The following is a 576,716-nucleotide window of genomic DNA, read 5'->3' as shown; positions in this document are numbered from 1 at the left end:
ATGATGTCATCGGATTGCCGGGGGGGGGGGCGGGGGTGGAAAGGGAAGGTCTTCCCCTTCCATCCCCACCTTGGGTGGGAGGGGGGTGCACGGGAGGTGACCTCGTCCAAGGCACAGGGGAACTGTAGCCCTGGACGAGGTCACCTCGTCCAGGGCACAGAAGCGGTTAAAGTAATTTTTTGGAAGGGAACGCCTACCTTGCATATCATTAACGCAAGGCAGTTTCCCGAGTATAAATATGCCCCTAGATACCAAGAGGAATCCAGGATAGGGTGGCTGTGGTAGCATTTCTATCAGGAGACTGGGGTAACAGTGGGTGGTAGGAAGTTTCTGATTTCTTTTTGGTTGTGGAAGAATATGGCACAGAAATGCAAGAAAATGTGTGATTTTAGTCACAGTTTGAAGCTTACAGGGCATTGTGGCTAAGAACTTTGTTGGGATCCACAAGAAGCGCACCACCCGGTGTCTCTATTCCAAACTTATCTAGAGCTGGTACATTTCCCTTAGAGAAGAAGTGAGCACGCTACTAAGACTCTTCCTTCTGTGATGTTCGAAACACTCAAATTGAGAAAAGAGTTTTGTTAAAAAGACCCCTCACCCACCAACCTAGCTGATGGCATGCTTTATCATTGGGGTCCCACCCGAGACATGTAGCATGTCACAGGTGTGCTTCGATGCCTGATTACAGTAGAGCAGCTTTTTTCCATTTTTTATTTTATCACACATACTGGTTGGATTTGGCACAAGGGTGAGTGATGGTTCAATAGATCAATAGATCAAAACAAGAGATTTCACAAAAACGAAATGCACTTTTAACGACTGAAAGGCCAAAAAACTGAACCAATGACTCACAGCTCGTGAGCTGTAAAGCCACAACAAGGCACCAACCGCTTTACAGTCCATTCATAGACCTTTCATACGTGACATGCAAAAGACAATTCACACCACCAGCCATGGGGCCAGCACATTACAACACTCACATTAACAGACAGTACCATTCAAGGGCCCATCACTTTCATACACCCACATGCCTGACACAGCAAACACACCAGCTGACGGAGTCTGTGGACTGGCGTTTGGCTAGCAGTGTGTTGTAGTGACCAACAGCAACCCACTACTTATAGAGACAGGCAAGCACTAGCTCACTCACACTGCCTGCCAAGCGCCACTCCACATACACCACCAGCCAAGCACCACTCCATGCACACCACCAGCCAAGTGCAACTTCACTCCATGCGCACCGCCACCAAGAGGCACTCCCTGCACACAGTCAGCCAAGCATCACTCCACGCACACCGCCAGCCAAGTGCCACTCTACACACACCGCCAGGCAGGCACCACTCCATGCACACCACCTGGCAACGCTAAAGCACTATCAACAAAATGCAGAATCTGAAGAAGAAGCAACTGACTCATAGTTTCAGGAAATATAGCCATTGCCATCAAGGGACTATTAGACCAATATAAAGACAGTGACAGCTTCCTTGTCAGCCCCATCAAAAAAGTTTAACCCAGGAACTTCTTCAACTCTTCCAGATATGTGGGAATCCACTGGGTAGTTCTAGAGTGTGGCCTAAGTCTGACACTGTTGTCCCTCAAATACTATTCAGCATACAAATTAGCCTGCTCAACAATCTCTTCCAAAGATAGATTGTCCATAAACAACTGAAAGATAGAGATAAGCAAAGGTACTGATGTCCATGTGGCTTCTGCCCCTGTTGGAGGCAGATGGGCCTTAAAAAATAGTCCAACCTACTCCCAAAGGGGGCAGGAATGGTCATAAATATTATGCCCCCTTTGATGAGCGACCCTTGCCGAAGGGGCTGACACCACACAAAAAAAATATCATTGATCTACTTGGAGACTAAATTTCAGACACGCCTTTCATGGAACTCCTTTCTTATATTTTTACTTTCATATCCTCGCATATCTGAAGGTATTTGATTTTTCGTCTGTCTGGTCTTCTCACACTTCTCAACATTTGATGGCTCCTTGGTCTGTACAATTGCTCTCACATTTGCTGGTGTTCCTTATATGCATGGGCTGCTTGCGGTATTGGTCACTTGCATTTTTCATATTAGTGCGCTCTCATTTCACAGTATTAGGTCTTGTGCTGCTTTTATATTTCACCTTCTTTTGTCCTTACACTTTGCACTTTTTCCTTTGTGCTTTGATGATTACGCACGGTGAGCATCCCGTGAGCTCTGTTATAATTTACTAGTAGAAACACATTTACACGCATATCATCTGTTCATGTCAGATATATAGTCACACCGGGGTAAATGTTTTGGTCTTGAATTTCAATAGATAGTGTGTGGAGATATTGAACAAGTGAATGTCCCATTTTACCAATATGTACATATTGTCTATCTATCCCACAGCCTTGACAAAGTCTAGGAGACAAAACACGTGTTGGCTGTTTGGATTGTTTGTGTTATATGTGGTCTTTGACCGGAATATTGACCACACCTTTTCATCTGCCAATAAATGTCCAGTTTCTCCTGTTCTTTGGACTTCGACTTTGCTTGAATGACCACTTGGATCAACCACACAGAGTTTGCTTTGGTGTGCCCTGGCCTTTTGTTCACATAGTTTATGTAACCACTGACCGGTTTCCAGTCAGCGGTTTTTGACACCTGTGGTGGCAGGTGCACGGCCAGCTTGGCTCCCACCATATTTCGAATATTGGTTGTGCTTAAAGACTGCTGTTTTTGGACTAAATACAACTAGATACATGACAGAGATGCCAACCGTGAAACATATGAAAATATAAAACAGACAGCTTACGCTCATGGTATTTCCCAGAATTTGTTTTTGGTATGGTAACTTCTGTAACAGCCGGGCACACACAGCCCAGGCTTTGAAGGGCATTCGGGGCAGTAAATCCAGCTCTCCCTCCGGATTAATCTCCGGGCACATACTCTACATTTCTTTGTGGGCAAGTCTTTTTTGGGAGTGGGAGGAATGTGATCTGGAAAGTGCCGATCTTTCAATCTAGCCACATCCTCCACCACTTCTACTCTAGGAACTCTTGCCGGTTCCACCACAATAAGGCTTTCTATCACCGACTCCTGAAATTTAACAAATGTCATCCTTGACTCAGGTGAACAATCCTTGTATACAATAAAGGCATTAAAAGTTGCCAAATGAAATAAATGTAGGGCCAACTTTTTATACCACACATAAGACTTACGAAGAGCAGTGTAAGGTTCGAACCTCTGTTCTACTCTATCAACACCACCCATGTGCCTATTGTAGTCCAAAATGCACGCAGGTTTGCGCACTTCCGCAACCTGACCCCAAACAGCCACAGGGGAAGTACTCTCATCATGGATGGTCGATAGCATGTGCACATCCCTCCTGTCTGAAAATTTCAGAGCTAGCAGTTCATTATTCCGCAAGGCACTGCACTGTCCCCTCTCAATTTTTTTACAGACAAGCTCCCTTGGATAGCCTTTCCGGTTAGAACGGATTGTGCCACAAGCAACAGTGTCCACCCTAAACAACTCCTTGAACAACTGCACTCCAGTGTAGAAATTATCTACGTACAAATGGTGACCTTTGTTAAACAGCTATCTAGCAAGTTCCCACACAATTCTTTCGCTAACTCCAAAAGTGGCCGGACAACCAGGAGGGTCAATACTGGAATCCCTACCAGTGTAGACCCGGAAATTATACACATATCCTGTACTGCTTTCAGACAGCAGATATAATTTAATCCCATACCGTGCCCTCTTACTAGGAATGTACTGCTTAAAAACTAAACGCCCCTTGAAAAGGAACAAAGACTCGTCCACACTTATCTCTTTGCCTGGAACATAGACCTCTGAAAACCGATCCACAAAATGATCAAGGACAGGCCTAATCTTAAAAAGACGGTCACAATCAGGATGATCTCGTGGCAAGGCTAAAGCATTGTCTACAAAATGCAGCATACGAAGAAGAAGCAAATACCGATTACGTGTCATAGTTGCAGGAAATATAGCAGTTGCATCAAGGGACTAGTAGACCAATAAGAAGCCAGTGACGGCTTCCTGATCAACCCTATCAAAAAAGACAAACCTAAAAACCTTTTCATCTCTTCCAGATATGTGGGAACCCACTGAGTAGCTCTGGACTGAGGCTTAAGTCTGGCAGCGTTGTCCCGCAAATATTGCTCTGCATACACATTTGTCTGCTCCACAATCTCTTCCAAAAATACATCGTCCATAAACAAGTGAAAGAAATGGACAGGCAAAAAGTTTTCCGTATTAACTCTACACCCTGGGAGACCAGTAAATGCAGGTAACTGTGGCTGCTCCATGTTTGGGGCAATCCAGGTGTCAGGTCTTCTAATGGAAAACCCTTCAGCCCCAGGCTGCTGCACTCTTGGCACATCAATATCCTCCTCTAACACAGGCCCTTCATCTGCACTGAGAGTAGCTTCCTCATCAGAAGAATACTCTTGGACAGAAAACTCACTTCCAGCATCTCCTGCTTCCTCCTCTGCCTCAGATGCAGAGTCAGTGTCGTAATCATGGTCTGAAGATGACTCAAAGAGCATGCGAACAACCTGCTGAGCGCTCACTTTGCGGCTAGCCATGATCCTAACAACAAATGGATTGCCAACAACAACTAGCACTAAAATAAGTAATAAACAAAGTGTAGCTTTATCACAAAGAGTTATGTACTACAAAAAACTATACCACTCACTTGCCTGAAAAAGCTACTCACCAAGCAACTACTCTGCACAGACACAGCAATCACCAATGATATCCCACAAAAAAAAAAAAAAAAATTAGACATATGACAACACAAACATCACTGTGCTCAAATCTAAGGACAATGTCAAACACACAATACTGCATTTAGTACACCACCTAAAAACATGTCATTCATGCATGTCAACAATACTCCTTTGGAGTAAATTGCTTTCACTTACCTAAAACATGCAACTATGCAAACCGCAGGACAACTACTGCCAAAACCGCAATGATCCACAGCAAAGGAAGCAAAAGCGTTGAACTAGAAGAAAAAGAAGAAATAAATTGTTATAATCACAAATACAAATACTTTGCCAGTTGACAAACACCCCACCACCAAGAACTTAGAAGTTGTCCCTGGTACCTAAGTGGATCCTGCCCCCCTCGGGGGTAGATGGCCTTCCCAAAGGGTGCACCCCCAGCACAACACAAAACAAAAAACAAAAAAATCCCTGCCGTATTGGTGGTTTCTGCCCTCCTTGGGGGCAGATGGGCCTACAAAAATAGGGGCAGAGATGGCCAATACGAACTTTCCCCACTTTAGGGGGGCGACCGTTGCCCAAGGGGTGCCACAAAACACACACCACACACACACATACTACACAATCCCTGGCGCCTAGTGTGCTTCCACCCCCCGGGGGCCAGATCGTCCAAAAGATGGCTGGTCTGCCATCGGGGGGGGGGGCAGAAACAGAAGAAAAAAAAATAGCCCCCAAGGGGAGCGACCCTTGCCCAAGGGGTTGCCCCCAAAATACCAATAAAAACAAAATCCCTGGTGTCTAGTGGATTTCGCCCCCCCCCACCCCCGTTGGGGGCAGATAAGCCCAAAAATTGGCATTCTGCCCCCGGGGGGGGGGCAAAATACTAAAAAAATAGCCCCCCAGTGGGGTGACCCTTGCCCAAGGGGTCGCCCCCAAAAGAAACTTTACAATAAAAATAAATCCCTGGTGTCTAGTGGATTTCGCCGCCCCCCCGTGGGCAGATCCGCCGAAAAAAAGGCGATCTGCCCCCAAGGGGGGGGGGGGCGAAATACTAAAAAACAATTGCCCCCGGGAGGGGCGACCCTTGCCCAATGGGTCGCCCCCAAAATAAAACCCAAAATAAAATCCCTGGTGTCTAGTGGTTTTCGTCCCCCCCCCCCCCGGGGGCAGATCCGCCGAAAAATTACTAAAAAAAAAGGCCCCCCAGGGGGCGACCCTTGCCCAAGGGGTCACCCCCAAAAGAAACATGGCCAAGAAAATCCCTGGTGTCTAGTGGAGATTCCTGCTCCACGAGCAGGAATCTTGTGAAAACAGGCACAGGGGGAAAGGAAAAACCCTTTCCTTTCCCCCCGTGTCTGTTTTCACCACCCCCCCACCCCCCAAAAACAGAAAGGACTCACCTTCTGGGTCCTTTCCCGATGACGCGCTGGAAGCAAATGGCTTCCAGCGAGCCCGGCAACACTAGATGATGTCATCGGATTGCCGGGGGGGGGGGGCGGGGGTGGAAAGGGAAGGTCTTCCCCTTCCATCCCCACCTTGGGTGGGAGGGGGGTGCACGGGAGGTGACCTCGTCCAAGGCACAGGGGAACTGTAGCCCTGGACGAGGTCACCTCGTCCAGGGCACAGAAGCGGTTAAAGTAATTTTTTGGAAGGGAACGCCTACCTTGCATATCATTAACGCAAGGCAGTTTCCCGAGTATAAATATGCCCCTAGATACCAAGAGGAATCCAGGATAGGGTGGCTGTGGTAGCATTTCTATCAGGAGACTGGGGTAACAGTGGGTGGTAGGAAGTTTCTGATTTCTTTTTGGTTGTGGAAGAATATGGCACAGAAATGCAAGAAAATGTGTGATTTTAGTCACAGTTTGAAGCTTACAGGGCATTGTGGCTAAGAACTTTGTTGGGATCCACAAGAAGCGCACCACCCGGTGTCTCTATTCCAAACTTATCTAGAGCTGGTACATTTCCCTTAGAGAAGAAGTGAGCACGCTACTAAGACTCTTCCTTCTGTGATGTTCGAAACACTCAAATTGAGAAAAGAGTTTTGTTAAAAAGACCCCTCACCCACCAACCTAGCTGATGGCATGCTTTATCATTGGGGTCCCACCCGAGACATGTAGCATGTCACAGGTGTGCTTCGATGCCTGATTACAGTAGAGCAGCTTTTTTCCATTTTTTATTTTATCACACATACTGGTTGGATTTGGCACAAGGGTGAGTGATGGTTCAATAGATCAATAGATCAAAACAAGAGATTTCACAAAAACGAAATGCACTTTTAACGACTGAAAGGCCAAAAAACTGAACCAATGACTCACAGCTCGTGAGCTGTAAAGCCACAACAAGGCACCAACCGCTTTACAGTCCATTCATAGACCTTTCATACGTGACATGCAAAAGACAATTCACACCACCAGCCATGGGGCCAGCACATTACAACACTCACATTAACAGACAGTACCATTCAAGGGCCCATCACTTTCATACACCCACATGCCTGACACAGCAAACACACCAGCTGACGGAGTCTGTGGACTGGCGTTTGGCTAGCAGTGTGTTGTAGTGACCAACAGCAACCCACTACTTATAGAGACAGGCAAGCACTAGCTCACTCACACTGCCTGCCAAGCGCCACTCCACATACACCACCAGCCAAGCACCACTCCATGCACACCACCAGCCAAGTGCAACTTCACTCCATGCGCACCGCCACCAAGAGGCACTCCCCGCACACAGTCAGCCAAGCATCACTCCACGCACACCGCCAGCCAAGTGCCACTCTACACACACCGCCAGGCAGGCACCACTCCATGCACACCACCTGGCAACGCTAAAGCACTATCAACAAAATGCAGAATCTGAAGAAGAAGCAACTGACTCATAGTTTCAGGAAATATAGCCATTGCCATCAAGGGACTATTAGACCAATATAAAGACAGTGACAGCTTCCTTGTCAGCCCCATCAAAAAAGTTTAACCCAGGAACTTCTTCAACTCTTCCAGATATGTGGGAATCCACTGGGTAGTTCTAGAGTGTGGCCTAAGTCTGACACTGTTGTCCCTCAAATACTATTCAGCATACAAATTAGCCTGCTCAACAATCTCTTCCAAAGATAGATTGTCCATAAACAACTGAAAGATAGAGATAAGCAAAGGTACTGATGTCCATGTGGCTTCTGTCCCTGTTGGAGGCAGATGGGCCTTAAAAAATAGTCCAACCTACTCCCAAAGGGGGCAGGAATGGTCATAAATATTATGCCCCCTTTGATGAGCGACCCTTGCCGAAGGGGCTGACACCACACAAAAAAAATATCATTGATCTACTTGGAGACTAAATTTCAGACACGCCTTTCATGGAACTCCTTTCTTATATTTTTACTTTCATATCCTCGCATATCTGAAGGTATTTGATTTTTCGTCTGTCTGGTCTTCTCACACTTCTCAACATTTGATGGCTCCTTGGTCTGTACAATTGCTCTCACATTTGCTGGTGTTCCTTATATGCATGGGCTGCTCGCGGTATTGGTCACTTGCATTTTTCATATTAGTGCGCTCTCATTTCACAGTATTAGGTCTTGTGCTGCTTTTATATTTCACCTTCTCTTGTCCTTACACTTTGCACTTTTTCCTTTGTGCTTTGATGATTACGCACGGTGCGCATCCCGTGAGCTCTGTTATAATTTACTAGTAGAAACACATTTACACGCATATCATCTGTTCATGTCAGATATATAGTCACACCGGGGTAAACGTTTTGGTCTTGAATTTCAATAGATAGTGTGTGGAGATATTGAACAAGTGAATGTCCCATTTTACCAATATGTACATATTGTCTATCTATCCCACAGCCTTGACAAAGTCTAGGAGACAAAACACGTGTTGGCTGTTGGCTGTTTGGATTGTTTGTGTTATATGTGGTCTTTGACCGGAATATTGACCACACCTTTTCATCTGCCAATAAATGTCCAGTTTCTCCTGTTCTTTGGACTTCGACTTTGCTTGAATGACCACTTGGATCAACCACACAGAGTTTGCTTTGGTGTGCCCTGGCCTTTTGTTCACATAGTTTATGTAACCACTGACCGGTTTCCAGTCAGCGGTTTTTGACACCTGTGGTGGCAGGTGCACGGCCAGCTTGGCTCCCACCATATTTCGAATATTGGTTGTGCTTAAAGACAGCTGTTTTTGGACATTGCTTTAAAACCTGTGTTGATGTGCGAGCGCTGTGGCATCTTCCACCTTTTCCTTTTGTATTTCAAGTACCCACATTTGTTGGTCGGGAAATGGAACCATTATCAATTATATATTTTGTTCAAGTGTTTTGGTTAATCACGTTTACTAATCAATCAATCAATCAATCAAAGAGATTTATAGAGCGCGCTACTCACCCGTTAGGGTCTCAAGGCTCTGGGGTGGGGGGGGTGTAGGGTAGATCACTGTTCGAAAAGCCAGGTTTTAAGGTTTTTTCTGAAGAGTAGGAGGTCCTGGGTTTTGCGGAGGTGGGTGGGGAGGGAGTTCCAGGCTTTGGGGGGCCAGATAGGAGAAGGATCTGCCCCCCATGGTGGTGTGTTTGATGCGGGGGACTGAGGCGTGGGAGAGGTCGGCGGAGCAGAGGTGGCATGTGGGAGTATGGAAGGTCACTCTCTCGTTGAGGTAGGTTGTGTTGGAGGGATTTGTGCGCATGGATGAGGATCTTAAAGGTGATCCTTTTGTCTATGGGGAGCCAGTGGAGGGATTTGAGGTGTGAGGAGATGTGTTCATGTCGGGGCAGGTCGAGGATGAATCGTGCTGCTGAGTTCTGGATTCGTTGTAGTTTGCGTTTGAGTTTTTGTGTGGTGCCGGCGTAGAGGGCGTTGGTAACTGTCTTTCTGGTCTCTGTGGGGATCCATTTGAATGTTTTCTTCAGTGTGCGGAGTGTGTTGAAGCATGAGGAGGTGAGTGCGTTGATTTATTGGGTCATAGAGAGGAAGGGGTCCATGATGATGCCGAGGTTGCGAGTGTGGTTAGCGGGAGTGGGTGCGGGCTTAGTGTGGTGGGCCACCAAGAGGGGTCCCAAGTGTTTTTGTGAGGACCAAAAATGATAATTTCGGTTTTGTTGGAGTTGAGTTTCAGGTGGTTGGCTGTCATCCAGGCAGTGTGTGTCAAGGAGTGCAGTGTGTAGGTTGGTTATGGCGGTGGAGGGGTTGCGGGTGAGGGAAAAGATGAGTTGAGTGTCATCAGCGTATGAGAGGATGGTGGTGCCGTGGGGTTTGAGGATGTTCGCTAGTGGGGCCATGTAGATGTTAAAGAGGGGGGGGCTAAGGGAGGAGCCTTGTGGGACTCCGCATGTGATTTTGGTGTCAGAGGATTGGAAGTGTGGGAGGCGGACTTTTTGGGTTCTGTCGGTAAGGAAGGAGGTGAGCCAGTCCAGGGCTAGGTGGCGGATCCCGGCGTCATGGAGTCGTGTAAGGAGTGTGTGGTGGCAGACGGTGTCAAAGGCTGCGGAGAGGTCGAGGAGTATGAGTGCTACGGTCTCGCCCATGTCGACTCTGGATCTGATTTCGTCGGTACAAGCGATGAGAGTGGTTTCCGTGCTGTGGTTTTTGCAGAACCCAGATTGGGAGGGGTCAAGTGTGTGATTTGTTTCGAGGAAGTGGAATAGGCGGGAGTTGACTAGTTTTTCCGTGACCTTGGCTGGGAAAGGGAGGAGGGAGATGGGGCGGTAGTTGGAGAGGTCATCTGGGTTGGCTTTGTTTTTTTTTAGGAGGGCGGTAACTTCCGCGTGTTTCCCTAGGTCAGGGAAGGTGGCGCTTGCGAATGAGCTGTTGATTATGGCTCGGATTTTAGGGGCTATGGTGGGACTGGCCTTATTGTATATTCGTTGGGGGCATGGATCGGAGGGGGAGCCAGAGTGAATGGAGTTCATTGTCTTTTCAGTTTCTTCGTCGGTGGTGGGGGCCCAGGTCGTGAGTAGGTTGTGGGGTGTGTGTGTTGGGTTTGAGTTGGGTGGGTGGGGGTTGTGTGTGGAGGGTGTGTGTGGTAGGAAGCTGTTGTGTACTAAGGGGGGACCGTGGAAAGTGGGTTTAGTCACCCTAACCCAAATGAATTAGTACTTAGTTTATCTTCTGCCATCCATTCAACCACTTCTAAAGGTGTAACTGACTTCACCTCTAAGGATAATGGTCTTACAGTAAATATCACTACTTTGTTGACAATCACAGTAATGGGCAATTTTAGCCTGATTCTTTACCAACTGTTTATAACTGATTACCTTTTAGCCAGCATTATTGGGGCACTTGAAATGTTAAACTCATCTATTAAGATCCTCTTCACTGACCCTGCCAAAAGTTTAACTTTGTTCTACCTGGTTGGTTCCATAAGTATTATTGAGCTGCCAATGGTTGCGTGAGACGTTCTCTTAATCATAGACATGGAGATAAAGCTACTATCACCATTGCGAGGCATATTTACAAACACTCTATTAAAAAAAGAAAGCTGGTAATAAAAGAGGAGGCATTGGAAAACCTAATTGAAACCTGGAAGAACAACATTCCTAAAGGCTTCTGGGATTGTGTTAGCAATGGGCAGGGTGCAATTGTTAGCATAGAAAGGTGGACTGCTCACTTCAAACATATATACACCTTTGTGGGAATTGCTGGTGGTGCTTCAACTGAGGTCTCTCCCTCATTCCTTCTTGATATTAGTTTTACGCTTGATGAGGTGATCACAGCCATATCAATCAGTCATCAGAAAAGGCACCTGGATCAGACAGGGTCTCCAGAGATCTTTATAAGGAAAACATTGCCTAATAGGCACCGATTAGCACCAGCATTTTAAATGCTGTGGCAATATGTAGGATCCCTGCTTCCTGATGGGCAGACATTAATATCCCTAAATTTAGACAGGATCCTTGCTGCTGCCGTGCTACTGTTTAATATCATTTCTGGACTCTGTAGTAAAATTAGTCACATCATCTTAAGTAGGATAAAGGCCTGCGTACAGCAGACTTGCAATATCAGTATGGCCCATTATGGATTTAGAGAAGAACTACAGAAACAGGACCAGTGTCTAAAAAGTAGCTTATTAATTAGCAAATATACAATTGCCAAAAGGATGCTCTCTTTCTTGCATTGAAGGACCTCAGGAGTGCATTTGATCACGTGGACTACTTTGCCCTTAGTTGAATTTTTATGTGCACTATACTATGGGGTTTTAGCAACGGTTAGGTACAGTACAGAAGGGGAATTTAAAGACATTTTTAGATTGCCTAGAGGTGTATCTCAATGGTGTGTTCTGGCACCAATTTCTTTTTTTTAAATATATAAATGGCCTGAAATTATTTCATTCAATAACGGGTAAAGGTAAACTGAATGACAGTTCTAGTGTTGCTCTTAGTAGATAATGTGGTTTTATTAGCCCGGCCACGTAGTGATTTATGGGGCCTCATCAAGAACTGTGTGCTCTTTCTAGATAATTTGGACCTCAGAATTAATAGATCTAAAACCCACTATATGCTGTGTGCAACGGAAACTGCAAACGTTCCCATTTCCATAAAGAGCAAAAATATTTCACCTGTTTCTGAATTTCCCTATCTTGGGGTTGACCTTTGATTCTCGCAGTTGTTTTTCATACTATATTGCCAACCCCTGCTTTTGTTTTAATCAGTCTTTAGGTCCCTTATTTGATGTGTCTCAAAAAGTATTTGGCAAACCTTTACTACCCCTTTTGAAACCTGAAATGTTTACTGGCTTTGATTTACAGGGCTGGAATATGGAGTTTTCATGACAAGCTACAGCAGAAGGAAAAACATTTCTGCAGGTGCGTCCTGGGAGGAGGACCCAGTAGCACACATTAGTTTCTTCGTAAGGAGCCTGACTTGCCCTATGTCATAGATCAGGTGAAGCTTGCTCTGTTGTTCCTCTGGATATCTGTGTGGAGTAATAGAAAAGCGGCATTTAGCCATGAATGTGAAGCTGCCTGTCTTGCCTGCTACTCTGGGCTTAAATTATGTCAAGAAAACTGCTGAAGCCTTGTGCAGACCGGATCTATTTACCTCATCAAAGTCTATTAGAGGAGGAAATGATGCTAGAGCAATGGCGTTCTACATGAGGCTTGCATCTGCCAAAGGAGAAAAAAGAAAGTTGAGCAAAGCAACTGTAAGGTATCTGGTCATTACAGTATGGGTATCGAACAATACCTAGCAGTGGTGAACAATGTGTGGGAAAGAGGTCTTCTGACACAGTTTCAGTTAGGCACCATCAGAAGTTACCTATATTTTCTTCTTGGCCAATCTGATTCTGAGTCTATTTTGCTCTGCCCATGTGACAAATCACCCCCAAAACATTGGTTATTTAATTTATTTTTCTTTCTTTTTTCATTCTTTTAAATATAAATATTTATTTCCAGCTCTTAAATGTCATCGTTTTTTCAATACAAGCCAGCATTTTATTATCTGTGTATGTTATGTGAAACATTTGTATTTTATGGGGTGTATGAAAAAAGTTGTTCGTTGGCGGAAGTCCATTGACTTTTAGTCTCTATCCTTGTGTTAATCTATTTACAAGCGGGTCAGAGAGTTTTCGAAATTATTTTTTTTTACTTATCTGTGCTTGTTACACGAACCTCATGGCAAACTGTGTATTAATATGTGGAGTAGTGTTAATAATTATCACATTGATTCTTTTGTATTAGATGACACTTTAAACATAGATTTTATGTTTTTATGATATAATTTATGTTTTTATGCATATTTGTTTTTCTTTTATGATTATATGTGTATAATCGAATAAAGATTGAGAAATGAGAAAGAAGCGTTTAGTTCTAGGATTAAAGGGAGTAGTCTTGCTACACAGATCGTATATATAAGAAGTTTTCTGACTTTCTGTTGAACTTAGATTTTTGAGTTCTGAGCGGATGTACCTGCTCGAAGGATCATCTTCCAACCTCTGGTGGAAGATTTTATCAATGTGATTCATGTAGTTTCAGCTATAGGAATTCAAAAAGTATTTTAAACAGCTTAATTCAGACAATGTGGTAAAGAAATCAAACATTTGCTTTACATTATATGTTTATGCACCTTACTCTTGTTTAAAAGAAGGTGCTGGCTGGGAAGCAAATGTAACACCAACATGCAGTAATCCTGGAAGTATACTGTGGTTGTATGTCTACATGCAGTTTGCTAATTTTAATTAGGAAAAAATGTAAAGTTTATTCAGGCTGTTTAAATAAATCTGCCGATTAACACTAGTTAGAATGATTTTATGACGTGTGACTACATTTGTTTTGTTTTTTTATTAGGCCAGACATACCAAAAGTGTCACTTTATCATAATTTTTATAAATATTGTTGAATACATTGTACTTTAATGCTTTTAAATAATTGATAAACTACTCTTTATTAATTAACTATTACCCTTACTAACACATTAATCCTCATAAATATGGTATCCACAGTGTAGATAATGATGCAAACAGCTTCGACCTGCATACCTCATATTTCATGTATTTACACCTTTAGAACTCCTTTTAATAGCCACATTCCTCATCATACACACCTGCAATCACAGATTAATTGCTCAATTGAACCAGGTTTTTCCTGTGGATACCCTTCATGCAATAAATCATCTTAATTCCATATCTGGTTCTCCCTTCTTGCTGCATGCCGTTAATTGAAAAATACAATGATTAATAATTTATTTACTAATTCAAACTTCTGCATGTTCTTGAGGTGTCATGCGAAGTCACTTCTACTACAAACGTAATGTAGCCTTTCTTCCTTTTTAAAATCATAATGAATTTAGGAGCTAAGGGACTGTTGTACAAAACATTGGTCATAAAGAATTGGTTGCAAAGTGTGACTAGTATTTTAGTGACTAATATGGAATTTCGTGAACCAACCTATGTACTAACAGGTCGGTTTGCAACATTCCCATTTAGATTGTGCCGCAAACTGAACTACCTAATGAAGGCTGATTTGTTAGGTCACAAATTGAGACTTACTCCATTTGGATGCCAACACAGGGATGGTGGCCTGCTGAGTTCAACAGAACACCATGTCTGTGATTGCATTTAAACAAACTTAACTTGTGTTTTGTAAATGTAGTTAATTTTCCTTAAATAAAACAGGGTTGTGTTTAAAAAAAATGCTAACTTTTTTCAAAAGTTTGTTTGAGAGTTGGCAGTGATTTCTGAAATATTGTTTACTCCCCAACAAACTTTTTTTTCCAATACACAATGCATGCATTACCACCCAGAACTCGAGAGTCAGTACATTTTCAGTGTTTTGCAACCAGTATACTATTGTGATATATTCATTTTTTTCAAAATGAGTTACAAATTGGAAGGGACGTTGAGGATACACTCCTTCCAAATTGCTTTTTGCTATCATCGCAAACCTATTTTAGGGGTATTTAAAAGTGTACAGGCTCCTAAAATGCATAGTAAAAAAATCTATTTTCTGGTTGCAAATTACCTACTCTGAATCACAGCACTTGGGATTACAAAATAGGTTTGCACATCAGGCCCTACGTTTTATGATTAACTTCAGGTCCACTGGTCTTCACAGTTTTTTGTAACAACATCTTTGTATTTTAAGTGAACTAGAAACTTTCTGGATCACTAATATTTGACCTCATTAGATGATTGACAATAAAAAACAAGAAAGTATCAATTCTAACTTCACAAATATATTCTTGAATGTTATTTGAATTTGGGTGTTTGATGTCACTGGTTTATGTTTGCACATTACCTATATAGCCTACATTGCAGTTTAAAAAATATAATCATGCACATTGCAATATATAAAATCTGTGTTCATGTATCTCTTTGTTTCATTTAGTAATTGCTCTCTCATCTGCTTCATCTGTATCTCCCAGCGTGCAATCCTTGTATTCCTCTCCCACACCTCTGTGTTTCCTGCCCTGCATCCATTTCATGTTATATTTATTTACATGTCTTTAATTTATTTTTAAGAGAGCCTGGGCTCCCTCTGTTTTTTCTTTTTACACTTTTGTAAGAAAATTGGATTATTATTTGGGGGGCAATAATATTCCACCTAAAAAAATAATCACAACCGTTGTGAGGGTGAAGCCTCAAACTCACTAAATTAACCCAAGCTCAACTCCCTAGTAGCTGTGGTACAGAGCAGACAGGCTTAACTTTGGGTACTGTGTAAAGTATTTATACAGTACAATACCAGTCATAAAGTCAAAATGTAAAGCAATGAAAGTCCCAAATCAAATTAGAAAAATTGAATACAATTTAATAAAGTAAATGACACCAAAATGAAGGGATAGTGCTAAGATGTATTAAATGTTAATGATAGTGAATGGTCCCAATAAACCAAGGCCTAGGCACAATTTGATGCTGACAGAGCATGGGTTGAATAGACCAAACAGTTTTGTCCTGGTCAAAGATTTTACCTTCTGACTTTAGTCCTTTAAGTCCTAATCTACTCCAAGAGTACACTTCTCCCAGGACATCTGGAGAGCTAATAAGAGACTCACAGAGTGTGAGGTAGAGACCAACAGCAGGGTCCAGTCCAGATCTGACTGTTGCTACTCAGCTGGGCAGTTGCAGAACAGGCCTTTTGTAGATTGTTGTATCACTGTAGCTTGAACAGGAGGTCAGCCATTTGACTCCTGGAGTCAACCTCTTTGTCCGAAGTACAAGAGAAAGCAGACCTGGTGCCTCATGGCTCTTCTCGGGTCATGAACAGCAGGTATTGACCTCTTCTTCCACAGGTCCAGGAGTGTTCTGAAGTGGGTGCCTGGAAATGCCACATTTATGCCTGTCACACGTTAGTGAGTGGGAATGACTCCTGGGCATGCCCTAACCAATGGGGTAAAAGTTCCCTGAGCCAACCCTTCTCACTTTGGGAATTTTCAAGATGGCAAATGGTTTCAGCCACACTCAATTTGGTCTCTGAGGGCTGAGGGTGTGTGTGGGGAGTGTACTACAGTAATCCTAGTGTCCTCTCTCTCATCTAATACTAAATGCCTGTTTGAGGCAGCTACTGAACCCACAATAAATCGAGAGACAGGAGTCTGGTAGACTAAAGGTAGTTTTTTCCAGCAACCAGGCAGTGAATATACAAGAAATGTTTTAGCGTCCAGTTTTCATTCCTTTCAAGTGTGTCCCCTTTTGTTATATGGAAAACCCAAAGACAGAAATCTCAAAGGACAATGTGAGGTTCACCAACAAACATACAGTGGATATGCAAGAATTGTCTTGCCATCCTATTCTCTGCCTTACAAGTGGTGTATTTAAAACCAGCTGGCCTGTCAAGCAGGTCTTGGCACTCAAGCAAAATTAATACTATATTGTCAAAAATTAGACTCATAGCCCCCACCCAAATACAGGTAATTCCAATACTTTTGATTTTCCATTCTATCAAGGCCAATCACCATTATGGAATGGCAAATTAAAAATGGTTGCCGTATGCATGCATGTCTCACAATTCAAGCATGCACATGTATCACTATGCATGAATGCACATGCAACACAACTCATATACCATGACACACCTGCACTCATTTGGGACCATCTTGGAGTAGGTTTTCTTTAACAGTGAACACATTGCAAAATTGCAAGCCATGCATCCAAATGTAGTATGACGCATGAAACTGTGTGTGGGTATATGGCTGCCAGAAAAAAAAACACTGGCAAAGACAATAGCTCTACTATACATAGATGAGGATTATTGCCTTAGCCAATGTTTGTTTGCACTTTCTATAAACATCCCACCAATGTTACCTGATCTTAGAATATCACTTTACAATTGAGTGATATAGATACATGTATATTTGTGTAATTCTCATAATTTGCAATAGTGTCTGATCTGATCTAGAAAGAGGGAATTCAAGCGTGCCTTAAAAATATTCAGAATGTAAGCTGTTTGTGCACATAAAGTAGTATGTAATCCCCACACTCCTATGGAATAACACCTCCCTTCATTTCATGTATAACTTTTCAAAAGCCTTCATTAGAGAATTACAAGACAGGTCATGACCCACATAGATTGGACATTTAAAAAAATGTCCCTTATGAAATCCTGATAATCTGTGATATTTCCCTTCATTCAGTTCCGTATTTCCTAATAGGGGATTAATAAATCCAAATTTAATAAATCTGAACTTGTACCTTATAACATCCTGTTAGCTGCAGTTTATTTATGGTGCAAAATGACTATTTTCTTTAAATGAGGATCAAGATTGAGATAAATCATATGTACAACTGTAGATAATATTATTGAAATTCTGGTTAAAATCACAGCTATTCAGAAAATGTAGGTATTTTGATATTGAAGTTGATGGCAAAGGTTCAGGGGTATCTCTCATGCAGGGAGCAAGAAAAAAGCAGGGGGGTCCCACAACACATTTCCCCATTCATTTTTCCAAAGGAAATAAGGATACAGCTACAGCCCAAACCACTAAATGACTTTACACCAAATTTGGTAGAAGGATAGATCTTGGTTCAGAAACAGTGATGTTCTGTGATGTGGTGTAAATTCGTTCAATTTATGCTCAGAAACGTTGTATATTTCACTGTATGGAGGCTCCGGAGACCAGAGAGATCTCAATCTGAGATCTGATTGGCTGCCACCACATCAACTATGATGTGGTGCCAGCCTTCTTAAGAGGAGTGCAAAGAGAAGGGGAAAACAAAGAATAAAGCTACCTTGACCCACTAGGCCTGGTGGTGGGGTGTCAGAGGGACCCCACCTGGGGCCAAAAATATATTTTTTAACATTTTGCCACATATTCTCCAAGGATCTGTGAATCCATCACAAATAAAAAACAATTTGGTCTCCTGTGCTTCTTTTTAATACCACCCGGGGTGGCCCAGGGTCTTGGGTGAAGGTAGGGTTTTTTTGGGGGGAGGAGCTGTATGACATTCCTCCCCAAGCCTCTGGGAATCCCATCCCCTGGGGGTCTGGTAAAAAATTAATGGAGGGATGCACGGACCCTTTTCAGGAGCCTAATTAGGCCCTGGGGGAGCCCCGTTCCCCAGGTTTGAAACTTAGAATGAAAATGGAGAGGGTCCGAGTGTCCCCATGCCCCTGAGCCTTGAAAAGGAATTGGGGATCCCATCCCCAGGGTCCAAGCAATTACTGTCTCCCCAGAAGCGCTCCTCTGGGACGCAGTTGTTTCCCTGGCCATACTGATGCAGAAACATATGTTTTCTCCAGCCGGGTGGGAGCATTATCAAATCTCTCACAAATTGGGCACAAACATGCCTCTCCTGCCTGCAGATTTGCGGGCAAGGAAGGCAATTCTGCTCCCTCCCAGCTACAGATTTAAACATTCTCCTACCGCTGGGAACCGGAGGGAGCATGTATAAAAAAGCTGGTTCCTCCAGGTGGGAGCAATGCCTGGTCTCGCAGTATGTGGAGGGTCAGCTGGAACCACAGGAGTCCTGGCATACAGATTGATGATGGTGGCCCTGGGGTGTAGGAAGGCTATGCATGGGGGGGTTGAGTTTTCCCTTCCAATTTTTATTGTCTGGAGCCTGATTAGACTCAGGGATTGGTGCTCAAAAGCCCCAATTCCCTTTTTAATTCAATCTGGCCCAAAGGGATGGGCTTGACGGGTGCCCCGCTTGGGCATTTGGGCACCCACCCATAACTTTTAAAGGCCCTGGGAAACTGGGTCCCTGGGGCCACCAAATGCTCAGGGCCACACAAAACCTCTCTGCTTTTTAATGGAATTTGGCCCCCGGAAATGGGGTCCTTGATGGCCTATTAAGGCAATGGGAGGGGACCATGCAGTCCCCTTCCCCTTTTTTTTGGAATTTGGTTCCCAGGGCCAAATATTTAAGAGTTAACCCTGGGGATGAGTTTCCAAGACCTGAAGGCCAACCCTATGCTAGGCACACAAAAGGTTGTGCGCAGCATGGGATTGGCAGCCTGCAGGGATGTTGGCTTACATCCGGAGGGTTAGCCAAAGGGCCTGGCCTCACCCTTGGGACAAGCTACATTTCACACAGCTTTTGACCATGTGCAGCATGGGGTTGGCTACCTGCTGGCAGGGGTTGATAATGCACGCCAGTCCCTGCTGCCAACCTCACATCGTAGGGTTGGCTGCCTGTGTGGAGCTGGAAGCAAACCCTGCAGGCAAACATCATCAATACACGGCTGAGGGCCATGCATGGCAGGAGGGGGTTGGCTTTATGTATGGTAACAAAATATTACTTTACGTTAGAAAAATGGAAGAAACAAAGGTTGACGTAATGCTGTAGTTAGGTGAGAACTTTAATGACAATGTAACATTTTAAACATAGAAAAATACTGAAATTGACCAGTTATAGTTATCTCTACTTACTATAACTTTCCCTTTAAGGTAACTATAACTCACGCCCTTCCATGCACTACTAGTTACCCCACATATTACAACACTCACAACATCTTCTATGACAATATTGATAATATCACTTCAACATTTGCAATGAAATTATTGATGATAAAACTGCAGTGATGGTGACACCAGTTTTAAATAACACATATTTTTAAAAGTTTTGTAATCACCTTACGATTAAGGCATGCTAGCGTTTGTGTGATTTATCTTGTTTTTTAAAATGTTTTTTATGTCAGCTTTCACAGGTCTGACGACAGAAGTATAAGGCAAGTTTGGGGACCCGGTTCACGATCCTGGATAGGAAATGCTCTTATATTTAGTCCTTTGTGGAAAGATTACCTCAAGAAGAGAGAAAAACATCAACTAGGAAGTAATTTTGGGTGGTCTGTCCAGTCAGAGGGATAAAGTGGACTGGATTGATTCAGTGCAGAAGGATTTGTCCATCGGTACAGCACACTAACGTCTTTGGAAGTGGCAGGTGTCACCAGCTTCTGGCTACTGAAGGCATCAGAAGGGTGCAATGACTGCTAAAAAGCTGAGATTGAGTTGTCTGCTCCTGGTGAGGTCTTGCTTGGAAACTAGATCTAACATTCTTTGCAACAGGGATGTTGTAATACCATGCTTAAAGTGTAAAAATACATTTTTTACCTTTTGGGAAAAGGAGAAAAATCCATCAGAGCTACCTGATATCAATTTATTTAGTAGCGGGGATACGTGCAAAGTCACGCAGTTTGGAGGTCCACATCCTTCAAGCCTCAAGGGGTCAGTTTTACCTTATTCTCCTGGAGAGGCAGTTCAGGAACTGCATTCCTCCCAGATAGCCTTTTGCCATATATAGGATCATGGCTTGAGAAAAGTGCCTTCCCTGCCCCATGGTATCTCATTGCCCCCAGTTTGCAACTCTGAGGGCTCAGCCCTAGAATGGGTAGACATGTCAGTGGTAGCTAGAAAAGAAGATCCTTCACAAAGATCAGTCTTGGGGTTCCGGATGGATGATTTCACACTTCTGGACCTGTACAGAGATTTATAAAAAAAGATATGGGCCACAACAGGAGGTTGATGTCCTTCATTCTTCTCCCCAGCCATTGTCTACAGGTCTGCAGCTTTTCAGTAGTACTCCTTCAAATCATCCCTCTTAGTATTCACATCTTTAAGCAACTCCCGATTTGGGTTTAGTTGATAATCTCCCAAGTAATCCCCCGGATCAAAATATGCAGCTCTATGCCTCAGTTTAGAGAGACTACTCTGTTCAATTTAACATTTATTGGAACAATTTGTTGATGGGTCAGATTATATTTTTGAGACAGTAATAGATGTCTTGAAAGTATTGATCACCAATAAAGGAGGTAACTGCAATCCAATCCTACCATCAGAAGGAGCTTTATCACAGTCTTGTGTGGTGGGGAATAAGGTTGTCAAGTCTGGGATTGACTTTTGATCTCAGGCTGGGAAGCCAACGTTTAAGGAGCCGCATACGAACTTAGCCCCGGTTGAGATCCCAGTATATCCTATTAGATTTGTATTGAATGACTTTTCATCAGAGAGGAGACTTAGCTGTGAGCCTCAAAGTGTGAACAGAAAGTATTTCTAATCTTTAAGGCTCACACTAACGTGGATACTGTGATCGGAGAGTCCTGTTCACTAATGCAAAAGCTTGTGAATAAACTGATAATTTGTAGGGGGTGAAAAGACAGAATCATAGAATCACCAAAAAAGGTCAGAGAAAAGTGTGATTTACGGAGGACTCCCCCTCTCTCCAAGACCTTTAAACATTGGAAGAACCCCTTTAAAACCACCATCCTGCCAACCTAGAAACCGTTGTATTAGATGTCCCTCTAATTTCCTCATGTGGGATAGGGGAAGCTGGGCTAACAACAGACCATAATATGTTATCATCATACTCAAGCACATTGCCCTTGAACCCCCTGGCTCAATCGTTTGTGGATCCAACATGGCATAAACTTCAGCAAGAGTGACTGCCCTCTGAGGGAAAGAAGCAGAGACCGAACAATGCGGATACTTTCACCTTAGATTTTATCCTCCTTTTTTATACTGATTTAACATTGAATAGATCTTTTTTTTTAAATGTTGTTTCTGAATAGACTCGCTTAGGTTAATTGAAAGCAATGATATTCATTTGATATCTTTGAAGGACTTTGGCCGTGGTTCCAAAACATGCATGTCTTTTTATTCAAAACTTAAAGATAACAATTTTTTTAATAATTGAGAGTGGTTGCATTGCTAAGGTATTTATGTTGTTCCAAAACTGGTGGAGATAGGGAGCCAGTCTGTTGGTTGGGATGTGCAGTCAGTTCTGGAAGGGGCTGGTGGGTTGGGTTCCCTCCCTCCAACCACTTCCCTCCCTCCAACCGTCAGATTTGCCAGCACAATATACACATAAATCATCATGGGCAGCGGCAATCTCACTGGTTGTCAGGCGTTTTTCTTTGTTACACAAGATAAAGGTGATAGAGACATTATTTACTGAACATAATATTCTAGTTGTGTCCCTTAACCTGAAAGTGTTTCCCACTGATACTTGGGGTTTTGATGGGTCCAAATAAAAATTTGAGAATATAACTGAAAGGACACATTGGTCCCATGGAAAGATTGAGGGTTGAAAAGTAAATTAGAAACACCTTGGGAAATCTTGAAAGCTGGGCTGGAAATGTGTTTGAGAAGTTTTCTAAGTTTATGCAGCAGCTGTTTGAGGGCCCCCATCAGATGATCAAGGTAAGATTATGGCAAAAACATGCTCTCTTCTTTTATTAAATAGAGAGATTACTGCCCTCCTTCGTAAACAATGTAGGGAATATTCTTCGGAAATAAATATTCAGCTGTCCCTATTAAAAAGAAGGAGGAGGGGTCTGAGGGACATCTAAAAAGAGATGCGAGTGACAGATTTTGGATCAACAAAAGGGAAGCAACAGTAAAAGGCCAGTCTAGGCATTTTTTAGTTGTTAGTGTCTTAAGGCTGCGGCTCGAGCACCAGATCGCTCCCCATGGTCATCACTGAAGCAAGCTGGTCCACTTTTATTGCAGGAGTATATGCTATGAATGGGATAGTAGAGGAGCGATCTTTAGTTGGTGGCGATTCTTCTTCATATACTTCCCTCTCTGCGAAAGAGATTGAGGTGGTTATTAGAGGTATGTGTAGCTCAGAAGCAATGGTGCTAGATTAAATCCCTATTTTAGCTTTAAAGCATGACGCCCTTAATTGGAGTGAAATTTTCAGTGTTGTTATGAAATTAGGAAAATTCCTCCATCTTGGAAGGGCAGTATCATTGCTTCGTTGTGTAAGAAGGGAGATTGTAGTTGTCCTTGGAACTATCGCCAGATCGCCCTACTAAATGCAGTTTGCAAAGTATTTGCTGAATGTTTGTTGTCTCAGATTAGTGAATGGGCAGCAGAAAATATAATTATCCCTCTGGAGCAATCTGGGTTCAGGAAGAAGCACGGAGCAATTGATAACATCTCGGCCCTTCAGGTAATTAATGAAGAATATGTCTCTATGAAAGGGGCAGGTGCCTTATGCAGCCTTTATAGATTTCTCCATGGCATTTGATAAAGTAGCTTCGTATACCCTATGTAGAAAGCTTGCAAGATTAGGTATGCCAAGTATTTTGTTAGATGTGGTCATCTCCATTCACTCCAACACCTGATATAAGGTTCTATTAGGTGGTGATAGAGATTTATCTCATGAAATCCCAACCTTGAATGGGTTGAAACGAGGATGTATGTTAGCTCCTTTGATCTTTTCCCTGTATAGCTCAGATTTGCCCAGATGTTTGACTCAGAGTGAGGGTTTTGCCCCTATGTTGGGGGGAGGCAGATAATCTGCTTACTTTATGCAGACTATATAATCATTTTGGACCTTACCCCGAAAAGACTAAAATAACCACCTGCTGGCTTTACAGCAGTTTACAGACTCCCATTTTTTAAATATAAATTACTCCAAAAGTAAGATTTTGTTCTTCCACAGTAAGAAGCAACTTAAATATGATTAATTCTCCTGCTGCCTGGGAACACAGAAGCTAAAAATGGTGATATGGTGCCCTTTTGTAGGAAAAATAGTGTGTCAGAACCTCAGTAAAAGGGGGCACATATAGCATAATTCAAGTAAGGCGTAATTTCAAGCTAATGGTCTGGATGCCCTTTATAGGGCTACTGGCCGGAGACACTTTAAATACATTTTTGTATTCTGGGCAAAGATTTCACCTTTTTTTGCTCTATGGTTTGGAGCAAGTTGGAGTATCTAAATGGGGGGTTTTAGATAAGACAAAGGGTACGGTCCTCAGAAAATTATCTTCTGTCAGTTCAGCTTCCTCAGCAGTAGTATTAAGGTTGGAGATGGGTTCAAGAAGCACATTTGTGAATGGTCTGGGTGGGGTGGGAAGTTGGATGTTCAGTTTTGAGAAGAGTGACAGCAATTCTTTAAGGTCTCTGCTAAATTAAGACATTTTGGCAGGCAATAGGGCAAAGTATGCTATTGGCAGGAATTTTATTTATGCCCTAGATTTGTTACATTTAGACTCCCATCTTGTTTTTACACTTTCTCCATCGCAGTTAAAAAACAATCTTAGGCAAGTACTTAGGGGCATATTTATACTCTGTTTGCGCCGGAATTGTGCCGTTTTTTTTTACGCAATTCCGACGCAAAACGAACTCCATATTTATACTTTGGCGTTAAATGCGTCTAGCGCCAAAGTCCATGGAGTTTGCGTCATTTTTTAGCGTGGACACCTACTTTGCGTTAATGATATGCAAGGTAGGCGTTCCCATCTAAAAAAGTGACTCCGAGGCATGTGCGCTGTATTTACACTCCCGGGAAAAATTCACGCCCGGGAGTGGGCGGGTCAAAAAAAATGACGTCCAGCAGCTTTTGCGCCGTTTTTTAGCGCCTGGACAAGGCAGGCGTTAAGGGACCTGTGGGCTCGGAAGGAGCCCAGAGGTGCCCTCCCATGCCCCCAGGGACACCCCCTGCCACCCTTGCCCACCCCAGGAGGACACCCAAGGATGGAGGGACCCATCCCAGGGAACTTAAGGTAAGTTCAGGTAAGTATTTTTTTATATTTTTTTTTGTGGCATAGGGGGGCGTGATTTGTGCCCCCCTACATGCCACTATGCCCAATGACCATGCCCAGGGGACAGAAGTCCCCTGGGCATGGCCATTGGGCAAGGGGGCATGACTCCTGTCTTTGCTAAGACAGGAGTCATTTCAATGGGGGTTGGGATTCGAAAAAAATGGCGCAAATCGGGTTGAGGTGAAAAATTTGCCTCAGCCTGACTTGCCCCATTTTTGGCGCCCAAGCTCCATATTCCCCTACGCCGGCGCTGCCTGGTGTACGTCATTTTTTTTCACGCACACCAGGCAGCGCCGGCGGCTAACGCCGGCTAACGTCATTGAATAAATACGGCACCCACATGGCGCTTCAGATTGGCGTTAGCCGGCGCTAATTTATTTGACGCAAAACTGACTTAGCGCTGTTTTGCGTCAAAAAGTATAAATATGGCCCTTGGTCCTTAAGCTTTTGCTTGGATAAAAAGGCCTGTTCACACAGATGGGGATTTCAACCTGCATTAGATTTTGTGTTACTGACGAAAATGCAATCCTCCCTTATTTGGAACCTGCCATGTGGGATTTGATAACTTTAGCACTTGTTACGACAGGGACTGTTACCGCTCAATGTGTTATGGGCAAGATGGTATGGGTCCTCAGCGATCTGTGATTTTTGTCAGAACAGTATCCAAGATCTGAACCATGTTCTTTTTATTTGCCTGGCTTTGTTGTCATATTATTGAAGATGGTTACATCCAATCTGCCTTACTTTTTAGGTGTTTTTATAAAATTGCATTAATTATATTATCTAAATCAATTTGTTAGAATTGGGGTTGGTATACCTTTAGCTGATCTTGTTGATCATACATTTTATGGTTCTTTTCTCTTGTAATTTATATTGTTTTTTTATGTGGATCTCCATGTGAGTTATGTATCATAAATAAAATAAATTGAAATAGAATCAGTGGAATTGTTGGATCTGGCCCCTTTCTGCAGGGTCCACTGACATGTGCTAAACTGCAGGTGCTCTGTACTTAAACATGGTAACCTTGGCTTTTCCACAATTGGCACATTTACTTTATTTATAAGTCCCTGGTAAAGTGCATTGTCTGTGCCCAAGGCCTGTGAATTAAATGCTACTAGTGGGCATCCAGCACTGATTGTGCCACCCACTACAGTAGCCTTTTAAACATGCCTTTGGCCTACCACTGCAAAGCCTGTGTTTGCAGTTTTAAGCTGAAATTTTGACCTGGCAATTGCACCCAAGTGCCAGGTCCAGACGTTTGTTTTTAATACATGTAAGTTACTCCTAAGGTAGTCTATAGTTAACCCCAAGGGAAGGGTTCAAGTATTAAAAAAGTTGGACATGAACTTTTAAGTTTAACATGTCCTAGTAATGAAAAGCTAATAGGTTAATTTTTCACTACTGCAAGGCCTTTCTTTCCATAGGTTAACATTAGGGTTACCTTGCAGCAGCCTTTAAGTGTAACTTCCAATTGGGAAAAGATAGAAATTTGGAGTTTTGTGTCTCTGGACTCACAATTTAAAATCACGATTTATGGTGAAGTCTGATTTTAAATTGTAAGTCTAAAAATACCACTTTTAGAAAGTTGGCGTTTTCTTACTTTAACCATTCTGACTGAGCCTTTGCCTGTCTCTGAATACACATCTGGGATGGGTAACAGATAGGCTTTGTACAGTCCCTCTAGAGAGTCATACACAATGGGAGCTTTGGTGTGATTTAAAGGGCCTCAATAAGTCATTACCTGGCTTGATGGGGGGGGTTAGCTTAGCACTGCCTCATACACACCTGAATAGGGCTGTCCCTCTCCCAACACAAAGGGCTGCATAATCCCCTGTAGAGTGGGCAGGTCCAGGGAAGGAAGGGCAGGGACCTTGCGATCTTTAAAGCCTCATTTTAAATTTCCCCCACATCAAGGGCACATTTGGGTATAAATACTGCACCTCAGACACCACCACTTCAGAACTCTACTGAAACCACAGACATTCAGCCAGGAAAAAGTACTGCAGGGCTCCCAGGACAGACTCTCAGAGCATTGCTGTGTTGGCCTACTGCTTGTTGTGAGCTGTGCTGTAGGAGGAACTGCCTCTTTGCTACTTGCTTTGCTGTGTTGACCAGCTGTCTGCTGCTTCTTGCCTGGAGCGAGAAGGATTAGACCAGTTGTCTACATCCTTGAACCCAAGATTCCACAAGGGCTTGTTGGCTTGTCCTCTGTTCTCCACAGTCTGAGGGACACCAAAGACTGCCTTTAACTCTTCTGGTGCTGCTTCACTCTGCCATTTGTAAGTCCTGCCCTTGCCTGGGGTGTACCCTCGAGTCCTGGGCCTCAGAAGTAGTATCTGCAGCAGATTTCTGCAAAAAACAGTGCATCACGTCATCAGTGTTGATGGTGTGCTCCATCAAAGGTACTGTTTCAGTAGACCCTGTTGGGTTCTGCAGCTGGCCTACCATCCAACACGGTCAGCCTGAACTTTCGATTTGCACCTGTCCCTCCCAACCTCAACCAACCTTTTGACCGCTAGTTACTTCTGAGCACTGTTTTTACATTTAATCTTTAAAAATTCATATATATACTTCTACCTTCAACCTTATGTTGTTTTGGTCTTGTTTTACTCAGATAAATATTCTCTATTGTCCTAAACTGGTGTGGAGTCATTTTGTGGTGTATTTTACTTTGTTACTGTAAAATAAGTGTTGCACAAATACTTTACATGCTGCCTCTTAAGTTAAGCCTGACTTCTCTGTGGCAAGCTACCAGAGGGCGAACACAGGTTAATTTAGGGTTTGTATCTGACTTACCTTGACTAGGGTTGTGGTCCCTATTTGGACAGGCTGCCTACCTCTGCCAACTGGAGACCCAATTTTAACAGTATCTGTAGGAAAGTACCATCTTGCCTGGCATGTTACCCCCATTTTTACTTTTGTGTATGTTTGTTTTTGCATGGGTCACTGGGATCCTGCTAGCCAGGACCCCATTGCTCATAAAGTGTGCCCTGTATGTGTTCCCTGTGTGGTGCCTAACTGTATGACTGAGGATCTGCTAACCCGACCCTCAGTGTTTATGCTCTCTCTGCTTTTAAAAATTGTCACTGCAGGCTAGTGACTAATTTTACCAATTCTGATTGGCACACTTATAATTCCCTAGTATATGGTACCTAAGTACCCAGGGTATTGGGGTTCCAGGAGATCACTATGGGCTGCAGCATTTCTTTTGCCACTTATAGAGAGCTCAGACAATTCTTACACAGGACTGCCACTGCAGCCTGAGTGAATTAACCTCCACGTTATTTCACAGCCATTTTATACTGCACTTAAGTGACTTATAAGTCACCTATATGTCTAACCCTCACTTAGTGAAAGTTAGGTGCAAAGTTACTTAGTGTGAGGGCACCCTGCCACTAGCCAAGGTGCCCCCACATTGTTCAGGGCAAATTCCCCAGACTTTGTGAGTGCGGGGACACCATTACACGTGTCAGTACCTATGTGTAGCTTCACAATGGTAACTCCGAACATGGCCATGTAACACGTCTAGGATCATGGAATTGTCACCTGAAAACCATTCTGGTATTGGGGAGACAGTTCCATGCATCCCCGGGGCTCCAGCATGCACCCCGGGTACTGCCAAACTAGCTCGCTGGGGTTTTCTCTACATCTACCGCTGCTGCCAACCCTCAGACAGGTTTCTGCCCTCCTGGGGTCTGGGCAACCCAGTCCCAGGAAGGCAGATCAAAGGATTTCCTCTGAGACAGGGTGTTACACCCTCTCCCTTTGGAAATAGGTGTTAAGGGCTGGGGAAGAGTAGCCTCCCCCAGCCTCTGGAAATGCTTTGAAGGGCACAGATGGTGCCCTCCTTGCATAAGTCAGTCTACACCGGTTCAGGGAGCCCCCAGCCCCTGCTCTGGCACAAAACTGGACAAAGGAAAGGGAAGTGACCACTCCCCTGTCCATCACCACCTCACGGGTGGTGCCCAGAGCTCCTCCAGTGTGTTCCAGACCTCTGCCATCTTGAATGCAGAGGTCTGAGGGCACAATGGAGACCTCTGAGTGGCCAGCGCCAGCAGGTGACGTCAGAGACCCCTTACCTGGTTAGGTAGCCAATCCTCCTCTGAGGGCCATTTAGGGTCTTTCCTGTGGTTTTCTCTTCAGATAACGAATGCAAGAGCTCACCAGAGTTCCTCTGCACTTCTCTCTTTGACTTCTGCCAAGGATCGATCGCTGACTGCTCCAGGACTCCTGCAAAACCGCAACACAGTAGCAAGAAGACTACCAGCAACATTGTAGCACCTCAACCTGCTGGCTTTCTTGACCGTTTCCCGGTGGTGCATGCTCTGAGGGCTGTCTGCCTTCACCCTGCACTGGAAGCCAAGAAGAAATCTCCCGTGGGTCGACGGAATCTTCCCCATGCTAACGCAGGCACCAAACTTCTGCATCACCAGTCCTCTGGGTCCCCTTTCATCTTGACAAGCGTGGTCCCTGGAACACAGGAGCTAGATCCAAGTGTCCCCGACAGTCCAGTAGCCCTTCTGTCCAAATTTGGTGGAGGAAAGTCCTTGCCTCCCCACTCCAGATAATAATCTTCTATACTCAGTGAACTGCAGCTGCTAGGGCTTCTGTGCACTTTTGCAAGACTTCCTTTGTGCACAGCACAGCCCAGGTCCCCAGCACTCCGTCCTGCATTGCTGAACTCAGTGAGTTGGACTCTGACTTCATGGGACCCTCTTTTGTTGTGCTGAGACAACCGCTGTGCTCAGATCTTCTGAATGCCTGTTCAGGTGCCTGTGCAGGTGCTGTCTGCTTCTGTGTGGGCTCTCTCTGTTGCTGACTGCCCCCTCTGTCTCCTCCTCCAAGGGGCGACCTCCTGGTTTGTCCTGGGTCCTGGCAGCACCCAAAATTCTCAACTGTGACTCTTGAGGCTAGCAGGGCTTGTTTGAGGTCTTTCTGCATGGAAACAACTCTGCATCCTCCAGCACGCCGTGGGACATCTTATGACCAAAGGAGAAGTTCCTGGCACCTTCCATTGTTGCAGAATCTCCAGCTTCTTCCACCCAGAGGCCGCCCTTTTGCACTTTCATCCGGGGTTTAGTGGGCTCCTGCCCCCCCCGGACACTTGCGTGACTCTTGAACTTGGTCCTCTTCCTTTGCGGGTCCTCAGGTCCAGGAATCCGTCTTCAGTGCTTTGCAGTCAGTTGTTGTCCTTGCAGAATCCCCTATCTCAACTTTACTGTCTTTCTGGGGTAGTAGGGTAACTTTACTCCTACTTTTCAGGGTCTTGGGGTGGGGTATCTTGGACACCCTTAGTGTTTTCTTACACTCCAAGCGACCCTCTACACTCTACACTAGGCCTGGGGTCCATTCATGGTTCGCATTCCACTTTTGGAGTATGTGGTTTGTGTTGCCCCTAGGCCTATTGTCTCCTATTGCATTCTATTGTGTTCTACAGTGTTTGCACTACTTTACTATGTGATTTACTTACCTGATTTTGGTTTGTGTGTATATTTTGTGTATTTTACTTACCTCCTAAGGGAGTATATCCTCTGAGATACTTTTGGCATATTGTCACTAAAATAAAGTACCTTTATTTTTAGTAACTCTGAGTATTGTGTTTTCTTATGAGTGCTATATGATATAAGTGGTATAGTAGGAGCTTTGCATGTCTCCTAGTTCAGCCTAAGCTGTTCTGCTATAGTTACCTCTATCAGTCTAAGCTGCTAGAACACTACTAATCTACTAATAAGGGATAACTGGACCTGGCACAAGGTGTAAGTACCATCAGGTACCCACTATAAGCCAGGCCAGCCTCCTACAGTATCTTTTTGCAAATGGCAAGGTTTAACTTTGTTCAGCTAATCCCCTATTCGGAGAAGAGCTTTGGGATGAGATTTAGTGAATGTGAACCATGAACCAATGCTCAGTCTAAATAAGAAGGGGAAATTACACTTGATGCTTTAGGGTTATATAAGTAGATCAGTCCTGTTAGTCACCAAGAAACACAAGAACTGATGGGAAGCATGAACTAAGGCAGTGCAGTGGATATGTTAAGACCTGGCTATTCAGTCATTTGTCATTATCCACTGATTTTTCTCAGAAAATGCAAAGTGTTTTTTGCTGTTATTCACAGATGTTGAAGGTATCTATACCCTAATTTGCTGTCTGTTGATTTGAGGGTGACTTGGCACCAGAAATCTACCATTTTCTATGGAACGAGGCCTGCTCCTCAATAAGCAGAATCTTGTGTATAGGATGTAATAATCACAGGTGGCATTGTAGAAACTGTTTGGGAAAATAAATATGTGTGATCAACAGAGTTATAGAATTACCACTGTCATGCACACTAACTAATTTCTGGCATTACTTTAGCTTACATGTCGTTTTTCTTGTTCGTACAAACCTTTCACAATATTAACAGATTTTGTAACAGTAGGGTCAGTTATAAACCTTTCAATTTTATGACTGTATGCAGAAACATCCTATATTTATTCCAGGTATATTCAGTAGCCTAGATTCATTATATGTATGATCTGTGTGCTGGGCCCATGGCTTATGCTACATTTTCTGGTAAATATGTTAAGTGATTTTTAAAGAGTGGATCACGTTCTGGGTTTCAGTAAATAAAAATTATCATTTTATTATTTTTTTGAAAAAAGTGTTCTGAAAATCTGGAGAACTAGTCAGCGGGTTACAACGTCAACGGCACAGCTATAATTCATGCTAGTGCACATCCTTATCAGATCTGCACCCATGAGTCCATTAGGTAATTTGTGCCATGTTTGAGCCCATCATGCAGTGGGGAGAGAAAATAAACATGCATCCATTGCAGAAAAAAACTCCTCTAAAACATACTGAAACTATCAAAGAGAGTGCATGGTGAAGGCTCAAGGAAGAGCTCCATGTTTTACAGGAGGCAGGCTTTGTCTACCTTTGGAGGGGAGCTCGGACTCTCTCTTTCACTGCTGGTCATTGTTGGGCTAACTGTTGGAGGAACCATTACAACCACAGAGTAACCTCATACAGCATACTTAGAGGGTACCAAATTGATGTCAGTCCGAGAGATCACAAGGTTAGTGTCCCACCGTCCCCAGGCCTGAGGGCCTGAGAATGTATGTGCATACATTTTTAATACATTGAAGGAATACAAGTGAAACATTGCCTCATTTATAGGGAGCTAAGAGCCAATGAAAGTGAGGTAACAAGCCTCCAACATTGCACAAGTGTTAAAAGTTATCCTCCTCAATGTTTAGCACTATTTGGGCAGAGAAAGGAATATGTAGCCCTGACTGGCTCCATTTAAAGAGAGTATGGAATAAGTAAGGGCTACTGGGCTACAGCAGAGATATGTGGGGGGATGGGTTAATTTACCTCTAATGTCCTGGGTTCCTTCCAGCTATAACTCTGAAAGCTGAGCGAAATATAACCCCTCCACTGCTTGACTCTCCACAGTAATGATGTTAAGCAGTTACAGGCTTCTCATGGAGGTTCGTGTGGGGATAAAACAGACTCAATAAACACCCAACAGCAGAATAACGTGACTTTTCATCCTTGGTCTTCTCTTTGATAAAGTAAAGTATTTTACTAAGTGGTGAAACTCAATAGTATACAAAATACCAAATACCCAAGGTGTAAGGATAATATTTCTAGAGAAGGCTATCTTCTCCTTACTCTGTCGCCATCCATCCCTCTACTGTATACTAGGGCACACTGGGTTGGGTCATAGTGCAGATGCAACACCTTTGCCCCAGTTTTCCAGTTTTGGAGCAATAATAGCACTTAAGGCCATATTTATACTTTTTGACGCAAAACTGCGCCAGCGCAGTTTTGCGTAAAAAATAATACTGCCAGTTAACGCCATTTTGGTGCGCCGTACGGGCATCAAATTTATACTTTGACGCACAGCGGCGCAAACCACAGGTGTGAGTCATTTTTTTACGCACACCGCAGCATCAAGTCGTAAAGCAATACGACATTAACGCAGCAGAAATGACTGTGGGTCGATTTACGACACAGCAAACCGGATATGCAGCGTTTTTTGACGCAATAGCGTCAAAATTCCCCGCGAACACAGCCATTTCAGCAGAGGAGAGCCAAAATGGATCCCAGATGCCTCTCGAGACCCCAGGAAGATAACAACAGACCAGGAACCAGCCAGGTGGACCCACACAAGAACCAGGACACTTTTAAGAAGAAAAGAAAGTGTTGCTTCAGTGTAGAGGAACAGGAAATTCTGGTTAAAGAGGTGATGGAACACCAGCACCAACTGTTTGTCACCAATTAGTAGAAGAGAGGCAAAGTTGCCAGTCAGGAGGAGAGAGGCAATATGGCAACACATTGTTGACAAGATTAACAGTGTGGCAGAAGTACGCAGAACAGTCATTGAGTGCAAGAAACGCTAGCATGACTGCAGGCGCAGGACAAAGGAAAAGATGGGCAGCAACAGGAAGGCAGCATTGCAGACTGGAGGTGGGAGTCCAGCACACCAGGAGGCCCTGGACCACATGGAGGAGATGGTCGCAGCCGTCATCCCTGAGGAGATCGTCACAGGGATTCAAGGACAGGACAGCGCAGACTACCAGGAGACAACGCACATGCAGGGTAAGTCGCATGGGGAATTAAAATGCACTAATGTCAACTATAAGCGGGGGGATACCTACCACAAAATGCATGTAAGTCATCATATACACGGAGTGGCATGGGTAAAGGGGTACGGCATGGGGGCATGGCCTGCACAGACAGAAGCTGGGGTACACCATTACACTACACCAACAACAGTCCCATGGGGGCATGCTGCCATGCCAACAATGGAGCAAAGGTAAAGCCACGCCAGGAGGGAAGGGCACAACGTCAAACTGACATCCTGGCACACGTCAGCCACTATACCCCCTACATTAACTAGGGTCCAATTAACAACCTCGAGCCATACCGACAACTGGAATGTAACATTGACAACAGTTGTCACTACCACCTCCGCTGTGTGTGCAGCTCAAGTAGCCAATGGCAGTAACTTCCCCATGGATCATACACAGCAAAATTAGAGGGTTTAGGATGACAACTCCAATAATCCCCTGAAACAAGACAAAGGCCCCAGTCCTATCAAATGTCAATGCCCATAGTTGTCCCAAACATCAGGCAATGTCATCAACAGTAGGAGCTACACAGCACTAAGGACACACCCATGCTGCATATGTCAGGGTCCATCCTGTGCCTGGGTCACAATGTAACATCCCAAATGTCATACTGCTCAGACAACAGCATTGAGGGGAGGACACATGTAACTGGTCACTGAAATACACCAGCACAGTCAGAGGAGGAAATAGGACACTGCTACGACTATCAGGGCAATCCAATGTACCACACATTCCCAACATCAACTGTATAGATTACCAATGCCAACATCCATATTGTGCCATAACAATGCTATGCATAGGATACTCTACATGTCAACTACATATAAGTGGATGTGAAAGATCAGAGACTGGGGCAGGTCCAGATTGCTAAGTGTGCTGCCAGTGCCATCACAGCACCCACAGCCAGTGAAAGGCCTCACCATGAGAATGGATGGAGACGGAGGGTTGAGTAGGACAAGAAGGTGGCACTATTTGGCCAGAACAAACACCTAGAGGAGATGATGCCGACAAGTCAAAAAAATTACCACAATACATGTGACATGCAGGTGGGCCATAGGCCTGGGAGAATGCCCATCTGAAAGACTGGAGCAATAAACATGAAACAAGATCACAATGTTAATTCATCACAAGGCAGGCATGTCACATCACTAATGCCACAACACAGACCCACTAATTGTACCCCATTTCATTGCAGAGGACGATGGATCTCCTGCAGATATGTCTGTCCCAGAATACCCTGATGACATGGATGACGAGCTGACAAACATTCCCCAGCAGACCATCAAAGATGTCCTTGGAACCCTCCAGACCCCACCTTCAGTAACAAGGAGGAGCACAGAACAAGCAGCCATCACAGAGGACCCACTCACCACCCCAATTGTAAGACCTGCCAGCTCCAATACAGCTGAGGACTCAGACGACACAGGCACCAGCTTTGAGAGAACTATAGTTGGGGTACAACGAGAGCTGGCCAATGAGGTGCGGGTGGGGATGCAAACCATGGCAGCAAGCCTAGAGCGGGTACGTTCGTGCATGATGTCAACTGAGGAACAGGCAGCAGCTATGCTAGGGCGAACAACTATCTTGCAGGAAGTTGAAAAAAGGTTGAAGGAAATCAGCACAGCTGTAATGCAGTCGACCCAACACCTACAACAGCAATCCTGTCAACGCATACACGAATGCAACATTGAACCCCTCAGGGCCGACCTGGCTGCCTACCATTGTGATGTGGCTGCTATTCTTAAGAATCAGCAGATCCTCCTTGCTGCAGTACTGCCCTTAAGACATTCACAGGTCACAATGTACATATAGCACTACAGCACTTTTCAATAAATATCACTTACACAACAAATCTGTCTCTGTGTAATGTGACACATCAACTGTGCAGTAGATAACTGAAATGTGCCTCCTGTCAAATAACGTAGCTTGTCAATACAACTGTTCTGAAATTATGTAGTCAGATAAATCTGCACATTGGCCAAGATTGCATCATACTCTGCCCTTCCTGAGGGTAATGTCTGAGGAAGTGAGAAACCATACACCATCATGCTGTGTTGGACAGAATAATGCTTCCTCAAGGGATATCTAAGTCATCAAAGAGTGGCTGCAAAATGTTGTCACCATGCAATACTAACACATATAACAGTGCACACAAATCTAAGCAAACACTACAAAAACTGCATGAATGAAGGTGTCTGAGTTTATATCCAAATAGGTATTCATGCTGAACAATGTCACAAATGATCTATGTGAGTCATGAAGACGATACTACAAAAGTGCTTATGACAACTCATCTTATAAGGGTGTCCTTGAACATCACACTGCCGTCAGATTTAAAACTGTTCCCCCAATACCAAGTCTGGAAGCACTGTTTGTAACTTAGAAAACATACTTAACGACAAAAACACGTTGGGATCCATATTAACTCTGATTGGTGTTTGCAACGAATGGTGGAATCTTTGCAAGGTAGCTCTGGGGTAGCTGCCAATCTTACAGCTCAGTTGAGATTTGTTCGTAGCATAGGACACAAATATAATAGTACAAAATTCATGCACAGTAATGCTAAGGCCATGATCAAGAAGCATTTAACACATACTGTAAAGGGTCCATATATATTTATTAAATGGTAATCACAGAAGAGGAAACTGAGGGAAAAGTCTTACCTACCCTAATCTACCCTGACTACTCATTACCTACAACTGTCCCTAACTAACCTAACCTAAACTTACTTATCACATGTAACGAAACGTTCTAAACATCAAACCCCCCACCCCCTTATGAGACGGGACATATGGAGGACAACAGATACTAACCTAAACACATATATATATTTTTTGTATTTTTTTATATTGTTTTAATTATTTTTTTATTATTTTTTCAAAACAGACAGGAACCCCAACATAGCCCACCTACCCACACACTTAATAAGTAAAAATAGAAACAATCAGGACCCCCGCCCCCACCCACTAACACTAACTAAACTAACAGCCTATACTAACATAACACTAAGCCCCCTAAGCCCACTAAGTATGAGAACAAGGAAAGAGGAGGGAGGGGAGGGAATCATGTCCATCATCATCAAAGTATAGTGGTTGGCCCTCCGGAGGGTCCGCTTTATGGACCGCACACGCCTGTTCATATGGCAAACATCCCAGCTCAGATTACTGATTTTCCTCAACACACGGTCCATCTCACGTTCCATTGCCTGGAAAGCTGCATGGTCAACTGTTGGAGCTGGGGCAGTTTGGGTACTGGCAGAGGAGGTTTGTGGGCGTGTAGAGCCAAGGCCTGTGGGCTGCCCTAAAGGTGTTGCACTGCTGGGGCCTGAAACAACAGCAGACGTTGGGACAACAGTCCCAGCTGTGCGTGGTGCCACCTGGGTCGAACTGGTGGTTGTGCTGGTGGTGGGCAAAGTAGGGCCACCCTGTGGGAAAGCCCTCCATGCTCCGGAGGCCTGTTCATTGCGGTATCTACGGGCCATCCTCCTGAACCTCGACTCTACTAGCAGGATATGTTGATATCTCATGGCCCGCCTCTGGAACTCACGGACCTGGATGGGTGTCATGTTTGCAGCTGTGAAGACAAAGGCAAATAATTTACATTAGGAACTGCATTGTCTGAAATGGCACAAGAAGTAAATCAGACAATACATCTACTGTACTTGTAACAGCTCATATCACCATACAGATCATTGAATGTCCCTGAGGAAGTACATGGCAGGCCAGCCTACAAAAGTCACATCACACATAGCACATCCAAAACCTACAAGATGGGTAACAACTGCCATTGACTTGCCATCTGAGTTCTGCCAGTTATCAGCTAACAATCATGCTGCACATCCTCCGCCAATGCCTGGGCTACAGATGTCAGTGTACAGAATGAAAAACTAAAGCCACATGGTCTGCAAGTTGTAACTGGACTTGCTAGTATAGTACTCATGTGCCATACCTGAGTGTGTATACTAGGTTCCGACCAAACAGTCACTTATTCACATGTATGAGTAGCATACTGGTAGCATCAGTCCTAGGTACCCTATTCACAAACCCATGCCTGTGTTTGAGGGGGGAATGGAGAAACAACGAACAATTCCAAACAACGTGGACACCCAGAAGTGTATAGAAAACTCCACACATGTTTGGCTGTACACACACAACACAGGTAAGGTCTATCAACAATTAAGAAGTCTGCAAACCCTTGACCAATCATAGGGCCACACATGTCACGAAATGCAGAGCTTGGTACACATCATATACTTCCAGTAAGGCATGACTTACACCAGACACAGAGTTGCAAGAACACCCATGATCATGATTAGCATGCACACCCAGGCCATTGCACTCAAGTTCCACATACCTGTAGCACTACATGTGGAAGTACATGCTGCTAGGAAGTTCTACCTACAGTTTAATAAGTACCTTGGTGAATAGGGAAGCAGAGGTCTGTTGGAAAGCGATTTGCAGTACCAATCTGGGAGAATGTGGGTCTGACAGGCTGACTAAATCTGAGATGAGTTCCAGTGCGACTCTTGTTGATACAAGTGTTATCCTCATGACTCACCACAGTACTCATTGTGGGGCCTACAGGACTGACCTACATTCCCTAGATAATACAATAGGATAAGCATTGGCCAACTCAAAAATTTTTAGAAACTGAAATCCCACTCATGGAACAAGACAAATGACTGGCCAGCGCATCACACCTTGCTATGTGTTCAACACACAGGAGTCCATCACACATCACCAGCAAACACAACACAAAACAGACATATCAACACTTACTGGAGTGGTCGGGGTCCTCAAACGTAGCCACCTCTCCCACAGTGTAGGGTGCCGGTCCACCTGTAAGGCATGGAAGGAAGAAATGTGCTCAGAATCTGTGCACTGACCAACAATTTCAACATATACAATGTGTAAGCTGAATAAAGTAATGAAAGCCATTCAGACATGATGATACTGCATCTGATATATCACGGCCAACATGTACATTGCATGGGTCTCCTGTGACAGTTACACATATCTGCACACATGCAGTGGCCCTAACTATCATGTGGTGGCAAACATGCTCCGGCATTAGTGATTAGAAATAATAATGGTGTGTAATCGTCTCATCATGTGCATCCAAGAGAGACAATCCAAAGCCTGGTTACTTGAGGACTGCATTACCAGTCAAACAGCCTATGTGGCCATGACACATTTATTACACATAGGTACAATGTACAGAGGGGCAGGGACTTTTGTAAGCCCTCATGTTGTTACAGTTTCTTCATTTGATGTGGCCCAGCAATGGTGATTTGCACCAAACATGGAGATGTGAACCCATGTGCATACCTTTGGACTGCCATCCCTAATTGGAATGTGGCACAACGAACTCCAAATACCATTCTAAGATGTTAGCTGAGGGCACCTTACACCTTTTCCCGATGTTTTCAAATCCATATCTGACATGTATCCAAAAAGACGAAGGACCACAATAATCCCTAACACTCATAGAACTTCCGTGAACGCTTTCCTTCCACACTCACCAGACTCACATGAGACATATGTTTGGGCCACTTTGCTATCATCAATTGACGTGAAGCCAGCACTCATTTTCTGCATCATGTAGTGTTTCTAAAGTCAGTCTAGCTATAGCGTCAACAAAGTTAGCCAATATTTTAGTACATCTATACTTCTCTGGCAAATGTGACCTATATAGACATGATTGGCTCCTATTTTGTTTGATTGTCTGACACAAAGGCAGCACCAATTTACTTAACGGAAAAGTATCCTTTAAGTTTGCAGAGCACGTGCTTCCTGACAGCTAGCAATTGTGATCCTTCACATAGTGCATCAATTACCCTGTATGTTTCCGCAGCATTACACACAGTCAGCAACTTAGCTGGCAGATATAGTACAAATCATCTGATGTCACTACAGAGCATTTAATCGTGCACATTTACATGATTTGTACTCACCAACAGGGCCACCAATCACTATTCCCAGGTGGTCCAGCAGATCTTGCTCCTGGTGATGAGGTCAGCCCACCGGTGCTTCAGCTGGTGGTCACTCCTCTGGCTCCCATACACGCGCTGCAGGTGATGCAGCACCTTTCCCCACCGGATTCTGCACGCCTCAGTGTAATACCCCTGTATCACCCTGCCCCCTCCCTCGATCACGAGTGGTAGGAAATGGCACACAAGCCATATAAATCCCCCCAACTCCTCCTCACCCATCCTGCCAAGACGTGGCCTACCAGACATCTCGGCAATGAAAGGGGAATAGGGGATAAAGAAGTAGAAAGGAGAAAAAGGGGAAAGTAGGGGTACGAAAAAAAAAGAAAAGTAAACTTAACCACTAAAAGAGCCCAACTATCCCCAAACTAGCACTACCCACAACAGACTCCCACAAACAACAAAAACAATAGAATACTGGACAAATGTAAGCAAAACACACTAGGACACCATACAACAACAATATTTATTTCACAAAATAACAATTAAGATAGCACACAGGACACAAAAGCACAAAATCACTGGACAACACTCTTAACACAGCCACTCAGTCTAGAAGATTCACAGACTGCAAATTGAAAGTGAAAGTACACCCACTTTTCACAATCTGTAAACAGGATATTCTATTACATCACTTCCTGCATAAAATGGCTGTCGTTTTTCTCGTTATGCATACAGTTTATGCGTCATATTTTTCGACGCACAGGAGTGAAAATTAGGCCGCATCTAAATAATAGTAAATTGACTGTACAATTATTTGGATGCGGCCTAATCTGTATTGGTGGGGAAAAAATGACGCATAACGCTAGCAACGTCAACATTTCAGTGCATGAACTGGTTTTGGGCATTTTTTCAGTTTTTATGTTGTGTTACATTTGGGACACATCAGAGATAGGCTGATTGCACCGACTATGGTGTTGATGGTGTATGTTCACATGTGAGACATCATACTGCAGCGGACCATGACCCGCTACTTCCTTAACAGGATTTTGACAGTTGGCTGACGCACTAGATGGCCATATGTGTGGCCTACATATATGTTTTGCACAACTTGGGCATGTTTGGCATCAGGAGAGGATAGCAATGTGACGCACATAAGTACAATACCTCAATGCCTATGGCCCAATGTGTGTGCAGTGGCAACTAATGTAGTTGTTGACCGAGTTTGTGTGCATCACAAGATGCATTATTGAACATATGCTTGTATGAATGTGAAGTCAATGTGTCCATACCTTACATGCAAGTTATTGTGGAAATGAGAGGGGACATGTGTTAGTCATACATGTAGCAACATCCTCTGTGTGCACTTCCAAGATTTTGGGTAACGTAGACACCACAAATGACAAAGCATGCACCAGATAGATCGCAGACGCTTGTTCATGTCAATGGTCCACAATTTCACCATCCTATGTGTTAGACTTTTCATCCTTGCTGTGGTCTCCCTTAAATTTTTGCTCTGTTCCCCAGGGAATTGATATGTGCTGGACTCTGATTTTGCTGTTTTTATTACTCTGGGCATTTTACCACTGCTAACCAGTGTTAAAGTGCAAGTGCTCCTGTTTAAAATGTGTATGTAATTGGTTTTCCATGATTGGCATATTTGTTTTACTGTTAAGTCCCTAGTAAAGTGCACTAGAGGTGCCCAGGGCCTGTAAATCAAATGTTACTAGTGGGCCTGCAGCACCGGTTGTGCCACCCACACAAGTAACCCTGTAATCATGTCTCAGACCTGTCACTGCAGTGTCTGTGTGTGTATTTTTACACTGTAAATTCGACTTGGCAAGTGTACCCACTTGCCAGGCCTAAACCTTCCCTTTTCCTACATGTAAGGCACCCCTAAGGTAGGCCCTAGGTAGCCGCAAGGGCAGGGTGCAGTGTATGGTAAGGTAGAACATATAGTAATGTGGTTTATATGTCCTGACAGTGAAATACTGCCAACTTCGTTTTTCACTGTTGCAAGGTCTGTCTCTCTCATAGGATAATATGGGGGCTACCTTTAAAAATGATTAAAGTGTAGATTCCCCTAGAGAATAGATGGACATGTGGAGTTTGGGGTCCCTGAACTCACAATTTAAAAATACATCTTTTAGTAAAGTTGATTTTGAGATTGTGCGTTTGAAAATGCCACTTTTAGAAAGTGAGCATTTTCTTGCTTAAACCATTCTGTGACTCTGCCTTGTTTGTGGATTCCCTGTCTGGGTCAGTTTGACAGTTGGGTTGTTTTTCACCTCACACTAGACAGTGACACAAAGGGAGCTGGGGTGTAACCTGCATTTCCTGATTAGCCATCTCTGATAGGAGGGAGGGGTGGAGTGGTCACTCTCATCTGAAAGGACTGTGCCTGCCTCTGACAATGCAGACTCCAACCCCCTGGGGTGTGTCTAAGGCCTTGCCTGGGCAATGCAGGATTTCACAAGTAGGTGTGAGTCCCCTTTGAAGAAAGGTGACTTCAAAGACTAAACTGGGTATAAGAAGGGCACCCACATCTACAGACTTTAGAAACACTTCTGGAACCAAGAGGAACCTCTGCCTGGAGAAGAGCTGATAGCTGAGGAAGAAGTGCTGCCCTGCTTGTGACTGTGCTTTGTGGGGCTTTCCTGCAGTGCTGCTTCTGCCAGAGTAAGAGGGCAAAGACTGGACTTTGTGTGCCTTCCATCTTGTGAAGAAATCTCCAAGGGCTTGAGTTAGAGCTTGCCTCCTGTTGTTTGAAGTCTCAGGGACAGCAAAGACTTCTCTCTGCCAGCACCTGGAGTCTCTGGAGAGACTCCTGCTCTGACAAGTGGTGCCCTATCCAGTCCCTGGGCCCTTGAAAGGAAAGCTGGTGGAAATCCAAGGAAATCGACTTCGGACGACTCCGGACCGACGCCGCTGCTGAATCCGGTGACACCGCCTGCACCCGATGCCGTAACCTTTGCTGGAAGGCGACGCTCTTCGCAGGCGCGACGCCGCTGCAGCCCCACTGAAGTCCACGACTCCGTGGAAGTCGCCGCACCGCGTCGTGACCGACGCCGATCGAAGTGCACGGATTCAACGTTTCGCACAGACGCCGCGATCCCTGACTTCGCGCATAGGCTTGTTTTCACTGTTCACCAAAGGTACTGTAGTTGGGGGTCTACACGACTCCGTGTCTGGCGCCGCTGGTGTCAGCTTGTTGGGAATGACTCCGTCACGACGCCGTGTTAACATCTCATCAAAGCATTTTTGTTTCTAAGCGCTATTTTTGAGTTTAATCTTTAAAAATTCATAACTTGACTTGTGTATGTTGGATTTTTGTGTTTTGGTCTTGTTTTGTTTCAAAAAATATTTCCTATTTTTCTAAACTGCCGTTGTGTCATTTTGTGGTGTTTTCATTAAGTTGCTGTGTGTGTTGGTACAAATACTTTACACCTAGCACTCTGAAGTTAAGCCTACTTCTCTGCCAAGCTACCAAGGGGGTAAGCAAGGGTTAGCTGAGGGTGATTCTCTTTTACCCTGACTAGAGTGAGGGCCCTTGCTTGAACAGGGGGTAACCTGACTGTCAACCAAAGACCCCATTTCTAACACTATGTCCTCGATTTTTGGTAACTGCTTCCTAGGCACTTGTTGGTGAATCTCGCAGTGAGTCAGGCACATGCATTGACGAAGTGGGTACCATGTAATTGGCCCAGACAGCCAAAGGTGAACCACAAATGTATGATGATGCCACAGTTGAGGTCATATAACTGAGCCACAACTCTCCAGTGGCTGTGGTGGACCAGAAGACGAGGCAGTACGGGTCCACATATTTCCAGTGATCAATTGCACAGAGGTGTCTTGTTCATGTGTGTGGTCCAATGTTGATCCTGTATATTTTTAGGGGTGTATGTTGTCACAGTTACGTCCAGGTCTCATCATGAGTCAGTGGCAGCTATTCAACTGAGTATCCTTTGTTGATCAATGTGAGTAAAGTGAGTAAAGTGGACGAGGACATGAGATCCTACATGGGGATGGTCCCTCCCTGTCACTGAAGATGTGTAATGAGACTGTAAACAGGGCAACCTTCGTGTGCTGAGTGAGATAATGTTTCAGGTGTTATGTTCCGGCAGGTGTCATTACAACATTTGTACACAGGTTGGCCTCTGCAATTCCCATTGCGTCTGGGAACATCATAGCCTCTGTGCTGACTATTTTCGCAGCTATTCACCACACACAGCCCATCAATATGTTCTGAGCAATGTAATTCTGTGTGTGAACTGTCAGGGTCCTAACATGTGTGGACTTTTCATGGACATTATCAGAGGTTGCTGGTTCTGCTGAAGGCCCTGTACCCAATCCCTGCATATGGCCCTGGGACACTGTCACACTTTGTCGTTCATGCATAAATGAGACCCAGACAAGGGAAGGGCCATGATTTTAGTATTCAAAGAGGATTTAACTAATATGGTACAATTAAAAGGCAGATGATGCTATACAATGTATTTGGGTATGCATTGATGAAGCACATGACCAAATACCCTCTGAGGAATGAGAGGTTTGGTAAAGCAAGTGTGGTACATATGTAGCCACAGGGAACCTTTAGGGTGACGCACAGACAGATGCCAGTCAGGCTGACAGGATGCAGGGTCAATCTGGATCCAGCAATTTCACAAGTTACATAATCAGTGGTCTGACTAAGACTGTTTGGAGGATGAACTAGACAGCTGACATGTAAAACTGTGTATGTCCTGTGTTTTTGAAGGTGACACATGAACCCAAGGGCTGTGTTACAAGGCTTAATTATTAGCAATGCTAAATGGTGTATTTGACAACATGGCAACTCCTATCCTGTTCCAGGCATCAGCAGGGGCAGTGCATGTTGAAATGGGTGGTGTGCATGGAGGTGATCACAGGTGTGGGCTGCATCAGTTTCTCACAAGTCCTGTAGGTGAGATTTGCATTCTAATGGCCAACAGACGATAACAGGGCTTAGAAACTACAAGCCAGTGTATTAATTGACCTGACGCCCATGCAGTCAGATGTACTATGACAATGGTATACCATAGGAAAGGGTGTAGCACACTGGATTACTATTGTTAGTCTGTGTGTGTAGAGGAGGGAATATCGTGGTACACATATTACTATTCCAGGGACCTCTTCAGACAGGTGGGTTGTGACCAGGTGCATGGGTGTGGCAGGAGTTAGGAAATGGGCTGACATGTACATGGAATGTCATGTGCGCAATCCTTGTCATATGTGTAGCACTTGTGCTGTCTATGTTTTGATTCTAGGGAACTCTAGTTACAGATAGTCCTTGCAAAGATTGGATGCAGTTGGACTTACTGATGTCAAGGGTTTAGTCATACATTCCTGTTACTGATGCAAAAGCACATCAACTGCCTCATGTATGAGGCTTGTTTTCCCCTTATTGAGTGATGGTGTCTCAGTTGTGTGCTATATGCTGCGATGAACCATGTTTCAAACATGTATGTGTGAAATAGGTATGGTCCTCTGCTAAATGGCCTTCAAAGGTGAAATGTACAGGATGTATGTCATTTACAGTGTGTGTGTATGTGACCGTTGTATGGTACGCATCACAATTGCTCTGGGATTTTCAGTGTCCTAATCGGTATATCAGCAATGCTCCATGAGGCAACACTCTTATTCTGATAGTGAGAGATAAAGGTGTGCAAAAATGATTAGCCAGACCATGATATGGTGATTATTATCAGTGTTTATTTAAATTAGTTCCTAAAGTGGTGATGGTGATTATATTTAAAAGAAATTGTTCACGATATGTTGCCGCCTTCGCAAATCAGCGGCAGTGTTTTGTTGTTCCCCCTCATATTGCAGGCCACCATCCTCCTCTTCCTCCTCTTCAGACATGTGTGGCTCTGGTTCCAGGAGGGGAATGTTCCTTCTTATGCAAATGTTGTGCAGGATGGCACATGTTAGAATGATCTTACAGACCATTTCAGGGGAATATAGGAGGCTACCACCAGTGATGTCGAGGCACCGGAATCTCGACTTGAGGATGCCGAAGGTCCTCTCGATTATGGTGCGTGTCCTCCTATGTGTGACATTGTAGGCATGCTCTGCTGCAGTACTCGTGTTGCCAATTGGTGTCATTATCCATGGCTGGATGCCAAACCGCTGATCAGCTGAAAGAGAAAATAAATGGGATCATGTTGATGTAGCTTGCCCCATTGTTATCACCTTGCATGGCAGTAGTTGTCTTGTGTTGTCTGTGATTCTTTTGTGTTATTGTGTTGCATCCTAGGCTTGTAGGATGTACCATATGCATTGTGTTGTTTACTTGGCTGAACGAGTGTTTGGCTGCTGACCGGTTGTCAGCAGTATGTTTTGGGATTTGCAGTATAGTGTGCCCTCCCTAGCATTGTGACTTGTGATACAGGTGTCCCTGTGTCTTCACTGGGGGTGAGATGATAGTTCCATACACAGGTTAAATTTGACGGTGTTGTTAACACATTGATATCAATGTACCCTGGACATCCCATACCTTTAGACTTATGCAATGGATTAATGTAAACATAATTGAGACGCTTACAATTTGCAAGGTGATATTTAGGCAATACACTCCAAACGTTGTGATCATTGACGTCTTAACATTAGGCTGTAAAGTTATTTCAGATGTGTGACAGGTTCAATGGTGACCTATGAAACATGGCTAGAGATGTCACAACCTCAGTGTGTTCCTGTCAACATGTTGCTGTTGTGGTGTATGTGTTGTGTGTCCTAGAGGGTTCCTGTGCAGTGTGTATATAAGTAGGTTTTTGTACTTTCCAACAAGTAGTCCATTGCCATACCGTCCATCCTGGAAGTGCTGATTGATGGTGCTGTGATGGAAGATGAATGAGTCATGGAAACTCCCAGGATATTTTCCACGATGTTGGTGATCAATCCTTGGTGATCGATAATGGCCTGCACATTGATGAAATGTGTGTGCTTCCTGTTGGGGTAGAGGTGTTCAGTTGCAGCAGGTGGCACAAGGCATACATGTGTGCAGTCAATTGCACCAAGGACCTGTGGGAATCCACTAATGAGGTAGAACCCCTGTTTTGTTTCCTGTTGCTTCTGCAGTGTGTTAGGGAAGCAGATGTGGTGGGTGTGAGTCCAATGATGGCATCCAGTACTTTGGGCAAAAAGGCAGAGAATGATGGCTGTGATATTACGGCAACCAGGGCACCAGTTGTTTGAAAAGAGCCACTTGCCAGCATTTGAAGTCCGGCAAGTAGCTTGGTTTCTGTTGGGATGGTGCGGGGTGTCAGCAAGGTGGGTGTCAACTGTGGCTCTATGTTTCGCAGCAGCTGCTGAATGGCCTGCCAGTTCAACCTGTACCTCTGGATGATGTCATGTTCCCTGAGGCCATGAAGGGTTGTTCTGGGGTGGAATATCCTCTCCTGCCTTCTGCACTGTCTTTGGGGTCCCTGCTGGTGTTGTGGTAGCTGCTGTTGTTGTTGCTGGGCTCTGCGTCTGCGTGCACGCTGGATGAGAAGCACCTCCATGTCTCCATTTTGCTGCTCTGCTGCTCTGCTGTTGCTTCTGTGTGTTCTGATTAAATACAGGTGTGTTTGCACCATTTTAATGCCTGCCCTTCCCCAGGCGTTACATTTTGACGCAAATCGGGCTGTGCGTCATTTTCCAGCTCCGCCTCCCGGCAGTGCGCCATTTTTGCCCAAAAGCATAAATACGACGCACAGCCGTTTAAGTCATTTTTTTTACGGGAACACTTGTGGAGCACTTATTGTGCCACCGATGTATAAAAAGAATTGAGGCGATGGTAGTGCAAACTCTTGGTAAATAAGGTCCCTAATTTGTTCTTGAGTCTGTGGATCATCTTCATGGATGACCCGATGAGCAAGTATGTTAAAGACTAACCAGCCGTAAATAGAGGAAAAAAATGAATAGATTGTGTGCATATTCAAGCTTGTAAGCTAAACTAAATAAAGGGATCTTTGTGTCATAACGAAAATATTTAACTTGTCTTTCATTCTACTTCAAAGGTAATTGGCTTACTCCTGGTATTCAGGAGTAAGCCTTTTGGTATTCATGAGTAATTCATGCAAGTTCATAGCAAAATGTTTTTGAATCTGGGTCTTTGCTGTGAGGCGGTGTTAGCCACTCTTGCAGTGCTCCTGGTTTATCCCTGAATTTGAGGATTAACATAGCAGCAATTATGGCTCAGACCTGAAATTCAGCAGTAAATAAGAAGTACTACAATAGTGAGTCACAGAAAAATATTGGCAAATTGTGGTCTCGGTAATCCTCATATACTTTTTTTTAAAAAGCTCCTTTTTGATTTCAGTGAAGAATAGTATTGGTCCAAGGTATGGGAACCATTTCCTACATCCATATGCCTCTTGAACTTTGTCATATTGTTAAGTTCGATTTACTTCCTTATGACATAAAAGTTGGGAGGATTTTCAATGCACTGAGAATAATTTAGAAGAGTTGGTATTTTAAAACTTAAGAAATCGGGCCAATAGGGTGCTTTAGTTTCTATAGTGGCCTTGTGAAAAGCTATCCTATTTTAAAATTTCCTCTTGAAGTCCATTTTCTTTAGCAGATATGGCATAATGGATTCACGGATGGAACCTCAACTGGACACACATAGTTTTCTAATTTTATGATATATATATATATATATATATATATATATATATATATATATATATACTGAAAAAACAACGGGGATGCTATAGTTAGGCCCACACTTTAAATGTTTGAAACCATAGAAATTCACCAGTTATAGTTAGAGTTTCCTCAATAAACTATAACTCATGCCCTATGGTAACTATAACTTGGGCAGTTTTTTCGGCCAAAATGTTATGATGTGATCAAAGATGTCATGAGTGCCATAAATTGTAGGGTCATTACCAGCAGCTCTATACTTGCTGAAGCATTTCATCTCTTTTCCCTACACGCATGCAGGGGACAGAGATAAAAGCTTTGGTTTTTGACAGGTCCTGCTGTCAAAATCTAAAGTGTTTGCTGTGGCTAGCAGCCAAGCCAGCAAACAACTGTGTCCCGGGGGTGGGCACCCTGGGACATAGCAGGAGCTGACCCTGGGGGTGGCGGTCCCCAGGGCCATCAGTAGCTCTATAAGGGGTGGCCAAACTGCCCTCTCCAACAACATATAGGCACGGGGAGGTAGTGATCGCAGGGGCTAAATGGGTTCAGAAACAGACTCTGTTTTCATTATTTCTGATATAGCCCCGGGGAGGTGGTGATCCCCGGGCCGTGGGGGCTACATGGTACCCCCAGCTCACTATAAAAATATAACCCCAGGGATGTGGCGATCCCCACTCATATTTGATTAGAGCACCAGGAAGGTGGCGGTCCCTGGTGATCCCCAGGGTGCAGTGAGCCGTGCGCCCCCACACATAATTTACTCTTTGCCCCAGGGAGGTGGTGGTCCTAGGGGAATCAGGAGTGGGCCAGGCACCCCACCTCATTATTGTACAAATGCCTCTGGGACTGGGCCCGCTCGGGGCTTAATAAAGATGAAGAGTGGTAGACTGGGTGGCTTTCCTCCTGCAAAATAAAGAAAAAATGCTTTTTAGCTCGAGAGTTAAGTGGTCGGGTGTTTGTCCCCTACCACTTTTCTATATTTCTTGCTTTGTTTTCGAGGACTCGGCTGAAGTAGAGTCCCAAGATGGCTACCATCACTTCAACTGCTTCCTTGTTGAAGTGTTGTCAGCCAATCAGATCTCAGCATGAGATCAGGAGGTGTTGTGAATGCTTCGCTTCTCTAGATATACAATTTTTTTTACCCTTAATTTATTAAAAACAAACAAAGCACCCTATGTGGACCAGGACCTACCTTTCTGACAAATTTGGTGTAATTCCATCCAGTAATTGTAGCGCTATCGCTTTTCAAAATCCCTATGAAAACATTAATTGGGGAAACAGGTTTTGGGACCCCCCACACGTTTTTCTCATCACCCACTTGACGGATCACACCAAAACTTCCCAGACAACAGCTAACCTGACTGGCAAATTCTTTTGGAAAGTTTTGTGAAAATTTGTTACGTGGAGCCAAAGATATGGGCAAGTAAAAAACGCTTTTTAAATAGACACTAGGCCCTAGCTATAACTACCTAGTGGCGACTGTATTGAGATTGAGATTTCATGATTTAAGACCACAAATTAAATGGTAAAATATAATTTGCAAAAAGGATTGAGATAATGTGATTAATCATGTGTGATATATATATATATATATATATAAATATATGGTGAAATGGCCACTTGGCCTTTATCTTTTGAAAGGTGCTATCTCAATATTGATGACTCAATGTCATATTATTATGGTTTCTGAAGTCATTTGTATTATTTTTAGTTTTTTTAGGACCATGAAAAATATTGTTTAATACTATGCACATAATGAACTCAGGAGATCATAAGAGAGCATATATGTATTTTTTCTATGTTTGTTAAAGATGGTGTTTTTATGTTTAGGGTGGATTGGGCACAATGTTTCCAACTAGACCATCACGAACACCCTTTTGGGTTGAAATGTGTACCTGAATAAAAGTTTCATGATACGATGCAGACACGTTGAGTGCAGCCTTTTGTTTGGTGTGCCAACGTTAAAGGATTCCTTTCATTTTATATATATATAGTTGTGGGGCCATCTTAGTAATGTTTATGGGGGTGTTATTTATTTTAGCAACTAGGCCTGTTGCCTATGCCCTTTAGCCTAGTAACGTTTCATTTTATTTAGTTTCATTATTTTAGAGATTATTACATGTGTGATAATGTTTGATTTTCCCTTATCTTGCTGTCCTTTCACCTAGGAATGCATTTACATTTCTTAGCACAACATTCTTTCACTGTGTGCTTTCTTCAAGGCTGCAACGAGATAGGATTGTCAGCACAAGTGGCACACTGCGTCTCTATCATTTTACAGAAACCTATGTATTTTTATGTGGGGACACTTTTCAAAGAACACTAGTTGTTTTACTATCAAAACATTTCTCTGTCATACACATGCTAGAGGGAGATTAAAGCCAGATTACAACACCTGCAAGCTATCTCACTTCATTATAGATGCTCCCTGGCCTACACGGGGACGGTGTCTCTATAGACAACAAGCTTCTCCTCTATACTGTCATACTCAGGTTTGGGGAATGATATCTTCCCCTGGAGTCGTGAAGAGCAGATTAGGGCTTATCCTGCTATGCTCTAACATAGAACATTAGTAGCATAGGCAGGAAGCACATATTTCACATAGTGACAGTATGTTGGAACTTTTCTTGTGTGTCACTTTTCTTGTCACCATTTTGCTTCTAATATGTTTCTTTATTCTGCATTTCATATTATTGCATCTAAGATGCAGCTGATTCAATACATTTTATTGAAATATTCCCTGCTTCTGTTTGTCTTTGTCTGTGTGAGGTGAATGTAACTGAAAGAAAAGAATGAGATATGATCCACCATGATTTAGGGCGATCATTGTCACATGGTGTGGGATCAAACTCAGTTTCCCACCATTCAGGTGATGTTGCTGCCCAAATCCAGCAGCCTCATTGGTACAATGAGATCCAACACGACTTGGCACCACCAACGTTTGGTCAGGCACTGATTTTCAGATCCACCTGAGTATCTCTGTCCCACTTTTAGCTAAAGGCACCTGAGTACTATATACGGAGATGTCCGTGGTATTAAGGATTTCCTTCTCAGCTAGGTAAGTAGTACCTATTCGATGCTGTAGGTTGTTCAAGCTTGAACCTTAAAATTATCAATCCCCATTTGGTGTCCTTATCTCTGAACAGGTACATTAACCATGGCAAACCCACAACGGGTGGTACTTGCAGTGAAGATATGACATCCTCTTACTGCTCATTTATTAGCTGATGGCCTTACAGCACAGGTGCTCCTGTTACATTTGTAGCTGAGACTTATCCAGCCTAAGAAACAGAAATATTTTTTCCTTGGGTTCATTTTCCAGCATTCAATGGGAACAATAATACATTTCATCATTATACACCTGCTAACATACCTGCACAATGCAGAGAATACGCATATTAGAGATACCTCTACCCTTGCAAGACCATCATAACTGGGGCTTGATGGTGCCCTATCACACCAAATACTAAATGTTAGATAATGTCCTCAGCATACCTTTATTGGCCACATACACACCTCATCTTGATGCAGGCCCCTGGGTGATAGCTGAGGTTCACCGCTTATACATTGAGCTTACAGCAATATATAAACTCTTCGTATAGCTTGTAATGCAAACAATAAATATTAACCCAGTACGTGCTGCTCCAGCGCAACTGCACCCAGTCCCTCCATGCATTAACCCTGCAACTACACATTCAATTATGGGTAAGGTACCCGCCAAAGCTCAAAAAATAAATAGGTGATGAGTCAAAATAATACAGTACAGCAATTCCCATTGTGTGGTGAAGATGGAATGAATGAGGAGTGGTCAGATGACAGCTCAGATAGCGAACAGTGCAGGCTTGCAGCGTCCCTAGAGGTAGATTAGAGGGCACCCTATGTAGAAGGAAAGGTAATGGGTCACAAAGTTTCATTCTTGGTTGATACCGGAGCTACACGCTCTACAGTCAGAAGTGCAGAGGTTCTGAAATTACCACTTTCGGGGCGTACCATAAGGGTGATCGGAGTAGCAAACCAGTACCTGACAAATCCGATTACAGATCCAGTGCAAGTTGAGATCGGCAACTTCCAGGGACTGCATAAGTTTGTAGTCTGCGATTCGAGTCCGGTATCCCTACTGGGAAGAGACTTACTGTGCAAGTCAAAATGTTCGATTACCTGTTCCAATTATGGAATTGAAGTACAGACAAACAGTGATGATGAAGGGGATGATGGTCAGTTCTCAGAGTTAGAGACAGGAACTGCAAATGAAGATTACCCTTTAATTATCTTGTTCCTGATGCTCACAATGATCGACTTACCTGCCGAGTTACAGGGAACTGTGACAGAGAAAGTGTGGGATTTGATAGGAAAAGAAGTGGGACTGATAAAAGGTGTGGAACCAGTTAGAGTACAAGTGAAGCCAAATGCAGTGTTTCCCCAGGTGCCACATTATCACATGGCACAGGATTTTCTTATTCAAGTGTCACAAATAATTGCAGATTTTGTGAAACAGGGAGTCCTGAAGGAAGTGTTGAGCAGCCCATGTAATTCACCGATAATGGGTCTGAAAAAGCCTTGTGGGAAGGTTCAAATTGTGCAGGACTTAAGAAAAATAAACAAGATTGTGGTCAAATGTTGCCCCATAGTACCCAATCCAGCAGTGATTATGTTTCAGGTCCCGTGTGATGCTGAATGGTTCACCGTTGTAGACCTGTCACAAGCTTTCTTTTCGATACCTCTTCACGAGGACAGCCAGTTTTTATTCAGTTTCAAATTCCTGGACAAGGTGTCCAGTTGGTGCAGAATTCCTCAAGGGTTTTCTGAGTCACCGTCCATCTTCAATCAGATATTGAAAAAGGACTTAGAATCCTTAGTATTGCCTTTTAACTCGACTCTAGTGCAGTACATTGATGACTTGCTGATTGCATCCAGGACAAGGGATGACTGTAGGTATGACACAATTGCTTTACTGAATCATTTGGGAAAGAATGGACATAAAGTGTCACCCAAGAAGCTGCAGTACTGCCAGAAAGAAGTGAAGTACTTAGGACACTTAATTGAAAGAGGGTCTAGGAGAATATCGAAAGAAAGAATAACCGCCATTTTGCAAATGAACCCCCCAACAACAAAGAGAGATGTCAGGATGTTTTGGGGAATGGTGGGCTACTGCCGCCAGTGGATACCCAATTTTTCTATTATCTCAAAGCCTTTGATAAAACTGACAGGTAAAGAGATTAAAGATGAACCGTATACCATAGCCTTATCCAAGAAAGAGCTTGAGTCATTCATGGAATTGAGAGACTGCATGTGCAGGGCACCAGCTTTGGGTATGCCTGATTACACGAAACCTTTTCTACTGTTTTGTCATGAATGTGATGCTTGTTCTTTGTCTGTCTTGACACCTCTGGTCCAGGGGAAATGCATCATTGTTGTATCTTCGATCACAGCCCTCGAGGCTGTCAAAAAAGCCAAGGCACTACATCCACATTGGATTTAATGGACAAAGTCCCTGACAGCCACTGAATATGTTTTTGCCAATAATTACAAACTCAAGATTTTCTCCAATATGAACTAGAACACCCAGTTCCAGCACATATTTTGCCTATTGAACAACTTATACAAATGTGTACACTGATTATATTTTTTAATTAAATTGTAAAACAGACAAGTTGTTTAGGCTTGGTAAAAATTAAGGAATTGAATGGGTCCAGTATCCCTGTCCCTGCTAAATTCTATGAATGGCAAAAATATATTAATACAACTCAGGATCAGCTTGATGGGTGGGTTCAAAATAGAACATTTAACACCTCACTTTTACGTCCTGGCAGGTGGTTATTGGGGCTAGTGTTCACAAATGGTTGTCATGCAGGTTTTGTAAACTCTACAGGGGATTTTAGAACAAATAGAAAAGACGCTCACTATGTGTCATCAACACATTCAGGTATAGTAGCAACATTTAGGCTTTGGGAAAATTATGCCAGCAATGGTTAAAAGTTTCAACACTAAGGGGGTCATTATGACCACGTGGTAGGGGATAACAGGTTGGTGGTACATACCGCCACATTATGACATTGGCGGGTTGGCTGCTATTGTACCGCGGGCAAATTTTGAGCCTGCCTACCGCCATGGTTTTCGTGGTGTTTGCAACGCCACTAAAACCATGTCGGTAGGCCCTGCCAGGGAATTCCTACCAGGTCACCAGTAGGAGGCTCACCCACCCCCGAACACTCCCCAGATGCCCCCATCCACACTCCCCCCTTCTGATCCCCCATCTCCCCATTCACGTGCACACTCACTTATAGTGGCATACACGCATTCATTCACGTATGCATCCATTCATTCTCGCACACATCCGTATACACATTCACACTGACATGCAGACATGCATTCACATTTCCATTTGTACATGCATTCTCACATTCATGCACACACTTACATGTGCTACCGGCCTTGTGAGGACTATGTGTGGACACCTGCTTTGTGGGGACTAACCTTTCCCAGTATATTTAAAATATGCTAATAACAGAAAAATATTAAGAAAAAAATCATAATACAGGATCCTGCTCCAAATTTGCAAATATAGCTTTATTTAAGTGTGCTCACAGAACCATCCTTATGAGGACCTGAACACATTTTACTAACCTAGTGGGGACTTACTTGATAGTTGCAACAGAACACATTAACAAGGAAAGGGCTATTTTTACAGTGCCAAACCTTATTTACATAATGTTTTTTTCATATGTAGATAGTTGCTCCAACCTAAGGGACACACACACAAGCCAAATATTAATGATGACATATTTTTCACCAGAAATATGTAGCCAAATAAGTCTACTTAGAGACAACTCACCAATGTTTAACCCTTTGATAAGTGCTCACAAATGTTAGGAGGTGAGGACATGGTAAATATGCAGTTTAATTGACTGACAAAGTGATGCAATGTGGGCAGGTGGGGGAGGCAGGATTATATAATGTTTGTTTTTCATCAACGTTACCACTAGACATCATGTTTCCCCACGTGACTATGTAAAACTAGTCACCATAGAGATGGCAATTCGTTATAGTAATAGTCAACAACTGTGAGATATATGTGATAATTGTGATGTTTAGGTTCCCTCAGAGAAAGTATCTGATGATTGTCATATTCAAGTCCCACAGAGATCGTATATGTGGCTATAGTCATGTCTAGCTACAGCTAATGTGTGAGTGTTGTGGTCAAATCTTTACTGAGATAGGAGTGATTATAACCATGTTCAAGTCCCCATAGAGATAGTGTGTGACAATGGGCATATTCCAGTCCCCACAGTGATAGCATGCAATTACAGTGAAATATAGGTCTCCACAGAGATAGTGTGTGATTGAAGTGATTATAGTTATGCTCAAGTCAATGCTAGTGTGTGATAGTCCTGTTCAAGAATCTGTAGAGCTAGTGTGTGAGAGTCATGTTTTTGTCTCACATGAGATAGTGTGCGATGATAGCCATGCTCATATCCCCGCAGTGATAGTGTGTGATAATAGTTATGTTCAAGTCCCCGCAGAGATAGTGTGTGATAATAGTTATGTTAAAGTTTATGCAGAGATACTGTGTGATTATTATCATGTTCAAGCCATTACTGAGATACCACACATTGATAGTCTTATTCAAGTCCCTACAGTTATAGTGTGTGATTATAGTCATGCCAAAGTTCCTTCAGAGATAGTGTGTGATGATAGGAATGTTGAGGTCCCGCAGTAATTGTGTGTAATTATAGTGAAACACAGGTCCCCACAGAAATAGTGTGTCATTATAATTATGTTCAAATCTCTGTGGAGCTAGCTTGTGATATACATGATCAAGTCTCCGTAAAGCTAGTGTGTGAAAGTCATGTTCATGTTTCAGTTGAGATGGCAGCTGATGATAGTCATGTTCAAGTCCCCGCACAAGTAGTGTGACCATATGCATGTTTATATCCTCACAGAGATAGCATGTGATTACAGTCATGTTCACATCTCCACAGTGATAGTATGTGATTATAATGAAGCCAACACCCTGACAAAGATAGTGTTGAATTATAATCATGTTCAAGTCTCTGTAGAGCTAGTGTGTGAGAGTGACTGCTAAACCTCCACTGAGATAGTATGTCCCCCGCATTGATAGTGTGTGAAACACAAGTCTCCGTAGATTTAGTGTGTGATCATGGTCATGTTCAAGAGTAAGTAGAACAAAGATGTGATTCATGTTCAAGTCCCTGCAGCGCTAGTGTGTGAGAGTTGTATTCATGTCTCACTTAACATAGTGTGTGAAAATAGTCATGTTCAAGTCCCTCTGAGAAAGGGTGTAATTAGAGTTATGTTCAAGTCCCCACAAAGATAGTGTGTGATAATAATCATGATCAAGCCACCACTGTGATACCCCACAATGATAGTCATATTCAGGTCCCTGTAGTTACAGTGTGGGATTATGGTCATGTTAAAGTTCCCTCAGAGATAGTGTGTGAGGATACGCATGCTGAAGTCCCCTCAGTGATAGTGTGTGATTATATTAAAACACAGGTCCCCACAGAGATAGTGTGTGATTATAGTTATGTTCATGTCTCTGTAAGTCCCCACATTCATAGTGTGTGATTATAGCCATTATACCCATGTTCTAGTCTCTATAGAGATAGTGTGTGAGTTGTATTCATGTCTCACTTGACACAATGTGAGATGATATTCATGTTCAAGTCCCCACAGAGATAGTGTGTGATGATAATCATGTTAAAGCCATTAGTGTGATACCGCACAATGATAGTCAGTGACAGTGTGGGATTATGATCATGTTAAAGTTCCCTCAGAGATAGTGTGTGACAATAGGGGTGTTGAAGTCCTCGCAGTGATGGTGTGTGATTATGGTGAAACACAGGTCCCCAGTTGTGTTCAAGTCTCTGTAGAGCTACTGTGTGTCATGTTCATGTCTCACTTGAGATAGTGTGTAATATTAGCCATGCTGAAGTCACCACAGTAATAGTGAGTGATTATAGTCATGTCCCCTCAGAGATGGTGTGTAATGATAGTTATGTTTAAGTCCTTGCAGAGATAGTTTGTGATGATAGGAATGTTTACATCCTCCCCCCAGAGATAGCGTGTGATAATAGTCATGTTCACATCCCCACAGTGATAGTGTGTAGTTATAATGAAACACTGTTCCCCACAAAGTAAGTGTCTAATTCTAGTACTGTTCATGTCTCTGTAGAGCTTGTGTGTGAGAGGCATAGCCGAGTCTGTGTCAAGCTAGTGCGGTAAAGACATTGTTCATCTCTGCTGAGATTGTGTGTTATTATAGTCATGTTCAGGTCTCTGCAGAGATAGTATGTAATTATAGTCATATTCAAGTCCCCACAGAGATGGTGTGTGATGATAGTCATGTTCAAGTCCGTACAGAGATAGTGTGCGATGATAATCATGTTCAAGTCATTGCTGATTGATTGATTATCGTAATATTTAAATTCTCGCAGAGATAGTGTGTGACAATAGGTACATTGGAGTCCCCAAAGTGATAATATGTAACTATAGTGGAACACAGGTCCCCACAGAGATAGCGTGTGATTGTATTGATAATAGATTATATTTGTGTTTATTAGTATTAATTTTTTATCTTACTATATTTATTATATTACATAGATATTTTAACTATTTTTTTTGTTTTTAAACAAGAATGTTCTTGCAATGTATTTGTTTTTTAACTTTACTTAAATGTCTTTTTACATATCCAGAGAACACCGGGGGTAAAGGAGAAGTGCACATCATTGTATAGCACTCTTTTTTTGACCGAGTATGGATTCGCTCTTGCATTCACATTCTAAAGAGAGTAAACAAGCAACATCAAGTATAGAGTCTTCTAAAATGAACAATCTAAAATACTGTGTACGACAAACCTTACCTAGAGATACATGTGCATGTGATTACAAATGAGTCACACTGAAGTCTAACTCTTCTGTTGTGTGATGATATATGCCTACAGAACCTACTCCCTCAAACACCTTGAATCATATTGAATGCAGTTTACAACATAGAGAGAAACTTAATCAACTATATGATTCAAAAAGGCTTTAGAGGAATGGGAGATTATAGCTCCCTAGAGGAAACATAACTTTAATTCAATAGAATCAATCATGAAACAGTGCTGTCTTTGTGCTTAGACATAATCATATTCTCGAGATGAAGATCCTTAAAAGTAATTCATATTATGAGGCACTTATATATATAAAATAAGGAGAGCTCTTTTGCCTAGTTATAGGATTAAACTCACTGTGATATATCACCCCCTTAATGAGACTCCCATTTTTAGGACCTATCATTTTACACCTTATTTCACTTTCTACAGGTAAACAACAGGCTATGATACTACATACATGCTGCTCAGTTGTTTTCTTCTTTTCTGCCTGACCGATGCATATACAGCTAGAAAATCTTTGTTCACTCAGATAACTTATTAAATGTGTAATCATCCCTCAATATATATCTCTGAACAAAGCTGGATTTTGTGAAAAAAAACTGATTTTAGATATCAGTCATATATGCTGTTAACACTCAAATCATGTTTAGGGTATAAGGGATTACTTGTAATTTGTATATTCTATCCTTATTGAAATATATTCAGGGCCAGATTCACAAAGAGCATCTGCTTTTGTAGGGGATGCCACACACTTGTGGCTGGTAATCTGCACTCATGGTGGGATCTCCACACTACAGTTTCTGATTGTGGCGATCCCACCACGAGTGCGGAGATCCCGCCATGACTGCGAAGCCTCCATCACGATTGCGGAGGCTGTTTTTGAACTGGGCCTTCAGTTAAGGATGAAGTCATTTTTCTTTAGCTGAATGGGAGAAAAACTGAGACATATTAAGAGGGGACTATAAATTGAATGCAAAACTCAGATTTTCAACCATTAACCACTGAGAAGTTTGATCTGCTCCTTGATCCATAAAACAAGGTCAAATACCTTAGGTTATGGCTAGATTATTTACAATTATGTTTATGCCAAGAACAAGTAGAACAGATGTCAAAATCATTATTTCCTTCTTAGCTGACTTTGAAAAATGATCTTTAATACACTCTTAAGTTAAAGACTATTTTGATTGGATCCATTGAAAATTCCAGGCTGCACTACAGAAATGATTCCTTCCTGGGCATCTCCAAAAATAGTTAAAGATCGAAGAGTCCATGAGAAACAGAAGTAGAAGGCTCAGATCAGCTCTTGCCGGTTGATCTCTTGCTCTGTTGAATTCTGACACCAATGCTGTAATCATGAGCATCTCGCGGTGCAAATTGGGGGCAGGGTGGTGATTGAGGGGTGGAACGGGGTGGGGGAATTAATTAAAAAAAAACAAAAAAACTTACCTTCATTGTTGAGCATGTCAGCGCCGCTGCCATCATCACTGCGCTGCTCCTGTAATGCAAGCTGCAGGCACAGGCTCTCAGCCTACCCTGTAGCCAATCTTGACGCTGCTCAGGGCAGCATTAGGATTGGCTGGGAGTGCCCAACCAGGGCACTCCCAGGCAGACTGGGAGCTTTAGTCTGCTCTCTGCAGCCCAGCTAGAGAGAGCCTACTGTACATGTGTGTTTGGCCGGCCCAAGACCACTCCACTCTGCACATTCTATGCTACTGTACTCTCTGCCACTGTACTCTATGCCACTCTACTCTACACCACTGCACTCTACGCCACTACACTCTACGCCACTGCACTCTATGCCACAGCACTGTGCACCACTGCATTGTATGCACTGATTTATATTCCCTGCACTCTACCCTGCACTACTCCACTCTATGCCACTCCAGTCTACTCTGAAACATTCTATTCTATACCACTGCACTTTATACCACTCTTCTCCACTCTGCACCACTCCTCTTAATGCCTCTATACTCTATGCTACTGCACTCTATGCCACTGTCCTCTAAATCACTGCACTCTATGCTACTGCACTCTAAACCAATACACTCTACACTGTACCAATGCAGTCTATGCCACTCTACCCACTGCACCCTATGACACTCTACTCTGCAACACTGCACTCTACATGACTTCACTTTATGCCACTGAACTCTACTCTGCACCTCTGTACTCTTCACCACTGCATCCTATGCAGCATCACTATACTCTGCACCTATGCCACTGCACACTCCACCACTGAAATCTGTGCCACTATAATCTACACTACTGCACTCTGTGCCACTCTACTCTGCTTCACTTCACTCTACATCACTGCACTCTGCATTACTCCTCTATACCACTGCACTCTACACAACTTCACTCTGCACCACTCTATGCCACAGCACTGTCTGCCACACTACTCTGTGCCACTCTACTGTACACCACTGCATTCTACACCACCACACTCTGTATCTCTATTTTGCACCACTCCAATCTTTGCCACTCTACTCTACTCAAGTGGACTTTACTACGCACCACTCTAATCTGTGCCACTGCATTGTATGATGCTGTACACTGACTTATACGCTTCTGCACTCTATGCCACTGTACCCCAATGCAGTCTACACCAGTCTACTCTAGACCACTCTATGCCTCTGCACTCTATGCTACTGCACCCTACATCACTGCACTCTGTGCCACTGCACTCTACTCTGCACCACTATACTCAATGCCACTCTACTCTATGCCATTGCACTCTATGCCACTCTAAACCAATGCACTCTATGCCACTCTGCTCTCCACCATTGCACTCTATGCCAATGAACTCTATGACACTCGACTGTGCATCACTGCCCTCTTCGCAACTGGACTCTGCATTACTGCACTACACGCCACTGCACTCTACTACACCACTCCACTCTGCCCCATTATATGCTACTGCACTCTCTGCCACTGTACTCAATGCCACTCTACTTTGCACCACTGCATGTGATGCGCTGAATTATATGCTGCAGCACTCTACCCTGCACTACTCCACCCTAGGCCACTCCACTCTACTCTGAAGCAATCTAGTCTATGCCACTGCACTCTACGCCACTCTACTCCACTCTACACCCCTCCACTATGCCACTGTACTCAGCGCTACTACACTCTATGCCACTGTACTCTAAATCACTGCACTCTATGCTACTGCACTCTAAACCAATGCACTCCACACAGCTGTACTCTACATGACTGCACTCTATGCCACTGCTCTCTACTCTGCACCTCTGTACTCTTCCTCACTGCACCCTATGCAACAGCATTCTACTCTGCACCTATGCCACTGCACTCAGTACCAATGCAGTCTATGCCACTCTACCCACTGCACCCTATGACACTCTACTCTGCAACACTGCACTCTACCACTGAAATATGTGCCACTATACTCTACACTACTGCACTCTATGTCACTTTACTCTGCATTACTGCACTCTATGCCACTGCACTTTGCATCACTCCTCTCTATGCCACTGCACTCTAAGCAACTCCACTATACCACTCTATGCCACAGCACTGTCTGCCACACTACTCTATTCCACTTTACACCACTGCATTATACAGCACTGCACTCTGTCTCTCCACTTTGCACTAGTCCACTCTACGCTCTTGCACTCTATTATGCACCACTCTAATCTATGCCACTGCATTCTCTGACTCTAAATTCTACACCACTGAATTCTATGATGCTGCACTCTATGCCACTGTACTCTACCCTGCACCACTCCACTTTATGCCACTTCAGTCTGCTCTGAAACAAATTGCCCTACGACACTGCATTTGTCACTGCACTTTACTCTAAACCACTGCACTCTATGCCACTGAAATATATGCCAGTTCAATACCACTGCACTCTACTCTGCATCACTGTACTCTACTCCAATGCACTAAAAACCACTCCACACCAGCCTACGCCATTGCACTCTCTGACGCTCTTCTATATGAAACTGTACATAATTGCACTTTATGCCACTGCGCTTTATGCCACTCTACTCTGCACCACTTCACTCTGCACTACTCTAATTATTGCCACTGCATCATACGATGCTGTATTGTACACCACTCAATTATACGTAGCTGCACTCTACACCACTGCACTCCCCTGCACTAAAGTCTTAAACAGTCCATGCCAATGCACTCTATACCAGTCTACTTTACACAATTGCACTCTACCCCACTGTACATTATTTTGCACCATTGCACTCTACGCCACTCTACTCAACACCACTCTACTCTATGTTAATGCACTTTATGCCAATACATTCTATGCCACTCTACACCACTGAGCTATACATCACTCCACTCTATGCTACTGCACTCAGCATCACTCCTCTATATTCCAATGTACTGTATGGCACTGTGTTTCTACTCTGCAGCACTCTAAGCCACTGTACTCTGCACTACTCTACATCACTGCTCTCTGTGCCACTCTACTCTTCTCTGCACCATCGCACTCTACACCACTGCCCTCTATGCCACTATACTCTGCACCACTCTACCCTGCACCACTGCTCCTTCCCTTCGTCTCCTTAACATGACTTCTCATGTTCTATTTTTCCCCATCTGAATTCAACTAATTAGCAAAATGAAATTCTGTAGCCTTTGTTTTAATTTGTAGCTACATATAATGCAAGCTCTACCCCAAGGTATTTAATCGTTTAATTTTCAGCACCAATTACATTACAGAAGCTCATGTTACTTTTTTAGGCAGGGGGATATTAGGTTATTTGGCCCGAGACCTCAAATCTGGTTCCCCAGTTCCAAAGTCGGTAGATCTGGCCGAATTAATGCCTTATCCTATTTCATACTTTCCTCGCACCTTATGTTATTCTGACGCCTTGTAATTTTGTAGTGTTTGAAGAAGCTCAGGCATTTAATTTCCAGGAATAGTGTGAAGTTGTACAAGAAAGCTTTTTTTGTAGAAGTTTATTGAACATGAGAATCATGTGTGCATGATCAGCAATCGTTCTATCATAGAAGCCAGGATGTGATGTGAACTTAAAGAGTAGCGGAACACTTAAGAAGGGAGATAAAGCCACTTCCCAAAACTGCTAAATCTTTTTGTCTAGTGCAGAATAGAACCCATGTTTCCAAGAGCAAAACAGTTTGCAATCTGAAGTTTCATTTCGCAATTTATTAGAGCCCTAAACATTTTACCATTTTACATTAGTGTAAAATACAAATGTTGCTAGCTAGCAGGTAGCGACATTACATCATTTAAAATGCAGCAAAAGAGGGTCTTGCCTGAGAAGTATATGTTTTCATGAAACACCTGCCTCTGAAGTACACTATGGAACGGAAAAGTTAGAGGTGTGGTTCAATGTTTCTTTTTAAGCCCCTTGGATCCTCCCTCGTGACTGCAGTCGGGTATGCAGGTTTGGCCCCAGATGATTTGCTGCTGTGCACGCATTGGTTCAGGGTATGAGATGGTCAGAGCGGAAAGCTCTCGGCCCTTTGTTATGCTGAACCAGGCTGAGGGCACATTCACACCTGAACACGGCCACAGTCATGGCAACAAAGGCAGACAAAAACTGCTCCCGCCCTGCATCAACCTGTGTATGGGGGAGGGCTTCCAGAAATGATGGAGCATTTCACTAGAACTACTTTAGGTGATGGTAGGACCACGGACACGGGAACTTTCATTCTCAGGCTTTTCAAACTGGGCATTTGAGCCTTGATATTTTCACTCGGTATCCATTGTGAAAGCCGACTAGCAACTCTAAGACACTTTTAAGAATACAATTAAATTCAGATCACTAAATTATATCCACTTTCATAGTTAATGACAACATGATCATTTTCAAATCTCATTTAGAATAATACTATGCCTACTCATGTATTAGTGAGAGGGTATTTTTGAAACGTGAACTAATCTGTATATGACGTAACAGACGGGGAGAAGGCTGCATATAAAATACATTGATAACTGTATGTATGCATGTATATAGCACAAACCAATCCAGGGGCAACAGGGCAATATAGGAGTAAGAGGAAGAGTGTACGCAGAGATTGTTTACATGATTTGGGCTGGGATCCTGTGTGTAGAGAGGGCAAATGGACTTTCCCAGGCATTAAGGTGAAGAGTAGGCAGGGCCACTGGACTTATGCTACTGTGCGGCCGCAGTGATTTTTGCACAATTATAGGTTTTCTGCATTTGCCACATAATCCATCTTCTGCCCTACAATCTGCAGATAAAAAAAAAAATGTTGTTTCTAGCTCAAACAGTTTAAAAGTTACTAAAAAGGCAGTGAAACAAGATTCCTCGCAGTGAAAGGCCCACTGCAAAGCTGGACCCGTCACCTTTTTGTCAGTTTTTAACTACATTTGGTATCCAAATGGTACTAATGAGGTGCAACCAATACCCAGATAATGTTACCAAATTTAAAAATGCAGAAATTATGAAGTAATACTGTCACAAAATGTGCTCCATCATGCAGCATAATTTGGCTCAATGTGCCACATAATTGACTCACTCCTGACATGTAATGTGGCCTTTACTGCCACATAATTTCAGTGGCCCTAAGTATAGAATATAGTCCACGCGCTGTCCAATTTTTACACCTTTTCAGCGAAGAAGAGGATGATAGCATTGCACTTGTCTGTTGAATGCGGTAAATATCTGCCTGGTAAGGATTTTGGTGAAATGCCTAATTGTCTTGTAGAGCATTATACTTTTGTTTGCAGCCTCTTTGATGGAATTGATGCTGAATGTTTGGATTTTGGTAGAGTGAGTTAATTGGTGGATCAGATTTTTTTCCATTTTTTCTTGTTTGTGAATGGTGAGCTTTGTTGATGTCGAGCTCAGTGGAGTAGCAGGGTGCCTCTGATTTGGTCATATACTTATGTGCTTTGGTTTTCCTGGAATTAAGTGAAGTTTTCAAGAAGGGTAATAATGTTGGGAGCTTGGGGTGAGGGGGGCTTAGGTTTTGATGGACCAAGAGAAATGTTCAAACTGTAGATTGACATGATGCAGCATTAGCCTGCAAATACTTGGTATTGTTGAAGTGGGAGAAGAGGATTTGGAACTAAGGCTTACCATGATCCCCGGTAGAGGACAACCGAGGGAGTGCTTTTAAGTAATGCTTTCATCTGTCCAATTTACAGGAAGCAGGTCAAAAGATGGAGTTGACTGGGAATGGTAGTTCTAATCCTAAAGGAGGGCTGTGTTGTTGTTAGTAGACTTTTGCAAAGTCTGATTGGTGGAAAATGGCTTACATAATGCAGGGTTTCTAGTAGCTGTGGTCTTGAGCCAGGGGTGGACTGGGGTGAAAAATAAACCTGGGCACCAAAACAAAAGTACCCCATATTAGCAAATCAGATAGCTAAAAAGTGACCCACAATTGCAAAACATGGAACTCTTGAACTTGTGGTTATACCTGGCATTCTTGGTGTGGTTTCCCCTAACTTTTCACCATCCAACCTCTGTTTTTCTCACTGATGTTTGACTATATAAACCCCGGTGGAGTGTCTGGAGCCAGGAAAGGAAGGGCAGGGACCTTGTGATCTTCAAAGGCATCCTTTGAAGTCTCTCCCACTTCAAAGATAAATTTTGCTAAAAGTACTGGACCCCAAACTCTACCAAATCAGTTCAATCTGGGGTCTTGAGGAGATAGGCTGCCAGGAGGGGCTTCCACTTTTTCACTTGCTTTGCTGTGTTGGCCTGCTGCTGCCTGATTGCTGTGCTGCCAGGAGTTACTGCCACTTTGGACTTTGACCTGCTGTGCTGGCCTGCTGCTTGCTACCTCTGCAGTGAGGGAGAAATGGACTTGCCTCTACAACCATTGCTCCAACCTGAGAGACTTCAAGGTCTCACTGGCATGCCCTCTGTTCTCAATGAGGTCTCATGGACATTAAAGCCCTTATGTACCAACCCAACACACCCTGTGACCAGGCCAAGCGCTCCTTTTTGCAAGAAGTGTGTCTGATCTTCGCTGGTATGATTGAAGTATTGAACGTGGTGTCTCCTCCAACCTGTGCACCACTCTACTCACAGTGAGTCTACCCTTGCTGTCCCTCACTTGCCTTCGCAGTCCCATGTCCCAAATCCCTGAGCTGGAGTGCCTCTCTTTGGGGTAGAGTGCTTGAGGATTAGCCCTCCCACTGCAGACACGACTCAAAGCCTAGAGTGGCGTGGGTGGCCCTCCCCGGTGCAAAGCAACTGCAACGTGCTGAATGTACACTCGCCAGCCTACCCGGGGACAAATCTGTGCAAGTCTACCCAGACCACAGTTGTACCTCAGCCCCGCCGGTACCTGTGAAACAGGCTGTAGCGCTATTCACTGGTTTATAAAGTAGGCCCCATGAATGAGACCAGTCGACATCCAGGAGCAACTACTCTGACTCTAAGGTACTTTACTGCAGACTCCATGTGGTCTGATTGCAAACCCCTGGACTTAAGTTGTTCCATTCTGAACTTTGCATTTGAACACCTCCTCGAATTCCAAGGCAGACAAGGTGTGGAGCTTCCAACCTACAGCAAGTGAAAGCACTGTTTGAAAAATAGTGAAAAGTGAATTACACTTGATAGACTAATTGGGTTTTTGTATTTTGGTCTTGTTTTAACCAGATAAACATTATCTCTTTTTCTAAACCAGTGGTAAGTCTTCTTTTAGTGTTTTCACTATGTTACTATAATTTAAGGGTTGCACAAATACTTTACACATTGCCTTCTTAAGTTCAACCTGACTGCTCTGTGCCAAGCTACCCAATGGTGAGCACCAGTTAATTTTGGCTGTGTAGCTGACTTACCCTGACTTGGATTGTGGTTCCTACTTGGACAGGGTGCATACCTCTGCAAATTAGAGACCCAGTTTCTATTTTAGAAGATATGGGATACTCTGTGCATTTATGTTTGCTGCAGCCAGTGCTTGTAGTAATACCACAGAAATCAACAGTAAAAAACAACCACCTGGCCATAAAACAGGCCCACATACTGACTTTTCAGACTGGCCCATTGAGCACTGCCTGATTGCCACGCATGTAGGAGAAGGCTGTTCCACAGGAGGGGTCTTCTAACTGACAAGCATCTGTCTCCTCTGGAGTGCAATTAGATTTGGGTGTACAGAAGAGGTTAAAGTTGATGTGTCTGGCTGTGGACTACTTTTACATTATGAGCTATAGATAAGAGGCAGTTGAACTATTTTTTCATTTGATGGCAAGGAAGCATTCTTAAACATGTTGCAGAATTCTGAGGGACAGTTCATTGCATTTTAGATTTGCCCTGAATAAAATTATTGTTTAGATTTTAAGATGGTTATATGATAAATGGTTCTGAAATGTTTGAGGACAGGGCAGGAAAACTGATGGATTCCAGTTGCTGGATCTTCTTTTGTAGCTGTTTCAGCTCTTCTGAGTACAAAATGTTGTGCATAGTTCTTTTATATGTTCTTTGAAAGGGGCATGTGAATCAGCTGTGAGGGATGTTTTGGAGTGTATGGGGTCTGTGATGGATTGAGGGGATTTAGTGATGATGACTGATGAGTGATTTTTCTCGATAATGTATTTGGCTGAACAGGACATGATTTTTTTACCTGCAGCAGATGTACTAGGTGAGGTCTTTGTTGGTGATGTTGCTGGGTACAGGGAGGATTATATTGAAAATTGTTATCAAAGATGGTGTGATGGTCATACCAAATGACAGGGGTGATAGTATGTCCATGGTGAACTATAGTGTCAAACAATGGTCTTTGATTTAAAGGAATGCAGTGATTGCTTTTTCTAGGCTGGTGTTACGGCATTTGTCAACAAACCCTTTTAAGGTTGGGATAGTTTTGTTTGTGGCCTTAGGTTAAATCCCCTATGGACAGGAGGTGACTGGAGGTGAGAAAGAAGTTGATTAGGTGAGAAAAGAAGTCTTCACAAAAGCTTTGTGCAGGACTAGGAGGGTAAGAGCAAGTACATATTTTGATGAAAAGGTTGGGAGGGTCTTCCTAGGGATTCAAAAGAGTTGTTGTCACACATGGTGAACTTGATAATGAGATTACTCCTATGTATAATGAGTGGGGCATGCTCTGTACCTGCAGGTCCATTGGTGAGTTAGTGGGAGTAATTCTATGGATTATTGTGTTGAAATGTCAGAAGGGTCAAGGTAGTTCGCCAGGTTTGAGTGAAGAAGGGATAATCTAAAGCTGGGCTGATAACCGAGTAAGTAAAGTTCCAGGCTGATAATCGAGTAAGTAAAGTTCTAGGACTGTCTGGCAGCCTATCTAGCATTAATAAGGTGGTACTTTAAATTGGATAAGTGTTGTTGTACATTTTATCTTTCTCTGACAATTGTTATTGGAATGGTAAGCGTTTAGAAATCCCAAGATTATTTAGAGAGATTCTAAGGATCTCTGGGATGATTAAATTGTAATTCATCAGATTGCGCAGCTGTTCTGGAGAGTATTTCATAAACAAAGCCACAATATTCAGATATTACAACAAGATTGACTTGAACACAGATTACCAGTAAGAGACAGATGAGAAATTGAAATAATAAGCCATTTACAGATGTAAAGTAGCATAGGATGTGACAACACAGTTGTACTGTATATGGAAATTTCAGATTCAAATTGACAGTTTAAGGACTTACATAGAATGTACCTGACACCTGGAGTGTTGCATAATATCTGTCCCTGCAGAACAGACACTTATCACAGGTGCAGGGACAGACCTGTGGGATTTATGCATACTATATTAAATTGTTGGCTCATTCCTATATGTTGGAAAAGGGTTGTTGAAAAACACAACAGAGGGGTAGACCTAATGTAAGGTGTACTGTTAAGCACTGCATGTTGTGTATCTCTGCAGTGTTCTGATAAGACAAAAGCCAGCATAGGTTTGTAGTTCTATTTATTATTAGATTAGTAAGGGGGAGAATTAATAAACACTGCTGTTATCAACAAATAACATTACCTCTGTATTAGGTGACCTGTTTCATAGTAAAGATGGGCAATAACAGCAACAACTAATTTACTAGTTGTGAATGCTGTCTCTTTACAGTACTTGGGTCTAGCGGCTACAAAATAATCCTAATTTCTGCATATATGCCTAATGTCTCATGTGGCTACCTTGATGTTTTTGTGTATGTAATATTAGCTATTACTGAGAAATAACCCTGTTTTGCTCTTACAAAGACAAAAAACTGGTTAATCATGTGCATGCTGGAAATTCTACCTGCCTTCTGGGAGAAACTAAAATTATTTGATAGTACATGACTAAACCAAGTTAATAAAAACTCTCTTGTAGTGAGTGAATTGTCAACCATTGGTGCACACCCATGTTAGGCCTGACATCCGCAATCCATAATTTTCAATCAATCAATCAATCAACACATTTGTATAGCACAGCACTATCACCCCTAAGGGTACCTGGTTGCTGAGGGTGCCATGTCTCCATCGACGAGCCATGTCTTGACTCTTTCTGGAATCCACCAAGGTGGGAGCTGTCTGGAGGTGGAGGGTCAGAATGTTCTAGGACTTGACTGCGATGTAGGAGAATGAGTGGCCCCGGCCCCCGGTGCGATGGATGCAGTGGGTGTGTGAGAGGTTGAGTATGGTGGAGCACAGCTGTCTTGTGGGGACGTGGAAGCTTAGTCAGTGGTTGAAGTAGGACAGCCCTTGATTGTGTAGAGCTTTGTACACAAGTGTGAGGATCTTGAACTGGCATCTCTTCTGGATCGGGAGCCAGTGGAGGTCTCTGAGGTGAACAATGATTTTAGGAGAGTTTGGTGAGGTTCAGGATGAGTATGGCTACGGTACTCTGTAAATTCTGGAATCTTTTGAATAGCTGGGTGGAAATTCTGGCATAGCAAGCATTGCCATAGTCTAGGCAGGTGGTGGCCAGTGCATGCATAACTGGTTTCTGGTGTTGGCAGGGCTGGATTAGAAAATTCGATGGAGCATTCGATGGAGTATTCAGAGCATGTAGAAGCAGGAGGAGACGACTGAGTTTATTTGTTTATTCATGGACAGTTGGCTGTCGAGGACGATGCAGAGGTTTCGTGTGGGGTCTGATGGAGTGGGTTTTGGTCTGAGTTCTGCTGGCCTCCAGTTATGGTCCCATACAGAGGTGTTCCTTCCAAAAATCAGGACTTTGGTTTGGTCTGTGTTTAGTTCGAGGCAGCTGTCTTTCATCCATGTGGCAGAAGTTGGTTTTGGTGCAGTGGGGGTCCTTGATGAGTGAGAGGGTGTCATTGGCGTAAGAGACTATGTTGAGTACATGGGACCTGACAATGTCTGCAAGGGGGGGTCATGTAGATGTTGAAAAGGGTGGAGCTGAGGGAAGATCTTTGGGGTACGCTCCAGGCAGTGCTTGAAATAGAAAAATAGTGCAGGTACTGGGTACCAGAGTACCTGCTTGTTTCTCATAAGTGCTGGTACTCTCTAATTAAAAGTATTATGTTTTCCCAAGAAGTGCAGGTACTCTCCCTCTCAAAATAAAAAAGTGCTGGTACTCAGTACTGCACAGTACCGACTCATTTAAAGCACTGGCCGCAGGTGATGGTCTTAGGTGTGGAGGTGAAGACAGGAAGGCAGATGCTCTGAATGCGGTCTAAGAGCAAAGTGTGATCCACTTGAGGGCTTTTTGTTGAATACCTAAGTTGTGGAGTCTGCTTAAGAGAATATGGTGGGTGACTGCATTGAATGCTGTGGAGAGGTCCAGGAGGATTAGAGCTGCTGTTTCTCCTTGGTCGAGGAGGATCCTGATGTCATACATGGTGGTGATCATTGTGGTGTCAGTTATATGGTTGGCCCAGAATCCTGATTGTGAGGTGTTGATAAGGTGGTTTTGTTTGAGTAGTTTTGCGAGCTGTTGGTTGATGGCTTTCTCAAGTACTTCAGAAGGGTAGGAAAGCAGGGAATTCAGTCTGTAATTCTTTAGGTTTCTGGGGTCAGTGGAGGGTTTCTTTAGGAGGGTTCTGACCTCTGCAAGCATCCCTCTATGCGGGAAGGTCGCAGAGGAGATGAAGGTGTTGAGGATGCTGGTTAGTTTTATGCTGATATTGTTGATTCCAAGGTTGAAGAGATGGGGCTAGTGGTCGGTGGGTGCCCCTGAGTGGATGGACCACATGATGGTTGTGCTGAACTGCGTGGTGATTGGGACTAGTTTGTTATCATGTGGCTGGTATTTGCTGTTTGAGATAGGTTGTCAAGGGTGGAAGTGGTGGGATGGGGGACAAAGTTGTTGAAGATGGTGGTGATCTTGCTATAGAAGTAGTCTGAGAGGGTGTCACAGAGTTCCTGAGATGGGTGGATGGTGGTCTCAGTGGTCTCAGTGGCTGTTGGATGGAAGAATTCCTTGATGATTTATAAGAGTTATTTCATGTGGTTGGCTGTGGTGTTGATGCAGGTGTTGATTGCTGCTCTCTTGGCTGCCTAGATGTTGCAGTATTAATTGCTGCCTTTTGAGCTGCTCTGTTGGGGGGGTCCTTGGTTCTGCACCGCTGTTTCTTGAGTCACTGGCAGTTGCGTTTGGAGTTTCTGAGCTCTGAAGTGTACTATCAAAACTAGGTGTTGTTGTTTTTTGCTTGTTTCAAAGGGGTCACTCTGTCTGGTGATCCAAGTGGTGAAGTTCTGAACGGCCTGGTTTTGTTCTGCAAAGGGCTTCGGTTGCGAGGTGCCTAGGGACTGTGTCCATAGGGTCTTGGTTACCTTCCCCAGCTTCACCGGAGATTGATGTGGTGCTTGGTGATGGTGTGCTTGGTGTCGGAGATGGCGAAGTGGACAATGTTGTGTTGTGGTCAGTCCAGGTGGGTTCAGTGACATGGGTGAATTTGATTCTATTGCTGGAAGTGAAGATGGCATTAAGTGTGCGACAGGCTCCATTCATAGGTTTGATGGCCAGCTGAGTGAGTCTAATACAGCTAAGGTCCCCCCGGAAGAAGCTGGAGTAGATGTTGTTGGATTCTTCGCGGTTGAAATTGAAAACGCCCAGTACAATGTAGTGAAGGAAGTCGATGACTAGGGGAGTGATGAGGTTGACAATGGCGTCACAGAAGGTTGGATATGTTTCCGGGGGTCTGTACACTGTGGTACCTTGCATTGTGATGTTGCCATTGGTCTGAAGTCAGAAGTTTAAGATTTTCTCTAAATATGATGGTGATGCCCCTGTCGTGTTTGTTGTTGCGGTATCAGTGTATCATCTAGTAGCTGTTGGGGATGGCCATGGCAATGTCAAGGTTGGAGGAGGGGGTTCAGCCATGTTTTGGTGGTGAAGGCAATGTCCAGGTTGTAGGTGGTGATGGGGTCCCATATTTCTGTGGCTGTTTGCATATGGAGCGGGTGTTGCGCAAGATGCACCAGCGAGTTTCTGGGTTGGCCATAGTCCTATGTGTGGGTGCGGTGCAGGCGTGAGTGTGGGCAGGTGGGCCAAGTTGCAGGAGAACGGCAGTGTTGATAACTGAAGTGTCCTATGGTAGATCATAAGGATGCCGTGAAGCAGCTGCTGTTGTGGGGTCCAATGTTCAGGGCCTGAAGCTCCTTTGTAGTGTAGCTGTGAAAAGGTAGAGGACCAGAGGTCCTGTTGCTGGCTGCGGTCCAGGCATGGATGGGGGCAGACAGGCTTGTCTTAGGCATGCCTTTGGCTCGGCCACTTGGTGCCCTCTGTTAAATGTCCTGGGAAGTTGGAGAAGCCGAGGTGGGAGGGTAGGGGCGGCAGAGGTGGGAAAATGGCATCAGTAGATGTGATCAGGAGGAATGTGGGTGGAGATGACATGTAGCAGGAAGGCCGTGGAGCTGTGACCGGCCCAAGGAGGACAGAAACTGCTCCAATGAAGTGTGTTGATTGATTTAATTTTAGAAAACATGTTATCCTGACAAATATGTTCATGCATTGTGATACTTTGCAAAGATATATTCATTTGTCAGCAGCAATCTGATAACTAAAGAACTATTTCCCTAAAGGTTAATGAAATTAATAGACAGCAGTAAAACATCTTGGTGGCTCTTTAGAGCTTGGCAGAATAAGGGCATGGTTATAAATTAGAAGCACTTCTCTGCTGCCAAACAAGTAGTGGGACTACTGGATTTCTATCAGTAGAGCCTCAGCCAACTCTAGTGGGAACCATTGCCCCAGTGGTCTGTCCACTTGAAGACCACAGGTAAAAGTGGCAGTTGTCCTAGGTTATGGTTACTATCACTGATTCTTTCTTTATGGAACTTCCATGTGAAGCATGTCAATCCTAGGCAGGAAATGTTACTGAAGCACATGGAGAAAACATCCTGTGACATTACTTTTTTGCTTTAAGTGTTTTCTTGCTGCAAGGAAAAGAGAATAATGCCACGAGGGCCACATCTACATACAGGCCTGCTTAGTTTTTAAGAGTAATGAAAGTGTAACCATCATATGAGAAGGTGCATTTTCATTTCAGTGATCAATGCTGAAAAGTAGATCATAGCAACCACTAAATGTAAACTGTGCACACTCCTTCTCTCAGCAATCTGATAAGCTCTCCTGTCCAGGATGGGGTAAGATCGCTTCTCCTCACTAATACATAACACCAGAATGCTTTCCACATGGATCTTACTGCAATACACCACCATTCAATCTAAGCCTGTAGCTTGCTAACCTTCTGATGATGCACATCTGTACCTGTCAATGGAGAGAATGGGGTATGAAGCACTACAGAAGTCAATTACAATTATCGAGTTTAGTGGTACTAGGTTTAACCATCCCAGGGTAATGGCCAGGTGAAGCAACTTTCACTAGGAAACAGACTTTTGAACATAAAGCTCACCCAGGCATCCTGCTACCTGTATGATCCCAAATACATTCAAGAGACGAAGACTGGGTGTATTTTGTATGAATATCTGTATAAAAAGTGATATTATTAACCAAGTGTTAAAGATTTGTTTTAAAATGTACTTATTCCTTATCAACACTGAAGGCTCATACATATATCCAAAAGTAAACTACACTTTCTGCAAGGATTTGTTTTGGTTTATTAGCACAAATGGCCTGCAAGTAAAATGGTGTTGCTGAACATAGTTACTGAGGATTGCCCATTTAGTTATTAATTCCTCTAGACTTGCCAACCTTTTGGTGAAAGGAGAAAACCAGTTAAAATATGCAGGTACCCAGAGAGGAAGGAAACATCCTCAACCTAATCAATGGCTGAATAGCCATGTAGGTAACCTGGAGAGTTTTGGTAATTGAAAAGAGGCACACAAAGCTTTGCTTTGAGGCTGCACACCTTGAGCAGCCTTTAGCCATGGAAAGCAAAGAAAAGAAGAAAAGCAAGGTGGGTAAACTGTCTCAATAACACATGCCCAAGCCCCTACTTAACCGAAAGGGCTGTGGTCAGCAGTTTTCTAAGCAGGCTGATGGGGAGAACAAATCTAGGCCAGTCACAAGACTACCGGCCACTAAATGTTTGGTCCTTGGAAATCCCAACCAGACCTCCTTCTAGTGCTATTGAAATATTGAGTTTACTGATTACTTCAGATCTATACTTAGACTTCACGAACAAACTTAGACTTGAAGTCTAAACTTAGACTTCATGTCTAAACTTAGACTTTAGGACTAAACGTAGACTTTAGGTAAGTTTACCTCAGTGAATCACGCCTCTCTTCTAAGGAAATTCAAACAATGTATTCCAGAAATTGACTTTAGAACTGCTTTTTAAGCCCTGTTACTCCTGCATTTGGATTCTGATAATGTCCTACTCCATGGCCTCCCAGACTCTATGCTGCATCATGTCTCTTCTAGGCCCTTAAGTAATATGATCACATCACCCCCAACCTGATGGAACTCCATTGGCTCTCCTGGACCCACACTACCCTCAAAACCAGCTGCATCATTTGCAAAGCTATCACCACCAGCTTCTCCGCTTATCTTACTGACAAACCTATGATCTTCAGTATGTCCTGGCATACCCAAAGGCAGGACACAGTGAAACTGCAAAGTAAAAAATGTAGAAATGAAAAAATAAACAAGACAGCAGGCCTTTTCCATCTATGGACCCAGGTTCTGGAATAACATCCCTGTGCCAATGAGGACCACTTCAACACTGTTCCAATTTAAGACAGAGGAAAAGACTCACCACATCACATTTTATTAATCATCCACAATCCAGATTTCTCTCCTCTCACTCCTTGACTGTATGCTTGTATTTTACATTGTGCAGCACACAGCTGCCTTTTGGCTAGGTTCGCACAGCAGAAGTGTCATATGAATGGGGGGCATATCCACACAGGCAAGCAAGATGGCAGTCTAATGTGGAGCTTTGTGTGGTATATTCCATCCTCAGGGTCAGTGGATGGGCTCATATGGCCTCACCTACACCTGACACAAGAGGTATTGGAAGTGAGCGGGGGTCACCCTGTCTGTACATGCGGCCCAGTCAGAAGCCCTGTATTCAGAGGCCTGGCAGGGGCTGCTAGTGAGTCTGAGACCACCCTCATTGCCCTTCAGCTGAGTTGGGCGGGTTGTGTACCCCTCTCTTAGCCATAGGTCCCTTCTGAGTGGAGTCATCGACGCCGGCAGTGTCATAAGCAGCCCACTTCTATCATTCCACGTTGCTCCCAGATCATGCGACAACGTGGGGTGCTGGACAGACCTGACGCCTGCTCCAGCTATGGGTTGCATTCCTTTTCACCCACACATCAGCAGAGGCAGCTGTTGTCAAAAGCATATCACAGCAACAGGATAATCTTAGCCACGGGGCTCAATTGGAGAATTACTGATCATAGTATTTTATATTGTGTCAGGAGCCAGATACTCCTTTAACACGATTGTTCATGTCTTTCCAAATACCACAATTTTGTTTAAGTGCATGTAATCAAACCAATTCCTACAAAAGAAACCCATCATCTTCACAATGCTAACATATATATGTAAAGGCAGGAATTAAAACATTCTGGTTAATTCAATAGGAGCCATAGGGAAAGATGATTAGGTGTGGTGACCTAATGCAATGGTGTCAGACAACTTGACAGAGCGGCAAATTGCATATCACACACTGTCCCTCGTCACAAATATTTGGTGCACACTCTACATGTTTCAGCCACTTAACGATACTCCTGCTCCATTGAAAAACATATAATTATAAACAAGGAGTGCACCCAAAGCAATAGGAAAAAAAGCTCCAGTGGAATTATCTAAATTTCTTGTATCTACTGCAAAGGTAGGAATATATCTTCTAAGAAGTTCAATAATTTTGTAAGGCCATCCCTTTTCTGTTAACAATATACTTCCCCATGCTGTGGGTATAACATTGCTTCCGTTCATTGTCTGTGGGAACATAGGCCTTAGCACAATGAAGCACTAGCTCACTCATCTAGCCATCATCTGAAAGAACATATTCCATAGTGCATATTAGTATGTGAACAAAGGCAAAGCACTATAAGGACTCAGAATTTCAGGTGCAAACATTAAAAATAAGCTTTGATGCCTCTAAGTTATTTGTCAATAAATGATCAGATCAGTATATATTGTATCCCGGTGCAGTGCAACATCATTCCTTAACTGTAGATAAGGATCGAATGGCAATAGTGAGGTTTTCTGCCACTGTGATAAACTGTCTCCAATTGCTTCAAGCAATGTTTATAAAACTACAGACAATTTTCACACATAAAAAGTCTAAATGTAATACCTTCAGGTAAAATGTACATTATTTTAATAAATAAAAAAGGTTAATTTACATGGAAGAATATCGGGATAAACACATGATTTTAAACTTTGCCCTTGAAATGTCCTTTTTTCTGCTGCTAACGTGTTTCTGCTGAGAAATGTGTGTCCTGTCTACAGGGGCAACGTTGAGAAAATATATAAACACACATGATGAAACCCAGGTCCCCACAAGGCAATTTTTAATAAAGTTGTGAAAATTGACACAGTTGTTCCTGAAGCCATTTTTTATTGTTTCAGAGTCATTGCCTTGTGGGGACCTGGGTTCAGGTCCCCACAGTGCAATCAAGTCCCCACAGCGTGAGTGTTATCGTCACACCCAAGTCCCCACAAGGATAGTAACACAAACACACAACCCCACATACACACACACAACACCCCCACCCACCTCCCCTGTTGGAAGCCCAACTTGCTTGCATCCAGGGAGTCTTCTGGCAGGAAACGAGACGGGGCGCTACTACTGCCAGCAGCCCCTGCCAGCAGAACACCTCCAGGCCGTATCATGTGTCATGACATGGTTGGTGGCGGTCTACTGGCGTGGCAGTGCTGGTGGTAGCAGTGCCACCTTACCACCATCCACCAGTATGGCCACAGCCGGAATTCCACCCTTCTTGTGGCGGAAGTTTGGCATTGGTCATAATTTGGCAAACGGATTGTAGCCGCGGTGATGATCTTTTGGCGGCCGTTGCCGCGGCTGTAGACGGCTTATACTGCCATTGTTATAATGTGGGCCTAAATGTTTTTAAAGAACACCTCACTGTCATGTCTAATAACACAGACTTGCAGTATTTCCTGTTGGGTCCCAGAAGACAACATAAAAAGCGTTTCTCTTATGCAGTTTATAATAGAATTTGGAAATGTTCACAACAAGAAGCCGCTGCCTGGTTACTGCAAATAGATCAGCAAAATTTACAGAAAGCCTTAGCTGTTGTGAATAATGGGACTAACACTTTGTCCAACTGCATATACACTTCAAACAACATTGTTTCACCTGTAATAGACATTGTGCAAAGTGACATGTCATTTTTACATGGACAGAGCCAGCTTAGGTCCACAATGCAGTTAGATTGGACACTACAAACATTGAAATCTGGTCCCATTCCCTGACAAACATGTTAGCACAAGGGGCATCTTTTCGGCATTTAATTTGATAAGAAAACAATAAATAATGGTTAAGAAGGAATCGACTTATGCTAAGTTAAACATCGAAAAGTAAAAAAAGTTGCCTTTTACTGTGACTGAAATACCATCTGCTGAATGGTTAATACATAGGGTTATGAATCAGCCTATTTCAACACTGCACATTCACACCCTGCTTAAAACACATTCCAGTGGGCAGATATGAAAGGCTGGGGGACATTTACTGTCAAAGCCCAGCTCACCTGAGTCCTTGTTCAGTTCTGATGGAGGTTGAAGACAATCCGACCCCACCCTGAAACTGCTTGTTCCAGCACACTAGTTTTTAAAACAGTGCACTAAGAACAGAAGCTCAAGGGAAGGGGGGAAGTGGATAAAATAAAATAAAGAGACAACACCGTTCTTGCGTTTCCACTGTTGAAGTGCTGCACAAATCTGCGGCCCTCTCTGACTTCTGTAGAAACTGGTGCCTAATGAAACATAAACAAAGAACAGATAAGTACATCCTATTCCTAACTGGGTTCCTGACTATCCCTTTATTTATTAGAAATTTTCTTCTAAAAGTACCTCTTGGATCCTGGTCTCTAGTTTCCAGGTTTGGAATGTGTTACTGCTCTGGGATGTGCTTTCTATTACTCTAAAGCTTCTAAAACATTAAACAAATACCGTTATCAGAATTACCAATATCAAACATTCATCTTAATATAACTAAAGCCTAAATTGCCAATAGCAGACTCACTTTTCCCATATTTCCAGAATCTTTTATAAAACAAATACTGTACTTTTATGTCAAAATACAGCATGTAATTTGTCCAAGTCCTTGATTTACTGTTTGCCTTGCTGTTAATGGTTTCCACGGTTCGATTCTTAAAAGTTCCATAAAAAAATGTTTGCTTCACAAAGTTCCGCAAAGTATTCTTGTAACAAAGAGTTTGAATCACAATGTTCGTGGAAGGTATCTTGTTTCAAATTGTCTATACACGAATCCAGAAATTGTTGTCAAAGTTCTTTCAGGTAATCAAAGTTTTGCACTTACTTGTTGCTGGCAAGAGATACTGATCAGTCTAACCTTGTCTTCTTTCTCTTTTGCAGGTTGCTTGTAGGAGAGAGGCTGAGGCAAGGAGGAACCGGAAACCGGAAGAAGGAAGAGCCAGCAGCTGCGCCCATTGAAGCCAATGAAAGTCTGTAGAGAGCAGGAGTGCCAGCGCAGAGGGATCTGTCCTCAGGTAAGCGGGAGGTAGACGAGCACAAGCACTGGGTGAGGCTCGGGGGCTGCCTTTTATAGACAGGGCTGGGTGTGGTCCTCACATGCTGCACATGTTCTTGAAAGGTGTGCAGAGTTTCAGTTATTATGCAAATGAGTTAAATGAACACATGGCCTAGAGAGGAGTGTTTTAAAGAAGCCTTGGTAAAAGCAAGGCCCAATGTGTAAACAAAACAGCACATTAAAGAACATACACAGAAGCCTAGGGGGGGGGAAGGTGAGATAACAAGAAAGGCTTTCAATAGTAAGTTTAAAAGGGAGCTATTACAGAACCCACTAGTGCAGTGAGAGGGGACATGCTCTTTGCTGTGCACAAACCCTAACAGTTGCCCCCCTCAAAGGCCCTCCTACAGGACGGGGTTTTCCTGGATTTTTTAAATAAAACCGTCTAATCAGCTGTGGGGCATGTACATATGATGCTGGTTCCCATGAATTCTCAGATTCATCATATCCTTTCCATTCTACTAAATAAAACAGACGTCCACTAATTCTTTTTGAGTCTTTTATGCTTTTCACTTCATATTCTAGATTTCCCTGAATTGGTATGGGTGGAGGTGGTGGTTCAGGTCGGGTTTTTGGATTGTACGGCTTAAGCAAGGACACATGGAATGTAGTATGTACTGGATATTCTTTTGGTAAATCTAATTTTACTGTTACCGGGTTTACTATGGCAGTTATACTAAAGGGTCCAATGAAACGTGGTTGCAGCTTTCGGGATCCCTCTATGTTTAGGTTCTTTGTGGAGAGCCATACCTTGTCACCGATTTTATACATTGGGGTCTCAGATCTGTGTTTGTCTGCTTGTCTTTTCATGCTTTCCTTGTACTTTAATAAATGTTTCCTGGCTTTGTCTTGTATGTCACCTAACCTTGTTAGTCTATCCGTTACTGTAGGTAACAGAGAATCTTCTAACAAAATGGGTATAGCTCTTGGATGATACCCCTGCAAGAAATAGAATGGTGAGCAAAGTAGAGCTGAATGCTCAGTATTATTATAAACAAACTCCGCTACAGGGAGAGCTTCCAACCATTCACTAGAATAATCAGCCAATAAACAACGTAGCGTTTGAAGTAAGGTTTGGTTCAGTCGTTCAGTCTGTCCATCTGTCTCTGGGTGGAAAGCAGTGGATAATGCCACATCTATTTTCAGTTTTTTACATATTTTTTTCCAAAATTTAGAGTTGAACTGGCTCCCTCGGTCTGACACCACTTTGCTTGGCAAACCATGTAAACGCACAATTTCCCTTATAAAAATATCGGCAAATTCTGCTGCTGTGGGTAATTTCCGTAATGGTACAAAATGTGCCATTTTAGATAAAAAATCTACTATAACCAACACTGTTGTGAAAGATTTTACAGGTGGTAAACCTACAATAAAGTCTACGCTCACAGTGTGCCAAGGTTGCTTGGGTGTTGGCATTGGTATTAACAAACCGTCAGGGGCCTTATGAGAAGATTTATGTCTTGCACAAATTGGACAGGTAGTGACAAATTGCTTAACGTCCTTTCCTATAGTGTCCCACCAAAAGTGTTTTTGCACATTTTCCAGGGTTTTTACCCAACCAGGATGACCTGCCAACGGTGAGGCGTGATGCCAAATTATCACCTGTGTTTGTAATTCAGAGGTGGGCACTAACAGCATGTTGTCGTGATACAATAAACCTCGTTGTATTGTGTTATGGGAATCCTTTAACCAATCCTGAGGTGCTATTTGCATATGTGCATTATATAGATCTGTGATGAAATCCTTCTGTTGTACTGGTGCCAAAAACTTTTGGGGAGGAATAATGGGTTCTCCTATTTTATCTTGTTTCATGTCTGAAGTATGTCCGTATCTAGATAACACATCAGATTGAATTTGTTGTGCACCTGGTCTATAGGTTATTACAAAGTCAAATGTGTTAAAAAAAAATAACCAGCGCATCTGACGTGGTGTTAGTGCTTTAAGTGATCCAAAAAACTGTAGGTTCCTATGGTCAGAAAAGATTGTAACTGGGTAGTTGGCTCCCATTAAATGGTGCCTCCATTCTGAAAAGGCTACTTTGATAGCTAGTAGTTCCCTTTCAGCCACAGTGTAATTTTGTTCAGCTGGTAATAACTTTTTGGAATAGAAGGCTATAGGATGTAACTGGCCATCTACTGCATCTCGTTGAGAGAGAACTCCTCCTAAAGCTACTTGTGAAGCATCCGCTTCAACAAAAAAAGGCAAGTCAGGATCAGGATGTTTCAGAATTGGGGCTGAAGTGAACTTTTGTTTTAGGAGTTGAAAGGCGTGTGCCGCCTCATCAGTCCAAAGAAATTGTTGCCCTTTCCGCAACAAGGTAGTTATTGGGGCCGCAATGTCTGCAAAATGTGCAATAAACCTCCTATAAAAATTGGCGAAACCCAGAAATTTCTGAATATCTTTTACAGAGGATGGTTCTGGCCAATCAGCAATAGCACTGATTTTCTTTACATCCATAGTTATTCCTTGAGGTGACAGGCAGTATCCTAAAAAGTCCACCTTGCTGACATTAAAAGTACACTTTTCTAACTTAGCAAAAAGATAATTTTCTTTTAACTTTGATAATACTGCAAGAACATGTTGGGTATGTTCTTCTGAGTTCTTAGAGTAAATGAGGATGTCGTCTATGTATACTATGACACAAACGTCCAGGAATTCGTGTAGGACCTCATTTATAAAGAACTGAAAGGCCGCAGGGGCATTACATAACCCAAAGGGCATTACTGTGTACTCAAATAAACCAAACTTTGTCTTGAAAGCTGTCTTCCACTCATCCCCCTCTTTTACTCGGACCAGGTGGTAAGCTCCCCGCAGATCTAGTTTAGTGTATACAGTAGAATGTCTTAATTGATCCAACAACACAGGTATTAGAGGAAGAGGATATTTATTCTTTATTGTAGCCTTATTTAGTCCTCTATAATCGATACACGCGCGCAGGGATTTATCCGGCTTCGGGATTAAAAAGAGTGGAGATGACACCGGAGATGTGGAATGACGGATGAACCCAGACTGTAGTAGGTCATCTAGGTAGGTTCTTAAGTATTTGGTTTCTTCGTCAGTCAAAGCATATACTCTGTTATTAGGTAAAGGGGCCCCTGGGATAAGATCTATACGACAGTCATAAGACCTATGTGGGGGCAGCACACTAGCCTTTACTGGATCAAAGACGTCTTTAAAGTCAGAATATTCAGGAGGGAGACTTGGTTCATCTTGTATAACACTAGCACAGTGTAATACTGTGCTCTGTTCTGTACCTGCTTCTTGATAGCAATTGGTTCTACAGAATGAGGAATCCAAAGTAACATTTCTATTCACCCAATCAATTTTTGGGTTATGAGTTGTTAACCAGGGTACCCCGAGAATCAAACCAAAATTAGGAGTATCTATCAGATCAAAGCTAATCACCTCTGTGTGCCCGTTCTGACAGACCATAACAAGTGGACTTGTTTGTTTTGTGATTAATCCAGAGGTCAATTCTGACCCATCCACTGCACATACTGCTTCTGGACAAGGCTTTAGGCACATAGGAAGTCCTAAGTTTTCAGCTAACTTATTATCCACAAAATTTCCTGTCGCGCCTGAGTCCAGTAGGACAGGGAGAGAATGCCTCACTTGGGTAGTAACAATTAAAACGACCTGAATTATGAAATGTCTAGGTATGTGCGGTACCATGAAGGCTGCAGCATTAGAGGTTTGATTAAGATGTTTTCTCGAACAAGTAACCTCTCCCCTTGTCGAGCTTAATCGTTTCCCGATTCAGTTGAGGAGGGGGAGGAAACAGCACCCTTTCGTGGATTTTTAGGCTTTACCGGACATTCTCTGGCAAAGTGACCTGCCCTTCCACAATATAAACATAATTGAAGTTTTCTCCTTCTTTCTTTTTCCTCTGATGTGAGTGAACCTCTGAGTGTCCCTATTTGCATAGGCTCAGGTTCAGGGAGTTTATTATCTGGGTCTTTCTTCTCGTGTCTAATAAAAGTTAACCGTGATTCCAGTTTGTATTTGTCTCCCTTTCTTTCTCCTAGTCTATGTTCTAATTTCACAACTAAATCTACAAAGTCCGAATAGTCTTCTGGCAAATCAACGATATGAGCCAGCGCGTCTTTTAACTCGTCTCTCAAACCTTTATAGAAAAGGGAGACATGCTTTTCTTCTGGCCAGTGTGTCTCGGTGAGTAAATGATTAAAACTAGTGAGATAGGTCAATAAATCCTTGTTACCTTGTTTAAGATTTAAAAGCTCATTATCACTTGCCTGCATGAAAGTGTGTTTTGCAAAAAGGCTGGTCATGGTACGTTTAAATTGATTCCAATTATGGAGGATGGGATCATCTCTCTCCACGAAAGGAATTGACCAATTGGCTGCTGTGCCACCCAAATAAGACAAGACGAATGCCACTTTCGTAGCATCAGTAGGGAACTGTTGTGGCTTACAAACGAAGTGTAATTGACATTGATTGATAAAAACATGGAATTTGTTACTATCTCCATGAAAACGTTCAGGTGCTGCTAAGGGCACAGCATTAGGAACATTAACAGTGACCTCAACTGGGGGAGGCAAAGTTGTATGTTTTGATGGCGCCCCTGTCTCTGAGGAGGTTTTAAACAAAGGCGTAAAAGCTGTGTTCCACTGAGATACCCTAAATTTATACCTGCTTAAATCCTGTTTTAAAGAGGTATTCTCCATCTTTAATCTCTCTATTTCCTCTTGCATATGTTGCAAGATGCCAGACACTGATTCATTATGATCCAAGTCCTCATTTAGGGCCTGCACCATATCCGTGACGTCAATGCCCTCTATTTCTTCCCCGATATTCATCGTCCACCAGAACTGAATTTTTTTTTTATTTTTTTATTTATTTAAGGCTTGTGCTTCTGTCAAAGCCCAGCTCACCTGAGTCCTTTTTCAGTTCTGATGGAGGTTGAAGACAATCCGACCCCACCCTGAAACTGCTTGTTCCAGCACACTAGTTTTTAAAACAGTGCACTAAGAACAGAAGCTCAAGGGAAGGGGGGAAGTGGATAAAATAAAATAAAGAGACAACACCGTTCTTGCGTTTCTACTGTTGAAGTGCTGCACAAATTTGCGGCCCTCTCTGACTTCTGTAGAAACTGGTGCCTAATGAAACATAAACAAAGAACAGATAAGTACATCCTATTCCTAACTGGGTTCCTGACTATCCCTTTATTTATTAGAAATTTTCTTCTAAAAGTACCTCTTGGATCCTGGTCTCTAGTTTCCAGGTTTGGAATGTGTTACTGCTCTGGGATGTGCTTTCTATTACTCTAAAGCTTCTAAAACATTAAACAAATACCGTTATCAGAATTACCAATATCAAACATTCATCTTAATATAACTAAAGCCTAAATTGCCAATAGCAGACTCACTTTTCCCATATTTCCAGAATCTTTTATAAAACAAATACTGTACTTTTATGTCAAAATACAGCATGTAATTTGTGCAAGTCCTTGATTTACTGTTTGCCTTGCTGTTAATGGTTTCCACGGTTCGATTCTTAAAAGTTCCATAAAAAAATGTTTGCTTCACAAAGTTCCGCAAAGTATTCTTGTAACAAAGAGTTTGAATCACAATGTTCGTGGAAGGTATCTTGTTTCAAATTGTCTATACACGAATCCAGAAATTGTTGTCAAAGTTCTTTCAGGTAATAAAAGTTTTGCACTTACTTGTTGCTGGCAAGAGATACTGATCAGTCTAACCTTGTCTTCTTTCTCTTTTGCAGGTTGCTTGTAGGAGAGAGGCTGAGGCAAGGAGGAACCGGAAACCGGAAGAAGGAAGAGCCAGCAGCTGCGCCCATTGAAGCCAATGAAAGTCTGTAGAGAGCAGGAGTGCCAGCGCCGAGGGATCTGTCCTCAGGTAAGCGGGAGGTAGACGAGCACAAGCACTGGGTGAGGCTCGGGGGCTGCCTTTTATAGACAGGGCTGGGTGTGGTCCTCACATGCTGCACATGTTCTTGAAAGGTGTGCAGAGTTTCAGTTATTATGCAAATGAGTTAAATGAACACATGGCCTAGAGAGGAGTGTTTTAAAGAAGCCTTGGTAAAAGCAAAGCCTGGGGGGGGGGGAAGGTGAGATAACAAGAAAGGCTTTCAATAGTAAGTTTAAAAGGGAGCTATTACAGAACCCACTAGTGCAGTGAGAGGGGACATGCTCTTTGCTGTGCACAAACCCTAACATTTACATCCATGAGGTCTGGGAGTTACCCTTTCCACACAAATGTCTCAATGACATGAAAGAGGTCTTTTTTAGTGGCAGTGGAAGTGATACCTCTGTGAGCTATTCGATGCCTTGTAAGCAGCTGTCCTTGAATGGGGCGTGCAATGCTTTGGCAGCAAATTTAGCTTGCTATCTGAAGGGAGTTCCAGTCCCCTTGATTATACCAGTGTTTCAGGTGTTCTATGATGGAAGCTATGTGATTCTTAATAGTGAGAGCTGTGGTAGAATGCAAGCCGGAATTGCTTATCTAGTTTTGATCTTCTAAATTGTCACTTGTTGTGGTAAAATTCTCTTTCTCCCATGCAACAGTCTAAAGTATTGTGAAAATAAAGGCCTTGTATTGCTTCTTCAAATGTGAATTTTGACAACATAAGCAGACTAAAAGCTTTATTGTAAAACATGTGGCACTGACATCTGCACACAAGACCTATGTGTTCCAAGTGGTGAGGTCATCTGCAGAGATATAGGGCCAGATGTAGCAAAGGGTTTTTCCCATTCTGTGTCAATGGGAAAATGTGTTCGTACATATGGCACATAGTCCCTATTCAATACACATGTTCTGAGATAATTTGGTGAACTCATGGGTTGAATTTGTAATGCATCTAGTATTACAGGGATTGTACATTTCTTTAAGGCTGCTGGTTCTGGTTTCGGAAACACTTTCTCCTCTATATTTGGCATAATACCTTCAGCCATACGCTCAATATTTTTGAGTGTTTTTCTGGAGATTTCCATTTACTTTGGCTATAATAGAAGGCATCTTGCTTTTGTTTTTTATTTTTTTCCGCAATGGCTATCCCAACACAACAAGGAGGACTGATGGTGCTTTCACCAGCGCAACTGTGTTGTGAACTCATGATGCAGTATTTCAGAGCACCACTCCTAAAAAAAACGGAGTGTAACTGGTCTCTGTCATTCAGATTTGTTTTGGATTGTGTGCGGCCTGTGTTTCAAATGTGTATTAGAAATGTATCTTTCTGCAAGGCGCTTACTTTCATTGGATGCTTTATTGTTGATGTTCTTGCTGAGGGCTCATTACCAGACATGCGCTTTGAGGGTGCATTTGCTACGGGAAGCCATCTATGAGCTACCCTTCATGGATCATGTGGCACATCTTGCACAACACTTAGGCCCTTATTACAACCGTGGCGGTCAGTGTTAAAGTGGCAGTAATACCGCTAACAGGCCGGCGGTTAAAAAAATGGAATCACGACCATGGCGGAAATAGCCAACACAGATAACCACTTTAACACTCTGACCACCACGGCGGTAGCAACAAATACTGCGGCGGTCACCGCCAACAAACAGGCGGAAGACAATGTACCACTCACACGATTACAAGGCACCAATCTGCCAGCTTTTCCAGGGCGGTACCAACGCCATCAAAAGCACGGCGGAAACAGAACACAGAAGGGAAACCACTCACCTCTCGACAATCAACGAAGAAGCAGGACGCCATGGAGCCCGAGTTACAGGTCCTGCCCATGTTTCTGTTTCTGTATCTATTAATACACGACGAAGTGAAAAGAAGGCGGCAACGACGATGTGGAGTAGTGCACCTAGCACAAAGAAGAGGGGAGGAGGCAAAAGAGAGTGACACACACACGCAAAATGCAACATCCCCACCCCTACCCTTACCCACAACACCATACACACAAACACATGCAACAACATTACATATACACCCCGTAACCCCCTGGAAGAATGTCTGGACAAAAGGAATTGAGTCAAATCTTTCATATATTAGAAATAGGCAGATAAAGTAAACAATTGTAAAAACCAGTATATACAAATATTTACAATATCTACAGAAGGCCGTACACTGTCCTTTGCAGATGTCCATGGCCCAGTTGGCAAAAAAATCATGGGCGAAGCCCACACATGACAACTGCCTCAAAACGGAGAGAACACTGCAGGGGCATCAGGTTGAAAAAAAATAACAGGAACCTAAGGGGGCAGTGGAGGGGGGCACCTCAGCCGATGATGGTACGAGGCCACTGCTCCTCAAGGGGGCTCCATGCCCACTGCTTGGTCCTGGGAGTGCAAAGCCACAGTCTCTCAAGTCTCTCAAGTGGGTGGGTTGCCCACTGTCTGGTCCTGGGCAGTGCAAAGCCACAGTCTCTCAACTCTCTCAAGTGAGTGGGTTGCCACTGCCTGGTCCTGGGAGTGCAAAGCCACAGTCTCTCTAGTGTATGCCTTCTCCACTGGTTCTGGAGGGGGCTTTGTGCCCAGTGATGCAGCACTTGGGGTGTGGCAGTTACTTGGTCTCACGTGGGTGTCTCAGCCACCCAATGTACCTGGAACAGGTAGCATGACACCCCATGGAGGCAGACCCACACTCCATCCTGCGGCGACTTAGGCTGCCAATTGCTGGTTTTGTGTCAGTGCTGGAGGTTGTGTTTCAAGTGGCGTGACCAGTGTCCAGGACGTCACCTGCAGACTCTGACGGATGCTGCTGACGGCTGACAGAGTGGTATTGGATGTGCGCATGGCGGTGCTGATGGTGGTGCAGGCGGCGGTGGTTGTGGCAGGGATGCTGCCAGTGCTGGCCGTGGTGCAAGTGACAGTTGCGGTGGATGGAGACACCATACTGTCTCCAGAAGTCTCGGACGGCTGATCCTTGGGGAGGATGCTGCAGACTGACGTTGTGGCAGTGGCTGTGCAGGTGGTTGTGCAGGTGGCAGTCGGAGCGGTAGTGGTGACTGTGGTGCATGTGGCTGCCATCCCGGATGATTTGGTGGTCACCAGCCCCTCACAAGGTGACATTGTGCCCAGAGGTGATGTGCCCTTTGCCTTGTGGCCCTTCCCCATCTTGACAGTTGTTGCAGAGACTTTGGCACTGTCCACTTGGTGTTCGGGCGAGGCCTTGCTGGGTGGGTGGTGTGACTGTCCCCTGCTGGAAGCCAGCCCCTTTTTGACTTTTGTAGGTGGTGGAATAGGGTGGTCCTTCTTGTCTGTCGGTGGCACACTGGCCGCTCTGATGGATGCCCCCTTAGACTGTCCTGGAGTGGCACTGACCATAGCTGATGCCGATTTGCTGGCTGAGGTGCTGGGCTGGGATCTAGACATCCTGACCCAAGGGGAAGGACGGGGGATGTGTAGGGAAGAGGTCAAAGTGAGCTAGGAAATGTTCTTTAGACACACTGGGACGGGAAGATGGAGGGGGTTTCGGAGTGGAGGAAGAGGTAGTGGTTGTAGGAGGTGTACGTCTGCTGAGTTTGGGTGAAGGTGCATGGGTTGGAGGATGTTGTGAGGTTGATGGCTGTTGAGTGGGTGTGTGCCTGCGTTTGTGTACTTTGGGAGGAGGGCTTACAGACACACAGGGAGAGGACACAGGGGACGTGTGAATGGTAGTGGGGTGGTGACTGCACGTGAGCGGTGTGTAGTGATGGGCATGCTGGTGATGGAGGTAGTGGAGGTAGTGGCTGATGATGCAGTGCATGCAGGTGTGAGTGGAGACGGGACAGGGAGGGAGGTGGATGACATGAAGGAGAGGGACACAGTGGAGGCAGTGGATGTTGGTGTGTCTGCATGGATATGGGGCTTTTCTGAGTGTCTGCGGGATGTGTGGTGCTTATGTTTTCCTGAGCCACTTTTGTGTGTTGATGTGTGTGCATGCTGGTCTGAAGGTGTGCTTGGGATAGCCTGAGGTAGAGGTGATTGGGTCTGAGTAGTGGAAGTTGGAGGAGGGAGGCTGGACACAAGGACAATGGCCGCTATCAGTGCTGAGGCCAGAGCCTGAAATGCTCTCTGTTGGTTCCGCCACACCAGAATTAATGCCCTCCAGGTATGCATTTGTATGCATTTGTTTGCTGCAAATTCCTCTCGACACCCTGGATGCCATTCAGAATGGTTGACTGCCCAACAATGAGGGATCTAAGGATGTCAATAGCCTCCTCATTGAGGGCAGCAGGGCTGACTGAGGCAGGGCCTGAGGTGTCTGGGACAAAGGAGATGCCCACCCTCCTGGGTGAGCGGGCACGGGAAACACTCTGAGGGCTGCTGGGTGGGTGGTACTTGTAGAGGGGGTGGCGGCTGTACCTGTTGTTGCGGTGGGCACAGAGGTGCCCGCCACAGCAAGGGAGCTCCCATCAGAGGAGGAGTCACTGTCTCTGGTGTCCTCTCTTGTCCCCATTGTGGAGCTGCCATTGCCCTCTGTCCTACTGGTGCCTTCACACTCCGTAGATTCATCCTCCAGGGCCATGTGGGATGCAGCTCCCTACGTCGCCGGTGGCTCTGCTCCACAGGCAGATGATGCTAATGCACACAAGGACAGGGTGACAAAACAAGAAGGGGGAGGAGAGACAAAGGAGACACATGGTCAATGCCAGCAACACCACTACTGTTGGCGGACACAACACACAGGGAGCAGCCCTATGCACTAGGCCATGCACTATCAGTTAGTAGGAAAATCACCTGCCCATGGGGTACTGGTCCTAACACCATTTGCTGCACACCTGGAACCCACAGGAGTAGTTGTAGATGCTCACTAACAATACTGGGGTTGGAGTGCCTCAGAGCCTGCCTTACAAGGGACTCCATACACAGCACCACAAGTACTCGCGGTAGGCACCACACTACGATAGTACGAGTCCGTACACGTATATACTGACATATCGATTTAGAATTATCTTGGACATGATTTTCAGAAATAGAGTATGATTTGTTTGGATATTCTAAATATAGCCCTGATGAAGTCATTGGGATAAACCCAGACGAAACACTTGTTGGCTGGCAGTGAACTTGAAAATCAAATCAACATTGACAACAAAGTTCAATTCAAGGCTGGCGGTGAACTTGAAAATCAAATCAACATTGACAACAAAGTTCAATTCCGTTTGGACAGAAGGACTTTGGACTTTTTAATTTGGATCATTCCACAAATCTTGGAGCATCAACTCTAAGTATTTGACTGCATTGGATATGAACATTGTTACTTCAACGAATGACGTTGATATATAAAATATATATGTATTTTATTTTTGTTAGCAACATACAATATATGTATATGAGGAATCTCTATTCAGGAGTACTTTATTTTCATCTCTATAATATCGTAACACAGCTATAGAAAAACTAATGGAGTGCCTCTTGTAGTTGTTTGCCTTACAAGGGACCTATCCTACCTAGTTCTCCCTGGCCTGGGGAACCCAGAGCCCACATCCCCCACCCAGACACTTCGTAAAGCACGCAGAGTCAGCTGAATGACACTGTACTCACTCCCTTGTGGCTTCTGTGATGCCCTCAAGTGCCCATCTAACTCCGGATATGCCACCGCCAGGTCCTGGAACATCAGGATGGTCATGGTGCGACGGGCACCCCTTCCATGTTGGGAGGCTAGCCCCAGCTGGGCCTCTGCCATCTTCTTGCTCCAGCGGCGCAGGTCCTCCCATCTCTTTCGGCAGTGGGTGCTCTGCCTATGAGAGACCCCCCCAGGGTCCGCACTTCCTTGGCGATTGCACGCCAAATACCCATCTTCTGGTGGGTACTGACCTAGAGGAAAGGTACAGGATGAAAGGAAATTACTCACCCGCCCGGGCCATCATACTCCTTGCCCACCAGTTCCCACCCATGCCCTGACGCACATACACTCACCATCCTCACATGCAGGCCTCAGCCTCCCACCACATGTATATTCCATCCACACTACTCCAAACAGGCATTGCCTATGCATCATGCTCACAGTGTACTCACCTGCTCGTTTGGAGGACCGTAGAGTAGCGTGTACTGGGGAGGACCCCATCCACCAGTTTGTCAACTCTTCTGTGGTGAAGGCAGGGGCCCTTTCCCTAGACTCATGAGCCATTGTTGCTTTCAGACACAGGTCACTGCAGCACTTGCAGTGTAGGTCCTCTCCTGTTGAAGGTCAGGTATCAAGTGATTGAAGCGATAGAAAATGGCGGTCACGTCTGCGGCGGTGTGTACTGTCACCACGAGCGTACATCATCATTGACTCCTGGAACCCATAGGGCCCAATGATAACCAATGCTAAATTGCGCGGCAGTCTTCGACTGCCTACCGCAATGCTACACAACACCAGCTTAGTTACCTCATTTCCCCTTGTCCATCCGTACAGGTCAGGCAGCCGCCATTTCAGGGGGGCACATGGCATGGCACCAAACTGCGTCACAGCACTATTTGACAGATATACGGAAAAACAACAACACTCACAGATTTATTCACACTACTGAAAACACACTTGTGCAAACTATGTGGTACATGACCCTCTGCCCACCATTCTCCTCCATAGGGCACATCCACTTGGGCAGATGCTGAGATGGCGTCATCCTCTCCTCATCCTGGACCTGTCAACAATGGAAGACAGACACATCATTATCTTCTACAGACTTGATCGTTCCACAGTCCAAGAACTGTGTGCACAATTGGAGACAGACCTGATGTCAGCTATCCGCCCTCCCACAGGAATACCCCCTCTACTGCGGGTCCTGTCAGTGCTCCATTACCTGGCAAGTGGCTCCTTTCAAACTACAGTGGCCATGGCATCAGGGATGTCTCAGCCATTGTTTTCTAACGTGTTGACCAGAGTGTTGTCAGCCCTGCTGAAACACATGCGCAGCTACATCGTCTTCCCCCAGATGGAAGATTTGCCTACAGTGAAGGCTGACTTTTATGCCCTGGGACATATGCCCAACATCATAGGTGCCATTGATGGTACACATGTGGCATTTGTCCCACCCCGCAGAAATGAACAAGTGTATAGAAATCGAAAAAGCTACCATTCTATAAATGTGAGGATGGTGTGTTTTTCAGACCAGTACATCTCTCATGTGAATGCCAAGTATCCTGGCTCTGTGCATGACACTTAGATTTTGAGGAATAGCAGTATCCCTTATGTGATGGGTCAACCAACTCCAGAGGCACTTGGTGTGGCTAATAGGTGAGCCCATGGCCCCCACACAGTATGAATAGGTGTCTGGGTATGGGGTTGTCCCTAAGGGTTAGTGTGTGTCTAACAGATATCCCTCAACATTTGCAGGTGACTCTGTTTACCCCAACCTCTCATGGCTACTGACCCCAGTGAGGAATGTCAGGACAAGGGCAGAGGAACGCTACAATGAGGCACATGGGCAAACTAGGCAGGTTATTGAGAGGACGTTCGGCTTCCTGAAGGCCAGATTCCGGTGCCTCCATCTAACAGGTGGCTCCCTATACTACTCACCCAAGATGGTGTGCCAGATAATCGTCGCATGCTGCATGTTGCACAACCTGGCATTGTGACGCCAGGTGCCTTTTTTGCAGGAGGATTGGCCGATGATGGCCTTGTGGCAGCTGTGGAGCCTGTGGACAGTGAGGAAGAGGAGGCAGAGGAAGAAGATATTTACAACTGAACTAACATCATCATGCAGTACTTCCAGTGACACACCGGTAAGAGACTGGCACTGCTCCTTTCATACCTGACTACTGTAGGACATTGTAAAAGTCAGCCACTTAACCTCTGTCCATGGACACTGACAGTTTACTTTGGCTTTCCATTTCACAGATCTGGGTACCTCATTCTGCCTTCTGCTATATTTACTGCTGCCCAATGTTAGAAATGGGGTTTTTGGTTGGCAGTCAGGTTACCCTCTGTCCAAGCAAGAACCCTCACTCTAGTCAGGGTAAGTAACACACAATCCAAAATTAGCCTGTGCCCACCCTCTGGTAGCTTGGCACGAGCAGTCAGGCTTAACTTAGAAGGCAATGTGTAAAGTATTTGTGCAATAAATCATACAATACCACCATATAACACCACACAAATACACCACACAGTGTTTAGAAAAATATATAATATTTATCAGGATAATTGTTAAAGTTGCAATGTGAATTTGTAAAGATATCACTGAAAAGTGATATAAAGGGGGTCATTCTGACTTTGGCGGGTGGCGGAGGCTGCCCGCCAAAGTCCCGCCGGCAGAATACCGCTGCGCGGTGAAAAGACCGCCGCGGTAATTCTGAGATTCCCGGTGGGCTGGCGGGCGACCGCCAGAAGGCCGCCCGCCAGCCCAGCGGGAAACCCCCTTCCATGAGGATGCTGGCTCAGAATGGAGCTGGCGGAGTGGAAGGGGTGCGACGGGTGCAGTTGCACCCGTCGCGATTTTCAGTGTCTGCGTGGCAGACACTGAAAATCTTGGTGGGGCCCTGTTAGGGGGCCCCTGCAGTGCCCATGCCATTGGCATGGGCACTGCAGGGGCCCCCAGGAGCCCCACGACACCCGTTACCACCAGCCAGGTTCTGGCGGTCAAAACCGCCAGAACAAGGCTGGCGGTAAGGGGGTCGGAATCCCCATGGCGGCGCTGCTTGCAGCGCCGCCATGGAGGATTCCCTTGGGCAGCGGGAAACCAGCGGGAAACCAGCGGGAAACCGCTGGTTTCCCGTATCTGACCGCGGCTGTACCGCCGCGGTCAGAATGCCATGGGAGCACCGCCAGCCTGTTGGCGGTGCTCCCGCGGTCGTTGGCCCTGGCGGTCCATGACCGCCAGGGTCAGAATGACCCCCAAAGTGTCTTAAGTCTTTAAAAAGCAAACAAAGTCTCTTTCAAGCAAAAAGTACCTGGTTCGGAGTGGAAAATCTCCACAGAGGGCCGCAGAAGAAGAGATACGTGGACAAATGGTGTGTGCGTCGATTTCTCCCCAGCACACACGGACTTGCGTTGTTACTTTTCACGCGGGGACGTCGTGCGTCGTTTTCCGGCATTCGGACAGTCTCTTTCTGTGGATCGCGGGGATTACCAGATGTCCCGTGTCTGTGCGTGGATTCTCCTGCATGTTTTCGGGCTGCACGTCGTTCTGCGGGGCTGTGTGTCAAAGTTTCGCTCTCACGGCAGGCGTCGCGTCGATTTCTCCTCTGGAGGTCGGGCGGCGTTGTCCTTGCGAGGCTGTGCGTCGAAGTTCTGGTCGTCCCAAAGGCGTTGCGTCGATCAGCATCGGTGTGCAGCGTTTTTCTCGCCGCGGAACAAGCTGTGCGTCAATAATTTCACGGCACGAAGCGTCCAAGTGAAAAAGAGAAGTCTTTTTAGTCCTGAGACTTCAGGGAACAGGAGGCAAGCTCTATCCAAGCCCTTGGAGAGCACTTTCACAGCCAGACAAGAGTGCAGCAAGGCAGCAGGCCAACAGCAAGGCAGCAGTCCTTTGTAGAAAGCAGACAGGTGAGTCCTTTGAGCAGCCAGGCAGTTCTTCTTGGCAGGATGTAGTTTCTGGGTAAGGTTTCTTCTCCAGCAAGTGTCTGACGAGGTAGGGCAGAGGCCCTGTTTTATACCCAAATGTGCCTTTGAAGTGGGGGAGACTTCAAAGAGTGGCTAAGAAGTGCACCAGGTTCCCTTTCAGTTCAATCCTGTCTACCAGGGTCCCAGTAGGGGGTGTGGCAGCCTTTTGTGTGAGAGCGGGCCCTCCACCCTTCCAGCCCAGGAAGACCCATTCAAAATGCAGATGTATGCAAGTGAGGCTGAGTACCCTGTGTTTGGGGTGTGTCTGAGTGAATGCACAAGGAGCTGTCAACAAAGCCCAGCCAGACGTGGATTGTAAGGCACAGAAAGATTTAAGTGCAAAGAAATGCTCACTTTCTAAACGTGGCATTTCTAGAATAGTAGTATTAAATCCGACTTCACCAGTCAGCAGGATTTTGTATTACCATTCTGGCCATACTAAACATGACCTTCCTGCTCCTTTCAGATCAGCAGCTGCCACTTCTACAATGTATGAGGGCAGCCCCAATGTTAGCCTATGAAGGGAGCAGGCCTCACAGTAGTGTAAAAATGAATTTAGGAGTCTTACACTACCAGGACATATAACTACACAGGTACATGTCCTGCCTTTTACCCACACAGCACCCTGCTCTAGGGGTTACCTAGGGCACACATTAGGGGTGGCTTATATGTAGAAAAAGGGGAGTTCTAGGCTTGGCAATTACTTTTAAATGCCAAGTCGAAGTGGCAGTGAAACTGCACACACAGGCCTTGCAATGGCAGGCCTGAGACAAGGTTAAGGGGGATACTTAAGTGGGTGGCACAACCAGTGCTGCAGGCCGACTAGCAGCATTTAATCTACAGGCCCTAGGCACATATAGTGCACATTACTAGGGACATATAAGTAAATTAAATAGTCCAATCAGGTATGATCCAAAGTTACCATGTTTAAAAAGGGAGAGAGCATATGCACTTTAGCACTGGTTAGCAGTGGTAAAGTGCGCAGAGTCCAAAAGCCAGCAAAACAGGGTCCAAAAAGTGGAGGGAGGCAGGCAAAAAGTTAGGGGTGACCACCCTAAGGCTGCCAGGCCTAACATGTGTCCCCCCAGCTGAAAGTGGGGAGAGCTACCCGACTGCCTGGGAGCTCTCATCGCTAAGGCGGAAGTATCTGGAGAGACCATCAGCATTGGTGTGGTCAGCCCCTGGGCGATGCTCCACCGTAAAGTCCATCCCCTGTGGGGAAATGGACCATCTCAAGAGCTTTGGATTCTCACCCCTCATCTGCATGAGCCATCTGAGGGGCCTGTGGTCTGTCTGAACCCGGAAGTGAGTCCCAAACAGGTAGGGTCTTAGCTTCTTCAGTGCCCAGACCACAGCAAATGCTTCTCTCTCAATAGCACTCCACCTTTGTTCCCATGGTAATAGTCTTCTGCTAATAAAGACTACTGGTTGGTCTGAGCCCTCCTCATTCAGCTGTGCTAGAACAGCCCCTATGCCATGCTCTGAAGTGTCTGTCTGCACAATAAATTCCTGGGAGTAGTCAGGGGCCTTGAGCACGGGGGCTGTTCACATGGCTTCCTTCAGAGAATCAAAGGCTTTCTGACAGGCCTCCGTCCAATTCACCAACCTAGGTTGTTTCTTGGAAGTGAGTTCTGTAAAGGCGGACGCAATGGTACCATAGCCCTTGACGAACCTGCGGTAGTATCCAGTGAGGCCCAAAAAGGCTCTCACCTTAGTCTGTGTTCTAGGTGGTTGCCAGGCCTTGATAGTTTCAATCTTGGCCTGGAGTGGCTGCACCCTGCCACAACCTACTAGGTGCCCCAAGTACACCACGGAAACCTGCCCAATCTGGCACTTACTAGCCTTGATAGTCAGGCATGCCTGTTGCAGAGCCTGAAGCACCTCCCTGAGGTGGAGCAGGTGTTCCTCCCAACTGGAACTGTAGACAGCTATGTCGTCCAGGTAAGCTGCACAGAGGGCATCTTTACCAGCTAGGACCCCGTTAACCAACCGTTGGAAGGTAGAGGGGGCATTTTTCAGCCCAAATGGCATCACCCGGAATTGGTAATGGCCATCAGGGGTGGAAAAAGCGGATCTTTCTTTAGCCCCCTCAGTCAGGCCAATCTGCCAGTCCCCGGAAGTAAGATCGAACGTACTCAGGAACTTGGCAGCGCCTAGCCTGTCAACGAGCTCATCAGCTCGGGGGATGGGGTGAGCATCAGTCCAGGTGACTGAATTGCGACCCCTGTAGTCCACACAGAACCAGAGTTCTGGCTTTGCACCTGGGGCAGTAGCCTTGGGAACCAATACCACAGGGCTGGCCCAGGGACTACTGGATTTCTCAATAACCCCCAAAGTCAACATCTTGGAGACCTCCTCCTTGATGCTGGCCTTCACCTTATCTGACAACCTGTAAATTTTGTTCTTTACAGGGGGACTGTCACCTGTGTCAATGTCATGCACACAGAGGTGGGTTAGTCCAGGAGTAGGGGAAAACAGGGGGGAGAACTGCTCTAACAGCTCATAGCAGTCCCCTCTCTGGGTTGGAGTCAGGGAGTCAGAGAGAATGACACCCACTACTGACCCTTCTTTGACAGTGAGGAGGTCAGGGAGAGGTTCACTCTCCTCTTCCATGCCCTCATCTGTGACTAGGAGCATACTGACCTCAGATCTCTCAAAGTGAGGTTTGAGCCGGTTGTGATGGAGGACCCTTAGGGGGTGCCTAGGGGTTTTGAGGTCCACTAGGTAAGTGGCCTCCCCTTTATGCTCCTTGATCTCAAAGTGGCCAGTCCAGCGGTCCTGGAGAGCCCTGGGCTCTACTGGCTCCATCACCCAAACTTTGTCTCCAGGTGAGAACTCAACTAGAGTGGCCTTCTGGTCATACCACTCCTTCATCACCTCTTGACTGGCCTCGAGGTTACTCTGGGCCTGCTTCCAGAAGCGTTGAGTTTGTTTGCGGAGGGTCAGCATGTAGCTGACCACATCCTGGGGAGGGGCCTGTGGAGCTTTCTCCCAGCCCTCCTTAACAATGCTTGGGGGTCCCCTGACAGGGTGACCATAGAGAAGCTCAAAGGGGCTGAACCCCACCCCTTTCTGGGGCACCTCTCTATAAGCAAACAACAAGCAGGGTAAGAGGACGTCCCACTTACGCCTCATGGCCTCAGTCAGGCCACCAATCATGCCTTTCAGGGTCTGGTTGAATCTCTCAACAAGCCCATTGGTTTGAGGATGATAAGGGGTGGTAAACCAGTAGGTCACCCCACACTCATCCCACAGGGTCTTCATGTATGCAGACATGAAGTTTGTGCCCCTGTCAGACACGACCTCCTTAGGAAATCCCACACAGGTAAATATTTCCAACAGGGCTCTGGTCACCACCTGTGCAGTCACTGTTCTCAGAGGGCTTGCCTCTGGATAGCGGATGGCATGGTCCACCAAAACCAGGATAAACCTGTTGCCCAAGGCAGTTTTGGGGTCCAAGGGACCAACAATGTCGCTGCCCACCCTTTCAAAGGGGGTGCCAACGACTGGGAGTGGGAGCAGGGGAGCTTTACGCCGTTTCCCTGCCTTCCCACTAGCCTGGCAGGTGGGGCAAGCTCTGCAGAAGTTATCTGAGGCTTTCCTCATTCTGGGCCAATGAAAGTGGGTGTCAAGCCTTTCAAAGGTCTTGTCTTGGCCCAGGTGTCCTGCCAGGGGAATGTCGTGAGCCAGGCCTAGTAGGAATTTCCGGTAACACTGGGGGACCACCAGCACACGGTGTGCCCCAGGACCTGGAATCCTACGCTCACTGTAAAGGAGATCATTCTCCCAGTAAAAACGGAGAGCACCAGAGGTCACCTGCTGCATGGTCTGTGGTCTGCTTCCTCAGACCCTCAAGGGTGGGGCATTCTTTCTGCGCCTTGCAAAATGCTTCCCTGGTTGGCCCCCCTTCTACTTGCCAGTCAGCAAGTTCAGGTAGGTTACCCAGGGCAGCTATGTCCTCCCTGGTTGGTTCAGGGGGCTCCTCCTCCTCAGGGGCCTCATCTACCACCGTGGGAACATTGGAGGCGGGTTTCCTGCGCCCCTGGCCCTCCCTTTTGGCAGCTATCTGGGACATCTTTCCAGGCTCCAGACGCCCTTGACTCCCTTCCCGGGCAGCCATGGAGCGTGTGGTCATGCAGACCCACTCAGGTAACCCCAACATCTCCAGGTGAGATCTGAGCTCTACTTCTTTCCAAGCGGTATGCTCAAGATCATTGCCTAACAGACAATCTACAGGCATGGCACAACTCACAGCTACTTTCAGAGTACCAGAGACCCCCCCCCACTCAAAGGGAACCAGAGCCACCGGTAGGTGACTCTCCCGATTGTCAGCGATTATGCCACTATGACCTGGTGGAATGTATTAGGGACTATCTACTCTGTTGACACCAGCTGACTCTGGATAGTAGTCATACTGGCTCCTGTGTCACTCAGAGCCTCCACCTTCTGCCCATTAATGGTGACCCACTGCCTGTACTTGGAAGTATTTTGGGGCATGCGGGCCTTGGGCACCATTTCTCTTTCTCCCAGGGACACTAGGGAAATCTCTACCTGCTCAACAAAGCTATCTGGGTCCATCTCCCCCCCCCAAGCGCTACACTAGTCAACCCAGGTGTCTTTCCGGTAGTGGACGGTGCCCTCTTGGAGCACTGGGGGTCGCCTTTATAGTGACCATACTGGTAACACTCCATGCATTTGGGGTTGGATTTCCCTGACCTATCATATGTCCCTAGCTTTTTCCCAAATCTGGAAAAGGAATGGTTGCCACCCCATCCCTGGGAATTCTTTTGGGGGCCTTTGAGAGTTCTTTATCTGTAAGTTTATCTCCCCCCTCTTTCTTCTGTTGGGAACCCTGACCACCTTTGTGGGTGTCCCCCCCAGGTACCTTTTTGGACACTCTGGTGCTAACCCAGAGGTCTGCCTCCTCAGCAAGCTTCCTGGGATCAGTCAGCTTACTATCTACCAAGTGCTGGCGCAACTCTGTATAGGTAACATTGAGTATATGCTCTCTCAGAATCAAGTCATATAGCCCTTTATAACTATCTACTTTGTTGCCCTGCACCCATCCATTCAGTGCATTACTGGAAAAGTCAAAGAAATCTACCCATGTTTGTGTGGCTTGTTTGGTGCTGCCCCTGAACCTCTGACGGTATCCCTCAGGGATCAGCCCAAACTTGGCAAGTAAAGTGGCTTTCTGAAGTGGGTATGTGTTTTGATCAGGTTGATCCAATGTGAGAAGTGTGTCCCTCCCCAATCGCGGCACATAACCCCACATAGCTACCCCCCATTGCCCTTCAGGAACCTCATGAGCCCTTAGCGCAAGTTCATAAGCAGTTAACCATTTACCTATGTCATCTCCCACCACAAAACTGGGCACCACATTTTTGGGTATACGAACCTTCTTTTCTCCAGCAGGTCCTGTCTGTATGCTGCCACCATTATTGCTGGATTCAGACTGTCTCGCCTTGATCTGCAGCTCCTTGAGACTCAGTTCCTGAGCCAACAAAAGTTTATTTTCAGCCAAAGCTCTTTCAGCTTCCACCTGTTTGGCTGCTCTTTCAGGTTCAGCTTGTTTGGCTGCCCTTTCAGCTTCAGCTTGTTTGGCTTCTCTTTCAGATTCAATCTGTTTGGCTGCTCTTTCAGCCTCCGCTTGCTTGGCTTCTCTCTCTGCCCTTCTTTCCTCCTGTTGAGCCTCAATTTTCAGTTTTGCCATTTGCAATTGGAACTCCCTTTCCTCTCTCCTTTCCTCTGCGGTCAGGCTTTGCACAGAGACACTGCTCCCTAGTCTGGAAGGGGGCACAATTGCAGTGGTAACATCATCCACAGATAGCAACAAATCCTCTGAGGGGCCATTTTCTGGCTCCTCTTCCTCATCATCCTCTTCTAAATGGGCTTCTGCCCAGGCCCTCAGCGCCACTTGAAAGTCCTCCTTTTTGGAGGCCCCTTGGGTGGGTACCCTCATTGCCCTGCAGAACCCTCTTAGCTGTTTGACCTTATATGTATCCAACAGGATTAGGTCAAAGTCTCCTATTTGAGACCCAGTCAGAGACATGTTGAGTGAGGATTTAGTTTTTGAAAATTGTCAGGAAAAAAAACGAATTTGCAAAAAGAGATAAAGATCCAGTTGACCTTCAACTGTGGGTAGGTAGTGAAATACTTAGCTACTGTATGTCACTGCACAAATGTTTTTTTTTGGTTGGCAGTCAGGTTACCCTCTGTCCAAGCAAGAACCCTCAATCTAGTCAGGGTAAGTCACACACAATCCAAAATTAGCCTGTGCCCACCCTCTTGTAGCTTTGCACGAGCAGTCAGGCTTAACTTTGAAGGCAATGTGTAAAGTATTTGTGCAATAAATCTTACAATACCACCATATAGCACCACAAAAATACACCACACAGTGTTTAGAAAAATATAGAATATTTATCAGGATAATTGTAGGTCAAAACGAATAAAGCTGCAATGTGAATTTGTAAAGATATCACTGAAAAGTGATATAAAGGGGCATATTTATACTCTGTTTGCGCCGAATTAGCGTCGTTTTTTTTTACGCAAATTTGGCGCAAAATTAACGCCATATTTATACTTTGGCATTAGACGCGTCTAGCGCCAAAGTAGGAGTAAAGAGCGTAATTTTTTTGCGTGAACGCCTTCCTTGCGTTAATGAGATGCAAGGTAGGCGTTCCCGTCCAAAAAAATGACTGTGACGCAAATGCGTCGTATTTATACTCCCGGGCAAAAATCACATCCGGGAGTGGGCGGGTCAAAAAACCCGCATTTGCGCCGCTTTTTAACTCCTGGGTCAGGGCAGGCGTTAAGGGACCTGTGGGATCAAAATGAGCCCACAGCTGCCCTCCCATGCCCCCAGGGACCCCCCCTGCCACCCTTGCCCACCCCAGGAGGACACCCAAGTATGGATGACCCACCCCAGGGACATTCAGGTAAGTTCAGGTAAGTATAAATATATATATTTTTTTTTTTTGTGGCATAGGGGGGCCTGATTTGTGCCCCCCTACATGCCACAATGCCCAATGACCATGCCCAGGGGACAGAAGTCCCCTGGGCATGGCCATTGGGCAAGGGGGCATGACTCCTGTCTTTACTAAGACAGGAGTCATGTAAATGGCGTCTGGGCGTCGTTAAAAATGGCGCAAATCGGGTGGAGGCGATTTTTTAGCGTCAACCTGACTTGCACCATTTTTAAGACGCCCTAACGCCATTTTTCCCTACGCCGGTGCTGCCTGGTGTACGTGTTTTTTTTCCACGCACACCAGGCAGCGCCGGTCTGCTTGCGCTGGCTAACGCCATTCAATAAATACGGCGCCCGCATGGCGCTTCAGAATGGCGTTAGCCGGCGCAAACATTTTTGACGATAAACTGCGTTAGCGCAGTTTAGCGTCAAAAAGTATAAATACGGGCCAAAGTGTCTTAAGTCTTTAAAAAACAAACAAAGGGGGTCATTCTGACCCTGGCGGTCATGGACCGCCAGGGCCTACGACCGCGGGAGCACCGCCAACAGGCTGGTGGTGCTCCCATGGGCATTCTGACCGCGGCGGTACCGCCGCGGTCAGAAACGGGCCGGTTTCCCGCTGCCCAAGGGAATCCTCCATGGCGGCGCTGCAGGCAGCGCCGCCATGGGGATTCCGACCCCCTTACCGCCAGCCTGGCTCTGGCGGTTTTGACCGCCAGAACCTGGCTGGCGGGAACGGGTGTCGTGGGGCCCCCTAACAGGGCCCCACCAAGATTTTCAGTGTCTGCCAAGCAGACACTGAAAATCGCGACGGGTGCAACTGCACCCGTCGCACCCCTTCCACTCCGCCGGCTCCATTCGGAGCCGGCATCCTCATGGAAGGGGGTTTCCCGCTGGGTTGGCGGGCGGCCTTCTGGCGGTCGCCCGCCAGCCCAGCGGGAAACTCAGAATGACCGTCGCGGTCTTTCGACCGCGGTACGGTCTTTCGACCGCGGTACGGTCTTCTGGCGGTTCCCGCCAGGCGGGCGGCTTCTGCCGCCCGCGGAGGTCGGAATGACCCCCAAAGTCTCTTTCAAGCACAAAGTACCTGGTTTGGAGTGGAAAATCTCTGCAGAGGGCCGCAGAAGAAGAGATATGTGGAAAAATGGTGTGTGCGTCGATTTCTCCCCAGCACACACGGACTTGCGTTGTTATTTTTCACGCAGGGAAGTCGTGCGTCGTTTTCTGGAGCACGGACAGTCTCTTTCTGTGGATCGCAGGGATTACCAGATGTCCCGTGTCTGTGCGTAGATTCTCCTGCATGTTTTCGGGCTGCACGTCGTTCTGCGGTGCTGTGTGTCGAAGTTTCGCTCTCACGGCAGGCGTCGCGTCGATTTCTCCTCTGGAGGTCGGGCGGCGTTGTCCTTGCGAGGCCGTGCGTCGAAGTTCCGGTCGTCCCGAAGGCGTTGCGTCGATCAGCGTCGGTGTGCAGCGTTTTTCTCGCCGCGGAACAAGCTGTGCGTCAAAAATTTCGCCGCACGAAGCGTCCAAGTGAAAAAGAGAAGTCTTTTTAGTCCTGAGACTTCAGGGAACAGGAGGCAAGCTCTATCCAAGCCCTTGGAGAGCACTTTCACAGCCAGACAAGAGAGCAGCAAGGCAGCAGGCCAACAGCAAGGCAGCAGTCCTTTGTAGAAAGCAGACAGGTGAGTCCTTTGAGCAGCCAGGCAGTTCTTCTTGGCAGGATGTAGTTTCTGGGTGAGGTTTCTTCTCCAGCAAGTGTCTGATGAGGTAGGGCAGAGGCCCTGTTTTATACCCAAATGTGCCTTTGAAGTGGGGGAGACTTCAAAGAGTGGCTAAGAAGTGCACCAGGTCCCCTTTCAGTTCAATCCTGTCTGCCAGGGTCCCAGTAGGGGGTGTGGCAGCCTTTTGTGTGAGAGCAGGCCCTCCACCCTCCCAGCCCAGGAAGACCCATTCAAAATGCAGAGGTATGCAAGTGAGGCTGAGTACCCTGTGTTTGGGGTGTGTCTGAGTGAATGCACAAGGAGCTGTCAACCAAGCCCAGCCAGATGTGGATTGTAAGGCACAGAAAGATGTAAGTGCAAAGAAATGCTCACTTTCTAAAAGTGGCATTTCTAGAATAGTAATATTAAATCCAACTTCACCAGTCAGCAGGATTTTGTATTACCATTCTGGCCATACTAAATATGACCTTTCTGCTTCTTTCAGATCAGCAGCTGCCACTTCAACAATGTATGAGGGCACCCCCAGTGTTAGCCTATGAAGGGAGCAGGCCTCACAGTAGTGTAAAAAACGAATATAGGAGTCTTACACTACCAGGACATATAACTACACAGGTACATGTCCTGCCTTTTACCCACACAGCACCCTGCTCTAGGGGTTACCTAGGGCACACATTAGGGGTGGCTTATATGTAGAAAAAGGGGAGTTCTAGGCTTGGCAAGTACTTTTAAATGCCAAGTCGAAGTGGTAGTGAAACTGCGCACACAGGCCTTGCAATGGCAGGCCTGAGACAAGATTAAGTGGGCTACTTAAGTGGGTGGCACAACCAGTGCTGAAGGCCCATTAGTAGCATTTAATCTACAGGCCTAGGCACATATAGTGCACATTACTAGGGACTTATAAGTAAATTAAATAGTCCAATCAGGTATGATCCAAAGTTACCATGTTTGAAAAGGGAGAGAGCATATGCACTTTAGCACTGGTTAGCAGTGGTAAAGTGCGCAGAGCCTAAAAGTCAGCAAAACAGGGTCCAAAAAGTGGAGGGAGGCAGGCAAAAAGTTAGGGGTGACCACCCTAAGGAATGTCAGGTCTAACACCCAACAACTGTCATACAATGGTATGAGCTAATGAACATTTACATTGATATTGGTCCATGATGTTGTAATTATACATTTGTGAAAGAACAGGCTGACTCCAGATTGGTTTGTGATTCAAGGGTGTTTATTTATGTACTAATGTGTATAGGGGTATGTGGAAGGGGCTGGGGTGATGGTGGAGGAAGGCCCATAGTAGAGTCCAGTCTCTTGGTATCACAGGTGCATTGTCCAATGGGGCATAGGAAGGGGAGCAATGTCAGTTCAAGGAGGGACAGGGTGACACAATGGGACAGGAGGGTGACATTCAGGAGAGTCGCATTTCCTGGTGAGGGTCTTGGTAATGTTCTCTGTCTTCTGCCTGGATCGCAGGGACAGTTTGCGGTGTGGTTCTTCTTCTGCAGGGGGTGGGGTGCTGGTGCTAATAATGAAATACACTGTTCCTAAGAGACACGAAAAACAAACAACTAAACAGGGAGAGTGTTAGGAGATCCTACTCAATAGGGAGTCCTATTTAATAGGAGCAAGAGTCCTCACACACCCAAATGGGTGTCATGCTTCATCATCGGACCAGCTCCTCGTCAGACCGGCACTGCAATGTCTGACGGGCACCACCCTTTCGGGGGGCTCTTTGCCGGAGATCTTTTTTGATGATGCCACAATATCCCGCAAATGAGTCGGGAGGAAAGAAAAGAAGAAAAAGGAGAGCGAGAAAAACTAGGGGTAAAATTGGCTCAAAAACTCTCTGTAAGGTTTATCTTTATTGGTGCAGGGAGCAGGCCAAGATTAAAACAATTACCGGGAGAGTTAGGTCAATGTGATGTTTGACCATTCTCACATACAATGGGTGGTCAGGGACTACAAGACCCCCCTCAAAAATCGGAGGGGACCCTCCCGACTCATTTGCGGGATATTGTGGCATCATCAAAAAAGATCTCTGGCAAAGAGCCCCCCGAAAGGGTGGTGCCCGTCAGACATTGCAGTGCCGGTCTGACGAGGAGCTGGTCCGATGATGAAGCATGACACCCATTTGGGTGTGTGAGGACTCTTGCTCCTATTAAATAGGACTCCCTATTGAGTAGGATCTCCTAACACTCTCCCTGTTTAGTTGTTTGTTTTTCGTGTCTCTTAGGAACAGTGTATTTCATTATTAGCAACAGTTACTGGAGGGTATGCACTGGACCTCTAATTCCTCCTAATCCCTATTGATTTTTTGATGTGGGGTGCTGGTGGCCTGTTGGTCCTGTGGCGGGGCCTCCTGTCCACTAGCGCTGGCGGACGTGGAGGGCTGATCATTGGTTGGGCTAGTGTCAGGGGCCCAGTGGTATGCCACTGTCTCCCTCATGGTGTTGGCCATGTCTGCCAGCACCCCTGCAATGGTGACCAGGGTGGTGTTAGTGGACGTCAAGTCCTCCCTGATCCCCATGTAGTGTCCCTCCTGCAGCCGCTAGGTCTCCTGAAACTTGGCCAGTACCGTGCCCATGGTCTCCTGGGAATGGTGGTATGCTCCCATGATGTTGGAGAGTGCCTCGTGGAGAGGGGGTTCCCTTGGCCTGTCCTCCCCCTGTCACACAGGAGTCCTCTCAGCTTCCCAGGTGTCCTGTGCCTCCGTCCCCTGAACCGTGTGCCCACTGCTGCTGACCCCAGGTCCCTGATTGTCTTGGGTTAGTGGGTTTTGCCTGGGGTCCCTGTAGTGGTGGACACACTGCTGATGGGGACAGTGGCATGGACCCACTGGGTGGGTGCTGTGGTGGTGTTTCATGAGGGGGGGAGGTTCTGTGGTGGCTTGGGACTGTGGCAGGGGAACTGACTATCCAGAGGTCCCTGATGGGCCGGGCCGATCATCTTGATCCAGGCGTGCCGAGCTGCTGTCATCACTGTGGTTCTCTTCTGTGGGGGAACTAGATATGGCCGGCACCTCCTGTCTGGTGACGTTGGGTAGGAGTCCTGTTGGGGTGTAAATGCATTGTTGTTATATCTATGTGTGCCATCTTGTGCAATGGGTGTGTTTTCCTATATTACTGTGCTTGCACTAGTGCCTAGGCCCTTGTGTGAGTGGTGATTGTGTGCCCTGGGTGAGTCTCTCTCTTGGACATGCTTTGGTGATGGGTGTCCATGCAGGTCTGTGATGGGTGTCCATGCATTGTTGTTGCATGAAGGGCTTGGTATTGGGATGGGTGGGTTGTGATGGTGGGGTATATGTGAGGTGTTGGAGTGATGGGGTAAGGGTAGGGGTAGGAGTTAGTGATGGCATGCAGGTAGGGTGGGGGGATATAATAGTAAAGATATGACTTACCAGAGTCCAGTCCTCCTGCTACTCCTGTGAGGCCCTCAGGATGCATAATTGCCAAGACTTGCTCCTTCCATGTTGTTAGTTGTGGGGGAGGAGGTGGGGGTCCACCGCCAGTCCGATGTATGGCTACCTGGTGTCTGGATACCATGGAACGTACCTTTCCCTGTAATTCGTACCACCTCTTCCTGATGTCATCTCGTGTTCTTAGATGCTGTCCCACTGCATTGACCCTGTCGACAATTCTCCGCCATACCTCCATCTTCCTTGCAATGGAGGTCTGCTGCACCTGTGACCTGAATAGCTGTGGCTCTACCCAGATGATTTCCTCCACCATGACCCTGAGCTCCTCCTCAGAAAACCTGGGGTGTCTTTGATGTTCCATGATGTGGTGTGAGTGATGTGTGAGGTGATGTTAGATGTGATGCGTGGGGTGATGTTTTGGGGTGTGTGTTGTTTTGTGCGTGTATGGTGTATGAGTGATGGTGTTGTGTGCCTCTGGATGCTGGTGTGGTGTTTGCTTTTTGATCTCTCTGCTTTTTCAAAATGTTTTGCTGTAAGGGGTTGTGGGTAATGTGGGTGTGTGTTTTATAGTGTTGTGAGTGTGTGGGTGTTGTGTGTGTATGTGTGTCAGGTGTGTGTATTTTGAATTGTCCAATGTGGTTGTGTTTTGTAAGTGTGTATGTATTTTGAGCTCAGTGGTGTGTACCACCAATGGTTTACCACGGTTTAGTGACCGCCACTTTGGTTCGTGGGTCGTGATAGTGTGGGTCAGTCTGGACATCTGGTCGCACTCGACCGGGGCAACCACAATGGAGCCCCAAAGACCTCCCTGTTGGCTGCAATCTGACCGCCTTATTAAGAGTTACACCGTGAAGTCTGCCAAAAACCAGCCAGAAACCGTCTGGACAGTGGAGGACAGAAAAGAGGCGGTCCCACCACCAGCACCGCCAGTCCGACAAAAATCATCCCATCATATTATGATGCACAAATCACAACAGCAGTTCTTCCATGGCAGAAAACCATTGGTGGTGTGACCCACAGCAGTCACAACTCACTTCTGTCAGAACACCACACCGCACTACATTGGATAGTTTGAATACCCCATACCTGATAAACATCCACACACCTGACACACCTACTCACTGCACTATATAACATACCCCTTCACAACTCACAACCCTTTGCAATCAAAATGCCACACAGATCTAGAGACTAGCAAAAAAGAACTAGCAAAACAAACATTCGGCACCCCTACACATTTCACTCAGCACTCATCCCATACCTGCACAATTTACACAACACACAATTTAGTATCCCACATAATACACAACAACGGTCTCCCACTCACATCAGAGCAGCTGCACCTCACCATTTACCTAACTCTGCACCCTTTCACTTTGAACACAACTATACCATATTCACAACCACCACCATGTCCCTACAAAAAACCCAGGTATCACTGATCAGGAGTTGAGAGGCTTGGTCGATGAAATTGTCAGGCAGAGCCACACCTGTTTAGAGCACAGGTCCAACTAAGACCTATTGCTAAGAAAATGGAGTTGTGGCAAAGGATAGTCAACAGATTGAATTCTGTAGGCAGTTATCGATGCACAAGGGAGGAAATCAGGAAGAAGTGGAATGATCTCAGGGGAAAGGTCTGTTCCATGACATCCAGGTACCAGCTTGAGGTATTCAAGACTGGTGGTGGCCCCCAACATTCACATCTTGGGAGGAGAAGGTCTTGGACATCCTGCATCCTGAGGGCCTGACAGGAATACTTGGGGGAGTGGAGTCTGGTAAATACCAACATCATTCATGTCACACAATTGTCTTGTCCTGTAAGCCCCCTCATCACCTATACCCACTCTGAATCACATTCCACCCACTACAACTCTCTCCTAATCACTGAATACCCCTCCCTGGAATGCTACATGTCCACTAAGCACATTTAACCCCACAGCCCTTGGAAATGGCATGTGAAGCACTGATTAATTATCGCACTACAAGTCCCAGATTGCTCAATCACTATATAGTCAACACCAGTACACTGCACCAAATATTACTTCCCATACATGTCAAACCAATATTCAGTCTAACCGATCTTTATTGTGCTTGTGTGGAACAGTACATGGCAATGACAGCAATGCAATGGCTCACTCACACAAACATCCCAAGCAAAACACAACTATAACTGAGTGCCCATATATAATGTCCACAGATCAAAGCTCTTAAGCTAGAAAAAATACTCACCTGGTTTGGAAATTCAGATGGCTGATTAGCTGCATATCTAGTATGTCGAGATACAGGTCAATGTCCATTGTGAACTCATGAACTGTGCTGCAACAATGACATCAATGTGCATTCTACAGCTCTTATTTGTGCCAGCTATCATGACAGACAGTTCACTAGGTAACAGAAGTGAATGACCATGTCAATTATTTGAAAATATCAGAAGCCATCAGCTGTGCACTCACTATATACATGCTTTACCAGCATAAAACATGGTGTATTGAATTAAAGTTATAGAGTTTCATGTTGCATCCAAGGTACATAGTGCAACAGCTATCAATGTCATTGCTGGGGATCATGTCAAGCCATTGTCTGCACCTCACACAACTGCTACAATACCCCCCATTGTAACCTGGCCTCTGTGTTCAACTCCCTCCACAGGTAACCTTGCCATTGTCACCATGGAGTAGATACCATAGACTGCTAATACCCCTCTGGATGAAGGTCCCAGTGAGGACAATACTCATGGATAACTGGACACTGAGGAAGATCCTGGTCCTAATGGGACACCTGGTCAGTCAACAACTATCAGCCTCACCCTTCCCACATCAATTCCTCCCAGCCCTGTTGTATGTACATCATGGGCAACCATTCACCCCCTAAAATGTATCCCAAGGACTGTGTTATCTATTGTGTGCCCCACAGTACAGGTACCTGAGTCTCACCTTGCCATCCCTGACAACAATGGACCTGCCACCACTTGGAGTGGGCATACTCTGTCAGGGGTACAGGCAGGTGTAGGCACGGTGTGTGGGAGGGATGCTGTGGGCCACGGGATGGGTTCTCAAAGGGACACAACTGACCAGGATACCCTCTCCCAAATCTTGGGAGCCTACCAAAGTTAGGGGAAATCTAAAAGTTGCAGAGGGACAACCACCAGGAAGTTATGCAGCAGTGTCAGGCACAAAATGGTCACTTGGCTTCCATTGCAGGAGTGCTGAGAGACTTGAATACCACACTGAGTAGTTCTTGTATCCAACATCTGGGCCCATTCACTATCAATGATACATTATACCCTTCTACATCTGCGGCTGCTAGTAGAATGGAGGCCCTGCAAGGTGAAGGATTTGCTTCAGACACCCCACCCTCTATAGCTGATGAACCCCCTGCAAACGTGGACATCCACCCAGATATCCAGCAGATGCCAAGACCAACCCCATTGGCAGGAAGTAAACCTCTCCTGAACTGTTCCCCTTGTGTGCCACAGATACACCAAGTTGACTGTTCTGTAACTACTATCCATTTTCCTATAGGACCTGTGTTCCAAAATGGTGTAGCAGCTACCCTGATGATGTCATCCACATGACTAAACCTATCGCAATTTATTTGTGTGCATTTAAAGTTCATAGTCACATGTGTTTAGTTTCTCCACACTAAATCACACTTAAACATAGGTCCTCTGCATGTCTCATTTATCAACCATGTACAACAGTTATGCATGCCAACTGTAGTCTGATCCTGTTCCTGTTCCTCTTTCTTTTACACCCATCGTTATGGACCACATATGTGGACTCTATCAGCAGGAGATTCATTACAACAGACTTGTAACTGGACAGATACAAAATAGGTTGTAAACTACAACTACACACAATCAGTGAAAGATATGCTAACACCACAAAGAGCATGATTGAGAGTAGCATCAAGATGTCTGCTAAGGTGCAGCACAATGCTAAACTACACAATACAGAAGTTAGGGTCATGTCTCTCTACCAGCAAGGCAGGAGGCACACAGATTGGTTCTTTGTATCAGATGGCAAAGCCTTATCACATACCCATACCATAGCTTCCAAATATATGTATCCCATGGTACAGACAGAGATCCGTACGGATCTACCCATACCTGTAACCTTTCACTTTCTTAGCCACATACCTCTAGGCTTGTCACTCACCTATGTCAGTCCACAGTGACATGCACACTGGTCTGCAAAGTGGGAACACACTGACAGCTAGATTCAAGTTAGAATACATAAAACTGTTACCATTGTGCAGGAAGAGTCTATGGTCCTACATTTACACGTGAGCCAGACACAAATTCAGACACAAATGACAGCATTAGACAACCTCATGTATCCTACAAGAGACCTTGACGGGAAAATACTTTTCTACCACAGTGTCCTGCCAGTCTAACAATGTCAGTACCTCTCCTCATAATCAAGACTCATAGTACCTGGTATCAACCATGTCCACTTCCCATGTAAGTCTGCAATTCCTATCTGCTTCTGACACTGTTTGTCATTTGCCAAGGTTGATCAGCCTAACAGGATCTAGGCTAATCTGTGTTTGTATGAGAAGAGGGTTGGGACATAGCGGTATATTCTCCTCAGTTCAGGGAAGTTATGCCCAGAAGTGTAACTTTCCATCTGCTACAACAATACATGACAACGAAGACCACCCTGATCTGTAAATAATACAATTTACAGTTTGCAAGCATAACTCACCCATAGGCAACCCCAGAGATGATGGAGGAAAGGAGGTTTCATGCTGCCCATCTATTTTGGGTTACAAATTTGACCCACAACATTACGTCTACTTCACATGCTTTTCAGTCAGTTGAAGTACTGATTGATCAGATCTGCCCTAGAGACTCCTGCTTCATCTTCTGCTGGCTCTTCATCACTTGGCAACTCTGCATTACCACCCACAGATTCTGCTGGTTCCCCCTCATCTGGTACAAGTGGTATCCGTTGTCTCAGGGCAAGATTGTGGAACATGCAGCAGGCAACTTTATTTGAGATACCTTGTTGGGTGAGTAGAAATCCTCCTGATCTGTCCAAGCACCTACATCTTGCCTTCAGGAGCCCAAACGTCCGCTCAACGACACACCTTGTCTTCCCATGGGCCTTATTATAGCGGACCTCCCCTGGCGTGGTTGGGTACCTCACTGTGTCAACAACCAAGGACGATTTGGTTAGCCAGAATCACCTGTGAACAAATTAGCAGCACAACACACACATATTTGTGGGACATACAATATTGTGATGGCAGGAGACATGCATTGCAGACACACATTTCAATTGTAATTTACCAACCAGCCAGGCCCTCTCTTTGTGGAGTTGTGTCATCAGCAGTGGGACATTTCTTTTCCCCAAGATGAAGCAATCATAGACTGAACCTGGATACTTGGCACTGCCTTGTGAAATGTAGTGGTCTATTAGAAACACACCACCTGAACGTTTATTAAGTGGTAGTTTTTCTTGTTCCTGTACACCTGTTCATTGGCACTGGGGGAACCAAGGCTACCTGGGTGTCATTGATGGCTCTAACCACATGTGGAATGTGTCCCACAGCATAAAACTCTGCCTTATCATAGGCCAGATCTGCACATTGGGAAAACCTGATGTAGCTGTCCAGGTGTTTTAACAATGCACACAATACATCCTTCAAAACCAGACTGCACATGGGCTGAGATACTCCTGCCGTTAGGGCCACTGTATTCTGAAAGGGACCAGTGGCCAGAAAGAGTAGCACTGACGAAGCTTCAAAGACGGAAGGGATGCCATACGGATTGAGAATTTCAGGCATCAGATCTGGATCAAATTAGTCCAAAAGATCTATGGTAGTATGACGATTCAGCCAATAGGTCTGGATACAATGTCTCTCCTCCATGGTGTGCAGGTCTACTAGTGGATGGTACACTGGTTGTTGTCATCCTCTCCTCATGGCAGCAGGAAAACTGTGTGAAGAAATTGCAACATAGTATGTGACATGCAGCATGCAGACACCTTGCAAAGTCAGATACACAACTCACACATATCTGCTGTTGAGGTTGGTTACAAACTCATATATCATATAGGTATGAACGTGATGACACCCTCGTTGGGGCACATTCCCCACTTAACTACACATACAGATTAATCCGTTACTGTCCTCCGGTAACACAGCAATTTGTTCCAAAGATGCACAAATTGACAATTAAACATGAAAGCAGTACATACAGTTGTACTGCACGATATGGGGAATAGTTAATGACACAGATGATAAAACTCTTTCATACATGTAATGTGCTTAAAATGGCAGCCGTCTGACCTACTGTGCTGGACACAAGGAAGTGACCTAAGACCACCGGCAGAAGTCATCATGGCAGTAGGCGGTCACAACTGCGGTGGAAATTGCCATTGGTAGGCATTGCTGCCTTTGGTAGACTTGGGTCAATGGTGATGTGTGCTGGCAGTGACAGACCTGTATGTGGCGGACGTGACCGCCATCTTCTGCAGTATTTCTCACTTGACAACTGATACTGCTGCCAGCAAGACCTCCACTACCTGAGCTGCTGTGTACTGCCTCTGGGACCTATCATGCCACGTCCTGCAGGTGATAGGACCCCAGCCTTCAACCCTGAGGAGCTGGAGAAGCTTGCGGAGGAGGTTCTACTCCTGTATGAAGAGCTATATGATGCACTAGAGGAGCAGGTGAGTCCAATGCAATACCAATGTGTAATAGGTGAGGTGAATTATGGTGTATCTGAAATGTAATGTAGTGACGGTGTTGAAGCATGCAGATGATAATCTGTAAATGAGTGTGTGTTTCAGAGGATGGGAGCATTTGCCTCCTTGCTGTCACTGATGTGTACTGTTCACTACTTTTGGTATGGTGCATGTGGACACAATTTTTCCTTTTATTTGTGTCATCCAGGCAGGTCAACACCTATCAGAAGAAAGGAATATGGTGTGCTATCACCAAGCAAGTGCGGACCCTCAGGGTCCAAAGCTGGTGGGTCACCCACTGTAGGAAGTGGTGGGAGGACCTGAGACGCTGAGCACAGAAGACGACTGCAGAGGCCCAGCTGGGGATGTCCTCCCAATGGGAAAGGGGTGCTCATCTGACCTTGACCCCCCCCAATAGCCCACATTTTGGTGGTGACCTACCCTGAGGAGGATAGGCGTTTGAGGGCAGCACAGCAGCCACAAGGGGGTAAGTATTGACAGAACCTATGTGCTTGCCTGTGATAGTTTAGTGTATGATGTCTAAGTATTACAACTGTGACGATGTGTTCCAAATGGTGAGTTGTATAGCTCTTTGGTCTCTCACCCCACCTATTCCACTGGATCTGCTCTTCGTGCAACATTGGGACTTAGGGATGAGTAACGGTGCCACGTAATCCTGTGTCCTGAAGTAGTTGGATATTTCATGTGAGGCTCCAATCCAAATCAGGCTTTTGGTATGGACAACTTACTATACTCCCTATGAGGTATGAGGAGGTGTCCCCATTGTCATGTCAGAATCATACATTGGGAAATGTGAAGTTTGATAACGCTGGACATCCTATAATGCGGAACTCATGTTGACAATGAGACATTAACATTTCATGGTATTACCTTCACATGTGTACAAATACCTTTTATCCTAATGTAGTTGGTGTAGAGAAGGTAAGTGGCTAGGCTGCTGAGCCCTTAGCCCATATGTATTGTCCATGCTACATTGGCCAATACCAAGTGCAACATATGTTATTTACTGTCTATCTCTTGTGTCAATTGATTCTTTGTGCCTTATTTGATATTGTAGCCTCTTTTTCCCAGACTTACCTTTGTAAATCTGAGGCTGTTTGGACAGTTTTTGTTATGGCTCTGCCCATTTCTGCCTGACTTAATGATGTATGTAGCAGGTGTTCCATTTCACATACACCTGTTGGTGTTGTGGAATATGTTGTCATTAAATTAGATTGACTTTAGGTATATGTGTCATTCATGGGTACATTAGTAATCAGTTATGTAAGTGTTAGTTCTGGACTTAGGTAGTGGGATTCACATCACTGGACAATTGTTAGTGATGTAGGTGTTTAGATGTTGTCATGTAGAGGTTTCGATTCAGCATGTATGGTGAAATGGTATGAGCCTTTCATGCACATTGTTCGGTGTCCATTGTTTTGTTTTTGTAACTATGCTCCCTGCTGTTGTCTGTGGATGTATCCTGTGTTCTAGGTAGGCCCCTACTGCAGTACATAGAATTGTTGTCTATGTGACAATGTATCAGATTACTGGGTGCAGAAACTCCTAATGAATAATTTCCTAGTATTTAGATAGATGTTTCAATGAAATGCTATGTCATTTTGTGATGCACACTGTCATACAATGCCACATGTAGTGTATTCATCTGAGGTTTTTGCCATTGTGTCAGTTGTGTACAGAATGATCAGTTAGGCATGTGATTGGAAAGCAACATGCTGTGTTGTATGTGAAGTGAGATGAGGTTACTTTCATGGAACATGAGTTTTGGTGACTGACTGGCCAGGTGTGGAGTAGGAGTAGGCATGATATTGTGTTATCAGTCAACTGCATTTCCTTAGACTGATTTGATGATGGACAGTGATGATCTGTACAGGGATAGATTTTTGACGTAGCCAATGCATCTTGTGCATGATGCTTTGAATTACATCTGAATTGAAGGGATGATGAAGTAGTGGTCAGGTTGTTGGATTATACTGTGGGTGAGACTGTCATATGGAAACATTTGAAGTATCTTATTGTGACATGATATAGGCTCTGAATGGTTTCTTTGCAAGATATGTTTTGTTACTGTTGTGCATGTTGTATGTGTGTGTGAAGAATGTGATGGCTCTCTCTCTGTCACTCTCTCTCTCTTTCTGTGCATCAGCATTGGCAGGTGAAGGGGACGAGGCACAGCTGAGTAGGGAAGCTGCCAGCCACAGGACCCAGAGTGTTGAAAAGCACTGACACTGAGGGACCCAGTATCCCGGAGGGCGAGGGGAGTGCCACATGGGAGACAGGATCCACTTCTTCTTCATCAGAATCCTCCACAAGTGGATGCTCCCTGATGGTGAGGGACCCATCTGGGACCACCACAGGACCATCTCTGTCCTCCACCCCCCTCACTACCTCTGCCCTCCCTGTAGCTCCCCACCCAGATAGCCGTGCCTGCTCACCCAAGAGGGTGGGTGTCTCATTTTCCGCACGCACCTCTGCCCCTGTCATCCCTGTTACACTCAGTGAGTAGGCTATTGACCTCCTGAGGTCTATCCCTAAGATCGGTCGACCATCATGAATGCCATCCACGGACTGGCAACTCAAGTCCAACAGAGTAAGACATTCCTGGAGGGCATTCACAGTGCACTGGCTGGCCTACAGAGATCTTTTCAGGGTCTGGACTCCACACTGAAGGCAGCCAGTCACTCTTTGCCTTCCATTCCCCTTCTACTTTCCTCTTCCCAATCCCAAACCCCTCTTCCTCGACCCAGCCAAAAACCCAGACAGACAATCTGTGGAGGTTACATGCCAGTCTAGAGTAAAGTATGGGGCACCAAGATGTGCATCAAATGCATGTTGCATGATTTCTATTTGAACTGGCCTATGGTCTTGAACATTTTCATATTTATTCTTATTTATAATAGACTATTGGACCAACCAGTTGTTGGCTTTGACATTACATATGTGTAATGGATTTCTTTTCTTAGGGCATATTTGAAAATGGCTGACACTGTTTGTGTGTGACAATCTGTGAGTAAGTGGTGCTTTTGCTGCGTGTTTTGTCTTGACAGCATGTGTGGTTGTGTGCATTGCATTTTTACCCCAGTGATGGGTGTGTGTTGTGTGATGGCCATGTGTATGTTGGGGACATGTTGCTGTCATCGTATTGTGTGGTATTTGTGATATATGTTTGTTGCAGTGTTGTGTGCCTCTGTGTGCTTTGACTGTGTGTGTGTGGTGAATGGTATGTCAGATACGTTGTGATGTGTGTTTGCTGCATTGTTTGGTTATGTGTTAGTGTGTGTTTGTTCCCTGTTGGTGGTATGTTGTGTTGTATGTGTGATTTGTCTATGGGTAATGTCTATTGTGGGTGCTTGCCAATGCATTGATGGTGTTACGATTGTGGTATTGTAGTGTTGTTTGGTGGTGTGTGTTGTTTGTTATGTGTGACTGTCCCGGTGCTCTGTTTCTGAGAGTAGGTATGTGTTTTTGGCATATGTGTGTTTGTGTGAAGGCTATAGTGTGAGTACAGTGTATGTGCGGGCATGTATGTGGCTGCCTGTGAATGTGCGTGTCAGTGTCAGGTTACGTGTGTGTGTCACCCTCACCACTCGTTCAAGATTGGTATGTTGTGTGTGCGTACGTACTTTGACAATTTACAAGAGTGATAGGTAAGTGTGTTTACTCATGGCTGCTGTCGTCGTCTTCGGCGTTCATTCCGGTGTCTATGGGTGAGCAAGAGCAGCCGGTAGATATATAGTTCTAGTTCCATTGAGGCTCCGGACGAGTACGGCTTCCTGATGGTGAATATCTCCTATTATGTGGATGGTTTCCGACTGGGTTCCCATGATGGTGCGACCACGGCAGAAAACTTTGCGGTGTGCAACCTTGCAATCTGTCTGATGGAAACATGGTCTCTGCTGGCCTGCAAATGTCACCCATATTGGCTGGACTGCACTGGCGGGGCCAGCAATGCTTTGGCTGTGTTCTGTTGGGAAAACCACCATGGTCATAATATAGCGGTCTTCTCCACCAGCCTGTTAGCGGTGGGAACGCCACAGCCAACATGGCAGTCGTGGGACCGCCTAACTCGTAATGTGGCTTTTAGTCTTTTTCTTGAAGATATTCTTTGCTGGGATGAAGTCGCAAGTTGGATCTGACCTCCCTGGAGCCCTCTTCAGATATGCGACCCAGTGGACCTTGGTAAAGAATTCTACCTTCGGACTTAGATGATTTTTCGTAATGGTAATCGTCGTCCGGCACAAACTTGAAAATGAAGCCGACCTCCCTGGAGCCCTCTTCAGATACGCTGTGTAAGAAGCCTCGGTCAACTTTTTACGTTTGGACTTGGAAACTTTTTTGGAGCTTTTTCTCTCTGACATCAGACGGCCCTCCACAGCAAGCTGATTTCAAGTTGACGTCATCGGTTTGCATTTCCACGAGCCCCTGGTGAAATCCTTGAAGTCTGGGACTCCAGAGTTTTTCAGCTGATGAACCTGCAAGTGAGGCTGGGTCATGGTCGAGGTAAGCTATCTTGACTCACGACGTTGGGTCGGTCCATTTCTGGAGCTTTTGTCCAAAAGTTCTCCTATCTTCTAAAACTTCTGGATCTTCTTCCAGAATGTTTTTGTGGGTCCTTTAGCAGTCCACTGCTCACCTCAAGGTTCCGGAAGCTCTGATTTGCGCCTTCAGAGTTAGGATTCCATCTCCCAGAATGCACCAAGTTCAGTTCCGAAAATGGCCACTGACCAATTGTCAGTGAGTCAGTTTCTTCAGGGTGTGATGCTGGGGACTCTGGTCAGCTATTTTCAACCTATAACAAAAAGGGTGTCCCTCCTTGAAGCAGTTGAAGACAGACAAAGTCTTTTTTGTGATGAAGCCCAAGTGTGCAGCTGGTGCAATACTTCAGAGTGCAGTGTCCAGGTTCAGGTCAGGTGTCCAGTAGGGCAGTCATTTTTCTTCTTCTCTTTGTTCCTGGTAGGGATCTGAGGTGGGGGTACAGCTCTGCCAATGTTTTCCTTGCTCATGGGGAGGAAAGCAGAGGGGGCCTTTCAACCAGTCGAGTGCAGGCCACCACCATATGGAGTGACCACTTCCTGGAAAGTGAGGCAAAACTCAATCCCAGGGAGCAACATTCTCCCAAATCCAAGATGGCAAAAATTCAGTCTCAAAGAGTAGATCTGGCTAAGCCCACCCACTGGTGTGGCTAAGTTTCCATTAATACACCCCTTTCCAGCACTCTCTTAATCTAAAAAGGGGCACCTGACTGTCTGGTTTTGTAGGAAATGGGGGAGGTCCACTTGCTGGCCCAAATGTCCTTACCTACTTTAAAGCACAGTTTGGATGCTCTCACGTCATCTTGTTTCATCATCTTCTGCGGCAGTACTCCTCCACCAGGCACTTCCTTTGTGTTCAGCTCAGGCCACTTCACACCTCATCAAGGCAGCCTGGCCATGCTGCCAGAGGCTGGCCAATCAGGGAAGGGTACTACAGGGCTGAAGTTGATAACCTTCAGGAAGAGTTCTAAAACTTTTCTTGCGTTTGTTATATTGAAGTCAACAATGCAAGTTGTAGGACTTATTATAATAAGTTTGATAACCTGAAATATTTTAAAATACATTCTCCCCATTTTAGCCTATGGAGCCCATTCACTACAATTGAGGAAAATAAATGTAGCTATTTTTACCTCACCAGGGCTTACAAAGCATCTTTTTCAAAGTTTCTGTTTTTAGTTACACTGCAAGCAACCCTGCATCTAGGGCACACCACAGGGATGACTTATATGTAAAAATAAGGTAGCTGAAGACTTTGAAAGTACTTTTAATTCCAAAGTCAAATTTGGGGATGACTTTAACTGAAACCATCAGTTTAACTTAACCATCAATGCAGGCATGCTTTTAAAATGACAGTGGGCAGCACAGCAGTGCACCTATGGGTGCACTACCTTTGCTGAGGTCCCTAAGCCTACATGCCTTACCATAGACTGGGGACTTATAGGTAGAATAACACAGCTATTTATAATTATCTTAATTTGCATAATCATTTTAATCAGAGCACAGTCCCTGCACCTGGTTTATCAGTGCTCAGGGCACCATAAGAATCAGAAAAACACCACATAAGTGAAAAATGGGGTGAAAATGTTAGGGGGCTTATGCAAGCAGCCCAGTTTTCACACATGGGCCCACTGCTAAGATTTTAAATTGTCCATTAAATTGTTTTCGAATATGCCTGCTCAAGTTTGTTTTTACTTGTCACAGTTGAAATTTATGTATATATGTTTTAAATATTGCATTTTAGTTGCTTTTAAATTGGGAACTGGGCTGTTTTACCACCTCTGAACCAGAAAGGGGAGGGTGTTGTGCAGCCATCTTAGTAATGTTTGTGAGGACGTTATTGAGCAACTAGACATGATGCCTGTGCCCTTTAGCCTGATAACATTTCATTTTATTATTTTAGAAATGATCACATTTGTGGTGATGTTTTATTTTCCTTTGTCTTGCTGTCCTTTTGCCTAGGTAAGCATTTACATTTCTTAGCACAACATTCTTTCACTCTGTGCTTTCTTCAGGGCTGCAACGAGATAGATTTTCAAGTGGTACACTGCATCTCTAACATCTGACAGAAACATACATATTTTTACATGTGGACACTTTTCTCAGAATGTTAGTTGTTTTATTATAAAAAACATCTCTCTATCCCACACATGTTACATGGAGGTTCCAGCGAAATGACAATGACTACATGCTGTCTGACTTCATTACAGCAGCTCTCTAAGACTACTGTTTCCCTGACCTACATGGAGATGGTGTCTCTATTTACAACAGGCTTCTCCGCTAGTGGCATACTTAGGGCTGGGGCGATGATATCTTCCCCGGGGGTCCTTTTGGGCATATTAGGGCTTATCCTGCTGTGCTGTAACGGAGAACATTAGTAGCATAGGTAAGAATCACATATTTTGCATAATCACAGTATGGTGACTGCTCTTGTGTTTCACTTTTCTTGTCACCATTTTGCTTCTAGTAAGTTTCATCATCCTAGTTATTGCATATCATGTCATTTGATCTAAGACACACTTGATTCAATAAATCATATTGAAATATTACCTGCTTCTGTGAGACAAATGTAATTGAGATAAAAGGATGAGATCTGATCCACCATGATTTTCCTGAGAAGTCTTAATGTAATGTGCCCGGTTGCCACAGATCACCCCTGCTCTAGGGCATAGGTGAGGCACTGCTGACTAGCTGGAGACAGAGTAGGCTGACAGTTGTCAGATGGTGTGGGATTGAACTCCATTCCCCACAATTCATGTGATACTGCCACCCAAATCAAGCAGCCTCATTGGTACAATGTGAGACAATTCGACAATATATATATATATATATATATATATATATATATATATATATATATATATATATATATATATATATATATAAAAAGACACTATGGCTAAGAACCATTTCCTGAAGAAATACCAGCATTTCATTTGTAATAAAGGCTGCAACCCACAATCCTGACACATTTCGGCTTCATGCCTTGCTCACAGGTACGAGGTTTGCATATTAGAACATGCAGGTGCTTTTAATCTCTTGCTGGCACGTGATTCTCATCTCAATCTTGCAGTATCCAGAATGCACCAGAAATTCGTTCTGTGACATAATAGTAATGTACTGCTCAGTAGCATTTTTCATCACAGTAAAACATATATATATATATATATATATATATATATATATATATATATATATATATATACACATATACACATATATAAATATATACAAATATGCATACACACACACACACACATATATATATATATATATATATATACAATAAAGATCCTCTTTCGTAAAAATAGGTATGGTCATAATCAGTACATTATGAGGGAACAAGTTAAGCTCAGTTAACTATAACTGCTGAATTTCACTGGTTTTGTAGGTTTGAAGTGTAACCTAACTATAACGTTCGTGTAACCTTTGTTTTTTTCAGTGAATTTCAGTGGTTTAAAAAAAATAAAAAAATTCCTAACTATACCTTCGCTCTAACCTTTGTTTTTTCAGTGAATATATATATATATATATATATATATATATTTCTTTCTCATGTCTGATTTGGGGTTCACTTTCGTTGCGCTTCTGTACACCTAACCTTTTGCTTTATTACCTACATTTATACAATATAATTTATACTTTGCTTAACATATATAAATTTTAAAGCAACTTTACTATAGTATGTGAGTAGCATCAAAAGATAAAAAACAGCATTGCTAGGAGATTTCATTTGAATCTTCCTGGTGGGCTGCGAGTCCAACTGTGCCTTCCACCATTTCGCGGGCAATATTAATATTTGTTATTTACAGCGCCGTGTACCAACCCTCGCGTCAATGTACCTGTTTTTGTACATCGTGCACAATGCATTCGAATTGTCTATATTTGTCTTGCCATGACCTTTACTTACGTGTCTGTGAAATTCTTTCCAAGAACACTCTTCAAAAAACCTTCATAGCATAGTTAAAGATTGCACTGTAATTGAAAGATATGCTTAGCTCTTATTATACATATTGAGATGAAAGTTGTTGCAGGCAAGCTCACAGGGGCCATGCAACTCTGAAACAATGTTTAATGAGATTTAGATCAATTCAATAGAGTATACGTGTTAAGTGCACAAAGTAAAGTCCATCTTTTCTCTCAATCGAAACTCATTTTAAATGGTTCATTACTGCTGGTGATTTTGTTCAGCTTTTCATTTTTCGCCAGTCTGTGCAGCCTGCCTCCTACGCTTTCCTTTTTATGTGCTATGTGAAAAAGGAAACATGCTTTTGTAACTCGATGTCCTCGATATTATATAATCATTCATTTTCTGATACACTATGCATTTCGGAGGTTATAAAATAGTTATTTGTAAACACAAGTCTGTCTTTTTTTTAAAGAAGTACATTTTTACTCTAGCAATTAAAAAAAATCACAGCTCAATACATTAAAGAACCGCCTGTTGTTAAAGAAAAAAGAAGTCGAATAAAGGAGCCCGATTTACAAAGATTTAGCTGAGACTTAGGTACTGATTTAGATCTTGGCGGTAAAGGTCCCTCTCTTGAATTTCCGTCGGATTTCCTGTTTGCTCATTCAATTTAGATGTTGGCGGTCGCATAGACTAAAGACCGCCGATGAACAGCTATCACTGTCATGAATCTTGACACGGGTCAAGGCGCCATAGGCAAAAAAGGATGACGGAAAGCCACTTTTACCACCCAATCCAATCACGATGTGGCTTCCTGCCAACGTAACTGTGGCATCAAATCCTCCACACCCAAGTTGGCTGATTGGGAGGTATGGAACCATGAAACGTATCTTTTTTTTTAGATTTCACATTTCCTGCCACCATGCCCCGATCATACAAATCCTGCCATACAAATCCTGCAGGGGCTGCTGCTCCTAGGCCAAGATCAAAATCATCCCTGTTGTTGCTGGAACAGAAGGTAAGTCACTGTGATGCCTGTCATCTTCAGAACAGTCATTGTTCATTAGCACTGGACTTGTGCATGTTTAAAAAGTATTTTCCAGAAATAGTACAGTGATGTTCAATGCATATGTGTGTGATGTTGTCGCTAGATACAAATAAAAGACTCACCTTAATATATTAGTAACACTCACCAATCTGGTACTGACTGCCTTAATGGCAGTGGACACCTACACAAAGAGTCATATCAATCCCAAATCGAAATGTGTCCATACAGGTGTGTGCAATAATTTTCCTGAAACTACCATAACCTTTACATAAACAGGACAACTTTTTTGAACAACATAAAGCCAATATATAAAACGTAGCAATTGCAATACGCAATGCTACAAATGAGTGTACACAGAATTTACAACCTATGTCAGCTTTAAACACCAAATGTGTCAGAGATGAATGACGATCACATGTTCCCTTGGTATGTGTAAATTCTGTCAGATGTTTTTTAACTCTAAAGTGTCATTTTCCCTGTGTAATGCATTGGCGTATATTAGTAAAACATCATTTTAAGATAAACACACATGCATTCTCCAGGCAAAGAAAGAGAAATATTTACAATTTTGGTATAAGTGCCTACCAATATAATGAATGCTTGCACCAAAAATAACATGTCCATCACAAATGTCCACACTCATGTAAGCATCATACAAAATATCTCAAAAATGAAACCTGTGCTTGTCGCTGTCAGAAATGAGAGTGCGTGGATGGCACACACATAAGCAGAAATTACACTATCAGTAAATACTTAATAACAATTACCAAAATAATGCCAGGACAAAGGTACTGTAAAGAAAATATTTTTTATAGAAAATTGAGATACTTCTCAAAATATTTATTCATACAATAAATTAGCCAAAATGCCTCATAAATGTGATGAGTCCCAATCCTGGGTTGAATACCCTCTGAGCATGCCTCCTATTTGCACTGTCAAATATATTCTCCTTATTAGGAAGCACCTATTGAGCTGGAACCTCAATGATCTTTCTTGGGACTGGGGTGGCTTTGTGTTTGGGAGTGGTGGGCTTGGTTTAAGAGGGGTGGGTTTGGATTTGGGAGGGGTGACTTTGGATCTGGTAAGATGTTTTTTGATTTGAGAGGGGAGAGTTGGAGTTTGGGAGGGGTGGGTTGGGGTGTGAGAGGGGAGGCTTTACAGGTGGGAGGGGTGGTTTGGGATGTGGGAGGGATCAGGGCAGAGCAAATAAAAGATTGTCCATGAGGAAATGGGTATGGTGGGTGGCAGAGAGCTCAGTCTGGGAGGTAGAGGGAGTGACAGTGAGTGATGTGTGTGTGTTTGTTGATGGTGCAGTTGCCCGTGGGTTTGAAGTATGTGGTGTAAATTTTGGTTTGTGTTTTAGTGTGGGCATTAATGAACAATGTGTATAATGTCTAATGTATGTTTGTGTATAGATTGGTCTGCTGTGGAAGTGCTGTGTGTGGTTGTGGCGCCTGCAGATGTGCAGGTGCATGTGTGTATGGTGGTGGGTGTGGTGTTTGCAGGTGTGATGGTTGTACATGTTTATGTGGTAGTGGTTGTGGTGTGGGTGTTAGTGGAGGCTCTGCATGTGGGTGTGGCAGTGTGGGTGGTATTGGTGGGTGTTCTTGTGATGGTGGGGAAGGGTGTGGTGTCTATTTGTTGGTGTGTCTGTGTTTTTTTATCTGTGTGTATGGGTGGATGTGCTGCATGTGTGTGTTAGAGTGGGTTTGTGCAATGGTGTGATTGTGCTTTGGTTAGGGCTGGGAATAGGGATTTTAGATGGGGGAAGATGTGGCAGTTTGGGCACCATAATGGGATGGGTTGAAGGCTGAGGTCAGTGAGGAGGCCATATCTTGGAATGACCTCTGTAGACCAGACATTGCACTGTGAATGCCATCCAGGTTTGCTACCATGTGTGTCATCTGACCACTAAGCCCCTGGACGGCATTCAGTAGTGCAGTCTGGCCTACAAAGAGAATCCGCAAGAGATCAATAGCCTCTTCACCGAGTGCAGCCTAGGAGACATGGGCATGGGGGAGGTGACTGCAGCAAAGGTGATGCCATCCCTTTTAGGGGAGCAGGTACTGCCAACTAGGGGGAACAAGCGGGAGGGTAGAGATAGCAGTTCTTCCATGGTGGTAACATTGCAGCAGGGTCTACCACCACTTTGGACAGTCTGCTATGGAAGCCACCAACGATGACAGCGTATCGCTTGTGGCCTCTGAGCCAGTCCCCTCACCTTCCATGTCACTGGGTCCCTCGGTGTCGGTAATGTCTGCACTGGAACCACAGTGGCCAACTTCTTCCCGGCCAACTTGGCCAATTTCACTTTTGCCTTGCCTAGATGACGCTGAACACAAAGATACAACAATGTGAGTGTATCTGTGTAAATACAATAGAACATGAATTTTGCTCTCAAAACTTTTGCCAAGTCTACATATTTAACCAGCTTGGATGCTCCCAAACTTGACTTTTCTATCATCAGTGTGTCATGCATGTAAGGAAGAATTTGCTCACAGTCTAGAAATTCCCCATGCTAGCTGTTATATCATGTATACCCTTTTCTCTTATCCACTTGTATTTCTCCCGCTGAACTTTTAAAGCCTGTTTCCTTTGTCTGACCATTTCATAATGGTAACACTTACTTCAAGTAGCTTAAGTATATCTCAATTGTACCACACATCATGTGTAATCTGTACTGAACTAGCTAAGCAACGTATTACACTCTATGTACATACCTATGCTTTGAAGATATTTACTAAAATATGTTTGTGATGGATTGACAAATGGCTTTGATAGCATGGGTAAACACATAGGGCCTCATTACGACTTTAGCGGTCTTTTCAGAAGACTGCTGTGGTGGCAGCTGGCAAAAGAACACCATGTTTGCAGTCATCCGACTGCCGTATTAATAGTCGCTCAGTGAAGTCTGCCAAAAAAACAGCCAAAAATCTGAGACCACCAGGACACTTGAAAGCGGGAAAGAGGCAGTTCCCCAACCAGCACAGCCAGTCCGACAAAAATCCATCCACCAGATTATGAGCCACAAATCACCACAGCAGTTCCTCCATGGTGGAAAACCATTGGTGGTGCGAACCACCGCAGTCAAAACTCACATCAGGTAAAAAACCACACCAGATTGGATTGTTTGAATACCCCACACCTGACACACATCCACACACCCAACACATCTACTCACTGCACTATATAACACACCCCAACACAACCCACATTCCTTTGCAACCAGAACACCACTCACAGCCAGACACTAGCAAAAAAAAAAGAACTAGCTAAGCAAACAATAGGCAGCCCTATGCATTACACTCAGCACACATCCCACACTTGCACAACATACACAACACACAAATAACAAAAGAACACAATACACATCAACCGTCACCGACTCACATCTCGGCACCCACACATCCTCACAAACATTATTCATCCTTTTAATCACTTGCTTGCTGTCTTTACCACCACTACCATGTCCCCACAGAAACACCCACGTTTCGCTGATGAGGAGTTGAGAGTCATGGAGGACAAAATTGTCAGGGTAGAGCCCCAACTGTTTGAACCACAGGTCCAACAAACATTGATAGACAGGAAAATGGAGTTGTGGCAAAGGATAGTCGACAGTGTCAACTCAGTAGGCAGCCATCCATGCAAAAGGAACAACATCGCAAAGAGGTGGAACGACCTGTGGGGGAAGGTGCTTCCATGGCATCACGCCACAAGATTGTCATGCACAAGACTGGAGGTGGGCCCTGCCTTTCTCCCCCACAGTTCACATCTTGGGAGGAGAAGTTCCTGGACATACTGCAACCGGAGGGCCTGACAGGAATACCTGTGGGACTGGAGTCTGATTAGTACCTGCACCAGTCATGTCACACCACTGCATTGTCCTGCATGCCTCCTCACCACCCAAATACTCCATAATTCACTTAATTACCTACAGCACCTCCCACCTATTCACCTATTCCCCTCACCTGCATGCGACCACTCCACCCAGCCCAACTGACCCACACCCCTTGGCAATGGCATGTTAACTATTGCCAAATCAAATGAATATGATTCCCAGCATGCACCAACAATATTTTTTAATACCTTGGATGTGCACAACACATCACATTTCATGCATGTATAACTAAAGTACTAGCTACACCATCTAGATTGACCTAGTGAGGACCAGTACATGGCAATGACAGAAATGCAATGGCACACTCACAATAGATAAAAATCAACATAAAGCTAGAGCTGAGTGACCATTCCTAATGGTTGCAGATCAAAGATCCCAAGCCAGAAATAGACTCTCCTGTGTAGGAAAGTAAGATGGCTGAGGTGACGCACATGCAATACATCTAGATAGAGTATTATAATCTTTGCATGCTCACATACTGTGTACCCAGGACACAATTGTGTATTGTACAGCTATAATTTGTAACATCTCGCAAGCCTCACAAATCACTAGCTAACAGAGGTGAACAGTCATGTCAATGATCAGACAATTACAGAACTCATCTGTAGTGCAATCTCTATCAAACCTGTAAGACATCTCCCAACTTGGAGTATGGAAATCCAGTCAGAGAGTAGTATGTACAACAAAGGTCTGCTGCGCAGCATCTGTCAGTGTCATTGCTGGGAATCATGTGGAGCCACTGCTATGCATCTCTTTAAGAGGTAATCTAATACACATTCCAACCTGAACTCTGTCTCACTCTCTCCACAGGTAACCCACCCATTGCCACCATGGAGAGGATACCAGACACTGCCAGTCCCTCTCAGGCTGAAGGTCCCAGTGAGGGCAACACACCTGGATGTCTGGACAACGACAAACAACTTATCCCATCTGGGCCACCTGGTCAGTCAATGACTCCCTGCCTCATCCTGCCCACATCAACAACCCCCACTCCCAGTACAATCACATCACAAGCAACCATTCGCCCCCCAACCTGTGTCCCAAAGCCAGTTCATTCTATTGTGTGCTCCACAGTAAGGGGACCTGAGTTAAACCTTGACATCCCTGACAATGAAGGCCTTGCTACCACTCGGAGTGGGTACACACCATGTCAGAGGCAAAGGCAGCTTGGGGTAGGGTACGTGAGAGGGATGCTGTGGGCCAGAAGGTAGGGCCTTAAAGGGACTCCACTGACCAGGAAACTATTGCCCAAGTACTGGGTGTATACCACAGTTTCCAGGACAGGATGGGCCAAAGTATCACCCTGATGGCAGAGAATCAAAGGCTGCTGAGGGAATACCACCAGGAAGTCATGTAGAAGTGGCAGTCACATAATGCCACCATTGCTACCATTGCAGGGGTGCTGAGGGACATCAATACCACCCTCATTGATTCCTCAACACACTATCAAGCCAATTTCCCTCATAACCTAAGATCTCCCCATCTACATCTGCGACAGATAATGGAATGGAGGCCCTGCCAGGAGAACCACAAGCCTCAGACACCCTTCCCCTGTAGCTGAGAACCCCCACCCCACAAACGTGGATATTCATTTAAACATCTGGCTGGAGCAGATGCCAAGACCAAACCCACTGCCAGGAACGGAACCTCTCCTGATATGTCACCATTGTGTGTCACTGAGACAACCCTTAGACTGTCCTGAGACATACACTTAATTTTCCCATGGTAAAAGGACACTGGCCTGTGCAACCAACTGTAGCTGCTACTCTGATGAATCCATCTTCCATTACCCAACTCATCACCCCTTTATACATTTTATCACTTTGATTTTTCCCTTATTCATCATGATATGCACAATAAATCACATCTGAGAACAGCTACTGTATATGCGTCTTTATTTATACCTCAACAATTGCCATGCTTGCCAACTGTGGTGAGGTCATGCATCAAACAGTCAGTGTAATGGTCATCAGACAGAGCCTCCCACAGCATGAGACATATTACATAGACAGAGATGTGACAGGACAGGTGACTGAGAGTTTGCAATCCAGGCCAACAACAGAGTATAGTCAGTATTCCACTCTGCAAATAGAGCATGTCAGAGAGTATCATCAGGATGGAAGGCATCATGGCACCCAATGCACAAATAGAGGTAACATAAGGCGTGTCCATGGTAACCCACCTACAAAGCAGGGGCACCAAGTATGGACCTACATATCACCAGGAACAGACTCGTCACATATACATAACATAGCTACATGATCACATGTCCCATTGAACACACATATGACATCACTGAGATACCAGTACATTGACCATACACAAACATAGGGCATATACCTGGAGTAATGTTCTGACTGCTTTCTCACTTTATAATAATCATCACCTTGTATAGCAACTTCAGAATACAAACACAGCTAGGCCCGATGGTCATCACAAACTATGCCACCCACTGTGTAGCCAGAGCCCGTGATCTATTCTTCACACAAGTGCCACATACTTCAACTGACATGAACAATATCATTTCACATCCCCCAACCCCACTTGTATTAGGAAAGGATGAAACAGTCACATTTCCACATGTATGAAAGGAGTACAAACAAACTGTGCCACTGGATTCAAGCTAGCCTGGCTGAAGAAGGATGATACCCTGAAACTGGTCCCAGGATCCTTGTTTCCGGTCCAGGGAGGACCTGGCCTGGCAGCTCAGGCTGGACTGTTCCATTGGGGAACAGGGTCAAGACTGATTTGCATATGGCTGGGTCCTAACTGGGGTAACATGGTGAGCAAAATAATTGATGGATTAAACCCAGATCTGTGACTGGGGGTGAATGTTTGATTGGTTCCACATTCCGTACATCATTTGTGTTTTTTTTGCTTTTGTCTCCATATGTGCGCCGGGTATGCCCAGACGTGGGTCCTGGGCTCACTGTGCCACTGGATTCAAGCTAGCCTGTCTGATGAAGGGTGATACCCTGAAACTGGTCCCAGGATGCTTGTTTCTGGTCCAGGGAGGACTTGGCCTGGCAGTTCGGGCTGGACTGTTCCCATGGGGAATAGGGTAAAGACTGATTTGCACATTGCTGGGTCTAAACTGGGGTGGCATGGTGAGCAAAATAATTGATGGATTAAACCCAGATCTGTGACTGGGGGTGAATGTTTGATTGGTTCTGCATTCAATTCATCATTTGTGTTTTTTTGGAGTACAAACAAGTTCACATACCCCTGTAACTATATTTGATTTACCTGCTATCTGTCATTAACAACTCTCATGTCTGTCATCTACTAACATTGGCTACTGACAATGAATACCTCAAGCCATAAGTTGTAGAGGCCAACAGGAAAATGCAATTTCAGTGACTGGAGGGAAAAGAGGATAGGAGAATGCAAGAAACATAGCTCAATACTGGATAGTCTATTCCAGAAGTGAATGTTAGGACTAGATGTAACAATACATGTTAGAGCTGACACTCGATTACTGTACAGTTCACAATCATCAGTCAGCTTCCCCAACTCACATATTGGCATTGGAACTCATCACACTACCACTGATTAATCTAGTCAGGAGGTGGTATGGCAGCCATCCACATCAAAATGTGCACATGCAACACTTGTAAAGGTCCACTTCACATACCTGGATGTCATTGGTGAGCTCTGTCCTAGAGTCATCTGCTCCTTCTTCCTCTGGCTCTTCATCACTTGCCATATCAGTTTTACAAGCTACTGGTCCTTCTGGCTGCCCCTCATCTGCTATCAATGGTATCTGACATCTCATGGCTAGATTGTGGAGCATGCAGCAGGCAATGATTATTTGACATACCTTGTGAGGCGAGTAGAGGAGGGCACCTCCAGATTGGTCCAGGCACTTGAATCTTGCCTTCAGGAGCCCGAATGTTCGCACAATTATATGCCTTGTCCTCCCATGGGCCTCGTTGTAACGGAGTTCCCCTGGCATGGCTGGGTACCTCATTGATGTCAATGGCCAAAGAAGGTTTGGATAGCCAGAGTCACCTGTGAACACAATAGTAGAACAAAACATAAATAGCTTCAGTGACTACCTATGATGTGATGGCAGATGACAGAACACTGAAACATAAAATACAACGCATACTTACCAAGCAGCAAGGCCCTCTCTGTTTGTAGTCATGCCATCAGATGTGGGACATTGCTGTTACGCATTATGTAGGAATCATGAACTGATCCAGGAAACTTGGCTGTGACTGGTGAAATGTGCTGGTCTGACACGCCACCTGTACGTTGATTAAGTGGCAGTTCTTCTTGTTCCTATACACAGGTTCATTGACACTGGGAGTGCCATAAATGGCTCCTACCACATGAGGAATGTGTACCATCTCATAAAAGTCTGCCTTTACAAAGGCCAAATCTGCTGTTTGAGGGGAACTTGATGTAGCTGTCAAGGTGCTTCAACAATGCACACAATACATCCTTCAACACCAGTCTGAACATGGGCTGAGACATCCCTGATGTTAAGGCCACCGTATACTGGAAGGACCCTGTGGCAAAGAAGTGTAGCACTGACAAGACTTCAATGATGGGAGGTATGCAGTAGGGATTGCGAATAGCGGACATCAAATCTGGTATGGCGATTCAGACGATAGATCTGGATGACATGCCTGTCCTTCATGGTTTCCAGGTCAACTAGTGGACGGTACACTGTTGGTTGTCTCACTCTCCTCATGGCAGGATATCTATGTTGAGAGGAGAAAATGTACAATAAGTTATGCAGTATATACACATCACCAACACATTGTATATTACCTGACACTTAACATCTGTATAGGTGGTGTAGGATTGCTGAAACATAAAGTACAAACCATTGATATGCACCCAATTCAGCCTCATTGCTGCACATTTGCTTACATGTACATTGGAATGTACATATGAAACATATGTCATAGTACATGTGTGGGTGACTTTGCTGTCATGGAGTCATTGCACATATATGTTAGTATCTACCTATACCTAGCCGTGGCCTACGTATCTCAGAGTCACTTTACATATTTCTCAACACATAGACAGCCACAGCACTTAATTATGTAAAGATTGTCACACTATGTTGCACAACCATGATGGCCCTACACACTGAAAATAGGGAGAGTAAGTGACTGATGCAGATTAATTAGCACATCCATTGATTACATGTGCCCAAAATGTCAGGTACCTGACCTACTGTAGTGGACAGTTGGAAGTGACCTAAGTCTGCTGGCGGAAGTCATCATGGTGGTAGGCAGTTGCGAAGCTGTGCAAATTGTCATTGGTGAACATTGCTGCCTTTGGCAGACTGTGGCCAATGGGCATGACCACCGGTGGTGAAGGTCCTGTACGTGGTGGCTGTGACCACCATTTTCTGTAGGACTGCTCACTTGATTCCTGACACTGTTGCCAGCAAGACCTTCACGATCTGAACTGCTGTGTACTGCCTCTGGGAGCCATCATGTCACGTCCTGCAGGTGATAGGGCCCATGCCTTCACCCCCAAAGTGCTTGGGAAGCTCATGGAGGAGGTCCTACCCCTGTATGAACAGCTATGTTGGGCACCAGAGCAGGTGAGTTCAAATGGCCAAGTCATGTGTGATAGGTGCTGTGTGTAACGTTTATTCGGGCATGTGAACTGGTGAGGGTGTTGATGCAAGCAGATGCCATATTGTGAATGTGTGTGAGCCGAGAGGATGGGTATATGTGCTTACTTGCAGTGACAGATGTGTAGCGGCCACTCTCATTGGTATGGTGCATGTATACATGACTTTTGCTTTTAGAATGTGTCATCCAAGCACGTCCATGCCGATCAAACAAAGGGGATCTGGCATGCCATTGCCCTGTGGGTCCACAGCTGACAGAGCACCCATTGTGGCAAGCAGTGGGAGTACCTGAGACGCTGGGACCGGAAGACCGCAAAGGCCCAGCTGGGGATGTCCTCCCAACGAGGGAGGGGTGCCTGTCAGACCCTGCCCCCCAATGGCCTGCATTTTGGTGGTGTCCTACCCTGAGGTGGATGGGTGTTTGAGGGCAGCACAGCAACCACAAAGGGGTAAGTACTGACTGTAACCTTGTATTTGGCTCAGGCTCTATGGCTGTCATACTGTAGCAGCTGTGACAATGTTGTAGGTGCAACACATATGCATATTACTGGGATTACATATTACCCACATTGCCTGATTATAAGATGTAGATCTGGCATTCATGGTTTGCTGTGTACTGCCTCAGGGAGCCATCATGTCACGCCCTGCAGGTGATAGGGCCCCTGCCTTCACCCCCAAAGAGCTTGGGAAGCTCATGAAGGAGGTCCTACCCCTGTATGAACAGCTATGTTGGGCACCAGAGCAGGTGAGTTCAATGGCCAAGTCATGTGTGATAGGTGCTGTGTGTGACGTTTATTCGGGCATGTGAACTGGTGAGGTTGTTGATGCAAGCAGATGCCATATTGTGAATGCGTGTCAGCCGAGAGGATGTATATATGTGCTTACTTGCAGTGACAGATGTGTGGCGGACACTCCTATTGGTATGGTGCATGTATACATGACTTCTGCTTTTAGTATGTGTCATCCAAGCACATCCATGCCCATCAGAAGAAGGGGATCTGGCATGCCATTGCCCTGTGGGTCCACAGCTGACGGAGCACCCATTGTCGCAAGCAGTGGGAGGACCTGAGACGCTGGGACTGGAAGACTGCAGAGGCCCAGCTGGGGATGTCCTCCCAACGAGGGAGGGGTGCCTGTCAGACCCTGACCCCCCTAATGGTGGCCATTTTGGTGGTGTCCTACCCTGAGGTGGATGGGCGTTTGAGGGCAGCACAGCAACCACAAGAGGGTAAGTACTGACTGTAACCTTGTACTTGGCTCAGGCTCTATGACTGTCATACTGTTGCAGCTGTGACAATGTTGTAGGTGCAACACATATGTAGATTACTGGGAATACATATTACCCACATTGCCTGATTATAAGATGTAGATCTGGCATTCATGGTTTGTTCTGTGTACGTTTATTTCACATGTGTCATGACTATGACTTCATTTGGAAATGCTTAAATGACACTGCCACATGTGTGACTCCAACTAGCCATTTATATGGATGTAAGTTTCTGTTTCATCCTACCCATAGAGTATGTCCTGGTCGTTCCTTCAACATATGTGCTCTAGTATCTCTAAGGTGTCTGAGCACTCCCTTCTGTCTTGATCACAGGTAGTTGCAACTGAGTGCCTGATATATTTTGTACAGGGGCTATGTGACATTTGTCCTGGTACAAGTATTGATTCCATGTGAGGCAGGTGTCTCATTCATTCCATAGATATGGCTGGTATGGGACAGTACATATGGGTCTGTAGATGTGTCCACATTGTTCCATCATCTTCATACTATGTGATATGTGAAGGTAGTAAGAGAAGGCTATTCTACTTTGAGTGTCTGATTTTGTCTATACTTCCTTTTCATGCATTGGCATGGCATTGACATATGGGCAAATCACAGTTATCCCAGTGGCTTTGTTCTCAAGGTGGTATGTGGCTAGGCAGGGCTACCCTTTGACCATATGCAATGTCCATGCTATGTGTGCCAATGTCTTACAATAAAAGTTACAAATATGTTATTATCCACCTACATCATGTCTCAATGATTACTTGGAGGCACATTTAATAGAATGGATCAATCATCGCTACTCTTTGTTTAGCTGATGTGGGCAGTTTGGACAGGAATTGGTATTGAATGACTTCTAATTTCAAGAATTAATGGTTTAGCTGTACCACAATTACTAATACAGGTGTTGGCTGTGGGATATGTTGTCAGTGCAATGGCAGTCATGTAGTGCCATGTGCACGTCATGTGTGCATATCTCTTCAGTGGGATATTCGTGTTGTCTTGAATCAGGTACAGGTAATCACATGTCAGTTAAGGTGTGAATGGTGTTGCTTTACCCATGTAGCCATGGGGTGGAACTGTAATTGCATGTCAGGTGGGATGGTAGGTGCCCTATGATGTTAGTCGTGGCTGGCTAATGTTTATGAGTTCTTACACAGCACTCAGTGATTGTCAGTGGATGTCTCATGTGTGGCACGTCTCCCACTGTAGCTGCAATGCATGTATGAAGTGATGTGGTGTATATGTGTTCAGTGTCTGCAGAGGTTCCTCTGGAATTTGGTACATGTGATAACATGGCTGTTCTCCAGACATGTATTCTATACATCAGGTGTCACCTGTATGGTGGTAACTCATGTGGCTACATCAGTGATTGTTTCCATTATGGCATAAATGTTCAGAGCGTTCATCCAGGCATGTGATTAGTATGTCAGGTTCTGTGTGGTCTGTGACTGAGTTTCTTAACTTTCATGGGACATTTATTATGGACATTGACTGGTCAGGTGTAGATTCAGAAGATGCATGTTATGTTGTGATCAGTCAACCGCTCCTTAAGGTTATAGGAGTATGGAGAGTTTTTATCCAGATTAGGACAGATTTTCTGCTTCTGCCAGGGCATGATGTGCCTACTGATATAGCTTTACCAGTGATTTCTAGGAATGATCCAGTCGTGCTACCTCAATTGGAATTTGATGTGGGTGAGAGGGAAGACATAAAGGGGTGGATAGGAGTAACATGTTGTGACATGATGTGGGTAATTTGGGTTACCGGAGGACATAGCCTAGCCATTAGATGTATACCTACAGTTATCCTTGTTCTAATGTGTGTATGTGAAGAATATGATTACCCTCACTCTCCCTCTCTATCTCTTACTACCTCTGTCTCTATTTGTGTGCACCAGCAGTGCAAGGTGAAGGAGATGAGGCACAGGTGAATGAGAATGCTGCTGGCCATGGGACTCAGATTGCTGATACCACTGATAGTGAGGGACCCAGTGGCCCGGAGGGTGAGGGAAGTGCCATGGGGGAGACCGGATCCTCTGCCTCTTCATCTTCAGAATTCTCACCCAGTGGACACTTCCTGATGGTAGTGGACCCTTTTGCTACCATCCCAGCCCCATCTCTGTCCACCCCCCATCCTTAATACCACTGCCTTCCCTGTAGCTCCCCACCCAGTTGTCCGTGCCCACTCACCCAGGAGGGTGGGCATCGCCTCTGCTGCAAGCACCTCTGCCCCTGTCAGCCCTGCTGCCCTCAGTGAGGAGGCTATTTACCTCCTGAGGTCTATCTCTGTGGGTCAGTCGACCATTGTGAATGCCATCAGGGACTGGCAACCCAAGCCCAGAAGAGAAATGCATTCCTGGAGGGCATTCACGGTGCACTGGCTGGCCTACAGAGATCCTTTCAGGCTCTAGCCTCCACAGTGATGGCAGCCAGTCACCCTTTGTCTTCCATTTCCCTTCTACCGTCCTTTTCCCAATCCCATCCAAAGCACACAGACAAGCAGGCATGCATCCACCTCAACATCCAATGGTACCACTGATACACAAGCACCACAAGATCCACCACCGGCATGCACACAGACAACACTCACCTGCAGATATACCAACACTCACTACCTGCACTGACTCCCCCGGGACCCCTACATTCACAGACACTACATCGGACACACCTGCAGACATAACACCAATATTCACCAATATAGCAACAACTCCTATCCTACCCACAGTCACCAAAATAGCAGACCCGCAGACATCCACACCAGTCAACACATCTGCAGACACCAAAGCCACAGATAAGCCTAAATGCAGCACATCCACCATACCTGCAGTCACCACCCCAACAGAAAGTCACCCATCTACCCTGGCATCTCCCAGCACCTCCACCTCCTCCTACCAAAACACGTAAACACCCACACTCACCACCCAACAGACTCCCAGCACACACAAGCATACCATGCACACACATGCACCCAAAAATCCACCAAAACGCCTCCGACAACCACTCCCTCTCCCTCCACTCCCTCTCCCTCCACTCCCAAACTCTTTTGCCATGACTGTCCCTGTGTGTCGAAGAAACTTTTCCTCTCGGAGTTGAACCTTTTCCCTACTGCTGTCCTACCCATGTGACGCCCAGAAGATCTGTGTCCCTTCCCAAATCCAGCCCTTCCACCTCCAAGTACTGCCCTGGCCCCCTTACAGGTAGCCATACCCCTCCCCCCACCAAAAAGTCAACCCCTCCCAAGAGTTCCCAGCCCTCCTCTAAGCCTCAACCCAAGCCTCCCCCTCCCAAGCCCAAATCCAAAGATCCACCTCCCAAATCTAAAGCCAACCTCTCCTCTACCCCCCACTATTCCCTGAAGTACCTGCCTCCCCCCTTGATGCCCCTACCTGTGGAGGTTGTATGGCAGTCAGGAGTCAAGTAGGGGCACTGGAATGTGCCATATATGCCTGCAGCACATATTATTTTTAGACTGGCCCAGGGCCACATCTCATGTACATAGTGGTATTTAAATATTTATTACTGTACAGCTGGGCCAACCAGTTGTTGGTTCCAAGGTTTAATTTTTGTCCTACCTTTAATTTCTTATGGCTGTTTTGGTCATGGCTGCTTTTGTTTATGTGTGATTATGTTTTGTGTATGTGGTGGTTGTGCTACCAGTTGTGTCTGGTCAGCTTGTGTGGGTGTGTGCATTGAAGTTGTACCACTGTGATGGCTGTGTATTGTGTGATGGGCATGTATGAGTTTGGGACATGGATTAATGCTGATATTGTGTGCAGTGATTGTGTTATTTTGAGTGTTGTGTGTCCGTTTTGTGGTTCTACTTTGTGTGTAAGTGTTGCCGGAATATGATGTATGTCTTGTTGTATTAATGTGTGATTGCGTGTGTTGCTTCTCTGGTTTTGTTAGGTTGTGGTGTATGTATGCTTTGTCAAGTGGGGGTGTGTATTGTGGATTAATGACGGTGCTTTCGAGGTGTAGCAGTTGTGGTGTTGTTGTGTCACTTGGTTGTGTTGTTTGTTGTTGTGTTGGACTGTGCCCGTGCTGTGTATCTGGTTGTCGGTGTACGTTTTGGAAGTGTGTGTGTGTGTGTTGGCCATAGTGTGTGTACCATGTATGTATGTATGTGTTTGTGGCTGTGTGTGGGTGTGCGTGTCAGTATGAGGGTACGTGTGTGTTTTGCCATCGCCACCCGTTCAGGATATGTATGTTGTGTGCACATAGATACATTGGCATTGTGCACCAGTGACAGGTAAGTGTGTGGACTCACGGTTGCTGTTGTTATTGCTGGTTCTGGAGTCATTGGGCGAGCTGTAGCAGTGGGAAGACGTTTAGCTCAGGTTCCATGGTGGCTCAAGATGGGTACCTGTTCCTGAAGGTGAGTGTCTCCTTTTATAGAGCTGGTTTTCACCAGGGTTTCCGTGGTGGTGTGACCGCAGCAGAAATCTTGGCAGTGTGCAGCCTCATAACCTGTCCGGTGGGAACTTGCTTTCTGCCGGCCTGAAGGTGGCTGCATTAATCTGTGGCAGCCTGACCACACTGGCGGTGCAGCAGTGGATTTTCTTTATTCTGTTGGGAAGACCACCATGTTCATTATTTGGTGGTCTTCTCCGCCAGCCTGTTGGCAATACAACCGCCACCATCAACATGGTGGTCATGAGACCACCGAACTCGTAATGACCCCCATAGTCATTGACACATTACTAACCCACTTCAGTACAGAGCAAAACATATTAACATTTCCAAAAGAGTCAGGTTGTCAGCCTAATATTGACTTTACAAGATGGGATACTCCAAAATTTGTGATGTAACTTTCCATCTGCAAATGTCCCTTTCTGTGTCACATTTCTCACCATCATTGATTTCTCATCTGGACATAACTAAGGACACTCAAATGTTGTTTGGGGTACGTGTAACTCTGTGAGTCAATATGGACACATTCCTGTCTGTTTTAATCAAAACAGTTTAGCTTAACCTCTTCTGTGCCTTGGACGAGATGATCTCGTCCAAGGCTACAGTTCCCCTGTGCCTTGGACGAGATCATCTCGTCCATGGCACAGGGGAACTTGGGGGCGCGCTAGCGCGCCCCCCGTGCACCCCCCTTCCCCCCCCAAGTCGGGGATGGAAGGGGAAGACCTTCCCCTTCCACCCCCGACCCCCCCCACCCCCCCCTGTGACGTCAGCGCACGCTGATGTGTCACAGGGGCCTCTCGCGATTGAAAAAGAAATGCAAAAGCATTTCTTTTTCAATCACTTGGGAGGCCCGGAGGGGCTTCAAAGGGAAGGAAAAGTATTTCCTTCCCTTTGAAGTCCCTCCGAGGGTTTCAAAAGCCGGATTGCTTGCAATCCGGTTTTTGAAACCCCACTAGACACCAGGGATTTTTTTTTTTTTCGTAGAAATTGACAAAAGGGAGCGACCCCTTGGGCAAGGGTCGCTCCCAGTGGGGGCATTTTTTTGAAAAGGCCTTTTCTGCCCCCCCTGGGGGCAGAAACCTCTAGGCTCCATGGACAATTTTTTTTTTTTGTTTCATTTTTTTTTTATTGAGGTGGGGAGCGACCCCTTAGGCAAGGGTCGTTCCCCTTGGGGGAAAATTATATTTTGGCTATTTCTGCCCCCCTTGTTTTTTGGTGCCAATGTCACGCAGGGGGAGCGACCCCGTAGGCAAGGGTCGCTCCCGGGGGGGGGGTGGGGGTTGGGGGGGCAAATTTATTTTAGGCCATTTCTGCCCCCCCGGGGGACAGATCGGCCTATTATTAGGCCGAACTGCCCCCGGGGGGTTGGGGGCAGAACACTCTAGGCGCCAGGGCAATTTTTTTTTGTGTTTTTTTTTTTTGTTGTTTCTTTTTTTAGAGATGGGGAGCGACCCATCAGGCAAGGGTCGCTCCCCTGGGGGGGCAAATTGTATTTAGACCATTCCTGCCCCCCTGGGGGCAGATTGGCCAATTTTAGGTCAATCTGCCCCCAAGGGGGCAGAAACCACTAGGCACCGGGGATTTGTTTTTTGGCGCCAATGTCACGCAGGGGGAGCGACCCCGTAGGCAAGGGTCGCTCCCGGGGGGGGGTGGGGGTTCGGGGGCAAATTTATTTTAGGCCATTTCTGCCCCCCCGGGGGACAGATCGGCCTATTATTAGGCCGAACTGCCCCCGGGGGGGGGGGGGGGCAGAACACTCTAGGCGCCAGGGCAATTTTTTTTTTGTGTTTTTTTTTTTTTTGTTTCTTTTTTTAGAGATGGGGAGCGACCCATCAGGCAAGGGTCGCTCCCCTGGGGGGGCAAATTGTATTTAGACCATTTCTGCCCCCCTGGGGGCAGATTGGCCAATTTTAGGTCAATCTGCCCACAAGGGGGCAGAAATCACTAGGCACCGGGGATTTGTTTTTTGGCGCCAATGTCACGCAGGGGGAGCGACCCCGTAGGCAAGGGTCGCTCCCGGGGGGGGGTGGGGGTTGGGGGGGCAAATTTATTTTAGGCCTTTCTGCCCCCCAGGGGGACAGATCGGCCTATTATTAGGCCGAACTGCCCCCCGGGGGGGGGGGCAGAACATTCTAGGCGCCAGGGCAATTTTTTTTGTGTGTGTTTTTTTTTTGTTGTTTCTTTTTTTAGAGATGGGGAGCGACCCATCAGGCAAGGGTCGCTCCCCTGGGGGGGCAAATTGTATTTAGACCATTTCTGCCCCCCTGGGGGCAGATTGGCCAACTTTAGGTCAATCTGCCCCCAAGGGGGCAGAAACCACTAGGCACCGGGGATTTGTTTTTTGGCGCCAATGTCACGCAGGGGGAGTGACCCCGTAGGCAAGGGTCGCTCCCGGGGGGGGGATGGGGGTTGGGGGGGCAAATTTATTTTAGGCCATTTCTGCCCCCCCGGGGGGCAGATCGGCCTATTATTAGGCCGATCTGCCCCCGGGGGGGGGGGCAGAAACCTCTACGCGCCAGAGGAATTTTTCTTTTTTTTTTTTTTTTTTTTCTTTGTTTTTTTTTTTTAGAGATGGGGAGCGACCCATCAGGCAAAAGTCGCTCCTCTGGGGGACAAATTGTATTTAGGCCATTTCTGCCCCCCTTGGGGGCAGATTGGCTGAGTTTAGGTCAACCTGCCCCCAAGGGGGCAGAAACCACTAGGCACCAGGGATTTGTTTTTTGGTGCCAATGTCACGCAGGGGGAGCGACCCCGTAGGCAAGGGTCGCTCCCGGCGGGGGAGGGTGGGGGTTGGTGGGGCAAATTTATTTTAGGGCATTTCTGCCCCCCCCCCCCCTGGGGCCGGCTGAGCTACAGGCCAAACACCACAGGTAGGCACCTTGCAAAAAACACCTCTGTTTTCTGCGAAAAAATATGTTGTGTCCACGTTGTGTTTTGGGCCATTTCCTTTTGTGGGCGCTAGGCCTACCCACAGAAGTGATGTACCATTTTTATCGAGAGACTTAGGGGAACGCTGGGTGGAAGGAAATTTGTGGCTCCTCTCAGATTCCAGAACTTTCTGTCACCGAAATGAGAGGAAAAAGTGTTTTTTGGGCCAAATTTTGATGTTTGCAAAGGATTCTGGGTAACATAACCTGGTCAGAGCCCCGCAAGTCACCCCATCTTGGATTCCCCTGGGTTTCTAGTTTTCAACAATGCACTGGTTTGCTAGGTTTCCTCAGGTGTCGGCTGAGCTACAGGCCAAAATCCACAGGTAGGCACTTCTTTTTATAAAAAAATGTGATGTGTCCACGTTGTGTTTTGGGCCCTTTCCTTTTGTGGGTGCTAGTCCTACCCACACAAGTGAGGTATCATTTTTATCGGGAGACTTGGGGGAACGCTGGGTAGAAGGAAATTTGTGGCTCCTCTCAGATTCTAGAACTTTCTGCCACAGAAATGTGAGTAACATGTGTATTGTTAGCCAAATTTTGAGGTTTGCAAAGGATTCTGGGTAACAGAACCTGGTCCGAGCCCCGCAAGTCACCCCTCCTTGGATTCCCCTAGGTCTCTAGTTTTCAGAAATGCACAGGTTTGGTAGGTTTCCCTACGTGCCGGCTGAGGTAGAGGCCAAAATCTACAGGTAGGCACTTCGCAAAAAACACCTCTGTTTTTTTCCAAAATTTAGGATGTGTCCACGTTGCGCTTTGGGGTGTTTCCTGTCGCCGGCGCTAGGCCTACCCACGCAAGTGAGGTATCATTTTTATCGGGAGACTTGGGGGAACGCTGGGAGGAAGGAAATTTGTAGCTCCTCTCAGATTCCAGAACTTTCTGCCACAGAAATGTGAGGGACATGTGTTTTTTTAGCCAAATTTTGAGGTTTGCAAAGGATTCTGGGTAACAGAACCTGGCCCGAGCCCCGCAAGTCACCCCTCCTTGGATTCCCCTAGGTCTCTAGTTTTCAGAAATGCACAGGTTTGGTAGGTTTCCCTAGGTGCCGGCTGAGCTAGAGGCCAAAATCTACAGGTAGGCACTTCGCAAAAAACACCTCTGTTTTTTTCCAAAATTTAGGATGTGTCCACGTTGCGCTTTGGGGTGTTTCCTGTTGCCGGTGCTAGGCCTACCCACGCAAGTGAGGTATCATTTTTATCGGGAGACTTGGGGGAACGCTGGGTAGAAGGAAATTTGTGGCTCCTCTCAGATTCCAGAACTTTATGCCACAGAAATGTGAGTAACATGTGTATTTTTAGCCAAATTTTGAGGTTTGCAAAGGATTCTGGGTAACAGAACCTGGTCCGAGCCCCGCAAGTCACCCCTCCTTGGATTCCCCTAGGTCTCTAGTTTTCAGAAATGCACAGGTTTGGTAGGTTTCCCTAGGTGCCGGCTGAGCTAGAGGCCAAAATCTACAGGTAGGCACTTCGCAAAAAACACCTCTGTTTTTTTCCACAATTTAGGATGTGTCCACGTTGCGCTTTGGGGTGTTTCCTGTCGCCGGCGCTAGGCCTACCCACGCAAGTGAGGTATCATTTTTATCGGGAGACTTGGGGGAACGCTGGGTGGAAGGAAATTTGTAGCTCCTCTCAGATTCCAGAACTTTCTGCCACAGAAATGTGAGGGACATGTGTTTTTTTAGCCAAATTTTGAGGTTTGCAAAGGATTCTGGGTAACAGAACCTGGTCCGAGCCACACAAGTCACCCCTCCTTGGATTCCCCTAGGTCTCTAGTTTTCAGAAATGTACAGGTTTGGTAGGTTTCCCTAGGTGGCGGCTGAGCTAGAGGCCAAAATCTCCAGGTAGTCACTTTGCTAAAAACAGCTCTGTTTTCTGTGATGTGTCCACGTTGTGTTTTGGGGCATATCCTGTCGCGGGCGCTAGGCCTACCCACACAAGTGAGGTATCATTTTTATCGGGAGACGTGGGGGAACGCTGGGTGGAAGGAAATTTGTGGCTCCTCCCAGATTCCAGAACTTTCTGCCACAGAAATGTGAGGAACATGTGTTTTTTTAGCCAAATCTTGAGATTTGCAAAGGATTCTGGGTAACAGAACCTGGTTCGAGCCCCGCAAGTCACCCCTCCTTGGATTCCCCTAGGTCTCTAGTTTTCAGAACTGCACAGGTTTGGTAGGTTTCCCTAGGTGGCGGCTGAGCTAGAGGCCAAAATCTACAGGTAGTCACTTTGCTAAAAACAGCTCTGTTTTCTGTGATATGTCCACGTTGTGTTTTGGGGCATATCCTGTCGCGGGCGCTAGGCCTACCCACACAAGTGAGGTATCATTTTTATCGGGAGACGTGGGGGAACGCTGGGTGGAAGGAAATTTGTGGCTCCTCTCAGATTCCAGAACTTTCTGCCACAGAAATGTGAGGAACATGTGTTTTTTTAGCCAAATTTTGAGGTTTGCAAAGGATTCTGGGTAACAGAACCTGGTCCGAGCCCCGCAAGTCACCCCTCCTTGGATTCCCCTAGGTCTCTAGTTTTCAGAAATGCACAGGTTTGGTAGGTTTCCCTAGGTGGCGGCTGAGCTAGAGGCCAAAATCTACAGGTAGTCACTTTGCTAAAAACAGCTCTGTTTTCTGTGATATGTCCACGTTGTGTTTTGGGGCATATCCTGTCGCGGGCGCTAGGCCTACCCACACAAGTGAGGTATCATTTTTATCGGGAGACGTGGGGGAACGCTGGGTGGAAGGAAATTTGTGGCTCCTCTCAGATTCCAGAACTTTCTGCCACAGAAATGTGAGGAACATGTGTTTTTTTAGCCAAATTTTGAGATTTGCAAAGGATTCTGGGTAACAGAACCTGGTCCGAGCCCCGCAAGTCACCCCTCCTTGGATTCCCCTAGGTCTCTAGTTTTCAGAAATGCACAGGTTTGGTAGGTTTCCCTAGGTGGCGGCTGAGCTAGAGGCCAAAATCTACAGGTAGTCACTTTGCTAAAAACAGCTCTGTTTTCTGTGATGTGTCCACGTTGTGTTTTGGGGCATATCCTGTCGCGGGCGCTAGGCCTACCCACACAAGTGAGGTATCATTTTTATCGGGAGACATGGGGGAACGCTGGGTGGAAGGAAATTTGTGGCTCCTCTCAGATTCCAGAACTTTCTGCCACAGAAATGTGAGGAACATGTGTATTTTTAGCCAAATTTTGAGGTTTGCAAAGGATTCTGGGTAACAGAACCTGGTCCGAGCCCCGCAAGTCACCCCTCCTTGGATTCCCCTAGGTCTCTAGTTTTCAGAAATGCACAGGTTTGGTAGGTTTCCCTAGGTGGCGGCTGAGCTAGAGGCCAAAATCTACAGGTAGTCACTTTGCTAAAAACAGCTCTGTTTTCTGTGATATGTCCACGTTGTGTTTTGGGGCATATCCTGTCGCGGGCGCTAGGCCTACCCACACAAGTGAGGTATCATTTTTATCGGGAGACGTGGGGGAACGCTGGGTGGAAGGAAATTTGTGGCTCCTCTCAGATTCCAGAACTTTCTGCCACAGAAATGTGAGGAACATGTGTTTTTTTTGCCAAATTTTGAGATTTGCAAAGGATTCTGGGTAACAGAACCTGGTCCGAGCCCCGCAAGTCACCCCTCCTTGGATTCCCCTAGGTCTCTAGTTTTCAGAAATGCACAGGTTTGGTAGGTTTCCCTAGGTGGCGGCTGAGCTAGAGGCCAAAATCTACAGGTAGTCACTTTGCTAAAAACAGCTCTGTTTTCTGTGATATGTCCACGTTGTGTTTTGGGGCATATCCTGTCGCGGGCGCTAGGCCTACCCACACAAGTGAGGTATCATTTTTATCGGGAGACATGGGGGAACGCTGGGTGGAAGGAAATTTGTGGCTCCTCTCAGATTCCAGAACTTTCTGCCACAGAAATGTGAGGAACATGTGTTTTTTTAGCCAAATTTTGAGGTTTGCAAAGGATTCTGGGTAACAGAACCTGGTCCGAGCCCCGCAAGTCACCCCTCCTTGGATTCCCCTAGGTCTCTAGTTTTCAGAAATGTACAGGTTTGGTAGGTTTCCCTAGGTGGCGGCTGAGCTAGAGGCCAAAATCTACAGGTAGTCACTTTGCTAAAAACAGCTCTGTTTTCTGTGATATGTCCACGTTGTGTTTTGGGGCATATCCTGTCGCGGGCGCTAGGCCTACCCACACAAGTGAGGTATAATTTTTATCGGGAGACGTGGGGGAACGCTGGCTGGAAGGAAATTTGTGGCTCCTCTCAGATTCCAGAACTTTCTGCCACAGAAATGTGAGGAACATGTGTTTTTTTAGCCAAATTTTGAGATTTGCAAAGGATTCTGGGTAACAGAACCTGGTCCGAGCCCCGCAAGTCACCCCTCCTTGGATTCCCCTAGGTCTCTAGTTTTCAGAAATGCACAGGTTTGGTAGGTTTCCCTAGGTGGCGGCTGAGCTAGAGGCCAAAATCTACAGGTAGTCACTTTGCTAAAAACAGCTCTGTTTTCTGTGATGTGTCCACGTTGTGTTTTGGGGCATATCCTGTCGCGGGCGCTAGGCCTACCCACACAAGTGAGGTATCATTTTTATCGGGAGACGTGGGGGAACGCTGGGTGGAAGGAAATTTGTGGCTCCTCTCAGATTCCAGAACTTTCTGCCACAGAAATGTGAGGAACATGTGTATTTTTAGCCAAATTTTGAGGTTTGCAAAGGATTCTGGGTAACAGAACCTGGTCCGAGCCCCGCAAGTCACCCCTCCTTGGATTCCCCTAGGTCTCTAGTTTTCAGAAATGCACAGGTTTGGTAGGTTTCCCTAGGTGGCGGCTGAGCTAGAGGCCAAAATCTACAGGTAGTCAATTTGCTAAAAACAGCTCTGTTTTCTGTGATATGTCCACGTTGTGTTTTGGGGCATATCCTGTCGCGGGCGCTAGGCCTACCCACACAAGTGAGGTATCATTTTTATCGGGAGACGTGGGGGAACGCTGGGTGGAAGGAAATTTGTGGCTCCTCTCAGATTCCAGAACTTTCTGCCACAGAAATGTGAGGAACATGTGTTTTTTTAGCCAAATTTTGAGATTTGCAAAGGATTCTGGGTAACAGAACCTGGTCCGAGCCCCGCAAGTCACCCCTCCTTGGATTCCCCTAGGTCTCTAGTTTTCAGAAATGCACAGGTTTGGTAGGTTTCCCTAGGTGGCGGCTGAGCTAGAGGCCAAAATCTACAGGTAGTCACTTTGCTAAAAACAGCTCTGTTTTCTGTGATATGTCCACGTTGTGTTTTGGGGCATATCCTGTCGCGGGCGCTAGGCCTACCCACACAAGTGAGGTATCATTTTTATCAGGAGACGTGGGGGAACGCTGGGTGGAAGGAAATTTGTGGCTCCTCTCAGATTCCAGAACTTTCTGCCACAGAAATGTGAGGAACATGTGTATTTTTAGCCAAATTTTGAGGTTTGCAAAGGATTCTGGGTAACAGAACCTGGTCCGAGCCCCGCAAGTCACCCCTCCTTGAATTCCCCTAGGTCTCTAGTTTTCAGAAATGCACAGGTTTGGTAGGTTTCCCTAGGTGGCGGCTGAGCTAGAGGCCAAAATCTACAGGTAGTCAATTTGCTAAAAACAGCTCTGTTTTCTGTGATATGTCCACGTTGTGTTTTGGGGCATATCCTGTCGCGGGCGCTAGGCCTACCCACACAAGTGAGGTATCATTTTTATCGGGAGACGTGGGGGAACGCTGGGTGGAAGGAAATTTGTGGCTCCTCTCAGATTCCAGAACTTTCTGCCACAGAAATGTGAGGAACATGTGTTTTTTTAGCCAAATTTTGAGGTTTGCAAAGGATTCTGGGTAACAGAACCTGGTCCGAGCCACACAAGTCACCCCTCCTTGGATTCCCCTAGGTCTCTAGTTTTCAGAAATGCACAGGTTTGGTAGGTTTCCCTAGGTGGCGGCTGAGCTAGAGGCCAAAATCTACAGGTAGTCACTTTGCTAAAAACAGCTCTGTTTTCTGTGATGTGTCCACGTTGTGTTTTGGGGCATATCCTGTCGCGGGTGCTAGGCCTACCCACACAAGTGAGGTACCATTTTTATCGGGAGACTTGGGGGAACATAGATTAGCAAAACAAGTACTATTGCCCCTTGTCTTTCTCTACATTTTTTCCTTCCAAATATAGGAGTGTGTTTAAAAAAGACATCTATTTGAGAAATTCCCTGTAATTCACGTGCTACTATGGTCACCCCGGAATTCAGAGATGTGCAAATAACCACTGCTCCTCAACACCTTATCTTGTGCCCTTTTTGGAAATGCAAAGGTTTTCTTGATAGCAATTTTTTACTCCTTATATTTCAGCAAATGAATTGCTGTATACCCGGTATAGAATGAAAACGCACTGCAGGGTGCAGCTCATTTATTGGCTCTGGGTTCCTCGGGTTCTTGATGAACCTACAAACCCTATATATCCCCGCAACCAGAGGAGTCCAGCAGACGTAACGGTATATTGATTTCGATAATCTGACATTGCAGGGAAAAGTTACAGAGTAAAACGTAGAGAAAAATTGATGGTTTTTTCACCTCAATTTCAATATTTTTCTTTTTCAGCTGTTATTTTCTGTAGGAAACCCTTGTAGGATCTACACAAATGACCCCTTGCTGAATTCAGAATTTTGTCTACTTTTCAGAAATGTTTAGGTTTCTGGGATCCAGCATTGGTTTCATGACCATTCCTGTCACTGACTGGAAGGAGGCTGAAAGCACAAAAAATTGCACAAATGGGGTATGCCCCAGTAAAATGCCAAAATTGTGTTGAAAAATTGGGTTTTCGGATTCAAGTCTGCCTGTTCCTGAAAGCTGGGAAGCTGCTGAGTTTAGCACCGCAGACCCTTTGTTGATGCCATCTTCAGGGGAAAAACCACAAGCCTTCTTCTGCAGCCCCTTTTTCCAATTTTTTTGAAAAAAACGAAATTTTCACTGTATTTTGGCCAATTTCTTGGCCTCCTTCAGGGGAACCCACAAAGTCTGGGTACCTTTAGAATCCCTAGGATGTTGGAAAAAAAGGACGCAAATTTGGCTTGGTTAGCTTATGTGGACAAAAAGTTATGAGGGCCTAAGCGCGAACTGCCCCAAATAGGCAAAAAAGGGCCTGGCACAGGAGGGGGAAAAGGCCTGGCAGCGAAGGGGTTAATAATTCTTGTTGATTGACACATACTGGTTTACATGCACATTTTGTGAAGGACTAAGGCTTTATGCCAGTCTGCTGCTGTCTACATGAACTGGCTTGAATCTTGCTGTGAAAACATATTTCTAATATGTTTCAGATAAGGAATGATGCCATTGTACACGCTTCTAGTAGTTTTCGACCAGATGCTCATTATCATTTAGCCATTGTACCAACTTACTAATGTAAAGTCTTAAATATCAACTGTATCATAAGTGCTTAGTAAGCCATGTCACCAGTAATAAGGCCTACATTACTGTTAGACCTGACAGCCTTAGGGTGGTCACCCCTAACCTTTTGCCTGCCTCCCTCCACTTTTTGGACACTGTTTTTGTCGGCTTTTAGACTCTGCGCACTTTATCACTGCTAACCAGTGCTAAAGTGCATATGCTCTCTCCCTTTAAACATGGTAACCTTGAATCATACCTGATTGGACTATTTAATTTACTTATAAGTCCCTAGTAATGTGCACTATATGTGCCTAGGGCCTGTAGATTAAATGCTACTCGCACAGCACTGGTTGTGCCACCCACTCAAGTAGCCCCTTTACCTTGTCTCAGGCCTGCCATTGCAAGGCCTGCGTGTGCAGTTTCACTGTCACCTCGACTTGGCATTTAAAAGTACTTGCCAAGCCTAAACCTCCCCTTTTACCACATATAAGTCACCCCTAATGTGTGCCCTAGGTAACCCCTAGAGCAGGGTTCTGTGTGGGTAAAAGGCAGGACAAGTACCTGTGTAGTTTACATGTCCTGGTAGTGTAAAACTCCTAAAATCGTTTTGCACTACTAAAATTGGGGCTGCCCTCATACAATATTGAAGTGGTAGCTGCTGATCTGAAAGGAGTAGGAAGGTCATATTTAGTATGGCCAGAATGGTAATACCAAATCCTGCTGACTGGTGAAGTTGGATTTAATATTACTATTCTAGAAATGCCACTTTTAGAAAGTGAGCATTTCTTTGCACATAATCTTTCTGTGCCTTACAATCCACGTCTGGCTGGGCTTAGTTGACAGCTCCTTGTGCATTCACTCAGACACACCCCAAACACAGGGTACTCAGCCTCACTTGCATACATCTGCATTTTGAATGGGTCTTCCTGGGCTGGGAGGGTGGAGGGTCTGCTCTCACACAAAGGACTGCCACACCCCCTACTGGGACCCTGGCAGACAGGATTGAACTGAAAGGGGACCTGGTGCACTTCTTAGCCACTCTTTGAAGTCTCCCCCACTTCAAAGGCACATTTGGGTATAAAACAGGGCCTCTGCCCTACCTCATCAGACACTTGCTAGAGAAGAAACCTGAACCAGAACCTGCATCCTGCCAAGAAGAACTGCCTGGCTGCCTAAAGGACTCACCTGACTGCTTTCTACAAAGGTCTTCTGCCTTGCTGTTGCCCTGCTGCTTGCTGAACTCTTGTCTGGATGTAAAGTGCTCTCCAAGGGCTTGGATAGAGCTTGCCTCCTGTTCCCTGAAGTCTCAGGACCAAAAAGACTTCTCTTTTTCATTTGGACTCTTCATGCGCCGAACATTTCGACGCACATCTTGCTCCGCGTCGAGGAAATTGCCGCACACCGACGCTGAGCGACGCCACGCCTTTGGGGCGACCGGAACTTCGACGTACAGCCTTGCAAGGACAACGCCGCCCGACTTCTAGAGGGGAAATCAACGCGACGTCTGCTGTGAGAGCAAAACTTTGACACACAGCCCCGCAGAACGACGCACAGCCCGAAAACAAGTAGGAGAATCCACGTACAGACCCGGGGCATCTGGTAATCCCGCGACCCACAGAAAGAGACTGTCCGCGTGCCGGAAAACGACGCACGACTTCCCCGCATGAAAAATAACGACACAAGCCTGTGTGTGCTGGGGAGAAATCGACACACACACCATTTTTCCACGTATCTCTTCCTCTGCAGCCCTTTGCAGAGATTTTCCACTCCAAACCAGGTACTTTATGCTTGAAAGAGACTTTGTTTGCTTTTTAAAGACTTAAGACACTTTGGGGGTCATTCTGACCTCGGCGGTAAAAGGCACTTACCGCCGGTCAGAAGACCGCCATAACACCGCCGCGGCCGCGGTAAACCTCCACGGTCATTCTGACCCGCAACTGGCAAACCGCCAAAAACCTGACATCCACAAAAGTCCGCCACACCAAAGGTCAGCGAAAAAATGGCGATGACCAAACCTCCACCGTCACGCCAACAGAAATACGCCCATACCATTCCGACCCACAAATCCACGCGGCGGTCTTTCTAACGCGGTATTCCATTGGCGGTACACACCACCGCGGTCAAAATACACACACACATAGAAAACTCAGCCACATTGGTCAGTTTGAAATACACACACCTGATACACACACTAACACCACTCCCACACACCCAACACAATATAAAACACACACCCACATCACCCACAAGCCCCTACGACCCGAAATCATTGACGAAGGTTAGAGAGAGAGCACAGAATAGACAATCCCACAACACAGAGGCACACAACACCATCACCCACACAGAATCCACGCACCAAACACCACACACCACCACACGCACCACACTCATCACCACAAATGCCACCCCACACCTCAACCACACCACCCCATGGCACCCCAAAGACACCCCAGGTTCAGTGACGCCGAACTCAGGGTCATGGTGGAGGAAATAGTCCGTGTAGAGCCCCAGCTCTTCGGGGCACAGGTGCAGCACACCACAATTGCCAGGAAGATGGAGCTATGGCAAAGTATAGTGGACAGGGTTAACGCGGTGGGACAGCATCCACGCAATCGGGAGGACATCAGGAAGAGATGGAACGACCTACGGGGGAAGGTGCGTTCCATGGTATCAAGGCACAACATTGCGGTGCAGAAGACTGGCGGCGGACCCCCACCTACTCCCCCAGAATTTACCGCGTGGGAGGAGGAAGTCTTGCACATCCTGCATCCTGAGGGCCTCGCAGGAGTAGGCGGAGGAATGGACTCTGGTAAGGCAAATCTTCACTACTGCTTCCCACCCCACCTGCATGCCAAATCATACCCCCACCCTCACCCCCTCCCCCATCACACCAACCCCTAGCAAAAGGCTCACCATCACAACCCACCCATCCCAACACCAAGCCCTGCATGCGACCACCAAGCATGGACACCCATCACCAAAGCATGCCCACTGCACACACACATCACCCCCACAAGCCACCCTCACAAAAGCCCCCACAAGGAAATGCCTGCACATAGGTACACGGACACCCACCCATCACAGGAAATGCCACACACAGAAGCAATAACCATACCTTTATACCCCTGCAGGACCCGAACGCCACCACACCGCCACGGAGGGTCCAGAGATGTCCATCCCACCCCCAGAAGAGGCCCCCAGCGATGACAGCAGCTCTGTCTCCCTGGAGCCAGACGACCAGCCCATCCCATCGGGGACCTCTGGACAGTCGGTTCCCCACAGACAGCCACAGGCTACACCAGACCCAACCCCCTCTGGGAACACCAGCACAGCTCCCACCCAGCGGGCCCATGCCTCTGTCTCCAGGACACGTAAATCAGCAGTGTGTCCACCACTACAGGGCACCCAGGTTGGCCCACCACCCCAACAACAACAGGGACCTGGGGGCAGTGGTAGTGGGCACACCGTCCAGGGGACAGAGGCCCAGGAACACAGGGGAACTGGGAGGGCTGCTGTGCGACAGGGGGGGGACAGGCCCGGGGAACCGAATCTCCAAGAGGCCCTCTCCTCCATCATGGGAGCATACCACCGCTCCCAGGAGACGATGGCGACGGTACTGGCCCGGTTCCAGGAGATCCAGGAACTGCAGGAGGAATGGTACATGGGGTTCAGGGAGGAACTGAGGAACATCGGTTCCGCAATGGGGACTATCGTCGTGGCCCTTACCCAGATCGTCACCACATTGCGGGACCATGTGGCACCCCAAAGGGCCCCTGTCACTAGCCCAGGCCAGGAACAGCCTACCACCTCCACCGGAGCTAGTGGACAGGAGGCCCCCACACAACGACAGGCCACCAGAACCCCACTTCCTGCAGAAGAAGAACCACCCCGCAAGCGGAACCTGAGATCTCACAAGAAGACAGAGTAGGATTGCAAGACCCCCGCCAGCCTAAGATACCCCCTGATGTCATCCCACTGTCCCACATTGTCACCCTGTCCAACCTTGAACTGCCCCTGCTCCATCCTTCCCCAGGCATATGGACAATGCACCTGTGCGACTGAGAACTGGACTCTGCCATGGACATTACTCCACCCCCACCCATCACCGTTTCCCAATCATGTACCTATATGTAGCACTTAAAATAAATCACTTATTCCACTTAAAAAAACAGGAGTCTGCTTGTATTCTTAACAAATGTATTACACTTAACGGTGCAATAATGTCCAGTTACTTTGTGATGACAACATACCAATTTCAATAAGCTTTAGTCCATGGGCAAACAAAGCTGAAGTCAGGCAGTGGGTCATACAGCTCTGAAAAGGGAAGGGAAAGTCACAAATCAGTTAACAGGAACTGGGGGGAAACACAGACAGTGGAGACGCATGAGGCCTTAAGTAAATGTAAAATGGGGTGGCTGATTCTTACCTGTGTGCTACTGAAAGTATTGTTGTATGACTGTATCCCTGTTGTCCGTGTCGTCCCCGTCGTCTTCCTCCTCTTCACTCTCCACAGGCTCCACAGCTCCTACAACACCACCATCTGGACCATCCTCCTGCAGAAAAGGCACCTGGCGTCGCAATGCAAGATTGTGAAGCATACAGCAGGCCACGATGATCTGGCACACCTTCTTTGGTGAGTACATGAGGGATCCCCCTGTCATATGCAGGCACCTAAACCTAACCTTCAGGACCCCGAAGGTCCTTTCTATGATCCTCCTAGATCGCCCATGGGCCTCATTGTACCGTTCCTCTGCCCTGGTCCGGGGATTCCTCACTGGGGTCAGTAGCCACGACAGGTTGGGGTAACCAGAGTCACCAATTAGCCACACACGGTGTCTCTGTAGCTGTTCCATCACATAAGGGATGCTGCTATTTCGCATGACATACGCGTCATGCACTGACCCAGGGAACTTGGCATTTACATGGGAGATGTACTGGTCAGCCAAACAGACCACCTGGACATTCATCGAATGATAACTTTTTCTGTTTCTGTACACCTGCTCACTTTCTTTGGGGGGAACCAAAGCCACATGGGTCCCATCAATGGCACCAATGATGTTGGGGATATGTCCAAGGGCATAGAAATCACCCTTCACTGTAGCCAATTCGCCCACCTTAGGGAAAATAATGTAGCTCCGCATGTATTTCATCAGGGCAGACAACACTCTGGACAAAACCTTAGAAAACATAGGCTGAGACATCCCAGATGATATGGCCACTGTTGTCTGAAAAGACCCACTTGCCAAAAAATGGAGTACTGACAGAACCTGCACCAGAAGGGGAATCCCTGTGGGTTGGCGGATGGGGGACATCAGGTCTGGCTCCAGCTGGGCACATAGTTCATGTATAGTTGCTCTGTCAAGCCTGTATGTAAGTATGATATGTCGTTCTTCCATTGTCGACAGGTCCACCAGCGGTCGGTACACGGGAGGATTCATCCTTCTCCTCGCAAGTCCCAGCGGACGGCTCCTAGGAAGGACAACATGGAGCACAGAGTCAAGCAACCCACAGGTTCGTTCATACAGCTTGCACAGTACACGAATCGCTATGCATTGAACGGCTTGTATGAGTGGCAATGCAAGGCCTAGGCCTGTGTGACGCAGTAGAAATCATGCCATGTGGGCCCTTGAAATGGCGGCTGCCTGACCTGTGAAGTGTGACAGTGGGATGTGAGGTCACTGCGCTGGTGTGGCACACCGTGGCGGTAGGCGGTCGAAGACTGCGGCGCAAAGCAGCATTGGTTAACATTGAACCCTATGGGTCTCAGGAGCCAATGACGATGTGCGCCAGCGGTCGCGGTACACACCGCCGCGGTACGCACCGCCGCAGACGTGACCGCCATTTTCTATCTGATTAATCACTCGAGACCTGATCATCCACAGGAGAGGACCTATACTGCAAGTGCTGCTGTGACCTCGGTCTGGGAGATACAATGGCTGCTGCGACTGGGGAAAGGGCCCCTGCCTTCACTTCTGAAGAATTGGAGAAACTTGTTGATGGGGTCCTCCCCCAGTATGCGCTACTCTACGGTCCTCCAGACCAACAGGTTAGTACACAGGGTGCACGTTGAATGGGCTATGCCTGTGTTGAGTGGGGTGTATGTAAGATGGTGGGGAGGGGAGCGAATGAGGAGTGCAACGCACGAAATATGAGAGCATGTGCCACATGGCAAGGTTGGGGAGGGGGGGCCACTCACATTGACCAGGCAGAAAACTGAAGCGATTTCCTTTACCACCCTGTACATGTCACATAGGTCAGCCCCCATCAGAAGATCGACATTTGGCGTGCCATCGCCAAGGACGTCCGGGCCCTGGGGGTCCACAACAGATGGGGCACCCACTGCCGAAAGAGGTGGGAGGACATCCGCCGCGGGACCAGAAAGACCGCTGAGTCTCTGCTCACAGCGGAGCGGTGCTTTAGATGAAGGGCCCAGCAAAGCGGTGCTTGAGACGGCGGGGCCCAGCGGAGCGGTGCTTGACAGGAAGGGCCCAGCGAAGCGGTGCTTTAGATGAAGGGCCCAGCGGTGCGGTGCTTGACAGGAAGGGCCCAGCGGTGCGGTTCTTGTCCCGCCGGGGCCCTGTTCAGCGGTTCTTGTCCCGGCGGGGCCCTGTTCAGCGGTGCTCCTCCCGGCGGGCCCTGTTCAGCGGTGCTCCTCCCGGCGGGGCCCCTTCAGCGGTTCTTGTCCCAGCGGGGCCCTGTTCAGCGGTGCTCCGACCGGCGGGGCCCTGTTTAGCGGTGCTCCGACCGGCGGGGCCCGTTCAGCGGTTCTTCTCCCGGCGGGGCCCTGTTCAGCGGTGCTCCTCCCGGCGGGGCCCTGTTCAGCGGTGCTCTTCCCGGCGGTGCCTGTTCAGCGGTTCTTGTCCCGGTGGGGCCCTGTTCAGTGGTGCTCCTCCCGGCGGGGCCCTGTTCAGCGGTGCTCCTCCCGGCTGGGCCCTGTTCAGCGGTGCTTGTCCTGTGTGTCTAGGGAGCCAGACCTGGGCAAGACTTCCCACTCATTCACCATCCGAACTTGCGGTCGCGGCGCCCTCCTGGGATGGAGTCCTGGGCCCGTGGGTGTCGTCCGTCACACCCGGAATGGGGCTGGTGGGGCCCTCCTGGGCAGCTCGCCTGCTGCCAGACTTCTCCACCCTGCTGCCCTTGCCCTCCTTCGCTGGAGCTCTGTGGCCCTTGCCTTCCTTGGATGATGTGGCAGGTGACGGGGCAATGCTACTGTCCTTGGTGGCAGCCGTCTCAGGCTTGTCGCGCCGGGCCTTCTTCTTTTTTGTCCTTTCCCAGGGGGGGGGCTGGCCGTCCCCTTGCTACTGGCCGATGTTCCTGCCCTAGGATCTGGTGGACTCCAATAGCTCTGCACTATGGTCACAGTAGATGCAGGGCTTGTGGTGGCTGAGGTGCTTTTTTTACTCTTACCAGATGGAGGGGGTGGGTCAGGGATTGGAGAATGAGCTCAAGGTTGGAAAGGAAAACGACTTGGGAAGGACAGGGACGGGTAGCTGTAGTGGGTATGGGAGTGGAGGAAGAGGATGTGGTTGTAGGATAGTCAAGTGTGCTGTCTTTGGGACGCTTGCTTGTGACGGAGGCTGTCGTGAGGTGGATGGCTGTTGGGTGGGTGGCTGCCTGTGTTTGTGTGCTTTGGAAGAGGGGGTGACAGACACACTGGGAGCGGACACAGGGGACGTGTAAATGGCAGTGGGGGTGGTGACCGCACGTGTGCGGACTGTAATGGAGGGTGTGCTGGTGATGGAAGTACTGGCTGATGGTGGTGTGCATGCAGGTGTGAGTGGAGACGTCACAGGGAGGGAGGAGGGAGATGAGGAGGTGGGGGACACAGAGGTGGTAGTGACTGTTGGCATGTCTGCATCTGGATGTTGCTTGGGTGAATGCTTGTGGGATCTGTGGTGCTTATGTCTGGATGAGCTGCCCTTGGGTGTAGAGGTGTGTGCAGGCTGGTCTGATGGTGTGGATGGGATAGGCAGAGGAACAGGAGACTGGGACTGGGTGGAGGGAGTAAGAAGAGGGAGGCTGGAGACAGGGACAATGGCTGCCGTCAGTGCTGAGGCCAGAGCGTTGAACGATCGCTGATGGGCAGCATGACCCGAATGAATGCCCTCCAGGTATGCATTGCTCCGATGCACCTCCCTTTCTACACCCTGGATAGCATTCAAAAGGGTAGACTGCCCAACAATGAGTGTACTGAGGAGGTCAATGACCTCCTCACTGAGGGCAGCAGGGGTAACTGGGGCAGGGCCTGAGGTGCCTGGGGCGAAGGAGATGCCCGCCTTCCTGGGCGAGCGGGCACGGAGAGAAGGCTGAGGGGCTGCTGGGAGGGCGGGGCTGGTGTGCTGGGTGGCGGCTGTACCTGTTGTGGCGGTGGGGACGGATGTTGCCGCCACCGCTAGGGAGCTCCCTTCCGATGACGTATCGGTGTCGCTGACGTCTCCACGGGTCCCAGTTGTGGAGCTCCACTCGCCCTCCGTCTCCCTGGTGTACTCGGAGTCTGTTGTATGGCCCTCCGGGGCCATGTGAGATGTAGCTCCCTCGTGCGCCGATGCCACTTCTCCTCCGCCTGATGATGCTAATGCACACATGAACAGGAAGACAAAGAAAATGGGGGAGGGGAGAAATGAAGACAGGTTGAGTGCATGCATTGGCAACACCGTTGGCGGAGAGGACAGACACAGAAGCCCCCTGAACTAGGCCGCGCAATGGGGGTACACTACTCAGTTATTGTGACTAGGCCTACGGGTCTATGGACGACAAATGCACACATCGGTGGGGCCGGACCATGGCTAGCTGTACTTGGCACCCTACAGAGGTGGGGGGCGGGGGCACAGGGCTGTGTCTAATGGAGGGGCCTAGCCTACAGAATGCGCCCTGGCCTGGAGATAGCCACAGCCCTCCTCCCCCACCCAGACACCTTCACTGCACGCAAAGATAGCAGAATGTGCTGATACTCACCCCCTTGTGTCTGCTGTGATGTCCTCACGCGCCCATCCAAATCGGGGTAGGCCACCGCCAGGATCCGGGACCTCAGGGGGGTCAATTGCCGGCTGGCACCCCTCCTACGTTGGGAGGCCATCCCCAGCAGAGACTCGGCGGTCTTTCTGGTCCCGCGGCGGATGTCCTCCCACCTCTTTCGGCAGTGGGTGCCCCGTCTGTTGTGGACCCCCAGGGCCCGGACGTCCTTGGCGATGGCACGCCAAATGTCGATCTTCTGATGGGCGCTGACCTATGTGACATGTACAGGGTGGTAAAGGAAATCGCATCAGTTTTCTGCCTGGTCAATGTGAGTGCCCCCCCCTCCCCAACCTTGCCATGTGGCACATGCTCTCATCTTTCGTGCGTTGCACTCCTCATTCGCTCCCCTCCCCACCATCTTACATACACCCCACTCAACACAGGCATAGCCCATTCAACGTGCACCCTGTGTACTAACCTGTTGGTCTGGAGGACCGTAGAGTAGCGCATACTGGGGGAGGACCCCATCAACAAGTTTCTCCAATTCTACGGCAGTGAAGGCAGGGGCCCTTTCCCCAGTCACAGCAGCCATTGTATCTCCCAGACCGAGGTCACAGCAGCACTTGCAGTATAGGTCCTCTCCTGTGGATGATCAGGTCTCGAGTGATTAATCAGATAGAAAATGGCGGCCACGCCAGCGGCGGTGCGTACCGCAACCGCTGGCGCACATCGTCATTGGCTCCTGAGACCCATAGGGTTCAATGTTAACCAATGCTGCTTTGCGCCGCGGTCTTCGACCGCCTAACGCCACGGTGTGCCACGCCAGCGCAGTGACCTCACATCCCACTGTCACACTTCACAGGTCAGGCAGCCGCCATTTCAAGGGCCCACATGGCATGATTTCTACTGCGTCACACAGGCCTAGGCCTTGCATTGCCACTCATACAAGCCGTTCCATGCATAGCGATTCGTGTACTGTGCAAGCTGTGTGAACGAACCTGTGGGTTGCTTGACTCTGTGCTCCATGTTGTCCTTCCTAGGCACCGTCCGCTGGGACTTGCGAGGAGAAGGATGAATCCTCCCGTGTACCGACCGCTGGTGGACCTGTCGACAATGGAAGAACGACATATCATACTTACATACCGGCTTGACAGAGCAACTATACATGAACTATGTGCCCAGCTGGAGCCAGACCTGATGTCCCCCATCCGCCAACCCACAGGGATTCCCCCTCTGGTGCAGGTTCTGTCAGTACTCCATTTTTTGGCAAGTGGGTCTTTCCAGACAACAGTGGCCATATCATCTGGGATGTCTCAGCCTATGTTTTCTAAGGTTTTGTCCAGAGTGTTGTCTGCCCTGATGAAATACATGCGGAGCTACATTATTTTCCCTGAGGTGGGCGAATTGGCTACAGTGAAGGGTGATTTCTATGCCCTTGGACATATCCCCAACATCATTGGTGCCATTGATGGGACCCATGTGGCTTTGGTTCCCCCCAAAGAAAGTGAGCAGGTGTACCGCAACAGAAAAAGTTATCATTCGATGAATGTCCAGGTGGTCTGTTTGGCTGACCAGTACATCTCCCATGTAAATGCCAAGTTCCCTGGGTCAGTGCATGACGCATATGTCATGCAAAATAGCAGCATCCCTTATGTGATGGAACAGCTACAGAGACACCGTGTGTGGCTAATTGGTGACTCTGGTTACCCCAACCTGTCGTGGCTACTGACCCCAGTGAGGAATCCCCGGACCAGGGCAGAGGAACGGTACAATGAGGCCCATGGGCGATCTAGGAGGATCATAGAAAGGACCTTCGGGGTCCTGAAGGCCAGGTTTAGGTGCCTGCATATGACAGGGGGATCCCTCATCTACTCACCAAAGAAGGTGTGCCAGATCATCGTGGCCTGCTGTATGCTTCACAATCTTGCATTGCGACGCCAGGTGCCTTTTCTGCAGGAGGCTGGTCCAGATGGTGGTGTTGTTGCAGCTGTGGAGCCTGTGGAGAGTGAAGAGGAGGAAGACGACGGGGACGACACGGACAACAGGGATACAGTCATACAACAATACTTTCAGTAGCACACAGGTAAGAAACAGCCACCCCAATATACATTTACTTGAGGCCTCATGCGTATCCACTGTCTGTGTTTCCCCCCAGTTCCTGTTAACTGATTTGTGACTTTCCCTTCCCTTTTCAGAGCTGTATGACCCACTGCCTGACTTCAGCTTTGTTTGCCCATGGACTAAAGCTTATTGAAATTGGTATGTTGTCATCACAAAGTAACTGGACATTATTGAACCGTTATGTGTAATACATTTGTTAAGAATACAAGCAGACTCCTGTTTATTTAAGTGGAATAAGTGATTTATTTTAAGTGCTACATATAGGTAAATGATTGGGAAGCGGGGATGGGTGGGGGTGGAGTAATGTCCATGGCAGAGTCCAGTTCTCAGTCGCACAGGTGCATTGTCCATATGCCTGTGGAAGGATGGAGCAGGGGCAGTTCAAGGTTGGACAGGGTGACAATGTGGGACAGTGGGATGACATCAAGGGGTATCTTAGGCTGGCAGGGGTCTTGCAATCCTACTCTGTCTTCTTGTGAGATCTCAGGTTCCGCTTGCGGGGTGGTTCTTCTTCTGCAGGAGGTGGGGTTCTGGTGGCCTGTCGTTGTGTGGGGGCCTCCTGTCCACTAGCGCCAGCGGAGGTGGTAGGCTGTTCCTGGCCTGGGCTAGTGACAGGGGCCCTTTGGGGTGCCACATGGTCCCGCAATGTGGTGACGATCTGGGTAAGGGCCAGGACGATGGTCCCCATTGCGGAACCGATGTTCCTCAGTTCCTCCCTGAACCCCATGTACCGTTCCTCCTGCAGTTCCTGGATCACCTGGAACCAGGCCAGTACCGTCGCCATCGTCTCCTGGGAGCGGTGGTATGCTCCCATGATGGAGGAGAGGGCCTCTTGGAGAGTCGGTTCCCCGGGCCTGTCCCCCCCTGTCGCACAGCAGCCCTCCCAGTTCCCCTGTGTTCCTGGGCCTCTGTCCCCTGGACGGTGTGCCCACTACCACTGCCCCCAGGTCCCTGTTGTTGTTGGGGTGGTGGGTCAACCTGGGTGCCCTGTAGTGGTGGACACACAGCTGATTTACGTGCCCTGGAGACAGAGGCATGGGCCCGCTGGGTGGGAGCTGTGCTGGTGTTCCCAGAGGGGGTTGGGTCTGGTGTAGCCTGTGGCTGTCTGTGGGGAACCGACTGTCCGGAGGTCCCCGATGGGCCGGGCTGGTCGTCTGGCTCCAGGGAGAGAGAGCTGCTGTCATCGCTGGGGGCCTCTTCTGGGGGTGGGATGGACATCTCTGGACCCTCTGTGGCGGTGTGGTGGCATTCGGGTCCTGCAGGGGTATAAAGGTATGGTTATTGCTTCTGTGTGTGGCATTTCGTGTGATGGGTGGGTGTCCGTGTACCCATGTGCAGGCATTTCCTTGTGGGGGCTTTTGTGAGGGTGGCTTGTGGGGGTGATGTGTGTGTGCAGTGGGCATGCTTTGGTGATGGGTGTCCATGCTTTGGGGTCGCATGCAGGGCTTGGTGTTGGGATGGGTGGGTTGTGATGGTGAGCCTTTTGCTAGGGGTTGGTGTGATGGGGGAGGGGGTGAGGGTGGGGGTATGATTTGGCATGCAGGTGGGGTGGGGGTGGGAAGCAATAGTGAAGATTTGCCTTACCAGAGTGCATTCCTCCGCCTACTCCTGCCAGGCCCTCAGGATGCAGGATGTGCAAGACTTCCTCCTCCCATGCGGTAAATTCTGGGGGAGTAGGTGGGGGTCCGCCGCCAGTCTTCTGCACCGCAATGTTGTGCCTTGATACCATGGAACGCACCTTCCCCCGTAGGTCGTTCCATCTCTTCCTGATGTCCTCCCGATTGCGTGGATGCTGTCCCACCACGTTAACCCTGTCCACTATCCTTTGCCATAGCTCCATCTTCCTGGCAATGGTGGTGTGCTACACCTGTGCCCCGAAGAGCTGGGGCTCTACACGGGCTATTTCCTCCACCATGACCCTGAGTTCGGCGTCACTGAACCTGGGGTGTCTTTGGGGTGCCATGGGGTGGTGTGGTTGAGGTGTGGGGTGGCGTTTGTGGTGATGAGTGTGGTGCGTGTGGTGGTGTGTGGTGTTTGGTGCGTGGATTCTGTGTGGGTGATGGTGTTGTGTGCCTCTGTGTTGTGGGATTCTCTATTCTGTGCTCTGTCTCTATCCTTCGTCAATGATTTCGGGTCGTAGGGGCTTGTGGGTGTGTGTTTTATATTGTGTTGGGTGTGTGGGAGTGGTGTTAGTAGTTGTATCAGGTGTGTGTATTTCGAACTGACCAATGTGACTGAGTTTTCTATGGGTGTGTGTATTTTGACTGCGGCGGTGTGTACCGCCAATGGAATACCGCGTTTGAAAGACCACCGCGTGGATTTGTGGGTCGGAATGGTATGGGCGTATTTCTGTTGGCGTGACGGTGGAGATTTGGTCAGCGCTATTTTTTCGCTGACCTTTGGTGTGGCGGATTTTTGAGGATGTCGGGTTTTTGGCGGTTTGCCAGTTGCGGGTCAGAATGACCGTGGCGGTTTACCGCGGCCACGGCGCTGTTATGGCGGCCTTCTGACTGGCGGTAAGCAACTTTTACAGCCGAGGTCAGAATGACCCCCAAAGTGTGGGTAATGGAGTCAGTAGAGCCTAGAGCTCTCCAGGACTGCTGGACTGGCCCATTTGAAGTAAAGGAACGGAAAGGGGAGGCCACTTACCTAGTGGACCTCCAAACCCCTAGGAACCCCCTAAGGGTGTTACATGTCAACCGACTGAAGCCTCATTTTGAGAGGTCTGAAATCAACATGCTTCTGGTCACAGATGAAGGAATGGAAGAGGAGAGTGAACCTTTCCCCGACCTCCTCTCTGCCCAAGAAGGAGATGGGTCAGTGAGAGGTGTCATTCTCTCTGACTCCCTGACTCTAAACCAGAGAGGAGACTGCTATGAGCTGTTGCAGCAGTTCTCCCCCTGTTCTCCCTTACTCCTGGACTGACACACCTCTGTGTTCATGACATTGACACAGGTGACAGTCTCCCTGTGAAGAACAAAATTTACAGGTTATCGGATAAGGTGAAGGCCAGCATCAAGGAGGAGGTCTCCAAGATGTTAGCTTTAAGGGTTATCGAGAAATCCAGTAGTCCCTGGGCCAGCCCGGTGGTGTTAGTCCCGAAGGCTACTGGCCAAGGTGCGAAGCCAGAACTCCGGTTCTGTGTGGACTACCGGGGTCTCAACTCAGTCACATGGAGTGATGCTCACCCCATCCCACCGAGCTGATGAGCTCGTTGACAGACTGGGCACTGCCAAGTTCCTGAGTATGTTTGATCTTACTTCAGGGTACTGGCAGATCGCCCTGACTGAGGGGGCTAAAGAGAGATCCGTATTTTCCACGCCTGATGGCCATTACCAGTTCCGGGTGATGCCATTTGGGTTGAAAAATGCCCCAGCTACCTTCCAACGGTTGGTTAACGGGGTCCTAGCTGGCAAGGATTCCTTCTGTGCAGCCTACCTGGACGACATAGCTATCTACAGTTCCAGCTGGGAGGAACACCTGCTCCACCTCAAGGAGGTGCTTCAGGCCCTGCAACAGGCAGGCCTGACCATCAAGGCTAGTAAGTGCCAGATTGGGCAGGGTTCCGTGGTGTACTTGGGAAACCTAGTGGGTGGTGGCAAGGTGCAGCCACTCCAGGCCAAGATTGAAACTATCAAGGCCTGGCAACCTCCTAGAACACAGACTGAGGTGAGAGCCTTTTTAGGCCTCACAGGATACTACCGCAGATTTGTCAAGGGCTATGGTACCATTGTGTCACCCCTGACAGAACTCACTTCCAAGAAACAACCTAGGTTGATGAATTGGACAGAGGCTTGTCAGAAATCCTTTGACTCTCTAAAGGAAGCCATGTGCACAGCCCCCGTGCTCAAGGCCCCTGACTACTCCCAGGAATTTATCGTGCAGACTGATGCTTCAGAGCATGGCATAGGGGCGGTCCTAGCACAGCTAAATGAGGAGGGCCTCAACCAACCAGTAGTCTTTATTAGCAGAAGGCTATTACCACGGGAACAGAGGTGGAGTGCTATTGAGAGAGGAGCTTTTGCTGTGGTCTGGGCACTGAAGAAGCTGAGGCCATACCTGCTTGGGATTCACTTCCAGGTTCAGACAGACCACAGGCCACTCAGATGGCTCATGCAGATGAGAGGTGAAAATCCTAAACTCTTGAGGTGGTCCATTTCCCTACAGTGGATGGACTTTATAGTGGAGCATCGCCCAGGGGTTGACCATGCCAATGCTGATGGTCTCTCCAGATACTTCCGCCTTAGCGATGAGAGCTCCCAGGCAGTCGGGTAGCTCTCCCCACTTTCAGCTGGGGGGACACATGTTAGGCCTGGCAGCCTTAGGGTGGTCACCCCTAACTTTTTGCCTGTCTCCCTCCACTTTTTGTACACTGTTTTTGCTGGCTTTTCGACTCTGCACACTTTATCACTGCTAACCAGTGCTAAAGTGCATATGCTCTCTCCCTTTAAACATGGTAACCTTGGATCATACCTGATTGGACTATTTAATTTACTTATAAGTCCCTAGTAATGTGCACTATATGTGCCTAGGGCCTGTACATTAAATGCTACTCGTGGGCCTGCAGCACTGGTTGTGCCACCCACTCAAGTAACCCCTTTACCTTGTCTCAGGCCTGCCATTGCAAGGCCTGCGCGTGCAGTTTCACTGTCACCTTGACTTGGCATTTAAAAGTACTTGCCAAGCCTAAACCTCCCCTTATTCCACATATAAGTCACCCCTATTGTGTGCCCTAGGTAACCCCTAGAGCAGGGTGCTGTGTGGGTAAAAGGCAGGACATGTACCTGTGTAGTTTACATGTCCTGGTAGTGTAAAACTCCTAAATTAATTTTGCACTACTGTGAGGCTTGCTCCCTTCATATGTTAACATTGGGGCTGCCCTCATACAATATTGAAGTGGTAGCTGCTGATCTGAAAGGAGTAGGAAGGTCATATTTAGTATGGCCAGAATGGTAATACCAAATCCTGCTGACTGGTGAAGTTGGATTTAATATTACTATTCTAGAAATGCCACTTTTAGAAAGTGAGCATTTCTTTGCACTCAAATCTTTTGTGCCTTACAATCCACGTCTGGCTTGGCTTAGTTGACAGCTCCTTGTGCATTCACTCAGACACACCCCAAACACAGGGTACTCAGCCTCACTTGCATACATCTGCATTTTGAATGGGTCTTCCTGGGCTGGGAGGGTGGAGGGCCTGCCCTCACACAAAGGACTGCCACACCCCCTACTGGGACCCTGGCAGATAGGATTGAACTGAAAGGGGACCTGGTGCACTTCTTAGCCACTCTTTGAAGTATCCCCCACTTCAAAGGCACATTTGGGTATAAAACAGGGCCTCTGCCCTACCTCATAAGACACTTGCTGGAGAAGAAACCTGAACCAGAACCTGCATCCTGCCAAGAAGAACTGCCTGGCTGCCTAAAGGACTCACCTGGCTGCTTTCTACAAAGAACTTCTGCCTTTCTGTTGCCCTGCTGCCTTGCTGAACTTTTGTCTGGCTGTAAAAGTGCTCTCCAAGGGCTTGGATAGAGCTTGCCTCCTGTTCCCTGAAGTCTCAGGACCAAAAATACTTCTCTTTTTCATTTGGACTCTTCGTGCACCGAATATTTCGACGCACAGCTTGCTCTGCAGCGAGGAAATCGCCGCACACCGACGCTGATCGACGCAATGCCTTCGGGGCGGCCAGAACTTCGATGCACGGCATCGCAAGGTCAACGCCGCCCGACTTCCAGAGGGAAAATCGACGCAACGCCTGCCGTGAGAGCGAAACTTCGACGCACAGCCCCGCTGAACGACGCACAGCCGGAAAACAAGCAGGAGAATCCTCGCACAGACCCCGGGACATCTGGTAATCCAGTGACCCATAGAAAGAGACTGTCCGCACGCCGGAAAACGACGCACGACTTCCCCGCGTGAAAAATAACGATGCAAGTTTGTGTGTGCTGGGGAGAAATCGACGCACACACCATTTTTCCACGTATCTCTTCCTCTGCGGCCCTTTGCAGAGATTTTCCACTCCAAACCAGGTACTTTGTGCTTGAAAGAGGCTTTGTTTGCTTTTTAAAGACTTAAGACACTTTATATAGCTTTTCAGTGATATCTCTACAATTTCACATTGCATCTTTATTCGTTTTGACCTGCAATTATCCAGATAAATATTATATATTTTTTTAAACACTGTGTGGTGTATTTTTGTGGTGTTATATGGTGTTATTGTATGATTTATTGCACAAATACTTTACACATTGCGTTCTAAGTTAAGCCTAACTGCTCGTGCCAAGCTACCAGAGGGTGGGCACAGGATAATTTTGGATTGTGTGTGACTTACCCTGACTAGAGTGAGGGTTCTTGCTTGGAAAGAGGGTAACCTGACTGCCAACCAAAAACCCAATTTCTAACAATTACCTACTCACATTTGGGATGAAGCATCACACTTAACCCAATCGTCAAATGGGGCATGTTTGGCATAACTGTCCCTCATAACATAGAAAAATTGCAGGTATCTTTTTTCCGCATGCAGCCATGTGTCAAAACAGTACTTGGCTTCTGATGAGAAATATAGTGACAAACTTTAGCACAAATCAATACACCAAACACAGCATCAGACACTGTCTGAAAACTTACACTTCCAGAAATCTTCATCTGCGTTGGATGTGTGTCAAACTTCATGTTAATGCCATACATCATTGTTGTAAATAAAAAAGGTTAAACAACAAGAATAGCTACATACAATAAATCACCCCCTTTATGCTGCTATTGGGCCCTCAACTGCCAATCAAGCTCCAGGCAGGGCATTGCTAGCATACAGACCATTAGGGGGTCTGGGTGTCATTGGGAGGACTGGTCCAGCTGGACTTTTGATTTCCTGGTCCAGCGTCAAAGGTCCTCCCACCTCTTCCTGCAATACAGGCTGTGCCCCTTATAGAACCCGAGGGTCCACAACTTGTTTTTGATGGCCTTCCAGATGTCGCACTTGTGATGGACGTTGATCTATATGGATAAGAATAAATTGCAACAAAAGAGGTTTAGTGTGATTTTGTTTGTCTGCCGTGGTGGTGCAAAAATGTTGCATCCCTCACATGCATTCCCATAACAGTCAGCACAGGTTATTTTCAAACATTTAACAGGTCTGAGGCAAATCTAATTTGCAGTGATCTGTTGAGTACCCTCAACATTTTCTAATTCCTTGTTTTACCAATCCAGGCCTCAAACATCATCTGAGCCAGCATTATGACACCTTTCCTGTAGTGAGACACACTCCTGATTAGTCCAAATCATAGTGAGCTACTAAAGGCCAAACAACCTTTACATTATGTGCATGTAGCCCCATGCACAGCTACATTGTATTTATGCCTAATCTTCTAACAGCCAGATACATTTGTTTGCACCATATACAGTGACTAAGGATAGTATAGAAGTATTGCCATATTTCAGTGAGAGCATGGCTTTGGGTAATGCATGAACAAGTGTGTGTATAGTAATGGTACTACTTGTTTGGATGATTGAGAGCATGTGTCATTTAGACTTGCCTCACAGAAATAATACCTTTCCCCGTATGTGGCACCATGGCATGTTTAAAACATACAGATACTCATTTTAAACCATGGTCTATAATTTCACTTCACAGAAGAGCATCAGGCAGCTCCATAGCTTTAAAGATTCATCTTACACTTTACATTTCACTCCCTTCAAGACAAGACCAGTAGAGCCCTCTTCTACTAACCCAATAAGGTATGCCACATCACAGTTGCCAGCTGGATGCTGCAAAACATCACCCTGCAACAGAACATCCCAATTATCGCAGAGGATGGAGACTGTTAAGAGCCACTGGGTGAGGATGTTACAATTCCCAATGAAGATGACAGTGGGGAAGAGTAAGGAATTGACCTACGTCAAGATGTTATTGACCACTTCTTCACCAGCGTGTAAGTGTGCCTTATATACTGTAACATCCAATGTCAGAACAATTTGTGACATACTGAACATATCAGTCTGTGATGGTGATTTAGTAGGAATGGTCAGGTCAGGAATGTAAAAGGTATAGATGTTTGTAGAACAAAGTTTCCCTATATTAACTACTGTGTTTATTGAAATAGGTTGTCTTTGCTTGTGCTAAGTATATGTGTCCTCCTAGCTTATCATTTGGGTCAAATTTCTTATGTGAAATAATTGATTGTCCCTTGTTATTCTGTTTTAGGTTCCTTCATTTGGACATTTCAAAGTTGTGACATTTGAAGTGATATGTTGTTGTTAGAAAGTACAAGAGGAACATGGGTTGATCCTGGGACAGATACCCATTTTGGATGGACAGATCATGTACAGAGACAATTTGCACTTTATTTGAATGGAAATTCATGAGCTTGTATCAGATCTGTCGGATGTTACCACCAAGGCAATATGTGCTTCTTAACTTGCTCTAACCACATATATATGTCTAGCCATAGCATAGGTGTCTCCCTTCACATTAGCTAAATCTTCAATTTGTGTTCAGTGAATGAAGCTGTTGATGTGTCTCCTCATAGTTGAAAGAAATTCTGTAGCACACCACTGAATAATGGTTGTGACTTTGCACCAGATACTGCCACAATATACTGCCATGGACACGTGGCCTTGAATGCTGTTCCTGCCAGGATGTAGACTATTATTGTTATTGATGTAGGATTCCTATTATGATGGCAGTATGGATCCAGCTGAGGTAATGAATCAATAATAGTGTGACTATTTAATTTTGTTTTATTAAATATTCCCTTTCTTTCATGGTGTCAAAGTTGTGGAGTGTCAACTTCTAAATGGCCCGCAATGTTTAGGTTATAAAGGGTTTGTGAAAATCATCTTTGATCTTGTCAAAGAATTGTTACATACAAAAGTATGACACCAATACATAGTGATTTCAATTTTTTTTTTTTTTTAATGGGAAACAATTACCAATTTGGCTTCTTTTATTTGTTTTTGAATGGTATTGGTTGAAAGGTTTGAAAAAATTATGGTGTGAGGAAGACAGAGAAAAGGAATTACCACATGAAATACTACAGCAGTCTTTGAATTTGCTGTATGTGCATTTATTTAGGAAAAATGAGTGCAATATCTTTTAAACCCGAACTCAAAAGAATAAGAATCAAAAACTAAAGTACATCATGTTGGAAGAAAATACATTTGGTGAGCACAATTTTTTTTGGGAGTAAAAAGTAGAAAATGCAACTGCCTTTGAAAAAGGTAAATGTGTCCATAAAATAGTTCAGAGAGTGAATGGTAGATACACACTGGAGGAAATTAGGATAAACATCCATGTCTGTGGCTGAGGAAGGTTTGTTTAGTCCTGATGTTGAAGGGCCACACACAGGGGTACGGTCCAGGAAAAGCCCTGCATATATGATGATAAATGTCAAACATTGCCCCAGTCAAGGAGCACAAATTGGAGTTTTGATTCTGCATCTCAAGAATGTGCTCCTTCTGTACCTGCTTAATGTCCTGGATCACTGTTAGGACCTGGTCCATCATGTCCTGGGTCTATTGTAGTGCACCCAAGACTCAGCCAATGGTGATCTGGGTGATAATGATGCCAGTGGCCTCACTTTGCTGGCCCCCAGATTCCCTTCAATGACCACTACACCCACTGCCGTGTCTCCTTGAGACAGTTTGGCCCATACCACTGGGTCCTTGCACAACTAGAGGTGGTGGTGATTGCTTCATAGTAGCCAGGACTGGGTGACACAACATGGGGGTTGTGTTCCTCTGGATACAGGAAGTGGAGGTATCCATAGGCTGAGTTGTTTTAGCAGCCTCAGTGGGAGGCGTAGTTGTAGGCCAAGTGTGACTCAATGGGACTGTCTGCAGACCTGCCAGATGGACCAGGTAGCTCCTCATCATCTGGACTTGCTGGAATTGTGTCCTCAATTAAGGTTTGTTCATGGCCTGGAACAGAGGAGTCTTTGGTTGCGGATGGTGGTCCACTAGCCATGGGTGTTGGACCTATTATAGTTACAAACAAAATGGCATTTAAGGTCTGTATTGTACCTCAAATGTGTCTTCAGCTACAAATGAACCAGCCTAAAAAGAAACATTTTATCAGTAATGGATTATTTAGGCCTTTGTGTTTTTTTTTACTTTTTACTCATGCATGTTAATTTTCACAGATGCAAACTTCAATATCAATGATGGACAACAGCTGGCTGTTCAGTGCAAGGTTGTCCTCAGATTGGTGGTCAGCAGTGAAATGTTAAAGGATCAGAGTGTCTCTAGAGGGCAAAGATCCTGTTGGATCTCTGACAGTCAGGGCTGGAGATTTTCCATGGTGGTCACCCCAGGCTGTTGATGCTGTAGTCTAAAGTGTAGATCTTGTGTAGCTGGTCTTCGCTGCAATCTCTGCAGCATGAAGAGTCGAGTTCACCGGTGCATCACTTCGGCAGTTATTAGAATTGCATTATAAATCACTTTGCCTCCTCCTACCAATTGATAGCAGCCGCAAAAAGATTTTCTTCTATGCATTTCCTGTAATTAGGACACAATACTGTTTGCCACAAAGAAAAGTGTAATGCTCTGTTTGTATTTGAAAAGCTCAATAAATGGCAAATGATAGACTTTGAAAACAGTATAGCTTTTAAAATTTAATTTATAAGGGTGAATAGTCACATAACTATATAGGAGATTTTTCCAGAAATGTATGGTGGCCACCTGGCACCCTTTTCACTATCCGGGTCTCAATAATCATGTTGAATATTCTGCTTGTCAATTTCTTGTTGCCCGGAAAAGCTTATACATTTTCTAATTATAATTTTAGAATATTATACTTGCTAAATTCTTTGGTTCCAATTCACAAAGATTTTTCTGTGTAGTACTCCCAAATTCCAGAGTAAGCCAGGAGAATGCCGGGAGTACTTACAGCTTAAACATATTCATAACTAAGTTATGTGTACCACAAGAAGACGTCACCCCTACTCATAAGCCAATATGAATATGGGCTGATTCAGTCATGAGTAGATTTGGGGTCAGAATGTAACTTCAGCCTCCTGAAATTCAGACTTCAAATAGGATTCATTCCACTTCTGTCACTAAGGAAAAGCAATTACATTTTGATGGCACCTCCTTGTTGAAGCAACCTAGAAAGATGATCTAGACTCTGTTGTGAGCCACCAATTTGAAGAATGCAAGTGATTGTGGCATATTACAAACTATAATCAATGTATTTTTTTCTGGATATATGTGCCATACTTAGCAAGTGCAAGTTGTAAGTGGGCAGTAAAAAGAAAGCAGGAAAAAAGAGTGTGAGAAATTGGGTTGTTGGCTGAGTGGGGGGAAACCCATTGAAGTAACAGCCACAATCCTTGTCAGGGTGAACCACAAAAGTTACTAAATTAAACTGTGCTTATCCCTCTAGTAACTTCACACAAAAGCAGTCGGGCCTAACTTAGAAGCAATGTGTAAAATATTTATGCAGTACTTTAAAGGTAAGAAAGTAAAAAACACAACACAAGAAAATTCCACAGCAATTTATGGAAAAATAGAATAAAAGTTAATAAATTAGTTGATACCACAACAACAAAATGTAACTGGAGATATGCAATTCTAAAGATTCAAAGTATAGGTATAGCAAACAAAAGCACAAAGAGCAACTTGCAGCTATCTGATCATGCGAGACTGTCAGAAAGTTGCGAGTTTATCCCAACTACCATGGATCATGGGCTGGATAGAGGGAACAGTTTAAATCTGCAGAAAAAGCTACTTCTAAGGTATAGTACAAAGAGTTCCATTCACGGTGGAGGAGGCTCAGAGGAACAGAGAACAGGGAAAGCATCACAGACAGGCGTTGCTGCATCATGAAGAGCAGACCGAGTGTCTCCATAGCACAAAGATCCGGGTGGTCTCTCAGATGGTGGTGCCTGGAGATTTTCATTGGTGGTCACTGTCGGTTATCGATATTGTAGTCTGAAGTGCAGATCTGGTGTTGCCAGTCATCGCTTGCAGTCTCTGTAGTGCGAGGAGTCGGGTTCAGCAAAAGAGAGAAAGACATCTTTAATCAGAGAATGGTGGTGGGTGGAATATTTAATGAATGGCTTGTAGTGGACTGATAGGGGTGTCGGACTTTTTAGTTTATGCAGGGTCATCCCCAATCTTTTTGCCTCCTGCCTCCTATTTTTTCTGACCTGTTGCTGTTGGCTTTTGAACTCTGAGCACTTTACCACTGCTAACCAGTGCTAAAGTGCATATGCTCTCTGTGTAAATTGTATTGTTTATTGGTTTATCCATGATTGGCATATTTGATTTACTAGTAAGTCCCTAGTGAAGTGCACTAGAGGTGCCAGGGCCGGTAAATCAAATGCTACTAGTGGGCCTGCAGCACTGGTTGTGCCACCCACATAAGTAGCTCTGTAATTATGTCTCAGACCTGCCACTGCAGTGTCTATGTATGCAGTTTTAACTGTAGGTTCACCTTGGTAAGTGTACCCACTTGCCAGGCCTAAACCTTCCCTTTTCTTACATGTCAGATACCCCTAGGGTAGGCCCTAGGTAGCCCCAAGGGCACGGTGCAGTGTGTGGTTAAGGTAGGACATATAGTAATGTGTTTACTATGTCCTGACAGTGAAATATTGCTACATTTGTTTTTCACTGCTGCAAGGCCTGTCCCTCTCATAGGTTAACATGGGGGCTACCTTTAAAGCTGATTAAAGTGTAGACACCCTGTGGGAGCGAATGAACATGTGGAGTGTATGGGTCTCTGAGCTCCCAATTTAAAAATACATCTTTTAGTAAAGTTGATTTTAAGATTGTGTGTTTGAAAATGCCACTTTTAGAAAGTGAGAGTTTTGTTGCTTATACCATTTCTGTGACTCTGCCTGTTTGTGGATTCCCTGTCTGGGTCAGTTTGACAGTTGGACTGGTTGCACCTTACACTAGACAGTGACACAAAGGGAGCTGGGGTTTAGCCTGCATTTCCTGATGAACCATCTGTGGTAGGAGGGAATGGAGGAGTGGTCAGTCACACCTGAAAGGGCTGTGCCTGCCCTCACACAATGCAGTCTCCAACCCACTGGTGAGTGTTTGGGGCCTGGCCTGGGCAAGGTAGGATTTCATATTCAAAAGTGACTTTACTTTGAAGTAGGCCTACTTCAAAGGAGAAATTGGGTATAAGAAGGGCACCCAAAACCACAGACTTTAGAACAATTCTGGAAACAAAAGGAACCTCTGCCTGGAGAAGAGCTGAAGAGCTGAGGAAGAAGAGCTTCCCTGCCTGAGAATGTGTTTTCGGGAGCTATCCTGCAGTAGCTGCTACTGCCAGAGTAAGACTGGACTTTTGATGCCTTCAATTTTGAGAAGATCTCTCCAAGGGCTTGATTTAGAGCTTACCTCCTGTTGTTTGAAGTCTCATGGACAGCAAAGACTTCTCTCTTCCAGCACCTGGAGTCTCTGGAGAAGACTCCTACTCTGCCCATCTAGTTCCTGGTACCCTGAAAGGAGAAGCTGGCAGCCTAAGAGGAAGAAATCCACGCACAGAACGCCGTGCGGGGAAAAGATCAACGCAACTCTGATCTGCGGCTGAAAAATCAATGTGTCGTCGGGTTCGCAGCTGAAAATCGATGCTGGGCCTGCAACCCGACTAAAGAATCTACACACGAAGATGGAGAAACAACGCACAGCATCGCTGACGGAGGCTGAGAGATCGCAACCCACGCTGTGTGGTTTTTGCATCATCCTGCAGCTGGATATCTGATGCAAGCACCGCTAGGTGTGTAAAAACAACACAAGGCCTGCCCGGACCCGAGAGTGCTGACTGGATCAACGCATCACTCTCCTGCAGAGAGAAGAAACGATGCGCTCTGACCAGACAAAAGGAGAAACGAAACAAGGTCTCATGAGTGAAATCGACGCATCGCAAACCCTTTTTGACGCACCCAAGGTACATCACGCAAACAGTGTTAGTGTGTGTTTCAAACTACTTAAAGACTCTTTTTGATTTTTAATTGATAACTTGACTTGTGTATGGTGGGGTTTTGTCATTTTGGTCTTGTTTTGTTTAGATAAATATTTTCTATTATTCTAAACTGGTGTTGTGTCATTTTGTAGTGCTTACATCAAGTTACTGTGTGTGTTGGTACAAATACTTTACACCTAGCACTCTCAAGTTAAGCCTACTGCTCTGCCAAGCTACCAAGGGGGGAAGCAGGGGTTAGCTGAGGGTGATTCTCTTTTACCCGGACTAGATTGAGGGTCCTTGCTTGAACAGGGGGTAACCTGACTGTCAACCAAATACCCCATTTCTAACAGGGGGATAAAGAAATTGCATGGGTGGGTGTATTGAATTGATGTTTATAAAATGTTGCCTACAATGGGAGTCAAAGGGCAAAGAAAACTTCTGATGGGTGAGATAGGTAAGCAGCAAATGCAGGAACAGCAGAGATTGTGGTATCTACCGGGTGGAGTGGGAAGCATCATATTTTTTTTATTATAAGGCATACTGACCTTTTTGGTGTTGTAGTGATGATGTAGTAGATGGAATGGGGATGTAGACAATAAGGTTAGGCCCAACAGACATACAGTAAAAACAGCAGAAAGCAGGAGTGAGATCCTAGGTGCAGGGCTTGTTGATTCCTCAATTTTAAGAACCCTGTGATATTGATGAGCAACAATGCAGCAAGTCGAAATGTGGAAGAGGGCATGTGGGTGGGAGCCTCAGCAACTTAAAAAACACAGAATCATCATACCTTAATGGATTGATCCAATACATTTTAATTGCTCAATCTGTATTACAATTGTGTTATAAATAATTTTGCCTCCTCCTACCAATTGATATCTGCCATGAAAACATTTACTTCCATTCACTTCCATTAATTAGGATACAATTCTGTTGAACCACAATAAAGAGTATTTCATTTATAAGGGTTAACAGTCACACAACTGTAACAGATTTTCCAGAAATGAATGGTGGCCACCTAACACACTTTTTAGTGTCCAGGCCTCTGTAATCATGTTGACAGTTCTGCCTGTCAATGTCTTGTAGCCCACACATTTTCTAATTATAATTTTATAATATTATACTTGCTAACTTCTTTGTCCTGATTCACAAAGAGTTTTCTGTGTTGTACTCGTGTTCCAGAGTGAGCCAGGAGTATGGCAGGAGTACCTACCTACAGCTTAAAACATATTTATGAGTAAGTTATGAGTAATACATTAAAAAGTCACCATACTCGTAAGCCAATCTCTGTGAATATAGGCTAATTCAGTAATGCGTAGATTTGGGGTCAGGAACTCACTTCTACCTCATGAAATTCAGCCTTCAAATAAGATGTATTCCACTTCTGTCACCAAGGATAAACAACTTAAAGTTTGTTGGCACCTCCTTGTTGAGACAGCTTACAAGGGTCATCCAGAGTTCTTCACTCCTGTTGTAGAGCCTCCGTTACGAGCCACCAATTCAAAGAATGCCTGTAACTGTGGCATACTGAAAACTAAAATAAATTTCTTTTTTCTTTATATATGTTTCATACTTAGGAAGTGCAAGTTGGCAGTACAAACAAAGCAGGAAAAAGGAGTGTGAGAATTTGGGTTGTTGGTTGAGTGGGGTGGAGCCCACTCAAGCAACAGCCACAACCCTTGTCAAGGTGGACCACAAAAAGTTATTGAATTAACTTGTGATTATACCTCTGGTAGCCTGCCACAAAAGCAGTCAGGCTTAACTTAGAGACAATGTGTAAAATATTGATGCAGTACTAAATGGTAATAAAGTAAAAACACAACACAAGAAAATCCCAGTCCAATTTAAGGAAAAATAGAATACAATGTCATAAACTATTTGACACCACAAACACAAAAATCCAGAACTGGAGATATGCAATTTTAAAGATTTAAGGTAACATATAGCACCAAAAATCACAAAGTGCCACTTGCAGGTATCTGGTTGTGCGAGACTGGGAGAAAGTTAAAAGTTTAGTCCAACTATGATGGAACATGTCCTGGATACAGGGTTCAGTTTAATTCTGCTGAAAATGTTACTTTTAAGGTCCAGAACGAAGAGTTACGTTCACGGTGGAGGAGGCCACAAAGGACAAGTAAAGCATTGCAGATAGTCATCGCTGCAGCACGGCGAGCAGACCTAGCGTCTCTGTATGGCAAAGGTCCTTTTGGCTTTACAGACTGTTGTGGCTGGAAATATTCATAAGTGGTGACCGTTGGCTGTTGATGTTTAGTCTGAAGTGCAGATCTAATGTTGCATGTCATTGCTGTCATTCTCTGCAGCATGAAGATTCAGGTTCACCGGAGCATCACTTTCGCAGTCAGTTTGGGCTACAAGATCTTGGTTGTGAACAAGCCTGTTCACAACTGCGAAGAGCCCAAAACTCAAGGATTTATTTTTTTCTTCAAGGTGGAGCTCATCTGATGACACACCAAGGGTCAGGACCTTATGGACACCTCTTGGGAATCATGAACTAAATCCAGCAGAAGCCAACAGGGCTCAGGCATGTTCAGTTGGAGGTCGAGGCAGCTCCAATGCAGCAAGTCAGCTGGGAACTTTTATGGAGTCCTCTGGAGCTTGTTGTGTCCCTGTAACTCAGAACATGGGGTCAGTCAGCTGGCCCTTAGAGTCACTTCTGCCTGGGATGAAAGTTGCAGTTTCAAGCTTCTTTCATAGCAAGCAGTGAAGGCCTCAAGCAGCAGGAAGGCGTCTTTCTTCTGTAATATCCACAAGTCCACAAGTGTACTGAAGTGTAGGACTGAGGGTCCCCTTTTTATACCTGATGCCCACTTTGAACTGGGAGAAGCTTATGGAGTTCACTTAAATGATGTGTCTCAAGCTTCCTCCCTCCCTATCCTGGAAAAGAAAATGTAATCTTTCTAAAAGTGGTATTTTCAGAAGTGTGGTTTTAAATTGCAATTCCCAAAGCTCCAAACATTACTTTCCTATCTGTTCTCAATCAAACATTATCACTTATTAAGTGTAATAATGTTACCATATGTGAGAGGTAGGCCCTCATAGTAGTGAAAAACAAATGTAGGAGTTTCTGACTACCAGGACATGAAAAGCTTAACAGTGCATATCCAACTTTTAAAATACACTGCACCATGCCCTATGGACTGTTAAAGGTCTACCCTAAGGGTGACTTATATGTATTAATAAGGGAGGTTTAGACCTGGAAAAAGGTTTATTTTGCTAGGCTGAAATGTCAATTTCATACTGCACACACAAGATGCAATGGCAGGCCTGAAATATGTTGTACACGGTTACCTAGGTGGGTGACACAATTTGTGCTGCAGGCCCATAACACTTAACTTACATGCCCTAGGCACATGTAGTACCACTTTACTAAGGATGCATAAGTAAATTAAATATGCCAATTGTCTATTTGCCAATTTTACCATACGTAAAGGAGAGAGCCCAAGCAGGTTAGCACTGATAAACAGTGGTAAAGTGCACAGAGTATTAAAAGCCAACAAAAACGAGTTCAGAAAGCAGGAGGGTTAAGGCAGGAATTACCCTACAGAGAAAGAAATGTCCAACAAGGAGTAACTGGAAAGAATGTTGTATTTGTTTACGTAAATCTGAATTTCTCACGTGTAGCCAAAAACAGAACAAAACATCTTTATACTTGATTAAATTGGTCATGCATTTCACTTGATCTACTGAGGATTAGGTCACTGATTGAGTGGTACTAATTAAATTACATTCATTGTCATTCAATTGTTCCTGAAAGGTGAACATCTGCTATAATGTTTTTGTGGACATCTACAAATGCAGTGATTATTCAAACTATTTTGCAAGTAACTTGGTCGTTAATATGTTGAATGCTTTGAGTTTGCAACACATCTTTGAAAGAATATGTTTACATTTTTCAGTGAATTCACAAACATATCTGTGTACATCTCACAATGTGCGATATTTACATATACCGCTGATATGTTAAATGAATCACACCCACAAATTGCAGCAGTCATGAGACAGAGTTAATTTTTTTTTAAAATTCAGTTTACATTTTCTACAGTTGAAGTGTCACGGTTTCGGGTGGGTGATCTTCTACGTTATGCTCCACCTGGAACACCAACGCCGACGAAGATGATGACAGTGGGTACAGCCGCCTAGCATACAAGGGAGGGTGGGAGGAAAACAAGACTGACACACACGCACCACACACACCCGACACACACACCATACACACAACCAGCTGCACATGAAAATCAATTTGTCCCCGAAAAGCTGCAGAATAATGCAAGGACAACTGAAACTGACAAAAGTGATTGTAATCAGATCAACATCAAAATTAATAATTTGATTTGTCTATGACTCAGATATTTACACATGTACACAAAGGGACACTGGCCAGTCCAATTTTCAAAGGGCACACATGCCCACAGGGCACAGTCTAAGGCCCAACTCAAGTGCTGACCACATCCGGATAGAACACTGCAGGAGCATCAGTTTGCAAATAGGCAGGCACCTCAGTGGGATGGGGGGCACCTCAGTCGGATGTGCAAACAAGCCCACTGGTTCTGAAGGGGGCAACATGCCCATTGCTTTGTCCTGGGGAGTGCAAGGCCACCGTCTCTGGGGTGGGTGTCTTTCCCACTGGTTCTGGAGGGGGCAACATCACCATTGCTTTGTCCTGGGGAGTGCAAGGCTACAGTCTCTCGAGTGGGTGCCTTTCACACTAGTTCTGGAGTGGGCAACATGCCCATTGATTTGTCCTGGGGAGTTCAAGGCCACAGTCTCTGGAGGGGCAACATGCCTATTGCTTTGTCATGGGGAGTGCAAGGTCACAGTCTCTGGAGTGTGTGTCTTTCCCACTGGTTCTGGAGGGGCAACATGTGCATTGCTTGGTCCTGGGGAGTGCAAGGCCATAGTCTACAGAGTGTGTGCCTTTCCCACTGGTTTTGAAGGGGGCAACATGCCCATTGCTTTGTCCTGGGAAGTGCAAGGCCATAGTCTCTGGAGTGGGTGTCTTTCCCACTGGTTCTGGAGGGGGCAACATGCCCAATGTTTTGTCCTGGGGAGTGCAAGGCCACAATCTCTTGAGTGGGTGACTTGCCCACTGGTTCTCGAGAGGGCCTGCCACACAGCAGTCCCTGGAGGGTGGCCTACATGGCGTCCGCTGGCGGTGACGGCTGCACTGTGGTGGTGGTTGGAGGAGGCTCCTGGGCAGTCCCTGCACTCACTGATGGCTGCATGGTGGTGGTTGTTGGAGGAGGCTCTTGAGCAGCCCTTGCACTCACTGATGGCTGCACTTCCACAGCTGGCGGTTGGGGCCCTGTGACAGCTGGTAGTGGTGATGGTGTTTGACTGACAGCTTCCACTGGTGTACAGTGCCTCGTCTCCTGTTCATGGATCAGGGATCCCTTCCTGACAGGGATGGAGGGGCTCTTCCCCTCTCTGCCTGGTGGTGCAGGCTCCTTCCTCTTCTTCACGGCTGGTGCAGGCTCTTTCCCCTTCCCCTTCCTCACAGATTGTGCAGGCCACTTCCTCACAGCTGGTGCAGGCTCCTTCCCCTTCCTCACAGCTGGTGCAGGACTCTTCCCTTTCATCCCTGGTGGTGCTGGCTCCTTCCCCTTCAGTGTTGTAGGTCTGTTATCCTTACCAGCATGAGTAGGTGGTGCTACCACTGTCCCTGTGGACTGTTCGGCTGGGGTGCTGGGCTGTGTCCTTGGAACCCTGCACATACGTGCAGGATGGGGGGAGGAGTGGGGAAGAGGTCAAGTTGGGCAAGGAAAAGCTTTTTAGGGACATTGGGGTGGGAGGACGGATGAATAATGGGAGTGAACGATGAGGGAGTGGTTGTTAGAGATGTATGTCTGGTGGATTTGGGTGCAAGTGCATGGGCTTTATGCTGATGTGAGGTGGATTGCTGTTGGGTGTCTGAGTGCTTGTGTTTGTGTCCTTTAGGAGGAGGGGGAACAGACACGGTGGGAGAGGACACAGGGGATGGGTGCATGGATGTTGTGGAGGTGTCTGCCAGTGTGGTGTGTGTACTTTTTATGTGGTGATGTTGATAGTGGATGTAGATGTAGTGCATGCAGGTGTGAGTGTGGATGTAACTGGGAGGGAGGTGGAGGAGGAGTAGGAGGGGGAGGCAGCAGAGGCTGTGGATGTTGTCATGTCTGCAACGGTATGTTGTTTGTGTGAGTGCTTGTGTGATGAAGTGTGGTGCTTGTGTTTGCCTGTGCCACTCTTGTGTGTTGCCTTGTATGCATGCTCGTCTGTCTGTGTGCTTGGGATGGGTTGGGGTAAAGGAGAATGGGACTGGGAAGTGGAAGTTGGAGGGGGGATGGTAGAAACAGGGACAATGGCTGCCATCAGAGAGGAAGCCAGAGACTGAATCGATCTCTGTTGGGCTGCTAAACCACCATAAATGCCCTCCAGGAATTCATTGCATTGCTGCATCTGTAGGGCATTCACAATGGTTGACTGCCCTACAGAGATGGATCTCAGGAGGTCAATTGCCTCCCCACTCAGGGCAGCAGGGCTCACCAGGGGCAGGGCCTGAGGTGCCTGGGGCGAAGGAGATGCCCACCAGGGGCTACTGGGAGGGCGGTGCTGGTACGGGATGGCAGCTCTACCTGCAGCTGGGCTGGTCACAGAGGTGTCCGCCACCACCAGGGACCTCTCATCGGAGGAGGTATCAGAGTCTGTGTTGTCCCCTCCAGTCTCTGCTGTGGTGCTCCCCTCGCCCTCCATCTCACTTGTTCCCTCAGCATCGGTGGACTCTGCCTCCAGGGTCCTGTGGGATGCAGCTCCCTCTGTTGCTGGTGCCTCTGCTCCTCCACCAGATGATGCTAATGCACACAAGGGCAGGATGACAAAACAAGAAAGGGGGAGAGAGAGATAAAGGATACACTAGGTCGATGACTGCACCAACACCATTGTTGGCGTACACAGCACCCACACACACAGAGAACAGGCCTACACACTATGCCTTGCACTACCAGTGAAATGGCTAGTCACCAAGGCATGAGGAGGAGCACACACCGCCAACTTCAGCACACCTGGGACCCACGCTGCCCTGTCTAGAAGTAAATACTAGCAAGCTAGGTTACTTGTATTTGCATGCAACCATTACCCTGCTGAGGACCTACGCTGCTATGTCTGGCCTGGCCTTAGGGGCAACCACTAACACACAACCACCACCCAGATACCATCCCACCAGGCATAAGTTGTAATGATACCCATTGTACTCCCCACTTGTGCCTGCTGTCATTCCCTCAAGCACCCATCCAGCTCAGGGTAGGCCACCACCAGTATGCGGGCCATCAGGGGGGTCAGGGTCTGACGGGCACCCCTTAATCTTTGGGAGGCCATCCCCATCTGAGCCTCTGCAGTCTTCCGTGCCGAGCGTCTCAGGTCCTCCCACCGTTTCCGACAGTGGGTGCTCAACATAATCCCTTCTTTTGATGGGCGCTGACCTACAGAGGTAATTCATAAAGGAGAACTCCATCAAACAAACAGTCCAGCCAATCACACACATGGCCCACCATACCCGATCCCATCACCACTGTAACACACATAGGCCAGCTCACAACATGTATACCGCCAACAGACATTCCCCCATCCCCCACCCACCCTTATACAATGCCTTCACACACATCTCCATGCATTCATGCCACATGCATCGTGCCCACAGAGTACTCACCTGTTGGTCTGGGGGCTCATACAGCAACCCGTACTGGGGTCAGACCCCATCCAACAGTCGCTCCAACTCCTCCGAAGTGAAGGCTGGGACCCTTTCCCTGGTCACCTGGGCCATGGTAGGTTCCAGACACAGGTCACAGCAGCACATGCAGTGTAGGTCTTCTCCTGTGGAAGGTCAGGAAACAAGTGAGGATTGAGATAGAAAAGGGCCGTCACGTCCGCGGCGGTGTACACCATCACCACCGGCGTACATTCCCATTGGACACTGTACTCCAGAGAGCCCCTTATTATCTAATGAGGAATTGCACGGCGGTGCAAGACAGCCTCCCGTCATGATGCCCAACGTCAGTGGAGTTACCTCACTTCCACCTGTCCCTACATACAGGACAGACAGTCGCAATTTCAGGGAGGGGAACAGGCATATCAACAGTTGCTGCATCACAGATTAGATTGGCACATACTTTGCCATTAACACTGTCCCAAAACATGATTGCACAATGTGGACTGCTGTTGTGGTTTTGTAGGTTGTTCAAATTCTCACTCTTGTGTCCCTTAGATTCCTACCACTGCAGATGAATAGGAGATGGAGACATACCCCCGTGTACAGACCCCTGGTGGACTTAGCTGCGCTGGAGGACAGGCACATAATACTCACCTATAGACTCGACAGGGCCACAATCACAGATCTGTGTGCCCAGTTGGAGCCTGACCTGATCTCAGCTATCAGTCATCCAACTTGGATCCCCCCTCTTGTGCACGTTCTATCAGTGCTCATTTCCTGGCAACAGGTTCTTTCCAAGTGACAGTGGGCTTCGCAGCAGTAATGTCACGGAAAACATCACATATAACGCAGTGAATGCAACAAAATGCATTTACCACAATGCATTTTCTACAAATATGTGTTTAACACACATGGCTTTACCACGCATGCCTTTACCACGAAATTACCTTTACCGCGCATGCCTTTACAACGAATTTCGTTGTAAAGGCATGAATTGTAAAGGTGTATGTGTGGTAAAGGTTTTAAGGGTATGTACAGGTAAGTATTAAGTGGGTTGAATTATATATATATATATATATATATATATATATATATATATATATATAGTGTTTAGGGTGGGTAACAGTTATTGGTGGTAATTGTGTTTTTAAGTTTTAGGGTGGGTATGGGTTTTGGGGTGGTAAGGGCATTTTTAGGTTTTAGGGTGGTTATGGGTTTTGGGGTGGTACGGGCATTTTTTAGTTTTTGGATGGGAATGGGTTTTTGAGTCGTAAGGACATTTGTTGGTTTTAGGGTGGGTATGGGTTTTGGGGTGGTAAGGGCATTTTTAGGTTTTAGGGTGGGCATGGGTTTTGGGGTGGTAAGGTTATTTTTTAGGTTTTAGGGTGTGAATGGGTTTTGGGGTGGAAAGGGCATTTTTAGGTTTTAGGGTGGGTATGGGGTTTTGGGGTGGTAAAGGCATTTTTAGGTTTGAGAATGGGCATGGGTTTTGGGGTGGTGAGGGCATTTTTAGGTTTTAGGATGCGTATGGGTTTTGGGGTGGTAAGGGCATTTTTATGCTTTAGGGTGGGTATGGGTTTTGGTGTGGTAAGGTTATTTTTAGGTTTTAGGGTAGGTATGGGTTTTGGTGTGGTAGGGTTATTTTTAGGTTTTAGGGTGGGTATAGGATTTTGGGATGGTAAGGGCATTTTTAGGTTTTGGGGTGGGTATGGGTTTTGGGGTGGTAAAGGCATTTTTAGGTTTTAGGGTGGGCATGGGTTTTGGGGTGGTAAGGGTATTTTTAGGTTTTAGGGTGGGTATGGGGTTTTGGGGTGGTAAGGGCATTTTTAGGATTTAGGGTGGGTATGGGTTTTGGGGTGGTAAGGGCATTTTTAGGTTTTAGGGTGGGTATGGGTTTTGGGGTGGTAAGGGCTTTTTTAGGTTTTAAGGTGGGCATTGGTTTTGGAATGGTAATGGTATTTTTAGGTTTTAGGGTGGGTCTGGGGTTCGGGTGGCAAGGGGTGTTTAAGTTTTAAGATGGGTATGGGTTTTGCGGTGGTAGAGGAATTTTTAGGTTTTAGGGTGGCTATTGGTTTTGGGGTGGTAAGGGCATTTTTAGGGTGTGTATGGGATTTGGGGTGGTAAGGGGTGTTTAGGTTTGAGGGTGGGTATGGGTTTTGGGGTGGTAAGGTAATTTTTAGGGTTTAGGTTGGTAGGGTTTTTGGGTGTAAAGATGTGTTTGCATATATATATATATATATATATATATATATATATATATATATATTTATACGTATGCATGTATCTATCTATCTATCTATCTATATATTACACATATATATACACACACACACACACATATATATATATATATATATATATATATATATATATATATAAATATATATACACCATGGTATACTTACCTCTAGTTTTTACCATGCATATGCCTTTACCAGCTATGACTTTACTACAAAATGTTTGCGGTAAAGACATTTGTGGTAAAAGCATATGCTTTGTAAAAACATTTTGTGGTAAGTGCATGCATGGTAATGACCATGCATTGTACTTACTGCATTGTAAAGGCATGTGTTGTAAGTGCATGAGTTGTTCCATCATACATCCGAATGTCACAGACAATGTTCTCAATCGTGCTGGCAAAAGTCTTGTCCGCCCTGGTAAAACACATGTGCAGCTGCATTACTTACCCCAAGGTGGAAGATTTGGCCACTGTGAAGGCCGGATTTTATGCAATGGGACATATCCTCAATATTATTGGGGTGATTGACGGTATGCATATTGTGTGTGTGTGTCCCGGCAGAATGAACAAGTGTATAGGAATCGGAAGAGTTTCCACTCCATGAATGTGCAGATGGTGTACCTGGAGGACCAGAACATCTCCCACGTCAATGCTAAATAATCAGGGTCAGTGCAAGATGCCTTTGTCCTGAGGAATAGCAGCATCCCAAATGTGATTTCCCAACTACAGACGCACATGGTGTGGCTTATAGGTGAGCCTTGGTCCCCACCCAGTGCATGTTGGTGTATGCCTCTGTTGTTAGCCAAATAGGATAGTGTGTGGCTAAATGTTGTCCCTCAGTACTTGCAGGTGATCCCTGATACTGTCCCTCCTGCAGCCCCATATTCTCCTGCATGTTGTCAAGGATATGGCCCATCATGTACTGGGAATGGTTGTAGGCTCCCAGGATCTCGGAGAGTGCCTCCTGGAGAGTCAGTTCCCTGCTTCTGTCCTCTCCCTGGCGCACAGCAGTCCTCCCAGTGTCCCTGTTGGTCTGTGCCCCTGTCCCCAAATGGTGTGCCCACTGCCACTGACCCCAGGTCCATGATTGTCTTGTGGGCGAGGTGTGGCCTGGGGTCTCTGTACAGGAGGGCACACTGCTGATTGATGTGTCCTGGGGACAGAGGTGTGGTACTCTGGGTGGGTGCTGTGGTGTTGGTTCTGTGTTGTTCTGTGAGTGGGCTTGGGTGACCGGCTGTCCAGTGGTCCCTGATGGGCCAGGTAGATCCTCCAGATCCAGAAGTTCAGAGTTACTGTCATCACTGGGGGCCTCTTCAGTCGGGGGACTTGATAGTGGTGGCACCTCCTCTCCACTGCCATTGGCTGGGGTACCTGTGGGGATGTAAATGATTTATTATGCTTCAAGTGCATGACATTTGTACTTCCCTAGCTTCCCCCCAATGGTTGGTGTTGCCCTGACAGCTTTTGTTTCTGTATGGTGATGTATTGTGGTTATGTTAGTTTCCCTATGCTGTATATGCTTTACTGTTGGGTGTTCATGCAGGGCTGGGAGGGCTGTCCATGCATTGGTATAGCATGCAGGGCTGGGTATTGAGGTTAGCCATATGTGTAAGTGCAGTGTGTGGGATGGTGAGGATTGATAGGAGTGAGGGTGAGGGGGTGTGATGGCATGCAGGTAAGGGGGGTTGATAAGTGGTAAATGATGACTCACCAGTGTTTAGTCCTCCTGCTACTCCAGCAAGTCCATCAGGATGCAGTATTGGCAGTACCTGCTCCTTCCATGATGCGAGCTGTGGGGGAGGAGGTGGAGGTCCACCGCCAGTCCCCTGTATGGCAAGCTGGTGTCTTGCTGCAATGGAACGTATTTTCCCCCGTAGGTTGTTCCACCTCTTCCTGATGTCTTCCCTTGTTCTTGAGTGCTGTCCCACGACGTTGACCCTGTCTACGATTCTCCGCCATAGCACCATCTTCCTTGCTATAGATATCTGCTGTACCTTTGCTCCAAAGAGCTGTGGCTCTACCCTGACAATTTCCTGCACCATTACCCTTAACTCCACCTCAGTGAAATGGGGGTGCCTTTGTGGTGCCATGGGTGTTGTGTGATATGTGTTGGTGAGGGTGTGTTGCGTAATGTGGTGGGGTATGTGATGTGGAGTGCGAGAAGGGTGTATGGCTGAATGTGGGATGTGTTTCTAGTTGTCTCTGTGCTCTTCTTCTCAGTCTCCTGGCAGTAATTGTTGTTTGTAAAGGGTTGATGGTAATGTCAGTGGGTGTTTTATAGTGCTGTGGGTGAGTGTGTGTGGTGTGTGTATGGTTGTCAGGTGTGTATTTTTCGTATTGGCCAATGCAGTGTTGTTTTGTATGTGGGTGTCCATTCTGAGCGCGGCGGTATGTACCGCCAATGGTTTACCACTGTTGAATTTCCGCCATGGTGATTCGTGGGTCATAATGTGATGGGTGTTGTTTTGTTGGTGTAACAGTATGAGTTTTGGGACGGGCACTTTATCACTGACCTTTAGTCTGGCAGATTTGTGTATGTGGCTGAATTCTGTCAGAATGGTGTGTGTCATATTATGGTGAACGAATATCCGCCACCAAGGCTGTAAGTTGGCAGCCATCAACGTGATGGTAAGCGGGATTTACCGCCAGTGTCATAATGAGGGCCTTAGTGTCCCTTACCAAAACTTCTATCTTGCTAGCTATAAATGAGTCCGATGGGTGGACAGTGCTAGTGGGTAGCCATTTCAAGTCCTTCGATATCATCCAGCGGTTAAACGTTAAACAGGCCCAAAAACTGTTTTGCTACTGCTGCTAAGGATACATTTGGAAAGCTATTTTTTGTAGCACAGAGATTGAAGTGCCTAGATGATAAGTACTGACCTGCATGCCCACCAAAAGGCAGGAAGTACAGATTTCTATTTAGGTAATACTCTCTGATGATGGTGCTTTTCATACTTGGGCATCCCCATTCCATTGTTAAATTGCATTGCATAGTCTGCAGTCAGAGGGCACGCAAGCAACTTTGCTCACAACAATGTTTTCATTTACTCATTTCTTCAGGACAAGTACTGTATATCACAATATATGGAGTGACAGCTCAACGTTTTATTATGGAAAGACTAAAATTATATTGTGTACCAAATACCCACACCTTTACAAGTTTGATATTATAAAGGCACTGATTAGGAGTACCCTGACAGATGGTATGCCATCTACTGCATCAGATAAAATCTGATTTCTAAGAGTTTAGATTGAATGGGGTGTGATAAGCAGCATTTATTTCAACTTAACTATAACAACAGGGAATCACCTGCAGATTTTGGTGCTTTCTCAACAAAAATATGAATTTCCTCATATTTACTGGGACCCTTTTACCTGTTAAATTTGAGTAGGTTTCAGGGGCAGCTGCTGGCAGGAAGGGCTGGTAGGGCAGCACACAGAACAGGAGGGAAATAATAAAAAAAACAAAAAATAAAAAATACCACTTACCTGCCACGCCGCCTCGCCTCCGACTCTCCCCCTGCCTCGGTGCTTCTGAATTGCTCCCCACCACCCAATCCAGATGCTTCTTTCATGCTGTTGCACAGCATGAGAGAAGCGCTGTGACTGGCCTGAGCGGGCTGAAATGCAGCTCAGTGGGGGATTGGGATTCTTCACCCAGCTGTGAAATACAGCCGGGTGGAGGGTTCTAATTGTGCATGTCGGTTTGGCCGGCCTTGGACAGCGGGCCAAACTAACATGCGCAGTTAGAGTGCACCTAACACTCCTCACCCAGCACTGACACAGACTATGCTGGCCCTGCCCCACCCTAACTAAGCAGAAAAATAAAATAATAACAAAGTGCTTTTATTATCATTTTATTTTTCTGCTTTCCTGCTTCCTTTTAGCAGAGCGGCAACGCTCCTCTGTCATAGCGGTGGGGTCGCCCCTAGTAGGTTTGACGAGCCAAATTTTAATTAAGAAGTCCAAGGTGCAAACCTCTTGTAATTGGGATCCCTTGGCAAATGGAGGTTTCCACATTGACCAGAATGTAACAATGCACTCTTAATCGAGGCTACAAAATGAAAACGTGTATATGCAAAGATAATTTAGTTATACTGCTTTAAATAATTCTTAATTATTTGACACATGCCTTTTGTTCTATCTTGCTTTAATAACTCACATTTGTTTTTGATACAGGCATAAAACTGGGTAGGAAGCAAATATTGTAGCTTTCCAGTCTTCAAGAATATCACTTTGTGTAATAAATATATCCTCATTTTAAATGGAACTTAGCTCTTAGGCAGCACGTATTAGAGAATGTCATTTTTTTCTCATATTTAAACTCGAAATATTAGAATACAATTTATTATGAAGAAATCATGTTTCCACAGATTGTGAGCTGCAGCAAGCACCAAGTTTCAGATCTAATTCAGTCCTTTGCAGCAAGGCGAGACGTGCAGCACAGCCTTAGTTTTTTAATAGTTCCTACAAGAGAGACCTGGTTGTAGGTTAACATTGATGCTATTTGAGTGGAGAAACTGTCGGGCTTAGGAAGCAAGCTGTTTTAGAGTTTGTAAGTTTTGAGTAGCTAATGAGTGTGTCTTTTTCTTTGTAGTTCATGCTAACCGGACTTAGAAGGAGAAGTTTGATTCCCTTGTTCAGGCAATGTTTAGGCAAAGTATCTGAAAAGTAGGTACAAAGGAATATAGCCTGAGCTGTTTCCTTCTGTAGGAAGAAAAGTAGCACTTGTAGCACCTTAAAACTGTAACCCTTAGGACCCCATGACTAGGGGTGGACTTGAGAAGGACCTTACATAATTAATCTGGGAGGTGTCAGGGTGTGGTCTTTAATGGTTATTGGGATATTGAGAGGTAAGTTACATGTTGTACGCTGACAAGTAAAGATGTTACCTATGAGTTCCAAGTATGATTTCTTCTTGAGCCTGCTACCAGGCTGGGGAGGAAGCAACAGCACTAACTTTCCATGAACAATTTTTGGAAATTTTAAACAAGAAGTACTGTTCAAAAATCCTGTTTAATGTTACCGAAGCAGAGTATGAGTGGACCACTCATTGCTGTATTAGACACCATGCCTACAAAAAGGTATTTAATGGGTGATAAACGTGTACTGGTTGCCAGAGGGAATGCTGAAGTTCTGGCTTCAGATCTGAATACACAATAAGACATGGAGGCAGGCACTGCCTATTACATTGTATTGAGTTTAACAAGGCATACCGTTAGTTCACTGGTTATAACTTAGTTATAATTGCTGGGACAGGGATGCTCACAAAATATAATGAGGGCTTACTTAACCTTTGCAGTTATTTCCTTGATTCTTGTCGAGGTGTTTAAAATATGTGCTATCATTTGCTGGAGCTAGGCCTATAGGTGACACAACACATTTTAAGATTGATGTATCCAGAAACATGAAGTTCCTGCACCTCACTGGGCCCAAGAGGTGGGATCTTTGAAGCAATGTGGAAAGGGGAAGAACTATAATTTCTCAATAGGTCACCAATATTTTAATTGTCATTCAGTGAGATAGGAGCCAATAATGAGATTGTTGGTATATTTTCAAAACTTTATTCAAATCTCTTTATTAGTTAAGTTGCTTATTAGCATCTCATAATATTTTCAAACAAATTACAGAACAAAGCATGACATTTGTTCCATAAATCTATCTCAGTTCTAAGCTAAATAAAGTGAAACAGAATATCACTAAAACCCATGAAGTGTTCTCAAGATTCGAGATGTGAAACAATAGGCTATAATAGAATTTCCCATGAAGAGAAATTTGGTGAACTCAGTAGAGTAACAAACTAATGAAGAAGACTTCCCAGAATTAATCTGAGAAACATCCGCAAAGAGTCTTAGTCAGAATGTATCTGAGTCAAAGTGCTCCCAAGAAGGTCAGCGTAAAGTATTCTCAAGCAGTCTAAGAAAAAGGCTCTCACTAAAGCTCTCCTCTCTTATTCTTTTCTCAGCCTTCAACCTCACAGCCACCAAGCCTCTCAGCCTAATTTCTATTCTAGAAACACATATTTATACAATTTTAAAATGTAACATTTGGCGAGCGAAGCACAGTTAATTTTTGGGTCCAACCAATGAGAGAATTATGTCTTCATGGGAAGAGGACAGCTTCTGCTGATTTAGCAAGTTTAACAAAGAATGTCTTGAACAAAAGATACATTTAGCTTGCATTCACAACACAGTTGTCAAAAAAGATTTCATGTGTTCTGAGTCTTCTTCTATAAAACAAAACAAGTCAAGGTAAGTACAACACATGGCTTCAGAAGATCACTCCCATTCCCATACTCTTTCATTAACAAGCTCTATTCATAAAAACAAAACTTTATAAGATTAAACTATTATCTTGATACATTATAAACTTTTATGCAGATCAAATAGAAAGTCAAGCTGAATTTCCATCACAGTCCTCATCGATATTGTAGTTCAAGATGGTATGAAAAGATATACATTTATGACGATGTCAAAGTAAAAAAGAAGACAAAAAAGAAAATGTTTTTTAAACTAAATACACATTGTCATGAAAGCTCTGTGCACAAAGTCACATTTTAAACAGCATTATATTGAAGTTTACATGACATCTCATACAGATTAATTATGCCAGTCTTTAATTCGACAAATGCTCTCACATATTCTAATAAGCATAATTTGTTTGCCAAGTAAAATGTGATATATAATCATATAAAAAAATATCAATCATTGTGTATGCTTACTGAATTCAGGGTACAGGGTTGCGAACTATATATACCATCTGTGAATGAGAAATTCCTCAACAAGTTTGTGTGACTCCTAACAGTCCCTTCTACAAGAGCCTAAGGCAGGACAAGGAAAGTGAGAGGCACTTCAAAGTTCTAATTTTCTATAATTTTCTATTGAAACAAATTGTATTTACTATTAGGAATTGGGTTTCTGCTTGACTGAGGTATGAACCCAGGCTAAACAGGAACCAAAAGCTTAGTCAGGGTAAGGCACAAGCAAATCCCAAATTAACCTGTGCTCACCGTCTATTAGCTTGGCACAGAACAGTCAGGCTTAACGTAGAGGCAACGTGTAAAGTATTTGTTCAACACTTCAAAAAGTAAAATAGTGAAAAAACACACACCAAAATATACCACTCCTTATTAGAATAAATAGACATTAATGTAATAAATAAAACAAGGCCAACATGACAAAAATCAAATTAGTAGAACCAGAGATATTGAATTTCAAAGATTTTAAGTATAACAGCTTCAAAAAGCTCAAAGTGCCTACTGCAGAAATCTGGTCATGCCATAAAGGGAAATAATCAAAAATTCAGGCTGACCGCGATGGAGTGTAGGATGGCTACGATGACCCAGTTAGGTCCAATGAACCAACGTATCCTAATCTGAGGTTCCACAGTTTTGCTTGGGTCTTCACTGAAGATCTGTTGTGCAACAGACCCATTGTGTCATATCCAAGATGCAATGAGGCAGCAGTGCGAGGTCCCCATGCATCATCGTCAAAAATCGTGTCAGGCTTGAGTTGTGAAGGCCATTGTTGATGATGCATGGCGCAGCTGTGGTGATGCATCCATTGGAATGAGCGATTTGGCTGTGATACAGAGGTTTGTCGTCAGGGGTGCTGTCACCAAGGGATGTGTGGGGATTGGGTCAGGAAAAGCATTGCGCAGCGGTGGTTCCGAAGGTAATGCATCTGTCCCATGTTGTGGGATGTGGCCACAATGCAAGCCCTGTGATTGGTCTAACCCACTCAGTGAAGGCAACACATAGGTTCTGCTCAGGATTGTGCTGCGCAGCAGAAGATGCATCAGATCTGATGGTTTCACAGAGACAATGCATCGTGTACCCACCGCCAAAGGTCCAGGACTGGGGAGGCATCATTTGGCAGGGTAGACTCGCAGTTTGCAGAGTCCAAATGCAGGAGCAGGGATGTTGGAAGTTTTTTCTGTCCCTGAGACTTCAGATCAAGAGGTCAGACAACTAGCCCTTGGTGTCACTCTTGGTTCAAGTGGGGTAGGTCTAGTCCTTCTCACCCATGGAAGAGGGCAGCAGGCAGCAGGCTAGCACAGCAGAGCAGAAGTTTAGCAAAGTCTCAGTCTAGCACAGTGGCAGTCCTTGTAGCAACACAGCAGTCCTTCCTGGCAGAGTATTCACAGGTCCAGAGGTGTACTGCAGTAGTGGTGTCTGAGGTCTAGTATTTATACCATGTGGTGCCTTTGAAGTGGGTGAGACTTCAAAGACAGGCCTATGAGGGTCTTCCCTTCTTGCACTGGCTCCAGACTCACTACAGGGGAGTATGTAGCCTCTTTTGCGGGGACAGGACACATCATATTCATTTGTGGGTGAGGCTGGGTCCAGCTCCTTTGTTCCATCCTGCCAAGATAGTCAATCAAGTCACACCTTTGCTCACATTGTGTGTGGCTGTCTAGGAGGACTAAGCAAAGCCCAAGTGTCAACTAACTCAGATATGGGATCAGAGGCAGACTGCAGGTACCAAAAGGCTAAGTAGAAAAATGCCAGCTTTCGAAAATGGCATTTCTCAGAAGTGCAGTTTAAAATTGTATTCATTATAAGTTAGGATTTTACATTGTGATTCCAGATGCACCAAACTTGAAGACTTTATTGCTTCCTAATTGGAAATTACACTTACTAAGTGTAATAAGGTAATGCTAATGTTATCCTATTGGAGAGATAGGACTTGAAGTAGTGAAAAACATGTCTTCTCTTGCCACGCTGATAAAGTCTTTCGGAATCATTATCGTCTCACATTCCAATGAGATGCAGTTGGTGTTTTCCTGTGAGGGCAACTCAGACACCACCTAAGAGTCGTTCTTTAACTGCATGAAAGCTGTTCTTGGCTACCTTAAGGAACCCCAACTACAGTGCAACCCAAATAAAAATCAAATCCTAATATTAGGATCCAAACTCAATTCAGGCTGGTCCAGCTCCTGGCCAAGGGATGGACCTACGTAGCCCCACCCATACAATCAGAGAGAAATCTGGGAGCAATTTTTGACAACAACTTATCCTTCAAAACACAGATCCATTCAGTTGTTAGTAACTGTTTATGGATCCTTAGGGCTATCAGAAAATGTTTGCCCCTCCTTCTTAGGGAGGCTTGAACAATGGCAGTTTGAGCCACGATTCTCTCAGGACTGGACTACATGAACACCTTATATTTGGGTCTACCTGCTTATCTAATTTGTCCACTTCAAATAGTTAAACAAAACTGCTGCTCAGCTACACTACAATCTTCAAAAGGGTACCTCTACCTCAACTTTCCTTGTCAAACTGCACTGGCTTCCAATCTGTAAAAAGATCACTTTTAAAGCACTCACATGAGCACACCTTGCTCTGCATAATTCTGGCCCCATCTACCCAAACAAAATCATTGAAAAGTACCAGCCAAGCAGAAATCTATGGTCCTGTAAGGCTCACTTGATATCCACCCCTGTTTTAAAAAAAACTAAATGAAGGGGGGAATCCTTCCTAGCACATAATGCCAACATATGGAACCACCTCCATCAGCTTAGAAGCATAGAAAATTAAATGTGGTTCCATAAAGCCCTATAGATCCACCTCTTCAATCACTAATACCCTCTTCTCCTCCCCATGTTACACAAGTTGCTCTTATAGAGTAGTTGTAGCTTTATTTAAATTATGTCCTTCATTCATTCAACAGGTATGGGCTCAATGTCTTCGAACTGCAGTTAAAGCTTCTCTTTCTATTGCACTCTACCTCTGTGGAAGTAAACCACTAAGGAAGGCTACTGAATGGTCTAGGCCCTCCTCATTCAACTGTGCAAAGATCGCTCAATGCTCTGAAGCATCCATCTGCACTATGAAATGTTTAGCATTCTTGAGAGTATCAAAGGCTTTCCAGCAAGCCTCTGCCCAGATCACCCTTCTGAGATGCTTCTTGAAAGTCAGTTCTCTTAAGGGGGCAACAACAGTGCTGTATCACTTAACAAATCTTCTGTACTTCCTGATGAGGCCCTGGAAGGCTCTCATCTTTGTCAGAATTTTAGCAGGTTGTCAAACTAGGAGAGTCTCAATCTTGCACCTTGACCTCACCTACTAGGTGACCCAGGTACACCACAGAACCCTGCCCTATCTGCCATGTACTGCCCTTGATAGTCAGGTCTAACTGCTGCAAGGCCTGAAGCACCTCCTGGAGGTGATGCAGGTATTCCTTCCAGCTGGAACTGTAGACAGCAATGTTGTCTAAGTAGGTAGCACAAAAGGCCTTCTTCCCAGCTAGGACCCTGTTAACCAGCCTTTGAAAGGTGGCACGGGCATTCATCAAGCCAAAGGGCATCACACAAAATCGGAAGTGGCCCTCTGGGTTTGAGAATGCTAATCTCTCTTTGGCCTCCTCAGTCAGAGTGATCTGCCAGTACCCTGATGTCAAATGAAAGGTAGTGAGGAAATTGGTAGCACCCAGTCTGTCAATGAGCTCCTCAGCTTGGGAGATGGGGTGGGCATCAGTCCTGGTGCCTGAATTGAGTCCCCTCTAGACCAGACATTACCTAGTTCTGAAGTGGTGCCAGTGGCACAGTCCTCAGTACCAACACTAGAGTAACCTGTCTCCTGTTCATTACCGTAGATGCACAGGTGTGAGTCCTGGGGTGAGGAAGAAGAGAGGGGAAAACTGTCCCAGTAACTGGTTGCAGCCACTCTGATGTTCTGGGGTCAGAGAAGAAGAGCTGTTGACATCTTCCAGTGACCCATCATGTTACTGAACAGAGAGGAGATCAGGGGGAGGCTTGCTCCCCTATTCAATGCCTTCATCTGTCACAAAAAACATGCTCACTTCAGACCTATCGAAGTGAGCCTTGAGGCAATTTACATGAAACACCCTTAAGAGGTTCCTGGGGTTCCTGGAGGTATACCAGGTATAGGGAATCCCTCATTCACTGCTTTATTTCATATAGGTCAGTGTAGCAATCCTGGAGAGCTCTGGACTCCACTGGCTCCATGACCTATACTTTACGTCCAGGTTGAAAGTCCACCAGAGTGATCTTCTGATCATACCAGAGCTTTATGGCCTCTGGATGGCCTCAAGGGTGTTTTTTGCCTTCTTCCAGAAGTGGTGCATCTAATCGTGGAGGGTAAGCATGTATCTGTCCTCACCCTGGTGGGAGGTCCTGAGAGCTTACTTCCACCCCTCCCTGACAAGGCTCAAAGGTCCCCTAACTGGATGCCCATGGAGGAGTTCAAATGGGCTAAACCCTGCTACTTTGGATGACACCTCTCTGTAGGCAAAGAGAAGGCATAGCAGAAGAGTATCCCACTTACACCTACTGGGCCCAGGTAGCCCCATATTCATGCTCTTCAAGGTTTTGTTAAATCTCTCCACAAGACCATTGGTTTGGGGGTGATAGGGTGTGGTGAACATTGGGTTACCCCACACTCATCCAACATGGACTGCCTATGGTGACATGAAGTTAATGCCTCTGTCAGGCACTACCTTCTTGGGGAACCCCACACAGGTAAAGATCCTCACCAGAGCTCTGGCCACCACAGGTGCAGTCACCCACCTCAGACGGATAGCCTCTGGGTAGCGGGTGGTATGGTCCACTAAGATGAGGCTAAACCAGTTACCTAAGGTTGTATTGGGGCCCACATGTCCAATAATGTTGATACCTACTCTTTAAAAAAAATTCCAATGACTGGTAATTGAGTCAGGGGAGCTTTTTCATTTTTTCTCTGACATCCCACTGGCCTGGCAGGTGGGATAAGCCCTGCAGAATGAATCTGAGGCTGTCTTCATCCACGGGCAAAGTAAGTGGGCAACAAGTCTGGCAAAGATCTTGTCTTGCCATAGATGTCCTGCCAGGAGTATATCATGACCCAAACCCAATAGGAAGGCCCCGTAACAATGGAGGACCACCAGCTCATGGGCTGCCCCACAGCCAGGATCCTAAGGCTCCCTATATAGGAGGTTGTTCTCCCAGTTGATTAGGTGATCCCCACAGACTTCACATGCTGCCTGAGCCTCAGTTTGTGCCTCTAGCTGTCTAGAGTGGGACACTCGTTCTGTGCCCGGCAGAATACCTCCCATGTGGGCCCTCCATCTAATTGAAAACAAGCAAGTTTAGGCACGTCTCCCATGGCAGCAGTGTCCTTCTCATTTGGCAAAGGGGACTCCTCCTCAGGGACCACATCAACCTCCACTTCAGCAAACCTCACAGGCTGGTTTCTCACACCCCTAAACCCTCTCTTTGTTCGCAGCTGTGTGGGCCATTGTTCCAGGCTCCAGACACCCTTAACTCCCTTCCCGGGCAGCCATCGACAGTGTTTTTGTACAAAGCCACTCAGGTGATTCCAACATCTCCAAGTGTGACCTGAGCTCTACCTTATGTTATATTATGGGTATGTTATGTTATGTTATGATATGTTATGTTATGTTATGTTTTGTTATGTTATGTTATGTTATGTTATGCATACTTCTGGAGAGCACTATCACCCAAGAGGGTACCCTGACACCGTGCGGCTCTGAGTCTAGGCACACCTAGGGGTATATTTACCACTTTCGCGGTGCAGGGCAGCACCACAAGTCACTTTGCTCTGCTGCCCTGCATCACAGGGAAAGGAATGCTCTGCATTTATCCAATATAGCACATTCCTGTTCTTTTCCCTTGCACTGGCACCATTTTGGCAGCCTAGAGAAAATGCAGGCACTCTTGCATGCAGGACTGGGTTGCATGCAGAATTGTTGTTATGCAGGAGGGGCACTTCCTTCACAAAAACAATCCTGAGAGGCTTATTCCTCTTTCTATGTGTGCAGCAGAATGCAGCACACATGGAAAGAGGAAGAAATGAGGAGAAATCAACATATTTCTCCTTGTTACACCTCTCCTCGGGAGGCTTATCATTTTGGTGCATTCCCAAGTTTACAAGGTTTGATAAATCTTGAAATTCATCAAAATCAATGGGAGTTGCATGGGAACAATGCCCATGAAACACCTCCCTTTGTGCAGAGTATTACAATGTAGCAATTTGCACTGCCTTGCATTCATCTATATTTTTGGAGGCATTTAAAGGCACACAAAGTGGCTTAGCGTGGCTTCAAAAATATGGTTTACACCATAGATGTACCACGTTGCATGGTGCAAGCATGGCACAACCCTCTCATAAATATGAACCTTAGGGCCTAGCGGGACTACTTGAAAAGCCAGATTTTCAGCTTCTTGCAAAAATCAAGAAGTGAGGGGGAGGATCATATATGTAGTTGCAGGTCATTCCATGCTTTATGAGCGATGTAGGAGAAGGCTTGACTGCCAAATCTGGTTTTCCATTTGCTTGGGATTTGTGTAAGTAGTGGTCTGGATGAGCGGAGGTGTCTGGAGGGTTTGTGAAAGCAGATGCAATTGTTGAGGTATGATGCTCCAGTGTTATATAATGCCTCGAAAGTCTAGGAGAGGAGTTTGAACTGTGCTTGTTTTTTAAAGCATAGCCAGTAGAGCTTTAGGTGTGGTGTGGTGTGATGTGAGTGTGGCATGGGAGGCTGAGAGTCAGTTTGGCTACAGAGTTCTGAACGGTCTGCAGCCTTCTTGTGAGTTTTTTGTCGATACTGGCATAGAGAGCTTGCCTTTTACCAGGGTGTCTATGACGGTTTTCTGGATGTTTTTTCAGAGCCATTTGAAAATCTTATTTAGCAGTTTCCGGGTATGGAAGCATGAGGTGGTGATGGCATTGACTTGGGCAGTCATGTTGCGTTTGCTGTCAATGATGATCCTGAGGTTCTTGGCAGGAGTAGTGGGGGTGGGTGCCTGTCCTAGCTCTGTTGACCACCAGGTTGAGTCCCACAGTGATGTGGTCTTCCCAAAGATCATGATTTCAGTCTTGTCAATGTTCAGCTTTAAACAGTTGGCCCACATTTGTACTTTTTGATGCAAAGCTGCGCAAACACAGTTTTGGGTAAAAAAGTATAGTGCCGGCTTGCGTCATTCCAGGGCGCCAGCCGAGCACCAAATGATTGCAATGTTGCAAGCCGGAGCAAATGGTGGACTAGCGTTAAAAAAAATGATGTTAGCCGGGTGCGGGTGGCAGTATGGGAGAAGGGGGCTTTGCACTAAAAAATTACATTAGGCTGGTAGGAGGTGAAAAAAATGCTTCTATCCAGCCTAGCATCATTTTCTGACGCAAAACCATCCATACCACATGACTCCTGCCTCAGAAAAGACAGGAGTCATGCCCACCACCCCAATGGCCAGTACAGGGGACCAGTGTCCCCTAGGCAAGGCCATTGCACCCTGTGCCACGCAGGGGGTCCAAAGTTGGCACTGTAATTAAAAAACTATTATTTACCTATACTTACGTTACTTACCTGAGATGGGGTCCCCCATCCTCTGGTGCCCCTCTGGTGTGTGTAAGGGTGTTCCTAGGGTTTGAGGAGGGCACCTGGGTACCCATTCCATGGTGTTCAACCAGGGAAATGGGTCCATAGGTCCCCTAAGTCCTGGTCTGACCCATGCATTAAATAATGGTGCAAAGCAAGCTTCGCACCCTTATTTAGCCCCTCTTTCCTCCTGTGCGTCATTTTAGCACTGGGGATCAATATGGGGCTATGGGCTTAGTACCATTTTTTTAGATGGAAACGCCTACCTTGCATCTCATTGATGCAAGGTAGGTTCATGCATCTAAAAAATTGTGCAAACTCCAATAATTTGATGTTAGACAGGCCTAACGTTTAAATATAAATATGGTGTTAGTTTTGCGCTGAATTTGCATTAAGAAATGATGCAAATTCAGTGCGAATTGAATATAAATATGCCCCTTGGTTTATCCAGTTTTTCGATTTCAGTCAGGTTGGCATTGAAATTGATCCAGGAACTGGGTGCCTTTCCCGTGAGAAAGAGAATGAGTTGTGCAGCATTGGAAGAGAAGTGGACATTGATATCCTGGGAGCCTGTGAACCTGGATAGAGGGATCATGTATGCTTTGAAGAGGGTCAGGCACAGGGGATCCTTAAGGAACTCCGCAGAAGACATCTTAGGTGCACAAGTTGTATGGTGCCAGGCTGATTGACTGGACCCTTTCAGTCAGGAAGGAGTAGATCCATCGGAGTGTGTGGCCTTGGATCCTGATATTGTATTTTGTATATTCAATGGATGAGAACAGGGTGAGAGACTGTGTAAAATGCTATAGAGAGGTCCAGTCGGATGAGGGCTGCCATGTAACCTTTGTCCAAAGTCATGTGAATATCATTTGTGGCAGTGATGAGACAGTTTCCGTGCAGTGACTGGGTATCAAACCAGAATGAGTGGTTTCAAGTATTTTTTTGGGTATTGATGTAGGAGGAAGATCAGTCTGTACTTGGTGAGTGCTGAAGAGTCAACAGAGGATTTCTTAAGCAGTAGGTGGACATTTGCCCATTTCCAACCATCTGAGAAGATCTCAGAAGAGGTGAGGCATACATTTTGGGTATGTGCAAGGGGCTGAGGGGTTGCAGTTCTCTGGTGGGGAGTTCAGGGCCAGATGGGGCCCCTAAGTTGAAGGCTTCATGGTTGCAGCGGTTTCTTCTGGATAAAATTAGGAGGCATTTGCCAAGGTCTGGCAAGTTTTGGGTGCAGGCTAAAGTTGCTGTAAATGGTGGAGATTTTGTTCCTGAAGATTTGAGAGAGGGTGCTGTAGAGGTCCTGTGAGAGGTGATCACGTTGGAGGCAGAGAATGGGGAGGTAAAATCTTTCACAATTGTGAAGATTTATTTGCTTCTGTTTGTGCTGGTGGATTTGAACATGCTACTGTCTGCATTGTTCTGGCTCATTCTCTATTTGTGTTACAGTTGTTTGCACTGGTGTTTCATCAGTCTGACTTCATCTGCGCACCAAGTGGCTTAGGGTCTGAATCTTGTTGTACTGCTATGTTTGAGGAGTGCTAAGGAGTTGGTGCAGGAAGTAATACACTTGTAAATATTAATGGCTTTGGGAAGGATGTTGCTCTGTTCAAGTTGGCGAAACTGGTGTTCCAGCCTTCTTAGTGGTGCTATTCCAGTTTTGGGGGGGCCAGTCTGATGGTGATATGTATGTGCTGGACCGGGTTAAAGATTTGGTCTGTCCATGGGACAGTTGTGGACTCGTTGACTCAGGTGTTGCTGATCGTTGTGAACTGGGTTAGTGGTTGAGCAGGTAAAACCCTACTCAAGCAGCTACCACAATCTTGTCACAGTGAAGCACAAGAAAACCCCACATTAAACTGTGCTCAACCTTCTGCTAGATTGGCACAAAATCAGTCAAGCGTAACATAGAGGCAATGTGTAAGGTATTTATGAAGCATTTTAAACAGTAATAAAGTGAAAACACAACAGAGGAAAAATCTCAAACCGATGTAGACGAATAGAGTAAAATTTCACAAATTATTTGGGACCAAAATGAAAAAACTCCAATCAGCAGAACAAGAGATATGCAATTTTAAAGATTTCACATAAGTAAAGTGACAAAAAACACACTCATGGTCATCTAGTTGTGTAAGACCTGGTGAAAGTGACAAGTTCAGTTCAACAGTGATGGAGTACAGGCTGGATAAAGGCACCAGGTTAGTCTTGCTGAAAGAACTACCTCCAAAGTAAAGAGTGAAGAGTTGCATTTGCAGTAGAAGAAACCATGAGGAGCAGAGAGAGCATTGTGCATGGTCATCAATATAGCTCAAAGATCAAGCCAGGCTTCGCCGTCAGTCGTCTCTGTAGCACAAAGATCCTGTCTGGCATTGTGGATGGTCATTGCTGGTGCTTTGCATTGGGCGTCACAGTAAGTTGTCAGTCCTGTTGCAGGAACTGCAGATCTCGGGCTGCCGGGCTCAGTTGGAGGTTGCTGTTGTTTGAAGAGTTGGATTGACCGAACCTCACATTTGTAGGCAGCTTGATTGGCAAGATCTTGGCGTTAACAGGACTGTTTGTGAACAAACAAAATTAATTTCTTTGGATAGGAGCTCAACTGATGACATATCAAGGCCAAGAATTACAAAGGCTTTCCATCAGGTTTGCATTACTCTTTTAATGCAAACCTGATACAAAACATTTTTGGGTATTTACAAATGAATGCAAATTGGTATTTGTAACAAAACTCAGTGAGAAGTACTGCTTTGCATAACTTAGCATCAAGGGGGTGTTACATTCATGGTACATGGGCATTTCCAAGAAACCACCCATGCTTTTTGACGCAAAACCCTATCTAGTAACATTAGCAGACAGGGTTTTGCACCAAAAAATACCAATGCTAGAAAGCAGGCATTAAAAGGAGAAATGTTTTCATTTCTCCTTTCTATCTCACTTTGCATGTGTGCTGCAGCACACATACAAAGTAGGAAACATTTTAAAAGTTTTTTACTGACACAATACCCTTCCACTACAAAACGTATGCTAGACTCACGCACACACCTGTGCACTATGGCAGAAATGTGTGTGCATGCCGCTTGGCAGCAAAATTCTGCACAAGCATTAGAGAGGCAAGAGGACAGTGCCATATCTCTGTAGATATGGTACTTTCCTGCTCTTTCCTTGTCATGAGACGCACCACAGTACCTTTGGGTGCTGCGCTATGTTGTGTTGACACCTTTGTAAGTCTGGGCCTGAGAATCCAGGTCCTTAGGGGCACCTCTTGGGGGGGTCAGGAACTCACTCGAGCAGAGGTCAGTCAGCAGGTCAACTGGGCAGTTGCAGGGAGCCTCTGGAGCTTCTAATGTCCCTGTAACTCAAAACAAGAGATCAGCCAGCTGACGCTTGGAGTCACTTCAGCTTAAGATGAAGGGTGCAAGTCCAGTCTTCCTTCTCAGCAAGCAGGGCAGCTGGCAGCAGAGCAGTAGCGTAGCAGGGTAGCAGAGTGGCAGTCTTCTTGGCAACAAAGCAGCACAGCAGAACATTTCAATAGTATCGACATATACAGGATTGTACTTAACAGTTTGGTCTGAGTGTCCAATATTTATACCAGGTGCCCACTTTGAAGTGCCTAAAGAATTTTCTTTGAAGTCCCAGAAGTTTCGTGCCCTCCTTGCCCTGTATTCAAACTGGCTGCATGGAAAATACACTAGTGAAAAGTCCTTTGTGTGATGGCAGGGCACAACCTATTCAGGTGCAAATAGGGATGTGTTCAGCTTCACCCTCTATCCTGCCAGTTGATTCCTTATCCAGGCCCACCTAATCCCTGCATTCTGTGGCTGTCTATGAGCAATGCACAATGCTCAACTGCCAGCTGCACCTAATCATGTGACCGAGGATACAGGTTGCAGTCAGCAAATGGTTGAGACAAGAAAATGCCAACTTTCTAAGTGTCATTTCTAGAATTGTGACTTAAAATCAAACTTTACAATCAAAGAAATTCTTTGGACACTGAAATTAAAGTTCCAATCTGCTTCCAATTGAGGGCTATCACAAGTTACATAATAAGTTTGTTCTACAGGACATGCAAAATTGAAAATGCCCAACATATCTAAGTTTTTAAATACAGTGCACTTTGTCCTATGGGTGTTTGGGGCCTACCTCAGGGGTGACTTCCCTGTATTAAAAAGGAAGATTTAGGCCTGGAAAAGGTTTATTTTGACAAGTCGAAATTACAGTTAAACTGTCACACAGGCTGCAATTTTTGAATGGCTTCTTAAGTGGGTTGCACAATCAGTTCTGCAGGCTCTCTAGTACCATTTAATTTACAAGACCTGAGTACATGTAGTACCACTTTACTAGGGACCTAAAAGTAAATTAAATATGCTAAATGGGTGTAAGCTTTTTCTACCATGTTTAAAGCAGAGAACATGAGCGCTTTAGCACTGGTTAGCAGTGGCAAGGTGTGCAGAGGCCTAAAAGCCAACCAAAACAAGTTCAGAAAACAAGAGGGTAATGGGAAAATGTCTGGGGATAGCCCTGTGGAAAGGGCCAAATCAATTACTGTTGCTGGTGAAAATGGTATCCCTGAGGTCTTGTGCAACATGGATTGGTCATTTTACTCATTGGTTGAGGCCCCGGCTTTCAAGGTCTTTAATGAGTGCTCTTAAGTTGTGGTGGGTGTGGTCTTCCAGATGGAAGTTCTGGTCTCCCAGTTCCATACATTCTTAGTATGTCACAATTTGTGACCTAGCTGATTAGTATCCACAAGGTAGATCACATTCCGATCCACTACAATTCAGCTTTTTAAGAAGTGACCTCTTACTCAGTTCCTTAAAAATCTTTGCTGGTCGTAAAAATACCGGCCACACTTTGTAACCAGTTTTCGCGGCCAGATATTAATACATCTGAACCTTAATTTTGAAAATTGGAAAAAAAATATGTGCTGGCATTATATTAGCGTAAACAGGTCACCACAAAGATGCGATCTGATCATGAATGAACAAAAGTTCGAATATAAGCAAGTTAAATGGAACAATGCAAATATGATTTGTTCGTGAATGAGAAGAGACGAATGAGCTAGAATATGAGTTAAAAAGGCAAGATATTACCTGTTCATCAATTAAAAGAGTTTTAAAGTAAATCACCTTTCAAGTCATCATGAGTGCGAAGCTTGGCACGATCTCCAGCAATCAATAGGTTCTGAGCAAATCTATGCAGGATTGACACGAGTTTATGTACAATGCAAAACTATTAATTGATGTGCGTTATTACTATGGACAGCTACACAGCAGCATATTGAGAGATTTTGCAAAACATCAAAATATTATAACATAAATTCCCCCATAGTTAATACATTCATCCATGAAGACTGGGCTCCTCAGTAGTTTGTCTTTTTTACTCTACGCTAATATGACAGGTCTTGTTTAAGTCTACAGAGCTTGTGAAATGATGTACAGTAGCGAGCTGTAGAGGTTCCCAAAGGACAGGGACCTTCATCACTGTCACCAAGTCCGAAATTGATATTGAAGGGTACTTAACTGGACGTGTCAGGAAAGTTGGCAAATACACCTGGCACATGACCTGTTTTTTTCTCTCCTTAGAAGACATTACACATTAGTACCAGATGCCACTTTGTTTCAGAGGCTGTTGTAAAGTTTAGGCCGTGGCTACATGTACATGGAGAAAGGGCTTAGATTTCCATGCATTTCATTAAACAGGTGTGACAATAGAAGAGACGGCAATTCATCAGCTTGTGTGTTTTTTGCAGGTGCCTTGCTTTTGAAAACGAAGCAAGGACTTGTGATTCTTAATGGGGATTTTATTTCATGTAACTACTGAGAGACGGTAGAATTCGTCTAATAGACTTCTTATGCAATATATAATTTTGCCACAATCATTTTGGGAATAATGCAGTAGATTTTAAGAATGAATAGAATGAAGAGGAGTGTAAGAAAACTGGGCTCTTTGCAGGTGTCCCTGACATTTTGCCCCCGTTTTGGACTGCTGGATGCTGGTTGTTGATCCTGACAGGGCACTGAAGCCTGCTACCCAGGACTCAGTGCCATTATTCTTTCCCTAAAACTGTTAAGTGAGAATTGGTAACACAATTGATGAAAACCTAACCCCATTATATGTCCTTAGTATATGATACAAGGAATGCCCAGGGCATAGGTGGTAAATGGGTCACCAGGGCTGCAGCACTGTTTTATGTCAAACTAGAGGACCCAAGCAAACTACTCACAGGAGGCCTGGCATTGCAACTGTTCAAATTTGACTGTGCTGTTACCATGTGTGGCAGATACATACACTGCTTTTAGTATATGCCAGTCACCCCTAGAGAAAGCCTCCTGTGCCCAGGAGGAAGAGTGCAGTATATTAAGAGTCAAGACATGTAAGTGCAAGCCTATATGTCTTTATAGTGACTTTATCATTAAAGTACACTATAAGTGATAGGCAGTCCATAAGATAACATGGGACTTGCACCAAGGCAGGCTCTGTCATTATAGTACCACCTAGACATTTCGGGTTTGGTGTCAAACAACATGCCTTCTGTCTCCTAACAGTAAACTGGTGTCAAGGGAAGATTGGCATGCACCATAGTGGCACCTTAGAGGTTGCCCACCAGGTTACCCCCACTTCACTGTGCTTTTGCTTGCTTTCAACAAGGCCAACACATCCATCGCACCCTAGCTCTGACACACCCTCAGCTGTTCCATAGAGACAGCCACTTTCCCAGAGGACTGGATGTAGGAAAATAGCCCCTTTCTAGCATGGTTACCCCCACTTTTGGCCTGTTCGTCAGTGTGTTTGACTGTGTTTACTGGGAGCCTGCTCATCAGGACCCCAGAAGTTATGCTGTCTCCTTAAATTATGGTTGTAGGATACTGATCATCTAGTATTTTACCCACAATTGGCATGCTGGTGCCCCCTTATAAGTCCCTAGTATATGGTACCTAGGTACACAGGGCATTGGGGTTCCAAGGGATCCCTATGGGCTTCAGCATTTCTTTTACCACCCATAGGGAGCCCATGCAAAGGTTTCTACAGGACTGCCATTGCAGCCTGTGTGAAAATGTGCATGCACCCTTTCACTCTGATTTACACTGCACCAGGTCACATATAAGTCACCCCTACAGCAGGACCCCCAGCCCTGGTGGCAGGGTGCAGAGTACCTGTGCGTGAGGGCACCCATGCATTAGCAGAGGTGCCCCCATGAACTCCAGTACCATTTTCATGGACTTTGTGAGTGCTTGGGCCGACACTACCTATGTCCAGCTACATAATGTAACTCTGAGCATAGGCATGTTTGGTATTAAACATGTTGAAATGATGCCACAAGGCTTTTGCAAGCAATTGTTGTATGATTCCATGTACTCTGGGGAGTCTTTAGAGGACTCCCAGGAATGCCATTACAGCCTTCTGAGGTTTTCCAGGCGGTCCCAGCTGCTGCCACCTCTCAGACAGGTTTGCGCCCTCCTGTAGCTTCAGAAGCTCAAGCCCAGGATGGCAGAAAAAAGGATTTCCTTTGCATCTATCCGGTCCTCCAGGAACTCTACAAACTGCAAAAAAGAAGCAAAGATGATTTCTTCAACATTGTATCTTCATCTTCTGCCAGCAACTGCAACTGTTTCCTGGTCGTGCATCCTCAGAGGACAGTGTGTCTTTAGCCAGCATCAGAAAAATGAAGGACTCTCCCTTCGAGTGAAGGAGTCACTCCCCTGCTTCAGCAGGTCTCTGCAACGACGACCAGCAGCGTGGGTCACCTTTCCTGATGAGCTGCATGGTTCCTGCCTCACGGTTGGTAGACTGAAATGGTCCTGATGGGCCTGACATCCTACTTTCCAATTTTGGTGGAGGTAAGAGCTTGCCTCCCCATGCAAGACAGTATCCCTGTGCACCGTGTGTTTTGCAGTTGCCAAGGATTGAAGCCATCCTTCCATAAAGTTTATAATGCACTGTGCAGTTCCAGCCCCCAGCACTCCTTCCTGCGACACACAGCTTCCTTAGTGGTTCTCCAGCGGCGTGGGACCCTTTTCTGTAGTGGTGCATGGGCCTCCTTTTGCACCTTCTTTGTCCTCATGCTATGGGACTCCTGTGTGCGCTGCCTGTTCTTCTGAGGGCTCTCTGAGTTGCTGAGAGCCCCCTCTAACTCACCCTCCTGGGTGGGTACAATCCACCAGGTCCATCCTGCTCACAGGCAGTGCCATTTTCTGCAAACCGCAAGCTTTGTGTTTGCCAAGGCTTGTTGGCGGAATCCAGCGACACAAACCAGACTGCAATGATCCATCCGGCATGGGACATCTTCTGCACCAACCAAGAACCCGCATCCATCTCTTGGATGCAGTACTGACTGTTGTTCTTCACTTGTGGCTCTTCTTTTGCACCTTCATCTGGGTTAGCAGGGGGTCCTGTTCTCCCTGGACTCTTGGACTTGGTCCCTTCTTCCACAGGTCTTCAGGTCCAGGAATACACTGTTGGTGTGTTGCAGTTGCTTCTGGTTCTCGCATAATCTTCTTTCTCATGTTCTTAAGTTTTCTAGGAAAGTTACTGTGATTTACTCTGCTGGGTGGGTTGTATTACTTACCTTTGGTGTTTTCTAATACTCCCAGCGGGAATCCAACATTTGTTTTCCACTTTCTTACTATATGGTTTGTGTTCCTCTAGGACCTTTTCTAACTATTGTGATTTTCACTATTTGCACTGTTTTCTAACTGTTTTTACAGCTATTTCTGCCTACTAGTGAATATAATTTGTGTATTACTTACCTCCTACCGGAGCATACTTTCTATGGTATTTTCAGCATTTTTGCCACCAAAATAAAGTACCTTTATTTTTGTAGCACTGAGTATTTCCTTTCATGTGTGTGAGTACTGTGTGACTACAGCGGTATTGTATGAGATTTGCATGTCTCCCAGATAAGCCTTGGCTGCTCAGCTACAGCTACCCCTAGAGAGCCTGGCTTCTAGACACTGTCTACATTTCACTAACAAGGGATAACTGGACCTGGTATAAGGTGTAAGTACCTTAGGTACCCACTACAAACCGGGCAAGCCTCCTACACTGGAAGGATGTCGAGATCCCCCCACTCTTGAAGAAACCTACCCCCAACCTGCTAGACCTCAAGAATTACTGCCACATCTCTCTACTGCCTTTCCCAGCCAATATCACTGAAAAGGCCATCAACGCTCAGCTCCGTAAGCACATTGAAGACAACAACATCCTGGACACCTCCCAATCAGGCTTCAGGAGCAATCACAGCAGGGAGACTGCCCTTTTCGTTGCCACAGATGACATTCGCTTGCTCCTCAACTGCAGCCATAGAGCAGCCCTCATCCTTCTGAATATCTTCGACACGGTCTCACACCTCACCCTCTGCTCCAGGTTCCACGTAGCCGGCATCCACATGGACCTGCTCGCATCCATCATCAGGGACCATGGACTGAACATTGTCTCCTATGCTGACGATACCCAGCTAATCATCTCACTGACTGAAAACACCACTACTGCCAAGAAGAACTTCCACAATGGGATGGAAGCCATCATTGCCTGGATGAAGGACTGCTGCCTTAAGCTCAACTCTGACAAGACCAAGGTCCTCATCCTGGGACCATCCACATCAGCCTGGGATGACTCCTCAGGCCATGGACCCTCAGCACCCCACCTCATCCCAACAAACCATGCAAGCAACCTTAGCGTCATTCTGGAATCACCGCTCACCATGACCCTGCAAGTCAACTCAGTCACATCCTACTGCTTTCACACACTCCGACTTCTCCGGAAGATCTACAAATGGATCCCAAAAGAGTGCCGCAAAACCCTAACCCATGCCCTGGTTACCAGCAGATTCAACAATGGCAATGCCTTCTATGCTGTTAACACCCAGAACCTGAGGAACCTCAAGAAATTATAGCACATCCAAAACGCCTCCACCAGAGTCATCCTGGACATTGCCTGCCGCAAACATATCTCCAATCACCTCAGAGACTTCCACTGGCTCCCTATTGGGAAGATAATTACATTCAGGCACCTGATCCACACTTACAAGGCCCTCCCTAACCTAAGATGCACCCACCTCATTACCTTCTACTCCCCCACCAGAGCTCTCTGCTCCACAGGCCCTAGCCTTGGTACCCCATATATGGAAGACCTCCTCTGGTGGGAGATCATTCGCCTACCTTTCAGCAAAGAGCTAGAATACACTGCCCCTGCGCCTCAGGCAGTCACCCTCGCTACCCCAATTCAGGAAGGAACTTAAAACCTGGCTCTTCGACTGAAGCTCATAGAACAAACCCCCACTTAGCGCCTTGAGACACTTACAGGAGAGTAGTCATGCTTTACAAACTCATATTGATTGGCAGACCAGCCTGCACTTCAACATGCCTGCTGCCACCAAGACAAGATTCTGATCTCATGCCAGGCAGTGTGAACACTCCCAGGAGTCAGGATAATTGCCTGGGTGGGAAGTGGGGTCACTGCTCACTCTTTCCCATGAAAGTTAGTATAGTGATAGTTCAAGGTGGAAAGCTTCAAAGGCCAGATTGCCTCTGATATGAAAGTAGGCTGTCTCCCTGTTGAGGGCAAAGCCATTCCCCTGCCAACAGGCATAATTGCAGGCAGGCAGGTGGGGAAATTATTTATTCAGGAGGCGTATAGCACATCTCGAGGATGGGCGGCCTGACCTGTATAGCCGAGGAAGAATACTGCCATCTTGGAAAGAGGCAGAATAGAGGGTTCTTGGTTGAAAAAGTGCCACAATCCACCGGATGTGGCAACCTCAGGATGGATTGGCCGCTGGGGCTAGTAGACCATTGGCTACTAGAACCCCCACCCCTAACACCCCTACATCTATGACTTAAGGGACTCCCCAGGCACCAGAACCTCAGTTCTGTGTTAACTTGCAACAAGAGGACAAGAGAAGGCCTGCATTGGTGACAACAGGAACCTGCACTAACAAAAGATGTGACACCTTGAACCTATGTCAAAGCCCTGGAACTGCTCAACTGTGGCTCCTCCTGGACCAAAAACTTCTTACCCCAGCAAGAGGGAACCCTTAGTGAGCCAAAGAAAGACCAGACTGCTGTAGACTAGTAGTACTAGTGCCCTGCCCACCGCTGGTAAAAATTATTCACTGGATCTGAAGAAGTTCTGGTCATCGTGCAATCTGAGGGTTTACCCAATGACAGGTAGTCCAGTGCATTGTGGGAAGTGTAGTCCAGCTCCCTGTCAAAGTTACAGTCAGCTACCATTTTCCACTGGACATCCAGAAGTAGAAATGGCTTCTCATCCACCTTACCAGTGCCATTGCTTGTTGGCGGCCAGTAGGTCATCACCACCTTCACTCGATGGTGCAATTCAAGGGCACAATGCAACATCTTCATCTGACATCACCTGTGTTTCTGTTGTTGAGTTTTTGCAACCATTTCCTCACCTGCACATCTCAGTGGTAAAATCAGCAACCACAGCTATCATTCAGCACAAATGATAGCCAAGCACACCTCTTCACCAGAGAATAGGTGGACTTGTTCTTCCTGGTAAATCCTGGTCCAGTGGCCCACACCAGTTTAACCCCCAGTGGGCTCCCACAAACTCTGCCTGCAAGTGACCCAGTGTCACAAGTATCATTTTTCACCACCCACGACTCCCACATTCAACACCAAGAACAGCCAGGACAGCCAGGACACCTCTTCACATTGGCACCATGGGCCAGGAAAAGTGGTCTGACTATTGCAGCTTGGTCCTGGAACCTCCACAACCTTAACCACGAGTGGGTTCCTCTGAACTCACCCCTATCACTAGTAACTTTTCTCATTTAGCTTCGCAAAGAATGAATTAATTAACGCAGGGGGCGCGTGGCCCCCCTGTGACTTCAGGTACTGTCACCTTCCTGGATTTAAGCATTTAGTTGCATTGCCCCCCCACAGCATCAGAAACGCCACACCTCAGGACTTGATTGTATTTCAATGTGGCCCCCCTGCCCTCCACTGGACCACCGCCTCCCCAGGGCTTGATTGTATTTGAATGCAGGGGGGCTGGGCAGCCCCCGCAGCCAAGGGAACCACCACCACCACCTCTCTGGGGTTCCCTTCTATGTCAATCAGGGGGAGCGCACAGCCCCCGCAACCCAGGGGACCACCACCTCCATGGGGCTTGATTATATTTGAATGCTGGGGGCCACGCAGTCATCCCCCCCACCCGCAGCCCTTTGGACCACCACCTCCCTGGGGCTTCCTTCTATTTCAATGTTAGGGTTCATGTACTTTAGAGGATCCAATAGGGAGAGTCTTGTCCAGTCTTGTACAATGTGTCTCAGCCAGGACAGAGTCACCAAACTTAAGTTTAATTTGTGAATTTCTGAAGAAATAGGGGAAATCACAATGCAGAATATTGTATCACTAAAGATGCCAACATGGTAGATATTCAGTTATACAAATCTAAAGCGCAGTTGTAAAGCAGTCAAAAATGAAGTGACCAATATGTGAATTATAAGCCATCAAACTGACGAAGGAGTTCACCTGCTATAATTGTTCTGAAATATTACAGGTCAATACTTTTCTGTATAGATTTCAAGTAAGTAAACACCAGATATCCTCTTGACATTATCTGGACACTTGGAGCCAAGAAATGGTAGAAAACTCTGGTAAAGCTAGCTCTCACAGAGCACTGGACTTTGTAAAAGGGCCTGGTAAATATCTCCTTGGAGGATCTATAATTCCTCAGAAATTCTATCACCTTAACTTATAACCTTACAAATATTCATGGGTCAGATATCACACCTGTACATGAACTATGAAGGAGTTTATCTGGATACTATTAATACATTAACCAAGACTGAAAGTCCCTGCCGCCTCAACTGAAAGCGATTCAAAATGCTCACTGAAAGGCATAATTAATTACCAATCATTTTAAGTAAACATTGTCAGAAACTCAAATGCTTTTTAGAATAATCTGCTCAAGCAACGGTGTATGTCCTCAAACCAATAAAAGTAAAGCCATAAACAGATTGTATCATCCCCCCAAGAAAGAGGTTGTAGGACTTTTCAAATATTGTATATCTTTTATTTTTTACTCCTCTGATATTTCCTTATTTCGTACAACTCTACCAAAGAAAGCCATCTCAAATCAGTTGGTTTGCTCCACAAAAGCTAAACAGCTCTTGCAGCTGCAGGTATGTTGCTATGTCTACATTTTATAACCTCATTCATCTTGTATACAGTTGTTCCATGGAAAGACCTAGATATAGTATTTGTAGGAAAGTCCTCCTTTTTGCCCTGGTGACCCCCAACCTTTTGTGTAAAGTGTATATGCAAATTAGGCTAATTCTAATTGGCAATATTAACCTACCTATAAGTGCCTAGCATATGGTAGGGCATGTAGATTTAGGGACCCCAGCATAGGTAGTAAACCCATAGGTGCACTGCTGAGGTGCACAGTGTCATTTTAAAGGCAGGCCTGCCTTGCTGGCTGTTTTTAAATTAAAGTTACATGCAAATTCAACTTTGTAAAAACTACCTTATTTTTACATATGCCACCCCTACGGTGTGCCCTATGTGCCCCCAGGGTTGGGTGCCATGTAACTATAAGCAGGGACCTTATAACAATAGCTTTATAAGCCCTTGTGAGGTAAAACAGCCAAATTTGTTTTCCCTCATTGTAGTGAATGGCCTCAATAGGCTAGAATGGGGAGACTTTATTTAATTTATAAAGTCTGCTTAAGTAACAGATACAACAAGTTTGGTATCAAATTAATTGTTGTCATAAATCCTAAAACTTACAATTGTTGGATTTAATATAACTTGTTGGGGTAAAGAGTTTAAACTTTACCTAAAAAGGTTCCAACTTCAGCCCTGTAGTGTTTTGATGCTTTGCTCTGATTGGCCAGCCTCTGGCAGCCTGGCCAGGCTGCCTTGAGGTGTGAAGTGGCCAGTGCTCAACACAAAAAGATGTGCCTTGGGGAGGAGATCTTCCCTCAGCAGATGGGGAAGCGGGAAGGGGGAGGGCTGACAAACTGTTCTTCAAAGGCAGGAGAGAGGGCATTTGGAGCAACCCAGGACCTTCCTCACACCCAGCACCTTCCTCACAGACAATTAGGTGCTCCCTTAATTAGATTAGGAGAGAGTAGGAGAGGGGTGTGTTTAGGATTTCTTGCCACACCAATGGGTGGGCTCAGCCAGATGTAACCTCCCAAAAATATTTTCAGTCATGATGGATTTTTGAGGAATGTTGCTCCCTGTAATTGATTTTTTCCACACTTCCCAGGAAGTGATCGTCACAGGGGGAAGGAACCTGATTGGAGAACCAGGACCCCCCTGTTTTTCACCCAGGAGCAAGGATAAAACTGGCAGACCTGCACCCATCCTTCAGATACCTACCAGATCCCTACAAGGAAGAACTACAGGAGAAGAAGGACTGCCCTGCTGGAGTACGGCCCACACCTGGACACTGCACTCTGGGGACTGTACTATCTGCACACTTGGGCTTCACCACAAGAAGGACTTTATCTGACTTCAACTGTTTCAAGGAGTAACTCCCTGTTTGCTACAGGTGAAAAATTGCTAACCATAGTCCCCTGCACCAACTCCTGAAGAAACTGACCGGCTGATCACTATCCAGTGGCCAATTTGGAGTTTGTGTCTGGTGCATTCTTGGAGTTGTAGTCTGCACCCTCAAGGAGCATCTCAGAGCTTCTGGAGCCTTGGGGTGAGCTTTGTACCTCAAAAGAACCTTAATAGAACATCTAGGAGAAGATCCAGAAGTTTGGAGAAGTTTAGAGAACTTTTTGAAAAAAGCTCCGTAAAGGGACCGATCTGCCGCTGCAACTCTAGCCAGCTTGCGTCTATCGTCCCAGTGAAGAAAATCTCCAAAAAAGTGACCAAGTCCAAACGTAGAAAGTTGACCGGGACCTCCCAGACAGTGTATCCGAAGAGGGCTCCAAGTACATCGGATCAAGATTCAGGTTTGCCCTGGTCAAGTAATTTTCGTCTCAAAAAATTGTCTAAGTCTGAAGGTAAAAATCTCTGAGGGCTCCCTCTACGTGTACCCGAGGAAGAGTTCCAGGAGCTCAGATTGCACTGGCAACTTGGTCCCGCTGAGGAAAATCTCCAGAAAAACGATTAAGTCCTAAGGTAAACTTTTGACCGAGGCGTCCCGCGGGCTGCAGCCGAGCAGGGTTTCATCGCGGTCGGCCTTAAACTTTGACTTTGCCCCGGTCAAGGTGCGACTAAATGACCAAATTGGCGCTATTAGTTTCTAAGCTCTTACTTCTTTAAAAATTCATATCACCGGTTCCCTTTTTCTGATTTTATTTGTTTTGGTGTAATTTTAAAGCTAAAAATATTTCCTATTTTTATAAAGTTGGTTTTGGACTTTTAAACTGATCCTGTGTTTTATTTGATTACTGTTTTGTGATATTTGAATGCTTTACACTTTGACTCCTAAGTTAAGCCTTGTCGCTCGTTGCCAAGCTACCAAGGGATGAGCTGGGTTTAATTTATTGAGACCTAACTGGACCTAAGGGAAGGTTGGTGGCCTTTTGCTAAGTGTAGGTACTTACCTGCCCTTACCAATAAACCATTTTCCAACAGTATTGACTTAAGAAAGCCAGGGTAAGCTATGTCTAGTGTTTCAAGTACTCCACAATAGAACCTGAATGGCTTTCTGTGAAGTGGCCAGTGGTGGAACAGAGGCATTAACAACTGGGTAGATATTGTACTTTTTACACTAAATATGCACCACTCACCTTCCTTTCCATACTTAAGTACTCCACTTCTTGTGTTCTTATGTTGTTCTTCTTTCATCAGCTATTCAGTTTTTATTTTGTTCACCAAGCAGGGTCATTTCAGGTAAATGCTGATAAATGGGCCCATTTATACACCGCAGCTTTGTCCAAACCTCACGGCTTAAGAGGGTGTGTGGAATGGACTCACTTCCACTATCCATTTGACCAGTGCCTTGGCATGAGGAGGTTTCAGAGTAGGCAGCGTGTTGAAAGCTTGTCACTCAGACAGATCATTGATCGTCATTCCAATAGGTGCAACTGATAGACAGCAGCACATACTTCACTCACTGCAGTAATCGGTTGGTGGAGCATCAGTAGAATGGCATGCGGAGGGAGATGTGAAGCAGATTCTTGGGCTTGGAAATTCAAGACAGTTTATCTTACTTGCTTGACAGCAGCACATACGTTGCAAGAAACCAAAGAAGGAATTATATGTTGTGAATCACAGCACATGTTCTGTCAAGCTCTTATCCCTGACCTTCCACTCAGTATGGATGCTGTCAGAATATTAAGAGCAATGGCTCTTGGGAAAAATGGACTCAATTTTTAAAGTGGTAGGGCTAATAAAGTAGGACTACTATTTCTTCACAATGCCTATTTGCCTACTAGGTGTAAGGTAAGAGCTGCACTCAAAGTAGCCTATTTCAATCAACTTACACTGTCAGATAGTGACCAGATCCACAGTATAATGTTTATAAAAGGGAAGGTGTAAGGAAATGGGCCATTAGTTTTGTGGCCTGCACAAGTAATGGGTCCACATTTGTCCTCCACTGGGAAATAAAAACCCCATTGTAATGCTTCACTCTCTCAGGGCAGTAAAGCTGAGCAGTCCAAGGCCTACTCAAGGGAAGTGGTGTTTGCTAGTAATCACCATTTACAGGCACACAATAATAACACTCAATAAATGATTGCCCAGTCTGTGTTTTTTTCTGTACATGAACAAGAAGCATTTATTACACACATACTGATCAACCCTACACAGTAATTTACAAATATACATAAGGGTGATGGAAGAACCTTTTGATGACATTGTGTAATCACTTTTGACCCTCCAAAGGGGGTTCTAATTCAACAAACCACATGTCAGAACATTGTCTTGTACTTAAATGCAATACTGGAATATAACCATGAATGATTGCACTTATTGGTGGAAATAAAGCATCAATAATTTGATCGCAAGTGGCTTCAATCATCATTAATTCAATGAAGCATTTACAAGAAAAATAGATATGTATGTCTGTATGGTTTGTGTATTCCTGAGAAGCTTGCAACATGTAGAAAGTAATTATGAACATAGCCCGTAGAGAGGATCATATTTTTATCACAACACCTTTAATCATAGACTTCGCCCCCAGAAGGTGCTGCACAAGATACACACTTTTGTTAACATCCTTCAGACCACAGTAATTTAACCCATAGACTTTGTTGCTAGAGGGTGCTGCACTCCCAGCTGAAGAGCACATGCTGCATCTTGGGGAGTGCTTGAAACTATGCCAGACATCCTGGGTTAGCTCTTTTTTCCCAGTTCCACCCATCTTCGGGTGGGGACTTCTCAAATCCTCTATGAGGGGAGGCTGTGCTACTCTGCAGTTCCCCCTACACTTCCTAAATTCATTAGTGCTGACCCCACCATCCTGGGGCCACCACAGAAGGAGAAACAGAGCCAAGTGTCTGGATCAGCCCTACAGGGTATTATGGGGCATTCCATTGCAGGTGGATACATATCTAATAATGACTCTTCTGCTGCCTTTGTTTTTTGTGGCATCTTGCCGCATGGCCCTTTTTTTAGGGGAGCAGCATCCCACCCGTACACCCCTCACTGAGCTTTTGTTGGGATGCATTCCATGGGCCCCACTCCTGGCTACCCCTGCAGGCTTTCCGCATGGGCAGCATTCCTCTGTGTTGTTGCAGGAGCTGGCAGGTTTCTTCTGGATTCTAAGGTGCTGCCAAATGGGGCGACCTCCTGCTACCCCTGGACATGAGCACTAGGAGTGGGGCCAGCCAGTCATGCCTGGGTGGAGAGCAGTGGTGCTCTCCCCATCTTGGTGGCATACAAGGGCCCAGGTATGGGGTCCTGGGGACTCCACCCTTACTCTCTCATTGTGGGGAAACACTGTTTTTTGGCTGTTGGGGGCCTACAGTTGGGGTCCCAGGCCCCCAGATAAATGAGCTAGCCTGGGGATTGGAGTTCCTAGGCTCATTAGAAGCTGGGGACAGGTTCCCACGCATGCTCCCTCTCAGCATGGGAAATTACAGGAATCCTTCTTGCGACAACCCCTTGGCCCACTTGGAGGGCATAAATCAGATGCACAGTGAAGCTCCACACGCTCTGGGGTCAAAGGTGAAAATCCTTCCTGTGCTGATATCTCAGGCCCTGTTTGGTCTTTGTATGTGATCTTGGTCTCGTTTTGCTCCTGGTGGCAGGCCCTAGCCACCCCCAGCACTTTCTTCAGGCCTCCAGGCCTCAAAGAAAACAAACTTTGCAGGGAGCTGATTTCACAGGCTCCATGAGCCAGCCTTTCTCCTAGTTTTACTCAGAGACATTTTCATTCTTGGAGCAGAATCCCAGTCTTTAACCCAATTAGTCATCAAGGGGTGTAAGGAGACCAGATTACCTGGTCCTGGAGAGAGCCCCACTCGTCCTGGAGTCAATTTATTTCAGAGCCCTTGGAACAGATGGCCATCAGCTGCTTTGTTCCTTCCAATTTTCCATGGAAGCTGCCTTCAGTTCCACCATCCAGCAGAAAAGCACTACCAACAGAGCACCCTCCCCCAGCACAAGACCTTTTAAGTGTGAGTGGAAGGTTTCAGCAGGCCCATCCTGGGGTGCTACATCCCTTCTCTGCACCTGTCCCAACCTTTCTGCACACCTTAGAGCTACATTTCAAAATGGCATTACTAAGAGTCACTTTCCACATCTGCTCTGGTGCCTCAGCTCTACCCCTTGTTGACATCACTCTCAGGGTCTTTCCTAGAAAATCTTCAAAGGGAGCCCCCTGCTGGGTTGACTCCAGAGGCCTGGACTCCCTTCCTTTTTAGTGGACTTAGGCAGGCCCCTCCCTGGCACAGTGTGACAGCTGGCTGATTGATGCAGAACATTCTACCTCACCCCTTTCCTCCTCAGGGGCTGATTTAGGTACTGTTAACTGCTCCCTTTCTCTGGGATTCCTTTATTCCTGCTGCTGGAGAGAAATATAATTTACTTACCACTGAAGGGGGACAAAAGGCCTTGGCTCCGATCCTGAGCTGTTCCAAAGAAATATGACTTTGCTGGATGACCCATAAGCTGTACAGATATATATTTGTAGAACAAGCAGGATTGATTTTCTCATTCAAGTTACTTCCTAAATTGGTATGTCTCTGGTGCCTGTAGGCCAAGGGGAAGCAAAGCTGCATTCTAAGTTCTGGGACACCTAGAAGGCCAATACCCAGTCTTGGGTTGACTCTGTAGACACCTCACTTGAGGTACAAAAGGGCTGGATACATAGTAACAAAGTAAATACTTACGAGGGGTTATACAATTTGAACGTGAGGGAGCACATCTTGACCAATTGTACCCAAGAGAGGCTGTGCCAGCATCTAATTAATTCTAATCTTAACAGCCCCAGAGAACTGGGGGAAGCAGCTGATGAGTATTTGAGAACCAGGGTGGTTGTCAAGTCCCAGGGGGGGACTCCAAGAAGGGGGTGAGCAGGCCCCCAAAAACCTAAAGAGGGACTCCCGCTGTACCCCAGAACCTAAAGAGGGAGGAGAGTGAGTCCCACTCCCACTCTGACAAGCAGAGACAGGGAGACCCAGAGTTAAAGAAGCTCTTGCACAGTAAGGCCTGCTTTGACTCTTAGCTGACTGGTCACTTCAGAGGAGATGCAGCCTGTTCGAAGAAAGTGATTAGCACTGGGTTGTCCTGTGTGGTCATAGAGGAGGACTCCTCAGATGATGAGGTCCTCATGGCACTGGGCTGGGAGACAGGACCAGATGGTAAGATGGTGATCCCTGCGGGTAGGAGGGTTCAGGTTAATGGGATTTCTACCACTGGCCAGAGAGACACATGTGCCAGTCACATTATAGTGAGTGAACAATTAGTGACCCCAGACATGTATGTCCCAGGGAAGACAAGGAGAGTCAGTATAGCCACAGGTGAGGTCACCCCAAAACTGTAATCATAATGCCCCTAGAGAAGGAGGGTATCCTTGACTGGTTTAGGGTGCTGGTCAGTGCTGACTTCCCCAAGATTGTGTCTTGGGCAATGACCTCCTAGAGGTGAGTCTGACCTCAGATGGGCAGTCACCCAGGGAAGCCCCCTAACCTAAAGCTCTGGGGAGCTAGTTCCTACAGTTATGAGATAGGGGTCCCCAAGAAAAGGCAAAAAGAAAAGGAAGGGTAGGCAACTCTTAAAGAGAGTTCCATTGAGCCTGAGAGAGCGTAGTTTATATAATCTATATTAGAACGAAATATCTATATTAATATGTGACGATACTCCATAGAAAACTATAATAATAGCGATTTTGCTTAAACATGTGCTGGAATTGTGACCACGATGAATGGCCACCAATGTAGACGCAATTAATAATGATGAATAAAATGTTTATGTTATGGTCAATTAAGCTTACATTTAATGTTCGTATTGATTAAACTGTATTGAAATTCTTCATAGGCCCTAACTTAGCGTGAGCTGCAGTTTAGCTGCTCGGCTCTCATATTAAACACATTTTTCCTGTTTTCCAGTGTGCTGACTCACAAGGGGCCATGACCCTGTAAATGTTCTTTTCTTCAAACTCGGAAGACGAACGTATCTACATTAAAACCGTTCCCAGGTGCATCTTCGGTGTTCTGAAAAGAATGTTTTAAAATATTGAAACAAGTGTAGATTAATGTTATGTACAAAGTCACTTAGACCGGTGAACAATGAAAACTGCTGACCCAAAGGACGTGCCAAGAGATGCAAAAGTATGAAGTAAAGCCGGATGTGCCACCTTTGAAGACGTCAATTATGAAAACAAATCAACAATCTCTAAAATAACATGGGGTGACATTTGGGATTACCGAATGTTAAATTTGATAGGTCAAAGATAGTGGGGTATAGTAAATGTCCAATAGAATTTTGGGGGAATGTACTACGAAAAAGGGATAAAAACCCATTTCACAGGGAGGTCGGGACCATTAGGTAGGGAATGCCATTGATTTTATCCAGAAACTCTGTCACTCTGTTTGGTGACTTGACACTTCATTAAAACCATCCTTGTCCTTAGACTGCCCATTTACACTTTTCCTCCTTATGAGAGAAGTGCCCTTTTGCCCTTTAGTTAAGTCCTGACTGATGGCGATTTGACTGATGTCCTGAAGATGAAGGCTGAACCTGTGCGCTGACCTAATCTTTGGAGGGTAATTATGACAATGTAATTGTAATTTGTCTGTTTGCTTTTCCTTTCTAGGTACCAACTGCTTGTTTTGATAGAGACCATAGCTAGATGTTTTCAAAATTGATGTTCTAAATTGTTTTGCATGAAGCCCAACATGCGAATGCTAATCAGTGGTTAGGACAGGTGTTCACTAAAATTGACGCAAATAGACAAATGACTGAGACTATGCTTTGTTGAACTGACGCAATATCAAACACTCTGCTATACTTCGATTTATGTTTACGCCGTACTATGTTCTAATGTTTGTGATTCTTGCCTTAATGAAATCTGATCAAAGTTGTCATATTGTGACTATGTTGCTATGTTTCTTGGTTTTGAGATTAACGCACTTAATCTTAGATTGTAATTAATAGGGAATAAAATTCATGAAATTCTACTAAACCGGTGTGGTTATTCATGACTGAAAGGTCATGATAGCGTCTTGAATTGATTAATGACTTTGACTAAGGTGAGATGTATTGTTGTGATAAATATTGATGACATTATCAATGTATTGATTGACATATTGATTAGTTATCTCGTCCTACGGTGTCTCTCAACTGGGTCAAAAGATTCATTGGCCTAAAACGAGTACTAATGTGTAATAAATTAACATAGAGGGACGCGTTAACAGTTCTGGTAGCAGAGGATGGTTTGGCCCTTTGGGGCCCTAGGACGGAGAATCATTGTTTAAATTGTTTTTCTGTGATAATGCAAAGTGGAGGTATGATGTGTTTCTAATTTCACCATGATTTTCCTGGGATCTCGGAGCCTGCCTAAATGAGTTGGGAATGTTCTCGACGTGATAATGTATGTGGTATAGGGTTTTTGCGCTTGCTTAGCTTATGCCTTTTTGCAGGTGATCGGTGAAGTTTGTGAGTATTTAGGCCAGGTAAATGTCATTATAGTGGGAGTGGGTGTACTCCGCAGTATGAGAGTAGGGAAGTCGGCGTACTTCATATGAGTGTGGCGATTTGTGCTCAAAATTATCTACGTGGTTGGTTGTTATGTACGGACCCGTTGTGGTCTAAGACTCCGGAGTATATTGGCAAGTGTAGGAGACACTTGGGTTTATGTTGTAGTCCGTGCGGTTTAATAGGTCAATCAGGCGTGGTTGACAAGTCAAGTTTGAGTCAAAACGTATGTGTGAAACCTTCGATGGAGATTTGGCAAGTTCTAAAGTGCACCAGAACGAACCATTGACAAGTCGAGAGTATGATTTGTGGGTCGAATTCTGCTTGCGTATGCAGGAATTGAGAAGGAGAAAGTAGCAGCCGAGGCTTCAAGTGAAATCTCTGTAAAATGTAGATTTTCCTAATTTATGACGGAAAGTCTTAATTTTATTAAAGAACGGAGGCGAGTATTATGCGTTTCTCTTCTCGCTTTAATAATACAGCAGTGAAGAAAAAAACTACAAATCCCATGTGGCTAACACAGACAGCCAATGGGATTAAAAACGTAGTACAGAACATGTTAACCAATAGCAGTACTCCCCATGGTATTGTGACGTCACTTGACTGCAAGCAGCCCCCTTTTCTTGCGAATAAAGTCAATTGCTGAATAAAAGTGGGAATAGAGAACAAAGAATAAACAAAGCCATTAGGAAAGCAAACACATCAGAAGAAAAGTCCAAAATTCTACAAATGAAGGAGTATTCCATCAAATCAGGAGGAAACGATCCTGAACTTGCAATGAACGAAGGGTTCCCATGATGTGAGGAAATCCTACTAAGACGCTGATTGATTGGCCGGAACTGGCGCTGGAAGAAAGGGAGGGAGAAAAAACAGCGTTTATACCAGCGGTGGGATAATACTCGCCTCCGTGTCTTTAATAAAATTAAGATTTTCCATCATAAACTAGGAAAATCTACATTTTATGACAAGACCAGAGGCTCCTATTATGCGAGTTTAAAGCATATTAATTATATTCAGTGAAACATCATCAACAGGTTTGCAATAAAAGACTCTAAAGGTATTGTCATTAGACCAGTCTGCAGATTTTAGAATATCCTCTAAACGCGAGCCCGCCCAGAAAGCTTTGGAGGCCATTGCCCCTCTGGCAGAATGAGCTCCAAATCTGGAAATATCAATACTAGCTAAGGACATAATCCATTTCACCCAACGAGCTAAGGTGGCAGACGAAACCGGGTGGTAAGGTTTCCTAAATGAAATAAGAAGTTGGGAGGAGGATGTTCTCAAATCTGCAGTCTTTTGTTCATAAACTTTAAGACATTGGCCCACACATAATTTTGGTTGTTGCAGGAAATAAGGATAAAAAACTGACGATAAATTGGTTTTGGTACGTCGAACAACCAAAAATAGTACCCCCGAAGGGGTAAACTGACGGTTGGAGACGTCCAGTGCCTTTACATCTGATAAACGTTTGATAGAAACTAGACATAATAACATTGTTAACTTAGCAGATAACATTTTTAGTGATAACAACGGATTGTCCGGCAATGGAATCAGAAACTTTAAGACAACGTTAACATCCCATAATTGATTATATTTTGGTAGAGGTGGTTTAGAAAATTTTACTCCCTTTAGTAATCTGCATACCAGCGGATGTTCGCCTATGGGTTTCCCATTGACCTGGATATGATTAGAAGAAATAGCCGACCTATAAAGTTTGATAATACGGAAAGCCTTACCTTTACTGGCTTCTGCGGCTAAAAAATTAACTAAAAAAATTACATCTGCTGAAAAGGGATCAACCTGCCTTCCAAAACACCAGCCGTCCCATAAAGACCAGGCTGCTTTGTAGGCTTTCTTGGTACCAGCGGCCCAGAAATTTGAGATGTATTGGGAAGCTTCTGACGAAATGACAGGGCAAGATTGGGGATTCCTGAGATCTTCCAGGCGGACGGAGTGAGGATATTGTCTACAATGAGGGGATGGGGAAGCTGAAAAGGGTCCAACAGTAAGTCTGGGAAGGGCGGAATTAACAACGGAAAATCCACTGAGAGTTCCAATAGGGTAGGGAACCATACTTGGGATTGCCAAAACGGGACAATGAGAATAAGGGAGGCATTCTGTTGTCTGGCGTGTGCTAAGACCCTGTTGATCATGATAAAGGGGGGAAAGGCGTAATTGAGGGAGAGAGACCAATTTTGTAAGAAAGCATCTGATGCCAAGGCTAAGGGATCTGGACGCCAACTGTAAAATTGGGGAAGTTGTGTGTTCAGTCGAGATGCGAACAGGTCTATGGAAAACGGACCCCATGAGGAATAAATCTTGTGGAAAACTGAAGGATGAATTCTCCAATCGCTGGAGTCTCGGAGATGACGAGAATGCCAATCTGCGACTGAATTGAGAGTTCCTGGAAGATACTCTGCATGAACCGAAAGATGGTTTGAAAGGCAAAACTCCCAAAAACTCTTGGCCAAATCCGCCAGAGGTTTGGATTTTGTGCCTCCAAGATGATTTATGTACCTGACTACAGAGATGTTGTCCATCCTGAGAAGTATTGCGCAATGAACTTTGTGTTTTGCCAGGCTTCTGATTGCAAAGGAGCCGGCAAGCATCTCTAAACAGTTGATATGCAATTTGGACTCCTCGGAAGACCATGTACCTCCAGTCGATATGGGACCACATCGGGCCCCCCAGCCCAGACGACTTGCATCGGATTCTAAGACAAGATCTGGGGCTGATGGAAATATACTTTTCCCGTTCCAAGCGTCCAAATGGTCTATCCACCATTGAAGCTCTGTGCGGGACTCTACGTCTAAGCGAATGAGGTCGGAATATGATAGTCCTTTCCTCAAGTGTTGAATCTTCAGTCTTTGAAGGGAGCGGTAATGAAGGGGACCTTGAAAAATTGCCTGGATAGAAGATGACAGCAGGCCTACTATTCGAGCTAATGTCCTGAGAGAGATGCGAGAGCTGCAAAGGATTTGCAGGATTTCTGACTTTATAGATCTTATTTTTGTCGTAGGTAGAAGTAGGGTAGCTGAGATGGAATTGATTTGAAATCCTAAGAATTCTATGGTTTGAGATGGTATTAGGAGAGATTTTTCTCTAGAAGAGAAGAGGCTGTTTGTAAGTGAAGTAGAAGAATTTGAGGAGATTGACTTAATATTAGGATATCGTCTAAATAAATTAAGAGCCTTATGCCCTAGGACCTTAGGAAAGCCACCACAGGCTTCAGCAGCTTGGTGAAGCACCAGGGGGCAGACGATAGACCGAAGGGTAGAGAGGTAAAGTGATAAGTTTGGTCGAACCATTGGAACTGAAGGAATTTCCTGGAGTTTGGATGTATCAGAACCAACAAATAGGCGTCCTGTAGATCCAGTCTGACCATCCAGTCGTTTTGAAGAAGTATATCCCTGAGATGAAGAATTGTTTCCATTTTGAAATGTCTGTATACCACAAATCGGTTGAAGTGTTTTAAATTGATGATTGGACGCATCTTTTTGTTCTTCTTCTGAACTAGAAAGATTGGGCTGGTAAAACCTAAAGGGTGGGGATGAGTGACTGAAATCGCTTGTTTTTGTAAGAGGGAATCTACCTCTAGAGATATTAACTGGGTCATTTCTGTGGAGAACTGGGGAGGAGGAGTGTAAAATGTTTGCACTGGGGTGGAATATAGGTCTATTATGTAACCTTGAACAGTATTTAGAACCCATACATCCGTGGTAATTGTTAACCAATTTGAAAGAAAATGGAAGATGCGACCCCCAGTTGGAAAAGAACCAATTGAGGGCTTACCTGTAGTGTTGGAGGCCTTAGTGTGTCTGAAGGATCTGGAACGATACCCTCTGCCGCGCTGGGGATAGAACTGCGGTCTAAATTCATGCTGATAGGAACCGTAGTATCCTCTGGAGCCTTGATTGGCGGAACCTCGGCCGGTAAAGCGGCCCCTGTCTCTACCGGCCCTGGCAAAAACCCGTTGATTGAACATTTTTCGCATGGACTGTTGTGCTTTGTCCAATGAGGTGAATGTGGCCACATACTTGCTGAGGTTCTTAATGAACGAATCCCCGAAAAGCTGTCCTTCCATGTGAATTTGGGGTTGGACCGTTGCCAAATTAATCAGTTTAGGGTCCAGTTTGATAAGGAGGCCTTTTCGTTTCTCATGTATGAGAGAGGAGTTGGCATTCCCCAGGAGACAAAAACAACGTTGAACCTATAAAGATAGTTCTTCTGGATCTAGAAAGCTGCCATCCAGCCTGGCCAATTCAGTCAATCATATCAAAAATTCGCGTAAGTGGACCTATGACGTCCAACAGCTTGTCCTGACAGGAAGACCATGCCTTATCTACTCCTTTACGAGGGTTCTTGCCCTGTTTAGTGAAAAAGGTTATCGATGGTGGGAGTGGAAGTAGCCTTGTGTGGGAGCACAGGGCATGGACATTCGGACTTGAGCTTGGCTCTGGTCTGCTTATCTAGGGGTGAAAATAATTTCTGAGCCACGTAACGACCCACATGGTCAGCTGGGAGCCATTCAGTGGAATTGGGGCGAAGTATGTTGGAGGGGTCAAACATGGGAAAACCTTCTGCATCAAAAGGAGGGGGAGAAACAGAAGGTCTCTTGGGTTTCTTAGGAGGAGGAGGTGAAAAGGAATCAGTGTCGTCCTTGTCAGAGACATAGATGTCCGAATCCCCATCCGGGATATTATCATCAGAATTTGGGGTAGAGGTATAGGGAGTGGGGAGAGGAATATTACGTTGTTTGGCTTTACGTTTCAAAGAGGGTTTAGAAACCATATTGTTATACTCCTTGGCAGGAGCCTTATGAGGAACCGCGTCCTCTGTCATATGTGAGGTAAACTCACTCTCGGTTTGTGCCAGAACCATAGGGTTGACAGGCAGGCGCTGACTGCATTCCCCCGCAGACTGGGCCGAAGATTTGGATAAGAGATTTGAAAAATTTGACTCCAAATTCTTTAATAATTTCTGCATTGATGACGCCATTGCCTGTTGAACAGAGTTCTTAATAAAATTGCGGAGTTCATTTCTTATGTCCTCAATCTCACTGGGAACACCCTGTTCCGCAGAAGAGGTATTAGTTTCCATGTTAATTTTAAAATTAATAAAGAAGAGGGAAAAATTTGCTGAGAAAACGACTCAGAATTAAAAAGGAATTAATCCTAACAGAATTTCAATTTCTGCCGGGCAACCGGGGGTTAACTGGAGAAAACACAGTGAAAGGTAGGAAAGAACCCTCCTTCCCGAGGGCGGGATCAAAGAAAGTGCTGCCGTCAAAGCAGGAGGAAAGCCCGTGAAAGCACAACTGTTTTGGGGTGAGGGAGCGCGTCTGCAGGGTTTTCTCTCCTCGCGTCAGGAAAACAGAAAACCGAGTGACGGTTATTCCTGAACGCGAGGGAAACCCCTGCTGGAACATCGCACGCGCGGCACGCAGTTAGTTTATTTATAATTCCTGACTCGGGAGCACCCGGGTTGCTACCGAGGACAGGAAAAACAAACACGAGCGCGAGTAAAGCGCTTAAGGAATGAAATGCGGCAACATGCCGACGACATAATATGAAATAGCAAACAAATATATATATTAACGAAACCAACTGTCATAAATTAACGACATGAGGAAAGAAAAAGGTGACTTATCTTGACTGCAGCAGCAAGAAAAGAGGGCTGCTTGCAGTCAAGTGACGTCACAATAGCATGGGGGGTACTGCTATTGGTTAACATGTTCTGTACTACGTTTTTAATCCCATTGGCTGTCTGTGTTAGCCACATGGGATTTGTAGTTTTTTTCTTGACTGCTGTATTATTAAAGCGAGAAGAGAAACGCATAATAGGAGCCTCCGGTCTTGTCATAAAATTCTGAGGCAAATGTGTTACCCTTCCTGTAGTAAACCGGCGGAATTGTGTCATTATTAAAGGTGCTCGCAGTAATTTGCTTTAGTTTGTGTGAATCCAGTGAGGGGCGGACGAGCCGCAAGACTTTGTCAGCTGCAGTGTGTGAGTGTGACTTCAGTGGTGCCGCGCTGAGATAGGTCAGTTGCCGATAGGGGTCGCGCACGGATTGTCTGCCATCCGTGAAGAGGCAATAGATTGAGAAAGGTAGGTGAAGAGTGTCCTGGGAACTAAGTCACTTTCTGATCAAATACAAATAAAGAGAAAACGTAGAAATGAATTTTGTTAAAGCATTCAAGAGCGCTCTGAAAGGAGACGCCTACATTATGGCCACTGATGGAGAGCCTACACCGCCTGAGGGTACTCCAGCTTACATAGTTATGGAGGAGAAAGGTGTCGCGCCTTGTTTATGGATGAAACAGTGGCGTAAATTAACAGAGAAAGAGGGATGTTTAGCGTTTCCAGAACATAGGACGTTCAATACAAAGGTGCTAGAAAATTTAAGGTGGATGTTAAGTACACAAAAACCACCTCCAAGGCCAGCTCAGTATGAGGCTTTAGCGATTTGGGACAGAATGGCTCTTAAGAATAGACAAGAAAGATTCCAGAGAAGACTCAAAAGGGCAGAAAAGTCTTAGGCGGAAGCTAGGTGGGATAATGAGAACAAAATGTGGAGACGGGGAATTGTTGATGGGCTGAAACTGTTCCCAGCAATAACACAGGGAGATGAGACACAGGGAAAGAAAGCCACCTGTAAAACAGATAAGGATTCTAGTAAGCCTAAAGAAAATAAGAGACCTTGGGAAGAGGAAGATGATTCAGATGATGAAGAATTCATGGACCGATTATTACATGATCGCCTGCCACCTTATGCGGTGAGCGACAGTGTTCCAAGCACTAGCATGGGTCCTGGGAACCAGACGCAGGAGAAGGGAGTTACTGATACGGTACAGACTAGAGATACGGCCTCGATACAGAATGGTGTCAGTGTACCCACTGCGCCAGACATGCAGATACAGTTGCAACCTCCACCGCAGATACAGAGAATCTACCCAGACATTCCAGTACTTGAGACTACTACAAATCTGATTGTACCGCCAGACCCGATATATACAAAATCGAGGTTAGTGCAGATTGAGTCAACTCCGAAATTACTGTCTCAGCCACAACCGCAACTGATACCAGGGTACAATCCAGTAGCTGGTCCTCCGTTAGTACCTGTCCCAGGTACTTTGGAACAGACCTATGGTGTTACTGCTCCACGAAGTTTGGGACCGGGTCAGACACCTGCTGCAATATCGTTACCAATTACTGTTGGTCCACCCGTGCCATTATATGCACAGGGTAAAACTGGCGTATGTGATCAGGGAGTAATGACCCAAGATCCAATAAGAGGAGGGTCCATAGGAACTCCTCAGATAATGGCCCCAGGAGAACAAGCCGTTGAAAAACCGAGGTCCTTAATAGACCTTAGCCCAGTGGAAGCACCCTTGGAAGCAATGCATTAGGCAGGGCTAGGGGTTATGACCCCTCAGACAAAAAGTACGAATGCTTCACAGTCACCAATGATGCATGCAGGAAACATTTTGCTGCAAGGTTTTACAGTACAACAACTAAAGGAATGGTTGGAAAAAACCTATGCTTCACAAAAGACTACAGTGACTACCATAGAACTGGAAAAGACAGGGCAGGATGATTACCTGAATTTTGTGAGACTGGGAGTGGAAGCTGCTGAACTAGTGGACGGAACTATGGGAGTGAACAGATTAGAATCATACACAGAAGCGGAACTGAGGTATCTGTGTCCTAAGATTACTAAGGAAGTGGGCAAGATACACCAGAGATTAGCGAACCTCGCAGATAAGTACAAAATTGATATTGAGAACACTAAACATTTGAAAAGAACTTACAGATTAGACTTTGATTCAAAAGACTTCGAAAATATGAGGTCTGCCGGATGAAAGCGCATCTGAAGGAAATATTGCAAAGTGCGCAAATCTGGGGAGCATTAGAAAAGTGGGAAGACAGGTGGGCTAAGAAAAGAGACAAAGAGAAAGATGACAGCCCGTGAGCTAGTAAAACTAAAGTTTCACCTGATACAGATTCGGTAAAAATACTATGAGAGAGACAGCTGGTGGTGTTTTAGTTCATGTGCCGTAGTCCAGAGGAGACATCCTATTGTTTACTAATGATTACCCTAGGTTGAGAGAGAAGCCGATCGAGTGGTACCAACAAACAGATAGGTTTGTGAAACTTGCAAAGTGTCTCTGGGAAGACTTGAATACTTTTTTTGAGATCATTGTTCCGCCTGATTTGTGGCTCGAGCGTAAGAGATGGGTAGACTGGGCGACAAAGGAGCCAGCAAGGGATAAGGTGACCGGAGCTCCCTCGGAAGAGGTGATGAAGTATTACCATAAGGTGATTCAGTTTTTGAAGCAGAAGGTGTCGCCGAAGGTGACTGATTGGCAGAAAATCGACCAGACCTCACAGGAGGTTAAGGAATCAATACATGCTTACTATGAGAGATGTTGAAGGCATTTAAGCATTACAGTGGTACTGAAACTATTGAGCCGAAAGATATGAACCATCTCGTGTTCAGATTTGTTGAAGGGCTGAGACCGGAGGTCAGCCAGATGATTAAGAATCATTTGATCTGTTGGCAAGCGAAGCCAATTGATGAGGTATTACAGTATGCGAAATACTGCAGCGATGAGATTGAACTAAAGCAGAAAAAGTTGAAAGAAAAGGTGATGGTGATGCAGATAAGAGCTGCACAGGCAGGAATACAGGGAAATGGAGTTCAACAGATGATACAGCAGCAACCGCAAATGAATGGTGTGTTTCAGCCGCAACCAAGAGGTCGAGGTTTTGTGAATTGCGGTCCAGACTTGAATACTGTTGTGGTTCAAAATGACGGGCAAGGGATGAAAAAGATGTCACCATGTCACGCGTGCGGGGCGTGGGGCACTGGAAACGGGAGTGCCAAATGTGATACAGGATGGTGTCATTCAACAAAGCACTAATGTCGGTACATTACAAAATGTACGAGGTCCAAAATTGAGAAATCAGAATTCAAATTTTCAAAATAACTTGGTACAGATGCAAGGGGTGCACCCCATGCAGCAGATGTAAATGCCACGTGTTCAGCCAGTACAAATGCAGACAGTACAACAGCAGGTTCCCATGGTACCTAGACAGCAAATGCAATTACCAATGGCTCCGATGGGACAGCAACAGGCGATGCTTCCTGAACAGGTCACAGGTCAGGTAATGAGTCAAAATAACAAAATACAGCAATTCCCATTGCTAGTGAAGACAGAATGAATGAGGAGTGGTCGGATGACAGTTCAGACGGTGAAGAGTGCAGGCTTGCAGCATCCTTAGAAGTAGACCAGAGGGGTCCCTATGTGGAAGGGAAGGTTATGGGTTACAAAGTTTCCTTCCTAGTCGATACCGGAGCTACACGCTCTACAGTTAGAAGTGCAGAAGTTCCGAAGCTACCACTTTCAGGGCGTACCATAAGGGTGGTCGGAGTAGCAAATCAGTACTTAACAAATCCGATTGCAGATCCAGTGCAGGTTGAGATCGGGAACTTTCAGGGACTTCATAAGTTTGTAGTCTGTGAGTCCAGTCCGGTATCCCTACTGGGAAGAGACTTACTGTGCAAGACAAAATGCTCGATTACATGTACCAATGATGGAATTGAAGTGCAAACAAACAGTGATGATGAAGGAGACGAAGGTCAGTTCTCATAATTAGAGACTGGACTTACAAATGAAGATTACCCTTTGATTACATTATTCCTGGTGCTTACAGTGATTGACTTACCTGCCGAATTACAAGGAACAGTGACAGAGAAAGTGTGGGATCTGACAGGAAGGAAGTGGGATTGATAAAAGCTGTAGAACCAGTTAAAGTACAAGTGAAGTCGAATGCAGTGTTTCCCCAGGTGCCGCAATATCATATGGCACAAGACGGTCTCATTGAAGCGTCACAAATAATTGCAGACTTTGTGAAACAGGGAGTTCTGAAAGAGGTGTTGAGTAGCCTGTGCAATTCACCGATAATGGGTCTGAAAAAACCTTGTGGGTAAGTTCGAATTGTGCAAGATTTGAGACAAATAAACGAGATTGTGGTAAAATGTTGCCCCATAGTGCCTAACCCAGCAGTGATCATGTTTCAGGTTCCGTGTGATGCTGAATGGCACACTGTTATAGACTTGTCACTAGCTTTCTTCTCGATACCTCTTCACGAGGACAGCCAAATTTTGTTCAGTTTCAAATTCCTGGACAAGGTGTACAGTTGGTGCAGAATTCCCCAAGGGTTTTCTGAGTCACCTTCCATCTTTAATCAGATATTGAAAAAGGATTTGGAAGCCTTAGTACTGCCTTTTAACTCGACCCTAGTGCAGTACATTGATGACTTGCTGATTGCATCCAAAACAAGGGATAGCTGTAAATATGACACAAATGCCTTACTGAATCATTTGGGAAAGAACAGACATAAGGTGTCACCCAAGAAACTGCAATACTGTCGGAAAGAGGTGAAATACTTAGGGCATCTGATTGAAAGGGGGTCTCCAAGAATATCGAAGGAAAGAATAACAGCCATTTTGCAAATGAACCCTCCAACGACAAAGAGAGATGTCAGAATGTTTTTGGGAATGGTGGGCTACTGTCGCCAGTGGATACCCAACTTCTCGATTATTTCAAAACCTTTGATAAAGCTGACAGGTAAAGAGATCAAGGATGAGCCGTATACCATAGCTTTGTCCAAAGAAGAGCTTGAGTCATTCATGGAGTTAAGAGAGTGCATGTGCAGGGCACCAGCTTTGGGTATGCCTGATTACACGAAGCCTTTCCTACTGTTTTGTCATGAACGTGATGCTTGTTCTTTGTCTGTCTTAACACAGGTCCATGGAGGTGCAAATCGCCCTGTAGCATATTTTTCAGCTACTTTGGACCCCGTTGCAGCAGCCTTACCGGGTTGCTTGCGTGCAGTTGCAGCAGTTGGTCAGAGCCTTACACAATGCAAAGGCATAGTGATGGGATACCCCCTAACAGTAATGGTTCCACATTCAGTTGAAATTTTGTTAACTCGAACCAAAACTCAGCACATGACAAATGCTCAACTCACCAAATATGAGACAATTATACTAGGGTCACCAAATGCTTCTCTGAAACGATGTACTGTATTGAACCCGGCAACTCTACTTCCTGCTGAAAATACTGAAGTTAATAATGAAGAGGAAGTTGAGCATAATTGTCTTGAGGTAACGGAGTTATGTACCAAGCCACGACCTGATATTCAAGATACACAATTGAAAGAAAATGACTGCATCATGTTTGTTGATGGGTCCTGTTTGAGAGATTCAGTCGGAACACTGAGAGCTGGTTATGCTGTATGTACCATAGCTGGTATTATCGAAGCTTCCTGGCTTGAAAAAGTGTTTTCCGCACAAGTGGCATAACTAAGAAATCGCCCTTATCAAGGCATGCCACGCGGCTGTGAATCTGAAAGTAACTATCTATTCTGACAGCAGATATGGATTCGGAATTATACATGATTTTGGCCAACTGTGGTCACAGAGAGGTTTCATGACCTCTACTGGTTCTCCGGTGAAAAATGGTGAACAAATTAAAGACTTGTTACTTGCGATTCAGTTACCTCTTGAAATTGCCGTGGTGAAATGCAATGCTCACGTTAAGTCACAAAACTTTGGGGGTCATTCTGGCATGGGCACTGCAGGGGACCCCAGAGGCCCCACGACACCCCTCACCGCAATCCTGTTCCTGGCGGTCGGAACTGCCAGGAACAGGATGGCGGTGAGGGGGTCGGAATCCCCCATGGCGGCGCAGCAAGCTGCGCCGCCATGGGGGATTCCCAGGGCAGCGGAAAACCGGCGGGACACCGCCGGTTTTTCTGTTCTGACCGCGGCCAAACCGCCGCGGTCAGAATGCCCTGCGGGGCACCGCCAGCCTGTTGGCGGTGCTCCCGCCGACCCCGGACCGCCGGGGTCGGAATGACCCCCTTTGTGTCCATGGGAAAAGGCTATGCAGATCAAGTCACAAGATTTTGCGCATTGAACTGTATATCGTTCAAGGACCAGTGGGAATTGTTACCGCAAACTGAAAATGACACATGCTTGAACCTTGCTTTAAGGGTATTTGATACGCTAGATGAACTTAAGACACTACAAGGTCGTGCTAGCAAAGAGGAAAAACGCTCCTGGCAAAGAATGCAATGTGTACAGAGGGCTGATGACTTGTGGGTATCAGAGGAGGGGAAATTAGTTTTACCAAACACTCTTCTGTCCCAATTTGCTAGGTTGTATTACGGACAGGCTCATCTTGGGAGAGATGCAATGATCAGGTCATTTAAAATCGATTGGTTTAACCCGAAGTTCAGACATGCTGCAGAAGTTACCTGTCACAGGTGCATCATCTGTCAACAGATGAATGCCGGAAAAGGGACTGTGGTGACTTTGAGCCACATTGGGAGAGCTGGTGGTCCATTTATCAAAATGCAAATGGATTTTATTGAGATGCCTGTTTGTGGAGGATTGAAGTACGTGTTGGTGTTTGTGTGTGTTTTTAGTCACTGGATTGAAGCCTACCCCACACATAGAAATGACAGTCTCACAGTTGCAAAGCTGCTACTCAGGGAGCTAATACCCAGGTTCGAGTTTCCGGTCTCTATAGATTCGGATAGGGGCAGACACTTCGACAATTAAGTGATTAAACTTCTGTGTGCAGCACTAGACATCGAACAAAAGTTGCACTGTAGCTACTGCCCTGAAGCATCAGGATTAGTAGAGCAAATGAATGGTACCTTGAAATCAAGAATGACAAAGATGTGCGCAGCTACCAATATGAAGTGGCCAGATGCATTACCCGTAGTGCTGATGTCCATGAGAAACACCCCCAATAAGAAGACAGGACTTTCACCTCATGAGATCCTCATGGGTAGAGCTATGAGGTTACTTGCAGTACCTACAAATGCTCTAGTGAATATCACGGATGATATGGTGTTGGACTAGTGCAAAGGTTTGGCTGATGTGATTCGCTCTTTTTCTCACCAGGTGGAAGCTAACACATTGCCACCAATCGGATATCCGGGTCACACCCTACAAGCCGGTGACTGGGTGGTGGTCAAGAAGCACGTGAGAAAGTCGTGTTTGGAGCCACGCAGGAAGGGGCCATATCAAGTGATCTTGACAACAACCACTGCTGTAAAATGTGCAGGTGTTCCAAATTGGATACATGCCAGTCACACAAAAAAGGTAACGTGTCCAACTGACGAGGAACTTGAAGTTTCCGGCACAACAGTTCCAGAAAGAGAAGTCTCAGGGCTAGAAAACAGCCAAGAGGGAACTGACACTGCAAGAGAGCCCACTGAGAACAGCCTTGTCCCTCACACAGTGAATGAGTTCGAGAGAGGGGACGGAGTGCCTATCTCAGTAGAGGCAGCAGGAGAACTAAGTCAAGGAGAGGTTCTCCCAGAAGTAGATGAACACAGGTTAGAACTTGAACACGTTACAGATCAAGAGGAAGAAGAAGAGGGAGAAATAGATCAAAGTACTCCAGCATCCCCTGAGCCAGTTGCAGGCCCATCAAGCGAAAACGCCACATTACAAGAGGAGGGTGCTGTTCGGAGTCCTGAAAAGGCAAATCAGAAGAAGATGCATAAAGGTGATAATTGGCCAGAGAAACCAGTTCTGAGGATAAGAAGCATACCCGATGAAACACTAACAGAAGAAATCGAGTGGAAGATTTAAGTGAAGGAGAACTGCAGGGTGAACGTAGACTGAAAAGAAAAAGAGTTGCAAATAGAAGGTATACAGGTTCTGAATGGGCGTATGCTACAACATCTGAATGGCAACAGGAATTCCTAGCATTCTGTTTTGATCGAGAAGTACCAGGCCAATACTACGGAACCTGAACTAATTCAAGGATAAAACGTTTGTTAAAACTGAAAAAAACTGAAGAAAGAGACTTATAAATTACCGGATGAGACACTGATAACCTGATTTGACTTGGAGAAACCTGATTATGACAAGCTGCTAACCTGATTATGACAAAGGGATCCTGGAGTGAATGAAAACGCTGTAAATACACGCAAAGGAGAGTGAAAGAAGGAAAGTTTATATCATCTTCGAGTCGATTGTTATTCTGCTATTTGATTATATATAGACATGGCTTATGATAGAGGTAGTAACAAGAAGAGTAAGGTGTGTGGTTGGTTAAGTCTTATAATAGGTATTGTGTGCGCAGTAATAATTGTGGGAGTGATTGTGGGAATGTCGTGGTTAGATAAGAAAACTATTAACGCCACTTCAAAACCTGATACTACCACACTAACATCGTGGGAGAGCATTGAGCAGGATGCAAGACACTTGCATGAGGGGATTAATTCAAAAGGGGAACTTTCTACTAATGTCTTCTATCGCCTACTGAATGAGTATGTCGAGACCATGGATGCGAAAGACTGTTATGTGTGTACTAAGATTCCTTCATCTGTGCAAGAAGGGGTTACCTATCATAGCCTTCCTTTAACCTACGGGATTAGCTGTAGCTTGTAACTAACCAGATTCTATAATCAAGAGCATGTGCAATACTTTTATTCAAATTTGGATGTTGTGTTTTCCTTTGTCCCTGTGATTGAATTCTTGAACATGTTAGCTAAAGAGCATGATATAAAAATAGTTAGAGGTTTCTTTGAACCAACGCTTACATTTGGGACTGCCTATGCACATCGCAACAATCTGACCTGCTTATTGTCTCCTGTAGAGAAAAGCTTTTTAGATCATACTGATGATAGAAGCAAAACATTAAGAGAAAGATTAGAAAAAGGGTTAGAAAAACGCACATATGCAAACGATTATGCTTACACAGCAATCAAAACGCAAGGCAAATTAGCTATAGATGCATCACATTTAGGTAGGCTTTGTATATATAGGCCAAAATCTGAACAGGAAAATTTGTTTGTGGGAATGAGTGAATGTAGACATGTGTTTTTTTTGTTTCAGTGTAAATGGACATTTATGTTGAATGGACAGGATCCTGCGATCCCTGAGATCTATTACATCTGTGGGCTTAATGCTTATTACCGTCTCCCTAGGGATGGTATGGGACGTGTTACTTGGGGATAGTTTTCCCAAACATTTACCAGATTGATGACTTCAAGCAAATACCTAAAACTTCTGATTCACAACATGTCAGACAGAAACGAGAATCAGTGGCGGCTGTCATTGGTGATATATTTGGAGCCATAATCCCTTCGGTAGGGGTTATCCTGAATTCCATGAAAATTCAAAAGTTGTCTACTATTGTGGATAACATGCTGATGAACTTTACAGGGGCTATACTCCTGATGGATACTGAACTTGCTGCATAAAGAGCTATAACTCTTCAGAATCGGCTTGCTTTAGACATTCTTTTAGCAAAGAGTGGAGGGGTCTGCAGGATGCTCAATGAGCGTCATTGCTGTTCTTTCATTCCAGATAATAGTAAGAAGATTAGAGGTATGCTTACTAACCTAACTAGAGATAGTGTAGATTTGAAGGATTTGAAGGAACTTGGAGTATGGGAGAAATTTGGAAAAGGAGTTGCTAGAGTAGGAAGTTGGTTTACCAATATATGGAATGGAGTTCTTGCAAAAATACTAGGGGGGTCTATTAGGATTGTGGGGAGCACGCAAAATTAATGAGAAAATTAAGAGAAATTGGACAAAAAGAACCAGGAGAAATGAAGAAAGTGAAAGAGAGAAAATGTTCAATAAAATTTGGGAGAGCTCACACAAGGGACAAGATTTTGAAATGCGCATTATGCGTAAAGTGAAAAATTGAAGTGAAAGGTCAAAGAGAGAGGTTTGTGTGATGACGAGCGTCATCAGAGGAGGGGCTGAGAGAGCGTAGTTTATATAACCTATATTAGAGCGAAATATCTATATTAATATGTGACGATACTGCATAGAAAACTATAATAATAGTGATTTTGCTTAAACATGTGCTGGAATTGTGACCACGATGAATGGCCATCAATGTAGACGCAATTAATAATGATGAATAAAATGTTTATGTTATGGTCAATTAAGCTTACATTTAACGTTCGTATTGATGAAACTGTATTGAAATTCTTCATAGGCCCTAACTTAGCGTGAGCTGCAGTTTAGCTGCTCGGCTCTCATATTAAATGCATTTTTCCTGTTTTCCAGTGTGCTGACTCACAAGGGGCCATGACCCTGTAAATGTTCTTTTCTTCAAACTCAGAAGACGAATGTATCTACATTAAAACCGTTCCCAGGCGCATCTTCGGTGTTCTGAAAAGAATGTTTTAAAATATTGAAACAAGTGTAGATTAATGTTATGCACAAGGTCACTTAGACCGGTGAACAATGAAAACTGCTGACCCAAAGGACGTGCCAAGAGATGCCAAAGTATGAAGTAAAGCCGGATGTGCCACCTCTGAAGACGTCAATTATGAAAACCAATCAACAATCTCTAAAATAACGTGGGGTGACAATTGGGATTACCGAATGTTAAATTTGATATGTCAAAGATAGTGGTGTATAGTAAATGTCCAATAGAATTTTGGGGGAATGTACTACGAAAAAACCCATGTCACAGGGAGGCCGGGACCATTATGTAGGGAATACCATTGATTTTCTCCAGAAACTCTGTCACTCTGTTTGGTGACTTGAGACTTCATTAAAACCATCCTTGTCCTTAGACTGCCCATTTACACTTTTCCTCCTTGTGAGGGAAGTGCCCTTTTGCCCTTTAGTTAAGTCCTGACTGATGGCGATTTGAGTGATGTCCTGAAGACGAAGACTGAACCTGTGCGCTGACCTAATCTTTGGAGGGTAATTATGACAATGTAATTGTAATTTGTCTGTTTGCTTTTCCTTTCTAGGTACCAACTGCTTGTTTTGATAGAGACCATAGCTAGATGTTTTCAAAATTGATGTTCTAAATTGTTTTGCATGAAGCCCAACATGTGAATGCTAATCAGTGGTTAGGACAGGTGTTCACTAAAATTGATGCAATAGACAAATGACTGAGACTATGCTTTGTTGAACTGACGCGATATCAAACACTCTGCTATACTTCGATCTATGTTTACGCCATACTATGTTCTAATGTTTGTGATTCTTGCCTTAATGAAATCTTATCAACATTGTCATATTGTGACTATGTTGCTACGTTTCTTGGTTTTGAGATTAACGCACTTAATCTTAGATTGTAATTAATAGGGAATAAAATTCATAAAATTCTACTAAACCGGTGTGGTCATTCATGACTGAAAGGTCATGATAGTGTCTTGAATTGATTAATGACTTTGACTAAGGTGAGATATATTGTTGTGATAAATATTGATGACATTATCGATGTGTTGATTGACATATTGATTAGTTATCTCGTCCTACGGTGTCTCTCAACTGGGTCAAAAGATTCATTGGCCTAAAACGAGTCCTGATGTGTAATAAATTAACATAGAGGGACGCGTTAACAAGCCCAAAGCCTTCCACTCCAGTGGGGAGGGCAGAGTTGGCACTGGTGAGGGCTCACCTGACCCCAAGGAAGTCCTGAGAAGTCTGGTAGCTGTCCAGCTGCAGGTTGTTGCCCCTGCACTGACAGAAGGGAGAGTGGAAGAAGGGTTTCTGCAACAGCAAGAGGCGTGCCAGAACCCCACATTTGCCCTAAGACAGCTCCCCTACCTGTCAGTGGAGAGCTTTCAGAGTAGTTTTGGGTTTTGACAGCTATCACAAGCCTCTGCTTGGTGCTGGCCTTAATGGCAGCACTACACTTTGCCTGGGAGGGAGACCCCAGGGCCAAAAGCAAAGTAGGCTCCCCGAGCCTGTTGGTCATGGTGGGGTTCCTCAAGTGTTGGGCAACCTCTTTGAGTAAGCTAGGTGATTCCCTAGAAAAGTTAGGGGTAGGTGATGTGGGCAGCTCACTACCCACATTGGTAGAGATAGAGAGGAGGAAGACCCCTAGACGGAAGTTTCAGTTTAAAATGGGCCCTTTTTCTGTTGGGATGGGTTCACTACCCAGAGGGAGTGACAATGCCAGGAGGATGTAAGGCAGACTAGGCCCTGTACTAGGACATCTAGTTTTCCTCACTGTCTTCCTTGCCTGACAAGCCAGGAAGACTCTCCCATGGTTGGGCTGAGTCTCCTGGGCATATTGGCTGGGGGGAGCTGTGTGAGAAACCTGGGCTGATTGCAGAAGCCCCCTAACTTTTTGCCCCCATTTTTCACTTTTTGCTTGTGTTTTCCTGACTCTGATGGTGCCCTGGGCACTGCTAAAGAGTCCCAGGGCCTGTGCTCTGATTAAAATGAGTATGCAAATTAGGCTAATTATAATTGGCCTCATCAACCTACCTATAAGTCCCTAGTACATGGTAGGCATTACAGCGTAGGTGGTGCACCCATAGGTGCACTGCTTAGGTGCCCAGTGTCATTTTAAAGGCAGGCTGGCCTTGCTGGCTGCTTTCAGGTTAAAGTTATCTTCAAATTTGAGTCTGGAATTAAACATACTTCCCAAGCCGTAAACTACATTAGTTTTACATATAAATCACCCCAAAGGTGTGCCCTAGGTGCCCCCAGGGTTGGGTGCAGTATAACTATAAGCAGGGACCTTAAAACATATGTGTTATACGCCCTGGTGAGGAAACATAGCTAAATTTGTTTTTCCCTCATTGTAGTGAATAAGCTCCATAGGCTAAAATGGGGAGACTTTATTTTAATTATCAAACTCTCCAAAGAAGCTAAATATTTCAAGTTTGGCATCAAAGTTACTGTTATAATAAATCCAACAACTTGGCATTTTTTTATTTAATATAACTAGTTCAGGGAAAGAGTTTTAGAACTCTACTTGAAAGTTGTCAACTTCAGCTCTGCAGTGCCCTTCACTGATTGCCTTTAATGTGCTGAACACAATAAATGTGCCAGGGGGCAGAGATCTGCCTCAGCAGATATTGAAACAGGATGGGGGAGAGCAGCCAAACTGCCAAAATGGTCTTCAAAGGAAGGAAGGACATATGGAGTAGCTCAGGACCTCCCCATTTCCTGCAAACCCAGATAATCATGTGCCCTCTTGATTAGATTAGGAGAGGGCAGCAGAGGGGTGTGTCAAGGATTTTTAGCCATACCAGTGGGCTGACTCATCCAGACCTAACCTCCAAAATTCAGTGTCTGCTATTTGGATTTTTAAGGAATGTTGCTCCATGGGATTGATTTTTCCATACTTCCCAGAAAGTGGTCACCCAAGGGATTAGTGGCATACCTGTGATTGGGCAGTTTGCCCACCCTGCTTTCCACCCAAGGATCAAGGATGAATATGTCAGAGCGGTACCCACACCTCAGATCCCTACACCAGGAACAAGACAAGAAGAAAAAGGACTGCCCTGCTGGACCCCTGAACTGCACCTGGGCACTGCATTCAGAAGGACTTCACCAGCTGCACCCTTGGGCTTCACCACAAAAAGGACTTAGCCTGGCTTCAACTGGTTCAAGAAGGGTGTCCCTGCTTGCTATAGGTGAAAAATAACTACCCAAAGTCCCCTGCATAAAATCCTGAAGGATCTGACCAGCTTACTACTGTCTAGTGATCATTTTGGAGTTTGAGCCAGGTGCATTCTGGGAGTTGGAGTCCTAACCCTCAAGGAGCAACTCAGAACTTCTGGAACTTTGAGGTGAGTTGTGGACTCTAAGAAGACCTTCAAAGACCTTCTGGAGGAAGAGCCAGAAGTGTGGAGAAAATTGGAGAACTTTTGGCAAAAAGCTTCATAAAGAGACTGATCAGCTGTGGTGAGTCAAGCCAGCTTACCTCAACCACGACCCGGCCTGACTTGCAGGTTCATCGTCCTGAAAAGCTCACAGCCCCAACATCCAGGATTTCACCAGGACTCCTGGGAAGGTAATCTGATGACCTTGCATAGAAATTAACTTGCTGTGGAGGGTCGACTGCCGTCGGAAGGCAAAAACTCCAAAAAAAGTGACATAGTCCACAGCGTATCTGAGGAGGGCTCCAGGGACGTCAGATCAAGATTCATCTACAGCCTGGATGAAGATTCCCGTCCTGAGAAATTGGCTTAGTTGAAGGTAGAATTCTTCACCGAGGTCTCCTGCAACGCATATCTAAAGAGAGCTCCAGGAAGATCGGATCGGATTGGTGACTTCATCCTGCTGAAAAAAAATCTTCAAGAAAAAAAAAAAGTCTGAAGGTAAATTTTTGACTGAGGCCTCCTTGTTTGCTGTAGCTGAGCAAGGCTCCATTACAGTCAGCCTTAAACTTTAACTTTGCCCCGGTCAAGGTTCGACCAGATACCCCAGTGGCACTTTTAGTTTTTATGAGCTAAAAAACATGAATTCTTTAAAATTTCATATCTCTGGTTACCCTTATCCACTTTTATTTGTTTTGGTGTCAAATTAAAGATACAAATATTTACTATTTTTTTTAATTGGTTTTGGATTTTCAAACTGTTTCCTTTGTTTTATTTTATTACTGTTCCGTGATGTTTGAATGTTTTACACACTTTGTGTCTCATTACAACATTGGCGGGCGGCGGTTGTAACCGCCGTGCGGCCGCCAATGCGGCCGCACTTCTGCAGTGCCCATTATGACATCCCCGCTGGGGATGTGGGCTGCAACATGGGAGCCGGCTGCAACATGGGGGCCGGCTCCAAATGGAGCCGGCGGTGTTACATCTGTGCGACGGGTGCAGTTGCACCATCGTGCTTTTCACTGTCTTCTGCGCAGACAGTAAAAAGCTGTGTGGGGCTGTGCCAGGGGGCCCTGTGACTCCCCTTTCCGCCAGCCTTTCCATGGCGGTTCCTACTGCCATGGAAAGGCTGGCGGGAAGGGGACTTGTAATCCCCTGGGCAGCGCTGCAAGCAGCGCTGCCCTGGCGGATTGCAAACACCGGAACCATTGTGGCGGAAAACCGCCGGCCCCGGTGGTGTGACCGCAGTGCTTCCACCGCGGTCATAATCCCCAAGTTTGTACCGCCAGCCTGTTGGCGGTACAACCTCCAGAGCAGTCCTGGCGGTCTTTGACCACCAGGGTTGTAATGAGGCCCTTCGTCTCCCAAGTTACACTTTGTTGTTCGTTGCCAGGCTACCAAGGGTTGGGTTTGGGATTAATTTATTGAGACCTAACTGGACCTAGTAGTGGTTAGTAGCCTATTGCCAAGTGCAGGTACTTACCTGCTCTTATCAATAACCCAATTTTCAACACAAATTCTTTGCACTAAAGAGACCATCAGCAACTACCAGCAACGCAAGATCTGCACTTCGAGTTACAGAAACAACAGTCTGTGGTTATTGTCAAAGCGAAGCTTCAACTACAACTGTCTGTGATGCCTGAGCAGATCTTCTCAATACAGTGATAACTGTAGGTGATCAGTGATCCAAACCTGCTCTTACTGCTACAGTGTCGACCTTACGCAGTGCTCTTCTTGCTCCTAGTGGCCTCCTCCACAATGAACGGAACTCTCTGCACTGGACTTTGAGAAGGTAACTTTTTACTAGCACTAACCTGATCCCTGTAATCTGTCTGAACTTGTGAGCCTTCCCCAGTCTGGCGCTTTTCTGTTTTTAGGCACGCTACATCTAACTGACATTTTTTAATGGAATATCTTCAGTTCTATGGATCGGATTTTTGCTGTTCTTGTATCATTTTATTTATTTTTTCAGTATGTTGCTTAATTGTGGGGTTGTTCTTGTTTTGAAAAGTTCACTTTATTTCTGTGTGGGTGCTGCAAAAATACTTTACCCATTGCCCGTAGGCTAAGCCTAAATGATCTGTGTCAAGCTACCAGAGGGTTGAACACAGGTTAATTTAGTGACTTTTGTGGTTCACCCTGACAAACAATGTGGTTGATGCCTGAGTGGGGCTTCCCTCCTTACAACCAATACATCAATTTCTTCCACCATTTATCTTCTCATATGTAGGACTGTCTGGCTTCTGGCCTTCCCCACCACTAATCTGTATTCCATCCTCTGCTTCATTTATTTCTAGAGTTCATCCCTGTGGGTGCGTTCTACAACTCCTAGATCCACTGCAACACTCATCCTTTTATTTATCCACTTCATGGTCTATGATTTTCTTACCCTCCTGTCATGGTCAAGGCCTAACAGCTTCTCCTACAGCCCCGAACATGCTGTACGTATGCCTTTACCTGATTCTGTATTGGTGTCTAGAGTAAGTGAGCTTATCCCTGTGCCTTCCAAACAAGAGGGCTGGCAAGACTGTTTATGGGATTGTAACTGTTCATTCCCCTGGTGATTAGTGCTTTGAGAAAAGAGGAACACAGGAAGCGTGAGAAGAAATGTACATTGTGTTCACATTCATTGCAATGTATACCTTTTTTCTAGAGATTGACATGCCTGTCATGCTTGACTTATTATCTATTAGAGTTTCAGCTGCAGTTATGAATTTTATCCCACAATCAGATTTCATGCAGTTTATACTATTTGCTTAAACAACAACTGGTTTTTGAACAAAACATATCCATGCAAATGATTATTTCACCGGCCAAAGTGAGTATAGCATAACCAACTGTGTATTCCAATTAGTCCACTGTGATCAAGTCTATCATATCTGTATTTCAAACCATTACTCATTCCATTTTAGGATACCCAATGCGTTGTGTGTACTGATTGCTTCCAGGGGCTTAAAATGTAACTTAAAACACAAATCAAATCAGTGTAATTAACTAAATATCAACAATGAAACTGCCTCTCAGAAAAATGCAAATGTCAGATGAATACAACGAGCGAATGATTGCAGAGTCAATTTCATGTTTTCCGCATCTCTTTTCAGTTCAGGTGCACACAAGACGCTGTCAGCTGGACCAAATTGTAATTTTGTGATGCTTCAACTATTGGGTGACAATATGCCCTTTTCTTCATAATGGCATGTAATTGGTGAATGAGGACTCCTCATTCTAACTGTATACTAGTGTGCATTCCATCTGACCTTTATCTTTATCTCACTTTAACCAACATGCAAATATATGCGTTGACACTTTATTGAATAAATCCAACAATCACTTTCACACATAGAGTATGTTCTAGTCTGATTCTTCTAAAAATGTGTGGGTATTTAAAATAATCTCCATTGACTATATTTATTAAATCATTCCAATGTAAGCACGAATATATGCCTTTCTTTTGTGTCTATAGATCCGTCCTGATAAATGCCCTTGATATTTGGTGCTTTGAAAAGCAAACATTGCTTGTATGAATAATGATTCACATCTATATCACTTTTCAGAATTTGCCACTCTAATGTACAAATATAGAAAGAAAACAGAATCGTTAACAAAGGATATCCTGAAGTTATTTTGCAGTATGAAGGAGAGTCTGTACAAGTTAGAATGAGAAGATGGTTACTTCCCTTGACAACCAAAATCACAGTTAAAACAGATATGTGTAGTGAAAAGCTCCTCAATCTAATCATATCAAACAATTTAAAAAATGAAAAGGACCCAGGTCTGTGTGGTTCTTCCTTATTACAGGGAGAAATTTCCAGAGTATTTTGGAGTCGGAATTTTGTCTGGAATTGGACATGTTGCATCCCTCTCAGTCTCTCTCAAAATATAGCCACTTCATAAAGAAGGCATAGGTGATGATCTGTTGTAATGGCCCATAGCTAACATTTTACAATAATATATCATCCAGGCTGGCCTACTTGAATAGTCTACAATAGTAGATATTGGTAGCACAGGTCTTACATATCACTGTTCCTCTCTCCTGAATTGTGCAATTCAAGTTATAATGTACCTTTTCTTCACTAGAAAGACTATTATCAAGAAGGGCCATAAATATGAGCAATGTAATCGACATTATCCATAATTAACACAGCCTCGTTTGCACAGATTCTTGACTTTTATGACATATTTTACTTAATGCATGCCAACAACACACTGATTCATCTCAATCTGAAGGGAATTCAGTAGTTTCTTCCAACTTGACCTTTTGCGAAGTACAGCCCTGGGGTTCTAAATGGCATTGTTTGAATGGACCTAACAATCAGACCATGCCTTTTTGGCTCTGTAAACTCCTCTTCCCTGATGGAGACTGGCATCAATTAATCAGTAGATACTTCACTACACCCTGTAGAAAGAACACTTTTTGACAATATCGTTCAACAAAAAGCAATCATTCCTAACACGTGCAAAAAGTGTTCCTAAAATAAACTTTCCATCACGTACATCATTTAAAAGACTCTTTACACCAACTCCTCACAAAAATCTAAAAGTCCTTTGCTGTAGTTATGCATAGGCTACTGCAATGGCATCTATACAAGATTCCCCAAGATATATTTCTATAAACTGCAAAGAGCCAAAAACTCTTGGTCCTTGGCTAATATTGTGCCTGACATGACAAGTTAACATCTCATTCACACTTAAGTCTCTTCGTCAGGTACCATAAAAGAGATACATTAATTCAAAAGCCTCCTCTGAGTCTTGAAAGCTTTACTTTGGGCCAGATGTAGGAAACGTTTGCGAGTCGCAAATGGCCCGAATCGCAATTTGCGACCACGCAAAATCGGAAATGGGATGCAAAAATCCCATTTCCGACTCGCAAAAAGCCCATTTTGCACTTCCAATTTACCACTAACTCAGAGCAGGTGGTAGCCATTACCAAAGTATAAAAGGAGACCCAGAAGGCATCTGGGTTACTCAAGATGGCGGAGATATATGTGATAGGAATGAGGAGGAGAGCCCACGCCGCACAGCAGAGGAGGAGGAGGAGCCAGAGACAGGAGAAGATATACAGTACCAGAAAGACACTTTTCCAACAAACTGAGGAGGAGATCTATGATAAATATAGACTCAGCAGTGCAGCTATACTAGGTTTAGTAGAATTACTCAAACCACAGGTACAACGCCAGACTGTGCACGGCTGTGCCATCCCCACGCATGTGCAAGTGCTTTGCTCACTGCACCTCTTGGCCTCGGGTAGCTATCAGGGGGTCATTGCCGTGGCAGGTGGGGTATCTCAAAGTTCACTCTCACGGTTCTTCAGGGCATTCCTAGATGCCTTACTCACACACATGTCCAGATACATATACCTACCCGGAATGAGGCAGAAATCAACAGCACCAAGTTGGAATTCTACAGGATTGCCAACTTCCCCCATGTCATAGGGTGTGTAGACGGGACACATATACAAATCTGCCCTCCTGCAAACCTGGAATATCTGTTCCGCAACCGGAAGTGTACCCACTCACTCAACATCCAGGGGGTATGTGACGCCCATTATGTTATCACTGACATGGTTGCCAAATTTCCAGGGAGTACTCATGACTCCTACATTTTTAGGCACAGTGGGATACACCAACGCCTAGAACGTGGGGAGTTTGGAGACGGATACCTCCTAGGTATAGCTGAATACACCTTACAGACATACATACAGGTCAATGTGGAAACCATCTATGCCCAGCTAACATTGTACATTTTTGCCAAACAGGTGACAGTGCATGTGCACTTCGACCATGGATACTTACCCCGTACATAACACCCAGCAATGAGACAGAGAGGTGATACAACAGTGCACATAAGAGGACCAGAAATAGCATTGAACGGACCTTTGGACTGCTGAAAGCAAGATTCAGATGCCTCCACAGAAGTGGAGGTGCCCTCCAGTATACCCCGATAACAGCTTTCAAGATTGTTGTCGCATGCGCTATACTGCACAACATTGCCACCAGACGTGGGCTACCTCTCACCCCTGAAGACCCTGATTCGGAGGATGAAGAGCAAGAGCTACCACATTGCCATCATAGGGATAGAAGCATCGCAAATCAAGGCAGACTGAGACGGGAACACATAGCACGTACCTTCCAAAGTATTGGTTTGCAAACTGTCACCACACTCACTAATGTCACACACAAAGAGTCCAGGTGTTAAGTGGAAAGAACAAGTGATTTAATTTGTGAAACCAAAAAAACGATATACATTTTCAACAGTTCAGGGGCTGTAAAAGTCCACCTGGCATGCAACACATTGACTTCATGTGCCCCAACCACAGGACAGTGTGGAGCTCAAACCTTACGCCGGCCTTGGCCAGCATGGCTGGTACCTGGGGTGTCAGCAGTGCCCTGCCTTCCACTTCCACTGCGCAACACCCTGGTGTCACTGGCAGAGACACTGCTGACGGTGGAGCCCTCCTCGCTATCTTGCGGCGTGTCGGCCGCGACCCTGGCCACCTGCCGTACCTCCATTAAATCAACAGCGTGGCTGAGACGGCCCAGTCCACGTGCCACGTCACTGGCAGAGTGGCCCATGTCAACTTGGAGGCTGACCATGCGCCTAGAAAGGCCAGGAGTATTCACCGCCAGCCTGACTATGGATGCAGACATGCCGTCCAGCCAGTTCAGTAGCTGCCTGTCACGACGCCTTGCACCCTCTGTCTGCGTTAGGAGTCCAGCCCCATGTTGTCGCATGGAGAGTGCAAGGTCTCCCATATGTGTGTTAATTTGTTTCAACTCTGTATGCACAAGCTGCATGCTACTGCCTTGATTTCGCTCCATGCGCCGCAATGCCCCTGTAATTCTCCTAATCTCCTGTGTTTGCAGGCGCTGACCCCGTAGGAGTGCGGCCTCAGCATGTGACATGGAGGCGTCCCCTGACTCTGCCTGCTGCTGTGATGGTACATTTCCACGTCGCCTGCGACGCAGTGGAGGCTCTGTGTCTTCTACTGTGGCACTGTGGCTGGGACCAGGTGCTGGATCACACACCAGTATGCCAACTGGTGTATCATGAGGGGACTGAGTGTTGGTGGTGCAGGTCTCAGTGGTGGCTGGTCCTGATTCATCTGTTGGCTGCTGGCTGACCAGTGGCCCCTGGCTGCTTTGGCTGGTGGGGGTGTCTTGTGGGAGACCTGTGGGACATAGGGAACACACTGTCAGTATCTACTATCTGTTATCAACTTCCTAATAAACTGTTGCCTATAAACTGCCTACTTGACTACATTGCCCATAATGCACCATTCTGGTGATTGCTACTCTGAACTGGAGCTATTTTGGTTGTGCATGCTACTGTGTACAAGGTGGGTGGGGGTATGGCATTAATGAGGGTACATGCATGTCTCATGGTACTCACCGGTTGATGGTCCTGGCTCAGATGTATCCAGCTCTCCAATCCCGCACACTGCCTCAGGCTCAAGAGTCTCCTCTACTCTTTCCTCCAGGGGTGTGGGTGGTAGTATTGTGGACGGTTCCCCTCCAGTGCCCCTCATCTCCCGGAGCCGCTCTGCCACCCTCTCCTTGGTCCAGGAGCGCAGGTCATACCACCTTTTATTGAGTTCTTCTATGTTCCGGAGGCTAACACCCAGGGAGTTCACTTTCTCTTGGATGTCCATCCATATTCTTCTTTTCTCCACCTCTGGCACGGTGAGGGCTGCCCTTTCAAAAAGTTGGTCATAGTGCTGGCAGCACTCCTCTGTCAGCACCTCCAGCTCTTTCTCTGCAAATTTAAGTTTGCGCTTCCTTGGGGTCTCTGCCATGGTAGCTGCTGTTCTTTCTGTTTGCAGTTCTGCTGTTGAAATGGGTGTGGTCCTCTCTCCTCCCAGATGTATTTGTAAACTTCCTGGCTGTGATGTCATCATCATGTGCCAGGAAGTGTTTTCCGGAGTGTTCTGCAGCACCTTCATTCAATTTGCGGCACAATCACAGTTTGCGACTCCCACTCGGAAATTGCGTGTCTGTTTTTAGCGCGGTCGCAAAAAGCGACCTCGCAAACAGCGGACTCGCTATCTGCGGTGCGACTTCATTTGCGAGTCGCAAATTGAAGTCGCGTTTTCTTCTTGCATTACATTTAGCGAGTCGGAAATTGTGAGTCGCACCGACTCGCAATTTCCAACTCGCTAAGTTTTTCCTACCTACATCTGGCCCTTAGTCTTTACCCAAGCTATCCTAAAAAACAGTGTACTTCCTAGAAACCTAATTTCTAAAATCCTCAATATATGTACCATCTGTCAGTCCAGATATAAGACGTTTGTTCAAGTATATCCCCATGCACAAGACACCAACCTGTGGAAAACTCTACCTCCACAACTGGGACTTGCAAACAAATTCTTCAAGTTCAAGAGATTCTTAAAATCTCGCTTCAACATCCAGTCTTTTGGTTTACCTCTCCTTATGACACCCACTTTACACCTGTTTAGTTATCTTTTTGATCATTCTCCACAGTACATTCTTACTCTCCAGACAAACAGATGCATACGACCCACTAGCTGCCCCTTCATTCAAGCGTAATGTTATGACTTTGTGTTCTACAGATCAAGACTATGATAATGCTCATACCCCTACAGTCTCATTTATTCTACTCACTAACGTGATCATCTGATGTGTTATTGTGTCCTTCTTCCTCCTTGTATCTCCATTCTGGATGCTCCTTACACGAGATTCCACACAGCACCTCCCAAAAACTACAAATAAAATCAAAATAACTATCTAGAGCAAAGGTCTTCTATAGATAGGTTGAAATCTACTAGTCGCTTGTCAACTGCCAGTAAAAAGCACTTGGATCTGAAGCCTAGTCTTGTACGTGATTCAGAGAGTTCTCCTGCAAGGCACAAGAGGCATCACAACTCCGAGGCAAAAAACTGACATGGTAATTAGTCAAACCAGTGGCAAAGTTCCAAACTCAAATGCACAATATGACTTATAACACAGAGCACGAAACAGTATAAATTACCATGGAGCAAAGCCACCGGACTGTTGCCCATAAAACAAACCCTTTGGTGTCAGACACTGTGTGTGAGCATGTGGACTCAGAGCTAGGTAATAATAGAAGACCAGATTAATTGAGGAGGTGCAGGAAATTAGTTGGAAGTGTATGAGCTTAATAAAAATGACGATCCTTTTCTGTTGTGATAAATTATTGCAAAAGTTATATTTATTAGCAATTCCAAAATCTACAGGTTACTCCAGTGTTTGTAGTATGGGTGCCTATGTGATATTTGCATTCACTGGAAGATCAATCGCGTAGGAGTAGTGTAACTTAAATAACTATGTGATGCCCCTTCTGTTGTTCTGTTGTCTACATTGACATCTTAAAAGAGTGAACATTTCCAGTTCTTCAAAATGTCTATTTGTTACTTAGGAAACAGTAATAAACAGTTTCATAATATTTACATTTACCTATCTAGAATGCATGTGGTATTTTTACTACCAAGAATCATAGCGTAATCAGTGTAATATTTTCACACTCTTTTGTAATTTCTGTGTTTAATTTAAGAACATGCAAAAAGGTCTCACTTAATTACAAAAGGTCCTCACACGTTTTCCTTCGTGAACTAGAATGTCAGTAGTCCTACGTCGTTAGAATTAAGTTATCCTACTTCAATAATGCAATAATTCAGCGGATTTATGATACTTACATTGTTGAGATATTTCTGAATAAGACCATCATGATCTGCTGCTCTCATTCTCTTTGCTAACTGTATTTCTTAAAAGGCTTCCCAGTGGAAATAGTTGCTTGAAGAATTGTGCCTTCCCTGCATCTATTTATAGTAATTTCACAGTATCTAGAATTTCTCAATTACACTGCGGCCTGTGGATTGTCTGACTCATCATTATATAATGCACAATAATACTGTGCAAATGCCACTTGAATTCCCTTCCTCTTAACGAATATATCAACAGCCCTATAGAGGATTACGTTATTGATCTATTACTTAGTGACTACATGCTTTCTCTAGCCCAAGATTGCACTAATCTGCTCACTTCACTATGTCAAAAGCAGCCTTTGTATCATACTGTACATTCTATTTTCTGCGTTATACACATTTTTCCAAAGCTTTGATTATTGTAACTTAAGCAAAAATGGGTAGGCGAATCAATTTCATGTCTCTATAGCTGAGATACACTTACTTATTTTAATTGACTTTATTAACATCATTCATTGGGTTAGTAGAAATTATGTCTTTCGAGTCTCCTAAGGATCAAATTAATTAGACCTGCCATCGCCAAACGTCTGAAACAAAAGGAGTACACATTAGGGGAAATCATATTTCGAAAACATGACTTTGTCATGCAAAACATTTCCCCCACTTCACCCGTAAAATAAGGTGATTTTATGAACGACTTTTATCAAGATGAAACATTTTGTAACTCTCTGGTGGGAACCTTTACTGTTCGCCTCACTACATTCCTCATATATTTTGTTTTCAGGGAGTGATGGGTCCAGGAAATGCACCTTTTTCACGGCACCGTGAACCATGTTTGATTAATCATTATCAAATCAAATAGATAACGCAGTAATTTACCATCCCGTTTATCCGTTGTCACATGTAATTATTAGGATTCATTTTCTCTCTTTGTGTGAGAGCACCCATTTTGTTGCCACACTGTTTGGGAAGCTTGTTGCCAATAAGATACATAGGGGGTCATTCTGACCCCGGCGGGCGGCGGTCGACGCCCGCCTGGAGGGAGCCGCCAAATGGCCGCTCCGCGGTCGAAAGACCGCGGAGGCCATTCTGGCTTTCTCGCTGGGCTGGCGGGCGACCGCCAGAAGGCCGCCCGCCAGCCCAGCGGGAAACCCCTCCCCACGAGGAAGCCGGCTCCGAATCGAGCCGGCGGAGTGGGTATGTGCGACGGGTGCAGTGGCACCCGTCGCATATTTCAGTGTCTGCAAAGCAGACACTGAAATACAAAGTGGGACCCTCTTACGGGGGCCCCTGCAGTGCCCATGCCATTGGCATGGGCACTGCAGGGGTCCCCAGGGGCCCTACGACACCCCTCACCTCCATCCTGTTCCTGGCGGGCGGAACCGCCAGGAACAGGATGGCGGTGAGGGGGTCGGAATCCCCCATGGCGGCGCAGCAAGCTGCGCCGCCATGGGGGATTCCCAGGGCAACGGAAAACCGGCGGGAGACCGCCGGTTTTCCTCTTCTGACCGCGGCCGAACCTCCGCGGTCAGAATGCACAAGGAAGCACCGCCAGCCTGTTGGCGGTGCTCCCGCTGTCCCCGGCCCTGGCGGTATTTACCGCCAGGGTCGGAATGACCACCATAGTGGTCTACCTGTAACAAATATGCCATCAAATGGTCAATGTGTAGAGGATGGGAAGGGAAGGGATGGGAAAGGAAGGGACTCTCTCGAAAGGTATGTACTCCCAGGAGGGAATAACTGTAAGGTCTAGGATCTGAACTTTAATATGCTTTTGGGTCGATCCCTTTCTTCAATGAGGTGTTATTCTTCCAGGAGAATGGTGGATTGGTCCCAATAAATTAGGTTCAAGTGGGAACGGCTTGCCTATCAGATATTTTGTTTAAAACTTTCTGGCTGCCTGTAGATGGTGCAGTTTACTAAACTTTGGTACCAGAGGATTTCATTAGATATTGCCTTGCATATTATTAAAGTTGCACCCTTTAAGCGTAATTTAAAATGAGAGCTACCTAATGATTTGCAGCTACAAGATCCAAGTAAGTCAAAGAGAATGTAGTGAAGGGCAGGTTTCTTTATTAACATTGCAAATCAAAATAGAGTTAATGCATAACGTGCAGGGTCTTGAATTTCATTTTTTATTTTGACAAGAAACCAACTGAAGTTATGAGTTTTTAAAATTACAGGTGAAAGTAGCACTAAATAAACCAAAGCACCACTTGCAGAAGTCTTGTTGATTTGGGCCAGGTCAAAGTCACAAATTCAGGCCAACTGCGATGGAACACGTCTGATACAGGAAGTAGGTTTTACCAGGTGAAGGATTTGCCTTCTTAGAGTCCAGGTCAATGCAGTTGGCGCCAACTGGAGTTTTTGATTTGTTGAGGACCGCAAAAAGGTTGATGTTGATGCGGGGAGCAGGTTGTTGCAGGAGCTTCGTGTTGACAGCCAATGCAGGTGCTCAGGGTTTGGCGCAAAGAACAGGTCATTGCTGAAGCTTTGCTATGTTTGTTGTTGATGTCATTGATGGCTTTCACTGATGTGAAGAACAGGTCATCACTGGAGCTTTACTTTGGAGGACCACTTGTGGAGAGCATAAAAAGCCTGGAATCTCACCTTTCACTTAGTTTGAGGGTAGGAGGCCTTACACTCTGATCCCAGCCAAGTGTCCATGACCTGGGGGTGTATCTTGGGGATCATGACTAACTTTAGCAGAGGTCAGCCGCAGGGCTCATGCAGGACCAGGCAGGTCCAGTTGAGTGTGGTTAGCTGGGCAGTTGCAGGGAGGCCTCTGGAAGCGTGTTCTGTCCCTATAGCTCAAACAGGAAGTTAGCCAACTGATCCTTAAAGTTACTTCTGGGGAACTTAGCTTCAAGGCAAGCTGGTTCAATCTTCCTTCTGCTGACAGCAGGGCAGTCCTTCTTCTGAGTCTTCCACAGTTCAAGGAGTGTTCTGATGAGAGGTTCTGAAGGTTCCACTTTCATCCCCAGTGCCCCTGGTGGCTAACTTTCCCTCTTTCCTGGGTTTGGCTAAACACTGTCTAGGGTAACAAAGGGTAGCCAGGCCTAGGTCTGAGCTGCATTTGTCTGTGGCAGGGGAATCAGTCCTTAGAAGTCAGAAAGGTGGTGGGTAAAGCCCTAAGGCTTCTATTTGAAGCTCCGGGAGGCTAAGTACAGTCCTCTAGGACATCCTGCCCCACACCCAAGGCCTTCTTGTCCTCATGTCTAGAGAAAATACACAAAATACCACAGAAGAGCCGTTTACAGTCATATCACCCTGGAAACTGGCAGAAAGGCAGAGTTGATCTAGGTAGAAAAAAAACAATTTTCTAATATTTTCAGAAAAATTGCCTAAAATCTGAGTTTACCATTAAAGAGGGGTCTAAATACCATTTGATTTGAATGGAAGAAAAAATTCTCTATCTGTTCCGAGAGTGATATTATCACTTATTAAATGTAATAAGGTAAGGCAGTGTTCGTATGTGGTAGCCTTACAACAGTTAAAAAGCGACTTAAAAGATTGTTCATTCTCAGGACATGTAAAACTTAGATACACATGCCCAACCTTTTTAAATACTACGCAGTCTATCACATGAGTGTCAGGGTCGACTTTAGGGGTGACTTAAAAGTATTAACTAGGCCTGGGTGTAATTTAAATTGCTTTGGAGCAATCAGAGAAACTGGACTACACCTAATTGGAACATTTAATTTATTTTTAAGTCCCTAGTAAATGATACTACATGTACTCCGGGCCTGTAAGTTGAATGCTAACAGTAGGCAGCAGCACATATTGTGCCACCCACTAAAGTAGTCTTTTAAAACATGTTTCAGGCTTGCCACTGTAGACTGTAGCACAATTTTCAACTGCCATTTCTACCTGGGAAAATAAATCTTTGCTAGGCCTATATATTCCTTTTTATTACTTAGAAGCCACATCTAAGGTGGTTACTGAATACCATAGGGCTGGGTGCATGATATATTAAAACTAGGGCATATGTGTTGAGGTTTTTCATGTCCTGATACAGAAAAACTCCAAAAGTAATTTTACATTGTTTTAAGGCCTATCTGTCCGAAAGGCTAACATTGATTTACCTTTTTTCAATTAATAAGTACTAAAGTCAGATTGGGATAAGATAGATAAATTATGTTTACACTCAAATGAACTATAGTTTAAAATCCTCTTTGATTGTAATGTTAGATTTTAGATAATAATTTTGAAAATGCCACTTTTAAAAAGTAGGCATTTTCCTGCCCACAGTTTTTGAGGACCTTCTAGGATTTTCCAGCTGCCTAGGTCTGTAAAAGGTCCCCCATCAAGATTATGTACTAGGTCCAGTCAGTAGACAATAAGGCCTGTGTGTAGCTAGGGGAGGGTCTTCCTGATAGGATGACTGCAGAGAAGCTTTACCCTGCCATGATTACATATCAAAGGACTTGGCCCACAGCACACACAAATGAACCAGATGCTAGGGCCTGCCCTTGTTTTTGTCACCCTAGTCTCTTTGAAACCAGAAGAAAAACTGTCCAGCACCAGTTTCTGTAGTAGGCAAGGGAATTCCCCACACAAAGTTTGGTACCAGGTATAAAAATAGAACCCTTAGAAACAGTCATCAGAACATACCTGGACCCTGGAAGGATACAGAAGTAGGACTGCCCCATTGCCAGAAGGACTTGCACTGCTGCTTGAAAGAGTGCCTCGCTGTCTGAAGATGAAAGATTGGAACTGCTTGCTTGGTTCCCAGGCTACCCAGAGTGGATCCAAGGGTCAACTGTCTGATCTCCTGTAAGAAGTACAGGAAGACAGAAGGCTTCCAGAGGCCTTCTTGTAACTGCTAAGCTGACCAGCACCAACTGGACCTGCCTGAGCCCTGCAGCTGGACTCACCTGGACTGAGTTGTGATCCCCAAGAGGTCCTGGACATTTGGTAGGCATCTGTGAGAGCTCCTTCATGCAGGAAAGTACCCCTTTTTGACATGGTCATTGTCACGTTTTGCCTGGCACTAAATGCAATTTGATGAAGTGCACTCTTTTCCTGATAATGAAGTCCCCAGTGCCATATCTCTTTCCCTAAAACTGTACAAATGTTTCCCAATTGGCAACACCTTTAGCACTCCTGTAAATCCCTAGTAAATGGTGCCCCGGGTATATAGTTCTGGGAGTACTAAAGAGGGTCCCTAAAGGCTGCAGCATGTATGGTGCCACCCTAAGGGACACCTCAGCACACTCATGCAAACTACTATTGCATGACATGGTGCAGAGAAAAGTGAAAACATAACATGGTACATCTCCCGTGTGCCATGTCCACAGACTCAGCATGATGTATAGGTATGTCGCCCTACAGCAGACTTTACAGCCACAAGGCAGGGTGTACTGTACTACACATGTGGGCATAACTGCATGCACAGATATGCCCTGTGATGTGTGATCCGATTTGTAGATATTGCAAGTGAATAGGGAAGTTATTGTAAGTACATGTGCTGGACAGTGATATTTACAAGTTCCCCATCTACATGAAGGATTCAATGAACCCAGAGATGTTTGGTTTCAAACATCTAATATTAATAAGCCCTCACTGATGCAAGTGATGGATTTAATAATACATACACTCAGTGGGTACCTTAGAGGCACTCCCTGAAAACCTAGCCTATGCTCTCTGAGGTCAGAGAGAAAGCCTGCTCTGGGATGAGGAGTTACCACCTCCTCCAAGCAGGATGGCTATTTATTAGCATATCAAGGCAGGAGGCATCTACGGCCTCTGATGCCTTTGGCATGTGACCCAAGCTTCCCTAGTCAGTGGAAATGCCATCCAGCTGCCATGGGCCCATTTGGCACCAGGACAAGTGGGGAAATTAGCTTGTCAGTAGGTCTGTTCTCAATCAGACTAGTTCCACCCATATCAATGTCACATGCTTTACAGAGGTTCTTAAGTTTGTCCTATCTTAAGGTTTTTGTGGGGGGCCAGGATGGGCTCCTGGCTTGTACCCTCTATATCAGACATTTTTACATTTAAAGTAGTTGGGACCTTTTTATAGACAAAATCTAACTAGACATTTTAGTCCTAATTACTTGTGTGCTTTTTATCTTCTTAACAGTTGGACTTGGGGGACTTAATCAAGGCTCTAGCAGTTCAAATTTAGAAATTTGGAAACATTGGCAAAAATTTGAAAATAACGTTTTAGCTAATGTCAACTGTGGATTTGTGTCACGGAATTACCTACTGACCAAGTGGTATCAGCAAATGCAAAGTCTTGTATCCCACCTCTGAACCACCAATGTAGGAAGCTGGCTCTTTATAGAGTGTACACTATGAGGTACAGTGTTTAAAGGACCTAGGCAAATCCTTATTGGTTTACTGAGGCACAAATTCTAACACTAAGGGCCTCATTACGAGTTTGGCGGTCCTGTGACCCCCATGTTGGTTGTGGCGGTCTGACTGCTAAAAGGCTAGTGGAGTAGATGGACAAATTATGAGTTTGGTGGTGATGCACACAGAAGACTGCTCGCAAGCCACTGGCACCGCCAGGCAGTACAGACAGCGGTGGTTGTCTGGTAGCATGAACAGTCCAGTGGAGACCATGTTTCTTTCTGACCGATTAGGAGGGTGCACACCACCAATATGACCGCCGCAGTCCAACCACCACAGAGCACCAGGTGGAAATGAACAGTATAAAAGGAGACACTCACCTCCAGGAAGCCATACACGTTCGGAGCTGCCATGGAACCAGAACTAGACATCCTGCTGCTCCTACTTGTCAAAAGACAACGTAATCATTGTCAACAAGGATGACAATAACTGTAAGTGCACACACTGTTACATTAGTAAAATAAATACATTTGCATGTTACATAACATACCATGGGGAAGGTGGTGGAAAGAGTTGCACTCACACTTAACAGCATAGTGCCACACATTCCCAAACTGCATCAAGGACAACCCACACATACACATCACGCACACTTCAGCCAGCACACACACACACCACACATCAATACCACACATTTATGCATGGCAACACAGCAGAGGCCCAGGGTCACAGATTCCCATACAACAATCAAACTCGTAATAACAACACAACAACTGCACAAATATAAATACATGTCACACACTCACACCCAACTCTGGCCAGGGACTGCACACCCATACAACACACATGTACATCCATGTGTAATGGAACACACACCATCATACAACCCAGCAATTGATGCACACATCACACATGCACAGCACATCAAACCTATTATGCCATGCACAATACACGCAGTCACAAACAGTCAAAACACACAAAGTGACACATCACAACAAGACCGGCACAGCAGAGATGGGAGCAGCAAAGCCATACATGAAAGGAGGCAGTACTGGGACACATCTCATGTTAACAACACTCACATAAACATGCCCACACGAACAGGCACCAGTCAGATCTCATGGATAAGCAGTACTAACACCAAATGTAATGCACAGTCACATATATGGGTGAAGGATAAGGCACAAAGCATGCACTACTCCATACAAGACACCAGCCAGCTCAGAGGGACACACACCTAAATAGTCACATGCACACAAAAGCTAAGCACACTTGTACAACTCCACACACTCCATGCCTGCACTGAAAAACTCTCCAACACATACCACATGTACACAATAGCCACATCAGGGGACAAGGACTACACTACTCAGGACCACATTGTACATTACTAGAATAAACACATATTACTTCAAACACAACACAATATCATGACACCAACATTTCAGCTACATAGACATGCCTATCACACAATACACACCATACCCCTGGGGGACAACAGCACTGCACACAACCTCACATACTGTGAAAATAATACATGAAGCAGCAAGCAGCACACATAAAACATTACTGGAACACAACCAATGTCAGCCAGGAAAAACTCAAACCTAGGAAAGGAAATGCAGGACAAAGATGTAACCAAAAAACAACACATGGTTGGCTACAATGAAGTAAAACTACAATAAATATGAATGTACAAGGCCATAGGCCAGTCCAAAAGTTTGTCTTTGGCACCAAAGGCACAAAATGGTGCCCAAAGGTCTCATCCGTTTCTCTCAGTTACAGTAGTCTTACTTACAAAATGACAAACAGAGGGCAGTATATGTTTCAATAAGAATTTAATGAAGTGACTGCATCTTAGATAGCAAAGCATGTGCTGCAATAACCAGGACGATACAGCATCACAAGATTAAAATTGTGACAAGGAGAGTAAACCATAGAAATAACACTACCATATTGTCACTAGAGTCAATAGACTAATTCCTACCTAGGCTATAATAGAGCACAGCATATTAAGCTCTAATTCTGCCCTTCAGGTTCCCTTGGGAAGGCATCATCCCCTATACCTGAGCAAAGGCCTGAAGTCTGCATAAGCAGCTGTAGTGAAGCATTTATCAATCAGCATACAGTTGTGGTTCTCTGGCTGGAATTTCCCGCTAATGTGTAAGGGACAGGGAAGTATTTTTTATAATAAAACAGCTGAAGTTCTGAGAAAATGTCCCTATGTCAGGATGTGTCTTTTTGTATGAATGTCAGAGACAAAACTCCGGCAACCTATCTTACTGCAGCCTTGAAAGAAGCACAGAGTGAGCAAGAATGTCTTGTTTGAGAACGTAGTGCTGGCCTAGGCAAAAACAGCTAGATAGAGAGAAATAAAACAAGACCACAAAAGTGGCTATTTTAAGAATAATAAACGAAGCGGAATACAATATATCTAGGTTAAAGTGCACAGCGGCAGGCCTAGTATGCATAAATAGCATGCCTGGAGCTACAACTAAAACGGCTATACAACAGTAGCAGCGCCACCTTAACACCGTCCGCCAGTATGGCCACAGCTGGATTTCCACCCTTCTTGTGGCGGAAATCCAGCTGTGGTCATATTATGGCGGATAGATGTTAGCCATGGCGAAGGTCTTTCGGCGGCGGTCACCGCGGCGGTATGTGGCACTTACCGCCAAAGTTAAAATGTCAGCCTATATGTTTTGACCCGCACCTCCACTTCAAGTCTTTCACTATAGTCCTTTGCCATGCCGCAACCCTACCACCTCTTAGGGTGGTTGTAGTATCTTGACTTTCCTGCCAGCTGACATTCAATCCAGCCAATTACGACCAGCTTCTGGGCTAGCTATAAAGTGAGTTTTGCATGCTGCAACTAATCAAAGCTGTGCCGGAAAAGTCATTGTTCACTTGTGATCCCGTTCCCTCAGAGCCTTCTTCACCAAGAGGACACTGCGACGCAGCCTCAGGACTCAAAGACAGAAACTGTGGATGAAGGTAACCCAAGCTTTCCCTATATGCAATGGAGGGGCAGTGCAAGCTGCTTGGTGAGTCTTGCTATGATGGGCCAAGGGTGTACCCCAGGCTTTCATGGTGCACCTGGGATGCAGTGGGCTCCTTCCACCTAAAAGATTTTTGGGAGTCCATGTGTTTGCAGCTGTTTCAGAATGAGATCGTCCACAAACAGGTCCATGGCTGGACCCTTGGTATTTTGAGGTACCGCTAGTATCCATAGATCATCTCAGCAGGACCAGCCCTCCAAGCCTTCTAACTTCTCTCACAACTATTCCACTGTGGCTTCACATCATATTTCATACATGGCCACATGCTAACATTGGCTTCCCACAGCCTCTGTAACATTCCTAATGAGTGTGCTGTGGTACTGTGATTACACATATCAGCTATGAGTAGAGGGAATGACACAATCAAGCTTTCTATGTCATTCTTCACACATACAGTTTTGCAAGGGTCTGTGACTTGTTAGTACATTGCTTGAGTTACATGCACATTCCGAGTTGAATGGGTGCAATACGCCTTGACATTTGTGTGTATTGGCCCCCGTGTGTCACTCTCTTGCTAATACATGTGAGTGGCACTCAGAAGTTTGTTCTCAGTGCTCCCGTGTCATATTGTCATCCAGACTTAGCTAAGTTACCTAGCAGACACAAACCTCCCATGGTAGGTACTTGCTAGCCTTTTACTACCTGTCCCACACATCTGTATAGCAGTCTTCACATTTATTTCCTGGATTGCTACAGGCATATATCAAGCCAACACACTTGTGTGATATGTATTTGAAAATGTAAATTATATTAGCTAGAGACAATGCCTACATTCCACCAACACATTCATGTGGTAGTTAATTATTTAGGAGATGTTTATTGTTCCTCACTATGGGGCAGATTAAAGTAAAGAGGCGCAGAAGCCAGTGCAGGGACAATTTTATTTCCACCATTAGTATCTCCCTACCACAACCAGGTGTGCACCATATTTTACAGACTCCACACCATGGGACATGGTAGGGGGCAATAGCATATGAGGTATTTGGGAAAATTGATGTTTAGGCTCTGAGCTAATATTTAGGCCCTTACCATGAACAGTACTCAGGGTCTCAGTGGTACCAATGGTGTGCCCCCTTTGAACAGCTGCTCTGAGCAGGTGTCAAAAGTAGCAGCAATATATCACAAAGTTGTTTTTGTTAGATTCCACTGCATCATTTTGCCGGTGGCCACTATCTGTACACCCACCTTGTGTACTTAATGGCTGTCACAGGCATTTTGTGGCACAAGGTGTTACACAGTGGCACAATGCCTGACTTGCGCCACTATGAAATTCTGCTGCTTAGATACTTGCATTATTGGGCCACATTAGCGTAAGATGTTTAACACTAATGTTGCACAAGGATGCACTAGGCCCTCTTAAATCAGGGCCTATGTCCCGAAGTTGTTTACAACTGTTGTGGTGTAGTCACGCTCTCTGAGATACGTGCAAGTTACAATTGGTATGTGCTGGGTTAAAAGAGTACTCCATGTACATTATGAGTTTATGTGAATTTATTTGATTATTTACATGGTGATTCTTGGAGTACAGTTCTATGTAAAAAGGTTTTGAACTATTAGTTCTCTTCTGCATACTCCAGCAGCAGTATTTTGTTGTTCCCCCTCCTCCAGTTGTACACCATTGTTGGTATCCTCCTCATTAGGCACATCTACTTGGTCATCCCAGGGGACAAGTGTGCAAAGACAAATGTTGTGCAAAATGGCACAAACAAGGATGATTTTGGAGACAAGGGGAGGTGCATATAACTATCCTCCTGTAAGGTGTAAGCACCTGAACCTTGATTTAAGGAGGCGAAATTCCCACTCCACAAATTTCTGGTCCTTATGTGGGCTTCATTGTAGGCCGCTCTGCATCCTTTGTAGGATTCCAAAAGATGTCATGACCCATGGCTGGATACAATAACCTTGGTTAGCTGCAAAGGAATGCAAGAACATATATCAAACATGCACATTAACCCATTGCTAGGTGCATTGGCCCATATTTGTTTTGAGTGGAGTGGTGTATCAGCCTAACATCTGGTATTGTTTGTGGTTCCTCTTTGGATATATGGTTGCATTGGTTTGTAGCGGTGCACTTTCCGATCATGGGTTGTGGCTTAGGTACATGGTGATTGCAATTGGAATTTTGTCTGACAGTTCACCCATGCCAACTGTGTGACGTGTTCTCTAAATTTGAGTCAGAGGACCAAAAGGTACAAGGCCCTGGAACCTCCTTGCACTACATTCACCTCATTTGTGTAGACACTATTGTGGGCCAACTAGTCAAATAATCACATTGCCATGTTTAGAAAGTGCCACTACCCATGCTGTGCAACACTTGGTGTACCTTAGCAACAAATTATGCCTGTGCAAAGCATCAAGTATGCAAGGGGTGCGTTCCCCATTGGGGTAAAGCTAAAATGGTCAGAAGTATAGAAGAGGTGCTAATGAATATATTTTTCTGGTACTTTTGACGCCTGCACAGAGCACGCATACAAATGGGGCACACAATTGCTTTAAATGTGGGACTATGTACTGTGCAGGATTTGCACCATATATTTGGCATTTATCCTACACAGTCCATCGATGGCATCCATCATGTCGACGCTATTGCACCTACAATGCACCATGGTGTGCCATATATTGATTACAGCACACACGTGTTGGGTGTAGGGGAACGCTAAGGTGCTCAATTGAGCTGGCACTGCTTTAGATACTGTCCAACATTTCTGACATGTGGCCCCTATTGCCTTCACTTTAGACCTGTAGAAGAGTGATATAGTAGATATGTGTTCCTATTTTGTGTGTTGTGTGCCATTTAACAGGTGTAGGGCCCTGTGTGTTGCATGTGAATCCCTCTCTTTTGCCCTATGAAAACCTCCCTTGCACAAAGTGTTGTTTTTGGCAATTACTGGCTGGCATACTTATGTGTATGAGATTCATATGCCCATTGTGGGACAGTTATATGGGATGTATTGTGATTTTTCAGACAGCTGTGGGACAGGACAATGCATGCTGTGCTTTTCAGAAGTGCCCTGCATCCCTGCTAAGTTCCATGTATCATCATCCCTGTGCATTTCTGCCCTCTCCCTGTACATTATCAGTAGCACATCGGGCACAGTCTATTTTTGGTACCCTTGTATCATGGTAAGGAGATGTGGGATTTACTGGTATGTTTGTTGGTGTGCTGTGAGGTGTCCATTCCTGCAACTGATCTTTCATTGATGGTGCTGTTATATTTCAATGGGTTCTGCACTATGCACCACACAAGGGAACGTTGTACAAGATGAGTATACCTATCATATTTAGGTGATGTGTAGATGGTAATGGGAACACTCGGGTGGCAATAGATATCAAAGGTGCCTGAGACTTCTTCAGCATAGTAAATGTGGGGTAGTCCCAAGATGTGAGCTGTTTGATGTTTAAATGCCCAATGCAAATTACATAGCAGAGTGATTCCTTGGCGAGTGCTTAATGTGTGTAGGATCGGCGTTTTGCTGTGAACCTGTGGATACTTTGTTTTGTTTGAGTGCAGCTTTTGTATTCATAGGGGAAATTGCTCCACCTGTCCGTCCAGTGATGTGTCAGTCAGGTGGTGCCAGGGACTTGAAGATATGGGTGTCTGTGAGGGTGATGTGCATTGCATGCAGTGTAGTGTGGCATGTGACTTATGTGTTGTGGTCTATACATTTGTGTTTCCCTGCCCATGTATGTTAGCAGGTGTGTAGTGTGTGTTATGATTTGTATGGTATCTTACTACAAGTAGGCCATTGCCATATTGTCCATCCTGGAATTGTTGGTTTACGGTGAAGTGCCTGAAGATGTAAGCATTATGGATACTTCCGGGATACTTAGCAAGGATATTTGTGATAATCCCATGGTGGTCCACGATGGCCTGCCCATTGATGGAGTGGGTATATTTGAAGTTCCTGTAGAGATGTTCGGCTGCTGCAGGAGGGACAAGTTGGACATGGGTACAGTGCATAGCACCCAGTACATGTGGGAAGCCAGCAATCCAGTAGAAAACTTACTTGGTCTCATGCTGCAGTTCCTGAGTGTTGGGGAAGCAGATGTGGTGGGGTGTGAGTCCAGAACTTTTGTAAGGAAGGCACAGAGGGACGGTTGTGAGATTCCACCCACTTGTGTGCGGCAGTTGTCTGGAATGAAGCTGATGACAGCAAGTGGAAAACAGCCAGGGGTTTGGTTATGGGTAGAATTGATGTGTGACTCCGCACTCTTGCTGTGAAGTCTGGCACTATGTGGTGGAGCAGGCGTACAATGGAATCCCGCCTCAGATGGTAGAGTCGGATCACCTCTTCTTCCCTGAGGGCCAGGATGCTTGCACGCTGGAAAAAGATCCTCTCCCGTCTTCTAAGCTGCTTTTGGCTGTTGTGGTGGTATTTGCCATTGCTGCAGTGGTGCTGGTAGCACTTGGTGTCATTGCTGTCATCTTCTATGGGTGCAAAGCTGTAGGATTAACACTTCCATGGAGTCCTGTTGCTTTCCAATGCTCCTTCTATGTGTTTTCCTTTTGTAGTAGTGTGTGGGTCTCATTTTACCACCTGCTCTGACCGGACATTTAAATTTTGACGCTAATCTGACTTAGGGTAATGTTTTTGAGCCGGTCCTTTGCGTGCATTGTAATTCCGTCAGGTTGTAAAGTTGTCACTAGTGGCCTAGCGCAATTGTTTTTGGAGGCAACGCCTACCTTGCATATCATTGTCATTCAATGATGCAAGGTGAGGTAGCGCTCCCAAAAAATGACCAGCTGACCAGTGGTCATTTTTGGATTTGAGCCAGGTGCATTCTGGGAGTGGAGTGCTAACCCTCAAGGAGCAACTCAGAGCTTCTGGAAACTTGGGGTAAGTTATGGATTCCTAAAGAACCTTCGAAGAACTTCGTTTTACCACGACCAAAAACACAAACGTTGCAATCATGACATGTGTAGAATGTGTGTACACCCAAGATCACCTATCATAGAGGATTAACCTTGAGGGACCTTTTGTGTCCCAGTTAAATTTTTGCTCCTAGTCCCACCACATGGCTTTCCATCAAACCTAGGGGATTCTACACATGTCATGATTGCAACGTTTGTGTTTTTGGTCGTGATAAAACGAAGGATTTTTGTTGCAACAATAAGAAGATATTTACTATTAATCACTTCATTAATTGTAATACCAAATTTGTTGTTTATGTTCTGGGATGTGTATGTAACAAAATCTATGTGGGGAGCACAAAACGTTCCTTAAAAATTAGGATACAGGAACATTTACGAGCAATTAAAAAACAGGATTCTGACTATCCATTAACAACACACATAGCATCTGCTCATCCCAATGATTCATTGATCTGGTTTCAGGGAATCGACCACGTCCCTACCCACCCCAGAGGAGGCAATAGGGAACTGACACTACGCCAAAGGGAGGCAGCCTGGATCTGCCGCCTGCGAGCGGTGGATTTGGGCCATAATACAGATCATGAATTTCATTACTTTCTGTAGTGTTTTCCTTTTGGCTATTAATAGATTGCATATATACACTGTCTTGTGCAAATGTCATGTAACCCTGTTTGCTACTTTTACATGTTCAAAATGTACAACTTCAGGACTAACATCAATTTCCATTGGATATTAATGGTATTGGTACTTTACACCCTCTCTGGGCTAATCTTCCCTCCTCCTGATCACTTTCTCATGTTACTTTTGCAATCCTTTGCATAGCCCTTTGGCATATTTATTTTTCACTTATTTTTCTCTTTTTATTTCTTTTTCTCTCTTTCTTCTGATCTTCCCTCCCGCCTACTGTTTTCTTGTTTTTTTTATTTGACTCTTTGCCCTCTTCTTATGATGTCTCTTCCTACTACCAGGTTTTTCTCTCAGTGAGAAATCTCTTCGTTTTACACTTCCTCTGTTGTCCCACTTCATTAATTAAATTCCCCTTTTTTTGTTTACTGCAGCCCCAAGAGGGCAGCCGTCATAGTCCTTTCTTCATTTTTGTGCGTCCATCTTCTCAACCCGGTCCTTTGGGTTTCATACAATTCATCATAGCACCAAGATGGGCGCCACAATAGACCTTCCTTTATTTTTGTCCTCCCTTCTAAGAAGCCAGACTTCCGGGTTCTATTTAATCAATTTAAGACGCTCCTAACCGGGCCGTCTGTTCGTTTGCATACCACAGCGCCAGCACTAGACCTGTGCCAGCTCTGCATTCACTTCAACGGTCGCTCGGACCGTGTTATTGCTCACTTCGTGAATCACTTTTCCACTGGACCGGTAAGATGTTCTTCACCTTCTTGCATTTCTTCTTCTTTTTTATATTTTTTTGCACTCCACCTTACTTGTCATCATGGTGGCATGTTGCTCTACTCCTTACTAGCGGTCACAAGTTAATGTCTAAATATCCCTTTTTAGTTTCTGCACTTCGTTTCCTACACACATATTATATCGGTCTTTATAAGCGGCTACGACCTAATGCTTAAATATTCCTTTTGACACTTGCACCCTGATTCCTGTACACACGAATATCGGTCTTTAACAATAATTTTTCTTTTCCTTTCACTTTGGATCACATTAATTCTTGACTATGGGATCTGTTTATTTATCCAAACTTTTTGATCTTCCTGCCGCCCGCTTACTACTTGTTTGTGTTACTTTTTTGCTTCTATCATCTCTCTAGCACTTTTTCCTCTCTTGTTTCTTTCGCTTTCTAATTTTCTTGAATCTAAGTGCAGATATTTTTATTTCTCATATCTTTCATCTAATTTTGTTTTTGACTTATGAGCGTTTCTTTCCTGCTAGGCATCTAACGCCCACAAACGTATTGTTTTTGTTCCTTGCGACTGACTGGATTCCACCGTGGTATGCTTTACCATATATGCACTATTTTCCATTTGTCTCTTCACTTCGTCTCTTTAGCACAGGGTGATGTCTTCTATTTACTTGATCTCTTAAACACGGATATGTTTCTTTTTCCTTTTATTAACTTCTTTCCATATACATATTCCTCTGATGAGCTTATTCTTTTCGCATGTTTTATCCATCTCTTGGGGTCACCTCTTTCATTTTTACATATTACTTGAGTTCTTTGATTACACATTCCATTGTATTCATTTTTCACGTGTGCATCTTTGGATGTACTTATGAAATGTCTGTACTCATGTTCGGCCTCACAGTGCTGTATGTTTCCTGTTGGTACACATTATCTCTCTGGCCTATTTATCATTATATATATATCTTTTTCAAAAAATTGCTTTCATTTCGAACTCTACTGGTGTCTTATCTAAATTGGATTCTTAGAATCTAGTGTACATTGTATATATTGTTCTTATGTTGTATTACAGCCCTGAAGAAGCCCCACTTGCGGGCGAAATGCATTGGCTGTTCATCTATTGTGGCTGTTCATCTATTGTTCTATGTGCTTCACTTATGGAACTGTGAAAACATAAAATATTGAACTTACAAACAAGTATTAAAAAAGAAAGAATCATTCATCTACAAACAATGGAGTACTGGACTCTGTCTGTACTTTATGCAACTTGGTTGTCTGCGCGGCAGTGCATCGCCTTTTGGGTTTTTCTTGCTAACAGAAGAATGCTGCCAGCACCATGATCAACTTTTTGGCAAGGCAGCCCTGAGTGTCCCAGACACGGAGAAAAGGAAGATCTGGCTGCAAATCCAGGAGAGGATCAATGCCATTGGGGTGAGCCACCGAACCCTTCATGAAATCAAAAAAAGGTGGTACGACCTGCGCTCCAGAACAAAGGAGAGGGTGGCAGAGCGCCTCAGGGAAATGAGGGGCACAGGAGGAGGCCCATCTACCATCCCAACACCCACAGCCATGGAAGAATTGGTGGAGCAGACACTGGAGCCTGAGGCTGTGTCAGGAATGGGAGCATTGGACACTTCTGCGCAAGGGACATCCAAAAGTGAGTACCATGAAATATGCATGTACACCTACAAATGCAGTATCCACACTCTCCCAGTACACAGCAGCAGGCACAACAAGACAAGCTCCATTCCAGACTAGCAACCACCAGAATGGTGCATTATGGGCAATGTAGTACAGTAGTCAGCATATAGGCAAATGTTTATTATGAGGCATACAACAGATGTTAGAGACTAACAGTGTGTTCCCTATGTCCCACAGGTCTCCCACACGACACCCCCACCAGCCACACCATCCAGGGAGAAGACAGCAGGCCACAGGCAGTGCAGGAGGCTGCAGCAGCCATTCCAGGGCCCAGAACAACACCACTACAGTCCCCTCCAGAAGAAGTACAGGACATGGAGGAAGGAAACACAACACCTGGCCCCAGCCACACAGTGAGACATCCAGAGCCCGCAGCACAACCGCGTCGCAAACGCAGAGGCCAGGTCCTGGTGGTGCCCCAGGAGGATATAGGGGAGGCATCAATGTCTGCAGTCGAGGCATCCCTCCTTTCCGGTCAGAGCCTGCAAACAAGGCAATTACGGATCATATCAGGTGCATTGCAGAGACTGGAAAATAATATGACACATGGCCTGGCTGATGTGACCACACAGTTCACAAGACTAAATGACAATGTTAGCGAACTTACACAGTCAATCCGCCAACTGGTGACTGAACTGGTGGTTGAGAGACACAGCGCAAGGCACCGGGAGCGCCACCTAGTTACTAGATTTGACCGCATGGCAGCATCCATTGGCCGTCTTGCCATGAACACTACAAGCCTGTCAAGATGGACCGTGAGTCTGCAGGTGGAACTTGGCCACTTTGCAGGTGATGTGGCACGGGGAGTAGGCCGCATTAGCCACGCAGTGGACATGTTGGAGGCCAGGCAGGTGGCAAGGGGCACGGGTTAGACCCCTCAGGACAGTGAGGAGGGGTCCACTATCAGCAGTGTATCTGCCACTGACACATGTGTACTGAGGAGTGGAAGTGCACGTCAGGGGTCAGCTGACACACCTGGGACGTGCCATGCTGGGCGAACCAGGAGGAGGATGTAGGCAAGAACACAGCAGGACTCATGAGGCACATGCAGTTAATGTGACCTCATAAAGGGTGGACATGCGCAGCCTCTTACGGACAGTTATGTTCTTTCGACATTAGGTTCACAAATTAAAATGTTTTGTTTGTTCCACTACACAACTGGGCTTTTTGTGTGTGACATTAGTGAGTGTGGTGTCAGTTGCCACGTACCTTCCAAAGTATTGGGTTGCAATGTGGTCCCGTCCCTGTCTACCTTGATTTGCTATGCTTCTATCTCCAAGCTGCCGATGTGGTAGCTCTTGCTCCTCATCCTCCGAATCTGGGTCTGCAGGGGTGAGATGTAGCCCATGTCTGGTGGCAATGTTGTGTAGTAGTGCGCATGCGCCAACTATCTTGAATGCTGGTATTGGGGCATACTGGAGCGCACCTCCACTTCTGTGGAGGCATCGGAATCTTGCCTTTAACAGTCCAAAGGTCCTCTCTATGACATTTCTGGTGCACTGTTATATCGCCTCTCATTCTCATTGCTAGGTGTTAGGTACGGGGTTAGTATCCATGGTATCCATGGTCGTAGCGCATATGCACTGTCACCTGTTTGGCAAAAATAAGCAATGTTAGCAGGGCATAGATGGTTTCTACAGTGACCTGTGTGTATGGCTTCAGGGTGTATTCAGCAATACCTAATAGCTAGCCGTTTCCAAACTCCCCATGTTCTAGGCGTTGGTGTATCCCACTGTGCCTGAAAATGTAAGAGTCATGTGTACTCCCTGGAAATTTGGCTACAATGTCAGTGATGACATTATGGGCGTCACATGCCACCTGGATGTTCAGTGAGTGGGTACATTTTCTATTGCGGAACAGATATTCCAGATTTGCAGGAGGGCAAATTTGTATATGTGTCCCGTCCACACACCCTATTACATGAGGGAAGTTGGCAAATCTGTAGAATTCCAACTTGGTGCTGTTAATTTCTGCCTCATTCCTGGGTAGGTATATGTATCTGGACATGTGTGTGAGAATGGCATCTAGGAAACATCTGAAGAACCGTGAGAGTGCACTTTGGGATACCCCACCTGCCACTGCAATCACCCCCTGATAGCTACCCGAGGCCAAGAGGTGCAGTGAGCATAGCACTTTCACATGTGTGGGGATGGCGCGTTGAAGCTGCGGATTGAGTAGATCAATTAATTATAATATTGCTGCACTGCTGAGTCTGTAGTTATCATAAATCACCTCCTCAGTTTGTTGGAAAAGTGTCTGCCTGGTTCTGTATATCCTCTCCTGACTCTGGCTCCTCCTCCTCCTCTGCTGGACGGCGTGGACTCTCATCCTCCTTGCTATCACATATATTTCAGCCATTTTGAGTAACCCAGATGCCTTCTGGGTCTCCTTTTATACTTTGGTTCTGGTTACCACCTGCTCTGACTTAGTGGTAATATGGGTGTGCAAAATGGTCTTTTTGCGACTAGTCGCAATTTGTGAGTAGCTTTTTCATATGGTTTGCGACTCGCAAATTGTGACTTCCTATTAGCGGGTCGCAAAATCAGGTTGCAAATTTTGCGAGTCGGTAATGGCTCGCATCGCAATTTGCACTACGGAAATGGGATTTTTGCATCCCATTTCCGATTTTACGGTGTCGCAAATTGCGATTCGGCCAATTTGCGACTCGCAAAACTTTGCTACATCTGGCCCCTAATGTGGTGTGGATGTCAGAAAGAAGTGAGTTGTCTGTGAGGTTTTTGAGCACGGCGTATGATGAATCTACTAAGGCCTTCAGTGGATATCCACTGAAAAGTACAAAAGTTACAGCAGTGTTATTGTTAGGTTGTGAATTTACTTGCAAAAAACCATAGAAATTCAGCAGTTATAGTTAACTCAAGTAACTATAACGTGCCCTAAGGTAACTATAACTCACGCCCCCACCATGCACTGTTTTTTCTTCAATAATTTGACTGCTAATGTTTCATTTATATTTGTATTGATGTTATGCAATTTGCCATGAATGCTGTAATATCTGGGGTAATTAGCAGTGCATGATGAGGGCACGAGTTATAGTCACCTTAAGACGTGAGTTTTTCAGTGGAGATGTGTGTGTGTGTATATATATATATATATATATATATACATATATATATAATTATATATACAATCCCAAAGGTCACATGGATGTTATAGTTAGGTTCTGAATTTACTCATACTAAACCATAGAAATTCAGCAGTTAGAGTTATTTCAAGTAACTATAACTCACGCCCTAAGGTAACTATAAGTTGTGCCCCCACCATGCACAGTTTTCTCATAAATAATATTAATGCAAATGTTGCAGAGATAATATCAAGGATGCCATAGAAGGTGTCATCAATGAAGTAATATGTGAAGTAGTTAGCTATGGATGGCGAAGGCACAAGTTACAGTTACCATAGGACACACATTATAGTTACTTGAGTTAACCAGAACTATGACTGCTGAATTTTTATGGATTTGCGTAAGCAAATTCAGAACCTAGCTATAATGTCCCTGTAACCTATGGGTTTTTCAGTGAATTTCTATGTTTTTTTAGCACACACACATATCAAATACAACCAGCACCGTGCACGGCGGCGGCCAACCCTCCTTCATGCACCCATTCTGTACACGGCCTTCGAGGTTGGATGTAGTGTGTGTTTTTTTCAGTTTTTCAATGGATTTGCAGATCCATCTTGTGGATCAACAGATCTGCAGATCAATTGGAGAAAAGAAATTGGCACTTTTTGCCCACGAGGGGTCCCTAAGGGACTTCTCTATGTGTACTATGGGGTCAGGATACCGGTATCCTGACCCGTTATGTGTTTTTGCCCTCTTCCTTTTCCACGCCCCAGCCGATGCAACAAACAAAATGGTGGTTGCAACTTTTTTGTCAGGTTGGGGCCAGTCAATCTGTGCCATGCTTTTCGTCTGGGTCTGTGGATCTGAGTCCAGATTGATGGATCCAGATCTGCAGAGGATCTGCATTCCTATTTTAACACTTATATCACAGAAGTTACTGAACAGATTTGCACCAAATCACAAAAAGCACGCTTTGTGGACCAAGAACTAGCTTTCTGCTATGTTTGGTGTAATTTCCTATGGGAAAATATATGGAGAAAACACATTTGCCCTACCCCTTTTCTTGGCCCCGCTTGATGGATCACCCCAAATCTTTTCAAGACAGCAGCTGAACCCAGTGAAGTATAAGTTTCAAAACACAAACAAAAAACCCTCTTCCTATGGAAACTAGGTCCTAACTATAACTACCTACTGCTGACCACAAGTGGAATAAAACAATATATATATAAATCGATGCCATCTGGCCACTAATAAGCACCAAGAGAATTATCAATAAACCACTTGAATAAATATAAGAGTTTCCACTGGCCACACTCACAAGCACCTTTTGGCAAACATTTGATCTTCTGTTAACATTTCAAATTCTGGAGCATCTTTTGATATTTGTTGTGTTCCACATCCCACTCTAGGTCCCCCAGTCTCGCAGTCTCGTTTAAATAAAAATGTGTAGACAGAGAATCCATATCTGTTGTAAATTATAAGCAAGTTAGAAGGAAAAAAAGGTGTTAGAAAATTTCTGCTACATACGTTTCCTATTCTATTCAAGGCGCATGCTTTCCCTGCCAAACTGCACACACTGTCATTATATTCCAGACAGATTGTTGTTGCAATATCAGTTTGCTTTGGTTCACATTAAAAGAAATTGCTATGCGTGTGTATATAAACTGTTAATCTTGCATTTCCCCGCAATTTTAACTGACAGTTCACAATTAGAAAGAAGCGTTTATCTGACAAACAATACCAGTAAGGCCTAAGCAAGACGAAGCAGCTAGTTATTAGAAGGTTTGGGTACGCTTTTGTGAAACTTAAATTACGAAGGCGAAATCTTTGTACATTTTACATTACACTGTTTTTTAATACATTTTACCATAAGGAATCTGGTTTCCTCAGAAAATGTTTCGCTGAGAGACTCTTCACTCAAACCAGTCTCCAGCTAGTATCCCATTTGACGTTTCTACCGTTCTCCTAATGTGTGTCCTCACATAACATGTCAAGGGGGATTCTAGGAAATCACATTTCACACTAAAAGTGTAATTTTACACAAACAATATTTAAGTTCTCACACTCGTATAGGGTGGCAATGAGTATTGGAACGTGATGGCCATTCAAGATGTAATGTGGTCCACACTAAAACATTTTAGCTTCCAAACCCTTCTACAGCTGAGAGTAGGAGCTCAAGAATTTCTACTGAATTCCAAGATGTTTTACTTAATGTCGGCCTTAATGTCGGCCTTCACTTTGATATTGGCCATTCAGAAGCGATGCAACTGCTCTGCGTTCTGCATCTCTATAAACTAAATCCTGTATTTCTTCATCAAAGTATAAAGTGTGCCAGGTGCTGGAAGAATTTACGCGAGTTCAGATTGATGTTACCACAACGGACAGTTTTAAGCTTGCACATACCTTTTGACATAACAGTACATAAGGATTAAAAAGTGCAAAGGTGCAAAGGTCTGGTTCACGGGTACAACAAAGGGCCTTTGGGTAGGGAAAGAAAGGCAGATTTTCTAATGCTTTTTAAATAAACAGCTGATTGCATAATGTAATTTCCTCAAAGAGATTTGAGAATCCTGAATCTTCCTAAGGTATGGCGCTGCTATTTTCTTATTTACCTCATTGTTATGTATCTAAGGTCATGGCGAAGTTAGTTGTATAAAAAACAAGGAAGCGATTCTCCATTAATGTCCTGCCCCTTATTAATTCACACTTCAGATAGTTTAAGGTGAAAGAAATATACAGTTTTCAGTACCGTATATATTTCAATATTAAATAAGGTAAAAATAGTTTCAAGGATAATTTATTTTTATACGTTACGTGTTTGAAAAATTAGGCCAGCGAACACGTTTCACCCCTTTTGGGGGGCGCAGGCCCAGGGCTATTTCAAGGCTAGTAAATAGTTAGGATGGTTTTCATCATCATGTTGTCGTGTAATGTGAAGATGAAGGTACAGTCATCAGAACGGGTCTGTCTGGTGTGTTCGTTCCAATATGAATAAAAGATAGGCAAGAAAAGCAGATTAGATTTGAAACGTCTATGTTGGTTTTTCGCAGGGTGCCGAGCGAGTCCGATAGATAATGAGGATCCCTTGTTTGGTGCAGCTCGGCAGTGCAAATGCACTTTACCTCGGCATTGTGGAAGCAAGGTTGTAGAGTCCTCATAAACATTGGTTAGAACGACTGAACTATCGCGTGCTGCATAACAAATCTAGTGCTTGACCACAGATATATTTTCTCAACAAAATATGATGAAATTACGTCCAAAGAAGAACCAGATTTGATAGATGAAATATGTTTCAAAGTAGTGTCTAGAGATAACGAAGAGAAAGGTGGATAACCAGGTCCTATGCTGGCTAACTGGATGAATGATGAGGGGAAATTATTTAGTTTAATGCGATAAAGAAAAGTACTGCATGTAGAGGGAATTTTATTGTAAAAATATCAGACAAATATACATAATTTTGAGTTTTGCAACCAATGCCAGCACGGTGTAGTGACAATTCAGAAATGGCTGTACTATTATGGCTGATAATACAATCAGCCATGCATATTAAATAGGTCTAGCAGTTTCAAATGTGTTTATATCCATGAAGGGTGGTGTGGTATTCAGAATGTTTGGACGGGGATTAATCTGTGCGTCAAGTTCTTCCAGCATGTTTGGAATGATGCTTTGAGTCACGCAAATCTTGAGTAAACCATGGGCAGAGTCCTTTTGATACTGACGTTTAACAGGTTAAACAGTAATTAGTGTATCTAACCAGTCATAAATCCAGGGGCTTGCTGTCTCTGACATAGGGAGATAAAGACAAAGCCTAGTTATTTTAAGACAATTTCCAGGTCAGATGCCCGAGTTTAGAAAAAGGTATTTTGGGCCTTGGGCCAGTATTAAGTGTAGGCGTTGTTTGGGGAGAGCGGAATTAGCCAATAAAAAGATGTGTAATATTCATCAGTCCAAATTTGTGGAGCTGAATCAAGGAAATTCACGTCCCTAGTTGGAGCTAATATTAGATCTGTGCTTTGTTTTTGAACATAGGTAGGACCTAGCGCATGTGGGCAAAGATCTGAACAGTTAGTATGTACTATGTAGAGTACTTTTGTGCCCAAATTTAAACTATCTCCTACGATTAGGTATCGTTCGTGAATACTCAATTAGTAAACGAGGAAGGAAGTCACGGAAGATGGAACTAGGGAATGAGTGGATCTTCACTCTAGGTGGACGGTAAACACAATCGCTAATTAATGTACATGTAGAGGACTGAGTAAAAAGGAACCCAAATATTCCAGCAAACAGGAAATGATCTAGCTTTGTAGAAGAGTGGGAGTTTTTAAAACTGACGACGATGCCTTCTTCTTTTTAATTTAAATGGGGGAGGTGCAGTATTTTATAGTGGATGGGGCTGACAAAGAGAAGGTCAGGGGCAGTAGTTTCTTGAGTCCACAATTGCTTATTGGCAGGAAAAATGTTTAACTGAAGTGTAACATTGAGGAGCAGAGTAACTAGGCTTTATGCTGGCAGTTGAAAGCCTTGCTGACAACAGACTCCAAAGAATTTGCTTCGTAGAAGAAAAGATTACTGTCGATAGGTCCCAAAACAATGGGGAGGCAGGTTGGAAGTCTCACACAGCTCCATTAGTTGTGATTTAGTATAAAAAATATTAATCACACTAACCTGAGACGATTTTAAGCTTGCATCTGGACAGATATAGGGCCTCATTTACAAGAATCTGACACATCAGCTCAATTGCGTCAGATTTCTTGCACTGCCCTGCGCCCCCCTAACTACACAGTGGTAGTGCTGTATTTACTATAGAGCTCCACGGCACACATTTTCCACAGATGTGTCAGAAATTCTGACATATCTGTGGTGCTAAAGTCACGCATTGCTGGACTATTGTAAAAAATGACGCCATTTCAACAATTCATGGAAGGCTTCAATTTCAAAAAGCCTTCTGTCAGTTTGTTCTGAGCAGGTGTTACATTTTTGACACAGAGAAGGCGCAGCGATGCAGTAAAATCTTGTCAATTTCACTGTGCCAGGCTTTAACTTGTTGGGTGCCTGGGACGAGCTGGTCTCGCCCTCGGCCATAGTTGCCGTGTGCTGAGGATGAGATCAGTTGGTCCTGCACCCGGCTCACAGGGGGATCGCTAGCGCTCCCCCGTGGGCCGGACACCCCCCTCCCCTGGGCAGGAATGGAAGAGGAATCACTTCCCTTTCCACCTTGACCCCCCAATCGGGCTGCAGAAGTGCTCATTAGACACCAGGGATTTTATTTTGTATTTTTTATAAACAATGAAGGGGAGCGACCCCTTGGACAAGGGTCACTCCCCTGGGGGGCATGTTTTTATTAGGCCTTTTTTTCCCCCTCTGGGGGCAGATCAGCCTGTTTTAATTATACTGGATTGCTCCCTGGGGGGGGGGGGGGGGAGCACAAGCCACTAGGCACCAAGGATCTTTTCTTTTTTTCTTTTTTACATATGGGGAGCACTCATTAGGCAAAGGTTGCTGCCCTGGGGGGCAAATTGTTTTTAGGCCATTTCTGCCCCCCTTGGGAGTAGATCGGCTAATTTTTATTGGGTCATTCTGCCCCCAAAGGGGCAGAAACCACTAGCAACAGGGATTTATTTTTCTTCTATAATTTCACCATGGGGAGAGACCTCTTAGGAAAGGGTCACTCCCCTGGGGGCAAATTTATTTTAGGACATTTCTGCCCCCCTTGAGGCAGATTGGCCTATTTTAATTAAAAACCAGTAGGCACCAGGGATTTCTAAAAACATTTTTTTTACAGATGGGGACCGACCCCTTAGGCAAGGGTCGCTCACCGAGGGGGCAGTTTTATTTTAGGCCATTTCTGCCCAACTTGGAGGCAGATCATCCTATTTTTCTTAGTCCAATCTGCCTCCAAGGGGGGCAGAAACCACTAGTCAGCAGGGATTTCTCTTTTTTGTTGTTGCACAATTTCAAGTGAGGGGAGCGCCCCCTTAGGTAAGACTCACTCCACTTTGGGGGCAGACTGATCTATTTTAATTATGCCGATCTGTCCCCAAGGGAGGCACAAACCACTAGGCACCATGGATTTATATTTTTTACAGATGGGGAAAAAACCCTTAGGCAAGGGTCCCTCCCCAGGGGGGCAAATGTATTCTAGGCCATTTCTGCCCCCCTTGGAGGAAAGCTGGCCTATTTCTATTAGGGCCATCTGCCCCCAAGCGGGGCAAAAACCATTTAGGCACGAGGGATTGGTGTTTGTTTGGGGGGGCAGCCCCTTGGGAAAGGGTCGCTCCCCATTGAGGCACACTGCTGTAGGCCATTTCCGCCCCCAGGGGTGGCTGATTTCCCTATTTTTGTAGAGTCTATCTGTCCCCAAGGATCAGAAAGCCCACCAGACACTAGTGAAGATTTGTTTTAAAAAAAGAAAGTGGGGACAAAGTTGTTCTGCCCACCGGAGGGCAGATGGGGCAATTATCCCCCAATAAACTCTCTGGGGGTGCAGAAAGACTACAAGATGCCAGGAAATGAAAAAAATAATAATAATGGGGTGGTGTCTACCAACCAGTATGGGCATGGTAATGCTCCCACCACCACTGAAGGGGATAACAGTCTTTCAGCTCTCCCCTTGGACACTAAAAGATCTTATCCCAAGGCAAGCAAGAGGGCATTTGATTATTTTGGGTTTTGGTTTTACATATGGGCTATGAGAGCTTGTCTAAATCTCAAAATTTTCCTACTTGGAATGGTGAGGGCTGCACTTTTTGGACTTTGGGAAGCTGACATGTAGAAAAATCTACAAGACTGAGACAAATCTGAAAACAAAACATCTGGGTGAGTCCTGAGTGGTGTGCTTCAAATGCACCCGCACCATTTTCTTACCCACAATGCCCTGCAAACCTCAAACTTTGCTTGAAATAGACATTTTCCCCACATTGTTGTGATGGAGCCTTCCAGAATCTGCAGGAATCCACAAAATTCCTACCACCCAGCATTGTCGCATATATACCAATTAATATTTTGCCCCACTTGTCAACCTAAAAATGTTTTTTTCAAACTTCCCTTTTGGATCCGCTTTAGTTCCCCTCTCAATTTCAACATGTTTTTGTCCCTTCCCTGTCACAGGCACTTGGCCCACCTACAGAAGTGAGGTATAATTTTTAACGGGAGACCAAGGGGAACATTGAGTAGTAGGAAATTTGGGCTAGTGTGGTGATCCCACACAGAAATATGGGGAAAATGTGATTTGTTTTTAGCTAAATTTGAGGTTTGCTGAGTATTCTGGGTAAGAAAACACTGGGGGATCCATGCAAGTCACACCTCCCTGGACTCCTTCGGGCATCTAGTTTTCAGATTAGCCTGGATGTGGTTGGTTTCCCTAGATGGCTGCTGAGCCCAGGTCCAAAAACACAGGTGCCCCCGCAATCACAGAAAGGTTTGTATTTGATGATTTTAATGTGTCCATGTGGTGTTTTAGGGCTTTTCCTGTCATGGGCACAAGGCCTACCCACACAAGAGAGGTATCATTTTTGTCAGGAGATATGGGGGAATGCTGGGTAGAAGGAAGTGTGTGACTCACTTCACATTCCAGAACTTTGCAGCACTGAAAGATGAGGAAAAAGTATTTTTTTTGCCACATTTTGAGGTTTGCTAAGGATTCTGGGTAACAGTAGCTGGTGAGAGCACCACATGTTACCTCATATTGAGTTCCCCTGATGCCTAGTTCTCAGAAATGTCCAGGTTTGCTAGGTGTGCCTAGATGCCAACTGAGCTAGAGGCCAAAATCCACAGCTGGGCACTTTGAAAAAAACAGGTCAGTTTTCTTTGGGAAAATGTGATGTGTCCATGTTCTGTTTTGGGGTATTTCCTGTCGTGGGCAGTAGGCCTACCCAAACAAATGAGGTCCCATTTTTTTTGGGAGACTAGGGGGAATGCAGGGTGCAAGGAAAGTTGTGGCTCCTCTTAGATTCCAGAACTTTCTATCACTGAAATGTTAAGAAAAAGTGTTTTTTTGCAAATTCTGAGGTTTGCAAAGGATTTTGGGTAACCAAACCTGGTGAGAGCGCCACAAGTTACCACATCCTGAGTTCCATTAGGTGGCTAGTTTTAAAAAATGCATAGGTTTGGTAGGTTTTCTCAGGTGCCGGCTGAGCTAGAGACCAAAATCCACAGCTAGGCACTTTCCAAAAAATATGTCAGTTGTCAATGTAAAAATTTGATGTGTCCATGTTGCATTTTGGGGTGTCTCTGTCGTAGACAATAAGCCTACCAACACAAGTGGGGTACCATTTTTATCTGGAGACATTGGGGAATGCTGGGTGGATGGCGACTTGTGGCTCCTCTCAAATTCCAGAACGTTCTATCACCGAAATGTGAGGAAAAAAGTATTTTTTTCAACAAATTTTGATGTTTACAAAGGATTCTGGGGAACAGAACCTGGTGAGAGCCCCACAAGTCACCCCATTCCGGATTCCTCCAGGAGTCTAGTTTTCACAAATGCACAGGTTTGGTAGATTTACTTAGTTGCAGGCTGAGCTAGAGGTCAAAGACCACCGGTAGGCACTTTTTCGAAAAAAACAGTCAGATTCCAATGTAAAAATGTGATCGGTCCATGTTGCGTTTCCTGTCGCAGGAATTAGGTCCAGCCACACAATTGAGGTACCATTTTTATCGGGAGACTTGGGGGAACACAGAATGGAAGAACAAGGGTTATTGCCCCTTGTCTTTCTCTACATTGTTTCCTTCCAAATGTAAGGCAGTGTTTAAAAAAGTTGTCTATTTGAGTAATTCACATGCTAGTAAGGGGACCCCGGAATTCAGAGATGTGCAAATCAATCAATCAATCAAAAAATGTATAGAGCGCGCTACTCACCTGTGAGGGTCTCAAGGCGTTTGTGGGGAGGGGTGATGGGTGGTTACTGTTCGAAAAGCCATGTTTTGAGGTTTTTTCCGAAGAGTAGGAGGTCTTTGGTTTTGCGGATGTTGGTGGGGAGGGAGTTCCAGGTTATGGGGACAAGGTAAGAGAAGGCCCTGCCTCCTGTGGTGGTTCGTTGGATGCGGAGGACTGTAGCCAGTACGAGGTCGGCTGATCGGAGGTTGCGGGTGGGAGTGTGGAAGTTCACTCTTTCGGTGAGGTAGGTAGGGCCGGTGTTGTGGAGGGATTTGGGTGCATGGATGAGGATCTTGAAAGTGATTCTCTTGATTATGGGGAGCCAGTGAAGGGATTTGAGGTGTGGTGAGATTCGTTCGTGGCAGGGGAGGCCAAGGAAGTGGCGTGCGGCTGTGTTCTGGATTTTCTGGAGTTTGCGTTTGAGTTTGAGTGTGGTGCCGTCGTAGAGGGTGTTACCGTAGTCTAGTCTGCTGCTGATGAGTTCATGGGTGACTGTCTTCCTGGTCTCTGGGGGAATCCATTTGAAGGATTTTTTCAGAGTGCGGTGTGTGTGGAAGTAGGAGGAGGTGAGTGCATTGATTTGCTGTGTCATGGAGAGGGAGGGGCGCAAGGATGATGACGAGGTTGCGTGCATGGTTTGCGGGGGTGGGTGCAGGGCCTAGGGCGGTGGGCCACCAGGAGTTGTCCCATATGGTTTTGTTGGGGCCGAAGATGATGATCTCGGTTTTGTTGGAGTTAAGCTTGAGGTGGTTAGTGGTCATCTAGTTGGCGGTGTCGAGGAGAGCAGCGTGTAGGTTGGTTTTGGCGGTGGTGGGGTTGTGGGTGAGGAAGAGGATGAGTGGGGTGTCATCTGCGTAGGAGAGGATAGTGATTCCGTGTGGTCGGAGGATGTTGGCTAGGGGGATCATGTGAATGTTGAAGAGCGTGGGGCTGAGGGAGGACCCTTGGGGGACTCTGCAGATGATTTTGGTAGCGGTGGAGTGGAAAGGTGGAAGGCAGACTCTTTGGGTTCGGTCGGTGAGGAAGGAGGTGAGCCAGTATAAGGCTTTGTGGCGAATTCCTGTGCTGTGGAGGTATGTGCGGAGTATGTGGTGACAGACAGTATCAAAGGCTGCGGAGAGGTCTAGGAGGATGAGTGCAACGGTCTCGCCTTTGTCGACTTTGATCCTGATGTCGTCAGTGCATGCGATGAGGGCGGTTTCCGTGCTGTGGTTCTTGCGGAACCCGGATTGTGAGGGGTCAAGAGTGTTAGTTTCTTTGAGAAAGAGGGAAAGGCTGGCGTTGACTAGTTTCTCGGCAACCTTGGTGGGGAAAGGGAGGAGGGAGATGGGACGATAGTTGGAGAGGACCTCAGGGTCGGCTTTGTTTTTTTTTAGGAGAACGCCAAATAACCCCTGCTTCTCAACACCTTATCTTGTGTCCATTTTGGAAATACAGAGGTTTGTTTGATACCTATTTTTCACTCTTTATATTTCACCAAATGAATTGCTGTATACCCGGTGTACAATGAAAACCCATTGCAAGGTGCAGCCCCTTTAGTGGCTCTAGGTTCCTAGGGTTCTTGATGAACCTACAAGCCCTATATATCCCGACGACCAAAAGAGTCCTGCAGACATAATGGGATATTGCTTTTAAAAATCTGCCATAGCTGGAAAAAGGTTTAGAAGAAAATGTAAACAGAAATGACTCTTTTTTCACCTCAATTTCAATACCTTTTTATTTTAGCTGTTACTTTCTGTAGGAAAACCTTGAAGGATCTACACAATTGACCTCTTGCTGAATTCAGAATGTTGTCTACTTTTCAGAAATGTTTATCTGTTGGGGATCCAGCACTGGTTTCATAGCCATTTTTGTCACTAACTGGAAGGAGGCTAAAAGCACAAACAAATAGTGAAAATGGGTATGTCCCAGTAAAATGCCAAAATCGTGTTGAAAAATGTGGTTTTCTGATTCAAGTCTGCCTGTTCCTGAAAGCTGGGAGGAAGGTGATTTTAGCACCACAAACCCTTTGTTGATGCTATTTTCAGGGAAAAAACATAAGCTTTCTTCTGCAGCCCTTTTTCCCATTTAAAAAAATGCAATTTTAGCTATATTTTGGTTAATGTCTTGGTCTCCTCCAGGGGAACCCACAAACTCTATGTACCTCTAGAATCCCTAGGATGTTGGAAAAAAAGGACACAAAATTAACGTGGGTGTCTTATGTGGACAAAACATTATGAGGGCCTAAGCACAAACTGCCCCCAAATAGCCAACAAAAAGGCTCAACACCTGAAAGGAAAAGGCCAGGCGCCGAAGGGGGTTAAACTGGGGAACACCTACCTTGCATACATATGGTGTATCTGGTGCTGGTATAATGTGCTGTAAAGCTTTACAAACTGGCATAATGGTACAATTGCACCAGTTTGCAAATGTGGCGTAGTGTAGGGGACTACTTAGCACAAGCAGCATAAAAAAAAAATGCCACAGTGGAAATAGGGGCTTGTAAATAAGCCCCATAGCTTGGGCAATCTGTTCGCAAACTCACAGCAGCAATGCTGTCCTGTCCAAGCCTAAGATGGGCTTGCCTTTGACCCGCTTGCTGCACAGATGTCCAGGACCAACGTTTAAGCAACGTTGAAAGCACATGACCTCTCCACTTACATAATGTACAACTAAAATCCTCTTAAGATGGTGCAGGAGTGGGACATAGAGAACGCCTAGAAACAGAAAAAAATCCTGTCATGATGATTGAAGAGTCTAGGCTGAAGACACCACAGATGTACATATTAACTGCTATAAATAGGTAAGAGAATGCCAGGGGGACAGTAAGTTATATTCCCTTGCGCAAGTGGAAGTGGTAACAGAAAGCGGTAGGTACCACAGTAAGAAGTTCATTGCATGTGCCTAAAATCAACATGCTAAACAAGTCAAAAGTAGTCAAAGAGATAATCCGAGGGAAAAATTGCCACAGATGTGTCAAAAAGCTGCATTTCCACAGGTCAGCTGCCTTGCACGTTTTGGACAAGCCCATCATGTTGACCATAGGGCCATAGGACAGTTTATAGGTAACCCAGAACCCTATTAACACGTGTGAAAAGGCACTGGACCATCAAACAAATAGAACAATTTTCAGGTGTACCAGCACCCAGTACTAATTTTTAACACCAAGGATCTTCATGCCCCCACACCATTCTGTGGCCCATGAGCCCCTTAGACAGTTTACATCTACCCTTGTGCCATGTTTGCAACTGCACAAATGTTATCAGGTCAGCTGTCTGCTGTCCCAGGCATAGTATACCCTCACAAAATAAGGGGAATAGAGGGATGACTGCTGATATGTTCCCCAGAACTATGTTTGCTCTAACAAACCAGGCTCATGCTCCTCTAACATACTTGGTCACAAACATTACTGTCAAAAGTCATCCCAAAACTTGGCATGGGTAAAGCACATACAATTGTGGGCCCATCTGGCATACCTATTATGCCTATACAGGCCACATGTTATGTTTAGTTCAGAAATCAGGCATATGCCAATGTTAGGAAACATTAAACTAAACACATCAACTAATTGAGCACGGACAATGCCCATACCCAGGGACCAACTTACCACATGCACACAGAGCCCCATATGATGCTGGGTTTTAAAAAAACACCAAGGTAAAATATTTGTTAACATCATCGAACATATCAACATACTTTTTATGGGCAAATTCCACAACCTGCTTTACCTAATGAACACATGCACATTTAAGCCACAAATTATTCTGAATTACAAAACTAAACATATTTCAATATTTGTGCAAATCAAGCAAAAAATACTTTTTCTGCGGAGGGCACAACTTCCACCTTCCACGAGCACCTCAAGGTTTTGTAATAAAGCAAGCATTTGCTAATGTTCATGCACAGTTAAAATAAAACACCTCAATGCCTTCCTTCTCTTACATATGATGATGATGATGTTAACTGAGATTTGTAGAGCACACAGATGCTCCTAAGCACTAGTCCATCAGCTAATCAATTAATACTGGATGAAAAGCCATGTTTTTCACTTCTTTTTGAAAGTATGTTTCAACTTCTTTTTTAAAGTATGCTCGAAGTTCTCCTGCTGAATGTTCAGAGGAAGTTTACTCCACTCAGAAGGACCAAGGAAGGAGGAAGAATACCCACCTTCCCTTGCCCAAGAGACTCTCTGGACATTTGCAAAGGCCCGATTAAAAGACTGGAGGTTCCTAGCAGGCCAGTTGAAATTGATTCTGCTAGAAAGTAGCTTCAGCCAATCTGATGTAAAGAATGAAAAGTCAGCACCAGGGTCCTGAATAAAATCCACTTCCGAACACGGAGCTAGGGCAAAGTATGAAGGTGCTTAGAGACCCTGATTCCCTGAGGAAGATTAAATAAAAGTCATGCCGCAGCATTCTGGACCACGTGAATGACATAGTACGGCAGGCCAATAATCAGAGCTTTGGCGTAATCCAATCAAGAAATGAATAACAGTTTTCCTGGTTGGAAAGAACAAAAGCATTAGAAACTTTGTCAGTGTGGACAGGGATGTTTTGGTCCATGGGTCTAGTCCTCAGTCCTCATTTATGGATTCTTTTTTTCAATCAGCAGTGGGGGGAGGCAAAACATTCCACAGAAGGTCAGATGGCGGAGAGGAGCTATTTCAGCATGGGGGATGGTGTCAACATAGACGGCAGCCACAGGATCGACAAAATGCTGAAAACATGGCCAGACAACAAAATGCTGAAAACACAGCCAAACTTTCCAGATTGGACTCTGTCAGCTGCCATCACTCCGTCCGGCAAGGATGATACTCAAATGGGTAATCTGACTCAGCAACCTGGCAGCCTGAGGGCATAGATCAACCCCAGGTCAGTGCATTTCTTGTCAATGCCATGGAAGAGGGAGACATGGTAGAAAGGCTTGGAGGGGATGCAGCAAATAATGAGATATCTATTGCACTTCTCTTCCCAAAAGCAGGAAGTAATTCTGGTAGGGGATGTGACCTCTGGTGTCCCAATAGCTGTGCCCCCCTCACCCTTTCACATGACATGAAAGCATTTGGTTTCAAAATGGATTTTACCAATGGCAGAATGATCAAAGCTCTAAAAATCAAATTAAGGCAGTAGCAAATGCCACAGGACAGCTACTTGTATTTAGTGGAGCTTTGATGGCTATTTCCCTTGAAGTGTCCCACGACTAAGCCTGGTATCATGGATCTAAGGGCACTTTTCAACTGTGCTAGATTTTGAAAGGGGGACAGACAAATCCCTACATCCAGGGGGCAGATTTTTCTCACTTGATGGCTAAGACACCTCTAGTGTAGAGGATCCTGAGTGATAACTGGTTCATCTGCCCCTGATAGCAGGTTGAGTTGCTTCTCAGATGAACTGAGCTCCACTGTAATGTGAGCAAAATGCCTTAGGAGAGTTAAAAGTCAAAAGAAGAATCAAAGAGAACCTGAAGAAATGACTAGGAATGTGCCGGGCCCTGCATTAAAATTGGATTATTCTGCGACTCAGCAGATGTATATGGAGCCACAGAAGGCTTCACCGGCTGAAACAGAGGAGCCAACGCTGAGGTTACAATATAGCTCTATCAAGAAACTTCAAGAAGAGATTCGATCTGATAGTTGGTAGGCCAGATTTGCCACAAAGCAACTTCAGAGAGCAATTAGAAAGATTTCTAAAGCGTGCACTGAGATTGTCAGGAGGATTATTCAGGTCAAAAAACATACCTCAATTTTGGAAACAGACTTCATAGAGCTAAAAGACCAAACAGAAGCTCAAGCATCTCAAATATACAATGGAAGCCTGTTGACTTTGAGAACAGGCAGAGACATGATAATCTGTGGATTTTAGGGCTTGAAGAATCTGCTGAGGGTAAAGATGTTTGTGGTAAATTTGTTCAAGGAGGTCCTCCCTGGTTTCTCATCTTGGACCTGGATCAGGACGTTCAGAGAGCCCTTCACTTTCCTCTAATGATAAAAAAATACAAAGTCAAGCACAAGGAGAAGGAACTGCCAGACCTAGTGCCATCACTGTGTACTTTGACAACTTTCAGCTTAGGCTGCTTAGGCTTTGAGAAAGTGCACATAGATGCCAGACGGAGTTTTGAGGGACATACTTTATTTGGAAGACCAGATTTTTTCCATGTTACTGCAGAAAGAAGGTGGAGACTGAGACAGCTAATTAATCCTTGCCAGGAGAAAGGTGCTGAAGTATACTTGATGAACCCTGCCCACCTCAAGATTATCTTTAAAGACAAAATGAGTGTGTTTACCTCAGAAACTAAAGCCAAACAGTATCTTGATGAGCTGACCGAATCAACATGAATGGCTGTGGCACAGCAGGCATGATCCAGTCTACTCTTCTTTTTGTTAGGGTTCTGCTGGGCACTAGGTGCTGGTTCTTTTCTCAGTTCTTTCTATTTTGACTCAACTAAATTTTTACTCAATCAAATTTTGCTGATATATTCTATATTTGTCCTGTCTGACATTATGTCAGGTGATTTAAATCAGTGAACAGACACATGGTTAGGTATTGGGCTACAATGTCTATTGCAGTGCTATGCCAGTAGTTTGATGTGATCATCTGTCATTATGGTGAAGATAATAGGTCGGGTGACTATAAGATGCAGGCGAGGGCAATATTTGCAATATATAGCAATTTTTTTTTTTTTTTTTAGAAAACTAGGGAAAAAGTGCTCCAGATAAAAGTGTCTGTTTTTTAAAATAAATATTGCATCTACAAATGGTTTGCTGTGCTTACGTCCCGATCTTTCCAGTTTTCAGGAACATGTAGAGCCCTCTCCTCCAGCTTCTGGGCACCTGGCCTATTATCCTCACCATAATGACCTCCAGCTTACATGTATCTTGTATCCAGGGTTGGTCTGATTGCTTCTAGCTGTAGGAGTGGGAGGGAGGGGGCGGCATAGAGGGGGAAGGGCAGAGTGTCTAGGGAGGGTCACAGGATGGGTTGGGAGAGTCTATACCACAAGACGAACAGAGAAGTTTAAATAGGTTTTGTAGTTTTTTCAGTCTGTTGTATGTTTCTGCTCATATTTTCAGAAAGGAGGGAGAAGTAAGACTGCTTTCACTCAGGCCAGAGTATGGATTATGTAAATGCTGCACATAAGTACAGCTACATATTGCCACTATCAACATTTACAGCCTGAATGACAGACTGAAAAGAAGGAATTTCACAGAAGGGTTGAAAATATGACTTGCAGATGTATATGCATGCAAGAGACTCTTATAGAGGGCTCAAGGAAAACATTGTTGGAGCCTCTGGGTTTTACACCATTGGCACTTACTACCTAGGGGCCAAATATGTGTGGGATGGCAATCTTATCCTGTAGAATCATACATATTTTTAAATGTTGCATCTCTTATTAGTGTGGGCGATGGGGGATCGCTGAATGCCCATGCCCATTACCTAAATAAACTGCTATAATCTGTCTTGTCTGAAGACCCAACTTAGATGATCGTACTTGGCTCAATTTCTTGAATGTCGAACTAGCCTTATGGCCAACACCAATCATACTCTGTGGAGATCTAAATATAACTTTAACATACAGGGCTGAGGAATCCGTTGAAAAGCATTACCCAGTTAGGAAGCCAAAGGTTTGTCATGCTTTAGAGCACTTCAGGAATAACCATGGGCTGGTAGATGTATGGCAGAAAATTAAGGAACCAGACCCTGGCTGTACTTTTTTCTCCACCCCCACAGGAATCATGCGCAACTCAACTATTTTCTTGTTCAACCTGCTTGGTCAACAGAGCACAAATCGAGAAATACCCCTATGTGTTTTCAGATCATACTTCTTCAGTTACTGAAATCCCGCTTGTTGGTGGGGCAAGATCAGCTTATTCTTTGGCATTCGAAAGATAGCTATTAACTGATGAAGAATATATTGCTCACATGAATAAGTGGATCCCTGAACTTTTGGATAATAATAGAGGGAGTTCCTCTGTAGGAGGCTGGCCTGGTATGTGGTGGGTACCTATGGTACTTACACCTTATACCAAGTCCAGGTATCCCTTATTAGTGTAGTATAGACAGTGTCTAGAAGCCAGGCTCTCTAGAGGTAGCTGTGGATAAGCAGCTACGGCTTATCTAGGAGACATGCAAAGCTCAAACAATACCACTGTAGTCACATTTAGGGGCATATTTATACTCCGTTTGAGCCAAATTTGCATCGTTTTTTTCGACGCAAATTCGGCACAAAACTAACGCCATATTTATACTTTGGCGTTAGATGCGTCTAGCGCCAAACTATGAGTAAAGAGCGTCGTTTTTTTGCGTGAACGCCTTCCTTGCGTTAATGAGATGCAAGGTAGGCGTTCCCGTCCAAAAAACTGACCGCGACGCAAATGCGTCGTATTTATACTCCCGGGCAAAAATCACGCCCGGGAGTGGGCGGGCCAAAAAAACCCGCATTTGCGCCTCTTTTTAACGCCTGGGTCAGGGCAGGCGTTAAGGGACCTGTGGGCTCAAAATGAGCCCACAGCTGCCCTCCCATGCCCCCAGGGACCCCCCCTGCCACCCTTGCCCACCCCAGGAGGACACCCAAGGATGGAGGGACCCATCCCAGGGACATTCAGGTAAGTTCAGGTAAGTATATATATATATTTTTATTTTTTTATTTTTTGGCATAGGGGGGCCTGATTTGTGCCCCCCTACATGCCTCAATGCCCAATGACCATGCCCAGGGGATATAAGTCCCCTGGGCATGGCCATTGGGCAAGGGGGCATGACTCCTGTCTTTACTAAGACAGGAGTCATGTAAATGGCGTCTGGGCGTCGTTAAAAATGGCGCAAATCGGGTGGAGGCGATTTTTTTGCGTCAACCTGACTTGCACCATTTTTAAGACGCCCTAACGCCATTTTTCCCTACGCCGGCGCTGCCTGGTGTACGTGGTTTTTTTCCACGCACACCAGGCAGCGCCGGTCTGCTTGCGCCGGCTAACGCCATTCAATAAATACGGCGCCCGCATGGCGCTTCAGAATGGCGTTAGCCGGCGCAAAATTTTTGACGCTAAACTGCGTTAGCGCAGTTTAGCGTCAAAAAGTATAAATACGGGCCTTAGTACTTACACACATGAAAGAAAACACTTAGGCCCTCATTAAAACCCTGGCAGACGGCGGTAAATTGGGGAAAGATACTGCCAACAGGCTGGCGGTACCTTTTCCCAAATTATGACATTGGCTGTTTGGCTCAAGCCAAACCGCCAATGTACCACTCTGTCCGCCAGGGTGGTAACGGCCGCTGGGCTGGAGACTTCGGTCTCCTGCCAGGTGGCCGTCACAATCCCACCCTCGGGATTATGACCCCGCCTACCACCATGGTTTTTTGTGGCAAGCGTACCGCCATGAAAACAATGGTGGTAGGCACTATCAGTGCCAGGGAATTCCTCCTGTTGCATTGATAGGGGCCTCCCCAGCCCCTCCCCTCCCCACAGTCCTCCCACACTCTCCCTATCCTCCCCGCACATTTACACACCCACACGTGCACACATACACAATCATACACACAGGCATACCCACATCACCCACGCTTGCACACATACATACCCACACACCGCAACACACACCAACATACATTGTCGCACACACGCATTCACAACACACAACGTACACTCACATTCAGTCATTCACGCATGCATTCAACGCGACTCCTACCCGCATGCATGCATAAAAAACAGACACCCCGCAAACACACAACACGCACACAACACCCCCCACCACCCTCTCCTGTCAGAGAACCCGACTTACCTGCTTGCAGGGAGTCCTCTGGCAGGAGACGTGACACGGCGCTGCTGCCAGCAGCAGCGTCCGCCAGCAAAACGCCAGCAAATATCATAGCTCATGATACGGTCGGCGGTGTTTTGCTGGTGTGGCGCTGCTGCTGGCAGCAGCACCACCTTACCGCCGTCCGCCGCCATAACCATCAATGGTATTCCGCTAGTCTTTTGGCAGAATTCCATTTACTGTCATAATGCGGGGGGACGGCTGGTAGCCATGGCGACAGTATGTTTGCGGCCGTCATCATGGCGGTAGGCGGCAGTTACCGCCAAAGTCATAAATGAGGGCCTCAGTGTTACAAAAATAAAGGTACTTTATTTTGGTGACACAAATACCAAAAATACCATAGAGGCTATATTCCCTTAGGAGGTAAGTAATACACAAATTATATACACTAGTAGTACACAGAAATAGGCATAAAAACAGTGCAATTAGTGAAAATCACAATAGAGAGAAATGGCCCTAGGGGGAGCACAAATCATATACTGAAAAAATGGAATGCGCAATTCGGGCCCCCACCTAGGTAAGTGTAGTGTGTACAGGGGAGCTGGGAGTACTAGGAAAGCCCAAAGGTAAATTCTACAACCCACCCCAGTGACAATAAAAGCACTCCTTTACTCCTGTAAAGCACAGTAAGCTTTCCAGAACACACACAGAGAAGAAAAGAAGAAGAATGCAAAACTCAGAAGCGACTGCAAGACACCAACAGTAGATTCCTGGACAAGAGGACCTGTGGAAGAAGGGGAATGAGTCCAAGAAGCACAGCAGAGTCCAGGAAGGGCAAGCCCCTACCCACAAGGATGAAAGTGCAAGAAGTGAACCACCAGTGAAGAAGAATAGTCAGCACTGCACACAAGAAGATGAACTCGGGTTCCTGGAGGATGCAGGTGATGTCCCATGCAAGAAGAATGTTTGTAGTCTGGTTTGCGTCTTCAGGTTCTGCCAACAGGCCTTGGCACATGCCAAACTTGTGGCTAATGGAACATGGAGCTACAGGGGACCAGGAAGGGCCAGGTGCACTCTACCCAGGAGTGGGGATCAGAGGGGGCCCTCAGAAACACAGAGAGCCCACAGAAGCCCAGGCAACACCCACAGGAGTCCCACAGGACAGGGACAGGAAAGTCACAGAAGGGGCCCAAGCAGCACTTAAAAAAAGGCTCCCATGCTGTTGGAGAACCACTCAGGGAGCTGTGCGTTGCAGGAAGGAGTGCTGGGGCTGGAGCTTCAAGATGTATGAAGATATTGTGGAAAGAATGCCAACAAGTCTTGGCAGCATCAAAGGATGCAGTGCACAGAGTACTGTCCTGCGTGGCCAGGCAAGAGCTTACCTCCACCCAAGTTGGACAGCTGGAAGGGAGGACCGTCGGGACCACTTCAGTCTACCACCTGTGTTCCTGGATCCATGCAACTCAGCAAGAGAAGGGATCCACACAACCAGTTGCCATAGCAGTTGGTGCCTGCAGAAGCAGGGGAGTGACTCCTTCACCCCAAGGGAGATTCCTTCTTCCTTCTGATGCAGGCTGAAGACGGGCTGTCCTCAGAGGATACACGACTGTGGAAATGTTGCAGTTGCTGGAAGGAGACATGGATACAAAGTTGCATAAGGCGTCTTGCTTCTTTTTTCGCAGCTAGCCGGGTCCTGGAGCATCCAGATGCAGTTTCTTCAGTCAGAAGTCGAAGTGGAGGGTGCAGAGGATTCCTGCTGGAGTCTTGCAATCCGAATTTGAGTAAACTCCAAAGAGAGAGACCCTAAACAGCCCTAAAAGGGGGATTGGTCACATAGCTGGGTGACCACCTATCAGGAGGGGGCTATGATGTCACCTGCTGGTACTGGCCACTCAGATTCTCCAAGAGTTCCCTGCCAATCTTGAATCCAAGATGGCAAAACCCAGGGACCCTCTGAAGAGCTGGGGTGGTGATGGACGGATGAGTGGTCACACCCCTTTCCTTTGTCCAGTTTCATGCTAGAGCAGGGACTGGGGGTCCCTTAACCTGCGTATACTGGTTTATACAAGGAGGGAACCAAATGTGCCCTTCAAAACATTGCCAGTCGCTTGGGGAGATTATCCCTCCCAAGCCTATAACACCTATTTCAAAGGGAGAGGGTGTAACAACCCTCTCCCAAAAGAAATCCTTTGTTCTGCCTTTGTGGGCTTGAGCTTCTCAAGCATCAAGCAACAGGAGGGCAGAAACCTGTCTGTGAGGTGGCAGCAGCTTGGGCTCTCTGGAAACCCTCAGAAGGCTGTAATGACAATACTGGGGATCCTCTAAGGAGCCCCCAGAGTGCATGGAATCATACAATCAATGCTTGTAAAAGCATTGGGGTATAATTCCAACATGTGTGATACCAAACATGCCTATGTTCGGAGTTACTATCATGGAGTTAGACATAGATATTGACGTCCCCGTGCTCATTCCAGAAAAATGAGTCTGGAGTTTGTGGGGGCACGTCTGCTAGTGCAGGGGTGCCCTCACACACAGGTACTCTGCACCCTGCCCTCTGGGCTGGAAGACCTGCTATAAGGGACTTATAAGTGGCCTGGTGCATTGAAAAGTGGCAGTGAAAGGGTGCTTGCACCTTTTCATGCAGGCTGCAATGGCAGTCCTGCAGAACCCTTTGCTTGGGCCTCAATGGTTGGTAAAATATATGCTGCAGCCTATGGAGTCCCCTGGAACCCCAATGTCCTGGGTACCTAGGTACCATATACTATGGACTTATAATGGGGCACCAGTGTTACACTTGTGGATGAAATACAGAGTTTTGGGAGAGAGAGCATAATCACTGCAGTCCTGGTTAGCTGGATCCCAGTGTACATAATCAAACACACTGAAATCAGGGGTACCTATGCCAAGAAAGAGGGTACTTTTCCACAGCCTCTCCTGATATAATCTGTATCTGAAGGCAGGTATAAGTGGGGAAACCCTTAGCTGCAGGCTAGCTCACCAATGGAATAAATGTCAGCACTTAAGGAGCAAATATAATCAATTAAGTGGCACAGAGGCTCAATTGATTCGGTCTGTTTCAGAGTGGGCTGATTTGCAAGAAATCCAGAATAGGATTGCAATAGAAATACCTGCCATCAATATCATTTCGGCAAACAAGGCAGCGAAAAGGTATATGGCGTGACGAAAATATTGTGATGAATATAGCGAGCATGTTGGTCATCTGCTGGAATTATAGATTAGACAAAATTGTGCACTCGAGGATATAGCCGGGATCAGGGATAGATGGGTCCAGATTATTTTGAAACCCAAAGGAATACGTGGGGTGCTCTAGAATCTTTATGGCAAGCTGTACCAGGCTGGGGGACAGCGATGAGAATGAAATAATGAATTACTAGGACTCAGTTATTGGTAGCAAGGTCAGCCCCAAAGATAGTGGGTTCTTGGATGCTCCCTCTACTAAGGATGAAAACTAGGAAGCACTGAAAGCCCTGCCTTCAGGCCAGGCGGTGTGGAGATAATATACCATTGGAATTCTATAAGGTATTCTTCTCAGCCTTAGAGGTAGATCCTGTGGAAATCTTCCTAAACCCATCACTGCTAGGCTTTTCCACCCCACCCCAGTGCTGAGCCCTGTTTTGCCTATTTGGGGTAGTTCACACTTAAGCCTTCATAACTTTGTGGGCACATAAGCTATCAATGCCAGATTTGATAATTTTTTCCAAAATCCTAGGGATTTAAAGGTGCCTAGAGTTTGTGGATTCCCCTAGAGGCGACTGAGAAAATATGCAATAAATAGCGGTTGTTATTTCTACATCTCTGAACTTGTGGGTACTCATGACTTGGAGGGTATTTTTCAAAATGTCATCTTTCTTAAACACTGGCTTACATTTGAAAGGCAAAAATGCAATGAAATTCTATTGGTAATGACAAATATTCTGCTATTCTATGCTTCTATAATCCTCCCGATAGAAATGATACCTCACTTGTGTGGATAGATATAGTGCCCATAACAGGAAATGGCCCAAAACATAACAAGGATGCATCACATTTTTCCACCAAAACTGCCCACTTTTTCCAGTATGGGTTGCACTAGATTTTGGACCCTCGCTCAGCTGGCACCTAAAAAACCCTAGTCAACCTGTACATTGTTGAAAACTAGAAACCCAGGTTTATCCAGGGTGGGAAGGCTTGCGTGGCTCTCACCAAATTATTTCACCCTGAATCCCTTTCAAACCTCAAACTTTGACTAAAAAACACATGTTCCTCACATTTCTGTCATGTAAAGTTCTGGAATCTGCAGGGAGCCACAAACATCCTTCAGTGTGGTATTCCCCTAAGTTTCTCAATACAAATGATACCGTGCTTGTGTGGGTAGACCTAGTGCCCGTGACAGGAAACAGCCCAAAAATGCAACATAGACTCAGCACATTTTCCCTTTCAAAACCGACACTCTTTTACCAATGTTGGTAACTCTAGAATTTAGACGCTAGCTTAGCCCGCACCTATGGAAGCCTAACCAACCTATGCATTTTTGAAAACTCAACACCTAGGGGTAACCAGAGCAAGCTGACTTGTGTGGCTTTCATCATGTTTTTTTTTTTTTACTCGGAAACCCCTGCAAACCTCAGTGATTAAAAAAAAAAAAAAACATTTTCCCCATGTTTCACTTATTGAAAGTTTTGAAATCTATGGGGAGCCAAAAACTTTATTCCATCAGTCACTATCCCCATGTATCTTGATAAAAATGGTACCTCACTTGTGTGGGTAGACCTAGTGTCCGTGACAGGAAATGGCCCAAAACGCAATATAGAGTCAACATATTTTTTCACTAAAAAACTGACCCTCTTTTTCCAATGAGGGTAGCATTAGATTTTGGACTCAGGCTCAGCAAGCACCTAGTTAAGTCTAGTCAACCTGTACATTTTTGAAAACTAGACACCATGGGGTATCCAGGGTAAGCTGATTTACCTGGCTCTCACCACGTTTATTTTACCCAGAATCCCTGTGCAAACCACAAAAACTGACTAAAAAACACATTTTCCTCACATTTTTGTTATGGAAAGTTCTGGACTGTATGGGGAGCCACAGACTTCTTTCCACCTAGCAATCCCGCAAGTTTGCCAATATAAAATAGTACAGCACTTGTGTGATGAGAGCTAGTGCCCGCGGTGGGAAACTGGCCCAAAACGCAAATCTATGAGGCACATTTTTATACCCCAAACTGACCCTCTTTTTCAAATGTGAGTTTCTCTAGATTTTGGTCTCCAGCTCAGCCGGCACCTACGGAACCCTAAACAACCTGTACATGTTTGAAAAACAGACACCAAGGGGAATCCAGGGTGGTGTGACTTGCACAGATCAAATCAGTTTTTTTTACCCACAATGCCCTGCAGACCTCAAACTTTGCCTGCAATCAGTCATTTTCCTTACACTTATGTGATGAAAACTTCCATAATCTACAGGAATGCACAAAATTCATACTACCTAGTTTTGCCCCACCTGTGCCGATAAAACCACTGCCCCACTTGTGTGGCTGGGCCTGGTGCCGCAACAGGAACAGATCAAACCAAGGGCAATGGAAGCCCTTGCGTGGAGACTCCTATTGACCTTAGTTGGAGCCATTTGTGTTACTGGCGGTAGGCCCAGACACACAAGTGGGGCAGAGTACTAATCAGCACATGTGGGTCAACGCTGAGTGGTAGGAATTTTGTTGATTCCTACATATTCCTAATGTTTGCATCACAGAAATGTAGGGGAAATGCCTGACTTTAGGTAAAGTTGGAGATTTGCACAGTATTGTGGGTAAGAAAATGGTGTTGGACTTCCCCTGATGTCTAGTTTTTAGACATGTCTAGGTCTGGCAGGCTTCACCAGGTGGTAGTCTACCCAAGACCAAAAAGTGCAGCTGTTCACCATTGTAAGTGGGATGCTATTGGGAGTTAGCAAAGCTCTCCTGGCCCATATGTAAAATCAACACCCATAAGAGTTAAGTGTCCTCTTGCTTACCATTGGGATGATATGCTTTATTCCACAGGGGTAGCAGAAAGACTGTTACCCCCTTCAGTTGGGGTTAGGGCAAAACGATGCCCATGCTGGTGGGCAGCACCCCAACTCTACTTTCTTCAAGATCCCTTGCATCTAGTGGGCTAGTAGTCCACCTGGGGGGCAGATGGGAGCAATTACCCTCATCTGCCCCCACGGGGCAAAAAGATCGAGTACCCATTTATTTGGGGTGGGGGCATGACCATGCCCATGGCAGGCAGCCCTGTCCCTCTTTAAACAAACAAAAAAAAAAAATCTTCCCTGGTGTCTAATAGGCTTTCTGTTTCTGCGGTAATAATCCCCATCACCCCCCCCCCCAGGGAGGAAGAAAGACTGTGTCCCTTTGTTTGGGGGTTAGGGGCATTGCCATGCCCATTCTCGGTAGCACCCACCCTTACTCTACTAAAAAATAGTCCTTGGTGTCTAGTGGGCTTTCTGCCCCCCCCTTGGGGGCAGATTGGGGATAATAACCCCCATCTGTTCCCAAGGGGGGCAGAAAGACTGTGGCCACCATTTTTGGGAATGTGTGGGGACATTCTCATGCTCATTCTGGCAGCCTCCACCCCAACGCTAACCAAAATAAAACCTGGTGTCTTTTGGGCTTTCTGTCCTGGGGGGGGCAGAAAGACTGTGCTTAATTTTTTGGGAGGGGTGAAGGCATTGCAATGCCCATTCTGGGCAGCCCCCACTCCTACAAGAATAAAAACAATCCTAATGCCTAGTGGGCTTTCTGCCTCCTGAGGAGGCAGAAAGACTAAATACAGCCAAACAATGTTTGGGGGAGCAAAGTCCTTGTCCAAGGGGATTTTCCCCCTTCCCTGGTGTCTAGTGGTAGATCCCTGCTTGGGGATCACACTCCTGTGGCAATCCTCAGGCGGGGATCCACTAGCGATGGGTACACCTTCCAATGATAGCTCTCCCATCTGCTTCGGTGCTCTGGGGGCTTGATATAGCCCCATGAGCACTGAGGCAGTGAAAGTGAAATTAGTCGATTGACTCATTTCACTTTTGTTTTCAGTAAAATGAAGTCAGTGTGCTATGCACTCTGATCGCCATTTCACTGTAAATCAGAAACAGCTTCGGGAGCTGGGAAAGCTCTTTCCCAGATCCTAAGGCTTTTAGCGAAAGGAATTCCTTCTGAGTCCCTCTGTTAAGAGCAGAGGGATTTCCAGGGCATGTGAAGAGGATGGAATGGTTCCATCCTCAGCGCAGGCCCACCGTGTCTTAGGATCAAACCATTTCATTCTCAGCACAGCCTTAGTTAATGGTACAAAGTGGTCAACAGACACCGGAATCCTGAACTATGTCTAATATAGTGGTATTTTAAAAGACAGGGATTTCACCACAAGCTCTCTGGTCATACAGGCCTATTATATTAATTATTATTAACTACACCAAGCTCTGTTTGAAAGTGTTAGCAACAATACTGAGCCGAGTTATTGGTAAACTGGTGTCTCCAATACAACATGGCTCTCTACCAGGGAGAGAGATCACTGACCATAAGCATCAAGTCAAAGCATTTGTAGCAGGAGAACCTACGGGCCTGGTCATTTTAGATGCTGAAAAGGCTTTTGACAGGGTTGCATGGAACTTTATGCGGGTGGTTTTGAAGTGGAATAAAATTGGGCCAGGGTTTGTCAAGGCCATTCAAGCAGTTTGTAAAAACCCTACAGTCAGGCTTCAAATCATGGCAGGGCAATCGGTTCCTATCAAAATAACAAGGGGTATGAGAAAGGGATGTCTCTGTTCACCTTTATTGTTTGCTGTCTATATAAATCCTTTGATGAGGAAAATGGAATCTAATGCTTTAATCAGACCAATGAGGACTCATGGCTATAATCCTAATGTTTGGCATACATTGATAATACTGCAATTGACACCAGACCCAAAAGAGACAACAAGCGAGGTGTTAGAAATGGGGTTTTTGGTTGGCAGTCAGGTTGCCCTCTGTCCAAGCAAGAACCCTCACTCTAGTCAGGGTAAGTCACACACAATCCAAAATCAGCCTGTGCCCACCCTCTGGTAGCTTGGCACGAGCACTCAGGCTTAACTTAGAAGGCAATGTGTAAAGCATTTGTGCAATAAATCATACAATACAATAATATAGCACCACAAAAATACACCACACAGTGTTTAGAAAAATATATAATATTTATCTGGGTATATGCAGGTCAAAACGATCAAAGATGCAATATGAATTTGTAAAGATATCACTGAAAAGTGATATAAAGGCCCTCATTCTGACCCTGGCGGTCGGCGGAGAGACGGCGGTCGGACCGCGAACAGACCGGCGGTATTAAAAATGGCATTCTGACCGCGGCGGTCCCCGCCGCGACCGACCGCTACTTCTCCACTCCGACCGCCATGGCGGTCATGACCGCGGGGCTGGAGTTTGCGCACTCCGGCCCGGCGGTCGTCCCAAGACCGCCAAGGGTATTATGACCCTGCCTACCGCCGCGGTTTCTTGCGGGCGGGAACCGCCGTGCGAACCATGGCGGTAAGCACTATCGGGCCAGGGAATTCCTTCCCTGGCACTGATAGGGGTCTCCCCCACCCCCCACTACCCACCCGAGTCCTCCCCCCACACCCTCCACCCCCCTGCCACACCCCAGAGGTGGTACGAACCCCCTCCCCACCCCCACCCCGACATGCACATACATGTACCCCGACATGCACACACCCCCAACATGCACATATACACACCCCCTACACACACACATACACAACGGGGACACATACCCGCACACATACATGCCGACATGCGCACCTGCCGAACAGCACACATTACCCATAGACACAGCAGCACCCCCCGCCCGCATACACGCACTCACACACCCCCTCTACACACTCACACGCACACCCCCATGCACGCCCACATCACACAACACCCCCCCACCCCCTCCCCTCACGGACGATCAACTTACCTTGTGCGTTGGTCCTCCGGGAGGCGACGGGAGCCATAGGGACGTGACCGCCAACAGAAGACCGCCAACAGAAGACCGCCACACAGAAATGTGGGTCGTAATTCTGTGGGCGGTGTTCTGCTGGCGTGGCGGTGGAGGTTGACCAGTCTCCACTTTCCCGCCGACCGCCAGTGTGGCTGCTGGCGGTTTTCCGGCGGAACGCTCCCAGCGGTCAGAATGCGCACAGCGGCACACCGCCGCGGTCGGCGGTCTTCACCGCGGCGGTAACTCAGCGGTCTTGCGAAAAGACCGCCAAGGTCAGAATGAGGGCCAAAGTGTCTTAAGTCTTTAAAAAGCAAACAGAGTCTCTTTCAAACACAAAGTACCTGGTTTCTGGTGGAAAATCTCTGCAAAGGTCCGCAGAAGAAGAGATACGTTGAAAAATAGTGTGTGCGTCGATTTCTCCCCAGCACACATGGACTTGCGTCGTTATTTTTCACTCGGGGAAGTTGTGCGTCGTTTTCCAGCGCGTGGAAGGTCTTTTGCTATGGTTCGCGGGGATTACCAGATGTCCCGGGTCTGTGAGTGGATTCTCCTGCTTGTTTTCCGCCTGCACGTCGTTCCACGGGCTGTGCGTCAAAGTTTCAATCTCACGGCAGGCGTCGAGTCGATTTCTCCTCTGGAAGTCGGGCACCGTTGTCCTTGCGAGGCCGTGCGGCGAAGTTCCGGTCGTCCCGAAGGCATCGCGTCGATCAGCGTCGGTGTGTGGCGTTTTTCTTTCTGCGGAACAAGCTGTGCGTCGAAAATTTTGGCACACGAAGCGTCCAAGTGAAAGAGAGAAGTCTTTTTGGTCCTGAGACTTCAGGTAACAGGAGGCAAGCTCTATCCAAGCCCTTGGAGAGCACTTTCACAGCAAGGCAGCAGGCCAACAGCAAGACAGCAGTCCTTTGAAGAAAGCAGACAGGTGAGTCCTTTGAGCAGCCAGGCAGTTCTTCTTGTCAGGATGTAGTTTCTGGTTCAGGTTTCTTCTCCAGCAAGTGTCTGATGAGGTAGGGCAGAGGCCCTGTTTTATACTAAGTTGTGCCTTTGATGTGGGGTGACTTCAAAGAGTGTCTAAGAAATGCACCAAGCCCCCTTTCAGTTCAATCCTGTCTGCCAGAGTCCCAGTAGGGGGTGTGGCAGTCCTTTGTGTGAGGGCAGGCCCTCCACCCTCCCAGCCCAGGAAGACCCATTCAAAATGCAGATGTATGCAAGTGAGGCTGAGTACCCTGTGTTTGGGGTTTGTCTGAGTGAATGCACAAGGAGCTGTCAACTAAACCTAGCCAGACGTGGATTGAAGGGCACAGAAAGATTTAAGTGCAAAGAAATGCTCACTTTCTAAAAGTGGCATTACTAGAATAGTAATATTAAATCCGACTTCACCAGTCAGCAGGATTTTATATTACCATTCTGGCCATACTAAATATGACCTTCCTGCTCCTTTCAGATCAGCAGCTGCCACTTCAACAGTGTATGAGGGCAGCCCCAATGTTAGCCTATGAAGGGAGCAGGCCTCACAGTAGTTTTACACTATCAGGACATATAACTACACAGGTACATGTCCTGCCTTTTACCCACACAGCACCCTGCTCTAGGGGTTACCTAGGGCACACATTAGGGGTGACTTATATGTAGAAAAAGGGGAGTTCTAGGCTTGGCAAGTACTTTTAAATGCCAAGTCGAAGTGACAGTGAAACTGCACACACAGGCCTTGCAATGGCAGGCCTGAGACAAGGTTAAGGGGCTACTGAAGTGGGTGGCGCAACCAGTGCTGCAGGCCCACTAGTAGCATTTAATCTACAGGCCCTAGGCACATATAGTGTACTCTACTAGGGACTTATAAGTAAATTAAATAGCCAATCATAGATAAACCAATCAATAGTACAATTTACACAGAGAGCATCTGCACTTTAGCACTGGTTAGCAGTGGTAAAGTGCCCAGAGGTCAAAAGCCAACAACAACATGTCAGAAAAAATAGGAGGAAGGAGGCAAAAAGTTTGGGGATGACCCCGTCGAAAAGCCAAGTCCAACATGAGGTTGAAAATGAAGCTTCAAAATTCAGGAGGTGTTCTGGTACTCCTTAAACTGTATGACTCAGGTAGTCATTAACAATAAGATTAAGTGGCTAGCACTGCTACGTTTGCTATGCAATCTAGAAAGTAGCATATGCCAATGGAAGGACACAAATGCTAGGAAAAAGGATAAGCAGATTTGACCTCCCCCGCAGATGTGGGCAGGAGGAGGGTTTTCCAACATTGAATAGCAATCTCTAGAGAGTCATTTAATCATTGCTCTGAAAATAATTCTGGTGGATTCTGTCCCTCCCATGATGTCTATTTGACATATTTACCATTTTTTTAATATTAGTTCCCTGACCTTTCTATTTGATCACTGTATACTTGATGATAATGTATTTCTGATATGAATGGTGTCTCGATGGATTGTGTAACTTTTTTTTTTTTTTACAGTGGTTCTTGATGTATTTAATTATGCTCCTCTTGTGTATAAAACCATAATAAAGATATATATATATATATATATATATATATATATATATATATTTTTTTTTTTTTTTTTTTTCTTTTTTAAGAAAAACTTTTTCAGTGCTTGGAGGAGCCCAAAACACGTTCCAACCACAGACCTGAGTTCAGCTGGAGAGATAACTGACTTTCAAACTTAACTCCTGGGTTCTTGACAGCCTCTGTTTGAGAAAACCAAAAAGGGTATGGTGTCCTTCCAGCCAACATGCCAGCCAATTGATAGGAGTCAAAGTGCCAACTCTCTTGTCAGTATTGCACATCAGCTGTTTTTTTATTAATCTAGACAAGAACAGCAGTCAGGCATGACCTAATTTATTCAGGGGCAATATGCCCACCTTTCTCAAAGGAAAAGAAAATGTGAGGATCATCTGCATATGATGGAATCTTGGCACAAAATGATTTGACCAAAAAGGCAATAGGGGTAAGGTTGATAGTGAATAAAGTGGGGCTCCCTAACTGTTATTGCCTTATTGCCAGAAAGCAAAAGATGGAATCCAAGACTGTTGATCTCTATTCCCTAGAAATGAGACCATCCACTGAAGTGCCAATCCTTCTACTCATCTGGAGGTGGCCCAGAAGATAAGAATTTGGTAAATATCAAAGGCTGCTGATAGATCTAACACAATCAGAACAGCCTTGCCAACTGTATCCAAAGTGCATTGGATTTGCCAGCTACCTCAAGTAGGGTAATTTCAGTGCTCAAATTGTGCCTGAAGGCAGACTGACTGAGGTGTAGGTAATTTGTCTCCAAGTAGCAGAACAGTTGCCTATTTATGAATTTCTCCAGGATCTTTGACAGTACTGGGAACAGGAAAATAGGCCTATAGTTGCTCAGAAAGTGGGGGTCGAACAGTGGCTTCCTAGAAAGGAGAATTTTAGCCTTTTTCTAACCTGTGTGGACCACTGCTGTAGCAAGAGAATCATTGAGCTACTTGTTTACCAGATACTCTATGCATCATAATAGTGTCAGGCTGTGCTCCACTTTCGCATGATTGCTTACCCTTGTTCTTTTTTCATTCTTTCTTTTCTTCTTTCTTCTTGATATTCTCTCTGCCTGTGTGGATTGTAAAAAACATGATAGGTCATGTATGAGAAACAATGACTAGTACTACTGTTATTGATACAGTTGCTCTCCTCACAAAAAAAGACAGAATGGAATGTTCCACCTTTTGAGTGTGTACAGAATCAACTAACCACTGGTTGGCAAATAGCCAAACTTAGTCACCCTGCATCACTTGTGACCCTCATGAAAATGTAATGTGGATAGTCTACACATACAAATAACATTGATCCTGCATTTGTTATTCTTTTTTTTAACTTGTTTCTTTTTTAGAATTTTTTTTCCCTGTTTTTCATGCATTGTACTTAATAGATTTTTTTTTATTGAATGAACATGTCTTAATAGTCTTCAGTAGGAGCAAGATAATCTTGATTTTGCCAATACAAACGTATCTCTCTAGACAGAAGTTGGAATCGCGTTATTGCCTCCTATGCGGTCATTGATGTAATTCTTGTTTCTCACTTTTGGCACTAAGATATGGATAGTCTCATGACGGAGATCATCAAGAACATGTTGATATATCAATGTGTAGTAAACATTGATGACAGATATTTTGTCATGTATTGTTTTGTTGGTTTCTATATAACTAATTAATAATAAAAGAGCACATCAACAATTCTGGTGTGAACAAGACCCTTTCCATGGAGACCCTCAGTATTTATATATCAAATACACATATAGGGCCAGATGTAGGTAGGTTTCCTTTTGCGAGTTGCAAATTGCGAGTCCCAGCGACTCGCAATTTGCAACTCGCAAAAGGAAATGCAGAAAGGTGTCTCAGACACCTTCTGCGACTCGCTATGGGGTCGCAAAGACCCACCTCATGAATATTTATGAGGTGGGTCGCAGTTTGCGACCCCATAGCGAGTCTAGGCACTCACGGGGAAGGTGGCCTGCTGGGGACAGCAGACCACCATGTCCGTGACTGCTTTCTTAATAAAGCTTTTTTTTTTTTTTTTTGCAGCCCGTTTTCCTTTAAGGAAAACGCGCTGCAAACAGAAAAAAAACCGAAACCATTTGTTTCTGTTTTTTCAGAGTAGGCAGTGGTCCATAGGACCACTGCCTGCTCTGAATTTTTTTTTTTGTTTGATTCACAAAGGGGAAGGGGTCCCATGGGGACCCCTTCCTGTTTGCGAATGAGTTACTATCCACTTCAAGTGGATGGTAACTGCGAGTTGATTTGCAACCGCTTTCGCGTTCACAAATCAACTCTACATCGCGATGCGGTCGCAAATAGGAAGGGAACACCCCTTCCTATTTGAGAGTCGGAATCACATTTTGCGAGTCGGTACCGACTCGCAAAATGTGTTTCTGCATCGCGTAAGGGCTTTTGCGCATCACAAACAGCGTTTTTTGCCATTTGCGAGGCGCAAAAGCCTTCCTACATCTGGCCCATAGTTCATAAGCTTTTCTGAGCTTAAAAACCAAACATATTAACTCTCTCTGAACATCAAACAAAACCTACAAATAAATGAAATAAAGCAATGTTATGATGTTTGACTAAAACACATCTCAATTTATGCTGATTAAAACCATATATGACAAAGAACAAAGAGAACGCTACTTAAAGCTATATAATACAATCCCTTACTTGTACTTTGATTTGGGAACTACTGGTGAAAGGCTCATTTCTTGAACTTTACTATTTAATGGAAGCTGGGGATAAAGACCACGTTGCTGTAGGTGAAGCAGGTTATATATTGGAGGGTTGGGAGACTTATATATAAGTCTTTGTATTTGGTAATCATGATAAGACTCTTCATAGAAAAACACAAAAAAGGGCTTAATTATTCAGTCAATTAGGCCACCTAGCAAGAATAATGCTCCAGATGGTAGGCAGGGGGGTTAAAAATGTCTGGAATATCAAATGGTGCAAACCTTCCTTCGGTCACTAGAACTGTAAACAGCCTTAGGGGACTCAAAGTAAAAACACCAGTTCTAATGATGAGGGTATTTGAATGGAAAAAATAACAAAAATCCTGAAACACTAAATCTTTATCAGTTGTAAATTGTATTTTCTTAGTTGTATCCAATATTAAATGATGGATAAATAGGATAGCGAGTAGTTCTGAGAAAAAGTGTTTTTAGATGGGCATTTTTCCTTTTACATTCTTCAAAAAAGATGGCTTATTCTGCAGTCATCAAAGCTTCCATTTCTTCCCTGTCAGAGTCAGGTGATTTTATGCAAGGGTTCATCCACTTTGCATTTAACCACTTCCCTTTGTTCTCTGGGGCTGATTCTTCTTGCTTCGGGCAACAGTTAACATTTTGTAGATCAGAAACATTCCAACATCCTACCTTAAATTGTATGTTGCTCATTTCATAGCACTAGTTGGGATCATGGAATTGAAGATGGCTTTTTCATAAGCTCTTTGCTTGTCTTCATAAAATGTGGCACTTAACAGAAGGTATGTTGTTTTCATAACTTTTGAAAAAGTAGAAAATAACAAAGCATTGTACATCCAAAGGAGCCTTAGTTACAATGGACAAGTAAGATAGGCCCTCATTATAATATTGGCGGCAAATGCCGCCTACCACCACGGCCACGGCAGCCAACATACGGTTGCCGTGGCTACCAGCCACCAACCGCATTATGACCGTAGACGGAATACCGCCAGAAGGCTGGCAGAATTCCGTCAACAGTCATGGAGGTGGACGGAGGTTAGTAGGAGCTACTGCCAGCAGCAGCGTCACTCCAGCAAAACCCCGCCAACCGTATCATGTTCCATGATACGGCCTGGCGGTGTTTTGCTGGTGGATGCAGCTGCTGGCAGCAGCGCCGCATCGTGTCTTTTGCCCGGGGACCCCCTCCAAGCTGGTAAGTCAGGTTCTCTGACAGGATAGGGGGTTGGGAGGTGTTGTGTGCATGTGTGGGGGTGTGTTTGACTGTGGGGGGTGTCTGTTTTGGTATGCGTGCATCCGGGTGTGATTCGCATGGAATGTGTGCATGTTTGACTGAATGTGAGTGTACGTGTCTGTTGTGTGTTGGGAATGCGTGTGTGACAATGTATGTTAGTGTTGGTTGCGGTTTGTGGGTATATATGTGTGCATGCTGTGTGTGTATGTGTGTTTATGTTGGGAGAGAAGGGTGGGGGATGGGTAAGGGGGCAGGGTAGACCCCTATTAGTGCCAGGGAAGGAATTCCCTGGCACTGATAGTGCCTACCACCATGGTTTTCGTGGCGGTAAGATTGCTGGCCTGTTGGCAGAACCTGAAGACGCAAACCAGACTGCAATCATCCTTCTGGCATGGGACATACCCTGCATCCTCCAGGAACCCAACTTCATCTTCTTGTGTGCAGTGCTGACTATTCTTCTTCACTGGTGGTTCACTTCTTGCACCTTTATCCTTTATCCTTGCCCTTCCTGGACTCTGCTGTGCTTCTTGGACCTGGTCCCCTTCTTCCACAGGTCCTCTTGTCCAGGAATCCACTGTTGCTGTCTTGCAGTCTCTTCTGAGTTTTGCATTATTCTTCTTTGCTTCTGTGTGTGTGTTCTGAAAAGCTTTTTGTGCTTTACAGGAGTAAAGGAGTGTTTTTCTTGTTGCTGGGCTGGGTTGTAGAACTTACTTTTGGGCTTTCCTAGTACTCCTAGCTCCCCTGTACACACTACACTTACCTAGTTGGGGGACCGAATTGCGCATTCCATTTTTTCAGTATATGATTTGTGCTCCCCGTAGGGCCATTTCTCTCTATTGTGATTTTCACTAATTGCACTGTTTTTTAACTGTTTGTATGCCTATTTCTGCATACTACTAGTCTATGTAATGTGTGTATTACTTACCTCCTAAGGGAGTATAGCCTTTATGGTATTTTTGGTATTTGTGCCACCAAAATGAACTATCTTTATTTTTGTAACACTGAGGCCCTCATTATCGGGAGACCCCTAAATGTGCCAGGGAAGGATAGTGCCTACCACCATGTTTTTTGTGGTGGTAAGAAAACCATGGCGGTAGGCGGGGTCATAATCCTGAGGGTGGGATTGTGACGGCCGCCGGGCTGGAGGCCAAAGTCTCCAGCCCTGCGGCTGCTACCACCCTGGCGGACGGAGCGGTACATTGGTGGTTTGGCTTGAGCCAAACCACCAATGTCATAATTTGGCAGGGTCTTTCCCCAAAATACCACCGTCCACCAGGGTCGTAATAACCCTCATAGTGTCTTAAGTGAGGTAGTCCAGAATGCAAGCACTTATTTTGTTTTAGTTGTACATTTCTTGACAATTTATTGGGGAACATTGTTTCCAAGGTGAATGGCAAAATGTAATGCAAATATCAGAGTCTAGGTTTGTTAGTACATTATAAACCAATAAAAAGGGGAGCCAATCTGAAGCTAGAAATTATTTTTTGATTACTTTCTGTGACACAGAATGGAAGACCTCTGTGAAATGCCTAATGCAGGCATGATGTGGCACAAGGGGTCGCAAAAGGTCTCACTGCATGCATTACGCCACTTTGTTAATATGGTGCGGCAACAATTGCCTCCTTGGGGCATGTTAGGGTAAAAAAAATGATGCTAATGTGGCTCAAGGAGGCGATAGGGCCTTGTAAATCTGGCCCATTATATCCAAAATGATTACACATGCTTGGAATCCATTTTAGCAAGGACAATTTCAATATAATTTCACTTCTGCTACTTAGTCACACACTCAAACAAACTCTTACATACTCATCCACTCACTCTCTCTTTCATAATCTTTTTAGCCTTTGAAAAGTGATGGCTGGATTGCAGGTTAAAACTGTTAATATAGTAGGAATGACAAATAAACTTAAATTAATATCATAGCTGGCAAATGTATTGTCTTTTAAGATTTTGTGCTATGGCACTATTAACATTGCATGAGGAAAACAAAATAATTTTAAAAAATACTTAAACCTTAGCTTTGCTTTACCTTTTCACTTTTTACAGGGGTTTCTATTTATTTCATTGCCTAGTCCAATGAGGATCTCAAGTGTGATTCAGTTTGAAAGTCCCACCGGAATAGAATTTGATGTCAAGACAGACTATCATTATGCATGAACTTTTATTTAGTCCTTTTAGGCAGCAAACCAGTAAAAGTTTCCAAATTTAACATTTGAAACATCACAGTGGAAAATTAATTTTCAGTCTCATATAAGCAGTGTGACCTCCATTTTCCTCCTCTTGTTTGCTGATTCTGGGCAGATAAGTATATGACACAGCTATTATTTTTGTGTCTGTGTGGTATTGTTTGAATGCTATTTATGTGTTTCGTAGTAAATATTTACCCAATTTATGGGAAAGGGATGTGGAGTAAGATAATTGTTTAAAGGTTTTATAAATAAAGTTTGAAAGGTTTTCCTGTTTTTTATTCTACTGATCTTAAAATGAATAAAAAGGGTTAAATTCATGTGTATAACATTCTAGAAATAATCGGAGTGAATGAGTAATTGAAACAAAGCCTTTTTATCTTGCTTGTTTTACAGGGCTTGAACATGTTAGTGAACCAGCAGCAGCACACGGCAGCTTCAAGTTCTAGCCGCTTTCGGACTGTCATGAGTAGTGGACCACAAGGCGGCTTAAAGTCTTAACCACGTTCCCACTGGCATTTGTGTTGACGGACAACAGTGTCAGGGATTGAGTGTTATGACAAATTGGTTGACATGTCTGCTGCTTTCTTAAGGCGGTAGGCCTTGTTTTTAAATGTGAGGCATGTTTTCTATGGCTGGTAGATCTGTGCAGCCATCTCCTAGGTAACAATCACTTGATGAGGAGAGTGAGATTAATGTCGGAGGAAAGGTTAAGGAAATAATAATAGGTCCTTTTGGAAAAAAGTTATTTTATCCAAAGGATATCAGGCACCCGAGAGGGAAAGAATGGTGGCTATTGGATCACATATCACATTATATAGAAGCAAGATTACATAAGACCTTAGAGAAGGAGGGAAGAAATGTGATGAGGGTACAGTGTTCCATGCCCATATTGATGAAAAGGTATCTATGATGCCAAATTTGCACCCAGATTCTATAACTTATTTATTCAAAATGTGTAAGGATCCGAGAAAGGGGCTGGAGAAGTCACCATAACAATGTCAAGATAAAATACTTGACATTGTTGGTCCATTGGCTAGGAAATCTGACATTGCAGAGGAAGCTTATTTAAAAGAATTAAATATAGATTTGTCTATATTACACAGATGGTGCCAAGGAGCCATATGTTTTTTGGGGAATGCTGAAAGATGGAAAACAGTGCTGATGCGTATTATCCCAAAAATGAGTGAGTTAGCTAATTAGGAATCTAGTGAAGATGCCCGTGGCTTACTTTTTGGAGATTGAATGGTCAAATCTTTTACTAAGTATGTGCACACCGTTACATGCCTAGATAAAACTCACTATTCTATGTGTTGAGTTTTTTTCAAATAATAGTTTTTATGGACAGGACTGTAGGAGAGGGCAACCTACCTCCCAGGCAGGTTTCAAAGCCCAAAATCGGAGGAAAGCAAATGGATATAACAGGGGAAACCAAGGAGGGTCCCACTTCTACCCCTAATGGGGGAGAGGTCAAGTTCGTACAGGCAGAGGAAGAGGACAAAACCTCAGAGAAGTTCAAAACCAGGGTGGGTATGAGGATTACTTCTACTTCTATCCCAATAGGGGCAGGAGGAAGATTAAGATTATTTAGAGACAATTGGAGGACAGTGACACAAGATGTCTGGGTCTTAAGGACTATAGAGGGATATCAAACAGAGTTTGAGGAAGAACCTGCACAGATGGTAAAAACGAGCAAATTGGTATTTTGAAATTAGTTTGAACAAATAGTTCAGGAGAAGGTATCACAAATGTTGACAAAGAATGTGATTGTGAGAATAGAGGACAGGAAAAAGGGGTTTCTAAGTACATTATTTCTAGTGGAAAACAAGGACAAAGGCTGGAGGCCAGTAATAAATTTAAGAAATTTAAATCGGCTTGTAACTGATCAACATTTCAAGATGGAAGGTATTAATCTTTTATGGGATTTGTTACAAGAGCAGGACTGGATGACAAAGTTAGATCTCAAGGATGCTTACTTAACAGTACCAATAGTTAAGGAGAGTCAGAAATGTATGCAATTGAGGTCCAAAAATCAATTGTATCTATTTTAGAGCCTACCATTTGAGCTAACGTCAGCCCTCTGGTGTTTCACAAAAGTGATGAGGCCAGTGGGTGGCTTTCTCAGGGAGAGAGGAGTAAGGATGACCATTTGTTTGGATGACTTACTGATAAAGAACCAGAATATCAAATAATTGAAATAACAGTTGATTATGGGTGTATAGTTGATACACCACCTGACACCCCCACCCACCCCTGAGAACACTCACGGATGGGGGACCCATCCCGGGTAAGTACGGGTAAGTTGAGGTAAGTATTTTTTTTTAAAGTTGCATAGGGTGGCCTAACTTGGACCCCCTTACAAGCCACTGTGCCCAATGGCCATGCCCAGGGGACAGAAGTCCCCTGGGCATGGCCATTGGGCAGGGGGACATGACTCCTGTCTTTGCTAAGACAGGAGTCATTTCAATAGGGGTTGTGCGTCAAAAATTGGAGCAAGTGAGGTTAGAGCCATGATTTTTTACTTTTTGACGCACAACCCCCATTCTTCCCTACGCCTGCGCTGCCCGGTTAGAGTCATTTTTTTTTTTACTCTAACCAGCCCGCATCGCCGGCTGCCATCAATCCATAAATAAGGGGCCCACCTGGCGCGTTGGAATGGCGTTAGCCGGTGGTAATATTTTTTGACGTAAACCAGCGCCGGTGCTGGTTTGCGTCAAAAAGTATTAATATGGGCCAAAGAGTCTAGCATTTTCCCACATACCGTTCCCTTGTGAAGTAGTTGGGAAAGATAAGGACAACTTTGTATAAGTGTGTTTAGCAAAATCTGATTATATTGTTGTAACAGAGTATTGATTTGGAAATTAATTAGTATATTCATATGGAGAGATTCAAAATAAGAATACATATTGTGATTTATTTTGCAGAGAATTAGAACAGGATCATTTTGAGTTAAGGATTGGTATAACAAGAGGTAAGAAGAACAAACAAAAGAGGAGGAAAATGGAGGTCACACTGCTTGCATGGGATTGAACATTCTTTTTTATCATTGTGATGTTGTTAAGGTTGTATTTGAAAGTTGTTAATGGTTTGCTCCTTAGTAGGAGTGAATAAAGGTTTAGGCATATTGCTATCCTCCTTGTCTATCCAATCTTGATTGGTTATTCAGTAATCCTATAAGTGTCACCATTCTCTGCTTGACTATGAGACTTTCTCTGGGCTTAGCTCCTTGGTGTGGCATTAAACATGAGTGTGACTCATTAAAAGAATCACACCCAAGTTTGATGTATCTGAATGCTTTTGAGACTTGTGAACCAGAGATTGCATCATCTCTGGAGAATCCATCGTGCCAGACTCCAGACCAGCAGTGTCCAGAGCTTTGTATGTGTTACATCAGCACACCATTGTGGTCTTTGGTGTTGAGGGATAGGCCTCTTCCTTTCCAGAGTTTCAGTTTGTTTGATTAACATCTTGACAGTTATTTATTTCGTGCCTGCTGGATGATTAACAGCTCAGTTAGATTAGTCAGTTTCGAATGAGGGTTCGGTGCATTTGCTTGTGCTATATTACAGATTATTGTTAAGAGGTTTAAAGAGCAGGAAAGGATACAGAATGAAAAAATGGTTTGAGAATTTCCTATGATTTGGACAGACTTGTTTGGTTAATGCTACTATTGCAGATTTGACTGTGATTTAGCCACATTTTCCATCAGGCTAGTGGACACTGACTATGGAGCCGAGTTAAGGCAACAGAATATTTTTAAGCAGCATAATGAGGTAGGGCAAGGCTTGGAATGTCACATTTTTACCAAATTTGTGATGGGGGAGCGTCACATTCTTCTGATAGAGTTTTACAAAAGTTTCACAACCAGAGGTAAAATTATATCCTTTTTGGTGTTCGGTGCCTGTGGGTATTTCAATATATTTACTTTATGAGGTGTGTTAGCCAAATCCAATGTAAAGATGACACTGCTGAAAGTGGTAAGAGTTCTCTGTTACTTAGCCTTAGAGACTGCTTGCAAATTATTTTTATCTAAGCAACTACAAGGTTGGCAGCCACAGTTTAACATATTTATCCATGAAAACCCAAACCTTATTTGCTATAATTTACTTTTTGACACTAAGGGCCAGATGTAGATAGGAAAAAAAGAGCGAGTCGGAAATTGCGAGACTTTGTGACTCGCAATTTCCGACTCGCAAACAGGTATCCAGCAAGAAGAAGCGACTTCATTTTGCGACTCACAAATGAAGTCGCAACGCAGATTGCGAGTCCGCTGTTTGCGAGGTTGCTTTTTGCGACCTCGCTAAAAACGAACACGCAAATTGCAAGTGGGTGTCACAAATTGCGACTGTGCCGCAAATTGCATGCAGGTGCAGCAGAACACTCTGGAAAACACTTCCTGGCTCTTGATTATGACATCACAGCCAGGAAGTTTACAAATACACCTGGGAGGAGGGAGGACCACACCCATTTCCAACTGCTGAACAGCCAACAGGAGGAACAGCAGCAACAATGGAGGAATCAGCCAGAAAGAGGAAAATCACATTTTCTGAAAAGGAACTGGAAGTGCTGACGGATGAATGCTGCCAGCACCATGATCAACTCTTTGGAGGAGCAGCCCTCAGTGTGCCTGAGCTAGAGAAAAGGAGGATTTGGACGGAAATCCAGGAGAAGGTTAATTCAATGGGGGTGAGCCACAGGAGCATAGATGAACTTAAAAAAAGATTATATGACCTGCGCTCCAGGACCAAGGAGAGGGTGGCAGAGCACCTCCGGGAGATGAGGGGCACTGGAAGAGGCCCATCTACCGTCCCACCACCCACACCCATGGAGGAAAGAGTGCAAGAGACTTTGGAGCCAGAGGCAGTGTCTGGAATAGGAGAGCTGGACACGTCAGCGCCAGGACCATCAACCAGTGAGTACCATGAAACATGCATGTACACCCATATCTGCAATACCCCCACCCACCTAGTACACAGCAGCATGCACAACCAAAATAGCTCCATTTCAGAGTAGCAACCACCAGAATGGTGCATTATGGGCAATGTAGTCCAGTAGGCAGCTGATAGGCAACAGTTTATTAGGAAGCATACAACAGATGGTAGATACTGACAGTGTGTTCCCTATGTCCCACAGGTCTCCCAGAAGACACCACCACCAGCCACACCATCCAGGGTGCAGAGGTCAGCCACCAGGCAGCACAGGACCCAGGAGCAGCCACCACAGGGACCTGCACCACCCGACCACAGTCCCCTCCAGATGCACCAGTGGCCATAGTGGAGATAGACCCAGCACCCAGTCCCAGCCACAGTGCCAGCCAACAGGACACAGATGCTCCACCGCATCGCAGGCGACGTGTCCATGTCCCTGCAGTGTCACAGGGAGATGTAGGGGACTCCTCCATGTCCGCCGCCGAGGCAGCACTCATCGAAGGTCAGCGCCTGCAGACAAGGCAAATGAGACTGATTTCAGGGGCCATGCGGCGAACGGAGAGGAATCAGACAACAGGGCTGGCACAGGTCCACACAGAGCTACAAAACCTGAACAGTAATGTAGGTGACCTTGCACTCTCCATCAGGAAACTAGTGGCTGAACTTGTTATGGAGAGAGAGAGTGCAAGGCGCTGTGATCGCCAACTAATCCACGACTAGACAGCATGGCTGCCTCCATCGTCCGCCTGGCTGTGAATACCACAGGGCTGTCACGCTGCACAGTCAGCCTACAAGTCGACATGGGCCACTTTGCCAGCGATGTGGCTCGCGGCCTGGGACGGATAAGGCACGCTGTGGACATGATGGAGGCACAACAGGTGGCTAGGGGCGCAGCAGACACGCCCCAAGACAGTGAGGAGGGCTCTACTATCAGTAGTGCATCTGCCACAGACACCAGAGTGTTGCGTAGTGGAAGTGCACGGCAGGGTTCTGCAGACGCTCCAGGCACCAGCCATGCTGGGCGTCCCAGGCGTAGGATGTGAGCTACGCACTAACAAACAATGGAGGCACATGAGGTTAATGTGTCCTCATAGCAGGTGGACTTTTACACCCCCTGATCAATAGTTCATTTCAATAGTTTTTTGGTTCACTTCATTAAAGTTCTTGTTTGTTCCACTTCACACCTGGGCTCTTTGTGTGTGACATTCGTGTGTGTGCTGACAGTTACCACGTACCTTCCAAAGTATTGGTTTGCAATGTGGTCCCGTCTCTGTCTGCCTTGATTTGCAATGCTTCTATCCCCGTGATGGCGATGTGGTAGCTCTTGCTCGTCATCCTCCGAATCTGGGTCTTCAGGGGTGAGATGTAGCCCATGTCTGGTGGCAATGTTGTGCAGTATAGCGCATGCGCCAACGGTCTTGAATGCTGTTATTGGGGCATACTGGAGGGCACCTCCACTTCTGTGGAGGCATCGGAATCTTGCCTTCAACAGTCCAAAGGTCCTCTCTATAACATTTCGGGTTCTCCTATGTGCACTGTTGTATCGCCTCTCTGTCTCATTGCTGGGTGTTCAGTACGGGGTAAGTATCCATGGTCGTAGTGCATATGCACTGTCACCTATTTGGCAAAAATGAACAATGTTAGCTGGGCATGGATGGGTTCCACATTGTCCTGTGTGTATGTCTGCAAGGTGTATTCAGCTATACCTAGGAGATATTCGTCTCCAAACTCCCCACGTTCTAGGCGTTGATGTATCCCACTGTCCCTGAAAATGTACGAGTCATGTGTACTCTCTGGAAATTTGGCTACCATGTCAGTGATAACATAATGGGCGTCACATACCACCTGGATGTTCAGTGAGTGGGTACACTTCCAGTTGCGGAACAGATATTCCAAATTTGCAGGAGGGCATATTTTTATATGTGTCCCGTCTACACACCCTATTACAAGTGGGAAGTTGGCAATCCTGTAGAATTGCAACTTGGTGCTGTTGATTTCTGCCTCATTCCTGGGAAGGTATATGTATCTGGACATGTGTGTGAGTATGGCATCCAGGAATGCTCTGAAGAACCGTGAGAGTGCACTTTGAGATACCCCACCTGCCACAGCAATGACCCCCTGATAGCTACCCGAGGCCAAGAGGTGCAGTGAGCATAGCACTTGCACATGTGTGGGGATGGCGCTGCCGCGCACAGTCTGGCTTTGAAGCTGCGGATTGAGTAGATCTATTAATTCTAATATTGCTGCACTGCTGAGTCTGTATTTGTCATAAATCTCCTCCTCAGTTTGTTGGAAAAGTGTCTGCCTGGTTCTGTATATCCTCTCCTGTCTCTGGCTCCTCCTCCTCATCTGCTGTGCGGCGTGGGCTCTCCTCCTCCTTGCTATCACATATATCTCCGCCATCTTGAATAACCCAGGTGCCTTCTGGGTCTCCTTTTATACTTTGGTTCTGGTTACCACCTGCTATGAGTTAGTGGTAAATTGGAAGTGCAAAATGGGCTTTTTGCGACTAGTCGCAATTTGCGAGTGGCTATTTCATATGGTTTGCGACTCGCAAATTGCGACTTCCTATTTGCGGGTTGCACAATGGGGTCTCAATTTTTGCGAGTCGGTAATGGCTCGCGGCGCAATTTGCGATTCGGAAATGGGATTTTTGCATCCCATCTCCGATTTTGCGTGGTCATTTGCGACTCGCTAAATTTTGCTACATCTGGCCCTAAATGCTAAGCCTGGGCGGAACTCGAGGTGATTCACTCCACGGAATTCCGTAGAGTTGTCTAAAAACTCTGCGAGATTCAGCAGAGTATCCCAAAAACCCTGTGAAATTCTGCTGAGTTTTTGGGTAGCAATATGCCATGACTACCCGTTTTGAGAAATCTCACCAGGTGGCGGTCTAGTGCTCCATGTTTTTACTTGCCTACCCTCACCAACTTAAAATTGGAAAGCGGTGTATGAGAAAAAACCTTTCCATGTAGCAGTTAATGTAGTTTTACCAGAACTACATGCTCCAAGTGGAGCACAGAGTGGGCAAAACTCCATGAACTCCCCCGTCATTCTGACCTCGGCGGGAAAAGGCTCTTACCGCCGGTCAGAAGACCGCCATTCTCCTGCCGCGGCCGCGGTAAACCGCCACGGTCATTCTGACCCACAACTGCCAAACCGCCAAAAACCCGACATCCACGGAAGGCCGCCTCATCAGCGGTCAGCGATAAACTGGAGATGACCAAACCTCCACCGTCACGCCAACACAAACACGCCCATGCCATTACGACCCACGAATCCACGCGGCGGTCTTTCAACCGCGGTATTCCATTGGCGGTACACACCGCCGCGCTCAAAATATACACACCCATACAAAACACAGCCACATTGGACAATTCAAAATACACACACGTGAGACACATACACACACCACTCCCACACACCCATCTCCATATAAAACACACACCCACATCACCCACAAACCCCCCCAAATCAAAATTCAGAGACAAGGCGCAATACACAGAGAGAGAGCACAGGGAACGCAAACCACAACACACACAGGAACCCAACATCATCACCCACACCACATCTACGCACACATCACCACACACCACCACTCACATCACCACAAACACCACCCCACACCTCATCCACACCACCCCATGGCACCCCAAAGACACCCCAGGTTTTTGGACCAAGAACTCAGGGTCATGGTGGAGGAAATAATTAGGGTAGAGCCCCAGCTCTTCGGCACACAGGTGCAGCACACCAAAATAGCCAGGAAGGCGGAGCTATGGCAAAGGATCGTCGACAGGGTCAACGCTGTGGGACAGCATCCCAGAAATCGGGAAGACATCCGAAAGCGCTGGAACGACCTACGGGGGAAGGTGCGGTCGATGGTGTCAAGACACAACATCGCTGTGCAGAAGACTGGCGGCGGACCCCCACCCACTCCACCCGAATTCACAGCATGGGAGCAAGAGGTCTTGAACATCCTGCATCCTGAGGGCCTCGCTGGAGTAGGCGGAGGAATGGACTCTGGTAAGTCTAATATCAACTACTTCACCCCCCCCAACCACCAGCATGCCAACCCACACCCCCACACCCAACACCCCAGCACACATCCTCCCTGCCAATGTCTCACCAGCACAACCCACCCAACACAACACCAATCCCTGAATGCCAACACAAACCATGGGCACCCATCACCTAAGCATGACCACTGCACATACCCATCCCCCCCCCCCAACCACCCTCACAACTCCTCCCACAAGGGAATGCCAGCACTGGGGGACAAGGGCACCCACAAATCGCACGCCATTGCACACACAGAAGCAATAACCATACTCTTTTACCCCTGCAGGGCCCGAACGCCAACACACCGGCCAGGAGGGTCCAGATTTGTCCATCCCACCCCCAGAACAGGCCCCCAGTGATGACAGCAGCTCTGTCGACCTAGAACCTGATGACCACCCCGGACCATCGGGGACCTCTGGACAGTCGGTTCCCCACACACAGACACAGGCCACAGCAGACCCAACCCCCTCTGGGAATACCAGCACAGCTCCCACCCAGCGGGCCCATGCCTCTGTCTCCAGGACGCGTCAATCAGCGGTGTGTCCGCCACTACAGGGCACCCAGGCTGACCCACCACCCCAACAACAACAGGGACCTGGGGGCAGTGGTAGTGGGCACACCGTCCAGGGGACAGAGGCCCGGGGAAACAGGGGAACTGGGAGGGCTGCTGTGCGAGAGGGGGGGGACCGGCCCAGGGAACCCACTCTCCAAGAGGCCCTCACCACCATCATGGGAGCATACCACCACTCCCAGGAGACGATGGCGACGGTACTGGCCAGGTTCCAGGAGATCCAGGCACAGCAGAAGGAACGGTACATGGGGTTCAGAGACGAACTCAGGAACATCGGTTCCGCAATGGGGACCATCGTTCTGGCCCTCAACCAGATAGTCACCACATTGCGGAACCGATGCCAGCATAAGATACCCCCTGATGTCATCCCACTGTCCCACATTGTCACCCTGTCAAACCTTAAACAGCCCCTGCTCCATCCTTCCACAGGCATATGGACAATGCACCTGTGAGACTGAGAACTGGACTCTGCCATGGACATTACTCCACCCCCACCCATCACCGTTTTAGTATAATGGACCTATATGCAGCACTTAAAATAAATCACCAATTGCACTTCAAAAATCAGGAGTCTGCTTGTATTCTTAACAAATGTATTACACATAACGGTGCAATAATGTTCAGTTACATTGTGATGACAACAGACCAATGTCAATAAGCATTAGTCCATGGGCAAACAAAGCAGAAGTCACGCTGTGGGTCATACAGCTCTGAAAGGGAAGGGAAAGTCAAAAATCAGTTAAAAGGAACTGGGGGGAAACACAGAAAGTAGAGATGCAGGAGGCCAGAAGTAAATGTAAAATGGCGTGGGTGATTCTTACCTGTGTGCTACTGAAAATACTGTTGTATAACTGTGTCCCTGTTGTCCGTGTCGTCCCCATTGTCTTCCTCCTCTTCACTCTCCACAGGCTCCACAGCTGCTACAACACCACCATCTGGACCATCCTCCTGCAGGAAAGGCACCTGGCGTCGCAATGCAAGATTGTGAAGCATACAGCAGGCCACGATGATATGACACACCTTCTTTGGTGAGTACATTAGGGATCCACCTGTCATATGCAGGCACGTAAACCTGGCCTTCAGGACCCCGAAGGTCCGTTCTATAATCCTCCTAGTTCGCCCATGTGCCTCATTGTACCGTTCCTCTGCCCTGGTCCGGGGATTCCTCACTGGGGTCAATAGCCAAGGCAGGTTGGGGTAACCAGAGTCACCTATTAGCCACACACGGTGTCTCTGTAGCTGTTCCATCACATAAGGGATGCTGCTATTTTGCATGACATACGCGTCATGCACTGACCCAGGGAACTTGGCATTTAGATGGGAGATGTACTGGTCAGCCAAACAGACCACATGGACATTCATCGAATGGTAATTTTTTCTATTTCTGTACACCTGCTCATTGTCTTTTGGGGGTACTAAAGCCACATGGGTCCCATCAATGGCACCAATGATGTTGGGGATATGTCCAAGGGCATAGAAATCACCCTTCACAGTGGCCAAATCACCCTCCTCAGGGAAAACAATGTAGCTCCGCATGTATTTCATCAGGGCAGACAACACTCTGGACAAAACCTTAGAAAACATAGGCTGAGACATCCCTGATGACATGGCCACTGTTGTCTGAAAAGACCCACTTGCCAAAAAATGGAGTACTGACAGAAGCTGCACCAGAGGGGGAATTCCTGTGGGTTGGCAGATGGGGGACATCAGGTCTGGCTCCAGCTGGGCACACAGTTCATGTATAGTGGCTCGGTCAAGTCGGTATCGAAGTATAATATGTCGTTCTTCCATTGTCGACAGGTCCACCAGCGGTCGGTACACGGGAGGATTCATCCTTCTCCTCGCAAGTCCCAGCGGACGGTGCCTAAGAAGGACAACATGGAGTACAGAGTCAAGCAACCCACAGGTACGTTCACCCAGCTTGCACAGTACACGAATCGCTATGCATTGAAAGGCTTGTATGAGTGGCAATGCAAGGCCTAGGCCTGTGTGACGCAGTAGTAATTAAGCCATGTGGGCCCTTGTAATGGCGGCTGCCTGACCTGAGAAGTGTGACAGTGGGATGTGAGGTCAACGCGCTGGCGTGGCACACCGTGGCGGTAGGCGGTCGAAGACCGCAGTGCGAAGGCGCATTGGTTAACATTGCACCCTATGGGTCTCAGGAGCCAATGACGATGTGCGCCGGCAGTCGCGGTACGCACCGCCGCGGGCGTGACCGCCATTTTCTATCTGCTTAATCACTCGAGACCTGATCATCCACAGGAGAGGACCTATACTGCAAGTGCTGCTGTGACCTCGGTCTGGAAGAGACAATGGCTGCTGCGACTGGGGAAAGGGCCCCTGCCTTCACTTCAGAAGAGTTGGAGAAACTTGTGGATGGGGTCCTGCCCCAGTATGCGCTACTCTACGGTCCTCCAGGTCAACAGGTAAGTACACTGGGTGCACGTTGAATGGGCTATGCCTGGGTTGTGTATGGTGGATGTAAGATGGTGGGGTGGGGAGCGAATGAGGAGTGCAAGGCACGACAGATGAGAGCATGTGCCACATGGCAAGGTTGGGGAGGGGGGGGCAATCACATCTAACATGCAGAAAAATGTTGAAATTTTCTTTCCCACCCTGTACATGTCAAATAGGTCAGCGCCCATCAGAAAGTCGACATTTGGCGTGCCATCTCCAAGGAAGTCCGGGCCCTGGGGGTCCACAACAGACGGGGCACCCACTGCCGAAAGAGGTGGGAGGACATCCGCCGTGGGACCAGGAAGAGTCACTGCTGGGGATGGCCTCCCAACGTGGGATCCTGGCGGTGGCCTACCCCGATTTGGATGGGCGCGTGAGGACATCACAGCAGACACAAGGGGGTGAGTACCAGCACATTCCGCTATCTTTACGCGCAGTGGAGGTGTCTGGGTGGGGGAGGAGGGCTGTGGGTGACATTAGGCCAGGGCGCTTTCTGTAGTGTAGTCCCTTCCTTTAGGCATGGCCCTGTGCCCCCGCCCCCCACCTCTGTAGGGTGCCAAGTACAGCAATCCATGGTCCAGCATCACCCATGTGTGCATTTGTTGTCCATGGACCTGTAGGCCTAGTCACAAGTACTGAGTAGTGTACCCCGATTGCGCGGCGTAGTGCTGAAGGCTCCTGTGTCTGTCCTCTCCGACAACGGTGTTGACAATGCATGCACTCAACCTGTCTTTATTTCTCCCCCCACCCTTTTTCTTTATCTTCTTGTGCATGTGTGCATTAGCATCATCAGGCGGAGGAGAATTGGCATCGGAGCACGAGGGAGCTGCAACTCACAAGGCCCCGGTGGGCCATGCTACAGACACCGAGGTCACCAGTGATACGGAGGGCGAGCTCCACAACGGGGACCCGTGGTGACACCAGCGACACTGACACGTCCTCGGAAGGGAGCTCCCTAGCGGTGGCGGCAACATCCGTGCCCCCCGCCTCAACAGGTACAGCCGCCACCCAGCGCACCAGCTCTGCCCTCCCAGCAGCCCCTCAGCCTTCGCTCCGTGCCCGCTCGCCCAAGAAGGCGGGCATCTCCTTCGCCCCAGGCACCTCAGGCCCTGCCCCAGTTACCCCTGCTGCCCTCAGTGAGGAGGTCATTGACCTCCTACAGACCATCATTGTTGGGCAGTCTACCCTTTTGAATGCCATCCAGGGGGTAGAGAGGGAGGTGCATCGGAGCAATGCATACCTGGAGGGCATTCATTCGGGTCAGGCTGCCCATCAACGATCGTTCAATGCTCTGGCCTCAGCACTGACGGCAGCCATTGTCCCTGTTTCCAGCCTCCCTCTTCTAACTGCCTCCACCGTCTCCCAGTCTCCTGTTCCTCAGCCTATCCCATCCACACCATCAGACCAGCCTGCACACACCTCAACACCCAAGGGCAGCTCATCCAGACATAAGCACCACAGATCCCACAAGCATTCACCCAAGCAACATCCAGATGCAGCCATGGCAACAGTCACTACCACCTCTGTGTCCCCCTCCTCCTCGTCTCCCTCCTCCCTCCCTGTCACGTCTCCACTCACACCTGCATGCACACCACCATCAGCCAGTACTTCCATCACCACCACACCCTCCAGTACAGTCCGCACACGTGCAGTCATCACCCCCACTGCCATTTACACGTCCCCTGTGTCCTCTCCCACTGTGTCTGTCACCCCCTCTTCCAAAACACACAAACGCAGGCAGCCACCCACACAACAGCCAACCACCACACGACAGCCTACGTCACAAGCACCTGCACCCATAGACAGCACACCTGACTCTCCTACAACCACATCCTCTCCCTCCACTCCCATACCCACTGCACCTACCCTTCCCATTGCTCCTAAAAAACTTTTCCTCTCCAAACTTGACCTCTTTGCACCACCTGACCCACCCCCTCCATCTGGTAAGAGTCCGAAGAGCACCTCAGCCACCACCAGCCCTGGATCAAGTCTGACCATTGTGCACAGGTTTTGGAGTCCACCCTTTCCCAGCACAGATACATCGGCCAGCAGCAAGGGGACAGCCAGCCCCCCCCCTGGAAAGAGAACCCGTAAAACCAAGGGCTACCGTGAGAAGGCTTACACGGCTGCCCCCAAAGAGCAAAGTCGTGGCCCGTCACCTGCCACAACATCAAGGGGAGGCAAGGGCCAGAGAGCCTCATCGAAGGAGGGCAAGGGCAGCAGGGCGGAGAAGTCAGCCAGCAGGGGCGCGGACCAGGAGGGCCCCACAAGCCCCATCCCGGGTGTGACGGAGGACACCCACGGGCCCAGGACTCCGTCACAGGAGGGTCCAGCAACTGCACGGTCGGAGGGCGACTAAGCAGGGAGTCCTGGCCAGGTCTGGCTCCCTTGATAGACAAGAAAGGCACCGCTGAACAGGGCCCCGCCGTGAAGAAAGGCACCGCTGAACAGGGACCCGCCGTGAAGACAGGCACCGCTGAACAGGGCCCCGCCGTGAAGAAAGGCACCGCTGAACAGGGCCCCGCCGTGAAGACAGGCACCGCTGAACAGGGCCCCGCCGTGAAGAAAGGCACCGCTGAACAGGGCCCCGCCGTGAAGACAGGCACCGCTGAACAGGGCCCCGCCGTGAAGACAGGCACCGCTGAACAGGGCCCGGCCGTGAAGACAGGCACCGCTGAACAGGGCCCCGCCGAGAAGAAAGGCACCGCTGAACAGGGCCCCGCCGTGAAGACAGGCACCGCTGAACAGGGCCCCGCCGTGAAGACAGGCACCGCTGAACAGGGCCCCGCCGTGAAGACAGGCACCGCTGAACAGGGCCCCGCCGTGAAGAAAGGCACCGCTGAACAGGGCCCCGCCGTGAAGACAGGCACCGCTGAACAGGGCCCCGCCGAGAAGAAAGGCACCGCTGAACAGGGCCCCGCCGAGAAGAAAGGCACCGCTGAACAGGGCCCCGCCGTGAAGACAGGCACCGCTGAACAGGGCCCCGCCGTCTCAAGCACCGCTCCGCTGGGCCCTTCCTGTCATGCACCGCTCCGCTGGGCCCTTCCTGTCAAGCACCGCTCCGCTGGGCCCTTCCTGTCAAGCACCGCTCCGCTGGGCCCCGCCGTCTCAAGCACCGCTCCGCTGGGCCCCACCGTCTCAAGCACCGCTCCGCTGGGCCCTTCCTGTCAAGCACCGCTCCGCTGGGCCCTTCCTGTCAAGCACCGCTCCGCTGGGCTCTTCCTGTCAAGCACCGCTCCGCTGGGCCCTTCCTGACAAGCACCGCTCCGCTGGGCCCTTCCTGTCAAGCACCGCTCCGCTGGGCCCTTCCTGTCAAGCACCGCTCCGCTGGGCTCTGCCGTCTCAAGCACCGCTCCGCTGGGCCCTTCCTGTCAAGCACCGCTCCGCTGGGCCCTTCCTGTCAAGCACCGCTCCGCTGGGCCCTTCCTGTCAAGCACCACTCCACTGGGCTCTTCCTGTCAAGCACCGCTCCGCTGGGCCCTTCCTGTCAAGCACCGCTCCGCTTGGCCCTTCCTGTCAAGCACCGCTCCGCTGGGCCCCGCCATCTCAAGCACCGCTCCGCTGGGCCCTTCCTGTCAAGCACCGCTCCGCTGGGCCCTTCCTGTCAAGCACCGCTCCGCTGGGCTCTTCCTGTCAAGCACCGCTCCGCTGGGCCCTTCCTGTCAAGCACCGCTCCGCTGGGCTCTTCCTGTCAAGCACCGCTCCGCTGGGCCCTTCCTGTCAAGCACCGCTCTGCTGGGCCCTTCCTGTCAAGCACCGCTCCGCTGGGCCCTTCCTGTCAAGCACCGCTCTGCTGGGCCCCGCCGTCTCAAGCACCGCTCCGCTGGGCCCTTCCTGTCAAGCTCCGTTGGCCCATTGACAGTGCCGGGTCTGTGTCGAGCTAGTGTTCACGCTGCACTCTGGGCACCCTGCCTCCTCCATGACCAGTGGAGTCTGTAATCCACCTGATGGACTGTGGCTTTGCACTCCCCAGGATGGCACAGTGGGCAACCCACCCACTGTAGAGACTTGAGAGACTGTGGCTTTGCACTCCCCAGGATGGCACAGTGGGCATGGTGGCCCCTTCGTGGTTCTGGCGTCGTGGACTCCTGTGGCTGAGGTGCCCCCCCTTCCCTTCCCCCTGAGGTGCCTGTAGTTTTGTCATCTGATGCCCCAGCAGTGTTCTCTCCAACGGACTCAGGTCTCCTGTGTGGGCTTTGCCCATGTGTTTGGTAGACATTGGCCCACGGACTGTGGATATTTGACACACTGAGCAGGACTTATTGACTATGTACATAGCTTTCGCACTGTTAATTATTTTTGCTTTGATATTTCATAAGGATAATTTTCCATGACTTCAATGAACCTAATTTATACATAAATTTAAATTAACATTTTTATTATGTCTTTGCATTTTTCAGGGGGGTTTGGGGGTGTCACTCAGTTTTTACTCTGCATTGGTATGTTGATAGTTGGGGGGGGGCGTATGTGTGTGCCCGTAACCTTTCGTCCTCCCCCCTCCCCTGTGTCGTAGGTGCAGTACTCACCGTTGTCTTCTGCGCCGGAGTTCGTACTCGTGGTAGATGAGCAGGTAGACAAGAGCTGGTAGGATGTTTAATTCGGGTTCCATGCTGTCCTCCGTCCTCGTGGAGTGTATAGAGGTGAGCGTTTTCCCGTTCGTAGTCTGTTTCCGCCGTGTTTTTATCGGCGGGGCTCCCGCCCCGGAAAAGGTGGCGGATTGGTGAGTTGTGATACTGTGGGTGGTACATTGTCTGCCGCCTGCCTGTTGGCGGTGACCGCCGCGCTGTTTGTCTGTCCCGCCGTGGCGGTCGGAGTGTTAAAGTGGCGGGCTGTGTTGGCGGTTCCCGCCAGGGTCAGAATTCCATTTTTTTGACCGCCTGCCTGTTGGCGGGTTGGCCGCCGCTTTATCACCGACCGCCAGGGTTGGAATGACCGCCTAAATGCCTTATGCTTAACTTTGCCGATACTAGTATAAACCCCATTTTAAACACTGTGCCATTTTTAAAATTAAAAAGAATTTGGAAAGCATGAACCAAATGCTTCCCACCAACAACAAACGGGAAACTAAAATCAGCTGTAGCAAAAATCTTCAAACCAGATCCTCACATGCTTTTCCTTCTCGCACTCTCTCCCTCTCTCTTTCTCTCTCTCTCTCACTCTCTCTCTCTCTCTTGCTTAGTCTCCTGCTGTGCATGCTGCAATAAATCTGTGGTGATGGGGAATGAATTTGAAGTTCCAAATTTGAATTTGAATTTGAACTTCGCAAAACAGTTTTTTCTGGCTCCAGGAAGGTTTAACTTAGAGGACAATGTGCAGTGTACTGGTGCAACACAGACATTAACCATGAGACTTAGACCACAAGAAGAGACTCCACACAGATGTAGGAAGAATAAAACTTGTTTATCTGGTTAATTTCGGATCAGCACAATACAGATCTGAGTCACAAATAGAAGAACATTTGCTTTGCAGATTCAAAAATAGAGCGAGGTTGGTGAGCAAATGCGGAGATCTAAAGGGAGGTTCTGAGGACTCCTCAGCATTGGTGTGTGCTCCTCTTGGGCAGCTGCACATAGCCAAGTTGGGCAAGGCCATGCAGTTTGATTAAAGTGACAAGCGGCATTTCACTGGGCATTTCACAGATGCAAGCAGCACAGTTGGGCAAAGCTGCTCGGGTAGAATGTAGCGAGCGGCAAAGAGAAGCCAGGCCACTCGGACGGTTCACAGATGCAAAAAGCACAGTTTGTCAAAGCTGCACAGGTTGTCTGAAAGTAATGAGCAGCATAGGAAAGCTGGGCGGCTCGAGAAGGATCATACGTGCAAGCAGCAGACTTTGGCAAAGCCCCTTGGGTTGACTGAAAATAGTGAGCGGCAAAGGAGAGTAGGGCTGTGCTGGAAGATTCAAAGTTGCAAGCAGCACAATTTTGGCAAAGCTGCTTGGGTTGACTGAAATTAGCGAGTGGTAGAGGAAAGTAGGGATACTCCGGGCACTCCTCATTTGCAAGCAGAAAAGTTTGGTGAAGCCACTCAGGTTGGTGGAAATTAGTAAGCGACAAAGGAAAGCTAGGCTATTCCAGGCAGTTCACAGATATAAGTGGCAAAGTTTGGCAAAGCTGCTCGGGGTGACAGAAAATAGCGAACGGCATAGAAAGGCAGAATCTTCTCTGAGTCACTCTGGGTTTGGAGAACAAGTCTTGGACTCCAGGCAGAGATCAGACGGCAGCAGGGCGCACAGCAAAGCAGGGCAGCAGTTCCTGAGAGCAGTCAATCCTGGCAGAGTGCCAATCCTGGTACACAGCACTATTTACTTCAGCTGCGTTTTCTTGAGTCCAGATGTGTACTGATTTTGATGGATCAGGGACCCATACGTATGCTAATAATTGTTATATGGGTGTTGACTACAAAGAGTTCTTGTGAAGTCCACAGGTAATGAGCCTCTTTGTGTGGACTCTGGTCACTACTCTTTAAGGTGTAAGGGTGAGCCTTTCTCAACCTCCTCCCCAGTAACACCCATCTGTATGTAGGTGAATGCATGTGTAGCTGAGTATCCTGTGTTGTGGGTGTTGTGGGGGTCCGAAGGGAATGCACAAGTGTAGCTGTCACCTAGCCCAAGCCAGACATTTATTGTAGATAGTCTGTGGGCACACAGGACAGTGAGTGCAGAGAAATGTCTACTTTCTAAAAGTGCCATTTCAAAAATAGTAATAATCAATCCAACCTTACCAGTAAATAGGATTTATTATTACCATTCCAAATGTACTAAACATGATGCAGCTACTCCTCTCAGATCAGGAATTACAGATTAAAGGTAGTATAAGGAATGTCTAATGCTGGCCTATGAGAGGGACATGCCTCACAGCATTGAAAAATGACTTTAGGAGTTTTTCATTACCAGGACTCGAGAACTTAATGGTATATGTCCTGCCATTTACTTACATGGTACCCTGCGTTGGGGGCTCCCTAGGGCTTACTTTAGGGGTGACTTATATGTACAAAAGGGAAGTTTAAGGCTTGGCAAGAGGTTTTAAATGCCACATCAGGGCAGTGCAGTGCAGACATGAGTTACGTTTATAGGGCTACTTAAGTGGGTGGCACAATCAGTGCTGCAGGCCCACTAGTACCATTTGATTTACAGGCCTTAGGTATATGGTATACCACTTAACAAGGGACTTACATTTAACATTAAATAGACCAGTTGTGGATACACCGATGTTAACATGTTTAAGTGGAGAAGCACATGCACTTTAGCACTGGGTAGTAGTGGTAAGGTGCTCAGAGTCCTTAGGTCAACAAAAAGATGGCCAGAAAAATAGGTGGAGAAAGGCAAAAAGTTTGTGTAAGACCACTCTAAGGATGCCAGGTCTAACAAGAAGTGTTTATGAGATTGCAGTGTCTACTTTGCCCAAAGCTGTGGAAACGGAAACGGATGAAATTACACTCCTGTCCCTACTGTTATAGGGTGAACTTAGGTGTATGATGATCCATTCTGAAGAAGTACTTCCAGATGGCAGAGACTAGGCAAGGCCTTCACAGTTCATCTATTTCAACCTGGCCTTCAGCACAGGTTCACCCCAAACATTTTCTTCCTCCTGTTTCCTGACTCCATTTTTGTTGGCTTTAAGGACTCTGTATACTTTATTACTGCTAACCAGTTCTAAAGTGCTCTCTCCGTTAAACATAGTAAAATTTACTTTCACCCAATTGGCACATGTTTTAAATAATGTCATGTTTTGAAAATGTGTCTCAGGACTGCAATTGCAGCCCAAGTGTGCAGTTTTAATCTGTCATTTTGACATGGCAAAATAATTGTTGCCAGGTCTAATACTTTCCCTTTAATAAGTCACCCCTAGGATAGACCCTAAACTCTCAAAGGTTAGGATACACTGTACTTAAAAAGTTGTACATGCACTTTTATGTTTTAAATGTCCTGGTAGTGAAAAACTCACAAAACCTTTTTTCACTACTCTAAGACCTACCGCTCCCACAGGAAATATTGGGTTAGCTTACATTTAATAAGTAATAATATTTGTTTTTTAAGGAGGTAGAACTGTTGTGTTTGGTGTCCGAGGAATTTTGTCACAATTCTGAAAACACATCTAATAAATGTTCTTGTGCTAAACCTTTGGTGTCTGCAGGCCTGTTTGCTAGTTTACAAGACTAGTTATAGTTGGAAGTTAGTCTTTATGCATCCCTCCCACATAGCCACACTACAGAGGGTCTGTAGTAGGCAAGATAGATGAACTATCCTGACTTGAAGAAGGCTAGCTGTCACCTGTCACACTTGCCCTTCAGAGACACTGCTTTGTTCACAAACAAAGGACTTTACACTGTCCCAGACAGATTAGGACCAGGACAGGGAGACATGAAACTCCAGAAACATCTTTATGGTGAACTCCAGAAGATTCATCCACCTCAAAATGGGCACCAGGTATAAAAAATGGCACCCTTGGACCCACTCTGGGCCTGTGGATACTACAGAAAAAAGGACTGCCCTGCTGCCAGAAGACTACCCTGCTGCCTGAGGCCTGCCCTGCAATCAGAGAAGGAAGAATGGACCTGCATCCTTCTTTGCAGTCTAAAGTGACTTCAAAGGTCAGCTGACCGATCTCCTGTTCTGAGCAATAGGAACACAAAAAGCTCCAGAAGCCTTCCTTCTACTGCCCCGCTGACCTGCATTTGGGTCTTTCCTCAGCCAGCTGGTCTCTGCTTCAATGAGTTCCTGATCCCCAAGAGGTGCCCCTTAGGTCTTGAATCCTTGGTGTGGCATCAGTTAAGCTCCCTCTAAAAGAAAAAGACAAATGTTGAACGTTTGGGCTCTTTGCAACCACAAACTGGTTTGTTGACTCCAATATATTTCCACCCACACTGACTGCCAATGTGAAGGTCAGGTTAACCCTACTCGCTGCGCTCCAGCGACTGTCAGAGACAATTGGCAACAAGATCTGAAATTCAAGCTAGAGCATTGACAGCCCACGTTGACCACTTAAGAGAAGCAGAAGCAATGAATGTCTATGACACCAGACAGGATACTTTCACTACAGTGACAACCATTCACAACACTCACCTCACACACGGCTCCTCCACTGTGAATTCAACTCTTCATGCTGATCTTTAAAAGATTTTTTGAGCAGGACTAACTTGGTCCCTGTATCTGGTCCGCACTTCTTCATGGAGGGCTTGAAAGTCTGACTTTCACGGAGTCCCATATGACCAGATAACTGATAGTGAAACTTTGTGCTTTTAGGTGCTTTGCTCACACTAAATCTTGCATATCTCCAATTTTGATGATTGGATTGCTTTTGTTTCGGTGTCAAATAATTTATTAAGTTTTACTTTAATTTCCTTAATTGGTGACAGATGTTTCTTGTTTTGTGTTTTTACTTTTTCACACATTGCATCAAAGTATGACTGCTTCTGTGCCAAGCTACCAAAGGGTTAAACACAGGTCAACTTAGTATTTCTCTCTCACAAAGATTGTGGTTGTTGCTTGAGAAGGGCTTAAATCTCCCTCAACCAGATACCCAATTTCACACAATCCAGTTACCAAACAACTCCCTTCAGTTGAGGGCTTGACACACCTGAGCTTTGGGTGCCCGACATAGTGCTCTGGAGGAATGCAAAGGTGCAGGTGCTGAGGTGAATGTATACTCCCCATCCCAGCCAGTCATTCTGGTGGGGGTTTGATCCATGAGCAATACAAACACTGCTGAAGTCATTGTTTTCTCATCCTCTCAAAGTGTGCTCTGAACCAGGGCCTGCTGATGTTGTGCCAGTCGGTGGGGAATCTGGGCAGTGCCCAGCCTGGAGTTGCAGCACTCACAATCTTGTTCACCACTTTATCCCACGACAGTATGTTAACCATTCTGACAGTGTGGTGGATGTGTGTGCCACTGTGGTCTAACTGCAGCCAGAGTACATCAGGGTTTTTTGACTGCTTCACAGTGCCCGCGACAATGATTTTGCAAACTGCTAGATGGGAAATTCCTTCATCAGCCCTCTTGCACAACTCAGTTGGCATGCTTTAGGAGAAGACTTGCTCTGCCTCTGGCAATCTATCTATCTCTGGAACTGCAATGGGCTCCCAAGGGATGTGTAGCTTGATGGGGGGTACAAGCACTGCAGAGATTTCAAGTGGTCTTGTGGGGCTCCAGGGCAGTGAAGGTGCCTTAGTGAAAGTGCCTTAACTAAGGCTCGGGAGCTTGTTGGTGAGTAGCGTGAGATACAAAAGCAGAGTAGAACAAGAGAATGAGCCAAAAGAGAGGATGGTGAGGCAGAAAAGGAAGAAGAAGGTGAGGTGAGAGAGGAGAGTGAGGTGGTGAAAGGGTAAAAAAGGATGAGGCAAGAGGGGAGGCAGAGGTAGAGAGAGGGGGCAGAGGTGAGGACAAAAGGAAAAGAAGAACCAAAGAAGGGAAATGTGAGGCAAGAGAAGAGATAATACAAGAGAGAGTGAGGAAAGCAAGAAGAAGGTGCGGCAGAAGGGGAGAAAAAAAGTGGAGTTGGGGAGAAAGTTCAGGTGGAGGGAGAAAGTAGAATGAGACAAAGGGAATTGTGATACAGAGAGGAAGAGGAGGTGATCTCAAGAGGTTTAACAGGATGAGATGGACAATGAGAAAGGAAGGTAAGATGGAGGTGGGGAAAAAGATGAGTTCAAGAGGGAGAGATGGGGTGTAGAAAGGAAGGGAAAGGTGAGGCTGAGAGTCAGAGGGAGATGATGAGAGATTTACAAAATACCAAACAAGTACATGAGCTCTACTACAGGGGCATCATGGATTTCCAATGTACTTTTACAACATTTTCTATTGAGGTTCAAAACCACAGACAAAGCTTGAGTAACACAATAGAAAATCAGACATCAGTGGATCTCTAGAACTGATCCTCTGTACATATTTCCTACAACAAAAGAACAAACACTATTACTAGGCGCAGTATGTTAGAACATTAAATATAATGCTGATTGCTAATATTAAACTGACCTTAATATATTAAAAATACCTTAACTGACTGCAGTGAATATTATCATCATTTTGCAAGAACCACAAAACTTTTAGAAAAGACAAATATAAACATTTAGTAATGTAGTTCATGGTTAGTCAAATACACCCTTCCCTGATTGCACCTCTTCCCAAAGTAACATTCAGTTATTGCTTCTTTAAGATTAGAGGTGAAATACAATTTGTAAAATAGTAATAATGTTCATGGTTGAGCCTCCTGACTATAATTCAATCATCACATCGACAAAAAAGTAACAATGAAGGAGGTTGCTTAATTCTTTAGTAAAGGAAACATTGAAAAAAGTGATCAAACTTCAGTAGAAGCAATAGGTTATGCACCAGTTGATCTTGCTTCAAAAGTGATGGACTTGCCAAGATGATTTAAAAAATTTAGGCCTGATGTTTGAAAAGTGGAGATTTAGCATGTTTGAGAAGTAGAGATTTAGCATGTTCAACAGATTTTCTTTGTTTTAGTATGGACAATCCACCTCAAAAACTATATTGTGGATCTCACTGGAAATCCATGGTGGTTTACAGAGACGTACACTGATCCTTGTTGATTCTCAACTTGCTGCAATTCAATGGTCTCCCTAAAGAACAGCACCTATCTTATTTTCAGAAAGTAGTACTCTATTGAAAAATTAAACACTGTCATGAAATAACTGTGATATAATTATACCAGTTGTGACAGAAGGAATGCAAGAAGGGGGAGACAGGGATAGGTTATGCCTAGGGAAAAATAGGATGAGGCTGAAGGGGGAGAGAAGAGTGAGGCACACAAGCACAGCAGAGTGACACAAAGGGCAGAGATGAGTGCAGCAGCTAAGGAAAGGACAGTGAAATGAGGGAGGGAAGGGCAGGCTGAGAGAATGGAGAGTATGGCAAGGAAAAAAAGAGGATGGCTAGGCAGGTGCATAGTATGGCAGGAAGAGAGGGTGAATCAGAGAATGGGAGGACAGTAAGGATGATTATGCGGGTATTCATAGTGTGACCCTCAGAGAGAGGATGGTGAAAGAGTGAGGATGAAATAGGGTGTCCAAAAACTGCAGTGGAATTAGTAGGAGTGAGAGACTGTGAGTCTGAGAGTGAATGGATTAACAGAGACTGGGAGTAACCAAGCTAAACTCAGTGACTGAGACCATGAATGGCTGTCTGAAAGACTGATAGTGTTTTAGAGACTCCGAGTGTTAGTGACTGAGAGGGACAATGACTTGAAAGTAATAGAGATAAAAAGAATGACTGAAACTGACAGTGACTGAGAATGACTGATAGAAACTGAGATGGATGAACAGACTTGCTGATGGTCAGATTGAAAGTGGCTAAGAGACTGATTATCACTATAAGTAACAGACCAATTGACAAAAAAAGGTAAGACAGAGTTACAAGTTCCCTGAGACTAAAAAAAAGAGAAACAGGCTGGCAATGATTGAAGATAAAGGAATGAGACAAAGAGTGAAAGAAGCTGAGACTAACAAACTGGTAAACAGAGAGGCAGAGGCCCTCATTATAACATTGGCAATAAATCCTGCTTACCGCAACACTGTCGGCCGCCAATATACCGCCGCAGTGGCAGATATCTCCGTTCACCATGTTATGACACACACACACACACACACCAATCTGACAGAATACTGCCACATACACAAATCTGCCAGACCAAAGGTTAGTGATAAAGTGGCAATACCAGCACCTATACCGTTACACCAACAGAACAACACCCATCACATTATGATCCACAAATCACCACAGCGGCCATTCAATGGTGGTAAACCATTGGCGGAACATACTGCCACGCTCAGAATGGACACCCACATACAAAACAACACCACATTGTCCAATACTAAAAACACACACCTGACACTCATACACAAACCACACCTGCACACACACCACTAAAAAAACACAAACCTACATTACCCACAACCCTTTACGAACACCAATTGCTACCAAGACCAAGAAGAAGAGCACAGAGACAACTAGACACACACACCACTCACACTCATACACCCCTCAGGCAATCAACATCATACACCCCACCACATTACCCAACCCACCCTCACACACATACATCTCACAGCACTAATAGCACCACAAAGGCACCCCCATTTCACTGAGGAGGAGTTAAGGGTCATGGTGGAGGAAATTCTCAGGGAAGAGCCACAGCTCTTTGGAGCACAGGTACAGCAGATTTCCATTGCAAGGAAGATGGAGCTATGGTGGAGAATCGTAGTGAATGCCAGGGGACAGCACCCAAGAACAAGTGACGACATCGGGAAGAGGTGGAACGACCTACGGGGGAAGATACATTGCATAGCAGCAAGGCACCAGCTTGCCATACAGAGGATTGGCGTTGGACCCCCACCTCCTCCCCTACAGCTCACAGCATGGGAGGAGCAAGTCTTGGCAATCCTGCGGGGCTCGCTGGAGATGCCAGAGGACTAGACACTGGTGAGTCAACATTTATTACCTATCACCCCCCCATACCTGCATGCCATCTCACACCCTCACTCCCATCACTCCACTCCAACCCACACACTGCACCTACACATCTCACTAACCCCAATGCCAAGCACTGCATGCCAAAACAATGCGTGGACACCCCTCCCAGCCCTTCATGAACACCCATTCCTAAAGCATGCACAGCATTGGGAAACTAACATACCCACAATACATCACCATACACAAGCAAAAGCTCGCAGGGCAACACCAACGATAAAGGGGAAGCCAGGGATGTACAAATGTCATACATGTGAAGCATAATACATCACTTACATCCCCACAGGTAACCCAGCCAATGTCAGTGGAATGGAGTTGCCATCACTGTCCAGTCCCCCAACAGAAGAGGCCCCCAGTGATGACAGTAACTCTGGACTTCTGGATCAGGGGGACCTACCTAGCCCATCAGGGACCACTGGACAGCCAGTCACCCAAGAACAAACACAGACCACCAGAAAGCCTCCCCCATCAGGATCCAAAACCACAGCACCCACCCAGCGTACCCACACTTCTGTCCCCAGGACACATCAATCAGCAGTGTGCCCACCTGTACAGGGACCCCAGGCCACACCTCATACCTAAGACAATCAGGGACCTGGTGTCAGTGGCAGTCGGCACACTGTTCAGGGGACAGGGGCACAGGCCAATAGGGAAACTGGGAGGACTGCTGTAAGCCAGGGGGAGGACAGGAGCAGGGAATTGACTCTCCAGGAGCCAGTCTCCGAGACCCTGGGAGCCTACCAACATTCCCAGGACACGATGGGCCAGATCCTTTACAACGTGCAGGAGAACAGGTGGCTGCATTAGGGACAGTATCAGGGGATCAGGGGAACTTGCAGGCCATTAACAAGCAGGGGTGCTGTCAGACCTGGCCAACATCACGAGGGAGGCAACATCACACCAGCAGGTCCCTACCACTAGCCAGTCAACTGAACAGCCCTCCACCTCCACTGGTGCTAGTGGCCAGGAGGACCCACCACAGGACCCACAGGACACCAGCACCCCTCCCCCTGCAGAAGGTGAACCACCCCACAAACGTTCCCTGCGACCCAGACGGAAGCCAGAGACAATTGCCAAGGAAATGAGACACTTGCCAAGGAAATGAGACACCTGCCAGGAAATAAGACTCCCCTGATAGTCCCCCATGTGTCCCACTCAGTCACCTTGTCTACCTTGAACTGCCATTTCTCCTCTTCCTATGTCCCCTTGGACACTGCACCTGTGCTACAAACAGACTGGAAAAATACCCTGTTGTTTCCTCCATCATCACCCCATTCCATCGCACTTTCCCTTGGCCAAAACTCAACTACTAGTATTTCATGTATTGAACATTTGTATTGATGGACAAAGCTACATCCATTGCAAACGAACTGTACATTGTGAGAGCATAACAATGATGACCTGTAGCTGGCTGTAGTGGTCACATCAAGACATTGTTGTCAAATCACCAACATTTGTAAAATGTTAATCCGTAGGTGACAGTAAGTAGAAGAAAAAAGTGGATAATGCCATCATGCCACAGCCACACAGAATATACCAATAGTAATAGAAATGTGAAGTTGCACTGTCTCACCTGTGTGTCATTGGAAGTACTGATGGATAACTGATGTTCTGTTGTCCACATCCTCAACCTCTGCCTCCTCATCCTTAATGTCCTCAGGGTCCACTGCAGCCACAGGGGCATTTCCAGTCTCCTCCTCCTGTAGGAAAGGTACATGGCATCTGAGGGTCAGGTTGTACAACATGCAGCATGCCACTACTATCTTGCAGACTTCCTCGGGTGAGTAGCACAGGGATCCACCTGTCAAATGGAGGCACCTGAACCTGGCCTTCAGGAGGCCAAAGGTCCTCTCAATGATCTTTCTGGTTCATTCATGTGCCTCATTATAATGTTCCTCAGCCCTTGTCCTGCCATTCCTCACAGTAGACAGCAGCCATGATAGGTTTGGGTAGCTAGAGTCGAATGCAAATAGTGAGGGACAACATTTAGCCACACACTATCCTATGAGGTCAACATCAGAGGCATACACTAACATACACCGTGTGGGAACCAAGAAGCCACACCCTGTGCCTCTTTTGTTGGGCCATCACATTTGGGATGCTGCTATTCCTCAGGACAAAGGCATCATACACCGACCCAGGATATTTAGCATTGACGTGGGAGATGTACTGGTCCGCCAGGCACACCATCTGCACATTAATGGTGTGGAAACTCTTACGATTCCTGTACACCTGTTCATTCTGGCGGAGGGAAAAAAGCAATATTTGTCCCGTCAATCGCCCCAATAATATTGGGGATATGTCCCATTACATTTAATCCGGCCTTCACAGTGGCCAAATCTTTCACCTGGGGGAAAGCTATGTAGCTGCACATGTGTTTTACCAGGGCAGACAGCACTCTTGCCATTACAATTGAGAACATTGGCTGTGACATTCCTGCTGCCAAGCTCACTGTCACTTGAAAAGAACCAGTTGTCAGGAAATGGAGAACTGATAGCACTTGCACAAGAGGGGGGATCCCAGTCGGATGACAGATAGATGAGATCAGGTCTGGCTCCAACTGGGCACAAAGCTCTCTGATTGTGGCCCTGTCCAGTCTGTAGGTGAGGATAATGTTCCTGTTCTCCAGTGTAGCTAAGTCCACCAGTGGTCTGTACATGGGGGTATGTCTCCATCTCCTATTCATCTGCAGCGGTAGGTATCTAAGGGACACGAAAGTAAGTAGGCTGTCACAATTTGAACAACTAAACCACAACAGCAGTCCAAATTGTGCACTTATGTATTGGGACAGTGTAAATTTCGAAGTATGTGTCAATTTATCCTGTGACCCAGCAATTCTCTATAAGCCTGTTCACCCCCCCTGAGATGGCGACTGCCTGTCCTGTGTGGAGGGACAGGTAGAAGTGAGGTAATTCCGCCGATGTTGGGCGTTGTGGCGGTAGGCAGTCATGCACCGCTGTGCAATTCCTCATTGGATAATATTGGGCCCTATGGAGTACAGTGGCCAAAGGGGATGTGCACCAGCGGTGGCGGTGTATACCGCCACAGACGTGACCACCATTTTCTAACTGATTCCTCATTTGTTTCCTGACCTTCAACAGGAGAAGACCTACACTGAAATTGCTGCTGTGACCTGTGTCTAGGAAACTACCACGGCCCGTGTGATGGGGAAAGGGCCTCAGCCTTCACTTTGCAGGAGTTGGAGCGACTCGTGGATGGGGTCCTACCCCAGTACGGACTGCTGTATGGGCCTCCAGACCAACAGGTGAGTACACTGTGGGCATGAGGCACCTGGCATGAATGCATGGAGATGTGTGTGAAGGCATTGTGTAAGGAGGGGATTATCTGTTGGTGGTGTACATGTTGTGAGCTGGACTATATTTGTGCCAATGGTGATGGAAAGTGGTATGGTGGGCCATGTGTGTGACAGGCTGGACTGTTGCTGTAATGGTGTCCTCCTATCTTTATTGCTTCTGCAAGTTAGCTCCCATCAAAAGAAGGGATTATGGCGTGCCATCGCAAAGGACGTGCAGACCCAGGGTGTCTATGGCAGGTGGAGCACCCACTGTCAGAAACAGTAGGAGGACCTGAGATGCTGGGCACGGAAGACCGTGGAGGCCCTGCTAGGGATGGCCTCCCTACGAAGAAGGGGTGTCTGTTGGACCCTGACTCCCCTGATGGCCCGCATACTGGCGGTAGCCTACCCTGAGCTATATGGGTGTTTGAGGGCATCACAGCAACCACAAGCTGGTGAGTACAGTGAGTATCATTACATATTTGGGCTGGTGGGGTGGTATCCAGGTTGGTGTTGTGTGTTAGTAGGTTCCCCTAAGGCCAGGCCAGACATTGCGGCATGGGTCATCTCTAAGGTAATGGTTGCATGTCAAATACAGGTAACCTAGCCTGTTAGTAGTCACTTTCAGGCAGGACATCATGGGTCCCTGGTCTTCTGCAGTTGGCTGTGTGTACTCCTCATCATGCCTTGGTGACTAGCCATATCACTGGTAGTGCAATGCATATTGATTAGGCCTGTTCCCTGTGTGTGAGGGTGCTGTGTAGGCCAACGGTGGTGTTGGTGCAGTAATTTACCCAGTGTTTCCTTTGTCTCTCTCCCTCCCCTTTTTTATTCTGTCACCCTGTCCTTTTGTGCATTAGCATCATTTGGCAGAGGAGCAGGGGCACTGGTGACAGAGGGAGCTGCATCTCATAGGACCCTGGAAGCAGAGTCCAGTGTTGCCCGGGGAACCAGTGGGACGGAGGCCGAGAGGAGCACCATGGCAGAGACCGGAGGATACGACACAGACTTAGATACCTCCTCCGATGGGAGCTCACTGGTGGTGGGGGACACCTCTGTGACCACCCCAGATACCAGCACTGCCCTCCCAGTGGCCACTCAGTGAGTTTCCTGTGCCCGCTCACCCAGGAGGGTGGGCATCTCATTCGTCCCAGGCACCTCAGGCCCTGCCCCAGTGAGCTCTGCTGCCCTAAGTGAGGAGGCTATTGATCTACTGGCATCCATCTCTGTAGAGCAGTCAGCCATTGTGAATGCCATCCAGGGGCTGGCATTCCAGATGCAGCAATGAAATGCATTCCTGGAGGGCATTCATGGTGGATTGGCTGCCCAACAGAGATCGATTCAGGCTCTGGCCTCCTCTCTGATGGCAGCCATTGTTCCTGTTTCTGCAGTCCCCCCTCCAACTAACACTTCCCAGTCCCAGTCCCACTCGCCTCAACCCCAACCCATCCCAGGCACACATACAGATGAGCATGCACACAAGGCAACACACAAGAGTGGCACAGCCAAACACAAGCACCACACTTCATCCCACAGACACTCACACAAACACCATACAGTTGCAGACATGACAAAATCCACTGCCTCCACTGTCTTCCCCAGCCCCTCCACCACCTCCCTCCCAGTCACGTCCACACTCACACCTGCATGCACTACATCAGCATCCACTACCAGCATCACCACACCAAGCAGAACACACACCTCACTAGCAGACACCTCCACAACATCAGTGCACCATCCCCTGTGTCCTCTCCCACTGTCTGTCCCCCTCCTAAAGGACACAAACACAAGCATTAACACACCCAACAGCCACCCACCTAACATCAGCATACTGCCCATCCACCTGCACCCAAGTCCAGCAGACATACACCTCCAAAAACCATTCCCTCATCCTCCACTCCCATTACTGCTCCCTCCTCCCGCCCCAACATCCCTAAGAAGCTTTTCCTTTCCCAAACTGACCTCTTCCCTACCCCTACCGCCATCCTGCATGTATGGGCAGGGTACCAAAGGACACAGCCCAGCATCTCAGCCAAACAGTCCATGGGGACAGTGGTAGCACCACCTACTCATGATGGTAAGAATACCAGAGTAATGGGCATTGAGCCCCCCTCCAGAACCAGTGGGCAACTCACCTACTTCAGAGGCTGTGGCCTTGCACTCCCCAGGACAGAGAAATGGGCATGGAGCCTCTTCCAGAACCAGTGGGAAAGTCACCCACTTCAGAGAGTGTGGCCCTGAACTCCCCAGGACAGATCAATGGGCATGAAGCGCCCTCCAGAACCAGTGGGCAACTCACCCACTTCAGAGACTGTGTCCTTGCACTCCCCAGGACAGAGTAATGGGCCTGGAGGCCCCTCCAGAACCAGTGGGGACGTCCCCATAATCAGCTGAGGTACCCACCCCCATTCCCCTGAGGTGCCTCCTCACTTGCAAAATAATGCCCCTGCAGTGTTCTCTCCGGCTGTGTCAGGATACAGGTTGGGCCTTGGACTGTGCCCTGTGGCCTTGTGTGCCCCCATGACTTTGGACTGGGCATTGGCCCTTTATTGACATTTGTAAATATTTGGTTTGCGTGGTGGATATTGCTATGCTAATACATTGTCGTTACTCCAGCATTGTGGTCCGTGTTTTATTATGCCGTGTGTCTTGTGCGATTGGTTTGCACGTGCAGCTGGTTGCGTGTATGGTGGGTGTGTGTCTGGTGTGTGTTGTGTGTGTCACTCTTGTTTTCCTCCCTCCCTTGTGTGCTAGGTGGCTGGACTTACCGTCGTCGTTTTCGTCAGCGTTGGTGTTCCAGGTGGAACATGAAGTTGAAGATCATCGGGAAAACTTGCAGTTCGGGTTCCATGGTGGTGTGGTTCTTCCCTGTGTTTCTAATGGTGAGTCCTTTCACTTCTGAGCTCTGTTTCCGCCAAGCTTTTGTTGGCATTGGTACCACCCCGGAAAAGCAGGTGGTTTCATGTGTCATTCTATGGTGGGCTTTTTTTGTCTCCCGTCTGGCTGTTGTTGACTACCGCTGTGGTGACTGTTGTTTCCGCCCTGGCGGTTGGGGTGGTACATTGGCTGTCTATGGGTGTTATCAACGTTATGGTCATAATTTGGCAGAACTTACCGCCAGACTGTTGGCGGTATTACCACCACTTTATTACTATCCGCCAGGGTCATAATGAGGGTCAGAGTGATTAAGACAAAGAGTGATTGAGATTTGGAATGAGTGACTGAGAATATTGATATGAATCACAATTAAGGATGAAACAACCTCAAGACACGTAGGCCCCTCATCATAACAATGACAGTTAATACCGCTTACCACCGCGATGACGGCCGCCAAAATACCATCACCGCAGCTACCATCCATCTGCCAAATTATGATCACTGCCGGACTTCTGCCACAAGAAGGGCGGAAATCCGGCAGTGATTGTACTGGCAGACTGTGGTAAACTGGCGCTGCAACCACCAGCACTGCCATGACTGTTGAACACCGCCAGCTGTATCATGACCTGTGATACGGACTGGCAGTGTTCGGCTGGCAGGGTGCTGCTGGAGGTAGCAGCGCCCCTTCCCGTTCCCTGCCGAAGACCATCTCGACCAAGGTAAGTAGGGCTTCTGACAGGAGAGGGGGGTGGGAGGGTGGTATATGTTGTGTGTGCTTGTCTGAGTGTGTGCATGAATGTGTGAGTGTGTGTGTGTGAGTGCGTCTGTGTGTGTTGTGTTGTTTGCATGGTTGTATGTGTATGAGTGAATGCATGTAAGAATGGTGAAGTGCATGCTTGTCTGCATTTCAGTGTGATCGTTGTAAGAATGTGTGCGAGCATGTCTGGAAGTCTGCATGTATGACAGTGTGAGTGATTGAATGTATACGTGGTGCGTGTCTGGGGGTATGTGCGTGTATGAGGGTGGGGTGAGTGTGAGGATTAGAGGGGTAGAGAGTGTGTGGGTGGATCGGAAGGGGTGGGGGAGTTTGGATGGAGGAGGGGCGGGGGTGTCAGGTGTGTGTTGGGGGGTAGAGGAGCTGCCTATCGATGACAGGGAAGGAATTCCCTGTCAAAATAGGGCATAATGCCATGATTTTTGTGGCGTGCTAATGCCACAAAAACCATGGTGTTAGGCAGGTTCATAATGCCACAGATGGTACTTTCTTGGCCGGTGGGCTGGATAATAACATCTCTGGCCCGGCAGCTGATACCGCCATGACGGTATGAGTGGAGAAGTGGCGGGTTGGCTGCAGCCAACCCACCATTCTCATAATGTGGCAGTATGTACCGCCAGCTAGTTGGCTGTACTACTGCCACATTTCCACTCACTGCCGGGGTCATAATGACCCCCTTAGGGTCTTATTACAACCTTGACGGAGGGGTTTCCTCCATCATAAATGTGACAGATATCCCATCCACCCTATCATGATCTCCACTGAATATAATGGGATCATAATAGAGTGGACGGGATATCTGCCACATTTCTGATGGAGGAAACCCCTCTGTTAAGGTCGTAATAAGGCCCTTAATGTCTTTTGCTTTGTGTGTTTCTATTATCTGTCATTAGCACTGTGACCTATGAGGGAGGGGGGTTAATGATGCATAGTACAAATAGACACTGTGTTATGTTGTGCGTCTGAGACAATGATCAACTGAGATTGCAAGTTTCTTGTGGACTATTGCTTTTGGTGTCCCTTGTGGTAGTTTGTATCCTCTTTTGGACGCACACCTCTGGCTTCAGTGGCTTCATTGTTTTGTGTAGCTTTCCCCTACCTGCTACCTCTCTCTTTCTAGAAGAATGATGAAACAGCCCTTTCTTGTGACATGGATAGATCAGGCACAGCTAATTCCAAGTAAGTAGCCCACTCTGCATACTGGTTTGGCCTTTCTTAAAAAAATATTGGGCCATATTTATAGGCCCCTAGCACCACAGGAGCGTCACTTTTAGTGATGATCCTGTGGCACTAAGCATAGCGGCGTATTTACAAGGTGGCATTAAGCCACGTTTTGTGGCTTAACTCCACCTTGTAAATACAGCCCCTTCCCACACAGCACTGTGTGTGGAAGGGGCGTGCAATGGGTGTTGCTGTAGTTGTACCAAAGCAACACCCATTGCATTTTGATGCTGCCTCAGATTTATGAAATCTCTGAAACCTGAGGCAGTGCCTAAATCTAACTCCACCCCTAGGGGTGGCGTTAGCAGGGTGCAACGAGGAGGAATACTTTTATTCCACCTCATTTTTTGCTTTTTCTATGTGTGCTGCATTCTGCAACACACATAGAAAAAGCAAAATGCCATAAATTATTGTTTTTGTGCAGGAAGGTATCCCTTCCTGCACAAAAACAATCATTTGAAAATGACGCTTTGGCACTTCTATATGTGCTGCATTGTGCAGCACATACAGTAGTGCCAAAGCACCATTAGTGATTGTTTATGTGCAGGAAGGGACCACTTCCCTCACATAAGCAATCACACCCCTCAACACAGTCATCCTTGCACAATGGTGCAAGGATGTTTGTGTTGCCACTGGCAGCTAAATTTAGCGCCAGCGCACGGGAACACCCAGGGGTGCGCCGTATTCCCTTAAATATGGTGCATCCCTGCATTTCTAAAGTGGCACAGCGCGCACTGCCAATTTTGGCGCAGCACCACGCTGCACCACTTTTCTTTAAATATGGCTCATAGCGTCTCTGACATTGATCCCTATTAGTCTACTTTTGAGATGTCACTCTTTTTTCCACAGGAACATATCTGTTGGTTGAATCTGATGGTTGATTAGCCGGTGGGGAGTCTTCTGTCATAAGTTTCTGTTACGGGTCTCTCTATATACCCTTTCCCAATCTCATAGGGTGTAGATGATTGGGTTTGGGCAGAGGTTCCTCATCACTGCCCAAATTGGTATTTACTAACCTCTTTGACCACTGTTTAGACCACCATCCACAAAATTCTCAACCATCCAAAGCAAACACTAGCAAAGAATTGGTCATATCCTGAACTGGCTCTGCAAAGTTATAATAATCTCTACCTAAACCCTTGCATCAAGAAATTAACTTCCTTTGTTCAAGGAGACAGGTATTGGCCATTGGACTTATCAGATAGTGGAGACAAGCAGTCTACATCCTAACATAAACAGCAGCAGTACTCCCTGCCCTTCCCCTCTGATCCTCACCGCTATTCCCCTCCACAGTCCTCCTTCCTTTTCCTTTCCCTCCCATCCCCACTCCTCCCATCTCCTCTCCACCTATTAATCTCTCTGCTCTCTCCTATTTCTATAAGCCCATCTACTTCTCCTCCCCACTTTATAACCCCTGCATATGTTTCTGCCTCCTCTGATATATTCGCTTTCTGCCCCATGATATGAACTCTTTTATTTCCTCTGTTTCATTGCTTTCTATACCTACAATGTTGTGCTTTCTGCGTCCTCTCCCACCAACTGTGTTTGCTCTCTTGTCACCACCTCCTGTGCTCTCTGCCCCTACCATTCTCGTGCTGTGGTGTCCACCCAAATGCCAGTTTTTTTTTAGAGTCAGAAATACCAGTGAACCCTATATCATTTGTAAATTCTTGAAGACTTAAAAGTAATTATTCACTAATGGGTTAGTGGTTTAGTGGGTTAGTGCAAGAATGGGTCTCTGGGTACCAACATAAGTTATTGTGTGGACAAATAAACAGATGTAGGGCAGGAGGATAGATAGATGGATGTGTTGAGTGATTGCACTAATATATAAGTGCATGATTGGTTTTTGATGGGTGCAATCAAAACCCATAAATACAGAATTCTTTATATTCATTGAGTAATGTTACTTTTTGCAAAATAGTTTTTCGAACAGGACAAAGCATTTGAGGATTTACAAAAAGTTAAGACCATAGAGTTCCAAAACTAAAGGAGTAATAAACAATAAAGTACACATGTTCTCTTGCTATGGTGGGGTTGTGTATAATTGAATACTTTACCCTATAAGTAGCTTCAGTCATGCTCTATCTGTGTGCGACTGCCTCCCAGAAAGAGTAAGATACAGGGCATGGGGTTGGGACAGGATCAGGAAAAAACTGTCCGGCCAGGACACAATGTAAACAGGCATCTTTCAAACTGGGCACTGGATGTATGAAGAGAGAGGATGAAAGATAGAGTTTTCAGACTGTGAAGCACTTGTGATGTGAGTGCGGGCTGGGTGGCTCTCCCCGGTGCTCATCACTTCAGAAGCTTCTGCTGTTGGGCAGTTGAACTGCAATTAGACGTATTCCATCATGCCAAAGAGTCAACTCATCAGCACTGATTTCCTGCCCAATGATTGTAAGAATCCCTTTCAGACGGCCAGACGGCACACAAGGACTACTGAGCCCAAAAGTGGTAGTTGAGGTCTTTTACTCCTAATGCTCCGGGACTCGATCTATTGTGGGTACTGAGTAACTGGGTAAATTACCGCTTCTGCATTTCATTCTCAGTGGTAGCTTTGGTTGAGGCTCTCTTGGGGGGAATGTAGATACAGATCAGTGAACCTGACTCATAACTCAAAGTGCAAACAGTACAAGCAATAAATCAATGTCAGTCCAATACTGTCTATTATAGAAAAAATAAGTATTTTATTTCTAACTCTACATTTGTATACAACATTCAGAAGCAATAACACCATCGCCCTTGAGGTTGGGGCTCTATTATTTTTCAGAAAAATCCTTGCCCCAACCTCCTTCATGTAACGTGTTTGTGCTTGTTCCCCATTTACTGGTGGCCTCATCCAGGGAATGCAAACTATTAGGCTATACTTAAGAGTTCCCCCTTTCATTTTTTAGCGATTAGTCAAAAGTGCCTATGGTGCTGCAACTCTATTAGCAGAAAATCCTGTGGGGGACCCCATAGGGCCAGTTCCAGTCTTACTTACTGCAACGGAATGGCAGTGTTCAGCGGTGCAGCAAGTGTCCTCTCCTCAGGCACTAACGAATAGGTCTGGGCAGAAATATAATTCTGCTTGTGTTGGTGTAATTTGAGTGTAATGCAGAGTTCGCACAAAAATCCGCCATCCGGCATGTGGCAGAATTATTTTTCTGTTTGTGTGTCCGACTCCAGTTTTGGTGCACATGAGACTTGTTTTGGCACCCGAGCACTTCAAAGCACAAAAAGATTTGCTGGCTGCTAGTGAGCACATGTGAGATTTGCTGCCCGCTCGCAGCTTCCGTTAGCCCTGGAGCCTTCTGGTACTATTTTATAGTGCCACAGATGGTACTTTCTTGGCCGGTGGGCTGGATAATAACATCTCTGGCCCGGCAGCTGATACCGCCATGACGGTATGAGTGGAGAAGTGGCGGGTTGGCTGCAGCCAACCCACCATTCTCATAATGTGGCAGTATGTACCGCCAGCTAGTTGGCTGTACTACTGCCACATTTCCACTCACTGCCGGGGTCATAATGACCCCCTTAGGGTCTTATTACAACCTTGACGGAGGGGTTTCCTCCATCATAAATGTGACAGATATCCCATCCACCCTATCATGATCTCCACTGAATATAATGGGATCATAATAGAGTGGACGGGATATCTGCCACATTTCTGATGGAGGAAACCCCTCTGTTAAGGTCGTAATAAGGCCCTTAATGTCTTTTGCTTTGTGTGTTTCTATTATCTGTCATTAGCACTGTGACCTATGAGGGAGGGGGGTTAATGATGCATAGTACAAATAGACACTGTGTTATGTTGTGCGTCTGAGACAATGATCAACTGAGATTGCAAGTTTCTTGTGGACTATTGCTTTTGGTGTCCCTTGTGGTAGTTTGTATCCTCTTTTGGACGCACACCTCTGGCTTCAGTGGCTTCATTGTTTTGTGTAGCTTTCCCCTACCTGCTACCTCTCTCTTTCTAGAAGAATGATGAAACAGCCCTTTCTTGTGACATGGATAGATCAGGCACAGCTAATTCCAAGTAAGTAGCCCACTCTGCATACTGGTTTGGCCTTTCTTAAAAAAATATTGGGCCATATTTATAGGCCCCTAGCACCACAGGATCGTCACTTTTAGTGATGATCCTGTGGCACTAAGCATAGCGGCGTATTTACAAGGTGGCATTAAGCCACGTTTTGTGGCTTGACTCCACCTTGTAAATACAGCCCCTTCCCACACAGCACTGTGTGTGGAAGGGGCGTGCAATGGGTGTTGCTGTAGTTGTACCAAAGCAACACCCATTGCATTTTGATGCTGCCTCAGATTTATGAAATCTCTTAAACCTGAGGCAGTGCCTAAATCTAACTCCACCCCTAGGGGTGGCGTTAGCAGGGTGCAACGAGGAGGAATACTTTTATTCCACCTCATTTTTTGCTTTTTCTATGTATGCTGCATTCTGCAACACACATAGAAAAAGCAAAATGCCATAAATTATTGTTTTTGTGCAGGAAGGTATCCCTTCCTGCAAAAAAACAATCATTTGAAAATGACACTTTGGCACTTCTATATGTGCTGCATTGTGCAGCACATACAGTAGTGCCAAAGCACCATTAGTGATTGTTTATGTGCAGGAAGGGACCACTTCCCTCACATAAGCAATCACACCCCTCAACACAGTCATCCTTGCACAATGGTGCAAGGATGTTTGTGTTGCCACTGGCAGCTAAATTTAGCGCCAGCGCACGGGAACACCCAGGGGTGCGCCGTATTCCCTTAAATATGGTGCATCCCTGCATTTCTAAAGTGGCACAGCGCGCACTGCCAATTTTGGCGCAGCACCACGCTGCACCACTTTTCTTTAAATATGGCTCATAGTGTCTCTGACATTGATCCCTATTAGTCTACTTTTGAGATGTCACTCTTTTTTCCACAGGAACATATCTGTTGGTTGAATCTGATGGTTGATTAGCCGGTGGGGAGTCTTCTGTCATAAGTTTCTGTTACGGGTCTCTCTATATACCCTTTCCCAATCTCATAGGGTGTAGATGATTGGGTTTGGGCAGAGGTTCCTCATCACTGCCCACATTGGTATTTACTAACCTCTTTGACCACTGTTTAGACCACCATCCACAAAATTCTCAACCATCCAAAGCAAACACTAGCAAAGAATTGGTCATATCCTGAACTGGCTCTGCAAAGTTATAATAATCTCTACCTAAACCCTTGCATCAAGAAATTAACTTCCTTTGTTCAAGGAGACAGGTATTGGCCATTGGACTTATCAGATAGTGGAGACAAGCAGTCTACATCCTAACATAAACAGCAGCAGTACTCCCTGCCCTTCCCCTCTGATCCTCACCGCTATTCCCCTCCACAGTCCTCCTTCCTTTTCCTTTCCCTCCCATCCCCACTCCTCCCATCTCCTCTCCACCTATTAATCTCTCTGCTCTCTCCTATTTCTATAAGCCCATCTACTTCTCCTCCCCACTTTATAACCCCTGCATATGTTTCTGCCTCCTCTGATATATTTGCTTTCTGCCCCATGATATGAACTCTTTTATTTCCTCTGTTTCATTGCTTTCTATACCTACAATGTTGTGCTTTCTGCGTCCTCTCCCACCAACTGTGTTTGCTCTCTTGTCACCACCTCCTGTGCTCTCTGCCCCTACCATTCTCGTGCTGTGGTGTCCACCCAAATGCCAGTTTTTTTTTAGAGTCAGAAATACCAGTGAACCCTATATCATTTGTAAATTCTTGAAGACTTAAAAGTAATTATTCACTAATGGGTTAGTGGTTTAGTGGGTTAGTGCAAGAATGGGTCTCTGGGTACCAACATAAGTTATTGTGTGGACAAATAAACAGATGTAGGGCAGGAGGATAGATAGATGGATGTGTTGAGTGATTGCACTAATATATAAGTGCATGATTGGTTTTTGATGGGTGCAATCAAAACCCATAAATACAGAATTCTTTATATTCATTGAGTAATGTTACTTTTTGCAAAATAGTTTTTCGAACAGGACAAAGCATTTGAGGATTTACAAAAAGTTAAGACCATAGAGTTCCAAAACTAAAGGAGTAATAAACAATAAAGTACACATGTTCTCTTGCTATGGTGGGGTTGCGTATAATTGAATACTTTACCCTATAAGTAGCTTCAGTCATGCTCTATCTGTGTGCGACTGCCTCCCAGAAAGAGTAAGATACAGGGCATGGGGTTGGGACAGGATCAGGAAAAAACTGTCCGGCCAGGACACAATGTAAACAGGCATCTTTCAAACTGGGCACTGGATGTATGAAGAGAGAGGATGAAAGATAGAGTTTTCAGACTGTGAAGCACTTGTGATGTGAGTGCGGGCTGGGTGGCTCTCCCCGGTGCTCATCACTTCAGAAGCTTCTGCTGTTGGGCAGTTGAACTGCAATTAGACGTATTCCATCATGCCAAAGAGTCAACTCATCAGCACTGATTTCCTGCCCAATGATTGTAAGAATCCCTTTCAGACGGCCAGACGGCACACAAGGACTACTGAGCCCAAAAGTGGTAGTTGAGGTCTTTTACTCCTAATGCTCCGGGACTCGATCTATTGTGGGTACTGTGTAACTGGGTAAATTACCGCTTCTGCATTTCATTCTCAGTGGTAGCTTTGGTTGAGGCTCCCTTGGGGGGAATGTAGATACAGATCAGTGAACCTGACTCATAACTCAAAGTGCAAACAGTACAAGCAATAAATCAATGTCAGTCCAATACTGTCTATTATAGAAAAAATAAGTATTTTATTTCTAACTCTACATTTGTATACAACATTCAGAAGCAATAACACCATCGCCCTTGAGGTTGGGGCTCTATTATTTTTCAGAAAAATCCTTGCCCCAACCTCCTTCATGTAACGTGTTTGTGCTTGTTCCCCATTTACTGGTGGCCTCATCCAGGGAATGCAAACTATTAGGCTATACTTAAGAGTTCCCCCTTTCATTTTTTTGCGATTAGTCAAAAGTGCCTATGGTGCTGCAACTCTATTAGCAGAAAATCCTGTGGGGGACCCCATAGGGCCAGTTCCAGTCTTACTTACTGCAACGGAATGGCAGTGTTCAGCGGTGCAGCAAGTGTCCTCTCCTCAGGCACTAACGAATAGGTCTGGGCAGAAATATAATTCTGCTTGTGTTGGTGTAATTTGAGTGTAATGCAGAATTCGCACAAAAATCCGCCATCCGGCATGTGGCAGAATTATTTTTCTGTTTGTGTGTCCGACTCCAGTTTTGGTGCACATGAGACTTGTTTTGGCACCCGAGCACTTCAAAGCACAAAAAGATTTGCTGGCTGCTAGTGAGCACATGTGAGATTTGCTGCCCGCTCGCAGCTTCCGTTAGCCCTGGAGCCTTCTGGTACTATTTTAATAATGCTGGTGAGGACGAGCAGCCATGGCTGCTTCTCAAGCAGATTTTCTACTTGCAAAACAGCTAAATCTACTCAAAAAGGAATTTTTAATGAATATTCTGCTCCAATGGACCATTCAGGTTGTAGTTTTTAAGCGCAAAAGTCATTTTTAAAATTTTACTTTTATTTTCAACAGGAAGGAGGTGCCCCAGAGACTCAAACTTCCTAATTCTGTCCAGTAGGCTTCTTCCAGTGCTTTTGTCCATCCTCTGTTTTCTGGTCACTTTTCAAGGTGGAAGTATCTTTCTCTCTCTCTCTGTCTGTCTCTGTCTCTCTCTCTCTCTCTCTCTCTCTCTCTCTCTCTATATATATATATATATATATATATATATATATATATATATATATATATATATATAATATACATATGTTTCATATAGTCCATGGGATTTAAGGTTGAAAAATGTTTGTATAAGGGTGTTTTTTGTTTGATAAAGGGCATGCACCAGTGTGTATTTGTACTTTTATTGGAATTTTAAATTTGATTGTGGTTGTGGTAGGTGGTCTGGAGTTTCATATGGGGCCTAGCTATTATTTTGTATTTCATTTTTTATCTTTTGTAATGGGAAAATTGTTAAACAGTTCAGAACATTTTCTCCATTTTTGTTATATCTGCACTGTTCATTTATTGCACTATTTTGAATCATCTGCCCGCGGGCCATCCAGACAGTACTAGTCATGGGGCCAGATGTATCAAAGGATTTTACCCATTCTGTGTCTATGGGAAAATGTGTTGGTACATATGGCCCATGGATACATGAAACAACTGTTCTGAGGTATATGTTGTTTTAAAATATCATTTAGGCCACAGACGGCATTGGGTTGAAATATATATGTGTTTTTTTTTGCATTTCACTTTTTTGCTGCAAAACATGTATGTTAGTTGGGTAGTATTTGATGCCTTAGGAGGATGTCTGTTGTTGTGTAGCTTCTAGATCTCACTTAATTTTCATGTTTGGCATTGCTGAACTTACGGTAGTGTTTTCTTTACTGTTACCATGCCTCCTTTGTCTGGCCACTGTGTGTGTTTGCCATATGCCACCATTTGTCTTGTTTGTTCTCCATGTCTTGTGGCCAGGGGCCATTTTGTGTAGTCAGTGTCCATAGACCTGCATTTGCTCTTTATTAACCATGCCTCCTTCCTTCTTGATTGACCATGTGGCTGGTGGCCATTTTTGTGTAGCCATCCAGTGTGCTTTTTCCATAGGTCTGCATGTGTTGTCCATGCCTTCTTGCTTGTTGTTGTTTGATCATGTGTCTCGTGGCCATTTTGTGTTTTTTGTTTTTGTTCCATTTTTGTCCTTTTCTCTGATATAAGTTTAATACGCTTGAGGATCTTTGTAGTAAATGTAGGAACAGTGTTTAATATTATAAGCATTTTTTTTACTTTTTTCACCTGCATCTTCATTCCTCCCAAATTCCAGTGCATTCCTATATTTCCCTAGTACACCAGAAATTAATTGCTTTAATGTATGTTTAATTTATTTATTTTACATTTTTTTACATTTTTACTTGCTTTACTTTTTTTAAATATTAATTACTTAATTAATGTATTAATTAATTTATTTGACATTTTCCCGTCATCCTGCCCCTTCTTGAAGAATTGTCATTGCTCATTTTCCCCTGGGCCCCTTCTTGCCATAGGTGTACAGCAGAACACATGTCAGGGAGGATTATTCCATTTCCCCCTAGAGCACTCTGACATTCTGCCTGCTATAGCATTTATTTTTTATTTATTGTTCCATTTTCCCCTGACACCCTTCCTGACATAGGCAGGATTATTCTCTGCCTTCCACAGGTGTCTCCCTGTAGATGCACTTAAAGCAAAAAGTCACATCTGTATGTGGTTATCTTGTTTGAAAATTAAATATACTATGTTATCGTGGTGAGGCTTTACTTTGAAATGGATACTCTAACCACACTAAAATATATCTTCTGTACTCTGTAAATTAAAACTTCAAAAATGCCATGTTTCACTAGCTTTTTTTCTTGCTCGAATGCTTTTAGGTGCACAAGAGACATCACCAACAGAGAAAGGCCAGACAGAAGGCCGGCACAAAATTACCTGACCATAGCATGAGTCCTCCAGGCTCTTCTGCAGCTAAGTGGCACTGTCAACCAACAGAGCTTGAAGATCGCCCCAAAGAAAGGTACTGCCAATTAAGTGGCCAGTGAGGAGGAGAATACAAAGCAGATTTCTACTACTGGTATGCTATCCTAAACCTTTTTTAGGAAACATGTGCCTGTTGCACTGTCCTCTGGCCAGCAAGCTGGCAGCAGATCTCCTACATCAACATCACCACCCCAACCGTTGCCCAATGCTATGTCTCCCAGTGAGTCAGTCACTGCAGTCATGGAGATGGGCTGTGAGTTTAAACTGGAGTTGTCTCAGCCATCATCTAGTAACCAATCAATGCAGGAAACTGAGCAAAGTGTACAACAGGAGATGCAGCCAGCAATAGTAGATCATCCTGAAGTAGGAACAGAACATGAAGTAGAGCTTCGTGCTGAGCAAGATGTACCTCTTCTTGAACCATTCCCTCACTGATCTCCAGCAAGAAAAAGGAAGCGTATTCCACCATCTTCTCCAAGGCCTCTTCTGACGGTCTGCAGATTGATTGGACCCCAGCTGAGTCCGAGGCCCACCATGAGAGCCAATAGAGAAGGACATTTCCTGAAAGCCTTACAATTATGGAAGGGGATCAGATGGGCAAGCCAGTCATTGTCAAAGAAGCTGGCTCAGAAGCACCATCATTATCCATCCTATTCAACCTCCTCAGAGGGATGTGGCACTGGTATCACTACCACAACCAGTCTCCATATTTGTAAGGCCCCCGCTGAGAACTGCATCTACCACTACCTCAGTCAAAGTATGCACTGCAGAGAGGCAATCATCAGCATACCCACCTACCTCCAGTTCTTCGGGCATTGCCAATGGCACAGATGGCACTCCTCCCTAGTTTAAGACTTTTTTATGATTAGCATACAGGAGAATAACATTGCAATATACTTTATATGTCATGTAAGTGTTTGTTGAGGTAAGCCTGGTTCACACTATAATACTGGAAGCCAAATGACCCATATGAAAAAACATCGCACAATCCAATTGGGAGGAGTACCTTAAAAATTGCTGCAGGTGGTGGTGGTGATGAGAGGAGGGAATCAGCTACTATCACAGTGGGAGGTAAATGTGATGAGTAAGAAGAGGGTGAGAGCTTTATGCAAAGCAGCCCTGTCCCCAGCAGTGCACCCGCCTCAGCAACCTCAAAATGGCACAAGTGTCAGTTGGAGACACCACAGCATACAGTGACTGTTCCAAAATCCACATTGAGTCCACCACTTCCTAGTTTTCGGAAGACACAGCCGTCAGTGGCACCAGAAAAGAGAAAAATCCATGCTATCATTATGGGCATGTTTAGGCAGGAGGGGCCCAATGAATGCAACCTCCCCACAGCACTTTTGTATAACGGGAAGCTGGCTAAAATATTATTGCACCTCCTCCCTTTTTCTTTTGTGGAAGGAGTGGGGCTTTCAGAATATGTGGTGGCAACCTACCCAAAATGAAGGTTCCAAGTCTGACCTATTTTGCCAGAGTTGCTGTTCTAGCACTCCATCAAGATGTACTGCAATTGGTTGGACAAGTTTTACAGCAGAGTGCTGTTCACACTGTCCTCTTGACGACAGACATGTGGACCAGTTGTCAAGCAACTAATTACATGTGTATCACTGCTCACTGGATCTCTTTTGCAGGCAGAAAATAATTCTAAAGTTCTCAGCACTGAAGAACATTTTAAGGGTGTTCAGCAGAATGCAAAAGTAGCCATGTTCACCATGGAGGAATGCAAAAACAAGAATTGATGGACGGAATGCTGAACATTGTCAAACATTCACCCCCAGTCACAGATCTGGGTTTAATCCATCGTTTTTTTGCTGCCCATGCCATTCCAGTTTGGACCCAGCCATATGCAAATCAGTCTTGACCCTGTTCCCCATGGGAACAGTCCAGCCCGAACTGCTAGGCCAGGTCTTCCCTGGACTGGAAACAAGCATCCTGGGACCGGTTTCGGGGTTTCACCCCTCATCAGCCAGGCTAGCTTGAATCCAGTGGCATGGGAAGCACGGGACGACAAATGCAAAAACAAGAAGTGATGGACGGAATGCTGAACATTGTCAAATATTCACCCCCAGTCACAGATCTGGGTTTAATCCATCGTTTTTTTGCTGCCCATGCCATTCCAGTTTGGACCCAGCCATATGCAAATCAGTCTTGACCCTGTTCCCCATGGGAACAGTCCAGCCCGAACTGCTAGGCCAGGTCTTCCCTGGACTGGAAACAAGCATCCTGGGACCGGTTTCGGGGTTTCACCCCTCATCAGCCAGGCTAGCTTGAATCCAGTGGCATGGGAAGCACGGGACCCACGTCTGGGCATACCCTTCCCACTTAGGGCGACAAATGCAAAAACAAGAAGTGATGGACGGAATGCTGAACATTGTCAAACATTCACCCCCAGTCACAGATCTGGGTTTAATCCATCGTTTTTTTGCTGCCCATGCCATTCCAGTTTGGACCCAGCCATATGCAAATCAGTCTTGACCCTGTTCCCCATGGGAACAGTCCAGCCCGAACTGCTAGGCCAGGTCTTCCCTGGACTGGAAACAAGCATCCTGGGACCGGTTTCGGGGTTTCACCCCTCATCAGCCAGGCTAGCTTGAATCCAGTGGCATGGGAAGCACGGGACCCACGTCTGGGCATACCCTTCCCACTTAGGGCGACAAATGCAAAAACAAGAAGTGATGGACGGAATGCTGAACATTGTCAAACATTCACCCCCAGTCACAGATCTGGGTTTAATCCATCGTTTTTTTGCTGCCCATGCCATTCCAGTTTGGACCCAGCCATATGCAAATCAGTCTTGACCCTGTTCCCCATGGGAACAGTCCAGCCCGAACTGCTAGGCCAGGTCTTCCCTGGACTGGAAACAAGCATCCTGGGACCGGTTTCGGGGTTTCACCCCTCATCAGCCAGGCTAGCTTGAATCCAGTGGCATGGGAAGCACGGGAATCCCATACAGCTGCAATCATCTTTGGAGACTTTAACAGCAAGGCGTTTGCATGCCTGTGGTCCAGAGGTCTTAAAATTGGATTTGTTGCCACTGGCAATGGCAGTGATATAGCAACAAAAAAGTATGATGGATGGAGTGCTGAAACTTTTCAAACACTCACCCCCCAGTCACAGATCTTGGTTTAATCCATCATGCCTTTGCTCACCATGCACCCTAGTCTGGACAAATGCAAATCCCCTTGGAACAGTTCACCCTAAACAACCAGGCCAGGTCCTCCCTGGACCAAAAACAAGCATCCTGGAACCAATTTTGGGGTATCACCCATCATTAGCCAGGCTAGTTTGAATCCAGTGGCGCGGTGAGCAAGGGACCCAGGTCTTGGCATACCCTGGCCACCATCCTGTGACTTAAACAACACAAAAAGATGATAGACGGGGGGTCATTATGACCCTGGAGGTCGGTGTAATAGTGGCGGTAGTACCGCCAACAAGCTGGTGGTACATACCGCCACTATTATGACATTGGCGGTTTGACTACAGTCTCCAGCCCGGAGGCCGTCACTAGGCCGCCCATGGCATTATGACCCCGCCCACCGCCATGTGTTCCGTGGCTTCTGTACCATCAGGAAAACCATGGCGGTAGGCACTATCAGTGCCAGGGAATTCATTCCATGACACTGATAGGGGTCTCCCATACCCCCCTCCCCAGAGTCCACCCCCACCGTCCCCCTCCCAACCCCCGACATACACACACCTACATGTGTTACCCTCCTTGTGGGGACTATATGTGGATACCTGGCTTGTGGGGGCTAACCTTTTCCAATGGTTTTAAAATATAATAATAACAGAAAAATGTTAAGACAAAATTCATGATACAGGATCCTGCTTCAAATTTGCAAATATGTTTTTATTTCATGATGCGCACAGAACCATCCTTGTGGGGACCTGAACATGTGCTACTATCCTTGTGAAGACCTGCTCCATAATTACCAGTTGTGACTGAAAACTCTTAAACTTAAGTAGCTAAATATTTATTCTATCAGCAATATATACAAATATCATCCTAAGCTATTCATATATGATTTGCTGTAAATATCCTAGAGGAGCACCAAGTATAGATTTTGCTTTTTATAAATAAAAAAATATCATATATCATGATTACCGAATTACACTTAAAACTGTATCTAACCCATTGCTTAATGCTTAAAAGTTTAGGAGATAAGGAAGTTAACACACAGAGAAACTAACAGATGGAATTAAATAACATGATCAAGTGGACCCTAGATTTCCATCAAAGTAGCTATTAGACCACATCTCTCTAAGCTTGGCATGTAATGTTAATGTTTGATTAGGGATGTAGTGTGATGTTGTCCACTAAGGTGTTATGGGATCACCACATAGGGATAGTGTGTGATGATGCCCTCAGAGGATGTATTTGATCCTCACATAGGGATAAGGTGCAATGCTGTCCATAGGGGTGGTAAGTGATCACTGCATAGAGATGGTGAATTGTGATGCCCACAGAGGTGGTATGTTATCAGTGTAGTACAATAGTCTCTACAGTGATTGTATCTACAGCTACAGAGGTACAGTGTGAAGATAAGTATATTGATGTCCTCACAGAGATAGTGTATGCCTATAGGAATGTTCAAGTCCTCACAGAATTGTTTAGAGAAAGTAATCATGTACAATGCCCTACAAATACTGAGTGATTATAGTGATATTCATGTCCTCACAGAAAAGTTTTGTGTAAAGATGATTGTGTTGAAGTCTTCACTGAATTAGTGTACAAAGATAATGCACGAGTCCCCACACAGAGAGTGTGGGGACTCGTGATGTTCATGTCCAAAGAGAGACATTCTGTGATATAGGCATGTTCAAGTCCCCATAGACATAGTGTGTGATTATAGTGATGCTAAAGTCCTCACAGAGATGGTGTGTGATTAAATTGGTGCTTATGTCCCCACAAAGATAGTGTATGATTGCAGTGGTGTTCAGGTCCCCACAGAGATAGTACATGATTATGGTGGTGTTCATGTCCCCACAGAGATAGCGTGGGATTACAGTGGTGTTCTAGTCCCCTCAGAGATAGTGTGTGATTAAAGTGTAGGTCATGTCCCCATAGAGATAGTGTGTGATTATAGTGTTCACATCCCAACACAGATATAGGGGGTCATTCCAACCCTGGCGGTCAATGACCGCCGGGTTGGAGGACCGCGGGAGCACCGCCGACAGGCCGGCGGTGCTCCCAAGGGCATTCCGACCGCGGCGGTAAAGCCGCGGTCGGACCGGCAACACTGGCGGCCTCCCGCCAGTGTACTGCCGCCCTTTGGAATCCTCCAAGGCGGCGCAGCTAGCTGCGCCGCCGAGGGGATTCCGACCCCCCCTACCGCCATCCAGTTCCCGGCGGTCCGCCCGCCGGGAACCGGATGGCGGTAGGGGGGGTCGCGGGGCCCCTGGGGGCCCCTGCAGTGCCCATGCCACTGGCATGGGCACTGCAGGGGCCCCCGTAAGAGGTCCCCTACAAGTATTTCACTGTCTGCTTGGCAGACAGTGAAATACGCGACTGGTGCAACAGCACCCGTCGCACCTTCCCACTCCGCCGGCTCGATTACGAGCCGGCATCCTCGTGGGAAGGGAGTTTTTCCCTGGGCTGGCGGGCGGTCTTTTGGTCATTATGACCCTGGAGGTCGGTGTAATAGTGGCGGTAGTACCGCCAACAAGCTGGTGGTACATACCGCCACTATTATGACATTGGCGGTTTGACTACAGTCTCCAGCCCGGAGGCCGTCACTAGGCCGCCCATGGCATTATGACCCCGCCCACCGCCATGTGTTCCGTGGCTTCTGTACCATCAGGAAAACCATGGCGGTAGGCACTATCAGTGCCAGGGAATTCATTCCATGACACTGATAGGGGTCTCCCATACCCCCCTCCCCAGAGTCCACCCCCACCGTCCCCCTCCCAACCCCCGACATACACACACCTACATGTGTTACCCTCCTTGTGGGGACTATATGTGGATACCTGGCTTGTGGGGGCTAACCTTTTCCAATGGTTTTAAAATATAATAATAACAGAAAAATGTTAAGACAAAATTCATGATACAGGATCCTGCTTCAAATTTGCAAATATGTTTTTATTTCATGATGCGCACAGAACCATCCTTGTGGGGACCTGAACATGTGCTACTATCCTTGTGAAGACCTGCTCCATAATTACCAGTTGTGACTGAAAACTCTTAAACTTAAGTAGCTAAATATTTATTCTATCAGCAATATATACAAATATCATCCTAAGCTATTCATATATGATTTGCTGTAAATATCCTAGAGGAGCACCAAGTATAGATTTTGCTTTTTATAAATAAAAAAATATCATATATCATGATTACCGAATTACACTTAAAACTGTATCTAACCCATTGCTTAATGCTTAAAAGTTTAGGAGATAAGGAAGTTAACACACAGAGAAACTAACAGATGGAATTAAATAACATGATCAAGTGGACCCTAGATTTCCATCAAAGTAGCTATTAGACCACATCTCTCTAAGCTTGGCATGTAATGTTAATGTTTGATTAGGGATGTAGTGTGATGTTGTCCACTAAGGTGTTATGGGATCACCACATAGGGATAGTGTGTGATGATGCCCTCAGAGGATGTATTTGATCCTCACATAGGGATAAGGTGCAATGCTGTCCATAGGGGTGGTAAGTGATCACTGCATAGAGATGGTGAATTGTGATGCCCACAGAGGTGGTATGTTATCAGTGTAGTACAATAGTCTCTACAGTGATTGTATCTACAGCTACAGAGGTACAGTGTGAAGATAAGTATATTGATGTCCTCACAGAGATAGTGTATGCCTATAGGAATGTTCAAGTCCTCACAGAATTGTTTAGAGAAAGTAATCATGTACAATGCCCTACAAATACTGAGTGATTATAGTGATATTCATGTCCTCACAGAAAAGTTTTGTGTAAAGATGATTGTGTTGAAGTCTTCACTGAATTAGTGTACAAAGATAATGCACGAGTCCCCACACAGAGAGTGTGGGGACTCGTGATGTTCATGTCCAAAGAGAGACATTCTGTGATATAGGCATGTTCAAGTCCCCATAGACATAGTGTGTGATTATAGTGATGCTAAAGTCCTCACAGAGATGGTGTGTGATTAAATTGGTGCTTATGTCCCCACAAAGATAGTGTATGATTGCAGTGGTGTTCAGGTCCCCACAGAGATAGTACATGATTATGGTGGTGTTCATGTCCCCACAGAGATAGCGTGGGATTACAGTGGTGTTCTAGTCCCCTCAGAGATAGTGTGTGATTAAAGTGTAGGTCATGTCCCCATAGAGATAGTGTGTGATTATAGTGTTCACATCCCAACACAGATATAGGGGGTCATTCCAACCCTGGCGGTCAATGACCGCCGGGTTGGAGGACCGCGGGAGCACCGCCGACAGGCCGGCGGTGCTCCCAAGGGCATTCCGACCGCGGCGGTAAAGCCGCGGTCGGACCGGCAACACTGGCGGCCTCCCGCCAGTGTACTGCCGCCCTTTGGAATCCTCCAAGGCGGCGCAGCTAGCTGCGCCGCCGAGGGGATTCCGACCCCCCCTACCGCCATCCAGTTCCCGGCGGTCCGCCCGCCGGGAACCGGATGGCGGTAGGGGGGGTCGCGGGGCCCCTGGGGGCCCCTGCAGTGCCCATGCCACTGGCATGGGCACTGCAGGGGCCCCCGTAAGAGGTCCCCTACAAGTATTTCACTGTCTGCTTGGCAGACAGTGAAATACGCGACTGGTGCAACAGCACCCGTCGCACCTTCCCACTCCGCCGGCTCGATTACGAGCCGGCATCCTCGTGGGAAGGGAGTTTTTCCCTGGGCTGGCGGGCGGTCTTTTGGCGACCGCCCGCCAGCCCAGGGAAAAACTTAGAATACCCTCCGCGGTCTTTCGACCGCGGAGCGGTATTTCGGAGGGGGGAACTCTGGCGGGCGGAGAATGACCCCCATAGTGTGTGATTATGTAAGTGTAAGTGTTATGTATGGCTTTGGTAGCTATCACCTAAAATGAATAAATATGTTAGAACCCAGTAACTTAGTGCTATGACATAGTAACAGTTGTTAACAAATGCTGTTATCCACTGTTGCTACATGATAAAGGAATACTGGGATACTCTGGCTGTGCTCTCTAAGAGTTGCCAGAGCAGTGCTGGAATTCAGAAATCGCAGGTCCTGGAGGAGATGCACAGAGCATGGTGGGGTGGATGGCTTGAGGCCAGGAATTATATTTTAGATTTTCGATGCGGAACAGAGGCCATGTCATATATGGCTCCTCCAATACTCCTCTGCCTCTGTGCAGTAGTTGAGCACAGAGCAAACTGGTTTTGGTGGCCATAAATACCATAAGATCATAGAAGGGGAAAAAAATAATCATCATCATCATTAGATTTTTATTTCAACCAGAAATTGGTAATAAAAGCAGATACAAACATAAACATAAACATAAAACCTCAAATCACAAATAAGAAGTACTTAGTTCATGAAAAAAAAAAAAATGCTAAAATCGAATAAAACTGATGACAAAACAGCAAGGAATTGCATAATTTAACAGCAGATTTTAAAAATAAGCCCATTCTTGAACATATTTCCTGGGAACAGAATGACTGAAGATAAAATAGTGCAGCTCTACGGTTATTAACCTTTGCTTTCTGAACTGCTGGAATGAACAGGCCCTTTGACAATTCTCTGCAAAACCTACAGAAAAACAGGAACTGCAAAATATGTTTGGTTAGAAGTTTCTTCACGGGGACAGCAGATTGTGTAAGTGTTTTACTGCCCTAGGGAAGAACACAATTTCCAACCACAAGAACATAGTCAAAATCGAGTAAGAAGTGACGTTTTCCAGGTGTTGTTGACCCATTCTATGTATGGTCCGGTCCTGGGCAGGTTTGAATCAGTGCATGAAATCAGAGATAGAGAAAGTCAACTCCCTGTCAATAAAAAGTGTTTCCTTCCCCACCACTTGTCCTCCTTAATGGCCAGTTTATAGATTTTCCGAAATTAGATAAATTAGTCTGTAGGTACTGTACCTATTGTACAGCAGAGATCATTGCGCATACTACGCTAAGAAACCTTTTTACTAATAAAGAGCTGCGTGTTGTGCCAAATACAACACCACAGTAAAAAGAGGAGGTAACTTTAGATAATCTTCAATGTAATCTAAATCATGCTCCTCGTGCACCTTAAAATTGTTACTCCTGGGAGGGACCCCCAAAAACCTGCCAAGTACTGTATACTCTTCCACCTGCAAGTTTCCTGTATTTGGAATGCCACAACTCCCAGAGCCATAGGTCAGAATTGGAAAACATCTGTGGTGTATTTAAAAAGTTGGACATTCACTTTTAAGTTTTTGTTTTGTTCAATAAATGAGTGACAAACTTGTAAATGTGTTTTTTGCTACTGTAAATCCTATCTCTCCAGTGGGATAACTTTGGGATTGCCTTATTACATTTTACAATTGTAATTTTCAGTTGTGAAGAGTTGGGACCCTGCAAGTTTACTGTATCTGGAATCATAATTTAAAATCCCAATGTATGGATAGGTCAGATTTTAAATTGTAACTGTCAAAATGCAATTTTTTGAAAGTTGGCATTTTCTTACGTTAAATCATCTAGAGTCTCCTGTCTATCTCTGAATACATGTCTGGGAGGGTGACAGCTGCACTCTTGAGCATTACCTCAAGACAGCCACACACAAAGGGAGCTTATGTGTGACTGATGAACCATCAGCATTCTGATGGCCTATCTTGGACAGGATAGGAGGGAGGAGTTGACACTTATACCTGAATAGGATGTGTCCTGAACCCACACATAGGGATGCATTGCCCCCCTGTAGTGTGTTTGGAGCCAGGGGAGGAAGGGCATGGACTTTGTGCAGTTCAAAGCCTCCCCTTATCATTTCTCCCACTTCCAAGGCACCACTAGCTATGAAAACTGGACTTCTGACTCCACCAAATCAGTACGCTTCTGGAACTGAGGACATTCTGCCTGGAAGAAGGTCTGCTGTGCTGCTGGAGGGACTTTCACTCTGCTACACTTTGCTGGGCTTTGCTGGACTCATGCTCTGCCTGCCCTGCTGCCTGCTGCCCTCCTTGCCTGGGAGAAGGACTGGACCTGCATTTCTACATCGCCAGAACCAAAGTGATTTTAAGGGCTTAGTGGCTTGCCTCCTGCTCTGAAGTCTCAGAGAAATCAAAGATGTCACTTCATCTTGCAACAGTACTTGGACCTTGCTTGCTCCAGGTGCTGTTGTCCTGCCAAGTGGTGTGCTGCCACTTGGTGCCAATCCAGTCCTGGGCCCTTGGAAGTGGGCAGGGAATGCTGCAACTTCACAACCCAGGCATCAGGTTGATGCGTTGGTCGTGGCAAGGGGTGCCAATCCTTTCCTGGGTCCTTGGAAGTGGGAAGAAAATGCTGCAACTACAAAACTCATGCATTGCCATTGATGCGTCAGTTGGGACCGATGCATCTCTCCTCAATGCCTCACCACTGCCACTGAGTATAAAGACATCACAGGACTGGCTGTGCAGCTCAACAATGATGAATCACCTACATTGCTAAGAAACTGCCACGGATGCATCCCAGCCTTTGTGGCTCAGAAATGGTGCATCAACTGGTTTGAGCTATGCCTACATTCAGTGGGATTGACGCCAATGTTTTGCCTCCCCTGCTCCATGCAATCCCTGTATCAGATCTGTGCTCCGTTGTGGTCAGCCTCACTTTTCAGATTTTGCTTTGTCTAATGCGACCAGATAGCCCCAGGTGCCGCTTTATGCTTTTAAGCAGTATGGGGAACTTTTGCGGCAAAACTTTGCAAACACAGTTTGTCGGCAAAATGTATAGCGTAGAATTGCACCATTCCACAGCACCAGCTGGACACCATATTAAAATAATGACACAAGACAGAGCTGAACTCGGGCACCCGTCTTTAAAAAATACGCTAGCCTGGTGGGGTAGTGGTAGGGAAGGAGAAAGTTGAGCATCAAAAATGATGCTAGCCTGGTTAGAAGCAAAAAAAAATCCTCTAACCAGACTAGCACCATTTCCTGGTGCACAACCATCAAAAACATGCCTCCTGTCTTAGGAAAGACAGGAGTCACGCCCACCACCCCAATGGCCAGCACAGGGGACAAGTATCCCCTGGGCATGGCCCATTGCACCCTGTGCCATGCAGGGTGCTCCAGGTTAAGGCCCCGATGGCAAAAGAAATAAAAAATATTTAGCTGGACTTACTTAGGGTGGGGTACCCCATCCTCTGCTGTGGGCTGGGCTGTTCCTGGGGCTTGGGGAGGGCACATGTGGACCCATTCAATGGTGTTTAACCATGGAAATGGGTCCACAGGTCCCCCAATGCCTGGTCTGACCCAGGCATTAAAAAATGGTGCAAAGCAAGCTTTGCACCATTATTTAGCACCTCCTTCCACACGTGTGTCATTTTATCGCAGGGATAAATATGGGGCTATGGGGATAGCACCATTTTTTTGTTGAAAACGCCTACCTTGCTATATATGCTATAAAAGTATGGAGTTAGGTTTGCACTGAAATTTGCGTAAAAAAATGACACAAATATGGCACCACTGAAGTATAAATATGGGCCTATATTTGTAGATATTCTTTAAAAAATCATCTCTCAGGTTCTACTTTTTCTGTTTTTGTCATTTGGTTGTGTTTTGTCCATTAAATTAAGATCTATTTTTCTAACTAGGTGTGGTATCTTTTTGTGGAGTGTTATCACTGATTTAATGTTTAAGTACCACACAAATACTTTACACTTTACTTCAAGTTAACCCTGCCTGTTATGTGCCAAGCTACCAGGGGGGTTAGCAAAGGTTAATTGACGGTGTGCATATGACTTACCCTGAGTAGGATTGGGGTTCCTGCTTGGACAGGGTGCATACATCTGCCAAGCACATACCCAATTTATAACACTGGTGATCAGCATTAAGAATAGGACTTGTATTTGCACAGTGCCTTACAGTAATTTGGTGTACACTACCATTCCACACAAAGATCAAGTCAAATAATTTTGTCTTGAATGGCTTTTTCACCCTTGTATTCCTAATTGACATTTTTAATGTTTTTATGTTCTCATGGAATGTCATTTTTACTTGTTCCTAAAATCATGTTTGTCAGGAAGTTCTATATCTGCACCTGCAAATATGGATTTTGAGCTGGCTAAACTTTAGAGCTACACTGTGGCCTAGTTCAAGGATTTGTGCAAGGGGTTTGTGCTTTCTTCCAATGGATTCACCAGGAAGGTGAATCCACAAAAGGCGCTGAGCTTCTGATGCAGCACCGGTGACTCCAGAGGAGGAGGGTGAGATACTGGATGAGGGCGAGGAGCTGTACCATAATTCACTGGAGATTCTGGGACTACCTTTAGGACAGCGGACCAACGTCTTGCCAGGAGTAGTGGTTCTCACCAGGGCAGGGAGCAGTGTGCCATCCAGAGGCATGTCACCAGAGGAGCTGGTGGTCAGGAGGGAGGAGAGAATGTTAAAATTGGAGCTCGCTATGGAGACAGAGCAACAGAAACTGGCCATGGAGGAGAGGATTGCTCTAAAGCAGTAGGCTCATGATAGGAACCTGAAGGCACTGGACATAAAAGCTATGCAAGTAGAGTCCAATAGTGGCCGCTATTCTTCAGTGCCCTCTGACAGGAGGGTCCACATACCCAAGAGTCTGCTGTGTGACTTTGTAATCGGAGATGACATAGACAGATGGTTTGAACCTTATGAAATTCCTGTAAGGATGCAGAAGTTTCCTGAAGATGAATGGGGGATAGTGTGTGGGGCATATCCCTAGTGAGAGGAGGGACATGCAACTGGGTCTAGAGGTGGGTGACAGGATGGGGTATTTCCCCATGAATGAAGACCTAATCAGGAAATTTGGTTTGACCCCAGAGGAGTACAGGCAGAAATTCACGACATTCAGAAGCTATTCCAACAGACTTGGGTGGATTGTGTGGATTTCTTTTCAAGGCACTGGATGGTTGGGTGAAGGGCAGTGAGGCAAAGGATTAACAAAGGTTGTATAATTTGGTTGCAAAAGAGCAGATGTTTAATCTTTGTTTTCCAGATTAGCACCAACACCTTGTTGACAGTAAGCTCCTTGACCCCAGGGAGACTGCTCAGGGGGCGTAGAGCTGGGTCAGCACCAGGGTCCGCAGGAAAGTACCTGGGAGTGACCCCAATAAGGGTGGTTCACACTGCCTCCTCACAGTGTGAGAGAGAGGTAAGGGGAAACACAGACAAGTCCCAGAGTAAAGAGGGAGGAAAGGGTTCCCATACTCCTTCTGAGAAACAAGGAGTAGGTTCTAATGGGTGATGGCCCATGGCGCCCCTTTTCCAATTCTCCTGCTTTGAGTGTTCTCAGCTAGGACACAAGTAGGGGGACTCTGTCTGTTAGAAACCACCCACTGGTGGGACCTCCACAGGGTTGGCAATGTGGCCATAGTGGTAAACAGCCCCAGGGGCAGGTCATAGACTATGCTGTGATCTCCCCTAGTTGGTAGGTGGACTTAGAGGGTGAGTTTGCGATACCTGGGGGGGAGTCATCTCTTCCACCAGGTGACAGTGAATGGTGTACCAGTCACTGCTCTGAGGGACACCGGGGTTAGCCAGATTATGGTAGTGCAAAGGCTTGTTTCCCAAGAGCAGTACACTGGCCAGGTGTGTAGAATGACACCAGTCCATGGGCAGGTCTTCTTCCACCCTATGGCCCTGGTATCCCTACAGTGGAGTTGAGAGGTGGCTCAGAGGAGGATCATAGTTAGTCACCAGATGTCCATAGATTGCTTTCTAGGGAATGAGTTGGCCCTGGTGTCAGGGGATCTGGGAGGGGGGCACCAAAGGCTCCCTAACAGTCAGTTTTCTGTGGGTACCACTCCCAAGCAGAAGGTACCGGACCCCAGATGGAGGAGCAGGGTGAGGGAGAGTATAACTGTGTAAATCTACCACAGGGTGAGGACAGGTTAATTGAGAGAGTGCATCTGACTTCCCCTGACTAGGATTGTGGTTCCTGCTTGGATAGCATATATACCTATGCCAACCGAAAAGTTAATTTCTAATAATAGACAAATTTAACTTTACTCTTGTTGCCTATTATCACTGAGGATGCCTCAATGAAAAATAACCCTGTAATTCACTGTTTTCCTTCTATAATTCTATGTGTGTTGCCCTCCGAGAAATGGTGGTGAAGTTAATCTAGCTAAAATCCCCATAAAGATGGTGTTTTCATACAGCAATGTTCAAGTCCCCAAAGTGATAGTGTATGAAATAAATTCCAGGCTGAAACAGTGTGTAAGGACAATATTCAAGTCTCCATACAGAGATAATGTGTGAAGATGATAACGTTCAACAGAAATTATGGGATTATAGTGGTAGTCAAGTTCCCACAGACATAATGCATAATTATATGAATGCTATAGCTCTCATAGAGCTGGTCTGTGATGTTTTTCTTGTTTAAGCTCCCCATAAAGATACTGCTTTACCAGGGCGATGTTGAAGGCCCCACAGAGGCAGTGTAAGAAGATAATCCTTTTCGAATTCCTACTGAAATATATTGGGAAGACAATGTTGAAATCTGACACGGATAGTGTGTGAAGTTGATGATGTTGAAGTTCAAATAGGTAATGTATGTGATTATAGGAATGTTATAGATTGCTCACGGATAATGTGTGATTATAGTAGGATTCAAGTCACCACAGAGATAGTGTGTGATTAGAGAAATTATATAATCTTCACAGATTTTAATCTTGTTCAACTCCTAAAGCAATAGTGTTTAAGATATTCTTATTCTTATTCAGGTGTCCTCTGAAATAGTGTCTAAAGATAATGTTCATGTCCCAAGACAAATAGTGTGTGAAGATTGTGATCTTCAAGTTCAAACAGTGATAGTGTGTGATTAGACAAACATTGAAGCCCCCAAAGTGATGGTGGGAAGTTAGCCTTGTTCAAGCTCCCTAAAGGATAGTGTATTATAATAACAATGTTCACGTTCCCATTGTGTGTGGTTATGAGGATGTTTAAGTCCCCACATAGATGGTGGTTTTAGTGATACTCAAGTCCCCACTGAGATACCTTGTGATTATAGGAATGATATAGTCTTCACAGAGATATTGTGTGAAGTTAAGCTTGTTCATCTCCTAAAGAGATAGGTGGTCATTCTGACCCCGGCGGTAAAATGCACTTACCGCCGGTCAGAAGACCGCCATAACACCGCCGCGGCCGCGGAAACCCGCCACGGTCATTCTGACCCGCAGAAGGCAAACCTCCGAAAATCCGACAGCCACAACCGACCGCCAGACCAGCGGTCTGCGGAAAGGTGGAGGTGACAAAACCTCCACCGCCATGCCAACAGACATACGCCCATGCCATTACGACCCACGAATCCACGCGGCGGTCATTCAAACGCGGTATTCCATTGGCGGGACACACCGCCGCGGTCAGAATAAACACAAACGAACAAAACTCAGCCACATTGGACGATTTGAATCCCACACACCTGATACACATACACACACCACTCCCACACACACAATACAATATAAAACACCCACCCACATCACCCACAAACCCCAACGCAAAAAAATTCTGAAAGAAGGCCAGAGCGAGACACCAGCATCCACAAACTAACAGCCACAGCCACTCAACACCATCACCCACACACTATCCACACACAAAACAACACACACCACCACACTCAACACACTTAACTACACATACTCCACCCCACACATCATACACACCACCCCATGGCACCCCAAAGACAACCCCGCTTCACAGACGAAGAACTCAGGGTCATGGTGGAGGAAATCGTTCGGGTAGAGCCCCAGCTGTTCGGCACACAGATACAATACACCAGCATTGCCCGGAGGACGGAGCTATGGCAGAGGATTGTCGACAGGGTCAACGCTGTGGGACAGCACCCCAGAAATCGGGAAGACATCAGGAAGCGATGGAACGACCTACGGGGGAAGGTGCGTTCCATGGTATCCAGGCACAACATCGCCGTGCAGAAGACTGGCGGAGGACCCCCACCTCAACCCCCACAATTCACATCATGGGAGGAGGAAGTCTTGAACATCCTGCATCCTGACGGCCTCGCAGGAGTCGGCGGAGGAATGGATACTGGTAAGTTGAAGCTTCAATACTGCTTCCCCCCCACCTGCATGCCAAATCATACCCCAAACCTCACCCCCATCCTCGAACCCCACCCTCACCCCCACCCCCACCACCATCCTCACCCCCACCACCATCCTCACCCCCACCCCCAGCACACGTATTCCCCGCCAATGTCTCACCATCACAACCCACACATCCCAAAACCTAGGCCTGCATGCGTCCACTAAGCATGGACACCCATCACCAAAGCATGCCCAATGCATATACACATCCCCCCCACAAGCCACCCTCACCAAAGCCCCCACACACGAATGCCAGCACTTGGGGACACGAGAACCCATAGATACACCCATATGCCACACATTGAAACTATAACCATACCTCTATACCCCTGCAGGACCCGACCGTCAACACACCGCGGCGGAGGGGCCAGAATTCTCCACACCCCCCACCCAAGAGGCCGTCAGCGATGACAGCAGCTCTGTCGACCTGGACACCGATGACCAGCCCGGACCATCGGGGACCTCTGGACAGTCGGTTCCCCTCACACAGGCCCAGGCCACTACAGACCCAAACCCCTCTGGGAACACCAGCACAGCTCCCACCCAGCGGGCCCATGCCTCTGTCTCCAGGGCGCGTCAATCTGCGGTGTGTCTACCACTACAGGGCACCCAGGATAACCCACCACCCCAACAACAACAGGGACCTGGGGGCAGTGGTAGTGGGCACACCGGCCAGGGGGCAGAGGCCCAGGGAAACAGGGCAACTCGGAGGGCAGCTGTGCGACAGGGGGGGGACGGGCCCAGGGAACCCACTCTCCACGAGGTCCTCACCACCATCATGGGAGCATACAACCGCTCCCAGGAGACGATGGCGACGGTACTGGCCCGGTTCCAGGAGATCCAGGTACTGCAGGAGGAACACTATCGGGGGTACAGGGAGGACATCAGAGCCATCAACACCACCCTGGTTACCATGGTAGGGCTGCTGCAGGACCTCGTCAACACCAGGGCGGACACTCAACAACACCCAAGGGCCCCTGCCACTAGCCTGGACCAAGAACAGCCAACCACCTCCGCCGGCGCTAGTGGACAGGAGGCCCCCGCACAGCAGCAGCCCACCAGACCCCCACCTCCTGCAGGAGAAGAACCACCCCGCAAGAGGGCCCTGAGATCTCGCAAGAAGACAGAGTAGGATGTCAAGACCCCCGCCAGCAATGGATACCACCTGATGTCATCCCACTGTCCCACATTGTCACCCTGTCCATCCTTGAACTGCCCATGCTCCATCTCTCCACAGGCCTCTGGACAATGCACCTGTGTGACTGTTACTCTGGACTCTGCCATGGACATTCCTTCACCATAGCCCCCACCCACTTGAAACCACCCATCCCATTTTGAGCACTTAAATAAACACCTATTTTGCACAAAACTATCTGGAGTCTGGCTGTGATTTCAATATATTGTAATTGACATGACAGTGCAAATATGTCCTTGTACATGGTGAAGTCAACAAACAGCTGCCACAAAGCTGTAGTCCATGGGGAAACGAAGCACAGGACTCGTAGTGGGGACCCCAGATCTGAAATAGGGAGGGAAAAGCCAAAACTCAGTCATCATACACTGGGGCAAATAGACAGGCAGCAGAGATGCAGGAGAGTAGTTCACATTTACTAAATTATCTTTGAAATGTTACCTGTGTCCTATTGGAAGTACTGTTCAATGATTCTGTCCCTGTTGTCTGTTTCAGCCCCGTCGTCTTCCTCCTCGTCACTCTCCTCAGGTTCCACCGCTGCCACAACACCACCGTCTCGACCATCCTCCTGCAGGAAAGGCACCTGGCGGCGCAAAGCCAGGTTGTGAAGCATGCAGCAGGCCACGATGATGTGACACTCCTTCTTAGGTGAGTACATTAGGGATCCACCTGTCATATGCAGGCACCTAAACCTGGCCTTTAGGAGGCCAAAGGTGCGTTTGATCACCCTCCTAGTACGCCCATGGGCCTCATTGTACCGTTCCTCTGCCCTGGTCCGGGGATTCCTTACTGGGGTCAGTAGCCACGACAGGTTGGGGTACCCAGAGTCCCCCAATAGCCATACACGGTGTCTCTGTAGCTGTTCCATCACGTAAGGGATGCTGCTATTCCTTAGGATGTAGGCGTCATGCACTGACCCTGGGAATTTGGCATTTACATGCGAGATGTACTGGTCAGCCAAACACACCACCTGGATGTTCATTGAATGGTAATTTTTTCTGTTCCTGTACACCTGCTCCCTGTCTCTTGGGGGAACCAAAGCCACATGGGTCCCATCAATGGCACCAATGACGTTGGGAATATGTCCAAGGGCGTAGAAATCACCCTTCACTGTAGCCAATTCGCCCACCTCAGGGAAAATGATGTAGCTCCTCACGGATTTCATCAGGGCAGACAACACTCTGGATAACACCTTCGAAAACATGGGCTGAGACATCCCAGAAGCAATTCCCACTGTTGTCTGAAATGACCCACTTGCCAAGAAATGGAGTACTGACATCACCTGCACCAGAGGGGGAATCCCTGTGGGTTGGCGGATGGGGGACATCAGGTCGGGCTCCAGCTGGGCACACAGTTCATGGATAGTGGCACGGTTAAGACGGTAGGTCAGGATAATGTGGCGTTCTTCCATTGTCGACAGGTCCACCAGCGGTCGGTACACGGGAGGATTCATCCGTCTCCTCGCCCAACCCAGCGGACGGTGCCTAGGAAGGACAACATGGAGCACACAGTCAAGCAACCCACAGGTACGTACTCACAGCTAGCACAGTAAACGATTCTCTATGCAGTGAATGGCGTGTCTGAGTGGCTATGCAAGGCCTAGGCCTGTGTGACGCAGTTGAAATTGAGCCATGTGGGCCCTGGAAATGGCGGCTGCCTGACCTGTGAAGTGTGACAATGGGATGTGAGGTCAATGCGCTGGCGTGGCACACCGCGGCGGGCGGCGGGCGAAGACCGCGGCGCGAAGCCGCATTGGTTAACATTGAAGCCTATGGGTTTCAGGAGCCAATGGCGAAGGGCGCCGGCGGTGGCGGGACGCACCGCCGCGGTACGCACCGCCGCGGACGTGACCGCCATTTTCTATCTACTTATCCACTTGCGACTTGAACTTTCACAGGAGAGGACCTATACTGCAAGTGTTGCTGTGACCTCGGTCTGGAAGGGACAATGGCTGCTGCGCCTGGGGAAAGGGCCCCTGCCTTCACTGGAGAGGAGTTGGAGAAACTTGTGGATGGTGTCCTCCCCCAGTATGCGCTACTCTACGGTCCTCCAGACCAACAAGTGAGTTTAATTCAATCTGGATTTGGGGCCACTGGCTGGCTTGGGGGCCTGGCGGGGGGCCTGGCGGGGATGGGGGGCATGTTGGGCCTGGCGGGGGGCATGGCGGGGGGCCTGGCGGGGATGGGGGGCATGTTGGGCCTGGCGGGGGGCATGGCGGGGGGCCTGGCGGGGATGGGGGGCATGTTGGGCCTGGCGGGGGGCATGGCGGGGGGCCTGGCGGGGATGGGGGGCATGTTGGGCCTGGCGGGGGGCCTGGCGGGGATGGGGGGCATGTTGGGCATGGCGGGGGCCTGGCGGGGATGGGGGGCATGTTGGGCCTGGCGGGGGGCATGGCGGGGGGCCTGGCGGGGATGGGGGGCATGTTGGGCCTGGCGGGGGGCCTGGCGGGGATGGGGGGCATGTTGGGCATGGCGGGGGGCCTGGCGGGGATGGGGGGCATGTTGGGCCTGGCGGGGGGCCTGGCGGGGATGGGGGGCATGTTGGGCATGGCGGGGGGCCTGGCGGGGATGGGGGGCATGTTGGGCCTGGCGGGGGGCATGGCGGGGGGCCTGGCGGGGATTGGGGGCATGTTGGGCCTGGCGGGGGGCATGGCGGGGGGCATGGCGGGGATGGGGGGCATGTTGTGCCTGGTGGGGGGCATGGCGGGGGGCCTGGCGGGGATGGGGGGCATGTTGGGCCTGGCGGGGGGCATGGCGGGGGGCCTGGCGGGGATGGGGGGCATGTTGGGCCTGGCAGGGGGCATGGCGGGGGGCATGGCGGGGATGGGGGGCATGTTGGGCCTGGCGGGGGGCATGGCGGGGGGCCTGGCGGGGATGGGGGGCATGTTGGGCCTGGCGGGGGGCATGGCGGGGGGCATGGCGGGGATGGGGGGCATGTTGGGCCTGGCGGGGGGCATGGCGGGGGGCCTGGCGGGGATGGGGGGCGTTGGGCCACTGGCAAGGAAAATGCTGACAAACTTGAACGTGGTATTTCTCCCTCCCTGTACGTGTCACATAGGTCCGCGCCCATGAGAAGATCGGGATTTGGCGTGCCATCGCCAAGGAAGTCCGGACCCTGGGGGTCCACCATCGACGGGGCACCCACTGCCGCAAGAGGTGGGAGGACATCCGCCGCGGGACCAAGAAGACCGCCGAGTCTCTGCTGGGGATGGCCTCCCAACGTAGGCGGGGTGCCTGCCGTCAACTGAGCCCCCTGATGTTCCGGATCCTGGCGGTGGCCTACCCTGATTTGGATGGGCGCGTGAGGGCAGCACAGCAGACACAAGGGGGTGAGTACAAGCATTATCTACTCTGTTGTCGCGCAGTGGAGGTGTCTGGGTGGGGGAGGAGGGCTGGGGGTCCCCCTAGGCCAGGGCGATATCTGTAGGCTGGGCACCCCCGTAAGCCCCTGTGTCCCCAGCCACCACCCTCAGTAGTTTGTCAGTACAGCCATCCCTGGGCCGTGTCATCCATGGGTGCAGTTGTCAACTCTAGGCGTGTAGGGCATGTTCCACGGAATGCGTAGCGGACCCCAAGTGCGCAACTTAGTGCAGGGGGCATCTGTGTCTGTCATGTCCGCTAACTGTACCGGAGATCCATGTACTCCAAGGTAGGTCGCTCCCCCTGCCGCTGCAGCTCCTCCAAGTTCCCGAGTTCCTGTGTTCCTGAGACCCACCTAACTGTAAGTACCCCCCTCCTCCCAGCCCCTCGCCCTGCCCCGCGCCACTCACCTTCTCTCCTGCTCCTGCTTCTTTTCCTCCTCTCTGTCTCTTCCTCCTCGCTCCCCCTCTGCAATCTTCTTCTGTGTTCTTCTGTTCTTCCCTTCTGTTCTTCTGTTCTTCCCTTCTGTTCTTCTGTGTTCTTCCGGTCTTCTGTGTTCTTCTTCTCTGTTCTTCTCTGTGCTTCTGTGTTCTTCTTCTCGGTTCTTCTGTGTTCTTCTGTGTTCTTCTGTGTTCTTCTGTGTTCTTCTCTGTTCTTCTGCTCTTCCGATCTTCTGTTCTTCTGTCTTCTGCTCTTCCGGTCTTCTGCTCTTCCGGTCTTCTGTTCTTCTGTCTTCTGTTCTTCTGTCTTCTGTTCTTCTGTCTTCTGTTCTCCTGTCTTCGGCTCTTCTACCTCCTCCGTCTTCTTCCCCCGAGCCTGCCCTCCTGCTCCTTCCTCATCCCCCTCCCTCACTCGCCTCCCCCTCTCTCACCCCTAGCTAACCCGTTCACTATCTACCTCCCTCACTCCTCCTATCTTCCTATCTCTCTAGCTCCCTATCTCACTATCTAACTCCCCCACTCTCCACCTCCTCCTACCTACCTATCTGTCTATCTATCTATTTCCCTATCTATCGACTTCTCTATCTATTTTCTCTATCTATTTCTCTATCTCTCCCCCCCTCCCGCCACCCCCTCCACTACCTATCTCCCTATCCTCTCACTCTACCTCTCTCCCTCACCCACCTCTACAACCCCCCCTCCCCTATCTTCACAACCCTACTCCTATCTCTCTCCCTAATCTCCAAACCTCCTAACACTCACCCTCCTCCACCCTAAACCCCCTCCCCCAGCTCCTCTCACTCTACCTGACCCCCCCCCCTCCCTCGCGCTTTCCCGCCGCGACCTCCTGCACGCCCCCGCCCCCCAGCTCCCATTCGCCCCCAGCTGACCCCTCCCCCCCCTCCTACCTCTTATGGCGGCCGCTGCGCGACAGTGGTAGCGACCCTTGACCCAAGGGTAGGTCGCTCCCCCTGCCGCTGCAGCTCCTCCAAGTTCCCGAGTTCCTGTGTTCCTGAGACCCACCTAACTGTAAGTACCCCCCTCCTCCCAGCCCCTCGCCCTGCCCCGCGCCACTCACCTTCTTTCCTGCTCCTGCTTCTTTTCCTCCTCTCTGTCTCTTCCTCCTCGCTCCCCCTCTGCAATCTTCTTCTGTGTTCTTCTGTTCTTCCCTTCTGTTCTTCTGTTCTTCCCTTCTGTTCTTCTGTGTTCTTCCGGTCTTCTGTGTTCTTCTTCTCTGTTCTTCTCTGTGCTTCTGTGTTCTTCTTCTCGGTTCTTCTGTGTTCTTCTGTGTTCTTCTCTGTTCTTCTCTGTTCTTCTGCTCTTCCGATCTTCTGTTCTTCTGTCTTCTGCTCTTCCGGTCTTCTGCTCTTCCGGTCTTCTGTTCTTCTGTCTTCTGTTCTTCTGTCTTCTGTTCTTCTGTCTTCTGTTCTCCTGTCTTCGGCTCTTCTACCTCCTCCGTCTTCTTCCCCCGAGCCTGCCCTCCTGCTCCTTCCTCATCCCCCTCCCTCACTCGCCTCCCCCTCTCTCACCCCTAGCTAACCCGTTCGCTATCTACCTCCCTCACTCCTCCTATCTTCCTATCTCTCTAGCTCCCTATCTCACTATCTAACTCCCCCACTCTCCACCTCCTCCTACCTACCTATCTGTCTATCTATCTATTTCCCTATCTATCGACTTCTCTATCTATTTTCTCTATCTATTTCTCTATCTCTCCCCCCCTCCCGCCACCCCCTCTACTACCTATCTCCCTATCCTCTCACTCTACCTCTCTCCCTCACCCACCTCTACAACCCCCCCTCCCCTATCTTCACAACCCTACTCCTATCTCTCTCCATAATCTCCAAACCTCCTAACACTCACCCTCCTCCACCCTAAACCCCCTCCCCCAGCTCCTCTCACTCTACCTGTCCCCCCCCCTCCCTCGCGCTTTCCCGCCGCGACCTCCTGCACGCCCCCGCCCCCCAGCTCCCATTCGCCCCCAGCTGACCCCTCCCCCCCCCTCCTACCTCTTATGGCGGCCGCTGCGCGACTGCGCAGCGGGCGCGCGCAGCGGGCACGCCGCTGGCGTGCCGGAGGTGCACCAGAGGCAAGCCCGTCTGCGCCCGTCCGCGCCTGGCCCGCGCCTGGCCCGCGCCCAGCGCCACGACCCCTGGTCCCCAGCTCCCCCAAGCCCCGCTGATCCGCTACGACCCCACCACCCTCCACGCCCTCAACCCAGGGCGCTCCAAAACCTGCTTCCTAGCTCACCCCAAACGCACCCATGGACCCTTCGCCTGCAACTCCTGCAAACGCATCTTCCACCACGCAACTACCACGACCACAAGCCCACGCGCCATCAACCACCTCAAGTGCATCCTGGTCAACGCTCGTTCCGTCCACAAGCACGCCGTTGAACTTTGGGACCTCCTGGACTCCACAGCCCCGGACGTCGCCTTCATCACGGAGACATGGATGAACGCCTCCTCTGCTCCAGACATCGCTACCGCCATCCCCGAAGGCTACAAGATCTCCAGAAAAGACCGCACCAACCAAGTAGGAGGAGGTGTCGCCATCATCTTCAAAGACTCCATCAGCGTCACCACCTCCACCGAAGACCCCCCCCTCGCCGCTGAACACCTGCATTTTCAGATTCGCACCGACCCAAGGACCACCCTCAGAGGATCCCTCGTCTACCGTCCTCCCGGACCTCGCGCCTCTTTCAGCGACGCCATCGCCGACTTCATCTCCCCGCACGCCCTCGCCTCACCGGACTACATCCTCCTAGGCGACCTCAACTTCCATCTGGAACAAAACAACGACCCCAACACCACCACCCTGCTCGACAACCTCGCCAACCTCGGCCTCAAACAACTGGTGAACACCGCCACCCACATCGCCGGACACACGCTCGACCCTATCTTCTCCGCCAGCAAACACGTCTTCTTCAGCCACACCTCTGCCCTACACTGGACCGACCACAGCTGCGTCCACTTCACATTCCGACGCGAGACCTCCCACCTCCGCACTCAACCCATCCCTCGTCGACAGTGGAACAAGATCCCTGAAGAGCAACTCTTCTCCGCTCTCGCCGCCAACCAACCCACCCTCACCACCGACCCCAACGACGCAGCTCTCAACCTCACAAACTGGATCTCCAACTGCGCTGACAACCTTGCTCCCCTCAAACGCACGCATCGACAGACCAACACCAAAAAACCTCTCTGGTTCTCTGACACCCTCAAAGAATCAAAGAAAACTTGTCGTGCCCTTGAGAAGGCCTGGCGCAAGGACCACACCGCTGACAACATGACCGCCCTCAAGAACGCTACACGCGAACACCACCACCTGATCCGCACTGCCAAAAGGAACTTTTTCACCGACAGACTAGACAAAAACAGCCACAACAGCAGAGAACTCTTCAGCATCGTCAAAGAGTTCTCCAACCCCAGCGCCAGCGCCAACGCCGTCACGCCCTCACAGGATTTGTGCGAATCCCTCGCCACTTTCTTCCATCGCAAGATCAGCGACCTCCACGACAGCTTCGGACACCAGACCCAACCATACACCACTGAACCCGCTTCCCCGGACATCACCCTCAACAACTGGACCCACATCAACACGGAAGAAACCAAATCCATCATGAACTCTATCCACTCCGGCGCCCCTTCGGACCCCTGCCCGCACTTCATCTTTAACAAAGCCGACGACATCATCGCCCCGCACCTCCAGACCGTCATCAACTCTTCTTTTTCTTCTGCTACCTTCCCCGAATGCTGGAAGCACGCTGAAGTCAACGCCCTACTAAAGAAACCTACGGCTGACCCAAGCGACCTGAAAAACTTCCGCCCCATCTCTCTTCTACCTTTCCCAGCCAAGGTAATAGAAAAGACCGTCAACAAACAGCTGACCACCTTCCTGGAAGACAACAACCTGCTCGACCCTTCACAAACCGGATTCCGAACCAACCACAGCACGGAAACCGCCCTCATCTCAGTCACAGACGACATCAGAACCCTGATGGACAACGGTGAAACAGTCGCCCTCATTCTCCTCGACCTCTCGGCTGCCTTTGACACCGTCTGTCACCGCACCCTAATCACCCGCCTACGCTCCACCGGGATCCAAGGCCAGGCCCTGGACTGGATCGCCTCCTTCCTCGCTAACCGCTCCCAAAGAGTTTACCTCCCTCCGTTTCGCTCAGAACCCACCAAGATCATCTGCGGCGTACCTCAAGGCTCATCGCTCAGCCCGACACTCTTCAATGTCTACATGAGCCCCCTCGCCAACATCGTACGCAAGCACGACATCATCATCACCTCCTACGCCGACGACACCCAACTTGTACTCTCCCTCACCAAGGACCCCGCCAGCGCCAAGACCAACCTACAAGAGGGTATGAAGGATGTCGCAGATTGGATGAGGCTCAGCCGCCTAAAGCTGAACTCTGAAAAAACGGAAGTCCTCATCCTCGGCAACACCCCGTCCGCCTGGGACGACTCCTGGTGGCCCACGGCCCTCGGCACCGCACCGACCCCCGCAGACCACGCCCGCAACCTCGGCTTCATCTTGGACCCTCTTCTCACCATGACCAAGCAAGTCAACGCCGTGTCCTCCGCCTGCTTCCTCACTCTCCGCATGCTCCGCAAGATCTTCCGCTGGATCCCCGCCGACACCAGAAAAACCGTGACCCACGCCCTTGTCACGAGTCGCCTGGACTACGGCAATACCCTCTACGCCGGGACCACCGCCAAACTCCAAAACCGCCTGCAACGCATCCAAAACGCCTCGGCCCGCCTCATCCTCGACGTACCCCGCAACAGCCACATCTCCGCACACCTGAGACACCTGCATTGGCTCCCAGTCAGCAAAAGGATCACCTTCCGTCTTCTCACCCACGCACACAAAGCCCTCCACAACAAGGGACCGGAATACCTCAACAGACGCCTCAGCTTCTACGTCCCCACCCGCCCCCTCCGCTCCGCTGGCCTCGCACTTGCTGCCGTCCCTCGCACCCGCCGCTCCACGGCGGGTGGGAGATCTTTCTCCTTCCTGGCGGCCAAGACCTGGAACTCCCTCCCCACCAGCCTCAGGACCACCCAGGACCACTCCGCTTTCCGGAGACTCCTAAAGACTTGGCTGTTCGAGCAGCGATAACCCCCCCTTTCCCCCCTAGCGCCTTGAGACCCGCACGGGTGAGTAGCGCGCTTTATAAATGTTAATGATTTGATTTGATTTGATTTGATTTGATACTCAATATCCCTTTATTTCTCTCTCCCCCCCCCTTTTTGTTTGTCTTTCTGTGCTTGTGTGCATCAGCATCATCAGGCGGAGGAGAAGTGGCATCGGGGCAGGAGGGAGCTGCATCTCACATGGCCCAGGAGGGCCATGCCACAGAGTCAGACTGGACCAGTGAGACGGAGGGCGAGGGGAGCTCCACGACGGGGACGACTGGACCCTGCAGCGACACAGACATGTCCTCGGAAGGGGGCTCCCTTGCGGGGGTGGCACCATCCGTGCCCCCCGCCATTACAGGTACAGCCGCCACCCAGCGCACCATCTCCGCCCTCCCAGCAGCCCCTCAGCGTTCGCCCCGTGCCCGCTCTGCCAGGAAGCCGGGCATCTCCTTCGCCCCAGGCACCTCAGGCGCTGCCCCTGTTACCCCCGCTGCCCTCAGTGAGGAGGTCATTGACCTCCTCCGAACGCTCATTGTTGGGCAGACTACCCTTTTGAATGCCATCCAGGGGGTGGAGAGGGAGGTTCATCGCAGCAATGCGTACCTGGAGGGCATTCATTCGGGTCAGGCTGCCCATCAGCGATCGTTCCAGGCTCTGGCCTCAGCACTGACGGCAGCCATTGTCCCTGTCTCCTGCCTCCCTCTACTAACTCCCTCCTCCCAGTCTCCTGTTCCTCTGCCTGTCCCACCCACACCATCAGACCAGCTTGCACACACCTCAACACCCAAGAGAAGCTCATCCAAACATAAGCAACACAGATCACGCAGACATTCACACACACAACATTCCGATGCAGACATGCCAACAGTCACTACCACCTCTGTGACCCCCACCTCCTCGTCTCCCTCCTCCCTCCCTGTGACGTCTACACTCACACCTCCATTCACCTCACCATCAGCCAGTGTTTCCATCACCAGCACACCCTCCACTCCAGTCCGCACACGTGCAGTCACCACCCCCACTGCCATTTACACGTCCCCTGTGTCCTCTCCCACTGTGTCTGTCACCCCCTCTTCCACACCACACAAACGCAGCCACCCACCCACCCAACAGCCATCCACCTCACGACAGCCTATCCCTCCTGCACCTGCACCCAAAGACAGCAAACGTGACTCACCTACAACCACATCCTCTCCCTCCACTCCCATTCCCACTGTACCTACCACTCTCCATTGTCCCAAGAAACTCTTCCTCGCCACTACTAACTTCTTTCCTTACCCTGAGCCCCCCCCTCCTTCTCGTCGGGGTAAGAAGAGCACCTCAGCCACCACCAGCCCTGCAGCCCCCTTGACAAGGGTGCAGGGGTATTGGAGCCCGCCAGCCCGCATGTCTGGATCTTCGCCCAGCAGCAAGGGGACAGCCAGCCCACCCCCTGGGAAGAGGAGCAGAAGGCGGAAGGGGCGCCGCAGGAGCCCGCCTTCTACATCCCCCCCGGACACCACCCAGAGACAGTCACCAGCCACAGCTCCAAAGGGAGGAAAGGGCCACAGGCCCACGACTAAGGAGGGCAAGGGCAGCAAGTCGGAGAGGTCAGGCAGCAGGCCTGCTGCCCAGGAGGAGCCCACAACCCCCATAGCCGCTGCCCCGGGAGGAACCGGCACAGCTGCCCCGGGAGAGCCCACCACCCCCATAGCCGCTGCCCAGGGAGGACCCAGCCCAGCTGGCCAGGAGGGCCCCACCACCCACAGCCCAGGTGGGCATTGAAGGAGCACCATCCCCGCTGCCCAGGAGGGCACCACCAGGCAATGAGCAGTTGGCCATAGACCGGCCGCCGTCTCCAGAACCGCTGAACTGGGCCCCGCCGTCTCAAGCACCGCTCCGCTGGGCCCCGCCGTCTCAAGAACCGCTGAACTGGGCCCTTCAAGGCAAGGAGCGCTGGACTGGGCCCCGCCGTCTCAAGAACCGCTGAACTGGGCCCTTCAAGGCAAGGAGCGCTGAACTGGGCCCCGCCGTCTCAAGAACCGCTGAACTGGGCCCTTCAAGGCAAGGAGCGCTGAACTGGGCCCCGCCGTCTCAAGAACCGCTGAACTGGGCCCCGCCGTCTCAAGAACCGCTCCGCTGGGCCCCGCCGTCTCAAGAACCGCTGAACTGGGCCCTTCAAGGCAAGGAGCGCTGAACTGGGCCCCGCCGTCTCAAGAACCGCTGAACTGGGCCCCGCCGTCTCAAGAACCGCTCCGCTGGGCCCCGCCGTCTCAAGAACCGCTGAACTGGGCCCTTCAAGGCAAGGAGCGCTGAACTGGGCCCCGCCGTCTCAAGAACCGCTCCGCTGGGCCCCGCCGTCTCAAGAACCGCTGAACTGGGCCCTTCAAGGCAAGGAGCGCTGAACTGGGCCCCGCCGTCTCAAGAACCGCTGAACTGGGCCCTTCAAGGCAAGGAGCGCTGAACTGGGCCCCGCCGTCTCAAGAACCGCTGAACTGGGCCCCGCCGTCTCAAGCACCGCTCCGCTGGGCCCCGCCGTCTCAAGAACCGCTGAACTGGGCCCTTCAAGGCAAGGAGCGCTGAACTGGGCCCCGCCGTCTCAAGAACCGCTGAACTGGGCCCTTCAAGGCAAGGAGCGCTGAACGGGCCCGCCATCTCAAGAACCGCTGAACTGGGCCCCGCCGTCTCAAGCACCGCTCCGCTGTGCCCCACCGTCTCAAGAACCGCTGAACTGGGCCCTTCAAGGCAAGGAGCGCTGAACTGGGCCCCGCCGTCTCCAGAACCGCTGAACTGGGCCCCGCCGTCTCAAGCACCGCTCCGCTGGGCCCCGCCGTCTCAAGAACCGCTGAACTGGGCCCTTCAAGGCAAGGAGCGCTGAACTGGGCCCCGCCGTCTCAAGAACCGCTGAACTGGGCCCCGCCGTCTCAAGAACTGCTCCGCTGGGCCCCGCCGTCTCAAGAACCGCTGAACTGGGCCCTTCAAGGCAAGGAGCGCTGAACTGGGCCCGCCGTCTCAAGAACCGCTGAACTGGCCCCCGCCGTCTCAAGCACCGCTCCGCTGGACCCCGCCGTCTCAAGAACCGCTGAACTGGGCCCTTCAAGGCAAGGAGCGCTGAACTGGGCCCCGCCGTCTCCAGAACCGCTGAACTGGGCCCCGCCGTCTCAAGCACCGCTCCGCTGGGCCCCGCCGTCTCAAGAACCGCTGAACTGGGCCCTTCAAGGCAAGGAGCGCTGAACTGGGCCCCGCCGTCTCAAGAACCGCTGAACTGGGCCCCGCGTCTCAAGAACCGCTCCGCTGGGCCCCGCCGTCTCAAGAACCGCTGAACTGGGCCCTTCAAGGCAAGGAGCGCTGAACTGGGCCCCGCCGTCTCAAGAACCGCTGAACTGGGCCCTTCAAGGCAAGGAGCGCTGAACTGGGCCCCGCCGTCTCAAGAACCGCTGAACTGGGCCCCGCCGTCTCATGCACCGCTCCGCTGGGCCCCGCCGTCTCAAGAACCGCTGAACTGGGCCCTTCAAGGCAAGGAGCGCTGAACTGGGCCCCGCCGTCTCAAGAACCGCTGAACTGGGCCCCGCCGTCTCCAGAACCGCTGAACTGGGCCCCGCCGTCTCAAGCACCGCTCCGCTGGGCCCCGCCGTCTCAAGAACCGCTGAACTGGGCCCTTCAAGGCAAGGAGCGCTGAACTGGGCCCCGCCGTCTCAAGACCCGCTGAACTGGGCCCCGCCGTCTCAAGAACCGCTCCGCTGGGCCCCGCCGTCTCAAGAACCGCTGAACTGGGCCCTTCAAGGCAAGGAGCGCTGAACTGGGCCCCGCCGTCTCAAGAACCGCTGAACTGGGCCCTTCAAGGCAAGGAGCGCTGAACTGGGCCCCGCCGTCTCAAGAACCGCTGAACTGGGCCCCGCCGTCTCAAGCACCGCTCCGCTGGGCCCCGCCGTCTCAAGAACCGCTGAACTGGGCCCTTCAAGGCAAGGAGCGCTGAACTGGGCCCCGCCGTCTCAAGAACCGCTGAACTGGGCCCCGCCGTCTCAAGCACCGCTCCGCTGGGCCCCGCCGTCTCAAGAACCGCTGAACTGGGCCCTTCAAGGCAAGAACCGCTGGCCCTTTGGCAGACGTGGCAGGGCAGGATCTATCTCGGGCAGGGCTGCAGGATGTCCTCTGGCCAACTTGCCTCCTCCAGTGGCAGTGGGGTCTGTTATGGACTGTATGGACCGTGGCTTTGCACTCCCCAGGATGGCCCAGTGGGCAGGCCACCCACTGTATGGACTGTATGGACTGTGGCTTTGCTCTCCCCAGGATGGCCCAGTGGGCAGGCCACCCACTGTATGGACTGTATGGACTGTGGCTTTGCTCTCCCCAGGATGGCCCAGTAGGCAGGCCACCCACTGTATGGACTGTTTGGACTGTGGCTTTGCTCTCCCCAGGATGGCCCAGTGGGCAGGCCACCCACTGTATGGACTGTATGGACAGTGGCTTTGCACTCCGCAGGATGGCCCAGTGGGCAGGCCACCCACTGTATGGACTGTATGGACAGTGGCTTTGCACTCCCCAGGATGGCCCAGTGGGCAGGCCACCCACTGTATGGACTGTATGGACTGTGGCTTTGCACTCCCCAGAATGGCCCAGTGGGCAGGCCACCCACTGTATGGACTGTTTGGACTGTGGCTTTGCTCTCCCCAGGATGGCCCAGTGGGCAGGCCACCCACTGTATGGACTGTATGGACTGTGGCTTAGCACTCCCCAGGATGGCCCAGTGGTCATGGAGTCCCCTCGTGGATCTGGCGTCGTGTACTCAAGTGGCTGAGGTGCCCCCCCTTCCCTTCCCCCTGAGGTGCCTGTCCTATTTTCTTTCTGATGCCCCTGCAGTGTTCTCTCCGTGGAGTTCTTGTCGTGGGACTGGGCCTTGCCCCTTTGCACAGGACCCCTGTGATCCACGGACAGTGGTTGGACTACATTTAGTAGCTGTGTATATTTTGTACATAGTTTATTTATTTATTGGGATTACTGGTGTACATATTTCAATATATCTGCCCGTTTATGATCTCTTATTTTGGTCTTTGCATTATTTCGGAGGGGGGTGGTTTGTGGGTTGTGACAGTGATCTGTGGGAATGCATTGATGTGTGTGTTGTAGTGGGTGTGGGTGGGTGGGTGTGTGCCGGTAATCTTTTCCCTCCCCTGTGTCGTAGGTGCAGTACTCACCGATGTCTTCCGCGCCGCCGGGCCTGCTCCTGGTATATGAGCAGGTATAGGAGTGCGGGGATGACCTGCAACTCTGGTTCCATACTGCCGGAATCTCGCGTGGAGTGCGTAGAGGTGAGCGTTTTCCCGTTCGTAGTCTGTTTCCGCCGTGTTCTTATCGGCGGTGCTCCCGCCCCGGAAAAGGTGGCGGATTGGTGGGTCGTGATAGGGTGGGCGGTACATTGTCTGCTGCCTGGCTGTTGGCGGGGACCGCCGCGCTGTTTGTTTGTACCGCCGTGGCGGGCGGAGTGTTAATACGGCGGGCTGTGTTGGCGGTTCCCGCCAGGGTCAGAATTGCATATTTTAGACCGCCGGCCTGTTGGCGGCTTGGCCGCCGCTTTATCACCGACCGCCAGGGTCAGAATGAGGGCCATAGTGTTTAAGCTAATGTTCATTAACCAAGACAGATAGTGTGAGAAGACTATGATGTTCAAATCCAAGCAGTGATATTGTGTGATTAGACAAGTGTTATAGCCCTCAAAGAGATGGTGTGAAGCTTAATTTGCTCATGCCTCCCTAAAGGTAGTGTTTTATAATAATGATGTTCACATTTCCACAGTTAGTGTGTGGTTATGAGAATGCTGAAGCCCCACAGAGATAGTGTGTGGCTATGAGATGCTCATGTCCTCACAGAGACAGTCTGTGATTATGGGAATCATATATTCATCACAGAGATGGCGTGTGATGTTAATTTTGTTAAAATTCCAAACCTATAGTTTGTAGGGTATTAATATTCAAGTGTGCTCTGAAATATTATCTAATATACTGTTCATGTCCCAAGACAGATAGTGTATGATGATTATGATGTTCAAGTCTAAACAGTGGTATTGTGTGATTAGACAAGTGTTATAGTCATTAAAGAGATGGTTGTTCAAGTCCCCTCAAAGATAGTGTTTTATAATAACAATGTTCTTGTTTCCACAGTTAGTATGCGGCTATGAAGGATGTTTAAGTCCCCACATAGATAGTGTGTGGTTACAGTGATATTCAAGTCCCCACAGAGATTGCGTATGATTGTAGGAATAGTATAGTATTAATAGAAATAGTGTGTGAAGTTAATCGTGTTCAACTTCCAAACAGATAGTTTAGGGTTTTCCTATTCAACTCCTAAAGCAATAGTGTTTCAGGTTTTCCTATTCAAGTGTCCTCTGAAACACTGTTTTAAGATTATAGTCATGTCCCAAGACAGATAGGGTGAAGATTATGATGTTCAAGTCCAAACAGTGATACTGTGTGATTAGACAAACTTTATAGCCCTCAAGGAGATTGTATGAAGCTAATCTTATTTATCCCCCCCAGAGATAGTGTATTGTGATAATGATGTTCACGTTCCCACAGAGGTAGTGTGTGGTTATGAGGATGTTCAAGTCCCCACAGAGATAGTGTGTGGCTATAGAGATGTTGAAGTCCCAAAGAGATAGTGTGTGATTACAAGAACTGTATAGTCTTCACAGAGATGGTGTGTGATGTTAATCTTGTTCTGCTCCTAAAGAGATAGTGTTTAAGGTATCCTTATTCAAGTGTCCTCTGAAATAATGACTAAAGATAATGTTCATATCCCAAGACAGATAGTGCGTGAAGAATATGATCAAGTCCAAAAAGTGATCTTGTGTGATTAGACAAATGTTATGACCTTTAAAGAGATGGTGTGAAATTAACCTTGCTCAAGCCTCCTCAATGATAATGTTTTATAATAACAATGTTGAGGTCCACACAGAGTAAGTATCTGGTTATAGGGATATTCAAGCCCTCACAGAGATAGTGTGTGGTTACAGGGCTGTACAAGTCCCCAAAGACATAGTGTGTGTCTTTTATAATGTTAAAGTCTCCACAGAGATAGTGTATGACAATACCTGCATTCAAGTCTCCACTGAAATGTGTAAACACAGAGTGTAATAATCATGACTTTCTACCCCCTCAGATGTAGTGTGGGTTTATAGGGATATTCAGATACCCAAAGAGACAGTGTGTGATTATTGTAATCTTAATGTTTCCCCAGAGATAATGTATGACAATAATCTTGTGTAAAGACAATATCCAAGTGTCAAAACATATAGTGTGACAGTGATGATTATAATGTCCCACATAGTGTGTTATTGTGATTTTAAGTCTTCATATAGTGTGGGGAGACAACCATGTTAAAGTCCCAACTGAAAGAGTGTGTAAAGACAATATTCAAATATCCAACACTGTTCAAGTCCCACATAGATGGTGTGTGGATGGAATCATATTCAGGTCCCCACAAACAGAGTGTTAGGGTTAGGCTCCTGCTCTTCCTGGACTCTTCAGTACTTCTTGGCCTAGGTCCTCTTCTTCCAAAGGTATTTTTGTCCAGGAATCCACTGTTGTTGCCTTGCAGTCTCTTCTGGGTTCTGCATAGTTCTTCTTTTCTTCTTTGTGTGTGATCTGAGAAACTTACTGTGATTTACTCCTGCTTTCCTGGTCGCTGGGGTGAGTTGTATTTACTTTTAGGTGTTCCTAGTACTCCCAGCTCCTCTCTACACACTACACTTGCTTAGGTGGGAGACCGACTTTCGCATTTCACTTTCTTAGTATATGGTTTGTACTCCCCCTAGGCCCATTTCTAGCTATTGTGATTTTCACTAATTGAACTGTTTTTTGTTTGTATGCCTATTTCTGTATACTTGTGTATATACTTTGTGTATTATTTACCTCCTAAGGGAGTATAGTCTTTATGGTGTTTTTGGTATTTGTGTCACCAAAATAAAGTACCTTTATTTTTGTAACACTGAGGCCCTCATTACAACATTGGCGGTAAAAGCCGCTTACTGCCGAGCAGAAGACCGCCAACACACCGCTGCGGCCGCGGAAATCCGCCACAACTATTATGACCCACAGCACGGAATCCACCAAAATTCAGACACCCACACAAGTCCGCCACACAAAGGTCAGTGATAAACTGGCGATAACAACACCTCCACCGTCACGCGATGAGAAATACGCCCACAATATCACGACACACAAATCCATGCGGCGGTCTTTCAACCGCAGTATTCCATTGGCGGTAACCACCGCTGCGCTCAAAATACACACACACACACATACAAAACACTGCCACATTGGACAAATCGAAATACACACACCTGATACACATAGACACACCACTCCCACACACCCAATACAATATAAAACACACACCCACATCACCCACAAACCCCTACGACAACAATTGAGAAAGAAGCAAACAGAGAGACACCACCATCAACAATACTAGCATCCACAGGCACACAACACCATCACCCACATAACTTCCACGCACCTCACACAACACCCCACTACATATTAGCACACTTATCACCACACACACCACCCCACACTTCACCAACACCACCCCATGGCACGGCAAAGACACCCCAGGTTCTCGGAGGAGGAGCTCAGGGTCATGGTGGAGGAAATCGTCTGGGTAGAGCCACAGCTATTCGGATCATAGGTGCAGCAGACCTCCATTGCAAGGAAGATGAAGCTATGGCGAAGAATAGTGGACAGGTAAACGCAGTGGGTCAGCACCCAAGAAATCGGGATGACATCAGGAAGAGGTGGAACAACCTACAGGGGAAGGTGCGTTCCGTGGTCTCAAGACACCACCTTGCGGTAAAGTGGACTGGTGGCAGACACCCACCTCCTCCCCCACAACTAACAACATGGGAGGAGCAGGTCTTGGCGATTCTGCATCCTGAGGGCCTCGCAGGAGTAGATGGTGGACTGGACTCTGGTAAGTCAAATCTTAACTATTACATCCCCCACCCTACCTGCATGCCATCACATATCCCCACCCTCACCCTCACCCCATCACTCCAGCTCCTCACAGATGTCCCACTATCACAAACAACACATCCCAACACCAAGCCCTGCATGCAACACCAAAGCATGGACACCCATCACCAAAGCATGCCCACTGCACAAACCCATACACCCCCCTAAACCATCATCACACAAGGTCCCACACAGGAATGAAAGCACTGGGGTACACGGTCACCCACCCATTGCACACCATGCCACACACAGATGTAATAAACATCCTTTTATACACCTGCAGGACCCTTACCCAATGTCACCGGACAGGAGGGTCCACACATGTCCACACCACCAACAGAAGAGACCCACAGTGATGACAGCAGCTCTGTTCAACTGGATCTAGATGACCAGCCCAGCCCATCGGGGACCTCGGGACAGTCGGTTCCCCTCACACAGTCACAGGCCACCACAGAGCTTCCCCCCTCTGGAAACACCAGCACAGCACCCAACCAGCGGGCCCATACCTCTGTCCCCAGGACACGTCAATCAGCAGTGTGTCCACCACTACAGGGAACCCAGGCTAACCCACCACCCCAACAACAACAGAGATCTGGGGGCAGTGGCAGTGGGCACACGGTCCAGGGGACGGAGGCCCAGGAACACAGGGGAACTGGAGGGCTGCTGCTTGACAGGGGGAGGACAGGCCAAGGGAACCCACTCTCCACGAGGCCCTCTCCTCCATCATGGGAGCCTACCACCATTCCCAGGAGACGATGGCAACAGTACTGGCCAAGTTTCAGGAGACCCAGCGGCTGCAGGAGGAACAGTATTTGGGCTTCAGGGAGGAACTCAGATCCATCAATTCCACCCTGGGCACCATCGTAGGGGTGCTGAAGGAAGTAATCAACACCAGGAGGGACACTGTGACACAAAAAGGGGACCCTGACACTAGCATGGACGATGAACTGCCCACCACCTCCACCGAAACTAGTGGACAGGAGGCACCGCCACAGGACCACCACACCAGCACCCCACCCCCTGCAGAGGGAGAACCACTCTGCAAACGGTCCCTGAGATCCAGGACAAAGACAGAGAACGATGCCAAGACCCCCGACAAGAAATTAGATCACCCTGAATGTCATCCTTCTGTCCCACTTTGTCACCCTGTCCATCCTTAAACTTCCCCAGCTCCACTACCTATGCCCATTTGGGCAATGCACCTGTGAGACTAATAGACTGGACTCTGCCATGGACATTCCTCCACCATCACCCCTCACCATTTTGCAACCCCCCCAATGTTTTGCACTTAAATAAACAGCCTTGAAGCACAAAACAATCTGGAGTCAGTCTGTGATTTCAGAATAGTGTATTAGCAATTACTGTGGCAAAAAGCTCTTTCAATTGTAATGTCAACATACCAATGTCACACAGCTCTAGTCCATGAGTACTCAAAGCAGATGTCACACAGTGGGACCCACATCTGTGAAATCGTAAGGGAAAGTGACAACTCAGTGTCCATACACTGGATGAAAATGACAGACAGTAGAGAGGTAGTAGTGTTAAAGTACATGTAGTAGGCAGGTTTGTATTCTTACCTGTGTCTCACTGGAAAATTGCTGGATCACCGAGTCCCTGTTGTCCATGTCCTCTTCTTCTGCTTCCTCGTCTTCACTGTCCACAGGCTCCACAGCTGCAACAACACCGCCATCTGGACCATCCTCCTGCAGAAAAGGCACCCGTCATCGCAAAGCCAAGTTGTGAAGCATACAGCAGGCCACGATGATCTGGCACACCTTCTTTGGTGAGTAGAATAGGGATCCACCTGTCATATTGAGGCACCTGAACCTGGCCTTCAGGAGGCCGAAGGTCCGCTCGATTTTCCGCCATGTTCGCCCATGGGCTTCATTGTAGCGTTCCTCTGCCCTTGTCCTGGGATTTCTCACTGGGGTCAGCAGCCATGACATGTTGGGGTAACCAGAGTCACCTGCAAATGGCGAGGGACAACTGTTAGACACACACTAACCTGTAGGGATAACCCCAGACCCAGACAACCATTCCCACTGTCTTGCTTCCAGGTGCTCACCTAATATCCACACACAGTGTCTCTGGAGTTGACCCATCACATAAGGGATGCTGCTATTCCGCAGGATGTAGGCATCATGCACTGAGCCAGGGAACTTGGAATTCACATGGGAGGTGTACTGGTCTGCCAAACACACCATCTGCACATTCATGGAATGATAACTCTTCTGGTTTCTGTACACCTGTTCACTCCTGCGGGGGGGACCAAAGCCACATGTGTCCCATCAATGGCACCTTTGATGTTGGGGATATGTCCCAGGGCAGAGAAATCACCTTTCACTGTAGGCAAATCCTCCACCTGAGGGAAAACGATGTAGTTCCACATGTCTTTCAGCAGGGCAGACAACACTCTGGACAACACGTTTGAAAACATAGGCTGGGACATCCCTGATGCTATGGCCACTGTTGTTTGAAATGACCCACTTACAAGGAAATGGAGCACTGACAGCACCTGCACTTGAGGGGGGATTCCTGTGGGATGGCGGATAGCTGACATCAGGTCTGGCTCCAGCTGGGTACACAGTTCCTGGATTGTGGCACGGTCAAGCCTGCATGTGATGATCACATGTCTTTCCTCCATTGTCGACAGGTCCACCAGTGGTCTGTACACTTGAGGATGCCGCCATCTCCTCACATGTCCCAGCGGACGGTGCCTATGAAGGACAACAGCGAGCACAGAGTCAACCAACTCAGAGGTACGTACCCACAGCTTACACAGAACACAAATCCTAATCCGAAAAGTGGCCTGTATGTGTGTTGAGTCTAGGCCTAGGTATGTGTGACGCACTTAAAAATTAAGCCACGTAGGCTCCTGAAATGGCGGGTGTCTGACCTCTAAAGTGGGACAATGCGATGTGAGGTAACTGCGCTGGCGTTGTACACCGTCGCAGTTGGCAGTCGAAGACAGCGGCGCAATGCTACATTGGTTAACATGGGACCCTATGGGTCCCAGGAGCCAATGACGATGTACGCCGGTGATGACAGTACGCACCGCCGCGGACGTGACTGCCATTTTCTATCTGTTCAATCACTCGATATATGATCTTCGACAGGAGAGGACCTACACTGCAAGTGCTGCTGTGACCTCGGTCTGGAAGAGACAATGGCTCGAGTGTCTGGGGAAAAGGCCCCTGCTTTCACATCGGAGGAGTTGGAGAAACTCATGGACGGGGTCCTCCCCCAGTACACGCAACTCTACGGTCCTCCAGACAAACAGGTAAGTACACTGGGAGCATGCTGTATGGGCTATGCCTGTGTGGAGTGGGGTGGATGTAAGAAGGGGGGGGATTGCGGCGTGCATGAAACGATGGTGAGTGCATGTGCCACATGGCATGGGTAGGGATGGGGGCCAATGACTGTGACGGTGCAGTTGGTAATAACTTTTCTTTTCCCCATGTACAATTCATGTAGGTCAGCGCCCACCAGAAAAAAGATATTTGTCGTGCCATCGCCAAGGACGTCCGGACCCTGGGGGTCTACCACAGACGGAGCACCCACTGCCGGAAAAGATGAGATGACATTCGCCGCTGGAGCAAGAAGATGGCGGAGGCTCAGCTGGGGATGGCCTCCCAACATGGACCCCCTGATGTTCAGGATCCTGGCGGTGGCGTACCCAGAGTTGGATGAGCGCTTGAGGGCATCACAGCAGCCACAAGGGGGTGAGTACACTCTCATTCTGCTGATTTTGCGCGCAGTGGAGGTGTTTGGGTGGGGAAGGTGGGCTGTGGGTTTCCCTAGGCCAGGGCGAGTTTAGTAGGCAAGGTCCCTCCGTAAGGCAGGCCATGTGGCACCCCACCCCACTTCTGTAGAGTGCCAAGTACACCTAGTCATGCCCATGTGTCATCCATGTGTTCAGATGTCGTCCATAGCCTAGTAGGCCATTTCCCAGGGATTGAACAGTGGAGCCAAAGAGCGCAGCGTAGTGCAGGGGGCTTCGGTGTCTGTCATATCCGCCAATGATAGCGGTAATGCATGCACTGAACATGTCTTTCTTCTGTCGCCCCCCCCCCCCTTTTTGTGGTCTCCCTGTTTTTGTGTGCATGAGCATCATCAGGCGGAGGAGCAGTGGCACCGGAGCACGAGGGAGCTGCATCCCACATGGCCCTGGAGGGCGACACTACAGAGTCTGAATTGACCAGTCGGACTGAGGGCGAGGGGAGCTCCACATCAGGGACAGGAGCTGAGACTAGCGACACGGACTCGTCCTCTGATGGAAGCTCCCTTGTGGTGGCGGCAACATCTGTGCCCCCTGCATCTACAGGTACTGCTGCCACCCCCCTACCAGCACTGCCCTCCCAGCAGCCCCTCAGCCTTTACCCCGTGCCTGCTCACCCAGGATGGTGGGCATCACCTTCGCCCCAGGCACCTCAGCCCCTGACCCAGTCACCCCTGCTGCCCTCAGTGAGGAGGCCATTAACCTCCTCAGGTCCCTCACTGTTGGGCAGTCTACCATTTTGAATGACATCCGGGGGGTCGAAAGGCAGTTGCAACAAACCAATGCATTCCTGGAGGGCATTCATTCTGGTCAGACAGCCCTTCAGCGAGCTTTTTAGACTCTGGCCTCAGCACTGATGGCAGCCATTGTCCCTGTCTCTAGCCTCCCCCCTCCAACTTTATCCACACAGACCCACTCCCCTGTACCGCAGCCTATCCCAAGCACACCTTCAGACCAGCATGCACACACGTCAAAACACAAGGGAAGCTCAGGCAAACATAAGTACCACACATCCCACAGGCACTCACGCAAGCATGACACACATGCAGAAACACCAACATCCACTGCCTCCACTGTGTCCCCCTCCTCCTCGTCTCCCTCCTCCCTTCCAGTCTCGTCTACACTCACACCTGCATGCAATACATCTACAGCCACTACTGCCATCACCAGCACACACACCATCACACCCCGCTCACGTGCAGTCACCACCCCACTACCATTCACACATCCCCTGTGTCCTCTCCCAGTGTGTCTGTGACGCCACCTCCCAAGATACACAAACGCAGGCACACACCCACCCAACAGCCATCCACCTGACGACTGCCTCCAGCGCATGCACCTTCACCCAAAGTCACCAAATGAACACCTCCTACAACCACAACCTCTTCCTCCACTCCCAAACCCCCTCCAGCTACCCGTCCCAGTGTCTCCCAAAAACTTTTCGTGTCCAAGCTTGACCTCTTTCCCACACCTCCCCCACCCCGTCCGTGTCCTAGGGCCCGACTCTCCAGGTCCCAACCTAGCACCTCAGCTAAAACATCTCCGGGACCAGTGGTGCCTGTAGTCACCAGAATCTGGGGTGCACCGGTCACCAGGGCAGCCAGTGTGGCACAGAGCCACAGCATGGACAGTCCCCCACCTGTCAAGCATCAAAAGTTGGCCAGTGCCCGTCGGGAGAGGGGGGAAGACTCCAGTCACCAAAGCCGCTCCCAGGGGTCCCGGTGGGAGTGTGGAGTCAGCTGCGACACCTTCCAAGGTGGGGAAGGGCCACAAGAAACCCTGAAAGTCTGGGAAGAGCAGCACGGCGGAGGAGACCGCCATCATCCCCGCTGCCCAGGAGGCCACCGCCAGCACAAGCCCCGCTGGGCTAGAGAGGAACGCCAGCACAAGCCCCGCTGGGACAGACAGGACCGCCAACACAAGCCCCGCTGGGACAGAGAGGACCGCCAGCACAAGCCCCGTTGGGACAGAGAGGACCGCCAGCAGCTGAGTCACTGCAAAGGAGGCCGCCGCCTCAAGCACCGCTGAACAGGGCACTGCCGCCTCATGCACCGCTGAACAGTGCACCGCCGCCTCATGCACTGCTGAACAGGTCACCGCCGCTACAAGCACTGCTGAACAGGGCACCGCCGCCTCAAGCACCACTGAACAGTGCACTGCTGCTTCATGCACCGCTGAACAGGGCACCGCCACTTCATGCACCGCTGAACAGGGCACCGCCGCTGCAAGCACTGCTGGCCCATGAGCGCCAAGGGCACTGACGTCACGAGCAGGATGAAGCACTCTGGGCACAGAGCCCCCTCCAGAACCAGTGGATATTCCCATCCACTACCTCTTTCCTTAGCAGGATGAAGCACTCTGGGCACCATGCCCCCTCCAGAACCAGTGGAGACTGTCATCCACTACCTCTGTCCTTAGCAGGATGAAGCACTCTGGGCACCATGCCCCCTCCAGAACCAGTGGAGACTGTCATCCACTTAAGAGACTGTGGCTTTGCACTCCCCAGGATGGCACAGTGGGCAACCCACCCACTGTAGAGACTTGAGAGACTTTGGCTTTGCACTCCCCAGGATGGAACATTGAGCAACCCACCCACTGCATAGACTTGAGAGACTGTGGCTTTGCACTCCCCAGGATTGAAAAGTGGGCAACCCACCCACTGTAGAGACTTGAGAGACTGTGGCTTTGCACTCCCCAGGATTGAACAGTGGGCAACCCACCCACTGTAGAGACTTGAGAGACTGTGCCTTTGCACTCCCCAGGATGGAACAGTGGGCAACCCACCCACTGTAGAGACTTGAGTGACTGTGGCTTTGCACTCCCCAGGATTGAACAGTGGGCAACCCACCTACTGTAGAGACTTGAGAGACTGTGGCTTTGCACTCCCCAGGATGGAACAGTGGGCATGTGGCCCCTCATGGATTTGGCGTTGTGCACTCAACCGGCTGAGGTGCCCCCCCTTTCCCTACCCCTGAGGTGCCTGTTTTCTTGCTCTCTGATGACCCTGAAGTGTTCTCTCCATCATGGTCGGGGATCTTGTGTGGGCCTCGTCCATACCGTGTGGGCCCAGTGTTCCACGGACTTCATTGGAGCACTACCTGGACTACTAAGCTTGGTGTATATTTTGTTTATTGGGTATATTTATATTTTTGCTTACTTGCTTTTAATATATTACAATGGTTACACTCATTTCCTTTTGACTTTGCATTCTTCCGGGGGGGTTGGGGGTGTGATATAATGTATAAATATGTATTAGTGTGTGTGTTGTAGTGGGTGAGGGTGGGGGTGTTACATGTGTGTGTGTCTGTTTTTCTCTCCCCCCTCCCCTGTGTCGTAGGTGCAGTACTCACCGTTGTCTTCGCTGCCGGCGTTCGTGCTCCTGGTAGAGGAGCAAGAAGATGAGGGCTGGCAGGATTTGCAGCTCGGGTTCCATGGCGTCCGGATTCCTCGTGGGGTATGTAGAGGTGTGCGTTTTCCCTTCAAAGTCCTGTTTCCGCCGTGTTTTTGTACACGGGGAATCCGCCCCGGAAAAGGTGGCGGATTGGTAGGTTGTGATACTGTGGGCGGTACATTGTCTTCCGCCTGTCTGTTGGCGGTGACCGCCAAGCTGTTTGTCTGCACCGCCGTGGCGGTCGGTGTGTTAAAGTGGCTGTCTTTCTTGGCGGTTTCCGCCACGGTCGTAATTCCAATTGTTTTACTGCCGGCCTGTTGGCGGTCTTACTGCTGCTTTAACACTGTTCGCCACCTGAGTGTTTTCTTTCATGTGTGTAAGTACTCTGTGACTACGGTGATATTGCATGGGCTTTGCATGTCTCCTAGATAGGCCTTGGCTGTTCATGCACAGCTACCTCTAAAGAGCCTGGCCTCTAGACACTGATTCCACTACTAAGGGATAATAAGGGATATCTGGACCTGGTATAAGGTGTAAGTACCATAGGTACTCACTACACAGCAGGCCAGCCTCCTACATTGGGGGTGCAGCGGTGGGATAAGTACTTGCAATTCCATTATCACTCTGTCATCTGGAGCTTTCCACAGGAAATACCACTCCATACCTAGAGATATACATAGTACCTAGTGCAGGAATCTAGGGCCAGATGTAGTAATTTCCGAATCGCAAATGCAAATGCAGAACGGTGTCTCAGACACCATCTGCGAATCGCTATGGGGTCGCAAAGACCCACCTCATTAATATTAATGAGGTGGATCGCATTTTCAGACCCCACAGCGAGTCCCTGCACTCACAGGGATGGTGGCCTGCTGAAGACAGCAGACCTCCATGTCTGTGACTGCTTTTTAAATAAAGCAGTTTTTTTTTGTTTTGCAGCCCGTTTTCCTTAAAGGAAAACGAGTTGCAATACAAACAAATTAACGAAAGCATTTGGTTTTGTTTTTTCAGCCTGCTCTGAAAAAAACATTTTTTGCAGGATTCACAAACGGGAAGGGGTCCCCTTGGGACCCCTTCCCTTTTGCGAATGGGTTACCACCAGTGTGATACTGGTGGTAACTGCGAATTGCTTTGCGACCGCGTTCGCGGTCACAAAGCAATTTAGCATCGCGATGCGAGTCGCAAATAGGAAGGGGACCCCCCTCCCTATTTGCGAGTCGCATTCACATTTTGTGAGTCGGTACCGACTCGCAAAATGTGAATGAGCATCGCAATGAGCATTTTGCATGGCACAAACTGCGATTTTCGCAGTTTGCACCATGCAAAATGCTTCCTACATCTGGCCCCTAGTCTCTAACATTTAGGCAAGCTAGGGTACAGGCATAGCCCTTGCTCTAAACTTCTTTCTGAGAGACCAGGGTTTAGGTAGGTTAGGCACACCCTACAATTTCCTAACAAACACCATGTCCACAGCTGGACCTAGCTCTGAGGTCATGGACTCAAGGAATGGAAAGGGCTATGTGTAGAGATGAAAGTGGACATGGGAAAGAACCCTAACAAGAGTTTGCTCTTGAGCCTTCTCCTCCAGGATGACCAAGATCATTCTGCTAGCCAGGAGGAGGTTGAGGAGGAAGGAGACAACAACCCCCTTGAGTCAGAACGGGATATTCTAGGCCCAGGGGAGGGTTCTTCAAAGGATCTTGCAGTCCATAGAAGACTAACTAGTGTAGCTGGTAGACGGAGGGAAAGTTACACAGGTAGGGCTCCCTTTACTCCCAGAGGACCGGTAGAAAGGGTCACCAAGACTAGGGAAAGATCAACCACTGTCTACTCTCATGTCACTTCAGTGTCTGATGGGTCAAACTGTACAACTCCAGGGGATGACTCTATAGATAGAGAGCTCAGAAAGCTGAGACTGGAAGAGGCCAGGCTGAGGCTGCAGCAGCAACAGCTAGCCCTTGATAGGGAGGCCTTGGAAGTGGAGAGAGAGAGGCAGGGGTTAGGGTTAGCACTCCATGGTGGCAGCAGCAACAGCTCAGGTTTCAGGGATTACAGAGTCAGTGAGGGCTCCTTAGAACTGTAAAGTTCAGAGGGTCCCTCAAAGGCAGTGAGCTGCTATTCTCTGGTTGTCCTTCTCTGACAAAGGGACGGATAGCCTTCTTACTGTCAGAGAGGAGGAGGCATACAATTACAACATAATCAGAACAGCACTCTTAGATCGTTTTGGTCTCACCACTGGGCAATATAGGATCAAGTTGAGAGAGAGACCAGAAAAGAGGCCTCACAGGATTGGGTTGACTTTGTGTACTGTTCTGTTGAAGCTTTCCAAGGCTGGTTACATGGCAGCAAAGTGTCTGACTATGAGGGTTTATACAATCTATTACTAAGAGAGCATATTTTGAATAATTGTGTGTCTGACTTGTTGCACCAGTACTTAGTAGACTCAGAAAGGACCTCTCCCCAAGAATTGGGAAAGAAGGCAGACAAATAGGTCAGAATAAGGGTGAGCAGAAAAGCTCATACAGGGGGTGACAAGGACAAGAAGAAGGATGGTAAGATGCATGACAAAGGTGAGGACATTGAAAAGAAAGAGTCTTCATCGGGCCCACAAAACTCCTCTGGGGGCGGGTCTAAATCATCTTCACATCATAATCAGAATAAAAAGCCTTGGTGCTATATTTGTAGAAACTAAGGCCATATTGCAGGAGACAACTCTTGCCCTAAGAAAAGCACCAAACCTCCCACCACAACTACCCCCACTGCTACAACTAGTGCCCCTAGCAATAGCAGTGGTGGTGGAAAAACTAATACTAGCAATAGTCAGTCCAAGACTGTAGCAGGGCTAAGTCTGGGAAATATAGTGGGGGCTGGTTTAGTTAGGGAAACCACTGAGGCTGTTTTAGTCTCTGATGGTGGCATTGATCTTACCAACCTTGTTTCGCGTCCCTTTAATATGGATAAGCACAAGCAACAACCCCTAATAAATGGTGTTCAGGTTGAGACCTACAGGGACACAGGTGCCAGTGTCACCATGGTGACTGAAAAACTGGTGTTCCTGAGCAACATCTACTTGGTTACTGTAGGAAAGTCCTCCTTTTTGCCCTGGTCACCCCCTAAACATTTTGGACAGATACTGGTAGTTATTGACTCTTGGCTGTGCCCTGAGTACTGCTTCCCAGTCCCAGGGCCATTGCTCTGTGTAAAGTGGATATGCACATTAGGTAAATTATAATTGGCAATATTAACTACCTACAAGTTTCTAGTATATGGTAGGGTATGTAGGTTTAGGGACACCAGCATAGGTAGTGCACCCGTTGGGTGCACTGCTGAGGTGCCAGTGTCATTTTAAAGGCAGGCCTGCCTTGCTGACTGCTTTTAAACTAAAGTTACATGTAAGTTTGACTTTGGAATTAACAGTACTTCCAAAGTCTGAAACTACCCTATTTGTACATGTAAGTCACCCTTAAGGTGTACCCTCTGTGCCCCTAGGGTTGGGTGCCATGTAACTATAAGCAAGGACCTCATAAAAGTAGTTTGTAAGCCCTGGTGAGGTAAAACAGCCAAATTCGTTTTCACCTCATTGTAGTGAATGGCCTCCCTAGGCTAGAATGGGGAGACTTTATTTTAATTTATAAAGTCCCCTTAAGTGTCAGATACCTCACGATTGGTATCAAATTAATTGTTATAGTAAATCCCACAACTTACAATTGTTGGATTTAATATAAATTGTTCAGGTAAAGAGTTTTAAACTCTACCTAAAAAGTTGCCAACTTCAGCCCTGTAGTACTCTGCTCTGATTGGCCAGCCTGTAGCAGAGTGGCCAGGCTACCTTGATGAGGTGTGAGAATGGGCCTGATGTTGGTCTTGTGGCAACTGTGGAGCCTGTGGACAGTGAGGAAGAGGAGGCAGAAGAAGAAGATATAGACAACTGAAACAACATCATCATGCAATTCTTCCAGTGAGACACAGGTAAGAGACTGGCACTGTTCCTCTCATACCAGACTACAGTAGGACATTGCATGATTATGCCTCTTAACCTCTATGTATGGACCCTGACAGGTCACTTTGGCTTTCCATTTCACAGATCTGGGAACCATTTTCTGCCTTCTGCTATGTTTTCTGCTGCCCAACAACAGTCAAACATTGGTATGTGAAAATGAACATTGATATTGCTATTTTTCAGAGCAGTTGCAATAACACATTTGTGAAAGTACAGACTGATTCCAGATAGATTTTTTTTCAAGGGTGTTTATTTCTGTGCTAATAAGTGGAGGGGGCTGTGCAATGGGCTGAGGTGATGGTGGAGGAATGTCCATGGTGGAGTCCAGTCTATTGGTAAATGTAAATTTCGCACTTGTATAGCGCACTACTCACCCATTCGGGTCTCAAGGCACTGTACGCATACCACTGTGGAACCCCTCCTGGCTTTTCCCTTTGAGGCACCCACTCCTGGGCAGCCCCCAGGGTGAAGCCAAGCATCCAAGCGCTGTCAGGGCCGTTGTGGAGATTAAGCAAGCTATTGCCCAGAGTTACAGAGTGGGACCCATTAATTAGATTAGGCACTGAGGCGAGAATTATCTGGTCCAAGGGAATTGAGCCCAAGACCCACCGAGGAGGGAATTGAACCCTGGTCCCAGGCCAGATCTCTGCATCAGGGTCTGCCGCTCTAATCATTGTGCCACACTTCTCCACTATCACAGGTGCATTGTCCAAGGGGGCATAGGAAGTGGAGTAATGGCAGTTCAAGGTTGTCTGAGTGACATAGTGGGACAAAAGGGTGACAATCAGGGGAGGGCTGTTCATCATTCAGGCTAGTGTCATGGACTCATTGGTGTGCCACTGTGTCCCTCATGGTGTTGACCATGTCTGCCAGCACCCCTGCAATGGTGACCAGGGTGGTGTTAATGGACTTCAAGCCCTCCCTGATCCTCAGGTACTGTTCCTCCTGCAGCCGCTGGGTCTCCTGAAACTTGTCCAGTACCGTGCCCATGGTCTCCTGGGAATGAAGGTATGCTCCCATGAAGTTGGAGAGTGCCTCGTAGAGAGTGGATTCCCTGGGCCTGTCCTCCCCCGTGGCACAGCAGTCCTCCCAGCTTCCCTGTTATCCTGTGCCTCTGTCTCCTGAACCGTGTGCCCACTGCCACTGACCCCAGGTCCCTGATTGTCTTGGGTAAGTGGGTTTGCCTGGGGTCCCTGTGGTGGTGGACACACTGCTGATTGACGTGTCCTAGGGGACAGTGGGATGGGTGCGCTGGGTGGGTGCTGTGGTGGTGTTTCTTGAGGGGGAGGTTCAGTGGTGGTTTGTGACTGTGGTAAGGGAACTGACTGTCCAGAGGTCCCTGATGGGCCGGGCTGGTCATCTTGATCCAGGCATGCAGAGCTGCTGTCGTCACTGTGAGCCTCTTCTGTGGGGGGACTGGATATGTCTGGAACGTCCTGTCCGGTGACATTGGGTAGGGGTCCTGTTGGGGTGTAAATGCATAGTTATTGTATCTGTGTGTGCCATCTTGTGCAATGGGTGAGTTACCCTCTACTCCTGTGCTTGCATTATTGTCTTTGACCTTATGTGATATGTGATTTTGGGGTCTGGGTGAGTATCTGTGCTGGACATGCTTTGGTGATGGGTGTCCATGCATTGGTGTAACATTCAGGGCTTGGTTTTGGGATGTGGGGATTGTGATAGTGGGGTATCTGTGGGGTGTTGGGGTGATGGGTGTGAGGGTTGGGCTAGGAGTTTGTGATAGCATGCAGCTAGGGTGGGGGGGATATAGTAGTAAATATTTGCCTTACCAGAATCCAGCCCTCCAGCTACTCCTGTGAGGCCCTTCAGGATGCATGATCGCCAAAACTTGCTCCACCCATGTTGTTAGCTGTGGGGAGGAGGTACCTTCCCTCGTAGGTTGTTCCACCTCTTCCTGATGTTATCCTGTGTCCTTGGATGCTATCCCACTGCGTTGACCCTGTCGACAATTCTCCGCCATAGCTCCATCTTCCTAGCAATGGATGTCTGCTGCACCTGTGATACGAATAGCTGTGGCTCTACCCGGATGATTTCCTCCACCATGACCCTGAGCTCCTCCTCAGAAAACCTAGGGTGTCTTTGAGGTGCCATAATGTGGTGTGGGTGATGTGTGAGGTGATGTTTGTTGTGCTGTGTGATGTGTTGTGTTGGTGTATGTTTTTTGAGTTGCGTGGATGTTGTATAAGTGATGGTGTTGTGTGCCTGTGGATGCTGGTGTTGTGTTTGCTATTCTCTCTCTCTCTGCTTCTTACAACAAAATCGTTGTAAGAGGTCGTCGGTAATGTGGGTGTGTGGGTGTGTGTTTTATAGTGGTGTGAGTGTGTGGGTGTGGTGTGTGTATGTGTATCAGGTGTGTGTATCTTGAATTGTCCAATGTGGTTGTGGTTTGTAAATGTGTGTGTATTTTGAGGTCAGCGGTGTGTACCGCCAATGGATTACCACGGTTGAATGACCGCCACGTTGATTTGTGGGTTGTGATAGTGTGAGCGTATTCCTGTTAGCATGACGGTGGAGGTTTTGCTATCGGCAGTTTATCACTGACCTTTGGTGTGGCAGACTTGTGTGAGTGTCTGTATTGTGGCAGATTCCGAGATGTGGGTAGTAATATCTGTAGTGGATTTTTGTCGCGGCCAGGGTATCTTGACAGCCGTCAGCATGGCGGTAAGCGGGATTTACCACAAAGGCTGTAATGAGGGCCTTTTTGTCGTAACTATACCCGCATGTTCGGATGATATATAGCGAGGGTCTGGCTTACTCGTTCTAAAGCCCCCTGAGGAGTTAATAAAACATTGATGACACCCATTGGTATCTATTGGCCACAATAACCACCTGCTGGGATGTGTCAGAGAGGCATTAAACGCACCATTCTGGACCCATTCGTTAAGCTGATTTTCAGTTGCATTGGTATATTTTTGCCATTTATTCAACTTTGCGGGGGCAGGTATACTGGGCATGTTTAATTCCTTAATTTTAGCTAGGCCTAAACAATTTGTTTGTTGTACTGTTTCATTTAAGAAGTTCATTTGTACAGGAATAAGACATGCTCTAAACAAAGCTTCTTTTCCCCTAATTTGACAATTTTTCGTTCCCTATATACTTTGCAGATCAATCGACTTCAGTCAATATTCATAGCCTACTATAGACAATCCGGAAACAAAGGATTCCGAATATATGAACTTCGTACTAGTCATTAATATATGTATATCCTTAGTAGGCGGTACCTTAAAATAATATGACTCAGCATTTTTCACATTGTGCCGAGAAAAATATGCAAACTTTTCAGAGTATGTTTTGGAACTCCCCTGTGGCGGAGTCGAACAATGTTCCCATTGTGTATAATTAAAAACAGTTTTGGGGCTGCTCGCTCTATGTATGAAATGGTGCCCATAATAATTATGGCAAAACATATCACCATCATTTTCTTTAAATTGGTAAACATCTTTGTTTTCAAAGACAGTATAATATTTCAATTCAGTCATCATGAAATCAACTGTTTTCACATCCCAATCATCAGAAACAATGCCTGGGATTACTATATAATTCATGGATAGTTTGAACACATACGGTATTTAAATAAGTTCCGTGGGACCATACACATCAAACATTACTTTGTCCCAAACAATCCCATCAGGAATTGGTACTGCAGAAATGTTCACAAATGACAAGGCTCTTCGGACCTTATGTGATGAAAAATGTGGTTTTAAAACCTCCACCACCAATTCAACCATTGTTTTTTCAGGAAGAAAGTGACCATTTATTAGTAAGAAAAAGGTAATGACAAAAACTAATCCAAAGAAAAAAGGCTGGGAGAGTCAAAGAGAGTCATAGACAGTTCCATGGAAAAATAAAATATGTTTCTTTAAGCCCCAGTTTTTTAGCTTACGTGCACTTGACAAGTCAGCTGTTGAAGAGGCGAATGAGTCTGAGAAGTCATTGTTGAAGTCAACAAAATATCCAGAGGCAGTTCGTGCAAATGGTGGTGCCGTTGTCAGTGGTGGAGTCAGTGTTTCCTGTGGTGGTACACTATAAATGGCTCCATCGGTCTGTGTTGGAGTTGAATCAACTTGGTCAAATATTTCTAAATTATTCAATGTTAGTGGAACCAATGCAAGATCATCTTCCACCCTCCCCAAGTTAGGAGAGTTGTCGGTGTTGGTATAAATGACTTGTAGAGGAACTTCTTCGCCTTGGATTCAGGAGCTACTGGATTTTCCCTTTGGTCGGCTGTGTAGGATCGACCACATGGTGTAGTTTGACATTGTCAAATGAGACAAAACGATTTTCTTTGGCACCTGCCAACGGTGGTAGAATTACAGTTCTGGTACCGTGTATCCCTAGTACTGGGACTGGTGCTCGATAGGAAGGGCCAAATTCCTTTTTCACAGCTACTTTCTCACGTACAAGATCCCCAACTTTGGGAATCCAGCCGGTAGATGTCACTGGCACATCTTTGATTCCTGTGGAGGCTGCACTGATAGAATAATTGTCATCACAGAACTGTTGCAATTCCTGTAAGACAGTGACACGTTCATTTATGTCAAAAGGTGTTTCTGCTGCCTCCACGCCGGGACCGTCAAGATCCGGAACATACATCCGAGTTCTGAACAGGCACTCATATGAAGTACGACCCCCCAGGGACCTTCTAGGCAGATTATTTAGTGCTCTCTGGACTCCATATAGGTGGATAAGCCAACCACGACCCATACCTAAGACTCTGGCTGTTAAGAATTGCTTTAAATCATGGTTTAAATGCTCCATTACACTATTTCCCTCGGGATGAAATTGAGACGAGTACTGGAGTTGGACCCCCAATGAAGCCATTGCGTCCCTGAATGCCCTTGAGGTGAGAGCAGGGCACTGGTCCGAATGGAAAGCTGCAACTGCATATGTACTGATAAAGACTCACAAATCTTTAATAACAGTCAGAGCGTTAGCTGAGTGTTGTGGCCATACCCCTACAAATCTGGAACATGAATCAACAGCGACTAAAATATACTTGTATGCACTATCAGGTGTTAGGGGACCACAGTGGTCCAAGTACACACATTGTAACGGTTTGTTTGTAATTAAGAGGGGTGTCTGCCGCGGGTGCTTGGCAGTAGAAACTTTAATTTGTTGACAGATGTCAGAACAAAGGACATACTGCTTGGTCTTTTTGTAAAGACCTGGCCACCAATAGCGGGCCTGCAGGATCGAAATTGTAGCTGCCTCTCAAGCATGGGCAGATGCCACCCCCTCATGCGCTACTCTAATCAATTGTCGTATGTCTCTATTTGGAATGTCTCGTACACCTAAGCTTGGTGTCTTAACCTCAGCTTTCAGCATACCTCCCATTCCATAGTGATACTTGTTAGGAAATCCTTTAGGATAGGGCGTACCATCAGCTGTAGCTGTCACGGCAGCCCAAATGTCTGTGTCTGGTTTTGAACTCAATCGAGTCCCTGCTGACTTTGAGGCTTCATCAGCCAATGTATTTCTAGGAACGTGTATCCCAACATGCTTGTGTCCAAGTGTATGTACAATGTGGACATTTGGTAGAGTCTCTTTCAGATCTGCTACTTTCCCCCACAGAAGTCTGTGTTTGATGGTGTTGCCTTTTGAATCTCTAAACCCATTCTGGTGCCAATAATGCAGGTATTCATTGAAGGACTTGACACAATAATATGAATCACAAACAATCAGCGTAAGCTGTGCAGGATCCGTGTGTTCCAGTGCCATCAGCAGAGCTTTTAGTTCTGCCAACTGTGCTTTGCAATCCCCTAAGGTTTGTGTAAAAGTATGTATAGGACAAAATGTATCGCCGACCATGTAGCCACTTACGACTGCGCAAGCAGCAGAATATTGGTGTTTAGTACCAATTGCAGGTTGTACCGAGCCATCGGTGTACATGACTCTATGATATTTTTTAATGGGCAATGTATTTGCTGGAACTGGGTATTCTATTTCGTATTGTAAAAATTCTTGAGTCTGTAACTTCGGGTCAAAAATATAGTCCACATCAGTGGCTGTCAGAGATGTAGCCCATTGTGTCCAATGTGGATGTAATGCTTTTGCGTTTGGAACGCTGGCTTTTGTAACAGCCTCTACGGCTGGGATCGGAGAAACGACAATAATGCGTTTTCCTTTGGGCAAGAGGTCTTTCTTTAATGACAGCCATCTGGACAGCAGTGAGAATGTTCTCTGTGGGAGCAAAGCGTTGTTCTGCCGCTGAATGTAAGTGTGATTTGTATGCAATCGGGACTGTCTCACCTTCATTGAATGTCACATAGGTGAAACCAATGGCCCCAGCTTTTACTCTGATGACCAAATGTATTTTGTTGTCCCTCGTATGTAAATGTTGTGCTGCAAGCATGTCTGTTTGCAACTCTTGAAGAATGCGTGTATGTTCAATTGTTCATAATTTACTTGAGAAATTGGGACATATTAGATCATATAAAGGTTTTATGCTTGTAGCATAATCTGGAATGTAAATTCTGCCAAAATTTAGGAAATCCAATAGGGATTGGATCTTTTTAATCGTATTTGGTGGTGTAACTGTGCGCATTTCTCTAAGAATTGTGGCGCTAGGCTCTTTCCTTCACTTGACAGCTCTTATCCAAGGAACAGGACGCTGAGGAAGGCGATTTTTGTTTTTTTAAAGTTGAATTTGTAGCCAAATTCAGCAAATTTGACAACAATGCGGGCTACGTGTCTTAAATGTTGTAGCAATTCATCATCCGTAAGGTAAATATCATCTACATAGGAAAATGCATCAGGGTCAATCTTGTGCAAGATTGCAGTAACAACAGCTGCAAACAGTTGTGGGCTGTTCTTATACCCCTGAGGTAAACAACAGATTTTTTTCTGGGAACCTAATGCCCTGAAACTTGTTAAATCTCTACTCTCAGGCGCTATATTCTGGCAGAAAAAAACACTGGAAATGTCCAGTGTTGTTTCATATTTTTTACGCACTATATTGTTCATTAGTGCTGTGCTATGTGAATTCTGTATAGCATAAGTGCGTGTATAACTGTTCAAATGTCTGTAGACTAAGACTATTCTACATGTATGGGCTGGCTTAGCTACTGGGAATAATGGATTATTCATTGGGGAGACACAGGGTTCAATTACGCCCTGGTACTCTAATTGTGTGAGTATTTCTCTCACTAGTGCTTTTGCTTCATGTTTTATAGGGTATTGTGGTTGCGGTTGAGGTTCACTTTTAATGGGAATTACAAGGAAGGGGATTCTTTATCCCATCCTCTGTGATTTATGTATAATGCAGGTGCTTGTGCCAAAGCCCATTCAATGGAATAGGATTCAGCGAGTTCCTCTCGAACAAGAGGCGAGCAGGAAGGCTTAATGGCGTCTCCTCCATATGGGCAGGTATGGACAAATTCAGATGGCCAATCTTGTTCAGACAACAGGACATCGTATATGTTTACCACGCGATCCCAAAAGATTGCGTCTATTATGCGCTCAATGTCTCCTTCTAACTGTAAAGTTACTTTATACACCCTATCAGGCGTGGAGACACGTATGTCCGCAGTTTCTACTTGTATAAAGTCATCAGTTGCTTTCACCTCGTGATGCTCTAGAAGATTCCGGCAAACTATTGTGACCTTTGCCGCGCTGTCTAGCAGTGCTAGAGCCCATTTCTTGTTCTTCAACAGGACCCTCTTCCTGAGTGGCATGTCGGACTGCGACTACTGCCACCTTTTTCTTTTTGAATTGTGTTTTTTTTGGGCGGGTTCCTCTTCCTTTTTAACAGAAACCTCCGAAGAGCGTTGAGGTTCCTGTCTTGGCTTCACGTACTCTGTCTTTCACTCTTATCGCCCACCTCTCTCATTTCTTTTTTCCGATGAGTCCCGAAAGGAACGAGATTGGCGTGCATCAGTATATTGATATCTATCAGGTGTTTTTATATTATATCTATTTCTGAGATTATATCTATTCTGCGGGGTCTACATACGCGGAGATTCTCCCCTCTCTTTTTTAGGAGTTTGTCGCTTTTTATCCCAGCGTTTCTTATTACACTCAGGTGCTTGCTTGGGCGAATCTTTACTCGATCTACCCTGAAATTGTGGTTTAGATGGTCTGGCCCCTAAACTGTCTCTACCGATACTAGAATATGTCTCTGCGATAATTTTGGGCAGCTCTCGTTCCTGATCCTGTTGAGGAACGTCTAGGAGCCGCATGCACACTGCAAGCGCTACTGCTTCTCCTTTAAGATTACTTAAAATTATTGAGGATACTGTGGCAAAATTGCCCATTAATTGCATTCCCAAATCGAGGGCCGGGTCAGCCCCGTATTTATCTTGAATTTGTTTCAACACCTCCGGTAAATTAGCAAGTGTTGGTGTACCGTGTGCAGTTGTATAGGGTGCGGCAAATACCATGCCCCAGGCATTACAGTTGTTTACTGTAGGGACCATCCCAAGTGGCAAGCACATTGTTAGTATTCTGTGTTTATCCTGAGGTCCCGTATGGGGAAATACTGCCTCCAGCGCATTAATCTTTTGTGCTAACCAAAATGGAGTTTCCTCTTGTTTGGCGGTACTTTACCCATAATCGAATGTACAGTCACAGGATTTATACCTTGCGTTGCTGCATGTGGATGAGCTGGAGCAGCATGTGCTGGGTTTGTGTTTAGTGTTTGCCTTACAAACTGTACTAATCATCTATATATTGCTGTTATTCCACTGTATAAGCGACAAACCTCAGCTACTGCTAAATTTGCAACCACAGGATGTGGTGTGTAAGTGGGTAATAAAGGGCAGGTAGTGCCATCATTACTTAGAGGACCTAACCTTACTGGTAAAATTGTGTGGGGTAAGGTGCCATCAAGCCAATTATTATGTTCTTGATAAGATAAAGGTATTTCTAAATGTGTATACTCTGTATTGTTCAGGCGCATTTGCAGATGTATATTGGTGAAATGTATTTGTGTTCCCATCAACTGCTGGAAATGTGACCCAAGAATAAAAACGTTCTGTTCTATAAGCTGGACAGAAATCCACCACAAATGTGACTGGACCCCCCTGGGCCATAAGGCCATTTGCTAATAAATGTGTAGTTAGAGGTTGTCTCATAATAACCGCTATTTGTACCTGCTGTGGATTCGCCATTGTTCAGAGAAGGCACACCAACTAGGGCTTTCCTTTTAAATTTCAAGCTTGAACAACCTCCAGCTGCAAATAGGATAGCCTACGCAGCTGGGGTGGAAATCCTCAGTACCACGTACGTCTCCGCATATGGCATTGAGGCGTCATTATATATACTGAGACAGAGATACTCCGGTGGACCCGAAAATCAGAACCTGACCAAACATTGGCGATGCCATGTCGCGTAGGCTCTCATTATTCTAATGAGACTACTGGATTTTGAGTGACAGAATAGCCCGCGGTGTGGGAGACTGAGTCCAACCCACTGCGGGGTACACATGTCGCTCCAAACTGGGTTTTGCTCCAGCTAACTAGCAGTGCCTCATCTCTACCAGAAGATAGTGATGATTGGGCAGCCGAGCGCATTACATACTAGGCTTCTCAGGGAAGTAGTGGTCACTCAGGTAGCATCCGGTTCTCTCGTTTACAATTTTGTCTCATATATAAATGACAGAGGCAGTATATGATTCAATAATGAGTTTAATAAAACAACTGCATCTTAGAGAGCAAAGCGTGAGTTGCAATAACCATGACGACACAACATGACAGTATTAAAATTGTGATGAGAAGAGTGAAGCATACAAATAACGCTATCATATTGTCACTATGATCGATGGACTATTTCCTATCTAAGTTGTAATTCGAGCACAGCATGTTAAGCTCTAATTCTGCCTTTCAGGTCCCCTGGGAAGACATCAACCCCCATACCTGAGCAAAGGCCTGTGGTCTGCGTAAGCATCTGTAGCGAAGCATTCAGCAGTCAGCATACAGTCGTGGTTCCCTGGCTGGAATCTTCCTTTAAGGTGTAAGGGGCAAGGAAGTGTTTATATAATTACACAGCTGATGTTCTGAGAAAATGTCCCTACATAAAGATGTGTATTTTCTATGAAGGTTGGAGACTAAACTTGTACCACGTCCACCAGCAATGTACCGAACTGCAGCCTTGAATAAAGCACAGAGTGATCAAGAATGTCTTGTTTGAGAACAGAGTGCTGGCTTAGGCAAAAACAGTTAGATAAATGAAAATAAAACAAGACCGTAAAAATGGTTATTGTATTAATAATAAAGCAAGCTCAATAAAATATATCTAGGTTAAAGTGCACAGCGACCTAGTGTATGGAGCTATAACTAAAGACACCTGTCCACACATCCAGTGTGCCTGCGCCAGCTGACAAGAGCAAAAAGGAAGCACCAGCCTCAAATCCAAAAAGGGAGTACCAGCTGGCAGAAGCAAGGAGGCACCACCAGCTGGCAGAAGCAAGGAAGCACCACCAGCTGCCAAGGGCAGGAAAGGAACACCAGCTGCCAAGGGCAATGACAAATACACAGACGCCACAGGCAGGATGGATATGGAGCCTGGTGCTGGAGCAGCATCTGAGCAAACAACACCAGCCATGGCACTTCAGCTGTCTGAGGCTGCAGGGGAAGGGCTGGAGGCTATACCCACCACAGGCAGCACCGCCGCCAGCACCGCCCCCTGCACCACCACCAGCACCACTGCAGCACCACTGTCAGCAGAAGCAGCCCCAGTGGGCAGCCGTCCGAGGCTGCGGGGGAAGGGCTGGAGCTACCCCCACCACAAGCAGCACTGCCACCTGCACCGCCACCAGCAACACTGCCAGCACCACTGCCAGCAGCAGCAGCCCCATTGGGCAGCCGTACGAGGCTGCGGGGGAAGGGCTGGAGCCTACCTCCACCACAGGCAGCACCGCAGCCAGCACAGCCACCAGCACCGCCACAAGCACAACCACCTGCACCGCCACCAGCATCACTGCCAGCACCACTGCCAGCAGCAGCAGCCCCAGTGGGCAGCCGTCCGAGGCTGCGGTGAAAGGGCTGGGGCCTCCCCACCACTGGCAGCACCGCCGCCAGCACCGCCACTGCCACCACTGAGCAGCCGTCACCGCCGGAGGACAGTTTGTAGTCGTGCCTCCATGAGCTGTAGTGCGTCCTGGACCCTGCAAAAACTGTAGGTGTGACACCCAGGTGAGTGACTGTGACCTTGCATCCTCTAAGATCTGTATCACAGGGCACAAAGCCCCCTCCAGAACCAGTGAAAGAAGGCATCCACTCACCTCATCCTTGCCAGGAAGCACACTGGGCACTATGCCCCTTCCAGAACCAGTGGAATAAGGCATCCACTCATCTCCTCCTTGCCAGGATGAAGCACACTTGGCACAATTCCCTCTCCAGAACCAGTGAAAGAAGGCATCCACTCACCCCCTCCTTGCCATGATGAAGCACGCTGGGCACATGGCCCCCTCCAGAACCAATGGAAGAAGGCATCCACTCGCCCCCTCCTTGCCAGGCCGAAGCACACTGGGCACATGGCCCCTTCCACAACCAGTGGAAGAAGGCATCCACTCACGCCCTCCTTGCCAGGATGAAGCACACTGGGTGCAAGGCCCCCTACAGAAGCAGTAGAAGAAGGTATACACCTCCCTCCCTTCCTTGCCAGGATGAATCACAGTGGGCACAAAGCCCCCTCCTGATCCAGTGTAGAAGCCATCCACCAGAGAGACTCTGGCCTTGCACTCCCCAGGACCAAGCAGTGGGCAAGCATCCCACGTGAGAGACTGTGGCCTTGCACTCCCCAGGAACAAGCAGTGGGAAAACCACCGACTTGAGAGACTGTGGCTTTGCACTCCCCAGGACATCGCAGAGTGCATGTAGCTCCCTACAGGAGCAGTGGCGTTGTACCATCTTCCGGCTGAGGTGCCCCACTTCCCCTTCCCCCTGAGGTGCCTGTGTATTTTCGACCTGATGCCCCGGCAGTGTTCTCTCCATATTGAGGCAGGAGTCAAGTGGGGCCTTGACCTATGTGATATGGCCCTGTGGCCCACAAACATTTTGGACTGGGTGGTGTCCCTCCATTTGTACATATTGTAGATACTGTTTTGTGCTTTGAGGACGTATTTCTAGAAATTTATATTATTACACTGACTTTACTCACTTCCTTTTGTCCTTGCATTATTCCTGAGGGATACAGGGTGGATATGTAATGTTGTTGCATCTGCTTTTGTGTATGATGTTGGGGGTTGGGGTGGAGGTGTTGTGTGTGTCACTCTCTTTTTCCTCCCCCCCTTGTGTGCTGCGTGCGGTACTCACCATGGCCGTCTTTGCCGCTGTTCGTGTTCCTGGTGTGGGAGGAGGTAAACCAGCATGGGTAACACCTGCAGTTCGGGCTCCATGGTGTCGTGGTTCTTCCTTGAGTGTCCAAAGGTGAGTCGTTTCCCTTATGTGTACTGTTTCTGCCGTGCTTTTGATGGCATTGGAACTGCCCCGGAAAAGCTGGCAGATTGGCTTGTAATAGGGTGGGCGATACATTGTCTTACTCCTGGCTGTTGGCGGTTACTGCTGCAGTGCTTGTTGCTACCGCCGTGGCTATCGCTATGTTAAAGTGGCTGTCTGTGTGAGCAGTTTCCGCTGTGGACATAATTCCATTTTTTTTCTGCCAGCCTGTTGGCGGTAGTACTGCCGTTTTATCACTGACCGCAAGAGTTGTAATGAGGGTCTATACGCCTGATATATTTTTTCCTGCAGCTAGAGGCCTGTGAGACACTAATTTGTAAAGGCCAAATCCATTATTATTTTTCAAACAAAAACTGTAATTCTGAAAACAAAACTAAAGAAATGTTCAACACTGTCACTGTACCTTCCAATCTGGACAGAGCAAACGTTCGTATTGATCCCCACTCAAAACTATGTGATGACCTGAACTCTTCATTAACAAAATGCAGATGATAAAAGACAGTATTCCATCTAGCCCTTTACCAACAACCATCCCATTGGAGGATATAAATCCTGCTAGACTCATGGTTTCCCTACTAGACATTTGTTTGACTCAGTGATCTCCCTGCTCAACTTATCATGAAGTCAGGGCACAGCCCCTTATGCCTTTAGGCAGGTGGCAGTCACCCTCTTGAAAATGGTTGGAGAAGATCCATCTGTGTTGAAAAACTTTCACCCTATCTCATGTATTAAGCCACATTCTCAGAGGCACATATCGCTCTACATATCGTCTCTTTTTAGAAGGCTCCTCTTTCTTGACTCTCATCAGGAGGGACTTTGCTTCGCTGACTCCACTTAAACTCTTAAAGTAAACTGTTATACTTTCCGTGGTTGATGATATGGAAAAAGATGCAGATAAAGAATTGGCCCAGTCCCAGCCAGTGGTCCTTTGGTCCTTGATGACTTATCAGTGGACTTTGACCCTGTGGATCATGCTATTCTAATCAGAAGCATTGAGGCTGTGGGCCTGCAGGGACCAGCCTTACATTAAATGAAATCCTTTCTTCAAAACCGCTCTCCATTAGTTTGTCTCTCCCCCTTTTGTTCATCAAAGGTTAGACTGAATTGTGGAGTTCCGCAGACCTCTTTGTTGTCCCCACCATTAATTCAGCCATTATATTTGCTTACTGGTTGGCACTTTACACATTTAGGGGGTGAAAAAATACAACTATGCTAACGACATGCAGTTGCTCTTCAATATTGAAGACACAAAATAATCTTTGGAGTTTTTTCAGAACACCATGCTATACATCCATGATTGGATGAACTGCCATCAGATGAAGTTGAGTTTCGACAAAACTGAAACTGTGATGATCAAAACAAACTATATAGCTGGAACCCTTCTGACCGGCCATCAGGGATGGGACTTCTCCTACTTCTAAAAAAGCGATTAATAGCCTTGGGATCTTCATCGACAAAGATTTTTCCATGATACCTAAGATAGGAGTGGTGGCTTCTTCCTGAATCTTTCAGCTCTGGAAAATGGAAAAACCTGATGAATAGTTTACTCTTGAGGTTATTATTCAGATCATAATTGCCTGAGTGATGTCCGGGATTGATTATGCCAACTCCCTCTATCTGGTACTCCTAACAGGATTGAGTCTGATATCTCAGCTGGTTTAAAAGCAGGCAGTTAGGTTGGTAGGGCAGCAGCCTAGACACTTCCACATTAAAAGTCTGATGGCAAAACTGCACTGGCTCCCAGTTGCTCAGAGAACCTTGTTTAAAGCTGGATGCATCATCTTCAAATCTTGCTATGGCAAGTTCCCAACATTTGTGTCTTCTAGAATCTCGAATTATGCCCCCAAATGCAACTTTAGATCTGTCTTCCACAATCTATTAGAGGTCCCCAAATTTAGCAGGAAAAGACTGCTTGGTTCTCCGAGATGTCTCCATATGTTTGAAATTCTCTTTCCCCAAATGTCAGATCTATGACTTCCGGCGCAATCTTCAAGACCCTGCTAAAACCTTAATTCTTTAGGCAGGCTTATGGCTAAGCTCTGAATCTCTTCCCTTTCTGTGTCTTCAGTGCCATGAAGCCTTTTCAATGTATGTGCACTTTATAAATATGGCATAACACAACATAACGCACTTGGTTGGGAGGATATGGTGAAAGCAACACCAACTCACTGCAGGATCTTCTAATATTTGAGCAATGGCCCACACCAGCCCACCTTACTCACCCACCCATCAAAGAGGTGCAAAATGTAGATAATTAATTAAAATCATCATTGAAGCCTTGTGTTGCGTAATTGCTTAACCTTCTCCACTCTCCTGACTCAAGGATTTCAGAAGTTTAATTAAGTTTAATTAAAAAACAGCTCCCCATTGCACAGAATAATTTATTATTGCTAGTTATCAGGTCTTTGTGTAAAGGTTGTTGTCTGGTCTCAGTCTTTGTAAAGTTATATAATTGATAAATAACCCGCTGAGTTTGTGTTTTCATTCAATCTTAGTTGCCTTTGATGGATATTCCTTCTAATTAATTCTATAGTTGGAGTTCACATAGGTGCTAGTGGTAGTGGGAACTCGCTTGTGATGTCATCCCTGTTAGCATGCTAGCCTGCTACTACTACCACCACAGTTAAGAAGGTGCTTTGGGAAACCCTGCAGTAAGGTTTTGGAAGATTGAGAGAGGTAGCAGCCATTGTTTCATTTATTCAGGAATACGTACTATAGCGTGAAGTTAACTAATTTAGTTAGTAACTAACTTCTACTAATGATTAAGATGTTGTTTCTCTAGGTTGTTGTAGGCAATATAGTCCTTGGCAAAGCCATAGCCCTGTGGTCAATATAGTTACAGAGGATAGTCGGACAAGGGTATAACTAAGTAGTATAGACTTTGTCATGACAGACAGTGCACAAACCGACGGTGCTGACAGGGGGCCCCTGCACTGACCATGAAATAGTCGTGGGTAGTGCAGGGGCCCCCAACTCTGCCTTTCTGCTAGCCTTTTCATGGCAGGGACCCCACCAAGAAAAGGCTGGTGGAAAGGAAAGTCGCGATCAGCACGGTGGTGCCAAAATCAACAATGCTGTGGCTGACTCGACTTTCACCACCATCGACCCATCAGGATCTGTCATTGTGGCTGTGGTGGTGGTCTCCTTGTAGTCTGATTGCCAGGATTGTAACTGGAGGTTGGACTGCCAGGGGTAGTCAGAATCAATTCCTTTGCGTGTAAAAAGTTGAATAAAGTACCTCTCATTAATGAGTGAGGCATTATGCACTATGCAGCACAAATATTCTTGTGCTAACTTAATTGAGGCATGCTAGTGCATCAAATACTACGCTACCCTCTGTAGTCTGCAGCTGGGGGAGCTGTAATAGACAATTTATTATCTTATTTGTATTCCAATGGCCCTGAACTTTTCCAACTGCCTTTCAATTATAGCCTGACTCAAATGAGGCAGATGAATAATAATAATAATAATAATACTATGTCATGTATAAAATGTGGATATCCTGACTGTTGTAAGTAGACAATGAGAAAAAGGATGTACTGCAGTGCAGGAAAAGAATGGGAAATAGATTTTACTTGATATATTTATCACAAAGTATTCGATCCACAATCTCTAAATCAGGCACTTAGTCACACTTTGCTCTCGAGCCTTGCCCTCCACCACAAATTATTTTCAATAATACCTTTGCTGGGCAGTAAGGAAACTTACTCTACTGCAAGGTAAGTTAGAGGGTTTAGAGTAGGTAGAGATTTTGCTATAGAATAGTGGTGGAGTGTCACTGATCGTCATGTGCTAAGCTTTGCTTGGTCAGTTACTATACTGCAATACCTCACCACATTTTGGTTAGCAGCAGTATCTTCTAACAAAACTATCACTTTGGGCTGTTTGTTGGTTTACAATGTTAGAATAGTCAGGTAGTCAAGCCAACCAAAAACCTTTTGTAATGGAGGGGCAGGGCTAAGATAACTCTGAGTCTTTGAAGCGCAATGACAGTATGGAATAATGGTCAATGAAGGACATGTGGTCTTGGTTGCCAAATGCAATGGGGCCTCATAATTTCTTGCAACGCTACACTGTCATGAAAACCGTAAGTATATTGTATTAATAAATTATAACACAATACTTGGGGGCATCATGACCATGGCCACTCGCATGCTTTAACTGCTTGAGCATGAGCAAGAAAAAGAAAGCCTTTTCAACAAATGTGTGTGGTTAGTGATAGCTTATTCGGGCCTGCAATCTTCATACTAGAGTACCAAAAATATTTCCTCTTAGACTTACAGTAGCACTAGATATATAAGAGGAGAGGGAAAGCTTCTACTACCAGATATAAAGGGGGAGAGGAAAAGCTTACTAGCAAAGCAGAAGAAAGTCATAGATTAGTACAGACAGGAGAAAGTCAGCAACAAAAACCTGAAATATAGGAAATGCAGGGATAACAAGAATTTCACAAACATTAGATAGAAGTGTTGAAACAAAAGGAGACTTTATAATAAAATCAACAAGTCAAAATTATTCTAATAGTGGAGAAAGGTACGAGTTAGGGAAACATTAATAACAGGACTTACACGGGTCAGCAGAACTACCAGCCATGGTGCTGGTGGTGGTGGTAGTTCCACGTGCCTCAGCACTGGTGATGGAAGCCCATTCACCTCTTTCCCCTGCCATAGAACTAGGAACGCTCTTGCCCTTGGGTGGTGATATCAGAAATAAAGAAGATTAAAAAAAATAGATCAGGTGCAGTTTATTTGCCCAAAAATATTTTGACAGACCAATTCAGTGGCATTGTACTTTCCTAAATCAGATTTCCATTAGCACTAGTATTGAGCTGACCTATTCCTAATTTCCTAAACCTAAGCCCTATTCTTAATTTTCTAAACTACATTTGTGAACAACTAATGCATTGCAGCAAACAATGATGTTTGCTCCTCAACTCCCTCTGATGGGTCAACCCAGTCTCTCTTTTCAATGCATAGATGCAATCTACACATCACTGAGAGATTTGCACTCTATGAGCCATATCAAAAAAGCAGGGAGAACGCTAACTTAGAGAAAATTACTACTACTACAATCTTAGTGACAGGAGAGAGGAGTCTGCATGACTTCTTAAATAAATTAATCAGCCCAAGCTAGCACTGACTTATTAGGTAGCACAGAATACACAGCTAGCCCAACCTGGATCACATAATATTTTTTATGCAAACTTAACTTACCTCAGATTGTCAGCAGCGCAATACCTAGCAAGTTAAGCAGGTCCTGCTCCCGGTCCAGCAGGTCAGCACGGTGGTGCGTCAGCTGCTGAAGGGTGCAGGTAACCTTAGTGGTCTGGTGCATACCCCAGCTCACTCTGCACTCAGCAGTTGATCCTCCCACAGGGTCTAACCCCTCCTAGGCCTGCCACTTGCTACCAGCATACAGGAGAGGTGGTGCTGCACATACAAACAAGTGGTGCCACCACATCTCAGAAAAAATGGGATGGGGTTGCACCGCTTGCTGGTGTCAGCTATCATGAGGTGCATAGCTTGAAGCAGCCACACTGGCACCATGGATTACTGCCTGTTGCTCTGACATGGCACTGGGAGGAAAAAAATGCAAGAATAAGGAAAATAAAGGGAGAGATGGAAGTGGAAAGCCAAAACAAAAAATGTACAAAGAGTCACAGAAAAAGTAAAAAAAAGACAAAAACTTAAAATGCACAAACACAAAGACACACACCGATAAAAAGGGTCAATGAGTTGTGGATTATTAAAATAGGGGAAGGATTGGAATAAATAGAACAATCAGGCCCAGGCCATGCAGAAAACAGAAAGGATGTTAAAAGAAATGGCAGTACTGTTGCAGACTGTGTGGTGCTGTTTGCGCTGATTTTTCAGTATGGTAAGTGCTACTAGTATGAAAGAACAGCACCAATGGATGGGCAAACATTTTTTCACCCATTTGTGGAGTTCTGCTGAAACTAGCAGAGTTTTTTTGAACTCTGCAGAATTCCTTGGATCAAACTTCTGTGAGTTCCATGCAGGCCCACTCACGAATCTGGGTGATGTATGGTGAAGTTCGACAACTTGCGATGTATGCAGCAGCTCCCAGCATCACAGTCTCTCTCTGTCATGCAGTGCTGCTGGTTCGTTTCAGTGCTCAGAGTTGTTCCTGTTTGGCAGACATAAAGGTTAGTTGCTCTTCCACACTAACAGAGTGAGGTGCTGGTTTTATCCTCTGGCTGCCGACAGGAAAATCAATAAGGGTATGAAGTCCTCTGCTGCATCCTTGTGATCCACGAGGAATTCATCATGTGCAGGACATAGGGGGTAATTTTGACCTCGCGGTCTTTTGAGAAGACCGCCGAGACCGCCTTGCTGAAGACCGCCAGTGGTGGCGGTTTTCCACTCGGCGTATTATGACTGCTGGCAGCTCTCTGTCCTTTTTTGGACGGAGAGCCGACAGCAGCCATACTGGCGGGCGGCGGGGAAGTGGAGGTTGCTCCACCTCCACCGCCACATCAACAGAACACCGCCCACCGAATCACGTCCTGTGATTCGGCGTGGCGGTGTTCTATTGACAGTGTGGTGGCGGTGGAGCAGCCCCCATGGATCCCGTCCCCTCCCGGAGGATCAATGGACCAGGTAAGTTGATCGTCCGTTAGGGGAGGAGGGTGGGGGGTTGTTGTGTGTTGTGTGGGTGCATGGGGGTGTGCGTGTGTGCATGTAGAGGGGGTGTTTGAGTGCGTGCATGCTTGCAGGGGTGTTGTGTGTCTTGCAATTAGTGCGTGTATGTCTGTAAGTATGTCTGTATGGATGTGTGCGTGTATGTCTGAATGTGGGTGTGCGTGTCTGACTGTGTGTGTGGCTGTTCGCATGTATGTTGATGTGTGTGCGGGTATGTGTGTTGGTGGTGCCTGCGTGCGTGTCGGCTGTGAATGTGTGATGTGATGTTGGGGGTAGGGGTGGGGAGGGTGTTCCTGCCATCTTTGGGGGGTGGCAGGGGTGGTGGGGGGTGTAGGGGAAGGACTTGGGGTGGGGGTGGGGTGTGGGGGAGACCCCTATCAGTGCCAGGGAAGGAATTCCCTGGCACTGATAGTGCTTACCGCCATGGATTTCATGGCGGTTCTAAACCCCATGGAATCCATGGCAGTCAGCCGGGTCCAAATACTGCCGGCGGTATTGTGACGACCGCCAGGCTGGAGACCCAGGTCTCCAGCCCAGCGGTCGTCTCCGCCCTGGCGGGCGGAACGGAGAAGTGGCGGATGACCATGGCGGTAACCGCCATGGTCATAATTGCAAATGTTTTACCGCCAGCCTGTTGGCGGTAAGACTGCTGCTTCTCCGTCGTCCGCCAGGTTCGTAATGACCTGAACCCTTGGACAAATTGATACTGGCAGCCCCTCTTGACATACTGGGTTGGTGCAGTACTCATGATCCAGGCTTAGACTCTGCTTTTGCAATCACCTTCACTATAGTGGCCCAGTCACACGGGGACAGTAATTGTGGCAGTCACAAGCCCTGCACTCCTGACCCAAAATCAGTCCACTGGTGAACCCCCTGGCATGTTGTTTCACTGGGGGCATCCTGCACAGTGCTTCCTGTATGGCTCAGAACAAGGCTGCCCCCTCATGACATACACGGGTCACAAACCTGATTCTGCACATGAATAAAAGGCCCAATCGATGCACAATCCCACATATCACTCAGGGAAACTTCATACATGGTTCTCCACTGGACCATGCTCCCTCTAATGCTCTCTTCCCCCTCACAAGGCACACTCCTCTTGGCAAACAGACAGGCGATGGTGCTTCAGGACAGGTGTTCTTGGTGTCCTGTGTGATTTCCCCTCACCCAGCAGGGAGGCTACCAAGCCTTGACCCTCAGTTCTGGTTGCAGGCAGAAGTCTTGCAGAGCTTCAACTTCTCACACAGCCCTTCTGGCTGCTTGGCAGATGACAAATTTTGAGAGACTCAACCTCCCTTTCTTGTAGTCCTTTTCCAAGCACCAAATGTGATTTAGGGTCTAAGGCCCTCATTATGACCCTGGCGGTCTTCTGACTGCCAGAGCCACGGTGGCAGTCTCACTGTAGACAGGGTGGTGGTGAAGACCCCCACATCCCGGCCTGTACCACCAGGGTGGTTGGACCTACCGGGTCAGAGATTATCATCTCCGGCCCAGCGGTCCAATGAAGACTGCCGGTGGTATTAGGAGTCAGCTTTCCACCAGGGTTTCCGAGGTGGTAGCACCGCCATGAAAACCAAGGCGGAAAGGCTACAGGTGATTGGAAAGTTCTTTCCTGTAACCAGCAGATGACTCCCCCAACCCCGCAAGCCCAATACCCCCTAACCCTCCATACCAGAACCCCCCACCATCCCATCAGAACAGCGCCCCCACACCCTCTTCTAGTACAGCGCTCCCCTCCCCAAATCCTGGCCCCCACATACATGCACACAGACACCGACACGCACCCTGCATACAATCATTCACCAAAACGGACATACACGCATTCACTCACAACCATCCATACACGCATTCACTTCAACATTCATACACGCACTCACTTCAAAAGTCATACATGCATTCAACAATGCATACACACATACATTCACACATGCATACACACACACACACACACAAACACACAGGCATACACATGCATACAAACACTCATACACACTTACATTCACACATGCAGACTACACCCACTCACACACGCACACACAACACTCCCCACCTTACCACCCCCGTCCCGGTCAGACACCCGACTTACCTTGTCCGGTGAGGAGGTCGTCAGGCAGGGAAAGGACGCTTCCACCTCCAGCAGTGCCCCACCGTCAGGACAGGTCATAATACGGTTGGTGTAATCCTTTTGGCGGGGCCGGTGGTGGAACTGCTGGAATATTTCCACCCAAATGCGGCTGAGATCCTGCAGTACTCATAATATGGTGGTCCGAAGTCTGCCAGCACTGGCTGTCTTCTGGCACTTGCGGCTTTGGTAGTCTTGTAAAAAGACCACCAAAGTCATAATGAGGGCAGAAGCCTTTTAAGTTTGAGGTTGGGGTTCTGCTCCTTTTGAAATGAAAACTTCTCTTTTTCTTCTTTCCTAATGAAAGATATCTGTCATGGCAGGCATGACTCTGAAGCAGATTGTCCCACAATACCAACAATGGGAGTGACCGTAGTTCACACCTGGATGTCGGCCATAGTGATATGGACATCAAAAGGCTAATCTCAGCCCCGCAGTACTACTCTTAAATATTTCCTAATCAGCCCCATCTCTCTTCTTCAGAGGTTCACGGCTTCCTCCTTGGGATCTATCACTGAATCAAAGAGCATTCTCTATAAGTGTTAAAAGAGGTATCTTCCTTTTCCCTTCAGTGTGTGTCCTACATAGCTCACTGAATTGTAGCAATACACAAATCTGTCTGGGGGATTCCTCTCATCCTCATATCTTCACTGGGCATGCCTGGGCTTTCCAAAATGGAGGCCAGAGTCCTCCTTATAATGTACCACTGCAGGCCCACATATCCAGGGTACATTCACAGCACCCTTTCAGTCCAGCACTGTCACCTCTATGCACACAAAATTCACAGTACACTTTCGGTCCAGCACTATTAGTTCTGTGCATACCCTTACATGTACACATGCATTCAGTAGACACACTCAGGTGGTCATTCTGAGTGTAGCGGTAACCTGACTGCCATGCTTCTGACGGTCTAATGACCATTGTCAGTGTGGCGGTACAGACCGGCATATAGCGAGTAAGGCGGTGAACCCAACGCAACATAGACAACTCACCGCCAGCGCCAATCAGCAGCATCCAGCGGCTGTGTCAACTCCATGCAGGTGGAAGCCAATGTCCTGACGAACATATTGCGAGTCACCACGCCACCAGGATATCAGGTGTGGGCTGGCCACTACGAAAAACCTAGCGGAAACAGAAATTACAAAAGGAGACACCCACCTTAAGGCCTACAGACACCGCTGTGGCTGCCTTGGCAAACGAACTTCTAGTCTTCCCAGCGATGTATCCCACCATACAACTTCATGGCCACTGACAACGATGAAGTTGACAACTGTAAGTACGCCTATCTCAGAGGGGATGGAATGGCAGTGATACACTCCCATACATAACACACATTCCTCACACAGACAACGAAGGCCACACACAGGCACACGCAATATACGTCAATGCCAAGTACCCAATACACAAACAAAGCCAAGGAGATACATGCCAAGCATACAGCACAATACACACCAACACCAGCAATGCACCCCATAACCACACGACAACTAGAACACAAACATCTCAACACAGGCATAGACAGGCACGCTGTGCGACATCACACATACACACACGCCATGAACTGTATGTAGCAATCACACACAATAAATAGCAGTGAACACACATCAAAACAATGAATCAGGTGACAACACGTATGACCAACAATCAATGAAATCCACACATGTAGCACCATACACACAGATGCACACAACACCCCATACAATCCCACAAGCAAGCAGTCACACACATTACAACATCCCCATGGCCCAACCCATCTATCCAGCTCATGCAACAAAACAGACACAATCCATACACAGACCTCACACACTGTTGCACACAGATGTCACACCACCAAGTAGAAGAAAGCCAGGACAAGCAACTCATGTTGCCAACCAGAGCAATGTGGGCAGATGTAATTGAAACCATAAAAATTTCAAAATAAATATATACATAATCTGACAAATGGCAAGTCCAACCTGCATTAATGCAGAAACGCATATAGTTCAGATATATTATGGCCCCAACTTTACTCCTGACAGCAAATAGGCCTCCATATCCAAGGGGATCAACAGGACAGGCAGGCCTCTCAAGGGTGTGGGAGGGTGGGGGAGGCTTGGATGTGGAAGGAGCACATTTCAGTTTGGGTTTGGGAGCTGTGACTTTGGCACTGGGAGGGGTGGATATCTTGCTGGGTGGAGGAGTAGGGGAAACACCAGAGGGGGCACCCGAGGAATGTGAGGTGGAATGGCCTGAGAGGAGCAGGAGGACACAGCATTTACAGGGAAAACTGGCAGGGAAAGGAGTAGGGAAGAGGTCAATGACAGCAAGGAAAACTTTCTTAGGTACACAGGGCGGTCACATGAGGATTGTGAGTTGAGGTAGAGGGAGTGCTCGTCTGATGTGTTGGTGTGCTTTAGGTGGATGCTGGTGTGTGCAATGTTTGTATGTGTGTGGTGGCTAAATGTCGGGTGAGTAAATGGCTTCATGTGCATTCATTGGGAGGATGGGGCAGAGCTGCAGGGAGAGGGAATGGGGAATGTGTGAGTGAATGTTGCGGTGGTGTGTGCAAGTGAGGTGGATGTGCTGCAGGTGACAGAGATGGTAGCTGTGGTGAGTACGGATGTGGTGTATGGGATGTGTGTCTGTGAGTCTGCTGCTGTGGTGATTGAGAGTATGACAGGAATGGTAGAAGGACCAGTGTGTGATGATGCAGTGCTGGCAGGTGTAAGTGGAGAAGTGACTGTAAGAGAGGAGGTGGTGGGGAAGTGTCTGTTGTTGTGTCTGCAGAGATGTGTTTTGTGCATGCATGCCTGTGTGAACATTTGTGATGCCTATCACTGTCTTTGCTCACCTTGTCTGTTGTAGTGGTTGTGTGCTGGTATGTAGGTGTGCTTTGGATGTGTGTAGGGAGAAGGGTTGTTAATTGGGAACAGGTAGCTGGAGGGGGGACAGAAGATAATGGGACACTGGCTGCCATCAACAAGGAGGCCAGAGCCTGAAACAATATCTGTAGGCCAGACAAGGCACCCTGAATGCCTTCCAGGAACACATTGGACAGCTGCGTCTGGGATGCCAGTCCCTGGATGGCATTTACGATCATTGTCTGCGCCACAGAGATGGACCTCAGGAGGTCAATAGCCTCCTAAATGAGGGCCATAGGGCTGACTGGGACAGGGGCAGAGGTGCCTGCGGAAAAGAAGGTGCCCACCCTCCTGGGTGAGCGGGCACAGACAACTGGGTGGGGTGCTACAGGGCAGGCGGTGCTGGTAATGGCGGTGGCGGACAAGGATGGCGCTGAGGTGGTCCCAAATTGGTCTGCCACCCCCAGGGAGCCGCCATTGGAGGAGGAATCTGAATCAGATGTGTTGGTAGCTCCAGTCTCCCCCATGGTCTTCCCCTTGCCTCTGCCTCACTGGTCCCCTTTGCTTCACTGGTGTCAGCTTCCTGGGTCCTGTGGGCTGCTGCATCCCCACTCGCCGGTGTACTTCCTTGTTCGCCAGATGATGCTAATGCACACATACAGGTGGAGAGAGAGAAGGAGGGTGGGAGAAACAGAAAGGGTGGAAATGATAATAACCTACACATCTACTTCACATACAAACAATACAGACTACAGCCCCTGCTGGGGAAACAAGTGATTATTTAGCAAACATTTACTATAGAGTCATGGAAGCGATACCCAAAGTCACCTTAACCCTGCAGCCTAAACACCAGAATAAAGACTGGGATGATACAAATTTGAGCACAGAGGGACTGAGAACACTAACTAACTGACAGGAATGTGTGGAGTACATGTAGTACAGAGGTCCATTGATGTAGCAAGTGAAGCAATTGCAATGTTCATGTAACATACCTGTCATTACCCATATACAGTTCCATTATGATCACCTTGCACTACAACAGTACACAAAGAAATGTAGGATGCAGCCAATGACATGATAGCATACTTGAGCAGCTCCCAAATGTACAGGTGAACGTGTGTCACAGTACCACCACTTCTTTTCCTGCATGGCTGAACATAGCTAACGTGACACACTCCTACATGGTGGGTGTGATGACCAGGACTGTACATTCCCTAAATCACATCTGACCACGTAAATTCCAGGTCCAGTGACGGTCACAGTACACAACCATGCAGTAGTCACCTGACATTCAACACTTACCCTTTTTGGGCTGCTGTGCTGCCTTTAAGCACCCATCCAACTCTACGTAGGCCACTGCCAGTATGTGGGCCATTAGGGGGGTCAAGGTCCAACAGGCACCCCTCCCACATTGGGAGGCCATCCCCAGCTGGGCCTCTGCGGTATTCCAGGCCCAGCATCTCAGGTCCTCCCTCCCCTTCCTGCACTGGGTGTTCTACCTGCAATGGACGCCCAGGGTCCACCCTTCCTTGGCGATGGCTCTCCATACCCTTTTTTCTGGTGGGAGCTGACCTGCATGGGAAACAGTCCGAAAATGGGGGACATGATGTTAATTATAACAATACAACAGTAACCTTTGGCAACACACATCAAACAAGGACCATGCGCACTGGCAATATCCCACACATATCATGTGCATGCTAAACACCTGATCAGTCATGACATGCCAATGTGCACACACATACATCATCAAACAACACCCGACATGTGGGACAAAGGACGTTGTACTGACCTGTTGTCCTGGCGCTCAGTACACCCGCTCATACAGGGGTAGGACCCCTTTCACCAGTTTCTCTAGTTCCTCCCTAATGAAGGCTTGGGCCACACAGTGTGTGCCATTGTTGCTCCAAGATAGAGGACACAGCAGCACACGAAGTGGAGGTCAGTCTTGCACGAATGCCAGGAGTCAAGTTAGCTGGCCCATACAAAATGTCAGTTACGACCGCAGCAGTTATGACCATAACCGCCGGCGGTGATCGGCAGTGGTCCCAGACTCCCAAAGAGGTCAATGTTAACCAATGGGGAGTTGTCAGCATATATGATCAGTGTAGTGGAACACACGGAAGGTGTACATGTACATGTCCTGTATACGTCCATTGCCACAGGGATCATGTGCCATCATGTGGTTAGGAACAGTGTGTGGAATAATGTGTCTTCACCACAACATGATAGTCAACCTGCTTGAATAAAATATAACACTTTGTGACTTGTTTGTCATACTTGGTGCCATACATTGTGAGAGATTCCCAGATTGTTGTTTGTGTCCCCGCTAAGATATCGCCACAATGAAGTGATGAGGAATGCACCAGTCTATCGGCCACTCATAGATCTTAATACCATGGAAGAGCACCACATCATCCTGACCTATCGACTGTACCGTTTGTGCATCAGGGAACTGGTCGCCCAGTTGAAACTAGACCTCCTGCCTGGTTTGAGAAATCTCCATGCCATTCCTCCAATAGTCCAGGTGTTGTCAGTCCTGCATTTTCTGGCGAGTGGCACTTTTCAGGTTACAGTGGGACTGGCTGCAAGGTTTTCACAGCCCCAGTTCAGTAAGGTTTTGCAGGATGAGCTGGATGCCCTACTAAAGCATGTGCACCGGTACATTAAGTTCCCACAACGTCTAGATTTGCCGACTGTAAAAGTAGCCTTCTACAACATATCATATGTCCCACATGTAATTTGGGGCCTTTGATGAGACTTACATTGCCTTGGTACCAATGAAGAGGTCTACAGAAACAGGAAGAGTACAATGTACAAGTGGTATGTCTTGCAGAGGAGTACATAACACATGTGAACGCTAAATTCCCAGGATCAGTAAATGATTCCTACATCCTGAGGAACAGCAGTGTCCCTGCAATGATGTCACAGCTACATAGAGAGAGGGCCTAGCTCAGAGGTATGTGTACTGCCCTCCACATCAGACGGTTGTACCCCTCATGACACAGTCAGCACTCTGCCTAGCATTGTTACCTATAGTCATGTTCCCTTTTCCACACAGGTGGCTCCGGATACCCGAACCTTCCCTGGCTCCTGACACCTTAGAGACAACCAACTACTGGAGGGGTGAAAAGGTACAATGAGGCACATGGCCCGACGAGGCGAGTGATTGAGCTGACTTTCGGTCTCTAGAAAGTTAGATTTTGTTGCCTTTATGTGTCTGGTGGTGCACTACAGTACCGACCAGGGAAAGTCTGCAAGATCATTGTTGCATGCTGCATGCTCCATAATCTGGCCCTCAGAAGGAACATCCCTCTGTTGGAGGAGGGGGACATTGATGCTGGAGCAGTGTTTGGGGCCAGTGACTCTGAGTGACTCTGATGCTGAGGCGGAGGCAGACGAGGTTGAGGCACATGACAACAGGACTGACTTGATTTGTCACTATTTTCAATGATGTACAGTTATGTGTGAATTGTATGTCATCTTCACATGGACGATGTATTGCTGAATCCAGTCTTTCGCCAATATTTGCATGCATCAAGGTGTGTGTGGGGACTAGAGCCTTCCATCTTGGTTTCCGAACTTGAAGGGCAGTTGACTTACCATGATGGGTAGTGGAAATGCACTGCTGCTCAGTGCATGTGTAGAATGCTGGTGCCATTATGGTGCAGCCTTATAGTTATAACAAAGATTTAGGGTCCTCAGTCTGCCTGTTTGGAGATATTTTCAGGGGACTTATCAGTATTGTCCTGCTGCTTAGGCATGTCACACTGAATTGTCTGCTGCTGCGTGGCAAGTACCTGTTCCTAACTACTCAGGGAGGTGAACAATAGAGGAAGTTACCTTTGTTACAAATTTCCTGTCCCACACGTGTGTGAGTGCCTATGCAGGCCCTTACATATGTGGTATCATAGCTGCTGGGCCAGTCATCCTGTGCATATGTTCAAATGCTGTGGATGTATGTCTTGGTTCACATGCCTTACAACATTGCGCCTGATGCCATTTAATTTTTCCTCTTCAGGTCAAATCTCTGTCTGCAAGCTGATTTCTGTATTGTCTTTTGCCATCGTTGACAGTAGATAGCATTACAAATTGGATGTACTTACACACCTGCTGGAGTGTTCCACTACATCTGTCACTTCAACATTATTGTGGTGCTGACATGTGTAAATATTTGTTGCTTGGCAACAGGGTTGCCACTCCATACAATGAATAGACTTGCACCATGACTTGTGTGAATTTGTGTTTATTAAGTGTATGACATCACATTCCAGAGGAGTGGGGTAATGGTGTAGGTGCTGATCAGAGTGGGTAGTACTGCTGTTTGTCTCACAGGTCCTGTATCCATTTGTCCAGTATGCTGTGTACTTGGTATTGGACAGCCAACAGGGTATAACAGTGCTACACAAAGGTGACAGTTTCAGATGACGGATCACTTTCTGGTGGGGGGATTGGTCTTGGCCTCAGGTCATGCAGGATGTCTGAGGGGCGGCCTCTTTTGAGGGGGTTCCCTCAGCTGCAGGGGTAGAGGTGCTGGTGGCCTGCGGGTCCTCCTGCTGTTGCCAGACTACTGAATGGGGCCTGCTGTTGGGTTGAGGATGTCCGCAGGATATTGTTCAATTCCTTGAACTTCCCTAATATGTAGACCATGGTGGCATTGAGTGCTTGCCACTGCTGCATGGCCTTCTGCTGATATTCCCCCTGCAGCCTTTGCATGTCCTGCAAGGTGGTGAGTATCTGGCCCATTTTGTTGTGTGCGTTTGTTGGTAGGCTCCCAGGACTCCTGGAGATGGCTGCCTGGCCAGTCGTGTCCTGCACCAGCCTCATCCCTTGGCCCATGATTTCCCTCCCACTGGTCCTTGCCCCCTGTGCCTGTGCTCCTGCTGAAGTGTGCTCCCTCCCACTGACCCCAGAACCGTCATTGTCTTTGGTTTGCACTGTTGACTTCTGCCTCTGTTCTGTGGGGCACACTGTTGTTTGATGTGACCTTGGGACACAGGTATGGAAAGGTGGGCTCTGCTATGCATTGTATGCCACAGGGGAGGTGGTTTCAGTGTGGGCAGGGTGAGGCTGATGGTGATGGACTGACCACTCATGGCGGATGGGCCAGGTTCGGAGTCTAATTCCAGACTTTCATGAGAGTCCTCCCCCATTGGACCTGCTGCCAGGCCAAGGCTTTCTGTCACCAAGCTCCTCTGCTGGATGGCAGTACTTAGGAGACCTCTGGAATGAGAGGTATTGTGTCAGATGATGGTATTGCAGCAGTGACACACACATTTGTATGCCACCATTAACTGGATTTGCCGAGCAGTAATAGCATTGACAGTTAGCAGTACACTGCTTGTGTTACCATCAGTGGAATGTTTTAATGGGCCTATTTTGGGGATAGTTAGTTTTTGTCTTGCTACTGTCATTGCCATGTACTGATGTGCATTCCTTAAACTTATTGGTGATGGGAAGTGACATGGTTTGACGTGCAATTGCAGAGGAGTTATGTGGATGTAGCAATCATGCAAGGGTAGGGAGTGTTGCATTATGGCAGATGTGGTACTTGCTGCAGTGTGAGGCTTCTATGCACTAGGTGGGCCTGTGAAGGAATGGTGTCAGTAGGATGCTGTGGCATGCAAGGGTGAGTATTGGGTCCATGGTGGGTTTGTGCACGTTAGGGTGGTGTGAGGGGGTGAGAGGGTAGTGGGGGTATGCTGTGCATGGGGACATGTTGGCCGGGGAGTACAATAGACTTAGCAGTGTCCAGTCCATTAGGTATTCCCGTCAGCCCTTCTGGCTGTAGAATGGACAGGACCTTCTCCTCTCACTGTGACATTTTGGGGGGAGTCAGTGAGTGCTCACCACCTGTCCTCATAACGGTGATTTGGTGCCTGGAATCTATGACCTGCACCTTCCCCCTCAGGTCAATCCACCTCTTCCTAATGTCCTCCCTCGTGCATGGATGGTTCTCCATTGTATTCAACCTGATGACTATCCTCTGCCATAAGTCGTTCTTCCGGGCAATGGATGTCTGCTGGATCTGGCTCCAAACAGTCGCAGCTCCACTCTGAGGATTTTGTCAACCATTACCCTCAGCTCCTCTTCTGTGAATTGTGGGTTTTTTGGTGGTGCCATGTTGGTTATATTGTGGGTGGGGGTGTACGTTGTGCAGGGATTCTGGGTGTGCTGTTTGTTTATGTTAGTTTGTGAAGTGGTATGGGTGTGTGCCCCGTGGTGTTTGTGTGCAGTGGTGTGTTGTGTGATGCGTGTTCAGTGTGATGGTGCTTGTGGTATCTAGGTGCAGTGCCTCCTTTCAGTGTGCTCTTTTCTCACTCTGTCAGAGTTTCTGGTTGCAACGGGTTCTGGGTATGTGTGAGGTGTGTTTTGAAGTGCTGTGGACAGGTGTGTGTATGTGTCTCAGGTGTTAGATAATGGTATTGTACTATGTGGTGCAGTGTTCTGGTGGTGGTGCCTTTTTTTCCAGCAGCGGTTCAGACTGCCAATGGATTGCTGCTGTGTTGGGACTGCGGTGCTGATTTGTGAATCGTTATTTGGTGGGGGGATTCTCTTCGCATGGCGGTGCTGGTGGTGCAGCTACCTCCTTCGCGCCATCATTTCAGCCAGTGGTGTAGTTTTTTGGGTGTATTTTGGCCAGTGTTGTGTGGGTTACTCGTAATGTGGCGATCTTCACTCCGCCATCACTGGAGGTCTTTCGGCAGCCACTTGCACGGCGGTATTCCGTGATGACCGTTAAACTCCGAATGACCACCTCAGTCTGTGTGCACTCTTCAGAACTGATCTTTTTTATATTTAACTAGGTTGTGTTTTCTACAAACACACACACTGCCAGCACCCTCACTCACCATGGGCGTGCTGCACAACATTTCTCCCTTCTTGTATTGTACTTCACACGAGAATGCATATATGATACATGGTACATGATTTCCTTGTGCATGCACTGTGCAGCACTACATGTTTTCATGTCATGTATACCTCACAGGCATACGTACACTCAGCACATGCACTAACCACCCATGCACTGTAGAGTACTGTTTTATCCCTGTTCTATACTCTTCCCAGGCACACTTATAACCACCACAAAGTCACTACTCCTGCATTAAGTAGCACACCTCATCTACACGATGTAGGCCAAGGGTGACTTAGCCACATAAATGCAGAACTTTTAATAAGGTGAGTGAGCTTGTAGGCCTCACTCCAGTGAAACTGGGTAAAAAGGTTCTGTTCACTACTACTGATCACTACATGCTGCCACTACCGCACTTGTGCTTCTTAACTCCTAGTGAAGGTGGTAGCCTTCCATCTTGGTGAGGGTAGCACTTTGGGTGTTCCTTCTGGACCAATAACTGTGCAATCCGTGAGACAGCCTACATTTGGGATGCAGACAACAGCACAGTTAGTGTCACAGGGCAGGGGTACATGTCTTTACTATGCAGAGGACTTTTCCATCCCAACACTGATCAACATGATCCCCTAGTTGGATTAGTTCTTGGTTAACTGAGAGTGATTGTCATCTATCAACGAGTTAAGGAGCCACCTACTGAAAATCAAAAACTGGTAAGCATTTCCCATCCTATCCAAGCCTCAGTATAGTCTGCAAAGCCCAGAAATCCATAAGCAATGAGACCTCAAGTAGCCAATCACATGGCAAGCATTCCAATCCCACCAAATCACAACCAATGCAAAGTTCCCGCATATTTCCGCCCCCCTGGGGAACCATGCTATAACTTGGAAGGTCTTAATTGTGATCCTGATTTGCAAAGATTTTTCTCTGAGTATGTGCTTCTTATTCTTGACTTACTTCTGAAATTCCAGGAGTAAGCAATACTCACTCACAGAGAGAAAAGTCCTGGCAAGAAAGGACACTAGAACAAGGGAGTCAAGGAAACAAATATCGCCATTAAGTGATATCTGTGGTACGTTGTAAGGTACTAGTGGAAATATGCATTCCATAATCCATAAATACACAATAGATTGTATTGGTCTCACTCAGTCTTTTTCTTTAACTCCCTCTTTCTATGTATTGTTCCCTGACTCAGGTTCTTCTAATGTCTCTCACATCCATTTCCATCTTATGTTTCTCTTTTTCCCTCCTTCTCAATGTCTTTTTCCCCTTTTAAATTTTCTTTCTCCTATTTCTATGTCTTTCTACCTCTTCGTTTCTTCCTCTGTCTTACTCTGTATCCTTCCTTTCCCTATCTCTTTAAGTACCTCTGTTTTTCTCTTCCTGACTTTCTTTCTCATCTTGCCTCTTTCGGCATTTTTGTCCATCCCTGCCTGTTTTGCTGTTTCTTTTTCCTTTCTCACTCTCCTTGTCTCTCTACCCCTTTTCTCTCACAGTCTTTCAAATTTTCCTTATCGTTCTTTCTACCTCTCTCACCCAATCTCTCTGTTTTTATCATTCTGTCACTGTCTCTTTCATGTCTCTACCAGCTGCTTTTTCACTTTATCCCTTTGCCTGTCTTTCTCTCTCCCCGTCTACTCCTTTCTCGTTTCTTTCTGTCACTGATACTCCCTCTCTATTTGGCTCGTCCCTGTTCTTCTGTCCCTTTCTTTTTATCGCTCTCTCTGTCTTACTTGTTTCCCTGTATTTCGGTCTTTCTCACCTTGTACGTCTTACTATCTTTCTCTCACTTACTGACTCTCGCTGACATTCTCGGTCTTCCTATTCTTCCCTGTTTCTCTTGCTGCATTTTAACCCAGTCTGTGTTAGCATCGATGAGGACAGAACTGCATTGTGACCACAATCTGTGCCTGCATCTGCGGAGAAATACGCGCATTGTGGGGCCAATTTCTTCAGGAATCTACCGGCAAGAAGAGTGCGGTGGGGCCAGTCCATCTGAGCATCAGCAGGGTAGAAGTGCTTTGTGGTCTGGTTCGGATCCCACCTCTGTGGCGACGGAAGTGAGTTGCAGGCCCATTCTCTCCTCAAATGGATACCATCTGTTCCTGCACATTTAGGGACAGAAGTACGGTGTGTGCTTGTACTGTCCCATCATCTGCAGGACTTTATCTCAGACTATCCATTAGATTGAAACATAAAGCAAATATACAGATCAGCATCTCCAGTAAAAATTTAAAAACGAGGATACAATCAAGAAAGTGCATAAATAAGAGGAACGTGGGATATTTCCCACTCTAACACTTATGGGGTGTGTACATTTACATAAACATTTTTAAAAATGCCTGCAAAACTATTCAAGTGCGTTCAGTAATGCTATTTATGGTATCTCTAATGATTAATAATTTGCAAAACACATATTGCTGGTTGAAAATGTTTTAAGTGTACAAATAAACTAGGTAATGTCATTTGCTAAAATTATCATTCTTTGCAACAAGAGATTTTCTACAGTGAAGACCCTAGTTGATGTGAGTCATGTCATTTAATCTTGTTGGGTGGTACACTTCTCTGCTGTAAATAAGCAACACGCTCTATAAGTCTTTAAAGGCTCTGGAAAAAAATAAATATGTTACTCAATATTATCAATCTCATTGTAAATGCAAAAACCTATTGAACAAAAACATATTTGCTCGAGTCCCATTTCTTTGATAGACACGGTTTGTAACTTTTTCTCTGATATTCAAGGCGCAAAACCTGCTCACAAATGCACGGCTTTCATGAAAGCTCCATTAGTGGTACTTTACAGTCTAGATTCGCCCTTGTGAGGTAAGTGAAACTATACAATCAAAGATCATCAATTATTAACTTCTAGCAAAGTTCAAATGCCTGACATCCACACAAATGCAGTACCGTCGCCCTGTGTATTTTTGACAGTATAACATTAGTTTCCAAGGGTTCTGACGTGTTTTTTTATTTTTTATTTCAGGTTTGTTACTCTATTACATTTCATAATTTTGCATCTTAGGGTTCAGCTTTCTGTATGATCCTTGTATTTGTCTTCTGCTACAGGGTACTGTTTTTGACAAGTGATTGCTTTTGGTAACGATAGTTCTCTTTATTCTGCTTCTTTTAGCAATGATGTGATCTCAAAATAATGCACATTTTTGACACGCATTTTCATAATTCCAATTTATTTTGGACTGGATGGTAGTGGAGAACAGTAATAATGGGAGAAATGGAAGAGCAGAGGAAAAAGAAGTGGAAAGGTGAGAAGAGGATTGGAGAGGATAGGAGAGGGAAGGGATGCACAAGGGAGTGGGGTTAAAGAGAAGAGAGAGATGATTCGAGGAGATGGAAGAAGAGGACAAATGTTGGGGGAAAAGGTAAAAAAGCAGAGAGAAGGAAAAAGGACTGGGTAGGGGATTGTTGAGAAGAGAGGGCTCATTATTGGACTGAGTGTTAACTCTTCATCATGTCTTTAAAAAATGAAAGATTAAATCTACTTTGTATATTGGATCTGTTTTGTGAGTCTACAGCATCAGTCTGTAGTATGTTAATCAATACCATGTCCATCAGAATCGTCACTTTGAAAGTTGCTTTTTAATGGCTACATTCAGCATGATAATAACCAACGTTGTTTTAGGGATGATGGTAACCTAAGCGATATTCATGTGAGGGTTGTGTCTTCAGAAAGCTAGTGCTGTCGACCTCTTCAGGCTTCGTGAAGGCAACAGCCCCAATAACATGTGCAAGAAAAGGGCACTGCAATTCACAATTGGCATTAGAAATTCCATTTCAGATATTGGAAACCTTTGTGGTGGGGCACAAGGTAATGCAGGGACCAACAATGCAACAAACCTACTTAAACTTCCATCGATATATATCAATGTTTCACAAACAATCATGCTATCACAAAGCAATAAGCGGTTACAACCTGTTCAGGACATCAGCTAAAGACACCTGTGAGGACGCTGCCCAAGGGCTGGTGAGAGCAAGCACAGTTCCCCGGGACAATACTACATTTTACACTGTATAAGAATATGTTCACATTACACTCATTTGTATTACAACAAACAAATATACTTTGAAAGAATGGTCGAGCCCTTTCGGTGATTTCACTTCGATATCAAAGCATGTATTGCATTGTATGTATTGCATTGTATTTTGTCACTCAATCACTTAATTCGTCTTACACAAACATTATTTTTCAGAGTGTATTAAAGTTTCATTATTCATATCTATGAAAAAACATATGGTAAGGAACTATGACAGCAACTAAAGTACAGCAGTTGAAACCAAATAATTTTAAGTATGTAAAGAAATACAATAATCATTGTATATCACTGTGATAAATAACTCATTTTATTAATTATGTCTTAGTGAACTGCTAGCACACTTGGTCCTTAGTAAGTAAACTTACAAGGGGATGCATATAGGTCTATGAACCTTTTGGATTGCGTGGAGTATCCTAGCTATGTAGTAATTGATGTCCACCAATTATCAATGTATAAATCTATAATCAATAAGTAAAACACTAATCATCAATCATTAACGTCAACATTTCATGAATAACCACAACTCAATTATACGTTTTATCAATTTTATTTCCTTATTAGTTACAATACTAAGTCATCAGGTTAGATTAAACTTAATTCAATCAGCTCAGAATTAGTTAATTAATGACCACCAATAGAATATTCTAATGAGAACTTGAGAAAACATATGCTCAAATGCTTCAGCATAAGCCAACAAAGATGAATATAGCAGCATTAAAAGCAGAATTCAGCAATCAGTTTGTCAATCATCTGTCACTGTTAACGCCTCCCAAAGAATCCTACCTAACCTAAATTAGCCTTTAGTATGTGGGACTTCAGGCAAAAACAATTTAGAACATTAATTTGGAAAACATCTAGCTAGTAGATAACCTATAAAAACAGCACAGTTGGTACCTAGAAAGGAAAGGCACAAACATTAATTAGTCACATTGTCATATGTACCTATCCATGAAATGGATCAGCAACAAAGTCAGTCTTCGTCTTCAGGTCATCAATCGATCAGCAACGCATCAGGCTCTCAAGAGCACGAGCCCAATGACATAATCTCGAATCACATCTTCTGGCATCAGCTTTTCACCCCTTGAATCTCTAGTTTTAGCCTCTTGTCATGACTTTTTATTAGAGTTTTTCAGTCCATCCCCCTAATTCCTAATTGGTCAGTCAATCAGCAGTTATGACTCTAACATATAATATTAATTTTACAAATCTATGAATTCTAATATTTCCCCATCCCCAATACGTTGATTGGTTCACTGTACGTTGTCCTCATCCTCCGGCTCATCAGGTATCAAAAATATTGCATCTTCTTCTCCAGTCAGTGCTTCTATTGTTCGAATCATGGGGAAGTACATTGAGTTTGTCTTACACCAAAATTGTTACATATCCTAGTCCCTCATCTCCTATTCGTCGGTACATTGCAGAAAATTCAAGCTAAGCAGATTTTATTAACGTATGCAGTTCAGGGACTGTTCAATGCACCAGCTTCTCTGCAGTGCGCTAGAAATTCAGCTTCTCTATGAGGCCTGGAAAACTAGGGCACAACTTCAGCTAAATTATCTCTATAATATAATGCAAAACATAGGTAATACATCTTAATATGACATACTACTGCATTACTATTATACAATTTTATTATTTCACACATTTTTATTCCTTTTAGTACAAGTTCATTTAAGTGGCTGACATACCCCGTGAGCACATTATCAAACATGCACATTAATTTTTCTCTATGATTAATTTCTTTATGAACTTTTATAAACCATAACATATAAGCATTTATTAATAATTTCTAATTAGCATATCTGATTTAACAGTCCCTCCTCTGATGACTAACTATGTCATCACACCATTCATTACCAACATTTTACAATTCAGTTTCTGCTGTATTTTGTCTCCTTCTCAAATCTTCCCTATAACTTCTTTCCCTGTTTCATTCTTCCCTCCTCTGATTCTTTTTAGATCTTTTCAATTTTATCTTTTGACATAATTTACACAAACCCCATAATCCTAATATGCAAGCAATCATAATTAATATTCCCTTTATGATTTTTAATAACACCCCATTCCAAATTTGACTAAGCCAATTTCCCACTGAAGCAAATCCTTTTCCAACCTTTTCCCAAACACCTGGTTCTTTCTATTCTTTTAAATCCTTACTTGAGTTAGTCAGATTAGTGAGTAAGGGCCAGATGTAGCAAAAATAAAAATTGCGACTCGCATTTTGCGAGTTGATGCGACTCGCAAAATGCGAGTCACAAATTGGAATGCCAGAAAAAAAAGCGATCCGATTTTGCGTCTCGCAGCCGGACTCGTAACGCTGTGTGCGAGTCCGCAGTTTGCGAGGTCGCTGTTTGCGAGTGTGCAAAAACGAACTCGCAATTAGCGAGTGGGTGTCGCAAATTGCGAATACCTTCAAAATTGCTTGCAGATGAAGCAGAACACTCCAGAAAGCATACCAGAACACTCTGGAAACACTTCCTGGCACATGATGATGGCATCACAGCCAGGAAGTTAACAAATACACCCGGGAGGAGGGCTCAACAGTGAGCAGTGTCTCTGCCACTCACAGTAGGGTGCTGAGGAGTGGTAGGCACAGCACCATGGACGCAGCAGGGACCAGCCAGGCTGGCAGGAGGGGCAGGAGATCATAGATAACAGCCAGGACAGATTAATGTGGCACATGGCGTTAATGTGCCACATGACTGGTTGGCATTTTCCTGCCCATGGACAATTTCAACTTGTATATAGTTTCTTCATGACATTAATAAAACAGTTATTTTTGTTCCACTTAACAAATGGTTAATAGGTGAGTATGGTGGGAGTTGACACGTACCGTCCAAAATATTGCGTTACAATGTGGTCCCGTCTCAGTCTGCCTTGATTAGCTAGACTCCTATCCCCATGATGGCGATGTGGTTGTTCTTGCTCTTCATCATCAGGATCTGGGTCTGCAGGGGTGAGAGGTAGTCCACGTCGGGTGGCTATGTTGTGGAGGATGGCGCATGCGACTACAATTTTGAAAGCGGTAATGGGGGTGTATTGGAGGGCGCCTCCACTGCGGTGGAGGCATCTGAATCTTGCCTTCAGCAGTCCGAAGGTGCGCTCGATCAGGTTCCTGGTCCTCTTATGCGCACTGTTGTATTGCCTCTCTGATTCAGTTCTGGGTGTTAAAAACGGAGTCATGATCCAAGGCCTGAGAGCATATGCACTGTCACCTGTTGGGCACAAAAGTACACGGTTAGGAAGTCCAGATTGTCGTGCACAGTGACCTGTGTGTATGTCTGCAAGTGTCTGTGGCTCTACCTAGGAGGTAACCGTCTCCAAATTCCCCACGTTCCAGGCGTTGATGTATCCCACTATGCCTAAAAATGTATGAGTCATGGGTACTGCCAGGAAACTTAGCTACGATGTCCGTGATGACATAATGGGCATCACAAACAACCTGTATGTTGAGTGAGTGGGTACACTTCCTGTTGCGGAAAATGTGTTCCAGATTAGCAGGGGGGCATATTTGAATGTGTGTCCCATCTACACACCCTATGACATGAGGAAAGTGGGCAATGCGGTAAAAGTCCAGCTTGGTGTTGTTAATTTCTGCCTCATTCCTTGGTAAGTATATGAAGTGAGACATGTGCGTGACTAAGGCATCTAGGAATGCCCTGAGGAACCTTGACACTGCACTTTGGGATACCCCACCTGCCACGGCAATGACCCCCTGATAGCTCCCTGAGGCCAAGAGGTGCAGTGCGCATAGTACTTGCACATGCGTAGGGATGGCGCAGCCACGCAGAGTCTTGTGTTCTAGCTGTGGTTTCAGTAAATCTATTAATTCTAGAATGGCTGTCATAGATCTCCGCTTCAGTTTGCTGAAAAAGAGTCTGCCTGGTTCTATATATCTTCTCCTGTCTGTGGCCCCTCCTCCTCCTCTGCTGGGCTGCGTAGACTCTCCTCCTCACTGCTATCAGGTATATCTCCGCCATCTTGAGTAACCCAGATGCCTTCTGGGTCCCCTTTTATACTTTGGTAATGGTTACCACCTGCTCTGAGTTAGTGGTAAATGGGACATGCAAACTGGGCTTTTTGCGACTAGTCGCAATTTGCGAGTTGCAATTGCATAAGGTTTGCGACTCGCAAATTGCGACTTGCAATTTGCGGGTCGCAAAATGGGGTCGCACCGGATGCGACTCGCAAACGGGTCCCATCGCTTATTGCGAGTCGGAAATTGGCTTTTTGCATCCCATTTCCGATTTTGCACTGTCGCAAATTGCGAATCGGCCCGTTTGCGAGTCGCAATCGTTTGCTACATCTGGCCCCAGGTCTCTTATCTCCCTATTATTATCTGGAATATAGGAGCAACAATGCCTAGTATTAATCATTTTACAGACTCCGCCGTCTTTCGCTAAAATAATGTCTAAAGCAAGCCTATTTTGAAGCGCTATAGCTCTATCCGCGGCTAATTCAGTATCTATCAGGAGTATACCCCTGTAAAATTTGTCAGAATGTTATCCACAATAGTAGACAACTTTCGTATCTTGATCAAATTCAGAATGACTCCCACTGAAGGAATCACTGCACAAAAGATATCTCCCAGAATTGCAGAAGAGGTTTCCCTCCCCTGTCGCTTATGATGTATTTCAGTAAATTTTGGAAACTTCTTTAAATCATCTATCGGGTACATTTTAGGAAAAACTATCCCCAGATAACATGTCCCATATCAGCCTCTTGGAAGATCGTAATAAGCATTAACTCCACAACTATAATAGATCCCAGGAATAGCAAGGTCCTGACCATTTAGCATAAAAGTCCACTTACTCTGAAACAAGTACACATGCCTATATCCACTCGTCACCACAAATAAAGTGTCAGTGCATGATTTTGGTCTATATATACAAAGCTTCCCTACATGTAGTGCATCCAAGGCTAATTTCCATTGCGTTTTAATAGCAGTGTAAGCATAATAATTTTTATAAGTCCTTTTCTCTAAACCTTTTTCAAATTTTTCTTTTAATGCTTTTCTCCTATCATCAGTATGCACTATGAAGCTCTTTTCTAAAGGTGTAAGCAAGCATGTGAGATTGTTATGATGCACATAGGCTGTTCCAAATGTTAAAGTAGGCTCAAAGAATCCTCTAACTAGCACTATATCATACTCTTTAGCTACTCTACTCAGATATCAAATAATAGGAGCAAACTAAAACACCATGTCATAGTTAGAGTAAAAATACTGTACATACTCTTGGTTATAGAATCTTGTTAATAGCAAGCTACAGCTTATTCCGTAAAATAGTGGAAGACTATGGTACATAACTCTACTGACGAAGGAATTTGTGTACACACAAGACAATTCATAGCATCCATTGTCTCAAAATACTCACTCAATAAGCGATAAAAAACTTTAGAAGAAAGCTCTCTTTGTGCATTAGCCTCTCCTGCTGTATCCATTGAGATAGGTTCTTGCTCATCTTTCTGTAATTCTTCACTTTTGTCTCTTACAGGGGTAATAGAACCATCTTCCACGAGCTCTGGTTCAACTTCAGGCTCTATTGGCTCCTCTTCTGGCTCAGGTGCGGCAACCTGTTTTGCTGTTGTTGGTGCTTTCAACAACACTTCTTCATGATCTGGTGGACATACCACTCTCTTTGTATGGCTTACGTGTATCCAGTTTGGTAGTCCTGCACACTTCACAGCTGTCATAGTTGTTAACACCACCTGATAAGAACCCCCTCCAATGTGTTTCCAAACAGGTCTTGCGAACATGCTTTCTGACAATGGGCCAGTCACTGGCTCTCAGGTTGTGCCCTGGATCGTGGATGAGTGGCAGGGTGGTGGCCTGCACCTGCTGAAAGAGCGAACCACATCAGCCAGACCTTTGCAGTAGTCCAACGCCATATCATCTGTAATGTTAACAAGTGCATTGGCTGGAACGTCTGGTAATCTCATTGCTCCGCCCATGAGGATTTCATGGGGCTACAGCCCAGTCTTCCTGTCAGGTGTGCTTCTGATCGACATCAACACCAAAGGCAATGCATCTGGCCATTTCAGATTTATAGCTGCACACAGCTTTGCAATTCTTGAATTCAAGGTACCATTCATCTGTTCCACCAGTCCTGATGCTTCAGGGCAGTAACAACAATGCAACTTTTGCTCGATGTTTAGTGCTGCACATAAGAGTTTAATCACCTCGTTATTGAAGTGAGCTCTCCTATCTGATTCTAAAGAGATTGAAAACCTGAAACGTGGTATCAACTCCCTAAGTAACAACTTTGCTACTGTGAGACTATCATTTATTCTTTTCAATCCAGTGACTAAAGACACACACTATCACCAACACGTACTTCAAACCTCTACACACAGGCATTTGAATTAAATCCAATGGCATTCTGCTGAATGGACCTCATATTCACCACTGTCCCTTTTCCCACATTTAGCTGCTGACAAATTATACAGCGATGATACACTGCCTCTGCTGCCTGCCTAAACTTAGGGTTAAACCAGTCTATCTTGAACAATCTAACCATGACATCTCTCCCAATATGTGCCTGGCCATGATAATATCTGGCCATTTGCAACAATAAACTATTAGGTAGGACCATCTGGCCCTCCTCAGAAACCCAAATCTCATCAGGACATTGGACACATTTCAAGTTGGCCCGAAGACGTTTTTCTTCCTTCTCAACATTACCTTGCAATGTTTTCAACTCTTCTAGAGTATCAATCACTTTAAATGCAAAACTTGTACATGTGTTATCTTCTTCTGTCATCAATTCACATTTGTCTTTGAACGATATGCAGTTCAATGTGCAAAACCTTGCGACTTGATCTGCATATCCATTTCCCAATGAGATGTAATCTTGTGACTTTTGATGTGCACTGCCTTTCACCGCAGCAATTTCTTCAGGTAACTGTATTGCATACAACAACTCTTTTATCTTGTCGCCATTTCTTACTGGTGTACTAGTAGAGGCCAGGAAACCTCTTTGCGACCACAATTGACCAAAATCATGAACAATTCCAAATCCATATTGAATGAAGAAGACAATTAGTGGAGCAGACATATGTTAAGAGTCCTAACTGTCCAACATAATGGATTCAATAGTCTAGAAGCACAGATAATAATATATGAAAATACAATAAACACCAAAATGCAAGCAGGAACAATAAAAAAATATGAACTGGTATGTGGCAAATATATATATAACTCTATTTAATCAGCATAGCTATATCCATTACAAAGTACAATTCATAACAATCATATTCCAGCTATATAAAAACATATTGATATACAATCCCGCCTGGTTGGAAATGATTCAAGAAAAGTTAATCTGTAAGAAATCTTGCATGTGTTAACAGGATTCAGCCGACACGTGTTTCGTCCTGTTGTAGGACTTTTTCAAGGCTGATTGAACAACAACATATAAGCATAATATTATGAATATTATAAATACATTTATCAATCAAATGACAAAATATTACAAAAAATAAAAAACTCTCAATCTATTACTTCCATATGTAATAAAACAAATATCAAATTAGTAACCATTGAAAAATGTGCAAAAGAATAAGCCACATACCATAGAAGTCACCAAGTGATATATCAAATCTAATAAAAATTACACCACTGACAAAATATCCAAATGCAATAAAAGGAGGATAAAAAAGAATAAATAGTAAGGGAAAGCCACATAAATCCATAATTTAAAATTATAGTCAGATTAGTGCTTTATAGATAGATAGTCTCCCACACTAAAAAGTGTGCATTACTAATTGTACCTCCTTATGAATGATGAAATCCATATTAATCCAAAACATCACTAAAAATATATGAAATAAAAAGTCTATTGTCATAAAGTCATAAATTACACTCAATTAAATCACTAAAAAGTATCCAACTTGATTTTTCCACCAACCCTGTAAGTATTGTTTCATATACAGCAAAATTTCCTTCATAATGCATCAGTATTCGCGGTTACAGAGTAGAATTCATATATCACAAGAACCCGTTTGGTCCTCAAACACCTGACATGAATGTATCTGAAATAGACCAAATAAAAAGCTTACAGACACAATTACTGTGCTGCCACCAGTTACAAGAACCCTCAGTATGTCTATTTGAGCGTCAAGTGACCTTAACAAAAACAATTACTGCCAAATGTATAACTCAACTACACAAGCCCAATGTCTGAAGTATTCATTGTTCTCCATCTTATATGTTTAGTTTGAACAATCATCATCTATGCTCACAGTATGAAATGTCTCAAACATCCATATTATGAATATCTCAATATTGAAATTATAGTCCATTTTGCACAGTGTAACATATCATCCCAAAAAGTAAGGACATAATGAAAAGATTGAATATCATTAGGTTCCTCAATAATATCTATCTCTATTGGTGCTGTCATTTGCCTGAAACGCTAAAGTAGTCATCAAAACAAAAAGTAAAAGTCCTATAACTAATTACCTCCATGAACTGCATGTAGCCGCAGAAGACAAACGGCATCCATATTTCGTGCCGATCAGCCCGAGATACAACAAAACTCCCTCATATAGGATGCAGAAATAGAAATAGACGCAACCTCGTACGTACTTGAAAAAACATTTTGGAACATCATAATGATAGCGGCCGCCATATTTGAACGGCGAGTTCTGCGTATAAAACATCAACAATACATCCTCCAACAACCTTTACGAGAAATACCACAAAACTCATCAATAATTCCTGAAGTTGACACTGCAGCCTGTCACCCAAGAGTTACTGTATCTTTCAAAATTTGTTTAAATGGTCAGCTCGTATATGGCGGCCATTTTGTGATGGGCTATCATCCAATTAAGAATCAAAATGACATTGACTCAGAAAGAGGCGCCCATCATTTCCAGTCATCCTCCGATACAGCGGCCATTTTTGAAATGGGTCAATGTTCAAAAAGAGACCCAAATGAGCATTAACTTAAACGAGACTGCCCATTAACATAAAAGTCCTATTTTGTGTCCCAAAATATAAATACATGAAGGAATGTGATAATCCATCCTTAGTAGTCAGTCGCTTATTGTGTAACCAACTAAAGTTGAATAATATATGTGTAGTATAGCTCTACACAGAACTCTTTAACTTTAATGGTATTAAGATATACAAGATTCAGACTTTGATCAATTGCGTTACTAAATATGTGGTTTACATATTGGTGTGTGATTGTGGCAAAATCTATGTAGAAAGCACCATTAAATCTCTAAAGGAGAGTATTCAAAAACATATGAGTGCTCTTCAGAACAATGACCCCTCATCACCTATAGTTCGTCACATCAACAAGGTACATCCTACTACAGAGGTTCCACAGATTAAATATATGGGTATCATCCAAACTCTGATACATCCTAGAGGTGGTAATCGAGAGATTGAACTCAGAAGAAATGAGGCCAGGTGGATGATTAGACTTAAGAGCATGGAAATGGGCATGAATTTGGACCATGAGATGCATTATTTTTTTATAATTATATGAATTAGGAAAGCATGGATGTCTTGTTGTTTAGTAGAATGTCCAATGATGTTGAACAATCATTTGAAACAAAAGTATTGGAAATATCAGTTGTCATGATGACATTATGTTGTAAAAACTATAAACATACATAAGTATATTATAATCCTTGCAAGGTGTTTTATTTTTATTTTTTCTCCTTTTCTTTTTCCTTTTATTCTATATTTTGCCTTTATGATTTCTCCAATCTAAAAGATTGTGATACTGATAAGCTGGTCATAATCAAGACTCTCATTCTTATTGGATCATTTTATCAATATGTTAATAGCTAGGACTTTTAACTAGTTTTATGTGACGACATGAGACCAACATAAATAGTGTCTCCTATTGACATATATTATTCAACTTTAGTTGGTTACACAATAAGCGACTGACTACTAATGATGGATTATCACATTCCTTCATGTATTTATATTTTGGGACACAAAATATGACTTTTATGTTAATGGGCAGTCTCGTTTAAGTTAATGCTCTTTTGGGTCTCTTTTTGAACATTGAACCATTTCAAAAATGGCCGCTGTATCGGAGGATGACTGCAAATGATGGGCGCCTCTTTCTGAGTCAATGTCGTTTTGATTCTTAATTGGATGAGAGCCCATCACAAAATGGCCACCATATACGAGCTGACCATTTAAACAAATTTTGAAAGATACGGTAACTCTCGGATGACAGGTTGCAGTGTCAACTTCAGGAATTGGTTGATGAGTTTTGTGTTTTTTCTTGTAATTGCTGTTGGAGGATGTATTGTTGATGTTTTATACGCGGAATACGCCATTCAAATATGGCCTCCGCTATCCTTATGCCGTTCCAAGACATTTCTTCAAGTACGTACGAGGTCTATTTCTATTTCTGCACCCTATATGAGGGCGTTTTGTTTGTATCTCGGACTGATCAAAGTGAAATATGGATGCTGTTTGTTTTCTGCGGCTACATCCAGTTCATTGAGGTAATTAGCTATAGGACTTTTACTTTTTGTTTTGATGACTACGTTAGCGTATCAGGCAAATGACACCACCAATAGAGATAGATATTATCGAGGAACCTAATGATATTCAATATTTTCATTATGTCCTTACTTTTTTGGGATGATATGTTACACTGTGCAAAATGGACTATAATTTCAATATTGAGATATTCATATTATGCCTGTTTGAGCCATTTCATACTGTGATCTTGGAAGATGATTTTTCAAATGAAACATATAAGATGGAGAACAATGAATACTTAAGACATTGGAATTGTGTAGTTGATTTATACATTTGGCAGTAACTGTTTTTGTTAAGGTCACTTGACGCTCAAATAGACATACTGAGGGTTCATGTGACTTGGTGGCAGCACAGTAATTGTGTCTGTATGCTTATTATTTGGTCTATTTCAGATACATTCATGTCAGGTGTTTGAGGACCAAACTGGTTCTTGTGATATATGAATTCTACTCTGTAACCGCGAATACTGACGCATTATGAAGGAAATTTAGCTGTATGTGAAACAATACTTACAAGGTTGGTGAACATATCGAGTTGGATACTTTTTAGTGATTTATTTGAGTGTAATTTATGACTTTATGACAATAGACTTTTTAGTGATTTTCTGGATTAATATGGATCCCATCATTCATAAGGAGGTACAATTAGTAATGCAATCTTTTTAGTGCGGGAGACTATCTATCTATAAAGCACTAATCTGACTATATTTTTAAATTATGGATTTATGTGGCTTTTCCTTATTATTTATTCTTTGTTATCCTCCTTTTATTGCACTTAGATACTTGGTCAGTGGTGTAGTTTTTATTAGATTTGATATATCACTTGGTGACTTCTATGGTATGTGGCTTATTCTTTTGCACATTTTTCAACGGTTACTAATTTGATATTTGTTTTATTACATATGGTGGTAATACATTGAGAGTTTTTTTATTTTTTTAATATTTTATAATTTGATTGATTAATGTATTTATATTATTTGTGATATTATGTTTATATGTTGTTGTTCAATCAGCCTTGAAAAAGTCCTACAACAGGACGAAACATGTGTCGGCTGAATCCTGTTAACACATGCAAGGTTGTTTACAGATTCACTTTTCTTAAATAATTTCCAACTAGGCTGGATTGTATATCAATATGTTTTTATATAGCTAAATTATTATTGTTATTAATTGTACTTTGTAATGGATATAGCTATGCTGATTAAATAGAGTTATATATATTTGCCACACACCAGTTCATATTTTTTTTATTGTTCCTGCTTGCATTTTGGTGTTTATTGTATTTTCATATATTATTATCGGTGCTTATAGACTATTGAATCCATTACGTTGGACAGTTAGGACTCTTAACATATGTGTGCTCCACTACTTGTCTTCTTGATTTCATATCAACTGGTTTAGGTTATTTTTTATCCCAGTATACATACTTTGGCAAGGGGTACGTCTTTAGTATTTAAGCACCATTATTGCACTCAATAACATGTATAGGAAGGTGCGACCCTAGCAAAGCCATTGTTGCCATAATACTTCTTTAACAAATTCATATTGGCTGTCAGTATAGACTGTGACTCTTAGTCTCGCAGAAACATGGCATGCTCTAGTAAGAGCTACCAATTCCTGAACTTGTGCAGAATATACACCTTGAAGCCAGGAAGCTTCTAATGTACCTGTGATTGTGCACACAGCATATCCTGCTCTCAATATCCCTGTACCATCTCTGAGACATGAGCCATCATCAAAGACAATTTGGTCATTTTCTTCTAATCGAGTATGTCTGATATCAGGTCTTGGTTTTGTACACAGTTCAGTTACCTCAAGACAATCATGCTCAATGTCTTCCTCCTTTTGAATTTCAACAGTATCGCTCAGAAGTAATGTTGCCTGGTTCAACACTGTACATCTTTTCAATGTTCCATTTGGAGCACCTAGTAAGCTCGTCTCATACCTTGTCAATCTGGCACCAGTCAAATACTGCAGTTTCGTCCTTGTCAGTAAAATCTCAACAGAATGAGGAACCATTACCGTCAAAGGGTATCACATTACTACTCCCTCACATTGTGAAAGGCTTTGACCAACTGCGGCAACAGCACGCAGACAACCTGGTAAAGCTGCTGCGATTGGGTCCAAGGTTGCTGAAAGATAGGCTACTAGGCGATAAGCACCTCTATTGACCTGTGTCAAAACAGACAAAGAACAAGCATCACGTTCATGACAAAACAATGTGAATGGCTTCGTGTAATCAAGCATTCCCAACGCTGGAGCTCTGCACAAACTCTCTCTAAACTCAGTGAACACTTTCATCTGATCCTCATCTAAAGTAATGGGATATGTAAGTCATCTAGATCCAGTTGGACAGAGGTGCTGTCATCATTGTGGGCCTCTTCTGTTGGTGGTGTGGACATGTGTGGACCCTCCTGTCCGGTGACGTTGGGTATGGGTCCTGCAGGGGTATAAAGACATGATTATTGCATCTGTGTGTGTCAAGGTGTGCAATGGGTGGGTGACGTGTACCCCAGTGCTAGCATTCCTGTGTGGGACCTTGTGTGATGATGGTTTAGGGGGGTGTATGGGTATGTGCAGTGGGCATGCTTTACTGATGGATGTCCATGCTTTGGTGTTGCATGCAGGGCTTGGTGTTGGGATGGGTGGTTTGTGATAGTGGGACATTTGTGAGGAGTAGGAGTGATGGGGGTGAGTGTGAGGGTGGGGGTATGTGCTGGTATGCAGGTAGGGTGGGGGATGAAATAGTAAAGCTTTGACTTACCAGAGTCCATTCCTCCACCTACTCCTGCGAGGCCCTCAGGATGCAGAATCGCCAAGACCTGCTCCTCCCATGTTGTTAGTTGTGGGGGAGGAAGTGGGGGTCTGCCGCCAGTCCGCTGAACCGCCAGGTGGTGTCTTGAGACCACGGAACGCACCTTCCCCCGTAGGTCGTTCCACCTCTTCCTGATGTCCTCCCGATTTCTTGGCTGTTGTCCCACTGCATTGACCCTGTCCACTATTCTTCGCCATAGCTCCATCTTCCTTGCAATGGAGGTGTGCTGCGCCGGTGATCCGAATAGCTGTGGCTCTACCCGGACGATTTCCTCCACCATGACCCTGAGCTCCTCCTCAGAGAACCTGGGGTGCCTTTGCCGTGCCATGGGGTGGTGTAGGTGATGTGTGGGGTGGTGTGTGGGGTGATAAGTGTGCTGATATGTAGTGGGGTGTTGTGTGAGGTGCGTTGAAGTTATGTGGGTGATGGTGTTGTGTGCCTGAGGATGCTAGTGTTGATGATGGTGGTGTCTCTCTCTGGCTTTCGTTTGTGATTTGTGGTCGTAAGGGTTTGTGGGTGATGTGGGTGTGTGTTTTCTATTGTATTGAGTGTGTGGGAGTGGTGTGTGTATGTGTATCAGGTGTGTGTATTTCGAATTGTCCAAAGTGGCTGTGTTTTGTAAATGTGTGTGTATTTTGAGCGCAGCACTGTGTACCGCTAATGGAATACCGCGGTTGAAAGACCGCTGCGTGGATTCGTGGGTCTTGATAGTGTGGGCGTATTCCTGTTGGCGTGACCATGGAGGTTTTGTTATCGCCAGTTTATCACTGACCTTTGGTGTGGCGGACTTGTGTGGGTGTCTGAATTTTGGCAGATTCCGAACTGTGGGGCATAATAGCTCTGGCGGAATTCCGCGGCCGCATGGTGGCGGTCTTCTGCACGGAGGTAAGTGGCTTTTACCACCAATGTCATAATGATGGCCTTTATATCACTTTTCAGTGATATCTCAACATTTACACATTGCATCTTTAACTGTTTTGACCTGCATTTATCCAGTTAAATATTATATATTTTTCTAAACACTGTGTGGTGTATTTTTGTGGTGCTGTATGGTGTTATTGTATGATTTATTGCACAAATACTTTACACATTGCCTTCTAATTTAAGCCTGACTGCTCAGTACCAAGCTACCAGATGGTGGGCACAGGATAATTTGGATTGTGTGTGACATACCCAGACTAGAGTGAGGGTCCTTGCTTGGACAGGGGGTAACCTTACTGCCAACCAAAGACCCCATTTCTAACACACGGTCATTACATGGAAAGCCTAGTGACCACATCAGGAATCATACTATGAAAGGAAGTACACAGTAAACTTTTGCATCAGTGTATAGTTAGGGGCAGCGCAACGGACTGCAAAAAATTAAATTCACTGGAGAGAACTGAGCAGGATATCACATGCAGGTGGTTCAAACCACTGTTCTATATTTTCCGGAAGAAGGCTCTCCAATTTAAAGAAAGCTTTAAAAATTCAAATAAGAATGTCTCCTTTTAGACTGCATGGCCTCCATGGGGTTTTGGAGCTGCTCTTCAGTGGCAAATGTACTGACTGAGCATTTTCAGTCACCTCCCTCACCTAAGGGGACTCCAACAGGAAGTACTTTCTGAGAGGGGAGAGCCGAATGGTGTCCCTTTGTCACCTTCTCATAAGGCATGGGGGTACACTAAATGGACACCTCTCCACAGTAGCATAAACTTACCATGCGGTTCTGTATTGAGGCACAGGTTCAAAATGATACCCTCATTTTGGTTGTCCTTTGCCCCCACACATGTGAGGAAATGCTCACTTTACAACTTATGGGCAGTAGCTTTACACCTGTGCAAAATATATTTAGGATGAGGCCACATGATATTATGTCTACACCTTCTGTAATACCAATAGGCAATTATAACAAGAAATGGGAGCACACTGGAGTAAGGGATTAGACCCTCGAAAACTGGATTTGCAAATGATGAAATATCACAGCTGTTGTGGAATTTCCACATTTGCCATTTTAAAGGGAGCAGTAGGTTTGTAGGCATTCTTAGAATAACAACAAACTGATAACTCATAAAACGATCACATTCCATTTTCTAGTGAAAACCTGCTATGAAATAACATCAATTTAAACCCTTCAGAGGACAAACTTAGGGCCTAAATATGAGTACGGCAGTCCAAAGACACCCTTACTCACGGTGACAATCCAATCACCACAATCTTAGTGGTCTGACGGCCAAGAGACTGCCGCCAAGACCATGGATCTCAAAGGGTTGGCAGCAGTGCATGTCGTGGTCAAGCACAGCAGTGCCGATGTCAGCACCGCCATGCTGATCGTGGCTTGCCTTATTGCTAGCCTTTCTAAGGCAGGATCACCGCCATGAAAAGGCAGGTGGAAAGGCATGTACGGGGCCACAGGGAGACCCTTGCACTGCCTGTGACCATGTTGTGGAGAGTGTAGGGGCCCCTGTCACTACACCTGGAATGCACACTGTCTGGCATGGCAGACAGTGCACATTCTGGGGATGTTGCGGGCACCCACAGTGCAGTGGCATTGGCCTCGGCTTTAAGGGAAAGCCGAGACCAATGCCGCTGCACTGTTGGTGCCGGCTAGGTCGGCGGTGAAGTCATAATATGTTGGTGGGGAGGACACCGGCTTGGAAGGCACCTGCTCACCACCATATTGCCAGTCTAATGGTCGGACCGCCAAAGTCCTAATTAGGCACTTAGTACATTTCCATAGTGGGAATGCAAGGACACTGTTGAAAAACAAAAAGCTTTTTAAATGTGCTACTGCAACCTTAATCTCATATTTATGTATGCAGCATCTTCAAATGCTGGAAATTGTACATTTATGGATCCCTAGAAACCTAAGATAGACATAATGTTTCAAAGAGTAGTCCAGGGTCCTTAAATTCCTGAAAGGTCATAATTTGCTCTAAACAAGGGAGAAGGCCTACTAAAAGAGTTTCTTATTCTATTTTCTACATTTTGAAAATTGTACTGATATTGCAAATTTTTTAGTTTTGATGTTGGAAACTCTTTTAAACAGGAAACTGTGTTTGGATAAAGATGTATTCACTGGCCATATTTTTATGTAATTCTCATACTCCAGATCGAAACATGCAGAATAACACAGACTAACATAACATAACTGGCCCTACATGAAAAGGAGGGTGGGTCCCAAACACTAACCTATATTCTTGGGTCTTATTGGGTCTTAATACTTGCTAAGGCAAGTTGATTATGAAGACACACTTACTTCATTATAAATCTGGAGCACTACTGGAAATTTACAATTTCCAAGATTCTCCAACCATAGCAGTTCATAGGGGTTTCGGATTTGTGGTATTGCTGGGATGTTTTTGTTAAATCCAAGCTCATCCTTAGCAAAGGTATTCTTGCTTGCCTTCATGTAAAAGATGGATGTGTTTTTTTTCAGAAGGGAATGGCAAATTCCTCCCCCTGTGCATACAGACATTTGGAGCTATTCTTTTCACTTTTGTTCTCGGGATTCAAATGTATTCCTCCCTTTGACAAGAGAAAATGTCTGGCCACATGCAGAGTGACAGTGTGCCTTACACATATTTGTGAAGTGTTCCCTTAAGTTTGAAGTCTTCACTTTTCTCTTGACTGCCCATGAGCCCTGTGAACAGATTTTGTTTTAAATCATATTTTAGTATGCTGGAAAAATATCAGTTGGGAGTGAATTGTTTTTTTTAACATAAAGCGCCTTATTAAGAGTTTGGCGGTCCGAGGACTGCCATATTGGTGGCAGTGGTCAGACCACTAACAGGCTAGCGAAGGGGACTGCCAAATTTGGAGTGTGGCGGTGATGCAAACAGAATACAGCCAAAGCACTGCCGGCACCATCAACGCGTACAGACCACCACAGACGATTGAAGGCACCAGCAGGCCAGTTGAAACCAAGGGCCAGATGTACGTAGCATTTTGCATGGTGCAAACTGCGAAAATCGCAGTTTGTGCAATGCAAAATGTGCATCGCAATGCTCATTCACATTTTGCGAGTCGGTACCGACTTGCAAAATGTGAAGGCGAGTCGCAAATAGGAAGGGGTGTCCCCTTCCTATTTGGGACTCGCACCGCAATGCTAAATTGCTTTGCGACCGCGAACGCGGTCGCAAAGCAATTCGCAGTTACCACCAGTGTCACACTGGTGGTAACCCATTCTCAAAAGGGAAGGGGTCCCCATGTGAATGTTGCCCAAAATGTTTTTTCAGAGCAGGCAGTGGTCCAATGGTTTTGTTATTTTTTTTGTATTGCAACTCGCTTTCCTTTTTTTAAGCAAAACGGGCTGCAATCCCCCCCAAAAAACTGCTTTATTTAAAAAGCAGTCACAGACATGGATGTCTGCTGTCTCCAGCAGGCCACCATCCCTGTGAGTGCAGGGAATCGCTATGGGGTAGCAAAATGCGACCCATCTCATTAGTACTAATGAGGTGGGTCTTTGCGACCCCATAGCGATTCGCAGACGGTGTCTGAGACACCGTTCTGCATCAGTATTTGCGATTCGGAAATTGCGAGTCGCACCGACTCGCAATTTCCGAATCGGAAATTCTGAAATTGCTACATCTGGCCACAAGTTTCTGTCAGACTTATTACAAGGTTGCACACCACCAACATTTCCATTGCGGTCGGACAACAACAGAAACCCAGACAGAAACTAACTGTATAAAAGGAGACACTCACCTCCAGGAAGCCATACTCTTCTGGGGCCACCATAGAACCACAAATAGACACCATCCCTCTGCTCCAGCTCGCTGAATGACAACGGAATTTGATGACGACAGCAACCGTAAGTACACAACACTCACTTGTTACAGTGGTATATTGTGAGAATTTTGTACAGTTCCATAACATACAATAGGGAGGGGGCTGTGAGGGCAATAGTCGTACGTAAAAATCCACTGACACACACGCTCATATACAACAAAAAAGACACTAACACATATCCAGCACACAAACTGCAGCCAGCACACACACAAAAAACACATCAAGAACACACACTTATGCACGACAATAATCACACACCCAGGCTCACACAATCCCACACAACATACCAACACGTCACAACTCCACAACATCATAAACACATTGTCAAACACTCATAAACGACACTGGCTAGGGACTCATCAAACATACAACACAAAGTACAATCAGCAGGGAACGAACACAAACAATTATACAACAATCATGCAACTTAGCAATCGACACACACATCACACATGCATACAGTACATCATACCTCTCGCACCATGCACAATATACGCACACTCACACAGTCTAAGCACACAAAGCTACACATCACAACAACAAAACACATGTCAATACAAACACCACATAATACCATTGCTACAACATGTCTCCAACATACACATGCCCATCACAAAACACACACCCTATCCCTGGGAACAAAAGCACTGCAAACACCCTCACATACTGCCCAAACAATACAGTAAGCACAAGCACCACACACACAAACATATTAACACACAACCAATGTCAGACAGGAACGACTCAAATCTAGGATAGGAAAAGCAGGACAAAGAGGTAACCAGTAAACCAACAACTGGTTGGCCTGAATATATTGTTGTTAATGTGAATAACAAAAAGTTCAAGGCCACTGGCCAATCCAATATAATCACAACGTGGTTTACCAAAGGCACTATATGGCCCCCCAACTCGACTCCTGACTGCCTTGTAACCTCCACAGGTAGGGGCATTAAGGGTGGCAGGCAGGATCTCAGGGATGATCTGAGGGTGGTGGTGGGCATAGGTTTGGAAGGGGGATTTGGGCTTTGGCTTAGGAGGGGGTTTGGTTTTGGCTTGGGGATGGTTGGGTCCTCTTGGGAGGGGTCAACTTCTTGGAAGGGGAAGGGGCATAGGTACTGGCAGGTGGGTAAGGGAGGCCTTGGAGGTGGACGGGATGGACTTAAGAAGGGAACTTGATCGTCTAGGGATGTCAGGGGGAGTAGGAAAAAGGTCAAACTCTGAGAGGAAAGACTTTTTGCACACACGGGGACCGTCATAGCAAAAGGGTTTGGGTCAGGAGGGAGAGAAAGTGGTAATCTGAGCTGTTTGTGTGGATGTTTTGTGTGTGCGTTTGTGAGAGGTATACTTGTGGGTGCTGGGAGTCTTTTGGGTGGGTGTGGGTATTTCTATGTCTTGGGCTGAGGGGTGGAGGAGGTGCTGGGGATAACGTGGTGGGTGGGTGGGTGGCTGTCTGTTGGGGTGGTGACTGCAAGTATGGTGGATGTGCTGCATATAGGCGTGTATGTGGTTGTGGTGTCTGCGGTGTGGTGACTGGGGTGGATGTATGAGGGTCTATTGGGGTGGTGTCTGTGGGTAGGATGGGTGTGGTGGCTGGATCAGTGAATGTTGGTGTTGTGTCTGCAGGTGTGTCAGGTGTTGTGTCTATGATGCTTCGGTGGTGGGGGTGTCAGGGCAGGTATTGACTGTTGCCTTGTGTGCAGGTGTATGTTGCTCATGTGTATGCCAGTGGTGTGTCTTATGGTGCTTATTTGTGTCTGCACTACCCTTAGATGTTGATGTAGACGCATGTCTATTTGTGTGTTTTGGCGGGTTTGGGGAAGGGAAGATTGAGAGTGAGAAGAGGAAGGTGCAGGGAGAATAGTAGACAAAGGGTGACTGGCTGCCATCAGTGTGGAGGCCAGAGCCTAAAATGATCTCTGTAGCCAGCCAGTGAAGAGAGAATGCCCTCCAGGAACACATTACTCTGTTGTATCTGAGTTGCCAGTCCCTGGATGGGATTCACAATGGTCGACTGACTCACAGAGATAGACCTCAGAAGGTCAGTAGCCTCCTCACTGAGGGCAGCAGAGCTAACAGGGGCTGGGGCAGAGGTGCCTGCGGTGAAGGAGATGCCCACCCTCTTGGTTGAGCAAGTACTGACAACTGGGTGGGGAGCTACAGGGAGGGGGTGATAAAAGGGAGTGGGGGACAGAGATGGTGCTGGGGTGGTCCCAAATGGGTCTGAGACCACCAGGAAGTATCCACTGGAGGAGGAGTCTGAAGATGATGAACTGGATCCAGTCTCCCCTGTGGCACTCCCCTCACCGTCCAGGTCACTGGAACCCTTGGTGTCAGTGTCCTCGTGGCTGGAGGTCTTGTGGCCAGAAGCTTCCCTACTTGGCTGTGCACCTCTCCTTCACCTATTGATGCTGATACTAGGAAACAGAAAGTGAGGTAGGGTCATCACATTCTTTACATACCACTTACATTACATTGTACACACCAGTAATGTCACATTTCCCCCAGGTAGCACCAGTTTAGTGACAACATCATGTCACAACAAGATACAATGTACATCCCTCACTCATAGCTACCTACCTCACACCTACAATAACATGATATCAGCAAAGCTATCACACTAACCATTCCATGACAAGGTGACTTGCCCACATGATACAGGGTGCCTATCCACAGCAAGATACACAACCAGCAACCAAGCTATCAGAAATAGATGTAACATATATATTCCACATATCACATACACAAACCAAACACATTGGCCTGATGTCATGTACCAGGCAAGGAAACATATTGTATAGTAAACACAAGACAGCATGTTGCACACAAGCCATACACAGTTCATGTCACTGAGCACACAACCTTAATGAGGGAAATGTGCAAACATCTAACTTTTCTAATTGGCATTACCAAATTTTAGAAGATGAAAGAGTCAGAACACATGTCACCTACACATGCACCAATAGTGATGTAGGAAGGGATTATTCATACTTTGTGGACTAAACCATCTAAGTCATTGTCCTCCTGAAAACAAAGAATAGTACTCATATAAGGGCATAATGAGTTAAAACCATTTACTCACACAGAACCACAGGAAGTGAATCTACTATTTTAAGACAATGGACACCTGTCATGTGCATGAAGGTGACATACAGTGCAACGTATCATGCAATTGTTCCATCAATAGCCCATTTACTGAGTGGCAACATCAATAAACACACGTCAGACATGACTAGCCTTACATCTGTTGGGGAAAATTTCAGAGAGACAAATCACATCCAAGGCTACCATGACAGGTACACCCATCATGATGGAAGCCAAATGCCTGAATACACATATCATACCACTCACATGTGTATGTCATCTACCACACCTGCACAAAAATGGTGTCAGTGCAAACAACAGGTTTCCATACAACAAGGTCTCACAACGTATCCAAAATAGCAATGGGAATAATGTTAATAACTCTTTTTAATGTTGATTCATGACGTAACCTTTCAATGTAGACATGTTGTTGGCAAAACAGTTGAGATTGCAACTGTCAAGAATATGTCATAACCTATTTATCATGCCTACAAAACTATGGCTAAGGAAATATCTGTGTAGCACCTTCCCACATACAGAACATGAACATGGTACTAACATTCATAGCCCTGAGACCAATGTATGTGATCCAATAGAAGTCTTGCAAATACCTCCATGGTTACCAACATGAGGATATCCACCCAAATGACACATTACACAGGCCTATGTACATCCCTCATTTACCAAGGGGGTTCACCTTGTAACAGGTTTGAATAAGTCATGCAAGTATGGCATGTGAAATGTCAGATGGACACCACAGTCACACATCAGAAACCTTTTGAAAACCTGGAATGACTTCATATTGTCAGACGCTACGTTGTACAGTGACATGGATCAAGGGACATTGGAATGGACAGAGGGCAAAGGCCAGGACAACTTACCAACATGATATTGGGAGTATTGACCTGTAGGTGGAAAGGAGCAACCACCAGGTTATGAAAATCTGTATAGTGTTACACACATTTGACACAGTCACATGTGCATCATAGAACGCTTCTGTACAGAGGGGACAACATAGGGGAGTAATATGTCCCAATAAAAATTAGAATATGCACAACTGTGTTCTAATGTTGGAGACTGTACATCAATTTGTTCCTTGGAGATCCCTGACCCTTTGCACTTACCACTTTGTCTCAGCGCAGATACCTTCACATCATGCATTAGCCTGGTAAAGGGATGAAAATGTGGCAATTCTGTACTCACCCCTTTGTGGCTGCTGTGCTGCCCTCAAAAGCCCATCCAACTCCGGGTAGGCCACCACCAATATGCAGGCAATTAGGGGGGTCAAGACCAGATGGGCATCCCGTCCTCCTTGGAGGACATCCCCTGCTGGGCCTCTACAGTCTTCTGGCCCAGCGTCTCAGGTCCTCCCACCGCTTCATACGGTGAGTGTTCTGCTGGCTATGGACCCCCAGGGTCCACACTTTCTTGGCAAAGGCACGGCAAATCCCCTTTTTGTGATGGGCATTGACCTGCATGGATGACACAGAAAAGAAGATAATGTCCTGTCCACATACACAATATCATAACAAGCAGGGTGAAAATACAAGTTAGTACAACTAGACTTACACAGACTGCCTTCAACATCCCCTTCAATGAGGGATGACTATCTGCACTCAGGCCATGTGTGATGATGAGACAGGCACACAACATGCATATTCAGCACCAGGTGGCATCATGAAACATGTGACCAGATCACAAACATATCTCTAAACATGGTATACTTTTCCAAATATTTTTCACACCACATTCACTGATCATGTATTACAGTCTGCAGTTGGGTCAGGGTATATACATCACACACACTCTACTATTTCTTAGGATACAAAATCTATCTGTATACATATGCACATGTGCATCTACCAACATATTTTACCACAATCCTTCATTCCAACACATTCCATGGAGATCATCACACACTTAACCCTCAAAACATTGCACGTGCATGGCAATTACTTTTTTATCTGGTGCACAAGAGCTGCCCATATGGGGGAAGGACCTCCTACACAAGCTTTTCAAGCTCTTTGGGCAAGAAGGCAGGGGCCCTATCACCTGTAGGATGTGGCATGATTGCTTCCAGAAGCAGTATACAGCAGTTCAGGTTGTGGAGGTCTTGCTGGCAGCAGTGTCAGAGTCAAGTGAGAGATGAAGTATGAGATAGCGGTCACGTCTGCCATGTAAAAGAGCATCACTGCCTGTGGATATCACCATTGGCCCAAGCCCGCCAAAGAAACCTATGTGTTCCAATGGCAATGTCCACTGCAATTGTATCCGCCTACCACCATGACGACTTCCGCCGGCGGAGTTAGGTCACTTCCTAAGGTCCAGTACAGTAGGTCAGGAAGCTGCCATTTTAAGGCTCATGTATAAACCAAAACTTATTTTAAAGTTGTGTCACAAGCTGTGAAACTTATTTGTGACATTGTGTTCACTGCTAGCTTTGAGCAAACATGTAGTAATGTGCATGAGTTATGTACAGGATGTCAAATTGATGTGTTTTAAGAATTGTAACTCTAGTAGAATAGTAAACAGAGCAATTACAATCTGACATGTGGTATATGTGTCCCATATATGTGCTTCATGTTACTAATTGTTGGAAAGTGGATTATTGGTAAGGGCAGGTAAGTACCAACACTTAGCAATAGCCGACTAACCTCCATTTATGTCTCAAATAATTAAAACCAGCTCAACCCTTGGCAGCTTGGCAACGAGCAACAAGAGTTAACTTAGGAGACAAGTGGGTAAGCATGTAAAAATCACAAAACAGCAAATAAGCACAACACAAAACAAAATAAAAATCCAACACCAATTTACAGAAATAGATGATATGTTTATCTTTCAAATGACATCAAATTGATTAACATCGGATAAGGGGAACCGGAGATATGATTTTTTAAAGAATCAATGTTTTCTAGCGCATGGAATCAACTAGCACTCAAAGGGGTTCAAAAAAGTCACACTGGAAAGGGACAACGTCCAGAGTTCAGGCCACCAACAAGGTAACACTGTTACACTTGCAAAAGTGTTTCTTGATTTAGAAAAGTGGGCCACAGTAAACGCCAAGGGTTCAGAGGCTCTGGTATGCCTCTTGAGGTCTGGGACTGCAACTCCCACAATGCACCTCTTCAACTTATGGATTTGCTCCAAACATCTCCATACTTCTTCCAGAGGTCCTTTTTGGGTCCTTGAAGTGTCCACAACTTGAGCCAAGGTTTCAGAAGCTCTGAGTTGCTCCTTGGGAGTTGGGACTACAATTCCCAGAATGCACCTGGCCAGAATCCTCAAATGGCCACTGGATGCATGTCAGCTGGGCTCTGCTTGCAGGACTTGATGCATGGGACTCTGGGCAGCTCCTTTGTATCTATAGCAAACAGGGAGAACCTTCTTGAAGCAATAGAAGACAGGCAAAGTCCTTTTAGTGGTGAAGCCCAAGTGTGCAGCTGGTGTAGCCCTTCAGAGTACAGTGTCCAGGTACAGGTCAGGAGTCCAGCAGGGCAGTTCTTCTTTTTCTTTGTCTTTTTCCTTCTGGGGATCTGAGGTGTGGGTGCAGCTCTGCCATATTTATTGTTGCTCCTTGGTGAAAAACAGGGAGGTCCTGAGTATGCAATCACAGGCAGGCTCCTTCCCCCTTTGATGACCACTTCCTTGGAAGTGTTGCAAAAATCATTCCTCAAAAATCCAACATGGCTGAAAGTGATTTGAGGAGGTTAGGTCTGGCTGAGCCCATCCACTGGCGTGGCTAAAGATCCTAAACACACCCCTCTCCTACCCTCTCCTAATCTAATCAAAATGCCACCTAATTGTCTGGGGTTGTAGGATGTGAGGGAGGTGCTGGTCTGCTCCAAATGTCCTTCCCTCCAGGGTACCGTCCACTAGCAGACCTGCAGACTGTGGAGGAGCAACTTCTAATTCAGATCTACCACCTGGTTAGACATACAATCATGGATCTCTGTTGTCAGTTGGCACCAGATCTGGTGCCTGCCATTCCTAATCCCCATAACTTGTACCCATTGTACAAGTTATGTATCTGCTGCACTTCCTGGCCACAGATACCTTTCGAAATACAGTGTCCCTAACAGCAGGGATGTCTCAGCCTATGTTCAGTCTGGTCTTGAAGGCTGTATTGTCTGCATTGTTGAAACACCTGGACAGCTGTATCAGATTTCCCCAACGTGAAGATTTAGCCCATGAAAAGGTTGATTCTTATGCTTTGGTACACATTCCACAAGTGTTTGGAGCCATAGATTGCACCCATGTAGACTTGGTTCGCCCAAAAGCCAAAGAACAGGTGTATAGGGCCAGGAAAGACTTCCACTCCATCAATGTCCAAGTGGTCAGTGTGGCTGGCCTCTACATTTCACAAGTTTGTGTGAGGTACCCGGGGTCAGTCCATATTTCCTTCTTCATGTGGAACAGCAAAATCCCACTGATGAGATTACGACAATACACAGAGAGGGCTTGGCTGGTTGGTAAGTCACATATGTCATGTGTGTCTGTAACTTATATCTGCTGACTAATGTGTGGATGTCTTTTACTTACGTTTGCCTTTCTAAACTCTTCTAAACTTTTCTTTACCCAAACTGTCCCTGGTTGTTGAAACCAGTGAGGTACCCAACCATGCCAGGGGAAGTCTGCTTCAGTGAGGCCCACGGAAGGACAAGGCATGTTGTGGAGTGGACTTTGGGGCTTCTGGAGGCAAGATTCCGTAGCATCAATAATTCTGGTGGAGTCCTCCTCTACTCACCCACCAAAGTATGTAAAATTATTGTTGCCTGCTGCATGCTCCACAACCTCGCCCTGAAAAGTCAAATTCCATTTATACCAGATGAGGTAGAGCCAGCAGTTCTAGTGGGTGAGAATGCCGATGCACCAAGTGAGGATGAGAGTGATGAGGATGAAGCTGGAGACATCAGGCAGATCTCATCAATTAGTACTTCACCTGACTTTAGGTATGTGATGTTATGTAATTTAAGTTACTCAGTGGGGTATTGGTGGGGTTTGGGATGCTTTATAAGGGTTTTCGTATTACCATCAGGTCATAAGTAGCTTCAAAGCACATAACTCTGAAGTACATGCAGAATATTACATTGAGTAGTGTACAGGTTTTTGACCAGCATATTCTTGTTTTCTCACAATGCACAGTCTGAGTCACCATTGTACATGGTAATTCACTATATGATGTTTTAGTTTCAATCTGGCCTATACCTTATGTTTTACATTGATAATTTGAACATTACTTTACAAGCTTATCCTTATTTGTTGATATCTGACAGCGCCACAGGCAGGGGGAATTTGCATACTGACAAGTAAAGTCAACATGGATTGTATCAGGTACTGTCAGGCATGACATTTGTGGTGTGTGTGTTCCATGCCCAGACTGTCAGGACAGTGGCATTGAAGTATCCTATTCTACTGAATAGACTTGTATGGCATTGGATGTTTGTTCAATGGTGCCATTTGTGTGTTCATTTGTCTCTTACACATGTCATCCTGTGCTATCCTTACCCTCAAACATCAGAATGGTTGGTATTGGAAACAAGTACCTTATATGGACCTGTAACTGTGTTTCCTCACTTCAGACCACTGTGGATGTATATCAAGACTGATATAGGTGACTGGCATGCCTACTGATACCTTACCCTGGTAATTGGAAGGTTCCATGACTGGGGGCATTTGATTGACCTCTGTCTGTATCATGGGGTATGATCAATTTGGAGCTATGGTAATGGAATGTGATAAGGCTTTAGCTGTTGATACATTGAAATAATATGTTTGCCTTTTGGGATACTGACATCTATGCTGATACATTGAAGTGAGCAGCAGTACTTCACTGTGTAGTCATTGGCATTCTCCCAAACTCTGTGTGGGAAAGTTCAATGAAAGTGATTGGAGTAATTTCTATAATTATTATTAAACGCAAAATCTACCTAGATTAAACAGTACATGTGAGAAGGTACATTACAAATGTTGTACATTAGAGAGAAACGTCTTTGTGCTGGATATGTTACAGATGACAGTAAAATATGGTTGATAAATGGCTCTCACACATGATCTGTGGTTAAGTACTATTTATTGTAGAGTGCACAGCAATATTAGTGAATCTGATCAAATATAATGGCAAGGAAACAGTGAAGGGTTCTGCATGGTAGATGAAAAGATCAGGGCAGCTGCTGCAACATTTGGAAACACAAGTCCAGTGTTCTTGTACCATAGCAAACTGGAGATATGTCCCAGAAAAGTCAGCAGGGTGTATCAATCAGGAGAGCTTTACTTTCTGGCAGTGGTTTTGGTCTTGGCATCTGCTCCTCCTGGATGTTTTGGGGGATGTCCACATTTGCAGGGCTTATTCAGCTACAGAGGCAGGGGTGTCTGAGGCATGTCCTTCCCCTGGCAGGGCATCCATTCCAATAGAAATCACTGATGTATAAGGGGGTGATGTCTCATGGCTAATCGAAGGGCCAGCTGGTGAGTACAAAAGCTACTCAGTGTGGTATCCATGCCATTTGTGTGTTCATTTGTCTCTCACACATGTCATCCTGTGCTATCCATACCCTCAAGTGGGAGTTTTGGGCCTGCCATCACTGCATGACTTCCTGGTGGTTGTCCCTCTGCAACTGCTATGTCTCCCCCATCATGGTAAGTACCTGGCCCATCATGCCTTGGGAAAGTTGGTAAGCTCCCAAGACTTAGGAGATGGTGTCCCGTCCAGGTGTATCCGTAGGAGCTTCCATCCTCTGGCCCACGCCATCTATTCTACGTACCCTACCCCCACATACCTGTGCCCTTGGGACAGTTCGCTCACTCCTACTGGTGCCAGGTCCATCATTGTCTGGGTTAACAACAGGAGACCCAGGTGTCTGTATTAGGAGGCACAAGATGATGGACACTGTCCTTGGAACACAGGCTTGGGGGCAAATGGTTGTCTGTGATGTTGAAGCAACAGGGCTGGGAGGAATCAATATGGGCCTGGTGAGGCTCACAGTTATTGACTGACCTAGTGTCCCAGATGGGCCAGCTACATTCTCAATGTCCAAGCTTCTAGGGCTGTATTTCTCACTGAGGGCTTCATCCAGAGGATTAGTGGCAGTCTTGGTGTCCTTTCCATGGTGACATTGGATAGGACACTACCTGTCGGAGAAGTGGAACATACAGTTGCTGTAAGTAATGCAAGAAGTGTTCTCAAAGTTTGACCACAAGATAAGCTATGTGACATGCACACAAGGCCTTCACTTTATCCCCTGATATGACAATGACACCTGCTTCAACATCTTAATTAGGCCTATATGTGACACAGAGATTTCCAATTGCATACACCTTGCTGCAGGATGTTGGAGTATCTTGGTGGGTAGATGTCTGTTCATTGATTAATATCTTGTCTGATTGATAACTTGATAATTTAAAGTGATTTCCACGTTAGCTGTATAGCATCATTGAGTCAACTAATAGCTGCACAATGTGCTATGGTAATAGAGCTAGCCCAAAGTATTGGTGTAACCATTATTCCTGGGCCTCTGTACGGGTGAAATCCAAGTACATCCAGCTTCCTATATTGAAGTTCCCCCAGGTGAGTACATGGCATTGTTTGGATGTTGATTTAAAGGCCAGTTTAGCAGGGAACACAGCTGTAGCTGTGTGTTGTTTTTAACTGGTTGGGTGCCTTGGACGCGGTGATCTCATCCAAGGCACCGGTTCCCGGGTGCCTTGGATGAGGTCACCCCATCCTGCACCTGGGACACGGGGGGAGTGCTAGCGCACCCCCCATGGGACCCCCACCCACACCCCCGGTCGTAGATGGAAGGGGAATCCCTTCCCCTTCCAACCCCAAACCCCCGCCTCAGCAATCCGATGATGTCAGCGCGCTGACGTCATCAAATATTGCCGAGGGACGTGCTAGAAGCCATTTGCTTCCAGCGTGTCGGGGAGAAAGGACTTTCAGGTAAGTCCTTCCCTTTTTGGGAGTTGGGGGGGGGGAAACAGGCACGGGGGAAAGAAAGGGTTTTTCCTTTCCCTCTGTGCCTGTTTTCAGTGGATTCCTGCTCCACGATCGCGGGCCCCGCCCGCGATTGTGGAGCAGGAATCCCCACTAGGCACCAGGGATTTCTTTATGTTTGTTCTTTGTGGGAGCGACCCCTTGGGCAAGGGTCGCTCCCACTGGGGGGCATTACCATCCTATTTCGGCCCCCCGGGGGAAGATCAGCCGATTTTTCCACCGATCTGCCCCCGGAGGGGGCGAAAAACCACTGGACACCAGGGAAATTATACTCTGCATTTTTTTGGGAGCGACCCCTTGGGCAAGGCTCGCTCCCATTGGGGGCTAATTTTTCCCCTATTCGGCCCCCGCTGGGGGCAGATAGCCTGTTTTTTCGGCAATCTGCCCCCGGGGGGGTGAAAACCACTAGACACTAGGGAAATTATTTTCTTTGTCTTTGGGCAACAACCCCTTAGGCAAGGGTCGCTGCCCCGGGGGTAATCATTTTTTTTATCTGTTTCGGCCCCCCTGGCGCTAGGTCAGCCATGTTTTTGGCCAATCTGGCCCCCGTGGGGTCAAAACCCACTAGGCGCCAGGGATTGTGTGGTGTGTGTGTGTGTTTTGTGTGTTTGGGGGCACCCCTTGGGCAAGGGTCACCCCCCCAAAGGGGGGAAATTTCATAATGGCCATCTCTGCCCCCCTTGGGGGCAAATGGGCCTATTTTTGAAGGCCCATCTGCCCCCAAGGAGGGCAGAAACCACCAATACGGCAGGGATTTATTTTGGTTCCCCTTTTTTGTTTAGTGCTGGGGGTGCCCCCCTTTTGCCCCCTTTGGCCAGGGTCACCCCCTAAAGGGGGCACAGAGCTGTTGGCCATTCAGATCGGCCAACTTTTTCTATACCCATCTGCCCCCAAGGGGGTAGAATCCACTTAGGCACCAGGGATCCTGTGTGTGTGTGTTTTGTGTGGGGGGGGGGCGGCACCTTTGGCAAGGGTCGCCCCCCAAAGGGGGCACATTAGTGATGGGCATTTCTGCCCACCTTGGAGGCAGATCAGCCTATTTCTTTTCAGGCCCATCTGCCCCCAAGGGGGGCAGAAGGCACCAAGATGTCAGAGATTTCTTTTTTTTATATTCCCTTTTCTTTTTGTGCTTTGGGCACCCCCATTTGCCCCCTTTGGCAAGGGCCGCCCCCCAAAACAGGGTACAGAGCTGTTGGCCATTCCTGCCCCACGTGGGGGCAGATCAGGCTATTTTTTTAGGCCCATCAGCCTCCTAGTGGTGCAGAAGCCACTTAGGCACCAGGGACAATTTCTAAGTTCTTGGTGGCGTGGTGTTTGTCAACTGGCGAAGTATTTGTATTTGTAATTATAACAGTTTATTTCTTCTTTTTGTTCTAGTTCAAAGCTTTTGCTTCCTTTGTTGTGGATCCTTGCGGATTTGGCAGAAGTTATCCTGCGGTTTGCGTAGTTGCATGTTTTAGGTAAGTGAAAGCAATTTACTCCAAAGGAGTATTGTTGACATGCATGAATGACATGTTTGTAGGTGGTGTACTAAATGCAGTATTGTGTGTGAAATTGTCCTTAGATTTGAGCACAATGATATTTGTGTTGTCATATGTATAATTTTATTTTTTATTTTTTATTTTTAGTGGGATATCATTGGTGATTGCTGTGTCTGTGCAGAGTAGTTGCTGGTAAGTAGTTTTTTCAGGCAAGTGAGTGGTATAGTTTTTTAGTACATAACTCTTTGTGATAAAGCTACACTTTGTTTATTACTTATTTTAGTGCTAGTTGTTGTTGGCAATCCATTTGTTGTAGTGAGGATCATGGCTAGCCCCAGAGTGACCGCTCAGCAGGTTGTTGGCATGCTCTTTGAGTCATCTTCAGACCATTATTACGAGACTGACTGCATCTGAGGCAGAGGAGGAAGTGAGAGATTCTGGCAGTGAGTTTTCTGTCCGAGAGTATTCTTCTGATGAGGAAGCTACTCTCAGTGCAGATGAAGGGCCTGATTTAGAGGAGGACATTGATGTGCCAAGAGTGCAGCAGCCTGGGGCTGAAGGATTTCCCATTAGAAGACCTGACACCTGGATTGCCCCAAACATGGAGCAGCCACAGTTACCTGCATTTACTGGTCTCCCAGGGTGTAGAGTCAATACGGAAAACCTTTTGCCTGTCCATTTCTTTCACTTGTTTATGGACGATGTATTTTTGGAAGAGATTGTGGAGCAGCCTAATTTGTATGCAGAGCAATATTTGAGGGATAACGCTGCCAGACTAGGACTCAGTCTAGAGCTACTCAGTGGGTTCCCACACATCTGGAAGAGATAAAAATGTTTTTAGGTTTGACTTTTTTGATGGGGTTGATCAGGAAGCCGTCACTGGCTTCTTATTGGTCTACTAGTCCCTTGATGGCAACGGCTATATTTCCTGCAACTATGACACCTAACCGCTATTTGCTTCTTCTTCGTATGCTGCATTTTGTAGACAATGCTTTAGCCTTGCCACAAGATCACCCTGATTGTGACCGTCTTTTTAAGATTAGGCCTGTCCTTGATCATTTTGTAGATCGGTTTTCAGAGGTCTATGTTCCAGGCAAAAAGATAAGTGTGGACGAGTCTTTGGTCCTTTTCAAGGGGCGTTTAGTTTTAAAGAAGTACATTCCTAGTAAGAGGGCACGGTATGGGATTAAATTGTATACGCTGTCAGAAAGCAGTACAGGATATATGTACAATTTCCAGGTCTACACTGGCAGGAATTCCAGTATTGACCCTCCTGGTTGTCCGGCCACTTTTGGAGTTAGCAAACAATTTGTGTGGGAACTTGGTAGACGACAGTTTAACAAAGGTCACCATTTGTACGTAGATAATTTCTACACTGGAGTGCAGTTGTTCAAGGAGTTGTTTAGATTGGACACTTTTGCTTGTGGCACAATTCGTTCTAACCGGAAAGGCTATCTAAGGGAGCTTGTCTGTAAAAAACTTGAGAGAGGACAGTGCAGTGCCTTGTGGAATAATGAGCTGCTAGCTCTGAAATTTTCGGACAGGAGGGATGTGTACATGCTATCTACCATCCATGATGAGAGTACTTTCCCTGTGACTGTTTGGGGTCAGGTTGCGGAACTGCACAAACCTGCGTGCAGTTTGGACTACAATAGGCACATGGGTGGTGTTGATAGAGTAGATCAGAGGTTGGAACCTTACACTGCTCTTCGTAAGTCATACATGTGGTATAAAAAGTTGGCCCTACATTTATTTCGTTTGGCAACTTTTAATGCTTTTATTGTGTTCAAGGATTGTTCACCTGAGTTAAGGATGACATTGGTTAAATTTCAGGAGTCAGTGATAGAGAGCCTTATTGTGGTGGAATGGGCAGGAGTTCCTAGAGTAGAAGTGGTGGAGGAAGTGGCTAGATTGAAAGATTGCCACTTTCCAGATCACATTCCTCCCACTCCCAAAAAAGACTTGCCCACAAAGAAATGTAGGGTATGTGCCCGGAGAGCAATCCGAAGGGAGAGCCGGATGTACTGCCCCGAATGCCCTTCAAAGCCTGGGCTGTGTGTGCCCGGCTGTTTTAGAAGTTACCACACTAGAAAATATTTTTGGGAAATACCGTGAGCATAAACTGCCTGTTTTATATTTTCATATGTTCAGTTTCAGGGTTGGCATTACTGTCATGTATTTAGTTAGAGCTTTTGTGTTTGTAGTTTTGTACTTATTTTATAATTAGTTAGTGGTTTCTTTGTTGTTTATAAACAAAAAAAAGTGATGGTGGTGTACGTGGGGTGGCGCTTGGCTGGCAGTGTGCGTGGGGTGGCGCTTGATGGTGGTGTGCGGGGGGTGGTGCTTGGCTGGCGGTGTGCGTGGGGTGGCGCTTGGCTGGCGGTATGGGTGGGGTGGGGTGGCGCTTAGCTAGCGGTGCCAGTCAAACACCAGTCCACACACTCATCAGCAGGTGTGATTGCTGTATCAGGCATGTGGGCGTATGAAAGTGATGGGCCCTTGACTGGTGCTGTCTGTCGATGCAAGTGTTGTAATGTGCTGGGACCGTGGCTGGCGGCGTGAATGTGCATGTCATGTATGAAAGGTGTGTGAATGGACTGTAAAGCGGTTGGTGCCTTGCCGTAGCTTTACAGCTCACGAGCTGTGAGTCATTGGTTCAGTTTTTGGGCCTTTCAGTTATTACCAGTGCATTTCACTTCTGTGAAATCTCTTGTTAATAAAGTTTGATCTACTGAACCATCACTCACCCTCGTGCCAAATCCAACCACTATGTGTGGTAAAAATTACGAAACCTGCTCCGCTATAATCAGGCGTCGCAGCACACTTGTGACACGCTAGGTGTCTCAGGTGGGACCCCGATGATTCTAGTGTTTGGCACATCACAGATGTATGTGGACACATCAAAATGATATATTACAAAACTATCTGTGTTTGGGGGGGAGGGGGCATTTAGGTTTTTGGTCCTGGGTGCGGCCTTCATCTAGGGCAACCTACCAAACCAACACATTTTTTTAAACTAGACACTCCAAGGAGTCCAGGGAGGTGTGGCTTGCGTGGATCCCCCAACATTTTCTTACCCAGACAAACCTCAAAATTTGCTTAAAAAAGCATATTTTCCTGACTTGCGTTTGTACGATCACCGCTCCAGCACAAAATTCCTACTCCCCAACGTTCCCCTCAGTCTCCCAAGTAAAATGTCACCTCACTTGTGTGGGTCCCCAAAGCAGAGTCAGTCTAAAGATGTATAAAAGAAGAGTATGTGCTATCAACTCGCTGTGCTATCCCCATAATCTCTACAAGTTTGTGGCCTTTTTCTGTTGCAGGCACCTGGCCCACCCACACAAGTGAGGTAGAATTTTTATCTGGAGACTTGGGGGAACGCTGGGTGGAAGGAAATTTGTGGCTCCTCTCAGATTTCAGAACTTTCCGTCACCGAAATGTGAGGAAAACGTGTTTTTTTAGCCAAATTTAGAGGTTTGCAAAGGATTCTGGGTAACAGAACTTGGTCAGAGTCCCACAAGTCACCCCATCTTGGATTCCCCTAGATCTCTAGTTTAAAAAAATGCACAGGTTTCGTATGTTTCCCTAGGTGACGGCTGAGCTAGAGGCCAAAATCTACAGGTAGGTACTTTGGAAAAAACACCTCTGTTTTCTGTCAAAAAATGGGATGTGTCCACGTTGTGTTTTGGGGCATTTCCTACTGCATGCGCTAGGCCAACCCACACAAGTGAGGTATCATTTTTATTGGGAGACGTGGGGAAACGCTGGGTGGAAGGAAATTCGGGTCTCCTCTCAGATTCCAGAACTTTCTGTCACTGAAATATGAGGAAAACGTGTTTTTTTAGCCAAATTTTGAGGTTTGCAAAGGATTCTGGGTAACAGAACTTGGTCAGAGTCCCACAAGTCACCCCATCTTGGATTCCCCTAGATCTCTAGTTTAAAAAAATGCACAGGTTTCGTAGGTTTCCCTAGGTGACGGCTGAGCTAGAGGCCAAAATCTACAGGTAGGTACTTTGGAAAAAACACCTCTGTTTTCTGTCAAAAAATGGGATGTGTCCACGTTGTGTTTTGGGGCATTTCCTACTGCATGCGCTAGGCCAACCCACACAAGTGAGGTATCATTTTTATTGGGAGACGTGGGGAAACGCTGGGTGGAAGGAAATTCGGGTCTCCTCTCAGATTCCAGAACTTTCTGTCACTGAAATATGAGGAAAACGTGTTTTTTTAGCCAAATTTTGAGGTTTGCAAAGGATTCTGGGTAACAGAACCTAGTCAGAGTCCCACAAGTCACCCCATCTTGGATTCCCCTAGGTCTCTAGTTTTCAAAAATGCACAGGTTTGGTAGGTTTCCGTAGGTGCCTGCTGAGCTAGAGTCCAAAATCTACAGGTAGGCTCTTTCCAAAAACAACTGTTTTAAAAAAATGGTATGTCTCCACGTTGTGTTTTGGGGCATTTCCTGTTGTGGGCGCTAGGCCTACCCACACAAGTGAAGTATCATTTTTATCTGGAGACTTTGGGGAACATAGAATAGCAAAACAAGTGTTATTGCCCCTTGTCTTTATCTAAATTTTTTCCTTCCAAATATAAGTGAGTGTGTAAAAACGACGTCTCTTTGAGAAATGCCCTGTAATTCACATGCTAGTATGGGCACCCCGGAATTCAGAGATGTGCAAATAACCACACCGTATCTTGTGCCCATTTTGGAAATACAAAGGGTTTCTTGATTGCTATTTTTCACTCCTTATATTTCAGCAAATGAATTGCTGTATACTCTGTATAGAATGAAAACCCACTGCAGGGTGCAGCTCATTTATTGGCTCTGGGTACCTAGGGTTCTTGATGAACCTACAAGCCCTATATATTCCCGTAACCAGAAGAGTCCAGCAGACGTAACGGTATATTGCTTTAAAAAATCTGACATTGCAGGAAAAAGTTACAGAGTAAAATGTAGAGAAAAATTGCAGTTTTTTACCTCAATTTCAATCTTTTTTTTTCAGTTGTTATTTTCTGTAGGAAACCCTTGTAGGATCTACACAAATTACCCCTTTCTGAATTCAGAATTTTGTCTACTTTTCAGAAATGTTTAGGTTTCTGGGATCCAGCATTGATTCCAGTAAAATGCCCAAATTGTGTTGAATACTTGGTTTTTCTGATTCAAGTCTGCCTGTTCCTGAAAGCTGGGAAGCTGGTGATTTTAGCACTGCAAACCCTTTGTTGATGCCATTTTCAGGGAATAAACCACAAGCCTTCTTCTGCAGCCCCTTTTTCCCATTTAAAAAAAAACAACTAAATTTTCATTGTATTTTGGCTAATTTCTTGGCCTCCTTCAGAGGAACCCACAAAGTCTGGGTACCTCTAGAATTCCTAGGATGTTGGAAAAAAAGGACGCAAGTTTGGCATGGGTGGCTTATGTGGACAAAAAGTTATGAGGGCCTCAGCGAGAACTAAATAGCCAAAAAAAGGCCTGGCACACAAGGGGGAAAAGGACTGGCAGCGAAGAGGTTAATAGTACTGTCAGATGCCCATGGCATTGCTGTCATTGCCATGGACTGTACAATAGTGGAGAATACAGGTGGGTTTATTTATTTGTTAGTTTCACATGCAAGGCTATTTAACTTGTAGTACAAAGTTCTGGTTTCCTTATTGGTAGTACAGTGCATGCTGGGAGTTGTAGTGCTGTCGGTCCTTGTACTACCTGTGCCATGCACAGACATTGTTCCCCCAGGTGAGTCTAATTGACATGTGAGAGGGGTATTTGGACACCCAAGTGGTGAGTGGGTTGGCTGTTAATGTGGTCAAAGTTGATCAGTGAGCATGCAGGACATTAGTTTGGTGACAGTTGTTGTACTGTGAGTTATCCAACTCCCCTCTCCAAGGTATTCCTGTTGAACCTTTCTCCTCCCATGATGTGAATTGTGGTGAACGAGGTCGGGGCCCACCACCAGTCTTGAGGGCCACCAGCTTGTGCCTGGGGGCCATGGAACATACCTTCCCCCTGAGGTCATTCCACCTCTTACTGATGACCTCCCTTTGCTTGGATACCTGCTTACAGAATTGGCCCTGTCAACTATTCTTTGCCACAGCTCCATTTTCCTGGCTATAGATGTTTGCTGGACTTGGGCTCCAAACAGTTGTAGTTGTACTCTAAAACATTCATCCATCATGCCCTCAATTCACCATCTGTGAAACAGGGATATTTTTGTGGGGACATAGTAGTGGTGGACGTGACAGTGAGGAATAAATCAATAATAAGAAATAAATATTAAGATTGGTGATGAGGTGTGGGTGCTGTGATGTGAGTTGTTGACCAGTGGTGTTAAATGTGTGGGGTATTAATTTATGTGTTGGATGTGCTGTGCAGGTCTAGGATGAGTGCTGTGAAGTGTGTACGAATGCTTATTCTATGGTTGATAAATATTTTTTGTGTAGTTTCTATATTGTGGTGTATGGCATTCAGGTTGCAAAGGATTGTGAGGTATGAAAGGGTGTGTTTTATAGAGTAGTGTGTAGGTGTGTCAGGTGTTTGGATATGTGTCAGGTGTGGTGTTTTCAAACTGTCCAATGTGGTGTGGTGTATTACTGATGTGACCGCGAACCGTCATTGGTGTTCCCCTATGGAAGAACCGCTATCGTGATTTGTGGGTTGTAACAGAATCTGAGGTTCTTTGTTGAGCTGGCGGCACTGGCGGTGGGACCTCCTTAATCCTAGCGGTTTCAGAATTTTGGCTGTATTTTGGGGGGTTTTGGCTGTGTAACTCGTAATATGGCGGTCTCTATCTCTGCAAACTCGGAGGTCCTTTGGCGGTCGACACTGTGACAGTCTTACCGTCAGACCGCCAAACTCGTAAAGAGGCCCAAAGTCATGTTTTCTAAGATAACATTTGCACTTACACTTGCAAGGCAATCTATTTACAGAACTAAATTCAACATAGAAGTGCAAATGCTGTTGTGAATGGGACACAAAGTTTTGTTTCAGAATTACTCCTACTGGTTTATATTTTGTCTAGGATTTCTGGAAGGCAGATTATCTACTTTGTAGCACTAAAGTAGTACTACCCATGTACTACCCATGTACTACCAAATGTAACTTACAAATCTACAACCAAAGACATCCATCCCTCCTATCATGTCTCTGTGGATATTTCCAACAAGGTGCAGAGGTCTTCACACATTAGGTAGGGACACAGGGTAATGTCTGGATAATGAGGAAAAGTAATGGATGAAAGGTGTTAGAGAAATGTAAGGAGTAGTTGAGGGAGGGACATGCTATTACAAACAAATATCCATAGAAGAAGAATAGTATTGCTATTCAATATCTATGGTTTTGAAATTATTGCAGCCCTAAAGGTGTCACAAGTATAAATGTAGCCCCACCTAGTCTTGGAGTAAGGAATGCACCCGCCATAGCAACGCACACATACTTCAACATTCTCCCATAGAACATAGCTGAGGTAGGAAAGACGGAAGTAATGTTAAAGTAATTTCATTGTTTCAACAATTGTATTGTGTATTCGTGTACTAAAATAGCTTTAATTATTTATAGTTTTAAAATATAATTTAATTATAAAGTAATGAAAAATAAAGGTGTAAAGTTCCACTCCACAGACTTCTCCTTTTTCCAGGTTATCTTTATTATAGTTAGGAAGTCACTACACCTTCAGCAGATACAGACACAGCTCCTCTTTCTCCTCCTCCCGATCCTTTTTTCTCCCCATCATTCTATTCCACACCTCATCCTATTACCTCATTACATTCTAGGTTCCATAAAGGAGATGCTACAATGAATAGTGAGATCTCCACACACCTCCCCCCTTTCATTATAAAAACAAATAAATCAAAAAGAGAACAATGAAAACAGTATAATCAACTATGTACAACAATGTAGAGCACCATGGAAATTTTAGCGATTAAGTTTGCAAACATTCCCCAAGTCCCATGTAGATCCATTTTCTAAAACCACCACATTTTTCCTTACATTCAACACTCGTTGAGGAGGATAAAATTTGCTTTCTCCTTTAAGAATAATACCTTTCTTCTTTACTGCCACCCAATCTCCTCTTCGTATGATGCTAGATTTCACACACATCCTCCTGTTGTAGTATGTGGCACCCTTTTCCCGCATTTTCTCAACCTTTGCCCTTATTGACTCTCTATCAACCACCACTTTCTTATTGGTCTTCAACCACACCGGACACTCTAGCACACCAGGTTCCCTTCCTTTTAACGATACAAAAGGTGATACTCCCGTTATAGAATAGGGAGTCGTTTGATAGGTCCACATCATTTTTCTCAACTCTTTTTTCCACAGAAGTTGATTCGCCCAAAATAACTGTATGTTTTCCATAATCAATCGATTTACCCTCTTCACCAGACCATTGGCTTGCAGATGGAAAAGGGTTACCCTCTCATGTGTGATCCCAACTCTTCGTAAACAATCCGTCATCTCTGATGATATAAATTGCACCCCATCATCGGACACAATGTATTTTGGCATGCCCTCTTCCATGAATACCTCCTCAAAGAACTCTATTACTACGGAAGTTCTCACATGCCCAACCACCTTAGTAATGAACCATTTCGAGTGATAATCCACTAACACCAGAATATATTTACACCCCACTCCCAGACTGGATATAGGTCCAATGAAATCCACAGCCAGTTTCTCCCATGGACCATTAGGGAATTTTACAGGAGCCAGAGGTACATGCCTTACCACCTTGGTCTTGTCGCTGTTGGCACATGCCACACAATTTTTTACAGCCTCTTCCACTTGTTTGTCCATCTCAGGCCACCAAAATGTTTGCCTCACCTTCCTTTTCATTGTTCCCCTGCCCAGATGCCCTTGATGGGTAATCTCAATAATGTGTTTACGTACACTAACAGGTGGAACAAGTTGGTCCCTTCTTAATAACCTCCCACTGACTATACTTAGTTGATCCCTAATTCTAAAATACCTTACCAAGTCACAATCCTGCTCATCACCATTCCTCCAACCATTAACTCCTCTTTCCTTCACAACTTGCATAGTGGGGTCACTCACCTCTGCCTGTTCCCATTCTTGTGCCGTTATAGCCATCTTTCCTAAAATAGTGATCACTACATCTTTTGACTCCTCTTCCTGGAACTCACCTTCATTCACAGGCGCTCTAGACAAATAGTCCGCCATAACATTCTTACTACCCTTCACAAATTCCACTGTAAAGTTGTAGCTCAAAACTGACAACAACCATTTAGAAATTTGCGGGGTAAATACCTCCCTCCAGTCCGCATCCCCCTTTAAAAATGTAGGTAAGTGGCTTGTGGTCGGTCTTCAATTTAAAGGGTAAACCCCACAAATACAATTTAAAATGGTTTATTCCCCAACAACAAGCTAGGGCCTCTCTCTCTATTACGGAGTATGAAACTTCAGCACCTTGCAATCTTCTGGACGCTAATCCAATGATGCGTTCCTCACCTTCCTTAACCTGAGTTAACACAGCACCAACACCTACATTACTAGCATCAGTTGTCAAAAAGGATTTAGCACATGAATCAAATATTTCCAACGTGGGAACCTTTGAAATTTGATCCTTTAGTTCTCGAAAAGAGTACCTACAACTTTCATCCCACTCATATGCTACTCCCTTCTTCATACGTTTTCTTAATGGTTCAACGATTTCAGTAAAGTTCTAAACAAACTTGGAGCAATACTCTGCAAGTCTCAGAAATGACCTTAATTCTTCTTTTGAGCCGGGTTCTGGAGCATGCCTGATTGCAGAGACAATGCTCTTCTTTGGCCTAATCCCATGCTCATTTACTGTGTGTCCCAAATATGTCACCTCCCGTTTACGAATCTGACACTTCTCTCTCTTAATCGTCAGGCCATTTTTTTTTAACCTATGTATTACTTCATGGAATAAAAGATCATGATCAGACTCATCTTCCCCTACGATCAGTATGTCATCTTGGAAACATAACACACGACTCATGTCCCCAAAAATTCGCTCCATTATCCTTTGGAACACCGCAGACGCAGAGGCAAGTCCGAAAGGCATCCTCTTATATCTAAAAGCTCCTAGCGGTGTTACAAAGGATGTTAAATGCCGCAAATCAATATGCAAATGTATTTGGTGATACGCAGAAGACATGTCCAAAACACTAAATGTATTGCCTTTCGCCTTCACTGATAGCATCTCTGTAATGTTTGGAAGGGGTTGTCGGTCAACCCATATGCACTTGTTGAGATCTCTAAGGTCAATGCATAGGCGAATCTTTCCATCTTCCTTCGGTGCGACGACGACCGGAGCCAACCATTCTGAAGATTCGATTGGTTCGATGATATCTTCTTTCAATAGTTTTTCCAATTCTTGTTTCAATGGCTCCCTCATTAAGTTTGGGACATTTCTTACTTTGTGCACAATAGGTGTGGCATTCCTTTTCACTATAATCTTATGCACAAACCCCTTTAAAAGTCCCAATTTAGAGGAGAAAACCTCTGGATATTTTGCAACTAAACCATGTTCCATAGATTCCGTCACAACACCAATATTAATCTCCTCAGTGAGTAACACAGGTTCCTTCGCGTTAGGATTCAAAATTATACCAAGATCTTTCTGATGGCGCCAACCAAGAAGATTTGTACCAGAATCTGTGATATACACCTTCCCCTAAATGATCCTTTCTTTGAGGGAAATCGTCATGCAGCACATTCCTATAATCTCTATTTTTCTTCCTGCATATCCCACAGCTTTTATATCAGGCGTTGATAGATTTTTGCACGAAGGATTTGCCCATCCAGACTCGAACACTTCTTTTGAAATAAGAGTGAATAAGCTTCCTGAATCCACCAATAACCTAACTGGAACATCATCTAACATAGCTTGGATATGCGGTTTTTCAAGTGCCTCAGTGCTCTCCTTTTTGATCCCTTGAAGTGAAATTTCTTCACAATTGTGGGAAACCAATTCTCCATGGATCATCAAGATTATGGCCCTCATTCTGACTTTGGTGGGCGGCGGTCGCCGCCCGCCAAAATCAGGCCGCCGAAAGACCGCTCCGCGGTCAAAAGACCGCGGCGGCCATTCTGGCTTTCCCGCTAGGCCGGCGGGCGCCCGCCAAAGGAGCGCCCGCCAGCCCAGCGGGAAAGGCCCTGCAACAATGAAGCCGGCCCCGAATGGAGCCGGCGGAGTTGCAGGGGTGCGACGGGTGCAGTTGCACCCGTCACGATTTTCACTGTCTGCAATGCAGACAGTGAAAATCTTTATGGGGCCCTGTTAGGGGGCCCCTGCACTGCCCATGCCAGCAGCATGGGCAGTGCAGGGGCCCCCAGGGGCCCACGACACCCATTTCTGCCATCCTGTTCCTGGCGGTAAAAACCGCCAGAAACAGGGTGGCGGGAAGGGGGTCGGAATCTCCATGGCGAGATTCAGCCCATGCAGGGGAAATCCGGTGGGAAAACGCCGGATTCCCTTTTCTGACCGCGGCTTTACTGCCGCGGTCAGAATGGGCTGGGAAGCACCGCCAGCCTGTTGGCGGTGCTTCCGTGGTCCTCGGCGGTCTTGGACCGCCAGGGTCGGAATGGCCCCCTATATCTTCAACAGTTTCGCATATGTCTTGTACCTCCTGAACCATCTTGTTATCAGTACCCAATTTGAATTTGCAAACTTTGGCAAAATGCCCTCTTTTTCCACAATTGCGACAAATAGCGTTCCTGGCAGCACACATTTTACTGGAAGCTATATGCCCTGGAGCATAACATCGATAACATTTTATTACTCTCCATTCCTGCATTTTCCGTTTCTCATCTTTATTCACTCTAACACCATCATCATCCTTATCACACTTATTCCATCGCACTGCAACGCAAGGTTCTTCTTTCTTCTTGATTTCTGCCACAATCCCTTGTTTGGCTTGTGTCGATTTTACATCCATTTCTTGCAGCCATACAGCTGCATGTTCCATTCTTTTAGCAATCTGTATTGCCTCTTCCAAGTTCGGATCCTTCATTAATAATTTTTTGCGTATCCTTTTATCACTCGCACACCTCACAAGTTGGTCCCTTATTAGGGAATCAAGTAATTGATCAAATTCACAAGATAGACCTAGGCCACATAAGATGCAATGTCTTCGTCTTTTTGCTATGTTCTTGAAAAAAACTTATGACGTTGTAATACCAAATTTGTCTTTGGGATGAATTGTATATCTAACATCTGCATAGACATGTCAAAGACGTTAGAAGGCTGACCGTCTCCCATTCCTAACGATACCTCTAGTAGATTTTCATATATCCTTCTACCTTCAATACCGAGGTGATGCAATAATATAGCTTGGCGTCTAGGAGGAGCATATCGATCACTGGCAATAGCCAACATATAAGTGTTTTCTTCCACTGTTTCCAAGGTATGGGTGGATCACCTGGAGTCGCTAGAAATGGTGGCGGCGCTAATATATTTTGATCGCCCATTTATTTTTATTTTTTTCTTTGTGCACTAAATATTCGTTATTTTCTCCAATAACATGTATCTTTATTTATATCAGTTATACATTTATTCTCATAAGTATAGTTGATAATGAAGAAATATGAATGGTATGTCTTCACTTTCTCCTTTTAACCTTCATTCACTGTACGAATGAAATAGTCTCTCTTCAGTTTCTTTTTTTTTTTCTTAGTCCCTCTTCAACTTCCTTCCTTGATCTTCATCAAAAACTAGGTAAGATTCCTAAGCTTAAAACTATTTGCGTTCCTTCTCCGGTTTTAAGTAAACTACTAGTGTACTCCGGTGTGCTGATTTTCTTTAAAGAAACAGTGCACTTTGAAATGTTCCTAAATGTGCTGCAAGCAGCGCGCGCCAGGAAATGTGTGTTTATTTTTCCTTTACAATCAATCAGCGCGTGTCAACGCGTGCACAGTCCTCGTGTTTACTTTTCTTTTGAAAATAAATTAGCGCGCGGAACACACGGACAGTTCTTGTAGCGTGAGGCAGCTAAAATCAATCAGCGCGTGTCAACGCATGCACCGTCTTTGAGTGTTTTCTTTTCTTTTGAATGGATCAGCGCGTGGCGCACCAGATAGTCCTCTCAGCGCGAGGCAGCTTCTTGCCAAGAAATCAATCGGCGCGTGGCAACGCGCACACAGTCGCAACGGTAATAAGGGATTTGAAAATGATTTGCGTGTTAACGCAACAGTAATTTAAAGTTTGAAAAGTCCAATGTTGAAAGTTGAAAAGTAATTCTAATGCAGGCGGATAATACAAAATATTATTGTTCTGAGTACCTTCTGTCGAAGTTCCCTCGAAGATCAGTATTCATAACTGTTCATATAATCCAGGAGTGAAGGTGTTCCTCAACCTGTCTCCTGCACAGGCCCTCGTCGCCAATGTAAAGTTCCACTCCACAGACTTCTCCTTTTTCCAGGTTATCTTTATTATAGTTAGGAAGTCACAACACCTTCAGCAGATACAGACACAGCTCCTCTTTCTCCTCCTCCAGATCCTTTTTTAGCCCCATCATTCTATTCCACACCTCATCCTACTACCTCATCACATTCTAGGTTCCATAAAGGAGATGCTACAATGAATAGTGAGATCTCCACAAAAGGTTTAAAGTTTTATTAAACAATTAAAATAATGTAATAAATTTAGCATGTTTTAGAAAAAAATACTACATAATAAATACAAATTAAAATGTGAGAGTGAAATTTTTTAAATGATTGTTTTGAAATGTTTATAAATACAACTTATATATTTAATTTAGTGCATTATTTTGTATACATTTAATATGATGTATAAATGAGTTGCAACATTTTATTTATTTTTTTGAGTTCTAGGTTAATAACCAGTATTTTAAGTTATACTACATTTATATTATGCATTTACATTTTTGGCACATTTTTTCAAACCTTTAATATTTATCACCATACCTTGCCATCAGGGAATCAGTGCCATAGTGATGGAGATCTTCACATAAGTGTGCAATGTTGCTAGTAGTAATTATACACACTTAGGAACTCAGGAAGGAAATGGCACAGCAAAGTGCTACAAGCAATCTTGCTCCGCAGAGCTGCGCCATTTCCAAAAATGCAAGGATGCACCATATTTAAAAGAACATGGAGTATCCCTGTGTTTCCATCTGCGCCAGTGCTAAATTAGCTGCCTAGCATAAACACAGCCACCCTTGCACCATGGTGAAAGGATGGCTGCATTGCAGGGGAGATTGTTTTTGTACAGATTGTTTTCCTGTACAAAAAACAACATATAGAAAAAGCAAAAACGAGGAGAAGTAAAAATATTTCTCCTCATTGCCCCACTCTAGCTCGTCCTCTGTTTAAGGCGTTTGTTTTTGCAACTGCCTCTGGTTCACAATTTCTCATAAATCTGAGGCAGCGTCATAAAACAACTGGTATTGCATGGGTATGCCCAGAGCAACACCCATTGCACGCCCCTTAGCCATAGAAAACTGCATTGGGTGACCCATATCGACAATGCAGCGTTCAACCAGGAAAATTGCCTTAACACCACCTTGTTGATATGGTGCACTGCACAGCGCCACCAGAGCATCGCAAAAAGTGATGCTCCAGTGGCGCTGGGGCCTCTTAAATGAGGCCCGCCATCCTGAGGTAGGTGGCTCCACCCCTGATTTCATGGGGTGAAGACATGCAAGTGTACATGTAAGTGTTCACTTACATTCAGAAATGGCGAGTATTTACCTTGGTGAATCAGGTCCTTACTTTTTTCACTTGTCATTTTTTACATACAGTGAACAATTTTTGCTGTGGAACAACTCCCTTCCCCTAAATCCTTATGACCTTGGAGATGTTATTTTTCCATTAAAACCCAGGAAACAGTTCCTCAAAACATTTCAAGAGCATTAGTTAGTCCATGTTGGGAAATCAACATGTTAATTAATATCCATAAACCTTGGGGTGTTGTTCTTTTTCCACTTCTGTCCACAATTTGAGAAAATATTGGTCATACTATAAAATTATTTGTGTATTTAAGAATGCACTTATCTTGCTACTCTGAGACCTGATATACAATAAAAAATGTATATACAAGTGTGGCAAACATTTGAAAAGTTGAACCCTAAGTTGTGTTTTAGTTACCTTTGATGATTTCTTACCCCTTACTGTGTATTTCATGTCCCAAAGTTCAATTAAAGGTAAAACAAATGTTTTGGGGCAGATTTAAGAGCCCCTAGCACCACCTTAGCATCACTGTAGCATTGCCATAGCATCATTTTTTATTATGCTAAGGTGGCGCTAAAGTAAAAAGTTTCCTCCACATTTACAAAGTGGAGCAATACATGCATTGTGCCACTTTGTAAACCCTTATGGCACATTATGCCTGCGCGCAGTTATAACGTATTCACAGGGTATTAGCTCATTGGGGGGGCAAAAAAATGGCGCAAGGAAATCTAAGAGGTTTCCCGTACGCAATTATTTTCAGCACTTTTAACACCTCAGAGCAGTAGTTAAAAGAGGGCTTCCATTGTTTATAATGGGCCCCTATGAACTCTGTAAGAGTAGCACCAACATTATGGCACTACTCCTCCTGCGGAGTACATCAACAGCATCAAAAAAATTACACTATTGCCCCCTACCCTGCGGCATGGTGTACCGTATTTTAAATACGGCATACAAATGATGGCAGAAGTGGGTGCTAAGGGGTGCAAGGAAAGTGGTGCCGCACTAGGTGCAGCACCGCCTTTCTTAAATCTCCCCCTTTGTGTCCTATTAAGAAAATTAAGGGGCTCATTTTGAGCCCGGCGGGCGGCGGGAGCCGCCCGCCTGGAGGGAGCTGCCAAATTACCGCACCACGGTCAAAAGACCGCGGCGGCCATTCAGACATTTCCTCTGGGCCGGCGGGCTCTCTCCAAAAGAGCGCCCGCCGGCCCAGAGGAAATGCCCCTGCAACGAGGACGCCGGCTCAGAATTGAGCCGGCGTAGTTGCAGGGGTGCGACGGGTGCAGTTTGCACCCGTCGCATATTTCAGTGTCTGCATTGCAGACACTGAAATACACAGTGGGGCCCTCTTACGGGGGCCCCTGCAGTGCCCATGCCATTGGCATGGGCACTGCAGGGGCCCCCAGGGGCCCCGCGGCACCCCCTACCGCCATCCTGTTCCTGGCGGGAGACCCGCCAGGAACAGGATGGCGGTAGGGGGTGTCAGAATCCCCATGGCGGCGGAGCGCGCTCCGCCGCCATAGAGGATTCCCCCGAGCAGCGGGAAGTGGGCGGGAGACCACCGACTTCCCGCTTCTGACCGCGGCTGAACCGCCGCGGTCAGAATGCTCGTGGGAGCACCGCCAGCCTGTTGGCGGTGCTCCCGTGGTCGGTGGCCCTGGCGGCCACCGGCCGCCAGGGTCAGAATGACCCCCTAAGTCTTTATTTGAGGAGTTTTGAATAGCACTGAAACATTTTGGGATTCTGATAAAGAATTGAATAAGACCATGAGGTCAAGGCAAATAAAAATGTCAGACTTCCTGGAAGCAATATCAAAGACAAAGAGCTGGGTCACAAAACAATTTTTTACCTTTGTTATTTCATCTCCTTAGCATTGTGCTTTTCAAGTGCAAACAGCCTTTACCACTGTATGAGGAAAACATAATTCTGGGGGGTGTATATATAAAACAAGAAATGTTGTGCATGTTTGTTGCCATTTTGTTGTGGTTATGATGTGGTGTGTTGGTTTTTAGCTGCATTATATTTGTGCTGCAATACTGCAATGAAATTGTGTTGTGCTATACTGTGGTTGTGTTCTGTCCTTTTTTGAATATTTTGTTGTGTCCTATTGTTTTAATTGTGTTGCTTTATCTCTCTGTTTATTCTTTTTTGTTATGTCCTGTTGTTTAATTCTGATATGTCAACAAAAGCTGTTACATTAACATTCCCCCTGTTATTTTTTGTACTATTGTATGAAATTCACAAAACTGTGGCTTTTTTGCTAAGGAAAATCTCCTTGATCCTGATGATGAGTCACTTATTTGTATAGGATCAGAATGCTGTTGACAGACACATGGCATTGAAGGCTTCTGAGACATATACTAGAGAGAGCACTACATATATTTTTCTGAACATTATCAATTGTAAATATTCTTTCTACTAAACCATAGACATTCTTTACGCTGATCTATTAATTTAATCTGTGATTACTTTTTCATGCCACTTTTTCACTATTAGCATTGTGTGTCCGCTGAGTGCATAGATCTGTTCCTGTAACTATTACCAATTAATACACTTCAATGTTATATCATAACACAATTATTCATATGAACATATTATGCTTATACCTAATCATGTCCTTAAAAGATTTTGTATTTGACATTCATTGTGATTACAATACACTGAAAGTATTAGTAAAATATTGTACTCCTTATAATAGGAGAGAAAATGATGTTGCAGACAGAGCTGCCAACTTTGGAAATGAGGAAACAGATTTGAGTCTCTGCGTGGGTTCAGAATCCCGCCACAGGACCATGGCATCTCCTGACCCACCATGGCGGCAGCGGCGTAATATGGAGGCAGTGCCTGCAGTGGCACCGCCAAATATATTATGATCCGCCTTTTAACCATCCTTTTCATGACAGGGACACCATCATGAAAAGGTTAGTGGAAAGGCACAGAAGGGGCCACAGGGTGCCCCTGAACCGATATTGCTCATGTAGTAGGCAGTGTAGTGGCCCCCTGCCACCACAGTTGGTATGTGCATGTTCTGCCATGGCAACAGTGCACATACTGACTGTGCTGGTGGTGCAGTAAGTGCAGCTGGCATTTGCCTCAGCTCTCCCTTAGAGCCAAAGCCAATGCAGCTACACTGACTGCACCACCAGCCCCACTGGAACATCGTCATATGGTGGTCAGGAGGCTGCCGGTGTGGCGACATCCTACTGACCGCAGCATTGGTGGTATGGTGGTACGACCACCAGGGTCGAAATCAGGCCCTTAATGTCCCCATGCCTAAAAAAATAAACCAATGCTCATGTAAAATGCTCCATTATCTCTGGGTTGAGTGTTTTCTACATAATAAAAAAATATGAAAAACTACATAAGCATTGTTGGTTATAAATATTAGTACCCTTGTCCAATGGGGTCTATGGGTTGCTCCTGTGGTATCTACATGACAGTTCCATCTAAAAGCATCCACCCACTTTGAAAGTTCCTGTGATAAGCAACCATTTACCACGGTGTAAAGTGGTAAAATAGCACTGCTCCAGCTCTTCGAATAGGTAAGACATCAGTCATCCCAAAACTGTAGCGGTAACTGAGGGCCTGATAACGACCTTGGTGGATGGGATACCTTGTCACAGATGTGATGGATATCCTTTCCGCCATTTTACAAGTTCCATTATATCCTAGGGAACTTGTAAAACGGCAGGCGGGATATTCTGCACTTTTGTGATGAGTATCCTATTCTCCAAGGTCGTAATCAAGTCTTGTGTCATAAATTAGCACTCCCAGGTCTCACTTTATGTGATATGGCCCATTAGGTATTGAATTTTCAGCAGGTATGTTTCTCAGTCATTGTATTTCTCAGTCATTGTATTAACATTTTTCAGGCTACACCATGAAATCTTAGAGATGCTTTGCCTTTGTATCTATCATACACATTAAATGTTAAATGGCAGAAAGTAAGTGAATTGATGTAAAAATACAAGTTGCATGTTCACAAGTTACATTACTTTCACAAAGATTTTAATGTTATTGTTATGAGCTGAAGTCCCTTTATTTGCATTTCATGAGTGGCTGGAAACGTTATAGAGGTCTGGGAGAAGAATATTAAAGTACATCACACCTTAAAGGGCTCTTCTTGTCAAATATCATTTTTGAGACAAGATAATGGAAACTAAGCTGTTTTTCACATGATATGTTTTTCAAATAGTCCTTAACTTCCTACTGAGATTAGGTTAAGTGGCAATCACTGCTGCTGTCTTATTCCTGTCATTAGGAAGTCGGGGTAGGCACACTGGCACTTACAGCAGTGTTCTCCTTACAAATTAGGCTTAACAATTCTAATCGTTGGTCCTTCCTGCAAAGACAAATTAACAGCAAATATATGTGAATTTTCAGAATGCTATGTAAGTCTTAGAACATTGACACTTCAGCACAAGCCTTCTGGGAGATCAGGCAGAGGAGACAGAATACATTATTTCACTGCTCAAATAAATATTCATTCCCCAGTCTCTGAGATCCAAATAGGCCAGCCTTTTGCATCATACTTTCTGATACAAGAGTCGTCAGCAGTTGTTGCCCTACTAGTAAATCTTTTGTTGTTGTCATCCATATGCAACCGGACATGTTCCAGGGATTTTCAATCGTACGCCTGGATAAAAATGTAACACTAGCCACAGTTGTTTTTAGCCAAAATGTTAATATTATCTAAAGTGGGACGTGAAAGCCTTTGCACCAGTTATGTCTCAAACTAAAAAAAATTCTCATGGTTTCTAGCACATTTCCTCCCTCACTGGAAGCACAGCAAAGGAAGATGCTGCGCCAATTCTGGTATTAATTTGTGTCACAAACCATTCTGTAAGTATTATTCCAAATTGCATTAGAGACTTTCTAAATAAAGAAGATATTTTTTATTGAAATTGAAAGTAGAATCGACTTATGAAGGAAATTATCTTATGTGCGTAATTACAGGAGGCAAGAGTGGAGTTTCCCGTTTGTATTTTCAAACATAAGAACATATTAACACTGAGATTCGATTATAGAATCATGGTTAAAAATCTCATTTGGTCTGCTCAGTTTACTTTTTTCCAAGAACGCCAAAGAGGCCCATAATGTATGTTGGATTACTATGTATTATTTACAGTACTTCAGAAATGAGTAAAATTAGGCATAGAAAAAGTATTAATATTGCATTGCTTCCATTTGTCTTATCAATGTCTATTTTTTTTATTGAGTAGAGCAAAAATATTTAATTAAACAGCAGCATTTTTTCAAATGGGAGGGTCCCGTGGAGTGCAGACACAGTTGAGTCTCTTCACTGGAGCTTTCTGGAGGGGAAGATGCGTTAGGGGACAGGATAGGGCCAGGGTACTTGGGGGAGAGAATAAAGGAAGGGTTTAGATAGGGTTGGAGTGGGAGGGACCGGCGTTTCCGCGCCAGCCCGTCGCACGGTCGCAAGATTGGCCGGTCCCAGTAGGTAGGCATAGGTGTGTGTATATTTGCAGCGGCATGGCTCAGAGCCACAACATTGCTGCGGTGCGGGCCGCGCTTCGCATGCTCGGTGAAGGTGGCCGCGCTGATTTACTCAGGCCTGGTGTTTTAGACCAGGCCTGGGTCGACATGACGCGCCCGACAAGTGCGGCCTCAAGTGGCTTCACAGCTGCAATTGCAGTGTACGGTTCACCTGAAAGGGCAAAAAGAAATAAATCAGTGGGGGAGGGAATGCAGCGCGTCCACCTCCGGACTCTGAACCAGCTCCCCTTTAGACCTCTCTTTGGGCAGGAAGGGAGCCAGGGTTGGTGATCTGGACAGGGCCCCTGGAAAGAAGATGGCCAAAGGTGTGGGTAGACAGGGCTTGGGGGTGGGACAGAGAAGGGCACTGGAAGCTGGGGCCAAGGTGGTCAGGGAAGAATAGAAAGGGCCACTGAGGGCCCCCCCTGGACATATTAAAAAGGCACCTACAGGTATGGCAGCAGGGCAGCACAAGGCACAGGACTGGTCCAGGACTGGTCCACAGTGGAGACAGAGGCCAGGATTAGGGAACAGAGGAGGGCTGTGATGGAGACGGACGAGAGGTGGGCCCAGCTATGCAGGGACAGGAAAGAAGTCTTAAGGAGAGAGCAGCAGCCCAAGAGGAAGGGGGCAGGGGGCATTTCAGGCCCTGGGGCAGTGCAGGGGAGTTGGGTATGGGTTCCACAGGAGCGGGAGAGCAGTCTGGAGCCTTGTGCGGCCACGGGTTCCAGCCGCATGATGGGCACGAGTAGCACACACGGCCATGAGAGACGAGGAGAATCCAGGCCAGTAAAGGAGACTGGCAGAAGGAAGGTGATGCCAACGGGGTGCAATACGGCCTCGGGACGTTGGTCTGAAGCAATAGAGGGGTCTTCTGCGGCCTTCTCTACAGTGCAGTAACATGTGGTTTGCAAGTATGGCAGACGCCATGGTGGACGAGCTCAGGACGAGTGGACTGATGCAATGGATGTGAAGAGTGATGAAGAAAAGTATGAGATGGACATGGAAGTAGTGGTGGAACTTGACTATGAGGATGGGTAGGACAAATGGAGAGATAGGGAGATTCATGAAAGAGAGGAGAGAGGGGAACAAGGGAGGGGGAAAAGGCACAAGAGCGGCGCAACCCCCTCTTTAATTTCAGTCTTACAGGAGAATGCGGACAGTGGGACGTTACAAGAGCCAGCACACAAGGAGGAGTGTGGTCGCCAGGTTATGACAGCATCGAAGGGAATGGTTCCCAGTGTTCAAGGTAAGGGAGAATGGTGGTCTGTTTTAGGGCGAGGGTCAAGTTACGACTGTGACTAAAACACACAAGTCCATAGGTGTGGGTGATCAATCAAAACATGACACCTGGTGCTAATGCAGCACAGGTTTGAGACAGTAAGCAAATGACAATACAGGATAAGGCTATGGCAGGTGACGCTGGGGGAACGGCGATGGGAGCCGGCAAGGAGGGGGGTGACAAGGTAAGTGAGGGGCACAAGCAGCGTCTTCCTTTTATCAATCAATCAATCAATCGGGGATTTGTAAAGTGCACTACTCACCCGTGAGGGTCTCAACACTCTGTGGAAGGGAGGCGGAAGAAGGTTGGGGGGAGGTGCTGCTACTGCTCAAACACCCAGGTCTTGAGAAGTTTCCTGAAGATGAGGAGGTCTTTGGTCTGGCGCAGGTGGGTGGGAAGAGTGTTCCACGTTTTGGCGGTGAGGTGCGAGAATGATCTACCACGGGTTGTAGTTCTGCAGACACGTGGGACGTTGCAAGGGCAAGGTCAGCGGTGCAGATATGCCGGGTCCGGGTGTGGAAGGACCTTGCGATAGGCCTTGAGATACCTTTAGGTTCCCATGTGGCTGACAAGACAAAGGCTAGGATTGGAGGCACGAGTATGTAGATGTTTTCTAACCACTGCATAGAGACAAACAGGCTAAGGAGGGCTCCAAAGAAGAGGAGTGGGAGCTAGCTCGAAGGCCCAGGGTACCGATCACTATGGACAATTGAACCTCCTCCTTTTTGATATATGCCAGCATCTATAGTGAGAAATTCCCCAACAGGGCCATTGCGCTTTTTAAATACATGGATATTATACGCAAAGCCCAAATGCATTCTGATGATTTCACAGGGCTGAGCTATGACGAGGAGTTTCGGGCACGTGTAAGTGTGAATCCTTATAAACCCTGGGGATGTAGACTCAGAATTATGGATGCAGTGGATGGCTTCATCACATTCTGCGGCATCAACACATACCACAAGTGGCCTACCGGTGGTGTACAAGCCTTTTCAGTCCCGTCCCGGTCAAGGTGGGGGAGGTATCATCCAGCAACCCCAGATACCTTCCTCAAGGGCATGTTGGAACTTTAATAAGGGTTTCTGCGCAAGACATCCTTGTAAATTCAAACATGAGTGCTCCAAATGCGGGGGAAGATGCCTGGTCATGCAGTGCTTTTAGCTCACCAGTCCAGCGGAGCAGTGGAGAACAGCCAGGTAGAGGGATGCAAATCGCTGCTGCGCCAAAGGGTGCCTACGCCAATTAAGCTGGAGGTCTTAATGCCATGGTTGTGCATGTACCCGGATGGGGACATAGCGTGTAATTTGGAGTGGGTTTCAAAGAAAGGTTCCAGATAGGTTATCAAGGGCCGAGACAGAAGAGATTTGCAGTCTGCCCAGGAAATACCTAGGGTGGTAGCAGAAAAACTGGCAAAAGAAGATGCAGAGGGCAGAATTGTGGGTCCATTCTTAGAATGGCCCATGGAAAATTTGATGATTTCACCTCTGGGTATGGTTCCCAAAAAGACTAAGGGTGAGTTTCATCTCATCCATCACTTGTCCTGGTCGGAGTGTGCGTCGGTGAGTGGTTTCATCATGCAGGAAAACACAAAGGTGGTGTACGCTTCGTGGACGACGCCATTCGGCTCGGTCTGAGCTAGCAAAATGTGACATTAACGCAGCTTTTCGGCTCCTGCCTATCCATCCTGAAGATTTTGCATTACTGGGAATGCAGCTAGATGGGGCGATCTATGTGGACTGTGTACTCCCGAAGGGCTGTGCCATTTCCTGCGCGCTTTTCAAGGCTTTTAGTACTTTCCTCCAATGGGTTTTCGTGAAAGTGTGTGGGCATCGGGAGGGGACACATTACTTGGATGATTTCCTTTTTGTGGGTAAGGCTGGTTCCAAGTCCTGTAGAAAGGCTTTGGCAGGTTTTGAAAGACTGACCCAGGAGATGGGGGTTCCTTTGGCTCCTGAAAAAACTGAGGGCCCAAATTGTGTGCTGACATTTTTCGGGATTGAACTGGACACGGAGGCGTTGGTGGCACAATTGCCGGTGGGAAAGGTGACCGAGTTTATGGAATTTTTCAAACAGGTCCGGTCCTTGAAAAAGATCGATTTGCGCATGGCACAACAGCTCTTGGATTTCCTAAATTTTGCCTGTAGTGTAGTCAGGGAGGCAGAACATTTTGCAGGTTCCTGGGACTAGCTATGTCAGGTGCCTCCCTACTGCACCATAGGATTCGCGTGTCAGTAGGTCTGTGAGAAGACATCAGAATGTGGGAGATGCTCTTAACACAATTCAATGGAGTTTCCATGAATTTTCAGGAGAAGGACACAATCTAGCAGGTACAGATCTTCTCAGATACAGCCGGGCCTATGGTTTTGGTCTTTTTTGGGACAGTCAGTAGTGTGTGGAGCATTGGCTGGCACATTGGTTGACACAAGGCAGGAGTATTGCTTTTCTAGAATTCTTTCCACTGTTCGTGGCTTTGACTGTTAGGGGAGATGAACTTTCCAACAGGACGGTAGTTTTTCACATGGACAACATGACGGTTGTAGAACTGATGAACACAGAGAGGGCTAAAGATCTGAAGGTGTTGCATTTACTGAGGTGTTTTGTGCTCAGATGATTATCTTTAAATGTCATATTTAAAGCTGCACACACTCCTGGAGTGAACAATGCTATTGCAGATTCCTTGTCTTGCTCACAGTGGCAACGGTTTCACAGTTTGGGGCCAGGAACAGAGCGGCACAAGACATCGGTTCTGGCAAACATTTGGGATTTGGGGTGTGTGATGATCATTGGGCTGGTGGAGATGCAATTAGCGGAATCCACTCAGAAGAGTTACTGTCTTGCATGGTTGGAATTTCAGAGTTTTGAATGTTTCAATGAGGAGTTTTGGGTGCAGATTGATGACATGATTCAATGTCAAACTTTACGTTTTGTGGTGTTTTTGATACATAAAGTTTTTTCCCCCAACACGATTGGGGGCAAGTTGGCTGGTGTGTCTTTTATGGTAAATTGTTTTTCGGTTGCGACCCAGCAAAAGATGATATTCTGGGTAGAATGTTAAAAGGGTGGGGTAGAGCTAAAGCGGGGACGGGCAAGGCGGCAAGGGAACCCATTAGATTTGATCTATTGTTGGGACTGTTGCACATGCTGCCGGTTGTTGTACACGCTCATGAACTTGTGTTGTTAAGGCTGTGCATCGTATGGATGTTTTTTGGGTCATTTTGGGTGTCTAAACTTTTAGGTGTGGGTAGGTCCGTAGGTGTGAAAGTGGGGGAAGTATGCCTGTGAGAAGGGCGCTTGGGCACATGGCTTAGAAATTCCTGGACGGATCAGTTTGGAAAAGGGAAGGGAGTATAGTTAAAGAAAGGTGGTTGAAGAAAGGTGAAGATACAGCTGCTTGTCCGATTGTTGAGTGCATCAGTTTTTGGTCCCAATGGGCAACAGGTAGGGCTGGTGTTTTTAGCTATTCGAGTGGCGAGAAGCTCACAGCATTCCAGTTGTCGTCTGTTTTGCGGATGGCATTGAGACGGATCGAGAAACAGGCCCAGGCTATGGGACTCATTCATTCAGAATAAGAGCGGCTACAGCGGCAGCTCATCTAGGTTGGGACTGGGCTCAGATTCTGCAGATTGGTAGGTGGAGGTCTAGATGCTGTGAGCGATATGTGAGGTTTTTGACTTGTGGGGCAGGTACTGAGGAGTAGGAAGGTACAAGGGCTGGTAAAAAGGGGGCTGGAGGACTCGTAGATGTTGTTCTGAAATTTGTTCTTTTTGGGGGTTGCGTGCCTGGCCCCAAGAGTGGGAAGATACCCACTTGGATGGTCGGTCATTCGTTCATACATTGGGCGGCTGGAGAGGCAGATATATAGATGCTCATTGAGACTGCTGAGTAGCCGTCATGAAGTCTTGTGGCGGGGAAGAGAGGTATGAGGTGGGGTAACTTGCTTCCTTTTCTAACATCAATGATGCCAAACTGAGGTTGTCTGGATCTTCTGCTATTGCACCAGGGGGAAAATGACCTGGTGAAACTTTCAGGGCTCATCCTACTGCAACACATGCAATGGGATCTAGAGTTGCTTTGTCAGAAGATGCACAGTACCTGCTGAGTCTGGACTGAGTTTGTACCTAGGAGGAAGTGGGGAGGGGCGCTGAAGCATGGGGCAATAGAGCAATGAGGGTTTTCTGCTGGGCGCATGGTATTAAGGTGCTGAAGCAGGTGGACATTAAAGAAGAGGAGGCAAGGCTTTTCAGGTCTGATGATGTGCACCTATCTGAGTTGGGCAATGCATATTAACTTACAGAAATTAACTTTATGTTGGGGGATTTGTGGGGGGAAAAAGATGTGGATCAAGGAGAAGGTGCAAAGTTGTGCAATGTTGCAGTGGGCTCGCTAGTGGGGCAGCAAAATGCCTAATGGGTTTGTGCTGTGTGGCAGTAGATGGGGTAGGGTGGAGAGTCAGATGCAGGCCTGGCCACCCTTCCAGAGGGGAGAAAAAAGCAGGTGAAGGATGATAGCGTGAGGAATGCCCGAAACATGCAGGGGGTGAAATGAAAAGGGGGATGTGTGGGTTAACTGAAGTGGAAGATGGGTGAATGGAGGCAAAGTGAGGGAAGGAGTGAAAAGGGGGACTGGGGAGAAGTTTAAAAGGGGTGGGGTTTTAAAGTAGTATGTTCAATGTGATGTATAAGATGCAATCATGTCTAAACAAATCGTCTTTTACATTACGTAAACACTGTGTCACTAACTGTGTCCCGATACAGTCAAAACTCACAGTCTAAATACCAATGTGCAATTCAGTGGAAATAGTACAAATTTAAAGTACAAAATAAAGTGCATTACAGCAATAGAGTAAGACGCAATTGCTTTCTAAAATCAAGTAGGCCCTCTTTACAAGGTCCCCATGGAGAGGAGACTGTGGGGGAGCTGGTGGTCTCCCCCAGGTCAATTACAAGGTTTCCACTGGGCTGACCAGTGGGAACCTCTGAAATCAGAGGTTTCTAACGGTCAGCCCGTTGGAAACAGTGCAGCGGCATTGTTACCCAGAGGTTGCTCCCAGCACTCTATGAATACACACTGCCTGCCATAGGTGCTGGGCAGGGGGGCTCCTGCACTGCCCACAGCATGGTCAAGGACAGTACAGGAGCACCCCTGTGGCCACAAACACTGAGTTTCCACCAGCCTTTTCATCAAAGGTGCACAAAATCCACGCCGCTGTGGGCGCAACTGATCATAACTATACACACCTACCTGGGTCATTATGCTCAACAATAGGTCATCGCGCCATCAGCTACATCATGTGGAGGTCATTCTATAGGCACCAAGTACACATGTCATAGTGTCCCGGGTCAGAATCAGACACAAATAAGGACACATTCAGAGTCACAATATGCCCCCTTAGGGCAGGTCACTAACACTGCACTGCAACACTACACAAAACCACATGTCTGCTCATCTCAGACAGAGGGACAGTGAAGTGTACAAAACATTGTGTCACACAACACCAAAAACATAGCAACATCACATCTAAAAATACAACTCACACACTCACATTGCACACATGACATGGACTGTTGTCACATTCAACACACATATGTATGGATGTGGCATGGATAACAAAGACCACTACCATTAAACTGCCCTGCAACTGACACACACATCACCTACATTGTAACACAATGAAAGGACAATGGGATGGCCAATAGACAGAGAGACAATTATATAAAGCTCACTACGCAAACAATACCTGGACAATAGGGATGGGGGCATCAGGAGCAATCAGGGAAGCAGGCTGCACTGGGACACATATCACTTTGCACATGACCCTGAAACCATATTTGCACAGGACCTGGTCCTACATGTATCTCAGGGACAGACAATACTAGACACAAATGACATGCCTATCTGCAAATTGTGGAAGTACAAGTCAAAAAAACATACAACTTTAACTGCAAGGGACATACACCTACATGACGTGGCTGCAAGGTACACACAGCTAAATGGACACATGCACAGCCAAATGCAAACATAGGTCGCATGATAGAACACACTCCATGTCTTCACACACAAATCTCAAGCTGCAACACATTAGATGAATCCATAATCAATAGCATTGAGAGACGCCTAACAAAATACATGCTCACATTGGACAATACAAGATGAAAAACTTACCATACCAAACAGTACATAATGTTATGACACCACATTTGCATTGATACCCACATATCCATGAAGTCAACATATACCCCAGTCTTGGGTGACACAAGCACTGCCCACAACGTCAGATACTGCAAACAACAGCAAATTGATAAGCAAGCAGGCTGAAACACATACACACAACTGTAGGCAGACAACACAAGTTACTCATTAAGGTATAAAAGGAAATGCAGGACAAATGTGTACCCAAAAAAACAATTGTTTGGGTTCATTAATATCCAAACTTGAAAAGTCCAAGACCATTGGCCAGTCCATTTTGAAACTCGCAAGCACATCACTGTGCTGTCACTTGACTCCTAACTGCTATGGAACCTCCACTGGAAGAGGCATCAAATGGGCAGGTAGGCACTTCAGGGATCATCTTTGGGGTGCTTTTTTGGGATGGATGGGTTTGGCAGGGGTGGATTGCTTCTTAGAAGGGTTGGCTTCTTCTTGGGTGTAGCGGTATGGGTGCTTGCAGGGGGGCAAGTATGACAGGGGAGGACTTGAAGGTGAAAGGGATGGGTTGTGAGGTTGGTTGAGGCCTCTTGGGTTTGGGACAGGGGTAGAGGGAACATGGAAAAGGTCAAGGTCAAACAAAAACACTTTCTTAGGAACATGAGGATGGTCAGCAGAAGGGGGAGTGGTTGTCTGCTGTGTCGGTATGGATGTATTGAGTGTGGGAGTGTGGGAGGAATGCTTGTGTTTGGGTGGTGCCTGTTGTGTGGGTATGTGGGCAATTGTGTGCATTGCGGGCTGGGAGGTAGAGCTGCTAGGGGATTTGGGAGTGGTGGATGTGTGTGTGTCTGTTGAGGTGGTGCCTGTGGGTATGCTTGTAGTGGTTGTTGTCTGTGTGTGTGTTGGGGTGATGTCTGTGGGTATGCTTGTTGTGGTGGATGTCTGAGTGTCTGTTGGGGTGGTGTCTGCGGTTATGCTGGGTATGGTTGGTGTGTCACTGACTGTTGTGGTGGTACCAGTGGGTATGCTTGATGTCGTGTGTGTTACATTGGGAGTGGTAGCGGTGTCTGGGGAATTGGTGACTGATGTTGTGTGTGTAGGTGTCTGTTGTTTGCTTGCATGTCGGTGTGTTTTGTTGTGCTTGTGTCTATGTGCTCTGCTCTTGTGCGTTGAGGTGGGTGCATGCAGATCGGTCTGTGCGCTTGGGGTAGGTAGGGCAATGGGGGATTTAGATTGGGAAGAGGAAGGGGGAGTGGAAGGGGATGGGTGACCTGACTGCCATCGATGTGGAGGCCAGAGCCTGAAAAGAACTCTGTAGACCACTCCTTGCACCATGTATGCCTTCCAGGAATGCTTTGATCTGCTGCAGTTGGGTTGCCAATACCTGAATGGCATGCACAATGGCTGTCTGACCCATAGAGATACTCCCCAGGAGGTCAACAGCCTCCTCACTGATGGTAGCAGGGGTAATAGTGGCTGGGTCAGAGGTGTTGCCTCAAAGGAGAGCGGGTACGACAACTAAGTTGGGAGCAACAGGGAAGGTGGTGATAGAATTGGGGTGGTGAGCAAAGATGGTACAGGGGTATGCCTGGATGAGTTGGCCACCACTAGGGAGTGCCCCCTGGAGGAAGAATCAGATGATGAAGATGATGTTTCAGTCTCACCTGCGGCACTCCCCTCACCCTTTGGGCCACTGGGTCCCTCTCTGTCAGTGGTGTCTTGAACCGAGGTCCCATGGCCAGATGGGTCCCCACTTGCCTGTGCCCTGTCTCCTTTGCTTCCCTTGGCTGATGCTGCAAACACAACGATAAATAGTGTCAAATGTCCATGATCACACTTGAACAAAAGCTCTGATTAGCAAACATTTCCATAATGTCAAAGAGGCCCATGCAAAAACAACTACCTAAGTGACCCATTCATGTGCCATACTATATGCATGCATGCCACCTGAACCATCAACAGTTGACCACAGGAAACCTAGGATCTCAGACAACCACAATTGCATGGCTGAAGTTGGGCAGTCACAGTAACCATTGAAACTCATCAATGCTTTGGCCCAGGGGGCATACCTGAGGTACCGGTTGTGATACAATAGTAGGCCATTGCCAGCTGCATTCCTACATATCTTACACAAGGTCATGCATGCATCTATTTGTCACATACATAATGACCCAACAATAAGAAATGATGTTCCAAAATCCTGCCATGTTGCTGACAATAGTACAATAGCCTGTTCCACAATGCACACTTCACCAAGTGATATTTGACCCAATGGAGTCATGGAGGTAGTACTAATGTTGCTCAGATATACCACACATTTGGCAAGGAAATGGACATTGTAGACATCATGTGCAATATGTTAGGGAGAGATGTCTCTAAACTCCAAAATACAATGAATCAGCAAGCCCCAGGGAAATCACCACTAATGTCTGGCACCCATGACAATTACATACTCTGAGTGCATCAGTAGATGCCATTAGTTCCTTGAATGTTAAAGAGGCCCAGAGATTTGTAAGTACTTTTTAAAGGCCCTAAACATGTTGTCTATTTGGAAGCTACATTATTGTCTCTTTTATGGTCATGCAAAACTAGATGTCTGTGGATGAATGCTTGTACCCAAACACATGTGATGTAAATAGAACTATAGGTCACTCCATAGTGCATACCAACAGTCAGGTTCCAAAACTTATCCATTTCACATGTGCTAAGCACTTTGCTACATAAATCTACATCAATGGAATGGAAATATACATTGTGGCTAAAATCTCTAGGCCTACCTGTCATGTCCTTTATTGCTACTGCAGTTGTACATGGCAAATTACATGCTATGACACATGAGGGTATGTGTCAGCCAAAAAACAATGGTGACACACTCCTGTCTGTGGCACCACATGAAATGTTCCACCATTGAAAATGTCTTATTCCACACAGGTTGCCATACACACATATGTGAGAGATTACAGACATCATCCCATCAACACAGGTAAACCATGAATGAAACCTCAGCTTACAAATCTTTTGCTAAAGGGAAAGGGGCACGTGCTGACATGTAGATCCAAGCAATTTTGCAACAGTGATGGCACATAAATCATGTCAATGAACATTCCCCTCTTCCCAAGGGAAATTATTGATCTGTACTTGACCCAAAGAACAATATATGCTCTGCTGCATGTACTATTGCTATTTTCACATTAGGGACAGTAGTGAGGCACCAGCACCCATCATACGCTGAAGACAACTTGCCTCTGGGTGGCAGATGCCAAAATAATCTTTTGACCAGACACATGGCTGAGGACAGTGATCCACCGCTTCCTTATCTTTGGCCTGTAGCACTGAGGAGTAGAGGCCTGTTGCATAGAATTTACACCCACTACAACAACAAACAGTACTTGATTGATCACTGTACAAAGCAATATGTTGTCCCTGGAGAGCAAGTTGTTTGTGGATTGTACACAGATGTGTCCTAGGTCCCTGGGCCAATAGGCAAGACACATCAGTATGCAACACATGACGTGTCTACACAAGCCATCACTCATCTACTGTGTTACACATGGCTCATCCCTAATCATCAGGGTAAGCTGTCAGAACATAACACATTCACTTGACAATGTGGCATGCAGGAATACGACATGTACTCACCCCATTTTGGCTACTCTGTTGTCCTCAAATGTACATAAAGGTATGGGGATGCCACCACCAGAATGTGGGCCATTATGGGGTCATGGTCGTCCGGTAGGCACCCCGCCCAAGTTGGAAAGATATCCCCAGCTCAACTTCTTCGATCTTCCAGGCCCAGATTCTCAGGTCCTCCCACCTCTTCTGACAGTGGGTGCTCTGCCGGCTGTGGACCCCCAGGGTCCACACTTTCTTGGCGGTGGCTCTCCTTAGGTCTGTTTTCTAATGAGGTTTGATATACATGGATGTAAAACATAAATCAAGAGATTACAATCACAGTTTTTATTACAAATGGTTGAGTCACATAGATGTCAGTAACACCAAGATAGGACTTTTCCGTTTGTTAATAAACTCCAAGTGTTGAACATGCAGGCCAATAAGTAGAGGGATCTGACTACGGGCATATGTTGTCTGACAATCACAACAATCAGGAAGAAAGTTTATGTCAGTGTATGACAGTAATGTGTCCTTACAAAGGTATGTGCATTCAACACAAGGAGGATCTAGGAACCCAAAAACATCACACAACACAATGTGAGTGAACTTTACATATGACACTGGCCACCAATACCTCCACATTGTCCATCTCATTGATGCTACACAGACTGCAACAACAGGCACACAAGAAGTCTAACTGGCACACATGGGCCCATTCTAGCCTGTGAGGAGGGAAAGGATGGTGAATTACAGAGAGAGTTGTGTACAGGAGGTACCTACCTGCTCCTCTGGTGAGCCATAGACCTGACCATGAAGGGGTAGGACCTCAGTCACTAGCCTCTCCAGCTCCTCTGGTGAGAAGGCAGGGGCCCTATCCCCTGCTGGATGTTGCATGATTGCTCTCAGAGGCAGCACACTGCAGCTCAGGTCATGGAGCTGTTGCTGGCAGCAGTGTCAGGAGTCAAGTGAGTAAATCTGCAGAACATGGGGGTCACGTTTGCCACGTTCGTCGCCATTACCGGCGGCGGACACAGCCAGTGCTTTACAACCACCTCTGGCAACAACTTTAGCCAATGTCTGTGCCCGCCATGGTTGCAACCACCTACTACCATGACAACTTCAGTGGGTGGTCGCAGGCGGTTCCTAATGTCCAGTGGAGTAGGTCAGGTATCTGCCATTTTGGGAGCCTGAAATGCTGTATTGGGCTTTAGAAACTGTGTCACACCTGTAAAAAAGGAATTTTGACCTCACAAACATCCTTATCCTGTCTTGTTGTGTAGGTCCTACACTGCAAGCACCATTGTAGTATGTTGCAGGGCACAGGTGGCATTTAGCATTTAACAGTGGGGCACAGTCCACCACCACGGACAGATATTTTGTTGGTCGGGATATACAGACACATTTTGAGGGGCAATTGTGTTGCACATCTTTGAGTTTGGTTTATCTCCATGTTATGGACATGTGTTGAAAACCATGGGGGGCACATCTGACCATTGTGTTATATGCAGCCATGAAGTGTACTGGATACCATGTCTATCCAGTCAGAAATGTCTTGTCACATGATATCATTGACATGCATCATGTATGTTGCTGTAGACACACTGACTAATGTTAGAATCATGTTTTGTCATACATAGGTACCCAAGGAGAGTGAGGATGGGACAACCTTTTGTCTACCGCCCTCTGGCAGACCTTCAGACCATGAAGCAAAGGCATGTAATAACATATTTAGGCCTGGCTAGGCACACAATAGTGGACTTATCTCATCAGTTGGAGCCAGATCTGATTCCAGCTATTAGTTATCCAACCAGCATGTCACTCATTGTACAAGTCATGTCAATATTGCACTTCCTAGCCACAGAGTCCCTCCAACATACAGTGGCCCTATTTGCTGGTGTGCCCCAATCTATGTTCAGTCTGGTGTTGAAGGATGTCTTCTCAGCAATGTTGAAACACCTTGACAGCTTATGCGGTTTCCGTGATGTGAGGATTTAGCCTAAGTGAAGCCTGACGTTTATGGTTTTCATGCTTTCCACATGTGCTGGGGGCCATTGATGGCACACATGTTGGCTTTGTCCAAATAAAGACCAATGAACAAGGTTATTGCAACAGAAAAAACTTCCATTGCATCAATGTGCAAGTTGTCTGTTTAACGGATCTCTGTATTTCACATGTGTGCGTGTGTTATCCATGTTCAGCCCATGACTCCTTCATTAGGCAGAACAGGACCATACCCCAGTTGATTTCATACTATTCCCAGAGAGGTCTTAGCTGGTTGGTAAGTCACATGTGTCCTGTTTATGTGTGTGAAATGTCAGGTGATACAATCATGAAGTAAGTGACTCATTGTTGCAGGAGATTCTGCATGCCCAAACCTTCCTTCGCTGTTGATGCCAATAAGGAATCCAATCATGCCAGGGGAAGTCCACTTCAATGAGGCCCGTGGAAGAACATGTCAGGTAGTGTCACAGGCTTTTGGGCTCCTGAAGACCAGATTTAGGTGTCTGAACAGGACTGGTGGAGCCCTCCTCTACTCACCCTGAAAAAGGTGTGTCAAATCACTGTGGCATGCTGCATGTTCACAACATCCCCATGCAGAGGAATATCCCATACATCCCAGAGAAGGGGAAGCCTGCAGTGCCACTGGTTGAGACTCCTGAAATGCCAAGGAAAGATGACAGTGGTGAAGAGGAAGCAACTGGCTTGCCTAGTATTTCTCATCGACAGCTACTTTTCACGAGTGTAAGTATGTCATGGGATATAATGACTGTGACTATACAATGATCTGTAGTTGTGAAAATGTGTGGAGTTGAGTGGTTTTGACACAGCAAAGGAGGTGATGCTCTGCAATATTCAGCCAAATGCAGCTGGATAAGATAGCTTTTGACCTTGATGATGTAGCTCTGTTTGTGTCAGTTTTCTTGCAATGTACTTTATTTTCCATTTGCTTGCTATGTGTCATAGGTATGGATTCAAGTCTATACTCCTTGTTTTGATCTTTGTACAGGTACCTTCACAATGGCATCATCATGTGGGTATTTCAGAGTTGTAACATTGGCAGGTATCTGATGCTGTTGTGACATACAAAGTGGGCAGGAACTGTTCCAAATAATGTAGGTTGAAGAGTTTGGATGTATGAGACCCATACCAAGATAGTCAGCCCAGTGTTTGGATGGATGTATAGTGGTACACATTACACTTGTTTTGTGCCTTGTGGTGGGCCTGATGCATCATGTCTGTCATCATGTGGTCCGAAAATATGTAGTCCTAGCTTTGATCAAGTCATTTTCCTTCTCACTGTCTAAACCCCCTTTTTTTGTATGACCTGTATTTATATGTAGATGTGAGTTCTTCATTGCAGGCCAGGCCACAGTGCCTATGCCACAACACTGACACATGTTTCTGTCAAAACATCAGATGAATGGCAATTGGAATATGATGGCCCTGTGATCAGGGACTGTTGTACTGCTATCTCTCTGTATTTTGGATTATGTGATGTTGGATTACTTTGGTGTGGTATGTGATACGGCTCAAGCTGCTGACATCAACCACTTAATGTTTGCCTATTCTACAGGAGAATGTCTGACAAATCCCTTTCTACAGTGGTCTGTATCTTGAAACATGTACTTTTCATAAGTTTTGTTCCTATGAGTCCAGATATGTTAACAGCCTATGAGCTGTACAATGGAATTACATTTTTAGATTGACCAGGCACGTGTACTAATATGTTGGTGTGTTATGTATATAATCATGATCTGGACACTGTGTACAAGTAGCTTGTGCCTTTATCGTGTGGTTCACATGGTCTTACATCCCTACATAGTGAAATCTGAAAATTAAGCAAGTAGACAAGTTTGTGATGGGTGAATTTATTACAATGCAAAATCTGAAAATACAATTTGGACAGAACGAAACAAAAGATGTAAAGTGAAGGGGTCAGTCATGGTGAATTAAATCTTTGAAGTAGATGTCACACCATCGGGATTCCAAAGTCTAGAGTATTCCTCCAATTGGAACTAGTAGGTGGTTAAGGATCAGTCAACAGAGTAAATATGTGGCACACAAAGGAGTTCCTTTAGGAAGAGGTCACTTGCTTTCAGTGGTGAGTGTCTTGCCATCTGCGCCTCCTGGATTCTTTGCTGGACGTCCCCGCTTGTGTGGGGGGATCTGCTTCTACAGAGGCAGGGGTTTCTGAGGCTGGATCTTCCTCTGGTAGGGCCTCCCTTCCAGTGGCTGGCACCAATGTTGATATGCCTGGTGATGATGAGTCAAAGATAGGGTTAGACTCTTGTTGAAAAGCCCTTCTGACGGTGGTGTAAATGTTCCTCAGCAACCCTGTGAGGGAGGCCATGTTGGTATTGTGGGCCTCCATCTGTTCCTGCATTTTTCAGTGCATGGCACTCTGTAGCTGCTTGATTTTCCGGACTTCAGCCAAGACCTGGCCCATCACACCTTAGGACTCCTGATAGATCCCTAAGACGTGGCTGATGGTATCATGGATATAATCATCCTCATTGGTCTCACCCCCCACTGGCCCACAGCACCCCTTCCACTCACCCTACCCCCACAGACCTGTGCCCTTGCCACTGAGTGCCCTGTCCAACTTGTCCCTGGACCCTCATTGTCAGAAATGTTGCGCTGCAACTCAGGATCCAGGGCTGGGAATCATGAGATGGTAGACACTACTCTGTACACAGTTTGGGGGTGAATGGCTGCCTGTGATTTTGAGGCTACCGGGCTGGGCGGTGATGTAGTGGCCACAGGGAGACTCATTGTTGCCATCTGAGCTAGTTGCTTAGATGGGCCAGAATCGTTCTCCACATCCAGACGTTCAGGAGTGTCATCGGCATTGAGGGCTTTATCCAGGGGGTAGTGGCAGTCTGTTCTGTGGTCTCTGTGTTACATATTGTAATGTGACATCTACCTCCAACAGTTTAATATTACAGTAAGCAGAGACCTTGTACAAAGTTAAGTTGCAGTTAATCCTACTGTGGCAAGTAACTATGGTATTGAGCATATTGACATGCCGTGTGTGAAGCATGCCAATTCACGCTGCCTTTGCTTTTGGTCTGTCTGGCCTGTGCTCTGCCCCCACACTGCTGCTTTTCCTGCTGTTTCTCTGCCTGTGTTTCCCCACCCACCCGACTCTGTCCCACTGCGCCCCCTCCCACCTCAGGACCTATTAAAGGCAGTCACAGTGCGACCCCACTGAGCAGGTCATGCGCCACTTCTCATCACAGCCCTTAGCCTCTGTCCACTCTCCTGAGCAGGTGCAGGGTGCTGCAGGGCATTTTGCTGCATTTGCTGTTGCTGTTTTTTGCCTGTTTCTGTCTTTCCTTTTGGCCTCTCTGGCCTGCGACTGTGCCCCTGCCCCCGCTGCTTTTCCTGCTGTTTCCCTGCCCATGTTCTCCCACCCAGCCGCCCACTGCACCACTCCCACTCGAGCACCTACCTAATGGCAGTCGCAGCATGACCCCACTGAGCAGGTTCTGTGCCAGCAACACTCACTGCCTTTAGCCTCTGCCAGCCTCGGCCCACTCTTCTGAGCAGGTGCAAGGTGCTGCTGGGAATTTTGCTGCCTCTACTGTTGCTGTTTTTTGCCTGTTGCTGACTTCGCCTTTGACTTTTCTGGCTTGTACCCATGCCTCCCCAAACCCTCTGCTTTTCCTGCCATTTCTCTGCCCGCGTTTCCTCGCCTGCCCATCTCACACTATGCCCCTCCCACCCCAGGACCTACTTAATGGCAATTGCAGTGTGACCGCGCAGCAAGCATGCCGGCGGCATGCCCAAAGCAAGCTCGTCTGCACCCATCTGCATCTGGACCATGCCCAGAGCCAGGAACCCTGGCTCGCCCACTATCTGATGATACTCTGCAGCTAAACTCCGAGCCCTGGCACCAGGAACTGGGACAACAACTGTTGCATCTCCTCCCCCAGGATCACATTTGGACCCTTCACATGCTTCTAATTGTAGGAGGCTGGCCTGGCTTGTAGTGGATACCAAGGGGTACTTACACTCTGTACCAGGTCCAGTTATCCCTTATTAGTGTAGAAGAGGTGTTTCTAGCAGCTTAGGCTGGTAGAAGGTAGCTATAGCAGAGCAGCTTAGGCTGAACTAGGAGACATGCAAAGCTCCTACTATACCACTGGTGTCATATGCACAATATCATAAGAAACACAATACACAGATATACTAAAAATAAAGGTAATTTATTTTTATGACAATATGCCAAAAGTATCTCAGTGAGTACCCTCAGTATGAGGATGCCAAATATACACAAGATATATGTACACAATACCAAAAATATGCAGTAATAGCAAAAGGGAGTAATGCAAGCAACGTAAAGTTACAGTAGATTGCAATAGGAGCACATAGGTATAGGGGCAACACAAACCATATACTCCAAAAGTGGAATGCGAACCACGAATGCACCCCAAACCTATGTGAGCTTGTAGAGGGTCGCTGGGACTGTAAGAAAACAGTGAGGGTTAGAAAAATAGCCCACCCCAAGACCCTGAAAAGTAGGTGTAAAGTGCACCTATATTCCCCAGAGAGTACAGAAGTCGTGATAGGGGAATTCTGCAAGGAAGACCAACACCAGCAAAGCAACCAAAGTGGATTTCTGGACGAGAGTACCTATGGAACAAGGGGACCAAGTCCAAGAGTCGCGACAAAGTCGAGATTGGGCAGATGCCCAGGAAATGCCAACTGAGGGTGCAAAGAAGCTGCTACTGGATGGTAGAAGCTGTAGATTCTGCAAGAACGAAGAGGGCTATAAACTTCCCCTTTGGAGGATGGATGTCCCACGTCGTGAAGAAGCTTGCAGAGGTGTTCCCATGCAGAAAGACTGCAAACAAGCCTTGCTAGCTGCAAAGGTTGCGGTTAGGGTTTATGGATGCTGCTGTGGCCCAGGAGGGACCAGGATGTCGCCACTTGGATGAGGAGACAGAGGGGGCGCCCAGCAAGCCAGGAAGCCCTCACAGAAGCAGGCAGCACCTACAGAAGTACTGGAACAGGCACTTAGAAGAGGAGTGAACCAGAGCTCACCAGAAGACACAAAAGGGAATTCCACAACACCGGAGGATAACTCAGGAGGTTGTGCACTGCAGGTTAGAGTGTTGGGGACCCAGGCTTAGCTGTGCACGAAGGAAATCCTGGAAGGGTGCACAGGAGCCGGAGCAGCTGCAAATCACGCCGTACCCAGCAATGCAGTCTAGCGTGGGGAGGCAAGGACTTACCTCCACCAAACTTGGACTGAAGAGTCGCTGGACTGTGGGAGTAACTTGGACAGAGTTGCTGAGTTCCAGGGACCACGCTCGTCGTGCTGAGAGGGGACCCAGAGGACCGGTGATGCAGTCTTTTGTTGCCTGCGGTTGCAGGGGGAAGATTCCGTCGACCCACGGGAGATTTCTTCAGAGCTCCTGGCGCAAGAAGGAGGCAGGATACCCCCAGAGCATGCACCGCCAGGAAAACAGTTGAGAAGGCGGCAGGATCAGCGATACAAGGTTGCAGTACTCGTCTTTGCTACTTTGTTGCGGTTTTGCAGGCGTCCTGAGCAGTCAGCGGTCGATCCTTTGGCAGAAGGTGAAGAGAGAGATGCAGAGGAACTCTGATGAGCTCTTGCATTCGTTATCTAAAGAATTCCCCAAAGCAGAGACCCTAAATAGCCAGAAAAGGAGGTTTGGCTACCTAGGAAGGAGGATAGGCTAGCAACACAGGTAAGAGCCTATCAGAAGGAGTCTCTGATGTCACCTGCTGGCACTGGCCACTCAGAGCAGTCCAGTGTGCCAGCAGCACCTCTGTTTCCAAGATGGCAGAGGTCTGGAGCACACTGGAGGAGCTTTGGGCACCTCCCCTGGGAGGTGCAGGTCAGGGGAGTGGTCACTCCCCTTTCCTTTGTCCAGTTTCGCGCCAGAGCAGGGCTGGGGGATCCCTGAACTGGTGTGGACTGGCTTATGCAGAGATGGGCACCATCTGTGCCCATCAAAGCATTTACAGATGCTGGGGGGAGGCTACTCCTCCCCAGCCCTGACACCTTTTACCAAAGGGAGAGGGTGTAACACCCTCTCTCTGAGGAAGTCCTTTGTTCTGCCTTCCTGGGCCAAGTGTGGCTGGACCCCAGGAGGGCATAAACCTGTCTGAGGGGTTGGCAGCAGCAGCAGCTGCAGTGAAACCCCGGGAAAGGTAGTTTGGCAGTACCCGGGTCTGAGCTAGAGACTCGGGGGATCATGGAATTGTCTCCCCAATGCCAGGTTGGCATTGGGGTGACAATTCCATGATCTTAGACATGTTACATGGCCATGTTCGGAGTTACCATTGTGACGCTATACATAGGTAGTGACCTATGCATAGTGCACGCGTGTAATGGTGTCCCTGCACTCACAAAGTCCGGGGAATTTGCCCTGAACGATGTGGGGGTACCTTGGCTAGTGCCAGGGTTCCCACACAGTAAGTAACTTAGCACCCAACCTTTACCAGGTAAAGGTTAGACATATAGGTGACTTATAAGTTACTTAAGTGCAGTGGTAAATGGCTGTGAAATAACGTGGACGTTATTTCACTCAGGCTGCAGTGGAAGACCTGTGTAAGAATTGTCAGAGCTCCCTATGGGTGGCAAAAGAAATGCTGCAGCCCATAGGGATCTCCTGGAACCCCAATACCCTGGGTACCTCAGTACCATATACTAGAGAATTATAAGGGTGTTCCAGTATGACAATGTGAATTGGTGGAATTGGTCACTAGCCTGTTAGTGACAATTTGTAAAGAGAGAGCATAACCACTGAGGTTCTGGTTAGCAGAGCCTCAGTGAGACAGTTAGGCATCACACAGGGAACACATACATATAGGCCACAAACTTATGAGCACTGGGGTCGGGGTTAGCAGGGACATATACTCACAAACAGGCCAAAAGTGGGGGTTACAAGGCTAGAAAGAGGCTACTTTCTCACACTAATGCCACTTCACCTGCAGCACTAAGACCCTCACCGCACCCACACCGCCACCTTCCAAACCCATGAAACAACTCCAATGCCTGCTGCTCAACATATGATCTCTCTGCAAACATGACACAGAAATCTGGGACACCATACCCACACTCAAACCAGACCTGATGTTCATCAGTGAGACCTGGTTCATGCCCACCTCGGCCCGAGATCACCCGTGCCACCCTGCAAGGGTACAAGCTGATCCATAAAAACACCCCCACAATAAGGACAGCAGAGGCATCCCCATCATGCATAAGGACAACCTCCCATGTATCACCTCCTAAGAACAGGCATCCAACCTGATGGAACACCTAAACTTCAGAATCAACACCGATGCCAAAACAACCATCAGGAGAACTCTTGTGTACACATGCTATACAAGGCAAACACCGACCTCATCGCCCCCCCAACCATTGACTCAACAGACTACCTATTCCTAGGAGACCTGAATTTCCATCTAGATGACCCCAGTGACCATAACACCATCAATCTCCTGGATGGCCTAAGTAACATCAGATTAAAAAACTAGCCACCAGCCCCACACGCACTGTACACCACACCCTGGTCTCCATCTTCACAACCAATGAAAAAAGAATGTTCAGTCGCACAACGGAGTTCGCATGGACCGACCACCACCTGGTACACTTTGCCATAACCAGCAGACCGGAGCCGTCTGACACACCCCAACCACCTCCTCTCCACAGATGGGTAAAGTCACAGAGACCCTATAGACCACCGTCCTCCAAGCTAGCAAACCCATCCTGTCCGGCAACCTCGAACAGGACACCAGCAATCTCCTGAAATGGATAATCAATGTGGCCAACAAAGGGGCCCTGGAAGGAACTCTGCCCACAGAAAAGGCAACAAGGCCACAAGGTGTTCACCCCCAAACTACACACACTCAAGAAACAATGCAAAAGGCTAGAAAGATGGTGTTGAAGTAGCAGGGACCCCACAGATCGGTTGTTTTACTTTCACTAATGACCGAGCTGACAAAAATCTCTGGAATGCACTTCTCAGTTCAACAAAGACATTTATTATTATTTTGAGGTTCCTAAAAGGAGATTAGTAGCTCGAAAGCAAACATTTAAAAATAGTCACAGCAATGAAAGGAAAATATAACAAAATGATTCTCAACTGCACTGTACACAGCAAATATATAGTGGTTATATCATATCATAATTGCAAAGCAAAGGACAAAGTAAAGATTTATCACCGTAGGGCCTGCCAAGCTCTTCATCTTTCTCATGCCAGCAAGAAGATGACCCCGTTCAACTGCAAGAAAGAGATATCCACCCTCACTGGACAAATGTCAGGCATTTGACGTCCAATCCTGACCGAGGTCTTGGAAATTCCACAGCTACTGATCAGGGCCACCTTTTTATATCTTAAAGAACCAAAAGGGTTTTCTGGAGAAAACCCCTCCCTTGAAGGATAAATATTCAAACATGCTGGCTACTGTAGGTCAGAGTTGGAAGGAAAGTGTTGACAACTGGCCAACACCTCAAGGCATTTCTCCCAAGGCCAAACCATTCCCTGCACTGAAAAAAACATGTACATTCTTATCATGCTGACTAACTGTTCGGTGATAATATGCCCTAGCTCTTCAGTGAGAAAGAATACGAAAAACAAGCACAGTTTACCATGTGGAAAAACACAGCTAAACTCCAATGTCTAATGATACGATAAAGTCAATAGGCAGTTAAACTGAATACAAAACGTAATCTGCAACTGGTGAACACTGAACAACTAATCCAGATGCAAAGTGGTGCAACGCAAATTCAGTGGTCAATAAATACATATTTCCCTACACCAGTCCACCTTCAAAGTTACACTGAACAAATATAATTTCCAGCTTGAAGAAAAAAAAGATCACCCTACTCTGCTGTATCAAGGAGAGCACCAACCACTCGAAGGAACTCTTCAGGTTTGTCAAAGAGTTATCCTACCCAGCATCTACTGAAAACACTAGCTAACCCACCCAGGCCCTCTGCAATTCACTAGCTAACTACTTTCATGACAAAATCACAGCCATCTACAGTGACTTTTAACCACAATCCACCAGCATTGAACACCTTCTAACCCCATCCGAGGACTTCCCCAGTGACCTCATTGCAGACTGAAGGCCACTATCCATCCTCAAAACAGCCACCCTCATGACCTCATCCCCATCCCTGCGCACCCAATGACCCTTGCCCACATTACATCTTCAACCTAGGCAAGAAGGAAATGAGCAGCATCTTCTCTCCCATCCTCAACACCTCCATCAGGACTGCCACCAAAGCATGGAAACAAGCAGAGGTCAAGCTGCTCCTGAAGAAACCTTCCACCAACCCCAGCAAACTCAAAAATTACCACCAAGGTCCTAGTAAAAGCCATCAACAAACAGCTCCCCTAATGCCTGAAAAAACACAATCTACTTGACTCCTCCCAATGCGGTTTCCGCTCCAAACACAGCACTGAGACCGCCCTTATCACCGCAACGAACGACATCAAGTGCCTCTTTGACCACAGAGTAAAAGTGGCCCTGACCCTCTTAGACGTCTCTGCCATGTTCAACACCATCTCCCACTTCACCCTCACAGCCAGATTCCTTCACATCGGGATAAGAGGCAATACCCTCAAATGGATCCACACCTTGATTAAAGGCCACCCTCAGAGCGTCTGCCTCCTACCTTTCACCTCAGAATCTAAAAGCAACATATGCAGCATCCTCAAGGGAACCTCTCTCAGCGCCATCCTCTTCAACATCTGTGTAACGCTGCTGGCTGAGATTGTTCCTTACCATGGCCTCAAAACAATCTCTTACACCGATAACAGCCAACTAATACTCTACCTTGCCAAAGACCATGCCTCCCCCAGAGACGACTTCAGCGATGCCATGACACACATCGTAGACTGGATAAAATCCAACTGTTTGAAACTGATCACAGGCAAAATGGAAGTGATCATCTTCAGAAGCAACCCCTCCCCTTGAGATGACTCATAGTAGCCCTCCACGCTGAGACAACCCTGTCACCAACTGACCAGGCCTGCAACCTCTGCATCATCATTGACGGCAAACTCACATTCAAACGCCAGTTAAATGCAGCGGTCTCCTACAGCTTCTACAACCTCTGGATGCTATGGAAGATCTTCAAATGGATCCCCATTGAAACCAGAAAAACACTCAACCTAACCACCATCACCAGCAGATTAGGCTACGGAAAAGCCCTCTTTGTCAGACTCTACACTCACCTCCTCCACTACCTCCAGACCATCCAGAATATAGCAGTAAGACTTGTTTTGGACCTCCCCAGAAGAACCCACCTAACCCCCCACCTCAGAGGTGTACGCTGGCTGCTGGTGCACAAGATGTGCAAATTCAAACTTCTCACCATCACCTAAAAAGACCAAGCTAATCAATCACATACTCTCCTTCCACCAGCCAAACATGGAGCTCCGCTCGACAACCCTCGCCCTTGCCCATGTCCCAAGAATCAGCCACAGACACTGTAGAGGGTGCTCCTTCTCCTACCTAGCGACCATGAACTGGAATGGCTCCTCCCAAAACTCTGCACCTCATACACCCTCCTTGACTTCAGGAAAAAACTCAAGACATAGCTCTTTGAGGAGTAGCTCAGGCTCACAGAGACTACCCTTAGCACCTGGATACCCCCGGGATGATAAGCAGCATTTTACAAATATTATGATTGATTGATTTTCACTAGGGGGAAATGCCTGAAAATTCCATCTTGCCACCAGTACAGGTAAAACAGTGGCTAGGCAAGATGAGGATTTGCCCTTAGGAGGCCTTTTTGAGTGTGATGCAGGCAGACCCAGGACTTTGTTGTATATATGACTGCAGTCATCATGTGCACAATGCAGCATGAATGTATCTTCTGCCAATACCAATCTGGTGATGCGGCTTGAGGCCTTATGAATACTCGTTATACTCTGTGGTCAAGGTGTTGTTTCTGTCCTCCAATATTTCATCTTGGGTTAGCAAGTCAAGATGGAGCTATGTTGAGAGATATGTTGATGATGTGTGCATGATCTATGCTTGGTCAGTTCCTGGTGTGTATACTTCATTTGATAGTTGACAAACAAGGGTATATGAATAAAGGGCCACTGTGCTGGCGTTTGAAGTTAAAGTTACAGGGCCTATTGGGCATTGTAGTGATGTAATTTCCTCTACTTCCCAACAGCTCTCAAATGCTATCCTCCCAGGTGAGTACACTTCAATTGAGAGTTGACAAACAGGGGTATGTAGACAAATGAACACTTGTCTAGTGTTTGGAGTCAGAGAAAAAGGACCTCCTGGGAGTTGCAGTCAAGTTATTTCCTCTGCTTCAAACACTTGACCAATAATATCCTCCCAGGTGAGTGAAGTTCATTTGTGATTTGCCATACACGGGTAGGTGGACAACCGCCCACTGGTCTGGTGTTTGGAGTTAGTGAAACATTGCACTCAGGGTATTCCTGCTACTTCATAGACTTGACAAGTAGTATCCTCCCAGGGGAGTAAACTTCATTTGTAGTTTACCAAACAGTGATATTTGGACAAGAGAAAACTGGGCTGGTGACTGGAGTAACAGAGCTTCCTGGCCTCAGCAGTCATGGCACTCCCTGTACTACACACACACTATAAAAATATGATCTCTTCAGGGAAGTACTCTTCATTAGTGGTTTATCAAACAATGGTTTTTGGACAAGAGAATGCTTGTCTGGTGAGTGGATGTAGAAGCACAGGGCTTTCCTAGCCATATCAGTCAAGTCACTCCCTCTACTTCCCACACTTGACATATGGAATCCTTCCAAGTAAGTGAAGTTTATTTGTGATTGGCCAAACAGGGGTATGTGGACAAGTGACCACTGCGGTGGTGTTTGGAGTTAGTAAAACGGTGCCTTTTGGGAGTTGCAGTCAGGTCACCCCCTCTACTATTCACACTATACAAATAGTGTCCACCCAGGTGACTACACTTCTATTGAGAGTTACCAAACAGAGGTATTTGGGCAATTGTACACTGTGCTGGTTGTTGGATTTACAGACACAGGGCCTTCCTGGCCTTAGCAATCGTGTCACTCCCTCTACTTTTCACGCTTGGCAAATGGTATCCTCCCAGATGAGAACACCTCAATTGAGAGTTACCAAACAGGGGTATGTGTACAAGCGCACAGTGGTCTAGTGTGTGGATTTGCCGAAACAGTGCCTCCTGAGAGTTGCAGTCAGGTCCCTCTCTCTACTGCACACATTTGAGAAAGATTCTTCCCCCAGGTGAGTAAACTTCATTTGAGAGTTCACTAACAGATGCATTGGGGCAAGTAACCACTGGGCTGGTGTTCGGGGTTTCAGAAACAGTGCCTCCTGGGAGTTGCAGTTAGGTAACTCTCTGAATTACATATCTGTATGGGGACTGCATTTGGTGTTGGCATACAATTACCTGTTGAGATATACCATAAGTCCTGGGATTATTATTGTATATTGAAAGACTTACAGGCCCCACGTGGAGCAATACCATGTGATGGATCTCAGTAGCTGTGCTGTTGGGTCCAACAATACAGAGACATTGTTTACTCTCAGATACTCTGGGTATTGAATGTTGGTGGGGTACATGAACAAGACAGTGGGTAAAGGTGAGCAGTGAGCATGCATGATATTTCATTTTGGTGACATCTTTTGTGTTGTGACTTACCAGACTGCACTCCACCAGGTATTCCTGTCAAGTCCTCAGGATGCAGGATGGCCAAATAAACTACCACAATATATTTCAGTATTATATTTTCACCTACAAAGTTACTTACAGATATAAAACAAAAATGATGAGCTTACCTGTGATCATTTGACTAGTGGTATATTAGCTCACTGTATTTTTGCTATCATAATTTTTTAATACAATATTAATGCACTTCCATATTTAAAACTTGATGTTCAGGTACCACACAAACCAGGAGTACCACAAGTGTAAGTCACACCTACTTACTGTATCATATTTATGAATTATGCATCAAGTCGTCAAATCTTCAACAGCAAAAATATTGTGAGCATTATCCACAAACTGTCAAAAATCACCAATTGGACAATAACTTTAAAAAGCCCATCAGTTGACCAGAGTCATATCATTTTATCTTTGCAATCCCACTTTACCCAGAGATCTGTCACAGTCCATCTGACTCAGTGAATCCTTTAAAAAACACAGCCAACTTGTCATTAGAATATGAACAAGCCTGTATTCATAAGACTGCCTGATCACCGCTCTGTCTTGAATAAAATAACAACAGAAATGCTGATATTCTTGCCTGCCATTTTATTTTTTTGAGGTTACTGCTATTGACATTATTGTTTTTCTTCAAAACGTTTATAGTAATTAATCAATATTTTATTTCTACATTATAAACTTACTTTGGACTTTACCTTCCTTCACCCTTCACCGCTAAAGCCATTTTAAGGTTTTTGGAACCCTAGGCACAGGCATCATTTTCATACCCATAGTTTGAAACATTTAGATTCAGCAGGTTACTTTGAGAGTTGTAATAATAAAATATGCAAAACATACTGGTGCAAATAACATTAGCAATTGTTACCAAATATTTGACTACAAACTATGACCACATTGGTAAGTAGAGGGTATATTGCATTGTATTGTATTGCCATCATTGTGATTGATGAGGGTATTTGTGAGATACATGCACAGATTATAATTATAATAAAGACTAACCAGCTTAGACACACATGGGTAGTGACATACTGTGTGCAGTACAACAAAAAAGGGGTAGTGAGTAAATAAGACCCATTAGTTCATATAGTGACATGATCTAGGTAGAGATATTTTAAATAAGCAAAAGCATACCAAACACGCAAGAATAGGAATTAGTGACAAAAACAGTAGACATGCATCATTTGTCTTATACATTTGTTGTATGCTGTTTACAGCTGAATAAATAGAACCCATAAAAGCGAAAGTATGTGGAACAACAATCAAGGCAACCTGCCCAGAGACTACACAAACATTAAAACACCCAGATTCCATCTACTCCTGCTAGGCCAACGGAAGTCAAAGTTTAAATAGGGATTCATGCCTCAAGCCCTGCTAAGCTCTAAAAGTCAGATAAGCACCCGTTGTGTATGCCCTTGTTGGGTCATAGCTCAGACCCCAACTAGAAGGATAGCCTGCACATGTGAGAAATGAAAAGTTTGATATGCTGTTGCCTTGATAGTATAAGAGTGAATCAGCCTGTCTTATGTTACTCTGCTGTCCTCATCCCTCCATGAACACTCAATACATTTTGTGCATGTGAGAGACCGTAGTTCTTTCTAGTTTACAGAGCGAGGTATTCTCCTGAACTTCTAGAATCTCCTCCAAGAACAACTTTCAATTTCATTCATAGTTTAAAATGAAATTTCATACCAAATAAGAGACAATGTGATTAAAGGACACTTACCCTACTTCCTTTATGACAGCAGCATGGCATATAATTGTCAGTTTTTAATTTGGTCAATCTTAGCTCAGCTATTCTCTAATCTGTGAGCCTTATAAAAAAATATTTTTTCTGAAATGACTGATGGCCATCTGGTTGCACCATGTCTTCTGAATTAGACTCACACTTGAAGGGGCCTGGGGTTTCCTGGGCTGATCTCTTGAAGTCGTGCAGGGCCTCAGGGTGTGATGGGGATCAAAGAGCCCTGATCCAGGGCTCATCCAGAGCTTTTTCACATGACTAAGCTGGGAAATGAGAGCCCTGCCCAGTGTTTCCAGGACTCTATCCCTGGAACTTTGCAACATGGCGGGTGGAGGAGGTGAGCCTAGGGTGAAGGACGTCCAACCTAAGGACAGTCAGAGTTCAATCCTAGCCCTGATCAGGGTGTTTTCACCCAGCCTAGGAGAGGCCTCTGGGACTCTTTCTAGTGCACTTTGCAACATGGTGGGTTGGAGAAGGACACCAGGGCAGAAGGCTTCCACCCCAGGGCAAGCCAGAGCTCTGACATAGGGCCCTGTCAGAGCTTTTTAACCTGGCCAAGTAGGTTAGTCCTCCCCAGGCCTGCAGGACCCCTTCCAGAGTATTTTGCGACATGACAGGCCAGAGAATGGAGTCAATGGATGAAGGCTTCCACCCTTGGGCCGGTTGGAGCTCTGACGCAGAGCCCAGTCACAGCTTCTTAACCTGGCCAAAGCAAGAGAGTCCTGCCCGTTGCATGTCTGATCCTGTGTTGGGCACTTTGTGACACAACAGGCCATATCATGTAGTCCAGAGCTAAGGCTTCCACCACAGGGACAGTTGGAGTGTGGACCCATTGTGTGGTCAATACTTTTTTCCTTGGTTAAGCAGGGGAGCCTTCCTGTCTCATGCCAGACCCCTTCCAGGACACCTTGTGACACAGTGAGACCCAAAATAGAGACTGGGGATAGAGGCTTCCACCCTTAGCCTAGCTGGAACTGTGATGCATCACCCGATCAGAGCTCCTTAATGCAGCCAAGCAGTCCTGGCCTGTGGGACCCCTATTAGGATGTTTTGTGACACAGCTTACTGGAGAATTGGACCCAGAATAGGGGATTCTACCATAGGGCCAATCAGAGCTCTGACATGGGACCCAGTCAAAGTTCTTCAACCCGCCAAGCAGGGAAGGCCTTGCGCTGCCCACAAGATTTGCAACATGGTGGGTATATTATAATGGAGCCCAGGAGAGGGGCAGTTACCCCACAGCCAACTGGGGTACTGACCTGGGTCTGGTTAGAGCCTTTTCAACTGGACAGTCAAGGGAACCTTGCTAGTATCTTCAGGGCCTCAATCTATGCACTTTGCGACACAGTGGGTCAAAGAGTAGAACCCAGGCCAGGTGCTTCTACACCATGGTCAATTGAATCTCTGACCCAGAGCCCAGTCTGATCCTTTTCACCTGGACAAGCAGAAGAGCACCCCTGGTGCCTGCAAGATCCCATCCCAGGCACTTTGTAAGACAGCTGGCAGGTGCACGGGCCCTAGGCTGTTCCACCCTCGCCTCGGGCCTTCCATAGCACTACTTTTTTTTTCAATCTGTGTACACTGAGTGGCAGAGGGGCACATTTGAGGGAATGTCCAAGTTTGGACTTTCAGGGTAGCTGGGAACTCTAAACACTGAATTATGTGAAGAAAATGATATGTTTTGGTTATTTAGTTTACCTACCAATTGTTACCAGTGACTTTAGTATAGCATATTTTGTACCACCATTGTAGATGTGGTAAATGTCTCAGGGGTAATTTCACACAGCTCTGATTATAATTTTGCACATCCCCACAGTTTGTAGTATTTTGAACCTTTCAAAGCTCTCATTCCATTGTATCTTTTGGAGAAGCAGACCAAAAGAAAAATAAAGCTGTTTCAGAAAATAAATGCATACAACAATTTGGTCCTACATAAGGGTTAATCTGCTGGGTGCCTGCGAAGCTGTGTAAAAGTGGTATGCTATTGATGCTACAAGAATAACTTCTGAGAACCTATACAGTTGATTTAATTATACACTAGCATATATTTTACATTTATGTTCTTTGTTAAATTGAAATGTTCTAGCAAATCTTCCTCACAGTGAGATACTTTTACACTTTAAAATCTGCATGTTAAAGCATACAGTTCTCTATAATAAACATTTGCAAAATTGGTTCACCACAGGATGCTGCTGTCCCAAATTATTTTTGCTCACATTCCACAGTTCCATTCAAACTGTCACATGCTCAGTAGGACCTCTTTCATAAAATGTGTATACATGAACAACTGAAGTCATCAGCATATGTCAGTTTCCATAATTAGACGACCACGGTAGGCGAAGGTGTGAAAACTAATCCCACTAAGAACCGTGGTGACAGATACCAGACTAACTTTTGTGAAATGTTTTAAACCTTTGATATTCAAATTATTTTTAAAATACCTACATACTCCTTTTATACAAAAGATTAATGGTTGGAAATTAAATGCCATCTTTTCGAAAGGGTGGAAGGCTTGGTATTGTGCCATAGTGCACCAAAACCCACTTGGTCAAGCTCAGATTAGGTTCACAATTCCCATGGACAGAAAAATCAGTGTCTGACATTTATCATGCACACAGAAGACTGTAAAACATAGACATGCATCAGTGATTTTCCTGTTTCTCCATAGTGATATGTAGGTGATATAAGCCTTATGTAGGGTACAGATTGTAACAGGACTCCAACCACCATGATGTGACATTTAGGGTCCTTCTCGGAGGCAAGTGTGTAAGCATCTTTGCTGATATTCTCATAGCACAGCCACAGATACACTGTAGCTGTGGAAAGGTGGCCCAGCCTACTTTCGTAAGAGGGCCAGGGAAAACCATGCAGTGTTGGACACACTGTGGATAGTTCCCTATGTTCAGGAGTAGATATCCTGGAAGGGACATGCATCCCTGTTTCCTGTCTTTTAAATGGTATACCTAATTCCTCACCAGGAACAATTTTGTGTCCCTTCATAAGTGTCAATAATATAAACCATGCTAACAAGCAAAAAAGATTCTGTTATATAGGCACACACGTTTTGTGTGTATGTGTGAGTATACAGAAAGACACTTGACGTGCCAAAAAGGGAAAATGCTTGTGTTCTCATGATTAGGCTCCAGTAATGGTGACACAACCCTAATAGTTCAGACCCCTAGCGAGCCCTGAACTCTAAGGGCACAATACTATACTAACCACAAAACAGTGGGGGATAGTCATCTGAAGACAGACCTGATGGCTTTATCACGGTGTCACCATATTAATAAAAAGCAGGAATATGATATACAATGCCAATACAACATCATTAACATCATGATTAACTGTAACTGCCTTAATACATTTAATCACAAATGTGTTAAAAATATAGCCTTTTCATATCCCTGATTAAACCATATAAGATGTTATTGTCAGTTGTCTTGTTGTGACTAAAGCATTATAACTTCAAAGTAATGTGTGCAAAAGTCTTCCTTCTATATTGAACATGCTAAAAGTTAAGCTTTATGACCAACCAACATGGGTCTCCATAGCCAGGAGCCTTTAGCAAACATCCAAGCTCCAAGAACGCTTGGAAAACAAACCAATCCTCTCCCAAGGGCATCAATGTTAACCCCTGGAAGACTTAGGGACTCATCTAGGCAAAAATGTTTAGGTACTTCTTGGGGATTGCCCCATGCTAGATGGACTCCTAAACCCTCTGCTATACCTTGGTGGTGGCTCTGCCCTTGCTGGAGAATCAGGGAACACCAATATGCAAATGATGAAGTCCAACAGGAACTTATTTTGTGTTCCTTGCAGAAAGCATGCATGTTTTATTAGCAGCTTTAAGACTGAACCTTGCCTCCATTTTCTCTTATTTTCATTCAAATTGTGGGTTTTTGTTTTCTACTTTTCTAAGCCTGTGTCCCTGCATCTTCTTTGGGACATCGGGCTTGTGGCATTTAGAGAGTACACGAAGATGTGGCTCACTGTCTAGCTAGAATAGTTCTGTGTAAATGGGAGAGCCAGCACCAGGAGTCTCCTACCTGTGGTCCATTCAGGTGGTGACTGAAGCCCAGCACACACCCTTCCAGAGATGAGCAGGGGGTCAAGAAAAGTGTCTGGAATGGATTTCTCTTTGGTGCCCAGGAACTGGGCCTCCTGGGGATCAGCTGAAGTTAAGAGCACCATGGCACTCCATTGTGTGTCAACTTTGGCCTCTTGTGATTGTGGTTTTCCCTGGGGGATGTCGCCAAGGCCAGAAAGCTTCTCTGAGGAGGGAGCCTCAATCACACCCCTCCCATCCTCATGCAATTGCATTGAGCCATGGGCCCTGGACCCTCCCTGGGGGAATTTTTAGGGCATACAGCACAGTGCTATGCACTTTGTTTCCTGCCTGGTCCCTATTGGAAACTAAACTTCTCCAGTCCATTTCTCTAACCATGATGTGCCAGTTTTCATGATGTTGATGTTGCTTTATTCCTGGTGGATAGTTCAAGCCCCAATGAGTACTTTCTTCAGGACTCATGACATCTAAGTTTGACCTTCTTCGGTGGAGCCTAATTTTACTGCTATCCCTCCAATGAGGAAGAGCTCAGAGACTGCCCTCCTGCCTTTAGGTCCTTCTGCGAGACCTGTCCTCTGTCGGGCTCCTGATAGCTGCCTTTGCCTGAGGGCTTCCTTGGCAGCCCTTCAGCAGTCACCAGTAGATCACTCTCTGTGCTGCACTTCCCAGGCCCCATGTGAGGGCGTTCTAGGACCTCACAGGCTACTACAGCAAGGATTTGAAGGGTATGAAAGCATTATTGCCCCCCTCAACTGAGCTCACTTCTAAAAACAACCAAAGAAGATGACCTGGACAGAGGCATGTCAAAAGGTGTTTGACACCTTGCAGGAGACACTGTGCACTGAACTAGTCCTCATGGCACCTCACTTTCCAAAGAGTTTGTGGTACAGGCCGATACCCTAGCTGAGGGGCCAGGACCAACTTGTAGCATTCATCAGTAGATGGCTCTTTATGTGGACCAATGGTGTAGTGCCAAAGAGAGAATCATTAACAGTGGTCAGGTCTCTGAAGAAAAAGAGAACGTACCTGTTTGGTGCTCATTTCCTGTTCAGAAAGACCATGGAGTCAGTGGGGTGACCTCCTGTGTGGCTACTTGTACACAAAAAGCTAAAAACGTTTTTTTTCTGGATTGCCAATTGCCCAGTCAAAACTAGACCTGCACTAGACCACCCTCAAAGCCTTTTCCAGATCGGACCCTGAAGTCAAAAGAGTCTCCCTTGAAGTCTGGGAGGCTGAGCAGAAGAGCTGAGGAGAAAGGACTTATCCAAGTGCAACCCTACCCATATTTTTAGCAGTTCCTGTTTGCCCTACTGCAAACAATCCCACTATGCACTTCACTCCTAAAATCTAAAATGGGGATCTTCCATCCATTGTACAGAACCCTTATTTCCACCCAGAAGTGTGGCCAAGGTAATCAACAGTCTCCTTCCCTGTGTCTACTTTAAACTGGTTTTTGAAGGCACTTTCCCTCCTACTGTGAAGAGTATTGGCCTGCGGAACAAAGATTTTCCTTTTTCCAGGTTTCACCGTACATCGTCTTGTGAAAGAACAAACCTCACCTTGGTTCTTTTCAAGATAATGATAGCATGCAAAAGAAAAACACCACCCCACATCCAAGCTATTGTCTCTGCTATGAGAAAAATTTCACACCTCATTGCACCTCATTGTCAAGGAGACACTGGAAGACTAGGGTCCTCATTACGAGTCTGGCCGTGGTGGTGGTCGGACCTCTGCCATTTTGGTGGTCCGGCCTCCACATTATGACCGTGGTGAACCCGCCATGGTCGGACCGTCGGTACCCCTACTTTTTTACCAGCTGACAGCCTGGCTGTGACAGCGGTCTTAATCTGCCAGGCTTGCACTCGAGCAGAGCTGCCCTGGGGATTACGAGTCCCCTCTTTGCTGGGTTTTACATGGCATGGGGGACCCTGCACTGCCCATGTACTTAACATAGGCATTGCACAGGCCCCCATGGACAGCATAAAGTGCAACGGGTGCTGTTGCACCCGATGAACCACAACATTGCCACCAGCTCCATTACCAGCCAATGTTGTGGGCTGTTTCCCGCTGGGCCAGAATGCAGAAACTCTTTTTCCGCCCACAGGCCCAGTGGGAACCTCATTATAGGGGCTGCGGGATGGCTGCAGCCTAGGCGGTAACCTGACCGCAAGAGTTTCTACCCACCAAACTCATAATAAGGGCCTAAATGTCCTGGGTAAATACTAATTAGCCTAACTAAGAAAGGAAAGGTATGGCATCTAAAAGGCACTACTTTTCCCACAAATGTAATACACATTCAACTTCACGAAGAAATTACATTTTTGTATAAATGAAAAATAGACTTTGAATGGCAACTGTAGTCATTTTCTGTCATACGTTACAGTTGTTAATGTGTACTTTGACTTTTTTCAGGATGCAGCCACATCCTGGCTAGTGAAAAGACCTTTCAAAAGGCTATTCACTAAAGAAACAAGCCAACATTATTAAAGCACACATTTCACTTTTAAATATCAGGCATCCTATCTTGTGGTGTACTTAGGGGTGACTGATTAATATTTAAAAGAACGAGTTCCGACCTGTCTGAAATTCTGACAGGCTTGACAGCAAGTTTTTTAGAGTGCTGAAGTTAGGCACAATTGGTACTGCGGTCAACAGGGTGCATTCAACATCCAGACCCTGGGTGCATTTCTACATCAAAATCTAGATTAAAGGTAAGGTTAATATGTCAATCAGGGGTAAGGCAATTTGATCATGTCTATACGGAGAGCTTAAGTAGTTCACTCCTGTTTCACAGGGGTGGGGGAATGTAGAGTTCTAAGCCCTGAAAAGAGATAGGGCAAACATTAATGTGAAGACACACCAAAGGCGCCATTGTCTATACTGTAGTAATAACATTGTGTTTACATTTCTTTATAAATGTACATATAGCAAAGCACAAATAAGGTGTCACATATGCACAAATAAAGTCCATATGGAATGCTGTGATGAAGCGTGTACTCATATATAATTTGTAAGAATAGGAAGAGCTAGTGTTCTGAAATGAATGTGCAAATGAGATTGTGGATGTAGCTTTTCATACACACTTCTTCTGAAACACATTAGTGATGTATGCATTTAGTCCAGAGATAGGCTTATAGACCTCTATGCTGTGTTTATTAGAGCTCCTACTGTTTCCAAATTACAATCCTGTAGAATAATCATAACTGTATGTATAGAAAAGTATCAAGATACACATTTATTTAAGATCGATAATGGCCTTTCTCCGTCCCGTCATCAGGGCATGGCTGACAGGTTTTAACTCCAACAGATTATTTGTAGAATATATTATGCATCATTGTTCTCAAACATAGCTGTAAGTGTTGTTTTTAAACACAAACAGTCAAACAGTACATGCAACAAGGTTTGTGACACTGCTTTGCACACACTACAAATACACCCTTCTCTAGAGAACGTTTTCCACTCATCTAAAACAGTTCTCATGCATAACCTTAGTATAACACATACATTATAATAAGGTCTCACTTTTCTTTTTACTAAAACGTTAAAATTTAAATTACTTCGAATTCTACTTGAAATAGCTATCTTACTGATATAGTGAAGGGAATTACATTTCAAACATTATTGCTTGTCAATTTCAAAGCTAGAAATCTGAGCTGCTCCATGTGTCTTAAATTTGGTTTGAGTAATAGTTAAACAGCTCAGCAATTCCAACTAGAGCAGATAGGGATTATGCATTGCCAAAGCAACATGATTTGTTCTAGGTAGGGTGACCAGCTGACTCCAGATCATTATGGACAATGTAGCCTGTCCTGAAATTGTAATACAAATGGTTTCAGATGTGTTACTCTAATTACAGAAATATAGGCAAACACCAGACTACAGCACTCAGAAAGTCATAACCTGCCACACAAAACTAAAGGACTCAGAACAGTGCCCTCTAAGACCTGGATGGAAGTAGTTGTGCTCATTAAAGTGCAATGCTTAGATGTTACTTTAGAAACCACTCGAGATGGAAGTTATTTGGAAATTTCCACCAAGCCCAAGATTACTTTCCATGACCATCTTAAAACTGCACCCAATATTTTCTTCCTAGATTCAAATCTACTCTAGTCTGAGTCCCTCAGCAGATGAATATTTCTTAAAGGTAATAAGGAACAGACATTTTTCCCTTTCAGATGTTTAAATAAGGCCATCTTTGAACTAGAGCTTGAATGACATCAATTATCATATTTTAGTACTACTTACTTTTAATACATGATTTACATGAAGCTGTCCAAAGGACTTATGCATGTTTAGGAATAAGGTACCATAGGGTAATATTTTACTGATTCTCCATCCCACCTAAGGTCCAATGTTTGCTTTGCCAAGACCTATTGTTTGCAAATACCACTACTTTAACCCCTTAGTCACCAGGGACGTAATGGTTATGTCCGGTGGCGCAGCGCTGAGGTGCCACAGACGTAACCATTACGTCGTGGAACCGGCCGTCGGGGGAAACGCTAGTGCTCCCCCCAAGGCCTCCACCCACAGCCCCCAGGGCAGGGCTGGAAGAGGAATGCTTCCAAAGCGATCCGAGGAGAAACAGATTAGTTTCTCCTCTGTATGGGGGAAGGGGAAGCAGAGAGGCATGAAAAGGAAAGAAAAGGCTTTTCCTTTCCTATTCATGTCTCTCTGAGCATTCTTGCAGCACAATCGCATAGCGATCGTGCTGCATGAATGCCCACTAGACACCAGGGAGTTTATTTTTTTTTCTTTACCTTTATAAGGGGAGCGACTCCTTAGGCAAGGGTCGCTCCCAAGAGGGCATTTTTTGAATTAGGCCTTTTCTGCCCCACCAGGGGCAGATCGCCCTATATTAATTAGGCCGATCTTCCCGGGGTGGAGGGCAGACGCCATTAGACACCAGGGATGGTTTTTTTTTTATACTATGTTTATAAAGGGAGTGAACCCTTAGGCAAGGGTTGCTTCCCAGAAGGTAATTTTATTATTAGGCCATTTCTGCTCTCCTGAGGGCAGATCGGTCTATATTAATTAGACCAATCTGCCCCGGGGGGAGGGGCTGAAGTCACTAGACACCAGGGATTTTTTTTTTAAATTGGCATAAGGGGAGCAACCCCTTTGGCAAGGGTCGCTCCCGAAGGGGGGCATTTTTCTAAGACCATTTTTGCGCCCCTAGGGGCAGATTGGCCTATATTAATTGGCCAATCTGCCCCCAGAGGAGGCAGAAGCCCTTAGACACCAGGGATTTGTTTTTGTGTTGATATTGATAATGGGATGACCCCTTAGGCAAGGGTTGCTCCCCAGTGGGCAATATATTAATTAGACCAATCTGCCCCGAAGGGAGGGCAGAAACCACTATGCACAAGGGATATACATATATATTCTTTTTACAGATAGGGAGCTACCTATTAGGAAAGGGTCGCTCGTCTAGGCAGCAATTTTATTTTAGGCAATTTCTGCCCACCTTGGGGGTGGATCAGCATGTTTTTCTTAGGCCAATCTGCCCCCAAGGGAGGGCAGAAATCACTAGACACCAGGGATTTTTTTTTTTGCCAATTTTACAAAAGGGGAGTGACTCCTTAGGTAAGGGTCGCGCCCCTGGGGGGAAAATTTATTTTAGCCCATTTCTAACCCCCTTGGGGGCTGATCGCCCATTTCTGAAAGGCCCATCTGCCCCCAAGAAGGGCAGAAGCCCACCGGAGACCAGGGAAGATTTTGTTTTCAAAAGAGGAGGGTGGGGGTATGGCCATACCCCCCCACCAAATAAATGGGGACAAAGTTGTTCTTCCCACCGGTGGGCAGTTGGGGAAATTACCCCCATCCACTCCACAGGAGGGCAGAAAGCATACTGGATGCTGGAAAATTTTAAACAATTAAAAATAGTGGGGTGGTGGTTACCAACCAGTATGGGCATGGTTATGCCCCCACCCCAGCACAAGGGGGTAACAGTCTTTCAGCTCTCCCCCGGAGACTAAACCATCTTATCCCACTGTAAACAAGGGGACATTTGATTATTTTGGGCTTCGGTTTTACATTTGGGCCATGAGAGGTCGTCTAACTTTCAAAAGTGTCCCACTTGGAATGGAGAGGGCTTCATGTTTTGGACTTTGGGACATTGACATCTAGAAAAATCTATGACATCTAGACAAATCTGAAAACTAAACATCTGGATGAGTCCAGGGTGGAGTGCTTCACAAGCACCCCACACTATTTCCTTACTCACAATGTCCTGCAAACCTCCAACTTTGCTCGAAATCACAAATTTTTCCCACATTTGTGTGATGGAACCTTCCAGAATCTGCAGAAATCCACAAAATTCCTACCACCTAGCATTGTTGCATCTATAACACTAAAAAGTCTGCCCCCCTTGTCAGCCTAAAAAACACTTTTCTTTAAACTGCCCTTTCAGACCCGCTTTGGTTCACCTCATTTGCGACCTGTTCTTGGCCCTTCTCTGTCACAGGCACTTGGCCCACCTACACAAGTGAGGTATCATTTATCACGAGACAGAAGGGAACGTTGTGTGGTAGGAAATTTGTGCTGGTGCAGAGACACCACAAAGAAATGTCAGAAAAATTCGATTTTTGAGCTAAATTTGAGGTTTGCTGACGATTCTGGGTAAGAAAACACTGGGTGATCCACGCAAGTCACACCTCCCTGGACTCCCTCTGCTGTCTAGTTTTCAGAAATGTCTGGGCTTGGTAGGTTTCCCTAGATGGCTGCTGAGCTCAGGACCAAAAACACAGGTGCCCCCGCAAAAACAGGTAGTTTTGTATTTGATAATTTTGATTTCGGGCATATCCTGTCCCGGGCACTAGGCCTACCCACACAAGTGAGGTACCATTTTTATTGGGAGACCGGGGGGAATGCTAGGTGGAAGGAAATTTGTGGCTCCTCTCAGATTCCAGAACTTTCTGTCACCGAAATGTGAGGAAAAAGTGTTTTTTTTGCCAAATTTTGAGGTTTGCAAAGAATTCTGGATAACATAACGTGGTGAGAGCCCCACAAGTCACCCCATCTTGGATTCACCTTGGTGTCTAGGTTTACAAAATGCACAGGTTTGGTAGGTTTCCTTAGGTGCCGGCTGAACTAGAGGCCAAATTCAACAGCTAGGCACTTTGCAAAAAACAGGTCTGCTTTCTTTGGGAAAATGTGAATCGTCCATGTTGTAGTTTGGGGCATTTCCTGTCACAGGCACTAGGCCTACCTACACAAGTGAGGTACCATTTTTATCAGGAGACTTGGGGGAATGCTGGGTTGAAGGAAATGTGTAGCTTCTCTTAGATTCCAGAACTTTCTGTCACCAAAATGTGAGGAAAAAGTGTTTTTTTGCCAAATGTTGAGGGTTGCAAAGGATTCTGGGTAACAGAACCTGGTGAGAGCCCCCTAAGTCACCCCATTCTGAATTCCCCTAGGTGTCTAGTTTTAATACAATTATACGTTTGCTAGGTTTCCCTAGGTTCTGGCTGAGCAAGAGGCCAAAATCCACAGCTAGGCACTTTAAAAAAAAAACACATCAGATTTCAATGTAAAAATGTGATGTGTCCATGTTTCGTTTCCTGTCACGGGCATTATGCCTACCCACGCAAGTGAGGTACCATTTTTATCTGGAGGCTTGGGGGAAGACAGAATAGAAGAACAAGTGTTATTGGCCCTTGTCTTTCTCTACATTGTTTCCTTCCAAATGTAAGGCAGTGTATAAAAAAAATGACTATTTTAGAAATGCCCTGTAATTCACATGCTAGTATGGGGAACTCGGAATTCAGACATGTGCAAATAACCACTGCTTTTCAACAACTTGTCTTGTACTCATTTTGGAAATAAAAAGGTTTCCTTGACACTTATTTTTCACTCTTTATATTTCACCAAATGAATTGCTGTATACCCGGTATACCATGAAACCCCATTGCAAGGCGCAGCTCATTTATTGGCTCTGAGTACCTAGGGTTCTCGATGAACCTATATATCCTCACACCAGAAGAGGCCAGCAGATGTAATGGTATATTGCTTTTGAAAATCTGACATCGTAGGAAAACGTTACAGAGTAAAACGTGGAGAAAAATGGCTGTTTTTTTCGCTCAATTTTAATATTTTTTTATTTCAGCTGTTATTTTCTGTAGGAAAACCTTGTAGGACCTACACAAATGACCCCTTGCTAAATTTAGAATTTTGTCTGTTTATCAGAAATGTTTAGCTAACTAGGAACCAACATTGGTTTCACACCCATTTCTGTCACTAACTGAAAGGAGGCTGAAAGCACAAAAAATAGTAAAAATGGGTATGTCCCAGTAAAATGCCAAAATTGTGTTGAAAAATGTGTTTTTCTGATTCAAGTCTGCCTGTTCCTGAAAGTTGGGATGAAAGATGGTGATTTTAGCACCACAAACCCTTTGTTGAGGCCATTTTCAGACCTTTTTCCGCACTTTTTAAAAAGAAAAACGATTGTTTTGCTGTATTTCGCCTAATTTCTTGTTCTTCTCCAGGGGAACCCCTAAACTCTGGGTACCTCTAGAATTCCTAGGATGTTTGAAAAAAAGGACTCAAATTTGGCGTGGGTAGCTTATGTGGACAGAAAGTTGTGAGGGCCTAAGTGTGAACTACCCCAAATAGCCAAAAAAGGCCTGGCACCTGAGGGGGAAAAGGCCGGGCAGTGAAGGGGTTAATGTTTGACGTACTTATTTGTAAGTATTGTTTTCCTAAAGAGGTATACAGCATTAAAGCCTTCTTGTAGCCCTTTTTGTGTTTGAGATGAGATGACCACATTATTTTCATAGAGAAATGTTGTATAGCATTTGGTACATGAATTACATTGGAGTGTCTCTAGAGTTGTCAGGAGGTCACATATACTGGCTAAAGAGCCAGTTTTATCCTGTTTGAAGTATGATATTGAGCCAATAAATCGCAGTCAGGAACTAAGAGTAATGTACACCACACATAGGAATGTATTTTAGTCAAGAAATTCAGATGGAGAGATTGTGTCCCTATAGCATTTAACTTCCACGTGAAGGACAGACAGCCACCTTTGGTGAAAGTTGTTGAATAATTGACAAAAGTAATATACAACACTATCTCTTTCCGAAATGTCCGTGTATTTATAGATGTAAAGCTATAACATTATCCAGAGAAGTAGCATCTTTACCAAAAAGTCCGAAAAGGAGAATAATATTTAGCTAGACCAAATGTTAAGATATGTTTTGCAATTAGTTTACCAGCAATGTCCACAAGTACAATTAGCAATTCTTTGGGTCGCTGTGAGCAGAACTTGGAACAGTTCTCAGAAGGAATCATGTATTACATATCAGGGTTAAAAATGCACCCCACACTCTGGAATTTCTTTTTGTTAGGCTAGTGAAGATCCAATTTGTTTCATAGTCAGTATATGATGAAGACTCATATGACCCATAGATCAGTTTAAGTAATTTATTGTTTACTGAAAGTTGAAGCTGGGCACACTTTTTGGTACCTGTTGCAAAGGCTACTGAGCCTAACGTGTGATTTTTTCAAATGATCTGCATCATTGAAACTTGAAAACAATTCAATATGTGCAAGAACATAGCATAGGAGTTGGTAGGAATAGTGCTTGAAAAGTATCACCAGTAATATTTTACTTTTAGAAACAGTGATCCAAGAACCAACATAGGTAGAGATGTGGAGAAATGGAGACTGATTCACAAAGAGCCTCCACACCTAGGGTGGAGGATCCACACTCATGGCTCTGCAACGAGAAGCTGCCATGCAGAGATCCTACCAGGAATGCGGAGATCCTGCCACAACTGTGTAACCTCCGCACTAAGTGTGGAGGCTCTTTGTTCATTAGGCCCTAATCTACAAACCCTCATCAAAGTAAGAGCCCTTATCCTAAAGTTAATAAAAATCGATAATATAAAAATTACACCAAAACAAATAGCCTAGAATTGATAGGAGACTGCACTATCAGACTGTGGAGTTATTTTGTGCTTTTCCTGTTTCTTGGCATTCCCAAGTAGTTTCTGATGATATATAAAATGTACATGGCTACCCAGCTTTTACACGACTGTGGTCTTCCAAGTGCATTGTTTTACAAATAGCACACAGCAAATGAACTGTTAGGGACAGTGGCACTACATTATCACAAACAGTTTGCACTGTACCTAATGTTAACAATTGTTGCAACATTATCTGGATTCTTTTTGTCCTTAGAGAGCATGATTGATCATTTCATTAATATGAACAGTACCTAGTGCAATTTTTACCACTGCAGTTTCCAAAGCATCAGTTGTGTTTGATTGAGTGGAGAAATAGCCATGTGAATTTTCAGATTCTGATCCCGAAAAATACAGATTTGTAGAACATGGACCTTGCTTACACATCATTACTGGGCACTGTTGTGACCCCTGGCTTGCCCCTTACGACCCCTACCCTGGCCTTTGTTACCCCAGGCCTCAAAGGTACAAAAAAAACAGTGCAAAGAACTTAGGGTGGTTCACCGTCATCTTTCAAGCCTACACCCTCCTTTGCATAATGCCCATTTGTATTACTTGAATAAGGAATAATAGTCTATCATTTACTATTAGTGTGATACGAAATGGAGCACAAAAACAGGACACGGATCTTCATCGGTAGCTTTGGTAACTAAAAAGAAAATGGTTTTAGATTTATGTTGTGTTCATGCAGGTGGGTGAGAATCTTTTATGTTTAAGCATGTATGTATGTGAGTGAACGTGAATGAGAGAGTGAAAGACAGGCAGTGAGTTAGAATTAGTGAGTGAGTGAGAGTAAGAGTGAGTAAGAGAGAAAGAATGGATATGAATGAGTTTGCGGCTGTGTTAGACAATATGAGTAAGTGAGAAAGAGCAGTGACAGTGACTGTTACAGTGAATTTAACTCACAGTCAGACCCTCATAGTCAGTCGCCTGGATGGACTACGGCAATGCATTAATGGTAGCCATGAATAAAGGAATGTTTTCCAAACTCATGGTGGTACAAAATACCTCGGCATGTCTAATTTGTAATCCCCCACCGCGATCTCCCTCAGAACCCACACTTCGCACTCTTCATTGGCTGCGTGCAGCTGTACAAAGAGGTATAGGGGCAACTCATTTTCATACTTGGCCCTCCAGCACTAGAATCAGCTTCTGCTACATTTACATTCATGCACTGATTTTAAATGGTTTAAAAATCTCTTAAAACGTAGCCTTTTAATTTCTGTTAAATTCAATTTAATTGTCTTAAAGTTCCTGCCCTAGGACCTGTAGAGCTGTAACAACGCCCAGAGACCCTTTGGAGGGTGATTTGTAGCGCTTAATAAGTTAACATAATATAACACAACATTAAAAAAACTGTGAGTGAGAAAGAGTGTGAATGAGTGATTTGGAGTGAGTGAGATTAGGCTAGATTGAGGGAAAGAGTGACTAAGAGTAAGAGTGAGTGCATGTGAGTGAGAAAGTATGAATGATTGAGAGTAAGAGTGAATGAGAATGAGTGAGAATAAGAGTGCGTGGGAATAAATGAGAGTGCAAGTGGGAGAAAATAAATGAGTGAGACTAAGGGGCAGATTTGTGAAAAGTGGCACTGCACTTGGTGCAGCGCCACTTTCCGTGCACCCCTTAGCACCCCCCTACTGCCATCATGTGTGTGCCGTATTTAAAATACGGCGCACCATTGCACAGGGTATGGTGCAATAGCGTAATTTCTCATGGCACTATTGATGGACTCTGCAGGAGTAGCGCCAAAATAGTGGCACTACTCCTGCAGAGTTCATAGGGCCGCATTCTAAAGCTCTTGAGCAGGTGTTTAAAGTGCCGTAAAAAATGGCACAAGGAAATCTTATAGATTTCCATACGCCATTTATCCGGCTCCCGTAACAGGGGAATGCTCCCTTTGCATACATTATGCCTGGCGCAGGTATAATGTGGTGCAAAGGCTTACAGAGTGGCACAATGCATGCATTACGCCACTCTGTAAATACAGCGCGGGGATTTTGGCCTCACTGGGACACATTAACGTAAAAAAGAATGATGTTAATGTGACGCAAGGTGGCGCTAGGGCATTATAAATATGCCCCTAAGTGTGAGTCAGGAAGAATCAGTGTGAGCAAATGGATGTAATTAAACATGAGTGAGAAGTTGGTATTAGGCTTTCAAATCTATCATTCAACCTGGCATACTTAAGTTAATACATGGCAATTCAAGATATCCATGGCAAAATGCTGACACTGTCATACAGGGGGCAATTCTTAGTATAATAGACAAACGTAACAAAATACTGATACAGACATACAAGAGGTAATACTTGGTACTGGAATACCAGAGGCAATGCTTGGCACATGGTATACCTATGGCAAAATGCTAGTGTCAGCATACTACAGGTAGTTTTTGGTTTTAAAGCACCTCTGCAAGAGTACTTGCAATAACATACTGGAGGAAATTCTTGGCATGTGGGACAAGTGTCAAAATGTTGGCACTGACACATTTGAGGTATATTAATGCATAAGAGAAACCTCTGGCTTTTGAAAGGGGGCAACCAAGAACATAAAGGCCACCCATGGCATGTGGATGGCACTAAAAACAAAATTCTGGTGCTGACATTTTGTGTGTACTTGTTTGCCTAATACGGAACCAATGGCATATTAGGGTTACATTAGACAAAGGCCCTCATTCTGACCCTGGCGGTCTTTGACCGCCAGGGCGGAGGACCGCGGAAGCACCGCCGACAGGCCGGCGGTGCTCCAATGGGGATTCCGACCGCAGCGGTAAAGCCGCGGTCGGACCGGCACCACTGGCGGGGTCCCGCCAGTGTACCGCGGCCCCATTGAATCCTCCGCGGCGGCGCAGCTTGCTGCACCGCCGCGGGGATTCCGACCCCCCCTACCGCCATCCAGATCCCGGCGGTCGGACCGCCGAGATCCGGATGGCGGTAGGGGGGGTCGCGGGGCCCCTGGGGGCCCCTGCAGTGCCCATGCCACTGGCATGGGCATTGCAGGGGCCCCCGTAAGAGGGCCCCTACATGTATTTCACTGTCTGCTGCGCAGACAGTGAAATACGCGACGGGTGCAACTGCACCCGTCGCACAGTTTCCACTCCGCCGGCTCGATTCCGAGCCGGCTTCATCGTGGAAGCCTCTTTCCCGCTGGGCTGGCTGGCGGTCTGAAGGCGACCGCCCGCCAGCCCAGCGGGAAAGTCAGAATTACCGCCGCGGTCTTTCTACCGCGGAACGGTAACTTGAAACTTGACGGCGGGACTTTGGCGGGCGCCGCCGCCCGCCAAGGTCAGAATGAGGGCCAAAATTTTTTTACCCACTGCACAAGGAGAAGAAAAATGTGATAAACTCATTTGGAGCATCAGGTTCCACTGGGTTTGCACTTGTGCCCTTTTAGAGCCAATAAGGTTTGAGCAACTACATGTGACATGCTCCTACCCATTTTATTAAACAGTTTCTCAGGGGAAGAACACCCAGAATCCTCCCTAGAAGAATTCAAGCTTACTCGCTTGCTACTCTTCAGGGCAAGTTTGATGCCTTACCACTTTCAACAATCACCAGCCGCAACCTCAACACTGAAAAACACTGTTTACTTCTTCAACTTCCTCTGGGGCCCTGATATTTCACTTGTAGTTTTGTGCAATAAATACATTCAGCAGTTCCATGTGCTCTCTTCTGATTAAATAACATTTTTGATTAAATTTCACTTTTTTCAAACTATACAACAGCCTTAAGGAGGCATTATTTTAGGTGTAAAATCCTGTCTACCTCCTTAGTAGAAAGTGGGTGTCATAATCCATGGGTGTTTGCATAATTATGCTCATGTACCACACATGTAACAAACTCTTAAAGCAAAGTAGCACAGAGAGCTACTTTGAGTTACATTAAGGCTGACATCTGGAGTTGAATTGGAAAGTATATTAAAAAATAACACTTCACTTTTTTAATGCAAACCATGCTCAAAACAGCAGCAAGTCTTTCCTGAAGAGTCCAAAATAATTTTGAGTGAATACTCTCATACCATTTAGCAACGTAACCAAACCTGCAAGATTGTATGAACCTCTGTGTAGACGAGAATTAAAAAATAACCAATGCATCGTAATTCTTACAATACAATGGCACCAGTTGCCAGAATATTGCTTTTGAAATTAGACACAAAAACAATTACTGTCCTCTAGCGTAGTGCAAAAGTGAAGATGGTGTAGCTGATTAGCACCCCAAGCTGAGATGATCACAGTTACTAGCGCTTTCAGTTTCCAGAAAAAATCCTAAAAAAGAGTACATAGACCGCATTGGAATAAGGATAAATATTTTGAAGTGGAGATATATTTGTAGCATTTACTCAACAAGGGCTTACAATTCAATACATTTTTATCAGGTGCACTACATGCTGAAACCCCAAAGGTTTGAACCAGCAATGGCTTACTTTTTTGGCTCACTAGAAGGGGCAGTTCTGATACTTGATTCTAGGATAGTGCTCCAAATGCTGAGCAATTGTCAATGTAGACCAGGGGAAGTGGATAGATTCTTAAACAATTATGATTCTGACCTGGGGAGGCTCTTTACCTAGTGGGTCATTGTGGCTATGTGTGCAAGCAGAGTACATTATGGACACTAGTCTGTCAGTGGTGTATTACGCAAATTAAATTGCACCTATTGCTTTATGAATGTTGATACATGCTTGGAAAGGCACACATATAAACATACATGATTTAATATATGTATGTTTATATGTGGGTATATTTGTTCTGGACAAACTTACCTGGGTCACAACATGGTTAATGATTGGAGCATTGTGTATACTGGCCAGGGTAATGGCTAGTGCTTTACATACTGTGCTACTATGGAAACTGACTTAACAGTGCAGCTTTTATAACCAGCTAAATTTAAATTAACCTTAATATGTAGTTTGATAAATGAGGTCATTGTAGAACCTCCCTATGATAGATCGATAAATACTTTATTCCGTCATAGAAGACCATCACAGTGCAAATAACATTCATTACGTTTGAAACAATTTATGATTAAAAACCACCTTTAAAAAGTAGGGGGTCTTTAAAAGTGAGGGTTCCTCTGCTACAGTCTCTTGATCGTCTCAGACCTAAGAATGCACCAAATTCTCAATGCCCTTAGGGCGGCGTGGTTTTCTTGGTTACCAAAGAACCTGCAGTAAATGCTATCAATTGTGCTATAAAATCACCTAATATCAAAAAATATATTTTTTTGCTAAATATTAGTTCTCCTGGACTAAAAACTTTTGGCACCTGCACCAAAATGACAGCAAGAATCTGTTTACCGAGAATACTCTGCTGTGTCGTATTTTAAAATTCTTAAAGCTTGCAGGTGGTGTATTGTCCCAAGATGCAAGCAAATTGGGCAAATCCATTTCCTCCGCAGCTCGCTGTACTCTGGGCATGCAAATAGGACATGGGCTTTAGTCTTGTTTGCTAGGCCACATGTGGGACATGAACTTCAGGTGGTGCCCCTTTCCACCTGCCACTGAGGGTACATAGAGGAAGTGTGCCAATCCTGAATCGTATGTTCAAGCTTTTGGCGAGAGCAGGAGGGATGTTATCAAGGAATGGTTCAAAACATGGGAACAACTTTATCTCCAGGAACCTGCTTGTCAGAGCACCATGGGTATCTGTCAAAACTAGTTGCTTACTCACAAACTCCCATGACTATCAGCTTTACATAAACAGTCAGGCTCATCCCAAAATCTGCCCACGTTCAATCTACTGAACCAGTCACGCACTGACTTCATCCAGGGTATACGGCTAATATTGGCTGGAGTAATCACATTCCTTGGTGAGTTGCTGTAATGGCTCAGTTCGTTGGTGGACCACAGACGGACCCAGTAGGCTAGAGGCCTTAGAGTTGTCACGTTCGCTATTCTGCGTAGGTTTAAGTCCAGATAAAGTGTGGTCAATGGAGTACTAGCAGGTAGTTTTAAAAGTTTCCTTATAAATGTATTTTCTGCTGTAGTTAAGCATTCCATGTTACTATGTCCCCACAGTTCTGCACCAAATTAGGCAGCTCCTTGTGCCTTAGCTTGAAAGACTAACAAAGCTGGAGAAACAGATTGTGAACTGGTGGTATTGTGGACCCTGATAATGGAACTGTGCTCAATTACTAGAGAGGACTTTGATAACTGAGGCAGCCATTTTAGATCGCTGGTTAGTTTGACCCCAAAGTAATCAAAAGATATAGGTCCATATTTATATTTTTTTAGCGCCGCATTTGCGCCACTTTTTGATGCAAAAACGGCGCAAACTTACAAAATACTGTGGTATTTTGCAAGTTAGCACCGCTTTTGCATAAAAAAATTACGCAAATGCAGTGCTAAAAAAGTATAAATATGGGCCTTAATCCTCTCCAGTGTTTCACCACCCGCTCTAATTGGCCTTATCCTTCTCCCCCTTTGTTCAAAGATCATGTATTTTGTCTTCCCTAAATTCAGCTCTAGTCCTCTTGAATTACAAAAGCTCATGAATTTATCAATTAAGACCTGAAGCCCCATTGGCGATTTAGAGATCAGTAGGGAGTCGTCAGCAAAGAGTAGAATGTGAATTTTTACATTTTTCATTGTGGGGGCATCATTCTTACAATCACAGAGTTCCTTCGCCACTTCGTTCACTTAGAGAGTAAATAGAGTGGGGAGACCACACACCCTTGGTGTACACATTGTTTTATGGCAAACCTATTAGTTAATTCCCTCCTTTTGCCCCCATCACAACTGAGTATAGTTCTTTGAATGAAGCTTTAAAATCAAATCAAGCAAGTTAGATGGAATTCCTATGTTCAACAGTACTTGCCACAGAGTGTTGCGTGGAATGGAGTCAGAGGTAACATTGAGATCTACAAAGGCTACATAGAGCTTCTGTCTTGCTAGTGGCACATATTTCCAGTACAAACCGACCATCCTAAAACCTTGGTCCATGGTGTTGGTCTTGGGGCTGAAACCTGCCTGTAATGGGGTCAAAATATTCTCATCTTCGACCCACATGAGCAATTTCTCTAGCAAACATTTTCTGAAGGTTGTCAATGAGGCGTATTGGCCTATAGTTAGAAGGGCAGCTGGCTTCCCCTTTTTTATAGATCAATATAATCTTAGCACCCCTCTAAGTTTCGAGCGTATCCCCTCCCCTAGAAGTTGCGTTAGATAATAAGTTTATGTAACAACTCCAGACTAGTATCTCAGATAGGTATAGATCATCTGGAATTTTATCTAGACCATGTGCTTTAGTACACTTTAGGGCATTTATTGCTCTGACTGTGTCAGCTAAACTAAACACTACTGGGCCAGTCTCGCCCCTTGCCCAGTGACAATGTCCCCTGTGGGAGTTTCGTCCTTAGTACTCTTGCATTCCGGAGTATTCCCAAGTACGTAGAAGGTAGAAAAATGGGAGACCCAGCTGTCAGGATTTATATGATAGTTGAGAGGGTTTGTGTCTTCCGACCCTACTGATGCTGCCAGCTTCCAAAAAGTCAGTGTGTCTCTCTTATCTACTGCTTTTAACATATCACACCAAATCAGGTAATTCCTCTATTTTAATGCAGTTTGGAGAACTCTACCATATTATTGCCTGGCTTCTATAATACACTCTCTATCATCCTCCTTTAAAGCCTTTTCAAGTGGGATTTTGTGATTTTACAATCTGCATTAAACCAACTAGTCATCTTTTCCCTTGCTACCTTCCCATGATTATCCCTACAAAACAGTTCTTTCATTTTAGTGAATAACTGATTCTGATTTGTATTCAGAGAGATAAGATGATAGATCTTTAAATACATGTTCTAATTCGTAACTATAGCAGGCCAGGAGATATAACAGCCATTACTGGCCACAACGGGCTCAGAAACCATCATCTCAGAAGAAGCTGTCCAAGCGGTTTTCAACTGCCATATCTCCTAGAAGACCCCACAGTCTTAAGTCTAATAAGATGTAATCAATGACACTGGAGTGGTTATCCCTCTTGAACTTTTTAGCAATCCGATGGTCAGATGCTGTGCGGCCGTAACAGGTTCTTAACCCCCTGCTGGCCACCACGGACACTATCTTAAGGGCAGTAGCTGAATGGTTGCTGCAAGGTTTTCTAACCATAGGGGGGATATTCCACAGTTCGTCCTCTGTGTCGGTGACCTCCTTCAAAAAGGGGGATGGCTCAAATGTAGTATTAAAATCACCCACCAGAATGATCTTTACATCTGCATTGAGATTTTCTAATATCTCCTCTAACAGAGATAAGGGAGGGGCCTTGTTACTACCTGTCCCCTGTCGTACATAAATGTTAACAAAAGCAATGTGTGCACTAGAGGGAAAAGTTATGATGACGCCCAAGATCTCAGGTGAGTCTGTTTGCATAATCTTGCGGAGACTAGGTAAATCATTCCTTAGCAGAATCAACAGGTCCTCGCTAGCCCTCACGAATTTCTGAGGTGGTTTATCGTCTATACTATAGGAAGTGAAACCATTAATAAATACTTTTTCTGTACCCCAGGTCTCTTGGAACATACAAATGTCACATTTCTCCATATAAGTAATCCATTCAGCTTCCAACAATTTGTGTATAATCCCAGCTAGGTTCCATGACATCAATGTGAGCTGCCTGATGGAGGTGGTATTTCTTCCCCCTCTCAGGCTGCTTCCCTGATTGGGGACATCTGTAGCTTCATTGACTCTCCCAACCCAGGGGGGCTGTCAAGGATGGTTTGCAAAACAACCTCTTGTGAAGCATGTGAATGGTTCATGGACCCTCCCCCCCAAATAGTCCTCTAAAGGTACTGGAACTCCTTTGTCTGTTAACTCATTGTTAACAGCACCAGGGCAGACAGTGGGAGAATCATTGAAGGCAGGCCTTTCCTCAGGCAAGCCTTCTTTTTAAATCCATGCCAGCTTGGGGCTAGGTGAGCATAAGTTCACTCCTATGTCATCCTCTGCATGCAGTCAGTCCACTTTGTTGAGGGAATTAGACTCAAGGGGAGGATCGCTTGATTTATGATTGAGCAGTTACCGCTGCGCATGCAGTATGGCACCCCCTTCACATTTGCTTTGTGGCCTTGTCTCCGGAGGGAGCAGTTTCAGACCCATTGCTAATTAATTGCTTTTCCTTAGGAAACCAGTGTGTTGCTCCATGCATATGAGATTGTTAACCAGGCTATTAGATTTCATCTGCACTGTGATATAGTCATTTAGTGCCTGCTTGGGTGAATATCTCTTCTCATGAATGATGTCAGACTTTACTTTAGACAGGCAGTTGCGTTGGTTCCTGACCCAGAATGTGACGTTATTGATCTGGGACTCAGTGTCCTCATAAGAGCCCTCATTTAGTTTGGGCACCTGAGTTAAATAAATCAAATCCCTACAATCTGCAATGTCATTAGCTGGTGTTTGGTGATGCAAACCAGCAGAAGCAAAGTGTTCCTTTGTCTGATACTTGTCTGGGCCAGTATTATGTTTTGGACTTGAGCAGTCAGAGGTATTTGTTTTTATTGGATAGCCATGGGTGCCTGAGGAGCCACGAGATTTAGTGCCAACTTTGGTCGTCCCCGCAGGATTTGAATTTAACTTCGGAGCAAGTGAGTCTTTTGTTACTTCGGAGACCATCCTCAATTTATTGCTGGTACCTGAATGGGGGGACCTCTTTAGTTCTCCTCGGGGCTGGCACCTTACTAATGTAGTCAGCGCAACTACACTGACATGAGCAACTGCACTCTTCCTGTTTTGCTGTCAGGTTGTCTATCCTGCTAGCTACTGCAACAACCAGTGTTTTGAGTTCATTTAATTCACGATGTACTGATTCACAGTCAATTAAATGCTCTTTGACTGTTTTATGTGGTTTATCTCTATTGCTAATGGGCAAGGTAGCGCTGTCGGTTGTGGCCAAAGGGGAGAACCTGTTTAGGCAGTGTATAGTCTTGTTAATTGTTACAGTTGGTAAAAAACAAATGCTTGATGGGGTTGCATTAGCCTTAGGAACCTCAGCTACATCAGTCAAATCGTGAAAATTATTATCACTGGGCAGTAACAAGGATTCAGCAACAATTTGAGCGCATCTTGCAATGTTCCTTGATTTGATAAACATATCAGGGACCTTACTTCGTGCTCCATTCCTTATCCCTTCGGTTGATTTACCATTTAACAGTGATTCAACTTCCCCAATAAGGTTGTCGATGTCAGAAGGCGTACCTGCATCGTAGTTCAAAGGTGACCCCCATGTTTTGGGTAATGTTTGCTTTTTTGAGTTCTTGGCACTGCTTAGTGAAGACTCTGTGTCCCCTGCCTTGCGCTTGCCCATGTTTTTCAGCCCACGCTCCTAAGCTCTCCTATTTCCCCCGTTACTTGCTCATTTAATTTCCTTTGGGACTATTAATCTCCTCGCAGTCAGAGGGCTGACCAGCCTCTGCCAGCCGATGACAGATGAAGATGGGCCCGGTCCTCGCCCGGGCACGTATGATGCACTTCCGGTCCTGCGGGTGTGTGCCTGCTGTTTATAGCATCTGCTGACACTCTTGGCTGCAGCATGGCCCTCCTGCCGCTCTGCCTGCTGGGAAATGTAGGCGAGTTCAGGCCCCCCGAGAGTTCATAGTCAGCGTGTTCCATGCCGCGAGTGTGTGCCTGCTGTTATAGCGTCTCCTGATCCTCCTGGTGGCAGCAAGGCCCTCCTGTCGCTCTGCCTGCTGGAAAATGTAGACAAGTTCAGTCTCCCCCCTGGGTGTTTGTAGTCAGCGCATCCCACGCTGAGGGTGTGTGCCTGCAGTTTATAGCATCTCCTTACGCTCTTGGCGGCAGCACGGCCCTCCTGCCCGCTGCCTGGTTTGAAATGTAGGCGAGTTCAGGTTTCTCCCGGGAATTTGTTGTCAGCGCGTCCCGATTATTTTCACCACTGTTGCCCATCAGAATTAGTTTCTTCATATATCATTACTTCATTTGCTCGAGAAGACTTGCTTGTTTTTTTTCCAATGAACATATCTTCTTGTTTTTATCACCTGGTTCACCTGACTCTGACCCGTTCAGAAGGCATTGCATTTGCCATGCTTTAAAGATTCTGTATTTTCCAGCAGGCAAAGCTCTACTTCAGATTCCAGAGCTGGGATCTCCCAGGGTCAGTCTCTTCAATAAGCGGATCGCAGCCCGACAGTATAGACACCAATATATGAAGTCCGGACAGCGGTGCTGGCTCCTGTGCAACTGGACCACACATTCTGGAGCGGCAAGCGAGTCCAACCGGAGCAACAAGGGGGTATCCCTTTCCTGAAAGAGTAGGCTAACCTCCCTATGTTGTTTAACATATTTAAAAACAGTTAGCAAAAGTAACTCTAGAATGGATGTCACAAATAGTCACTGCTCCCTTAAGGCATTACTTGCATAATTATTGAAATACACCAATAAAAATGCATTAATTTACAGGCATTTCACAGTCCTACCAGATGTTTAACAAACCAGCATAAAAATGCAGTTTCTGTCCTTTTATTCACTATGTTTTTGTAATCTCTGTTACATGATGTCTAGAGAAAATATTCAACATGAGTTTAGTTTCTATTAAAACATTTTTAAAGTTCAACTTACAGGTATTAAAGAGCATACATCAAATTCTAAATCCATAACCTTACATCACTGAGAGGCACGCTTCTGACCCGGTTGCATATGCACCACGCAACGAGGCACATTTGCTAACCCAAACCTTAAGTGAGATATATGAAGTCACATAAGTCCACCTTGTGTGGTCCTGTGTGGCTTCAAAAATGTTAAGTAATGCAATGCAGCACAAATTGTTGTGTTGCATTACTCTGTACTAGGGAGGCATTTCTATTGCTGTTGCGTGAGTGACACATTCCTAGGTTTACCAGAAGTGGTAGACCAGGGAACGCAGCAAAAACCTACGCCTCCTCAGGTGAGAAGCAATGAGGAGAAATATTTGTATTTCTCCTTGTTGTTTTCTCTTTCTATGTGTGCTGCATTCTGCAGCACACTTAGAAAGGAGAAGAAGCCTCAGGGGATTGTGTTTGTTCAGGAAGGTATCCCTTCCTGCACAAAACCAATCCTGTATACAACACAGGCACCCTTGCACTGTAGTGCAAGGGTGCCTGCATTGGCAGTAGGCCGCCTATTTTGCACCAGCCAAGGTGAAAGACAGGAATGCGGTGTATTGTCCTAAATATGGCATATTCCTGTGCTTTCCCTGTGACTTAGCGCAGCAAGGTGACTTGCTGTGCTGTGCTACACCACAATTTCATACATATGCCCCTATGTTTGTGAATCTTCGCAAAATAGCCAATATGTGAACATGTGTGTCAAACCGTAGTGAAGAATAAAACAGAAGACCCAGCAATCAAACTGAAGAGGTTTGTGGCAAGACGTTGTTATGACACAACCCTTGCAACCCAATTGGTTTTGCTTTCATTTGTTAAAGCAAGCAAACACTTTCATTTTTAAAACATGCAGACACTGGCATGCACACATACTGTGGTGGTGATGATGGTGGTGGAATGGCTGTGGTGGGAATGGTGGTGGTGGCAAAGGTGGTGATAATGTCTCACACTGATGTGCTGACAAAAACACTAAATGCTTGCTACAGTAATAAAGAGTATGTTTCTGCATGTATGAGATACATAATGAGGATGAGGTAATAGATGGGATGTTGCCAAAGCCCACTCTAGTAACAATGAATCTTGTAGGCAGCTGTGTTGTCATGATAGACCAACTAAGTCATAAATCTATTAGCAATTGACATTATTATTGTGATTTGGAAGTGAAGAAACACTGCTGAATCTGTAAAATACAGGAAAAGTATTATGTGTGGCAATATTCAAGGATGCAGGTGGCTGAATACATGAAAGCTATCATAGGTACTCCATCTGGAACATACAACAGCTTCAACAACATGCTTGTATACTTTAATGTTGATGCAGTTTGTGCTGGATTTTTCCTAATAGAGAAGGACCAAGACCAATTTGTATATGGTTGGGTGTAATCTGAGGTGGCATGGTGGGCAAAAGAACGATGAGTTGGAATACCACCCCTAAACCATTGCTGGTGGTAAGACCTATTGCAAGCATGCAACCAAACAACATTTGTGAGCTTAATTCAACACCCTAAATATCCGAAGGTATGCCCAGACATGGATCCCTTGCTCACTGGAACCAAGTTACACCCCACTGAAGAGACCAAATCAGGCAGATACTGGTCTTAGTTTGCTTGTTTCCCAGTTCAGAGAGGAGCTGGATTGGGAGACCAGGATGGACTGTTCTAAATGGTGCAGGAACAAAACTGATTTGCACATGGCTGGGTCTAATCTGAGGTGGCATGATGGACAAAAAACAATGGGTTGGCATATTACCTTGAGTGATTGTCAGTGGTTAGACTTATTGCAAGCATTCCTCCCATCACCTTTTGTATGTTTCATGTAATGTCCTTAGTGGCCATGGGCATGCCTAGATGTGAATCCCTTGCTCACTGTGTCACTGGGACAAAGCTACACCCATCTGAAGAGGCCCAATCAGGATGAAATCCGCCTTGGGCTCCGGTTCACAGACGACCTGGCTTGCCAGTTCATTCTGGTCTGATCCGATTAGAGTGGGACTGAGAATGATTTGCCTATGACTGTGTCAAATCTGAGGTGGCACGGTGGGCTAAAGAATGCTAGAAGTGATTACCAGTGGTTGGACCTATTACAAGCATACTTCACCTTTTCTGTGTTTGTGTAATGCTCTAAATGGTCAAAGGTGTGGCTAGATGTGGCTCCCTTTCTCACTGTGACACTCAATCTAAGCTACACCGACTGAAGAGGCCCATTCAGACTGCCCCAACAGTGCTCCAATTGAGGAACACTTAACTCTTCAAAGAACCCTTCATCACAATGCATTAACTACCCACAGCTAAGCTTCCTCTCCTATTACGCGTTTGCCTTAAGCCTGCTTTTGATCATGTACACTGCTCTGCTGGCTTTTGGCTATGTTTATGCTATAGAAATACCACATACATGTATGCATACATTTGTCTCAAACCTCACCCCTACCTATAAACTTAGAACAGTTGAAATTCCAGACATCAGGAATTTGTCAGACTATGAATGTCCAGCTCATTATGAAATGCCTTATTTTTTGTAGCCATCATGCCCACCAATAGTATACTATATTGGATAAAGTACCCTATGCCATACATTATAAAGATTATTGCAAGTTACTGAGGAGTTATGTGACCACATAGAGGAACAAGGCTTAAAGCAGAGTTCCTTCATAAGGACATGAAACTACGATGTGACTTGACTAGTCCTATAATTTCCTGTAGGTGGATCTTCATTCCTGAAAATACATGGTTACGCCATCACTCTTCCCACAAACCAATTAAATCCATGGTATGTTACTATTTCATATGAAAGATATAGGATGTGTACAAACATAAATAATAAAAGTAGAATCTATAGTACAACAATACATTCATAACAAAGCACTGAAATATTTGTGGCAAAAAGATACAACTCAAATTTAATAACAATGCTGTAGTTTCTGAATGTGAGGAAACATGCAGCAATATTCTATCTTTCATATTGCTACCTAAAGCATGAACAAAATATATATACTGCCATAAACAGCTCCTTTCTGCTTATCACTACTCATGTAGAAAAACAGAGGGGAAAAAGGAAAAGCCAGGCTTTGGTTTTGTTGTTCAAACTGCAGATTTAATTATGCTCCATGTAATACCTTTTTATTTGGCTGCTGGCTCGAGCAGAAGACATGGGATGTGCAAAATCACCAGTAATAAGTTATTAGACTTGAGCACTTATGCCATTTCCTTAATACAGGCAACTAGGGACAGGCTTTCATACAAGGACTGAAGTATCCTATGTATAAAATTAGTCAATGTACATGTACTGTAATGCTTAGTGCTTGCATAGTATTGGTGGAACACACTGAAGTAGCTGCCAAATGGGCTTCATTTTTGAGGAGGTACATTCTAGATTGTCAATAAACAAACTCCCAGAGATGGATATTGATGTGCTTTGTGATGGTTAAAAGTCTTCCACAGTAGTGGATCTTTAGTTATTTGTGTGATATATTATTGACAGAACAAATGTGGAGATAGATATTATTTCCTGCGGGAGGACAGGGGAGCAGCTTTGTAGTAGAAAAAAGGCTGGAAAATATCCATTACATGAAGATCTTTTTAAATTTTTGTAGACTCAGGGAGCCTTAAGAGGGCAGGTGTAGTAAAGCATGTATGAGCATGGATTTCTTAAATATTCAAGTTAAAATTAGGATGTCTTTAAAGTCAGAATATATAATATATAATGAATTGTGTACAGTCTCTTTTTTTCTCGTGAAAAGATTATTTGTAAACTTTTACCGGCTCCTTCGGTATTACCTTATTATTGGTAATTCATTCATTTGATGTTTTATTTATGTTCTGAATTGTAAAAGGTATAAATCACTTTCTCCATTATGTAATGTACTGGTTGCCATCCAGCATCGGTAATGACTCAGGGCCTAATTATAACCTTGGCGGATTAAATACTCCATCACAAACATGATGGATATTCCGTCCAACGTATTATGATCTCCATAGGATATAATGGGATTGTAATAAGGCGGATGGGTTATCCGTCATGTTTGTGACAGAGAAACCCCGTCCACCAAGATCGCAATCAGGCCCTCAATATGCAAACCAACAAAAATAGGCCAGTGTCTTCAATTAGAAGTTTGCAAAGCATCACAATCAGGCCATCACCTGAAATGCTGCAGTATGTCCAAGTATGTTGAAGAACAGCCAACTCTGTATCTGCGGTTATGTAAAGTGAGAACACTGTTGACTCCCTAGGACAGTATCAGCAGTATCCTAGTATACAATAGGTATAACTTTTATGCAGTGCTTTGTAACATAGAGCTCCTGTTTCAAAGTAGAGTATATAGCAGATACTGCTAAAACCCAATTTATTGGTTATGGATTTATTGGCTTTGAATTTACCAACCTCAAAAGAATGGAAGGCTGCATTGGTTTTAGAGGGATGTGAACACATGACTTGCAGATCACATAAGAGATCACCTGCAAGCATTAACATTTGAACCATCTTGGTGTCTAATAAAAGGCACTATAGCCAGACCAATACACACAGATGCTCCCTCCACTTATAACTTCCCCATGATCCCCAGTTACCCTCCATAGCAGGATTTTTCTTGCTCTTCTTCAATAGCATTGACGGTGGTAGCCTACTCATTACTCACAACTTACTCATGCTGCAGCAAAATCTACTTAAATAGCTGCACACTCTTTTGCATCGCATGGTGCTGTTCACAGAGATTTTTCAGCGCTGCACGTTAGTGTCACTGAATTGCAGCTCCAGTAGTGTGACATGCATATTTGTGCCCATTGGTGGAGCTCCACGGAATCTTGTTGAATTTTTAAGTAACTACCCAGAACTCTGTGGAGTCAAACTCCTCGAGTTCCTCTCACACCTAGCCTGTGTAAGTACTACGTAGAAACCAGTAGATCAATCTTTGAGATTGTGCTACTTCCTGTCTCTGTCCCTCAGAGAATGGTGCACGAGTAATGGATGAGGCCCTCTTCCTTGGCTTGTGGTCCAATTGCCTAGGCAAGCAGCTACTCACTGTTATACACACAACGCTTTAGAAAGTAGAGTGTCTGGCCCACCTACATGTCCAAATTTCAGGGCAGGATTTTCGAGTTAAGATAGGGATTACATCAAGTCTACTGTGAAATACATTGTTGTGGATATGTCCTGACTTGTCAGAAGTGGAAATTATAACTACCTCACCTACAGATATGTACTTAATGTGACATTCTGTAACTGTACATCATCATAGCCAGTGGAACATTTAAACACAGTAACATTAATTGCTTTATTGTTTGCTTACCAACATACTTCTGAGGGGAATTTCAAGTTAGAGATGATAACCATTCATAAGCTTGTAGGATATTTAAATGTAAAGAAAATCACAATCTTTTGTGAGTATATTTTAATGCATGCACATTCATCAATGACACAATTACTTAAAACTGAGTAGAGATAAACATTTACATTTCCAAGAACTATATGCTGTCAAAAGTAACACTGAAACTGTTCAAACACAAGGTGGACTGGCCATTGAATCAGGGAACTCGAGAGGTTTTGGAAAGCATGAATGGTCATGGGAAGCATGAATGATTAGATCATGTGAGTAATACTATTAATTCCACATGCATGCCGTTAACAATTTAAACATTTAAATAATTTATTATTTAAAGAATTCCGGTTTATTGTTTTTAACCGGAATTTCATTGTTAGCACAATTAGCATATTCTCATTATGTAATTATATTTTTTCTTCTTGAGAGAACAACGTTATCGTTTTTGTTACTTTTCACAAAGATATGCTAAAAAGTATGTGCATTTTTATTACTAACGCCAGCTTCTGCAACATTGTTCATTTTAATTAAATAATTAAACCATATATTCAATTGATTTGTCTACATTTTCATTGTCTTCACATTTTAAACACCAAGACTTCACTTCATTACGCTTTATACCAAATGCAAGTAAAGCAAAATAGCTACTTTCTTTGAACTTCTAAGCAATTAATTCTTTTGTCCCGAATCCTATTGTTGTAGTGAAATGAGTCATTTTGCTTTGTATTACATTTAATTACACACAAATTAAGCAAAATGAATATTTGCTTCCGTTTCTTTTTCATAAAATATTTTCTGCTTTATCGCCTACTTTCTATTTAAATAATAACTCCGTTTCTTAGTACTCCATGTAGATCTTTGGACATTTCCAAGTACTTTAAATAACAAGTGCTACTATCAACGTATTAAATTAATGCTTGTTTGAAGGATGAAAGGTTGAGTTAGTCTTACTTGCATTCAAAAACACTACCTAGAAGTCTGATGCATCTGTGTTGCTTTTATCTTTAGTTGTCCTTTAGAAATGCCCTCACACTGCAAAGTCCTGTTGTGGTATGGTTCCAAGATTCGAACTGGAGTTTGGCAGTTAGAGGGTTTATGGCGGTGTGGTGAGACATGACCTGGGAAGCTCCTCGAATAAACCTGAAATTACATTCTCTGAACTTTGGTTGCTTAACTTTCTATTGTGGGATGGACTAAGCCGCCACGATATATTTCGCCAAGAAGTTGCTTTGTGGACTTCGTGATATTACTTTGGAAATTGCTTTGTATTAGGGGATGGCCATCGATCGAGAATTGATATGGAGGAGGGCACGAAGAGGTGTCCTGTTGAATCTGAAAGAAGAGGAAGGACAGTGAGTTTCACATGCAGCGAGAAAAGACAAACAGGAGGAGAATCGACCAAAGTCGGGCACACTTGTCACTGCAATGACGTGGAGGTCAGGCAAGTTACGATTCTGATACATAATAGAAAAACAATGTAAGAAAACAAGTAGGGAAAGCCAATTTAACTTTTACTCTAGGTCATCTGAGAATTTAAGCATGCAGAATAAGTAAACATATTTTATGTACTGGATGAATTGGAAATTGTGAAATTTGATGAAAGGGAATTAACACAATCTAAAAGGGCACAGCTAACCTGGATGATTGTGTTCAGCTCTGCAAACTAAGACATTATTGTTACAGTGCCCAGCAGTCAAATTATTTTCTACAGAACCAAGGCAAGTAAAGATACAAAGGAAGGCAACAGCCTTACGGTTTTGAAAGTTATCTAATTGCCTTAGATGGGAAGAAATTTGAACCAGAGAGGAAAGTGTCAATTCTGTTCAACTGACTAGGTACTGAGACTCAGAAAGTCATCTATCATTTTCCTGAAATCCTATGAGTAGGAGAGGAACTTGAGGAATAACGAAGCTATAAATCACCTAGAGAAACATTTCACCTATGAACTCAGTAAATTGGTAGAAAGGTTCATTTTTTTAGCCAAGGGAACAGGCTTGTGATGAAACTATAGTTGTGGCAGCACTAAAGGCCTGATATGCTAAGCTTTTTTCTGCGCACAAACAGACCAAACAGAAAAAAGCATTTTGAGATGTACAAATGCTATTTTGCTGTTTGGTAATCTATTATCAAATCACAAAATAGTTTTGTTGGTGGGTATTAGGAAGGGGCATGTCACGGGCTACCCTTCAGGTGATCAATGAAAATATCTCTCTGTGAGAGAAGGGGGTGACCTTTATGGTTTACATAGATTTCTCCACAACGTTTGATTAAGTGGATTGTGTGCAGCTGTAGGGAAAGCTTGCCAGATTGAGCATGCCAGGTACTTTATTAGATTTGGTCATCTCCCTCTACTCTTCTACCTGGTGTAGGGTGCTTCTAGATGGTGATAGAGGTCTTTCCCAAGAAATTCCTACCCTAAACGGGTTAAAACAAGGGTGTTTACTAGCCCCCTTGCTGTTTTCTGTATATATTTCAGATCTGACCAGCCAGCTAGCTCAGACTGAGGGCCTTGTTCCATTATTGGGGGGGGGGAGGGGAAGATCATTAGTTTACCTTCTTTATGCGGACAACATCATTATTTTGTTTCTCACTCAGAAAGGATGAAATAGCCATCTACAGCCCTTACAACAGTTTTCAGAGGCCCACTATTTAAAGATAAATATTTCTAAAAGTAAGATCACGTGCTTCCATAGGAAGAAGAAACCTAAATATGGCAATTTTTCATGGCCCCAGGGATCTCAAAAGTTAGAAATTGTGAAATTGTACACCTTTCTTGGTAAAATATTGTGTGGGCACCTCAGTGATAAGACTCATATAGAAAATAACTCAAGAAAGGCCTAGTCCAAAGCCAATGGTCTGGGTGCTCTTTTTAGGCTGACTGGCAATAGAGACTTTAAACATCTTCTAGAGGTGTTTCAAGAAAAAAATCCCATCCTCTCTGCTCTCTGGATTGGAGCAGATTGAAGTTTCCCATTGGGGATTCCTAGTAAGATGGTAGGATGTGTCCTCAGAAAATTATCCTTCACTAATTCAGCTACCCTGGTGGTAGCTTTAAGGCTGGTAATGGGTCTGAGAAGTGCATTTGTACAGGGGGTGGTCAGTTGGGTAGCCAACCTAGTGATGATGATCCCTTCAAGTCTTTTTTAAAGAATTAAATTCTGGTTGGTAGCAAGGCAAAGTACACCATCGGTAAACATTTCACTTATGTCGTAGATATGTTACAATTAGATTACCACCTTGTGTTTGTTCTTTTAGCGCTGCAATTAAAAGCCAGTCTGAAGCAGTCCACTGGGTTTTTAAGCTTTTGTTTAGACAAGGAGGCATGTTCAAAAAGAAGGGGCTTCCTGCCCTCAATAGATTCAGTGGCAAAAAAGAAAATGCAGCGTTATCTCTCATGGAATCTGCTGCCTGGGGTAAGACGCTTCTGGTTTTTGCTATTGCAGGGGTTGCTTCCATGTAATGTCTTGTGTGCAAGATGGGTTGGTTCCTCAGCTGTCTGTAATCTCTCAGAATAATCAGAAAAGTCAGAATAGCATCCAAGATCACAACCACACCCTCTGTTTTCCCAGCTTTGCTGCTACACCGTCGAAAATTGCTGAGACCCACATGACTTCAATTATCTTTACTTACTGTGCCAGATTTATGCCCCCATTATGAAATGTTCTGTTATAGATTTTTTTTTACTTTAAGTGCTTTTTAAAATTGTATTAACTATATAATTTTTATTGCAATGTGATTTGCACACTGTTTTGTTGGTTTTGATGGAATGTGATGAATATGTGTATCGAGGTTTTTGTATTTTTGTATTGTGGTTTGTGTGGATGTCATTGGGAGTTCCACCTCATAAATAAAATAAACTTCAAACTAATACACCCATAGTGTTAGTAGAACAGAAAGACTTTGAAGTTTTCAGGCAATATGAGGTGTTATTCTCAGAAAATGTAGAGGATGGAATAAATTGTGTTAAAGAAAAATGTGGGCCAGGTGCACAAAAGGGAGATATCTGCCTATTAGGGTGGGCAAGAAACTGAGAAACCATTTGGACCATCTGCGTAATCCAGGCATTATTGAATAAGTAAATGCATCAGGGTACATTAGTACAGTTGTGATAGTCTCAACATTTCATGCAATATTTGTATTTTTTATAAATATATATATTCATGTATTTATTATTTTGGGGTGAAGTAGTAGATATCATGATTATAATATGTTTATCTTACATAGCATGCATTATAATGGGGAATTAGTTTGTTTTCATTCATAATAGCTTCCCATAATGATTTATATTGCACAGGAAATAGTAAATATTACCCCTTCAGTGTCCAACTCTTTCACCAAAATAGTTAAACTGGAGTAGAAATATTAATTGTGGTTCCTTTATTGTCCAGCATATCTTCCAGGTAGTTTAGATTGAAGTAGTAATACTACACTTGTTTCCTTCATTGTCAAAAAACTTTCCCAAAATGGTTTAGATTGTAGTGTGGATAGAAGATTTTACTAGTTCACTATGCAACATAGTCCACAAAATGCTTTACCCTAAAGTGGGAATAGTTTGTATGATGTTTTTTAATGTACAAGTCTTCCCAAGATGATTTTGGTTTTAACGGGTGTACTATATATCTAAAATATACTATGTAATTTAATGGATAATGAACTGTAGGGAGGGAGGGATAGGAGAAATGGGTAGATGGTATTGAGTTGTTCTTAATATCATTATTCTCTTATGAAACTAATGAGCAATTCAGGATAAGCACAATCTGGTTAGCAAGAGTTAAAGTCACGAAATGATAATGGGAACATTACATAACACATATAAAGGGTGGTAATAAACACATGACCAAGTATCAAATTCTCCAACTACTGCAATGATGCTCTAATAACGTTCTACACTTTGTTGGTGCCTGTTTAGTGACAACTGGGGGATGAGGCACTCCACTCCAAAGGGAGAGAAGAGAACAAACAAACAAAACTGTAAAACTGCAATGGAGGCCAATAGGTGGTGTGGTATCACCAACAGTAAAAAGGGAGCATTGCATAGTGAGGCTCATGGAGAGCAATGTAGGTAAGGAAGTGAATCTATGCCTAAATGCTCATAAGCATATGTCTGCAGCCATGCAATACATGAATGGGGAAGCAAAGCACAGGCAGTGTGCGTCTACCAGTGGTCACATTCTTGGAGGTCAGTTGGAGAGAGTCCGCAAGTCAAACAGTTAGGGGGTGTGTGTTTCATCCCTGGGCTGAGCCTAGAAGGCAGTAACCACCACTTCCCATGCATGCAAAAGGTTATGCTTTCTCAGGCCCTAAATTACCATATGCCTAAGTGCTCAATGCTCAGTCCATGCCCAGACTGCTACCATCTGATACCACACAGACATCAAGAGGTGTTCTCAGCTTTCACTGCTCAGTCACCATGTGCTTCACTAGCAACAGCCCTAGATCTAGAAAGTGGGATGCAAGGCAGTTCTTGAGCATACAGCAGAAAAGCCCAAGCAAGCAAGCCTCTCAGTCATGAAGGTCATCACTGCTGGTGATGTATCAAGTTGTGATGTAACTTCCTGCCACTATAGTGAAAGAGAGATCACAACCCATGCTTGTGAAGCATGTCACCACCGAGCAAATAATAACGTGGGCCGCAGGAATTCACACAAGAGAAGTACTTGTTTAGTTTTGCAGGAGTCAGATGAGCTCTGTGGGAGGAAACATTGAATGAGATTGAATCTGGTATTTCTGGTCACCTTGACAGGATATGCTAAGGATCTGTCCCACTCCTCATCTGTCAAAACTAACCCTAGGCCTGCATCCCACCTAGAATTCAATCGAGTCAAGGGCACTCAGGTATGATTTCCGATGCAGTTGGTCAACCTTCTGATGAGGTGCTGGCCGTGAGAAAGGGCCTCTTTTGACATAGTTAGCCCCCACTTTGTGCCTGGTATTTGATGTGATTTCAAAGCTGTGAGTACCCTGTGCCCCTGCTAAACAGGTTTCCTGGGCAAGGTCACTCTCCCAAAACTGCTGTGCTGCATTGGCACAATTGGAAACACCTTTAGGTAACACTATAAGTCCTCAGTAAATGGTACTAAGGTACCCAGGACATGAGGTATTAAGGGTAGGTCCTTGAGGGCAGCAGAATAGACTGTGCCACCTTCAGGGACCCTGCATCCAAGTGCTCCCAGCACTGCCATTGCAAGATGAGTGTCCTGGTACAATCCTAAATTGCAAAACTGACATGGCACACAGTCTGTGTGACCTGTCTACTACACACTGCATACAATATAGGTAAACCACCCCTGTAGCAGGCCTTTCAGTCCTAAGGCAGGGTGCACTATACTGCATGTGTGGGCATAGATGCATGAGCAATATGCTCCTACTGTGTCCTTGCCAAACCTGGGACACAGTAATTGAACAGAGCTGCCATTTTAAAGGCATGAACTGGACACTGGTCAATACGAGTTTCACAGATGCATGATGAACACTCTGCAACCTGGGTTGTTTTGTTTAAAAGGACTCCTTACACAGTTATGAGGGAGACACTGCAGATGCCACAGACATTACGGACATTTTTGCTGTGTGGTTGCCGGTGAGGGAGGTGTGAGGAGAGGAGCGTTAGAGGGAGGCCGCTTTGGAATCGCGGAATTACTGCAAATTGCTGTCCGGGGCATTGGGGACTTTTGGCGATTCTGGAGATTCTGGTGGACTCTTATTCCCCATTATTTGACTCGCCCCAGCGCAGCTTGGCCTCACCGAACTCCTCAGGAGTCGGACAATGGCTGGTGTGGATTGGAGGAGGTTGGAGGGGATTGGAAGGGGTGCTAAGCATTGGGGCCTTTGAGGTCCAAATGTTTGAACATGGCTGGTGCTGGTGCCATGGAAGAGGAAGAGAGGAAGGACCCAGCAGGACCCATCAGGGCCTGTACCTATTGGCCACAAACCAGTTTCTGGAGTTTGTGGAGTTTTTGCAAGGCAATACAGTATAAGCAAGTATGCATACACCCCCATTTCTGTTAGTAGATATTGGCCCTCACTGAGACTTGCATGGTGTTTGTTTGGATTGTGGTAGTTATTGGGAAGGAAGGGCAAGATCAAGCTGTAACAAGCCAAGAAAAAGTATTTTGGTGCTCAGTACTAGTTCTGTAGGGGCATTAGGCCGCAGTCCTCTTTTGTTCAAACTAAGCAGTCCAAGGAATTCAGACAAGCAGGACGATTCGCCGGATACTGTACTAGTCTGTCAAGTGGAAACTAACATCCCTGTGGCCCCTCCATCAGCAATTAATGTTAAGGAGGAATTGCCCGTTTCAACGGTAATAGGAGAGTCAGGGGCCTCGTGGTGGGCCCCTCTGTCGACCATGGACTCGATGTCTGCTGTCATTCACTATCAAGCTGATAAGCAGGAAATTCAGGTTGAGCTTCTCAATATTTTGGCAGTGCAAGTAGTGAGTATCAATAAGAAGTTCCAAGCGCTTAACCACTTGATAAGAAGGGCTCAAAATCGTTCTTATATTCAGCAAGTCTCATGTCACTGTGCTCCTATAGAGAACAATTCTCAAAAGGTTACAGAAATTTTAAACAACATCTTGGCAGAAGTAAGGGCTCAGTCATCTAGAACCCAGGTTAGATCCTGCTGTAGCGACAATGTGGGCCATGAAAACTCAGTAGTCATCAAAGATGATGACATCGAAGCTGCCCAAGTTCAAGAAAGTATTATTTTGCTGAATTTTCATTCCCCCTTCAGGATATGGATCAGGCTATGGATCAGAGTTTAATAGATTGCAGGACAGGCCTCCGCTCCCAAGAAACAAGTGGTGCCAGGGGTGGGATTGCAAGAGAAGCTTCTACTGAACTTGCTGAAAACGAGGCTTCACTCATTAAAAGGGAAAATTAAACGGCAAAGGAAAGCAATGAACAAACATAAGGTGGATCAGCAAAACAGTATATGGAAGACATTTGCCAAATCCATTGGTATGCTGGGCAAGGACCCAGAGGGGTGTAGACACAGTAGACAAGTTGGATAGCAGCATTCATGCTGCACAACAGAAGAAGTGCAGCATGAATGCCAGGATTATCCCACGACATCGGCTTCTGTAACCAGGAATCATCAAAAACAGCAAAATCAGTCATTTGAGGAAGAAAGATCAAAAACAAGCAATATCTGGGGTGGCAGCCAAGTCCAACGGGATGCAACAGCAATTTAACCGCAGGAATCCAAACATTTCCAGCCTAAAGACTAATGTAATCAATGGGCCAATGCTGTGCTGGAAGCAGGAAAAAAATGGGCGCCCCAGCAGTCATCTTGTTCAATCATATTATTGCTGCCTATTAATGTATACATTCATCTGAACAAGGATCAAAACAGAGAAAATATGGAAACGTTGTTAAGTATCATAAAAATGTTGGGGAGGCAGTATAAGGAGGCAATCTTTGTTTTGTCTGGAGACTTTAACATTGAACTGAGTAAAGGCTTTACAAAATGGGGATTAAAATACAGTGGAATGTATTTGAGTAAGAGGTTTGAAAATTTCAGCCCGCGCCACTTGATGGACCTTTCAAGTGAAGTTCCCTCTACCTCAATAACCTTTTAAAGTGGGTCAAAAAGTTCAACAATTGACTTCACATTAGTTAGTGAAGCGGCTCTGCCATTAGTTACCTCCTACAAAATACTTGCATGCTCAGAGAGTGATCACTTTCCACAATCCATCAGGATACAGCTTGAATGTAAGTGACTTCCATCTGCAAATATTATAATCTCTGCCCCAATGGCTCACAATTTGAAACAGTTAAAATGGTAGGGGCCTGGAATCGAGAAAATTGAGGGAAGAAGTGTATAGCTGTGCGGGAACTATCAAAGAGATCAAGAAAGTATTAGAATGGCAGGAACAATTAGTATCGAAACCAGGAGAACAGGGCATGGTAGCATTTATGTGATTCTTTGTTAAACCATTTCCCATTAAATAAAATCTTTTAATTACAGTAAACCAGGCAAACAAAAAAGTCAAGGGTGGCTGTGAAGGGCAACCATGGTATAAAAGAACATTGCGCAAATTAAAAAAATCAGGTCTCACGAGAAACAAAAAATGTGGTAAAGGAATTACAATGGGGCAAGAACCCAGATAAAGCAAAGCTCTTCAAACTGAGACTGCAATATAAGAAAGACTGCTGGATAGAAAAATGGCGTTATTAAGAGGACCTGTGGACCAACCTCCTTATGTTCTGGAAACAGAAGAGCAACAAAAAGTTTTGGCAGTTAAGGAATTGGCTGGTTCTGAGAAAAACTCAGCATTCTAGTGCAGGAATAGACGCAGACTCTTTGGAAGCCCATGTAAGCAATGTACTCATCCCCAGTTCAAAAGATGAAGGGGGAAGTAATTCAAGTTTGGCTAATTTTGGCTTTAGAGTGAAGCTGAAAACAGATTCTCCCCCTTGCAATCAAGAAAAAGCCATGGTTATGGATATTGATCAGCTGCCATGCATAATAAAGAAATTAAAATTGGATGGGGCCACAGGTCATAGTGGAATTCCAAACGCCCTTTTTAGAGGCAATGTAACATATTGGGCCTACTGTTTGGCACTTCATTTTAATAACATTTATCGTATAAAGTGGCAGCCAGAAGCATGGAAAGGTAACATCTCCCATCCAGTTTATAAGAATGGTAATCCTGATTCCCCTTTAAATCATAGGCTAATAGCTTTGATGTTGAAGCAAAGCTTTACGCATCCTATCTTCAGCAACAATTATCAGTATGGATAATGAAAAACATCTTTTACCACAAAGTCAGACAGGATTTAGAGTTGGCATGAGGTCATTAACTAATTTAGCAGCATTATCTCTGTTATGTGCAAAGGCCAGATTTAAGAAAAGTCAGATAGTTGTGTATTTTTCAAAATTCAAATCATTTGCATGGTTTATTAAAGGAACTCAAGTGGAGGTTGTCCCTTAATATGAATATTTGCGTTTCATAGTGGATCATCATCTTACTTTTAACCCTTAGCTTGCTGCCGCTCAAGCAAAGTCACACTCCTTGACTCATAGGTTTAAATTATTAAAATAAAAACTGCGTTGTCCTTCATTATTACTTGCTTTCAGTAATGTCAGCGCGGCTAATGCCAACAGTTACTTATGGGGCCAAAATTGTGTGGAGCAAGGAAATATTTACTTTCAACCGAATTCAAACGGAGGTCTATAAAACAGTGTTCCAGAATCCAAAATTAGTTTCACCAGCCCAGGTATGTTTAGAATTTGGGCTGAAAAGCCATGTATTTCAGAGCAAGTGTGCTTATATTAAATTCTGTTTGAGACTTCGAGCAGCAGAGATTGGTTCTATTAGTAACCTATTCTGGATTGAAATTGAGGAACACCAGCATTGCAATGTGAAAGGCTCATGGGGACATTATTTAAATAATGCTATTAAGGAATTAGGTTTGCAAGATGTTTGGGGCCTGAACTTGGGGAAAGCTGAGTGTAAACAGATAGCAAACTCTGCTACTCTGTCTTTGTCCTTATTAAAAGACAAAAACACGTTTGCTACAAGATGGCATGCCTGGTCTATATTGTTATCATATAAAACTCTATGGACTCAGGAATATCTTTCAGTGTCCTTTTTGCAAATTCTGAACCATCAATTCATGCTATTTCATTTTGGTATGAAGGAAACCAAAGACATTGCCCCTTCTTGGAAACATCAGCCATAGTCACAATTCTGCTTTCTTTGTGGGTACAAACAAGAGTCAATTGTATATGTTTTCTGTGTGTGTTCGGTGCTAGAAAGTTTGAATATTTGTTCATGTAGGTAAGCTGTTATTAGTTGGTTAAGTGCACCTCAATTCCTTTGGCCTGTATGGGGACTACATTTATGTTGCTGATTGTTAAAGAAATGTCTAAAATAATTGAGTAGGTCAAATTAAATTCAAGAATTGTTCACCATGTTTTTTAAAGTTAATGGGTATTTAATCAGAAACCCCCCCCAAAAAAAAAACAGGTGGGTGGAGGAAAGCCTAAGCTAATTTTGAGCTCGAAGGGTTACTGCTCACTGTAGCATAGTATGTAAGACAATTGGGTTCATAAATTTCCATTGAAATGCTCCCTGTCACCTTGATATAGACTACACTTTTATGTTTTTCGTATAGGGTTGTACTGTCACTTTAATTAGCCTATTCGTGAGTGCATGGTCTCAAGACTCTCCTCTTATCATTTATATTTTAAGTAAATGTTTCTGTTTTAATATTAATAGATGGAAATAGTCTTAATATTCTATGTATTTAAATGCTAAAATCATAAGTATGCTATGTGTTTTATCCTGACATGATTATGTGATTTGATCTTAAAGTTGGTGTTGGTTTTAATTAACTATGCTAATAAAATTTAACTTGAACGTAACTTAAACTCGGAAGGATAAATCCAAACTGGTACCAGGATTTGATTCATTGCAAAATTTACCCAGGGGGAAACTTAGCGGTGCCCCTTGTAAAATCTAAATACCCTGGCATGGTTGCTGGCCGGTCACCACCAGCCTGCCACCACCAGGAAAGATTCTGGAACCTTGGGGTGAGAGCCCTTGCTCTCTGGGTTCAGAAAACAAAGCCCCTATTGGGCAGAGGCGTTACACCTCCTCCCCCACGGAATGTGCACTGCTCAGCCAGCGAGCTTCATAAGGCTCCCATTCTTTGAAACTCAACCTCTCCATTTCATTTTCCTCCATCTTGCAAGGTAGAAAAACAGCTTATCAGGGATACGGAAGTGGCCACTGCCCACAGGAAGTGGTCACATAGTGGTTGTAGCTTCCCTAAGGTAAATGACCCATTGGTCACTACTAGGGACTCCCCTAAACACCCACTAAATGCTGTATTTAGTAGGCACCCCTAGACCTGCTGATTAGATTCCCAGGACACAAAGAAGACCAAAGGCCCGATTACTGGATTCCTGCTGCATATAAAGAAAAAGGTGCTAAACCCTGTCTGCTGCACCCAGGACTTGACAATCGCCAGAGAGGCAAGAGGTTGCTCGACATCAGAGACAAGCTCTACAAATCCCCAGAGGACCTCCACTTTACTAAAATCACTGAAGATCTTACTCCCGACTAAAGGTATCACTCTTTCTAACAAAAGACTCAAAGATCAGTGAAGTCCAGTTCACAGACTGGCTGCTGACCAAGGAACTAAATGCCACAGCCAGACCAAATTTCACCCAGGGAATACACAGGACAGTCCCTGCAAGTATGCCAAATTTGGTGACGATGTGATTTCTAGTGGCTGAATCGTGCAATAGCCAGGGGTACTAGACTTTCAACATCGAACACCCAGAAGGAAAGTCCACTCTGGACTCCAATTGGACCAAGAGCAAACCCCAGTCAAGGAACATCAGTAAATATAAGAACCACCCCCCAGAGTGGCCCTGCTGTCCTGCAATCCACCCTCAAAGTGACCTGCTTCCAAGGGCATCTCTGAGCACTGCTCTTGGCTCTCCTATCTGCTCTGCACCCGGAATCCATGGGCTCTGCACTGGAGAATCAGCTTGCTCTAAGGGTCCCCGCCCCTTGTGACCTCTACACTCCAAGGAGAGCCTTGAAGTCCGCCTGTATATTGCTTTTCCAAGTGGTCATCTGCAGTGGTCCTGCACCAGCTCCAAGGACTTTTTGGCAGCTCTTCATGCCAAAAGCAGGAGCTCCCTGAACTCTTCTGGCTAGCCCACAGGACTTCTTGATAACCTCAACCTATTTTGGCAAATAAGAACACCCATGATCCAGAACTGGGCCATGCCATCAGAACAGTCAACACACAGAAGAGGCGCATGGTTACGGCCTTAGGGAGTCCAGGCAGACTGTCTCAGACAGCATGTAGGGTCCAAAAGGCGGGCAGAGATCAACAAAGGGTGGAGGTAGGTGAATGGGGAGCACACCTGTAAAAAAATCAAGGCCCATATTTATGAAAAATGGCACACAACTGCGCTAGTGTATTTGTGCGTCATTTTTTTAACGCAAGCTAACGCCATTGCCTAAAGCCACCCATGCGCCATATTTATAAAATGACGCACAATGGTGCTAAAGAATGGCTAGCGTCTCAAAAAAAGATGCTAGCCGGTGATAGATGGTGTTAGAGGAATGGCGCTAGTAGGTCAAAAATGACCTTAGGCTGATTAACTGCAACATTTCTGTCGCTTGTCAGCTAAGCATCATTTTTTGAAGTACAGGAGTCATTACCACTACCCCAGTGCCCACCACAGGGGCCAGTTTCCCCAGGGCAAGCCCAAAATAAGCAGTGCCAGGCAGGGGGCCCCATGGTACACCATACAAATGCACTTACCTGCAACTTACCTGGGATGGGCTTCCTCCTCCTGTAGTGTCCCTGTGGTGTGGGCGGAGGTGATCCTGGTGGTTGGGGTGGGCATCTTTGTGCCCTTTCCATGGTGTTTCCCCATGGACATGGGCCTACCTGCACATTAAGTCCTGTTCTGACCAGGCATTAAATAATGGCGCTAAGCAGGCTTCGCACCAATATTTAGGTCTGCCTCCCACCTGCGCATCGTTTCAGCTTCATGTGTTAAATATGGTACTTGGGGGCAAGCGTCATTTTTAGAAAGGGAACGCCTACCTTGCATCTCATTGATGCAAGGTGGGTTGACGCTTCCTAGAAATGGTTGTAACTCCAGTATTTTGATGCTAGATGGGTCTAGCCTCAAAATATAAATATAGAGTTAAGATAGTGACGTTTTTGCATCCAAATGAATGAAGCTAAGTCAATGCTAATCTTCCATACATATGGGCCCAAGTGCTCAAGGATTGGATGGGCACAAGGAAAGGAGGAAGCAGCAACTGTTCAGCCTGACCTTGAGTGAGGGCCAGAGTCCTCCTTGAGACATCCCTTGTAGTGTCCAGCATCCATTAAAGCTGCACTCCAGTGGCCACCTCTGTCATTTAATAAGGGGGTATCTGGGTCATCTGATCCCTTGTCATGGGAGACAGCAATGGCTGTGGCCCAGGCTAAAGGCTTGGCTAAAGCGTAGAAATCTACTCCTCTGGCAGAGTTTGCGGAATTGGTGCATTTCAAATTACACAGAGTAGGATGAAGTTCCCAAATTCCACAATCTGGCCCTCAGCTAAGTACTTTTGCGCATGTGAGTTTGGATTTTGGTGCTCTCTCGCTGGCTGCTAGCAAGTGTTTGTGAGACTATCTGTTCAATCACTGTTACCAGCCACACACACAAGACTTCATGTTTACTTGTGCTGCTTCCAGCCGCAGCAGTAGCCAAAACAGTCCCGCTCGCATGTGCGGAAAATGACGTGGAGTAGATTTTCTACTCCTGATATATCTAAATCTTGTCAAAAAGTAGATTTTGAGTGGATTTTCTTCTCCATTTGACGCTTCAAGATGTTTTTTAGATTGAGAAGCCTTTTTTTCCGAACAGGAAGGAAGTGGTCTAGAGACTCCAACTTCCTGTTCCTGTCAGCAGGCTCCTCCCAGTGCTTTGTCCATCTCCTGGTCACGTTTCACTTGGATTTTGTAGTGCAAGGCTCACTCTCTTTGTCTCCTGGATATACCTTTGGATTTAAGGACCTTGGGACTGATTACAAACTTGGCAGATGGAATACTCCATCACAAACATAACGGATATCCCATCAACCATATTAAAAGTTCCATAGGAAATGATGGAACTTGTTATACGGCGGACGGCACATCTGTCACATTTGTGACAGAGTATCGCATTCGCCAAGATTGTATTCAGGCCCTTTTGTTTTGGGGAAATCACAGAAGTAACTTCCAAAACTACTAAATAAGGGTTTTGTTTGTTTGCTTGGCCATGCATCAATATTTCTTTGTACTTTTATTGGATTCTAAAAATGGATAGTGGTGGGTGGCCTAGAGTTTAAATATTGGTCTAATTAGTTATTTTGCATTTCATTGATTATTCATCTTTTGTAAAGAAAATTGTTGCGCAGCTCAGGACCTTTCCTTTTCTACAGATTTGTAACATTTGCAATATGATTTTACTATGTCGCCTAGATTTCCAAGGGGGTATCTAGCCAGTAGACCCAGTAGTAGTAGTTATCAGAGCACAAAATAAATATTTCAGTGGTCAATGTTTATAAAACATCATTAAGGGCAGGAATGGCATTGGATTAAAAATGTTGGCTATTTTTTTTTTCAAAAGTGTATATATTGTGCGGTATTATTTAATGGCATAGGAGGGCGTGTGTACTGTTGTTGTGAATTTTTATAGCTCAGTTCATTTTCATGTTTTGCATTGATGAATTCAAGTTAGTGTTTTTTTTTTGTGTTACCACCATGCCTCCTTGTGGCGTGTGTGTGTGGGTGGGTATGTGGGTGTGTGTTTGTGTATGTGTGTGTGTGTGCGCGTTTTTTTCATCATCCACGATTTGTCTTTGTTCTCTATACCGTGTAGCCAGGGGCCATTTTGTGTAGTCTATGTCCATAGGCTTGCATGTGTTCTTTGTTCTCCATGCCTCCTTGTTCTCAGTTGTTGTTTGACCATGTGGCTGTTGGCCATTTTCTGCACCCAGCCAGTATGTCTTTGCCATAGGCTTCAATGTATTCTTCTTTGTACTCCTTGCTCCTTGTTGTTGTTGTTTGACTATGTGGCTGGCAGCCATTTTGTGCATACAGCCAGTGTTCCTTTGCCATGGGCTTGTATGTGTTCTTTCTTTATTCCCCGTGCCTCCTTGCTCCTTGCTGTTGTTTGACCATGTGGCTGGTGGCCATTTTGTCCATCCAGCCAGTGTCTTTTAGTCATAGGCTTGTGTGTGTGTTCTTTGTTTGCCATGCCTCATAGCTCCTTGTTTTACCATGTGGCTAGCAGCCATCTTATGCATCCAGCCACTGTGTCTTTGCCATAGGCTTACATACAAACATTGTTAATTATTGATTATTTGTTTATTTTTATTTCTTATTCTAATTTTTTATTTTTATTTTCTATTTTATCTTTTTATTTTTATTTTTTATTCTAATATTTTAATTCAATTTATTTCATTTTTTTATTTATTTTAGTTTTTAATTTAAATTTATTTTTTTAGTTTAGTATTTACATTTGTTTAGATTACATTTTTAAATTTCATTTGATTTAATTCTGCATTTGACTTTGATCCATCCATCCATCCATCCATCCACTTCTATTCCTCCATCCATCCATCCATCCACAGAAAGCGCACAACCGCGATATAGCATTTGGTTTCTTTACTTGTATAATAATTCAGTTTCCTCCTGGACACCCTGTCTGCGGAGCACTGCAGACAAATCAGCAGCATAATTAATTTTTTTAATGATTATTCCAAATGCCCTGGACCACCTTGCCTCCATAAATCTTTTTAAGGATTATTCCATTTACCCATGCTTCTATCTCTAACTCCCCCAGGTGTCTCCATTACAACAGATGAAGATAAAGCAAAAACCTATATCTACATGTTGTTCTACCTGATTTGAAATGAACTTGTAATGTGTGGGAGTGTGGTTTGACTTTACAATGTTTGAATAAATTGTTATTTATAACAAAAGTAACCAACCACACTAAGACTGCATTGTTTGTATTATTACAATCTGGAACATTGCCACAATTAACTGACTACATGTTTTTCCTGCTTGGTTGCTTTTAGGTGTACAAGAGAAGAGACCTCACATTACCTGCAGTATTGCCAAAGAGAAGGCCTTGCAATTACTTTGGTCCTTTAAACACTTATGCTAGCACATCTTAGTGCCACTGCCAACTTAGAGCTTAAGATGGCTCCAAAGAAAGTTGCTATCAAGACAGTGGTCAGTGAGAAGAAGCAGTTTTCCACCCGTGGGGTGCCCACTCCAACATTTTTCGGGAGACGTGTGGCTGACACACTGGTCTCTGGGGAGGAACCTGGGAGCAGCACTCTCGCATCAACAGCACCACCTTAACCTAAGCCCAAGCCCATGTCCATCAGTGAGGCAGCCACTGCAATCATGGCAATGCCAATGAGCAGTGGCATTGAATTTGATTTGTCCCTTTCTCAAAGTAGTACCAATCATTTCAGGGAGCAGAGCAAAGTGGACATCAGCTGCAGCAAGTAATAGTAGATCTTCCTGAAGTTGAAGTAGAACAGGAGGTCAAGCTTTCTGCTTAGCAAGACCCTACACTTTTAGAATCAATGACTCCCAGATCTCCAGCAAGAAAAAGGAAGGGTACTACTCCACTATCTTCTCCAAACACCACTTCTGATGATGATAATAGGGACATGGATTGAACCCCCAGCAGAGTTTGGAAGACTCCAGGAAAGGCAAGGGTAAAGAAAGTTCCAGAATGCCTTAGAATCATGGAAGAGGATAATGATGAGGTAGATAATGATGATGAGCCAGTAATTGTGGAAGCTCTCACAGAGGAGTCCGGCATTACTGTCCAACGTGCTCTAAGCAATGTGGCACAGTCAGCACCGCCAGATGCATATTTGTATGGCCCTCGGAAAGACCTGCACCTCCTCATACGACAGTAGAAATGTGCACTGCAGAGAGGCAATTAACACACCCACCTACCTTCAGTTCTTCATCATGCTTTGTATGTGGCCCAATAAGAAAGTACTCTGCCCCAATTTGGAACTTTTTTATGATTAGTGAAAAAGAGGAGCACATGGTGATATGCTCCATTTGCCATGTGAGTGTTCATTGAGGTAAGCCTGGTTCACATTATGGTACTGGAGGCCGGATGACCTATGTGAAAAAACATCACATAATCTGGTGGAAGGAGCACTTTTTTAAAATAGCTGAACGTGGTTGCAGTGGTGAAGGTGAGGAGAGCTGAGAAACATCAGCTAAAACTGGTCAAATCTCAGTGGGAAGTGAAGTAGAAGAGAGAGATATCTTCACGTAAAGCAGCCCTGTCCCAAGCAGTGCACAAGGATCACCTGCCTCAATGACCTCACAATGGCACAGGAAGACTGAGATGGAGACAGCACAGCATACGGTGACTGCACGACAACCCACATTGAATCCACCACCACCTACATCTCAAAAATCACCTGTGACAGTGGGCCCACAAAAGAAGAAAATCCAGGCTACAATTATGGGCATGTTTAGGCGGGGGGCCCTAAGACCGCAACCACCAAATGGCACGTTTGTACATTTGGAAGATGATAAAAATGTTAGCACTGAACCTCCTCTCTTTTTCTTTTGTAGAAGGAGTAAGATTCTTAGAGCTTGTGGCAGCCATCTGCCCAAAATGGAAGGTCCCAAGTCTGACCTATTTTACCAGAGTTGCTGTACCAGCACTGAAGCATGATGTGCTGCAATTGGTTGGACAAGCTTTATGGCAAAGTTTTGTCCACACTATCCACCTGATGACAGACATGTGGACCGATTGTCAAGCTACCGATTACATGTGCTTCACTGCACACTGGATCTCTTTTGTGGGGTTAAAACAAAAGCTACGTACAGGTGTTGTCCCTGAAGACATTTTTCTGCAGCATCCAACAACAGCCATGTTCACCATGGAGAAGTCACACACAGCTGCACACAACTTGGACTTATTGCTGAATGGAGTCTGAATGGCTGCCACCCTGAGGTCTCTGAATTGGATTTGTTGCCACAAACAACAGCAGTAACATTGTCAAGGCCATGGCAGACTCAGTGTCCTTTGTTTGCCGCAATGAATTAACTTAATTGTGCAGACTCTTTCAAAAAGAAGACATAGTCAGCAACATACTGACCACGTGCAGATGAAACTGCACTCCTTCCAGCCATTCTTTTAATGCCTAGACACAGTTGCAGATTATTTATCATAACAATGTAACAATGTGCCAGTTAACCCCTTCTGTGCCTTGGACGAGATGATCTCGTCCAAGGCTACAGTTCCCCTGTGCCTTGGACGAGATCATCTCGTCCTAGGCACAGGGGAACTTGAGGGCGCGCTAGCGCGCCCCCCGTGCACCCCCCTTCCCCCCCCAAGTCGGGATGGAAGGGGAAGACCTTCCCCTTCCACCCCCGACCCCCCCCACCCCCCCTTGTGACATCAGCGGGCGAGCGCGCGCTGATTTGTCACAGGGGCCTCCCTAGTCGCGCTGGAAGCAAACGAAATGCAAAAGCATTTCTTTTTCAATCACTTGGGAGGTCCGGAGGGGCTTCAAAGGGAAGGAAAAGTATTTCCTTCCCTTTGAAGTCCCTCCGAGGGTTTCAAAAGCCGGATTGCTTGCAATCCGGCTTTTGAAACCCCACTAGACACCAGGGATTTTTTTTTTTTTATTGAAACACACAAAGGGAGCGACCCCTTGGGCAAGGGTCGCTCCCAGGGGGGGGCATTGTTTTGAGAAGGCTTTTTCTGCCCCCAGGGGGGGCAGAAACCTCTAGGCACCAGGGACCATTTTTTTTTTTTTTTTTTTTTATGTTTCATTTCTTTTTTTTTTCGGGTGGGGAGCGACCCCTTAGGCAAGGGTCGCTCCCCTTGGGGGAAAATTATATTTTGGCCATTTCTGCCCCCCTTGGGGGCAGATTGGCCTATTTTGATGAGGCCAATCTGCCCCCAAGGGGGGTAGAAACCACTAGACACCAGGGAATTTTTTCTTTGCGTGAATTTCACGCAAAGGGAGCGACCCCTTAGGCAAGGGTCGCTCCCTGGGGGGGAGGGCAATTTATTTTAGGCCATTTCTGCCCCCAGGCAGAAACCTCTAGGCGCCAGGGCAAATTTTTTTTTTGTGTTTTTTTTTTTTGTTGTTTCTTTTTATAGAGATGGGGAGCGACCCATCAGGCAAGGGTCGCTCCCCTGGGGGGCAAATTGTATTTAGACCATTTCTGCCCCCCTGGGGGCAGATTGGCCGATTTTAGGTCAATCTGCCCCCAAGGGGGCAGAAACCACTAGGCACCGGGGATTTGTTTTGTGGCGCCAATGTCACGCAGGGGGAGCGACCCCGTAGGCAAGGGTCGCTCCCAGGTGGGGTGGGGGTTGGGGGGGGCAAATTTATTTTAGGCCATTTCTGCCCCCCCGGGGGCAGATCGGCCTAATATTAGGCTGATCTGCCCCCGGGGGGGGGGGCAGAAACCTCTAGGCGCCAGGGCAATTTTTTTTTTGTTTGTTTGTTTGTTTTTTTAGAGATGGGGAGCGACCCATCAGGCAAGGGTCGCTCCCCTTGGGGGGCAAATTGTATTTAGGCCATTTCTGCCCCCCTGGGGGCAGATTGGCCGATTTTAGGTCAATCTGCCCCCAAGGGGGCAGAAACCACTAGGCACCGGGGATTTGTTTTTTGGCGCCAATGTCACGCAGGGGGAGCGACCCCGTAGGCAAGGGTCGCTCCTGGGGGGGGTGGGGGCCGGGGGGGGACAAATGTATTTTAGGCCATTTCTGCCCCCCCTGGGGCAGATCGGCCTATTATTAGACCGAACTGCCCCCAGGGGGGGGCAGAACCCTCAGGGCACCAGGGCAAACTTTTTTGTTGTGTTTTTTGTTTTGTTTGTTTGTTTTTTTCGAGATGGGGAGCGACCCATCAGGCAAGGGTCGCTCCCCTGGGGGGCAAATTGTATTTAGGCCATTTCTGCCCCCCTTGGGGGCAGATTGGCCCATTTTAGGTCAATCTGCCCCCAAGGGGGCAGAAACCACTAGGCACCGGGGATTTGTTTTTTGGCGCCAATGTCACGCAGGGGGAGCGACCCCGTAGGCAAGGGTCGCTCCCGGGGGGGGTGAGGGCTGGGGGGGCAAATTTATTTTAGCCCATTTCTGCCCCCCCGGGGGCAGATCGGCCTATTATTAGACCGAACTGCCCCCAGGGGGGGGCAGAACCCTCAGGGCACCAGGGCAAACTTTTTTGTTGTGTTTTTTGTTTTGTTTGTTTGTTTTTTTCGAGATGGGGAGCGACCCATCAGGCAAGGGTCGCTCCCCTGGGGGGCAAATTGTATTTAGGCCATTTCTGCCCCCCTTGGGGGCAGATTGGCAGATTTTAGGTCAATCTGCCCCCAAGGGGGCAGAAACCACTAGGCACCTGGGATTTGATTTTTGGCGCCAATGTCACGCAGGGGGAGCGACCCCGTAGGCAAGGGTCGCTCCCGGGGGGGGTGGGGGCTGGGGGGGCAAATTTATTTTAGGCCATTTCTGCCCCCCCTGGGGGCAGATCGGCCTATTATTAGGCCGAACTGCCTCCAGGGGGGCAGAACCCTCTAGGCACCAGGGATTTTTTTTTTTTGTGTTGTTTTTTTTTTTGTTTGTTTGTTTTTTTCGAGATGGGGAGCGACCCATCAGGCAAGGGTCGCTCCCCTGGGGGGGCAAATTGTATTTAGGCCATTTCTGCCCCCCTTGGGGGCATATTGGCCGATTTTAGGTCAATCTGCCCCCAAGAGGGCAGAAACCACTAGGCACCGGGGATTTGTTTTTTGGCGCCAATGTCACGCAGGGAGAGCGACCCCGTAGGCAAGGGTCGCTCCCAGGGGGGGTGGGGGCTGGGGGGGGCAAATTTATTTTAGGCCATTTCTGCCCCCCCTGGGGGCAGATCGGCCTATTATTAGGCCGAACTGCCCCCAGGGGGGGGGGGCAGAACCCTCAGGGCACCAGGGCAAATTTTTTTGTTGTGTTTTTTTTTTTGTGGGGGCAAATTGTATTTAGGCCATTTCTGCCCCCCTTGGGGGCAGATTGGCCGATTTTAGCTCAATCTGCCCCCAAGGGGGCAGAAACCACTAGGCACCGGGGATTTGTTTTTTGGCGCCAATGTCACGCAGGGGGAGCGACCCCGTAGGCAAGGGTCGCTCCGGGGGGGGTGGGGGCCGGGGGGGGACAAATTTATTTTAGGCCATTTCTGCCCCCCCTGGGGGCAGATGGGCCTATTACTAGGCCGAACTGCCCCTAGGGGGGGGGGGGGCAGAACCCTCAGGGCAAATTTTTTTGTTGTGTTTTTTTTTTTTTTTCGAGATGGGGAGCGACCCATCGGGCAAGGGTCGCTCCCCTGGGGGGCAAATTGTATTTAGACCATTTCTGCCCCCCTGGGGGCAGATTGGCCGATTTTAGGTCAATCTGCCCCCAAGGGGGCAGAAACCACTAGGCACCGGGGATTTGTTTTGTAGCGCCAATGTCACGCAGGGGGAGCGACCCCGTAGGCAAGGGTCGCTCCCAGGTGGGGTGGGGGTTGGGGGGGGCAAATTTATTTTAGGCCATTTCTGCCCCCCCGGGGGCAGATCGGCCTAATGTTAGGCTGATCTGCCCCCGGGGGAGGGGCAGAAACCTCTAGGCGCCAGGGCAATTTTTTTTTTGTTTGTTTGTTTGTTTTTTTAGAGATGGGGAGCGACCCATCAGGCAAGGGTCGCTCCCCTTGGGGGGCAAATTGTATTTAGGCCATTTCTGCCCCCCTGGGGGCAGATTGGCCGATTTTAGGTCAATCTGCCCCCAAGGGGGCAGAAACCACTAGGCACCGGGGATTTGTTTTTTGGCGCCAATGTCACGCAGGGGGAGCGACCCCGTAGGCAAGGGTCGCTCCTGGGGGGGGTGGGGGCCGGGGGGGGACAAATGTATTTTAGGCCATTTCTGCCCCCCCTGGGGGCAGATCGGCCTATTACTAGGCCGAACTGCCCCTAGGGGGGGGGGGCAGAACCCTCAGGGCAAATGTTTTTCTTGTGTTTTTTTTTTTTTTTCGAGATGGGGAGCGACCCATCAGGCAAGGGTCGCTCCCCTGGGGGGCAAATTGTATTGAGGCCATTTCTGCCCCCCTTGGGTGCAGATTGGCAGATTTTAGGTCAATCTGCCCCCAAGGGGGCAGAAACCACTAGGCACCGGGGATTTGTTTTTTGGCGCCAATGTCACGCAGGGGGAGCGACCCCGTAGGCAAGGGTCGCTCCCGGGGGGGGTGGGGGCTGGGGGGGAAATTTATTTTAGGCCATTTCTGCCCCCCCTGGGGGCAGATCGGCCTATTATTAGGCCGAACTGCCCCCGGGGGGGCAGAACCCTCAGGGCACCAGGGCAAATTTTTTTGTTGTGTTTTTTTTTTGGTTTGTTTGTTTTTTTCGAGATGGGGAGCGACCCATCAGGCAAGGGTCGCTCCCCTGGGGGGCAAATTGTATTTAGGCCATTTCTGCCCCCCTTGGGGGCAGATTGGCCCATTTTAGGTCAATCTGCCCCCAAGGGGGCAGAAACCACTAGGCACCGGGGATTTGTTTTTTGGCGCCAATGTCACGCAGGGGGAGCGACCCCGTAGGCAAGGGTCGCTCCCGGGGGGGGTGAGGGCTGGGGGGGCAAATTTATTTTAGCCCATTTCTGCCCCCCCGGGGGCAGATCGGCCTATTATTAGACCGAACTGCCCCCAGGGGGGGGCAGAACCCTCAGGGCACCAGGGCAAATTTTTTTGTTGTGTTTTTTGTTTTGTTTGTTTGTTTTTTTCGAGATGGGGAGCGACCCATCAGGCAAGGGTCGCTCCCCTGGGGGGCAAATTGTATTTAGGCCATTTCTGCCCCCCTTGGGGGCAGATTGGCAGATTTTAGGTCAATCTGCCCCCAAGGGGGCAGAAACCACTAGGCACCTGGGATTTGATTTTTGGCGCCAATGTCACGCAGGGGGAGCGACCCCGTAGGCAAGGGTCGCTCCCGGGGGGGGTGGGGGCTGGGGGGGCAAATTTATTTTAGGCCATTTCTGCCCCCCCTGGGGGTAGATCGGCCTATTATTAGGCCGAACTGCCTCCAGGGGGGCAGAACCCTCTAGGCACCAGGGATTTTTTTTTTGTAGTGTTGTTTTTTTTTTGTTTGTTTGTTTTTTTCGAGATGGGGAGCGACCCATCAGGCAAGGGTCGCTCCCCTGGGGGGGCAAATTGTATTTAGGCCATTTCTGCCCCCCTTGGGGGCATATTGGCCGATTTTAGGTCAATCTGCCCCCAAGGGGGCAGAAACCACTAGGCACCGGGGATTTGTTTTTTGGCGCCAATGTCACGCAGGGAGAGCGACCCCGTAGGCAAGGGTCGCTCCCAGGGGGGGTGGGGGCTGGGGGGGGGCAAATTTATTTTAGGCCATTTCTGCCCCCCCTGGGGGCAGATCGGCCTATTATTAGGCCGAACTGCCCCCAGGGGGGGGGGGCAGAACCCTCAGGGCACCAGGGCAAATTTTTTTGTTGTGTTTTTTTTTTGTGGGGGCAAATTGTATTTAGGCCATTTCTGCCCCCCTTGGGGGCAGATTGGCCGATTTTAGCTCAATCTGCCCCCAAGGGGGCAGAAACCACTAGGCACCGGGGATTTGTTTTTTGGCGCCAATGTCACGCAGGGGGAGCGACCCCGTAGGCAAGGGTCGCTCCGGGGGGGGTGGGGGCCGGGGGGGGGACAAATTTATTTTAGGCCATTTCTGCCCCCCCTGGGGGCAGATGGGCCTATTACTAGGCCGATCTGCCCCTAGGGGGGGGGGGGCAGAACCCTCAGGGCAAATTTTTTTGTTGTGTTTTTTTTTTTTTTTCGAGATGGGGAGCGACCCATCGGGCAAGGGTCGCTCCCCTGGGGGGCAAATTGTATTTAGACCATTTCTGCCCCCCTGGGGGCAGATTGGCCGATTTTAGGTCAATCTGCCCCCAAGGGGGCAGAAACCACTAGGCACCGGGGATTTGTTTTGTGGCGCCAATGTCACGCAGGGGGAGCGACCCCGTAGGCAAGGGTCGCTCCCAGGTGGGGTGGGGGTTGGGGGGGGCAAATTTATTTTAGGCCATTTCTGCCCCCCCAGGGGCAGATCGGCCTAATATTAGGCTGATCTGCCCCCGGGGGGGGGGGGGGCAGAAACCTCTAGGCGCCAGGGCAATTTTTTTTTTGTTTGTTTGTTTGTTTTTTTAGAGATGGGGAGCGACCCATCAGGCAAGGGTCGCTCCCCTTGGGGGGCAAATTGTATTTAGGCCATTTCTGCCCCCCTGGGGGCAGATTGGCCGATTTTAGGTCAATCTGCCCCCAAGGGGTCAGAAACCACTAGGCACCGGGGATTTGTTTGTTGGCGGCAATGTCACGCAGGGGGAGCGACCCCGTAGGCAAGGGTCGCTCCTGGGGGGGGTGGGGGCCGGGGGGGGACAAATGTATTTTAGGCCATTTCTGCCCCCCCTGGGGGCAGATCGGCCTATTACTAGGCCGAACTGCCCCTAGGGGGGGGGCAGAACCCTCAGGGCAAATGTTTTTGTTGTGTTTTTTTTTTTTTTTTCGAGATGGGGAGCGACCCATCAGGCAAGGGTCGCTCCCCTGGGGGGCAAATTGTATTGAGGCCATTTCTGCCCCCCTTGGGGGCAGATTGGCAGATTTTAGGTCAATCTGCCCCCAAGGGGGCAGAAACCACTAGGCACCGGGGATTTGTTTTTTGGCGCCAATGTCACGCAGGGGGAGCGACCCCGTAGGCAAGGGTCGCTCCCGGGGGGGGTGGGGGCTGGGGGGGAAATTTATTTTAGGCCATTTCTGCCCCCCCTGGGGGCAGATCGGCCTATTATTAGGCCGAACTGCCCCCGGGGGGGCAGAACCCTCTAGGCACCAGGGATTTTTTTTTTGTTGTGTTGTTTTTTTTTTGTTTGTTTGTTTTTTTCGAGATGGGGAGCGACCCATCAGGCAAGGGTCGCTCCCCTGGGGGGGCAAATTGTATTTAGGCCATTTCTGCCCCCCTTGGGGGCATATTGGCCGATTTTAGGTCAATCTGCCCCCAAGGGGGCAGAAACCACTAGGCACCGGGGATTTGTTTTTTGGCGCCAATGTCACGCAGGGAGAGCGACCCCGTAGGCAAGGGTCGCTCCCAGGGGGGGTGGGGGCTGGGGGGGGGGAAATTTATTTTAGGCCATTTCTGCCCCCCCTGGGGGCAGATCGGCCTATTATTAGGCCGAACTGCCCCCAGGGGGGGGGGCAGAACCCTCAGGGCACCAGGGCAAATTTTTTTGTTGTGTTTTTTTTTTGTGGGGGCAAATTGTATTTAGGCCATTTCTGCCCCCCTTGGGGGCAGATTGGCCGATTTTAGCTCAATCTGCCCCCAAGGGGGCAGAAACCACTAGGCACCGGGGATTTGTTTTTTGGCGCCAATGTCACGCAGGGGGAGCGACCCCGTAGGCAAGGGTCGCTCCGGGGGGGGGTGGGGGCCGGGGGGGGACAAATTTATTTTAGGCCATTTCTGCCCCCCCTGGGGGCAGATCGGCCTATTACTAGGCCGAACTGCCCCTGGGGGGGGGGGCAGAACCCTCAGGGCAAATTTTTTTGTTGTGTTTTTTTTTTTTTTTCGAGATGGGGAGCGACCCATCAGGCAAGGGTCGCTCCCCTGGGGGGCAAATTGTATTGAGGCCATTTCTGCCCCCCTTGGGTGCAGATTGGCAGATTTTAGGTCAATCTGCCCCCAAGGGGGCAGAAACCACTAGGCACCGGGGATTTGTTTTTTGGCGCCAATGTCACGCAGGGGGAGCGACCCCGTAGGCAAGGGTCGCTCCCGGGGGGGGTGGGGGCTGGGGGGGGAATTTATTTTAGGCCATTTCTGCCCCCCCTGGGGGCAGATCGGCCTATTATTAGGCCGAACTGCCCCCGGGGGGGCAGAACCCTCAGGGCACCAGGGCAAATTTTTTTGTTGTGTTTTTTTTTTGGTTTGTTTGTTTTTTTCGAGATGGGGAGCGACCCATCAGGCAAGGGTCGCTCCCCTGGGGGGCAAATTGTATTTAGGCCATTTCTGCCCCCCTTGGGGGCAGATTGGCCCATTTTAGGTCAATCTGCCCCCAAGGGGGCAGAAACCACTAGGCACCGGGGATTTGTTTTTTGGCGCCAATGTCACGCAGGGGGAGCGACCCCGTAGGCAAGGGTCGCTCCCGGGGGGGGTGGGGGCTGGGGGGGCAAATTTATTTTAGCCCATTTCTGCCCCCCCGGGGGCAGATTGGCCTATTATTAGACCGAACTGCCCCCAGGGGGGGGCAGAACCCTCAGGGCACCAGGGCAAATTTTTTTGTTGTGTTTTTTGTTTTGTTTGTTTGTTTTTTTCGAGATGGGGAGCGACCCATCAGGCAAGGGTCGCTCCCCTGGGGGGCAAATTGTATTTAGGCCATTTCTGCCCCCCTTGGGGGCAGATTGGCAGATTTTAGGTCAATCTGCCCCCAAGGGGGCAGAAACCACTAGGCACCTGGGATTTGATTTTTGGCGCCAATGTCACGCAGGGGGAGCGACCCCGTAGGCAAGGGTCGCTCCCGGGGGGGTGGGGGCTGGGGGGGCAAATTTATTTTAGGCCATTTCTGCCCCCCCTGGGGGCAGATCGGCCTATTATTAGGCCGAACTGCCTCCAGGGGGGCAGAACCCTCTAGGCACCAGGGATTTTTTTTTTGTTGTGTTGTTTTTTTTTTGTTTGTTTGTTTTTTTCGAGATGGGGAGCGACCCATCAGGCAAGGGTCGCTCCCCTGGGGGGGCAAATTGTATTTAGGCCATTTCTGCCCCCCTTGGGGGCATATTGGCCGATTTTAGGTCAATCTGCCCCCAAGGGGGCAGAAACCACTAGGCACCGGGGATTTGTTTTTTGGCGCCAATGTCACGCAGGGAGAGCGACCCCGTAGGGAAGGGTCGCTCCCAGGGGGGGTGGGGGCTGGGGGGGGCAAATTTATTTTAGGCCATTTCTGCCCCCCCTGGGGGCAGATCGGCCTATTATTAGGCCGAACTGCCCCCAGGGGGGGGGGGCAGAACCCTCAGGGCACCAGGGCAAATTTTTTTGTTGTGTTTTTTTTTTTGTGGGGGCAAATTGTATTTAGGCCATTTCTGCCCCCCTTGGGGGCAGATTGGCCGATTTTAGCTCAATCTGCCCCCAAGGGGGCAGAAACCACTAGGCACCGGGGATTTGTTTTTTGGCGCCAATGTCACGCAGGGGGAGCGACCCCGTAGGCAAGGGTCGCTCCGGGGGGGGTGGGGGCCGGGGGGGGACAAATTTATTTTAGGCCATTTCTGCCCCCCCTGGGGGCAGATGGGCCTATTACTAGGCCGAACTGCCCCTAGGGGGGGGGGGCAGAACCCTCAGGGCAAATTTTTTTGTTGTGTTTTTTTTTTTTTTTTCGAGATGGGGAGCGACCCATCGGGCAAGGGTCGCTCCCCTGGGGGGCAAATTGTATTTAGACCATTTCTGCCCCCCTGGGGGCAGATTGGCCGATTTTAGGTCAATCTGCCCCCAAGGGGGCAGAAACCACTAGGCACCGGGGATTTGTTTTGTGGCGCCAATGTCACGCAGGGGGAGCGACCCCGTAGGCAAGGGTCGCTCCCAGGTGGGGTGGGGGTTGGGGGGGCAAATTTATTTTAGGCCATTTCTGCCCCCCCGGGGGCAGATCGGCCTAATATTAGGCTGATCTGCCCCCGGGGGGGGCAGAAACCTCTAGGCGCCAGGGCAATTTTTTTTTTGTTTGTTTGTTTGTTTTTTTAGAGATGGGAACGACCCATCAGGCAAGGGTCGCTCCCCTTGGGGGGCAAATTGTATTTAGGCCATTTCTGCCCCCCTGGGGGCAGATTGGCCGATTTTAGGTCAATCTGCCCCCAAGGGGGCAGAAACCACTAGGCACCGGGGATTTGTTTTTTGGCGCCAATGTCACGCAGGGGGAGCGACCCCGTAGGCAAGGGTCGCTCCTGGGGGGGGTGGGGGCCGGGGGGGGACAAATGTATTTTAGGCCATTTCTGCCCCCCCTGGGGGCAGATCGGCCTATTACTAGGCCGAACTGCCCGTAGGGGGGGGGGCAGAACCCTCAGGGCAAATGTTTTTGTTGTGTTTTTTTTTTTTTTTCGAGATGGGGAGCGACCCATCAGGCAAGGGTCGCTCCCCTGGGGGGCAAGTTGTATTGAGGCCATTTCTGCCCCCCTTGGGTGCAGATTGGCAGATTTTAGGTCAATCTGCCCCCAAGGGGGCAGAAACCACTAGGCACCGGGGATTTGTTTTTTGGCGCCAATGTCACGCAGGGGGAGCGACCCCGTAGGCAAGGGTCGCTCCCGGGGGGGGTGGGGGCTGGGGGGGAAATTTATTTTAGGCCATTTCTGCCCCCCCTGGGGGCAGATCGGCCTATTATTAGGCCGAACTGCCCCCGGGGGGGCAGAACCCTCAGGGCACCAGGGCAAATTTTTTTGTTGTGTTTTTTTTTTGGTTTGTTTGTTTTTTTCGAGATGGGGAGCGACCCATCAGGCAAGGGTCGCTCCCCTGGGGGGCAAATTGTATTTAGGCCATTTCTGCCCCCCTTGGGGGCAGATTGGCCCATTTTAGGTCAAGGCACCGGGGATTTGTATTTTGGCGCCAATGTCACGCAGGGGGAGCGACCCCGTAGGCAAGGGTCGCTCCCGGGGGGGGTGGGGGCTGGGGGGGCAAATTTATTTTAGCCCATTTCTGCCCCCCCGGGGGCAGATCGGCCTATTATTAGACCGAACTGCCCCCAGGGGGGGGCAGAACCCTCAGGGCACCAGGGCAAATTTTTTTGTTGTGTTTTTTGTTTTGTTTGTTTGTTTTTTTCGAGATGGGGAGCGACCCATCAGGCAAGGGTCGCTCCCCTGGGGGGCAAATTGTATTTAGGCCATTTCTGCCCCCCTTGGGGGCAGATTGGCAGATTTTAGGTCAATCTGCCCCCAAGGGGGCAGAAACCACTAGGCACCTGGGATTTGATTTTTGGCGCCAATGTCACGCAGGGGGGAGCGACCCCGTAGGCAAGGGTCGCTCCCGGGGGGGGTGGGGGCTGGGGGGGCAAATTTATTTTAGGCCATTTCTGCCCCCCCTGGGGGCAGATCGGCCTATTATTAGGCCGAACTGCCTCCAGGGGGGCAGAACCCTCTAGGCACCAGGGATTTTTTTTTTGTTGTGTTGTTTTTTTTTTGTTTGTTTGTTTTTTTCGAGATGGGGAGCGACCCATCAGGCAAGGGTCGCTCCCCTGGGGGGGCAAATTGTATTTAGGCCATTTCTGCCCCCCTTGGGGGCATATTGGCCGATTTTAGGTCAATCTGCCCCCAAGGGGGCAGAAACCACTAGGCACCGGGGATTTGTTTTTTGGCGCCAATGTCACGCAGGGAGAGCGACCCCGTAGGCAAGGGTCGCTCCCAGGGGGGGTGGGGGCTGGGGGGGGGGAAATTTATTTTAGGCCATTTCTGCCCCCCCTGGGGGCAGATCGGCCTATTATTAGGCCGAACTGCCCCCAGGGGGGGGGGGGCAGAACCCTCAGGGCACCAGGGCAAATTTTTTTGTTGTGTTTTTTTTTTTGTGGGGGCAAATTGTATTTAGGCCATTTCTGCCCCCCTTGGGGGCAGATTGGCCGATTTTAGCTCAATCTGCCCCCAAGGGGGCAGAAACCACTAGGCACCGGGGATTTGTTTTTTGGCGCCAATGTCACGCAGGGGGGAGCGACCCCGTAGGCAAGGGTCGCTCCGGGGGGGGGTGGGGGCCGGGGGGGGACCAATTTATTTTAGGCCATTTCTGCCCCCCCTGGGGGCAGATCGGCCTATTACTAGGCCGAACTGCCCCTAGGGGGGGGGCAGAACCCTCAGGGCAAATTTTTTTGTTGTGTTTTTTTTTTTTTTTCGAGATGGGGAGCGACCCATCAGGCAAGGGTCGCTCCCCTGGGGGGCAAATTGTATTGAGGCCATTTCTTCCCCCCTTGGGGGCAGATTGGCCGATTTTAGGTCAATCTGCCCCCAAGGGGGCAGAAACCACTAGGCACCGGGGATTTGTTTTTTGGCGCCAATGTCACGCAGGGGGAGCGACCCCGTAGGCAAGGGTCGCTCCCGGGGGGGGTGGGGGCTGGGGGGGGCAAATTTATTTTAGCCCATTTCTGCCACCCCTGGGGGCAGATCGGCCTATTATTAGACCGAACTGCCCCCAGGGGGGGGGCAGAACCCTCAGGGCACCAGGCCAAATTTTTTTGTTGTGTTTTTTGTTTTGTTTGTTTGTTTTTTTCGAGATGGGGAGCGACCCATCAGGCAAGGGTCGCTCCCCTGGGGGGCAAATTGTATTTAGGCCATTTCTGCCCCCCTTGGGGGCAGATTGGCAGATTTTAGGTCAATCTGCCCCCAAGGGGGCAGAAACCACTAGGCACCTGGGATTTGATTTTTGGCGCCAATGTCACGCAGTGGGAGCGACCCCGTAGGTAAGGGTCGCTCCCGGGGGGGGTGGGGGCTGGGGGGGGCAAATTTATTTTAGGCCATTTCTGCCCCCCCTGGGGGCAGATCGGCCTATTATTAGGCCGAACTGCCTCCAGGGGGGCAAAACCCTCTAGGCACCAGGGATTTTTTTTTTGTTGTGTTGTTTTTTTTTTGTTTGTTTGTTTTTTTCGAGATGGGGAGCGACCCATCAGGCAAGGGTCGCTCCCCTGGGGGGGCAAATTGTATTTAGGCCATTTCTGCCCCCCTTGGGGGCATATTGGCCGATTTTAGGTCAATCTGCCCCCAAGGGGGCAGAAACCACTAGGCACCGGGGATTTGTTTTTTGGCGCCAATGTCACGCAGGGGGAGCGACCCCGTAGGCAAGGGTCGCTCCCGGGGGGGTGGGGGCTGGGGGGGGGGCAAATTTATTTTAGGCCATTTCTGCCCCCCCTGGGGGCAGATCGGCCTATTATTAGGCCGAACTGCCCCCAGGGGGGGGGGGCAGAACACTCAGGGCACCAGGGCAAATTTTTTTGTTGTGTTTTTTTTTTTAGTTTGTTTGTTTTTTTCGAGATGGGGAGCGACCCATCAGGCAAGGGTCGCTCCCCTGGGGGGCAAATTGTATTGAGGCCATTTCTGCCCCCCTTGGGGGCAGATTGGATGATTTTAGGTCAATCTGCCCCCAAGGGGACAGAAACCACTAGGCACCTGGGATTTGTTTTTTGGGGCCAATGTCACGCAGGGGGAGCGACCCCGTAGTCAAGGGTCGCTCCCGGGGGGGGGGGCTGGGGGGCAAATTTATTTTAGGCCTTTTCTGCCCCCCGGGGGGGGGGCAGAAACCTCTAGGCGCCAGGGCAATTTTTTTTTTTTGTTTGTGTGTTTTTTTAGAGATGGGGAGCGACCCATCAGGCAAGGGTCGCTCCCCTGGGGGGCAAATTGTATTTAGACCATTTCTGCCCCCCTGGGGGCAGATTGGCCGATTTTAGGTCAATCTGCCCCCAAGGGGGCAGAAACCACTAGGCACCTGGGATTTGATTTTTGGTGCCAATGTCACGCAGGGGAAGCGACCCCGTAGGCAAGGGTCGCTCCCGGGGGGGGGGGTGGGGGGGTGGAGGCTGGGGGGGGCAAATTTATTTTAGGCCATTTCTGCCCCCCCTGGGGGCAGATCGGCCTATTATTAGGCCGAACTGCCCCCAGGGGGGGCAGAACCCTCTAGGCACCAGGGCAATTTTTTTTGTTGTGTTTTTTTTTTTGTTTGTTTGTTTTTTTCGAGATGGGGAGCGACCCATCAGGCAAGGGTCGCTCCCCTGGGGGGCAAATTGTATTTAGGCCATTTCTGCCCCCCTTGGGGGCAGATTGGCCGATTTTAGGTCAATCTGCCCCCAAGGGGGCAGAAACCACTAGGCACCGGGGATTTGTTTTTTGGCGCCAATGTCACGCAGGGGGAGCGACCCCGTAGGCAAGGGTCGCTCCCGGGGGGGGGGGCTGGGGGGGGCAGATTTATTTTAGGGCATTTCTGCCCCCCCCCTCCCGGGGCCGGCTGAGCTAGAGGCCAAACTCCACAGGTAGGCACTTTGCAAAAAACACCTCTGTTTTCTGTGAAAAAATATGTTCTGTCCACGTTGTGTTTTGGGCCATTTCCTTTTGTGGGCGCTAGGCCTACCCACAGAAGTGAGGTACCATTTTTATTGAGAGACTTAGGGGAACGCTGGGTGGAAGGAAATTTGTGGCTCCTCTCAGATTCCAGAACTTTCTGCCACAGAAATGTGAGGAACATGTGTTTTTTTAGCCATATTTTGAGGTTTGCAAAGGATTCTGGGTAACAGAACCTGGTCCGAGCCCCGCAAGTCACCCCATCTTGGATTCCCCTAGGTCTCTAGTTTTCAGAAATGCACAGGTTTGGTAGGTTTCCCTAGGTGCCGGGTGAGCTACAGGCCAAAATCCACAGGTAGGCACTGTTTTCTTTCAAAAAATGGGATGTGTCCACGTTGCGTTTTGGGGCGTTTCCTGTTGCGGGCGCTAGGCCTACCCACGCAAGTGAGGTATCATTGTTATCGGGAGACTTGGGGGAACGCTGGGAGGAAGGAAATTTGTAGCTCCTCTCAGATTCCAGAACTTTCTGCCACAGAAATGTGAGGAACATGTATTTTTTTAGCCAAATTTTGAGGTTTGCAAAGGATTCTGGGTAACAGAACCTGGTCCGAGCCCCGCAAGTCACCCCTCCTTGGATTCCCCTAGGTCTCTAGTTTTCAGAAATGCATAGGTTTGGTAGGTTTCCCTAGGTGCCGGCTGAGCTAGAGGCCAAAATCTACAGGTAAGCACTTCGCAAAAAACACCTCTGTTTTTTTCCAAAATTAAGGATGTGTCCACGTTGCGCTTTGGGGTGTTTCCTGTCGCCAGCGCTAGGCCTACCCACGCAAGTGAGGTATCATTTTTATCGGGAGACTTGGGGGAACGCTGGGTGGAAGGAAATTTGTAGCTCCTCTCAGTTTCCAGAACTTTCTGCCACAAAAATGTGAGGGACATGTGTTTTTTTAGCCAAATTTTGAGGTTTGCAAAGGATTCTGGGTAACAGAACCTGGTCCGAGCCCCGCAAGTCACCCCTCCTTGGATTCCCCTAGGTCTCTAGTTTTCAGAAATGCACAGGTTTGGTAGGTTTCCCTAGGTGCCGGCTGAGCTAGAGGCCAAAATCTACAGGTAGGCACTTCGCAAAAAACACCTCTGTTTTTTTCCAAAATTTAGGATGTGTCCACGTTGCGCTTTGGGGTGTTTCCTGTCGCGGGCGCTAGGCCTACCCACGCAAGTGAGGTATCATTTTTATCGGGAGACTTGGGGGAACGCTGGGTGGAAGGAAATTTGTAGCTCCTCTCAGATTCCAGAACTTTCTGCCACAGAAATGTGAGGAACATGTGTTTTTTTGCCAAATTTTGAGGTTTGCAAAGGATTCTGGGTAACAGAACCTGGTCCGAGCCCCGCAAGTCACCCCTCCTTGGATTCCCCTAAGTCTCTAGTTTTCAGAAATGCACAGGTTTGGTAGGTTTCCCTAGGTGCCGGCTGAGCTAGAGGCCAAAATCTACAGGTAGGCACTTCGCAAAAAACACCTCTGTTTTTTTCCAAAATTTAGGATGTGTCCACGTTGCGCTTTGGGGTGTTTCCTGTCGCCGGCGCTAGGCCTACCCACGCAAGTGAGGTATCATTTTTATCGGGAGACTTGGGGGAACATAGATTAGCAAAACAAGTGCTATTGCCCCTTGTCTTTCTCTACATTTTTTCCTTCCAAATATAGGAGAGTGTGTAAAAAAGACATCTATTTGAGAAATTCCCTATAATTCACATGCTTGTATGGTCACCCCGGAATTCAGAGATGTGCAAATAACCACTGCTCCTCAGCACCTTATCTTGTGCCCTTTTTGGAAATGCAAAGGTTTTCTTGATAGCAATTTTTTACTCTTTATATTTCAGCAAATGAATTGCTGTATACCCGGTATAGAATGAAAACGCACGTCAGGGTGCAGCTCATTTATTGGCTCTGGGTTCCTTGGGTTCTTGATGAACCTACAAGCCCTATATATCCCTGCAACCAGAGGAGTCCAGCAGACGTAACGGTATATTGCTTTCGATAATCTGACATTGCAGGGAAAAGTTACAGAGTAAAACGTAGAGAAACATTTATGTTTTTTTCACCTCAATTTCAATATTTTTCTTTTTCAGTTGTTATTTTCTGTAGGAAACCCTTGTAGGATCTGCACAAATGACCCCTTACTAAATTCAGAATTTTGTCTACTTTTCAGAAATGGTTAGGTTTCTGGGATCCAGCATTGGTTTCATGCCCATTCCTGTCACTGACTGGAAGGAGGCTGAAAGCACAAAAAATTGCAAAAATGGGGTATGCCCCAGTAAAATGCCAAAATTGTGTTGAAAAATTGGGTTTTCTGATTCAAGTCTGCCTGTTCCTGAAAGCTAGGAAGCTGCTGAGTTTAGCACTGCAAACCCTTTGTTGATGCCATTTTCAGGGGGAAATCCACAAGCCTTCTTCTGCAGCCACTTTTTCATTTTTTTTTGAAAAAAATGAATTTTTCACTGTATTTTGGCCAATTTCTTGGCCTCCTTCAAGGGAACCCACAAAGTCTGGGTACCTCTAGAATCCCTAGGATGTTGGAAAAAAAGGACGCAAATTTGGCTTGGTTAGCTTATGTGGACAAAAAGTTATGAGGGCCTAAGCGCGAACTGCCCCAAATAGGCAAAAAAAGGCCTGGCACAGGAGGGGGAAAAGGCCTGGCAGCGAAGGGGTTAAAGCTCTGATACAGGAGGTCTCAACACACTGGAATTTGACCTATTATATGTTGTTTGATCAGTATAGACAGATTAATGACTATGGCCCTCATTATGACATTGCCAGTAAATCCCACTTACCACTACATTGACGGCCGCCAATTTACCACTGCGGCGGATATCCATTCATCATATTATGACACACACACACCAATCCGACAGAATTCAGCCACAGACACAAATCCGCCACACTAAAGGTCAGTGATAAAGTGGCAGTCCCAAAACCCACACCGTTACGCCAATAGAACAACGCCCATCACATTATGTCCCACGAATCATCACAGTGGACATTCAACTGCGGTAAACCATTGGCAGTACATACCACCGCACTCACAATGGACATCCACATACCAAACAACACCACATTGGACAATTCAAACAACAAACACTTGACACCATACACATACCACACCACTATAAAACACACACACACAACCCTTTACAACTACAAAGCATTGCCGCCAGAGACACCAAGATCACTGACACAACTAGAGCCACACACTACTCACACATATACAACACTCACACACTCCAACACATTACCCAACACACTCTCACCAACACACATCACTGAACATCCATGGCACCACAAAGACACCCCTGTTTCACAGAGGAGGAGCTAAGGGTCATGGTGAAGGAAATTGTCAGGGTAGAGCCATAGCTATTTGGAGCACAGGTGCAGCAGATATGAATAGCCAGGAAGATGGAGCCATGGCGGAGAATCGTGGACAGGGTCAACTCTGTGGGACAGCACCCCAGAACTAGGGATGACATCAGGAAGAGGTGGAAAGACCTACGGGGGAAGGTATGTTCCATAGCAGCAAGACACCAGCTCGCTATACAGAGGACTGGCGGTGGACCCCCACCTCCTTCCTCAAAACTCACAGCATGGGAGGACAAGTCTTGGCACTACTGCATCCTGAGGGCCTGGCCTGAGTCGGAATAGGACTGGACTCTGGTTAGTCAACACTGTACTATTATCACCCCCTACCTGCATGCCATCACATACCCTCACCCTCACTCCCATCACTCCACTACCTCACACACTCCACCATCACATCTCACTCATCCCAATGCCAAGCCCTGCATGCTGTACCAATGCATGGATACCCCTCACAACCCTGCATTGACACACATCACTAAAGCATGCATGCCACAGAGAACTAATAATCCCATCATACACTAACATACACAAGTAAAATCTGCCAGGGCAAAACCAACCATAGAGGGGAAGCCACGGATGTACAAAATGTCAGACATATAAACCTTAACACATCATTTACATACCCACAGGTACCCCAGCCAATGTCAGTGGAGAGGAGGTGCCAGCAATATCCAGTCCCCCAACAGAAGAAGCCCACAGTGATGACAGTAACTCTGGTCTTCAGGATCTGCACGACCTACCTGGCCCATCAGGGACCACTGGACAGCCGGTTACCCCAGCCCTGTCACACACCACCACAGAGCCTCCCCCATCAGGATCCAACACCACAGCATCCACCCAGTGTACCCACACCTCTGTCCCCAGGACACGTCAATCAGCAGTGTATCCACCTCTACAGGGACACCAGAACACCCCGCGCCCAAAGACAATCAGGGACCTGGGGTCAGGGGCAGTGGGCACATGGTTCAGGAAACAGAGGCACAGGCCAACAGGGAAACTGGGAGGAGTGCTGTGCGCCAGGGGGAGGGCAGTCCCAAGGAACCGCCTCTCCAGGAACATTCCCAGGACACAATGGGACAGATCCTGGACAACATGCAGGAGATCAGGCGGCTGCAGGAGGGACAGTACCATGGGATCAGGGAGGACTTGCAGGCCATCAACAACACCCTGTTCTCTATAGCAGGGGTGCTGGCAGACATGGCCAACATAATAAGGGAGGCAGTCTCACACCAGTGGGCCCCTGCCACT

Source organism: Pleurodeles waltl, chromosome 8 (genome assembly GCF_031143425.1).
Source record: "Pleurodeles waltl isolate 20211129_DDA chromosome 8, aPleWal1.hap1.20221129, whole genome shotgun sequence".
NCBI lineage: Eukaryota > Metazoa > Chordata > Amphibia > Caudata > Salamandridae > Pleurodeles > Pleurodeles waltl.
The sequence above is the reverse complement of the archived record's forward strand: the minus strand, read 5'-3'. Positions refer to the sequence as shown.